This window comes from Pimephales promelas, chromosome 3 (genome assembly GCF_988280905.1).
Source record: "Pimephales promelas chromosome 3, fPimPro1.hap1.1, whole genome shotgun sequence".
NCBI lineage: Eukaryota > Metazoa > Chordata > Actinopteri > Cypriniformes > Leuciscidae > Pimephales > Pimephales promelas.
This window is the reverse complement of record NC_142771.1, coordinates 23357849-23919143: the sequence shown is the minus strand read 5'-3', so window position 1 is coordinate 23919143 and position 561295 is coordinate 23357849. Positions and strand designations below refer to the sequence as shown.

Genomic DNA, 561295 nt, shown 5'->3' with positions numbered 1-561295 from the left:
AGACAGGTTCAGGTTGACCTAAACTCCCCTTTGTCTTGCCAAAAGCTTCATCATTCCTTCAGATGTGACATAAAATTAAGCCTGAAGTCGGTTTCACACACACGTCTGCAGCACTTGACCAAACTCACCTTGTGATTTCACACTCTCATGTTTGTTTTCACACTTCAGCTCTAGACACAATTTAAAGTAATTCCTAGACCAAATTAAGTTCTTCTTTTAGTACTGTTCAACATGATTGTAATATTTTTAATGTTTTCTTTACATGTTAAATAATCAATTGGCCATTTTATAAAAAAAAATGTAAGTGATGGGGATTTCATCAGTAACTTATATCGTTAGTGGCCATTCACACAGAATGTGTTTCTGCGCTGAAAAGAGTGAGATGTGGGGTGGTGCAAACATGTCCATCTAGCATAGTGCATGTTTACATAAACAAACAATGGAAAAGCAGACCCAAAATATGTTCTGTGTGAATGGTCAAAAAGGAAATAAGTGATGTCTTTATAAGTTAGTCATTGGATCCTTTTTATTCAGAAACATTAAAACTTAGTTTGCTAGCTTCAGTGGAATCCATTTACTCAATATATGTAATATACAAAATAACAGAATTCAGGTGTTGCCTAAGTCCAGCAGTAATAGCATTGGTTTCCTGTGAATTTGATACACTTGAAAACAAAAAGCACTTCCAATATTAACAATGGCTGCAAACCATGCATCCACTCTGGAGAAGTGAGAGTAAAAAAGCATTATTTTCCCAGAAAACATATTGATAGAGAAATTACTTTATTTAACTAATTATTTATATGAGGGATTTGATATTGTAAAACAGTGCTTTCAAAAGTATCATTCCCTACACTGTACAGTTAGCAAACCCTTTTATCCAAAGTGACTGAATATAGGCAAAACTTGGAAGAAAAACGTCTCGGTTACGTATGTAACCCTAGTTCTCTGATAGGGAATGAGACGCTGCGTCAAACGCTGTGGGAACGTCCCTGTGTTGTGCGTCATGAAGCATGGAATCACCCTAATGGAGAGACGGAACGTCATAGACAGGTGACGTCATTATACACATATAATGTTCTAGTTTTGTTAACACGTCACATTACAAGAAAATTTTTTATAAAAAAAAACACGTCATCTCATGTCTCAATGATATCCTCAAAACATTTTGCGAACATTGATTTGATAATGTTCCTCCTCTGTTATTATGGGACTTTTTGTCAATGTTTTATAAAAGATCATTCTACAAATGTTTGCCACAAAAAACATCCTCAAAATGTTACATTTAAAACATTCTAGTTTTGATAACACTTCACATTACAATAAAGTTTTATAAAAAACATTCCGTAATCTCAGGCCTCAATGATATCATAACATTTCGCGAACGTTGACTTGATAATGTTTCTCCTCTGTTATTATGGGACATTGTGCTAATGTTTTATTGAGAACATTGTATAATCTGTTATCTCAACAACATTTCCAAAACATCCTCAAAATCTTAGTTGAAATGTTATATCTTAGTTTACACTTAACCTAACAGGAACATTATTTGAAATGAGAAAACATCCTTAAAGGATTAAATTCATTAAATATAAATGTTTCTTTAATAGCCTTTAATGGATACAGCACCACCCTGATGCTACTACAGTCAACATTATTAAGCCATCATACAAGCAACTTTTCTGTCAATAAAGTCTATATTTGAGCTTTAGAGATGAGAATTATGAGCCTTTGATTCTTTTCTGCACAAACCATCTACAGTCTCAGGCATATTTAATGTGCTGCTCAGCATGCCCAGATACTTTTCAACAGGTATTTCTGCACTATGGCCTCTGATAACCGTGAATTCATTAATATGTATGTATTCAAATGATAGCTACAATGCCTTGTGGTAATGTCAGTAGTGAAATGTTTGTGGAGTTGGATAATAGCATTTCCATGACTGTTTCACAAATGACCACACACAGGAGAAAACAGACATTATATTATGGTGCAATATTAGTGGTGTACTTGTTGTGGCCCTCAGGACAGAGACAAGGGAAGACCTCTCCACAACAGAGATGAGCAGAAAACCCAAATGCATACACAAGTATGCATGGTGATAAATTAAGAAAAAAAGAAAGACAAAGAAAAACAAGCAAATCATGAGAACCATCGAAGGTAAGGGCAGAAATCACAACTTGATAAGGCAGCAAGCGCTGCAAGTCTGAATTTGCCTGAGAGCATTCTCTCCTCCACACATGTATCATCTTGAAGTCTTCTAAGAAGCGGCTCCCCTGCCATGAGGTTTCAGCATTGTGTCATGCTATGTGAGACTCTGCGCTGAATTACATATGCAGGCATTTTGGGGCCTGCCCTTTTCAGTACTACGAACACACAATCTTACACCACCTTGGCATCGCCTTCTCTTTCTCGCTATTACTATTTCACTCCTGGGCATTGCTTCGTCCTTTATGATATTAATGAGAAGCGAACAGCTATTTTCTTTTAATCATGAGGAGAGCGGGGAGTGAACAGGACAGCTGTGGGTATTTTTGGGAGGGTCAGAAGAGGCTGACTTTTTCTTCCTCTAACAGCCAATCGGTGATAAGATGAGATTATTAACATGCTCCATTTTCAGTTTGGGGGCGTCCTTTGGTCAAATGGAGCAGCACTGAATAAATATTTGAGTGTATTATAATAACTGCTGTAACTTTGATGACATGCATGGAATACAAGGTTTTAGACCAGCCTAGACTCACAACTAGGAGAAGGAATTTAATGATTCCGGCTCTGGTTTTAGTACTTTGAAAGAATAGATAGAGGGACATCTCAAATAATAATAAACCAATTGAAAACTAGGATTTAGCATCCCCGAGACCCTATAAGTGGTTTAAGAATGGATGGATGGATGGATGGACTGAAAACAATTATTGCAAGAGGTGTGATCACCTACTACACACACTTTATAAAGACACCATTCATTTTTTTTTCTTTAATGGAATATTGGAGTATTCATAATAAATTATTTATCCAAGTGATTTATCATATTCTTCTGTTCTTGTGGCCTTGTAATTTGTAATAACAATAATTTCCTCTCCCTCTTGCAGCGGCATCTCTTCTCTTCTCTGATGACGTGTTTACCGTTGTGAGGGCAGGATCAACCTGTCACTCACATGACATCACAGCAATAGCAAACCGCAACCATCCAACGATCCAATCAATTCATTTTTCAACATTTTTTTTTTTTGACTCACTAAAAATAACCTGTTCAGAAGTTATGTAGCGTGCGACATCACAAATAAAACCTACCCACTGGCAGAACCCAGACACATTGAGACTGAGTTTTATGACCCCAAAGGAATCTGCAGGGAATTGTGACTTAATTCTTGCTGAGAAGGAGAAATAAACCCTTTTAATTCTATATGTGGTTATATATATATATATATATATATACATAGTTCCCACAGGCGAATTAATGTCACGTGACCTCCCCGGAGACGCCATCTTTGAGGGCAAAACCGCTGTGTTTACCATAGGCCTTTACAAAGTTTTATCAGAGAATGTCGTTTTACAAACAAATATTTATTTCTGTTTATATTGTTATGCAAATCATGAAAAGACAAAGTGAAATAGATTATAAAGAGACTATTAAAACAAGACAGAGAGAGGTACAATGCGAAAATTTCATTCATAAATGGTGTGGATCTGTATGCAGTAACGAAGGAAGCACTGATTATGCAACTTTGCCTCAGATACAGTATTTTCATGTGTACCATTATCTGGTATTGGTGAGGAGTTTTTACACATGTGAGCAATTCTGAGCCTGGAAATCACTGGAGGCGTACGATCAGATTGACGTGGGGTTGGTTTGGTGACGTTTGCTCAAAAGTAACTTAGTCATCATAGCGAAGTAGCATGATGCTAATCTGTCTATTAAAAAGCCATAGCCTGCAGAACTTAATTCCTATGTTCCCCTTAAAACAGTCACCAGTGCTTTCTGTAATATGCATGTACTTGCGGGCATCATGGTATGCATGCATATAAAAATAAATAACTTGCGTGCAATTTAATTAATGTAATGCGGAACTACATTATACGCGGGATCTTTAGGGACATAATCTGAGATTGCAATGCTGGAAAGTGAGATCAAACAGTGGAAACAATGTTGTTTTGTATGTTTTTAATAGCTCATCATTTTGTTCATACAGGACATTATTCAAACTGCAATGTGTTAACTTATATTTGTTTACACTCGCAATAAAACACAACATTGTGCTTTTGTCAAACAAATTCTTGTGTGTTTTGAGTGAGTTTCTTTCCTGTTTATGCTCGCCAGCCATAATCTCCGTCGTTGTTCGGACAAAAGCTTAGTCTTCTCACATCCATACGGAGTCTAATGACAGGTATAGTGTAAAATCCCGATTTAACTGAACCTCCGGCACGATTTTAACATCCATCGACCCAGCAGGAGATGACCATTTTCACTTTATAGCACGAAACTCATTTCACTTCGTTCGACTCGTATTGCTTCTTCTAATGTTTTGCCCTCAGCAATGGCGCCGGGTCGGCAAATGCCCGTATGTTGTGACGTCATGTGGGAACTATGTATACACATATATATATATATATATATATATATATATATGACCATGTGATAAATGTATTAACATGTATCCAATTTTACATCTCATGATTTACCTTTTATGTGGTTTGGCCTGTACCATTCTCTCTTCTAAACAATTTTGGTCTGAAACATGACTTGCATTATGTCAGGGAACCATTTATTGGGAGCTAAGAATGTCTATCAAATGCACCTGTACGTAGCTCATAGCCAGTCGTTTCAATTATACCAGATGACGTAAGTAGAGCAACAGAAGATAGACAAGGAAGAACACGATGGGTCAGAGATTTATGTGTGCACGATAGCGTGTATCTAACGGCCGTTTCACACCGCATAGTGAGCGGTGCGTATTTTAAAGGCCTATGTATAAACTGCTTAGCTAAAATTATTAAACTGTTAAAATGCCCATTAGTTTCAAGTATTATTTTTTCACCATCATGATCAGGAAGTAATAAAATGAAACGAATAACTGAAACCATATACAATTATATTACACAAAATCAATGTTTTAAAATGTTTATATATTGTACTGTAATGTAGTATCATAACATACATACGTAGAGAGTAGGACGTTTCTTGTTCAATAAAAGCTGTTTCATGTGTAAAATACCCTCCAAATTACGTTAGGTGGCGTTATTAGGTTTCAAACCTAAGCTCCGCCCCTCAGTTACGTTCCTGGCCCCTGGTGTTGGTTAGAACGTAACTCCGCCCCTTACTTCCGGTTCTGGGGTTCTGAAACTGGTGTGCTGCGGGTCTGCAGCTGGATACTATAGAGACAGACAGGTGATGCCAAACACAAAAGCACAGCAAACGAGTTTTGTCTTCATTTGCTAGAAGCAACAATAAAAAAAAAAAAACAGCAATCTGCTATGAGTTGTGCTGCCGAGTTGTTTCAGAGTCTCCCGATTGATGCATGAACTGATTAATCTACTTAACTCTGAAATGGCATTAATAATTATTTCACACTTCTGCTGAATACGCCTTGTCTGCAAAATTAGAGTCAATCAAATAAAAGGGGAATAAATAGGGACTAAGTTTCATTTGCTCTTGATGACAGTAGCCTAAACAAAGGACGTAGAAAGAGTCATTAGGGAATTTATTTGATCTCTCATGTCATTTATTAGTAAAGCTATGTAATCCCACTGCAGAGAGAGGGAGGAAATTGTAAACATTTGATATTTCCTTAGTTTTGAAATGAATTACAATGAGGGAATGGTAATATTTAACCCATTCCACAGTATACCAACAGTATATGTATATATATTTGTATGACTTTAGTTTAGCATTTTCAACTTCATGTTCTAATTCAATACAGTAGGCCTTTGGAGTCTTTAACCACTTAACTGTCACCGTCCCACAGGTGGGACGTTTGCCACTATATTTTTAAAACAATAATATCTTAGTAAATACCTTAAATAATATTGACAAACTATATATCATTTGAAAGCTTACAATCTCTAGTTTCCATATTTGGTGACTGATTTTCAAAATATATTACAGAGGAGCCATAATTTATCAATATAAAACAAGAATATTTTCATACTCATAAGGCGTGTTCAGACCTTTATTTTAAAATAGCAGTAAACATGAAAAATCATGAAAAAATGGTAGATACCTCAGTTTGTTTTCATGCCAAAAGTTCAAAAGATAGAATCCATTCAATTATTTTGGAAAAAAAAGGTCTGAAAAGTTTGAAATATCAAGAAAAAAATAATAAATTCACCATTTGTGACATGGCAGCTAGCTATGACTTTCATGCGTGTTCTTTGTATGTGTTTCTTAGAGGTTTAATTCATATCAAAATCTGCCAAACTTCCCATGCTACTTCTGAATAGAATCTCTACTTCAGAAATTGTATGAAAATTGTGAAAATAATGGTTCATATCACTCAAAACACGAATGGAAATGCAGGCGCCCTTATATGGGCAGTAATGGAGTCTGATTGTGCCCTAGTGAAAAAGTTTGGTACTGCGCTCAAACAAAATCTTACTGAAAGCTCATTTTTTGAGATATCAACCTAAAATTTGAAACACAACTTGTTCAGATTTTTGGCTTTGATCTTTCTGACATTTTAGAGTAGCCCAGGTTTTGAAAATATATATTTTATGTAAAATATGAATAATTAATATTTTTGCATTGTACATTTCCATAAACTCAAACTTCTATAACTTTTTTTCTGTTTTACTTTCTTAATTTATTTCACTTCTACAAAAATCTGCCAAATGTCTTCTTTAAAACAAGACCAATCATATGTCTATATTCCAAAGCATTCTTGAATTACAACCATTGAAGTTCGAAATGTGCATTTTCATGTCTATTCAAAAAAGGGGGGGTGACAGTTAACAGGTTAAAAAAATGGCATCTGTATTTGCAATTCTTCGATGACAACTCTAAATTTCAGCACACTAAGCATTTATTAAAATATTAAAAACAGAAAACGAATTTTGACTTTATAAAGAAAGGATTGTGGTCTGCACTTGGCAGAGGAGCTAAACATAAGACAAAGGCCTTATCTGCTCAGTCTATTCATTATCTGAGAAAAGTGCACACAGAACTATATCGTTTGCTAAGAAGTACTGTTGGTAATGCTGAGTTAATATTATTCAGCATTAAATTCAGACAATGCTTGAGAAATTGCCAACACCTTCCTTAGAGGGACACTTGAAAGAAAGGAGGATGCTCCAGTGTTGTAGATAACATTACACTAGTGATGTAAAAAAAAAAAAAAAAAAAAAAAAAACATCCAAACACAAATCTTGAAGTTTGGACGTCTCTGACTAATTGATTTTTAACCTTTGATTTATATCTGGAAGCTTTGTTTACATTTTATGGAAAGTATTACATGTGTATTGACCTCAGATCATTCCCTCTTATATGTGGTTTGGTTCAAGCCTCATGACATTTAAATTCACAACAGCCTCTCTGGGGGTGTTTTTGTTACTGTATTTATTCAATGTGATTTATCTGTCTCTTACCTGTTCTTGTGTGTGCGTGCGTGCGTGCGTGTGCGTGTGTGTGTGTATTTGTCCACAGAGGCAGGACAGCTCTCCTCTCCCACACAGCAGTTCATTTACATTCAGCACAGAGATGTGTCATAAATCACCTGAGTTGAGAGTAATGGGGCCTGCACTGGGGAACTCTCCCTGCTCTCCTTCCCGCTTGCGCTCACAAAACCAAACACGTTATAAGCCATGCATACATCCAAATGCATTGCAATACAATATAGTGAACCCTGAACGTACGTATGTACATAGCTGTAGTGTTGAATGCGTAAAAAAGCACCAAAAATATCATAATATATCTGCTCTTGACCTCAAAAGTGCTTTTGTGGCACTATATACTGTATATAAAAAAGAAGAACTAAATACATGTCTTCAGCAGAGCTCCCAAGCTGCTCATGACTGTGGATGAAAGAATGCTCAACACAGGACTCTACGTACCAGAATTAACTTCTCCGCAAACACACACCCGTGGGCCCCTATAAAACTTTCAGTCTTCCAGTCTGCAGCTTAATCCTCACAACAAAAACAAACAAGTGTAATCTTTTCCATGCAAAAAGGTTAGCTGACTGAAGCTGATGAATAAAAAAAAAAGTCAGTCAGACTCAATTAATAAGGTCAGAAATTTTTGAAAAAACACTGTAGACCTCAGTCTCTCAGTTACTTGGATACCAATAATTTAACTATTCATAAAAAATTAATCACTGTGTCACCTGAGGTTTTGGTATAAAGATAATGGTTAATATTTTGATATAACAGCCCACCATGAGTATATACATATCACAGTTTGTTGTTTGCTTTTGGAATTTAAAAGTTTCTTGTAAACAAATAATTATCACATTGGGCTTTTGGTAGTACCTAGGATATGTAAGTCCAGTAAAGGCGGGAGAGTGTTTTTGCATTTGGCTCCTAAACTCTGGAAAAGGGTTCCTGATAATGTTCAGCGCTCAGACTCCTAGTTTAAATCTAGGTTAAAGGTGCATATTTTTAGCAAAGCATTCCCATAATGCATCTCATAACCTTATAGGCCTACTCCAGTTATTTCAGATCAAATGCTGTCACCGTCCCACAGGTGGGATGTTTGCCATGATATTTTTAAAACAATAATATTTTAATAAAAACCTTTAAGTAACAATGACAAACTATATCATTTGAAAGGTTACAATCTTTAGTTCCCTATTAGTGCGGATAGAAAAAGCGCAAGTAAACATTGCATTGACGCTTTTTTCTTCGGAGCCTCTCAGTAGTGTCTGTGTGGTGCTGTTCTTTATACCTTTGGAAGAGAAACAAGCTTTTTCTCCTTCGGGGCGCCACCTGAGGATCAGATCAGAGGAATCAAAGGAAGAGCGGTCATCTGGTGACGACTCGGCGGGGGCTGCCCCCTTCGGGTGTGGTTGAGCCGGATCCGGAAATGGCTGCTATGCTCGAATGGGCGGCTGCGAATGTCGGGCTTGTGCGGAACCCTCCACTGCGTCCCAAACCTTTGCAGTTGGATTATTGGTGTCTAGGGGTGGGCCGTGGGGCATTTGAGACCAGACAAGTAAGGATTTAAGGTTTTTATATTGTTTTATTTTATTTATTTTTTATATTAAATGCTCATGGAAGAGATGAGTTTTCAGTTGTCTTTTGAATGCTGTCAGGGATTCTGCATTCCGGATGACGATTATTCCACCAGCATGGAACTATGAATGAGAATGTTCTGGAGAGTGATTTTGTGGCTCTTTGTGATGGTACCACGAGCCGTCGCTCATTGATCGATCGTAGGCTTCTGGTAGGGATGTAGACTCGTAGGAGCGAGTGAAAGTAAGAGGGAGCTGAGCCAGTGGTCAATCTGAAAGCAAGTGTCAACGCTTTGAACTTGCTGGCTGGCAATGTCACTTTGTAAAGAAACACTACGTCCATATACTGTAGACTAAACAGGTAATACTGCATGCATGTGCATGACATAACTGTTTTCAGGGGCATCATGTAAATCTGAGACGTTGCAATTGTTTTCTGACGGGTGATATGGATCATGTTAGGAGGGGTTTCTTTTCAGGTTTTTTTTTTTTAATTCTGGCTGCTAAACACAACATTTCAATGCAGTTTTTGGAGGGACAGAAATACCTTAACAGAGCTAGCAGCAACCCTCCTCTATCTGAGGACTAAGTTAAAGTATCTATTTTGTAAGTTTATGTAAAAGACAGGTTGATGAAAGAACTGTAAGCTCAAATTTAAAAGCTTTTGAAGTCTACTTCATTAAAGCATATTTACACACACACTTACTGTACACTTAGGCCTATATAATATATATTATCTTACAGGCATAATATTTGAATAAAATTGAGTCATTGAATCTATCATCTTACTGCCATACTCTTTTATTAAAATAAAAGCTGTCAGCATTGCAATTCTCTTTGTACACTTTTACAAACTTGAATGGACGCATGCACGTTTAAACAGAATTTAAACAACATAGGCATATAATTCCATGAATTCCTTCTACATATTAAGTTGCTCAAGGAAGTGGTCAAATATTTAACCATGTATTTATATTAAAATCGCAAACATTTTTAAATTAAAACTTAAAATTGACCCAAAAAAAGCTGACTCGTCTCGTGCCTTTTCTTTTGCATTTAAATTTTAATACAATAAATCTTGCATGTCACAAAGAACTTGTTTTTCTCCACAAATGAGACGAGTGTCGTTCATTATGTCCTTGTTGAGGTAAATTGTAGTTTTCCTTCCTTAAAACCCCGGTCTTAAATGAAAAAGATAAAAAGTAGTATTTAATTAAATGGATTTATGGTGAGATTACATTTTATTGAATTAAATGTATTTATGGTGAAACTACATTTCCGGGTCAATCTGTGTTCATTTTGACCACGAACCGTGCGCTGTCACTTCTGCGTTTGCAGCGCAGCAAAAATGGACAGTGCGGAAACGATCTCTGCACTGCTGTATACGCACCACAACTGAACGGACCGACGGACTGCATCCGCGTGCAGTGTGAAAGCTCTAAGGGCCGTTACATAGTCAACGCATCGGTACGCATACGCGTCCGCATGGCTATGCATCGCTACGCTTTGGCCGCCATTATGCGTCGATGCGTAGCCAAATGTGTCGTCCTAGTTTTTGATACGCGACGCACTGATGCGCGCAATACTATGCGTTATCGGTGGGGGCGACATTGCAAGAATTGTACATTAATTCAAATATATCATGTTAACAGAAGAAGAAGGTTTGCTCTAGATAATTTAAAAGTAGGAAAATCTAAATCTCGTCCTGACATTGTCAATGACATCCTGAATGTGGTTTTTAGTACTAGGTTTATTTGCAACATCAGTTTTTGCTGGGTCCCCGGGCATGCTGGGGTGAGTGGGAATGAACGAGTGGATAATATTGCAAAGGAGAGCTTAGGAAGAGAAGTAGATGTTCATTTATTATTAGGAAGAGTGGAATTAAGAGAAAAAATTAAAGAGAGTTTAATAAAAGAATGGCAGAGAGGGTGGGAAAAGGAAATTAGGGGTAGACATTACTTTTCTATACAACCTGAAGTTAGGAAAAGATGCTCATGTAACTTTTTGTCCCGCAGGGACTCAGTTAAAATGTGCAGATTGAGATTGGGGCACTGTGGGTTGAATTATTCTTTGCACATTGTAGGGAAGCATGTTTCTGGCTTGTGTGAATGTGGGAGTCTTGAGACTGTAGGGCATGTTTTCCTGGAATGCAGAAAGTATAGGGTTGAAAGAAATGTTCTCTTTAGTAAACTGTCAGGATATGGAGTTAAGGCTTTTTCTGTTTTATCTTTGTTTGGACACAGTGATGAGCATAAACTGATCTCCAAAGCAGTTCTTCAATTCCTGCATGACACAGGATTGTATGTAAGAATTTAGTACAAACTTTGACCCGTGGAGGGCAGTAATACGCTCAGCAGCGTCTACACTGCCGGAATCATATAAGAAGAAGAAGAAGAAGAAGAAGAAGAAGAAGAAGGTTTGAATACAATGGCGTGCGAGGATGAATAATTATACGAGCTTATACCAGCATTTAATATCATCCGCATTTATACGACAGTTCACCACAATTAGTACACTCAAATAAAATTGCGTTGGAAAATGCCTGAGAGAGGTTGCAATCGCGATGGGAAAGACAGAATCAGGTGAAAACGGACTGGAAAAGTGCCCGTGACAAATTTACCAGCCTGGTTATATGAATTAATGATTTATATGAATTAATGAATTAAAATACCAAATTAGTTTAAATGTGTAATGGTTTTTTACATAATTTAAATAATACCAAATAATAAAAAATGTGTAATGGTTTTCACATAATACCAAGTTAAAATGTGTAAAGTGTTAAATAATAATAAAAAACTCATGCTTCAAATCGAACTTTTATCAATTTATTTGTCAGTGCTACCCAATCGTAGCACACTGTATTGGTGGGGAAACACGCCAGCATCTGATAAAAAGTAATCAGCCAGCTGCTCCCTTACAAGTGCCGCTCCCCGGGAGGGTCTGCTGCTGCCGACCGAAAACCCAACAACGTGCTGCCTCCACTCCACTCTCCAGGCTGGACCTCTCCGGTGTCAGGCGTCGCATCCACAAAGGCGGCGGGCATGTATCTGGCACGTTCAGTGGATGCCAGAAAGTTGTGGAGAGCCACGCACGCCTTCACGAGCTTCACCGCTTTTTCAGGTTTGCAGTGAAAAATCTACTACCCCCTGTTGCGTGACCGGTGTATTGCATTTTACGCATCGCCCGTGACGCTTGCGTCTGCTTTATGAAAGGAAGCGCGTCGCTCGCGTCACTCGCGTTGCTTTCTCGCGTAGCTCGCGTTGACTATGTAACGGCCCTAACCTGTTAACATACATACGCACTGCAAACGGAGTATGTGTGAAACGGGCGGAAGTGTCTGTGTTAGACACCGAAAGCCCCACATGTTGCTGGCAGTGCAGTTCACAGGCCAGAGCACTGTGGGCCGCTAATCTACAGGGTTGAGATGGCCTAGTGGCCCAGTGCACTTTAGGGGGTATACTGAATTACTTCTGCTGCTCTCTGCCAGATGCTAGTGTATAATCACTGAAAGATCACTGTCTCTAGATACACGTTCTGGCTAACAACCCTGCTCACAGTCTGGTTTTGATTTTCTGAAGATGCTTTGCCTATCTCTTTCTTTTAATCAAGGAGCAGAGATGCATGGAGTGCACATACAAATTGATATTTATGGTTTCAACAGTTTCTGTGAATGTCACTATAATGGCAAAAAATATGATGGTTCAAAATGTAAATGTTTACCTATTACTTATATACAAATATTACTACAATTTTAGTAAAAAAGTGTAGAAATTGGTGACGGTGAATTGGTGAATTTAAGACATTTGTGAGAAAATATTCTACAAGTGTGCAACTCTCATTTGATGAATTCACATACTGATTTGCAGATGAGCAAAATTTCTCTGTGACTTCACATTTTTTGATGCGGGTGTGTAAATGCGTTTTGCACCATATTCACTGCAGCAACTGTAGCAAAAATTCTTAATTTGTGATTTGTAGATTAGGATTTGTGCACCTGCAATTGGGAATTTGAGAAGACTGTTGTTGTCCACAAACCTAACTGTTGTGTTGTGTTTGTGGAAGATAAAAAAGTCTACAAGTTTGCAAATTCCACTGTCACAGGCGTTCAGTAGTTTTGCACCAAAAACACCTTCATAAATTACCTTCTAGCAAACCAAAGACGCAACACAGCAACCTGACGACATTTCAAGGGAATACATGGAGTGAGATGCAAGAATCCATTAATCTTAAAATTTTAGTCATATTTATTTGAAGTTGGAATGACTCACTTGAAAAAGAGTGGCATATAGAAACCTATTTATGGGTTTAAATATGTCAAGGAAAATAACAAACAGCCTTTAATATGACTTGTGTTATGTGAGAGATCATTTATGCTTGGTTTATATCTGTGCCAGACACTGACAACATTGCTGGTTGTAAACGTTATAAATCTCAACAGAAGCAAGATCGCCCCCTGTTTCTCTTTCTCTGGATCTCAGATCATAAAAGAAGGAGAATGTATCTTTGACCTGCAGCTGCAGACGGTGGCCATCATCGCTTTTAAAGGACTTACTCCATCACTCCATCTTCATATCTCTAGCTTTCCTCAATTCTTCCCACTATTTTGAATGTTTCTCTCGACTGCACTAGAAAAAAAGTATGCATATAACCTTACATCAACCTGAGATGGAAGTTGTTTAAAATTGAATTTACATATGGCTACAACTTGAGCAGAGTGTCTGTTTTAAATAAACTTTGTTTTATCAATTCAAATCAATTATTCACTTCAAAACAAAACCAGTAGCTTACTTAAATTTATTTATTTCTGTTTGTACCGGTATTTATATCTGTCTGATAATGCTACTTTCACCAAATGTATCAGAAATGTAAAAATGAGGTCCAAAAAGTAACATTATATCATCATGATGCTGAATTCCAAAAAAAAAAGTTTCATCAACACACTATTATGCCATAATGCAGTATCCATATTGATATTGTTATATCATTCTGAAAACCATATTGTATTGTTAAAAGAAACTGTTCTAAAAATAAGGTAACACTTTATTTCGATAGTCCACTTTAGACATTCTACTAACTATATAAGTAACTTTTCAACTACATGTCAACTAACTGTCATTAAAGTATTAGTAGCCTGTCAGCCAAGGAATGACCCAAGGAATCTATTAAGACCAGTGTTAATACAATATGCATATTGTATTGAACAGTTATTGCAACGCGTTCTCACCCCAAGGCGTCACCTTTGACCATGCTTCAATATTTGACGTTTTAGGCGCCCTTTAGCGTCACTTACATGACGCGATCCCATGGCGTCATCAAACTGACGCCAAAGGAAAGCGTCAGTTAGAGGACGCGGTTAGGTTTAGGTGTGGGGTGGGGGTAGGGTACACGCGATCCCAGGGCGTCATCTCACTGACGCTAAAGGGCGCCTAAAGCGTCAGATATTGAAGCATGTCCAAATGCTTCCCAAGGCGTCAGTCAGGTGACGCCTTGGGAGTGAGAATGGGCTGGTTATTAGCATTTATGGAAATTTAATTTAACTTTTGACCAACTGGTGGTGCTTACTAAAAATCTTTTGAGTACATTCAGGGGAATGTACCTTCGGTGCTTGGCCCCTAATAATAAGAACCGGAACAAATATAATAGGTGCCTCCGTACCTTCGGTACTTGGCCACTAATAAATAGAATCGGAATATGTGCCTCCGCACTTTCGGTGATTGGCCCCTAATAATAAGAACAGGAACAGATACAATAGGTGTCTCCGCACGTTTGGCGCTTGGCCCCTAATAAAAAAAAAAGATACAATAAGTGCCTCCACACCAACTTTGGTGCTTGGCCCCTAATAAAAGGAACTGGAACAAAAACAATAGATGCCTCCGCACCCTCAGTGCTTGGACCCTAATAAAAGGAATGGGAACGAAAACAATAGGTGCCTCCACACCTTCGGTGCTTGGCCCCTAATCAGAACAGAAACAATAGCCTCCACACCTTCGATGCTTGGCCCCTAATTATCCTTATAAAATATGCTTTTATGCGTAAGTGTGTGTAGTATTCCCTACATTATGGGGACCAAATGTCCCTACAAGGATAGTAATACCAGTAATTGTTGACCTTATGGGGACATTTTAGTGGTCCCAGTGAGGAGCAGCTTATATGCTAAATTAAGTATTTTAAAAATGTAAAAATAAATAAATAAATAAATAAAAAAGGTTTCTGTGATGGGCAGGCTTGGGGTTATATAAATCATTATATCCATGGGAAGTCCCCATAAAACATGAAAACCCAGTGTTTGTGTCCTCTCACAGTCTTCACACACTAATCGTCACTCCTGAGGGCAGGAGTACGGCATTTCCACTCTGATTATTCCCTGATGAGTGCGTAATGCCAGAAAATAGAGGGGCGGCTCTGTGTGTTAACCCAGTAATAAAATCCCCCTCTTTAAAAGGACTCACAGAAGCACAATTACCCTTCTGACATCTCGTACTTGCATGATTTATGAAAGGAATATTACTCTGCACCTCTGCTCTTGCCTTCCTCTGTCACACACTTCCTTGTAAAGTTAGGGATGGGGTGGAGAGTGACGTCAAACGGCAGTGAAAGTGGAGAGGTGGAAGAGAAAAGAGTGCAAATCTCCTGAAGAGTTTCTTGGTCGGTATCTCCCTCCTGGCAGTCTGGTCACCTGCCATGTGTGAACAAGCTTTCAGCTTAGATAATCATCACCTCATCCACCTCTAATTGGCCATATGTGTCATCAGTGGACCGCTTCTATAGTGTGGGTGGGCTTACTTACTTTCGGGATAAATTCATACACGGTAGTAAACTAAATCTACATAGCCTCTCTTTGTGGACATTTGGGAACATCCTCATTTGGAACATACAAGTAAAATAAAACCCAATATAATATAATATAATATAATATAATATAATATAATTAGGGCTGTCAAAAGATTAATCACGATTAATCACATCCAAAATAAAAGTTTGTGTTTACATAATATATGCGGGTGTATAATTATTTTGTAAATACACACACATGCATTTATATTTAAGAAAAAAATATTATTATATACAATATTTATATATAATATAAATTCTAAATAAATCTATATACAGTATATACATGCAAATATTTCTTAAATATATACAGTACAAGCATGTGTGTGTATTTATATATATAAAATAATTATACACAGTGCACCCACATTTATTATGTCAAAAAAAACTTTTATTTTGGAATTTATTTGGGGTATGAGTTTAAGTTGAGTTAAGGTTAGTCACTTTTAGTTTTTTATTGTTTTGATATAATTTTTTTCATATAAAATGTAGTTTTCTCTGAATTTGAGCATAGTTCAGCCAAACCAAACTTGTTTGTCATAGCTCACTTTCCCCAGCACAAATTGATAACTAAATAATGAAAATAATGTAAAAATATGAGGTAACACTTTACTTAAAGGGGTGTGCATAAGACTGACATGACTCCTTCATAACCATGACACAACATATGTCTTGAATATGAAGTAGGGTTTATGACAACTGTCATTAAGTGTCTTTCGCTCAATAATGACTTTTTGAATGCAAATATGACATTGTTTAAGATGTCTTTGTTATGACATCTTGACATAAACCATAACATCATAACCTGTCAGTGACAACTTGACATAAAATTAAGTTAAACTGTCATGTGGTTGGCTTTGACATTGGCTGTCATAAGGCCATTATAACTGTGTCACGAATATTTTTCGTGACCTCAACTACTAATTGGATTTGTCATTATCTCAGTATAAAGAAGCAGAAGTCAGTGGAAAGTCCACAGCATGTTCATAGAGCTGAAGAGAATGATAGGACCGCAGTGAGAGATCGATATAATTGTGAAATGCAGGCTACTGTTAATACTGTATCTGCTTTTACAGAAGTATAAATATTAAGATGGTTAATAAGCTAGTGTAAGCAGCGCAGTGAAGTAAAATCAGACTATTCCTGATGATGGCTGAGACTGACAGCTGGAACCTGGGGCTGATTATGTGCTGATCAGCAGGGCCTGACCTGTTCTGTCTGAGCCTTGAGTCAGAGCCTGGTGATGTATCCCTTCAGGCGTCTCCGCTGTCTTCATCATTATCATCATCACCTCTGACACTGTTGTTTGTTACACATTAGTACAGTGAATTTCACAAAAACACCATGCCCTCTTTTGTTTGTGTCTTCCCTGACTTTTACAGGATTCTGAATAAATTCAAATAATTATGTCATGAGACCAGAATAACCCCACTGTGATTGGACAGAACATCTGGGATCTAATGTAGTGTAACGTCTGGACCAATCAGACACACACAAATTATATTACGCAATATAACATGTATTCGTGGGTTTTCTTTTTTTTTAAAGTCTTATTTTTCATAAATTTCACTTTTATTGTAAGCCGCTTTCTCCTCTGTCATTTGAACGACCGGTTGACATCCTGATTCTATGAAACCACTCCCTCAGAAACAGGGAGTGGGCTCAGATTGGTTAGTTTGGGCAGGTGTGTTGTATTTGGCTAAACTTTGTAGTGCACGTTATCCGGAAACTTTACGGGTGAAACCATTACCGTCCTTTACGGGTGAATGTTTTATGTGCTCCGGTCAATGTAAATAATGGTGTCGATACTGCAGTATCAGTGTGAGTCAGAATCAAACCCAGAAAGCGGCGATGAAGAGAGTCAGAACCTCCCCAAACACGGCTCTTACAAAACGTTTCTGAATGGTAATTTTTTTTAAATTATTCTACTATTATTATAAGAATTTTGATATATTGTTACTTGAAAATGCTACTGCTAGTGCTGCTTGTTAGCTTTTGAGATATGGTTTTCTTTTTCTTTTTTTGTTTTTTTTAAGTTATTGTTTTATCGATATAATTATCGATATAATGAACAACCGTTTATCTATTCACAAAACTTAGTTTACTCAGTGTATCGTTTTATTTAGGTGTAGCCTACATGTGCCAACTGTGTTAAAACCATACACTGATAACAGCAGCTGAAGTTTGGTGCAATTACATAGCCTATAATTTTACTTTATACACATTTGTCTTACACAAAATACCATCTAACTAACTACACAAACAGCGTTGGCATTGTTTTACGTTCTTGATCAAATTTGAAAAATTACATCATAAAGTGACACAAATGATCATACATGAAAAATACATTTACAAAATTAGTACATATACAAATTCAAGTCCAAAATGTTTGTATGTGTTTGTCGTAGACACGAAGTAGCATGACTAAGTGGCTATAAAGCCAGCGCTGGTTTTTGATAAAACTACAACATTACGTCTGAAATGCATTTAAAATTATTAAGTCTTACTTACAGGTTGTGGCCCAACAACTGCTGCCTCTGGTTTTAAAGTTGGAACTGCTTCATGTTTTAATAACAGTTTCTTGTTGAATCCAGCATTGAATTAGTGGAGATTCTGGAAGCTGTCTTTCGTGAAATGCGCAACACAGAGAGCTAAATTATAATTGTAATTTTCAGGAACATAATCAAACATAAATTGTATCCATTGTTGACGAACTACAACGTCCGTGGGAAGCCCGAGCACAGAAGACCTGACAGCTGGGTGCAGTAGCGGTTCTAGGCACGGGCGAACCGGGCAGTCGCCCGGGGCGGCATTTCTTCATGTCACATGGGGGGCGGCACGAGCAGTTAAAAAAATACTCTGTGCCGCGAAGTTTTTCTATTTTTTATTTCGATTCAATTATTGGCAATGGCGCCCTGCTTGCTGAGAAGGTGCCGTGCGCAGAAGCGATGTCAAGGGGATCTCCTCATTAGTTCACGTATCGCGTCTTTTGCGCGCTCGAGGTCGTTATTTCAAATCCTCTATGTTTCAAGTAGGCGCACGGGAAGCGCGCTCATTATGCGCTCACGGGAAGCGCGCTCATAAACTTTTCAGTATGGGATTGCACGTGCACGCAAACACTTGGGTGTTTTTTCTCTTCTCCGTAAATAAATCTTTTAGCAGAGCTACAGCAAGCGTTTTTCTGTGGTGGAAATACATTAGCTACTAAAACTCCTTTGTCGTTGTGTAGAGCGCAGTGTAATGATGAGTGCATGGTTCTATAGCAACGACAGCCATGGGAAAATCGGTACGAATTTTACTATTAATAATAAAAGATAAGCTACTGTGCATTATAAATGTTAGGGTAGAAATGTCAGGAATGTATCTTTATTGACTCATTCTTTTTATAGAGATGATTTAAATGCTGAAATATGAGGTTTATCTAAAAACCCTTTTTTGTGTGTTAACCTTTTTTTAAGTTTAGTAGGTAAAATGAAAGACACTCCTTTAAAACAAGTCTTTAATGTTATTAACTTGGTGAATTGATTTCACTATGTATTAGGCTTTTTGAACAAGATTCTGTGTATGTGATATACCTTATTATCTAATACTTTTCATAATGATCAACTAAAATCAACTTTAATTATGAGTTTTTACAGTAGCCTATAATATGCAAAGTTTTTTTTTTTTTTTTTCGGAGGGGGGGGGGGGGGGGGCGCTCGAAGGGGGTCTCGCCCTGGGTGTAATTCAAAGTAGAACCGCCACTGGCTGGGTGAACATAACACACTTGACGAGACGCAGAAATATGGCCATGCCCTTTTTTGCATATTCCAGAGGGAGGGTTGATGCAAATGTATGGGTTAGTTGCTTATAAAACCCGCTGTAGTCCCATTCCAGTCGTTTTTGTAGGCATTAAACTTACTGATTTTTAAAAGACGATATCTCTGCTTACATTGAACTTTCAGCGCTGCAACTTTGCAGATACTGCATGCACCAACAGCAACATTACACAATATTTAAAATGAATAAAGTGAAATCGCAATCAACCCCCCCTTTAAGATGGATTTCACTAAATGCGTGTAATAGAAGCTCACCTTAAGCACACATTTGGATTGCAGCTTCCTCTTTTGGCTCATCGACAGGAAAAGCAGAAGCAAAAGGTCAGTCATCTGGTTCAGGAAAGCACTGAAAAGCAAATGTCATAACATTTAGGGCTGTGTGAGTGTGTTCTTTGTGCTCAAACACATTTGTGTCTCTTACGCTCTGGTTTGTGTCTCTGCTCTTTAATAACAATCACTGTAAGCATCATGTAACTACTAAATACAGCAAAGAGCATCAGCGCATTATTGATATATCCCATGAATTTTCGAAACTCTGAGCTGTTCTGTAATCCCGCACCCTCTACTTTGTTAATGTGACAGTGTGTTATTGAATCCACCCGGCCTGTTCAGTATGAGTATCCAGACTGCACATGCAATCCCTCTAATGACAGACTGCCTAGGGATCAGGGATTCAGGGATCGGACACAGTGAGTTAAACAATTACACACTATTTATCACCAGGGAGAAAGGATGCGTTTATATTTACATTTTATTTTGGCTTTTCAAAGATTCTGACATTTTATACAGAATCAAGCCTGATAAATGTTATAAATTCACTGATGTTCCTATGCACAAAAATGGAGCTGTAAAATGGAAAACACCATAGATAGAGGTTATTATGGTCAGACTTGGATAGCAGCGTTTGGTCAAGCAATGCACCAGAAGGTAGGCAGACAACCAGACATGTGTCATCTGCATTTTGTCTCCAGACAGAAGTTTACTGAATCACTCACATAAGTTTCTTTGAGATAGAGAGCCCACTGAAATGTTACCTAGCAACATGACACTTCAAGCTTTCTGAGCGCTAGCCATTTTTGGAACTCATCGTCATGGCAAAATAAACAGTGCGGTCAGGTCTGACAGAAACTCAAACTGGCGCTAAATGTCATTCAACCATTATTATGCTGTCACCAGCACAGCCAATGTGTTCTAAAAATTCCTTGTTTGTAAATGAACCTTCACACATATATTTTATAATAACCACCAAATACTGTAGCTAAAAAAAAATATTTTTTTTTGTACCAGATACAATACACAAAAGTCATGAGTTTTACGCTAATGCTAACAGAAAACAACAACTGTCAAACAACGGAAGCAGTAGTTGTTCAGTGATACAATAGATCACCACACCTCCAGCTCCTCATCTTCTCCAGGACCAGCCTCATGCCTGTGGGCAGAGCCTCAGGGTGGGTGAACGCTGCTCAGGCCACCCACAGTATGCACACCCAGAGCCTGGCTACAGCGCCAGGGAGGCCATATGGGCTTAGGCTGGCACACAGCCCCTCAGCTGGGGAAGAGCCAGTCTGTCGGAGTGGATGACTTACCCGCTCTCCACTGGACCTCTGGAGAGAGGTGACCATCTGGTGTGACCACACCCCCCCACCCCCACCCACCACCCACCCCCCCAAAAAAATATAAAAGTTGGAAATGGAACGAGAGTCTAATGAAAGATTGGACAAACAAACTTGTACTCTCTAAGTTGTCAAACGCAGGTGCAAGATCAAGAGGGAGACTGCAAGCAGCGACATGAAACCAATGGGGCGCCAAAGCAATTAGGTTTATTAAAGAGCGTGGTGTATTACTGAGGTCAATACATTTGTGCAAATGGGACTTTGGTTACCATAGCAAAAAATTTAAATTTCTGGCTCAATATGTGGAACTGGTATTAAAGGGTTAGTTCACCCAAAAATGAAAATTCTGTAAGTATTTACTCGCCCTCATGTTGTTCCAACCCCGTAAGACCTTCGTTCCTCTTCGGAACACAAATTAAGATATTTAAGATATTAAGATCGCTCCTGCATACAGTCCGTAGGCTTCTTGAGGGAATGACTCTTGCTGGCATCGAAAAGTCATTAAAGACATCGTTAAAATAGTCCAAGTGACTACAGTGGCTCAATTTTAACTTTATCAAATGACGAGAATACTTTTTGTGCGCAAAAACAAATAAAAATAACGACTTTATTTCAACTGTAACACTAAGAATATAAAATGGGACAGATATCAAAGCACCCCCCTTTAAATTTCAAACTGTTCATATTATTGTTAGTTACTTGTATGACTATTTCATTGTGTTCAATTTGGTGAGATTCGGAGTCGCCAGCAGGGGGCACCCGGGAGTTGCGCGGCGCATGAGTGGCTGACTAGTTAGCAGCGTAGAAGTAGTCCAGCACGAGATGAAGCGCGAATGTGCAGAGAAATGTGCACCTTGTTTGAACATTGCATTTTCTTGTGTTTCATACAGGTAAGCTGACAATAACCTTACACTGGTATATGTATAACAGTATTATATTATTATAGAGCCATAGTTTGTGCCTGAAACGTTAAGAAAAGTGAAGTTTTAACGGTGATTAAGAGTTATGTCGTGAAATGGCGGACGGGAGTGTTAACTATTCAATTAGTAGAAAACTAGTAACTCTTAACGTGAGCAAAATGGAGTAATAAAGGTTTAAAAAGATATATACTCGACGTGAGTGTGGGATGGCATAATTAACCGAATATATGTGTATGGACATTGATTAAAATGCGTGTAGAGACAAGTCTGGGCAATTGGAGTTAACGAGGCACACGTGACTGTTCTTAGCCTCGTATGTACACGTGACCCTCTTTTAGCATTGCTTTGTCAGCCATTACATGTAAAAATAAAGGACGGTAATACTGTTAAATTAAGAAGCACAGTCAGATTGAGAGGTAAAACAGTTTATTAATAATTTTGTGAGTTCATAGCGATAACACAGTAACTGTTAAATGGTTAAAACTTAGTTCATAATGTAGTCAGGTCATTAGCATATTTCATGGAAGAGTAAAAAAAGATTAAAGACAAGTTAAACAGTGATATGAAAGAGTATTAGGACGTCACACGTAGGCTCACTATTGGCCGACGCTGGTCATGTGTGTGATGCGTATGACGTACATTAACAGAAGCTTACGCTATTAAACTAGTAACCTGACTCACGCAGAGGGAGAAATAAATGAATAGTTGAAACAAAGTCGTTGTTTTTGTTGTTTTTTTGCGCACAAAAGTGTTCTCGCCGTTTGATAAACTTAAGATTGAGCCCCTGTAGTCACTTGGACTATTTTAACGATGTCCTTTAATGACTTTTCGAGGACAGCAAGTCATTCCCTCAAGAAGCCTACGGACTGTATGCAGGAGTGATCTTAATATCTTAATTTGTGTTCCGAAGATGAACGAAGGTCTTACGGGGTTGGAACAACATGAGGGTGAGTAAATATTGACAGAATTTTCATTTTTGGGTGAACTAACACTTTAATATACATTTCTATGCACAATAATGATATAATCAAGGTATATGAATATGAAATTGCCTTCATGATATATGGATGCATGCACATGATGTCATGTTCTACAAAAATGAAGTTGAATAGTTGGGTAAAACTTTACAACACAGGTGCACTATTATGCATTAATTCATTTAATTCAATTTAATGTGACTCATGAAGAACCAAACCATTTATCAATGATTACTGCATCAACAACTAGTGTCCATTTGATGAATGAGCATTGCCAAACATACATCCAACAAAAGACAACACCAGACAAATACTGGCTGGGGCAGATCAAGACTTTGCACTGAATGATTGTGTGAATGAGGCATATATGAGTGTACATGAATGAGGTGCAAGTGTGAGTGCAATCATTCCCAGGTATGAGGCATGATGGGAATTGGAGTTTGATGGGTAAAGTTAATATTCCGGAGACGGTTCCCTCCGGTGGTGAAGAGGAGGTGGTGCGGGAGCCTGCTCCGTTACATATGTTCAATTAGTGGGTTCACGAGACCATGGGAAGAGTGGGGGTTGGAAGCCCAGGATGCACTTGAATTGGGTGATTCCAGTGTTTAATTCTGAGCGTATTCGGCCCTGAATAGATACCTGCTCCACTAAGCTTGATGTTGTTGACCGCAGGATCGTAGGAAACAAATTATATTTTGCTTGAGACATTCAGTTTGTCTTTTGGATTGGGGGTTGAGAACAGGAAGTGAGGCCAATGTTGACATTGAGGTGTTTGAAGACAGACGTCACAGACGATGTCTTCGGGGAGGCCATAGAAGCGGAAAACCTGGTTGCAAAGATGTTCAGCAGTTTCTAGAGCCGTAGGAAGTTTTTGAAGAGGAATTAATCTGCAAGCTTTGGAGAAACCATCTACAATGGTCTATGACAGTGTGAACTGAATGAACTGGGTAAATCTGTGATGAAGTCGATAGCTATATGAGACCAGGGGCGTTGCGGTATGGGGAGTGGATTTAAGAGTCTGGCTGGCAGTTGTCAGGGGGATTTGGACGTGTTACAAGTTCTGCAGCTCTGGATGTGTCGGTTGTATCAGACTGTAAAGTTGACCACCAGAAGCGGTTCCGGAACAGATGGGTGGTTGTTGTTTCGCTCCGCTGGAGAGAGTTTCCTGGAAAAGAAATCACACAGGAATGTTTTTTTCTGGATCACCTTGGTGTTGTGAGAGAATGCCCCCACTCCTGTGTTCTTCTGTTGTGATGAGGCCTTGTCAGGAGGATCCATTTGCAGCATTTATAAGAATAATCAAAACAGGCAGGGTCCAACAGTGGCAAACTGAACAGAGAAGGCAAGGCTGAGACAAAACAGGTAAACAGGCAATGGGTCGAGGCAGGCAGAGTGAATCAGAGTCCAGTGAACAGTCCGGCATCAGGGCAGGCCGAGAAGGGTCAGCTAGTGATGTAGTAGTCAGAGACCGGACTCGAGGCTGATTTCTGCTTTCTCAGACTCGTCCCGGACTTTTTCCTTCAAAGACTCGTCTTGACTCGGACTCGACCCTTCAATGACACGGTCTTGACTCGGACTCGACCCTTCAATGACACGGTCTTGACTCGGACTCGGACCACAGTGGGAAGAGAAGGACTCGTAATTTTCAGACCGAGTCCTCGAGATTTTTTTTACAGCGCATTTTTGAAAAAAATTTTTTGACTGTATTTGAAAACCAACTGACTCGGTCTCGACCCTTCAAAGACTCGGTCTCGACTCGGACTCGACCCTTCAAAGACTCGGTCTCGACTCGGACTCGACCCTTCAAAGACTCGGTCTCGACTCGGACTCGACCCTTCAAAGACTCGGTCTTGACTCGACTGTATTTGAAAACCAACGGACACGGTCTTAACTCGGATTCGACCCTTTAAAGACTCGATCTTGACTTGGACTCGGCATAAGCGGTCTTGTCCCCATCACTAGGGTCAGCAACGATAAACAATCCAATCCAACGGAGCCAGCTCCGTTACACCTTGCAAGGTGGGGTTCATGTAAATTTTAGGGTTTGTGATGTTAATTTAAGATTAATTTAGTAGGCTACAACAAGTACAACTGTCTGCATTTAGTTTATTATCTTTGTGTTTTTAAGTGCCTCAGTTTGTTTCATTCATTGTCTACATTGCTGTGTTCTACACGTTGTCACATTGCCTTTTTCACACATGAATTACCTTATTTTGTTTGTATAATAAACCTTTTGTTATCTGAACCTTTTTGGAACTCCTTTTCAACATCATCTGAACTAAGACGTTACAAATACATGATTACACATTTAATTAATAGCAATTCATATATTTATTAACTTTATCTTTATTAGTTTGTGATGAAGTAATCATGAATGAATGGTTTAGTTCTTCATGAGTTATACATTAACACATAATTATTTGTGCATGCATTAATGCATATTAATGCATCATACCAATAGTTGTTAAGTCTAGCTACATATTTCTTATCCCAGAAAAATGAACATGCAGTAGCACCTTGAAACAAAACATTTTTCAGAAAGTTTCTTGTGTAAACTGTTTGTCACACCCGCAGACTGTTTGTCATGCTTATTTGGCAGGAGACAGAAGAGAACAAGAATCAACAGTTCAGTGAGCCTTCTCTGCAATCTGGATAGAAACCTCCCACTATGCAATCTGCCTGTCATTTAACCAATTTAACTTTTAAACATTTAAACAAATCACGTGGATTTCCCACACAATAATCTGTCATCATCATGCAGAGTTGTCAAATATAGAACTGGAGTACACAGAGACTGAAGTACCACACAAAACATAAAAATAGTACTTTTTCCTGTACATTTATCTGATATCTCTTCTCATTGAACTTAAAGGACAACTCCTGCGTAAAATGAATCTTTGGTCTAATAACACATTGGTACCGAATTGACTGTTCTCTGGGATTTGTTTTCATGATAATCGAATGTAAAGAGTTTTATCTCTAAAAACTGTTTAGATTATAACGCTATAGTATATAGGGCATAGAACAAGTAAAAAAAAAAATCGCTAGTTAATACCACAAATATACTAATATACCAAGGATCAAAATAGCTCCACACTAACACGGTAACATAATGAGGGTCAATTCTTGAAATTATGTTTTTTTTTTTTTTTTTTTTAATAACCACCATTATAGAATTTAAAACCATCTTTTATAATCACCTTTTAATTTATGGGAAAATAGGTAGGCCTACACCCAAAAGTCCTCATGGCCTTTTCCATTGTTAGGAACTGTAATATACCTACAGTATATACTTTACCTCAACATAATCAAATCCACTTTATTTCAGATGTAAACTAATTGTTTTAAGATTTAATACGCATTTTTTTTTAAATCAAAGAAAGTTTGTCATATGAACATTTATTTATTTATTTTTATAGTGAAATACTACATAAAAACTCTGACATGCTATTAAATACTGTGTCACTAAACGTACACATCTTACACAAATAATATAATCATAAAATCATGAAACAGGTGCTGGATGCCTCTCATATGTGTAAGTTTTATGGTTGGTCCCTCACAAATTCTCAAAATTGCTTGTGTAATTGTAACTTCTTGAGTCCTCTGTTTAACACTCTACATCTCTCTTTCTCTTTCTCTCTCTTTCACATCCACACATTCTCTGAGCTGTAATAATGCTTTGGATCCTCTCAGGCCTCTCTCGTTCCCTGAGCACCTGTGCAATAAACCCCGAATCTCTGAACTACAACGCTATTTAACACAAACGGCTGCCAGAGGTCATTCAGTAGGGAGCTTTCCAGCAGGGCTATATTTACATTCATCTTTCCTCTCCCCCATTCCTTCTATCTCAGAAAGCCACCAGTCTCACACAAAATGTCATAATGTCTGCCACCATGCTCCCTGCAATTTACATAGAAAACCTCCTAGCAAGTCGCAATTGTAAAAAGATGGGGTTCAAAATTAACATTCAACAAATGTAAGAAAAAGTTGGCAGGAAACTTGAACTGCTAACAGAGGTGGGTGACTTGAGTTAAGCAAATTTAAGGACTAAATGATGAATATGACTTGACTGACTTGAGAGAATTGACTCGAGACTTGAACTACATGATTCAACAATTACTTTATACAAACCTGTAATTAAAATATTATTATTATTATTATAAATCATTACAACATCAATGAATAAATAAAATGCAAACCTACAGTAGTAGTCTGCGCTATTGCTATTATCACCGTTTCATTCAGTTTGGACTGTTTTCGTTTTCATTTGTTCGAAAAAGGTATAACCTGTTTATTATAGGCTAGTTAATTTGACTAATATCTAAAGAGAATTATATACAAAACATGCTTCTTTATACAAAATAGTGTTTTAGATGTAGCTTAAGGAAATCTAAATATTAAAATAATAACAGGTAATCTCTGGTTTTGTAGTTAATGTGATGTCAAAACTCTTCAAATCATAGTGCTTCGTTGTAATTATGGAATTCAATATACATGATACATTGTTTATCAGTTCGAATACTCGATTGTGAGTTGATTTTAAACAATTCAATAAACAAGAAGTCAACATTAAGTGACCTTTATGTCAATGTTATCTGTTTTTGCGCTATTTTATTTAATTAAAATAGTTCCAAAACAAAGTAAAAGAGTAATGCATCTCCATGCAACACACAGTCCTGTATCATTGCTGAACAAATCCGGGTTTTTGATCGAAACGGTTCTCTGATTCACTGACCCATGAACAGTCACTTGCTTCATTCCTATAAATCAGCTGTTTTGAATGAATGCATCTACAGTAAATGACTCACTCATTTAGACAGTGACTTGCAGTTACTGGCAGTTTTAATTTCATAATTAAAAGTATTATTTAGTTGTTTTGTTTTTTTACAACATTTGATATTTCTATATTCAAACGTTTATATTTAAAACAATAATCTCATACATTATTTATGCAAATGTAATTGCAATGTAAATGCATTCATGCCACCTCTAAGATGACGCATCATTTAATAAGATGAGAAAATATGGAATTCAATATCATTCATTCACTTCTTTGGCATAAAGTCAGAGAAGCTTTAGGGGCACAAATATACATTTAAAAAAAAGAAGTGAAATATATTTTCTCATTTCAACCACCATTGATGATTTTTATACATTGGGAACACTGTAAAGAAACAAAACCTGCTTTATCTAAAGTAAATGTGACAGACCAGCAACTGCTGGCCAAGCAGGATCTTATCAACGTCAAACAGTGTCATGTTTGAGCATTAAAATTAAGTTCACACATGGGCTCTGTTAAAGGTAGAGTTGCAGCACAGCCCCAGAACTAATTACCAATGGACATTTCTGAAATCATATAATTTGTATATTTGTGGTTGTTGTTTCAGGAGTGATTTTTGTTCTTTCAGTTTCATCGTCATTAATTTGCACCATCTGTCTCACACTGATGTCAGAGTGAGGTGACACGACGAGGTGTCTGTTGTCTATTTTTACCTCCATAACGAGGAATAGTCAGAAAGAAGTCTGCATGCCACTCAGACACCTCCACCCAGCAGCTACTGGACATATGGCTGGGAGTTGGGGGACAAGAGCGCCTTACTGGACACTGCGGCAGAGCGTGGATAGGTTCACAATAGTAGTAACCCTTTACTGTCACATAGTCACAAGTACCAGTGAAATTGGCCATTAACCTGTCCATCCAAACAGACAGAGAAATGAGGAAAAAAACAGCATGACATGAGGAGAGGTGAGGAGAAAAAGGAAACTCCCAGACTATGCTCCTGGAAGGAGTGCAGTGTGGGAACAGGAAAAAAAAAAAAAAAACTCCTCAGCAACATTAGCAAAATAAGTACATTCTACAACATGAGCAAAACTTGCAACAAAGTGGGGGATGGAGGTAGCCCAGCACAGGCAAGCAGCCATCCAGTCCTGCAGTCATTCTCAGTGCTGGTTTCTCAGTTTAAAAACGCTGCAGCTTCGTTTTGCATTTTGAATCTCCGGAGGGCATTTTAGTGTAGACTGGACAAAACGAAGGAGTTTAGAAATGATGACGCAGAGGCTCACGCTTGGCTCTATGATTCGCTGTCATCAGCCACTGTTTACACTCAGTCATAGACATCTGTAACTCAGACTTGAAACTGCCTACCATCTCTTCTTGGAAAGCGACAAGAAGTTCGGCTTTAAAGTCCGCAGAAGTCATACTCAAAGCTGTGACAGTGCTCCGCCATCTCCGTCATGAGGCGGTGGTCTGACAGGATCTCGCTGGGGCGGGGATGTAGATGCATTAGGCCGCGCTCTCGATGCTGTCTGTCAGGATACAGGCCCGGAGACAGAGATAAGTGAATCAAAATAAATCTTTATATACAAGTTCAAATGTGAGTATTTAGAATTGCAGCGCTTCAGAGGTGAATTCGAGGAGGACACTTCGTCGAAAGGATTTCAGGTGAGCAGATCTTCTTCAGTGTAATCAACATCAAACTAACATAGTCCAATGATGCTTGTCTTTTCCTCTTTCAGATACATCCGTCAGCAAACAAGACTCAGGGAGAGAACACGGACTCAGGAAAGATGGATCATGGAGCGGAGTCTGGGAACATCAAAACATGGACAGAGAGGTTAGTAATTTCAGGTGAGTATACTGTACGTTACTTTACTGGTGCTGGATGAATCAGAGGGTTTCTTGGAGACGGGTTATGGTCTGTTCCTATTGGAGGCTTGACCATGATTGAGAGTGAACTGGGTGTTTTTATGCAGGGTTTGATGAGACTTTCTGATTGTGAACAGGTGCAGGTGATTAGTATTCTGGAGAGAGTGATCGTTGAGTGGTGAATGATGTGGATGCTGGGAAATGTAGTGCAGATCTATACGGTGACCGTTACAGTCTGGTTGTCCATATTTCTGGCTTTTGGACGCATATCAGCTCTTAATAAGATCAAAGAAGCTCTATTATATAAAAATTTGTATGCACCATGTCGGTTGAGAACACCCTGATAGTGTATTTAAAAAGTTTCTGCAGGCGCCCCCAAAGTCGCGTCTTTACGCCATTGGTCAATAACAGCAACCCCGTCATTATATTTTAAGGTGCTGTTGACAATCATTAAACTTCTTGAGCCTTAAAAAAGGCTGCATAATTTACCTTTATAACTATAGCTATAGCTATAACATAGCATAATTGTTGGAGTTTTTTTATTGTAAGAGAACAATCATAATGCACAGACCTGGAGCATCCTCACCGGACCTCAGACCGGTGGGTAGGATAGGGGTTTATTAGCTTTTCATAAGATATTACATCAAAAGGAACTGATCTGTTTCATGGACTGGTTTCTTAACATTAGTCATGTGGTTCTTGAGATGTTGATGCAATCTGCCTCAATTTCACTTGTTATGAGAAGGGCCTTTGGTCTCCGAGCACTTAACAGAATAGATGGTCTCAGACGCTACAGGAAATTAGAAATATGAGCCAAATCATCTGTTGAGAGCTGTGTGGTGTGTTTGATTGGCATATGATTGGATGCACAGGAAGTGAGGGAGTAGGACAATGATCTCCGCACAGCCAGCTGCTTTAGGAGCGCATGACGAAGGCAGCGATACATCACTCACTCAGATAGCTCTGTGTGTGTGTTAATCCAGTTCGCTCTATGCATCTCTGCTTGTGTGTGTGTGTGTGATATGTAAACGAGTGACTTGCACAGCATGACTAATTAGATGCTTATGGAATGTTAGGAGCAATGTGCAGATTGCTGCTGGCGCACACGCCATGCTTAATTCAGCGTCACTGCATAAAAGGCTTCTAATCTGATGTCAGAGCCATTCGCAAACAGCGGGACCTGGCAGAGGAAAGACCCATTGGAAAGCATTTCCACTCTCATATACGCACACATAAGCAGTGACACTAGCTTGTTTCACAAACTGTTAAAATTCCTACAGTATAATCAATATGTCATGGCAACATATGTCATATTCATTAACTAATTAAAACAATTTAACCAATTTCAAACAAAAAAATGTTAATCAATGTTCAACTTTTAAAGTTCAAATGACTCATACAGTGAATTAGACAGGCCTACTTCAATTACTTCAATTGGTACTTCAATGACATTGCCACTTTAAAGGGTGCACAACAAGGCTAAAGCAAGAAATAATAGCCAAGAAATTGTGAGAGAGCAGAAGTGCACAAGAAGAGGATGAGAGAGTCAAGAATCTTACATTCAGAATCAACTATAAGAAAGAGAATTATGTACTTGTCTCCTGTTTTTGTCCTGACAGAAAGATCCTAATAACCTTGTTAGTGTTTCACAATAGATTTCAAGAATGTTCCAAACAACAAGATTCCCAAGAAACAACAATCTGCAATAAAAAGTAGTCAAACAGTTTCAATATTAAAAAATGTCTTATCAAAAACTTCCTGTCACATGCACATATTGGACTCTCTGCCTGGCTCACTCTCACTCACAACCTGCGTCCCAATTCAGAGGCTGCATCCTTTGAAGGCCACATTTGAAGGCCGAATGCGTCACAGCGGCGCAATAATATAAAGCCTGTCCCTTTTTACCTTCAAATGTAGCCTCGAAATGCGTCCTCCGTTTCCCGGGCAATGAAGGATACAACGGACATTGCCTACCCCAGAATTTATGCCTGTGACAACATGATTTATTTGAGAGAAATTGCTGATTTTTTTTTCCCTGTATCGTCCCGTTTTTGAAAGACATCCCGTTTTTGTAAGTCTTCATTCTTACCTGTGTATTCAATTCCAGCTCCTCTGTTTGTTCAATAAAAAAAAAAAAAAACTCCCACACCTTCATGAACGCCATTGGTATGTCGTTACATTTCATATGCTATCCATAATTAACAATATAGTATATTGTAGTTCTAAGTCAACAATTTTCTTATTTGCATCCGTTTTTATTTATCCTAAGGACTAGGGGGAAATCCGAGATACTTAAAAGACACTTAACTGATGCCATGTCCCTGAGCTATAAAACAGCAACCTTTGAGCAATAAAAATTTCCTGTGGGATGTTTTAGGGATGCAGCACAGGGGAATATAGTGTGTGTGTGTGTGTGTGTGTGGTGTGTGTCTGTATGCTGGTTGTGCAGTGGTTGCCCTTTGAGGCACTCAGGTGAAATAGGTGGGTAATTGAAAGCTACATCATTACATCCAGCTTTGTCTTCCCTACTGCCTCTATTTCCCTCACCTCCTCCCTCTAGCACTTCCATCTATCCGCACCATTGTCTACAATCCAGTCCTGGCACACAAAAAAACCTTCCCTCTTTCCTGGCCAGGGCTTTTATAACAACTGATCCAATGTCTCAATACTGCTGTGAACTTGTTTCCTCCTCTGCTTTTGTTCTCTGTCTATTTCTTTTACCTTCTGCCAGTCACTATCCACAAACATTTAAAAGCTGCCTTTCTTTGAAACCGCAGTGGTTTTTGTGCAGGAGTGTGATTTAAATTATAGCGGGATTATGTGTGTGGCAAATAGATGGATTCAAAAAGACCGAACTTATGCGCACACGCTCACTCAGGAACACTGTTTATTTTGTCCCTTTTCTTCATGTTTTCTCTTTTACTGTCGCTCACTCTGCCAATTCCCTCGGCCAAACCTCTCACACATACCTTTTTGTCTGAACCAAAACAGAGTGGTATTGTGAATGATTTAATGAAAGTGGGAGGCTTATTTGCAAAAGAAAGTCTGGGTTAACCACAGATTAAAGGGATAGTTCTGTCATCATTTACTCACAACCTGGTATACATTTCTTTGTGCTGAAGATTTAAGAAAGTTTGTACCAGGCCAATTTGGGGCACCATTGACTTCCATAGTAGGAAAGAAACTACTGTGGAAGTCAATGGTGCCCCAGAACTGTTCAGTTTCACACATTCTTCAAAGTATCTTTCCTTTGTGTTCAACAGAACAAAGAAATATATACAGGTTTGGAACAACCTTAGGGTCAATAAATGATGACGGAATTTTTCATTTTTCAGTGAACAATCCCTTTAACCTATTGTATCCCGTTAAAGGTTTAAACTGGTGAATTTTGCCAAACTAATCCAAACAGATCTTCTTCTTCTTCTTCTCTCTCTCTCTCTCTCTCTCTCTCTCTCTCTCTCTCTCTCTCTCTCTCTCTCTCTCTCTCTCTCTCTCTCTCTCTCTCTCTCTCGCTCTCTCTCTCTCGCTCTCTCTCTCTCTCTCTCTCTCTCTTATTATTTCTGTATGAGAATTGATAAAGATCGCATGATCAGCTTGCTGGACAACAGATCATGAGATCACAATTCCAAAGGGACTATTGGCACAGTAAACATATGATCGACCTAATTGATACAGTATATCAATATTTAATTATAATCCGTTTTGATTGAGTATTGATATACATTGAGCTAATTTGAACCTGTCTGTAAAACCAACCCGGTCTCATCCCAAGACGTCATATAACTAACGTTTTGGGACGTCTTTTGACCATACGTCAATATTCGCCTTTTTAGGGCCCCCTTAAACGTCGGTAGATGAGGTTATGGGATCCTAACTCTACCCCAGACCTAACCCTAATCCGTCACCTAACTGACGTTAAAGGTAAAGCGTCAGTTGTATGACGGCCTAGGATCGCCATCTACCGACGTTTAAGGGGGCCCTAAAAAGGCGGATATTGACGTATGGTCAAAAGACGTCCCAAGACGTCAGTTATATGACTTTTTGGGATGAGACTGTGTTAGTAAAACATGTAATTATAATCCTTTGCGGTTAATTGTCTAGGTACATATGTGAATGCAGATGCAGGGAACATATCATCCCTTTTCCACAGATTTATAGTTGATCTGGTCCAAACCTGTATAAATAATTATTAATTATCATTTATTAATTATTGTATACAAATTCCCCAAATCGACTGGATATACTCTACAACATAAAGAGAACTTAGTTTAATATTCACGGGACGCATTCTGACATCCAGTTTTCTGTGCACTCAGAAAACCATAAATCAGTTAGTTTAGACTGATATAGCTTTAAAACATAGCAGATAATAAAAAAGTCAACCACAGAAACTCAAAACATAACCGTGACACCAATTGACAGTTGTTGATTTTTACTGTAATTCAAAATGATTTTTACAATCATTTTAAATTGGACAAATCAACATTTTTGGTAGGCCTACCACTGTTCTCAAAGTAGGCTATTAATGAGAAGAAATATTCTATATATATATATATGTGTATGTATATATATATATATATATATATATATATATATATATGAAGAGCTCTTTTCCAAACCGCGATAAACGCCATTTTTAAAAAAAAATGAGTTTGTCGTGTCATTCTGCTGTGGACAGAACCCTTTCACTGCTCCATCAACGTTTCATGCCAAATCGGTATATTTCCTTGTTTAAAATGTACTGCAAGATACAGTTTCTTTCCAAAACGCAATAAGCGCCAGCCCTGTTTTTAGGCTAAATGCGATAAATCATCAAATTCAATGAGCGTTCCACGCAATCCAGCACAGCGGCACTCTGAACAGAGGTTTATTATGTTCATTCATTCCTCAAAATGAGTCCTAGTAGTCGACTAGTAGTAGATCATTTAAGCCATTTGTATTATCAGTAATCACATATATTGATTTAATTAAATGGGAGAGAAACCATATGAGCGTTTTTAATTGCCTATTCCGCATCTCAACGTATGCATAAAGCTTGCCACAAAGAACCGGCAAAAGTAATGATTATGCATGAAACATTTGAATTGTTTATTAATAACTAGTGTTTTCTGTTAGTGTCAGCAGCAAAGATAAAGTTGATGCTTACTCACCATCTTCGCAGTGAACATAGAGTTGCCGATTTATTTTAGTTTTTAATTGTTTTGTTTAAAAGTAGACATTTAAAGCTTTCTGTAGCCTCGTTCTCAGGCCTGTGTGAGGCAAGCGTCGCGGTGTTTCGGTTCATATATGAGACGCGCTCCGGTTCACCTGCGCGCCTCTGTGTCCTGATTATATTGTCTGATATTTACTTCTAATGTATTAATCCAGTCAATTTGTCGATGAAACATTTATTAAAATGAAGATACAATTTATATGAAACGAAATTTACAAGCTTTCTACAAAACAGAACTTAATAAGTGGTCAAAATCATGTCTGACGCACTCCAAATATTTTCCGATATTGGGCAGCTTTTGAATTTTGATCCCATCTTACTCATCTCATGCGGTTCCCTTTTCATAGCCTACTCAACATAGATGAATTAATAAAAATAAGTAATGTAATATTATTAAACACAAATGTGAAACGTAGCCTATGTTTATTTTGTTTTTTGTTTTTTTTTTACTTATATTTAAGCGTCATGCTGCTCCGCTTTGCTCACATGTTATGTAGCCTGTGTGTGTGTGTGTGTGTGTGTGCATGTGCTGGAGGGGTGCCCATCCCTTTTTTGAATATCGTTATCATATATTGATCATTTTTAATAATTCGTTTTTTTCATGCATATGTTGAAATTGGTACTATTTGTTTGAGGTTTGACACTTTACTAAAAATGATGCAAAAAAGGATGTATTTATAGCGTTTTGGAAAAAAATAAAATTAACTTTTAAATTATCATTAACAATATTGTTGTTTGATTTAATAATCATTGTTCAAAATGTTCAGACTGAACCAATAAAACATTTAAACAGGATAATTTGAATATTCACAAAATGTGTGGGTCTAGGTAAAAAATGTAGTTTTCCTGAAAACTATTGAAATGGATTTATAGCGTTTTGGAAAAGAGCTCTTCATATACACCGCGTTCCAAATTATTATGCAAATGATATTTTACACTGATTTTCCTAAATAGTCAATGCAAATGACAGTCAGTATAATTTTCCAGTCACCAACCACTAGGGTATAAGTTGAATTTCATAGAACAAAACACCCAACGAAAACAGTATTTTTTGAAAAAATAAAAAACTCAAAATGCACTGTTCCAAATTATTATGCACAAAAGAGTTTGAAAACATTTTATTGGTTGTAAAGAACTGAAAATGGTAATATGATGAATTTGCAGCATTAGGAGGTCAAATTTACTGAAATCAAAAGCTATTTCAATCAAACTCATCTTAACAGGGCACGTTACATGTTAACCTAAGACCCCTTCTTTGATATGACCTTCACAATTCCTGTATCCATTGAAGTTGGGAGTTTATGGAGATTTCTGCTTGAAAATCTTTGCAGGATGTCAGAATAGCCTTCCAGAGGTCTTTTGCTTGAGGATGCTCCAAAGGTTCTCAATAGGGTTGAAGTCAGTGTGGGGGCCAAACCAAGAGTTTATCTCCCTTTTTGCCCATAGCAGCCAATGACACAGAATTATTTTTGCAGCATGAGATGGTGCATTGTCATGAATGACAATAATTTTGCTATGGAAGGCATGGTTCTTCTTTTTGTACCATGGAAGAAAGTGAGAAGAAGACAGTCAGAAACTCTGGATGCATTGCAGAGGGCATTTTCACACCTTCAGGGACCCTAAAGTGGCCTACCAGCTCTCTCCCCATGATTCCGGCCCAAAACATGACTCCGCCTCCTCCTTTCTGACGTCGCAGCCTTATTGGGACATGGTGGCCATCCACCAACCATCCACTACTCCATCCATCTGCGCCATCCAGGGTTGCACGGCACTCATCAGTAAGCAAGACTGTTTAAAAATTAGTGTACTTCATGTATTTCTGGGCCCACTGCAACCATTTCAGCTTGTAAGCATTGGTTAGGGGTGGCAGAATAGTAGATTTATGTACAACTGCAAGCCCTGGAGGATGCTACACCTTGAGGTTTGCGGGACTCCAGAGGCCCCAGCATCTTCAAATACATGTTTGCTGCTTTGTAATGGCATTATAGCAGTGCTCTCCTAAATCCGATGCATTTGTCTGGCAGTAACCTTCCTCATTATGCCTTTTTCTGTACAAACCCATCTGTACTCTGAATCAGCCACAAATCTCTTCACAGTACATTGATCACGCTTAAATTTTCGTGAAATATCTAAAGTTTCCATACCTTGTCCAAGGCACTGCACTATTTAACTCTTTTCCGCAACAGAGAGACCCTTTTTCTTCCCCATATTGCTTGAAACCTGTGGCCTGCTTAATAATGTGGAACATCCTTCTTAAGTAGTTTTCCTTTAATTGGGCTCACCTTGCAAACTACTTATCACAGGTGTCTGAGATTTTTTTCCGTGATCCAAAGAACTTGGAGACACAATACTTTCCATGAGTTTGATTGAAAAACTAAATATTACATTTTTATGACACTTATTTCCAATTTGCATAATAACGCGGTGTATATATTCAAAAAATCTAATCTTGACAAAGTTGCTTACAGGGACGTTTCCAGGATAGCCAGTCACTGAATTGCCTTGCATTAAAGGGATTTTGGTTTCATACAAAATCATTCAAGTAAATCATGTAGTTATAGCAAGAATCTCAGAATTGACCATTTCCTCTTATATTTTTAGTCAAGTCTACTGACCTTAGATCAACATGCAATTGCAGCCAGTGTCTGATAAATAAGAGGTTTGTTCCTCAGTAAAAATCCAGCAAGGTTCCCCGCTGTGTTTCTCAGCAGGTGCCAGGACCTGCTGGGTTTTGGACTAGGGCAGCCTGAAGGACTTATCACATGGGAAAATGGGTGAGAGTGCAGTCAGTAGTGCACCATGTCATATTACAGTCTTCCCACCATCTTTTCAGTTAAAGCTTGGACTGTGGAGCTTTATTTTAGGACTGCCACAGATAGAAATCTTTGGAATTGAGTAAAAACCTTAAACTGACAAAATAAAACGCCAGAGAATACACTCCGGTACAGGTCACAGCTTTGGTTTGGAGAGACCTGAAAATAAAATATTGATGCTACTAAAATCTCTGAGAGCTTTTGAACCATTCATGTGCATCAGTACAGCAGCCATAAAAAGCTTTACACGTTTCATTAATGCATTAACCTTTATACTGTCCAGACTGCATAACTAGTAAAACTAGTCAACCTCAAGCACAGCTCAAGCGATATTATGGGAACAAAAGGTTACAAATGACTTTGCAAGCAATAAAATCACTCAATATGTGCTGCCATGTAAAGAAATAAAAATAAACGCAGCTTTTGTTCCATCAACAACAACATCCATTTACACCACCACTCATTTCCCTGGGCTCCTCAAAAAAAAAAAAAAAAAACCTGCATAATTCCCAAATCAAACGCATATTAAAGAGACAGTGTTTACCCGTTGGTCCTGGTTATCCCAGAGGCAGATGAGGAAGACCTTATAAGAGACTCTAGTTAGAGTTCAGATGGAGTATTTAATGTCATAATTTACTCGTCATGATAGATATTTGCACCCCTACAGCTGCTTGCTCAGGAGACTTCATGTCTCCTGCTGAGCTCCAGCCCCAGGGAGAGAGAGACAGAGTGGGACAGTTTAGCTATAATGGCATTAGTCAGTATCTTTTTAGGTAAACGTGCTGTTAGCCAACCTACCTCTCCTTTGATACAGATGTATACAGTACGTTTATGGACATGTCCCAAAATGCTATCAGGTGAGGATTTTTGTATCATCCAATTTTTTTGATCTATGTCTTATTATGAACATATGTAATTTCAGCCCATTCTCACCCCCAAGGCGTCACCTAACTGACGCCTTGGGAAGCATTTTGAGCATGCTTCAATATTTGACGCTTTAAGGCCGGTTCACATATCGCGTCTTTTGCGCGCTCAAGTTCGTTATTTCAAATGTAGGTGCGCGGTATGCGCGCTCACAATGGAAGCGGTGCGGTCGCGGTGCGACGCGCTCGTTTTTTCCATGCGCGTCCGCGCCGCGTTGAGATAAAAACATCTCAACTTTTCAGAATACCGCAAGCGCACCATACGCACACAATAGGTCATGTGACAAGAACCAACTGAAGCGCAACCGCCCTGGCGCTTTGCAAAATAGAGAATGCGGCGCGCCCAGCGTTTTCTATGCGTTTTTAGGCGCTATATGTGAATCCGGCCTTAGGTGCCCTTTAGTGTCAGTTAGATGACGCCCTAGGATCGCGTGTAACCCTACCCCCACCCCACACCTAAACCTAACCGCGTCATCTAATTGACGCTTTCCTTTAGCGTCTTTCCTTTAGTTACATGACGCCATAGGATTGCGTCATGTAACTGACGCTAAAGGGCGTCTAAGCGTCAAATATTGAAGCATGGTCAAATGTGATGCCTTGGGGTGAGAATGCGTTGGTAATTTTTCTTCATTAGAAAAGTCATACACAAAGAAATTGTGTCATGTTCACATGACCAGTTGAATGACCAGGCATTTATCTGAAATATAAATCTTTTGATCAATTTATTGTATCCTTGCTGAACAAATATTAATTTGTTATTAAATTATTAATTAAAAAAAAAATCTCACTGGACCAAACTTATGTATCTCAAAATAGCGAACTAATTTATTTAAACTCAATTACTTTTATTTTTTACTAAGGCAGAAATGGGCTTCCATAGTTATTAGACCATTTCTCTCATGGTTGACTGCAACAAACAGAAAATTGTTAAACAAAAAAAATTACTGGTGCACCTTTATCTTAAATACAAATGAAGCTGTAAGGGCTGTAAGTTCAGTCCATTCAGTATAGTGTTGTGTGCCTGATACATTCAAGCATTTCCAGTGAACAAAAAACACAGGTTGTAAAAGTTTGGAAATTGACACAACAGTAGGACATATTGTGTCCATCACTCACAGCCCTGTTTTGATTTTCACCAAGTTAGACTAATGAATGACTGATTTAAGCTTGTTTTACAGTAGTTCACATTCTCAAACATGCTGTCCCTCTTTAAGGTTACTGTAGTTTTAAACTTGCCAATCCCTGTCATGGATGGAGCAGAAATGCATTTACTCCGTCAGTGAGAATATTAACCCCCCAGAACAGCAGGTTTAGTGAATGTCAGAGCTAAAACTCTGAGGCTGGATGCTTTTCCCTCTCTTCTGTCTGTCTGAATTTATGGACTCTATTCATTTCCTCTGCCGGAATTCCTTCACACAGGAAATGAATCATGGATTCTGACATATAGTCATAGGAGGGTTTCTCCAATAAAAGCAGCTATGGGTGATAAATGGAGGAGTGATTTCCCCCACAATTCGTTGCAATCTCTATGTCACTGTGGGGCCGACGGATTGTGACATTGACCAGCAGGGAATGGCATGTACACTTGCAGAATTTGTAACCTGTTTTGCCTGCATTTTGATCGTAAGACTGTTCGTAACGAGACCAAAAAGCTATTTAACTTCAGTTCCCTTTCGTAGTCACTCCGAGTTACGTCGGATGATGAGAATGGGGTTTCTCTTAGAAAGCCAATCATCTTCGAGTATTATAAAATGAGCCAATGGTGATGAAATGCCATGGCTGTGTGGAATTTGCATAGCATATCCTTCTGTGGGAACATGACCATTGCAACACTGAGGTCAAAACTCAATGATCTCACTCAAAAGAGAGAGTCCTCTCATCCACACCCCGATCTACATCCTCCGCAAAAGATGGTGGTACTTCGGCTGGTGGAAAGGGTGACTTGAATTATCGTATCGAACCGAACCGATCCCTAATAATGACACGTGCAGTTCAGCCATGTCTTCCCCTTGACAGACTTGTTCTGTCGTCCCTGTTGAGTACGCTCCAGCACTACCCTACCCTACCCCACACCTAAACCTAACCATCACAGCGCGTGTTATATTAACGATAACGTGTGCCATGTGCGTAGTATAGCGCCGTTTTGTCATATAGCGTTCTATGTGACGCTAAAGGATGAGAATGCGTTGGTACGCTTCCACTTCCCTTGGATTGGGACTACCTCAGGGACTGTTTCACTATCCCTCTTGTCTAGTACATATGTGTATTCCAGGCCTTCATCAAGCGGCTGGTTTCTGCAGCGTTCCCTCCCCCTTTTACGGGTTAGAGCACGCTTTCCCAGTGTTATCCAATGTCCGCTGAGCAGGTCTTGCGGAAACAGCAGTGTGACTCCCTAGCTAGCTCCCGCAATTTGTTAAGAAACTGCTGCAGGGTAGCTTAGCTGGGCGCTGGAAGGGGCCAGCACCACAGCGTTTTATTAGGGATTCCAATTCGTCAGGGAACTCCCCCGACGACACGTCGGAGATCCCAGGACGAAAGGGAACGTCTCGGTTACGTATGTAACCCTCGTCCAAGTACAGGGAACGGAGACGTGTCATCCATTCGCCATGTTGCTGTACCTTTGCGGAGGACTGGACTCCTCAGCGAAAAGCGCCATGCAATGTTTACTTTCGCCAACGCTGGTAGGTGGCTTGCGGAATGCAAATCTTGCATACCAATGTTTCTTGGCTCGTTTTTAATTCTCTCGAAGGCAATAGACTCCTTAGTGTGATCCAAATTCGTCAGGGAACTCACCCGACGACACGTTTCCGTTCCCTGTACTCATGAGTTAGTAATGAGTTACTGAATAATACGTCTCGGTTACGTATGTAACCCTCGTTGGTAACTCATTCTCCAACAATTCAAGACTTTGTCCACATTTCTTTCTGCATTTCTTGTCTATGCAATCATTTTTCATGGTTTGCTATCTGTCTCGCTCTTTCTCGCTCTCCTCCTCACTATCCTTCCCCGTCTCCTGTCAAGTTCCCTTAATCACATATGGCAGGTTATTGATTTGTGGTTGGGGCATTTTTCAGAAAATAGCACCTGACTGACAGTGCATCCATGACCAAAACATCATTCTCTTTACAGAGACATGGTGTGTGTGTGTCAGCTAAGTGCAGGCATTCTTTCTTTCTTTTTTTTTGGTACATTTCTCACGTTTGGGCAAGCTTGAGGAATCAGACCTTCCCTGACTATAAAAAAGGAAACAGGCCAGCTCAAGCACAATCGTGATTAATTAGCTGCCCATCATGATGGCTGTGGGTTCTAAGAATGGATGGATTGGCCATTAGAGTTGAATGGAGGAGAAAGAGGCCAGCAAGGTAAGCTGTCTGGGGCCTTACGGCCCAAGACACGGCAGGGAGACAGCACGTTTGCCCAGTCAGAGTAAAGTCTCTGCTATTGACACACACACACACACAATAGTTTTCACAAACCATCATTTATAGAATTAATAAGACACAACACACAAACTCACATATTCTGTAAGTCACACAAAATATTTGATCAAAAATACAGTAAAAGTGTAGTATTAAGGACATTATTTTTTTTGTATATTGGAATGTGTTTAATTGAATTTATTATTTGTTTAATTAAATTATATCATTATTTGAAAACAGTTTCATATTTATTATAATAAATATGATTTATTATATTACATATTACAGTATATTATATTTATCGTATGCTGAATATTTTGTGGAAACAGTAATATTTTTTAGGATATTTTGATTATAGAAATGTCAACAGAACTGCATTTATTTCAAATATAATCTTTTGTAACTTTTCAAACTCTACAACATACTTTGTACGTACAACATACACTGTAAAAAAATATTGTTGGTTTAACTTAAAAAATTAAGTAACCTGGTTGCCTTAATTTTGAGTTGATTGAACTGGAAAAAGTGAGTTAATACAATGAAGGAGATTAATTTAATCAGAAACTCAAAATAATAAGTTATCTCAACTAAATAAATTAAGTTGATTTGACAAAAGAAAAAATGTTGTGATAACAAATCTTAAAAATAGTTTTTTATAGTGTATATCAAATCAAAAGGTATAAAGACAGCACAAATCACTTTAAGCAAAACATTACACAATAATAATTGTGCAATGCAATGCAACAGTGAAACATTTTATGTGACTTAAGTCTCCAAAAGTGCCCAATCAATCAACTGACTGATTAAGAAGAAAAAATATCAGCGTTTGGCATATAGCATTATAAACATGATGTACCTTTGCAAATCTGTCATAATTAGCTTACCTGTGTTTGAACTCTTCTTTCATTGAGACCCAAGCTAAGTTCCTCTGGTACAACGGTCCCCAATCAATTCTTCCGTGCGCTATTTCTCTCTCCCTCCCTCGTCTGATGTATCCCACAGTGAGCTCTGTCAGAAGAATCGGTTAATGCCATCAGCACTCGAACTGCTAATTATTCAGTTTTCTATATCTCACATTCACAAACAACACCTAATCTTTATTTAAACTTTGCTTCCTAACATGCTGTGACTTTACAAGAGCTAGGCATATGTGGTTGTTCTGCGACTTTAATCTTCAAATCAAACTTCAATTGAACTTTGATAGACCATATGCACGCAGTGGGACCTGACATTTCAAAGCTTGAAAACTGATTTATAGCAACCTAAAGGTTTGTTTCATCAATACTGGGTGATAAAATTGATGCTTTGTCAAATATACTGTGAGGAGCTTGAGTCGAGGTCACACAGTATCTCTAATGGCATCATCATGGTTTCCAGTTACAGTTTTACACCATGTGACACTGGTTTATGATTTTGTGGACAGTCCACCTTTGCTGCTGTCAGTCACCGTCCAGCTTGTCACTGGATAGGATGCTCTGGATGTGTGTTTTGTCATTTTATGGAGACTGTGGAGGGAAAGATCACCTCTACTAATACTAATTCCATGTCCCTACCAGTGTTAGTTTAGTATTGTACACTATTATAGTTTGGTTAAAGTAAAATAATTTAAGTTGCATTTAGTTACATAGTTTCTTATAGTTAGTAGAATGTCTAAAGTGGACCATTGAAATAAAGTGCTACCTATAGTTTTTATAAACATTTTGAAAAGCTTTTATGTTTTATTTTTCAATGTTATTTGTAAATTTTATTTGTTTTATTACTTTTTATTTTATTTATAGGTTTCATTTCAGTTTAATTTCATTTTAATTTATTTCCAGTAAGTCATTTTTAGCACTTAAATATAACTAAATTTATTTCTGTTAGTTGCCAAGGCAGCATTTCTAATTCTCATTTAGTTTTTTCAGTTGCAAAAAGGTATCTAATGTTTACACTTTTTAATATCACTTTTTACAACACTTTTTACTGTGCATACTTGCCCTCCCCTTACCAGGTTTAACTTTGTCAAATCAAGATGCATTTCTACTTCCCTTATTCTTTATTGTACCTTTCACCCTTTGTGACTTATGTCAGACTGTAAAACATTCCTTAAAACATTTTATTTCACAATGTAAGGCCCCATTAAACCACCCTCACACATGCACTCAAGTGCACTTACACAAATACAAACACATGCACACAAGAAAGATATTTTGAGCGTGCCATCTGCGATCTTGCCAACACAGACTGAAGTTCCTGTAGATGTCTCTCTTGTTGATCAATCCTTAATTATTCCCTAGACTCCTCTTCTGGCTCACTGCCCTTCAGTCCCACACTCTTAATTACTTTTTTTAAAAGAGAAACAAACAATTATGCAAAGATCTTCACTCCCTTTATTTATGAAAGAATACCTTTGGGAAGAAGATTGGGGCAAGAGAGAAGTTAATAAGTGCTCATCCTTCTCTTTTTTTTGCCAGATAAATGAATTGTTAAACAAAACACCTCCCCAAACTTGCAGCCTGACAGCAGGCAGAGTCCCACAAGGCATTGCAGCATCAGTGGATTTTTGTCTGAGCACCGTGATTGGCTAGATATCTGGCTCCAGTGTGGCCGCGAGGCACAATCGGACGCAGCACTGTTGGAATCTCTCGGCCCGGTCGATGGGGCTTTATTTAATGGCTGCTGCTGTTTCCTGCTTGTACACGATAGTGTTGAATGAATTAGATTTGTGGCCTCTGCGGCTCACAGATCATCCATGAATAAATATTACAGCATATATTTATGACATATTGATTTGTCTCCGTGCTCAGACGGAGAGCTGATTATGTACAGCGGACGGTTTGTGAGTCGAGGGAGTGTGCAGTGCCGTGCGCCGTTCTACTTTCCTCTGGAGGAGAACGGTACATATTAGCTGAAGTCAGCGTGACTTTGGTTGTAGGTCATCTCTCATTAATATGAGGTGATTTCAACAAGCCACTTCTTATGCCTCAGATGACCACACTAATTAAAACAGTCTCTCATTTTCTCTCCCTCACAGCTCTTTCTCCATTTCTAATAGTCCATCTCTTACAAACTCTTTTACAGTCCTTTTCCTCAATACTCATTACTTTCATTCCATTAAAAAACAGTTATTACCAGGAGGAAAACCTAATAGGTTTTTAACATACATGCTATATAAGAACTGTTAAAACTCCCAAGATGCTGGAATAATAATAAGCATTCCTTTCCCTAATGGGTTCTATTTTAGCGTGCTTGTGTATTTAAAGATCCATCCTGGACCACGAGAACCAATCCAGTCAGATCCATGGTCCACTTCCACATTTAAACTGTAGGGTTGTGCGGCACTCAAAATTGAAATTCCAATTAAATTCTTGAATCTGAACTGGCAACTACCAAGCTGGAAGTAGAATTGAAATTGAAAGTGAATTCAAGAAGTTAAATAAATCAATAAATAAATTCATATAACAATTATTCATAGAATTCAGAAGTCTTAAGGTGTAATTTCATTTATTTCATTTGCCCAGACAAAATAAAAAAATGTCAGTTTAAGAAAGTTAAAACATTTAAAAAGTTTTAAATGGAAAAACTTAATTCCCCCTTGAATAAAAAAATTGTATTCAGTAAATTTCATTCTGTTCCTATTCAAATTCCAAATTTAACTCCTGGTTTGTCTTCATACAACTGAATTAAGTCTTTCGTTCTAGTACAGAAAATTATCCGTGATGATTTCTCTGAACATCCTCTGTTTTCTGTGCAAATAGCTTCTAATAGCTATTTGCATAGCTATTAATAGCTTCTTGATATCAGACCATCTTTTCTTTAGCATGGCAGGATTTTACACACATCGTTCAATCGCTCAGAACAAAAACAGTTTTGTTTACACGTATAATATCTGTAACAGTTTGGGGCCCCCAAGTGGTCAGAGACCCATGGCCACTGTACCCCATTTGAATGTGTGCATGTTTGTTTCTCTATGATGTCTAAAGTGCCCAATGTGTAGCAATGTTAATGAAAATAAATGTGTGCATAGAGAGGGGGCGTGGAACAGATCGATAGGTTAGCATCACCAGAGCAGGGAAGAGGTGATTATTGCTGATCGGGACCCACAGAAGATCAATGACTCTCACTTCAAGGCTTATCCTCTAATGGATCCTCTTTTGCATACAATCTCTCCACAGAGAATTGGGCAATGAGACATGTTTATTTAACCTCATTCTGATGGCACATGTCTCTTAAAGGGATAGTCAAAAATGTTGTCATCATTTACTAATGCTCATGTTGCTCCAAACTTGTATGAGTAGTTTTCCATTTTGCCAAAATTCCATCCCCCGCCCGCCAGCCATTCATCAGAAAACACTAGAATAAGAATAACCCCTCCCACAAATGCACGCCATTGGTCGAGCCAGTGTTCCTTAGTCAGTGTGGTCGGGATTCTCAAATAAATAGTTCTGATACCTCCACAGAGACACAGTGTTTTCACTTTCCAGGGAAATAAACCTAAAACTAGCATCATTGTCATCAGTTAGGCTTATATCCCAACTGTCAATGGAGAAATTGTCTTGAATTTTTACTTTCGGCACCGGCTGTGGGCGGGATTGTGATGCTCTATTTTTCAGATATTTAATGAGGTGTTTTGATATTCCCCATGCTTTATCCCCAAGGAGATTCTCAACAGTGAACCTAAGCTTAGCTTTCTTTACAGCTGCTGCTAGTTTCCTCCCTCCACATAACCTCTACACTCAAACAGCACATGTTGAGGTCTCTATACTGTTACATGTTATACATGGTCCATTTGGGGTTTACCTATTTTATAAAGTGAATAGTTAAGATCTGTAAAGACTGTCTCTGACAAAGGAGATGAGAAAGTGGTCACTATTTGAAGGGTGATGAAATGAGTTGCAGCTGGTGAGAGAAGTGATTGCAGCTGATTGCTTAATCTTGGTAACGACATATCCACAAGTTTCCGAGGGGCGCTCATGTAAAAAATAAAGTGGGTGAAACTTCCGGTGAGGCGGCGGAAGTAGCATTCCAATGGTATTTTGTGTGTTAGTTAGCGAAGAGGCTAGCTGTTTTTCGGAGAATTATTTTACTATTTAAAGACGCCAATCTTTATGAGAGATGTCGTTACGGAGCTCAGGGACAACATGCGCTGTTCGCGGTTGTATGTATAACCGGACTAAACTAATTCAGTGGCTTAAACGTGATTGTTTTGAACATAAGCTGAAAACGAAATCACAGTGATCCTACCAACGACTGTAGTTTCCATCACCTCCCAAAAGACAACGAATCTTCCTGCGTACATTTGTTTAAAATCTTAAAATTCTTTAAACTCTATCAGCATGTGTTTGGCTGTTCGCTACTGATGTTACACCTAAACTCAGGATCAAAGCCTGAGGTGGCAGAATACCAAATGTGCCAGTTAATGTATTCCAGCCCATTCTCACCCACAAGGCGTCACTTAACTGACGCCTTGGGAAGCATTTGACCATGCTTTAATATCTGATGCTTTAGGCGCCCTTTAGCGTTAGTAAGATGACGCCCTAGGATCGCGTGTACCCTACCCCCACCCCACACCTAAACCTAACCGCGTCCTCTAACTGACGCTTTCCTTTAGCGTCAGTTAGATGGCGCCGTAGGATCGCGTCATGTAAGTGACGCTAAAGGGCGTCTAAAACGTCAAATATTGAAGCATGGTCAAAGGTGACGCCTTGGGGTGAGAATGCGTTGCGTATTCAAGTAGCACATTCATTTATAATTTTGAATAAACTCCAAAGCACAATGACTAAGTGTGTATTTTTTATTTTAATTGTTTGTCAGCTCGCACAACTGTCTGTCACCATGCCTTGATGAGTATTGATTATTAATAATGTTATTATAATACTCCCAATCAACTACTGCGGAGGGTAAAGGCACTGTTATTTCACCCTTTTTAATTTCGTTGAGGTTGTGTTCCCACATCGTTAGCTAGTTTGGATCGCTATAACTTGAATGACTGTCAACTGTTGAATGAACGAGTGTCAAGCATGTCAAGTAGCACTTTGTTTACTTCAAACCGGAAGGCCCTTTTGATGCAAGGCCTCATGGGGCGTAGGAAACTTGTGGATGAACAACAAGACACGAGACGAGGAAGAGACATACGATTTATAAACCGTGACAGCAGCCCCACATTTTCATATCTGGTGCAGTTTAACTACAGGTAAAAGAAATCAGTTTGGATCAACTACTAAGATTTTACAGTAATGGTCTACTAACTAAACACACACACACACCGGTTTAGTCATATCTGCAATGTAAACTCAAATCAATGAAGATTAAATAAATAACAGCATAGTGTGAGTGTAAAGTGTGAGTGTGTGTGTGTGTGTGTGTGTGTGTGTGTGTGTGTGTGTGAGTGAGAGAGAGAGAGAGAGAGATTATGTTAGCCTGATTCTGCACATAGTGATTCTTTCAAGTGCACTTGACATTTCATGTGTTGCCAGGCACAGTGGGCCACATCTGTTCCCCTTTGCATTATTGTTTTCAGAAAGCACTGGCTCCTGCCATGATACTAACATAATCCTCTAATAACAAATACGGCAACAGAGTTCCGCTAGTGTTTACTTGCAGTCCATACAATTCATAGAAGCCCTTTGAACAGTGCCTGTGACCCACAGCCTTCACACAGATGGAAGTTCTGTCATGCTGTTCCAATAGAAGCTGGTAATTCATGAGCACCGTGGTTCTTGATTATTCTTGTGAATTGTGTTTACAAGCTGCTGGTCAAAGCACCCAGCCAGCACTCTTTCAGAATCAGGGACTGGATTCATTACACAGAATAAGAAAAAAACTCCTTTTTACTTTTTTTTCTCCTTTTCTAACTTTAAGTGGTCATGAAATGGAAGCGGTGACAGGTCTTTTCTTTCGTATTGTGACATACATCTGAGTGAAACTTATTAAATAATTTTTTGGGCTAGGTCTTGGTTTCATCCGTTGGTTATAGATTGGATATGAAGATCTCAATGAAGGCTTGCAGTCAATAGGTGGTTTGCAGTCACGTGATTGTGTTGACGCGCGTAATGCAGATGGAGGCCAAGGAGTGAAGAGCGCAACGGATGAGATGGAGGAAAATCCGTACTGTACTAGGCTACTTTAGATGTTAATACAAGAGACATAAACAGAAAATCGAAACATATGTTGGACGTGATCCTTACGTTATGAAGAGGGCCGATTTTCAACTGAATTGAGAGATTTGCCTGCCATCGAGGCTATAGATATCAGCGACTAACTCGTCTTACAGACATACTTTGACTTTACAAAGTTCGGAAACTGGTACGTTACACAAACAGCCACATAAGTGTATTTAAACACTTGAATAATGTAATTATAAGCCACATAAATAATGTATTAACTCACATTTGACGAAGTGATCACTGCACACACACACAGGCATTTTCCCATCCGGCTCCTCCCGACCGCAGACATAGGTTTGCAAGGCATTTTTCCCGTTTTTTTTTTTCTGTCAATTTCTTGTATTTTCCAACCTTATGAACAACAACTTTTGGCACACGATAAAAACTCCTCGTGGTTTGATCGATTTGAGCAACCATAAACGACGCAAAACATAGGCATTTTGAGTGTGTTATAGTGCTTCCTAAATATATTAGAAAATCACTTCCTGCCCTCCATCTGCGTTTCGCGCCATGGCAACGCAGTGGCGTGACGTCACGTGAAAACAAGCTATTATAAGAAATGATTGAGTTATGATATTTTGATTAATAAGGGTCAAAAAATTGGCAACACTTTACAATAAAGTCTCATTTGTTGACATTAGTTAATTAACTAACAATGAACAAAATATCCTTACAGCATTTATTAACCCCTTTGTATGAACATGTTCATGTTAGTTCAAAGTACATGGATAATAGATACAACATTCAACCTTAAAAATGTGTTAGTAAATATTAAACTAAACACTAATTATGATTAATAAATGCTGTAGAAGAATTGTTCACTGTTAGCTTATGTTAGTTAATGTTATCAAATGAACCTCATTGTAAAGTGTTATCAAAAAAAATAAAATAAAGTGAAACATATACATAGAGGAATCGTTCACAATATAAAATAACATGTATTTAAATATATTTAATTTCTTTCATGCTGACAAACAAAAAGGTTGTTAACGTTTTGCAATAAAAAAAGACTTCTTAAAGGGATAGTTCACTTTGAAATTAATTTTTGGTATGTTTTAGCTTACCTCAAGCACATCCATGTAGGTGTCTTTGTTTCTGCAGTATTTTCAATTTTGATATTTTTAGGTAAAACCATACTTGTCCGTCAGTCATATAATGGAGATATGGGGTCCTCCACAAAGAGCATGCACAGAGAAGTCCAAATTAAACATGATTTAATGACTCGTAACTGTAAGTACACATTGATGGCCTAAGACAAGAAATGAGCAGTTTGTGTGAGAAAACGAACAGTATTTATATCATTTTTACCTCTTACAACCGCAGCCACCTCCAAGTGGTCGTGTTACCCTTCACTGTGAAGATCTAAACATATTTATATATACAGGAATTCACAATGGATAACGATTTAGACACATCAACTGACAACATTGATTTGTTTTAAATATTGTTTTACAACCATATTTATTTGAAGCGAAATACACAGATCAAGAACTCAATACACAGATCAAGAACTCGGAGCGATGGAGGAATCCAGTGACATTTAGATGTCACTGACATTAAACCGGATGTGATATTATTCAAGTAAATTGCTATAAACATATCGACTTTAACTAATTTGCTCAATAATATTCTTTTCAATCTTGCAGATTCGTTGACCTGAAAGAGAAAACTCACCCTAGATAGAAGACAAAATTGTTGTAAATTCACACTATTGCAAACTATTATAAATTGCTGTACTACACATTTTGGAACTAATCGAATATTTGTTATTCCCGAAGATGAATGAAAGTCTTAATTAATGTTAATGACAGTATTTTCATTTCTGGGTGAACTAACCCTTTAAATAATATTTGAGACCATTATTAAGAAATTCTACTGTCTTAATTTTGGATTTTCATGATTGAGGTGACAAGTCGTTGACTGATTCACTAACATTGCACAATTATTGCACAATAAATTTGGCTGACTGACACAAAAAGTTGATTCTGATCCTCTAATCAGATTGGTCAATACATTTTTCTAAAAGTGGTGGTTGATGTCCCCCACACCCCTGGTTTCTGGATAGTGATTACATGTGTCCTCATGCCCACAGTTGAATCACAGTCATACAGATATTCAGTGCAACAGCACCATTGCTCACGATATTTCTTAATTGAAGCAAACATATCATGCTCATTTCCATTCTCCTTCATTACATGGGGAAACAAATGAGGCTGTGCCAGGTCTTAAGGGGAACGAGTGAACCCTTGAGTGTTAATGAGCACACACACCTAATGACATGGCGATGACACCTCCAGTGGGCTTTAATTGGGGACATAGAGATTAACAATCACAGTAGAAACCAAAGGTGTGTAAGCTGTGTACGTGAGGATTGAGAGGCTCTGTCATGCGTCCAACACCCACAAGAAACCAATTCTCATTTTCACTTATGCAGAGTTAATTAGTCTCCACAGCGAGTGTAATGGGATAAATGCGCATCGAGGAGAAAGAGAGCAAGCGACAGAGAGAAGACAAAAGACAAGAGAGAGAGAGAGAGAAGGATTGTGTTTCTGTGACAGCTCGGTGTGGAGGACTGAAAAGATCATTTGGCATGAGTGAGTGCCATCCCCAATTACTCCTTATTGCTTTTAGAGGACAGAGAGTAGGAGGCCGTAAATGAAATTCACGTGGCATGATGGCCGTTTTTATAAGACCGCCGAAGTGAAGGTCACCGTGTTCAAGTCTGAATTAAATTTTGATTGATTTATTTACTGATAGGGTGTGGGCTTTCATTTTCCTCACCGGGGTCATTGGAGATGAGCGTGATCTGTCTCTGTGTTCAACAATATCCACACCGCTTAATACGGATCAGGATTTAATATTTCAAATGTGTGTCAAAATGTGAAAGTTCCTTATTCAATTCCCTCATGTTTTCAACTTTTCAACTTAGTTTACAACTTATAGGCAGTGTTCGCACAGCAGCAGATGCAGTTATCAGCCCTGTTTTAGAGCTCTAAATACAGTTGGCTTGCTGCGGAAGTCAGTGTTACAGGTGTTACACAGTGTTTAACCGTACACTGATTACACTACTTGCACACCATGGCATCAGTCCACCACTCCACCACTGTCATTTCGCTTTTTTTTAATAGAAACAACACAAAACGTTTAGTCTGCTCTGCTACATAAAGCATGAGTCGCTGTACAGTGCAGCAGGAGTCAGATTTCCCTCATAACATGACAAGAGTAAGGAGAGATGACTGACAAGATGATGGTGGAGAACTTGGAGTGCAACAGATCCTGAAAGTCATTGACAAATATCTTATCTTGTAAAATGTGTGGTCGGTGTCGTCGGCCCCTAAGTATGTGCGATGGGAATTAGAAAGTTAAAATGAAAAGTGAGCATGCATTAAAAAAAGCATTTCAATACCCTGCATATTGATGGTAGCCCTACAAATTATATACACAATTCACCTTCCCAACCAGTATTATTGGTAATACCGGTGTGAGTTTATTTACCAGTGTGAAAATAACCGTGAAGGTAAGTTTACATACACATGGTTTGGTTATAAATGTGAGTGACATTGCATTCTATAACTCAAACTAAACATTTAAATGGATAGTTCACCCAAAATTTTAAATTCTGTACATCTAAGGGTAATAAACCGGTGAAATGAGTTTGGTTAGCATGTCATGTGTGAATGTAAACACATTGTCTCAATTCTGCTTTAAATCAGCAATTACTGTAAAAAAGATTAAACAAACAAAGGGGACTTGATTTGGGGAACTAGGTATCTCCCATAAACCTCCTCTTGTCTGCAGGCTTCTTATTACATTGAGATAAGCACCAAGGGAGTATGCACTTTCAGTTTTATTGACCCATAAAGGCAAACTGGCGGTCATTTCAGCTAAAGTTGTTAGAAGTAGCTTAAAGGGAACTTATATTCTGGGGAGATGTAACTGTACATTACAGTCTTTCACAATGAGTCATTGCCTGACTGTTTTCTCTCTGTGAGGCCTGACAATGATCCATACAACACTCACAAACAGCCATTACACAAATCCAGCATCTGTTCCCTGGGGTTCTCTCAGGAGGGTGCTGAGGTGGATACAAATTCACAGTGTATTTTGTAACTGTTATCCTGTAGGTTTTGGGGCCAGACAGTTCTCTAAAATGGTAAAAGTTACTACTTCTAAATGGATATAAATAGTGAGGGTTGCTGAACTTTTTGTGGAAGCATTTGTGTCTGAAATAAGGTACTGTAAATTTAGCCATTTACAATTACTTTTCGTCTAAGCAAAAATACATGGTGAAAGTATTGGAAAAAGTAGACAAAATATAATATGGAAATATATAATAATAAAGACATTTACATGGTTATAAAAAATAAATATCTATTTCTGTTCATTAAAGAATTCTGAAAAATGTATCTCAAAATAAATGAAAAAAAAAATACTAAGCATTACAACTCTTTCCAACACTGATAATAATAAACGGTTCTTAAGCATCAAATCAGCTTGCACTCTTGGTGAGCATAGACTTTTAAACATTAACGTTTTTAAACATTTTTAAAAATTACAATTTTTTCTATTTTTAAAAAGGAGAAAGTCATGCATGGATACACGCCTCCCTTTAAACAAGATGTCATTGATTACTGACAAGATATGTGCCTACTTTATTATTTTCACTGGTTGATAATATTTAATAGATTTAGATTGATTGAAGGACTAAATTCATTTACAAATCAGAAAATCATTAAGACTTATTGAGCTACTGTAGGATACAACCACCTAAAGAAGACCCGAGCAGCCACATAGCACCATGGTACAAACAGCATCTACACAGTAACAACCTAAAGAGACAAACGTCTTGACGGTGAAATATTATGACCCTTTTCACAAGATGTAATATAGGGTGTGCCCAGAATATGTCTGTGAAATTTCAGCTCAGCTTGTCAAAATTTGCCCCTTTTTGGGTGAAAAAAAAATCACGCCGTTTTTGTGTGTGTCCCTTTAAATGCAAATGAGCTGCTGCTTTCCAGCACACTTCAGAAGACAGACGATCCTTTACGCAAGCTTTAGATACTCGACAATAACAAAACACGCAAATCTCAGTCATCCAAAATCTCAGCAATAACCAGTACCGAAGTACAGCCATATGGCGAGACTCCAGGAAGAGGTTGCAACTTTTAGACGCACATGGACATTTCTGAATGGTTAGTGGATACATTTACTGTATCTAGTTGTGAAGTTACATTGATTCATCTCATCAACTTGCATATATCATCATGTTTAACTTTTACACAAGTTGACACAGTGCCCTGAGGTCTTATAAGACAACTGTGGCATTTTTTAGCCATGTAGTGTTCTGTGCAGCCAAGAACAGTTTGCATGCTTTGCTTTAACTTTTACTATTGCTTTAGAACTGCTTAGGTGACCAAATGACGGCGCAGTAGGAGGAAACTCACAGATGGAAGGGCAGTTATATTATAATAAGATGCCCTTTATCAAAAAGGGAGCGAAATCTGATTATTTTTGACATGCTTGCAGAGAAAAGCTTACCAAAACAAAGTTACCAGGTTGGTAGATGCACCGGGGTCCCGATTATAGCACTTAAACAAAGAAAGTGTAAAAGTCAGATTTTCATGATACCGTATGTCCCCTTTTAAGAGAAAATTTCAATGTCGTTAATATACTGACATTACACGTTTTTGCTTGAGCAGATGTTTGCCTGTGTGTGCATGATGAAAGAGTGACAATGGATGAACTGTGGAAATGGATGAACTTCTCCTGGGAAGTGTGTATCAGCTCATTGTGCTGTAGAGTGTAATGGCTTTTCTGCACATTGTCAGAGGAGTTTCGTGGACAGTGTGATTTTATGCTAATTTTGCATATGCTTCAGAAGTCTCGGGACTCTGGGGTCTGAGTGGGCCGCTGTAACTCATTCAGTGAACTTTTTTAATATATAAATTTATATTTTGCATCTATATCTATTAGCAATCTGTACATCTCTCTCTTTATATACACATTGTAGGGAAAAAGTTTTTCATCCATAAAATCAGTTTGATCCCATAAGGTGATTTGACCTGTATTAGAACCCATGTAGATACGAGCAAAGGGCACCATGTGCCTACACACATACATACACATTGTACGAAAAAGGTTTTTGCTGCACAACTGTGGTTTAAACCCTACGATAGTGTCTTCTGCTAATTAGCAAATAATGAAAGAACTATATCAACTGTTAAACAGATTGGAGATTAAATAATATCAAATTTGTCTAATTCTAAATAAACACAAATAACAGAGATGAAAACTAAACTTGAGTAAGAAATGATTTCTGAATTTTGACGCATTTTTTCCTATATAGTGTTGAAATGGCAACTATGGAGATTGTGGATGATGTCACTAATCTGAGGGAGAAAATACTTGATGCGAAGAGGGAATTTCAAGGAGACTTGGCAAAAGGCAAGGCAAGTTTTTTTATATAGAACATTTCATACACAATGGTAATTTAAAGTGCATTACATATAAGAAATTAAAACAATCAAAACAAATAATAATAATTAAAACAGTTTAGAATAAAAAATAAAATAAAGTACAGTACATTACGGTTCAATAAAAACAGTCGGATGAACAGTGGCACAGTGCTCATTCAGTAAATGCTAAACAGAAGTGTTTTGAGTCTGGATTTGAAAGTGACTACTGTAGGAGCACATCTGATCTCCTCTGGAAGCTGGTTCCAGCTGCGGCCGGCATAGTAGCTAAAGGCGGACTCTCTGTGCTTAGAGTGAACCCTTGGTATTTCTAGTAGATGTGATCCTAATGATCTGAGTGATCTATTTATATTCAGTGAGCATATCTGCAATATATTGAGGTCCTAGCCCATTGAATGATTTCCTGTATATTAGGGGTGCACGATATTGACAAAAATGTGATATTGCGATATCGATAATGAATATTGCGATATCGATATTAATTTCGATATTTTTTAAAAGTTATTGGAAAACGCATCAAAAAGATTAATAAATAAAACAAGTTTTCTTACTACATAAGATTTATTTCAACTGCTAGTCATATTGGACTGGTACAGCATTAATAAATAGGCCTAAATAATATGTCAACAGAACAGGACATGTTAGTTGTGTACACTACACTGTAAAAGAAAATAAATAAATAGCAAGTCTACAGAACACACTATGCAACATAAACCCCACTATATGCCTTTTCTTTGACCGAATAGCTATCTGATCGTGAAAAGACCAGGTGTAAATGCCCTGTGAAACGCATTCGTGACGTATTTGAATCTAATCGCTCAAACCACTTCAGGAGGCGGTCTGGGCCGCATTTCAGTTGAAACTGGAAAAATGTAAATGCATCTCGTTATTGAATAAACCACATATGTAAAATGTACTCCTTCCAAAAACGCTAAAAATGAGAACGTTACAGGCTTGTCATGTTATGGCCAGATATGACGACGCGCTGTTGAACCTTTTCATCAAGCCAACGCGCAAACTATCGCAAATCAAAGTGAAAGTAAGTCGCAGACGCTTTTCACAGTTATCTTCATTAAAAGTAAATAAACGAACTGATCTTATTTTACCTGATGATCATAAAACGCAGCTCATAACTGTTGACGTGACGGTGACGTGCACTCCATTAAATCTGCATATAGCGCGGGAATTGAAGATCGTATTTTGATAAATCAGATAGCTATCCGATCAGTGAAAACGCATGAAGTTGCCAGGTGGACCGTGGCCTGATGTTTATAGGCTACTTGTGCGCTGGTGTGCGCGTCGAGCCGGGGCAAGTGTGTGTGTGTGGGACTGTGTGGCAGGAGAGCAAGGGAGAAGTGAGAGAGTGACGGCGGTTAGCTTTGGAGCGAGTAGCGACTTTATATTGAGAAAAACAAAGTGTCTCTCCTGTTCTTTCTGACCACTGTGGGAAATCTGTAGCATGAAAAGTTAAACCTCTCTTGATTTAATATTGTTTATGGAGAAGGAAAATCAGGAAATGATTCGGGGGGAAATGCAACGGTGCATGTCGGAACAGACGCATCATAAACAAAATATTGCATAAATATCGCGACACTTTCGATATTGATATCGAGCAACGTGATATCGCGATAACGATATTGATTCGATATATCGTGCACCCCTACTGTATATACCAGTAATACTTTAAAATCAATCCTAAATGTAACTGGGAGCATTATGTAAGTCTTGATTGGAAAAAAAGTATCTAATTCTTGCAATAATTTTGTTGATGATAGTATGCTGATTGAGGTATCATATGCAATGTGCAGCATATAAAAACACATTATATACAATGTGTTTACATAATATGGCCTACATAATATACAATAATAAACTTTTTTGGGGGGGGGAAAGAAATATAATTTATTTAAGTTATAAGAAATAAAAAAGTGAACTTCTGTCAGACTAGTTAAATTATCAATGTCTTGCTTATATTGGAGAGCTGAATGCGTTTCAAAAGCAGGCCATTCTTAAAGCTTGCACGTAATGAAATGAAGCATATAATTGTCACTCACAGACTTTGACAGCAAACAGAATAATATATTGTTGTTTTTGCTGCTCTTTTTTTGGTCTTACATAAATGCAATCTTGATTTAGCAAATTAAAAATCTTAGATGCACAAATGTGTAATAAAATTGTAAATATAGCAGAATGTGGTAATATATATATATATATAGTAAAACAATATATATAAATTGTTTATGTGCTGTACATAAAAATAATAGATATAAAAAGGCTAAAATGTCCTAATTCTGCAATGTGAACGAATGTGCACATCTGTGCATAATGGAGCACAAAGATGGGTAGTCTCATGTGCCCCTATTCTCACAAACAGGACTCGTGCACAGTGACAGAGACTGAGTAATAAGCGGTGTGGTGGCCTTTTAAAGTGTCTGCTGATGATTTAGGATCATTCTGAGGAAAGGAAAGCACTTCACTCTCTTTAAGGCCACGACCTGTCAACACACATTCTGTGCTGAGACACACACTCTCACACACTACGCAAAGATATGCATACTCTTTAACATTTGCACACGCTGCGATGGGAGCGGCAGACAGGCTAGGGAGAGTGGTAACAGGGGCAGAAATCCATAACCACACACTTGCACTGGTCCGTTTGTGCCGTCGCTCCGCATTCATCTGCAGTCAAAAGAGAACCGGCACACCTTTGATCCCCTCGTCCACAGAGCACAACGCTTAATTGCACTGGTGGGAGTGAGAGAAATCGAACAAAAAGTACACGTACACACACACACACACGTGTGGGCGTTCGTGCCCTCGACGACACTGGAAAGATGTGTGCGTGTGTTGGAGATGAGGGGTGACAAGACAGGAAAGCAATAAGATATATAATTGATTCTAAGCCACTCAGGATCTCAAAAGTCAGATATAGAACACATGCACACACAACTTACAGTATTAACCACACACACACACACACCTGTCATGAATTCCCAATAGAGTCCCTGGTCTCCTATTGAACGGCTGTGTGTTTACAGAGAAAGGCTTCCCATTGGTTTTCAGATCAATGGCATTATATTTGTGATAAAGGAGGGATGAGAGGATATGTCAGTGGAGGAAAAGCAAACCAGTGAATGAGGGATGAAGGAGCAGAGAGGCATGAGAGAACATATAAGGTGAGGAAATATCCCATGTATGCACGTTGACTAGAGTGCAAGAAAGTATTGATTTATCTTCCTCTCTTCACTTTCCTTTCAGTCAACACTTTTTTCCTTTTCTAATTATGGTTCCATTTTTCATCTTTTCTGACATTGTTTACTCACCCTCAGGGATTCAGCCTCTAGAAGGTAACAATGACAACAATAATACTTTTTTTTTTTTTTACAATTTGACAAATTTAAAATCTTTATTAATAATAATAATAATAATAAATGTTATTTTCTATAGCGGCTTTAAAAGTAACATTTCAAAGCGCTTCACAAGAATGAGATCCAATAAAAGAATTTAAAAATCAATATAAAATTAATTATTTAAAATCTATTTGGCACTGATAACAATCTGGAAAACGTTTGCTTTGCATTGAAACAGTGAACGCAGTCCAATGTCCAATCTGCAAACAATGACTCTTATGAACAGGTTCTTTGTAATAAATCAGTCAAAAAAATAGTAATGAAACAGATCCACAATTTGACTCAAACTTACTCAATCAGTGACTCATTTAAAGCTTGCAAATGACTCTTACTGAACCGCCAATCATTTTTCAGTTATGTCTGATTCTAAATTAACCGTGAACCGTTACTATGAATCTTTAGACTTCAGGTTGAAAGATATCATACTGTATACTTACTGGTTGTTGATATGGTGCTGTATAATTAAATGTAGGAGTTTTTAATAAATTAATAATGGTATTCGTTCATCCGACTGTTTTTACTGTACTGCTTTATTTGCTTTAATACTGCTTTAATACTGTTCTGACAGGAAGAGATTTTGAAGGAGAGAGGGAGAGTCTTCACTCCTATGAGGCGAGTGAAGGAATAAGTTAATTTTACTGCTGAGAGTATAAGAAGTCGCTGAGAGTGTCGTTAAGGCATATGTCTGTAAGATGTCTGTTAAAGCAGCACTATGTAACTTTTTCAACCTTTATAATATTTTTCCAAAACCCTTGTGATGGTACATCGACTTACAATAGGTTGAATGACAGGTCTGCCATAGCCTGACGGTGTCTGTATCGCTTTTACTGGCACTATGTTACTTCGGTTTGGAACCCAAGCAAAAAAAAAAAAAAAAAAACTACAAAATTTGACTGCTTTACGGCATACATCACTTCCCCCACTTCCTCAAATTCTAACGTGAAAGCCCAATGAACGTTTTTTGGGTTTTTTTTTACCTCTGTATGTTGTCATGGCTGAAGCAGCATAAGCCAAAGGTTTTGTCGGAGGACAGTAGAAAGAGAAAAGGGGAGAGTGACCAAATAAAAGGCAGGATGAGGATCAATATTGGTCCAGCATTTACGCTAAAGGAGGATGAGGGGTGCCCGACCGATGCTGGCCATCAAAAACTAAATAAATCAGTAAGCCTATGTCTTAACGGTGTGTACAAGTTTGGTAGGGGCTACATTCTTGCAAGTAAATAATACATAATTAGATGGACACCATAAAAGGATAACTATCCTATGTCTGCAGGGTGATAGTCATGTTTGTTTATTTATTTTTCAGGTGAAAGTGTCTTGCCTCAGGCTATAATGCAAATAGATTTTTAAAATTTGCAGATTCATCTATGGTAGCTTGATATTATAATATTGACGAGATGGCTATTACCTACCACACAAACATTGAATTGAATTAGCATATTCATCATGTAAAACAGTAGCCAATAGGCCACTATAAAGACGCTGACTTGTAAACGTGAGCTTTGCAATCTTTTGGCGTTTGAGAAAAAAAAAAGAAATATGTACCTGGGATGAAGACATTTCACACGCAACACTGGAATCTGCCCAAGACGTGAGAATGCCTTCTGCAGAGTTTGGGGGTATCGCTTGTCAACAAATGCACACAGCGTATTCCCTCGTGTAACCATGACAGATTTTCAGTGGTGGAATGTAACGAAGTACAAATACTTCGTTACTTTACTTAAGTACATTTTTCACGTATCTTTACTTTACTTAAGTAGAATAAATAGTGCATACTTTTTACTTTTACTTCGTTACATTTTGCAGCAATTATTCTACTTTCTACTCCACTACATTTCTACAACTTCTGTTACATTTTCGTTACATTTTCTGATCAGTTTTTCCCCTGCCAAAACGTAATCTGACCGTCCGTTCGTTGCACGTTTGTCTCACCAGTGACGTTTGGTTGCCATAGATACGTCAACTAAATGCGTCTCGCACGCAGTGTGTTTATCATGCAACTCATACGCGAAAATTTGTTTTTACGTGCATAGGAAACACACCGTATGTAATATATGTTTGGTTTGGTTAGGATTATGGCAAGCCAAGAGGTTTAGAATTACACCACAAATTAATCGCGTTTACTGCCAAACATAGTTATTAACATATAGTAAGGATAAGCATGATATTGCCTAATTGCAAGCTCGTTTCAGAAATGGTGACTTTTTTTTCCATCATTATTGAACATCATTAGGAGTAGGAGTAGGCTATTAGGTTGAATGAGTTAGAATTAAATGTTTTATTAATCATTAGAAAATAGACATTAAGATAATAAATTGTTATGCAAGTACTTTTACTTTTAATACTTAAAGTACTTTTAAAATAAAGTACTTTTTACTTTTTACTTAAGTATGGTTGTCATTGTGTTACTTCTACTTTTACTAAAGTAAATATTTATCTGGGTATTTGTACTTTTACTTAAGTACTGAGATTCAGTACTTCCTCCACCACTGCAGATTTTACGACAGTAGAAGACAATACTGTTTCCCTGTAGAGGGACCCAGAGAGCAAAATTTCAAAAGTTACCTAATGCTGCTTTAAAGATCACTTCATCTGGAAAGCATCTGCTGTTTACTAACTTCTGATTAACATCTTTAAGATGCCAATTTAACATACATTCTAAATCATTACATCTTAAATACATCTGCTAAACGTCTATTTGACATCTGACAGGAAACATGGACGTCTAGACGTATTGCAGATGAACACTCTAAAAAAATACAGTATGTCTTCCAGATTGTGGGGCCATTTTAGATTCTAAATTGCATTACATCTGTCAGCATTTTCACAGGTTTGTGTTTTTAATGCTGGTGCAGAGATTAAAATGTGTTATTTATTATTTTACTGTTACTTTATTTTCATATTATCACTGTAAAGCTGCTTTGAAACAATCTATATTGTTAAAAGCACAATATAAACTTGACTTGACTACGAGTCGTCAACAATTGTCGCTGAAAGTCTGCGCCAGTAAGCAGATTTTGGGCAGTTGAAATTGACAGATTTTACAAAAAAAATCATGTAGTGTATGATGGAAACAGACTATTTTGAGCTGATTGTATAATAGTGTGTGAAGCGTCGCTGCTAAAACCAAAGCTTTACTCTGTGTACCTCTGAACACAAATGCAATAACGTCACAAAAGTAAATTAACAGAACATGCATAACAAATTAGTCTCGGCATATAAACAACTGACTACATCACATGAAGGTGAGTAAATGATGACAGAACTTTTGGGTTCCCTTTAAGTAAAGCTTTAGTGTTTATTTTATAAATACTATAGAGGACAGCATAATAGCCCCTGTAACACAAAGGAACTGTCCTCCTGAAAAACCAAGAGGAGCTACACTGACAGAAGAACAAAAGGAAAAGACGAATAGGATGGAAACAATGGTATGATAACTGCCCTGGCTTTAAAAAATTGAGTGACTAGAGCCAATTTTTGGGGAGAAATCAGAGGTAGCAGAGCCAAACCATGATAGAATCTTACAGAAAGGGAGAATGAGAAGACAAACAGAAACTGTAAAAGACATTTTTAAAGATAAATGAAATGAGGGAGATAGGGACTTGTGTAACCACAGACAAAAAATATGAAAGACAGGAAATGAAAAAAGACAGTTGTCCCCAATATGACAACTATACTACGTAAACAAGGAATGTAAGAAGGAAATAAATACTGAAAGAAAGAATACCTCACACCATAATTCTCAATGCATATTTTACACTATTTACATGTTTTACTATTACCTTTTTTAATCCCACTTTGGTTTATAAACTGTTCAAATTGCCCTGTTTGATTTATTTATTTATTATTTGAAATTCATGTGATGACACACTTCACAAATCCAAACTCTCACCATTTTCCCACTCTCAGCAGAATATTTGGCATAAACTAGTTTGTGTTAAAATTGTGCAAGTTCTTGAATATCCAATATAATTCTGTATCCTTTCAAGGACAACACTATGTTCTCAGTCTTCTGTCTGTTTGACAGATGCGTTAAAATAATTCCTACAGGTTACAGCCTCGCTCTTGCTACCCGGAGAGGACTCAAATGTATTCATGTCGCATGCCGCCCAATCGATTACCGGGCTGCAGAGGAATGAAAGGGCATACTGCACAAATGATCATTAGATAAAAGATAAATAGCATAAAACTTCAAATAACAGCCCAGGCTTTTATTTTCCCAAATCGTCGAACTGCACCGGCTTGTATTTGAGACAGGCGTCTATATGAGACAGGCCTTTATAATCTAGTGTTAAGATGTTGTTCATCGAGTATATAGGCCTAGAGTCTCTAATCTCTAAAAATCTCTAAATGCTCCACGTGAAACTGCGGTCTTCTGACGTTTTATTATCGTGTCAATTGATTTCGATTAATATGCACAAAGGAGAGAGACCAAGACAGCGCTCGTGTTGTTTGAAGACGTGAGAGTGCGTGCTCTCTGCTCGTTATGCGTCCTGTCAAGCGCAGCAGTCATTACATCAATCACCGATCAAAAAAGCGGATTAAATACAACCCGAAACTAAAAAAAAACAGACCCAGCCTCTATTTGAGACTGGCCTTTATTTACCCAAAAGTGCAGCCACACCAGGCATGTAAAAGAGACAGGCGTCTATTTGGGACTATTATTTAAAGTTTTATGGTAATCACACATTCCCAATAGCCCTAGACCCCACTGCATTTCTGTAAATGCTCTTTATCTCGGCTAATTTGAATTTGGGGATGCGGTAACATGCCTGGACAAATTAAAGCGTCAGATACAAACACACACACAAACAAACTGCCCTCACACACACAAAACGCACCTCAAGTGATCTCAAAATGTGATTAATGCCTGAGATTTGGTCCTTGTGGAGAATAAACAGAAAAACATTAGTCGGGCATGAAACAAAAAATACGTAGCTTGAGCACCTGTCCTTTTTTCTATTACATTTTTCTCTCATCCCCGCATCACTGTCTTTTTTCTCCCTCCTTTGCCTCTTATCTGCGGAGTGACAGCATATATAATCCCTCCGTAATGGACGTTTAATATTTACACGTTTGGTGTAATCACTTAAATGCCTGTTTTACCACGGCCTTGTTTGGGTAGTTGGAGGGCATCTGACAGCCTATTCATCACAAAGTGAGCGTGTGGAACCTCTCACCCCCCTTAACAATCAATCAACCGACAACTTCAACCCCCTTACACACACACACACACACACACACAGCGATTGCTGCATACAGCCTGACTGTGTGTAATCACTTCTGTTTGCATAACCCCCCCACCACACACAAACCCCATTAGTCCATCATCTGAAAGGCCCTACCTGTGAATAGCTTCATAGGCTCCAGGGATTAATCTTTAGCCCTTCAGACGCACGGCAGCTCTATGCATTTAGAGAGCCTCCATTGGCTCAGGTAATGGGATGTGGACTTATACACTGAAATACATCTAATCATAAGGTTAGCTTTTGATTTCCTTTGAAAGGATTCAGCCGATGGTGAATTACTTTGGCTGGTGGAGAGAATGTGAAGTGTTTTATTGGATAGCTATAGTTGCACTAGTTCCAAAAGTCACTTTGAGCCTTTCTTGGCCACTGTAAAAAGGGGAAAAATAAATCAATGGCTTATGAGGAATACTCTAGAGGAGCATTTATAATCTGACATATAAAAATAATTTGTATTAATGCGTGTAAATATGCTCAACGGCTAAGGCTTAGATCGTTATTTTACACTTAAAGCCCTGTTCGTTTCTGATGAAATAGAACGGTTAAGATAGAAATGATACAAATGCTGCTGCTCTCGAGAATTGTCGGTTTCTGTGTTAGCACATCTACACAATGGTTGTCTATGTGCACTGGAACAATCATTCATAAAATGCATTAAACTTCAGTTTGCAAAGATGTGAACCTCACCGAGTGGTCTGGGGTGTTCAAAAATCGCTGCAAAAGATGCTTTCCAACAGGTTTTATCGTAGTTTTTGTACCAAGTCAAGTCAATGGAGTTGGACAAAAACTATGAATTCTTGGGACAGCAGCATTTGTCCAAATTTCAGTCTTAAGCATTCCATTTCATCAGAAACGATCTTAAAACAGGGCTTTTAGTGTCCAAACTAACCCTTTAAATGTACTTCCAGTGAACACAAATATACGAGTTCAAATATGAGGATGTGGTAAGAATTCAAATGAAAATTCTGTCACATTTACTCACCATCATGTCGGTCTAAATCGGTATAATTTATTTTCTTAATGGAATACATCTAATCGTAAATTTACATTTTGATTTTCTGTTTCTCAGATTAAGGATTTCATTATTAGAAAAGTATTAACGGGGTGTTTATGTGCTACCCCTGTTGGAAAATGAATGAGGGCCCTGAACTTTCTGTCAGCGATGTATGTAAGTTTATCCTAAATGTGTTTCTGCGAAGTATACACAGTCTCTTGATGTTTCAGTGAGTTTGAAAATGTGCTTGAACGAAGAGGAAATGTCTGTACATGCAGTTGGACACTCAATAACATGCTAAGTGTGCAGCTGTGTGTTTTCACACTCTCTTTATTCATCGGACACGTTCAATCACACACCGTCGCTCTTAGGAGATGTAGTCAGTGTTGTAGTACTCGAGACTCGGACTCGTCTCGGACTCGGTCTCGAGACCATATTTTAATGGTCTTGGTCTTTTCATGGACTCGTGTCCAGTTGGACTCGGAATTGACTCGTACTCGAACATTTTTTTTTTAGGACTCGGAATTATTCCCGAGTCCACTCGAGTTCAATTAAAAATATTTTTCATGATTATTAATGTATGTTAATAAAATATTTCTTGAATCTAAATTGATTGACACGCCCAGTGATTGGTGATTTTCTAGTGCGCAACTGCGCATGACAAATTGTAATAAAATTACTTTTAACACCACCTACTATGTGGCCTTTTTAACCTAAACTGATCATATTTTTTAAACTCTAAGTAAATTTAGTAAAAAAAAAAAAAAAGGATTTCTCTAAGTAAATAAAAGTAAATTAGGTACTCAACCCTGGTCTCGGTCTCGACTCGGACTCGACCGTCTCTGGTCTCGGACTCGACTCTCTATGGACTCGGTCTTGACTCGGACTCGACTCTCTCTGGTCTCGGTGTCGACTCGGACTCGAGTGAGGTGGTCTCGACTACAACACTGGATGTAGTGGCAAACATTGCACAAGTGTGCAATAATCTCCCGTTGTCCTTGCACCCTGTTATAAAGCCCTATCTAAATACTTTTCACAAAGGTTTTGGGCATTGTTGGATTTGGTACTTTTCATCACTTTCAATGTTTGCATTGTAACCAAAATAGCATAACCACATTATGTCATGCTGTTTTCGTTGGCACTGGCTGGATCTATCCATTAACATATGAATTGTTGTAGAATTAATCATGAATTGTTTAGTTGTTGTTTTTTTATGACCATGAATTCTCTGAATAGAGCTTTGTGGATTTATGGAAGCAGTTAGTCAACCTAACTGTGTCAACTCGCATCAAACTCTCCCACAAATGTTTCTACCGTTCTTTTTTTTCTCCCTGTCAGCATTGGAGGGGAAAGAAGAGGACACGCCTGTGTTTGTCAAGCAGGTGTTTGTGTGTCTACAAGTGTTTCTGTCATTCACGCTAAAACAGAAGAGCAGCAAACCCTGAATTCTCTAAGCAGCAGCATCTCTTACTTGCAGGTAATTGTCTGGTACTTATTAACCAGTTTGTGTTAAGCTTCATGTGTGCGCTGTAAAAAGAAAAAGTAAAAAAGCTTTTGTCTTAAATACAGAATTGAGCATTAACCCTTAATTCATCTGCACTGAAAAGTCTCACTGCTTATGTCTGCTGGTGCATGTCTTTGATTCTCAGCTCACTGAATCACTGTTTGTCTCTGCTAACAATTTAGTTCTCTGAGCCATATGGAGCCCGCAAGTGTCTTGCCTGTTCTGCCGTGCTGTCAGGCCTGTTATTATCGATATTTTAACGCTTAAGCTAAGAACGTAGAAAACGTTCATCTGTCTGTACCTGCTGTCACACATTTACTAGTTGACATGAAGGCAGATTATGCTTTGCCTTGATTGGATTTTGTAAATGTTAAGCACATGGCAATCTAATTAATTTGATTAGAATGTTTTATCTAAGCTATATAATTTATCTAGTTAAAAGGAAAAATTCAGTCAAAAATTAAAGTTCTACCAGAAAGACTCGGGAGGCAAATTACCAAAAGAAGTATTTATTAACAGCCCAGCAAGCAAATATTATGATATAAAGTTCTATGGTGTAGGCCCCTTTGTCCCCGGCTGCATTTCCTTTTTTTTTTGTTTTTTTTTATATATGAAGAGTTCAGATGCAAAAGCCTCTAAGTGCCATTTGAAATTTTCTTCTAGAATGATCATTTTTATCAAGCTTGTATATTTAAGTTCAATGATTTCACTTGAATGGCAATGATAATTACCTATTAATTGTTATTTAAGTGAAATTAACTTAAACTTTGAATTAAACTTAAATATACAAGTTTGATAAAAATCATCATTAAAGAAGAAAATTTCAAATGGCATTTAGAGGCTTTTGCATCTGAACTCTTCATATATAGTATTTTTATTAAAGGAAGAACAGAATGATGTGTCATTTACAGAAAAAGTTAACAATGTTCCTTGTTTTTTTTTTTTTTTACATTTTCTCCCTTACCCCACAACCCACCCACTGAACAAAAAAAAAAAAAAAAGGAAAAAACAGAATCACAAAGTTGTTATATTACATACAGTGAGGAAATAATTGACATCATTGTTAGCCCATTGTGTCGAAATTCGTTATCCATTCCACTGTGCACGGGCCTTTTAATAACAATGTTAGTTTTAGTTTTTGGGAAGAGTTACGTCCTTTTCAAAATATGAAATCATTGGGGTCCATACTGTGTAAAAACGTCTGGTGGATCCTCTAAGAGAATATTTAATTTTCTCCAGTTTCAAAAACATCATCACATCACTAAGCCATAGTGAAACCAAAGCAGAGGCCGTGTCAGCAACTATAAACACTAACAGGAACTGTACGGTGAGATCACCAATGTTAGCAGCTTTTACTCCCATATCAATCCAAAGTAAGGAGAAAATTATGCCTGAGCATATGCAGATAGCAACTTAAAAATTAGCTTAAACTAATTTACCAGATAAACTGATAAAGATAAAAAATGCAGTTATGGAAGGGGACTAACCTTTTTTTTAATTGTAGGGCAAATTCCTTTCATTTACTATTCACTTTCATCAATAACACATTATTGACAAATGTCAACTATGAACTTCTCTCAGAGTCTTCATGTCCAGTGGGTTCAGTTTCCATCCTCCCCAACCCACCATCCACACCACCATGACCGAGGTTTGCTCATTCACAAAGAATGACAACATCATTTCAGTGAAAATGAGTCATTTCTGAAACAAATCTGTGCATGCAACTTCACTGTTCTGGTTTAACAAATAAAACGGCTATGGGTGTGAAACTGTTCCAAGCATTTTCCCACCCTTGTCAGTTATGCCTCTTGAGATGATATGCATGTGTGTCCATGTCCGTGCATATAGAGGGTGTACACTAAATTTGAATAAGCATGCTTTTTTTTCTCAGGTAGGCATGTACTGTTCTTGTTGCTGCTCATGAATACAGGCAAAGGGACAGAGTAAAAATGCAGTGACTATTTTGGAACGCACCGTTACTGAGCAACACACATACTCACCCTCCAGAGTACCACAGAGGTAAGCCTTCATTCTCACTGAGACAAAATATGCTTAATATTCATAACCTAATAATCAAAACTAAATGCTAATATATCCTTTTATTTCCATATTAAAAGTATAACATGACAAGACAGTTTATTCAGTTAAGAGCACTGTTATAGACTCTTTGCTTCCTCTTTTAAAGCAGAGCATTATAAAATTGAAGATTGCTACAGGCAGAGTGGTTTTTGAGGCAGAGGTCACTGCGTGTAATTACTGTGACCCTGTTTGTTTGCTTGTTAATATGGAGAATAGTAATGAAAAAGGGGCAGAAGTGAACTTGAGAATAGCTGTGTGAACTCAACGTTTTATATTGTAGTGCTCGCACATACACATAAGAACAGGGTGCTTTTCAAGAATAAAATATTGAATTGAACACATTAATTCAGCTCAGTAGTTCAAACGGAGGACAATTAACTTATGACCGCAAACTGTATATCAAAGAAAAACAATAGAAAAGTTCGTGTTTTTTTCACTGAAGCCCTGTAGTGTAAACAAAACTGACTTTCCACTTCTTTTGTACTGAGGTGCAGACTTCTTTTCTCACACCATCCCTCTCCCCCCTACTTCTCTACGTTTCAGCCGTCAATCAGGTCTATCATCCACCATCATGACTGAGTCTGCTGAGGCTGCTGCTGCCAACGTGAGCAGCAGGAGACACGGCACCATAGAGATCACCAACCTGACAAATAACTACTGCCTCATCAACCCCAAGTGAGACTACACCAGAAGCAAATCTAATGTTCAACCAAGCATTCAAAACTAAAACTTTGTCTCTTAACATGTATAGGCATTCAGGGAAAGGAGTGTGAAATGCATTTAAAGGGAGAGTGCAGCCAACAATAGACATTTTCTAATGTCATTCCAAACTTGTATGACTTTTTCTTTTGTGAAACAGAAAAGAAGATATTTTGAAAATTTACACAATGTTGTTTTGGACCCCATAAACCATCATTTTAAGGACATTTAAAAAAAAAAATACTCATTATTTCATTTGTGTTGTTTTGGACAACATAGGGTGAGTATATGATGGCAGAATTATTTTTTTTTTTTTTTGGGGGGGGGGGGGGGGGGTGAACTATCTCTTTAAACTTTCCTCTTATGCTTATTATTCATGTGTATAAATCCCACAGGGTCTATCTGGAGAATGGTGAAACCTTCAACCCACCTCAGCCTATAGTGCGCCCCCTTAGGCAAGACTTAAGTGTGCACTTTCAGCAAGGTCAGCACTCAACCCACCGGCAGCGTGGGGGTTCTGACCTACGACCTGTTCGAGCGAAACAGAAATGACTACATTGAGACCCTGGCCATAATGTTTTCTGTCCCCTAGGACTACAATCTGTATAAGAATTGGTTTGCAGTAGGTATCTACCCGAAAGGAAAGGAGTGTGACCAGGCCCTTTATAAAGAAATGTACTATCAAAAAAAATAAACAGGACTTTGTGAGGGAGGAGCCCAATGGGTCAGGCATTAACTTTGAGGGCAAATGTCTGGACATCAGGGCCACCATGTGTCCTTTGGGCAGGGCTATAATAAAACTGGAGGTGTGGGACAAGATGGTGTCTCCTATGAGTCAGCAAGTTTGCTAAACAATGTATAAGTCAGCCATTTTACTTAATCAGAATCATATAGTAACTTTTATTTTACACATACTTATACGCCTAATGTGTTATCATTGATTCTATAAATGTTTGCATATACATTTACCAATTTAATAAATCTAGTGCTATTTCTTTAATATCCCACACTTTAAACTGTTTGCTTTCTCTGTCAGAATAATCCCTCAGATGTGTGTTTACAGTTTTCTTCTGCTTCCTGCAGGCTAAATCCGCTCTCATATCAGGCAGCCATAGTGTTGTTATTCAGTCAAACCATCTTCTGGGTATTTATTCTTCTCCCTCATCAGGGCAGAGATCCGTCTGAACAATACACACTGTCTGTACTGACTGCTGAGGTATTTTGAAATAAATATTTATTCTGCAATTTCGTAGTAATACCTTCGCCTTTTTACTGAGCCTGAAGGCTTGGTTCTGTATGTATTGGTGTATTCAACAGCCGAGGCTGTTCGCCATAAGCTGGAAACGGTCCTGTGTAAAAATTGTGTAATATGTATTCGGAAATTCCTTATGCCCGAAGAGGGCAACTGAACAATGGAATCCGAAAGACAGAGATGAAGATATAAAGAATGAATCACAGCATCAAAGAACTGCTCTTGTCCAAAATAACTCCTTTAGATGATGATGTCTTTCCAAACATCAATGCCAATTTATCAGTGACCAAAAAAAAAAAGGAAAAAGCTATAATTGGCAAACTAACAGTTTGACAAGCAACCAACTATCACTACTTTACCAAAACTGAAGGGGACTGATATCTCTTTTAACGCACCAGCAATCCAGTCATTAAGGTCAAAGAGCAATGTTTGTATAGAGCACGCCTCGAGAGACTGAAGCAATATTACCAATAAACATCAAAAATAAAAATAAGTCTGTTATTAGACCTTAATTCAATGGTTGAGAGCAGGAGTGAATTGTTTCTCGCTCCATTCTTCAAACTACAGCCCCATTATCGTCAAATAAGAGCACTGATGAAAGGTTTCTTTCTCTATGTGCTGTGGTATTTATGGAAAGCCATACAATATAACAGGCTAAACATCTCTTTAACAGGATTGTTCCACAATTTAATGGACAGGTGGAGAACTGCTGTAAACAGATGGCAAGTGCTTTTCTGATGCTACTGTTGGTATACTAAGTCAGGTGTGTGGATTTCCCCATACTACAGCTTGAAACAGTATTCTTTTCTTTCCCTAGTGTATTTATTTTGCACTGCAAGGGAAATATTTCACATTTTGCTTATGCTGTTTTGTATTTGTGTCTTTGAGTGTGTGTATGCAAGGATGTCCATGCACACCACTGGGAAATGCCAATTAATATTGACACACACTTCAAATAAATAAGGTTTGAACCTGTATTTAATGCTGTGCATTCTTAAAACACTGAATTAAAGTGAGATAGGACAAAGTAAGCAAAGTAATTTCAGAGTTCACAGATCTCCCAAAATAAGTCTAAATGCTGTGGCACAAGGTTTGGCTTGTTGGCGTCATGTCAATTATGCCGGTAAATAGATTTCCAAAAAAATCTTTTTGCTGTGATGGTCATTGAAAAATATATTCAAGAAAAATATGGACAAAAACAAGCAACACATAAGTTGGAAATATTTCATTATATTACAGCAGATATTTTGGAGGGTTCTTAAAAGTGTGAAATTGTGTGACCATGAACCAAAATTATTATTATTATTATATTTTTTTCTGTTTTTGATTTTCATTTGGAGGATTAACTGTTTATTCACTGGAGCTCTCAAAAGGAGAAGTGGTAATTTGTGAGAGGAGGATACACCCAGGAAGAAAAATCTCAGAGACATCTGAGCAGGATATAATATGTGGGATCTGTGAGAGTTCAAGCTAATATAAAGGGTTTCAGATCAGTATTAAGAAGTCCAGGTAACCTTATCCAATGTTACTGACATGCTATTTGTTCGAATATGAACCAGACACAAGGCTAAACACTGCAGGAGCTGTTACGAATAAAATGGATCAGCATTTACATTTATGCATTTGACAATTTTATCCAAGGTGAATTAAGGCCCGTTCACAACAAGACCATTACCTACATAACTATAACTGATACCATATTAGCATCCATACCGATGCACAATAATGTTCTGTTTATTGTAGGGATGCACAATATATCAGCCACCATATCAGTATTGACCGATATATGTCCATTTATGTTATCGCTATTGGCTCGATAAGAAAATTTGCCCGATATATTAAGGCTGATAAATAATGAATAATAATAATATAATAATCACATTTCACAAAAAGGAAATACAGTTAAGTGTAACATGTTGTGTCATATTAGGCTACATAAAACATAGAACATTATAATTGTGTGCATGGGACATGGCTTTTAATGATGAGACTTTTGTTTATGTAATCAGGCTCTCAAAAAATGTAGAAAATTTGGATTTTCATCAGCCAATATATCGATAATCGGCTTTCAAATACGAAAAATGATGTTTATTTGTAGCCAAAATGTTTATATCGGTGCATCACTATTTTATTGTAGTGCATGCTTGCAGCTCCACATCACCTGATGCTTTAAATGCATATCGTTCATCAGCTGGAAACAAATTCCTCTGTGCAGTTATGATTATAGCTGTGGGTTGGATTTCTGTATTTCCAAAGAATTAGAACGATTTTAGTTACCATCTTTGGTCAGAACAGGCCTTTACAGTGCATTCAGGATAAATATTTTATCCCTGGATTTAAACCTCCAAAAAAATCTCTCAGAAACTAATATACTTCAATTGTTTGAAAAGAATATCAATCTTTGTCTCAAATACAATGGTAGAGAGGTAATGCCCATTGCCCAAACCCACTTGATAGCTGTGATCACAAGGATTTATCTGTGGATTTAATTTGAATTCTCTTCTACAACATTTTCTGCCAGCAATATCCTTAACTGACTTCAACAAGCCCAGTTTCAAAAGAAAAATCCATTTAATTCATTCTAAAGATAGATTTAAATTGGTAAATCACAATTCAAATTGGTTTACAACTGATATTTTGCTGTGTGAGAGTGCCACTGTGTGGAGGAATGAGGTAAATCAGAGCTGTATGCAATTTACACACAATATATATTGGATTTTAGTTATGATGATGAGTATAAGCTATTAAGAGACAAAAACAGGTTATATATTACTGTACTTCATAAAAATAAAAAGGAAAACAAAGCTTTCAGTCTAACATCCAATCTCAGCCGAAAGGGAAGAGCAAAAGAGAAAAGACAGAGGATGTGTGTGTTTGTGTACTTGTGTTTGTTTCTTAAATTATACCCCATATTTGAACTTTTCAGTGGTTCTTGAGCAGGAGGCCTGTTTTGATCTCAATGATGGCAGCATTCAGATGCGCTGTAGGAGCGCTGTCAACCCCCACCAGCAGACGCCCACTCGGTTGTGTCCAGAACGACAGCATCTCCTACAAAAACAACCTGAAAATCAACAAATCCAGTGGAGTACCATCAAGAAATATGTGTGCTATACAATACAGTAAAATAAATAATATGTTCCATAATAGTTCACACATGGTTAAAGCACTTATTAATGTTGATATTAATGTTGGCCTGTTGAATCCTTGAACACCAGACTTATTACTTGAAAATAAATCAAAGTTCCAAAAAAATATATAACATCCAAACATGGTGACAGAGAGGTATTTTCCAGACAATAAAAGAAGGTATTTTCACAATACCAATGCAAGATATTAAAACAATACATTAAAATGAATTAAAAACAAATAGTATTTAGTAAGTTGTAAACTACTTCCTCTCAGTCAATTTACGAAAGAAAAGCTTTACGCGCGAAGGTACGCGGATAGCTCAAAATGCGTAGAGATAACACGCCACCTGACTCGAAAGTGGCGTATATGTTTACGCAAAAGTCATGATGTCATGTTGCGTTTTCATAACCTCGGTCACTGACGTCATTTTCAAGCGCCGATTACATCACCCACAACCATGCCCACAACGCCGTTCAGTTACATTTGGCGAATTTTCCCTGATTAAACACAAATTGCAAACATGCAAAGGTTTGTCAGACCTCGTATGCTTCGTGGTTCTCAACAGATTATTTTACCTACAGCGGGTCAGCCTTGTACAAACAGCAAATGTAAGTAATGAAACAGTTTCATAACTTTCCTTAGGACTCCACATAAGGATCCCCAACCCCCAAATGTCATAGTTTTCAGAATTTAAACTTGGAAAATGGAAAGCAAAGCACAAGCTTTAGAGCCAGACTGCAGGCTATGTTAACAATATATGCTTATGTTTGCCAAATGTATCAATATTTGGAAAATGTTTGGTGTTTATCACGATTGATGTTTATTCTTGTAATGTTATTTGTTGTAGTGCTCATAGCTCCTGCATATTAAAACAATCCACTTGAGAATTAATGTTATCTCTGATTTTTTTTAATTTTAAAGTGGTACTTGCTTATCTTTGCATGTTTATGTGCTTTTCAGCTGCTGTTCCATGTGTAAGGGGATATAGTGTATTGCCTCCCACCAATGATGAAGAGGAAAAAGCCATGCTTCACAGGATGATGAGAGTGGACCATGCAGGAGAATATGGTGCCAACCGAATCTATGCTGGTCAGATGGCTGTTCTTGGCTGTACACAAACACGGCCACTCATTCAGGTATTAGCCATAGACCAAAGTGGTGACGCTTTAGATTAAAGCCTGGAAAGTTCTGTGTAATTATAGCAATTTTACAGCGTAACCTTCGGTAAATATAGTGTACCTATAACGCACTTACAATTTAAATAAAAGGGAACAATATTTTAAGTTTGGGGAATAAAGGGGTAGCAACCAGGAGAATAAAAAAAATATTTATTTATACTGTAAGAAGTTATATAACTAAGGGGTTCTTATTCTACCATTATGATATAACAATCTTTCACTCGGGAGGAATTTAGCAAGAACATACATGGTGTACCTTTTTAAAATAATGGTGTACCAGTACATACTGTATAAAAAATTACTGGGTACATATTTATGCATTTATAAAGTAATTTTTTTAACAAAAGTGCACTGAAAATGAAAGTGCACTGAACTATTGCAACTTTTGCTTAAATAATGGGGAAAGATGTAGTGGTTCTTGTTACCCTCTTGTTCCATGTAGTTACAGGGAAAGTGTGACATTGCGGGACGTAAATTAAAGTGGTGCTTGTTAGCCTCTTGTTCCATGTATTTACAATAAAAATGCATACACACAATTTTATATCACTCGGAAACCTTTATTTATTATAAAAGTACCACTTACCCTTTAACCACATGAAAAGAGATATATTTCCCAGTATTTAAAAAAAAATTGCAATAGCTTTCCTTGCCTTGAAACATGTTAGCCCAAACTTAAACATCTGCACTTTTGCTTAAAAAAATGAATAAACACATAGATATGTTCCCTGTAATTTAAAAAAAAAAAGCCTATACACTATGTATTGGTACACAATTATTACAAAAAGGTATGCATTGTATGTTCTCACTAAATTGCTCCCAAATGTAATATCGTGTATTGTTGTATCATAATAGTAGAATAAGTACCACTTAGTTCTATAATTCTTACAGTATAATTATTATTTTTTTATTCCCCTGGATGTTAGCCCTTTTTTTCCCCAAATTTTACATATTGTTCCCTTATTCTTACATGAAAGTACTTTATAGGTACACTTTAATTACCAAAAGTTACACTGTAAATTCCTCTTATTTCCGGCCTGTAATCTAAAGCATTACCACCAAAGCTGACAGTTATTACACAAATGTAACTTTTTTTTTCTCTCTTGTGCATGTGGAAGGATTTTATTTATTTATTTATTTTTTTAAGACCAACATTGAGGTCTAATGTATTATGGAATTATCGATTCAATGTGATTTTGAATGTCAACTTCTGGTGACATTTCAACTGCTGTTAAAGGAAATGTGGGATCAAGAGAAGAAGCACCTGAGTAAGTTTAATGAGATACTTGGAGACAACAGAGTGCGTCCGACCCTCCTGCTTCCTTTGTGGAATATAGCAGGATTTGCTCTTGGTGAGTGTGGCTGTTACATTATTTCTTCTCTGTTTTAGAAAATAATGTTTCTCAAAAATTCAGTCCAGGAAACTCGGTTATTTTATACAATATGTTGGTGCAGACACAACTTTTTTTTATGTGCACAGGATACCCCCAAAACCTGGAAATATTGGGGTAGTGAGTGATTTTTAAAAATGTCTAGTATGCTATCATGGATAACTGGAAAAGTAGTCATGGAAAATCATTGGTCAAAAGAAGTGAAAACCCTTTGTGAACTAGAAAGAGTCTTCAATGTAAAATATAGCATTGGTGTGATGGTTTTGTTTTGTTTTTTGACAGGAGCTGGTTCTGCTCTCTTGGGAAAAGAAGGGGCGATGGCCTGCACTGTGGCTGTAGAAGAGAGTATCTCAGAGCACTATAACAGCCAGATCAGAACTCTTATGGAGAAAGATCCTGAGAAATACACAGAACTGCTGCAGGTGGGTCAAATCCTTAAGACATGGTAAGCTTCATACTTTATACACAAAGAAACGGTAGAATAGTGATGAGGCTCTTGCTTAAAATATGAATAAATATGATATGATGCAATTAAATTGCTTCATTTGTATCACAAAAATATAATATTCACAATTTATGAATTATGACTCCCCCCCCCCCCCCCCATGGTTTGCCACTCTTCTTCACCTGTTTTTCTATCCTACTGTCAAAGAGCTCCCGCTCACTGATAAAAAATTAAATGTTAAAAAAATTAAAAAGCACATCCATTGTGATTTGATCTTGTCATGGTGTGTGTGCTGCCCAGAATTGATGTCAGGTGAGTGCAGAGAATTAATTTGCTCCTGATCTTCGAAGTACAACGGCACAGGCACTTGTTGGTGGAACAATAGTGGAAAAAGCGCCAAGGCACTTTGATTTCTTTTGGCCACTGATGATGGACTGTGCAGAGAAAATTGAAAATGACAATTAAAAACATGTCCATGTATAACATTTATTTTGAAAGTCGTAAAAAAGAGATGGGTGTTTAATATAAGTTCAGAGAGAGAGATTTTCATTTCCTTAAGTAGCTAGTGATGGGTGCCTATGGGGGCCATTTCAGTACAGTGAACTCAATGTCATGTTCAAGAAACCAATTTGAAATGATTCAAGCTTTGTGACATGGTGCATTATCCTGCTGGAAGTAGCCATCAGAGGATTGGTACATGGTTGCCATAAAGGGATGGACATGGTCAGAAACAATGTCTCAAACAATGAATGTCTCAAACAGGAATCGAGACTCATCAGACCAGGCTACATTGTTATGGTCTTCAACTTCCACATTTTGGTGAGCTCTTGCAGTTTGTAGCCTTTTTTTCCTATTTGTAGTGGAGATGAGTGGTACTCGGTGGGGTCTTCTGCTGTTTTAGCCCATCCGCCTCAAGGTTGTGCATATTGTGGCTTTACAAATTCTTTGCTGCATACCTCGGTTGTAACGAGTGGTTATTTCAGTCAAAGTTGCTCTTCTATCAGCTTGAATCAGTCGGCCCATTCTCCTCTGACCTCTAGCATCAACAAGGCATTTTCGCCCACAGGACTGCCGCATACTGGATGTTTTTCCCTTTTTACACCATTCTTTGTAAACCCTAGAAATGGTTGTGTGTGAAAATCCCAGTAACTCAGCAGATTGTGAAATACTCAGACTAGCCCGTCTGGCACCAACAACCATGTCACGCTCAAAATTGCTTAAATCACCTTTCTTTGCCATTCTGACATTCAGTTTAGAGTTCAGGAGATTGTCTTGACCAGGACCACACCAGACTAAAAAAACAAGTTCACATATTTCCAATATCTACTGTAATGTTCCCCCAGAAACCATGTAGAGTAGGATATGTTTTAATGCAAGAAGTAAACAGGGTCTTACCAGGAGAGGCCATCTCACGCAAGCTAAAGACAGACAACTAAAGAAAATTAAAAAGAAAATTAATTTTAAAGTGAATAGAGAAGACTAGGGTCAGCTAACCTACACGTGGTTAGCTAAGTTTAAGCCAGATAGAACATAAACGTGACCGTCAAGAACTTTCTAAATAAATTATAGACCCGTCCATTGATGTATAGAAATGAATTGATATCTACCTACCTTAGCTCTATCGAGCTAATCGTTTAAAAATAATAAATGTTGCATCATTGCTGAACAACAATAACTTAAGCAGAATACTTAACAAACAAATGACAGAATCTATCATTTTTTTGTCAGATTTTCATTCTAACGATGTTAATCTTGATTATACGATATTATTACTTTGTCTTCTGGGCAAGTATTATCTTCATGAAGACGGGACCATTCAATGTAATCCTGATTTAAGAATATTTTCCTCTGATATGAAGTCCCCTTTTTCTTCTTTTAAGAAAATGTCAAAACCTTTAAGGTTTCTAAAACAAATAATATCTGTGTGAGTCTGTTGTAAAAAAACGTTCATTTTTTATATTGATAATGTAATATTGATTTATGTAGCCTAATTCAATTTCTTTTGATGTCCCCTTTGTTGTTGTTTTTTTCTCTTCTCATTGTTAATGTCTGTATTCTTTAATTTGCAATACAAAATTAATTAATTAAAAAAAAATTATTTAACATACCTCAAATCGTGTCGCTGTACAGCCTCTAGCCTCTGTTTAGTTGGGCTATCTTACAATCAATAGTAAAATGTAAGGTGTCGCCGATGTAACGGTTAACTTCAAGTGGCGATGAGGTCATTTATGAAAATTAAAATTTATGGAAGGGGTGTTAAAAGGTCTTAAAAGGTATTACATTTAACTCCATGATCCCTGTATATACCCTGTGACTGCAGTAGTATGTCACTGTGATTTACTGTATTTTTTTTTTTTTTATTGTCAGATGATTAAAGAATTTCGGGATGATGAAATGGAGCACCATGACACTGGACTTGAGCATGATGCTGAATCAGTAAGTCTGAATATGTAACATGATTTGTAGGGCTGGGCGATATGACGATTTTATCGTACATCAACGATGTCTTGGGGGTAAATGATATATTTCACATAGCCACATGCAATAGCATGAATTAAATATTTTTATAGGAGAGTAGTTAGTAGGGTAAGGGTTTAAGTGCAAGAAGATGCCAAAGAGAACACAGACGTGTGTCAGATGGCTTAGGCTGAAACGCCTCTGTGTGGACATGGTATTAATAAAGATGTGTGATATAACTAGAGAGTGTGGTTTTTCATCTTTATAAAATATCCAGGTAAACACAGTTGGTTTTGTCTTATGTTCATGTAAATAATTGAGAAAGAAATACAGTACGGGTACCGGAGCCAATGCATTGACAGCAGCCTAATAGCTAGGCTATATACTAGCCTCCACCATTAATGTTAATCAAAGAACAAAAGAAAAATAAAATCACTCACTGAACTTGTGTCTGTGTATGACAACTCGTGTGTGTCTGTGTATGCGACTATGTGTCGCATACACAGTGGAGATGTGTTTCCTCTCAAACATCATTAGGGGCCAAGTTCCTATTGTATCCATTAGTTTTCTTATTATTATTCCTCCCAAGTGGGAGTCTATTGCAGCATTATGAATTGTAAATAGAAAAATGATTAAAAAAAAAATGTCACAATTGTATTCATGGTAATAAATAGTAACCTGACCAAATTTGGGGTCTCTTGGACCAACCCTATAGCTTTTCTCAAAAAGAAGCTCTGGGAGCATGAAAGGAGGAGTGATGACAGTGATGAGGAGAGAGGACCAGGCCTAGAACATTTTTGTTTTGGTTTTATTATGTTTTTTATGCTGCAGTCGACCATGAGGGGCTGCTGCTTTACTTCCGTTTTGTTTGTTGATTTTTGGATTAAAGTTTGTGAAACGTCCCGCCTCCTTCCCTTATCAACAAACCTTGCTACATTAACAAAATGAAATCTCAAAGTTTCCATTTTTAAATTAAACTAACTGAATTTTAGGCTATCATTAGATAAAATGCAGCCAAACTCAAAATGATCTGCATTCACGGTGTATGTCGGCAGTGTTGTCTCCGGCGGGGAAGGTGCAGGGCTCGAGTAGACAATATAATCGGATATTGTGATATTTTTTAAGGCGATTATCGATAAAATATTTTTTACATCGCCCAGCCCTAAATTTGTGACTGCATGAACTAGCATATTAAAATATAAAACCTCAATAACAAGAATGGTTTTAATAGTTATTTTTAGAGCCACGGATATGTTCATGCTCTGCCATTGCGTGCATTAGTTACACATTGTGCGTCTTTATTGCAGGTGCCTGGATATCAGCTGATGAAAGTGATCATACAGGCTGGCTGCAAAGCTGCAATTTATGTCTCACAACGAGTGTAAATTAAAAAAAAACAACATATTTTTGCAGTTTTAGTGACACTAGTGTACTGGTGCATATTACGTACTTCATTAGTATGTATTTCCTGGTGCTACTCCTCACAATATAATATAAATGTTAATGTTTAATAACAATATAAATGTTTAAAATGTATTTATTTATTATATTTTATACATGGCCTGTATTATTTTATCTTGCCCAGCAGGATATATTCAGAAATAACATACTTATGTTAACGCACGTAATGTTTTATCACTATTGTGTTGACATTAAAGTCATATGTCCTTACAGGACGTGTGTGTTTGTACAGACCACTTGGAACACGAGAGGGCAGTCTTTGCCTTTTAAGTTAAAGGTAATTTGCAGCAACCGGTCATGACGGGGCAATCTGTAGCCCAACTGTTACACTCTAAAAAATGCTGGGTTGTTTTAACCCAATTTTGGGTCAAATATGGACAAACCCGAAATGTTGGGTTAAAAATGTAATGTAAAAATTTAACCCAACGGCTGGGTTAGTCCATATTTGACCCAAAGTTGGGTTAAAACAACCCAGCATTTTTTAGAGTGTACAATTATTATTTTATGTGAGAAGACCACAGATATATAAACATATTTGGCATGCTATAAATATGCTCATCTGTTATATGTAGGGACTGACAGTGATGTATGCATACAATATTAGGGTAAGTTATCACAAGGGTGGCTATGAAAACATGTAACATAATCTGTGTAGTAGAGATGCAGGAAACAGCTGTCTCCATCTCCCTGTGGTTCCCATGACATAATCTGTGAGGGCATGAAGTCTAGCCTGGAGGTTTTTTCAGTATGTTGCCCAATTGGTGAAATCAGTTTGAAGCTTTGATAAGAAGAGAACAGGCTATGAGAAGTGCACAAATTATACTCCTGACCCCTTCCTCCTCTTCGTCTAGTCTTTTATGCTGACTGTACTGGATAAAAGTTCTTGAGAGGCCTGTTTAGTTTGGCAGATTCTGTTAGTGGGCAGAGCTACTGTATACTCACATTCAGAGAGGCGGCTGATGCAATCCCTGTGTAACTACAAGGACTCCTCAGCTACCAGTCTACCATCAACTGTGACCACTTGTAACCCTTAACAGGCTCAAAGTTTGAGGCTTTCAACTGCCCACCCACAGTCTGCCTCCTGTCCCATACTCTCCTTCTCTCCTACTTCAGAAGGTTTTTATATCTAAACATATCTTCCATATAAGCATTTTCATTGCTTAATGTAATGCAGAAGCAGAACGCCACGCAATCTTTTATTCTTGTAGTCTGTGTCAGAGGAAGCTGACCCATCTGGAAACACTGCATGAGTCTCGTTGTGAACAGATCACATGTCTTTACGTCTTAAAAGCACACTACAGCTGAAGCTCTTTTAAATAGTCTTAAATGCAGAATATATATACAAAACATCTCTGGGTATTTGACTGTCAACCCTTCACCAGTTGTAATGACATTAAGTGTATTAAAGATCTTAAGAGTTTCTCTTATTAGCCCAAACAAGTTTAGACAGTGTATGTGTTGTGCTCAGTAGCTTATTATGCATCAGTGATATGAATCACGTAATTGTGAGACTGTTGTTTCCCTCAGGACACATGCTAACCACAAGACATTCTTTTTACTGGAGGAGAGCTGCATTCAACTCAGTTGTAACTGCAAATCATTAATGCATTTATCTATTGTTTTGTAGTTGCTGATCCCCTTCAGGCAGCTTGGTATTTTTAGAGTGGGCTGCATCACTATCAAAATAGCTCAAGAAGATTGATAAGAAGGTACATTGATAAGAGAAACACTGCAGTAATTGCCTCCTGTCCGTTGCCTTTTCAAGTTCCCAATAATGAAGATCACTTCCTTCCTCAGACATCTTTTAAGTTCCAACAGACCAGTTATAATGTTATCCAAACAGTTCAGCCATCCATTTTTAGCGAGCTGTCTCTGTGTTTATCATCTGACGGGTCATACAGGTTTGTGTGACTTAGCCAGGTGCTGCTATGTGTTTCTGTGACTTTAACATAACTTTCATGGCCATGGACACTGTTTGTTTTGAAATCAGAAGGCAGAGGTAGCAACATGTACTGGGTGGGTCGGAAAGGTGTGGTTTTCTGTTTGTGGCTTCTTCAGTGTGATATGAAGTGAACCGTGGACTGTCTAATTGATTAAGTTTAAATTCAAATTCTGTACAGTGTACATAGGCCTTTATGCATTTGTGATAGATGCAATTGGGACTATTTGACTAAGCTTTGAAAAAGCCATTCTAAAAACTTAAGCAAGGCATATATGTCCCTACAGCAGTACAAAAGCACTCTGTTGACTGATTATAGGAGATGACAGTGGTTTTTTGTTCAGTATCACAGGGTCAGGGGTGACCGGGGGAAGGCTTGTGCTGAGGTTAGGGGTTGGTAAAGGATCTCTAAAGATGTAGAGATCTAAACCTTTCAAAAAAAAAAAAAAAAATGCTGTGCGCACACAGTATTTCTGTAAACTTTCTCAATGAACTTCTGAGTAGCTTCCTAGAGCCACACCATCTTTTATAATTTATTATAATCATTTTTCAAAAGGATTTGTGTGATGCTATTAGAGAAACATACTTTGGTGTTCCACGGTGAAAAGAAACACAAGTTTGGAATGACAGGAACATGAGATTTTGAATGAATTTATACCTTAAGTATAAGCACCCTTTTTAAACTATATAAACATCAGATTTTTTTTTGCTTTTTTTCAATCCATGCATGTGGTATATTGTTGTGCATGCATGTTGTGTAAATATCTAAGCCAAGGGCTCATTCTGTCAGTAAGCACTTCCCATTTTGAGATCTGTTTCTTTAAGAGAAGTGGGAGGAGGAGTGTGGACAGGCTCTGGGTTTTGAACGCCTCTTTTTTTTTTTAAACAGAACTTCCTCTCTCTCAAGAGTTTGGCATTTCCTCTGAGCTCACACACTGAGAGCCTGCTCTCCCGTTTCACACAGTACTCACTTGTGTCAAAAGGGGGGATTTTCAAACATCCTGAACGAGAGGACTTCTCTTGCCCTCGGCAGACGCTGCATCTGCAAAGAAACTTCACTTGGCAAACTTCCTCTTACACAACCGTTTCTGCTCGAGAGGGCTAAAAGAACAGTTCGGACTTGTTTTCAGCATCTGGATTAGTGGCTAAGCATGGGCTAGTCCCACATTTTCCCACATAGCTGGAGTGGACCGGAGGAGGAGGATGAGCGTTTACACTCTCAACCTCAAGTTGTTCTGGCCGCTGGTCACTTGCATCTTCACCGCTTTGCTGCTACTGCACCAGTACATCATCAGAGGATCTGAGGACCATGGGAACGACTGCTCTGATCAGGGACCTGGAGCTGTCACACTCTTTAAGTACATCTTAGCATTTATCTTATGTTACTTCTTTATAAAGTACTGCTCAACTCAACCTGGCCCTGCTAGGGGGGCTTTCCACAAAGTCCCAGAGGGGCAGGGAAAATTGGGTGTCTCCAAAAGAGAGCTACTGGACGATCACTACGAGAGGCATGTGCGTCTCTCTCCACATGTGCTGGGCCACAGCAAAGCCCACGTTGCCAAGCTGGTGAGTGAACTTGTAAGGGTGGGTCGCACCAATGTCCCGCCGGAGTCTTCACTGGCCTTCCGGGGTGACTTCATCCAGATCGGCAGTTCCTATGAGGAGCACAAGGTGGGCTCACCTGACTGCTTCGACATCCTTGTGCCTCTGCGGGAACCTCGTGGGCTGAAACTGGAGGCCAGTGTTTGCACTGACAAACATGGAGGGCCACCGCTGTGCACGCTGAACACGCCTCGCAAGGCAGAGTGGGCACGTCGCCACAAGGCCTTCACGGACACGTTTATGCACTTGCACAATGCTCAAAGTGTCTATAGGATGAGCCCAGATTCCGTACAGCGCTGGTTTTACACAGCCACCCAGCGCTGCCTTGCTACTTTCCGTTACATGTTTGAGCAGCGCTGCTCCCTCAGCCTGTCTCTGAGTGAGGAGCAGCAAGTGCTCCTGCATCTGACACCCCGCTCTGATTATGTCTGCTGCCACATCTCAATGGGCGTTCGGCTGATCCCAGCCTTTCCTCTCAGTGATGGTGCCTTCTTGGTGGCATCCCGGCGGGGTCAGCGAGGAGAAGACCTTTGGACGGTGTACTTTCCCAGGCAAGAGCAGAAACTGTTAGCATGGCTGAAGGGTAGACTGCCCTCCAACTCCTGTCATCTGAAATGCCTTCAACTCCTAAAAGAGGTACGTAACCTCAGTGGGGAGACGCTGGACTTGAAGTTCGGAGCTGAATGGGGAGGAGTGCTTTCGTCCTATGCTCTGAAGACAGCTTGGCTTTGTCTGCTGCTCAGTACACCCCCTGAGGCCTGGGACGAGTGCAACCTTGTGGACCGGCTGGATGATCTTCTTCGCAGTCTAAGGGAGAGCCTACAGTCTCGTGCTCTTTGCCATTTACTCCTCGGAGGCGTTAATGGACTTCTGCCAGACTCTGTTGCTCTGCCCAAACTTGTGAAGGAGACGGTACCCTCAAACCTGTGGGCAGAATTTAGTGACATCACCCTCGATATGGTCTCCGCCCGACTGGCTTACTCGTGGAACCACCTCCCTCGCCTAATTCGCCTCGGGCGACCGCAGAGAACCAGCCTTGGCAGAGTTGTTCAATGCAAATATATTGATGCAGAGTAAAGGTCAACTATGATGTTGCTGAACACACATCGATAGCTTGCTACATCTTGGTTTGTTTTTTTCTTAAATTAATGTCACAAATCTTTATCTTTTTTTTCATCTGACTTTTCAAAATGAAGTTAAATTAAGTTTGAGATTTTTTTTTCCTCAAAAGGTAGCAGTCAAAGCACTAGATTGGAGCACAATTTAGTAAGGTATATCAATACTTTTAACAAATCAGTCTTGGTACTGTACAAATCAGTATTGTACTGTAATTGCAGCACAAAATTTGAAAAGCAAGGTCTGCTGGAAGGTAGCCTTTCAAGAGCAGGGTTGGAGACGCCTGATTTAGGCATTAGCTTGGAAACTAAACTCATGTGTTTGAGAGCTGCTGGACTTGTGTTGACTCAGGTTGACCATGATGTCATGGTTATGGGGTAGTGAGCAGTCAACACAGCATAAACAGCAAAGTTTTTCCACACCCACAGTATTAGTTATGCCAGCCTAAACAGATGAACTTTCTGTTTTGAAGGGAAGAACTGCAGTGTGACCACTGTAAAAATTTGTCTGCTGTTTACAGACCCAAATATATTCTTTATTTTGAATGAATGAATTAATTATTAATAATATCTCATAACCGTAGCAATTTCACTATTGCTTAATTAATTAATTAATTGTTAAAGCGTTCATTTGTTGTGTCAGATCATAATTAGTGCTTTAGTTCACCTCAGTTTATTACTTTAATTGGCACACTTGAGGATAAGGCAATGATGGCATAGCTTCACTTCATCTTGCCTGTCTACAGGGAGCCCAGTTTGTGTGTTGTGCACTTGATCTTTTCCCTCAGAGACATGGCTCTATAGGCTGTCACCATGGAGACATGCTACCTCAGCCCAGGGTCATTTACTTTTGCATTTACTTTACGGCAGCAGAGATCCTTATTGATCTCTTGCTGGTACTGAGTATTACAGGGTTAGTTTCTTTAGGCTATTTCCTGCTCAAACTTCATCCATCTACCTGTTATTGAACAATGTGGTCATGTTCATTTATGTCAGACATACCTTAGTCTCATCAACTTTGCTGGGAAATGTTTGTGGTACCGAAACAAAACTTTTTGAAGCAGCTTCTTGTCTGTTGCCTAAAAGCGGAACAGAAAATAAAACAAGGAAATGAAAAAGGACATGCTCTAAAAACAATGGTTAAATGTAGTCCAAAACAAGCAATATAAAATAAAGATTAACTCATGTTGAATGTGTGTATATATACTAATGTATATGCAATTTAATGTATATGTGGTACTGTATGTGAATGCAAGTTGATTTTAAAACAAATTGTACTTAATGTACATAGTGTAAAACAATTTGTGTGTGAGTGTTTATACACATATATATAAAGTGGATATAATTTATACATGTATTTTATTATTTGAATTTAAATAAATATATTTTGGACTGCACACAGTTTTGTTAAATATTTGTTGAATGTAAAAACTATATATATATATATATGCATACATACATACATATCTTTTTTGTGTAGTTCTAAGATTTATTGTGTACCTTTATCAGTTCTATTTTATTTCAATGTGATGTTTAGATCACCTCTAAAGTGATTATTTTTCGACATATTTGTCACATGACACAGTGCAACGTGTTCTATTCAAAATATATATTTTCATAATTATGAAATGCAAACTGGTTTCCCTGCACACAGACACAGTCATGCTAATTATCATCTGTATAGTCTTGTTTGGCAGTGTTTATTATCAATAGAGTGTTATGTTTAGTGATGTGCTTCAATGTAAATTATACTGGTGCTCAAAGCTGGTGCTCTCTAACATTAGCACATCGCATCCTTTCTAATTATCATCTAATTTATGTACTTGCTTGCAGGATTTGGTTTGTTAGCAAAGTAGACCACAGCTATAAACTGAAGTCATGGAGTGATTGACATTGAATGCTGGAGCCACCTTGATTTCAGTATCTGTTTAGGGGACAAATAATTTAGGATTAAAGATTTTAATTAAAAACTGTAAATTCAGCTTTTAACAATCTCACATTATGCTCTGTATCTTTACAGTGTCTGGTTCTCTAATAATGATCTCTCAAATGATAATGTTGGTTTAGGTGGGTCGTATACGTTTACTCAAACATTCTCTTTAAACTCAGTCATTTCCTACAGCAGCTACAATTAAATGAGAATCATTTACTTTAAATCATGCTCAAACTGCTCAATGAAACTGGATGGGTGCCATTTACATTAATGCATTTAGAAGATTTTTTTCCCTTCCCAAAACGTGGGACATAAACAATTTGTGTTGAGTGCCATCAATATACCAGCATCTGTCAAACTCCAAAAATGACAGCGAAAAAAAGCACAAAGTTCATGCAACATGCTTTCTGAAGCTAAAAACCTAAGAAGACAGCAGAGGTCACTGTAAGTCTGATTTTTATGAGACATGCCTTTCAACATGTTCTCAAGAGCAGAAACAAATGAAGCGCCTAAATTCACACAATCTCTAAATCGCATCTCTAATTCTATGCCATCCTTCCAAACATTATACATGTTTTACATCATCCTGTATTACACACAATGTGTTTTTTTCCCTAAAATCTTTTTTTCTTTTTTTTTTTACCTGAAATTTGCTGCTTCTTTCTGAAGTCCGCCACCGCTCTCAATCTACGAGACAACGTCAGTTTCCTGAGCATCAGGGACCCCGACCCAAGATTACGTTGGACCCCGAGCCTCGAAAGCCTTCCTAGTCCTGTGCGTGAGTGAGTAAGTGTCCTGAAAGCATTGCAGTCATTGAGTCTGTTTTGAAACTTGAACACCTGCAAACAAATGCCGATTTTACGGCGACCCACTTTTCTGTCTGTTTTTCCTCAGGCTCTCGCTGAATATGATTTAAATGTAGGATGTGTGCCCACAATAAAGTTTGCACCCCTGCATATAAGTACTGTCCTTCTATCTGTTCTCCCTCCGGCTCGTGCTGGAAGTGTTCCAAATGTAGGTTCTTTACCCACTATAAAGTATCCACCCCTGCACATAAGCAATGTTCACACAGTATCACAAGCACAAAACAGCTGGGCGCCCAGATCCCTATCACAAAGCGGCCTGTCCCAAGACTTCATTCAACCCCTAGCTATGCTGGCCAAGACTTGGGAAGCCATCCCTGGTATATCAGAATGGGTGTTGAACATAATAAAACGAGGCTGCTCGAGTTTGCTCACAGACTAGCTGAGGTCTAAACTTCAGTGAAAAGCGATGTAGCTCATGTCCTTCGTACCAAAGTGTTGAAAATGCTAACCAGTCCCTTTATCACAAACCGAGTTGGGCTTTTACAGCCGCTACTTCCTCATCCCAAAGAAGGATGACGGCCTCAGGCCCATCTTAGATCTCAGAACGCAGCGCTTATGACACATGTTCAGAATGCTGAAAACCACACAAATCCTTGCGCAGATTTGCCTAGGGGATTGGTTTTTCTCAGTGGATCTGAAAGATGCTTATTTTAGCATTCAGATAACCCCCATCACAGGCCATTCTTGAGATACGCCTTCGAGGGACAAACTTATCAGTACACAGTCCTACTATTCTGTCTAACCCTAGCACCCCTGAGACAACAGGGAGTGTGAGTGCCGAACTACCTTAACAATTCGCTGGTTATAGCCCAATCGGAGGCAGTTAATAACTCGTAGATCCTGGCTCCTCAGCTTTCTAGAATGCCTAGGTCTCAGGATCAATGCTTCCATGAGCGTGCTGTTTCCTACTCAGAATATATCCTTCCTGGTAACAGTCATAGATTCTTTACAGATGAAAGCGCGACTTACGTCAGAACACGCTCTCGCTATGCAGCGCCTAGCGGGCATCGGTCAGAGCAGGCGGCTGGTACCAGTCCGGCCTCCATTTGAGTGTGATTTTTGGAAAAGAAAGTGATCTCGACAGATGCCTCCAACCTGGGTTGGGTGGCCCTATACGAGGGCAGGCCCATCTCCGGCCTATGGTCGAGCTCGGAGAGGCGATTACACATAAACTGTCTAGAGATGAGAGCAGTCGCTCTATCGTTGAAAGCTTCCCTCCCATAACTAAAAGGTTGCCACGTCTTGGTCCGAATGACGTAATCAGCTCAGCGCAGTAATATCATCACTCGTGAAAAGTCCTCTCCCTTGTCGCATAGGATAGATAGCATATGCGACAAGTTGAAGTGCTCCCAAGCACTTGCTATGGTATTCTGCCATACTATATAGTTATCCAATTTACACGCTTAGAAAAGCGTATCGTTTTATTTTGTGTCACCGTCCTAGGTCGAGTTGTAACTGTATTTAAATAGGGAAAACATGGAAGTGTTTGGTCGCTTCTCTGCTTGGCCCATATTGAATGAACTGGGCACTATCAAAGTGTCTCGCGCGCCAGAGCGATTGAGTGCACACACTGAGACGAGAGAGGTCTGTATCAACTCGTCTTAGTTAAGGGAATAACATAGTTTAATATGAAAAAACGGTGGAGTGTCCCTTTAAATTCTTTATAAAATAAACTCTGTTTTTCAAGTGCTGTAGATCAGTCAAATGCTCTCTGTGAAACTCTACACCCCATAACCTGACATGATGCTCAGAGTACATGCGTAGTTTCATCTGGTGAGCGACGTCGTTCTGAGTCGGCAGCTGACGCAGCAACAGGTCGTGTGTCCCTACCGTTTCCAAGGAAACTTGCTTTAAAGTTCCTCGTCTTCAACCCGCTCAGGTTACAATGCAGCACCAGGAATTACAATCATATACAGTACATCTTATAGGCTCTCCACAACAAGCACGTCTGCCTACCTCAGTCACTCAGTCAGAGCAGCAGGTGGCCGCACAGACCCCAGCTCTCATAAACTCCCTGTGTAACTAACGTGTTGCCGTGGCAGCAATTAGTCCATTCACCTGCCGTCTGCCAGTCTCTCCTCAGACTCTCCCCCTGTTCGCGGTGAAGTGAACAACAAGTGGTTGCAGGCAGCCAGCGAGGTGTTGTAAAAACAGACTGGAAGAGGCGGGGAGGGATGCACATAAGAGATTTGATATACATCAATGCTTCTGCAAACCTGGATGAGTCACTGGTCTCTGAAAGAAACTCAGGGCAGGAGGGGGGAGGAGGGCGCTGCTCTCTCCGGGGAGAGGAGAGCTTGCTGTCTGTCGTGTCATTTCTGAGGACTAGGCACGACTAGAGACTGGAGAGGGAGGCAGGAAAGAGAGGGAGATTAGGTGTCTGAGTGGGTGGGATTGAAGATGATGGGGAGGAAGAGGAGATACAGAGAGATAGCTAGGGAAGAGGGGGTTTGTTTGTTGTTTTGTATTTGGCTCATCACTCTTGAAGTAGATTTTGTTAGCCTGGTTAGAGGAACCTAGTCCATAGAGACCTGAATTCATTACTCGAGTCACATCTACAGATTTTTCTCCCCTCTTTTCTCTCTCTCTCTCTCTCTCTCTCTCTCTCTCTCTCTCTCTCTCTCTCTCTTTTACTGAGTAAATCTGGATACAGAGAGTGTCATGTTGCTCTGGATGGGAAGTGAGACAGTGGGGCGAGAGTAAGAGGAGGATGGCGTACACACAGGTGAGTCCCAGTCACTACTTTCCCATCTGGATCCTTCTCTATTACACTTTTCATCTTCATATGTGTCGTCCTTTGCTCATTCGTTCATAATCCGATTTTTTATTTATCTGACAATTATTTCTGCTCAAGGCCTAAAACCATTTCAGTTTCCTAAATGCATGATTTGTTTGTATTTATTCACTTTAATGTCTTATTGTTTATGAAATATTAGGATTTGATTAGTTAATTGTCTAGATATTTGTGGACATATTTTTGTATATGTCATACACAGTAAAAACTTAATGGCAATTGATTTATTTTCGATTTGGGATGTGTGTGATATTTTCATTTAAACCATATAGACCACAGACAGACTGATGTTGTTGTTTTTTTTGTGAATTAAGTATGAATGCAGCATCTTTTTGACGTCTAAACTGTGGCGGTGTATTTGTGTCTGTATGCTTTATTATGATTTATGGAACTGTGCTAAAGACCCCTTGTATGGGAATAGCTCTTGCTGGAACTGGCCATGTGGACCGGTGGGGATAGTGTCCCATCCCTCTTATCTCAGTGACCCTAATGCGTCATCTCTGCCTGAGCCGGCAGCTGGGTGGGACAGGAGTTCATATCACTGTTGCCATGGTTACAGCCACAGCTAATTGCTTAACATTGGGCCGCAGATGAGGAGCAAGAGAGTAGAAACGGGGTGGGGAACGGGAGAGAAATCAACCTGTAGATGTTCACAGGTGTTTTCGAAGGAAGGAATATAACTGTACTGTGTGTAAGCAGTCAGATAAAATGTTGTTTGTTTTAAACTCCTTACAAAGTCTGACCAATGGTGCTAGATATTTTTTTAAATACAAAATAATTTAAATGTGTCTTTTTTTGGATGCTTATCAAAATAAATTAGTGCAATAACACTTTAAAGCAAAGATGGATTATTGCAGTGCTCTTAAATTAAAACTCATTATACAAAATAAGTAGGACAATATTTGAGGTTAAAGCAACTTTTTCCTTTTTCCAACGTTTCTCCTTTTTTAGTTTTCATTCAGACCAGCTCCTCAGGGAGCACACTTACCCAATATATATATATATATATATATATATATATATATATATATATATATATATATATACTACTGTTCATTGGGGTCTGTAAAACGTTTTAATGTTTTTGAAAGAACACTCTTACACTCACCAAGGCTGCGTTTATTAGATCAAAATACAGTAAAACATTAATATTGTGAATAATAACTCTTTCTTTCAAAATAACTTTCTTCTAATTGAATATAATTTAAGTGTTATTTATTCCTGTGATGCAATGCTGAATTTTCAGCATCATTGCTCCAGTCTTCAGTGTCACGTGATTCTTCAGAAATCATTCTGATTTGCTGCTCAAGAAAAAAATGTCTTATTATTAAAGTCGAAAACAGTTGTGCCGCTTAATTTGAAAATAGTTTTATGGAAAGTTTGATAATTTTTTTCAGGATTCTTTAATGAATTATTTTAAGCAATGTTATGTTGTTTACTGATAGTTTTGAGTATATCATAGAAAACATGAACATGATACAATATTTCTACAGTAATAATGTTATTAATTAAAAAAATAGGCAAAAGTTGCTAACAAATTTCATTAATATCAATTATTAAAATGTTTTTTGTTGTTGTTTTTTTGGAATATAAATAGTAAACATTCAATAAAGAGACCTGTCCTTTAACTGAACTCTTTTTTCTCTATTTCCTGTGCATGAACTCAATTCTCTGCTGCACTCGACCTTTGAAAAAGAACAGTTGGAGCCTATCAATGAGGTATGTACAGAAAAGTAATTCATTCAACCTTCTAACTGCTCATATCTGTTCATTTACAATGATATAGAAACATGGCTACTGTATTTTTATAGCAACTAACCAAATTTAGTTTTACACCCTCTTGTTTAGCTTGACACCCTCAGACTTTTAAATTTTAAAAACAATTAAATACTTTGAAACATAAACTTACTTCCATTATATAAATAAAAACGGATTGTGTTTACATGATCAGAATTGTATTTTGACCTTTTGTTTCTATCTTTTGGGCTGGATTTCATTTTTTTTTTTTACAACATCCTGTCTTAAGTCATTCATTATTTAACCATCTAAATATTCAGCCTCAGCGGAGGTGAGAGTGACTTGGCTTTTTGGAGCGAGTAATCTTTATGATCTTGTTGTGTTTTCCTGTCTCATTGGAGTCAGCTAGTCTAAATCAAGCAAGTTTTGTTGTGAAAAGACTAACATCTCTTTCTTGAAGGACCTCTATCCAAACATCTGGTCTCAGTTCTGGTTAACCTAATAACGGTCACACTGAGAAGTGACTGAGTAATGTTTGTCCCACCCCAGTTTACTGGTTCAGTTTGAAGCATGTCACAAAAGGAGACAAAATCGTTTATTAAAATGTGTGTGTGTGTGTGTGTGTGTGTGTGTGTGTGTGTGTGTGTGTGTGTGTGTGTGTGTGTATGAAGAGTTTAGATGAAGAATTTTCTTCTAGAATGATCATTTTTATCAAGCTATATTTAAGTTCTGTAATTTCACTTAAATGACAATTATTGCCATTTAAGTGAAATTACTGAACTTAAATATACAAGCTTGATAAAAATTATCATTCTAGAAGAAATTTTCAAATGGCACTTAGAGGCTTTTGCATCTGAACTATATATATATATATATATATATATATACACAGTCTATACACAGATCTGTATGTTCGGCATCATTACTCCAGTCTTAAGTGTCACATGATCCTTCAGAAATCATTCTAATATGATGATTTGCTGCTCAAAAAACATTTCCTAATATTATCAGTGTTGAAAACAGTTGTTCTGCTTTATGTTTTTGGAAACTGTGATACATTTTTCAGGATTCTTTGATGAAAAGAAAGTTCAAAAGAACTGCACTTATTTGAAATATAAATCTTTTATAACATTACAGATGTCTTTGCTGGCACTTTGCCTTTATCCTTAAGTAAAAAATGTAATTTAATTTCTTTCAAAACATATTTTAAATAGTAGTTCATATACCTTTAATTAAATCAGAGATAATTTACTACAATGTCCCACTAGAATATAAGAGTCCCATAGAGATGTAAGAATTTATTTATCTGAGGCTCTTGTTACATTTATACTTCAAGCTGCAGTTGACCAAAAAGAAAATAACAAAACAAAAACAAAAATTTGAAACACTGATAATTCATTGCCGTTCTATCATCATAATTTGCCTTGTAAGTATATTCTGCTACCTGTGCAGGTCAATCAGTTACTCTTTTTGTCTTTTTGGTCTTTCTTGTGTCCCTTTGCGGTCTTGATCTCAGGGTCTTCTGTCCAGACTGTCTGACTTGCTGTTGTGTCGCTGGTCATGTCGCTCCTGTTGGCAGTGGTGCTGGGAGTGCAGCTGCTGTCAGTCCACTGATGAGGAGGTGGAGATTCTGGGGCCTTTTCCAGCTCAGACTCCATCTTGGCTGTGAGTACACACCCGTACACAAAATAAATAACCCAGAACATCATTCGTCTCATCTGTCTGCTCTCGCATCTTAAGAGTCATAGTCAGAATGAGACAAGATAATCACATCTGTTAATTTTGATGGTCACATTCTATCAACTTAATGCATCCTTGCTGAATCAAATTATTGATTTCTTTCAAACAAAACATATTACTGACCCAAAACCTTTGAATGGTAGTCTATAAACAGTGGTATGCTATTGTCTCATGACCTCAATATATTTTATATTTAATTCATGCATTTTTTCAGTACACGCTGAAAAAAAATAGTATGAATGTAATTGCGAAAGTACAAGTTTATGGCATCAAAGTTGTGATATTCTCTACTGAGTGTAAGCTTCTTATGTAGTTACAATATCTTTACTTCTCTACTTACAGTGCAAATTACCTGCTTAATTTTAGCTACTGTTAACAGATCAGTAAATCATGTAGCTCTAGTTTGTAGTCATTGGTGTTCCGGGCTAATTGAAGTGATATTGATGCAACAGATGGCTTTCCTGAGACGTTGTAGGATCCTGTTTGTCAGTTCCCTGTTACTCAAGATCATAATGACTGGGGTGTGGAGCTATTTGTGTTCCCATGCAGGAACAGCAAGGGTAATATGATTTAAATGGAGAAGTGATTCATGTTTTTGGTGGGATAATTAGTTCTTTGAATGCACACGTTCACCACAAGCTGGCAAGCCTTTTATAATCATCCTTTTTAATGACATCATTCAGTGACTTTTACCAGGACTAAACAAAGGTGGCCGTACATGTCCATTTTTCCATTTTGCAATATTTGCATTAGTATCATCAGTTTCCTGTTGTAAAACTTGGTCACCAGAGACTACTGGTTTATGTTGATCTGGCTGAGCTCGTGCTTTGTGGGAATTGGATGTTTGTGTAAAACCAAAAACGGGAACAAAATGGCTGAATAAGTAGCAAGACTTTTGACTGTGAAAAAAAAATGTATTGCGTTTCCAAAAATTCCAAAAAATGTAATCATAGACGGGTTTTACATTCATAATACATTGGAGATGCAAGGGATGCATCTTTAAGCTTGTTTCAGACTGTCATTGTACGGTCACTCATGACATATACCTCCCCCTAAAAGTCCAGCCTTTCTCGTTGCCTTGAATTGCTCCTAAGGCCATTTGTTTTAGAATCGTCCGTTGCTATGGCAACTATCTCCCTCTGAGCTGTAGTCATGGACACAAAGGGTCCTTGATGATCCCCAAGGGATGACTCGGAATCAGGCCTGGACAAAGATATCCCGCACAGAATATTTACCTCTATAGTTGGAAAACAACCAGATTAGACGACGATGTTACAGATATTACACAACACTGGGCGATAATATGAGTGTACATTTATTAAGAAGTGGATTCAGTCAGAGTGTCAGATTTTGCACAACAAATTGTAGAGCTGGATTGTAAGATGTTTTGCTAGTTCGCTAGTATGTTTCTATTCTTATGATTTGTATGATTGGTCATATTTTAAGCTGTGTATGAACTGACATTCAAATAGTATAACTTAGCAAAAGTTTCTAAATGTGGTTTCTTTTCAGAAGTTGCCACCAGTTTAGCTTGAATGTGTGTGATAGACTTGATGGGTAGAAACATCTGTAATCATGTTTCATGCAAAGTAATATTACCCCACATAATGTTTCATAGACATCATATAGCTTAATTGACCCTAGTCCTTCTGCAACCGCTGGTTGATCAAGAAAGCTTTGCTATAGTGGTAACACAACCTTTAGATAGTAACACTGTAAAAACTTATATCAATAAGTTATGCCAACATATGTTTTTCGTTAATTTTACTCATCAAAATAAGTTAAACAATTTAGTTACCTTTAAAGTCAGTTAAATTGAAATTACTTAAACATCCAAATTGAATGTACTGAATTTAAGGCAGCTACTTTTTTACAGCGAGGTTATGGGTTTGATTTCTAGTTATTTTAAATTGTAATTATCTTTTACTTTTACAATGTTTTAATTATGTTTGGGTGAAATAAATGCTGCATTGGTGGGCATATGAGATTTTTTAAAAACATTAATAAATCTTACTAGCACCGAACTTTTGAACAGTTGTGTAAATGTCTTTTCAACAGGGAGAATATGCCAGTAGTGTCACTAAGGCTTAACAAAGTCATCTCTTTCAGTGTCAATGAATGCAATGACGATAAAGGCACAAATTCTCACATCATGGCTCTCGACCATGCTTTACCTGCTCGATCTGACACCGCAACAAACTGCAGGCCGCCCACCTCAGAAACGTCCCGATCCCCCTTCAGCCAGGCTGGCCAGCTCTCCAGTGAGCCAAGACTTCACTCTCAATTTAAACAGATTAGCGTGAGTGTGTTTTACTTGAATTTTACTTAATAGCTCTCCCATATCACAGGTCTGAACCCCCGACGACCAAGCTCCCCCATGGTGGATGTAAAGCCGATTGAATTTTGGGCCATGGGACCCAGGAAGGAAGTGGTGCAGCCCCTGCGTAAGCCCCCGACACCACCAGATGACTACTTCCGCAAACTGGAGCCTCATCTGTACTCCCTGGACTCATGCAGTGATGATGTTGATTCTCTGACGGATGAAGAGATCTTGGCGCGATACCATCTAGGCATGCTGCACTTCAGCACACAGTATGATCTTATCAATAACCACCTTAGCGTGCGAGTCATCGAGGCCCGGGATCTGCCCCCTCCGGTAACGTGCGACGGTGCTCGCCAGGACATGGCCCACTCAAACCCCTACGTGAAGATGAGCCTGCTCCCCGACCACAAGAACTCCAGGCAGACTGGGGTTAAACGCAAGACCCAGAACCCCGTGTTTGAAGAGCGCTTCACTTTTGAGCTCCCCTTCCTGGAGGCCCAGAGACGCACCCTACTGCTCTCTTTAGTTGACTTTGACAAGTTTTCACGCCACTGTGTCATCGGAAAAGTGTCTCTTCCTCTTAGTGAGGTTGACCTAGTGAAGGGAGGACATTGGTGGAAGGCCCTGGTGCCCAGTTCTCAGGTAATACCACTCGTTTATCTTTTTTTTTTTTTTTTCATTTATTTTAGGTGTCCCGCTTGCATAATGACGTACATGATGAAGTGAGGTCACATAAAAGTAAATTAAGTTATTTAGAAAAATGTGAAATCATTGCAGCCATATGCCAAAGGGCCCTGCCTTGAAAGAATGCACACCACACCACCTACAAGATCTGTGTTTAGGATGTTAAACAAACATTGACCTTGTATTTTAAGAGGTTTAATATGCAGCTCAAAAAGATAAACTACCATTCAAATGTTTGTGTTCTGTAAGATTATGCTCACCAAGGCTCCATTTATTTGATAATATATTGTGAAATATTATTACAATTTAAAATAACACTTTTCATACATGCATATATATATATATATATATATATATATATATATATATATATATATATGGCCTATATATTAAAATGGAATTTGTTCCTGTGATTGCAAAGCTTAATTTTCAGGATCATTGCTCCAGTCTTCAGTGTCACATGATCCTTCTGAAGTAATTCTAATATGATGATTTTCTGCTCAATAAACATGTATTATTATTATCAATGTTGAAAACAGTTGTGCTGCTTAATGTTCCATGAAACATACATTTATTCAGGATTGTTTGATGAACACAAAGTTAAATAGAAAAGCACTTATTTGAAATAGAAATCTTTTGTAACATTATAAAAGTCTTTACTGTCAGTTTTGCTCAAGTTAAGCCATTCTTACTGAATAAAAGCATTAAATTCTTTAAAAGAAAAACATTTACACACCCTAATATTTTGAACGGTTCTGTATTTATCTCTGTTCCGATTGATATTAACTTGAAGCATTTGTCAAGAAACTATCTGAACCAACCAGCAACTTGTCTTGTTACAAATGCTTTTTATTTTAAAATGACTCTGACGTTAAAGCTTTCATTTCAGTTTTTGTCACATTTAAAAATATAGTATAAGTACCGATACAAAGTGTTAATTTACTGACATCATTATCATGACACTGATTTCTTGAATGTGATGTTTCTCAGAATGAGGTTGAGCTTGGTGAGCTTCTTCTGTCCTTAAACTATCTGCCCAGTGCTGGCAGGTTAAATGTGGACATCATTCGAGCAAAGCAGCTGCTTCAGACTGACATGTGCCAAGGTTCAGGTAAATCTATTTCGTTGTGTTTTCCTCGTTCTGCTCTTTAAAATCTAAGGGAAATAGGAATAGTTATTTGTCAGGACAATAATGTTGTACTGACAAACTCTTAGTTGGTATAGTTCACTTACACAAGAGTTCTAACTAAAAAAGAACTGTAGAGAGTACTTGATAATGGACTCTTGACTTAGTGTAGCTACTCATACTCCCGGAGTGCATTGGGGCATGAATAAATTAAGCAATTGCAAATAAAACTGTTAGTGTTACAATTAATAAATATTAAATAAAATGCATTATATAAACCCAATTAAAAGTTTGATAATTCACAGGGTGTTAATGACAAAAGTGTCATAAATAAAGTTTTAGTTAGAAGTTAGGTCACCTTTTAAAAGCAACCTATTACTTCTCTTCCTTTAAAAGCACAAATAACTGTGATTTCGTGTTGCATCACTGCATCAATTGGAAGGAAATGACGTTCAAAGTGCCCAACCAAATGGAATAGTAATGGTGACTTCATACAAACCCATTTTAGGAAATCAACATCACTTTATGAAGAAAATGAGTGAATGCAACTAAGGAGAAAGATAGCAGCAGAAGTGGAAGAAAAGAGTGACAATTGTATTAAGAATGAAACCAATCAATTAATGACCAATTTCGTTTTCTGAGTAAGAAATTACTAGATTTTTACAATTAAGTTTAGGCATTAAGTAAAGTTAACTAAATAGTGTTAGTTAGAACAACTCTTAGACTTTACAGTGTGGTCTTGCTCCATTTTGGCATGTCATGTGCACTTTCATAATCCAATCTTTTCCTGATGAATAGTCTTTTATCACTTAGTAATCTGTTTCACTCAGAAATGTTACATTACAAAAGTGAAGTTTGTTTCAGAATGCAATTTACATCAACTTTAACAAAGTTACTTCTCTGTTATTATCAGATCCTTTTGTGAAGGTGCAGTTGGTGACCGGTCTTAAGTTGATGAAGACTAAGAAAACGTCCTGTATGAGAGGCACCATTGACCCCTGCTACAATGAGACCTTTAGCTTCCGTGTGCCTCAAGAGGACCTGTGTGAAGTCAGTCTTGTGTTCACAGGTATTGTTTTGAACATGCGCAATATGCAATATTGCAAACAGAAAAACATTCATTCAGATCTCTAAACAAACCTTTCTTGACCTTTCTAGCAAACACAATTTTTCATTTCTTTTTTAAGCTTATATTAAAGATTCAATTGGTAGGAATATTTATCAAATGAATCTAATTGGCATGATTGTATGCATTATTTTGCATATATATATTTTTTATAAATAACATATTTTTTATATAAAACATTTTTTGGAATCAGTAAGGATTTATTAAATTAAATTTATACTTGTATTCAGAGATGACCCATTTGGTTGACTGTAAATACATTTATAATGTTATAAAAGACAATTGTATCCGCAAAAATATTAAGCAGCACAAATGAGAAATGGTTCTTCTTGAGCAGCAGATCATCATATGATTTCTGAAGGATCATGTGACACTGAAGACTGGAGTAATGATGCTGAAAATTCAGCTTTGCAAACACAGGAATTAGTTTAGTTTTAAAAATGTATACTTAGAAAACATAATATATTTGATTTAATATATATATATATATATATATATATTACTCTAAATGTATGTAAATAGCCACATGTAGGACATGGCCATTTTTAACCTGGTGATACCTGTATGTATGTTACAATTTCTCACAATTAGTGTAATCAAGCTTGTGACCAAGAGCTGCCTTGGAAAACCTCATTAAGGTTTGCTTAAATTCAAATAGGATTTATTCAATTACCAATGCTGCCAGTCAGAACCTGACCTGTTCCAAGTTGTTCATGCTGAGATTTTATGCACTGGTACACACTGACATTTAATATTTGCACTCATCACCCAGGTGCAGCCATGCACTGTGATTGCATAGGGCCGAGAGTGGCCTATGGTCTTAAACAGACATTTGAGACAGTAGAGAGCAGCAAGCCGAGTCCAACGTTTAGTTTTCACCTCAGTCCGCTGAGTCAACAGTGTTATTTAAATTTAAATACAGGAATATCTCACTCTAAAAGGTGAGTGCAGCCTGTGCCCCATCTAGGCTGGTCAGCATGTATCTTTCTCTCAGTGGGACCAGCCAGGGCCGTCTGCCCACTGCTTCTCTCTGATGTTTCTGACTACAAAGACTTGCAATCAATCGCTGCCTGCAATACCACCCCTGCTGGGACTCTGTCTCTCACTCCTGGTCTGTTTGATGAATCTCTCTCTTCTCTTTAGCTCGCTTTTTTGCCAGTTCTTTTACTTTTATATCTTTGCATATCCTATTATCATTCTCTTTGTCTTTAACTGAAGGATCCCTCTGGCTGAGCGGGTAATAGGAGTTTAATGGTGGTGTTATGTCCATATGCTATCCATAAGCAGTGAATGGAAACAGATCTTCTGGCTCTGTTCAACATGACTCCCATTAGGCAGCTATGTGCAAGGGGGAAGGGTCAAAACTGTGCCCGTCATCTTAGGTGTAGTGCTTTCACTAGTTGTGTGAGATATTTGGATTGTCCTGTTTAGTACAAAATGTGTGTTAACTCAAATATTTTCAAGATTTGTTATCACAACATTTTTTCTTTTGTCAATTCAACTTAAATAATTTATTTAGTTGAGATAACTTATTATTTTGAGTTTCTGATGATTAAATGAATCTCCTTTATTGTATTAACTCACTTTTTCCAGTTCAATCAACTTAAAATTTTAAGGCAATCAGGTTATTTACTTTTTTAAGTTAAACCAACAATATTTTTTTACAGCAAGAGTATACTGAGGCAACAGCAAAATGCAGTACAAACGTCCAGTGTTTTAAAATAAATGAATAGGAGATTAGTTCAGTTACTGTTCTAATGATAAAATATGTATTTGTTTGTTTGTTTAATAATATTAAAATGTTAATTATTGATTGTATATTATCACATTGTATATATGTCATGGGATGCAGGGAGATGAACACAAATGCCGATAAAATGCAAAGAACACGGTTTATTGGTACAAAAACAGGAAACCAAAACCCACAAGGGAGCAAAACTGACAATGGGAAACAAAACAAACTTCACTTGACAAGGAACGAGACAATAAATTAAAGTAAATACAAGACGCAAACTAACACAAGACTTTTTCTAGACAGGGAACTCACAGGTAGAATATATCATGCAATGTTTGACACGAAGTTAGACAATGAACTGACACATGACAGTAAACACAAGGGGATTAAATAGGGAACACTAATGACAAGTACAGGTGAAGCTGACTAGACCATAACAAGGGGGCGGGGTTAGGTAAAGAGACAACACAAGCACATGGCCCAAACAGAAGGCCATGTGTTTGCACACAAAACACAGGTCTGTCATGATCCTGCCTCAAGACTAAAGAAAGTCAAGGACACTGGCAGAATCATGACAATATAGATTATTATATTACTGTTATTATTATTACAATATAATGCAAACATCAGATAGTTTAGTTGCCATTCTAATAATACAATATTGATTTATAAAAAAAATTGTTTGTTAATATTAATAATAATAAGAAATTTTGTTATTGTTATTAATTAATATTAGGTTAATACAAACATCCAGTGTTTTAAAATAAAATAATCAGATAGGTTAGTAAGCATTTGAATAATACAAATCTAGACTTATTAATAATAACAATACTGATACAAATAATAATAACATCATTCATTTTGTTTATTCACATGCTTGATCAAAATTGTATTTTTGTGTATTTTTCATAACAATAAATGTAAAATTTAAAGTTCACTGTTTACAACATTTATTTATTAATTTTTTTCAGAAATAATCTGTCGAGTGTCATCTTTTAAAAAAGATCAAACTTAAAAGTGTGTTCTCCAAAGCATTAAAGATGTATTCATGCTCAAAAAAAGGAATAATTGAATTATAACTACGGCATAAGTATAATTTAGTACCATAAAATTCCCCCAAAATACAAAATATTAAATAAAAAATATTATCGAACTGATATATAATACAATCATTTAGTTTAAAAAAATAAAAAAGGTCATTTTCGACTGCCACGCGAACAGTACCAGAGGGTTATTTAAAATAATGATAATGTTTATATTGGTTTATTGCTTTTATGTGTTGTTTTGAGCTGAAGATTTCCCTCTTTACTTTTCAAAATTGCTTCCTTGATACACAGTTGTACCTTTGGAGTAAGAGATATTCTCTATATTTATTTAGTATTTCCCATTCAGAGCCAACAGGAATGATCTGTACCTCATCACAACCCAGAGTTGGAGAGCTCCCGCAGGACTGTTGAATTTGACATATGCTGATGATGTCAACAGCTCAACATAGCGAGTCCAGTGCATGCGTCTGTGGCAAACACTCACCACGCCTGTTCCTTTGCTTTAAACTGATGATGTCAGCCTTCCAAACAGCTTCATGTTTGTCTCCTAACTGACATATTTTGCAGAGCATGAAGACATGAATGTGGATTAAGTTACTCTTTTATTGAATAATAGGGTAGGAAAGATTAATATTGAAGTGTTTTTTCAAGGACTAGTCAGAAATTATCAAAAAAGTGAAGAAAAAAAATTCTGAAAAAAAAAAAATCACCCCCATGTTGTTCCAAACACATTTGTTTGGAAAGATTTTGGATAACTTGCTGATTGCTCATTTTACATACAATGACAATGAATGGGGAGCTTTCAAATTCCAAAAAGGATGCAATAGCACACAATCAAATTACCATAAATCAACTTCTGCATTTTATTCAAAATCTTATTAAAGGAGTTGTCAACTTATAAATGAAAATACTGTCATCAATTACTCACCCAAGTTGTTTCAAACCAGTATGAATTTCTTTCTTCTGCTGCACACAAGATATTTTGAAGAATGTGGGTAACCAGACAGTTGATGAAAAAATATGGGGTTGACTTCCAAACATCAACTGTTTGGTTACAGACATTCTTCAAAACATCATCCTTTGTGTTCACCTGAAGAAAGAAATTTATACTGGTTTGAAACAACTTGAGAGTGAGTAAATTGATGACAGAAATTTCATTTAAAAATGAACTACTCCTTTAAATATTGACTGAAATTCGTTTATTTATTCGTTTTAACTGATAATCTCCCCTTTTTATTGGGTGTTAACCATTGCAACTGGATCATTGAGTCTGGGAGATGAATTCAAGAAATAGATTCATGATCATTCAATCATTCATTCAGGAATTCACAATGGCTTTATGAACTGAATCAGCTGATTCATTGAAGATATTAGACTTACATTCTTTGGTTGGAATATAGCGCAAGAGTCATGCGAACTACTTAATATATATAAATTTTTTTTTACATTTTGATATTTTTCATAATTCACCATATATTCACATTTTGTTCCACCAAAGAGTGTCAGCTAATCTAATTGAAGGTTCTTTAACTCTCCACTTTAAATAGGACTGTCTTCCACCTTGAATTCAAATAGTGGTGAGGAGGAGTAGTTGAAATGCATATTATGTTCGCTCCTGTAGGCTGTAATACGAACTATAGCTGTATACTTAAGCCACACCAAGGTGAAGGAGTCCTTGGCATTCAGTAAGCTCTTCTCAAGAGCTGCTGATGTTGCTTGGTGACGGTTTTACCATCTCTGGTCTGCAGCTGAAGTCGTGATGCTGAGATCCTTGTCTGAAGTGCGGCTGCATCCTTGACTGCCATCTCTGGGCTTTGTGACAATATTATTTGTGTTTCCTGCTATTTTCCCAGCACTCCGCTGCCAGTTACAGGAAAGAGGGGAAAATCAGCGGGAAAAAAAGTCTTCAATCTTGTTTATGAGCAACGTGATGAAATTAACAGTGTCTCATTCTCTGACCCAACTCCATTAACAAAATTGGATTGAGGCGGAGAAAAAGAGGTTGACAGAAAAGATGAATAATAAATAAATGAGAGGATACATTCGTGTCAGTGTTATTTTAGTATCATGTATACTGTATTATAGTTTTTTTTAAATTTTGACTTATGTTTTCTGTTTTCATTCTCATTTAAGTAAAGATTTTGTCATTTGACATTGTTTTTTTAATATGTCTGTTTATTAAGTAATTTTAGTACTTCAACTTAAACTAAATGAAATTTAGTTTTAGTGAAAATATGTTTTTTTTAGTATTTTTTGTTTTACATTTTATTTTATTTAAAGTAATGAAAATGTTTTTAATGGTAAAAACCCTGATATCTGTGTATAAAATCATGGATGGGAGGGAAATCTTAAAGGGATTATTCACCCAAAACTGACAATTCAGTCAGCATTTATTCACTGTCATGTTGTTCCAAACCTGTACGAGTTTCTTTCTTCTGATGAACACAAAAGAAGATATTTTGAAGAATATTGCTAACCAGACAGTTGACGGCACCCATTGACCTCCATAGGGAGGAAAAAAAAACTATGGCAGTCAATGGCTACCATCAACTGTCTGTCTTGATGGTGAGTAAATGATGACAGAATTTTTATTTTTGGATGAGCTATCACTTTAAATCATTCGCAGTACAGAAACTCCAAGCAGCCATTATCACTAATAAGGTGTTAGTCTGATTATTTCCAAATGTAACATTGATTTGATGTCTATTCCTTTTTAGTCTACGGGCACAATATGAAGAGCAGCAACGATTTTGTCGGTCGCATCGTGATTGGCCAGTTCTCCACTGGCCCGCAGGAAACCACGCACTGGCGCCGGCTCATGAGCTCCCAGCGCACCCCCGTGGAACAGTGGCACAGCCTGCACTCCCGTGCCGAGTGTGACCGCGTCTCTCCTGCTTCTCTCGAGGTCACATAATAACACAGGAGAGTCAGTGATCTATGGAAAAGAACTTTGACTGTCTGGGAGTGTCTTGTGGTTTTATTGTGTTATTTTTAGGGGTGAATACACTCTAAAAAATGCTGGGTTGTTTTAACCCAATTTTGGGTCAAATATGGACAAACCCGAAATGTTGGGTTAAAAATGTAATGTAAAAATTTAACCCAACGGCTGGGTTAGTCCATATTTGACCCAAAGTTGGGTTAAAACAACCCAGCATTTTTTAGAGTGTATTTGAATCTATTCTCTGTAGCAGTGATTGCCAACCCTACTCCCATAGGACCCCAACACTGCACATTTTCTTTGTTTCCTTAATCAAACACACCTGATTCAACTCATCAGCTCATTATCACATGGGGAAACGTGCAGTGTTGGGGGTCCTTTAGGAGCAGGGTTGGGAAACACTGCTCTTTAGAATGGGGGGCTTTATCTTAGTGTTATTTGTGTTCACTCTCCCTTATCATTAATATTATGGGGAGACGTAGATTGTTGAAGAGACCTCGGAGAGTTTTTTTTTTCCATTTATGATGATGAGCAGAAGCCTGCTGTCCATGTTTTCCTTTTATCACATTGATACTATCTTACACGGGAGCTGAATAATCTCATCATCTTCTGATCCTCAGCTGCATTCAGGCTGTGAGGCTCAGGCAGTTTGGACCGCACCTAAGCGCTGGTAAGGTCTGCAGTGTCTTAATCATATTGTTTCTTTTCTTCAGACTTCAATATGATTACAGTTTTTGAGGTAGTTGAAAATCTGTGACAGCACAGATGGAAATTTTTTATTTCCCGGTTTGACTGCTTGAAATCTGATTTTACACCAAAGCTTGTGTTTCGTGAGCCGTATCACTGTCCTCCATGCACATTTTGGCCTTTGATTGTGTGTGTAAATGTTCGTGAGTGTACGTTTGGTAAATGTTTGCACTTATGGCAGCTGAGATTTACAGAAACCTTAAGAGGCCATGCATTATTTCATTTATTTATTTATTTATTTTTGTCTTGTTTTTTCTTAATCTTGATTTAATGTTTTTGTGATATGAAGTTTTTTTTTTTTTCCATGCGCTCACTATTTCTTATGTCATCTCTTAAACAATTCTATATCCATACACTTCCTTTCAAAGGTTTTTCTTTAAAAAAATATATGTTTTTTTAAGAAATTAATAAGTTTATTCAGCAAGAATCCATTACAATCATTGAAAGGCATTTATAATCTAAATAAAGATTTCTATTTTAAATCAATGCCTCACGGTTTCCACGAAAATATTAAGCAGCACAACTGTTTTCAACATTGATAATAATCAGAAATGTTTATGAATGATTTCTGAAGGATCATGTGAGTAATCATGAGGATTAATAATGCTCACAAATCAGCTTTTACATCACAGGAATAAAATAAAATAAAACTGTTTACTGTAATTTCTAATCAATAAATGCAGCCTTTGTGAGCATTCAATACTATAAAAAATAAAAAAGAAATCTTTCCGGCCCCCAACTTTTGAAAAAACAACTTTTCTTATTTTTATTTCGAGATCATAAGAAAATTAAGTCAAAACACTGCCAACAAAAGAGAGAAGTAATCATTTATGGCCTCTCAGGGCTTCCATAGAGGTCTGTATCACTGTGTAAATGCATTAGTGTTAGACATGTTGTGAACATGTCTTCACAGCTTGGGCAATATAATGCCATGCCAAGAAGGTGCAGATACATGCATTTCCCTTCACTTTATTACCATCACTCCTATTCCAACGATTTGAGTTCATATATATATATATATATATATATTATCAACATGTTGGAGCTGTATTTTGTCTTTTTCTCAGTCAATCTATGAAGTTCATAAGCATATAACAAGATATGATTGGGAAAACAATGTTATCATAGAATCAAAGTGCAATCAGAAACTTAACTGTATCTTTCGTTGTAATCTTGTGTGTGACCTGTGCAAGATAAGTGCCTGTTTCAGGTCAAGAGTCAATGTCAATGTTTGTGTAGATGACAAATGATTAGAGTGGTAATAATAATGAAGCTGTGCCAGAAAAGATGTTTATATTTATTTAGATAAAATTTAGATTTATAACTTACAGAGAATTGAACAAATGCATGTCACAATAGATGAAAAAAGAAATGGATAGAATATAGATAAATCATGATAAATGAAAAGGTTATTGAAATGACTTCACTGACGAAGATTTTGGTGTCAAAGGGAACTGTTTTTAACTGTCTCCATTTTAAACAAAACAAAACAAAAAAAGGTTTAGTCCGCTGTCTCCTTGTCTGATCTGAACCCTCTGAGGGTTTGTTACGCTGATGCTGTCCATGTAATGGTTTATTAAGCGTGAGAAGAAATCAGCAGAATCCCTTTAAAGGTCTCTTTCATGGAGATTGTAATGTGTGAATCCTTCAGAGAGATGTATTAAGTGTGGAAAGTGTATTTTGGTTGTTCCACAATGCATTAAAGTGATGTTTGTACTGGGCTTCTACCTTGTTTCAGTATGTTTTGTAATATAGATTTTTTTTATATAGACCCTGACACTAATTAAACCAAAAAAAAAAAAAAAATGATTCATTCTTGTTTGTGTAAAAATGTTCCCTCTGCATGTTTTAAGAGGGAGATAATTACTGTTGAGGGCTAGAAGAGGGTCACTTAATTATTAGTCTTCAGCAACAAGGGAACAGCTTAACCCCACTGGCACTGCACATGAGTCCTGGGTCTGTGTCAGGCACAAAATGATGAAAAATACCCTGATTACAGATGAAATCATATCAACAAACTTATTGCTCTTGACATAAATTAGATACTTCTGCATTGTGTCATCTATTACAAAACAGCAATTAAAGGCCCCCAGCTGAGGGAGTTTTCACCTGACAACTTTAAAATATATTTCTAATAGATTTACATTCACATTTAATGAATTTTATGAACCATGTTGAAAGAAGAATACTTTATTTCCCCGGATTTACCCTAATTTCAGTACAACTTTTCTATCTGTGGTGGTCCTATGGCAGAATTAGTTTTAATGGCTGTCAGTCACAACGAATGTACGGACCTAAAACGGACAAGAACAATTGCACTGTAAAAAAATATTTTCATGATTTGTAATCACAACATTTTTTCTTTTGTCAAATCAACTTAAATTATGTCGTTCATATAACATAATATTTCCAGTTTCTGATGATTAAATCAATCTCCATTGTATTAACTCAATTTTTCCATTTCGATGAACTTAAAATTTTAAGGCAACCAGGTTGCTTCATTTTTTTTAAGTTAAACCGACAATATTTTTATACAGTGTAATGCTTTTGCGTTCTTTCACAAATGTTTTGCGTTCTCCCAAAATACTATTTGTTTGCTTGCAAAATGTTTTGCATTCCCCGAGGAATTTTTCCTCCCGTCTCATGTATCACCATAGTCTTTAGTGGCTTTAGAATGTGTTTTTGTGTTTAAAACCACAAGACTCATGGCAATGGAGATGCATTTTTTAGATGTTGTACTAATTTTTTTAACTTAACTTAAAAAGAGTGCCGCTCTTTTAGAACACACCTTTAGTGGCAAGCGCAAGACACTGCAAAACACGCGAGTGCAATGGTCAATGATGTCCATTTTGCAAATGTTTACATAAAAAATGATGTAAAATTAGTGAAAATTGTGTAAGTATTTATTTCATCACCAAACTCTGTTGAATTTCTTTGAATTGTCATGTAAAACCTCTATTTCATTCTAATTGAAATTTAAAATTTAAATCGGCTCATGACTCAAAAAGTGAAAATACAAATCAGCTCATTTAAATTCTGACGTTTGCTCTTCTCTGTCTGTGGCAAACATTTAGATGCGCAAGGTTGTTTTACCAACAGCTGCATGGACAAGAACAGGGATTTTTTTTTTTTTTTTTTTTTTTTTTTTGTCACTAATTGGAGAGAAAAGCAGAAAAGGTCATCAGCCTGGCTAAGGTTAAGCTCTTTCTGTCGTTTGAAGCTTTGCAGTCAACAGAGACTTAAATCCCCTCTCTTTCAGAATCCCACCTTCTAGGTCAGTGATAGATAAATGTGCAAGGCTGGACATTATGGCAGCATTTACTGGATGCCAGATCCAGTCTCAGGAGTCATGCAGTGGGCACACATTAAAAATAAGACCATCCTCTTACAAAAATTACAGAAAGTTTTCTGCAAATATACCCTATTTGTCATATAGCCTACCTATAACACTAATACTGCAGCTTACTATCTCTGTGGTCTTAAGATAATTCCCAACAACATCACCACGTCAATATTAATATAAGCAACAGCTCCTCTGGTGAGAAAAGAAAAGGTTCATTCCCAAAAGTGTTGAACTGAGGAATGTGAACATCATGATTCATGGCCCCCGAGGAACAAGAAAACAGCAACAGTGATGGAGGGATGATGGGGGCAGGGAACTGGAGGGAAGGGAGAAAAAAGCATTTGAAGTGCCTATAACAGGCTAGAGAGAGACCATCATCACTGCAGGGATGCCGACGAGCTGACATCTTGTTGCTACACTGTGATCGAGGGATGTTGGGATGTCATTGATGATGATGAATTATGATAAAGAACTGGAGAACAATCTTAGATCTGAGCTTAGCTTTCCAGTGTAGGAATCTTACAGACGAATGGAAAGGCCTTATCACAGTTGTTGTCATTCCAAGACCTCAGAGCTGCAAAAGATGGAAAGATGCAAACAGTTTCTCCATTTTGAAATGCCTTTTAATTTTACATACAATTAGTGGGGCTGTCAATCAACTTATGATAAAAAAAACTGAATGATTTATAACATTCACCAAACTAATATATATGAAAATATACACTACTGTTCCAATATGGTCAGTAAGATTTTTCTATTCATCAAAGAATCCTGAAAGAAATCATGTATCATGTTTTCCACAAAAAAAAAAGAAATGTCAACAGATTAAATATTTCTTGAACAGCAAATCAGCATATTAAAATGATTTCAGAAGAATCAAGATGTTGATGCTGAAAATTCAACTTTGCCAAAATTACATTTAGAAATATATTCAAATAGAAAAAAGTTATTTAAGTTGTAATAATAATTGGCAATGTTATTATTTTTTGTGTATTTTTTGTTATAATTTATTGCATAAACGCAGCCCTGATTAGCAAAAGAGCACTGCAAAAAAAATATTGTTGGTTTAACTTAAAAAATTAAGTAACCTGGTTGCCTTTAAATTTTAAGTTCATGGAAATGGAAAATTGAGTTAATAAAATGATTTAATCATCAGAAACTCAAAATATTAGGTTATATGAACTATATAAAAGATTTAAGTTGATTTGACAAAAGAAAAAATGTTGTGATTACAAATAATGAAAATATTTTTTACAGTTGCACTAAATTAACTAAATTATTCACTGTTGTATAAAAAATAGCCATAATAATAAGTGCTTCAGTCGATTGCAACACTCACCACTGTTTTGTCTGTACCAGATCTCCACACAGTCCTCCTCCTCAGGGATGCGATGGATGCCATCATCTGGCTGATTTCCATCCCAGTAATTGTATTCGTATGGTGACCCATCTGTCCATTCCATAGTGCCCTCCTACCAACAAACTATGATTAACAACGCTAGCACGTTTGCTTGTTCCTAGCCCTTTGACCCTGAAGTGATGATTGAAGTCATCATGCCAGGCATGAGTTCACAGATTGAGCTTTGCATCATTTGATCCAGGATCTCTGAGAACCTTTGCTTTACCAATCAGAGGGTTTGTTACATCATCCATAAACTGTCTACCTCATCTTGGTATTAGACCAAAATGTTGGTTCACCAGTGTCTGGAAATGATTAAACGTCACTCAGAGAAACTACATTTTCCGTAAATGAGATTATTAGTGACAGGCTGGACTTGCCTTTTACAACACATAAGTCATGTAGCTGTTAGTGTTTTTCATGCTTAACTAAGAACTGTTTTGCATTGCAACCTAGTAAAAAAAAACATCAATGAATCATTCAATTTTTCATTGAATTTTATCATGTTTACCTGTCTTCTGTCATGAAGGCCAATCCAAATATCTGTTGGAATTCCTGGTACACGGCTGTTCACAAGATCATAGACAAACACATTTTCTTCCCAGCTGAAAAAAGTTATTAGAAAGTCAGATTTTCAAGCAAAAATCCTGTGCTCTAAAACAAATCATGGCATCTCTGCAGTAAGGTGTCGGTAAGGAATCATACCTGTGGATGGAGGTGAGTTTGGCTGATTTGTGTCCGTTTGAGAATTCAGCGCAGTACAGATCTGCCTCGGCCCAGGTGCGGTTCAAGGGGAAGAAGCGGTAACAGTAACCCTCAAATTCAGTCCAGAAGAGCGGACATGTCACATGCTGGTTTGAGTCTGTCAGTTGCAGGGGCAGTGCTAGAGGAAACAGTATGACATTAAATCCTTTTGCAGTGTTTTTCCGATTTAAATCAGCAGTTCGGTGCATGAACGTTTAATAGGTCAAAACACCGTTACGTTATTTGAAACATCATCTGGAAAGTATCTGGTTACAAAATATTATCATTGTTTCCTTTTCACAGCAACAGCCTGCATTTAATTTAGTTTGAGCTGTGCAAGAGTAAAAGAAAGTCTGTTATGCAACATTTCCATGAAACGTTGATTATTACACAATTTAAGTATTACAATGATTGTCAGCTTAATAAATAACTGATCAACTTATTCCAATGTTAATGCATTAACTAACATTGAGCAATACATTTGTACAGCATGGACTAATCTTTGTAAATGTTAGTTAATAGAAATAGCTACAACTGTCATTGTAAGTTCATAGCTCAGGTCCATCAAATCATCTTAAAAATTATAACTTTGGATTTTAGTAATCTAAATGTTGTAATTAACATTAACTAAGATTAATACATGTTTTAAAAGTATTTTTCCAATGTATTTTCTGGCAATATTTTTCACGAAAACTTTTCTGAGTCATGCTTAACCTTAAATATAATTTCACTGTTAGTCCAAGCTCTTTTAAATCAATAAAACATTTCAAGCATAGCTTTTTCTGTATACTGTCACATTCGTTCAATGGAACAACTGACTGTAAAATAGAGGTGAAAACTACATTACAAACAGATGCATCTATAACTTGGCAAAACAGCCCTGGTTTAGCTTGAGACTGTCTATTCCCTATTTAAAGAAACTAATTAAAGCATATTATCTGCGTCTGTGTTGTATCCTTGTCTTTGATTCTGGTGGCACTCACCTTGTGTGATCTTGATGTTAGTTGAAGGCAGAGCCCACGCTGGGAAGCCGGTGAACAGTAGGGCTAAACTCAATTCCCAACAGAGCATTTTTAGTGCAAGAGAGATGAAACTGAGATTTGAAGTGTGTGTGTGTTTGTGGGCATGTGTGCTGCAGAACTGTGTGGAGTTTTGGGGAGATTAGGGTGTGTGAACCTCTCTAAGCCCCTGCCTTTTTTTTTTTTGGACTCTTCCTTCTTGGTCAAGTCCAGAACACTGACATCAGACTGTGTAAAGGGAGGAAGAGAGAAGCCTGAAATTGTAATTTTGGGTCATCATTAACCCAATGTAATTCTCCCTGGGTTTTCAAATGTTTGGGTTCAGTATGTTGTTTTTAGAGTACTTCAGCAAGGGCATTCAATTAATCAAAAGTATTTATAATGTTACAAAATCTATTTCAAAGAAATTCCTCAAAGAATTCTGGAAAGAAAAAATGTATCACAGATTCCACAAAAATTGTATAATAATAATAATAATAATAATAAATATTTATTGAGCAGTAAATCAGCATATTAGAATGATTTCTGACAGTATAAATTATTTTCACATAAAGAGATATCAATATTATTAATCAATATCAAGCAATATTATTTTTATTGGTGAAATTCTGTCAATATAAAGTCTGTTAAAGAATTATGAATTGCTGTGAACTTGTTCATTTTCAAGTTGTACGCCGTTTTACATAACCAGATCATAACCTGCATCTAATTAGCACTGTTGCAGAAACATTAAACACAAATGACCTGTGATTCCTTCTTGATTCTTTAACTTGTGAAATTCAATCCACAAACGCCATTATAGCATGAATGGGAGAAGATGATGTAAGAGTGTCTACACAGCAACCTGGAGTGAGTAAAGATGAATGACCCTTCAGAAAATGTTTGGCCCTAGAATAAAGCAAGAAAATAGCCTATATCCAACGGTTGGTTAACCTTAAAATCCACGGAAACATTTTACACTGTAATAGTTTGTTGAAAGTATTATGATGTCCAGCTTGTCTGCAGATCTATTGAGCACCCACTTTACACTGCTTGCTTAGTTCCATTAGTGTCCCCTGACACCGTCTTGCGGTTGATAGCATGTCTGCTTTATCTCAGGGCCTACAGAGCACATGCTATTAAAGGCCCAGAATTCATCTTATCTTCGTGAGGGCTGCCACCTATAACAGCTAAGGGCAGGGGTCATGGAGATATGACTCATTCTTATACTGAAGAAGACCTCCGTTTAAGACTTTCAGATGGGATTGCTGCTAAATATGCCCCATAAATGATTCCCTCTTGTTGGTGGAGCTTTCAGCATCATACGACCTACTTCACTGTAAACACTGGCAATACATTGATCAGGGTTCTTCATAATCACACTAAATTTATGCCCTGGAATCTGGATCACCATTCAACCAAGCCAACAATAAAAAATAGTTTTGGCCGTACCCATGATCTTTTTGAGGAAGATGAACTAAGTTGTCTGTGTGCTAGCTAAAAATATCCCCTTTGAGTCTGGTATTGATTTTGAGTCAGTTCAAAGCCAGTTGATGTGCAGACATGAGATAAAACATATCATCCCTTGTTTTATTGGCAGAATTCACAACAAAAATGTTCTTATAGACTAGCCTATGCATTTTACACTGAATAAGGATGATTCTTTTCAGGAGAACGTTTCCGATTTCATTTTGCAGCAGGCTCTAACATTGCTTGTAATCCCTCAGGTGTAGTGCAGAAGGTAGTGCACATTAGATAAGCAACAGCTGTGACATTCAGCACTTTCTGTTGCGGCACAATCGAACAGCTGCACATATTGTTAATTATGAGAGCTTTCTGACCTCAAATGTGCAATTCTCATTCTGCAGTGCTTAGAGATAGAGACAAAATACAAAAGCATAACCAGTAATGAGTTGCAGTATAGTTATAGTCTTAATTAATAGTTGTAGTTAACTCAAAGGGTACAATAACACACTGTGAGCCAGATAATCTCCAAAAGTTACCAGCTGCCATCCCCGTGTACTGACACAGTGTTTATTGTGCACATTGTTGCTTAGCAACTTCAATCCATGCATTGAGCTGGGCACTGGTGCTAACCTATCACAGCAATGCTCTGTGCGAGAACAGGCAGCTCTCAGTGGACCATCTCTTTCTAATTACTGGAACAAGTGCAATGGTTTGAGTGTTACTGGATTTCACTGCAAGACGTGAGAGAAAAGTAGAAGAGAAAAAAAAAATGGGCTGATGAATTTTGCTCTAGCTCCTTGCTACCATCTTGTGGTATAATTGTGCAACCTGTGTGTGGTGAATGGATATGGACATAACACAGTTTGATCTTGAATAATAACTATACAGCTCACATATATGCTTCTTATTAATATGTTAATATTGTGTAATAGTTTCTCTTTGTTTAAGATTAAAGTCCCATCTGTTGCCATAAGCTGTAAACTATTTGTTCACAATAGTACAGAAGGCATTTCATGCTGTAGGCCTACACGACAAAAACTTGAACTCAGGAGAACTGGAGAAACTCTATTATGAGGATAACTACCAAGAACAATGCACCAACAAAATGTTAAAATTATGACACAATTTATTTATATATTTTGGATGAGCTATCACTTTAAATGGATAGTTCACTTTGAAATTACTTTTTGGTATGTTTTAGCTTACCTCAAGGGCATTCAAGATATATGTGTATTTGTTTCCACAGTGGTGGCTCTTGCTCTTTGTGGTGGACCCCATATACCTGCATTATATGACTGGCAGACAAGAACGGTTTGACCTAAAAATATCAAAATTGAAATTACTGTGGAAACAAAGACACATACATCTTGGATGCCCTTGGTGTAGGCTAAAGCTTATCAAAAATTAATTTCAAAGTGAACTATCCCTTTAAATAGGACAGGGGATACAACCTGAACCTTTATGATGAATGGAAAACTTTTACAAGATGCGTTTCAGAACAACAATTCTGGTTTGCATTGTTTTCTTCTTCTGTTTGACGCCCTTTTCTTTCTTTTCCCCTCCATTTCATACACATCCTGTTGTCACTAGGCAACTACAGTAAATTTGGCTACTACACCAACAGATGTTGCTATTTTCTGCTTCAAATGAAAAGGTGGAATATCACATTTTAATTAATTACTTTTTTGCTGAGCCTACACTTTCCACACGTTTATTTAAAGCTACAAGTGAACAAAACCCCCTGGAGTTATTTTAAGTAAGTCTGTGTTTCTGCTATTGTTTGTCTATAATTATAAATGTGGCTCTGTATCGTCCATGCTCTGTATCCGTAACGTTACTATAACAATAGAGCTGCAGTTATTTCTTTACACCGATAGATGGAGCTGCCGCCGTGTGAACACTACAGCGGTAAAGGAAAGTGTAGAGAAATAGATGGGAGGGTCAGGCCGCTGCCTCTCAGTTTCAAACACGCTCAATGCATTTCAAACCTGTGCATGGACATAAAGTGAACGGTGAAATCAGGATTTGTTTGCGGACTCTTCCCGTGTTAGACGGGTCATGCTGTCTTCGGAAAGGTAATGAGCCGCAAAGCCCTCGGGTCTCGGCTGAGCAGCGCCCACAAACTGCAGCGAAACTGGAATGACTGGCAGCCCAGGTCAGTAGCACACCACACGGCCGAGCGCTCGCACTACAGCCCGAAGCTTCAGCTAGGCCTTGCTTTCGTTCGCCCCTTTATCAAACACAGTAGCCTCTCTCCCCACGTGAGGGGAGTTTTCTAAGCATTCATCTCACTTCACATCTCATGATACTATCGTTTAGCTCTAGTCTGTGGGGGAAAACAACGCCTCACAGCTAAACCGTTAAATGTCAAACGCTCATGCTCGAATTTTCAGGTTGGTTAGCAGATGTTAGCATAAGCTAACTCACAAACAATCGGTGAACACTGGCGATATGTATCATGTTAGTGTTTGTTTGCCAGCATTGGTTTGTAGACGGAGCATAAATTATAAATGAGCATAAATATAACGGCGGGGATTTGTGTTTTCGATGGACAAGCTGATGTTCCCAGAGTGTCGTGGCTTTCATTTGTGGTTCGTGTGAGGAAACACGCGTCTTGTATGACACGTTTGTATAGCCACACGCTATATGACGGTGGTATTTGTTCAATTAAGTTACCAAGTAACCTGAGATTTATGTTGTAGGAGGTATATTGGTATAAATATGGGATCATTTTCGTCTCGTACGTTACTTGTTTAGCACTACCGCCTTTTCAACTTCTCGTGCCACTTTACTAACCTTTTATTTTTTTATATCCCTGACTGTGACTGTGCAGCTGATTTCAAGTGTATAACCTTGAAAGTTTACATTAAACTGTTTTAAGTTGGATATTTGCTTATTTTAAATCTGTCAATCCGACTGAAGTGTGGACTCAATTCTGTGTAACGTTACCTTACCTTTTGTAAATCTGGAAAGCTAATAAATTGGCAGTGAGTGTATTGAACTTTGAGCTTAAACTGGTTAATTGTTTTAGTTCAGTCTTCAGCTTGTCTTAAATTAAAATAGTCAGTGTCCAGTCACGATATGAACATTTAAAAACACGAGTTGGTGTATTTAATTTGAAACTTCATTCACAGTTTGTTGTAGTTGTTTTGCATCATTCATGTGGAAAAATGAAATCTCAACTGGACTGTCAAATGACAAATTGTCTTGACCACAAGTCCTGGATGCAATTTTATGAATAGTATGGAAGATTTATTAATTTTGCTTTGTGTCTTTATCAAATGGGTGGTTCAAATTGTGAGTACTGTTGCTAAATTGCCTTACTTCTTGCCATAGTAAAAAGGTTTCGTTTTTCATTAAGTTACGTGTTTGGCAGCTGCTGCAAATAGTCAACATTACATTTTTATAAAATGTTAAAATCATATTGTTAGTAAATTTTTATTGATTATTAAAGGAATTGTTCACCCAAAAAGGACGGTTCAGTCATCTGCTCATTCACTTCCATGGACGTGTTTGAAACTTGCATGATCATTTTGGAACACAAATTATGATTATTTCTTTTGTTTCAGCCACACCACAGTGATAGCCCCAAATGTAATTTCATTCAAGTTCCAAAATGGGAGGGAAAAATGTTAATTAATTATTTTTATTGATCTTTTCAGTGGATCATTACTGATCTAGTTAGCTAAACCTAAATGATCTGTTAATTTCGTGAAGTGGACTGATGCAATTTAACATTTTGTGCTTCACAGAAGAAACGTGTATAACTTCAAATGCAAGTGAAAGTTTGTATTGTTAACTTGTCCTATTATTTCATGAATTAAAACAATCACTATCAGGGCAGATCTTAAAACAAAGTGCTTAAAAGCAAGGCTTTTTCTGCTGTAATGCAGGTATTTATTCAATTTATTCAAACTATTTTATACTTAAAAATATGTATATAATGTGTATATTAAAAGTCACTGAGTGACTGAAGTAATAATATAAACAACACAAAGTATAGAAAAAGTGGCAGGTCTATTATATTGCATTTATGCTCCAAGACTTTATGCACACATCAGTTGACATACAGTATCATGTTGTTTTGTTCTATTCATTACTATGGTATGGTTATCACTGTCATTGAGGTTGTCAATCCAGAAACTTTGCAATGTGTAGTTAGAGAAGCATGAAAAATGTTGGCTATATTATGAGGCTACAAAAAGCAAGCAAAAATCACTGAAGCTGACATTTCTTTCAGTTTAACGGGAGGAACACCAAGCTGCACTCTTGCAAAGACTCTCGTTTTAATTAATGTAACTGTCCACACTGTGGAATGAATCTCTTATTGACATTTTTTCATACTTTGTATTATAATGAAAGTATTTGTGAGTGTGCAGAACTTGCGCTGATCAAATCTTGAGTGGCCGATCAGATGCGTCTTCGTTAGTCAGAAACCAATCACATTCACACGCTCAGTAGATATGTCTGTTATTGCCTACAAAGCTCAGCACTGCAAATACACAAAGTTTAGTCTGTGAAGTGACTGATGGTATGAATGCTTTTCAGAGGAAACAGTCTGTCTGCCAGCCAGGACGGTATGAAGTGCAGTGTCACAAGAGATCACGGTTCAGAAGTTCTTTTCAACATTCTGCCCTCTGACCAGCCTGGCACCCCACGACTGCACAATGATGCCTTCAATGCCACAGACATATTCGAAGAAGGAGGTGTGTGCTTCATCTGGCACTTTGTTTAGCCTGAATTTAATCAGCTCAGCTGGATTACATGCCCCCAGTGTTTTTCACCTGCATTATTTTGGTTTTCAACATCAATTGTATTCTGCAAGTCCAGTATCTGAGAGTTTGATTCATCTTTTGTGTCTTTCCCTGGTTAAGGTTTCTGTTTAAGAAATGAAAAGAGAAAGTAACCTCAGCAATTGTTTTTCTTTCTTTTTTGGAAGTTCCCAGAGTTTCCTTGTGCAAATAAGTCCATATTTACTTAAATTAGATTTTTATCTTTTTTTAGGCAGTGCGACGATGTTGTGGTGATGAAATAAATTGTCTGTGGATAGAGATTTATCTATTCTGTATAGTATCAATATATTTTTCCTGTTGTTTGTTTGCATTGTTCTTATTTTTATTAACCCAAAAAAAGAAAATATCTAACATAAATGCATAGGGGGTGTAACAAGATATCGCAAATACAAAAATGCAACAATATGTATCATGAAAAGTTCCCCAAAATAAAAATTATTGGTGTTTTAGTGTCAGTGCTACATTAAACTACTAAATATAATGTTGGTTATAATGTATAATAATGCAATGAGGGAATATATTTGGATCCTGACAATGCCAAATGACTTCTGTAACTTGACCAGTAAGAAGTGTCCAATATTATTTTAAAAATATCTAGTCAGAATAAGGAATATTCGTCTAAAATAATTCTGTATTTTCATTTGATACAAATGCGCGCACACTCTCACGTCTTTAAACGACACGAGCGCTGTCTTGGTCTCTCCTTCGCAAATATTAATCAAAATCAATTGACACGGTAGTACAACGTCGAAAGACCGTAGTTTCACATGGAGCATTTGGAGATTTTTAGAGATTAGAGACTCTAGGCCCATATACTCAATGAACAACATCTCAACACTAGATTATGTCTCATATAGACTCCTGTCTCAAATACAAGCAGGTGCAGTTCGACGATTTGGGAAAATAAAAGCCTGGGCTACTATTTGTTGTAACTTTAAGTTTTATGATGTGTATATATATATAGTTGTTGTAGTAATGTCACTCAAACACCATACATTTTAACAAATGCTATGCTTTCAGTAAAGGGAACTGACAGTATGCTTGCTTTCTAGGGGAATATGATGCTGATGGAGGCCTCTCAGAAAATTCTTATGGTAGGAAGTCGCTGGGGCAAGAGTTGAGAATCAATGATGTGACTTCAGATTTAACCACTTTTCAGCATGGAAACCGTGCTTTAGCTACAAAGGACATGAGGAAATCACAGGGTATGTTCACCTCTCAGTGCTCATACATTGCTTGCAGATTAACTAAGGCTTATGAATTTAACTAGCGTCATTCACATTCTTATGTTATGTTCCAGACCGACCGTTGGCTCACTCTGAGGAGTCTCGTCTGGCCAATCTTCTGCGGAGAGCATCACGGGAAGATGACCGAGAACGCAGACTAGCCACTGTGAAACAAATGAGGGAGTTCATTGTGCACTCGGAAAATAAAGTGGTATGATCTGAGCTGACATCCACAAATGGATTTAGATTTGTACCTGGAATGAAACCGTTTTTAATCTGAATTGTTTGTATCCATGCATTACAGGTCCTAGTGAAACAGTTGGATTCCATTTTGAGCACCCTGAATGACATTTTGAATGAAAGGTTCGACTGCACAGCCTATTTTTAACAATATGGGGGGAGGAGGGTATTTCGAATTCACTCTCTTGAGGGTATATTTAGCACTTCATTGTTCACGAAGTGTAATGAACACCATGCTGAATCCTAGTCATAAAGCATTTAGCTGGCCATTACTACAGCCAGGACATACTTGATTCTCATTTCTCTTCATTCTTCACGGCTTTCTGCTGCATGATATTTTGTTGACTTATCGATAAAATTGATATTTTGCTATTGTCCCTAGCAGCCAATCTCTTGCACTGGGTTTGGCAGATAATAAAATAATTTAGACTTGGGGTATTGCAGTATAGTGTACAGTCAGCTAGACAATATTGAAAAACAACCCCCTACTATACCTTATCACAAGATTCTGTGCATTTCTGTTTGGCCTTACAGTAGTAAGCTCCTGCAAGAGCTCAGGCAAGAGGCTGCGTGCTGTCTGGGATTGCTCTGTGGCGCCCTCAGTTATGAAGCTGAGAGAATCTTCAAGTGGATGTTCCTCAAGCTCAGTGTGTCCACAAAGGATGAGGTGAAGCTGCTGTACCTGGTGGCAGTGCACAAAGCACTTGAAACAGCAGGGGAGAAGAAGGCTTTTTCTGCTGTAATGCAGGTATTTATTCAGCTTTTTTCCCTTCCTCTATTACACTTATAATCTATTTCTGTGACTGAAAAGTTTTACCATTTTGTCATTCAGCTGGTGATGAGCAGCCTTCAGTCAATCTTGGAGAACTTGGACACACCGGAACTGTTGTGCCAAAGTGTAAAGTGTATTTTGCTGGTGGCCCGTTGTTATCCACACATATTCAGCACCAACTTCAGAGTAAGAAGGACAAGCAGTCTTAACTTTAGTCCTAAAATATGAAAGGAACGGATTTGTAAATGAACGTCTGTTTTTGTTTTCCAGGACACGGTGGATATCCTAGTAGGTTGGCATATAGATCACACACAGAAGCAGTCTCTTACTCAGCAGGTGTCTGGTAAGATTTCTTTTATATTTAGTTTCATTTCCCCTTTTTGGGAAATAACCTGACTAACCTGTCTCTATTTATCTTTCTAGGCTGGTTACAGAGTCTGGAGCAGTTTTGGGTGGCAGATTTGGCCTTCTCAACCACACTTTTGGGTCAGTTTTTGGAAGATATGGAGGCATATGCGGAGGTAAAGTAAATTCGATTGGTTTCCAATGTCCATTAATTATGAAATGTCTGACGTTCTAATACTTTTTTCTTCATAGGATTTGAGTCATGTTGTATCTGGAGAATCAGGAGATGAGGACATTCCCCCTCCCACAGTATCCCTGCCAAAACTGGCAGCCCTGTTGAGAGTTTTTAGCACTGTTGTGCACAGTATCGGAGAACGATTCAACCCCATCCGAGGGCCTCCTATCACAGAAGCATATGTCACTGATGTTAGTGTTCAACACGCATTAACTGCGTTTCAGTTATCTGTGTTACTACAATACAAATAGATCATCTAAGATAAATTGCTGTCATTTGAAAATAAGCGATTTTGAACATGTTGAGAGTACACGCACAATCCTTTACTGATCTGATGTAAATTGTTTGTTTTCTCGCTCACAGGTTTTGAACCGTGTTTTGGCTTGTGTCACCACAGCCAAGCAGGTGTTCTTCTCTGAGGCGGTGCTGACAGCAGGAAACGAGTGTGTGTCTGTCCTGCTGGTGAGCGTGGACTTGGGCAGCCTGCTGATTGATGCTGTAATCACTTATGGCCTAGACCAGCTGGACAGCTGCCAGTGCTGCGGACCAGAATACAGCATGTCCGTCCTCACACTACTTACTCTGGTAGGACTTGACTCGATTAATCCAATAATCGATAGAATTGATGATGGGCTTCATGTAAATATTGTTCACTGGCCACACTTTGGTGCCTCTCCAGTTGTTGTTTTTTTGCAGTGATTTTAAAATTATCGCACATTTAATACATTTTTGTTTGGGTGGTTGTAGATTGTTGACCAGATAAACACCAAACTCCCAGCTGCTTTTGTGGAAAAGTTGTTGGCCCCAAATTCTCAACTATTAGAGCTGCGCTTCCACAGAGAGAGAGAGGTAGGATCAGTTGTATACGGTTGTTTAAATTCGTCAAACTGCATTGAGTTAACGCATTTTAAATGGGGTATGTGTCACAGGTGATGGCAGCAGCCCATGGAGTGTATCATGCTGTGCTGAGCCTGAAAAACATCCCTATCTTGGAGGCAGCATATAAACTGGTCCTGGGCGAGATGGGCTGTGCGCTAAACAGTTTGCTGAGCCCTCTGGGTTTGTCTGCTGCCTGTCCTCACATACAACATCCTGCTTTCAGCCAGCTGCAGTTCAGCTCAGAGAGAGCAGAGTTTATCCTCATCTTCAACCTCAGTGCTCTCACCACCATTGGCAACACCAAGAACTCCCTCATCGGGGTCAGCATGAATTCAAACTGTTTTTCTTAAACAGTCCATTATTATCAGTTCTGATTTGAGAGGCTGTCTGTAACTTTGACACCATTATTATCAGTTCTGGGAAAGCAGTTTTTGCAGCCATACAAGCAAATGTGTAAAATAAAGAGTAATGGCACTTATATTTTGTGTTACAGATGTGGGCTTTGTCACCTACTGTGTTTGCCCTGCTCAGTCAGAATATGATTGTAGTTCACTCTGATTTGGCATTTCATCACCCTGCTGTCCAGTATGCAGTGCTCTACACTCTCTACTCTCACTGCACCAGGTAACAATGCAACATCTAGATGATCCTGAAAAATGTACAGTGTTCTCACAGTCATGGTTTCCACACATGAAAATTTACGAGTCATGACTATACATTCTTATTAGATAATAACGTGTATATATATATATATATATATATATATATATATATATATATATATATTTTTAGAAATCAATTTCATCCAGCAATGATGCATAAAATTGATCACTAAGACTTAGATATTGTTACCAATGATTTCCATTATGTTCTTTGCAATATTTTACAATATTACTTTTCTTACTGAATTTATTTAAATCAAATAAATGCTTAAAATAAACGAATTTTAAAAAACATAAATCTTTAATATAAAACAAATCGACCCCAAACTCTTGATCGGAAGTGTATTTCTATTGTTTCGTTAATGGGGGTTGGGTATTGTTTGAATTTTACCTATTCCGTTTCTACGTTTTGATTTCTGTATGGTAAAAACATTGTCAAACATTTATATCAAACATATTTATTCTTTGACTTTTGATGCAGCTGATTTCCAAGACATAATATAGTGACAGCAGCCTAATAAACCTGGTGCAGTCTGTGTCTTTAAAGACCTCTTGTGAGATCTGTTACTAGGGGTGCACCGAAATTAAAATTCTAAACCGAAACAAATACAGATGGCACTTGGCTGAAAACTGAAAATAAATAATCTATTAATTGTTCCAACCTATTTAATAATAAAGTCTAAACGACAAAACTGAGTTGTAAAAATATTTAAATTGCACATAAGGCAGTTTTTGTATCAAAATTTTATGGATATAATTGTTTCTACTCCAGTTTGTTGGTGAAACATAAACATTTAAATGTTAATAAAAGCTTTGTTTCTGGAGGTTATTATTAATATTGTCAATCCAGACTCAGAGCTAGTGTCCACACAGCTGACATGTTTAAATTGTAGCTTATTCACGTTGTGTACACGAAATAGACGCTAATGGAGTCATAATTTGCCATTGGATAAGCACTAATTAAAAGTATCTGATTCCAGATCGATTTTCGTTTTTTTTTTTTTTTTTTACACCATACATCACAAGTTAGTTCACAAGTAAATCAATCTGAATTGAAAATATTTTTTTAAAAACCCTTAATTAATAATCACAAATTTATTGGTCAAGAAGTGTTAAGCAAGTGGTAGTGTGGTTTCATGAATTATGCAATGTTACATGGTTGCATCATAGATTGTAAGTGTATCCCCCCCTCACTGCAGTCGTGATTACTGATAGACTGTTCCCTTTCTCTCTATATTTCTCCCAAGACATGATCACTTCATCTCAAGCAGCCTGAGCTCCTCGTCTCCATCCCTTTTCGATGGTGCTGTCATCAGCACAGTTACCACGGCAACCAAAAGGCATTTCAGCACACTCCTTAATTTGCTGGGTATGCTGCTCAGTAAGGATCATCTCAACCCTGAGGCGAGGTACAGAGCTCACACTGCCTGGCTATAATGAGCCTTGTTGTGATTAATTTATCTGAACCAATGGCTCTCACAGCTGTTATAATAACTTGTTCAGTGAATTGCACCTTTCTTTTCATTTCAATTATTTTAAAAAGAAAATGGAATTCCTTGTCTGCATATGGCATTTTCCAGTTTAGAATTGTAAGAAAATTTAAGAATATACAGTGGGGTCCAAAAATGCTAAATGGAAGTATTTTATATATTTAAATTCATTAAAAAAAAAGTAGTTTTCTTAATTTTGTTTTAAATCATAATTTCAGTGAGAACCTTTACACAATTTGGAAAATGTCTGTGTATTTGGGATGAATTGTCCTTAATCTCCTTGAGCTAGCGTATTTCTTATTCATTTTACTTGGTATTATGATGTTTTTCTGATTCCTTAAACTTTTAATTAGATTTTTAAGTATGGTCTTGGACCCCACTCTATGTAATTTCCTTGAATTACCATAAGACCATAATTATTATTTGTCTTTTTTTACCACCCATTTTAGGCGGCTGTTACTCACCTGGTCTTTAGAGGTGTCTTTGATGATGAAGAAATCTGAAACTTACTCCCCTCTGTTCTCACTCCCATCCTTCCTCAAATTCTGCAAAGGGTTACTGGCAAATTGTGAGTTAATATCCCTATTATTAATTCTGCATTTTGATTTCACAGAGGCAAAACAATGGGTAAACAAAACTATTATTAACAGTGGGCAGTGTGGGGGGGTTAAACAAATAATGTTTTAAGAAAAAAAATAATCCGGTGACCAATTGAATGTACATTTCCATGTTGCTATTCCTCTGTGTAGCCTTGAATGAAGACCCCACCATTTGTCTTCAAGCATGTAACAGTCTCCAGGTTCTGTCGTCTTCCTTGACCACAGAGCTTCTCCAGAGGTAATCACACATTCTCTGCACTGTCTTCCTGCAGGAACATTCATTAGTGCTGCAACTTTTCCTGCTGCTCTTGTCTGATCAGCACTGGTTCTGTCCCCTCTTTCTGTGCAGGTGTGTGGACGTGTGCCGAGTGCAGCTTGTCCACTCAGCAGTCCGAGTCCGGCAGGCCTTTGGGAAATTGCTTCGATCTGTTCCCATGCACATCGGCTTGAGGTTCGCCAGACTTCTTTTCATCTGCCTCAAATCCACACAGTAGAAACCTGGGGGTGGAGAAATAAAACTTACCTTGTAGTTTTATCTCCAGCAGTAGTTGATGTGATGGTAATTGTCAGCTTGTCTCCCAGCAGTGCCCGTAGTCACTCTGAGATTAAGGAGATTTCTCTGGCCATCCGCCGACACATGAGCAAAGTGCCTAGCAACACGTTCCACCCACAAGACTTCTCTGACCTCATTGGGTTTATTCTGTATGGAACGGTCCACCGTGGAGGGTGAGTAGGCAGCCAGGATCTATAGCCACTGATGGCATGATTTCATTTCTTTATTCTCACCTTTTTGAGAACATTGGGTACATGTTTGTTAATTTGAAAATATTTGTTACTGGAACAAAACTCTGTAAGATGATTCACAGCTAAAATAAAATCAGTTTATGCAGGTGCTGGGAGTCATCTTATTCTGAATTGTTTAATAAATATTCATCCTTTAATTCGCAGCAAGGAGCCCTGGTTGGAGAGACTGTACCACAGCTGTCAGCGGCTGGAGAAGAAAGACTCTGCCATGGTGCCTCGTGCCCTGCTGAAGACTGAAGCAGTGCTGTGGCAGTGGGCGGTGTGGGAGGCCGCACAGTTCACTGTTCTCTCTAAACTCCGTACCCCTCTGGGACGAGCCCAGGATACTTTCCAGACCATAGAGGGTTAGTGAACTTTAATAAATCTTGGACTGGTTTTGGGATTAATTCATACAAATTCCTAAAGGAATAGTTCATCTTGTTGAAATTCTGACTCTATTCACTCACCATACGTCAGTCATAATCTGTATGACTGTATGTTTTGAAGACTGTGCTCATCACTCAATTCCATGTAAATGTGGTTTTAATTGCAATGAGTGTAATGACCAGTCACTTATAATTTGTTGACCTTGCTGAAATAATAGTAGTAATTTCTTTCAAGCCTTACTGAACTTAAACTCATAAACTGTGTTGTGTGTCTTGTAAAAATCAACATTTTGTCCCCTGTGCTGGTGTAGGTATGATCCGTAGCCTGGCGGCTCACAGTCTGAACACAGAGCAGGAGTTGAGTCACTGGAGTGGAGGAGAGAGTGATGAGGGTCACCACACCAATCAGCTCCGCCTGGCTCTACTTCTGCAGTTCCTAGAGAACCTGGAGAAACTCATGTACAATGCTTATGAAGGCTGTGCCAGTGCTCTCACTGCACCACCAAAGGTCTGTCTTCTGCATATATTAGGGATCACATAGGATCACTCATAGTTTGAGTTTGGACCAACTTAATTTACCTATAAATAACCTACAAGCCTATAATTAACTAGTTATAGGCTTTAACAAATCAGAAACATTAACGTAGTTGCACTAACTGTAACCATGGACGTTTGTCAGGAATAGTAAAATGCTTTCAAGTATGTCAAACATCTTTTTCTAGGACTTTAAAACTATTTGATCATCCTTCAAAGATTACCCCCATTTATAAAAGTCAAACTTATTTAAAAATAAAAAAAGACATTAAATTACTATTGTAACTAGTAGGTGGCTGCCATTTCCACTCCCAGATATTTATTTATTTTTTTATCATTTTGCTTTTGAATTATTATTTCCACTTTATAAATAAAATTGCTGCCCTCAAATGTTAATCTGGAGCCTTGCAAACTTAAAGGTTTATTTTATTTCGGTTTTATTTTGTTTATAACTACTAGCGTACAAAATTATATATATCATTTTTTTTAAATGATCTGTTTTCGTTTTATATGTTGCCAAGACACCCCAGAGATTAAGGGTTAAGTATAACTCTATCGTTGTTCAATGTAAAAAAATAGATTTAGTTTTAATATATAAAAAAAGCCACTGAGCCGTATCGAACCGAACTGTGAATTTTGTGAACCGCTACACCCTTAGCATATAGACAGCTAGCCTTGATGTTAACACTGTGGAGTGCTAGCTTTATTTTCATGTTTTTATTTGTTTCATTTTTTTCTCTCCTTATATAGGGCATCAGAACTTTTTTCTACACAAACAGACAGACGTGCCAGGACTGGCTAACCAGAATTCGTTTGGCACTGATGAGAGTGGGCCTTCTCTCAGGTCAGCCAGCGGTCACGGTCCGTCATGGCTTTGACCTCCTCACTGAGATCAAGAACAGTAGCGCACAGGTAAGACTTAAACTAGTGTTGTTTAACAGAGTGTATAACAAAATAAATAAAATGTGTACAAATTAAAATATGAATTAAATACAATCTTAAGTTTATTATTAGATGTTTCATTGTCCTTCACACATTTAACTTTATGTAATACATTTTAAATTTTGCAAATATATTATATATGACTGAAATGTTGAAGGTCCCGGACTTCAAACTATTACTCTATATCTTCCCAACACTACCTTTTTGAGGTCTCAATCATTGTAAGCCACCGGCTCTTGGCGTTTTGGACTGTAATAACCAAAAGCCTTAATTCATAGTATTTGCTCTGTGTTTTGCCCTGTAGGGTCCGGAAATGGAGGTGCCAATCACCATGCTGGTGGAGGCGTTGTGTGAGCTGAGATGTCCTGAGGCCATACAAGGTCTGGCAGCCTGGAGTCTGGCCAACACTGGCAAGAGTCTGGGCTGGCTGGCCTCAGTGGCACTGCAGGCAGAGGGAAAGTAAGTTTTATCTGTTTTGTCTTCTAAAAAAATAATTAACCCAATTTATACCGTAGAAATTTGTCTAGTCGCTCTGTTCTCATCAAATGTTGATGTTGCTTTGTTCCCAAGGTTTGAAAAGGCAGCATTAGAGTACCAAGAGCAGCTGTGTGCTGTCACAGGGATGGACTGCTCCATTAAAGGCTTTGATCGCTCCCTGTTAAAACTCTCTGGCACCAACACCTCTAGCCCTAAACACACCCCCAGTGGTGAGGAGTTTATACAAATCACACTAAATCCCTTACATAAATTAACTTAATAGGGGTAGGAGGGAATTGTTTCACATATGAAGCACAATTATATCTTCTACCGATTTGAGTTGAACCATTGCACATCTCCAAACAGCGGTGTTTCGTTACTTAATTAATCTGTTTTTGAATGAAACGTTTGAGCGAGTGATTCAACGAGCCATTCATGAAGATACTGACTTGCTTTCTTTTTAAATGAATGAGCCATATGAATGAATACAACATAAGGTCATAAAAATGAATCTCTATGATCCAGAAATGAAAGATATGAAATGTATTTTTGTACAGTGTAATTTTTACTAGATCATGAATCGAATCAGGAGATTCTAAAAGATTCCCATCCCTAATCTTTATTGATATCAAAAGTTGTTGACCCCTTATCTATTTTAAGATGTTTCTGATTGTATCTCTCTTGGCTGTTTTAATAGGAGAGGGAAGAAAAACTGTGTTGTTAAAGTCCAGTGAGTGTTCTCCAGAGGTGCTGAACTTCCTGGCTAATAAGGCCTGTGCGTGTTACGTAGCATTGAGTGACTGGGAGTCCGTGCAGGAGTGGCAGGCAAGCATGATGAACCTCAAAAAGAACAGCAGCAGTTCCAGTGTCAATCTAAAGACAGACTTTAACTATATCAGGTATGAAGCAGCAGAACTGTTGACTCTGAATTAACTTCTCCTGACTGTAGGTATCCAAGATGTTCATTTAAATTATTGTTTTGGTCTGTCCTCTAGAGCTCTGAGCAGGTTTGAGGAGGGGGATTTTGCAGAGTGCCGTGCCCAACTGGAGCTGCTCCCCGGGGAGGATTATGGCCTTCTCAATTCTACAACTAAAGACAAGATTGGTATGATCACAGCTTATACTATCCATAGTCATAGAAAACCAGGAAATTTTGTGCAAAAAAAAAAAAAAATCTTTTTGGAATTTTTGTTATCATCATCATTTTCCTTAAGTTATTCTCAGCTCAAATATTTTTTTTTTTGACTAGAAATTGCTGTTTGTAAGGAAGTCATAAAATAATTTATGGAAAAAAAATATATATATATATATTCATTCATGAACCTTCTGATCATGATCCATTTGTTTTACATTGGTCAGAACATGCGCAATCAAATTTTATAATCTGCTTCACTCAACATTCTGGTGCGGTTTGAATTAATGGTCTTTTGTTTTGACAGACCTGAAGAGGCTTCTTCCTTCTGTGTTGAGTCCAGACCCATCAGAACTCCAGAAGGCCATTGAAGTCCAGCTCCTCAGAAGCGCTGTGGCAACCATCACTGCAATCGATCACGAACAGGACCAGAAGGTTCTTCCGTCATCTGAGTAAGTACATTAATCTGCTGTAAGTTTTCCTACAAGTTTTGTTTTCCTACAAGTTTATTGATGGCAGTTCTACTTTTTGGTATTCATTTTCAGCACCCTGGTGAAGTACCTAAAGCAGACAGGTCGCATCTCTCTGGGTCCGCTGCGTCTCTCCACTCTCACCCTGTCTGACTCCTTGCCCACCCTCAGCACCCTGCAGCTGCACTGTGCCAACTCTCTAGAGAACTCCCTCTGTAACCAGCACCCAGAGGTTTGAGCTGCCGCCACAACCAATTTGCAAATACATTAACTTGCTAATTTCCCTTTTAAATAAATCCCTGTTCGTTGTTTTTCTTTCTGTAGGACTGTCTTATTCCACTCTTTAGTGAAGCTTTGACCACCTGTAAGCAGCAGGATGTTCAGCCATGGCTGCATGCTCTCCGATACACCACTTTCCAGCGGCAGCTCTTCCAAAAGCTCAAAGGTAAGATCTCCATCTCTTATGTAGAAGAATGAAGTATGACGTATGGATTTGAAGTCTCGTTTAAAGTGTAATAGTTATTGTGAGGGTGGGTTTATCCCTGAAAATTGTATCGTATTATTTTTACTCTTTAAAAAGTATTATGGTAAAAATGAAACGCTATGGTGACAGTTTCTTACCTGTATGTGACTGCGTTTTGCTTCGGGGGTTTGATAACTCTTAAATGTTTCCTCCAGGTTCCTCTGCTCCAGTGGACTCTCATCTGATGGAACTTTGTTTGACTGCGGTGAAGTTTGCTCGTAAGCAAGGTAATATTGCCCTGGCCACTCGTCTGCTGAGCCTGTGCAGTAAGCCATCAGTGGATGACTCAGAAGGTCAGGACCTTGTGCAAAGCTTCAGACAGCTGTCACTTGAAGGCACTGTTGGTGAGAAGTGGGGACCAGAGCTGGAGATCGAGAAGGCTAAGGTTCTGTTTGCTGCTGGTAAGTGTTTTTGACTTGCATCTGATTTTTTGTGGTCCATTGCAGTCTGAATGTTTAAACACTTCCTGTTCCCTGTTTAGGTCAGTCCGTAACAGCTATGGAAATGCTGAGCTCTCATGCACTATCGTACTGTCACTCTGGGAAGTGCGAGCGTGCGGCATGTCGCTCTGTGCTCACTCTGTGCAAATGGCTTTTGGCTGACTGGAAAGATCTGACTCCACAACTTAAAATGGTGGTGAAGAGGAACTCTGGCTCTACTAGCCTCTCAGCTCTCTCCAAAAACATCTCTGGCCTTTTGGAGCTGCCACTGGAAGATCAGGGAATGCCACACATTACTACTGAGACTACAGGTAAAACAGACCAGACTTTGTCTTTGGGCCCACATAGATGACCAAGATTAGTGGTGAATGAATAGGCTACTAAATAACAAAGTCTAACAATAGTATTCAGGTTGAAATTAATAATTAACCTTAAATGTAAAAACACTTTGTTCACTGTAGAAATTGTAGTTTCATCTTTGTTAAAGCTGTATTTTGTTGTTTTGTTATTATTAATGACAGACTACAGTTTTTTTAGGTGTGTGCTGTCCCTTTACACTGCATTTTGTGTGAATGTCCATTCAAGGGCAAGGACGTGTGTGTGTCTTTCTTTCTCTCTCTCTCTCTCTAGATAATGCGCAAGTCCTGATTTTTCGCCTCTTCTGTGTTTAAAATTAAGGCTATTTTATTAGCGTCATGAATGGTTAAGGACAAATAAGATGACAGCATTTCGTTGTACAGTGTGACTGTTGGTGTGTAGTATTATTTAATTGGCTTTTTCATCACAAAGGTTTGTTTGTTTTGTCTACAGTGAGTGTTGGCGTTGGGGAGCCAGACTTTGTCCTTGGGCAGTTGTACCAGCTGTCAACTACTCAGGCTCCTGAAGTTGCGAAATCATGGGCAGCTCTAGCCAGCTGGGCATACAGATGGGGCAGGAAGGTTGTGGACAATGCCAGGTATTTTTAACTATGAAAAATATTATTAGTAGAAAGAAAAAAATGGATGTGTTCATACTGCTGTTTTTTTTATTTATTATTATTTTGTTTGTTTATAGTCAAGGTGAGGGGGTTCCTCTGCTCCTTGGAGAGAAGAAAGAAATAGAGGAGTTACTCCCAGCAGGCACCAGTGATGAAGACAAGGAAACCATTTTCGGCATTTTGGGTCAAGCCATGTGTCGCCCAGCAGGAATTCAGGTTATGGAGTTCACAGTTTATACAAATTAATCTAGATCAGTGGTAGTCAAACTGTGGTACCACTACACACTATGGAGATACAAATCTTATTTTAAATGGGACATTTATTTAAACGCAATACCTTTCAGAATGACTTTTCTAGTTTAATATATTTTAAAGTGTAATTTGAATTTTCAGCATCATCACTCCAGTCTTCAGCGCTCAAGAAACATTTCCTATATTTATCATGGTTTAAAACATTTGTGCTGCTTTGGAAACTGTGGAAACACACTTGCTTTATGTATTCACGTGTTTTGTTCCCGTCCTGCAGGATGAAGACATGGCCTTGCAGAATGAAGAGGACGAGGAGGACGACATGGTGGATGTGATCGGCCGACAGCTGTTGAGTGCTTGTCCTTGGTTGTCTGAGGTCGAGGACACCGTGACTGACGGGCTGATCGGAGTGTGGAGGAGAGTGGTTGATCGAATCTTCAGCCTGTACCGGATCTCATGCAGGGCATACTTCACCTTCCTCAAACTCAACGCTGGACAGGTCAGAGGATTCCTCCAATATTTATGCTGTGATTGGACACATTTCTAAACCAGAAATTGATCATGAATTTCTTGGCATCATCAGGTGCCCATAGATGAAGATGATCCTAAGCAGCTCCTGAACAACCAGAGCAGCAAACAGAGCAGTGATGATGTCATTGTCATGGCAACTCTCCGTCTGCTGCGCTTGCTGGTAAAGCACGCTGGGGAATTGAGAGAGGGTCTTGAGCACGGCCTGGCATCCACCCCCACTGCGCCCTGGAGAGGTGAGAATATAGATATCCCATACTGTAGTAAACGCCTTCCATTTATAAGTGTAGATATTTATATTGGCATCAGATGGATTAAGCTGTCTGTTTTCTCGCTAGGTATCATTCCTCAGTTATTCTCCAGATTAAATCACCCTGAGGCCTACATCCGACAGAGCATCTGCAGCCTGCTTTGCAGAGTGGCCCAAGATTCGCCCCACCTCATTCTTTACCCTGCCATTGTGGGATCTATATCTCTCGGAGGAGAGGCTCAGGCGACAGGTACCTACTGTACTTCCAGAAAGGGGCATCCTGATTCACGAAAGGGGCTATGTCCACCAAATGTCTCCTTGGGGAACAAAATGTTCTTCCAAGCACTATTTTTTATATTAATATTGTGATAGTTTGGGAACGTCTTCTGGTACAGATATGGATACTCCGAGACCAGCAATATCAGCCATGTCGTTATGAAAATATTTGTATATTGGAATGTTCAGGTGGGATGATGTAAGTGTAGTGTACACAAATTAAAGAAGACATTTAACAGTTTTGAATGATGTATAACACTTGCCTGTGTGCATTTTAGACACTTAGGGCCAATCCCAATTCTACCCCTTACCCCTTCACTTTCCCCTTCCCCTCCGTTTTGCGCGTCCACGTGAAGGGGTAGGGCTGTCCCAATTCTCTTTTGGTTGGAGGGGGAGGGCTAGGGTGAAGGGCCAGATAGCCCTTCAAACGAAGATTTTTCGGGAGCACACTTCAAACGAAGGGGTATGAGAAGTGTCACTGCTAACCCAGGGCTGGCTGCCCAAGCGACAAAGGAGACCCATAAATTTAAGTATTTGTGGCTTTAATAAGTATTGTAACGACAAATAATGATTTGCTTTATGTTACACTCAATATTGTGTTCATATTTACGGTCAGTTTCTTCACAGAAACGTTTGTAAAAAAAATCGCTAAAATGACTGTAGTTTGCTAACGATAGTCCCGCAACATATTTTCGTCGTCTCCGTTGTTTCCTGCGAACTTTACAAGATGCAAGAAAATAGCTGTAACCCACGCGACTGAGGTAACTGCAGCTGTCGACGGGATCTTGGAAGTTGTGATAAACATCGGCGCATCTCCTGTGACGTAGGCGCTAGCGACGACTTATAATGACGTTTAACGGAGGCGTAGTGGTGTCCCATTTCTTAGGGGAATATTTTCACCCCTACGCATTGCCACTCTGTTTCAAGGGTCAAGGGGAAGGCGAAGGGGTAGGGCTAGGGGAAAGGGAAGGGGTAAGGGGTAGAATTGGGATTGGCCCTTAACTTACATTGTTCTTGCTCCTTCCATGCAATAACTGCATCCTTGTATGAGCCAGGTTTTCTATTTACTATTTAACTGCTCAGTGCTCTAGTGCTTTTAACGGACTCATGCAGTCGGCACCTTTTTCAAAGTACTTTGAACTTTTGGTGAAAAATAAATGTAGCGAAGTTGAATTCATTTTATTCAAGTCTAGTATAAGTACCACAATTGATTTATACTCAAAGTAGAAAAAAATGAAAAAAATAAATTGAAAAAATAAAATAAAAATGTTTTTACCTCTGCCAGGTAATAAGCTGCCATCATCCCTGCCAACCCTGCTGGGGAACATGCAGGGAGAGGCTCTTTGTGGAGGTGGGAGTGAGGCGGGCAGTGGGCCGACTTCTCAGGAGAGCAACCGTGGGGAGGAGATGGTGATGTATTCTAGCGAGGACCAAGCCATGATGCAGGACTGCTACAGCAAGATCGTAGACAAGCTCTCCTCTGCCAACCCCACCATGGTGCTGCAGGTATCACAGAAAGGACTTTACTGTTCTGTAAGTGTGTGATTGTGTTAAAGGCTGTTGTGTAAGAGTTATGTTGGTTCTTGTGTGTGCAGGTGCAGATGTTGGTGGGTGAGCTGAGGAGGGTCACTCTGCTCTGGGACGAGCTCTGGCTGGGGGTCTTGCAGCAGCAACACATGCATGTTTTGCGCAGGATTCAACAGCTGGAGGACGAGGTGAAAAGAGTTCAGAACAACAACACTCTGCGCAAGTGAGTCATGACCCTGGAAATCGATATAGAAAATACTTCATTACTGAGTGTAACTCTTGCTGTTTTGAAAATCTTAAACCATTTTTCTTTGTTGTGGTTGTGTTTTAGAGATGAGAAGGTGGCTATTATGAGGGAGAAGCATTCTGCTCTGATGAAACCCGTGGTTTTTGCGCTGGATCATGTACGCAGCATCACGGCTGCTCCAGCGGAGACGCCTCATGAGGCGTGGTTTCAGGAGACGTACGGAGAGTCCATCCACAATGCTCTAGAGAGGCTAAGGAGCCCTCTTAATCCAGCCAATCCTGCCAGCAGTTGGGTGCCCTTTAAACAGGTTAGGACAGCTGTGTGATCAAGAGTTCTGATGGTATGAGGAAATGCTGATATGCTTGTTCTGCATTTCACATTTTGTAATTCTACCCATCCTGTCACAGATCATGCTGAGTTTGCAGCAGAGGGCGCAGAAAAGAGCCAGTTACCTTCTAAAGCTGGATGAAATCAGCCCGCGCCTGACTGCCATGGCCAACACTGAGATGGCACTACCAGGGGAGGTGTCTGCTACAGATGCAGTCACCATCCAGAGTGTAGGCAACACCATCACAATCCTGCCAACTAAAACCAAACCCAAGAAGCTCTACTTCTTAGGCTCTGATGGCAGAACCTATCCTTACCTGTTCAAAGGTATGAATAAGTAAGAACATGGGTAAGAACATCACTCAAAAAATGAAATTCATCATTTAATTTACCCTCTTGTTGTTCCAAACCTACAAGACTAACAGTATGGTCATCTTTCAAACACAAATAAAAGGGGCATTTGCACCGGATAGCTCTAGGAACTAACCACAATGGTGGTTCTTTGAGAACTAATGGTTCCCCTAGAAATGTTTTCTGGTTGCATTTGCACCGCCAGTAGGAACTTCAAAGTGACTTAAGCCGTTTAAAAAAAAAAAAAAATCATTTTGACTGCTCTGAGAACTCCATAGCCTGAGCAAATAAACAGTACTCTTATTCTCCGTGTTCATTAGTTTGCAATCTGTGTAACAGTCCTATCTAATATGTTATTAGATAGAACTGTTAAGCCCGTTACACACCAAGCCAACGGTTGGCCATCAGGCAGTTTTGGGTGTCGGCAGACTAAGTTTTCTCAGTGTGTTCTGCACTGTTGGCTGAAATTGATCCTCATCTGTTTTTTTTTTTTTTCTGGCTGATTCGACATGTTAAATCTGTGTCAGTGAAGGAGGGAACTCTGATTGGCTGTTCAGCTTTGTGAACAAGTCAGTGCACAAAAATAATAGCAAAACAGCAAGCAAAGAAGTCAAAACGGTACAGATAGAAGGCTGTTCTAATGTTTCTTCATCTTACTGGGTGTCCCTTGGCGACTATTTCAATATTAACATGAGCGGAGTGGAATAAAGAAAGTATTTAGCAGGATTGAACGTTAAGCACGGACTGTTTATGGTTTGTGTTTTTGCAGCCTGCAGCATAGGTTTCTCTTTTTGAATGATGAATATAGATTAATAAATCTGCAGAAATAGCTTTAACGCGCAGGTGCAGAACGTGCATTCTAGCTGACAGTATGCTTTCATCAGTGCTAGTTCTTTGGCATCGGTTTGGTGTGTCCTGGGCTATTTACAGAGAAAGACAGTATAGGACAAGGTATTAGCGTATGCTGTGTGGTTGATGATGGACATATGTTGCTAGCTGAGCAGAAATGCACGTTTTTCTTGGTCCCCTCAAAAGTTGCATTGGAGTTTTTCCTCAGCGTAAAGGTTGAGACCCTTTATCACTTTTTTCCATGTTCGTAGAGTTAGCTTCTGGAGTAAATATAAGGGCTATAATATAATATAGGCTATTTTTCAAAATTCAGCGCGTGCTGATGTTTCGTATGCTTGCGGCCAAACTGCGTATACTAACGTCAAGTTCCTATAGTGCTGGTTTAGACCTTACTCTGAAGTAGGAGCTAAATTAGTTCCTCCAAAAGAGTTCCTAGAACTAAAATAGTTCTTAGTTCCTGTGGTGCGAACATGCCAAAATCCGGGAACTTCCGGAACGGTGAAAAGGTTCCTCCAGATGATTCTTTTAATGAAACCTGAACGATCTCCCTCTCCCTCCATTTAAAGTCCATTCCACTAACACTTTTATGCTCAAGAGGCAGTTTATGTGAATTTAGTGGTTTAAGTCAAGTCGCGCTTTATGATAATGGTTTGGAACGACATGACCATGAGTGAATGATGACAGAATTTTTATTTTTTGCATGAACTATCCATTTAATGCATGCCAATTTGTGTGTGTTTTGTTTTTTAGGATTAGAGGACTTGCATTTGGATGAGAGGATCATGCAGTTCTTGTCTATCGTCAACACCATGTTCACTAAGGTGAATCAGCAGGAGAGCCCAAGGTTTCATGCCCGTCATTATTCCGTCACACCGCTAGGCACCAGATCAGGCCTCATTCAGTGGGTGGATGGAGCCACTCCACTATTTGGCCTGTACAAACGTTGGCAGCAGCGTGAGGCTGTGGTCCAAGCCCAGAAGGTGAGAGAGAAAATTAACATAATATGCTTCTAAAATTTGTTTTACATAAAGCTGTTGCCTGGGTTAGCTAAACTAAAATCGATTAAAAAAAAATCCATTTCTGTGTTAACTTAAAAAATAAAAAACTTTTGAAAATGTAAGAAATTAACACCATACAACTATATATTCTATATATTCAATATATGAAGAGTTCAGATGCAAAAGCCTCTAAATGCCATTTGAAATTTTCTTCTAAAATGATCATTTTTATCAAGCTTATATATTCAAGTTCAGTAATTTCACTTTAATGACAATTAATAGGTAATCTTCATTGCCATTTAAGTGAAATTACTGAACTTAAATATACAAGTTTGATAAAAATCATCATTAAAGAAGAAAATTTCAAATGGCATTTAGAGGCTTTTGCATCTGAACTCTTCATATACTATAATATTCAAGGCTATCAAATAATTTATCAATAATAATAATTTTTTAATACTGTTTCTCAGTAAGAGATTACTACTAGTAATATTTCTTAATATGTTTGAATTACGAAACATGTTTACGTGGAATACTTCAGAATGCATCACCCTGGTCAAATATATATATATATATATATATATATATATATATATATATAAATTCCCAAATTGTGCAGCCCTACAATCTATAGCTTTTTAAAAGCATTTTAAATGAAAATATATGTGTGTATGTGTGGGGTTTTTTTTCCCAGTCACTTATTTTACTGCAACTGACTATGTTATGGACATTCATGTGTAAATTCAAACATTTTGACCGACTGTAGTACCTTTTCTTAAATTTAGGCACAGGACTCCTTCCAGCAGCCTCAGAATCTTCCTATGGTCCCACGCCCTAGTGAGCTGTACTACAGTAAGATCGGTCCTGCCTTAAAGGCTGTCGGGCTTAGTTTGGAAGTGTCGCGACGTGATTGGCCATTGAGTGTCATGAGAGACGTTCTACGAGAGCTGATGGAGGCCACACCTCCTAACCTCTTGGCAAAGGAGCTCTGGTGCTCCTGTACCACCCCCAGTGAGTGGTGGAGCGTGACTCAGGTTAGAGGAACCACTATTCATATGTCCTACTCCTAACTATGTTCAACGCAGTTAGATAAAATGTATCATACTATATAACAATCTCGGGTGTCTCGTTCAGTCTTATGCCAGATCCACTGCTGTGATGTCGATGGTGGGATATATCATTGGATTGGGGGATCGTCACCTTGACAATGTGCTGATTGATATGACGACAGGCGAGGTTGTGCATATTGACTACAATGTCTGTTTTGAGAAGGGTGAGTGCTTGTTCATTTGTGAATGTCCAAACACTTCATTCGCACAGACATTTAAGTACTTCATTATCCTGACAGGAAAGAGCTTGAGAGTACCAGAAAAGGTTCCTTTCCGTATGACCCACAACATTGAAACCGCTTTGGGGGTCACAGGAGTGGAGGGTATCTTTAAGCTGTCCTGTGAACAGGTGAGGTTTTTGTTTTTTTTGTCTAATTTAGAAAGTGCATACAAATTTAGATGGTGTCCTTCCCTTTCAGGTGATCCAGATAATGCGGCGTGGTAGGGAGACCCTCTTGACTCTTTTAGAGGCATTTGTGTATGACCCCCTGGTGGATTGGACAGCAGGTGGTGAGGTGGGCTTTGCAGGAGCTGTGTACGGAGGAGGTGGCCAGCAGGCAGAGAACAAGCAGAGCAAGAGAGAGATGGAGAGAGACATCACACGTAGCCTCTTCTCTTCCCGTGTGGCTGAGATTAAGGCAAGTATTTTTCAAATGCAAATTGTACAGAAATGCACATTTTCATTTTATGCTGCTTGCAGCTCATGAAATGGCTCAACCAATGAAAGATATTTGTAATTTTAGCAATGTTTCTGTATCACTTTGTAAGGGGGATTAACCTATTAATTAATTAATTTATTAAAGTTATTATAGATTAATTATTCAGGGCTCAACAATAAGGATGGCCCAGGGCCAGCATGAAAGACACTCAGGCCAGTTGAAGGAACTGTCACTTGCCCAATCTTCACAGAAATTGATCACTTGCCAATTTAAATATTCAAGCGCGCACACGCCGCACAGATATAGAAGTACCCACTTTTCTCAGTTTGGTGTTTGGTTCTCGCGTGCTGTGTGATAACTTTTAAGTTTTGTGTGTGACCAAACACTCACTGCCTGATTTATTTTTTTTTTCACAGAAGGCCAGCTCTTTATATAAAGGGTCATATACAAGTACAGTATACTCGTGTAGTGTGATATATAGATATATACCAAATTGCTACTAGTTGATTGCTTGTATCGTCACAAAATGTAAACTGTATTATCGCCCAGCTCTAATCTGCTAAATATGGCTATAAGGTGTGGAGATATTAAGATGTTGTAAACATTAACTTTATGAATTTCTAAAAAAAAAAAGCTGCTTTGAAAACAAAAAGCAGACAATTTTTGTTTGACAAATTCTCTTGACTTTTTCTTCTTCTCTCTCAGGTGAATTGGTTTAAGAACCGTGATGAGATGACTGGTGTACTGCCACAGGTTGAGGAAGCCGTGGAGGAGTACCTGAGCCTGCAGGAGCAGCTCACACAGGTAGAGAAAGTGCAGGGCAAGGTGCTTGAGGAGATGGAGTTCCTGGAGGATGCCGACACCAGAGCAGATCATCCCATCCACTCCCTGGAACACAGGTCAGCAGACGAGACCACCAAAGATGGGAAGGAATCGTGTTGTGCTTTTCATGATTATTGCTTGATCATAAATCATTATTGTAGATTTGATGGAACGGATTAAAGGTTCTCATTCGTATTCTTTCTCCTGTCCCTTTTTAGATACTCTGAGCACACTCAGTTGCAGTCCAGGCAGAGGACTGTACAGGATGCCATTCAGGGGAAGTTGTCAGATCTGGATCAGTGGATTTCTCAGTATAAAGCTGCCTTTGCCAGTTTAGAGGCCACCCAGCTTGCCAGCCTCCTCCAGGAGATCACTAGCCCTATTGATTTAGGTACAGAATTTGTTTTGAGCTTTTTTTCCTCAATATGAACTGAAATTTGATAAGAAGCAAACTTCCAATTTGTTCTTTTGGTCCCTTTTAAACTGCAGGCCCACCCAGCTATGTGCCAGCAACTTCTTTCTTGCAGAATGCAGGCCAAGCACATCTGATCAGCCAGTGTGAAGCACTGGAGGCGGAGGTGAGCGCTCTGTTACAGCAGCGGCGCTCTCAGCTGCGTGGCTGCCTTGAGCACCTGCACAGCTACGCCACTGTGGCCCTGCTTTACCCTCGTGCAGTGTTGCACAGGCACAGAGTTCACACGTGGAAACAGTGGATGGAGGAGCTGGTGTGTGACATGACTGTCGAGCACTGCCAGACCATCTATCATCAGTAAGTGCACTTATTAACTGTTCACTATCAGTCAAAAGACATGCTGGACACCAGTTTGCTGCTATTCCTTGCCTTTGAGGTCGGTAAGATAAAAAAATGTGGCTGTATTTCAAGCAGGGACATGTTTTTTGTGCATTGGGTTTTGTGTTTTCACCGTAATGAGTCTCTCAGTCCCCGCAACGGATTGAACGGGCGTTCATTTGAAGACAGTGCGCGTCACAACAGAACACTGAATCCACTGAAACTGATCGCAGCGACAACGAGCGCTTTGGTCACTTGATTTCAAAAACAACACATTTCAGATCACCTCTTATTTAACAAACAAACTAAATGAATTCTCTACTAGCGTTACCTGGAGATGTTTTATTTGTTTGTAATGGTACATCCGTGCTGCGAGATGTTTCAATATCACACCCGCAAATTACACCTATGCTCGTGTCTGACACCTCGCTCGGTCAGTCTGCTGTTTCCTCTTTCTCTGTTCCTCCGACAATGCTTTCCTAGCTTTCTGTATCTTATATGCCGGCTCAGCCATGAAGATAGTGTGACAAACTCCATCCCTCTCGACCTTGTTCCTGGATATGTGCAGTGTTTCCATAAAGGAATACGTTACATCGCGAGAGCCGATATCACACGATACTTCCTGATGCTGAGGCCGGCGGCTCGCCGCACCGCAGGCACCAGGGAAACGCCCGAGACGCCCACCATTCAACCCCGAAGAAGTCATATAACCATTTCAATAACTCTGAAGCTGTTAAATTAAGCTAAAATAACTGCATAGTGTCCATTTTTAAGGCTCTCCAAGGTAAAAAGAAAACATTTATATTTTGAAATATTTCAAAGTAGTTTAATATCTTTTTAAATTGCAGTTTATTCCTGTGATGCAAAACTACATTTTCATCATTACTCAGGTTTTCAGTGTCACATGATCCTTCAGAAAGCAGTCTAATATGCTGATTTGATTTTAAAAAAATATATTCTCTAAATTATATTCTTCGTCCATTATAGTCTCAAAAGCCTTTGTCTGCAATGGAAATCTTTTGTAACCTTATAAAGCTGTTTCAATTTTGATAAATTTGTTATTAATTAATACAAATCTTACTGACCCCAAATTTATTCGGTCATGTATATCAGGATTCCCATGTCCTGGAAATATCAAATGCATGAATTGGAATCATTTTAAAATTTTCAATCACAAAGGTTTCTGTGACTTTTCCCATTTAATTTTCATGATATTTAATGATTACTATATTGAAGTTGTCTTTTCTTTTTAGGTATGAAATGCAGTTTGCACCCCAGCCCCCTCCTGCCAATTGTCAGATTTTATCTAGTATTGAGATGGCGCTGCAGCACCATGCAGCAGAAACCAACACTCGGCTGATGCGGCAGGTAGAGCGTCTGAAGGCAGAGGGCGCTGGCGTGCCTGTGTGTGAGGAGCAGCTGCAAGAGATTGAGCGATGTATCAAAGTCTTCCTGCATGAGGATGCCGAGCTTGGCTCCTTCAGCCTGGCCGGCATCATTGTCTCTGCACTCTGTGCCCTCACTAGGTCTGAATCTGTATTATTTTTTTTAAAGTTTACAAGAATTGTGAAAACCACATTTGTTAAGATTTTTATCCTTGTCCTCAATGCCCTAATTTGTCCATAAAGAATTAAAGGATACAGTATGTTTCTGTCCTTTGCAGGCGTAACCTGGTGATGGAGGGAGCGGCAGCCAGTGCCGGAGAGCAACTGGTGGAACTGACATCCCGTGATGGGGCCTGGTTCCTGGAGGAGCTCTGCAGTATGAGTGGTAACATCACATGCCTTGTGCAACTGTTGCAGCAGTGCCAGCTTCTGTCACATGACCTGGATATCCTCAGTCCTGCCGAGTCCTCGCAAGTTGTCTACCTGGCCAATGGCGTGTACACCTGTCTACAGGTAAGGATGTTCTCAGTGTTTAATGCTATTCTGTGGTTTCAGTTGTTGTTTTTTTTCCCTCTCAAACATTTTTTATTAATATTTGAAGGAGCTCAACACAAACTTCCGTCAGATCATCTTCCCAGAGGCTCTGCGATGCATGCTTAAGGGGGAAAGCACATTAGAGACCATGCTAGCGGAGCTTGATGCACTTATTGATCAGTGCGCAGATGGAGTATCGCTGCAGGGGTTGGGGGAAGTTCTGCAGGCTCACCTTCGTAACACCACCATGGGCCTGGAGGACGATCCGGATGACCACTATTTGGATGTCACTAGGTAACATGGAAAATAGAAATGTGTACCACACTGTGTTTTGAAGCTGCATTACTTTTAGGACAAACTTATCTTTGTGTTGTCTTGTCAGGGTTCTGCGGGCCCAGTACTCGGAACTGATCCAGCCACGCAGCATGGAGAGCTCTGTGCAGGAAACACCCAAGATGAGTGCTGGTCAGATGTTGTTGGTAGCTTTTGATGGCATGTTTGCACAGCTGGAGACTGCTTTTGGACTTCTGATTGACAAGGTAAAAAAAACTGATAGTTACCTTAAGGAAAGTCCCTTTTGGATGGGTGTAATGTTGCCTAATATTTGAGTCTGATGTACAGGGGGGGATCAGGTTTTCGTTCTTTTTTTTTTAGCTTATTTAGATTATTTTGTGTCTGAATGATTCCTGTTCTCTCATCCAGCTGAACTCTATGGATGTGCCTGCTGCCTGGAGAAAGGTGGATGTGATCCGGGAGTCCAGAGCTACACAGCTACATTTCTTTGATAATGTTTTGACCAGGCAGGTCTTGGAAGAGATTTTCTTTCTGAAGAGACTCCAGACCGTCCGAGACTTTTTCCGCCTGTGTGGATCATTTGCACAGACGCTATCTGGTAAATGGCTAATGAATTTTCCCCCCCAATATATGAAGAGTGAAGGATGAATTAATTAATATGAAGTTGCCCACAACTGTAGTATGTTCTTGATTTGGTTTCTCACTTTATTTCAATAGGAACATGCCCTACACCCACAGATGAGCCTCCACCCTCTAATGGCCCAGTACCCATAGTGAAGCCCTTGTATCGAGGCTCCACTGTAGTGAGCGAGGACCAGATGATGCGGCCCATCAAAGCCTTCACGGCAGACTTTGTGAGACAGATGCTAATGGGGCTCCCCACCCAGGCTCTGGGCCTAGCCATCTGTAGCACCCTCAGTGCGCTCGGCATGGACCTCATCGCCCAGGTGGAGGCCAAGGACTTTGGCGCTGAGGGGAAAGTGTCTCTAGATGACCTGTGCAAGAAAGCAGTAGAGCAAGGTGTGCAGGCAGGGCGGATATCCCAGCTTCTGCTCAACAGGGCCACAGTGCTGGCCAGCTCCTACGACACGGCCTGGAAAAAACTGGACCTGGTGCGACGTCTGGAGGTCAGCATAGACGCTTGTAAGGTCAGCCTTCAGAGGACTCAGCTTCACATTACAATGTTCCAGGTAAAAAACGGTTCTTTTTCATTTATGAAATAATTGATAGCAGTTTTGGTTGTAACTCTTTCGATCTGTCTCATCAGTGGCAGCATGAGGACATTCTTGGTGCAAGGACGCAGCCCATGACAGTCAGTCCCCCACCTCGTTCCATCATCCTCAGCAATATGAAGAAGAAGCTCTACAAACTCAGTCAGGATGAAGCTTCTATTGGCAGCGTCCAGGTTAAAGCCTTTGCTTTTTTTTCGGAGAACAGTTTGAGTGAAATAGAATCCTTTTAATCTAAACCGTGTTGGGTTTTGTGTTGCAGGAGAAGTTGGCAGGTCTAGAGGGCAGCATAGAGCAGAGGCTGAAGTGGGCCGGTGGTGCAAACCCCGCACTCGCCCCAGTGCTGCAGGACTTTGAGGCCACTATAGCAGAACGGCGTGCCTTGGTAATGAAGGAGAGTCAGCGTGCCAACCAGGTTACTTTTCTCTGCAGCACCATCCTCAACTTTGAAGGTTTGCGTACCCGTACCGCTGAAGCCTTGAACATGGATGCCACACTTTTTGAACTTGTGAAACGATGCCAGGCCACTTGCTCCTACGCTGCCCAGTTTAGCACATCTGTTTCCCCTCTGGAACTTCAGCTGCTTCATAGACTGGTGGGTGTTGCTTGTGTCACTAGATTTTTACATTTTTCACCATCCATCTATACCTAATATACACAGAATATTTTTAATTTTAAAATTTAATTTAATCCTGTTATGGCGAAGGTGAATTTTCAGCTGCCATGTCTACAGTCTAGAATTCATGTTCCTTCAGAAAAGGAAACCGTAAAAAAAAAATTAGGATTCTTTGAATAGAATGTTCAAAAGAACAGTATTTATTTGAAATTGAGTCTCTTGAAATAGTGTAAATGTCTTTGCTGTTATGTTGGATTGATTTAATGCATCCTTGCTGAATAAAAGCATCAATTTCTCTCAAAGTAAAAGAAATCTTACTTTTGAACAGTACTGTACATTGGTGTATTGCTATTATTTAATTATCCAGTCTCATTTCCCTTGTCTTAAAGTGTTTACACTCACTTGAAATTGATCTTTAAAAACACTAGTAATTTAATTGCACTTAATTCTTGCAAATCTCTAAAAAATTAATTGGTTTGAATTTTTTTCTTTATTTTTTTTTTATATTAAAAATGTGTATAATCATATGTTAATTTTGGTGCATCCCAACATATCACTACATTGCTAAGTTTCTCTTTGAAATGTATTTGACAGTGACTCTAAATGCTGAACAATCAACATTCCTGTTTGTACATATTACATCTACTTAAGTATTTGGTCAACCATCTCTCTGTAATCTGTCGTCATTGTCCGTTTCTAATTGAAAACCACTGGATTGCAGAGTCCTGCCATGGATCTGTCTATTGCTGGGCCCGAGTGGCTAGTGTATGCGCAGAATCACCTCACCCAGGAGATGTCTAGTCAGAGAGCCATGCAGGAGGACAGAGAGCAGCAGCTGGAGAGCGTGACTGAGACATTACAGCTTCTGGTGGACTCCATTAAAGGCATCCTGTCCAATCACAACCGCCAACTTGCTGATGTTAAGCACCTACTGCGTGCGATGGCAAAGGTATTTAATAGCCAATGTGAGATGGTTGATATGTTAAGTTTATTGGGTGCATATCTGCTGTCCAAAGTTAGTTTTAAGTGTGTTACAATAGCTTTTGTGTATGCTCTAATGTTAACTACTTTTCAATTTGGCAGGATGAGGAAAATGCCCTTGCAGAGGGAGAGGAAGTGACTTATGAGGGCAGTGTGCGTCAGTTCCTGTCAGAGTACAAGGCATGGCAAGATAATGTGCAGATAGTGCTGTTCACAGTAGTGCAAGCCACAGGTCAACCACGCAGCCAAGAGCAGGTTGAGCTGCTGCAGGAGATTCCTGCCACCCTGAAGGAGCTAATGGTTCAGAGCCATGGGTGAGTGCTTATGCTGGTTTCAGAACAAAGAGTGTTTTATTTTATTATTTTTAATAGAAAGTGGCTTTTGTTGTTCAAACTGTTTTTCCCCCCTTAGCATCTATAATGGCTTGGTGGGGTTCGCTTCTCCTCTTGTCACTGAGAGAGGGAGTGACTGTGCAAGTCCCACTTCCACAGTCCAGACCAGCTTTGCTGCAGGTAAGTTTGTTTTGCTTTTTTTTTTTAAGGTGATTTCTGTTCAGTGTCACTGAACTTGATCTCTCTGTCCCTATAGCAGTGCGCTGCAGTGGAGTGAAGACCCAGCCGGACAGCATGTCTCAGAATGCCCGCAAAGCAATTCCTCGAAACTTTGGGACCCCGACAGACACTCCCCCCAGTACTTTGATGATCAACAGTAAAGGACTGGCCCCGAGCCCCAAAAGAGCTGTGCGGGATCCCAAAACTGGAAGAGGTTAGTCATAAAGCAAATACCTTAATCTCATAGATCACTCCATTTTAAAATCTCTCAAATGTGACTTTACATCTGTATGTTTGACCAATTACTTTAACAGATCGAGCAGTCAAGGGCTTTTTCATAATCACGTTTCCTCATCAACTCTGCTCATGTGTTGAGCCAGTTTGAACATATTTTAAGATATCTGTGATTTATATATATTACTGTTCAAAGGTTTAGGTTCTGCATTTTGTTGTAAATATTATTTATATGATATATTATGCTATATTTCTTTTTTTTTTTATACTTGTATATTATGTATTTATGCTCAGTGTTTACCCTACAATATATTCAGTAACGGCTCAACACTGCTGCAAAATTTTCACATGAACGGTAATATCCATGTTTGTGGCACACACTTTAGATGTTTGTTCCCGCGGATCCTTAAAAAGTCTTAAATTCGATTTTTAAAATATAAGGCCATAAAAAGTCTTAAGTCTTATTTTTACTTATGAAAGGTCTTACATTTTAGATGACACTTCAACTTAGTCATATCTAAATGTTTTCCAAATTAAAACCATCTAATTTGCGTACGTATTCATTTTTTATTGGCCTATTGTATCTTTGTGGCTTGTTCACGTGATATTCGCATCACATTCATGGCAGAATAACGTCTGGGTCCTGCACGCAAGAGAAGAAGAAAGTTGGCAAATTGTCAGTTCAGTCGTATGTTAATTCTTTATGTGCGTAGGGGTGTGCGACGTGTATTGTCTATTATGATATTCTAATCGTTTTAACGATGTATGAGGCACTGTGAGCTGGCATTGCATTTGTCTCTTGTGCTTTTACTGCATGATGTGTCCAGTTATAGGCAAAGTCTTACTGACCCCAAACTTTTGAAGTGTAGTGTAGGAACCTTAAATCTCTGTTTGAACTACAATAGACAATCATTGAAGTGCTTATTTTAATACTCAATTTAAGTATGCTTGTATGTTCAGCCAGTTTCAACTTTTTTTTTAAAGCTTTAAAATTACAATGGATTGTTTGTATAATAAAAAGGCACTATTTTTGTATAGAAAGTAATAAAGTATTTGTTGCTATGAAATGCTTTATATCAACTTGAAGCTTTGCCAAGATCACTGATCAGCATTTTTTTCCTACAGCTGTGCAAGAGAGGAATTCCTACGCCGTTAGTGTGTGGAAGAGGGTAAAAGCCAAACTGGAAGGGAGAGATATAGACCCTAACAGGAGAATGAGTGTCACTGAGCAGGTGAGGATTCCTCCTTTACAACTACGACCTTACTGCTACAGTTGTGCATGTTTCTTAATGCATCTCTCTCTCTCACACACACACACACACACTCACTCTCACTCTCAGGTGGATTACGTCATCAAAGAGGCGACAAACGTGGACAACCTTGCACAGTTGTACGAGGGATGGACAGCATGGGTGTGAACGGGATCCTTGTAGATCACTTTGGTCCAGCGAGGGTAGAAATCCACCAAAATCCACTGGGTCTGGGGCAATGGAGCCACAGAGCACCATGCAGGAAAAGGAGGTGGGGTGTAGAAACCCTCCCTCAGGCCCACACCGGATCCCCGTAGCACAGCTACATCCGGCGATCCAGCTAACACAACGAAATGGGTCTGCATCTGTCTCCCAGGGATGTGTGGGAGCTCACCAAGATGGGGAGGCGGGGTGGGGGGGATAAGGCACATGGCTTGAACTACCCCCCCAACCAACCCCTGTATCAACAACAACAAATAAACGTATGTCAACTATCAAAACAAATAGGATTTGCCACAGGGAAAATTTGCAGGAGACAGTTTATCCACTCTTAGGGCAGAGGTCTGCGATAATTAGCGAGTTTCTAGACTACATTTGTGCGAGAGTGGAAGGAAAGGGTGATCCGGTCTTCGAGAGATCCTCTGGCCTCTTTATTTGGATGGCTCGGGGTCATGCACGACTTACGGCTGAGCTGTTGAGGGCTGTGTAACCGGAAGGCTCAAGGGACCCCATTCAAAGCCAGAAGGCCTTTGACAGACCTTAGAGTTTGTTCTTAACCACAAAAAGACCTTTTCCCCTCGAGCATATATAGGAAACATTGCAAAAACTTATTTTACACCTCTTCTATTGTATTGCACAGATTTCACGATTAAAAGGCGAATCGCAAAGTGGCTTTGGGAACATTCACCGTCATGAGTTCGCAATGTTTGGCACAATAAATGACATGCTTGGAGTTGGTAAGTGCTCAGTCTGAGGTCTCTATTTGGTTTGATCTTTGAATATGACCCAGGCTCAGATGTGCAAATCAGTTTCTAAATGCTTTTTTCTTAGTATGCATCTCTGATCTTGTTTGTGTATTGTAGATTTTTCTCCCTGTCCTTCTTTACTATAAATTTAGTTAGTCTTGATTGCTACTTTTTTTGACTTGCCTGTGGAAGTGTATCATCACTGATACATGTTTCCCGTTAAAGCTTGCGTTTTACTGAACTTGACCTAGTTTTACATTTTTAGTGGGAGAAGTAATGGAATAGTGATGTGGTGATGGTTACAATTGTTGTCTCAGTGGTTTTACTCCATTTTGTTGGTCAAATAAAATTATAATTAAACCTTTTTGGTCTTCATTATAGTGTTTGCTGTATTTGGTTGTTTGTCTGATTTTTAGGCTTTTGGCATTTTCATACTTGGAATTGTTCACCCAGGTTAATTTTTAACTTAAACTTGTTTCGCACTGTTTAGACGTTTACCATTCATACTGCAACTTCACTGTTCAAGAACAATGCTTCATTACTCTTTCATAATTACAAGTGGTGTTGCTCAACCCATGGTTAATAGTAACCTTAGCCTGGGGTTATCCTAATATTGAATGTTTTTCAGCACTACATATTTTGTGTCTAGTTCCATTACTGTTCAAATGTTTTGTATCAATGTTTTTTGTTTGATTATTTTTTCTTTTAGATAATTTTATACAGAAAATAAATTAAACCGATAAAATATAACAGTGAATATTTGTTTATATATAAAAAATATATATACTCTGTGAAATTCTCTCTATCTATATATATATATATATATATATATATAGTGCTATATATTGGGTTAAATTGTGCTGTACTAAATTTTGCACTGTATTTTTAATCAAGTAAATGTAGCCTTGGTGAGCATAAGACACTTAACTGTAAACTGATCCAAACAGTTGCATTAGTGGCATTGATATTCAATTGTAGTGAGGATTATCAAAACTAATATTTAGCTCTGTCTCATGTATTTGAGTCCAACCTAGCTGATGCATGATTTCCACCATTGCAAAAAAAAAAAAAAAAAAAAACAGATTGTAGTTTGTCAAGCTCAGCTGTCTAACTACAGTTCGGTGGAAATGTAATTTTATTAGTAATTAAAAAAAATAACATTTGGTCTCACACTATGTTACCGATTGTTTTACAATTGACGATCAGCACATTTAAAGCACCTTTCGTTGATATTTTGTTTTTGAGCTAAAGTCCTATTTTGTACCCTTGCCTTTTTTACATGTGTTTGAACTACATTTCCCATGACTCCTTGCATTCCAGGTTTCAGATAAAAACATCCTGAAAATAACGGTTGGTTGACAGACTGCGGCAGTAGAGGGGAAGTGGGTTCGTATGTAATCGTTCTCTCCAAAGAATACAAATTCTGAAATCCCCCAAAAATAAACCATGGCTGAGGGCGATAATAAAAGTGCAAATGTGTTGGTAAGTGATCTGTTAATGTTCATTCTTACAAGCAGTTCGCCTGCTGTCGAAACATTTCCTATCGTGGTAAAGTTAAGCAACGTTAAGTCTTTTTAGCAATAAGCTATCAGTTAACTTGCTACTGCTGTCACCATCTTAACCGGATTAGCTGCTATACAAATACGCGACAGGGTGCCATAAAGCTTAATGTGTCTCTTATTTGTTATATTCTAGACGTGTTAACGCTGCGAATAGTCGTTCTCTTAATACGCCACGGAAATGAAGTGCGTGATAAAATGTTAGCAAGCTAATGCAGTGCTAACAAGAAGGATTACTCTATCTAGCATCGTACTAAATGGTTTTCTCACACAAATCTTGGTTATTAACTATTTATTTTAATATTTTTTAAGTTGAAACGCTATCTTTAGGAAGCATGGAGGTTTTCTGGAGAAAAGCGAGACTAAATTCTCCACATTCGTGTTTAAATGGTTTTGAGATTAGCTGCTAAAATTTTAAAAAGCCTTTTAAAATTCCTTTAAGAAAATGTAAACTAACTTCTATTTTTAAGTAATATGTCACAGAAAGGAAGAAACAAAGGAAGTGGCCATTTAAACTTTACCTGCTGGTTAAAACGTTACATTTCACACTCCCCCAAAAAAAACACGTGCTCATTTTTTGGTTTATATATATATATATATATATATATACATATATATATATATATATATATATATATATATATATATACATACATACACGCCATTTAATACCATTTAATTTATCTCTGATAAATGACTATTTTGTGTTTGTCTACATTTGAACATTCCTGAAATTACAGCTGGATGTGCCCATCCCAAGACTTTATGACACTCCCATTTTAAAACAATCCGGATAGGCGGATAATGCTGTGTCATTTGTTTAAATGTACTCTTTGTTTAAACAGTAATATTAACTAAAAGCATTTCTCTAGGCTCAGGAGACCAGTCAGCTGGAAGAGCAGCTGCTAGGGTGGGGAGAGGTCATCCTGGCTGGAGATCAGTTCCTGCGCTGGGAGAAGCCGTGGTACCCTGCAGCATTAGTGGGTGCCACCACAATCCTCTTCACGTGAGTCTGCGGTTCATATTGTGCATTAGTTCTACTTCTTGACTTAAGGCCTAATCTTTCACTTAAATTAATCAGACAAGGTCACACACTGGAAGCTTAAGTCCTTAAAATATTGATTTTTACAATCATTGCTTTCTCTCATGCCTCAGATGTATATAGGTTGTTAGTTACACATTCTAAACTTATATCAAAGTCTAGGGCTGGATGATATGACAAATTTAAAAACATCACAATATATTTTTAAAATGTCTGCCGATACAACATAATTCTGATATTGATATGAACAATATAAAAGCCTCAGGAAAAACTGCCAAGAACACCCACAACGAATGCCTGTACCTACAAACTTCTAAAAAATGTATTTGTCAAGTTTCAGAAACCTCTTCCTATAAAACAATATAATATTTTAGAAATAATAATGGTACAAATAAATTATTGTTAATATTTTATTTGTATTTACCCTTCATACAAACAATGACACTTTATATAATGCCATCTTTGAAATGCCTCTCAGGCATTGAGATGACACAAATGACATCCTAAGCACTCTTGGTCTTCTTCTGAGTCCGCACTTTCATGACATGACGCTGCTTTGACTGTCTGGAAGACGTCTCCAGTGGAGCTCGCATCAGCGCGGTCTCGGCAGAAGTGTTGATCGAGGGTGCATATCGACCGCAAAGAGACACCTTATGGTCTCATAGACTTAACGGACAAGTTACCTTGCCATTGCAAGTTCACAAGACCGAAAGTGCTTACGAAGTGTGCCATTGGGTACATGGCCTATCTCTTTGAATGAGGAAACATTAAATTCTCAAACTGTTCAAGCTTAGGGGTGTGACGGTTATTACATAACCCTGAGACCGACGGTTGTAGTTGATCATAGAGAATGTTTAAATACTTAAAACAGCTTATGAGGGAAACGAAGGCGGAGTTAGTGGTGCTTCTGCGGCTGCTACTGCTGGAGATTATTCGGGAGAGGTCTGTGCCCCTTTACCGTTCAGAGCGTGCACGGACACGGAGTAAAGATGTTTATATTCAACATGTCTGCCCATTAGCTATATGAAAAGGGAACCACTTGAGATTAGAGATAGGATCATAAAATGTCCAAATACATTGGGAGACATTTGGAGTGTGGTCAGACATGATTTTGATTTCTTAATTTTGTTTTGTAGAAATCCTTTTAAAGCGAAGTTCGTTTTGTATAAATTGTATCTTAATTTTAATCAATGTTTCATCAACTAATTGCCTGGATTTAATAAATAAGAAGCAAATATAGCATCAGGACATGGATGTGCTGGCTCATGAAATGGAGCGCATCTCATAAATGAACCGAAACTCAGCGTGTACTTGCCTCACAAACCTGAGAAATATATCTATAGAAAAAGCTTGAAATGTCTACTTTTAAACATAACAATTCAAAACTAAAAGAAATGGGCTACTCTCTGGTTATGTAGGCTAATTTGTAGCCTATATGAAGTGTGCAATTCTCAATGTGTTTTCACTAATGCAAAGACTTCAAGTCAGCATTGTCAACTTTATCTTTGCAGCCGACACTGAGAAAACACTAGTTTTTTAATAAACATTTAAAATGTCTCATGCATAATCTTTACTTTTGCCGGCGCGATTGAGTGCGGAAAATAAATCACGAAAAGCTCATTATGGTTCAGTGTTCTCTCCCATGTCTATATTTAAGTAATTTAATTAATATAAATATGTGATTAGACTAATGGCTTAAAGGGATACTCCACTTTTTTTTGGAAATAGCCTCATTTTACAACATTCCCAGAGTTAAACATTTGGGTTTTACAGTTTTCAAATCCATTCAGCCCTGATATTTAGAAGAATATCAGTAACCAGACAGTTTCTGGTCTCATTGACTTCCATAGTATATTTTTTCCTACTATGGAAGTCAATGAGACCAGAAACTGTTTGGTTTCTAGTATTCTTCTAAATTTCACAAAATCGGCTGAATGGATTTGAAAACGGTAAAACTCAACTGTTTAACTCTGGGGGAGTTGTAAAATGAACCTATTTCCAAAAAAAGTGGAGTATCCCTTTAAATAAGGTACTACTAGTCATCTAGAAAAAAACTTTAGTTGTGCATGCACGGGCAGGCCTACTCATTTCACATATTGTCGAACCAGCATGTCACTGAGGGCATTATCAGAGAGCGTAATCTCCAGAAATACTCTCTCTGCTCTGGAGGAAATATTACCACCCCACTCACATGCTCTGGTGTGATAAAATGTGGTGTTCTTCTGTTGTCTGATATAGTTTGACAGCTTTTATGTGCGTTATTGGCAGCATCACCCTCTGATTGCATGAACGCGTCACCACATGCAAGTGTGGGTATTCTCAATAAGAACTGAAAACATGGGGATGATCTGCATAATTAATTGAAATTGACAGACTCCTTAACTGACAGACACCTCAAGCGTGGGAAAGACAGGATGTCTCATTGGTTCACGTGCAGTTTCTGCTCTGCACTCATCTTGAGACCAATCGCTAATGTTTAAGCTAACTGCCATAACTTCTTTAGGGCCTTTTAGATGCAAGAGGAAGTTCGCAATATTCTATCCGAAAATCCATTCTTAACTATGATTGGAAACCTTAAAACTGATGTAAACTACACGCATTAATTTTATACTTATTTAGATAAATAAGTATTCTCAATAACAGCTATTTGTAGTGCAACGTCTTACACAAATTTAGCTGTTAATGTACAAATGAATGCCAGTTCAACCTCTTCAAATCATGCTTTGACTTTGTTTACAACATTGCCAAAGGTAGTCTATGATAGGCATGTACAGTATGTTATATATGCTAAGAACTAATCCTGTCCCATTGATTTGTATGTACATTAATTGTTGCTTTGGACATAATCTGTGATGTTTAATGGTGGTCTTCTTTAAATAGTCATCTTTAAATGGTATATAAATTGTTGAGATGGGTGTCTGCTGCACGCTCATAACTGAACCAACACAAAATAGATTTCTTGTACATAATTGACCCTTCGCAGGGAGCTTGATTTACAGGTGATCTGACCAATCATACTTCGCCATCTGCCATTTTGTCCGACAAAGCAGTCAGGAGAGTTAGTAGTTTAACATGGGAGGATTTGAACTTGAAAAACTGAATGTACTGACGCCTTTCTGCGGCTTAAACAACATTCCTTATGTTCATTCATGTTTATTTGATGTGATAAATGAACTAGAAGGAAGAGATGATCGGATCACAAGCAGCTTTAACTGATGCTCTACAGCGATCTGTCACGACACATAAAATGGTATTTTATTGTTTAAATTTATTTTTAAAAATGACCAAATTTGAGTAGCGACAGTAACTAAGGGGTCGTGTCTTTGCGAATGGTCAGTTATGCCGAAAATATTAAGCATGAATGGATATCTGGGATTATTAGCAGACATTAATTCAAATATAGCCTACAATAAATATTATACTCCATGCAAGCCCCTATTACAATATTGTATTAAAAATCCGAGGTTTACCATCCATCGTCTTGCTTGGAAATAAAGCTTCATGTCTTTCAATCCGTACACACAGTCAGCATTATTTCTCTGAATAAGTTTTGAAGCGTGTATATTACTTCTTGACTTACAATCGTAAATCTGTATTCATTTCAGAAGAATCATTTTGACATGTGTAATGGTGTCTTGTTGGCCATCTGATCTGATATTTGCTACTATAATGAAGATGACTGACTTTAAATAAGCTGTGGAATTTCCTGACTTTTAACCAATAACTATTTAAATGTTTAGGTTGATCCCTTTGTAAGAATGTACAGGGAGACTGTACAAATATAAAAACGCTGAGTTGTTAGGTAATGCTTTCTCATGTGAGGGAGTACTTGGGATTACCAATATGGTGGTGCAGTGGCTTCACTTTTTATGATATCATGAGCAATCCCACATAGCCCTCATAGCCACACCCACCTTTATACACTTAATTCCTTTATCATTCACGATATTCATTTAGTAGTTGATTTACTCCTGTTTGTATTTTTGGTAATAAAATGTGTTTTATTACACTTCTGTCTTCCTTGTGTTGATAATACAGAGGAGGCTATACAAGTTAACAATATCTCACACATCCTTAAGATTGGTCCGATGACAGACTCTTTTCGATTAACTTAATCTTATTTATTCAACAATCATCTTTGATTGTTAACTTGCTGTTAGGGCAACTTTCTTAGCTGGTGCCCCAAGGTAAGAGGTAATTTAACATTCTGATACTCACCTTAAGTGACATGACCAAAGTTTATAATATTAATTTGGTGCCCATAGGCAAATTCCTTACATTTATGGTGCTCATTTTAAGCATGAATTACATCAAAATTATGTTAATTTTGTTAATTCTTAAATTAAATTATTAATTTAAGCCAAAAGTGGTAGGTCATCTGGACATACTACTTTCGTCATATTTTTTTTGTTTGTTTTTCCAGCTATATAGTAGGGAACTGTGTGATTTCAGATGCAGCCAGTCAATTATTTTGTTGCTAAATGAATTTGAGTGAGTCATAGAATCTGACTAAACAGATTCATTCAAAAATAGTCTTTTCACTGGTCTCTCTCTACCTACTGGCTTAACCATGTAACCTGCTGAAAGAATCACCCACCACTAAAACACAGGTCAACAGTCTCAGAAAGTACATAAACAATTGCACTCTTTAGCTTTGAAATTGAACCCGTTGAATCTTTAACTTCAAGCTGATATTTTGCATGTTTGCTTTTTTTGTGTAGCATGTGTTGCATTCCACAACGATTTGGAGAGTTAACAAGTTTTTAATAGTTAGTGATTGCCCTTTCCCCTTTAACTTTCAAGTAATCGTGTCTCACTCTGTGTTTACTGTTGTGATTATTTGTGTACAGTCATCAAATAATGAAATAAATGCAAGAGTTTAATTTCCTCTCTCTTCGTTGGCAGGCTGATCTACTACTTGGACCCCTCTGTGCTCACTGGTCTGTCCTGCAGTGTCATGATCCTGTGCCTGGCTGATTACCTGGTGCCCACTCTTGCCCCCCGTGTCTTTGGTTCTAACAAATGGTGAGTGAATAGACAACAAGCCACACTCTTGACCACAGGCTCTCATCTCAATCTCTTCATCCAAGAGAAAGGTTTATATCAAATAACGCGCTTCTCTATAGAACTCAAGTGTTTATTTCTCTATGTAATAAACGGCAAAAACTTAAGATCCCCTGAGAACAACACATGCAGGTATTTGCACAGCATGTGTGTTCTTGCATCTTCTGATTCCATTTTAGTCTGTCTGGCAACTTCCCATGCTCTGGTTCTGGACCCTGGGTCTCTGGTGTCTTTGATTGACAAGTTGCAGTTGCTGCCGAGTATCCCGTGTCAGGCAGTGTTGGTTTGACTCAGCAGATCTTCACTGTGCTGATCCCGCCTGTTCTCTCTGCAGTGAGAGGTCTTGCAATGCGAGATCAGAGCCCTGGTGTTTATTTTAGTGTCTGGCAGCTTCCTGTGGCTCTAAGCTTTAAGCCTTCAATATGGTCATGTTTATGCCCAGAAAAAAAATGCATTGGCAAGGCAGAAATAGAAGCAGATTTCCCCCGCGTGTGTTACCTATAAAGACGCGTTCATTGAAGAATTACGATATAGTTTATCATGTGTGTGTATATATATATATATATTTTTTTTCTGCACAGGACCACAGAACAACAGCAGCGTTTCCATGAGATCTGTGGGAACCTTGTGAAAACTCAGCGCCGTGTGCTTGGCTGGTGGAAACGTCTGTTTGCCCTGAAGGAAGAAAAGCCAAAAATGGTTCGCTCCTTTGAATTGTTGAACAACATCTTCCTTGTTTCATGTTTAAGAACTCACTTGTGACTCATAAGCATTTCACACTGTAAACTGCCATTTCACACCACTAATTTGGCTTTCACCCTGTTACCCAGCAGTAAGAACAAACAAACATGAGCCTGAGTGCATGGCTCTACCCATACATAATTAAAGAGCACATGGTGCCGTTAGGAGAACATATTTAAGGGCTACAGTCAATATTTAGTGTTATTGTGTCATGCAAGTACAACAGACATTTGCACTAGCATGCATTAGTAATGATTATGGAAGTCAAAAACATGAATACAAGCACAATATATTTCTTAACAAATGAACAGTTCTTGAGCATTCAAATATGTATATTTGGGGTCAGTAAGAGTTTTTCTGGGGGAAGGGATTAATAAATTTTTAGTTTGCTGTTTTTACTCTATATTTGTGCAAATAAGTGCAGCATTGGTGACCATAAAAGAGCCTCTCAGAAACCTTAACTACAGCTTACATTTAATATTATACAAATGTATTGATTGGATGTCAGATGTTGCTCACACAAGTTGTTTGTGTAATATTGTTTTAATTTCTTCAGAAAATAGGCTCCTTCTCAGTGTACTCCATGTAACACATTTGTTCTACTTCTCTACAGTATTTTCTCTCTGTGATCAGCAGTCTTGTGGCTGTGGCCTGGATCGGACAACAAGTGCATAACCTCTTTCTTACTTACCTGATCGGTACGTATTGTCTTAATCTGGGCTAAAAATTGAGCAAACTGCACAGATGCAATCCCCTGTGTTGAAAGGCTGTTGTTTTACATTAGAGCAATGCACTGTGAAACATCAGCCTGTAAACTGTAGAGAAGTCACGGCCCTTTATCAAAGCCTAGCTCATGCAAATACGACAAAGAGGCCATTGTATTTAGGTCACGGAAAGCCAAAGTTCCAATCCAAAAATATGCTGCCTCGCTCTTACAAGATTTGTTCAATCTTTTTGTACCAATTAGGTGAAATGTTCTTATTTTTCATTTTGTTATAAAAGTGTTACTCTTTATGAAATAAATAGTACTATATACAGGGGTGCACATAACTTTTTTTGGGGGGGCCTGGTTCTCAAGGGAGACGGACCGAATTTACTAACACGCATCCAGTTTCTTCCTCAACTGTTCACTTATGACATAACCAAGAGAATACTTGAGGAGATGGGTATTTCGACATAATTTTGTGTGTCGTTCAAGCGCAAGTAAACAAGAAAGAGAAATAATTTCGGCGTTTCAGCGCTAGGGGTGCAGCGCTAATTTTATTTCACAATATAGTTATTTATGTATGTAGTTATCGAAAATGTTTTATGGGACTATTCTATTCTTAATAAATTAGTCACTTCCTTTTAATGCGCGCATCTTTTGCATCAGTAAAATGCCATTGGTTAATTTGAATGTCAAGTTGTAATCACGTATCGAATCAAAGGAAGATTTTATCAGCTGGTTTAGTGGCCAATTGTATGGAATTTGGCCAGTTGGAGAAAATATATAACTCGTGCTGCATATTTAGTAATATTGGATACAGGATTATACATTCGCTTTAACAAGCAGTTCATTACCACAGAAACCGCTTGCGTGTCATGCTGAATGCAATTTCGTGTTCAAAAAAGACCTATACATTAGAGAAGGAAAGATGCAGATAACTATACATTATTTAAGGTTATTTCTATTCGTTACGATATTGATATATGAACTGTTGTTGTCAAGTAAGCCTCATGCTTTCACTGTTGCGAGTGTGCGCTTCTCTAAACTGTAGCCTAGCCTATGGGTGCTGCACTGCTCTAGATGACTGCAGCGCCTTTTGCCCTAAATATATCAAGTTAACGACAACCTTTTAGAAAACGTAATTCCTTAGTGGATCCTCTTGATCTGCTTTCTTCATATTTCATTTGACAAATATCTCGGGAGTTAACCACTCCCACTTATTTACATGTTGCGGTATACACGTAATAAAAAAATGTGTTACGGTTGACATTTTCTACCACGGTAACGATTTATACCGACATACCGCCCAGCCGTATTCAGCGCTGTCTGAAACCTGCCTTTTTCTATCTCTCTCTCTCTCTCTCTCTCTTAATTAAAAATTCTCTCTGTTGGTTATACTTAGCAGTTAATCCGAGAATCACATGCATGCCGAACCATGGGGCCTGATCCGTATGGATCAACTGAGATCCGTTGCACCCCTAATAATTAATGAACGCGCTTAGCATCATGATTCCTATCTTACCAGAGATGGAGAAAAATCATACTCCAAATCATTCCCTCCATGTTTTCTGCTGCACATTGTTCATTTTTACTGCACCTGTTATGTGCAGTGTGCACCCCTGATCAGATGGTATATACAGTTCTATACTAAACTGTATATATGAAGCATGTCATTTACTGTTATTATTACTACTCCAAATTTCATAATCCAGAAGATAACATTTTCATTTTGAAATGTCTTTGGCACAGATGACTTGTGTAGACTGCTTTAGTCCTTCACAGGGCCATCCTATTAGTGATTGTACACTCTTTTCTTTTTTGTATCAACAGTGAGTTTCCTTCTGCTTTTGCCTGGCCTCAACCAGCATGGCATCATCACCAAGTATGCTGGCATGGTGAAGAGAGAGATCAACAAACTTCTCAAGCAGAAAGAGAAGAAGAATGAGTGAAAGAAAAGGCTCAAGTAAAATTAAATTCTGACAAATTTAAGAGTCAAACATGGTCCTCTCCCCCCCCCCCCCCATGCTTACAGTCAAATCTCTGAAGACCAATGTGAAGCTTTTGCAGATACTGAGCTGATAGTGAAAAGTAACATCTAGTAAACAGCTTAAATCTATGCTGAAATCTCTCGAGGTTCATACATATTTTTTTTTTCCGTTTTTAGGTCTAATTTCAAATCATACATTTTTTTGCCATCAGAAGTATATATATTTTTTCCAACACTGAAATTTTCATTGTCTCACATCTGATTATTTGCATGTCATAGTAAATGTTAGGTCTGTGTAAAATATAAATATCGCTTAATTTCTTCCAATCAGTGGAGCAACCACCGAACATTTACTTCAACCAATTAGATGCACAGAACGCATCATCAGAAGTCTTGAAATGTAGCCTTTTCTTCTTTGGATTGGCTTGGAAACATACATTTCTGCACTGTTCTGAAACTTGCACTGGAAAACAGAACTGGAGTATTTGTGTAGGGGATTTTAGACCCTTACTGCTGTACTAGTGCTGTGTGGACCTCATTACTGTCCTCTAGCACTAGCCATTTCCTAATCCAACACCTGTTTCTGGGCTGTGTTTGTGTGTGTATATATATATATATAAATATATATGTTCATTTTTTCTTTGTATTTCTTTGGCTTGTTTTAAGTTTGTCTTCTCTATTTGTTCTTTTAATTGTCATTTTGTGTTTGAGTGTGTTCATCACAACAATAAACTTATTCAAATCTCATTTTGTTTCTCAGATCAGTCTTTTTCTAAACTAAAACTATTAAAATCATTTTTAGTAATTGGGGGGAAAAAACTGAAGTAAAATGTAAAGATTTGATGGAAAAATAAACTAAAATAAGTTCTTGGTACTGAAATTATAAGGCTAACATAAAGGGAGAAACAAAAGTGGCAAAAGCACATTAAAATTACTTAATGCATTCTATTCTACATAAATAAGCCCAGATATGACAGAATATAAATACACCATACAAATATTTTCTGACCCTCATTGTTTTAAATGTGTTATTGTTCTCCACTGTCTCATATCAGGAAAGTTCTGATACTTTCTTATTTATGTGAAGCTGCTTGAAACAATTTCTATTCTATAAATAAAGCGCTATAAAAAAAAATAAAAGGTGACTTGACAATGACGTGTCCAATTTTGAGAATTTATTGTTGTGTTGTTACTTTAGCTGAGAGATTCAGTACAAACGCAAAGAGTTGTGATGTGTCTCCCAGCGCCGCGCTGCCCACAGAATGCTCTCCCCAGACTGTCTTCTGGGCCGCACAGGCCCCGCTGCAGCCTTCTCCTCTCCTGATGCCCAAAAAAATAGCACTATGGCTCTTTGCATGATCATTTATGAGAGTCACTTGCATATTGCAGTACACAAACATCTACTTCTGTGAAAATGAGTTTTGCTAAAAGCCCCTTTGTGTGCATATGCAGACTAAAGTAGCCTACCTGTGATAATATTATGCCTGTGCCAGGAGACATGTTGTCCGCTTGATTCATTTGTCTGATGTCTGCTGGAAGTGGAGCAGTGCACTGTTTGATATGTGGTCTGGTACAGTGTGGCCTCAGTGGGGTTGGTGACCTCCTTCATCACAAAACCATCACGGTTCTGTGCCCTGTTCTGTACCCCCACTCTGTGTAGGACATGATGCTGTACACATACAAGAGTCACGACACAGCACATTGCGCGTTTGAACAATGTGTTTTTAAGCAGATACTTAAAGCTTTTACATACTCAGTAGGTTCAATATTGTCATATACCCTAAAGATTCACTACAAATAGACAAATTCACTGTCTGATTAAACACTTTCGACTTACTGGTACGATGTTCTTTGGGCCATGTATATCTCTGGAGTGTGTCTGTGCTTGTGTCACACCCATGTTACTGAGGTCACTTCTATTATGCTGAGAGGGATAACGTGAATCTCGGGGGAGAAAGACCAGTTCTTGGCCGTCGTGTCCTCTCCCTGAAAAACTCTTAGAAAAAGAACGGAACGGTGTCACCAACATTATTAATTTAGAATAAATTTCCAGGTGGCTTTATTGTGAAGGGAAAAAGAGTCTCATGAGAGCAATTTTCTGTCATCCGTCTCCAACTAAGACCACATTTATCTCTGCAGACTTGTATGAATAAAACTCACTTCACGAGTTTACACATAATTTGGATAGCTCGGAATTTGGCTCAAATGGCTTTAATTGGTACTGTTGTCTCCATGAAAACCAATTAAGTACAGTAATAATAACAATAATAATAATAATAATAATACAATATTCAATTACATTTGCGCTCATACTGCTCTTACCTCTGCGTGTGTTGTAGAATAAATTGATTTATTCTGATCGCCAAGAGTCAGTGTGCTTTGATGCATTGGCCGCTTGCACATTCCATATACGTGCGGTGAGATGGGACTCTCTTTGTTTAAACTCATCTGATGAATTTCAAAGACACCACTGCATTTAAAGTTATCTTGATCAGTGATGACACGACTTGATAAAATCTGAAAAGCACGGGATGATACTGATCGGCGTTCCGACTCTATTTTGATTCTCACAGATAGTTTAGTTGTTGATTATTTCACAACGGGCGCTAAATCGCTAATGGCAACGTCCAAACAAAATAACTTTATTCTGAAATGGACACCAACCAGTTTGTTTCTCACTTTTTATTTTGCAGGTTCTTACCTTATTCGCATTTTTGACAAAAATCATCTTTACAGTAACATCGCACACACTTGAGATATGCACAGCTCCACGCAAGACACTCTTCTTTTCTTTCGTTTAACAGTGGCACGCAACCATAGCAGGCAACCCATAAATAGCACGTTACCTCCACTGTTAGCATGGACCAGACACGCTATTTCATTCTATTGTTTTTATTACAGAACATGAAGCAGTTACAAACACCATGAGTAATTAAAATATGTTACATGCCAAGAGTATGAGTAGGCCTAATCATACTTTGTACATACATTACATTGCTTTATATTTATTTGATAAAAGAAGAAACACCAAAAGAAAAAAAAAATAATAATAATTAAAATTGTGTTTGTTTTGGTTTCTTACATGCTTTAGAATATCACTTTAATGCATAATATATTCTTTTCGATACAGTTGGGTCTTTTAATTTGAATGGTTGAATCACCACAATGGATGATGGCTGCAATACATTTAGGTGAACGGTAGATGGCGGTAATGCGTCTGTCTGTGGACAACAGCATCCGGAAATACAAACAGAGCCGATTTCGGCTGTTGCCCTGTGCGACTGGTGGAATTGAAAGAAGCAGTAACATATTCTGATAAAAAAAAATGCCCGTTTGTTCAGCTTATAATTGCAAGAAACGCTCCGATGGATCGTATAAAGAGGCATACAAAAGGGGCGATTTTTCTTTTCACACGTAAGTTTTATTGCAAGTTCCAAGTCAACCTCAGATGGAAAGTCTACTAATCAAAATATACACACGCATATTACAATTGTGTAGTTTCTAATCAGACATCCCACAGTTCTGACAATGTATTGTAATGATAACCATCTTACGGGACTGTTGTCACCACAACGTTGGCGTGGGTATTACATTTTCAAAGGAATGGTGTAACGTTATTCTAGTGACTCGAATCTTTTTCGAAGGTGGGGATAGTATATTTTGTTTAATTCAGAGCTGAAAAATATTGAGTCAAGAACAGAACTGACAAGGTTCTGCAAGAAGGAAAGTGGGAATCTTAGAAGTAATGTTAACCCTACACGGTAGGTGGCAGTACTATCAGTATTCAATCTGATTCTGTCCTAAAAATCCCACTAGAAGGACAGTTTCCGGAAATACTAAATACGCTCTTTCAATTACGTCTGTAAAATGTTAAGTTGTAGTTGAATAAATTCTGTCTCTGTAAAAATGCCTGTGTGTTCAGCGTATAAGTGCAAGAAACGGTCAGATAGAGAGTATAAAGAGGCATACAACAGGGGCGAGTTTTCTTTTCACAAGTAAGTTGAATATCTCATATTCGTAGTTTCAAACAACCATATAAAACGTTGCTCATATTTAAATTTACACGCACATTTATTCAAAATGTGTACAGTTTTGTCACGCATGCATTAGTCAAGTCAATTTTATTATATAAAATATATATAGCGCTTGTACAATACAGATTTTTTCGAAGCAGTTTTGCAGTGATAACAGAATTAAGCATTTTGGCTGCTGTTCAGTAAATTCAGTGTTTATTCAGTTCCATTAACGCTTGTGCATTTCTATGTGTGTGTGTGTGTGTGTGTGTCTGTTTGTTCATTCATGTGTAAAACATGCAGATTCCCATTAGCTGATGGTTTGAGAGTGAGAGAGTGGCTCCGTCGGATGAGATGGCAGAACTGGTGGCCAACTGGAAATTCAGTCCTATGCTCGGATCATTTTGAGAAGGACTGCTTTGAACAAATGGGCAGCCACAAACGATTACGAAAAAATGCTGTCCCGACTATCTTTAATTTCCCTAAACATCTCCAGTGGAAGGCAAGTCAAAACTGTTTTTTAATGTCTTTAAATGTTGTGGTTCTTATGCATATGTGCGTATTTATTGTGTTGCTGCTACATACAGCATTTTCCTTTCATAAACTTTTTTGTACCTTTCTTTGTAAATGTTTACACTCAGGTACCAGCTGTCAAGAGACGATCTCTGGTATGTAGTAAGTAGAGGTTAGAGTAATCACTCTTGATATCATAAACATGTAAAATAGCAAGTCAAACATAAACACTTACACATGTAATGAGTCCATTAGCCAACATCCAATGTGTTGTTACGTTATTAAAAATGACCTTTAATCTAAGGGGGTACTTTGGGACACCACTTGATTTCCTGTGTAAAATCTGGGTCCTCAAATCATAAATCATTTAAAGCTCTTTTTCAGGAAGTCTTTTGTCTTTCATTATCATTTTTAAAACCAGAATCGTAAGCCAGTTGAAGTGCCTATCAAACCAAAACCAACCCCAGTGTCAGCGCCAGTAACACCACGGTAGGGTATTTGCAATTTATTTAATTTTTCTCAAATAAGTGATTCTCTCTAATTGTTTTACTACTTAACATCTCTCGGTCATGGTTTGGTAGGCTTCAGGGAAAGTTTGTTCGTGTGACTGTGGATTCTGATGGTTCCAGTGGCCCCTTTCATGCTGGCAGCTTTCACAATGACTACTGCAAACCGCAGGTTCATAATTGTTGATTTTTTTTTTTTTTAAGGCTTCTGATTGTCTTATACGCTTATATATGCCACACAATGTGTTTTCACAGAGTTTTCAATGGATGAAGCTATCAGAGGGTGATGATGAGGAGGAGGAGGAGGAGGATGATGATGATGATGACGACGACGACAATGACACTAGTGTATGTAGACAGTCTTTCAGATTGTAAAAGTTAAAACTTAAGCCTGACAGATCTGGAAATCTGCTAAATGGTGTTTTAGCATTTATTTATTTAATTTTTTTACATGCAGGATCCTGGAAATGATGTCGCTTACGATGATACTCCTCATGACACGCCTGAAAATCCAACCACACAGTTTATCAGGGTATGCCTCTTACAGATTTGTTTTTAAATTCTCTGTTACTGTTATTTTTTTATGAAGATTTGAAAGTGTAGTCATAATATAGTATGAAAGGGAAATGTTATGCTTCCTTTCTGTGAAGGCCATGACACACCAAGCCGACGGTCGGACTGTCTTTGGGCCATCAGTGAAGGTCTGTCAGGCTGGTTTTTGTGGTGGCAGTGTGCCCGATTTAGCATCTTGTATTGGTGTCGAGGCCATCGGTGGGAGAGATCGCTCTGATTGCTGTTCAGCTTAGCGAACAAGTATGAGAATAAAAGCAAAAGTGATAAAAGCGAGCCAAGTCAAGATGACATAGAAGGCTGTTCTATTTTTATGGTATCTTTCCTGAGCATTCCGATATGTAAATATTTTCATAACAACATGAGCCGCCTGGGATGAATCAAGTCAAGTGACCTATGTTTATTCAGTGCTTAATAAAAAATAAAATACAATTCAGATTGTTACAATTAATACACTTAATACAATTCAGATTGTTTCAAAGCAGCTTTACAGTGATAACAGAAAAATGATTGTTCAGCTGAAGTCAGTTCAGTGTTGATTCACTCCATTGTAAGGATCATCAGTTATTAGTTCATTTCATCTGTAAAGCAGCCAGTTCTGCAGAAAACAGTGATGTTCAGTTCTCATCTGATAGTATCAGTGCAGTCAAATCAATAATATTGCTGAATATTAAGTGTGCCAAACGAATCAAGCTGGAGGAGACAGTGGCAAGGAACCTAAACTCCAGGTTTAGGTACCTAAAACAGGCTCAGTCTGGGGTCAATTCTCCTCTGGCCATGAATGAACACTGTGATCGTAAAGTGATCAGCTAGTAATCCGCATGATTCATATTCAAAACGGCAAGTAAGCGCTGCTTAGTTAGTATATCTGCAGTTGACAGTCACCTTTAGTCCTTTCATGTGTTCAAACGCAGCTTTTTGTCCCAAACGAAGCTGACGCAAGGTGACAACACAGTCAGCTTTCGTCGCCGCTAGTTGTTTAATGTCATCTTGGTGTGTCACGGTCTTAAAATCATTTGACGCCTGGTCTTCTATTACCTTAATGTCTGTATTTTTCAGGTGACTGAGAGATGGCAATGGCTGAGTATAGATGTAACAGGGCCATTTCAAGAAAGCAAAGGCGCATATAGCCACATTGTGGTCATCTGTGACTATTACACCAAGTGGATTGAGATCTTTCCATCGGAAAAGCCTAATTCGGATTCCATTGCCCTGCTTATGTGTGATGCCATTTCCCGGTATGGTTTTCCTCTGGGATTTCTCACACCTTGGGGTGCCAGAGGGATTCAAGTCAGAACAGTTAAGCCCTACATTATGATTGGCTATTTATTTATAATTGTGAATTTTATTTTTATTTTTTCAAATGTGCTGAAAAGCTTCTAAAGTGTCTAAAAGTGCTAAACTGTATGTTCATCTTCCATTTTGCTTATTTTTGTCTAGGTTAACAGAGCCCTCAATAATATTCTGATGATAAAGGATATTTCCCTTGTCTCTCGGCATCATCAGGCTTCACAGCTTGAGCCTCACACACAATACCACATTGTCAAGTGAGTTTGGAATTGTTTGGATGTAAATCACCATGTTCCAGAGCCTGGAGTTATTTGTGGTACTGTTTGTCTACAGGATGGTGGAAAATCTTGTGAAGAAGCATCCAGAAAGTTGGCATGTTCATTTGCCTGTCAGCGTGCTGCGCTTCAACTGCAGTGTGCACCCAGACACCAAACACAGACCTCTGACTCTTCATCGCAGTGCGGGAACTAAACCTTATACATCACCCAGAGATCAGCCAGTATGTATTGTATTTCCTGAAATGTTACTGTGACACACTGGTAGCCCAAATCCAATTGATTATTGTTTATGATAATGATTACATCAAGAATAATGGGCTATTTTATGCTGTGTCCGAAATCTCCACTCAAACCACTGCTCCCTAACCCCTATGTAGGGAGCAGAGCACTATATAGTGAGCTCACCAGCATAATAGAAACACCACTTTCGGACACTACTCGATCGTCTCTCGGCGCCGTTGATTACGTCATTGTTGTCGCCCATCAGTCTTTTTTTACGATCAGCGCAATGCATGATGGTATGTAGGGCTTGGGGTAGTGACCATCGGTTGTACACCACTATTCAAAATGCATTCTGGGATACATTGAGTGGACTATATAAGGTATAATAATCATCACGATAGATTCGGACTGCACTACAAAATGGCGAGCTCACTACATAGTCCACTATAGTGAGTAGTGGGAGATTTTGAACACAGCCTCAGTTTAAACATGGACAAATGCGGTGGTTAGTAAAGTTTCGTTTTGTGATTCTACACATGTAAAAACGATCGATCTACACCATTCAAAAAAAAATATAAGAAGTGTCTTGTGCTTAAATACAGTACAAAACGTAACATTGAGAAATATTATTATTTATAAATAAGTGTTTTCTGTTTCATCGTATTTGAAAATAGATTTTTTTTCTGTGATGACAAAGCTGATGTTTCAGCTTCATTACTTCAGTGTCACAGGACCCTTCAGAAATCATTTTAATATGCTTATTTTGTTTGAGAAATGCAGAATTTTCTATTTTGCTTAAGAAATGTTTCTTGAGCTGCAAAATAAGCATATTGGAATTGATTTCTGAAGAGTTTTCAACATTAATAGTAATATTTCTGTAGAAACCATGATATTGTTTCAAGTTCAAAAGAACAGCAATTATTTGAAGTCATTATACATGTGTTTACTGTTCATTATACATGTGCTTACTACTGATCAATTTCATGTATCCTTGCTGAATAAAAGTATTAATTTATTTCTAAACAAATTCTACTGACCTCAAACTTTCAACTGGTATTGTATACATAAAGTATATTATTCAATATGATTTGTATTTTGTTTTTCAATCAAGCTCAGTGAAGATGACCTTGCAAAGTACACTTTCAAAATACAGAAACCAAACCCTTTCAAAGAAATTGAGGCACTGAAACAAATATTCCGTGAGTATGATCACCTCCAAATTTCTATCAGTTTAACTTTCCTTCACATCTGTGCTCATTACCATTTAACTTTTGTCAACACAGGAGAATCGGCAGACTGCATTGTCGTTTCATAAGGCAAAAAACATAGTAAGTATGAATTAACCGTAGTACTTTTTTTGTTTTCTGAATTTTGATCATGTCATTAAATTTTATAAATTTGAAAAAATGCACTACTATTGCACATTCATCTGTTTTATTTTGTTTCCTCTGTCGCTAGTGTGCCTGATATTGTTCCTGGTGATGTGTGACTTCAAACTGAAAGTCATGTGTGGAAGTTCCGTACAGACCTCATTGATGAAGGGATTGAAAATAATGACGTTAAAGTCCATTTAGACCCCGACTGAGGTGTTGTTTATTTGTGCGTGTTGTTTTTCATATTGAAATGTTATGCAGCATTGTGAATAAATACTGTTAGATATATTTAAGAGAATAGTATTCACTGTAAAATAAACTGTTTTGAAAGGAGTTGAGTCTGATTCCACCAGACTGAGCCAGCAAAAGATAATCTAATGTTAATAACCAACAGGTATGTTTATCAAGATGCCATTATAAACTGATGATGCCACAAATATTCCTGTGAGTTGCAGGCAATCCTAAAGGATTTTGTGGGGGCCCAAAATGAAGTGTGCTTGATTATTTTTTTAAGTAAATCTTTTTTATAATGTTGACTCAACAGTTAATTCCAGTAATGTCTTATTCGGAATAAATTGTTTATACTTATTTTGATGTCTGTCATTGTTTATTTCATGTCTATTTGTAATTCCAAGCCGCATAGTTCCAAGTACTTTCTAGAATGTACACTAAATATCCAAAAGATGATATCCTATTATTCTAATGAACACATTTGACAATTCCAGTAATCCCAATAAAAACAAATGGCATTGCTACATCACACATTTCATTCTAAAGCACGAATAGTATATGCATTAAGATTTATCATCACTGGAATAGCCAAAAACTGTACTCTAAATAGTTGGAAAATGTAAATGGATTGTGCCTAAGCAACAAGTGTTAGTTAGAAATAAATGTAATGAGTTATGTGAGGCCACTAGAGCGCGACCGTCTCCGGGACAGAAAAGAGTTCACGCTGCTCGCGCAAAGACATCTGGGATTGTGGAGGACTGGCTCGGGCGCTTTGATTTCCGCAGTGCAGCGTGGGATAGTGGAAGAAGTCAGCGAAACAGCCGTAGAGAAATGGTGAGTGAGCAAGCAAATACAACCTAGATCAAATGTAGGTATTAGTTTTGTCGTTTGAAAAATGTAGCTATCGATGTTTTAATCAAACTATCTGCTGGATGAAGTGGCTAGGTTGTGTAAAGGTAGCCTTTTCACAGACCTCTTTGTTTCGCAATATTTTTAGCAGCCCGGCTAACGTTCCCTGCTGAATCCGCCCGATTTATTGTGTAACTTGGTTGTTTGACAGTAAATTGCGCTCGATGTCGGACATGGTCAGTCAATATGGAGAATCAATGTACAATCAGTTTAGTATTGTTTATTTGTATGAGCGCTGCGCAGTCCTTGTGGCCGAAACGGGGCTGTTAACGTTAGTTAATCGCGGTGTTGATTTCGTGACAGCTCGAAATGTAGGGACTGGCTGGTCCTGTCATTGATAATTCTGGGCTGTTGCTTTCAGATGGTCATCTAGAGATTTAATCTAGCCACACATACTTAAATTAATGAATAGTTTAAGGTTTTTCGAGAGCTAATTGGTTGCTTTATGGTTCTACCCTGCCGTCGTTACTAGCTCCAGCTTGCACGTCCATTTTTAAAAGATAACTTGCGCTAGCCTGGCGTCAGCTGAATAGATACTTTGTTCAGCCGCTTCAACGTTAGTCTCCCCGCTAATTCAGCTCTCCACAATGTTGGTTAGGTAAACAAATCGCACAACAACGCGCTACATTTCCTAGGTGTTGCCAGGCCAGTAACCAAGTCAACAACAACGTAACACAACTGCAGCTGTCGGCGTTGCATTGGTGTAGTTGGCATGTTTCAGCTGTTCACCATCTGCTTTTCTTTTCATTATTTCATTTGAAAGCCAGTGGTTGTACATTGCAAACACCGCTTTAGGCATAAGATATATTGACGTTAAGTTGGTTGTTTGTTATTATGTACCCGTTTCGATGTACAGGATTATTTTCCTAAAATAGTTGACGCTTCCCTATGTTTGGTGAAGGACAAGGAATGCTCCGTAAGATTTGAGCCATGAGTGGATGCTGTGGACGGTTGAACACAGTATAGAATCACATCTGTAAGATAAGTTGTAATAATGAGATGGGATTAAAGGTTGCTCACTTTTCTCTTCAGGATGTCTTTTTGATGATCAGACGTCACAAGACAACCATCTTCACAGATGCTAAGGAGTCTACCACAGTCTACGAGCTGAAGCGGATTGTGGAGGGCATCCTAAAGCGAGCACCAGAGGATCAGAGGCTTTATAAGGTCAACAGAAAAGTTTTTAATATTATTGTTCATTGGTGTGTATATTTCGATGATGTTACAGCTCACTTAGTACAGTTCTTTTATTCAGAAAGGAGGCATTAAATTGATCGAAAGTGACATTAAGGACATTTAATGATACAAAAGTTTTCTATTTCAAATAAATTGTTCTTTTGAACTTTCTATCCATCAACGAATCCTGAAAAAATGTATCCTTGTTTTCACAAAAAAAAAACAACATTGCAGCACAACTGTTTTCAACATTGATAATAATTATAAGTATTTATTGAGCATCAAATCATCATATTAAAATGATTTCTAAAGGGTCATGTGACACTGAAGACTGGAGTAATGATGCTGAAAATTCAGCTTTCCCATCACAGGAATAAGTTACTTAGAAAAGAGTTGTTTTATGTTGCATTCATATTTTTACAATAGTGTGGTTTTAACTATTTTTGATCTAATAGCATTTTTGTTCCAAAATCATTAATAAACTTTTAGTGACCCCAAACTTGGTAGAGTGTGTAGTCAATTAAAACCACAAATTATCACAGAATTGATAAAATTCATTGCTAATAATAGCTAAACCCCATTAAGCTAAATACCTCATAAATTAAAACTAATAATAAAAAAAAACTCACAAATTAAAACAAAACAAATTAAAATTTGAACCCTGGGGTTTTATAAATGTGAGTGGCTGCTGTTTTTTTTTTTTTTTGGTTTGTTTTTTTTACACAAGATTAACAGAATGGAAATTGAAAGACATAAAGGTACGCTATGTAACTTTTGGAGCCTTGCAGTTAATAAACAGAAGTAGCTCCAGCTACAATGTTCTTCTGCAAGATCCACACAGTTTTACTTATGTATATGTTGAATCACATGGTTACTGGGCTACTTCACAGTGTTTGTCGTCCCACCTGTCTAAAATAGTCCGAATATAAACACTTAATATCGGCGTACCATAGTGTTTCAGGACATAGGCGCAAATCCCAAAGGAAATGGCCAAGCACCCATGGAAAACTGAGAGATTCTCCATTCGTTTTATCCAGTCAAAAAATCGTTGGTAATGTGTTTGCACTTGTTACATAGTGTACCTTTAAATTAATTTGAATTAATTTTTATTTGAATCAAATTAATTTTAGTTTTGTTTTGAACGCATCGTACATTGAACATTATAGAAAAGTAAAAGCAAAGACATATCTGGCAGCATGAGGAGAAAATGGCTGTACATGAATGCAACTTTTTAAATTGCATTTAATACTTTCATACATCCATATTAAGACAGTAAAGGTGCTGCATATCAGGAATGTCAATTTATCAATGACCTCCCACAAATTAGGTATGGACTAGTTTGAGTTGAAGTGGCGCATTTTAGTAATGTCCCTGTCCATATCCCACAGGAGGACATGCTGCTTGAAGATAGTAAGACTCTTGGAGACTGTGGCTTCACAAACCAGACAGCCAGGCCTCAGGCTCCGGCCACAGTAGGGCTGGCTTTTCGCATCAGTGGTGAGTTCCTGGGGTAGGCTACTTGCCCGGGGTATTTTGGTGATTCGGATTTGCTTACTGTGTCTGTTTTTTTTTTTTATCACAGATGATGCTTTTGAGCCTCTAAGAATAGAGGCCTTCTCCAGCCCTCCTGAGCTTCCTGACGTTATGAAGCCTCAAGACTCGGGCAGCACCGCCAACGAACAAGCCGTGCAGTGAAGAAGGAACCGATGAGAAAAAGGGTTGGGGGTGGGTGGGGGGTAAGGCGAAGGTAAAGAGTGTCCAAAACAGCGGACAAGCAAAACGTGTGTGTATTAAGATGGTGGTGTGTATCGAGTTACATAAAGGAGGGGGAAGCATGAGTGAGAGTGATCTTGTGTGATATTGTAACTTTGCTGAGAATTTGATCCGCTCTCCCTGTTACGCCTCACGTCCCATCAAGCACTAGCAGCTTACTCTCACTGTATTGTCGCAAACCCTTCCAATATTCAGTGTCTGCTCAGTGCTCATCTACTGGTTAATCCACCAATCACGTCCCCTTTGGCGCAGGCACATTTTGATTTGGTAATGTTTTCCTTCATTTCTGAATGAATTGCTCATTTGTTAGTCACCTGACCAAGGTGGTTAGATGTCAGAGTGTTTAAACCTGTGCTCCTTATTTAATTCACGCAAATGTTATGTTTGGAGAGTTAAACAATTTGTGCTTTTTTGTGTGTTATGATCTGTTAGGGCCGGGGTGGGTTTGTGTAAGTGGCTGTGAGGTTTTACAAATGCCCACTTTACTGATCGCATTTACAGTACGCTGTTGTGTGTTAATGACTATTGATATTATAATTATTCTTATTTAGATCCTTCATAATTTTATTGGGGCGCTAAAGGCCTTAGGCTGTATCGTTTTACGTTACCAACTTAGTGTAAATGCACATGGAACTGACTTAACCTCAGAATGGGCATGGATGCCATCAGGTTATACCTGCAGATTAATTCCCAGCACATGGTTATGGTGAATTCTGACATACAGTGGTTTCATTGTAAATACATTTTTCCACATGCATTGTTGCTTCTTGAAGTGTTTTGCATTTCTTTACAATTTTGTGTTTAAGTTAGTATCTGCTTGTTTCTTTTTGAGGTTTTGTTTGGAAGCTTAAGTATTGACGTTTAATTCCCTGATTTTGAATTTAAATCAAAGGGGAGTGTAAATGCTAGTGAGCTTTTTTTTCTTTTGTGTGTGTGTGGAATTTTAATTGGAAAGAATCAACTAAAATGTAAAGATCAATACGAATGAAGCCTTTGGGCGTAGTTGCTTGAACAAGTGAATGTTTTAAATTTAACACAAATGCTGACATTGTGTTCATCCCAAAAAACAGACGCTCCTAATGTTTTTGCGAAGTCACCTTTATCCTTCTCAGTGCTCTTGCAAAAAATAAAAAAAAATAAAAAAATAGAAACTGAAACTGAAAAGAAAATTATGCTGCAGTATCTGTAACTGCGTTTAAATGAATTAAAATCAGCCCTTTTCCACTCATTGTTTAATGTTCAATGTCTACTTATTAATAGTATTGTTTTTTCCCCAATATAACCAGTTGAGGAACAAAAGGCATAAAATAGTAAATGACATTAAAAAATGGAAATTGAAACCAAATAATGTATTCATTGCTTTTGTGTTTTCAGATACAAAAGCGTTTTAAAGTACTGTTGAAATATGTTAAGAAATGACGGGAGAATTTTTTACTTTATGTATGTGAAACTTATCCGAAAGATGTCATACAAATACTAAACTCTTAAAATGCCTTTATATGTGAAAATTAAACCAAATAACGCCTATTTCAAAAATGAAGACAACGAAAAGTTCATTTACACAAACGTCCATAAATACCGATAAATACTTATGTGTAATGGCTCGGTTCCAGTGGCTTTCGGAATCTGATTCTTAATGATAGTGATATCTTAATCCTTAATGATATAGTATTTGAAATGTACAGATGACTTGCCTAACTTGGTTGTGTGGTAATTTTATCAAAAAGCATAGGCTACGGAAAAGTGGTTTATATTAAGTTAAGTGTGTATTAAATATTCAGCTGATAGATTCGTATTTATTATATTTAAATTATAGGTTAACGTTACCCGTTTTTAAACCAGTTGATGCATTATATTCTAATAAACATGTTTCTTAACAAGAACCAAAAATGCTGTTCTCATAAATAGAAGAGCAACATAATTTTAATTCGTTTAAGTAATGTCAGAGACCACGTTTGCGTCATGAGAGAAATGGATAGAATCGTTGATCACCAGTGTCAAATTCAGAATTTTGTTTTATGAACGTAACGTTAGCTCAGACAAGAACAAGTTAAAAGGGAAAAAAAGATTCTTAAAGGGAAATCAAGTAGGACCAAACATCATTGATTCTGCGCATGCGCAGTATATCCATCTCTTTATCAACAACGGAAGCTAATGGATACAGGGTGGTCTGTTAGAGACCTTTCTATTCAAATATCTTCCACGTGTTTTGGTTTCAGGTTGTAATTGATCTCATTCTTACAACTAAGTAATTTAGGTTTTAATAATTTCAAAGTCGAATCTCTCTGTTAACTGAATCGCAAGTTAAGCTATCCACCACTTCAGTTAGTAACTTAATGCTGCACAGTGAAGTTAGCGCGCTAGTATCTACTTGCATATCTAACAGGCTGTAGTTTACCGTACCCTTATTATTCCTTAAACTGAGATATTTACTCCGGTTAACTTACTCAATTGAATCTGTTGCAACAGCAACGTTTAAAAGACACATTTATTTGGCGTAGGATAGCTTTGACCGAAATCATCCGTTTTCTCCTACATTAATTCGATTAAAACTTGCACCCAGATGGAGGTTCGTAAAAAGAAGGTCGCAGCCGCAGGACGGGTGATAATGGACGTCATCCAGGCTGAGTGGGAGCCACTGTCTCACTGGGAGCTTGATCAGCGACTAGACCGCGCAGTGGAAGAAATGATAGAGGCTGACCTGGTGGCCCAGGTTCAGGAGCAGGCAGCCTCTGTGACCATGCAAGCCTCTCAACAGGAGGATTCAACAACTCTAGATCAGGCGCAAACAGAGACTCCTCCTCGGCTGTCAGAGTCTGTTTGCCCATTGCAGCGTTCACATGTTACTGAAGCCATGGAGGCAAATCCTGCCGTACAGGTAGGTCGAGTGTCTCATGCACTTTACATCATATTGTATCACAGCAATTGTAATGTTTAATTACAATCAGTGGTTCCCAAGCAGGGGGTCTCAGCAACTTTCAAGGAGGCGTCAAGATGACTTGACTTGAGGGATAAAATAAGCCAACTAGATAAAAAAAAGGATACAAATAACTAAAATCAACATATTTCTTATTTTAGTTTATTTTATTTTGTTTCATTGAAGAACCATGATTCCTGTGGCTTCCTAAACCTGAAGATGGTAGCCTAATTGGAAAGACCTGGAAACCTTTTTTTGTTTTTTAACAATTACTTTTTTTCAAGCTCTAAAATATTTTATTGGGTAGAATTGTGAGTTAAAACAATTGAATATCGTTAATCTTTCCTGTAAATCATGAACAACTGTAAAAATCATGTGGCCTTGGAATTTTAAAAAAAAGTTTAAAACGTCTGCTTTACATATTATGTTGTCTTGTTATTTCTTGCAGTATGTAACACATTTTCTGCAAAGCTCCAACAAGACCTACAGCAAGAACCGATTGTCTGGAAGAGCTCGACTGTCCCTGTCTCACACTGTCCTCCTGTCCCTCACTCTCCTGTCCAAACGCATCAGCTATCGCAGTGTGTCCTCTAGTTTTCACCTAGAGAAGGGAAATATTCACAGGATCTTCTTTTCATTCTGTGATCAAGTCATTGCACAAAAGGATCGGCTCATTCAGTGGCCTACAGGTATGAGTTAATAAGAGTTTGTTAATAAGCTGTTTTCATGGTATGAACAGGGTAAAACCTGTTTTAAAAAAGATACATGAATAGTAAATAATTTTTTTTAAATAACAAAGAAGGATAACATTGATTTAGATTTTTTAGGGTAGTTTATACAGTTGCTTTTTAGTTAAATGAAAATACACATAATACCGCCCAGAATCATTAATTCATCATTGTCATCATGAACATTGTAGAAAGTACAAATATAAACAGACAAAGTATGTAATATATGGGATTAGTATATAAATCTGGATTATGATGATGATGTAGAAGTGAAGTATATACTGGCTGGGGTGGAAAAGCATTAATCGACCAAATCCTTCCAGTTGAGCAAAATTTGTTGTCAATGTGAGAAAAGCAATAATATCAATATTTCAGGATCAGCAGGTTTACTCATTGTACAGCTGTTTTCTACTTCCCCATGTAGGACAGGAGGCCCTACAGCATCTGCTTCCTTTCTCCAGCTGGCTGGGTCGCAATGAGGGTCTGGAAGAGAGAGGTCTTCCTCAAGTCCTCGGGGTGCTGGGTGACACACGCATCCCCATCCGCCTTCCCGCTGGCAAACCGGACAGCGAGAGTGAGGCTCCGGAAGCCAAGAGACTTAAGAACGAACCACATCCAGATTCATGGCTGAACTTGGAATTGGTCTGCAATGACAAAGGCCGCTTCATTTACTGCCACATCAGCAAAGGCTCAGAAAAAGGTAGAGGAAGTGCTTTAGCTGAAAGGCTTCAGCAACACCCCGAGATGGTGCCTCCAGGGACCTGCCTGATAGCCGGAGTTGGATACCCACTCACAGAACAAATTCTTACTCCTTTTTCAGCAGGTCGAAACCCACAGGAAAACCTCTACAACAGATCTGTGGGAACCCATTTAGGCCGATTCAACCAGGTTGTGGCGGACCTTAAAGAGCGATTCCAGAAATTGAGATATTTGGATATGGGGAACTACGACAGGGCAAAAGCTGTGGTTCTGACCGCTTGTATATTACACAATGTTTTTCTGGACATGGGGGATGTAACAAAGGGACTGGTAGATAAAAGCATAGCTGAAGATGTGGAGGAGGTAAACGAAGATGCTGCCGGGGTGAAAATGAGGGAGACTGTAGTGAATCTTCTTTATAGTGCATTGGAATCGGGAACACAATAAGATTTTGACCTTATTGTCAAAATGTGCATATTTAAAGGGATAGTTCATCCAAAAATTAAATCTACCATCGTTTACTCAGCTTTATTTCATTCCAAACACATTTGAAGATATTTTTAATAGTCTCTTAAATTTTATCGTTATCCTCATAGCATAATAGCATAAAAGTCTTCATAAACTTTATGAACCATCAAAGTTTTGCTTAGCTGGAATTGCAATGGAGGGACGGAAATCTCTTTATTTGTGTTTTCAACATGAACTAAAGTCTTATATGTCGTTTGGAATGACGTGAGGGTTCGTAAATGACAGAATTTTCATTTTTGGGTGAACTAACCCTTTAAAGCTCTGATATAGACCTAGTTTAACAAAAAATAAACCTGTAAAATTTCATACTAGAACTCTGTAAATATGTAATTAATGGATATTTGGTGGTTTAAAAAAAGGCTTGCAGAAACATTTTGATAAACGCATGATGTATGACTTTTATTAAAACATAAATACAATGTGTCTTTACTTTTTTTGCATGAATCCAACAATTTAAACTGCTCTGTAAAATGTAACAATTATTGGAGGAAAGGAAAATCAAGCACACTTTTACTGAAGTTACTCTTCAATTCAAGTCAAAGTTACAACAGATCAGGCATTTCTCTAAAAGTAAAAATGTAATTGTTTGTATGAAAAGACGATGACAAAAACATGACTAATTCCTATTGCTGGGTAGAAGGGGTGCCCGACGCAACACACTCTTTGGGTATTTGCATGGAATTGTTCTGGGACAGACAAGTAATGGCACGTGCCAGATTATTGATGGCCTCAATCTTCCTCTCTTCCAGAGCTTTCTGCTGCGCCCACATGTTCAGTTTCCTCTCCTGCAGCTCCAGGTACAACTGCAGCAAATCCTGAGGAGGCCTGGCATTGGGTAACTGTGATGCTGTAGCTGTGGGCGTGGGCAGAATTGGGGTAAATCGTTTGCTGGCTATGGCCTTGCCCAGTTTAGTGCCATTAAGCTTTGCCTTCCGCTGAGCCTCAACCTCCTCGTAGCTCCTTCCCAGAACTTCATGCATCTCCTTGAAGAACTCCCAGTGAACACTGCTGGTTCCCAGTCTTTTGGCTCGCTCCGCATTTTTGCGGTACGTCGCTAGCATGTTTCTCCACTTCAGGTCACATTCGAAGGCTTTGACTGAAACATCCGTGCTTTCATCGGCTCGTAGCTTTGCCGTCACCCTCTCGGCCACAGTCTCCCACAGCTTCTTCTTTTTGCACACGGGCTGGTCAAACTCTGGGTCCATGTCCAAACGAACATGGACCAGATGCCATGTAGCTTGTATTGTCCACACAAACTCTGAATAAAACAAATATATTACAGTTATTATTTCAGAACAAGAATTTAACCAAATATTTAGGATTGGAAGGAAACGTCATTTATTAAAACGAATTTATTAAATATGCAAGGTTTCGACCCAAAGGTCTTCGCCTGGCAAAAAACAAGTACACAGAAAGGTACACCAATGCTAAATTGTTCTATATATCCTAATAATTTGCTTACAACATGTATTCTTTACTTCAATGAGCTCACTGTTTCGGTCTTAAATGAATACATTGTTAGCTAACTGCATGCTTTGTATATGTACATTTCTGAAATACATAATTTAGACAGTCACCTCTGATAACAGATCACTTTTAAATTGTAATGTAAACACATTGTAAAGCTGCTTTGAACCAATATGTATTGTATCGACCTAATTAATCAAATAATTAATCCAAAAAAAAGTAGAAAAAAATGTCCTGGGTTTAGATCAAGCCAAGATTAGGTTTTAGTTCAATTAGGGCATTTAAGTAGCTTTTTAAACGTGCCTTAGAAAAAAAAAAACATTACTGGTGTGCATCTTGAGACTAAACAATGGCACTGCCACAAGATATGCCAGTGCAATTTGCTTTCAATTAAAGCAGCTCAAACATGAATTTTAGTCTGGGACTAGCTTTGTCTGTGAAACTGGGGGAATAACTATAAAAGATGAGATTAAACTATAAATTAAGACCTTTAAAGAAGGATTTTCAAAACATCTATCTGATCGAGCTCCTGCTTAGATTTCTAGATGTGTGCATAACATTATTTTGAATAATTAATGAAACATTAAAAAATGAGGTTATATCACAATCAATGTTCAGTAAAAAATATCTATATATCTGTCTATCTATCTATTACATTTTATTAAATGTACCGTTATTGTATGTTGAGATTTTTATTCATATCACAAAAATAATCAATTCAAATATTACAATAAAAATATTATAGAAGATAGTTAAAAATATACCATAATAAATCTATGGTTTTGAAGGTCTGAAACTCTCATAAGTAACTTAAACTTGTGTGAGGGCCAATCAGTTCCTCCATCAGGCTCATCGTGTCTTCTTCGCTGTGTCGATGCATAGACTCTGCTCACTACTTCATTGACTTACAAATCTCACCTGCTTTTGACTTTTCGCTCTCCAAAGTCGTAACCGTAGTTGTTAAATCCTCCACCTCAATGGCGTCTGTTACAATTGACTCAATGACCTCCATGTTGCATTTATTTGTATTTATATCGTCAAACGTTATGGCGACTAATCGTGGATTTTAACAACACCAGCGATGAGTTTTTTTCGAGCGTCGACAACAGCGATGATAATAACAACGACCTCGTTTGCACCAGATGGCTCTGGACAGGGTGTTGTTGTATTTTTTCCGGAAATGAACATTACGTGTGATGCAGGATTTGTGGGAAATGCATACCCATGATTGTTTTTACAAGTCTTTCGCCCGCAAGCTAGCGCTTCAAAACGAATGACATGTTTTGTTCCTTACCAAATAAATAGTATCTGCATTTATGAATTTATACCATTTTTATTGTTCCTTTATCAGTATTATAAAAAGACATTAATCGAGATGTTTTGGAACTACAACTCCCATCTGCTTTTAAGAGGTCGAGTCTGCAAATTCCCCTCCCTTTCTGAAAAACCTTCCTGTTTGTCGCTCTGCTAAAAGATGGCGCCTGTGCAAATCTGAGGAGATTGCGCTTTGTAGCGCGTAGGAAACTTGACGTGAGTAAGATGAACAGTTAACGAAGCCTTCTCACTCTTCATCGAAACATCAAAATACACCCAAATAGATTACTCTCAGTCAGCACTGTCAATATTTTTGATTCTTTTGTGGCCTACCACCCACTGTAGGCCGTTATGAAATATATCGCACGGTTAAAAGACTTCTTTTCCCACAAGTCATTGCTTTGGTCTTGCTTTGATTGGTGAACATGGTAGTTGTAGTTTTCAAATGTTTGTTTCTCTGTGGATGAAATGTTTTGGTCATAGATATTTTGTATTAGTTCCTGTGTTCTTTTACTTTATTTCTTTTTCTTTTTTTAATATTAGAAATGTGTTTGGCATTAATTTTGGCAATAAGCAGACTTATTAAAGCCACTAAAATATTGTACCTTAAATATTGAGAAGATTAAATAACTACTTTTCAAAAGAGGAGTGGCGGTGGGGAGGAGGTTCTGGGCTCCTGGTTCATTATGTCTACACCTTTAGAACAAGGAATTAAACGAAATTCAAAAAGTTTAAACAGCACCTCTGAGGCATCCACCACTCTCCCAGAATCCTCTCTGACTTGGTGTTTGGCTCAGCTGTCCAAAACAAGCACATTAGCAGACAGTCCCAGCAGTGGACTGACAGGAGCTGACAATAAGTCCATCACTGGTGGAGACAAAGCCAGGGATGCTGACAAGAGACTCAGAGCTGGTCAATGGAGGGCACTGGTGGCCATTCGGACGCAGCACATCAAGGGAGGTGGCGGCAGGATAGCCCGCTACCAATCACGAGGAGGACTCCCTCCTTTGTTGGATCTCCTCAAGCGACCAGAAAGCTCTAGAAAGTTTTTGGACCTGGCACTTAGCATACTGGCCAACTGCTGCACTGAAAAAGGGACGCGGATAGAAGTAAGAAACATGCTGACATTGGCAGGATAGTTTAAAGCAAGCATTGATTATATATATATACTGCTTTTATTTTTTGTTTAATGTTTTATGATTAATGTTTTTTTTTTATTATTCTTCTCATAGGTAAGAAAGCTTGATGGTGTATCTGTTGTTGGTAAGTCACTCAAATGCTTCTTTAAGATCAGTTCTGTTAATTTGTTAAACTACATCTCTAAAACTTATCTCTTTTTTGTGCCCTCTTACACACTACCATCTGACACTTATATTTTGTATATATTCAGAGGGGAAACATATGGGTTGGTGAAATCCCTCAGGAACATTAACTTCTTAAAGTGGCCATAAAATCAAAATTGGCCCTTTTTATTTCAGTCAGTCTTTATTATAAAAGATTTATCTGTGCACCTCATTTATTTATTTTAATTCAGTTGCCCTCGTAATCTTTAAATGGGTCATTTGATGCTTTTTAATGTTTTATTTTTCCTTTGGTGTGTAATGTAAGATCTGCAATGTAACAAAGCGATTTAGATCAGTGTGTGTTTAGATGAGAAAGCAAAGCCCCATTTAGAAGTTAATCAGAGTTTAAGACTAATTCATAAAGCTGTTTCTCAGCAGTATAACCCAAAAGTTTGCTTGTGCACAGCACCTTTTACAGGGGACAGTTTCTGGGAGAGTACAATGCTGGCTATATACAAAGACTACTTACCACTAAAACATTCTGCTCAAGTTGTCCTTGCAAAGTTGGTTCCGATTGGTCAGCTTGATCAACTGCATTTTCAGAATCCAACTCGGACTGATACGGTCAAACTGACAACATTGTTAATAACTGTGTGTTTGCAAATACTTTAGAAGCCTTAGAAGCTGAAGCTCACGATTATGGTATGGGGCAATAGATGTCCATGTCTTTCTTTCTTCAGTCGAAAAAGTTTAAGTTTTATAAGCTCAAATGGTGGTCACCTTGCTCTGTTCTGTAATGCACGTTCATGACTCTCCTTTTCAAACTCGTTTATCAAAATGAACGAATCTTTTTTCATGTTATTTGATTCATTCAACAAATGAAATGAACAAATTGACTCGTAAAAAAGATTCATTCATTTTGATAAATGAATTCGAACAGGAGAGTCACAAACGCGCATGACAGAACAGAGCAAGGTGACCATTTGAGCTTATAAAACTTAAACTTTGTTATTTAATTATTAAATGAGCGATTGTTTCACTTTATAAAACCCTTATTCATCGTCTTGAATCGTTTAAAGCCCTTTGAACAGTTTGCAGTTTGCACTGATACGGTCTTTTGGACCTTGAACCGTTTGGTTACAAATGAAAAGTCCATTATATGGAGAAATCCTGGAATGTTTTCATCAAAAACCTTGATTTATTTTCTACTGAAGAAAGAAAGACATGGACATCTTGGATGACATGGGGTTGTGTAAATTATCAGCAAAGGTTTTTTTTAAAAGTGAACTACTCCTTTAATCAAAATAATGAACTTTTATAATAGCATCAAATGAGCTCTGTAATCGATCCAAACAATTCCCAATGGACAGAATCAAATCCACAAAGCTGTTTCACTCTGATATACAACACCATAGAAAAGACATTATTAAAATGTTCTTCACCTTATAAAATGGTCCTTTTAAGAATCTTTTTCTGTAAGGTTCTTTGGGAAACTCAAAATTATTTAAGAGAGGGAACTATTGCAACAAAATGCTGCTCCTTTGCATAAAATTTTACTTTTTTCATCGTTATTGTGTCCCTAGACACGCCCAAGTCCTGTTGCCAGGGGTCACTCTCTCACATGTCACGTGACTTCAGGTCGCTTTGGCACAACTGTACTTGTGAGCGTACTTTTTTTGTGGTCTGCTCACTCTGTGCTCTTTTTGTAGTGGATGTTCTCAAGAGGAATGTCTCTGTGGAGACGTTGCAAAATCGAGCAGCTCGAGCTTTGGGAAATCTCGCCATGGACCCTGAGGGTTCTGCTGATGTCCACTCTGCTGGTTAGTCCCAGAGTCCCAATATAATTGTAACAATAAAGAATATAATTGTAAAAATAAATTTACATAAATAAATTTAAATACATTTTTTACTCCATTATTATAGTCACAGACTGTAAAGCATTCTGAGCAATGAAATGATTAAATATTCTGTCTCTCTCACAACAGACAAACAGCACAGATTAGTAATCTGATATGCAGTGTTAAGCTTTGCATAGTTTGTTCATTTAAATTTAAAGTTGGTTTTTCATGTCTGAAAGGATATTTAGGCCACAAACAGCTTCTTTCAAGCCAAGCAAAATAAGCAGAAGTTCTTTCTTATTTGTGCATTAGTGTTTCCTGTGTATGGTTTTTAACTTTATTTCTTAGAACTGTTTCCAAGAACTTCTATGAGCCATATAATCATGATATTTCTGTCTCTCTTTCACTCTCAGGTGGTGTTCAACTTCTCCTGCTCTGCCTGTCTCTCTCTCCACCTCCATCCTCTCCCTCTTCACTTCCAACCCCTGAACTCTGCGCTCCTAAGGTGGAATGTCTCCAATCTGCTGCCCGGGCACTCATCTACCTTTCTGACACGCCGGCAAACCGACTCCTGTTGCTTTCACAAGGGGCTCTTCCAACTCTCGCTTTGTTCGTTGCTCCGGAGTACCCTTTAGGCCTGAGACGAGCTTCTCTTCGTGCCCTTCATGAGCTCACCAGAGGTTGCAGTGCAGAGTGCGCCAGGGAGATTTCCAGGTCCGGCGTGTTGACTCAGCTGGGGGTCCTCGCCTCAGGAGAATGTGGCCGGCCTCTGGAAGAGCTGGCTTTGAAGATTCTGGCTAACTTGTGCTCTCAAGGCTGCCTGAGGCCACTGGTCGGTTCATTGGGAGTCATTCAGAAGTTTGCAGAGGAGGTGAAGAAGGATCCTCTGAAATCGGGTGTGTTCTTCAAGGCCCTGTGCCTGTGCTGCCGAGAGGCGGTGAACAGGGCTAAAATAAAGGAGAGCGGGGGTCTGGAGGTGCTGATCAGCTTTTTATCCATCAATCAAAACCATCCGCTCACTCGTTTCGCCTTTCTAGCTTGTGTGGACTTTGTCTACGATGAATCGGCTCTTGAACAGCTGCAGGAGCTTGGGTTGGTGCCGCTGCTGATCAAGCGGTTGGTGGAGCTTGCTCAAGGAGAAGAACTGACCGCAGAAAAGATGGACACCAGCCTGTCCTCTAGCTTTCCATGCTCTGAACTGATGACCACGTGTTTTGACTCGTTTGACTTCTCAGCCCTTGAAGGGAACAAGAAGGAAGATGTGAGTAAAGACCAGACGTCAGGATCCTCCAGCTTCCTCAGCCTCAGGTCAGTCATAACTTTACCAAAAGCAGAGAGCACAAAATCAAAATCAAGGATGCAATAATGATGAAAGTTTTGCGCAAATAAACATGCCCTTCATACTTCATTTTCCTTTGTGGCATCAACATAATGTTATGTTTAAAAGCATATAATCATAAAACATTTTTTGTCAGTGATTTCATTGACTAGATGATCAAAATCATAGATGAAATGTTGATTGAAATTTTACACACGAACATCCCAATCATACCATATTTTCACAATATTGGTATGTTGATGAATCTTCAACTAATTTTTGAATTAATAATAATATTAGTTATTTTTTCCTGAAGAAAATTGCATCTTATTTTAGTTTACAAAATCATTAAATTAGTATTTTAGTTGAGGAGAGAGCAAAATCAGACCAAACTTTATATATATTCTAGATTCTATAATTTTTTTTCTTCAAAAACATTGTTAGTGGTCAGTGGATTATTATCTTGTTGTCCTTTTTTTTGTTGCCATAATATTAACAAAATTGTAGTTTAAAAGTGTTAGTTTTAAACTATAACTTGTAAATAGTGTTGTTTCATCTGTGAGTTTTTCTTCCTCCAGGTCTTGGCTGGTATCTGAGGGTCTGATCTCGTCTGAGGGGGAGCTGACTGAATCTCCTACTGGATCTGATGTGTTTGGTGGAAGCCCTCAATCCTCCGTCTCATCGTCACCACTTACACCTTGTCCTGAGCTCTCCCAAACCCCGACTTTACGTTCGCCCCACTTCTCTCCCTCCACCCGCTCGAAACCCATTCGACTGTCTTCTTCCACCTCCACCTCCACTCCAGTATCTCCTCGAAACATACCAGGGTCGCCTTCCTCTTTACAGCCCTCCTTAACCTCCACCCCTCAATCTGAGCAACCGTCTTCAGTGACAAAACCTTCCATCACCTCCTCATCTCTCCTCCAAATCTCCTCTCCCCCCAGAAAGAGACTCCGTGCGTCTTCGACCTCTTCTGCATCCTCCTCTTGCTATGGTGTGGTCGCTCTGGAGAGCCCCCCTGTGTTGTCAAAAACCCCAGTCTACCATCACCCATATCACCCCGAGGCCTGGGCCCCAGAATCCCCCATTTTTCTGCTCCTGTCACGCTTCTCCCATGCCTCAGACCCCAGCACAGCGCTAATCAACACAAACGTTTTCTCCGGGCTGTTGTACTACCTCACCCAGCACCATGACCCCAGCGGGCGGTGCTTTCGGATGCTAGGGCGGCTCAGCTGCAACCCAAACTGCTTGCAGGCTTTGGTTAGAACTGGAGCCGTGGCTCTGATCAGACAAAGACTGTGTGTGAGAGGAGAGGAAATTGGGGAATGCAACGGAGGAATAGACAGACAATCAGAAAAAGTCAGAGGCAAAATCACACAACTAGGTTTGTGATTTTTTTAATGTTGCGTATTGATGCGTTTATTTAAGACTGCTGTTCATTCAAAGCTAATATGTTTTCTGACTCCTCAGGTTTATGTCTGCTCAGTAACCTGAGGGTTCAGAGTGAGTCTGGATTTGGCTCTGGAGTTCTTACACATATCATGCTGTCAGGCTCCGAATCTGACAAGCTGTATTGTGTCCTTTCTCTGCCTCTGATTAACAGGTATGATTTATTGCCTTTCAGGATTTTCAGGATGTATGTGGGTCAATGACAAATAGGTGTGTCAGCAAATAAGAAAAGGAAAAACTCTTAAAAATATGGTTTAGAACTAGGGATGTCAATTTACACGAAGTCCCATGATCGAACGTCATTTAAATTAACGATCAATTAATCGTTAGCCTAAATACTGGAATATGTGTCTACCACAGTGGCATAAAGCCTACAGAATGACTGCTCAAAATGACATGTTCCTCACCAAATTAATGAGAAGGGTTGTAAAATGAGTTGATTTGATCGATCATTTATTAAATTATTTATATAACAATCAAATATAACGTCATACATCATACTACGACATACGACATGTCACCAACGCCACCTCAGATGCATGTTCAGAATGTGTTACTCCTGTTAAGTATGTGCTCTTCCTGGATCAACGCACTGAAACAGGCACCTTAACCCAGAGAATTCATAATTTTTTATAACAATATTGTTCTCTTTATAATGTTATGTAATATGACAGTCCCAATCATTGTTTAGTCATGCATTGCTATTTGAGCTGCGTGAAGCTGACCACCAATAATGTTTTACATTGAAAAAAAAATATATATATATATATATACATATATATATAATTATTGAAAATAATAATATAATATATAATTAAAAATAATAATAATATATATAATTATTTTTATGTTTATTGTGTGTGTGTGTGTATATATATATATATATACTGTATATATATATATATATATACACAATAAACATAAAAATAATTATGTGATATATATATATATATATATATAATTATATAATATATATATATATATATATATATATATATATACAAACCCAATTCCATAAAAGTTGGGACACTGTACAAATTGTGAATAAAAACAGAATGCAATGATGTGGAAGTTTCAAATTTCAATATTATATTTAGAATACAACATAGATGACATATCAAATGTTTAAACTGAGAAAATGCATAATTTTAAGGGAAAAATAAGTTGATTTTAAATTTCATGGCATCAACACATCTCAAAAAAGTTAGGACAAGGCCATTTTTACCACTGTGTGGCATCCCCTCTTCTTTTAATAACAGTCTGCAAACGTCTGGGGACTGAGGAGACAAGTTGCTCAAGTTTAGGAATAGGAATGCTGTCCCATTCTTGTCTAATAAAGGCTTCTAGCTGCTCAACTGTCTTAGGTATTCTTTGTTGCATCTTCCTCTTTATGATGCGCCAAATGTTTTCTATGGGTGAAAGATCTGGACTGCAGGCTGGCCATTTCAGTACCCGGATCCTTCTTCTACGCAGCCATGATGTTTTAATTGATGCAGTATGTGGTTTGGCATTGTCTTGTTGGAAAATACAAGGTCTTCCCTGAAAGAGACGATGTCTGGATGGGAGCATATGTTGTTCTAGAACTTGGATATACCTTTCAGCATTGATGGTGCCTTTCCAGATGTGTAAGCTGCCCATGCCACACGCACTCATGCAACCCCATACCATCAGAGATGCAGGCTTCTGAACTGAGCGCTGATAACAACTTGGGTTGTCCTTGTCCTCTTTAGTCCGGATGACATGGCATCCCAGTTTTCCAAAAAGAACTTAAAATTTTGATTCGTCTGACCACAGAACAGTTTTCCACTTTGCTAGCGTCCACTTTAAATGAGCCTTGGCCCAGAGAAAACGCCTGCGCTTCTGGTTCCCGTTTAGATATGGCTTCTTTTTTGACCTATAGAGCTTTAGCCGGCAACGGTGAATGGCACGGTGGATTGTGTTCACTGACAATGTTTTCTGGAAGTATTCTTGAGCCCATGTTGCTATTTCCATTACAGTAGCATTCCTGTGTGTGATGCAGTGCCGTCTAAGGGCCCGAAGATCACGGGCATTCAGTATGGGTTTCCGGCCTTGACCCTTATGCACAGAGATTGTTCCAGATTCTCTGAATCTTTGGATGATATTATGCACTGTTGATGATGATAACTTCAAACTCTTTGCAATTTTTCTCTGAGAAACTCCTTTCTGATATTGCTCCACTATTTTTTGTCTCAGCATTGGGGGAATTGGTGATCCTCTGCCCATCTTGACTTCTGAGAGACACTGCCACTCTGAGAGGCTCTTTTTATACCCAATCATGTTGCCAATTGACCTAATAAGTTGCAAATTGGTCCTCCAGCAGTTCCTTATATGTACATTTAACTTTTCTGGCCTCTTATTGCTACCTGTCCCAACTTTTTTGGGGATTTGTAGCTCTCATGAAATCCAAAAGGAGCCAATATTTGGCATGGCAATTCAAAATGTCTCACTTTCAACATTTGATGTCATCTATGTTGTATTCTAAATATAATATTGAAATTTGAAACGTCCACATCATTGCATTCTGTTTTTAGTCACAATTTGTACAGTGTCCCAACTTTTATGGAATTGGGTTTGTATATATATATAGGTGTACTGACAACTGACTGAGTCATTCGTCATGCTTCATTGGCTAAAGGTTCTTTTGGTGTCATTCTAGTTTAGTTTCTCTGATTGGTTGACAATTCTTTGCAAAATATTGGGTAACAAGGAAATCCATTGTTGAATTATTTTAAAAAGAAAATCGAAATTTTGAATACCAAATTTTAATACAGAAATTAAAAACCTGCTCATCATGGAAGAGCTGTATGAATTGTATTTTGTATCTTTACATCCTTGACCCATGTTGTTAGTTTGACAACCTCCTTTTTGTCCTTTTTCAGCAACAGAGTTCTTTTGAAGAAGCTGTTGCTGGATACTGGTGGGCTGGCTGCAGCTCTTGAACTGATTGGCTGTAACAGTGATGATGATGATGATAATGAAGATGGACAGTCTGATAAATGTAGGACGTTTCTTGCCGGCTGGTTGCATCCTCTTGAGCAAGTGTCGTCTTTGAGATTTAAATTCCTGTACGTATCTCTTCTGATTGGCTGCCTCTCCAATCTGCTGTCAGTTTCCAAGGAGGACCTAAAGAATTGTAACACCGATTCCCGAATGGAAACAACCCAAGTTCTAGATGCGTCCCAACTGCAACAGAGCCAATCATGCCCCTACCTGAAAGCAACTCATGACCTATCCTTCCTTCTTGATGATGGAACCCTTCTCCTAGCCAATCATAAGGCTGTCACTGGGGAAGAGGAAGCCAATGACGTCGGGTCTGAATATTTCAGAGCCCTTTTGATGGGAGGGTTTGGGGAGGCACAGAAAGCTCAAGGTGAAGCCATCCGGATCAAGGATGTAAACAGTGGGATGCTCTTACCAGTTCTCCACTACCTTCACGGATGTCGTTTGACAGATGGAAACAAAGACCATATGTCAAAGCAAGAGACAAATTGTCTTGTTTTGGCTTCTCTAGTCTCTGGTGGGCTGGGTAGACCACAGGACGAGTTTGAATCATGCTTGGCAGAAGAGAAGGACTTCCAGAAAACCCCATTTGCTGAAATGATGAGTGGGGCTTGTAGGTTTTTAGTACCTGGTTTACAAAGGGCAGCTGAGGACCTGTGTGTTAGTCTTCTCTATTCTGTCCTAAGAAGCCTGAGCAAACGTTGCTGTTCAAATGATAACACTACAACGAACGGCAGAATGGATGTGGGTTCAGTCTGCAAGGGTCCTGAAACTGAAGTGTCAAAGTGTTTCAAACAAGATTCGGAACCCTCTCGGAGCTCCAAACAGGTTCCATCGTCGTCATATGCTTCAGACAGTGACACTAAGGGAACTTGGCTGAGGTCTCTGTTGCCACAAGTGTACTGGTTCTCACAGCGCTACTCTTACCTGCGACTGGGCCAGGCCTGTCTATCTATACTGCTGCGACCTCAGGGGCTTCATTCTGCACCCATTCACCCCTCTCTGTCTGCTGATTGCTTCCTGCGCTTGGCGCGAGAGGTGGACTGCGCCAAAAGGCTGAGGCAGGACATCTTAAGCCTCATCAAAACAGCCCTCAGCTAAAGGGGAAACAGTAGTGGATAGTGAAATGAATGTAATAAATTGTGTACACAAATTTAGCAGATGCTTTAATGCACACACAACATACAGAAAGGTATTGGGAATTACTGGATTTTTGGGGCGTTTGGGATAGGTACAAATTTGTGACATTTTTGTTAGTCAATATTTAGATTGCTAATATTTTCATCATCACAGTTTTTTTTCCTAGACATGTTTGTATATGGAGTAGAATGACTTTTTGATTTTGTATTTTATCTTTTTTTATTTAAAAAAGGGTTTAATGCTGATACCACATTCATCATGGTGCATCCAGATATAGTATGTGATTTTGTACAGTATGTTATGTGAATAAGATGTCATAGAGAAAGAGCTGTTTATGTTTGCTATATTTTTTTTCTTTTTGTATATGGCACTGTACAATTCATTTATAGAAATCTGGATTATATATGATGTTTGTTGGAGTGCTATCTTTTTTTTCTGTATATATGAGACATTGAATCGTGGATATGGCCAAATGTTGGTGATGGCAGAGGATGGTTCTCAATAAATGAGCTCTGCATTAATGTTGTCTACAATGTCTTTTTCAAGAATTTAAATCTGATTCTTTTGGATTTTGAGCATTTTTCACAGTTTTTTTTTTTTTTGTAAAACGTTTTGGAAACAAATAAAAGATCAATTTTAAATCAGTTTTAAACTTTTTAAAAGTAAAAAGTATTTCAGTTAGTTTTCTTTAAAATTGATTTATCAATTTTAAAGAAAACTAACTGAAATACTTTTTATTTGTAGTAACCAGATACTTTTCTTATTCAGGGACATGCAATGAATTCATGTAAAAACAGTTGTTTATTTCTGTTTAAAATGTTAAAATCGCGTCTGTCGGTCGCTGCTGATTTGAGACCGTTGATTGGCATCTGTGACTGACAGTTCCGTCGCACTCAGTGGTGAGTTTCCTCGTAACCGGTGGGCAGAGCGTTTGTATGAGAGTTGTGGAAGAGGGAGTGATTCCCATCACCCCATGGCCATGCCTGAGAAAGAAAGATGATGCTATTTTAAAAGAATTCATGTCTAATTTTGATAGGCCGTTGAAGGCATCAGTTTTCAGGCAGTACAGGGATCAGAGAGAAGTCACATCATGCATTCTTTGAAAAAAAGAAGAAAATAGGCACCTTGGTTCGAATGCGGAGGTGTGGATATGGCACAAACTCCGGGGTATCATGGGAATGGGCCTGCATCTTCATGTAAACGTTTGCCATGCAGACAGCCACACCTGGCAGGGCCAATACGAAGGACAGGATCTTCCAGGTCCTTGCTGTGTTTGTTTCAAATCATTAATCTCATTTAATGTTGAGCATAATATGACAAAATGATCACTCAATATTGTGCAATATTTTTGGTTTAATAATTTGATCTGATTTTGTGTTGGTATTTCTGACTTCTGTGTGGAATTTAAATGACCTGAAATGATTTATTTCAATATATAGATATAGATTAATATAACACATGAGGCCATCTCAAACCTCCTCCTTCGTGGCTCCCTTGTGACGCAGCCGCGAGAGCCCGACGGGCCACCATAGCAGTGGGTGACATCGCCATTTCTAAAGCAAAGACATCAAGCAAGACTTCTTTTTTTATACTTGCAGAGAAGATATCATATAATATATAATATTGGCAAATTATATATATATATATTATAGAGTATGCCTTATTTTTATCAAAACTGCATTTATTTGATTAAAAATAAAGGAAAAACAGTAATGTTTTGAAATATTGTAACTCTTTAAAATGCATGTTTTCTAGTTAGGCTGTATGAACTCTTTCCCCGCCAGCGTTTTTGTAAAAGACTACATCCAGTTTGGATTCAGAACAATGATTAAACTTAATCTTCTTCTATTAAAAACTTAGATGGAGTAGATCAAATCTATCAACACTAATGCTTGCACAGTCCCATAACTCGTCCTGGGTCAACATCTCATTTTATAACATTAGGCACTTCACTTTGAATGTTTGTTTAATGTTGGTGATCACACTAATTTTCATATGCATATGCATTGTGGCATACATTTTCTTATTATTAACAATGTTGAAAACAGTGCTGCTCAAAAAAATTTCTCAAGATTCATTTTTCAAGATTCTTTGATAAATAGCACTTATTTGAAACTGAAATCTTTTGTAACATCAACGAATGTTGTCTTGAATAAACTGTCACTTGGAGTAAGTCAATTTAATTCATCCTTGCTGAATAGAAGTATTCATTTCTTAAATTTTTTATATAGTATAAAACATTCACAATATTTTATGCAAAAGAAGTTGGGCAAAAGTTAAATGCAACAACTTTGTACTTGTTCACAAAACCATGAAATGTCAATACTCGTTGCCAAAATCAAAGTTTGAAAATGGCTTGAGTCTCAGTGATATTTGTTAACGTAAATCTTTATAGAGCCTTTGTCAAAAAATGTGCAAACGGCTGTTTGCACATTTAGCCAACTGGTTTTGAACAGTATTTGAAAGTGAAGGCGATGAAAAAGTCTAAGGTCAAATAATGACCAAACCTGACATGAATATCCATTAAATTCATGGAAACTTTGTATGGTCTCTTTAGATGAGAATGTTACATAAATGTTCTTCTACAATGCTGTCTAAAATTAATGAATGAATAGAATCAATGAATAAATACTTTTGGATGGTTTCATATTAGCCAAGCTGCGGCCTGTTGCTTATCTCGTCCCTAAAACCTTGGCTGTTTTTCCTGTCTTTCATCACTGAATGCTATTTGATATCTTAACTCCCCTTAAAACTTTGCACACGTAGCATTAAATAAAAAAAGACGGTCGTACATTTAGATTTGATTATGTCCCATGCACAAGGACAAACATGCTCTCAGTTGTGGGTCATGTGTTGCTGTTAAAAGAATGAAATGCTCATCCAATACTGTTCATATTTAACACCAACAGTACAAAACAGCTAAAACGATACATCTAATGCAAACAACACTTACATTCTTGTCTTTCCAAGACGGTGCTCAGGTGTTTTTGTTCTTTGTTCCTCACTTGTTTGCCACTTTCTCTTTCTACACCTCTGTCTGTGACTGTTTGTCCTTTGGTCTGTCCTGGCCTAAAAGCACGAGACTCCTCCCTGCTGAAATCTGTCTGTCTGCCAAGAATCATGAAGTTTATATTTGGTCAAGTGCATGGGCAGATCTGTAATGGAGAGGAGAGATAGAGGGAGCTGTGAGTAGCCTATATTGACAGGCTACAGAAGAAAAGACAAACTTGTCTTTCATTGTATTTGTAGGACTATGTCAGCTCGCAGGTATAGGTTTGGATGTATGAATATGTAGATAAGACAGGCACAAGTAGGCTAGTTAAAGAAGTAAGGAATTGTAGCTGTTCAGTTGACAGCCAGAGAAGTTGGGTTACTTTTCTCGTGTACGTGACTCAGTAACGTAAGTGACCTTATGTCACCTCACTCTTTACGTTTTTCTCTTTTTGTTTCTGCATGTTCAGTATTCTCTTTTGACAAACCGTTTGGTTCCGCAGGTCTGACGCCTCAGAGACCACACAGCTTGAATTTACGAGTCCCACTTCCCACAAGACTGCTTTACTTGAAAATATGAATAGACTTGAATAAGTTTGATATGAGCAAAATCTGCGAATAACCGTTCACCGGTGATAACCGCGCGTTGCATTAGCTATGTGATAAACTTGCGTGTCACAAGGTGGCGCTGTAAGTCTTGCATTGCTGGCAGCTGTATTTCAACAATGAGAATCATCTTAAAAATATTGTAGTCCTATTGATAGATGTATTGTATATTATTAGAATTATTAACAATGCAATATAATATATTATCATACATTATATATATATATATATATATATATTTTTTTTTTTTTTTTTTGCATGACTGTATAGTCATGTGACTGATTTTTTTTTTTTTTTTTTTTTTTTTTTTTTTTTAAACGCTTAAAGCTGGATTACTGGTCTTGATTGTTTCTTTTTTATTCAGTGGTCCCTGATTTAAATCCTCTTGCCATCTGAATAATAGAAGTTCATTTTTTTATAAGCTTGCTTCTACTTCAAAAAGGGAAAGCCCCTTCTGTTGTTCTACAGTCTTGCTCATCATAGCATATAATTCATTTTCAATTGATAATTTCTCCCACTTGAATAAACTCAACTTCACTATTTGTGAAGGTACTTTTTTTCCTCAAGGTTGGATGTACTCTTGCACTTCTTTTGTTATTTTAGGGCTATTTGAAATTGTGTTCTGAGTACATTTCAATGGGTTTGTGTGCATTTGCCCATCATAAACCAAGAATAGGATCTTAACATTTGCTAATGTTAACCCTTCAACTCAAAGACATGTTGTTTGAACAAGAGCATGTAACTTTTAGAAATGTTTCATACATGGGGCTTTGGATGCAGGCACTGACTAAGATAAAACATGGCAGCTTTGTGATCTATCAGAATAATCATTTAATATTTAAGCCTATAGTAGATGATCCTATACGTTCTTTGTGCATTAATAAGTGTGAAAATCATGTACATATTTTTCTTTCAAACTTGCCTTGCTTAAAAGCATCAGTGTCTACAACCTATGTGTGAATCTCATTCTGCAGTGTCGTCTGCACATCGCTGTCTGCACAACTTCCATTTCCATGTTTGCAATACAAACAGACATCAGTGCCAGGCATGAAGTCATCCCGCAGCCCAGGCCGGGATAGAGTAGCCGGGCATTGAGGATATTCGTCTGAGCCTCTGCCCCCTTGTTTTTGTGGGCAGAATCGCCGTCTTGCTGCATGTGCACACAGATGCAGAGAAAAGCTTGTAAAAAGCGTGTTTTAACACACGTGAGAAAGGAGTACCAGCATTTGATTGGTATTTGAAGAGCCATTTTGCAAGTTCATATGGAAAACAACTTTTATTTCTCTTGCATTCTCTGGGTTAATCTAGCATACACCTGTTTCTGTAAACTTGGCACAATTTTGAGTCTTAGGAGACATGTAGACTCAACACAGTTGAATATGTGTATAAACAGAGTAGTAAAGATTTCTTTGGTTTTGACTGGATCCACAGTAAAAACTACAGAAATCTTTAACCATGAAACTGGTCAGAAACATGACACTATATCATCGCTGGCACATGCAGCCACCCTCAGAGGAGGCCGTGGTCAGTGTCTTCAGAGGATGAATGTAACTAATGTCTGCTCTGAAAGGTATTTACGAGACTCCTTTTCACTGCCTTCATCCTCTTTTTAAATATTTTCACACCCACTCTGTATTCACCTACTGGTCATGCACATTTTATTTCCAGTCTGTTTGGCTGCACATGCTGTGATAAAGGAAATCAACATCGTTATGTGGTCAGTAGTTTGGTAAGGTGGGATGAAGGATTCCTGTGTGAAATGGGCATTGTCTAGGACCGCCTGGCAGACAGATTGGCAAAGGAAGAGAAACAGGGATCAAAACATTGAAGAGATGATTAGATGGGAAGGAAAGGGATACTAAAAGACTATAAAGTGATATGTACTGTGTCCTCTGAGCAGGACCAGAAATTATGAACACATCTCACCAGTCCTCAGGTCTTTACACTGGCTCCCAGTCCCAATTCTACATTTAGTGATAATTTTAAAGTATTATTACTGGTCTATAAATCACTCAATGGCCTAGGACCTCATATATTGCATATGTGCTCACCGAATAAATCATCATTAGGATCACATCTGCTAGAAATAACATGGGTTCACTCAAAGCCCGGAAGGAGAGTCTGTTTTTAGCTACTATGCCAGCTGCAGCTGGAACCAGCTTCCAGTGGAGATCAGGTGTGATCCTACAGTAGTCACTTTCAAATCCAGACTCAAAACATCTGTTTAGCTATGCATTTACTCAATGAGCACTGTACCACTGTATGCCCAACTTTTTGCACTGTATTTTATTTCCTTTTAATTCTAAACTGTTTCAATATATTTTGTCACGTTTTTTATTTTATTTTTTATTATTTTAATTCCTTCTATATGAAAACACTGAATTACCATTGTGTATGAAATTGATTCGACATGTATATGTTTTTTTAAGAAAAAAAATGTATAAAAAAAATTTCCTTTAATGATATTTTAAAAGAACAAAATTAGCTTTCTGTCTGTCCTTGACCTCCTTCTCCCTCTTTCTTGCTGTCTCATTTCTCTGTATGCTTTGGAGCAGGACAGGAATGTGCTTGTCTGTTTTTACTAAAGGCGTCTTTCTGTAGACTCTTGAACAAATCTTTGACATGGAATAATGCACCACTAATTAGTAATATTGTCCCTGTCTGACTGTCAGCAGGATACTGAAAGCAGGAATATTACTGGATGAAGTAATTACGTCTGTCTGTCAGTCTATCATTCTATGTCTGCCTATTATGGCCAGCCTAAGGCACACCTGTGCAACAATAATGCTGTTTAATTAGTATCTTGATATGCCACCTGAGGGGGATGGATTATCTCTGTGCTCACTAACAGATTTAGTTCGCGTGAGAATATTTCGCGTCAAAACCATTCACATCAGCCGCGACGCGAATTTGCGACGTTCAGAACTTCAACATTCCAAAACATTCGCGCCGATGAAAGCAGACCTGATTTTCATCAGAAAACGTAGGCTACTCTATACTTATTATTATAGCCTACTAGGTGAATAAATATAGATTTTATATTAGATGTCTTTTTGCAGTGATGTTAACATGATGCTTTAATAGGCTTTATAAAAAAAAAAATCCCAATCTCTAAATAGCACATTTTCAAATAAGCACATAAGTCCATTAGGAAAGATAAAGATGAATGCGTTCTTACCGGATTCGATCAGTGCATTTTGAATTTATATTGTTTGTCTGATGATCTGGCAGCTTCGATTGGGCCTTCTTTTTAATTATGTGCATGTAACTACTGGCAGGTGGAGCTCACTTTCACCAGTTCACTTTAGGTCCACAGTTGCCTGGTTCCTCGCAGCATTCATCAGAGCAAACACTCTCTCCACAAAGAGTTTGTTTGTTTGTGATGGCTCCATTAACGTCTGTGCTGTGCATTTTCTATGTTTTCTTATTACATTTTTTTAAATTGTAGAATTGTTATTTAAAGGACGATTAAATAAAAGGATGCAGACAAAAAAATGCGGTACAGTGCTATGACTTGCGGGACGTGGAACATAGCTTCTTCATCACCATCATTATCATCCAGTGAAGACAAGCTTTTTATTTTATTTAAAAGCAGAAAAGAAGGTTTGGGGCACCCACTACCGGAGCTAGAAACATATGGCAGAAGGTGAGCTGTCCCATTCATCAGGGGCTACGTTTACATGCAATCAAATAAACACTTTTAGTAAACGGATTGAAGGCTCAAATGGACTGAAAAGCCTTGTAAACACCCGGTTGGGCTCGATTAGAACGAACGAGCACAACGTCCCACCAGTCCTTGTTTCAGATATTCATTCACAGACGACTCGACACAATCAGAAGGTCCGTCCGTCATTGCTGCGGTCACGTCACTTTTGTTTCCCTGTATATGATTGGCTGAAGCCTTTTCTTTCGCCTCAAAAATCGACATCGAAGCGAAAAAAATAAAAGTCGTTTTTTCACTGCAGCAGATTCGCGTTTGGTGTGAAAGCACTCATTACACAAACAGCTGATCAAAAAATAAAACCATCGCGCGAATTATTCGCGCGTCAAAATCGCGTTCAGTGTGAAAGGGCCTTTGTTCTATCGTTCCATCCATCCATCCATCCATCGATCCATACATCATTCTAAATGGTGCACAATCCTCGTATATTTATTGACATAAGCTAAGGTATACAATTTCAAAGATTGTTCATTATTAATATCCTCGTTTAGATGCTGGTTATGGTTATATAGTACAATCCTAACAATATGAATAGAAAAAAAGAACGAAAAAAATCCATTCACTCTATTGGCTGTACAGCCGCAGAAAAGTTGACCAATGTAAGCTGTGCGGCCGCACAGCTTATATTGGTCAACTGCTCTCATCCAATCACCAGCTCCACTTGAAACTCCGCCTGGCGCTCGCGTCTCCAACCCAACCGCACCCGCCCCCGCCCCCGCCCCCCTCCGTGTGTGAGCAAACAGCTGACAGACTGTCTATGGTAGCTAGCTAGTAGCGTCAGATCAGCAATGGATAAAGCAATGGATAAAAATATAAACGACAACAGCAAGCGGCCCCTGCTTGCCTCTACTGTAAAGTTTGGACGCAAGAGAAAGTCTGTGGAGGAAAGATCAGAGATTAAAAAGAAATGTGAAGAACGCCGGACTCTAAGTAGGATAAATATAGCGTCCTTCATTGACCATTGGAGAAAGCTTCAGGGAGATCTGGGGCTGAAAACAACGCTGACACGGATGACTTTTTGTTGAGCAGGTAAACATTTATTTATTCTTTTATGGTGTGACGTGTTACGTGGCTTTTTATCAGTTTGACAACTTGCTCATGCTGCCGGTCGGCATTGGAATGTTAGCCGTTTAGCATCGCCGATCGCGGTTCAAAGTAATTATATTTCTTGTTCGAGCCGATCGGAATTTGAACAAGATGCACTGCGTGCTGCAATAACAATTACTGAAAACCTTAGCAATACTAGTAGTATTATAATGGTGGTGGGGAGTTTAGAACATTTCATGTGTTGCTAATCTTGCGTTGACGTGAACTCAACTCAAACGCGTCAGGGATCAGGTAGCACAGAGGGAAGGGGGGTGTGTGTGGAGGGGCGGGATGAGTTTTTTAAAACTTCCCTACCGTCTCGACCGATTTTTAACATCGTATACCATAGTTAAGTAAAAAAAAAAAAAATCAATTGTCCTAATAGTGTTCCAGTGATGGCAAATTAAAATGTTTTTTTTTTTTTTTGCTTTAGATTACACTGTATAAAACAATGGTGTAAAATCGAGTTTACAGTGTAACTTTTGGTAATTATACTGTACCTATAAAATACTTACATGATGTAAGTAGGCCTAAGGGAAAAAATATTGTAGGGAATTGTAGGGAAAGGGGTAACATCGAGGAGAATAAAAAAATAATTTGTAAGTATTATAGAACTAAGGGTTACTTATTCTACTATTATGATACAACAATCATAAATTTGAGAGCAATTTATCAAGAAAAGAACATACCTATTTGTAATAATGGGGAACCAATACAGGCTTTTTTTAAAAATACAGGGTAGGCCTGTAGGCCGTTTATATATAGGGTATAAAAATGCAAACACACAATCTTATATCACGGAAACCTTTTTTTGAAAAACAACTTTATTCAAAACAGATTTACAACACTTTTATTTTTTTTAAACTGCTTTTCTTAATCAACTATTCATTTGAAATGCGTAAGACTTGACAGAAAGTAGCATGTTTTGTCCCCCATTTTTTCTCTTTTTTGGCTTCTTCCTTTTGTTTCTCTTATTCTTTTTCTTTCTTTCCACTGATGAATCCAAAGAACTCATGTATCTAATTTGTATTATTTATTAAAAGAAAATGCAGTACGTACACCCAGAAATTGCCTTGAAACATGAAAAAAGTAAGATTGTTGTATCATAATAGTAGATATGTACCCCTTAGTTCTATAAGGTTGTTTTCCCTTTATTCCCCAAACTTATATTGTTCACTTACATGTAAGTACTTTATCTACACTATAATTACCTAGAGTTACATTGTAAATTAATATTAATTACACAGTACTTTCCGGGCTGTAATCTAAAGCGTTACCAACAATGTCTAAAAACATGGCTTCATTGGGCGCTAAACTTCAGATAAACAAACAAGTATAAACTATGTTGATATGAGAGATAGATTGTAAAAAACCCACCATGTTTCTGTGGTTCTGTGTGTGTTCCCACCGTTTATGCTATACTCTGTGGAGCGAAACGCTAACAGCACCACCACAGGTGCAGGCAGAGTGACTGCCATACCTGTAGGCTGAAAACATGGAGCGCTGTGCAACAGAAATACAAGATGTGTGCGTAGAGTTACACTGCAAAAGTGTGTTACTGAACATGAGACCGTTGCAGTGCAATAAAAGTGATAAACACTTGAAAGCGTTGTCATTTACACCAAAACACACATGCTTACAAATACATGTGAAATCTTTTACAGTCAGAGAATGAATCTGTCAGTGATTATTTATCTTCACCTCTTCTGTGGTGGTGGTGGCACACAGTCAAACTCATGCGGGCCTCAAACTGTGTGTGAGGTATATTTAAAAATGGTAAATTTGCTTATTAATGGGTCTGACACCAGCTATCGGGTATTATCCTGTGGTACATGTGTTCCAAACTTCTGGGTGGCTTGTGGTTAGTGTCTGGGTGTCCGTTTAAGTGGACAACAGAGCCCAAAGATTCCCAGCAACATCAGGCCAGTCTCTCTCTATCTGTATTATGGTTGTTTATATAACCTCTGTAACTCCCTTTTGATAGTAAAATCTTCCTTTGTTAGTAACTTCAACAACATAATGTCATTATCAGCTGCCATTTTAGTTTGTGCACTGACTGACTGCAATAAAATATGTTGAATAAACTTGATGGCTGAAGCTTGCTGCTCATTATAATCAGGTAATTATTTTGAATAAGTAATTGCTTTACGACTGCTAAAAAGTACTTCTATAGTATGATTGTAGGATGAATCTGGACATACATTCGCCATGTTGTCATTATCATGTGACCCAGTGTCAGTTACTTTACTTCCATTCACAAATCTTCTCCTATGGCCTCATGGGATAGTAAAATGTTCATCAAATGCAGACTTCACAATCTCGCCAGAAGTAGTTGGTCATTCGTTTACTTTTTGCCTACTCTTTTATGACTCTGCTTTTGTCATATACTGTTTTTTTTTTTTTTTGCCTACTAAATAGTAGGGAAGTATGCAATTTCAGATGCAGTCCTGACTACAGGAAATGAGAGTCGATTGACACAATATTTATTAAGGTATAATCCACCCAAAACATTTACATTTTGTTATTATTTACTTGTCACTCCAAACTTGTATGGATTTATTTTTTTTCTGCAGAACACAAAGAAATATATTTTGAAGAATGATTCTTTTTTTTTTTAAACCAAAGCTGTTTGGCAACCAACATTCTTTAAAACATCTTCTTTTATGTTGCACAAAACAAAGAAAGTTAGAGTAAATAAGTGACAGAGTGATTAAATAATGAAAGGACTATATTTTTTTTGGTAAATTACCCCTTTGGTAAGTTGTACAAATGGTTGTTTTTTAAATTAATTGCTTTTTAAATGAATATTGTTCAGTTAAATCAATTACATTTAAAATAAATAACGTATTTCTAATATTTCCATTGCGTTATCCATCATTTTAGAATTGTTATTTTATTTTTATTTTCCTTGTTGAGTGCAACCCTATGCATTTTGGGAGTTTGGCCTAAAGAAGGTATTTTAGGGGGCAGAGCAAATTAAGTTTTGTAGCTTTTTTTTTTTTTTTTTTTTTTAAAAGCCTTCGGTCATGTCAGGACTGCTGTCTACATCTATTTAAAAAAAGCCCATACATAAATAATAAATAAATGAGCAATATTAAATGTCAGTTATTAAAGTGAAGGAGAAGAATATAACTATACAAAATTAACAGCATGAAAGTGTTTTCCAGAGTGGAAATATTGTTCAAATAAACTATTATATTGAGAGCTTAATGAGCATATTCATCATTCATCACACTTTTCATCAGCACATACACATACAACCAGACAGGGCACTCACATAAACAGGTGTAAGATTGGAAATGGATGGATGGTGAAAAAGTTATTTGTATTTCTACACCTGTTTATGTGTGCATTCTGTCTGATGGGTGTCTGTGTTCGTACTATGAAACGAGAAAAGGGTGAGTGGAAAGTGTGAACCTGGCTACTGTTTTACTCAGAGCATGTTCTTCATGCCTCTTGAAAACAAAAAGGCGTAAAAGAACGAATGCAGACAGAAAATGTCAAAAGTCGAAATAAACTGCTGATGATGTTATGGTTGAGGCCTTAAATTGCTGTTCAAAATGACTTCACTGGACTCTGCCAGTGACTGATGTCCTCCTGTGAAAAACAAACATTTATAAATGCTTAATGTGGAACTCTGCATCTTCACATCCTACACTGGGTTGTATTATTCCCCTTACATATTTACAAAGCTTCACTAGCAGGATATTTACACGGTTGGTAATTAAAACAAAGTTGCTCAAATTTACAGAAAACTAACAGGCAGACCTGTCTGGATTTGAGGTAAACCTTCTAACCTTATCCACAACAGAGTGCCTGTCCTTCCTCCCTTGGGCTGTTTTCATCACAGGACGGACACGGACTGTTAATTATTTAGACTAACTCATTAGACAAATGCCTGCTTAGAAAACAGAGCGGTATGAAAGCCTATTTTTATTTTTTATTTTTCTGAATCTTTGCCAACAGGAGCTACTGCAGTGACTCATATGGTGCTTTTACTGCTATAAATCATGGTGATTTTCAGTGTGAGGTGGAGCCCGGTCTTGAATATCAGGCCATGTGTTTAAGCAGACGGACCTAAACTAAGCGTTTGGTTCAATGCTCAGCCCTCATACAGACATCAATAAGTAAATTAGTAGCTCTGTTTAGAGATATCGGTAGTGAAAGATGTTTCACTGTGCAATTAATCACTTTGTTCAGATTGTATTGAGAATGGTATTAACAATACTTTTTTTTTAAATAATAAGAAGAATTTATGTGATCTGTGTAGTGATGTGTTATGTAGTATTGTGATATTTTTTCATAAAATTAATTATATATTTTTTCAATAATGACTGACCGATTGTACATTATCCCTTTCTTCGTATACAAATGAATATGTGGACATATTATATTGTTTTAGTTTAATCTATTTGATGATATTACCTGTTTATTATATTATATAGTGCATTAATCTTAACTCACGGTAAGAAAAAAAGGCCACTACAATAAAACAATCAGCCTAAAAACAGTAATACTGTAATATTGAAGTCCTTCATGTAATTTTGAATAAAACTGATCATGAAGACATAAGATGGATTTCATGAGCTGATATACATCCTTGCCATGGATGATGGTCAATATCAGGAAATTGTAACACTTTATTTCAATGGTCCACTTTAGACATTTTAATAACTAAGTAACTTTGCAACATGTCATCTAACTCTCATTTATGTCAACTAACATGTCAACTAACTCTTTACTGTCTGCTTAACATCTGCAAACACTTTATTTTGATGGTCCCTCAATAGACATTGTACTGACTATAAGTAACTTGAAATAAATGTCAACTTATTCTACTAACCTGAAACCTAATACCTAACTCTAACATGAATACGTTAATGAGAGTTAGTTGACATGTAGTTGCAAAGTTACTAATTGGTAAAATGTGTAAAGTGGGCCACTGAAATAAAGTTTAACCTTATAAAATATGTGACCAGCACAGGCACCATATATAGGGGCATATCACAATAAACATCTGGATGAAGCTGGCTGTCTTCTTCAAGCTTGGTAGAGCATGAGCAAAAGAGGGAGAATGGGACGAGGAGTGAAAGAAAGGCAGAAAGGGCAGGCGATTTGGTCAGGGGTGCCCAATAGCACTGCAGAGGGCAGGGCTGGTCAGAGGAAAGACAAGGGCTTCCAGACAATAAATGAAGGCCAGGCGGGCAGATTGGCCAGTGGTGCTGCTTTCAACTAAGGCTGCTTGACTCTCACTTCACCTGTGTGCATTTCTGACTGTCCGCTGTCGCCAAGTCTGTCTGTCTGCCAACATGCTGGTCCGGGCACTCCTGCAGACCTCACTGGTCCTGTGGCTGGTACAGAACACCATACAAGGAGGTAAGTTAGATGCATCTTCTAAAGTGCTTGTTGAAGAGGCTTGAAGGTGGGTGGAAATGGAATGATAGAGAAACGAGGAGAATTTGTGAATGCAGGAGTGGGGAGAAAGAAGTGTAGTGGTTTGTAATGATATTTGAGCACACATGGGGTCAAATCATTGTAATTATGTCTAAAAATGGGACATTTCTAATTTGAAAATGGACTATATTCCTTATAATGGAAAAGAATCGGTCTGGTAACTCTGGTTGTACGGTTATAATTCTGACTCATGTCAAGCCCTCCATTATGCACTTTGAGGGAGGCCCTTAATTGGCTTCAAATATAATGTGTGGTTGTGGTTGCTGATAAAATAGATATTTTTTTCATTTTAACTGGCATTGTATAGCAGAACATTACATATATGTGTCATTAAGTGCAGAGACTTTTGTTCAATGCTTTTGCTCATGGAATATCATCAAAAGGTCTATTAAAATCAAATCAAAAGAATTAAGGAATTACTATAGTAGTACATATAGGTAATAGTATTCTATACATAATTCAAATTTGCAATTACACTTTAACACCCATTTGTATGCATGTCTCACCCACTAACGTCATTTTATATTTTGTCACAATGGGGGTCGGTTTGCATACCATTTGAAACAAAATATTTTGACAAAAACAAGTTGTAAAAGTAACACTAACCTTTTTTTGAATTTTTATTGAGATTTACTGTGTGCTAAAAACATATTTAAACAGATAATACTCAAAGCCAATGTTATATGATAAAACTATGAAAATTTGGGGGGTTTAAATTTTAACATGAATTAATTAAACATCATGTAGTTTTGCATATACTACTATTTGCACTATGTTTGATTGATTTTATTAACTAAAAATACAAATTTTACGTTTAGAAAGGGTTAGGTTAATCCTTAATCCTTTTCCCCATATAATATTACCAGTCCTTTGATGACTATCATGAAATCTGGTGAATTCTAGTGAATCAGTGAATTAAGTGCTTGTGCTGTTTTTCTTGGAAATACCTCAACAATGAGAAAAGTAGCTGTTTGACATATCAAAAGTGAGTGGCATTTCTTTCTACTTGTTTGCACTTTGAATAGAATATCAAATGGTATATATCAATACTTGACAGACAATGTATTGTGAAAAAAAAGAATGTGTTCAATTTACGGTAAAATACGGTAAAATTTACGTATAAAATACAGTTTCAAGACTTTACAGTAACAAGGTTTTACAGACTTAACTTAATTTACAGAAATAAACCGTATTTCATTATCTGATAGAATGATAAATTGTCTACCTTTTTTTTATTTTAAAAAAAGGGCAACCATAATTTTTTTTTTACAATTGTAATACACTGACAAACAACAATCGCAGCAGTGATAAGAGTCGCATTAACTTATTATCAATTTATAGAAGCTGCACAGTGTCATTCACTCAAACATTAAACACCATCCATCATGGTAACACACATGAAATTTTAAAAAGGCAATAAACATTCATTTAACAACATTAAATGTCACATAAAACCCTAATGTACATAAATGATTAGAAAATTAGATTAGATTATAAGATTAGAAAGACTACGCAAACTATGAAGAAACAAGTTATTTCTGCAAAAATACATCAAATGCGAAGTGTCACGCAGGGAATTGTGGTAATGTCAATTTACGTTTTTTCACTGTAAATTATACAATGAGTTGTTTATTTTTTTAATTTCAAAAACTGTAAATTTAATGGTATTTTACAGTAAAATTACATAAAATTAACAGTTTTTCACTGTAGCATTTTTACCGTTAAAATCACAATAATTTTTTACAGTGCATGTAGTCTGGGCCACTCTTAGGACACTGTTATCTCAGTCAGCATGATACTGGTTATATGATGGTATCATGTCATCAAATGTTAAGCCAACAGTCAAGAATGTTTGTTCCTCAGACTAAAAGGCGTCTAGAAAATGACGGCATCAAATGCACACAGCGACTGTGTGTTAAATGTCTGAAAGCTCTGATAAATAGAGAGAAAAAAACACCTCTGGAAGTGAGTCACGGCTTGACGTGTCTGAGTTTGCAGGATCCGCTCCAGCCTCCATAAACCTGGCCGCAACTTGAACGCTCGTATTTCATGTCTGAAGATCAAAACCTTGGGCTTACGTGACAGTGGTGGTCAAAATGTGTCGACCTCCTGCCAGTGCGGACTTTATTCGACCCATACACAGTCAGTACACATTGTTCTACAGTGTTTGAGCATCAATGGAGGCCTGTTCCAAAAATGAGGAGAGGGGGGAAATTTGACCTGCTAATTTCTTATTAGATGGCGCCTTTTCTCGACCATGGAAGTTTTACAGGCCGATTCTTAGAATTTAAACAGGAGTCTCAAAGAGTAGACAAAAAGAGTCAAGCTTTGTACTGTACACACATAACATGTGCATCAGGAAGTGACGAAATCTATTTGACCTCCCTTTTTTTAGACATGCCACTGCTTTATGACCTTATGACCTTATTAAAAAGCATATTGTGATAGTATATTAATGTTATCTGATTGTAATCGTCGACCCATTGATATCATATTCATGTGCCACAAATATGTATTTACATAGTACTTAAAAGTTTGCCAGAAAACATGGTATCATCGTGGTAAATGCCTGAATAATATAGTATTCTATGGTTATTCTTTATTTCAATTTATTTTGGCTCATTGCATTTACACAGTTTTTATTCCCCTTGTTTTAAAGGTGTTAGACCACAGGCAGGAGCCCTGGGAAGATTGGCGAGTCGAGGTATATTGTAATTTTTCATTTGTGTATACAGTAGATGTGGTGCATCTGTGAGATATTACAGAGGGTTAGATGTCATCAGATAATGAGTTTCATTACCAATCCTGACTTCTTTGTAGGTCCTGGTATCGGCGCAAAGACTGGAGGTAAATCTGTCTGCCTGAATCTGATGGACCCTGTTGAATCCAATCAGCAATTTGCTTGTGTCAGTACAACATCAGTACAACAGTCATGTTATCTTACTTTCTTTCATTTCTGTACTGTCTTATGTCCAGTGGCTGGTATTCTTGGAGCCCGTGGCTATGGGGCGGGCAGGCCGGGAAAGACAGGTGGTGAGTCCATCAACCTCTGATCAAGCTGAGATGAAAATGAGAATCAATAAATCAATAAAGGTTTATAATTTCAGTTTCAAAAAAGTTTCAAAAGTTTGGGTTTGGTAAGATTTTTGAACATTTTGAAGAAATCTCATATGCGCACTGACCCCAAACTTTTGAATGGTAGTGTAAAATGCATGCAAGCATGCCTGGGTTATCATGTGCATATGGGCTCCATATGTGTAAAGATTATGATATATCTGTCATCAGCATACAGACCCACTGCGATCAGAGGAGGCCTGAAACAAGGATATGGAACACTCGGTTATGGAGGAGGTAAAACTGTCATTCCTAAATAACCATAAAATCTACATCTTATATTCTTGCATTCATAACCATCATGGTCCTACTATTTTGATCGTAGCCGCAAACCTTGGAACTGGATTTGGAACTGGCCTTGGAGCCGGCCTTGGAGCTGCCGGGCTGGGACTCGGAACAGGGTATGGCCTAGGCAATGGGCTGGGAGCAGCCTTGGGTTATCCAGCAGGGAAGCTTGGAGGAAGAGGTGAGAGCTGCTCATTTGCTTTGTATTCAGGATACACAATTACTCTAGCAGCAGACTTATTTCCTGTTTGATTTTGACATATTCTAGGTTATACCAGTAATGGTTATGGAGCACAGCTTGGTGAGTGTGTGCACCATAACATCCTCAAAACTCAATAAACATTATATGACACATTCCAGTTTAATGCCATCATTGTCTGACCCAAACATTGTGTAGCAGATTGGATCTGATCTGACCAATCAATCACAATTTAACCTTGCACTGTGATTAAAATCTTTCACACATAGCCTACTGACATACAGGATGCTGTCCATTTGCCATGATTAGGTGACATATTTTTGATGATGTCGTGTGGGAGTGGGTGTTTATGTGTCAGCTTCCACTAAACAGGAATTTATTTCTTCTTTCTGAAATCTTGACATCTCTCTTGTCTTGTTGCCAGGTTACGGTGCAGGAGGATACCCCGGCGCTGGACGCGGTATGTAAACTCTCCCTGTTGAAGCATTATGGAAAACTCAGGTATTTGAACAATGTTTCGTCATTTACTGAGGCTGCTACAGCAACTGGTCAGCTTTATCCACTTTTTTTTCAGGAAGCGGTTGGATCTTTTTTTTTTTTTTTTCAAATAATATTTTCTTTATTTCAGATTTCTGCAGTAATGGGACTCTTGTGATTAAGTGAAAATTTGTCACCAGATGCTAGATTTTTTTTTTTTTTTTTTTTTTTCACTCATGATAGTAATTAAGGTACAGCACATTTGGATGCAATCTGAGGGGTGAAACCTTTAACCCCTCAGGGTAACCCAAATTCTTTTGATTAATCAAACAGCTACTATTGAAAACTATTATTTTAAGAAAAATATAGGCCAATGTTTTAATTAAAATATATATGTTTTAAAGGGTTAGTTCACCCAAATATGAAAATTCTGTCGTTCCAAACCTATAAGACTTTCATTCATCTTCGGACCACAAATTAAAATATTTTTTGATGAAATCTTTCTGTCCCTCATATTGACGGCTACACAACTACAACTTTGTCATAAATATGATAAAGAGATTGTAAAACTAATCTGAATTTGGCAGTTTAGTCAAAATTTTAGCTCCAATTTCAAATCGCAGATTTAATTTAATTTAATTTAAACTTTTATTCACATAAACATTCATCAACTCACATATCAGTTGTGATAAACAAGCTCAAGCATGTTCGCTTGACGTGAGAGAACCAATGAGGTTCTTTTTCGTGTTTTACGCAGTATGTTTGAGCTTCAGCAAGAACCAATGAGTTACAATGCCGTGTTACCCAGCTTCCGCAAGAGGTTTATGCTCGCGCGTCAAGCAAGTTTGGTTGAGCTTCTCTTTATTTTTGCTGATCAATGTTTATATGTCAATAAAAGCCTTATTTCAGTTTGTTTATCATATAAAACAAAATAAACCGTTGAATTTATATGGATTAAATTTAAAATCTCTTTATGAACTTTTTATGTTGTCAAAGTTTTAGTTGCGTATCTGCCAATGGTGTGACAGAAAGCTCTTCAATACAAAGATTAATGAAAATCTCACAGTTTTGTAACGCCATGATGGTGAGTAATTGACGAGGTGCACTATCCCTTTAATAAATGTTAAATTCATAAATGTGCAAAAAATAAAAAATAAATCTGCAGTAGCCTAATTTAAAAAATATTTCATATTGGATCAACCTATTTCAAATGAATGACATTGCTTTTGACATTGCTTGTTATGCACTACATTGCATGACCTCGCTCATCAAATAAATAGCTATTGAATAAAATATTACTTTTAGTGCTTTTTAATAAGCTGCTGACCTTAAATTTTAAATGCTAAATGAAGTAGGCATTTTTTTTTTCATTTGTTGACTGCACTGCAGTATCTTTATGTGCCACTGATGTGCGCTGTCACCTGGCAATAGGCTACCTCCGATATGATTAATTTGCATTGTTTGTCGACACTTAATTGTTTTTAGAATCATTTACATACTTTTATAATCGTTTTACTATATGCTTGCATATATGCCCCAACCTCTCAAAAGTAATTATAGTGTTGTGGTCGATATAGTGAGAGAATATATACGTGCAATCAGGTGCCGTTATAGGCCATATAGGTGGTTGTGGATGTTTGTTTCTTTACGTGCACATCGTATTTTTCATGGGTGTTTTTCAGTGTTATGTGTGCACATCTAAATGTTTAAATGTTTACCCTAAGAAAACGATGCTATGACAAGTATTTCTGGAACATTTGAGCCACTTTCTTTGTTTGTTGTTTAATTGCAGTAATCTTGTTTGTGCTTAGCAATAGCATCTGTAATTAGCATTCTAAGCTTATTCAGCTTTGTATGATATGGCAGGTTTATGCTGGGCAAGGTGTGAGAGCCAATGGTAAAATGTTCGCTTTTCTCTGTTAGCTGACCATTAATCAGTGTTGTAATGTATGCTTTTACTGTAGCCAGAAAACAAAAGGCTCACCCCCTTCCAGATTTGGTGTTTCAAATCTGTTAAACTGATTTTGTGATCTTCAGGATATGGTGTAGCAGTTGGCACACCCAAAAGGCAAGGCTCAGAGCCATCAAAACTGGGTAAACCTACCAATCGTCTCTGATTCATTCCTTCTTGCAATTTTTGCTGTTCACAGAATATCAAAATCCACATTTATACATCTATACTGTCACTAAACTGATAATCTCATGAGAGTAAATATAAGAAGTGATTTAGGAAATTATTACCTAAAAAAGAAGAGATAAAATAAGGTAGGCCTATGTAATTTAGGCCTGCAAGAAATTATTTTCTTCCAGGCTCTGTATTTTTATCATGTCTTCCTGTCCAAGATGCATTTACTTAATTTAAAACTTAATTTAATTTATCTTGATTTTCTGATTTGTAATAAGGAGATTTGTCTTTGATCATGTTGTTTTATGGTTGCTTAATGCTCATTTAAGCATTTCTTGACTTGTGTTGTTGACGTTTGAGCCTGACTCCACTCTCTCTGTGCTGCTGTTTTTGAAGGTTTAGAAAGTGATGGAGCATAAAAAGGACTCATCTTCATCATCATCAGAGGTCTTCAACCCTGTTCCTGGAAACCCAGTGTCCTGCAGAGTTTAGCTCCAACCAATCATAAACGCCTGAAAATAACAGGCAGGTGTATTTGGAAATAAACTTTGCAGGACATTGGGTCTCCAGGAGCATGGTAGAAGACCACTGATGTAGATTCTCAGATTCAGGTTTCAGTTTTATTGTCCAGTCTGCAGAGGGCATATTCTTTTGCCTATGCAAAAACAGTTGGAGGAAACATTAACAGATGTTTGAATGGGCAGGTATTGCAGGCCTGAATCAAATGCTTCCCATAGGATAGCATAACTCATCACATTGTTGTGTCTATGTTGTTGTAGTGTATGTGCAAGAGTTGTATTATCCATCTTTGCGTTCTGTCTCTTGTCTCGTGGCCATGACACAATAGAGGTATACTGTCGTACATTAGTGATCTTTGTCAAATCCAGAATCGATATCCTATGCAACTTTATGTGTTTGAAAAAATAGAAATCATGCTGCTTCAACTCGATTGTTGTCAAGGTAACACTACTATGTGCTATTTGCATTATGTTGCTTTTTTTTTTATCATTCTAACCCTTTAAATCATTGCTTCCTGCTGATATGTCTGTATTCACAGGTGCTGGGCCTACAGGTGGCCAGCTCGTGTCACAGGGAGAGAGGGCCAATGGTAAACCTCAGTACTTCCATGTGTGACTTTCATGCTTTTTATAGCTTTTCTATAAAAATATCTGCTGTTCTGAATTTTTGTTTACAGTATTTTTTTGGGTGGTATTTCTCTGTTACCTCACTATGCCTTGAGATTTGTTGATGTTCTTTGGTTTTTCTCCTGCAGACCATCTCTCTATGCTATTGCATCATTGGCAGCTGCTGTGTTGATAGTATCTTGTTAGCGAACGTTAACTGGTGTTGTGATGTTTAGGTTATGGTCATGGAGGGGTCCCTAATGGACAGGGTGCTATAACCAATGGTAAACCTCATCCCAGATGTATGTGTGACTTGGTTTTGGCATGATATTAATTACTGTAGCGTGTCTGTTTTAATATGATAGTTGTAGTAAATGGTCAGATATGTACAGTATAGTTAGTATACAGTTCAAGCAAGTATAAAGTTCAAGTATTTGGCAATTTTATAGTTTTATATGGTAATGGAAGGTACATACTGTAGTAACTGTAGCTGCGGTCCATAGGTTTCCCCTCAAGACCAGGAGTGACCAATGGGCTGAGGGCTCGAATTAAGGGTAAACGCACTCCATTAGCTTAGATTATAGCATTTACTTGAATTAATGGCAATTAGAGCACATCAGATTTTAGATTTTTCTCCTTGTACAATAACGTTCAAATGTTTGGGGCCGGTAAGATTTTTTTAAAGTCTTATGCTTGCCATATCAACAAAAAAATATGGTAAAAGTTCAATTTAAAATAACCATTTTCTATGCTAATATATTTAAATGTAATGTGATGGCAAAGCTACATTTTCAGCATCATTACTCCAGTCTTCAGTGTCACATGATCCTTCAGAAATCATTCTAATATGATGATTTGATGCTTGAGAGACGTTTATTATTGTTATCAAAATTGAAAACAGATTCGCTGCTTAATATTTTTGTTGAAAACGTGATTTGTTGCTTTTATCGGATTCTTTTATGAATAGATAGTTCATAAAGCATTTTTTAATACAAATGTTTTGTACAAAGAAGTGACAATGTCTTTACTGTCACTCTCTGATCAATTTAATGTGTCTTTACTAAATAAAAACAGTTGTAAAACGACTCTGACCCTAAACTTTTGAACGGTAATGTAGATGTTTATGGATCAAATGATACATAAAAGATTCTGTACTTAGGTAACTACTGTTGTAATCTCTAGGCTATGGTCCAGCAGCAGATATGTCTAATGGACAAGGAGTTATAAACAATGGTAAAGCCTTCATTGTATTTGTCAATAAACCGAGTTTTTAAGTGTCTATAAGTAATCGGTTAAAAAAGTTGCTGTAAATAGATGTGAATTACAATGTGCATGAAAGTAAAGGAAGAGGGAAAGAAACTAGGAACTATGTATGTTGGACTCCCAGTGTTGAGTTAAACCACTGTTGTGATACAATACAGGAGCAGTTTTGCCCAGCAGACAGGGCACCAAGCCATCCAATAAGGGTAAACGTCTTCCATATTAAAATGTCACCGGTTTATGGCTGAATGCATGTCATGAGGTGGTGTTTTCCCCAGTCTAAACTCAATACCTAACTCAAACCATCATTAAATGAAAGGAAAATATGGCCTATGACACATTAGAGTGTTAGGTATTGTGGACTGGAAAATCCACCCCTCATCATGGACTCATTGCAGCTGCAGGTCTATGTGTGCTTTTCTCTAGCACAGCTCTTCAGAAGGGTTTGTGTGTGTGTGCTGGATCCATCTATTTCTTGGAGCTATTCTTTTTTCTGTTCACTTTTCTTTTTATATGCTTCACATGAGCCTTTATCTTTATATCTACCTCTGCGCTAATGTGTGTCCAATGCATGCTGCATTATTTTTCTCCCACAGGCCATATGTATGGATTAGTCACACTGTGAAGTATATCTTGCATGATTATTCTGACCCACAGGCCCCTGAATGATCACAGGATTCTGTGACAACTATGATTTTTATTAAAGTATATTTAAAATAGTGGCCAAAGTTTTACAGTTATCATGTTTTGTCCACAGGATACGGCCTTGGTGCTGCTGGCTATCTTGGAGCTGGTTTTTCTGACGGTTATGGAGCAGGTATGTAGAAATTGTAAAATATTGTTTCTTTCCCAGAAGGCTCATTCTTGTAAATATATGCTATAGTAGGCCTATAATCATATTTTGGTAACAGCTAACTTTTATTTTTTTCTGAAGCAGGTCTTGGGGTTGGTGGATATCCACAGGGAGTTAGAGCGGGAAAGCAAATAGGTAAGTAATGTGTATTTTCATTACATAAAGGAGACCAGGGCTAGTTGTCACACTGGAAAGTTGCCACTAGGGCTGGCTATATAAATACACATTAAAATAATTAAAAGTGACAGTGAAGATGTTCTATGTTACAAAATATTTCTATTTCAAATCAGTGCTGTTCTTTTGAACTTTGTATGCACTCTATTATGCCCTAAAATATTTTTGGGTCATTCATCATCATTTTAATGGAGGATAACCCCTTGAGATGGAACATCTCATTTTCGAGGGGGTCCTCAAGATAACACCAAACACTTACACCCATACATATTTACTGAAGTAAAACACAAATGTGACAACTACTGTCTTTCCCGCTTATGTAGACAATGTAAACAACGTCCATGTGTTTCTTCAGATAGCTGTTCTTGTCTCTGTTTGTACTCAAGTGAATCTATATGTAATATCATCATATATTGGTGCACTGATGCATTAAGCCCCGAGTGTGGTCGGATCAGCAGCTGCTGGTTCAGCACAAAACCAAGAGCCGCTCTAGAGGCGAGTCCTCTAAGACCTCTGCGTTTGGTTGCTTGCAGAAGCATGTGCATGCTTGTTTGTGCGAGAAACACCCAAAATGTCACACTCATTTTTTTCCCCGAATCATCTTGGTTGCAAAGTGGTTGACTTTGACTGAGAAAACACAGAGGTGCTTCCTGTGTTACTTTATCACTTTACCTCTGTTTTCCAGCACTGAGTGTTGCATTGAATATTGTTCTCTCAACAGGCTACAGCAATGGATATGGCAGTGATGTTTATGGCACAGCCGACGGTTACGGGGGAGGTGAGCCAGACTGGATTGTTACGAGAGTGTCCTAATGTCACACTAACTTATAGGCATAATTATAATTGAGTGACAATTATAATTATGTTACAGGACCTGTCTACCCATCAGTGTTAGCTGATAATATTGGCCTGAATGGTGCAGCTGGTAAGGCTGAAGGTTGTTAGTCGAACCAACAACATCGCATTCACACTGAAGAGAGATTCAATACATTCAATAATGTCAACCTGTCATCCAGTGTTTAATTCACTCTGTCCACTCTGCACACAATATTATTTTACTCAAGATTGTAGAAAATAACCTCATCAAGCTTAATCTGGGTAACTGAAGTATCTGAACTGCCATAGCTTACCACTAGAGAGAGCAGAGGTTGTCTTTGCACATGTTTTTTAAACTAATAAGGTAATATGCTCAACTCAACTTTCTACTAGAATAGTGTAATACAGGAATGGAAAAGCAAGTGTTAACTAGAAACAGCTTTTTCTGCATGAGAAGTGAACTCGCAGTGTCTGCTCTGGCAGGTTTTGGAGCTGGAGGCCTCGGAGGTCCAGGGATGATGGTGAACCCCGGCCTGGGTACTGATGCCAAGTCTAGAAAGTACGGTAAGTAAAAAGACATCCAAAAAAACATCCAAAATTTACTTTGGCTATTAATCAAAAATTCGATTTATTCAATTCAAACGAATTCATTTAACTACCATTATTTCACACACTATTTAGACTATTCAAAATATTTCTGAAAAAAGTCTCTTATGCACACCAAAGCTGCATTTATGATACAGTAAAACAGTGATATTGTGAAATATTATTATTTAAAATATATTTTATTCTTGTGATGGCAAAGCTGAATGTTTTTCAGTCTTCAGTGCATGATCCTTCAGAAAACAGTCAGTATGCTGATTTGCTGCTCAAGAAACATTTCTTTTTATTATTATCAATGTTTAAACAGTTGTGCTGCCTTATGTATATATATATACAGTATATATATATATATATATATCCAGTATATTTATATATATATTAAATATATCCAGTATATTTATGTATAATATATAATATTTCCAGCTCAAATGCTCAGTGTTCAGTCAAGATAATTTATGTGTGTTTTTCTTTGTCTAGATATGCCTTATGTGTTGTTGTGGTTTCTTGATCCTGTTATGCCTCTGATTTGTCTAAAGGGGCTGGTGGAGTGCTTGGAGCTGCCGGATCCTTGCCTTACGGAGGGCAGCCTGTGGTCTCAGCTGGACTTGGCCCTCAAGGCAAGACTGGTGGTTATGGTGGAACTACATATGGAGGTATACCAACCCTCGAGCCAGACACTGGTCTGGGTACGTGCATCACACATGTTTGTTATTCAAATGAAACATGCAAATCCCAGCTTTTCATGTTTTGCCTGAGGATTTGACTTGCACGTGAAAGTGCCTGGTGAGAAAAAGAAACGAAGATGATTTAAACAAGATAATACAGTTTATGGATAAACCAAATATGATCATTATATGAACTATTTATAAAAAAGGAAGTAAAGATGGTCTGTCTCTGTTAGGTGGTACAGGTGGAGCAATGGAGCCTTTAGCAGGTAACATTGTGGAGTTTTAGCAAATATATTTATGATATTTCATACCTAAGTCACTCTTCCTTATATAACAAACTTCTACTGGTACAGGTGGAGCTGTAGGCCAGAATCCTTACAGCGCACCAGTCATTGCAGCTGGGATTGATGGTAAGTTGGTAAGAAAAAGAGGGCAAGAGAACTGGACTGAATGATTGTAATACAGGTATAAATATGTTTACCCACAGTTGACACCGGTTATCCTTTTGGTGCTGAGCAACTCAGTTTGGGCGCTGATGTTACGAAGACAGCCGCTAAATATGGTGAGAATATGAGCATTTTTGTTTGATTCATATAATATAAAGATCAGTAAGCATGAACATTTTGCTTATTTGTTTCTTAAATTCTAGGTGACCATTAGAATTGCATTATTATTGACTTGGAGAGTTATTCAAGTAACTCAAAATTGCTCAATAAATATTGTTCACCTGTATGGGTCCATTATTAGATGACCACTAGGGATTTATCCCTTTTTGATTTATCCCTGTTATGGCTGATAACCGATCAATAGCCGAGATTAAAACTCTGTGCCATTTTGCCTGAAAAGGCATCTCAAACTGAAAATTAAGATTTTTCTAAATATTAGCTTTACGTGAGTGTTAGATGACAGCAAAGGTAATTTAAATGTAAAAATAGAAAAAGTTAGCATGCACTTTATACTGCCATTCAAAAGTTTTGAAAGAAATTAATACTTTTTTCAGCAAAGATGCATAAGATTTCTATTGCAAATGAATAAAGTTCTTTTGAACTTTCTATTCATCCAATAATGAAACATGAATCACAGTTTCCGCACAATATTTTTAAAAAACATTGATAATAAAGTTAATTGAGCAACAAATCATCATATTAGAATAATCTCTTAAGGATCGTGTGACCCCGAAGACTCGAGTAATGATGCTGAAAATTCAGCTTTGCCATCACAGGATTAAATCAGACTCACAATTACAATAATATTTGACTGATTTTACTGTATTTTTATCAAATAAATGCAGCCTTAGTGAGCATAAGAGAACCTTCTTTCAAAAACCTGAAAAAAATGTTATAGTATATGCATTAAATATCTCATATTGACTGATTAAATAATTCAATAATTTTTATGGACTTATAACTGACCACCTGTCTGTGTTATTTTCTTGATAATTTCTCCACTAACGTGTTAATGGCTAGCAGACATCATTGACTAAAATACAAGCCTTTGACTAATAGCGAGTGTGATGACTGATCGTTTCTAGGCACAGGCTATGCAGCAGCGCTAAGCACTGGTGGTCAAGGGTCCTATGGTGGTGAGTACTGAGGCCATTTCAGTTTAACCAACAAGCTTATCTAAAGTGTTTCACTATGTTCAATCTTTCTTCTATAGGACAGAAAGATGGAAGCAAGCTTAGTGGCATGTATGGGAATGGGTACAAAGGTAGATGATGTAGAAGATCTGTATTCTTAACTCGGTATATTGTGTCTTCTATTCTTTCTCATGCGTCACTTCTCATCCTCTGCCTTTTTAGGTTGATTTCCTGGGCCATGCTGTTAACCTCGTCAGTCTTTTTTGGCCCCTTTTTGCCCAGTGTTCCTCACTGTTGTGCAGTTTTGTGACATGTTTTTGTCTGGCATATTGTTTTACCTTTATTTTGGTGTGTGTTTTGTGTGTATGTGTGTTTTTGGTGTTTATTGTTATGTCGCTTGATGTTTGTGGATGTTCCCCCAGTCTGTTTACTTGTCTTGTCCAGTGGAGTGTTTCATGTCCTTGTGTGTCTCTGTATCTTACTAAAACATGCTAAGCATTTCATTGGCTGTTATTTTAATTCTCATGAAACACTAAATATTCCACAGTCCACCTCCTTATTTGACTCCTTATTTGAGTGTTTGTTTGACAACCATATGATCATTGAGGATGTCATAAAAATGATGGGTGATGATGGGGTTTGAACCTGCGCTATTAGCATTAGAACAACCCAAGAGATGGTTTTGATTTATTTGTGAGGACATTTCTTTTTGTCTTATCAAATTAAACATTATGTAAGCTCTCAAAGCGAGACAGTAACACAATGACAGAGTATAACATAACCGTGATAATCTTGTGAGCTCTCATAATAGTATACACGCTGTTCACAGTTCTCATCCGTCTACAGGAAAACCACACAACAAGCATCCTGTGTCACACTGGTGAGACACCATTTAAGAAAAAATGAATCAGGGCCATTGTTAAAGAAAGAAAAATAAAGATTCTGTCATTTACTCGCACTCATGTCACTCATTCCAAACCTGTTTCGCTTTTTTTCTCTCCCCAATCTGTCAAAAATACGATAGTAAAACAGAATAGAAGTCGGTTCAGTGTTGTTTTGGACCCATTTTCAGTGAATGGTCAAAAACAGGTTATACATTATACAGGTTATGTCTTGTCGAAGAAGGAAAGTCAAGTTGTGTAAATGGTGACGGAATTTTCATTTCTGGTGTAACTTTCCCTTTAAACAAAGCAGATGGGTCAGAAAAAGCAAAACAAATATGACTCCAAGCAGATGGTGTGTGGCCTTTTGAGCTTTTATTGACACAAGGCATTACATTTTTAGTTATAGAACATCATTCACTAGTCATCAATAAGATGAATTATCATCATAGTGAAGGTCATGAAATCATGCAACTCACAATAAACATATGAAAAATGATTATAAATAATACAGTGTGCAGACTGAAAGAGCATAATAACACAGTATAGTTACAATGTATATGATGTGTTTTTGAAAAATTGCCCGTGCAAGCATGGAAATGCAGCAATAAAGACAGCAGGTAATAAATACGTATTGTGAAATGTCTCTAATATTGAGAAATGTTAAATTACATTACTTATGTGATAAATACAAGCACACAATACAAGAACAGTCGTCGCATAATCAGATTCAAAAGCCAATGCTTACTACAAAATAGTTTTAGCGCTGTAATTTGTCCTCTGATATACATAAAGTCTGTCCAGAAGCACTCCCTTGCTCATTAGCATTTCTGCTGGCACGGGTCGTGCATTTCGAGACACGTATACCTTCTCCAGGTGAAAGTTCATGGGAGAACCCACATACTCTGCGCAATAGGGGCCAGACAAACTTGGGCCACATGTCACTTCTGTTTTGTAGAACAGCAGGCCATGATTTAAATTGCAGAAATTGACATTCGCACCTGCTTTTATGGCTACTTCACAGGTTCCCAGCAAATCGTCGTCCCATTTACTATCTTCATCCCACACCTCCAGTTTCATCTTGTCCTTCTCTGCCAGGACAACATCACCCAGATCAAAGGTCCTCCCCCAGTAGGGCGAATTGTTATTCGTGATCATATTGGTGCGTCCGATCTCCACGTTATGTTTGTCGAACACTTTAACGTACCCGTCTGTCGCTGTGGTTTGGTCACCCCACAGACCTTCAGCTCTCACGACTGTCACCTTGACCCGAGAAAGTCCACGCTTGGATGGGCAGCAATCTGGCGTGACCCCTGGATTGTTGCGACAAGTGCAGGCACATGGATTGTTTGGGTTGACTTTGACGCCGTCTTTGCAAGGCTCTGTGCAGTTCTTCCAGAGGGACTTTTCCAGAATGTAGTCATGAATGGCTTGGCGCAAGTGCTTGCGCACTGGATCTTTGGTGGGGATCAGCTCATGTAGCGACTCCAGAGAGTAAGAAAGCACATCTGGGTTTTGTGGAAGGGATGCAAGCCATTCTTTGTACGCTGCCGGATCTTTTCCTCCGGAGAAAAGGAGCTCGGGCTCTGTGGTGTGACCTCCAGTGACCTCGGTCAGCCTTTGAATAGAAAACAATGATAACTCGGGATCTGCTTATTAAGGATGCACCAATATTAAAGTTCTGTCTAATCTTTTTTTTTTCATGTTCACTGTGAAAAAGTGAATTTTCTTACTCTGAATTTTTGTCTTGTTTTCCTGTAAAAATATCTATACATTCTAAAATCAAGATACATTTACTTAAAGCAAGATACATCTACTTAAATGTATCAAAATTAGGCTAAGTGAGTTTATGCTTAAAACTTTTTTTAAACATCTTTTTGAAATTTACTTAGCTTGTCATGTTGCTTCTCAAGTAAATGTATCGTGATTTAAGAATGTTTAGATAAAATGAAAATAAAAAAAGATAAATAAAAAGAAAAAAAATCTAAATCTTCAATCAGTAGTTTTAAAATGTACTGTATGAAAAATGGACACTGACTTTGAGATCTGCTAAATATTACATTTAACAGTGTTATTAAATCATTGTTTTTAAAGATTAACTTTGCGTTTTAGATCATGTCAGAGCCAATATAAATATAAAATGTGAAATTGTACCGATGCATTGTGCATCACTACTGTTGATTTGTGTTAGCAAGGACAATATAACAAGCTTTGAACTACAAAACATAGTGCGTCCTTATTTAACCCCACCTATCATTAAAGCGGCTGGAGAAGCTGCTTTTGTGCTCTGCTTTGCTCTTGTCTTCATTACAGTGCTTTGATTCTGCTTTCATATCTACTTTGCCGAGAATGCTGGCATTTGCTTCCACATCCAAGCATTTCTTCACTTCATCCGCACTTAGGCCCTGTAGAGCGACCTCACACTGTCTGATACTGGTCACGGACTGTACTCTTCCACCAAGAGTTACCTGGAAAAATCAGAAAAATGGCATCTAGGCACTTCTAATTACGGATTTGACTTGCATTGTGTTTTACTGTTCAAGCATTTTCAGTTTTTGAAAAGAGAGTGAAACCAAATTACCTTAGTGATGTAATGCGTTCCATACGTGCTAATAAACTTGTAGAAACGTGGTTTGTAAACAAGATTGTATGTCTTGGGAAGCTCCTTTACAGAGTGCTTGAACTCAGGATGGAGAACAGGCTTGTTGGAGACCCTGTAGCTGTTGGTAGACATTGAAACCCCATGTTAGAGGCGAAAGAAGACGACTACATAATGTGACACATTTGTTTCCTTTATAATCAATAAAGTAATCAATCAGTTGTCAACGAAGCCACACCTGTAAAAGGCACAAGAAATACTTTGACTGGCGAAATTGAACTTGTCCTTTTTGGTCTTCTCCATCGAGTACTCTGCAAGTTTCGAATTAGTTCCAGCCATCATGAATGAACCTTTATTTTGGCCAACATCTATTCCCAAATTCGCCCCCCAGTTGTTCTCAATTGAGGAGGTGCTGGAGCTGATCAGATCCTCGCTGGACTGGTACAGAGAACTTGATATTTGTATGCTGCACTTTTGGCTGGGTCTCCAGTCTACCACGGATATGGGAAGCCTTTGCTTTGCCCTGTCCATGTAGGGGTTCATGCAAAGAATGCAGGATTTATCCTTTCGCCTCCAGACATCTGTGTTAATGACAAAGGCTCCCTTGCGTTGCATCTTGGTCACATCGTATCCTTCTCCGGCAAGGTTGGACCCGGGGGCGAAGTTTGCTTGTGCACATTCATTCGGTTTACCTTTAGCGCATGACTGCACGACAGGCAGAAAAAGGTAAACAACAAGCCCGGCCCACATCTTTGTAAAATGGGTTGAGACAGGTGTATGGATGCTCTTCTTTTCTTTGAAAAACATGAAAGTTTTATTTTTTTTTTATTAGAAATTCACAAGGCATTATAAAATTATACATTCAGTAGTGATAAAAATAGCAGATTTAAACCTACACACTCAAAATGCACAATTATTATATAGATAATTACTCGCATCAACAAGATGCAGGGAAAAAAATGTGTTTATATACTTCAAATATTTTATCTCCGCCTATATGTCATTAGAAATCAATTGTGTCACAGGAGAGCAGGGTAACCTAGTCTAAAAACATTACAATTATGAATTATATTCAAAAAGTGTAAAATGAAATACTTATCATTACCAAAGGGAATTGTTGTAACTGACACTTCTGAACACCTTATATAATTCTTTTAAACCGTAGTCCCTAAAATAACTAATTTTGAAATATTAACGAGACAGGATTGAACAGGATGACTGGTCATAACAGGATGGATGCTTGTGCTGCAGGTTTTTTTTAATAACAGCGGGCTGTGCATTAAAAGGGTTAATTAAATTGTATAGTAGTTAGGATTATGGAATTTGGGAGATAATTTAGTGGGTCTCGCCTACAGGGATCATAAGGAATAATTCTAAAAAAATAACAAATTTCAATTGCTTATTTCCGTGGCCTTACATCATGGATGACCAGCTTAAACGAGAATAAAAAAAGCACTGTTCTTTTAAAGGGGATGTAAAAGTCTCGTCTTACCTTCAGCTACTCTGTTTTGTCTGACGGGCGTTTGTGTATAATGTGTGAGAGGGGCTATGCATGACATATAAACCTAAGTTTGTGGGTGGGCTTTACCGTTATGCTACCAATAAAAAAAAACTACACTCATCTGTCGTGGGTGAGTGACGTTTTTCAGTTCAGAGGAATTATGTGGTCTTAAATAGCCCAGCCCATGCAGTGCTGAATAACCTCTGTGGTCAAACGGTGGACTACAATGGGGAACATGTGAGCAGTCATAGACACATTGACCTGTGCATTGTTTAAACATGACTGTTACACAAAATTAGTCAGATCACAACTTTACTGAATGTTAAATGTGCTTCAGTGTTAATGTTAGTCACATAGTTCCTCTTGTGGTATTAGACCTAACCTCCTACACACTTTTCACAGTTCAGCAACCTAAATGCATGACATGAATCACTTAGAAGAATCACTTAAAATGCTGTTTTCATTGCTTTATTAACCACACAAATTAGCATGCAACAAAAAATTAGAAAATACAGTGAAATATAGAAAAAACCTTACACTTTATTTTGACATTGTACTAACTTAAAGTAATTTTTCAACAACATGTCAACTAGCTAACTGGGTTAATTTGCAACATGTAAACTAACTCAAAGTATTAGTTGACTTTTTTGTTTAGGGTTAGGATTGAAGTTTAGATAAGTTGCCATGTACTTGCAAAGTTACTTCTAGTCAAGTCTAAAGTGGACTATCATCAGAATTATTACATCAACATAAAGAAAACAAGGGCCAGTTATAAAATGCAAATGCTGACATGCAAAGCACAAATGTGTATTTTTTTAAATATAATTATTAAAATTATATTTTTTGTTTTTGAATTATTTTTGTATTGTGCTTTCACAAAGTCTGGGTTTTTCTTTTAGGATCACTGGTCTGACTGAACTGAAAGCGGCGCTCATCTAAAAGCACCCCCCTTTCCACCAACACATCTTTCGGGATGGGTCGGGCATGTCGTGACATGTATGTCTTCTCCAGATGGGAAGACATTGGAGAGCCCACGTAGTCTGTGCATGAGGAGCCAGCTAAACTAGGACCACAGGTTACATTCGTCTTGTAGTACAGCAAACCATGGTTGAGACGACAGAAGTCGCTTTTTACGCCAGATGTAAGTTGTATGTCGCACGCCCCCAGGAGGTCATCGTCCCACTTGTTGTCTCTATCCCACACCTCTAGCCTCAGACCCCCAAACTGAGAGAGAACGAAGTGGCCGAGATCAAACTTCCAGTTCCAGGTTGGTGAGTTTTGGTTCCAAATCACTGATGTCTCCCCTAGAAAGAGCTTGTGATTTCTCAGGACTTTAACATACCCATCAGTCGATGTGAAGTAATCTCCCCACAGACCGGTCGCCTTTGTCACAGTTACAGTAATTTGAGCAAGTCCGCGCTGTGCTGGGCAGCAGTTTGCTTTTACTCCAGGGCTGTTATGACAGCTGCACACACAGGGTTCCTTGGGGTTAGTTGCAATACCAGCCTTGCAAGGTGAGGAGCATTTCCTCCAAAGGGCCTTCTGCAGTATATAGTCACGAATCGCTCGGCGTAATTGGTCATATTTTGGGTTCTTGACTGGCAGCAACATATGGAGGGGCTTGAGAGAAAAGGAAATCACATCTGGTTTCTCTGGCAGTGTGGAGAGCCACTGAGTGTAAGCACCAGGGTCATTGCTGGATGAGAAGAGAAGCGAAGGGTCTTGGGTGTGGCCACCAGTGATTTCAGTTAACCTGGTCAAAAAAAGAAAGAAAAATAATAACCTCTATATTATATATATTATATATAATTATATGAATGAAAAATATACTACTGTTCAGTTTGGGGTCTGTAAGATTTTCGAAGGTTTTCGAAAGAAATCTTTATGCTCAACAGGCTATATTTATTTGATGAAAAAAAATACGGAACAAAACAGTATTTTTTAAATAACTGTTTTCTATTTTATTATATTTTAAAATGCAATGTATTCCTGTGGTGGTAAATCTAAATTGTCAGCCTCATTACTCTGAAAATGATTTACAATGATTAATTATTAAGATTAATGCAATCGTCAGTGTCACATGAACAGTATATATAACTAATTATCAGACTATGATGTTTAGCCTGCTAGTCTTTTATTCGGGGTCACAGTCTCATAAGTCAAAGCACAAACCTGTCGCTAAAACTGTTAGCAAAACTGTGCGTGCTCAGTTTTTTGTCTTTGGCCTGTTTACAGTGTTTGAATGCTGTGTCTACGCTGATCCTCATCTTTACACTAGCAGATGCCTCGACGTCCAGACATGTTTTAACCTCATCCGTACTGATGTCCTCTAGAGTAGCCATGCATTCTTTGACACTGGTCACAGATTTCACAGCTCCACCCATTTTCACCTTTACAAAGAACAATAGTGCGCAAGTGTAAAAATTAAAAATATACCTTGCAGTATGTATAAGCATTTATATTTCTTTTGATTTACCTGGACAATGTAATGCGTGCCAAACTTTTCAACAAGTGAGAAGTAGCTTTCTTTTGTTTGGTTGTCATATGTCTCTGGAAGGTTCGTGAATTCATGGTTGAATTCGCGATGTAAAGGAAAGCGGCTGGCAATCCTGTAGCTGAAGACAATAGTTGCTGCACATTAAAATCTACATACAGGAAGTAAACAATAAACCCAAACCAAACCTGTCTCTACCTTACCAGCTTCCCACCTCAATAGCATTAAACAAAAAGTTTGCAATACAATACGAAGACAATAAGTATATTGTACCTAACATTTAATATATTCTTTTCACTTAGTACAATGGTAGCAGTTAAAGACACCTAATATAAAGTGTGATCTATTAAGTCTTACCTGTAGTATTCGCAGGACGCAGACTGTTTGATGAAGCTGAACTTGTCCTTTTTGGTCTTCATCATTGAGTACTCAGCAACTTTGGAGTTAGTTCCAGCCAACATCAGCGACATATCATTAACCACATTGCCTATTTTCAGGCCGACTTTCCAGTTGTTCTCTACAGAGGAGGTGCTGGAGCTGACCAGGGACTCGCTGGACTCATAAACGGAGCTGGATACTGACCTGCTGCACTTTTGGGTGGCCCTCCAATCAACCACAGACACCGGGAGCTTCTGCTTTTTGTTCTGCATGAATGGGTTTTTGCACAGGTTACACGTGTTGTTCTTGAGCTCCCACTTACTCATGTCGATGACAAAAGTCCCCAGGCGTTCCATCTTAGTAATGTCGAAACCCTCTCCAGCCAAATCAGATCCTGGTGCAAAATCGGCATCTTGACACTCTGCTTCTTTACCCAGAAAGCACGCTGGGCTGGTTGGAGGAGGAAGGTGCAAAAGAAGCCCAGACCACAGGATAGCTAGAGGAATCATTGCGAATTTGGGTGTGTGATATTATCCTGTTGTGATATAGATAAATAAAAAATGAGGTTTAAAAAAAAATCACTGATTGTTATGAACAATATTAATATTGTTAACCTGTCATCTGCAAGGTTTTTAAAATCAAATTTAAGTGATCATATATATATATATATATATATATATATATATATATATACGTATATATGCAGTACGTGTACATACACACACACACACACACACACACACACATGTTGGTTCTAAACTAAATCTTTATGTGGGATTAGTGTATTATTGACTCTTCATTATAAAAGTACTAATATAAAATAAGTTTTCTGTTTATAAATTATAATTAAACATTTTATCGACATTTAAGATTTTAGCATTTGATTTTTTTTTTATGACATTGTTACCTTGCAGAATCATATGGATGATGGATGGATATTATTGAGCATCAGCTTTCCACTTCAAATTCTAAAAAACTATGGAACACAATCAAGGCTGTAGTATTTTTTTTTTTATCAATTACGCACAAAGAAATCAAAAGGACCTGATCTTTATTGAAAAGTGAAGTAACCTTAAAATTGGATCCATGACAGTCTGGTTACAGACAGGGCAGGAGTATGGATGATGCAGTATAGGAAGTATCAACCATTTACACACTCCCTGTGTTCCATTCTGAAGGGCTCATCCCTTTGCCCTAATCCTTTCAAAGGGTTTACCTCCAGAGGAAGTAAGAAAAAAAAACAAAAGAAAAAACTGCTGCTTGTCCGTGCAAAGAATCATGGGCGCAAAATGTTTATCAGTTGTGCTCTTCGAAATCCTCGAAGGGCCCCTTTGGAGTGGCCAGTTTTGAGCACTTTGGTTTGGAACAACTCTTTAACATGGCGACCATGATTGTTCTCACTTCAAAAGGCCCTTCGGAGGTCTATATATCCTGTTTAGAATCCAGCCACTGTGTTTTCTTATCGTTTCTTTTCAGTTCTATGACTGGTGGCTACCAGCGTTTAAGTGCAGTAACGCCACCTAATATGTTGCAGTGTCAACCAGGGGTGCGTTTCCATACAATGACATAACTCGCTGCTTCACGTACGATGCATCGTTGAAGAAATCACCTAGCTAGTCACGACTCTTCCCCTATGCCAGTGGTCTCAAACTCGCGGGGTGATATTTTGTGGCCCCCTACTTGACATTAAAGTTTAATGTTAGTGTGGCCCGTCGTTGTGTGTGCCACATTGTTTTTTTTTTTATCCCTTATGGGCTACCATACAGTAGATAGTCTCGTGACAGCTTGCGGTGGGTTTGTTGTTAATAGTTGGGTTTGTTGTTAATAGTCATAGACAACCGCGAAGTACAAACAAACTGCGCCTGGAAAAACTGAGCGCGTCGCTTCAATTAGAGTGCTCTTGCCTCACGCCCAGTGGCGGTTCTAGGCGGGGGCCTGGGGGGGCCAGTGCCCCTGCGACAACAAGCTTGGACCCCCTTGTGGCCCCCCTAAATGTGGAGTCAGTGTGAAATATTTTTTTTATTGTGTCACGCATTGAGCATGACAGTCACTCGTTTCAGTCTTTTGTCTCACACTCCCGTCACACATTGTATTTCTCATGCGGAAAAACTATTAATAATATATTTAATATCCGCATATTTCTCTGGCCACGCCGCTCTCACGTGAGAATCAAGCGCGTCTCGCGTCGAGTTCAGCAGTCGACCCTGCCACGTATCAGCCAATCAAAAAAAGAGAAGTGCTACTTAATAGCCGATCAGAAAAGGGCACTATTGTATCTGGGTAAAATTTAACGCAACAACCAATGAAAAAAAGCATATCCAGGAATTGTTCAAATGATTCTGTTACAACATCTTCCGAAACCCGTCCCACAGATGAAACTAATCACTGGAGCTCACACTTGGAGCACGAAGTAAGTCATGATCTCCTGTTTTAATGTTACAACGAACAAATTCACAACTTGTTTGACAAAAACAATGACAACTTGACTGATGTAAGATGAATCTTTCCCGTAGCGTAAGCTAGCTTACGCAATACTCGTTCCCTCATCTAGAGAGAACCGAGGTTACGTTAGGTAATCGATTAGTTTCCCAGTTATTTAGTATCAGTCTGTAGACAACAGTTTTACAGCCTGTTCACTGACAACACCTGCTCAGAACAAGTAGTCTAGGCCTAGTCATCTTATTACACGAATCACGATGACTGACATATTGTCACATTATAAACATCTCTCTCTCCAAATAGGCTTAATAATTTTATTAGCACTAGATAAATTAAAGTGTATTGCATAGTCGATTTTATAGGTCACTTTTAAAATCATGTCATATTTTATAATTATATCCTGGCCAAGGATGCATTAATTATTGCTTCTGTCTTTCAAAGATGTCAGAAAAAAAAAAACAATTATAAAAAAGCTCATTCACCCTGAGAGGAAAGCCCCCTAAAAAGGCCAGTTTAGAGGATAATTTGATGATCTTTTTGCAACCCCCCCCCCCCCCCCACAAAAATCGTAGATTAGAGTTAATGTGACTGATGCTGAAATTTTTATATATATATTCAATGTAAAAAAATATAATGGAAATTCAAATATAGCTACTGTGACTGATACTGAATATGTAATACAAATGTAAAAATATAATGGAAATGCAAATTGTTGGATAATTATAAACATGGTATTTTGCTTATTTATGCCTAAATGCCTAAGTATAATAAAAGAAAATGTGCCTTCCAAAAAAAAATTTAATATCATGAATGTGTTGTATAAAGAAAATAAAAAGGACATGAGCAAATATAAGTATCACAAAGATGTGTTATAAAGAAAAGACAAAGAAAGTTTGTAAAATTAACTTCAACTGACAAGGACAGCTCACGAAGAACCAATCATGTACAGAAAGGAATGTTCAACTTCAGAGGAACAGTTCAAGATTGGATCAGTTGTGCTTCTTTTTTGGAATACTTGAATACTATTTTTGTGGAATACTTGATGCGGCCCAGCCTGACCCAGACTCTACCTCAGCGGCCCCCAGTTAAGTTGAGTTTGAGACCCCTGATTTAGCCTCTAAACATCTGGAGGACTTACACATATACACGCCTTAATTTTAGTAGCTTAGCTTTGTAAATCCTTCTATTGTTATGGTTAATAAGATGATTTCTGACTCTCAATCATGTATCAGTACAGGAGTCCCTCAAGTTGTGTGTGTGAGCTCCCCAGTTCTCCTCACACTGTACACAAATGGCTGTGTGAGCAAAAACATGAACAATTGTGAAATTTAGTTACGATACTGCTATTCTTATCTTATTATTTAAAAATAAAGACATCGCATTTTGCCACACTTTTATACACCAGAAATTAACCAGTATGTTGTGACATGGAATAATTTGACAGTTGAAATCCAGTTTTGGACGTCTTATTCAAAGGCCATGAAGATCGTGAGCAGAATAGATCGTTTTTATCTCCAGACCTTGTAAGAAAAATCTATGCTAAGGGAGACACATGCAATTCTGTATGATACAACACACCTGAACTGTTAGGTTGAAATGTTGCCATCGGGTAGGAGATTAAGAATGCCAAATTGTAAATTAAAAATGGTTTAAGAATATTCCTTCTGCAATTAAAACACAATATAAGTATTTTTTTTAGTTTATGCACTTGGATTTATGGTTATGGATTATGCCATTTGTATTTGTGATGGGACATATTTTGTTCCTTTCTTTCTCTCTCTCAGTCTCTTTCTCTCGCTCTCTCTAATTTTTGTTTAATTTGTGTTGTGTTATTTTGTTTTTTTTACTATGTTTTATGTGATGCAGTGTATTTTTGCGCCTGCACGTCAAATTTACCTTTGTGCCAATAAAGTGTACCTTAACCTTAACCTAACCAATAACACGGTTAGAGCTTCAAAATCATCAAAACTTTTTTGTTTTACAGGAACAGAAAAAAAATATTCAAAAAAAATGTATATTTTTAAGTATTTATTAGTATCACAGTGAAGTGAGTTTAGGCTGTTTTTCACTTACCTTAAGGTCGTTGTAATCATAATCTGAGAGCATCCCACAAGCAGATTGACACTGTATTGTGCTTATATTTATGCCAAAAAAAAAAAAAAAGATTTATAATATGTCCAATCACTGGACAGGTATGAGAACATTCACACTTAGATGGTCATTGACTCATCATGTGTGAAAAGAAACAAATGTGTGAAAGATTGGAACATGGGTCACAAGAATGTGGTTTATTTTAAGCAAAACTTTTTACTCACAATAACCATTATCACCTTTTTAATTGCAGAAACTGAGCAGACATTCTGAATTATATGCAAAATGTAACAATCAAAGAAAGTAGGTTGATGGCTCAAAGTAGGAGGCTAAAACTATCAGTTAAAACAGCCCTTCCTGCAGGTTGAGATCTGCAATCTACAAAACAATGCAAATAGTAAGTTGATGCATGAGCTATGCATACATAATGCATGTTTTTTTTTTTTTTTACCATACAAGTTTAAATGAATATGAATATATATATATATATATATACACACACACATGTTTGGGGATTTACTCAAAAGAGGTCTTAAACACAGGCCCAGATGCAGACAACCATACAACCATTTTTTTACCATACAAGTTTAAATGAATATGATATATATATATATATATATATATATATATATATATATATATATATATATACACACACATGTTTGGGGATTTACTCAAAAGAGGTCTTAAACACAGGCCCAGATGCAGACAAAGATGTTTGTAAAATAAAAGAATGTATACTCTGAGAAATAAGCTCATCCTATGACTGTGGTCAGCATGGTTTGGCATCATGACTCATAGAAAGAACAGCTTTTCATCTAGTGGTTGGAAATTTTAGATTCTGGTTTGATGTGTGAGGTTTGTGTGTGTGTTTTGCTATTCTAAAATAGAGAGATAAGAGCACTAAAATCGGTGAACTTTGTGTTTCATTAGAAGTTAAAATAACAGTAACTGTTTGCACAAACAACCTAACGCTTAAGCATGTGAAGAGCATATTATTGGATATTTTATCCAATAATAAAGTTTTAAGCATACTAAAGTCAGAGAAAATAAGACAAAGGGTTTTCCTCTCAAAAAGATGCACCATAAATAAATAGTCATTTATTGAATGTCAAAATTCCATGCCCAACTTTAATAATGGCAATGTGCTCCAGTCTGAGACAGGGGTCTGCAGATCCCCTTACTTGTAATAATTTGCTCAACACTTGCTTTAAGTGATGGCAAGTTTGACTCATTTCTGAGAATCGTTTGTTAAAAAACATTCATTTCAAAGAACCAACCACGGTAAAAAGAATCAACAATTATTTTATGTCACAGCATTGTTATGTCTGTGACTATCAGTTAAAACAGCCCTTCCTGCAGGTTGAGATCTGCAATCTACAAACAATGCAAATAGTAAGTTGATGCATGAGCTATGCATACATAATGCATGTTTTTTTTTTTACCATACAAGTTTAAATGAATATGAATATATATATATATATATATATATATATATATATATATATATATATATGAATTGAGACACCATTTATTTACCATTATTAAAACACCTAGGCCTACAGCTTTTATGCTTTAAATTTATACTTCACCATGCCAGCAGTGAAGTATAAATTTAAAGCATAAAAGCTGTAGGCCTAGGTGTTTTAATAATGGTAAATGAATGGTGTCTCAATTCATTTGCAGCCAGTGATTCAGCTCTTCAAAGAAGAACCTAAATATAATTTGCATACAATTAACAAAAACATGTAAATGCTAAACATATTGCAGTAGCCTACGTTGTAAGTTTTGTTTTATTCATGCCATTTACGTTGGTGCAACACAAGCTGCGATTGTCTTTCCTCCCTTGTTACCTCAAAGTGAAACAGGTTCTGTATAAAACATTTAGGGAGGCCGGGACTTGATTTGTCCATCGGGAATCGGATAATTCGCATCGGCTTCCAAATTCCTCAATCGTTTCCCGTGAAATTAAGGATCAGATCCTCTGTGGCCTTATCCCAAAATTCTGTGTGCTGGTAACAACATGGTTTTTTGAGAGAAATTACCAAACTACACTTTTAAGCAAAAGTATTGGGTTTCAACTTACTCATATACAAATGTAATTTTTGTTTAGGCCTAATTGTAGGCTATATCTTAAGATGCCAACTTTATTATACACAGAAATGGACCTAAACATATTTAGACATTTTGTGAAACCTGTTTTGTTTTCAGACAGTTTACTAAAAAAAATTCCAGTGCAAATATTACTGCCAATCATGGTTCTCTCAATGGTAGCCTATTCGTTATATCAGTCAAATCCTTGGTTACGTTACATTCCAAATTGGCTAATTGTGAATCGGACAAGTGCTCGGTTAAATGACGGATTCAGTTCGATTGGTGAACGAATCGTTGTCCAACCAATTCATTGACTCGTTCAGAATCGGACATCGCTCTTGATCTATGATTATTACTGTTATAAAATACAATGACCGAAAATAGTGATTTTTTTATGTCTTCATGCTATTTCATTCTAAGAAAATATATTTTAATGGAAAAAATTCTAAAAGACACAAAGTGAATCCATCCTGTCCTCGCACCACCCCCGGCTCTTCCTTCCAGTTGGTCCAGACTGGATTAGAGCGCTGCAGCATCAGCGGATGATGAGGAGTGAAGGCCGGGCCGCTGCGCCCCTCCACCAGCCGCATGTTTCCGCACACCGGTGTCACACAGCCCATAAGAAATGAGCCGGCGAACTAGAGGATAGTAACCTTTTTTGGGGCATAGCCACTTAACAGAAATGGATTTCCTCACCAAAGCTCACGTTTAAAACTGCTGGCTGAAATCACTGCAAGCTAGCAGCAACATCACTTGGCAGCACAGGGAGACGTGTTCCTGTGAGCTGAGCACCGCATACATTCCTCCGGTTGCTGGATGACAAACGCCAAGCCTATGGATACAGAGATTTCTAGTCGGAGTGGGGCGAAATGCAGGAATGCTTGTGCCGCTGTTTGGGAAAACCGGTTGTGATGTTTAACCGCTGCTAAAGCGGTGACTGTGAAGCTCGTGTGTTTTTGCAGTCAGCACAATCAAGGTGACGGCAGCTAGCCCGTTAGCTCTCGAGCTATCCGGGCAGTGTATGACAGGGAACAGAAAACGCACTGAGCGCGTTTGATATCAAAATATCCTTATTGCTAAATTGAAAGAGCAAAGCACATGATACATGTGTGTGCACTTTTTATCTGCACGGTGGTGTACTTTCTTATTGGATACCACTAACGTTAGTGCTGGAGGAGAAGATATCTGGGCGGGGAGAAAAACTTAACATAGCCTATATATGAGAATTTGATAATACTACAAATCAAACTTCCGTGCTTTTTTTATTTGTATTATTTATTTTTTTATACGTAAGCCGAATATCTTAATGTTAACCCATTACATCCCGCTATATGTCATATCGATTCTGGCAGTGCACTACTGTAGCTATATTTTTATAGTGACTAACGTTACTTTACGGTTGGTGCCAAGCAATATTGTCGTATCATCACTAACGTTTTATTAAACGCATTCCGGTATTTGTTTACCGAAAATACACCTGTCTGACTTCTTTCAGGTCGAAATGTCCTGTAAATGAGACTTTTGTATCCGTTTTTTGCAAACACACAGGTCTCAGAGCGCTGGTAGCTTGGATGCCAACGCTCAGGACGGACAGATGATGATTCACTCCATGGGAATATAAGGAAGTTATAGCCTACTGAACCGAGAACACGGCTTCGCGTTCCCGATGGTGAAATTATCCAGCGGCTGTTTGATGAGCAGCAAACGAAAGCCACCTCTCCTCGGGTCGCCTCTGAAGTCGAGCTGACAGAAGCTGATGGGGTTTTGTTTGAAAGACTTGAGCAGGGTGTGACCGCACTTCGTTTAAATGTTACATGCTGCACTGTATAAATCAGCAAAGCTCACTATGAACGCAGCCTGGAATTTCTACGTCAACCCGTGTGGATGACGCCGCCGCCACCGCTCGAAAATAAACCGTCGCTAAGGCAAAAGTCTTTTTTTTTTATTCTTTCGGCTTAATAACCGGTCTGTTAGCCATGTAGCTGGCTGCACATGACCGGACTGGACTTCTCTGACTGATGTCTAGGGTGTCAAATCTTTTTTTAGTGTGTTGTACGTGTAAGTGTAGATGTATAGCGTAGTTATTTTAGAGTCGTCGTTGTGACTGTTCCTGGTTGCTATGGCATTTTTAAACGGCCCCAGACTGCTGGACTGGGCAAACTCTCCTCCACATTTACAGTTCAACAAATATGTCCTGACTGGTTATAGACCCATTTCTTCCGTCCAGGAGTGTATCAAGAGTCTCTTCTATCTGCACAATGAGCTGGGAAACATCTACACACATGGTGAGTGAGATATTGCCTCCATGAGGAAGCCGACAGTAACTTAACTTGTATGAATTTCTTCTATTTTTTCACAAAGGAGAACATTGTAAGCATATCCTGAATGTTCTCTTTTTCATGCAGTGACATCTTCAGTCCTCATTCATGGTCAAGCCTCAAAAAGTGAACAAAATCAGTGTAAAAAAGTAGTCCACATGACTTGTGTGCTAAATATTTTAAAGTCTTAAGGCCAACTCTAACTTCATCATATTGTTGTACATCAGTTTACAGACATTCCACGACCCGAAAAAACATGATCCAACATGTCCAACTAACGAAAACAAGTGTAGACCAAGGCTGTGTCCAAAAATTCACCCATACCCTCATTCACTGTTATACTATGTATAAACTTTAATTAAACAATTTAATAATCAATAAAAAAGGATAAAAAAAATTATATCTGTATGATGATACGGTGTAGCCACAGTGGACCAGCTGTTTGGAAAATGGATGGGTGAATGATTCAGCTGTGGGCAAGACTCGGGAATTAATTCGGTGTGTTACTCTCACAGTGCATTGTGGGTATTTTCTAACCATTGAGCATTCGTTGGTTGTACACTCGTTATTACGGTGTATTGTGGGATTGAATGAGTGCACTTGATAATGTCCACTATGTATTTGGACACCAAATACAAATGGTTGTCCTGTCTCCTTAAATGGTGCCCTATTTAAAGGTAAGGGGGCTATCTCAGACATAGCCCAAGTGCGCCACACATGTCCTGGAGAGTGATGCCAAAACATTTGGCTTGGGACATGAGCTAAACTAAAAAATACAATTACACTTGAAGTAATTATTATTTTCCAAAGATGTTATCTGTCATTTTAGGCAGGCTAGTTCTTATTACGCAGACGTATGTTCTTGTGTTACTTTTTTCAGTAAGTTTGATTTTAGTTAGTTATTTGATGCTATAAAAAGTGCATAGTGTGTAATTTCATGATCGACAGCTTTGCTTGCGATTGAGTCTGCAGTATCGGGTGTATGGGCCGCTCCACATAAAGCCCGGGACACTCCAAGCCGACGTCAAAGAACTAGCGCAGATGAAAGCTGACTGTGTCCTCTCATTGGTTGTCTAGTCCAAAAAGCTGCTTTTGAACACCAAAAGGACTAAAGGCGACTGTCAACTTTCATGTGCGTTCTGCACCTGCGTTTACGTAAATATCGGTCTATATCAGCAGGTATCAATAGTCTGACTATTTTCATCATTCAAGAAGGAAAATACAATATAAACTGTACAAAGCAACGCTTGCTTAACATTTTGAATATTAACATTTTGAATATCTGAATTTCAGGGATATTTTGGATTAATTTTTCTACAGTGGAAGGAAATGGAGGTTTGTTCACTGTAGGGCCACTGTCTTAACCTTGACATCTTCAAACACCATTGAATGGAAAAGACAGACCAGTACATTCTTCAAAATATCTCCTTTTCTTTTCCACAAAAAAAGTCATAAGGCCAATTCACACTGCACAAACTCCAACAAACAGGTTTGTTTGGTTTCGTCGGAACAGTGTGTTGGCCCTGTCGGCATCTGTTGGTGTTGGTCAAGGTTTGTTTTTACCCGACTGAACATGTTACATCAGCGCTAGTCCCTGTCTTTTGGGCAGTGTGAACAGTTGCTTTTCATAAGTTTATAAATCCAAAGGCCAACTGGTTTGTTAGGGTTTGTCAGTGCAGTGTGAGTTGGCCTATATGGGTTGGAACACCTTGAGAGTGAATTCACGAGTTCACACTTACCGTGTTAATTATCTGAACGTGCTCCTCCTGAACTTTGATAATAAACATCATTTAATGACACAATTTTAATTTTGGATGAAATATCCCTTTAAATGATTGAACAGCTACACCAAGAAATGCAAAGAAAGGCAACTCTCCATCTGTCGTTGTGTACATCACTTTATAATCTGCTGTTTGTTATAGGGATATCCCGAGTTGATCTCAAAGATCCTTTATTTTATGAAAGCTGTCATGGTGTCGTGCAGTAGGTTGCGGATAATTCTCCTTCAAGTGGGTTTGCCAACTGCTATTAAAAAGAAAAAAATAAACCTTATTGAGGTCTATTCTGCTGCTTACATGTCACACACACATGTTCAAGCTTCTGCATTTAGCATATTTGATGTACACTTTTGTTACGAATCACATGACAGTAATTTATTTACTGTTTATTTTTATCTGCCCTAAGACTGTCTGAGACATTGCTATGGGTTGCGGACTTCACTGACATACTGGTATTCTGGTATTGTGAGCTTCATGCTTTCTAACCTTATCTCCACTTTTTTTCCTTTGTGTTGCAATTTAAGGCTGCGATATAATTCATGCGAAATTGAAGAATGAACTAATGTAATTTGGAACAAAATCAGGGTAAAATGAAATTCGTTTAGAGTAGGGGTGGGCGATATGGAAAAAATATCATATCACGATTTTTTTAGGAAAATCACGATCACGATTTTTTATCACGATTCTTTATCAAGTTGGTTTTAATATTTTGCAAGTGGCTGTTCATTACAGCCAAACTAATGTCCCTATGTTAAAAACAAAGCCTTAGGTAACAAAAGAAAAAAGAAAGCCACACATTTAGGCCAGTGGCGAAGATAAAAATCTTTGTCATTGTTTTCTTTGTTATTAAAAAAATAAGACAAGATAAACATTACACAAATTAATATTCATATTAAATAAATAGTGCTTTATTTTTTCAGATGCAGTAGGTGTATTTAGCAGTAGCATTGAAGTAATTAAATGAACAAATATGAAATTAAAACACTACATAGACTTCACTGAATAAATTGATTCTTATTAAAGATATATTAAAGTTCTCAGTCAGTGAGTGATTTTCTCCTTGTGTTTTTGTTTTTGTTTTATTAACACTAAAGGGATAGTTCCCTCAAAAATGAAAACTGTCTTAATTTACTCTCTCAAGATGTTTTAAACCCGAATAAGTTTCTTTCTTCTGTTGAAAATAAAAGTTATTTTGAATAATGAGGGTAACCGAACAGTTGCTGGTCCCCTTATAGTTTTTTTTTATAGGTTCTCTTCTCTCCTGGAAGTTAATGGGGACCAGCAACTGTTTGGTTACCCACATTAAAAAAAAATTGTCTTTTGTGTTCAGCACAAGAAAGAAATTAATACAGGTTTGGAACAACATTAGAGTGAGTAAATAATGACAGATTTTTTTTTTTGTGAACTATCCCTTTAAGGACAAGTGGCAGTAGGCTACTATTTATTCCTGTTGCTATTAGACCAGCACGCGACGCGTTTAATATAGACGCATATTACACCAGATATTCTCTCAAATGTTTGCTTTCACTTTAGACATAGCCTGTTTATGTAAACATTGTGTGTATTTAACAGTATTAGCTTAACAAGACTCGAGAGATAACTTAGTCCAGTATTCAGGCGCTGTTTGACAGACTTCTAGTGCCTGTGAGCGTCAGGGGTTATGCGGTCAGGAAAGCGCACGTTAGAACTGCGCATCAGCGCGTGAATTAAATGTTTAACCGGCAAGGCTTATGCAAATAATGAACTTTTGCGGTGTCCCGTATTTCACGGGGACTTTAACGTGTGATCATGTGTAGGCTACGTCGCGTTATACAGTTGAGAGACGGAGGCGCCAGAACTGAACTGATAGAATGCACTGTAACACGATACTACGATATTTCTTCAAAAGCAGATCGTGGAGACATTTTAATCGTCCACGATTAAAAATCGTCATATCGCACACCCCTAGTTTAGAGTTTGTTTTGGGAGTTCAAAACAGCTTGTCAAAGTGAACTTTACAGAAAAGTTTGCTCCAGCTAGTCAACATTTTCATATAATGTTGTACAACTAAGAGTGAGCGTTATTGGGTTAACTTAACCCTGTTTAATAAATCATTTTATCTGTAGTATTTATTGGAATTACTCAATTCAGTTAATAGATGACGCTGTCCATGAGAAACTCAGCACACACGGCCCTGTATACATTGGATTTATTTTAATAACTTTAATGTAGCCTATACTTGAAGTGTGCACCAAGCACAAGGAAAATACAAGTATCGGATCAGGACTCAATATCAGCAGATACTCAATATTCAATGACTTGGATCGGATCAGATCAGGGGCACAAAAAAGTAATTTGTGTTGAATTGTTGTATTGCAGCTGCAGTGAGCAGTGTCTAGATAAGCATTCTAGTGCATTGGTTGCTGAGAGGAAATTTATAAAATGTATAATCAGGCATAGATGTCAGCTCCAAAGGAATTTCTGCTTGTAAACTTGTAGGCTCAATTTCAGTCCTGATTGGAACCATCAAGCTGGGTCATCATGAGTTGCATGCAAGTTTCTTCCTAGAAACTCCCATTTTGACAGGTCATATTTTGTTGTTGCTATACAGAGCTACTGCATAGAAGAAGATTCTTTTATTATTATATATATATATATATATATATATATATATTATTTTGTTTAACTCTCAAAGTTGCTGTGTGTTCTCAAGCCAATGCTGTTTCAGAGTATATTTTAGAGTGTTTTGGCCTATGTAGTCAAATAAGCAGAAATTAGAGGTTTAAATTGAGCTTAACCTAGCTTGCACAGCTTAACTTGACCCAAGAAATGACTTTGCTGTATAGAGTTGCACCTGGTTGTCCTTTTTTAAGCTGAAATATAGGTAGCATTTCTTTTGTCTCTCTACTTTTTTGACTGGTATAAATACCTCCTGTTAGAGTTTGTAAAGAAGGACTGACAAAAATGAAGATGGAAGAATGAAGATTCCTTGTAGATACGTTTTTTTTTTTTTTACCACAGGCCAATTTCCATTCTTGCATTTGAACGCAATCGGTGCATGATCCTTTACACTTTGCTTTGTATATAAGCATTTGTGTTTTACTTTGCATGATTCGTATGCACAATTGAATAGCATGTTTGCATGCCATATCTTCACAGCAACATTTTATGTTCTTCATAGGTTCCTGCCTGCTGTTTAAAACTGCTGTTTAAAGAAAGATTTAGATCTCAGCCTGACACTTGACTATGACTATCTATTCTGATCAGTTCCTGGTCTTACCACATTTTTTTTTTTAAGTCTGTGGGCTTCTCTAACCCAAATGCTCTTTGTCTGGCCACTGATGGAGGGCTATGATCTCGTAGCAGGCTTCTGCATTAATTGATTGACACCTGCATATACACCACAAAACAGGCAGAGTTCACTAAAAAAAATTAAACAAATATATATTATTTCATCCCCATGTTGTTTAAAACCATTTTTTCTTTATTTTGTTGCCTCCATGTTTTTATTTTTTATTTGTGTCACAATAAATTGTTCATTGAAAAGAAAAATAACATTTGAACATACTTCTGTGTGATAAGAAATGCTTAAAATGACAGAAACGATCTTTGGAATTGTAATTTGACTTTTTTTGGCTCACATCCCATTCAATTAACACGGAGAAACCCTTTAGACCTTCATTCAAGAAGATATTTTAAAGGGGTGGATGATTATGATTTCACTTTTCTAACTTTAGTTAGTGTGTAATGTTGCTGTTTGAGCATAAACAACATCTGAAAAGTTACAACGCTCAAAGTTCAAAGCAAAGGGAGATATTTTCTTTTAAAGAAATTGCTTTTTAAAGACATCACAAACCCTAAAATGTACACATACCCCGCCCCCAGGAATGCGATTTATAGATTATCATGACAGAATATGCTAATCAATGACTAGAAGATAACTACACATAAGCTTCATAAATTCATCAACTAACCATTCAGAAATGTTGTTTACATGTTGTCACTTCTTCCTGAGTTTCTCCATCTTTCTGACTCTGGTTTGAACATAAAAGGCTAAAAATCCAGTGCATGTCAGTGTGAGGTAAAAGGACACAAGCTCTTGAAGCTCTGCCCCCTGAGTGAAGCAGCAGCTTATTTGCATTTAAAGAGACAGACACAAAAACGGCGCATTTTTGCTCACCCTCAAAAAGTGACAACTGCTTTATAAAAATATCTGTGGAGTATTTTGAGCTTCACATCCACACTCTGGGGAAATCAAAGACTTATTTTACATCATGCGAAAAGGGAATTATACCACCCCTTTAATGAAATATGAGAGAAGTCTGTCCTTCAATTGACAGTCCACGCAACTACCACTTTGATCCCTTTAGTCACTTTCAATAGGCTAAAGTGTGCATTAACCATCCAACTATTATAACAATCATGCTTTGTTAAATGATAATTATGGAATAAAATGTTGTAATTTTGAAGTCAATTAAGACTTATGATAGTTATGATTTACCAAAGCATTATATAGGCTATACAGTTGTAATTCAAATTATTCAACTCCCATTACAAATCAGGTTTATTGGCAACATTTATAGACTTTAAGCTGATTGCAAAGAACAACTCAAACAAAATAAATTGCTCAACACAACAAATATTTGAAGTAGTTTCCCCAAAACTGAAAATGCAACTTTTAATGACTTCTGCAGTCCTTAAAATTATTCAACCCCATTTATGGCAAGCATCTTTAGTACTTAGTAGAACACCCTTTTTGTGTGATGACCTGCTGCAAAGGAGATATCTAACCAGACACCAGCTTCTTGCAGCATTTCTGAGGAATCTAATTCCTTCTGAGTAATGGCCTCCAGTTCAGTAATATTCTTGAGTTTACTTGCTACAACCACCACCTTCAAATCCTACCAGAGATTGGAGTTCAAGTCAGGTGACTGTGATGATAGCCACTGTAGAATCTTCCAGGACTTCTTCTGCAACCAATCCTTGGTGGAATGTGAGGTATGCTTGGGATCATTGTCCTGATGGAAGGTCCGATGACGCCCAAGCTTCAGCTTTCTCACTGACTGCATGACGTTTTCTCCAAGGAATTCCTTATACAGTGTTCTTTTCAGCAGATGCTTAAAGGGATAGTTCACTTTGAAATAAATTTTGGATATGTTTTAGCTTACCTGAAGGCCATGTCTTTGTTTCCGCAGTATTTTCAATTTTGACAATTTTCTGTCAAACCGTTGTTGTCTGTCAGTCATATAATGCAGGTTTAGGGGGTCCACGTCAAAGAACATGCACAGAGAAGTCAAAATTAAACACAAAATGAGCGGTTCGTGTGAGAAAACTAACAGTATTTATATCGTTTTTACCTCTTGTTAACAGCTCCATCCAACTGATCTGTATCAGATGTCCAACTGAACCGAACTGAACCATGTCCAACGTTCCGCCGGAAGTGATCTCGCGCGCGTCTACATCACTCAGTGTTAACACAGAGATTTCGGAGGTTTTACCTTTACTGTGAAGATCTAAACATATTTAGATATACAGGAAATCGCAATGAAAGACAATTTCGATATATCTAAATATGTTTAGATCTTCACAGTAAAAGGTAAAAGTTCCGAAATCTCTGTGTAAACAATGAGTGACGTTGACACGTGCGAGATCACTTCCGGCGGAACATTGGACCTGGTTCAGTTAGACATCTGATTCAGATCAGTTGGACATGGCTGTTAACAAGAGGTAAAAATGTTATGAACAATGTTTGTTTTCTCACACAAACCACTAATTTCGTGTCTTAGGCCATCAATGTGTACTTCCATTTACGAGTCATTAAATCATGTTTAATTTTGACTTCTCTGTGCATGCTCTTTGATGTGGACCCCCTAAACCTGTATTATATGACTGACAGACAACAACGGTTTGATCGAAAAATGCCAAAATTGAAAATACTGCGGAAACAAAGACACCTACGTCTTGGATGCCCTTCAGGTAAGCTAAAACATATCAAAAATTAATTTCAAAGTGAACTATCCCTTTAAGAGGCCGTTCACATATCACATCTTTTTGCGGAAATAAGTTCCTTATTTCAAATGTACAGTAGGCGCAAGCACATTCATAATGACTTGCACGTGGTGCGATGCGCTTGGTTTTTTTCAGGCTGATCAACTTTTCAAAATGTTGCAAGCGCACCACAGGTCATGTTACAAGAACCAACCAATCAGCTTCACCCTTTCCGTAACAACATTGTAATCTGTCAACATGAACGATGGGGTGCACCCAAACACTATGTTTTTTTTCTCTTCTCCGTAAATAAACCTTTTTATTAAAAGCATTTTTAGATGTTAGAAATCCATTGCTGAGACATCCTTGTCGTTGTGGAGAGTGCAGTTCATGGTTGCATAGCAACGACAGACAGGGAGTGCAAGCGCTTTGGAAAGAAGGAGACAGTGGCACAGCTGCACCTTCCTTATTTTATTTTATTTTTTATTGAATTATATATTTTTTAATTTAACATGTGACTATTCTTTTGACATATTTCTAACATGCAGCCAAACGTTACACTCATTAAACCTAGTCAGTTCAGATATTTCATGTGTTCTAGCTCAAACACACCTGGTGTAACTAATGAAGCACTTTAACAACACCCGTTTTACAGATTTGTGCTGTTGTGAGGGATTCTATTCAGGGAAAAGTATTTTGAATACTTTTGAGAATGAAGTCATTAAAAGTTGCTTTTTCAGTTGAATTTGGGGAAACCACTTGAAACGTTTGTTGTGTTGAGCTATTTCTATTACTTTTGTTTGACTTGTTCATTGCACAAAGCTTGAAGTCTGTAAAATTTGCCAAAAAACCTAATTTGAAATGGGGGTTGAAAATTTTCTACTAAAAACTATAGATATTTACATTATATACAAAGCACAAGTGCCGCTCAAATGCATGTACTTTTCTAGGTTAAAGTGCATGTTCTCTAACAATAGTGTCTTAGTCCAAGTGAGAGTTAAGCCAACAGAGATAACTCACTCAAAATAGAAGTGCTAGAAGGCATTGGTGCTTTTACCTGACCAGGATAAATCATTTGACATTGGGTTAAGAGAGAAAGAGAGATTCACAAATAACCAGAAGATTGTTCAAGATTGTCTTTTTCTTGTACTTTGAGTCCCTGTTATAAAGCCACTAACTGTTGTTTACTGCTAAAGAACTTTGTTTTAGCGTGTAGTTTGCATTTTGGCAGCTGCTGCTAAAATTAGCACAGCAAAGCCGATGAGACCCTCATTGCACTGGGCCGTACCCTGGGCCTCCATAAATCCATGTGTTGTTTAGGCTGCAGCGATTCAACTCAAGGGACGCGATGAAACGCTGCAGGGCCTGTCTGAGCATAATGTCCAACAACAACTTTCTCGCTCTCTTCATGGGCCTTTTAACAGCACTTTACACGTCTTCAGTACACAACGACCCTCCTGAGCCTCGTCGTCTCATTGTTTCTTTTTCTTCACTCAGGAATTCCTCTGCTCTGCTTCCTGGTGCTGCTCCCACTCAACATCCCCTGGTCGCAGATCACCGTGACGTGGCTCGGCGTGGTGCACTTCCTGGCCTGCCTGTCGCCGCAGCTGGGCTCCGTGGTCTACCACCTCTTCATGAACCATGAGGGCGGCGAGCCCGTCTATAAAACCCTGCTCACGCTAGATATGTGCGGAATCTGCATGATCAACACGCTAGGTCAGCATCTCAAACTGCAATCTCAAAAATCAATCCGAGCTCTTCATCACATTATCTCTCAGTACATCTTTTCAATTCTGTTCTCTATTTTCCTCTGCTGATTTTTTTTCCCCTGACACCTCAAATTTGATATTTTTGGACAGGTTGTTCATACCTGATGAGGTCACCTGATGAACTGATGTGTCATCGGGTCATTTTTTAGCTGTGATTACCAAAGGCAGGCTGTGTTTCCCTCTGTGCATTCTTTGGCTGTTTTATCATTGAAAACAGTGTTACTGAACATGCTGTAACAAAGGAAATAAAGAAACAAAGAGAAAACAAAAGGAATCCATTGAAGTGCCTTACAACAAGACAATTTTCTCTGTTGTCGTGTAAAACAGCACTGAAAAGGCACTTTCACAGCACTTCAATTGTCTCTTGCTCTTGCAAATTTGAAGTGCTTTTCATTAGTTTTTATTTTAGTTGGGAAACAAAGGAACATTATATATATGATATTTAATGATATTTTGTATATGTATAATTTGGGGTGACTTTAGGGATGGAAATTAGCACCAGCCACCAGCCAAATGCTGGTGATTTTGTGTTGTAAATAAAAGTGGCATGCTGTTTCACCCAAACACTTTTAGATGCACACCTTTACCGTTTATGGAATAAATTGCTTAAGTATTGTAGATCTTGAAGTATTCATTTTCACATGCAGTCACACATTGTCGGTTAAAAACAAGAAATTGGTTTTACAAGCCACTTTCTTGTTTTTAACCGACAATTGAGAGGCTGGTAAACAAAGGTGGACAAAAAATGTAATTACCATTCCTGCTGTATATATTAGGGATCATAATTGCTCAATGCTATCCTGGAATAATGCTATTTATTTCAGTAAATATGCCATTTTTTTTACAGTGTACGGTGGGAAGCAGGTTTGCTAAACACCCTTAAAATTCACCTATGCTTGAATGATCTGAACTATACAGTTAGGCAACAAGCTTAGCTTGTCATCTTAGTAACACTTTGTTTCGGTTCACAGGAGCTCTACCCATCGTGTACAGCACTCTACTCTGCTACCCCTTCACCCGCACAGTGGCTCTGCTGATGTACATCCTGCTATCCAGTTACGCCATCTACTGTGCCATCACAGCACGCAGCAGAGTGCGGCGTCTGCGTTCCTTCGCCTGGCAGCTGCTTTACCGCTTCTCATTTTTCCTCCTGCGCTCAGTAGGTGTGGGCGGAGGGAGTCCCACCTCACTGCGCCACTTTCTCACCATGGATGCCCTAGCAGTGTTGGGCGGTGTCATCAATATCACACGAATCCCCGAGCGGTTCCGCCCAGGCCTCTTTGACTACTGGTGCAACAGCCATCAAATCATGCATGTGCTGGTGGTAGTCTCCATACTGTACCTACACTGGGGGGTGCTGGATGACTTATTGTGGATCAACACCTATCACTGTCCCACAGACTGACAGTGGCCCCTGCTGGTCTGGAATCGTGGGTAATAGGGCGCGAGGACCTCTTTTAGTAACGAGTCGTCTGGGAATGCGACGTTATTGGGAAAAGAACGGTATGGGTTAGGGGGAGACTGTTGTGCTTTGTATATAAATGTGTGCACGGAAGTCCATAAGAAGTGTTTTACATGTTTTTTAGGAGACACCAGTGCCAGCTTCGACACACATGCTTGTTTGTGCTGTCAGTAGCCAGAATGTACATATCTGTGTTTGCATAAACATTGTCTGTGCATGGCACTGTTTAGACCTACTAGCTCAAACAAAGGCAAATTTTGTTTTGGTTCGAGACCTACACATTCTATAGGCGTATACACACAAACAGGATCTGACATTTTTTGATGTCATATATTCACCAGCGTTTAAAGCATTTATTAAATAGCCTCCAAGTTTAGTTTTAGCTGAACAATAAAAGATGACATTGAGCCCTCAAATGATTGGCTCTCGAAAAGCGAGACTTAACGTATCACAACCTAAAACTCGTTGCTCAAAATAGCATGGCTTTTGTGAAAACTAATCACGGTTTGTCTCTATTCTCAATTTTGCTGGTGACACAAACAAAGATCGCTGGTGTGGAAATGTATTCACCTCCAACTTTCAACTTGCTACTCTAGTGCAGACTATGCAGCATATCAGATGTTACATCAATGCTAACACTACACACACTCAAAATGTACTGTAAGTCCGATCTCACAGCAACATTTACTGGAAATACTTGAGTTTATTTTAGCTGTTTTATCATGCTTGTGTCTTTTTTCATGCCGTCTCCCTGTTCAGGTCAATATTTTTCACATTCATGCCAGTTAACTGTAAGTGAAGGGGTCATTCCTTGGGTTGTAGCCTTTATTTATTTATTTATTTATTTATTTAATTATTTATTTGCTAGGTGATTGAATTTGCTGAGTGCTCTTTTCAATTTTTGGATTGTCCTCCGTGACTTTGATTATGTTTGTTAGCATCTAAGGGGCATTTATGTAATGTCGTGTTTTTGCAGGAGCACGACCGATAACACCCTGGGAAACATTTCACGTTTATCGTAGAAGATATTTTATCTGTTGTGACACTGAGCAGTCGATTCAACCTTGTACACTTTTGGTTTTAATATCCTAGTCTGTAGTTGGGAAGATTGGATTTTGTACTGCTCTAAATTAGATTTCATTTCTTTCTGACCTTTAACCTCAATTATCCATGTAACCTTGGATTCAAGACGAGGTAAATTATTTTCTTAATGGCCTGCTGTTTGCACAAAGGCTTTAATTCTCTGCTGGCTATCCTCGACCAATGCATACCTGATGTTCCTGCTTAATCGGATGTGGAAGAGGAATATTAGGCTCCAGAATGCAGCAATATTACACATGCCGATACACTATGAATTCTCTAATGAAGACTAGGAGAATATTTGTTACTGCCAAATTAATTCTAAGGTTTATCCAAGTCTAAGTCTAATTGATTGGACATAATTTATAATAGCCCCTCTGATTTAAGATGTATCTTCTTAAAATGCGATTTAATGTAAAAAAAAAAAAAAAATGATTGCACTATGGAGATGTTGACATCCATCAAACGGGTTGTGTTTTGTGACTGACTTTTTGCACATTAGAATTTGTTACGTTAGCATGCTTATGCACTACTGAGCGGAACAAACCAAGAATGACCCTTCTAAGGGCTGGTTCACACAAAATGCGTTTTCGTTGGTAAAAACAGGCTCGAGACTCGTCTTTAATAAGTTGAGCTTATTTTAACTTGAGTGCCGCGTTTTTAGAGCTTGACGTGAACGCTCTAAAACTTTTACATAGGAAAGTAATGGAAAAATAGAAAAACGCGTTCTGTGTGAATGGCCCCTATCTCTCCCAACCTCACTAGTTTTAAAGAACGGACAAACAAATGGCACAACTGTGAAAACTTTGTTGACACAATCACATTGTAGCTTTCAGAATGAACATCAGTGAGGCCTGCCATAAATTTCAGTTCAATTACCTCCAATATCCGTATCACTGGAATTCTATTTATGATATTTATGATGATATTTTACTGTTTGGAAGTAGTTTTTGACGATATTTGATTTGAATGCAACTTTTTTATTTGATTATTATTAGTTGGGTATCACATATCTTTACATAACCACACTACTCTGATAGTCCTATTGCAGAGGTCAGACCTATTAGTGTAGAATCGGTGCATGTTAGGTAGAATGTTGCTCAGATGTGTCTGACAAACACTTAAACACACTCTATGCCAAATTATCTGTTTTGGGGCTTAGCAGACCAGCATGGTTTTAAATACAAGCCACAAATACAGGCCAATTTGTCCCGACCCCTTTAATGCTATTATTAAATGAGAAACATTAGACTCTAAAATCAAGTGGTGCATGGAAATATTAGTAAGCCAATCCCCTTTAACACTACATGCGATTTCCAAATGCTTGTGCAATGCAGTCACTGACATATGTGCTTAATGTGCAAGTAACAGAGCTAATGCATCAAATATATCTGTCTATAGAAAGGGAATGAAATCAAGAGAGCAGCCCAGAGGCAATACAACCATATCAAGTAGTTAACTGCACTGATGATTTTTATTTTATTTTATTTTTTTACCAAAAGGGCTTTGGATCAAAGTGAAAACCAATTAAGAACTTAAGAGTCCATATGGGTAATGTAAATACCTGTATGTAGACTATATGCATAAAATGCAAGTGACATACTTACTGACATTTTTATATATTCATATTAATATTTAAAGCAACAATGTTGGAAGAAAATGTATTGTATTGAATGTTAATGTATTTCATCTCAATGACAGGCCTGGCGGCAGAGCTGAGAATGCGGTTACATTGTTTAGTATAGGGTTAATGTCATAATAATATGTCTGTGCTACTATGATGTCATAATGTCATTAACACGGTCTTTGGTTTTTAAACAGTTTAGAAGGGATTTTATTATAGTTTGGTTGGCAAAATCTCTTTTTTACATTGTGAAAATAGGGGAGAGGCTACAATGCAGATTTTTTTTGGTTTGAAAAAATGGGGGTCCTGATATGTTATTACCTCTGAAACCCACTGGATAACTATGCATAATCAAAATGTGTACATATATACACAGACATGTTTGTACATGTGAATTCCAAAAATCAGATGTTTTGCCAGTTTTACCAGTCCTGAAAAGAGACAGATTTGTTTTGCTCAGACCATGCCATCCTGGGGTTTCCTCTTCTCAGGGTGCCCTGTCAGTGCTCACTTGTACTGAGTGACCTCAACAACTGATTTCGGGCCAGTTTTCCTTTCATCCTGTCATGTCTTTGCCTGTTCTGGTTAAGATTTGAAATTGAAAAAAAAAAAAAAAATGATGATGAGAGTTCTATGTTTTTAAGGGCAAAGATCGTGATGGCTTGTCAGTCATCAAGCTTTTGGACCGTGCATCATTCTTGATGCATATTGCCTTTGTGGGACCGAATGTGTCCATAAATGCTGATCAAGAATGTGTTTATTTATATAGTTAAGTGATGTGAGAATGTGCAGAGCATGTTACATTGAAGCCCTAAAGCAAATGGATTGCATCATTAACTCATGTTTTAGAGGAGGAACAAGGATGATATTCTCAAGGATGATGTTTTCCTGTCTGTATATTCTAAATGTCCTGTGGTAAAAAAAAATAATGACATGATGTATGAAACTATAATAACATTTTTTTTTTCTTAGTATGCAGGTGCTGGATAGCCTGTTAATGATAATTAAAAAAAACTACTCAGTTACATATCGCATTATTATGATATTATTCTGAGATGGATTACCACTATCAATGATAATCTTAATTTAAGTACAAAGGCTGAGAATACTAATGCACATGGGATGACAGGAGGTCTCTGAAAGATCTGTCGTTTTTTTTTTTTTTTGTACTCTTGCTTTTGATTGTTTCTGTTTATTTTGGTTGTTGTTTGGCACCACCTGGTGGCCATAGCACTATATTGTCTTTATATGTCGGTTACAGCGTAAATTTAAATGATGTTCAGTCAAACCTTGTTGACATTCTGGATGAAGTCAGTAACGAAGGTCACTCGCTGACCCACGTTGGCCATTTATTTTTCTTTCCTGTTGGTTTATTATGCCTCCTAAACTAATTTATTGCAAAATTGACTATAACTTTGGTTTTACATCAACATTTCTTTCTTGTTGCAAATGGGTTTATCTACAAGCGTGTGTCTCTGTTGGTTTATTATATGGGCCTATTTATCTCTGTCTATTTGTATCCACGGTTACATTTGTTCACACAGACAGATCTTCCAAACCCCATGGTCTCCTGCAGCGATTGTGCAATAAATTGAGGTTTATATTTTTTAAATGGTCTCTTTTGACTTTCTTAATGATTTGGAGAAGGACTGTTGATGTAAACAAGAAACTCTGCTCAATTTTTAACCTCCACTTCAGGTTATTTATATAATGTTTTTTTCTCACAGGTGTGTGATGGTTAAAATCACTTTTTTATTATTTTTTTTTATATATATTATATTATTATGTTGCCCTCTATATAAAATCTGCCCCTAACCTGTATCTAACTTTCCCCGGGGTCAAAAATAACTATCAAATAGACGTTCACCCAAAAATGAAAATTCTGTCATCATTTATTCTCTCTCGTGTCATTCCAAACCTGTATGAGTTTCTTTCTTCTGCTGAACACAAAAGAGGATGGTTTGAAGAATACCAACAAACAGTTGATGTGGCCCCATTGAATTCCATAGTATTTATTTTATTTCCTTTCCATTCTATGAAAGTCAATAGTCAACTGTTTGGTCATTGAAATTCTTCAAAACATCCTTTTTTTGTGTAAATGATGACAGAATTTTAATTTTTGGCTGTATTATCCCTTTAAGGGATATAGCCAACTAGATGCATATAGCCTAATTATAACACTCTTCACAAAACAAGATAAATGCTTAATAACTGTGTAAAATACACAATGCCAGTGCCAGTTTACTTTCTTGCTAAATATAAATCGTGTACAGACAGAAGGAAACATTTGTTCAAGACAAAAAAAAAAAATGAATTAGGACCATGACTTCTTATTGTCAAATATTTCTGTTTATAAAAAAAAAAATTAAAAAGCCATCCACACACATATTTTAGGTTAAACGATAAAAGTCTAGCGTGCTGTGAAAACCTACCGCAATATTTATTATTTGCCATGACAAATTGTGTGGCTTATTTAACATAGTTTTATTTGTACATTGCAGAAAAACTTAATTTTGAGTACAAATGTTTGTTAGGGCGTTAACTTCACTGCTGTTTTTAACTACTTTGGCGTTTAGTTGCCTATTGTTAGAAAACAAAGCTTAGGAAAATTTGAGTGTGAAACCGCAAACTTTATCTCCCGTTTGTGTTGCTATGACCACGTTAAAGTTTGAGATCAAACAGGGTTCTGCTTCATGCAACGTAAATCACTTTAAAAGGAAACATAAAGCGAGGACACCTCCCATTCTCATCTACATCTTAAACTCTCACTTCCTCCATGCTTTACAGTGAGATCTGGCCATAACTGCTGGCATTCATCCGCATCTCTCTATCTGTCAAACGAGCCCAGCGCTTCATCCTCTCGCCTCAGGAGCCAGAGTCCCTCCCAGCCACAGTTCTCAGGTACAGTGCCCCGTCCCATCATCATATGGTGTGTTGTGCTAATGTACGGTGTTTTTGGTAACCGTGCAGAACTTTGCATCTTTGCCCGCCTCTCAAAACATAGTAAGCTGACTATCTAGACTGCATGTTGGGCGCGCCTAGACGCTCTTATACGGCCTAAAATGTTGTTTATTTGAGACGCAGCCCTAACCTGCAGATCGTTCCTAATACATTCAATCTTTTTACTCGGTTTAGTACTGCTCCTTAATACTGTTTCAACGAGAACTTCCATTGCTAAATGTGTCTGTGCTTTTCTGAACTGTGGCAAGGTACGGTTAAACATTTGAGGAAGTTTTGTAAGAGAACTAAACAGTATTTCCAGATAAAGGTGAAGCTGACATGACCGCGTTTTTCACTCATTCTCAGTTTTTTTTTTTTTTTTTTTTTTTTTTGCAAATATTGTTGCCTACATAAGAGTTTGCTCAATACAAGCTAGAAAGAAATATAGAAAACAGAAATAGAATAAAGCACTATAAAAATATTTAAATTCATTAATATAACATTTTTTTTAATCCTTAAAGGGATAGTTGCCCCCTCCCCAGTCTCAATCTGGATTATTATAGAAGTTAGTTAAATGAATGGAAACATTTGTATTTTTGAAGCAGCATGTTTGTGTGGAAGGATGTGGTGTAACTGAAGTTCTACACATCTCCTGCGCCCCAACAGTTGCTGTGGTGTTAGTCCAGTTACAAGTTTCCTATCTCCGTCTATCTAATGCTCACTTTCTTTTGGATTTTCATTTTTCATCTTATTTCCGTGAGCATACAGGGCTTCAGTAAAGCATTGCAAATGAAAGTGACATTTGTTAGTCAACTAATTAAGAATAAATGGCCATGCACAAGACTGCATTTGATGTGATGAGAAATTAAAAAGAGCATCAAAAAGAGAGAGATATAGATAAGAAAGGTGTATACAGCAAAGTGATTGTCACAAAAACCTGCAAACAACGTGGCATCAGACTTAGAGAAGTAGCATTTCCTTCTCATTTACTTCATGCTAGTTTCCTCTTTCCTTCCTCTTTCTTTCACACTGTTTTAAACATAGAAAGATGAAAATATATATACTATATAACTATTCATTTCAGGAATTTGTTCAAATTCAAGAGAATTTAGTTATTAAACCAAGAATTCAACTTGAGTGCGAACATACTGACAACAGCAAAGAGTTCAGATCACCATCAAATGCAGGAATTGTAGTTAGCCATTTTCACCACAAATTACAAATACAGAAATACCTCAAAAACAGCTTCCTTCAATGAATATATAACCATGTTGCCTTTTTTTGAGATGCACATTTTTCAACCCACAAAAAGAAAACTTGCGACTTTCAATTATGGCAGACACTTTTATCTAAAGCAACTTGCATTGCATCGAAAGCATACAATTCATCAGTTCATGCATTCTCTGGGAGTCAAGTCCACAACCATAGCATTGCTAGCATCCTGCTCTGTTGTTTGAGCTACTGGACTTTTTGAAAGTAATGATGAAAACCATCATACTTAATTTACATTTCCAGTTGTTTCTAATATGTATGTGTTTTCTCTCTCCATCCCTGTCTCCTCCTCCTCTTTCATTCCTCAGGTCATCATGTCTAGGAAGGTGGTCAGGACCAGTAAGTTCCGCCATGTCTTTGGCCAGGCGGTGAAGGCAGACCAGTGCTATGATGACATCAGGATCTCCCAGATGACCTGGGACAGCAACTTCTGCTCCGTCAACCCCAAGTTTGTGGCCATGATTGTGGATGCCAGTGGTGGAGGAGCTTTTATTGTATTGCCCCTGAGCAAGGTGCATCCAGATTTAGCACTTATTAAGCTCAAATTAATTGCCAAATTTATTGCAGTGTTCATGTTTGTGGGCAGTGGGTATTATTGTCTTTCATTCAAGCCTTGATTATTTATATATATATATATATATATATATAGAGAGAGAGAGAAAGAGAGAGAGAGGGAGATGCAAATATTAAGATAAAGATAATAAGTTAGTTGGACTTGATAGTTTTAGGTCCAACTGTTGGGTTGTTGTTTTTTTTTTAACCCATTACCTGTTTCAAATGATCTTCTGAAGTCTTTGAATTTTGAAATCTACGTATGTCATGCAGTGTTTGTCTAAATAAGGAAGTTCAAGGTTGAGTTTCATATGTACGTGTCACCAGACCTAGCATCTCTTCTCTTTCTGCTTCTTTGCATCTTGTTTTTGCCATATTTGGAGTGCGCTGCTGTCAGCTCTGCACAGGATGTGGTGACAGCTTGCAGATTGAGTGGGTGACAAAAACTATGAGAAAAGGACAGCTGTCACTTAGACTTGATGTGCCTGTTTTTTTGTGATCAGCTTGGTTCAAAATATGATTATGTACCTTTTACTTCATAAAGCTTTCTGATATTTTCAAAATACCTCTCATATGTGGGGGTGTCAATATGGTGGAAACTATTTTTTGTCTTCCTCTTTTTGTTGCTGTTGTAGAGTTTATTTCATATGTCATTTCTTTCTTTCTTTTTCATCTTCTCAGTCCATCATCTCTGGTCCTCTGTTTCTGTGTTACTCTTTCTGCTCTCCTGGGTCTTATGCTAGAGAATGAATGGGAGATCTGTCATATTCAATCTGCTGTGCATCTTACACTCGATGCTTTGCTCAATGGCAGCCATTGTTTCCCAATGAACACGAGAATTCGAGTCAAGCCCTTTCATTTCGTTTGGGTGGCTTGAGGAAGTTTTAAAAGCTCAATATTGAGAGTATTGAGACATGATCATCAGGTTGTACACACTTTTGAAGTTCACGCATTTCATTAAAGGGAGGGAATATGAAATTCATGGAAATCTTTTTTTTGGCTTTTGTTCTCAAATTGTCATTCTGAATTTGTAATTAATATTTTGGATTAAATTAAATATTAATGTAGAACTAGTGGTTTCCATAAGTTAGTTAGTCCCTTTTAGGGAAAGATGAATTTGTTGTAATTTGAACTTAACCAGTCACTTTCTCTGACAATAATTAAATCATCTATAGTTATTTTAGTGTAATTCAGTAATATTAATAATATAGTATCAGGGATTTTGTATAGTAGTATAGTATTTATTAAAGAGATAGTTTGAAGTGGTGACCATAGACCTCCATTATATGACTTACAGATAATAACGGTTTGACCTAAAAATATCCAAAATTGGATCTTGGAAGCCTTTGAGGTAAGCTAAAACATACCAAAAATTAATTTCAAAGTGATCTATCCATTAATATTTTGAATTGTCTTTTATTTTTATATGTTCACTTTTCCTTTTTCCTTTCTATTCTTTTAAATAATTCTATTTAACTTTAATTTATTTAATTTCAGTTTCGAGTTTTAATCGTTTTATTACTTATTTTCTTTCAATTAGTTGCTAAGGCAGCATTTCTAATTTTCTGTTAAGGTTTTTAAGTGTCGGTTTTTCAACTAATATTTATATTTTTACAATAACCATTCTGCTTAAGCTGCATTAAGTTCTTACATATGTTCTGCAGTCCCTGTAATAATTTATAGATTAGACTGTTCCTGTGCATGGACTTGCATACAACACTCACATTCAACAATAAGATTTTTGCAGAGTGAATGTGCTCTCCGTGTGCACGATGGCAACTCATGCATGTTGCTGTACTCTCTAAACGGGTTAGGCGTAATTGAAGGCATAGCTGTAAAATTGAGATCAGCTGACACAGCCCTCCTCATCTGTCTGAGATCTCTCCTGCTCTTTTTCTGCTCTGTTGGTCAAAGTTTCAAAGAGTTCATATTCTATGTTTAGTCATTTGAAGGGTCTACTTCTGTACATTTGTGTTTTCGCTACTTCATACCAAGGTTTACCTTAGTAACCCATTTGTCCCTTCTGGGTCTCTGATTTGTGTTTTAGACGGGTCGCATCGACATGTCCCAGCCCACTGTCTGTGGTCACACTGGACCCGTATTGGACATTGAATTCTGCCCACATAATGACAACATCATTGCCAGTGGCTCTGAAGACTGTAGTGTCATGGTGAGTGACATGTGCCTTTAGCTTATTGGCTTGATCAAATGGCATGTATGCACCAAAACAGTCAATACTCGTACTAAAGTGAAAATGCTAATATATTCCATAATATCCGACCAGTGCCATCCACATCTACCGATTATCATAAATATCAAATCAATTAATGAATAACAAAATGATGTATACAAAACAGCAGCTCATATTAGGCTTGCTACAATATACGGTAATACCGGTTGTGTTGGATGATGTCGGTATGAAAATATATACTGGTTTAAAGGGGGAACATTATGAAACAACAGTGCCTATATCAATCCTAATTAGTGTTTAATAATGCTCATGTTTACAGGTACTTGTCATAGACAACAAACACGTACAATCTTTTAAGTGTGTAAATTTATCATTTCATTTTAGTTTCTATTTAAAATTGCTCCATCTAGCATCCAACCAGCTGTAATGCTGGAATAACAAATTTGAACGTGGAAACCGTACTGGTGTAAAAATTATGATCTATAACTCACCCTTATTATAACGCAAGGTCAATGTTGTTATGTAATAGATCTGGGAGATTCCAGAGGGAGGTCTCATATCGCCCCTGAAGGACCCTGTTGTGAAGCTGGACGGGCACTCCAAACGTGTGGGCATCCTCAGCTGGCACCCCACTGCCCACAATGTGCTAATGAGTGCAGGTAAACCAACATCAGACATCGACCCAACAGCTAAAAGTGCATTTATATACAGTCTTGAACCACACCTAGGTATGCATGGCTAAGAACATGTTCTCATTCGTGCAACATAGAGGCCACTTTTACAGTTAAAATGCAATGGTGGCGCCCTCTGCTGATTCTTCACACACTTCTTTAGGTTTATCATAAATATGATGTTTCTATTTCTTTTTCTCTCTTTCTTTCACATCAATCTTCCTCCTTCCCCCATACTCTTGATTTACCTGTCTTTCTTTCTCTCTTGGGTTCTGTCTGCAGGCTGTGATAATGTGGTCATCCTGTGGAATGTGGCACGTGGAGAGGCAGGGTTGCGCATTGACTCAATGCACACTGATCTGATCTACAGCGCCTGCTGGAACAGAAACGGCTCTCAGATCCTTACTGCCTGCAAGGACAAGAAACTACGAGTGATCGACCCCCGCAAGGGCTCCATCATCAATGTGCGTGCATCCCGTCAATGTAAAACATGATCGAATAATGCTAACCGAAGTGAATAATGATTTTAAAAAAAAGTATGGGACATAAATAAGTCATGTATTTGCATTGTTTACCATTCACATTGATTTTACTGTCACATCTAGCAAGTAGTTGTCTTGTGGTGTCTGGATGCATATTTTGCTGTACTTAAAAATATCAGTTATAGCTGGTTGTTGGGTTTCATGTATTTTTAATGTTGATTTAAAGCATTTCATCTGTTTTTTTTTTCAATGTTAATGCGAGAATTCAGAAAACTTGTGATTGAGCCCATGATACTGAATAATTTAAAGCCACAGTAATTCTTAGTGTTCATTTAAATGTTCGAGTAACATTGTTCGAGTATCCAACTTGAAACTGTTGCGAAATCTGCATCGTAAAAAAAATCCTGATTGCAGGAATTCCTTTTGAAATGACTTCAATTTCGCCCCTTGAGAGTTCAAACAACAGTTAATGTGACTGCATTTTTGGTCTTATAATTTTTTACATCCAGTGAATGCATTTAAAGTAATTAACTAAATCAATTTAACTCAAACTATGCCTTTATTTATTCAAATTTACAGTCTGAACATGTTTATAGTGTTCTTTTATAGCTTATTATAGTGTCTCTTTCTTACACCTCCCTGTCTGCCAGCTTATTCACTGCTCATACGACGTCTCTATGTGTATGTGTGCGTTCCAGGAGAAGGACAAGCCTCACGAAGGTTCCAGGCCAATCAGAGCTGTGTTTGTTTCTGAAGGCAAGATCCTGACCACCGGTTTCAGCCGCATGAGTGAGCGGCAGGTGGCGCTGTGGGATCCTGTGAGTACATCATGTGCTTCAGAAGCTCTCTTTTTCAGTTTTACAAACAAGTGACTCACAAAAGTGTGTTGTTTGTGGTTGCAGAACAACTTGGATGAGCCCTTGACTCTGCAGGAGCTGGACACCAGCAGTGGAGTGCTCTTACCTTTCTTTGACCCTGACACTGGTGTAGTCTACCTTTGTGGCAAGGCAAGGATCTAACACAAGTTCAAGTTTTATGATCATGAAGAGTTATTTGTTCATGAAGTTGTATGTGTTACAAGTGCATGTGTTTTGACAGGGTGACAGCAGCATCAGATACTTTGAGGTGACAGACGAGGCTCCATACGTCCACTATCTCTCCATGTACAGCAGCAAAGAGAGTCAGAAGGGCATGGGCTACATGCCTAAGAGAGGCCTGGAAGTCAACAAGTGTGAGATTGCAAGGTAAACACGCCCAGCATTTCTTTCACCAATGCCCAATGTGTTGTTGCTTTGTCCCATAAACATTTAAAAAGATCAGCATTTTAAATTTTTTATTATTTTATATGTATTTCAGGTTCTATAAACTTCATGAGAGAAAGTGTGAACCTATTGTTATGACTGTGCCTCGTAAGGTAAGTTAGGCTTAAATGTTGTCAAACATTTGGGGCCAATAAGATTTTTGTTCGTTTGTTTGAAAGAAATAGTTTCATTCAGCAAGGATGCATTAAAGCTACACTATGTCACTATGTTTCAAACCATGTCTTTACTTTAACCAAATACTCTTATGATAAACCTATAATAATGATATTATGATATGTCTTAATTATTAATTTGCCTTTGCATGTGGGTAGAGTACAGCTAGAAATTTGCAAATGAACTAGAAAAATGTACTGATTATCATAAAAAATGGCTGGTCTCCAGATAATTATCGGTTGTTAAAAAAGAAAAAAAAAGATTTTTTTTTATTTATTTGTGCGTCCGCTCTGTGTCCATGTGGGCACATTCGTCCATTTTTACTCAAGACGCATGCTATTTTCTTTTTTTAACCGTTAGAGGGCCGAAAATGCAATGAAATGCAATATCATATACATAACTATGTTTTCAGTGGTGTATAAAGACCTTAATTAATGAACCGTTATGTTTTTACTACCTTAGAATGAGACATATCTATCTATATACACCGCGGGTCCCCGTCATCACTATGTTGTTCTCTGTGCAAAGACGCAAGCTAAAGTCAGCGAATAAAACACTGACACAATGATGAACAAATAACAGTAATATTCACAATAACATATCATTTTACTGGATAATTAGGTAGACCTAATTTCTTAATTTATCTTTGAAAAGGAGCCTCATTGATTAACTGTCTACTCTGCTGTCTCAGACGACATCTTTTCCTCTCTCCCACCATAACTTTTGTTAGTTGCAATTCGCAACCTCACCACTAGATGGTGTAAAACATTACACATTGCACCTTTTAATTAATTGAAAAAGATTCAATGAATTTTGCAAAAGATTTGTTTCAAAAAATGCTGTTCATTTGAACTTTTTATTCCTCAAAGAATCCTAAAAAAAAATAGCACGGAATCCACAAAAATATTAAGCAGCACTGTTTTCAACATCGACATTTTTTTAGCACCAAAGCAGAATGGTTTCTGAAGGATCATGTGACTCTAAAGATCGAAAATTCAGCTTTTAAAAAAATCATATCAGCCCCAAATTTTTTAATGATGGAGTAAGAACGCCATTCCTGATTTAGTGCATCTTAATCCAACATTATCTTTTCCTTGCTTTAGTCTGACTTGTTTCAAGAGGACCTTTACCCTGACACGATTGGTCCAGAGCCATCGGTAAATGCAGATGATTGGTTTGCTGGTAAAGATGGGGAACCAATCCTGATCTCCTTGAAAGAAGGTTTTGTGGCTACCACCAAAAACAAAGAGTTCAAAGTCATCAAGAGCTTGATGGCCACAACATCCTCTTCCTCGAACAACCGACAATCTGACAGTGGGGTACGAGAACAGATAATTACCCCAGCCTTTTTAATGCATTTTATTTAACTCCAAACATAGAGAAATGTATATAAAACTGTCAAAAATCATCTCATTCTAGCTTTCTTTCTCTTTCACATACAGGATGTGCAGGCCTTGCAGAATGAGGTGAAGGAGCTGAGAGAGATGGTTGAGCAATTGACCAAGCGAGTGAGCGAACTGGAGAGCAATTAGCCGAAGAGAGACCCCAGTAGAATGATTTAAAAGAAATATGCAAATTGACACATAGACATACCAGAAAGATTTGTAGAATAATGTGAAACGTTTTCATTGATACCATTTTGCAGTCCATTGCAGACCAAATTTTGCTCTTCAGGGATTTTACTCTTCTTCTTTTAAAAAAAAAAATGTGATTGCATTTGTTTGAAGCCCATTTTAATATATGTTTTATATGATTTAAAATAAAGGTCAGTGTTATTTTAACAAAGATTTATTTACGTGTCTTAAAGTCATTGTTCATTCTACACACAAATGTCTTAAATCGTTCAGTTTTAATGAAAATATATGAAAGACAATGGAAATGGTTATGACCAAATACACAATACAAAAACAAACAGAGAAATTCTTAGAGAACTAACAAAAATTGTGTAGCAACTGTACAGTATTGGCAGTAGATTCCCATATACTAAAAAGTTATTGAAAAGTTTGTTATTACTCAAAAAATAGGCCAAGTGGCCTAAGCACTGTAAAGTTTACAACCGCATTTATTCAGTAACATTTTTTGAAATGCCAAGGACTGGCACAGATGCAATGACCTGAAAGTATTTTGGACACAAGCTTGGCCCATCCCTGAATTTTAATAAACAAGTGCTTAGTTTATTAGCTGCACTGAGAAATCGCAGCAGAAAATTGTAAAAGATATAAAACTAATTCATTAAAAAGCTTAACGACTGTATTTCTGTGAATACTCCTAACAAATAATATTTACATTTTTCTAGATCTTGACCTTTTTCTCATTTCCAACCAACCACTAAAGACTACTTGCTAACATTATGGGGTGCCGTTAGAATAACAGCAACATTTTGTCACATTTAGCTTCAAACTATGTTTAAAAAACTGGTATGAATTTTTGACGGTCACTTTTTATCGCATTTACATCTATATTTGTCAACTTAGAGATATTTAAAATAGTTAAATCTAAATATTAAATGTTACACCTAAATGTTAAATCTAAATGTTAAATCTAAATGTTACACCTAAATGTTAAATCTAAATCTAGATTTTAAATCTAAATGCTAAATATACATTTTAAATCTAAATGGAAATGTTAAATAGAAATGTTAACATTTAGATTGAATTATTTAAAATATCTCCAAGTTGACAAATATAGATGTAAATGCGCTAAAAATTACCGTCAAAAATTCATACCAGTTTTTTTTTTAAACATAGTTTGAAGCTAAATGTGACAAAATGTTGCTGTTACTTATTTTCAGTGTGAGCCAACATTGAGCATAACATTGACCCATTTTAGACTCCAGCTATAATTACTACGACTACTACTTATTAGTTTAACACATTTTTCTTTATCTACACATAATTCTTGCTTGGTGCTGAGGCGCTATTGCTGTAGTATTTGGCTGTTCCGCCCGATCCTCCAGAGCGGGGTCTGCTGAAGCAACACAGCAGGCCTCCGGCTAGCAGGAGCAAGACTCCTCCTCCCCAGCCCACGAAAATACATGCACCCAACTCTCTTTTCTGAGACTGATCGATCAGTGGATTGTTGAAATCGCGTATGATATTATTAGCCGCCCAGCTGACGGGGATGATCATCAACAAGCCCGCAATGATCAGCCCGATGGCGGACACCAGACTCACTTTGGGTTTGACGTCTTCGTTGTCAATGCAGGTGGTGAAGTCGGCTCCGGCGCACAGAATGAGCAGGGACAGGACAGCGAGCATACAGCTGATTATGGTCATGGCACGGGACGCCTGAATGTCAGAGCTCAGGATAAGCAGCGAGTCGTAGGACTTACACTGCTGCTGTCCGGTACTCTGAACCACACACTGCATCCACAAGCCCTCCTCCTGAACCTGTGAGGAGAGAAACGATGATCTTGCTGATTACAGGTTAGCCTATTCTTGGAAAATATGGTCTGAGGAAAGTAGCCTAAGTAAGTTAAAGATATCAATCTAAATTTTGTCAAATAACAAAATATATATACCTTCCCATCCACATAGGCTAATAATTTTTTCAAGAATATATATATTTTATTAATAACCGAATGTCGCTCCAGTACAGTCTCCATCTCTCTGTAGAATATGCACGATAGCATTATAATCTAATAATATAATGATAAAAGTCAACATGAAATCAAAATTAACTATCTTTTTTTAATGGAATATTTCATGGAATTTTTTTTATGGAATATTTAATGATGTTTACTGGCTTGAGGGCGAGATCAACCTGTCACATCACAGCACTAGCAAACCACAAATCCCAATTGACTAAATAAAGTCCCGTCCTACTAAATTTTTCTTGTTCGAGAAGCTGTTTCGCTCGGATATATCATGGCACAACAATAAGGAAGAAAAGAATATCGCAACTTGTGTCATTTCAAATTTAAATAGGCTACACGCCATGCCGCCTTCTCATACACATCAACTTCTGTTTAGCAGAGGATGGATTAGGGACCAATTCTCACTCAACTATTAACTACGACTTGTGCCTCAATAATGGGTAGGATTAATGGATGTAGAATAAGGTCATGCAGAATAAATCATCAGAAATCAGAATAAATTAATATGTACTTTATACATAAACAGCCAATAATATGCATGCTAATAAGCAGTTAAGAATTGGACCCTTAACAAAAGTGTTTACCAAAATTTCTATCTAGCTTTTAACTACTTTTCTTTTAAACGAAATGTTTACCTGTGCAGTGATAATATTCTGACCAATAAAGGCAGAAACCTTCCATCTTGGAACCGCAATGGTCACGACCGCAGCAATGAGACCTAAAATTCCCAGTGCCACACACACGATCTGTACAGCAGAGGAGCCCATTCTGAAAGAGTAAGGGAGATGGTGTTAACTGAAAGACCACCAAAAATGGCATGGCAAAGGTCAGCTACAAAACCAGTAGTTTCCTGTTCACTGTTTGGATCATTCATAAGTGGTATGTTTTGTAATAATCTAGTCTAGTGCTTATTTGCACAGAAACTCAATGATTCATCCCTTTAGACATGCCCATACAAGAATTTGTATCTTAGGGCTATAGCAGGAAAAAAACATCAACGCCAAGAAAACTTGCATCATAAAGCAAAAGCCTCAAGTCTCAACAGGTTCTAACAATCTTTATCTACACTTGCATAAAGTGAACTGCCACTCCCAGAGAAGGGTCTCAGGTCTTCTTCTCGGTTCTATTCGGATGCTGGACATTTTTTTTTTTTACTTTTTATTGAACTGTTATTATTTCTTATTTCTGTACGCTACCCAAATGTCTGTGGCTTTTTATTCTTATCGATCTCTCTAAACTTTTCTTATATTTCCTCTGGGTTTGCTCTTGACCGATTCATAAAACTACTGTTAGAATGTGTGGACTGTAGTTAAGACCCCGTAGTGCACTGTATTATCTTCCTACTCAGTACAAAGCACCATGGATTGGTGAGAAGGATGGACAGGGAAGGGGTGAACAGGTGGTGCGTGGGCACTAGCAAAATGACTAACCGTATTTGTGGCTGCTTTTAGTTTACCGTGAATCATTCAACAGCTATCTGAGCGATTAACATGCTGCCCGGCTCCTTTAAAATTGTATTCTTTCTATCTGAGCAATGATAATTCTGCTCTTAACTAAGCTAAAATCATGAAAGAGTGAGGAATTTAGTTATAACAATTATAACAAAATTAATAGAAAGAGAAGTCCACAGTGAAACATTACCTGTTTCTCAAATATGATGTGCTTCAAGTATGATGTTATATACAAAGACAACATGAAAATCTTTAAAGGAGCATTTCACCCATTTCAACATTAATCTTTATTGAAAGTGGATCATATATGTAGTCGAAATGTAAAAGAATTTTTGAATTTGATGCCCTCTTGACTGCCAAGAAAAGACAGAAAATAACTTGTCATAGACTTAAAAAAAAACATCTAAACATGGATAGCTGCTGGCCTTACTGAAAATACTTCATGGACATAACACAATACACAAAGGCACCACTTTATATTAAATAATTAATATAACCTTGCAAATAGGTAAAAAGTTAGAACATTACCTTTTATTGTAGCTCTTTGAAGACAATTTCTTTTCGGTTTCGTCTTTAAGTTTGTCTCCCACCTTACCAAACGTTTACCTCTAATGAAGGTGTTGGGATGTGGGGGCTTTTGTAAAGGAATGCAATGGGTGGGGTATGAGGCAGAGGCGGGTTGGTAAAGAGGAAAAGGCCAGACTGGACTTGTTCTCTTTCACTCTACTGCTTTCTTCACCCCCTTTTTTATATCACATTCCTCTGGTTTTAAATCGAGATGGTCCATGTTTGATATTTTTTTCTTCGAAAACAAAATATTCATACATACACTAATATCATACAACTGTTTTTTTTCCCCACTGTATGTCACGTTTCCATGCAACTAAATGGAAACATGCGTTCAGGAGGGTCCAGCATCATGATACTATGAATCATAAATACTTTGAATCTTCTGTCACAATGACATCTCAAAAACAACCTCAACCTCTCCTCATCTCCTGGGCTCTGCCCAGTCAAATATAAACAAGTTAGAGTGGGTGGGATTGGCAGACACATCGTCATAACACAGCTGGGTTAGGCAATATTGGTTTCATTAAAAAAACGATACTAATAAAAGATTGGTTTAAGGGACAAAAATAGAGCCAGGAGAAAGAAAGGTATCCGAAAGATTACGATACGATACTCAGTCTCACAGTCTCTCACTTGTCTGTTTTTTTGTGAATTTAAGATTATTGCTAATGAGGCACTGACATATTTGCACTATGTGTAATTCTGATGCTGGAAAAGAAAAATATGAGGCAAATTTCAATGACACTGTTTATTTAAAATTAGTTGTTTGACTTTTATTTCATCATTGCCTCTCTCTTTTTTTGTGAAAACATATTTATATTATATTAAGATATAAATTAGTTAATCTCATATATATATATATATATATATATATAAAACATCTTAAACCAGAATCTACATTCAAACCATGGGAAAAGTTTTTAATGTGGGTTTTATCATGTATGACGTTGCAGTAATTAAAATATTTGATTGAGTGTGCAGTTCAACTCTTTACTTAGAGAGAGAGAGAGAGAGAGAGAGAGAGAGAGATTTACATACATATATATGCCTATTATAAATGTGTCTTTTGTGTGTTCACGTCATAAACTGTAAAAAAAAAAAACAACTGTAAGAAACCACGTTGAAAGAGTAGGGGTGTAACCCCATCATCCTGGCCAAATTTTCCCAGTGGCCTCTGTCCATCATGGCATATATATATATATATATATATATATATATATATATATATATATATATATATATATATGCTGTATATATATAATACCAATTGGCTTCATCACTATGTCTCCTCTCCACCAGTAAGCTGGTGTGTGTTCTGGTGCAATATGGCTGCCGTTGCATAATCTAGGTGGATGCTGCACTGTTTATGCTTTGTTGCATTTAAGTGTTTTTTTTTTCACAATTATTGGGTGATTGTCATCTTGTGGCAAACAAAAAGCATTCTTGAACCAGACCAACGGCTTCCTCTGTCACTTGGGCCTCCACCTGCTACTGCTATCTTAACAAGCATGTTTTAATGCAAGGAGTAAACAGGGCAAAAGATGCCATCACACGCAAGCTAATGACGGCAACAAAAGAACATTTTGAAACCGTCAAAAACTTTTTGTCTCTCTAAATAAATTATAGACCCATCCATTGATGGATATAAATAAATTGATATCTATTTTATTCTATTTTCGAGATTAGGGAACTCATCTCTGATTGGTCTTAACCCCAGTGACCGTAGGTTTAGGGGCGGGGTTAAGGTTAGGTCTTTAGACCCCCAGTGACAGCTATGTTTAGAGGCTGGGTTAGGGGTAGGTCATTAGACTAATCAGGGATGAGTTCCCTAATGAATATTCATGAGTCTTCCCCTACCATCCTGGGGAGGGGCTCTTTTTAAAAGTTTAACTTATTTTAACTTGAGTGCCAAGTTTTAGAACGTAGTCATGCGCGAGACGCTGCATGTACAAAAGATTTGCACGTGTTTAAATTGGAAAAACGCAATTTTCCGGGACAGGATGAGAGCTTATTAATTACGAAAACGATTATCTATTTTTGTTAATTATTATTAAGAAAAACAGTTCATTTTTCAGTAATTGTTGTTAGTTTAGTTTAGTTTTAGTCGCTCATTTATGTTAAAATCTCTATTTTATTTCAGTTTACAGTTTTTTTTCAGTTTTGTTTTTTGACCAATAGTTTTAGTCTTGGTTTCAGTTTTCGTTGACGGAAATAAGCTGGCCTGCTGAGAATGTTGTGGAAAATTGTCTTCTCTTAATTTATGTTACTGGAAATTGTCTTCTCTGCAAAAGGTCAGGAGTCAGATCAGATATCAGATTACTGTACAATTTACAATTAGTATACCTTGTTCTTATCTGTTATTTCACAATAACCAAGTGACATTACATATTCTCTCTAATTGGGGCATTCTGCCAATTGATGGCCAACCCTCTTTCATAGGCAAAATGTAAAATTTTCCAAGGCCAATCAACTCTTCTCAGAGGCAAGACCCCTTGACACAACACCTCTTGAAAATGGTCTTATTCTTTCACATCGTCTGGTGTTTACCAGAAAATCCCAGACTATATGCAAAAACTGCAGTGGTTGCACAAACTTCTCATCTTGACCTTTGTATAGTCACATAGGCCATAAACCTTAGAAACACATCTGGCTTTTATTGAATTCAAACTAATTCTACAATTGTTTTCTACAGACTACATTAAATATTTAAACAATAATTGCATTAATACTCAATAAAACAGCCTGAAAAAAACAATAAACCATCTTTTTGCGTGGCTATTATAAGCTGTTGTTTTCAGTAAAAATGTGAAAAATATTGTTTGCGTTTTTCATCAAAATATAGAGGAGAATCTTCTTTGTCAAACTTGATAATGTAAAATACCCAGGCAAAACACCTTAACACATATTAACACAACTTTAAAACGTCATAACCATAATGAAAACTAAACTGAAATTGACCAGCCGTGATTTGATTTATTTTACAGCAATCAAACAGTGCAACTTGCAAACAGGAAACTAAATAAAACGCAGTTGCGGTGTTCCGTAACGTCTAATAGAGGGCGCTAGTGTGTTAGAAAAAGATCCAGAAATATGAGCAAACCTGTCATTAAAAATGTTTAATCACAGTGTGAGCGCATCGGTATAATAATTTGGTCTTGGACTATTATTTATCATAAAGCATATAGTCCCTAAACCTATAGTACATTATAAGTGCCAGCAATTTCATGTATGCACATCTCCTCACCCTCTCTCCTTTTTTCACCTCATTGACGTCATTACTTTACAACTCGGGGTGGAACTCTGGAAATGTGATGTGAGTGAACATTAGCCAATGAATGACCACACCCTCAGTTCAAATGTGAGATGTAAGCCAATCACATCCTTTCATTTACAAGCGGAGGCGGGCCCTATCAGCCTCCGTTGATTTCGCTCTTCATCAACACGGTCTTTTTTTAAAGTTCCGTAGACGATGAGAGAAGGGGGGTTGTGAGGATACGGAAAATAGGGACAGTTTGAATATTTTAGATGTTCACGGGACATAAAAGTAATCAACAGAAGAGGTGAATGAGTATATCTGGGCGTTTTTTGTACCATATTAACCATTTCCTGGTGTTTAAATACGGGTAGGCAATAGCTAGCGCCATCAGGCTAACGGCGTTAGCAGCTAGCTATCAACCAAACGACAAAGGAAATATAGCCAGTAAATTCACATTTCCATAACGATATATTTTATACGCTTTGCTTTTTCGGATTGGGGCCTTATTTCTTGACCAACCACCAAGATAACAGAAAACGGAAGACTCGACCTGTTTGAATAAACCTTACAGAAATCCACTAAAATGGCGGAGCCGGACAAATTAAACATTGACTCCATAATACAGCGTCTCCTGGAAGGTGAGAAGAAATTCAACAAATATCTTTTAAAAATGAACTGTTTCTCCGAAATTAAAAGTGTAGAACTATCAAATACTTGAGCATTTGTGGTTGTATTTCGTGTATGTCGTATTATAGGATAGTAGTAACTGTTAATCATATTTTGTGCTCTGAAAAAAGCCGGGGGAAGTGGAGCGAATTAGCAGTTAACGTAAGTTACCAGTCTGACGTTACACTAATTTGCTAAAACGCTGCCTGCGATTTTACAGTAGGCCACATATCATAATAATAGAACATAATGATGCTAAGTGTATGCTCTTTTTTATATTCACATAATATTAAGATTAGGAGTTGAAAATGGGTCAATATTTCATTCAATGACTAACGTTACTGGTGTTCCAGTTTTTCAAGTGCTTTTCTCTCTGTGTCCAGTTGTTTACCTTCAATTTCAGCTGGGGAAGTCCTGTGTCTAATTAAAACCTGCAGCAATAGGATTACTTTAACTAATGAGGATGTAGTTAGTGGAAGTGCATTACGAAGTGATCTTCACAACAGAGGCCTTCACAATACGGCATACGTCGTGGAAAACGTGATCGCTTTCTTTTTTTTCTTAGGAGATTCTAAATTTAAGCTATTTTATTATCTGAAGAGAACATTTCTTTACAAAAATTTTAGCTATATGCATTTACACTGATTGTAAATACTTAATCCCTTACACAGAGTTTAATTCTTTTGGAATGTTGTTTGACAATTTTTTGTTTATTTTAACAAAGTTGAAATATTTCAGAAAATACTTGGTTGTAATTAACTGGTGAGGTTTTAATCAAGTAAAGATCTGCTGGGTAGTAGGAACAGAATTTGTTCATTGTCTCTTGAGCTGCACCAGAAATGTCTTTTATACGTAATGCTTACTGATGCCTAATGAGGGTGAATAATATTGCGAACCATAGCACAGATGGATTTAATAAACCTAAGCAAGGAGTTTATTAAATGTCTGACTCGCATCAAGCATGTGTGTTGCAAGATGGGAATGCTTCAGGCCGTTTTGTAAACTACGTACCATCTTTCCAGCCGTTTCCACGTAGTAAAGGAAGTTAAGTAAAAGGTCGTCAGCTGGCCCACACAGCATCTGAGCCCCCAGAACTCCACAGAGACCACTTTAGTTTTTGTGGCATTCATAAAATTCATGCAAATCTCAGCCTCGTGTATTCATTTATGAAATATTTTTGGCTTGTTTAATTGTGCTTTCAGCTCCATTTAACAAATTTTGCCATATTTGATGAAGCCATTCCATGAAGTATAGACACCACAATTACTGATGGTGCTGGTTTGTTTGGTCTGTCTTAGCAAGAGGGATTGAACCATTTCGATTTTATTTATTTGGTGTGAAATTTAAATTCTCTTCTAGAATTTTTCATATGAAATAAAAGGAAAAGACACTGTCATACACATACATCGTACCTTTTACCTATTGGCTTTGGATTCTGTTGGCAAGCACGGCTTTGTAAACCTTGTTTTTTTCCCCTGCAAAACGCAGTTAAAAAAAATAAACAAGCCTGATAATAGTTGTATATAAATCTCCTTATGTAATCCTGCTGTCCTATTTTCCCTCAAAGCTTGATGCCTTCATCCAAAGTCCTGATTCTCATGAGGATGGCATTTCTTTTATGGCTGCTCTGCAGATTACACAGATATTGCTATTTTATAGATATTATATACTTCATAGAGATATATTAATTTATTGTGCCTATAATGGTCATATACTAACTCTGATATCATATAAATGTAGGAAATATTTAGTGAGTAGAGACTGAGTTACGTTTTCCTGTTCTCAACTATTTATAAAGCACTTTCAGAACCATTAGAATGGACAGCACTTTGGTCCATAAGTAGTAAATAACTCTAAAATATGTAGAAACATAACATAACATCGAAGCAATGTTATTTTATGCTGTTCTCTGGATCCAAGTTGTTGCTGTTAGGGATTTTTTGTGGGTAGGGATAAAAGCACATTGCTCTGACATGCAGATATGGTCAGATATGCTCAACAATACACGCGTATAATACAGTGAACTAGGGATGGGACGGTATGAAAATTTCATATCACGATTATAGTGTCCAAAATAATCGTGATTATCACGGTTTTGTTCAAAATTTATGAAAGTGCTCAAAAAGAACTGATGCTCACACTGAAAACATTTCAACAAGTTTTATAATTGAAAATCAACAAACAACAAATAAAACAAGCCTCCCTATGCAGTTTTTTAAGCAAGATTCTATTCTATGGCATTTGCTTCTTTATAATGCCCGTCGTCAATAGCAACACATTATTACACAGCGCACATCCATATCACGGACACGCGCTCTTGTTTCATTCAAATACAACTTGCCGTCTTGCGTCTCCGGTTTTTGATTGTATTGCAAAAATGAAATCATGTTGATTTATTGCTTACAGAGTTTGATAATATTGGTGTGATATATCTTGTCTGGACGATTGTTTTACAAAATGAATTCATAAACAGTTAAGATTTAAAACATTAGCTAACCTCATTATCAATTCAATATGTCCCCGTAATTATGTGGTAAAAATAAAATCGGTTTAATACGTGATGTATCTATACTTTACTATCCCTTAAAATATCACTCTTAATAATAGTCTTGTTTGAAGTTGTTCGTTCGTCTTTGGCTCAAATCCACTTGCTATGAACTTTTCTTCGCGGAAGCTTCACGTCTATTTCAAATGAGTGACATAAAATGTTTCAACTCAAAACAACATTTCGTGCCCAACTGTTTCCCAGAAGTAGTTTTGGTGTTACGGTCAAAGTTTTTTTTTTTTTTTTGTTAAGGTCAAAGTTAACTTGCCTTGCGTTCGGGTGATTATCACACAAGACGACTCGGCAGATTTGAAGTGTTTCTATTGCAGTGACTTTTTGTTCGACAGACAGGGTGACCATCCTATATCAAGTTTCCTTCAGGACTTTTGTAAAACCCAAAATATGACCACACCTCAGATTTGGTCCTCTTAAAAGGCTGAAAAATCTCCCGAGCACGGTCACTGCCTTCCACTATTCCTTCTCGAATAGTAATTTTAAAAAATATTGCGTGCTTGCGCGCCTGCGTCAGACTGGCCGACAGGATTCAGGATAATCAAACACGGTTTTAATGATAATTACATTTTAAACGATAATACTAACCGTCAGTACATTTTATCACGGTTTATCGTGAAACCGGTTATCGTCCCATCCCTACAGTGAACATATCATATTGTCCTATTTACCAAAGGTTTCTTGTATACTTGGGTTACTGTGCTTGTAGGTTGTAAATAATTACAAGAAGTTACATAACTTAATCCTCCCTTTTAATTAACCCAGCGGTGCGTCTTTTGAAAGGCGGTGCCCTTTTAAAAAAAAATCCGGATCCCAAGACTTGTTCGGTGGAATGTTCAATGATTCCAGCTTTTAAGTCTTTTGGTTCATGTTGTTCTGCCCAAACTACCAAAGCCTCATGGCCAACCAATGGGAAATCAATGGTTACAGGTGGTGAATGAAACTTTTGCACAGACTGTTGCTTTTGGTTGTATTCTGGTTGTGGTGTTTTCCCAGCATGCTTACATTTGTCATTCTGTTGAGGTGTCGCATAAATAAGTTGTTTATTTCTCCTCAGATTGTCCCTCTATCTTATTGCCTTCATTGGATTAAGTTTAGAGGGTATCGCCTCTGAGAACTTGCTGATACCGAGGTTAAACACATGGATGTCCGTGTGATGACCGTCTTCATTACGATTAAGCACTGGACTGTTAGCATGACTGTATTTACCCATCGTATGAGACGGCTAGATGCAAACTTGTAGTTCAATTTAATTGATTGGCTTTGTTGTTCTCTGTGATTTATTTAAAGAACTTAACACACCTACAAGCTACCGTTCAAATGTTTATTTATCAACCAAGTACACCCCCTATTTGGTGCATGGTTGAACTGTTCTCTGCAATACTGTTCTTCTACATAATTATGGAATTTAGCACACCTAACTTAAAACACCTACGGTTATTGTTTGAGTGGTTTATTTGCTTGTTTGTCGTATAGGTCCACCCCCAACCTCGTGTTGGGTCTAAGCTCTATGATGCTTATTGGCCCTGTGACTAACTTTAGAGCAAGTGCTGTTGGGGCATTAGCCGTCCTTAATCTGGTTTTAAAGTGACGAGCGGCAGGATCCTATTTATACCCACTTTTCACTGGCTGCGCTGACAGGCTTCCGGTCACTGTCCTGACCCTCAGATCACTCAAGTGCTGAAACCCTAAAGGCCTCCTTTTTTCAGACCCCACCTAACTACCACACCATTGCATTGATGCATGTTTGGTGCACATAATCTAAATTATTTTTTTTTGCTCAAAAATCCTCGACTAAAATGAAACCTTGGTAGTTGTCAGTTATCAGTAAAAAAAAAAAAAAAGTGAAGTGCTTGTTCCCAAATATGAAAGTCAAGTCAGATTCAGTGTTTTATCCTTCCTTTGTTGTGTAGGGGAGAAAGTGGAATGTTGCTTTCCAGGTAACTTAGATGCAAGCACGCACTGTTTGTCAAAGTAGTAGTAACCGTACAATATGCATTATCAAATTGTACACAATGAACCCAAGATAAGGTGAATATAGATTGTGTGCAAATAAATGGCACACAATGTCAAACATACTAGTTCAGTACCAAATCGATGGTAAAATAAAGGAAATGTAGTGATTTTTTTTCAATTCTTATCTTCATAATGCATACAATATTTCTGCAGTTTTAGAAGCATCGTATACACATTGAATTCAGTGCCAGTGCAGTAGCATGCATATTTGAAGAATCCTGGTAAAAAATAAGCTTCACACTTAAGTCTGTATGATTTAAAAACATTTTTTAAATTTCTCATGCTCACCATATATATTATTTATATATATATTTATTTATATATTATAATAATAATTTGTCATGGCAGAGCTGAATTCAGCAGCCATTTATTATTCCAGCCTTCAGTGTCACGAATATGCTAATTAGGGATGTCCCGATACCACTTTTTCTCTTCCGATACCGATGCCGCAGCTTTGGCTTTTGCCGATACCGATATTAATCCGATATTTTTAAACTAATAAAAAATATAGCAATTTTCTCAATTAGCCCCTTAAAATATACCTCCAGTGTATATATATATATAAAAGAAAATACAGGTACTTCAGTACTTAAAGCTAGCTATAGCTTCCAACAGGTTTAAAGTTAAAACAATTTAAACAGCAGCATTCTACATTGTAAATACCAGTACAGTTTTTTTTTTTAAAGCAAGTAGAATTTCTATAATTGTGTGTTAAACTCATTATCACTCTGGTGTGTTAAACACAATCTACATACAGCTTCATAATAAAGATAAACAACAAATCCCCAAAATATATGATCATAATCAATGACAAAAAATGCTATTATAAACTAGATTAGTGAATAATAAATATTGCTCTTTGTATTGTTGTAAAATACATTCATGAAAAACAATATAACAAAAATTAAAAAGATAATTATTTTAGATATAGCCAAAGACTACTAAAAAATCGAATAATATATAATGGCTTCAGAACACTTATAATAGAGTGCACGAAAACGTCATGGTACTTTAGAATGTTTTTGTGCCTTCTGTGGGGCTTAACAATAACATAATAGTATACGCACAATATCGGATTTGGATCGGCCTCGTCTGATCGATACCCGATCCCGCAAAAATGGCTGGATCGGAGCCGATACCGATCCTGAGTATCGGATCGGGACATCCCTAATGCTAATTACGGTAATGTCAAACTGTTGTGCTACTTAATTATCATTATTTATTTTTCAGGATTCTTTGATTAATGGAAAGCTCAAAAGAACAGTTTATGTGATATGTGAGTCTTTTATAATGTGTCTTTCCTTTAGGTTTGGCCAATTTCACATGTCCTTGCTGCATAATTAACTTCTTAAAAAAACATTTTGAACACAATACATGCTTGAGTGGCAGCTACTTGGTCATCATAGTTATTGATGTTGTTTAATTGAATTGTAGTTATATCATTTAAAAATGAAGCAAGTGTTGCTGTGGTATATAAATTGATTTTTGAGAATTGTGAAATGTGAGTGATATGCGCTGACATTTTAGTAATGTGACACCACATGGCATGCAGGGATTTTTCAGTTCACACTGATGTGTGCTATAGATGTCTTTTAAACAGCTGTGCCAATATGTATTCAGTGTGGGTGAACATTCAGCCAGCCAGCTGTTTTCTCTGGAGTGTCATGTTGAATGAGACATCTTCTGTAGAGATGGGTGGATGCATAGAAGCATTTTGTCATTCACTGTAAAATTGTTTTGGCGGTAACATTGTTCAGTTTGTATGATGTGGGCATTGTGATTTCATAACATTTCAGCACTGGCTATTTGTGTCCTTGGTTAATTTGTGTAAAGCAGCATTCTTTAAACATTTATTTAGAGGTGTAGGTAGGCTGGTTGGATCGATTTTGTGATTGTGCACAAATAAGCCATCTTCCAAATCCTTGCATAACTGTCCGAATATGTGAGTCACCGGTATACGCTCTGTGTACTCCACAATATTTCTTGCCTGAAGGAAGCCATGTGAAATGTATATTTAAAACCCAACAATGGCTTGCCTACAACTGCTGGGATGCCTTTTGGCGTTTTATTTTTATGTTCTGAACATCCCGTGCACAGATGTATCATTTCAGGTTTTTTCCCCTTGTGACCTAGGAGATGGCTGCTTCAGCCCTGTCCAAATAGGTGGCAATATTTCTCCTCTCCAGATGCATCGTATGTGCTTTCTTTCATCTGCATCTGCCAGCTGAACTCTCTGAAACAGCGCGGCATGTTGCCAATCTAAAAGGGCATGTTTGAATAATACCACAGGTCTGCGTTGTGTGAGATGACAGTCTGTTTAGACCCTGCAAGCCTGCCGTCACAGCACTCCAGCAACTCTCTTAGGGGCTTTTTTTTTGTGTGGGGGTAGGGGGTCTGTTGACCCATGTTTTTTTTAAATATATTTATTTTTTATTTAAATCTGCAATTTTAAATCTATCTTAAATTGCACTTGATCTTTAAAGAAATATCTTTATCATGCATTGTGGTTTATAAAAGCCATACGGTTGTGGTAGTGTGGACTAAGTGAAACACTAAGGACTGCTTTAACAAACCTGGGGTTCCTAATTCAGCAGAGATGCATGATCTAGTGTTTGAGTGCACTGATGTCTGTGTGTCACTTATGTACATCCCATCATTTCAGAGAGCCTCTCTCATCCTCTAGCTCTTCCTAGTTTTTTAAAGCACTTATTTTCTGATAACAGGGTCTGGCACATTGCTTTTTGTTTGTTTTGGCCTGATTCCTACTATTCTCATTTTGTCTCTTTTGTGCTTTTTACAGTTAAAGGCTCCAGGCCAGGCAAGAACGTACAGCTGACAGAGAGTGAAATCCGTGGCCTCTGTCTCAAATCCCGAGAAATTTTCCTCAGCCAGCCGATCCTGCTGGAGCTGGAAGCACCTCTCAAGATCTGTGGTATGATTGTCCTACATGGTTCCCTCGATCATGGAAAACCATAAAAGCGCCAAACTGTAATTGCAAAGATGGAATTGCCCCACTTTATACGGCACAGCCGGCCTTGTACTCTCCCAGGTTTCTGGAAACAGTCTGTTGTAGATTTGTTGGGACATGTTTCAATGTAGCGTTTTAGGACGGCGTGGCTGAGCCTTCACTTTTTACAAAGAATATCTTACTGGGTTTGAGACTTTGAGCTTTGTAAATCTGCAGATCTTATACATGCAAAAACAGTTTCTACATAACACTAAAGAACAAGGAAAACAAGAAATCACATCACATGACCTCTTTAAAGGAATTCAGATCTTAATTAGTGGAAATTTATTATACTGAACATATTTTTTTTCTGTTGCATGTGCAGGTGATGTTCATGGCCAGTACTATGACCTTCTTCGTCTCTTTGAGTATGGGGGTTTTCCTCCTGAAAGCAACTACTTGTTCCTGGGGGACTATGTGGATAGAGGGAAACAGTCTTTAGAGACCATTTGCCTCCTATTGGCCTACAAAGTCAAATATCCTGAAAACTTCTTCCTTCTGCGTGGCAACCACGAGTGCGCCTCTATCAACCGTATATATGGCTTCTATGATGAGTGTAGGTATCAGTATAAATTCTGAATTTGATCTCTTACAACTAGGGCTGGCGATATGACAATATTATTGTATATCGACAACGTCTTGCAAGTGTTGCGTTGGTGATTATCAACAGTATTATTAATAGTCAGTTACCAGGCGATCATTGACAATTCCAATTCTTGATATTTAACCACAAGACGTGCCAAAGAATAATATGTTTGGATGCATGCCGTTTTCTTGCTGTGCATACATCAATAGCTTTCACAGAGGGCCACCTCTCATAATAGTGCACAGACAAATAAACATACTATTACGTACAAATATGCCCGTAAACACAGTCAGTTTTGTCTTAAGTGAACTTAAACGGTCGGCCTATTGGATAGACAATATAATTGGATATTGCTGTATTTTTTACGTATCGCCCAGCCCTACTTACAACTTAATAAATGCTTATGCCTTTCCCATATACACATTTCATGATTTTATATGCTAATAAGCTATTTTTTCTATTCTCTAAGGTAAGCGACGGTATAACATTAAGCTGTGGAAGACCTTCACAGACTGTTTCAATTGTTTACCTGTGGCTGCCATTGTAGACGAGAAGATCTTCTGTTGCCATGGCGGTGAGTGCAGCCAGAGGTCTTCTGTCCCCATGGCAATTTTAATGTTCTGCTATAATTCCTGTATTGACTTTGCAATTTCCCTGGATAAGTTAAAATATAGCTGTTTATAGCCATATGGCTGGCGAACCATAAAGTTTTGTTCATTTGATTGACACGAAATCTCAACGAGACACCAGGCGACTAACTTGGAGTCCTCATAAAAAGACAGTTTTGTGTACACTTCATTTAAGGTAGTGTGGTTTTGCAAATGACGTGGGAGTAATCTGCTCTGGAAATGAACTGTAATTGATTAGACTTTTTCTTTTGTGAGTCATCGTCATCCTCAAAATATCTGCTGTACTGTTTTAAACAAAGATCCAGATGGAGTGACCATATAAAGATATTAAAGCTGAAGTCCGTAGCTTTTTTGGGGGGTTAAAAATGATCCAAAAAAACACATTTTAGCAAATATATTACCAGCCAGTGTTCAACGCTATCTGCTTGCTGTAGCTCAATTCAAAACGGTAAGCTTATAATGTTTTTAATAGGGATGCACCGATACCACTTTTTTGGAAAACGAGTACGAGTACTTGCATTTCAGTACTCGCCGATACCGAGTACTTAATAAAAAAACAAAAAAAACATGATTTAAATATTTTTATATATACGGGTTTTTAGGTCCTTGATTAAATTACTTGGGTAACACTTTATTTCGATAGTCCACTTTACTAACTATAAGTAACTTTTCAATTACATGTCAACTAACTGTCATTAGAGTATTAGTAGACTAGAGTATTAGTGCGATCAGCTTAATATCTAATAACACTTTATTTATTTGGTCCCCCAACAGACATTCAACTGACTATAAGTAACTTGGCGACTACAAGTAAATTTATTCTCCTAATCCAAAGCCATTCACTTTGAAATTGTTCCACACCAGTGATGCACGGGTTGATCCAAAATGAGCGGGTGCCTGCGCCGCGGTCACCCGCGGTTACCCGCAGTTACGGGTCATCCAAAAATATTTTTAATGATATTCGGGTCGCGGTCGGTCAGGTCGTTTGGAAAAAAATGCCAATTAAACCTTTGTATTTATATAGTACTAGATAGAATTTTCTATGAAATATATAGGCCGAATTTATTTATTGGCTGAATAACTGGCACGAAGATGACACACAAGCTCAGTCTAAACAGTTCTCAGTTCTGTACTGGTGTGATCCGAGAACCGCTGTACCTCTGCGTTCGTTACTATACGCGGATGCGCAGTATCAGCAGTATCAACAACATGTCTCAGTTCAGTGAACTGTTGGAGTTACTGGAGTAAAATATAATTCGGGATATTGGTTTATTTCAACTCGGAGGGACTGTCAGGCATGTCTGAAAGTGAGTAACTGTAGTACCTTGTGGATCAGCACTGACGCAAGACGTGAACTGATGCGAATGATTCAGTTCGATTTAGCGTACTGGTTCGACCGGTTCATTAAAAAGAACCGATTCGTTCACGAACCGGCCATGTCTATGATCACTAGTCTGCAGAGAGATGGAGGCGGCAAGAGAAAAGGTGAAGACTGGGGAGTGGAAGCTCCGCAAATACACAAATAGAAAGAGTAAGTGTGGGAGACATTTACCGAAATAATGAAAGATGATGACCAAAGTGCTGCCTTTGTTATATGTAGGCTACGTCTTCTTGCGATGCTGTGTTGTTACACGTTTATGGCCCAATGACGCTACGATGAGCATGTACTACTTTTAAAAAATACGGTCAGGAAGAGGGTCGGGTACAATATTTTCTTACTTTTTTTGCGGTCCGAGTAGCGGGCGGGTAGTTGAAAACGTTGGTTGTGTGCGGGTTGTTTATACATTGACCCGCGCATCACTGTTTCACACGGCTGACATGTCTCCCCATCTCCCCGCTCTGAGCTGCAGCCGGAGCCTGGGGGTGGGCACTCGGCGCCTGTGATTAACCCATTTCTCAGAACATGGTATCGGTCCCCGGTATCGGGGGACTTTTAACGAGTACGAGTACTTTAGAAAATGTGGTATCGAGGCCGATACCAGATATCGGTATCGGTGCATCCCTAGTTTTTAACTCCAGTGGTACTGGTGGATTTCCGCGGGAGATTTGAGCATGTCTTAGCATCAATACGTTACATCTGTACACATAAAGGAGTCTCGGCTAGTATAAGCTTTAGAAGATTTATAGCCTTTTCTCACAGCATATAATCAAACTTATCAATTTGCTGGCAGATCCAGAAAGGTTCAAATGACAATCACCAGTGACAAGGGCTGAATGTTGTATGGGTTGTAAAATGCAAAAGACTTTGTTCAGACTTCAGAGTGGCTACAAACAAAAGAGACTATAACCGGAGCCATGCGAAAACAAGGATACTAATCAGAAGGACATTACATGTAGTCACTCTGCTGACGTTGTTAACATTAACAAGTTGAGAAGAAAGTATAGGCTAATTTGCATGGTTTTAAGTGATATGATAAGCGATCTTTAGATTTAATCAGCGCGATTTAATGTCAGAACCAGAACAAAATGTCAGTATCGACACTGACGCGGTGACTGACAGCTGCACGCTCTACTCAATGTGTTCATCCGCGCTGCGAACTACAACTCGCGTTGTTAATTTCGCCAATGAGGGCAATTGCAGATTTCGAACAGAGTTGGCGACAAAGAGGAAAAAATGCGGACTGCAGCTTTAAGATATATATTGCTTTAAGCAGCTTAAACCTAAGGGGTTCACTAAAACTATTTATTTATGACATGAATGCATACAAGGGAGAAACTGCACAAACAACCAACATTTCCTGCGCTACTAATCTACCACCACCACAGTAAAAAATTAAATAAATTCTTACTGTTTTGTGGCTGTGCCGTGCAGACTGAATTTAATTATTTAGTTATTTTTACTGACTGAGCTCAAAACAATACAGGAGATGCAGCATGACTAGTGTAGTCTGATTCGCAAAAAAAAGCTGGTCCTTTAAATTATGCTCATAAAGACCCTGGCATTTTTGTTTGAATTAGTCTGTACTGATTGAGTTCACTGAATCATCCTTACCGAATTAACATTCGACTCACTTTAAAAATTGCAATCCTTTACTTTTAGTCATGTCTTAAATTGAAAGCAAGAAATAAAAAATGTTAATATAATTTTAGAAAAATTAAGGACGGATATTTAATGTTAAAACATTTTAAAACTAAAAAAATCTTTTTGTTGGATGCATGTTAAGACCTTGGTAAGATTTGGATCACCAATCGGTATTGAAGGATTCCGACATAATTTCTTCATCTTGCTTTATGCTGTTTAGAAATGCATTGTTATTCATTGTGCTGTTTTGCAGCCCCACAGTGTCTGGATGCACAAAAGAAAAAATTTCTCCCTAAAAATGCACTGTGAACTATAATTAATTGTTTTCTACTCCAGGCCTCTCTCCAGACTTGCAGTCAATGGAGCAGGTGCGACGCGTCATGCGGCCCACAGATGTGCCTGACCAGGGGCTGCTGTGTGACCTGCTTTGGGCCGACCCAGACAAAGACGTACTAGGTTGGGGAGAGAATGACCGTGGTGTGTCCTTCACCTTCGGTGCAGACGTGGTGGCCAAATTTCTTCACAAACATGACATGGACCTAATATGCAGGGCACATCAGGTTAGTATATGTTCTCCTGTTGTTGGAATCCTTTAACAAAGCCATGTAACATTAATAGACTACAAAATGTGACGTTATCATCTTGTGCAGGTGGTGGAGGATGGTTATGAGTTTTTTGCAAAGAGACAGTTAGTCACCCTGTTCTCCGCTCCCAACTACTGTGGCGAGTTTGATAACGCCGGGGCCATGATGAGTGTGGATGAGACACTCATGTGTTCCTTCCAGGTAAGAGATGAGCTGTCATTTTCCTTTCTCTCTTTTGCCTATACCTGATTACAAGGCTTTCCAGTTTCTCTGCAAATGCATAAAGTATAATTCAACTTCCTCTGTAGATTTGCATTAGGTCGTCTCCGGAACGTTTGTTCTCTACGTTTACAGTGATTCTATTGTTCTGTACTAAAGCTTAGTGCACTGAACCTGCAGATGCTTTTTAAGGCATCATGGGCATAAACTAGGCAACCTAATTATACTACCATCTAAGATTGTGCATTCACATTAGCAAAATGGTGGGGAAACAAGGCACGTTTGTCTTTTTTTTTTTTTTAAATCAAGGTAATTTTGTTTGTTATAATTTTTGGGGGAAATTGGTCCTTAAATCTCTTTCAGTTTTTCCTATGAAAATAGCTAAAGAAGCTGGGATAGTTAAACAAAAATCAATAGTTTTGTATTGCTAATATTAAACTGCATTCAAATCAATTGTTCATCAAGTCTCTAACACACCTATGTAGAGGGTTTTGAATTAGTCATTCGTGAGGTTCTATGGTGGTTAGGGTGGTCCCTATGTAGGTAGCTCGCTAGATTTTGAAACAGAGCTTATATGCACCAAAGCGCGCTCTCTGTGGGAGGATGTCTATATTTGGAAATCTGTGAGCTCTCGTGCGCCGTTGCTCACTCTCGTCCTCTGTCTTTTTCTCAGATCCTTAAGCCAGCTGATAAGAAGCTGTACTACGGTGGAGGAGGTGGAATGGGCTCAGGACGTCCCGTCACCCCACCACGAAATTCAGCCAAGGGTGGAAAAGCCAAGAAATAACACCAGCTGGATGATCCCTCCACCCCCAACGTCGTCTCTCCTGAAAATTCCCTGTTCTCTCCCTTCTCTTTCTCTACCTCCCTTCTTTCTTTCCATCTCCAAATGGCTATAAAGCGAAACAGTACCCAGGGTTGAAGTCCTTTTCTCTCTCTCTTTCTTTTGTATCTTTTTTTTTTTCTTCATGTAACTTTACAAATGTGTGTTTATATACGAGACTGCGTGTGTGAGCATCGGTTATGTTTGTTAGGCTCTTTGTGTTTGTCTTTCCACCCATCCTTCCCTTCCACTGCTCATTGCCCCCATCTCTCCACCTGTCTCTGTCAGGGAGCCTCTGACGAAGTCTACATTTGAACTCCCAGCCTGGCTCTGGGAAAGATTGAGACTCAGAGAGTGGTCAAAAGGGGGCAGAGGTGCGGGTGAAGTCCCCCTCACTGTTTATGTCCTAACACCCTCCTGCATTGTTTTAAACAGAACTTGCACATCCTGCATTAGTTAGAGAGCCAGTCTGAGTGAAATGTGATAAATGTATACACACACGCAGGGAGAATGGATGTGCAGAGAAAGTGTGAGATAGAGAGAGACTGTCACAGGTGCATAATTTCCATTTAGAGATCCAGTGATTTAAAACAATCAATCATGTTGGAACTTTTTACTTTTTTTTTTCTTTCTTTTTTTGTAGATGGATCACAACAAAAGCTTTGAAATTCTTTGCTTACTATGTGTGTTTTTTTAGTGTCTTTTTTTGAAAGACAATTATCAATAAAGAGAACTTTATTTAAACATCCTGTACTATCTATCTTACTGTGTCCCATTCTCCCAAGTTATGACTCTCTTCCTCAGGTGTTGCGAATCTGTCCTGTTCTCTATTTTATTTTGTTGTATTTATTTAATTAAAGTGGATTGAATGTAGTTTTTTAGGGTTGACCAAAGGTGACATTTGCTGAGATTGTACACCAAATCTTTTTTCTGTTTTCTCCAACTTGCTTGCTGCTGCTTTCTCTGTCTGCTTCCTCTCAACAGTAAACTATGTCTCCCTTAGCCTTCCAAATATGCTATTCTCCATTTTGCCTGTTCGATTACTCAAACATAATTAGTCTTATCTTCCTATTGGTCCGTCCTTCTCTTTTCACTTTTTGCTTGTTAGCGTTATCTGGGTTTTGAAGCACTGGGTGTCGCACCGAGCTCCTGGATCTTGCTTTGCCCCTCACCTCTAGAGATCTGTTGTCCTTCTCATTCCCCTCCCTCCATTTCAAACTGTGTGTTCTGAGTTGCCAGACAGGATTTGAAGTTTGATCCATGTAAATCTCAGTGGAGTTGCTACTGTAATTAGGGTTTAAGAATTTTGTTTGCCTCAAACTCAAATCGCTGGTTCCAATAGGTGGCGCACTTCACAAAATTCTAGGTCTTCAATATGTTAAAAGGGGATAAGAATATTGCAAAGCAATACACTAGTGTCCTCTGCTGGCTCAAAGACACTGACATTAGGATTTTTTTTTTATGTCACCTGCTTTATATGTTCTGAAATGAATAGTTTTGTAGTTTAAAACAGAGTAGCAACATCTAAAATTCTTGAAATAAGCAGGTTATCTTTGGTTAAGCGTGTCGATTAAATGTCTTTTATAATATGAAAGAAATTGAAAATAAAATATAAACCGGGGTGTCCAAAAACCAGTCCTGCAGAGTTTACATTCAACTCACCTGACTGGAAGTTTCTAGTATTCATGAAGAAGGATTGGGCAATCCTGATATAAACTTACTATATGGTGGCCTAGTTCGGGAAAAAAAAAAAAAATGGTTAATGCTTTAGATGCTCAGAAAGGTCTTCAGGTCAAGGTGTCTCTTTCATTGCTGATGCCAATGTAAGATCTGAAAAATTAGAGTAATGAGTAATAGACAGATGCAGTTGACTGTGCTAGACACACTATTGCTTTCTTGCATCACGGAAGTGATCACATACAGATCGCAACAGAATATGAAAAATCAATGTCATTCCACATCTGGCATCTTATGGTCAGTCTCAAATCAATTATCATAACCATAATGCAATCATAATATTGCTCTTTTCTGATAGATCTTGTATATGTTTTTTTTTTTTTTTTGGTGGGGGTTGTGCTGAGTATTTATGCCGTCAAAAAAAGAAGCAAAAAGTTGATGTATTACCTTTGGTTGATGGCCTTTCTATTATCTCCGATCTCCTACTCAAGGCTGGTAGATTGTGCACATTTTGCTTTGCAGCAACACTGAGATTAAGACTTTATTAGTGGTATACTTATTGTTGTTGTTAATATATAATTGTACTTTTATTTGTTTTACTTGACAGAGAGCAGGATATTTAGATGATGTAACTTTTTTTCTTTCTCTTATAAAGCAATCAGGGATGTTTTTCCTTAATGCAGTGTAGTACATTATTTTAATTGTACCATAGGTATAAATAAGCCAATTAGAGGTTTCAGGGGAGGGGCTTTTAAGATTTTGCTTTTTCAATGAAATTTGATTTCCAACCACAAATCCTGTTTCTCAGCTATTGGAAACAAAAATAAAACCGTGTATTTGTACTGGCTGTTTTGATATTCCTTCAATATTTTTTAATAATTGGGCATCTAAATGTGAATGATTTTCCACTTCTAAGTAAGGTGTCTTTCAGTAAATTAGACTAATTTAGTATGACAAACATCGTCTTTGGTCCTGGTTAAAACCATACAATTTATGATTTGCTTGAATACAGTATTTTTCTTCTTTCTTTTTTTTTTTTCCCTACAAAATTTGTTTCACCCACAGTACTCTCACAGCTGAGAATTGTTAAGATGAAACAACAGCTAGTCTTGAAGCCTGAAACCCATGGGGACCCTTTAGGGAAAGTTTTGGAAATTTAAAGGTTATTCATATGTTGGTTTAAAGGATTAGAAATCCTAATTCGCTTATTTCTATTTAAGAGATTTTTCAACTTTAAATATTTTAAACTACAACGAGCTTAAAAACAATCACAAAATATTTAAAACCAATGCTTATTGTTTCCAGACCATGATGTGCAACACAACAAATGTTACATTTTAACAGTACAAAGAACACAGTGAGGGTAATGAATATTTAAACATCTACTGAGCAGAACCAGAAAAACCTTAATCCCATCAAACATGCATTTTGCCTTGCAAACAGTCTGCTATTAAATTGCATAACTCCATGAGGTCAACAGGACACGAGGTGTTTCTCAATGTCAAGGATACTTCCTTGGCAGGACGGGTCCTTCCAAGTCATTTCCTTCAGAGGCTAGGCAAGGGTCCTCTTTAGCGTTCGGAGAACATGTAAATGGAACAGGCTAGCAAGTGCACGTCATTGCGTCATTACATCAGCGAAAGGTCCGCTTCGGCGCTGCAAAAATCATTGTGCTGGTGTACTGCACTGTTTAAATACACTTGACAGTCCTTATTTTGTCTTGTCAGTCCTCATAGAAATAAATAAATAAAGGGATAATGTATAACCAGGCGGTTGTTATAGTGAATACAACCCCGCAAACTCTAAAGCAGAGGGGTCTTGATCAGCCGGTTGTATTCGCTGTAACAACCGCCTCGCTATACATTTTCCCACTTATAACATGGCTACCTACCAAATAAATCAATAATTTGACACAAAATATTGATTTAAAAAGGAGTTTATTCATTCAAAAACGATTATATATTACCGGAGTTAACAGAACTACCTCCATATAGCAACATGATCTAACGTTAGCTGTTAAAACACATGCAATTGTAAAATATGTGACCAACAAAAAAGGCTATGAAGTAAAAATTAAAAAGTTAATCACCAGTAAAAGGGAACAGCTTTAAATCCCCTCAGCAAATTTGAGCCGATATGTTAAATAGTTTAACAAACATTAAATAAATGGCTAAACTGAAATTATACTTGCTTACATTTGAAAGCATGCCGTTATCACTCCGACTCCGCTAACGGTCGACATTTTTTTATTTTTTTAACAAGATAGCAAAGCTGCGCATAGGATTGTGGGTGATTTAAGAGCGCGAAGGCTACACATATGCATCCTTTCCTGTGTATGGGATATTTTCCGAACGAAGGACTCAGTCCTTGGTTGAAATTCTGAGGATCCTCGACATTGGAACAGTCCTTCGACGGACGTCGATGACGTAGCATCCTCGAAATTCCGGCTTCCGAGGATCCTTCCTTGACATTGAGAAACGCCTACGGTTACAGAGATGAGGCGGGGACGGAGCTACTTTCTCGTCCACTGATTAGTAGAAGCTTGTGGTATTTTCTACATCTGTACTCCTATAGGCCAATCTCGATGCCGTGTAACCTGGCTAGCCAATAGGATATGGTGAAAATCGCCGAGAACCCGCCTACTCATCACACTAACCAATAGGAACGCGACCTCGGATGTCAAGGATTGGTTGAATTCATCTCGACTCCAGGAGGACAAGACTTCAACGTTCGAAAACAAACGCAGTACAGAAAAATTAATGTTAGAATAATTCCCGAATCATTTCAACTCAGCTGTCCATTTTTTGGTTTATGATCATATATCCGCAGTAGAAACATCAGAATCATGGAATATGGAGACAGCAGCAGCAGATGACTGCAGCACTCGTAACCAACAGGAAGAGCTAGCCTGTTAGCTTTCAGGCGAATTTCACTACGGACAAATCGACCAGAAATTTGAAGGAAAGCCCGTCAGGTAAAATACTCTGCCGTTTATTATACTACATGGATATGCTCGCGCTACTTTTAGAAATCACATATTATTCAAAGTGTGCAATATAACACGTTTAAAGGTTCACATTGGACCGTGTGGGTCTGCATATGTTGTCCAGTGAGCTAAATGGACCGCGGTGGTTTGGGTTGAAGTCCATTTACTCGACTCCCCGACAGTGATATATGCCCCCTCGCGCCTGTGACGATTAATAATCAGCATTTATGGATTGGAAAAATCAATTATCTCTGTACCCCCAGTGAAGTGTATTGTTTAATAACTACTAACGTTAATTGGCGCGATCAAAGGTGCTCGGTAACTGATGGGGGTGTAACCGTGAGACCACGCGAAATTTATTATTATATTTCCCATTTGTATATGGTTTTTATTTAATTTCTTTCGCAACTGTCGGCTCGGTGTGAGATCTTTCAGAGCTGGTGTTGGTGTGAACACGCATATTCCCGGTGCTTTTCTTTTCACGCTCGCGACACGTAAGTTACTACTCGAACTCGATTATACAACTCTAGTGCTGAAGTCTTTTCAGACTGAATAGCTGCTTTGTAGTGCGACTCCTGACCTGTCAGCGGAGAGAAGCTTTATATGTATATGAATCTACAAGAGGGTATTTGCTTGCCTGACAGCATCAACAAAGGTTACAGTTAAATTAATGTATGTAAATAACATGAAAATGTACAACTGAACAGTAAATGGCATCTGTCATAAACGAGCTTCGTCGAGGCCACTGCAAACTAGAGTCTCTTCCTGAGGAAATAATTATGGTATCGCTTTTGCTTTGCCAGACTGTTTGCTCTTCTGCTGTTTACACACTGTACAGATGAATTCCAGAGAGAACCATATGCTTTAAAAAAAATTTGTTCTCTGAACTATTCTTTTAGTAATTGCTTGACACTACCCAGTTTTATACGTTCGGATTTGTATGTTTAATAAATTCACAATGCCTCATTTAACCAATAAATGTATCAAGATTTCTTGTTCAACAAATTTTCATTTAGTAACAATGAATTGATTTGTTATTTGCTTAATATTTGAACCATACTAGCTGTCTTTGTTGACCTTTCAAATCAAAGATATCTGACTGGGATATTATTAAGATGTTTTACGTAGACCTCAGCACCACTTGATCCGTGGTGAGAATCAACAAATGTAAAAAGATGAGCTCTTAATTCACAACACAACAAGTGAAGGACAACATGACAAAACAGCACAAGTTAAAAGTAGTCCGCACACCGTATGTATTAATGTGTTGCGTTGTCAGCACTGTGGGGGATTTGTACAGCAGTTATAAAAAAGAAAAAAAATTATGTATTGAATATTTAATACATGTAGTGAGTGTTCATTATAGTGTCTCTTGGAGACTGTTCATGCTGTTTAAAATATGTCAATAGTTTAATGATGTAGGTACCACATATTCTTTTGCTATACACATTGTTCCTGACAGTTTAAAGAAAAAGTGCCATGAGGGCACGCAAACTATTCAGTATCAACGTTGTGAGGCTATTATTTTGATATTGAAGTTTATGCCAAATGGATTATGAATATTTTAAATGTTATTGACAAGAAAAATGTTATTGAAAAACTAGACTGTAAAACTGAATTTATCACAATCTAAATAAATTGGGGAGGTATACTTACTTTTGTGGAAAATACAATGGAGTCCAGACGATTGAGAGTGCATTAATCATTTAGGTTTGAAAGTCTGATCCAAAAATGGAAAAACGAAGCTTTGCGGAGAGAAAAAAAAAACAAGTTGATATAAAATTAATTGGAGATATTTCAGATTCTGTTTCTAGTTCTAGGCTTAGTACAGATGGTCAGATGTTCTTGCTTACAACATTGAAGCTCAAGATAACATTCTCAGATCATTGAACTTGATCATCGGGTTTTACATAGAACTTGAATTTGCACTGCTTGAGTGCTGCTCTCATTTGGGGAAAAAATAAATAATTTTTAGAATTTGAATATTTTTACTAGTGGTTAACATTTGGACACCACTGTAAATCAATTTCTTTTACTGTAAGATGAAGGGCCTGTTTACACCTGGTACTAAGATGCGTTTTGGTTGATTGGATTACAAGTAGATGAGGGAGACACATTCCCGTTTACAATTGGTGTTTTAATCTGTCTATTTTGTCCACTTTCAATCTCTTCTGTCCTGATTTCTTTGAGGGGTGGGTTTATCGCCGGGTAAATGTATGGGCTTTTCCAGATCTTTCTAGTGGACGAAATAAGCTCACACAATTTGCATATGAATGTTACTGGAGAAGATGATGGAAAAACATATGGTTTACAGCTTTCGTTTCTGCTCTGACAGCCGCAAGACCAGCCGAACACGGTGAGAGCGTGTTAGAAATTAGAAATGGTGAGGGAACATTGTGCTTTGTACGATTTTCATCTTCAAACCAAACTTTGGTCTTGTCTAGCTAGCGTGCATTAGGTCAGTCGGTGGTCTTTTGTGGTTGTTGGTCAAACACACTCAACCACATGAGCGTCTACACTACGAAATTAATCTGGGCAAATGTGTTCGTCTACCTCTGGAAATAGATGAAAGTGGACAAGCTCAAAACGACCCCATTTACACCTGTTTAGACCCCATTTACACCTGTATTTTGCATTGTCTGTGATCTGATGGACCAAAATGCTTTATACCAGTTATAAACAGGGCCTGAGAGGATAAATTATGGTGGCTCCCTTTCTTTTCCATACATTATGCTTGTGTTTAATGACCTGCAGCTGTTTGAATGTGAATCTCACCGGCTTCATTTTGTTCCAGCATGTTGATGGTGGGCTACCATGGAGGGATCTTATAGAATGAGTGTGAGAGAGCTTTGTGAGACAGATGATCTGGCCACGAGTCTGGTGCTGGATCCCTTACTGGGGTTCAGCACCCATAAGATGAACATAAGGTACTTATTTTGGACTCTTTTGCGCTGCTGCTATACATAAATATAGGCTTCTATGGACAGATTTTATGCACAGTAGCCTATTTAAAGAAATATTTTTGTTATTCTTCTGATAGTATTTTTATATACAGATGAATTATAAAACCTGAACTATGTTTTGTTCTTGTTTGTTTATCATAGTAATTTAAAAGGTATGCTGCATCCCAATTTGCATACTGTCCTTCCTAAATGGGATTCGAAATTAGAATTGGTGTGTCCCAAATTATATTATGTTGAAATGAGTATACCAAAGATACCCGGAAGTGCTCATTCATGCACGTTCTACAGCTAAAATTGCTTCCAGGATGTGCGAGATGAACGGTTAAGTAGATAAAGTTTAGATAAATGTGTTTGTAGTCAGTAATAATCAATATCTAACCTAAAGAAAAGATATTTGTTCATGTTATCCACAGTATATTTCATGTAACAGCATTCTGAACTTTTATAAAGATACGTTTGGTTATTAACTGAGGAGAGTTCTCTGCATGAAAGACCCACGACTGGCAGATCAACGTGCTATTACATTTCTCTCCGATACAGTAGGACGTTAAATTTAATATGGAAGGTTTTTAACTATTACAAGATGACAAGATTGACAGTGCAGTTTTAACAGTGCCAGGATGTGTTTAACTAAGCGACAGAGCAGTCCATTGAATATGCAATTATGACAAAGTAGTTTGATTCAAATCTTGCTTACTAATCTGCTAAACACTCAAAAGTGTGTAATTTTTCTTAACAAAAACAGTACATACTTTTAAGACAGTGTAATTTGGCAAATTGGGATGCAGCAATAGACTACTGTTCAAAAGTTTGGGTTTTTTCAGGTTCATGTTTTTGTAAAAAGTATCTTATGCTCACCAAAGCTGCTTTTATTTGACAACAACAACAAAAAAAAAAACAACAACAGTAAAACAGAACTATTGTGAAAGATTATTACTTTTTAAAATAGCTGTTATCTATTTGAATATATTTTAAAATGTAATTTACTGAATTTTCAGCATCATTACTCGTAGTGTCACATGATCCTTCAGAAATCATTGTAATATGATGATTTGCTGCTTAAGAAACATTTCTTATTATTAATATTAGACGTTTGAACTGTAGTTTATTTTCAATGATTTCTTCCGTTTAAAATTGTTTGATTTCTTTCATTTTGTGAATGTGTGAAGTCCTCCCCCTGAGATCCGGCGATGGGGCTACCTCAGAGAGACCCTTCTGCGGTTTAAACGCACACATGACTTCCAGGCCACTTTTGATGCTCTGTTGGATGGGGAATGGGTCAGTGGCTATTTCACTGGGCTGGGTTCACACCGACATGAGTTGTTAAAGCAGCATGTGAGTATAATGTTATCCAAAATGTATGAACTTTCACCTCTCCTCTTTTTGTACATGTCATCACCAAATAGGAATGTGTGAATCCTCAGTTTTGAATGTGTAGCTGTCTTTGTGTTTAGTGTAGTAACATTGGTTTGCATTTACTTTAACGTGTTTGTCTTTGGTGGATCACTGGATCTCTCTACACACATTCATGTGGACTGTACTGGAGAAAACAGTTTGTGTAAGATTAACAAGGGCAGGGTGAAATTATAGATTTTTCTGTTTAAATGCAATCTTTGATTTCTTGTCTTGTTTTTCAAAGTGTAAAAATTAATAACGTTAAATTAAATATAAATGTATATATGGTTTGCGTTTGGGGTCAGTTAGGTTTATTTTTATTTATTTATTTTTTTTGAAAAAGAAAAAAATTAATACCTTTTTAAAAACTCTCGAACTATGAAAAAATCTTGTTGATATCGAATGTTTGAATGATAGTGTAAATATACAGAATTAAATCCCAAATGATTCCGAAACTTAGAGCTGGGTGATATTATTATCATTTAATTAAAATTAAAATGAAAAAAAAAAAACCCTAGGTTTTAAATCTACCAACTCGATTTTTAAATCAAATAGATTTTTTTTCCAGCCCTACTGAAACTGAAATCAGTTCTAGAACTTTCTTGGGAATCTACACTGTCTGAATCTACACTTTGACCTAAGATAGAAAACAGAAATGTTTCCTACTACGTGCTCTACCATAATTGGCTTTATGCACAGCTGGACTACTTCCTGAACTTAAGCCAGCTCCTTTGTTTCCTGTCTGCCATTATTGGCCAAGCTTGATTAATTCAGGTGTGTCTGATTATTGTTGCCGTGACTACTGAGGTCAGGCACACCTGAACTAATCAATTTGTCCAATAATGGCAGACAGGTAACAAAGGAGCTGGCTTAAGTTCAGGAAGTAGTGCAGCTGTGCATAAAGCCAAGTTGACTCTGAATTTGAATCTCTGAACGCTCTGTGTGGTGTTGTCTGTGAGGGCTTGGCTTTTGTAATGCAAGTCATTTAAATTTGGTCTGATTAAAGACAAGCACAGTGTATAGCAGTAGATTTATTCAAATTCTTGAATATTGAATATTGCTGTGTTCTTAAAAAAAAAACTTTAATTCATCTCTTTTCTTTAGATGTATCGCTATATGACAGCATTTCTGTTGGACAACGGAGTGAACATTGAGCCGTGTACCCGCTATTCCTCTGAGACAAACGGAGCCAAAATCACATCCACCCGACACTGGTTGGCTTTTATTTATTTTTTTATCATAAACTAATTATAATGATTTAATAATTAATCAATCATTATTTTCATTTTGATCACTGTAAAGTGGCTTTGAAACTATCTGCAGTGTATAAAGCGCTAAATGTAATGATAGCATTGGTCTACATTTTTTATAATTTATTGACCACCATATTTGAGGATGTGATGTTGAATTTTCTAGGTTTGTGGGAGAACGGGTGGAGGTACTGCAGGGCTGTATAGCTGAGCTGAGCCCTGAGGATAGTGCCGTGCTCAGAGCAGGAGTGAATGACTTCAGTGTCATGTACTCGACTCGCAAGAGATGTGCTCAGCTTTGGTTGGGGCCCGCTGCCTTCATTAATCATGGTGAGAGAGCCTGTATACTTGTACTGATCAGGAATTTTTTTTGTTTTGTTTTTTCAAAATTTGGTCTTTGGTAAGGTACAGAATCTAATTGTGATTTTTTTTTATTTTTTATTTTATTGCTTGGGAAAAGACTGCAGACCTAACTGTAAGGTAAGATACTAAATTATTACTTTTGATTTTGTGCGGAATCTTTTGAATTGGTTGGTTTTTGAAAGACTCTGTAGAGATGTTGTAGCGTAAATGTACATTTTATACAATTAATGCGTTAAACTCTTCTGTAAAGCAGGAGTCACAATAGATCTGTGCATCTGGTCTTGCAGTTGTTTTACAGTGTGTACTTTGATCCTAACACCTTTAACCTTATTATTTATTATTATCAATTTAGGTAAACAAGTCAAGTATGGCCTAAATTATGAGCATTTTAAAATCACTTCTAATTTGGTCAGAAGACTTCTCTGTGGTATTTTCTAATTAAAAGTCTTACAACACCAAAAATCGAAGATTCGATAGACAGTTTTTGTAATCAATTATTTAAATAATAAACGAAAATGTAAAGGTGAATAAAACTTCATCCTTAAAGTATAAATTACAATAATCACATTTCGAATCAAAGCTGTAGTCATCTCTGGGCTTCTTGTCTTCCGCTTGGGGTTGTTTGTCCTCAGCTCTGGGCTTCTTGGCCGTGGGGGTACTGACGTATCAATATTCAAAGAGGCAATCAACTCTTCAGTCGTTTATACTCCTGTTGTTTACCACAGGTGTTGGGTTCTAATCTTCTTGATTGACATAAGTTTTGACTTTCCTAAAGTTTCCCAGTTCTTTCTCAAGGCCTCACATTTGCAAGCTGTCCACCTCTTTATGTCCTTGAACTCCAGTAAACTCAACCAAGATGGCTGATTTCCTTTTAAGGTTCTAGGAGTAGAATCACAGTTCTTTGTGTCCTCCTGCTCCTCACACACGCATACATAACGAACATTTACTGTACATCTATGCCAATGCAATATAAGCCATTTTTACAAACAGAAATAAATAACAACATTGAATGCAATGTATTATGTTCAAGAAATTGGCTAAATATGTTGAACATAAAGACATCTACAATAAACAAGGAGGCAGGTAATTTTTTTTATATTATTCAACACCCCCTTCATGCAATTATCCTTCATTCTCAGACATGAGTGTGGCACAAACTTTGTTCACTTCATGAAACTTAACAAATAACATGAGCCACGTTTCCTCTGTCGGGCCAGTGCAAGCCAGGGCTTCAAACGGGCCTTGCTGGGCTAAAAGCCTCGTGGCCAGAAGCTCTGAAGCACTTCACTAAAACGCACCTCTCTGGAACAAAGTCACGGCTATGGACATTTGTTCATCATTCTTAAATTGGTTTGTTACACAATCTTGTAATATTTCACCCAGTGTTGTTTTCTGGTTTCCATAACAAAAAAAATAATCAAATTATTATAATATAATTACATAAGAAATAATAATGTATCATCAAGGGGCAAAACGTTTGCTTGATTATCATGTAGATTAGGCAAATTTGGATCTCAAAAAGAATCCATTACTTTCAGCACCCTATAGGTCTTCCCAGTAGAACGTGCGTCTTCTCCCCCTGGCTCAGACAAAGTTTGCAGAAGCCAAACCAGGGGAACCTGTGCTGACTGACGTCTCCTGGGTCTTTCGAGCACAAGGTTATTATCTGAGGATGTGAGGGGTTTTCTTGTTCCAGCTACAAGTTTAAACACATTCATCAGTTTGAGTTAGTCTTGACACTTCTACAGTGTTCAAACAAGGAACAAAGTTCCTTTTCTATCATAGCTTGTAAATGTCCAGTTTCAAACCTCTGGGTCACATTTTCAAGCTACTCAATTTCTCATAATCATTTCTTGAGCATTAACACATTCTCAGATATCGTCATTGTACCGTGAAATATAACAAACTCTTTTTGTAGTAATTGATGCATAAATATATCACTCACATTATAAAATTCTTTCTCTGGTTCATTATGGTTACATGCCATGGATTCATTATAATCAAAACAATCGAGTAATTAAACCTTTGAATCCAGAGTAACCCCTCTGATGTTTTCCTGGGTTTCTGAGAACATTATACAAGTTCAAATTTATATTATATAGAAACAAATCTATTTGTTCCTATACTTAAGGTTCCCATTGTCAAGTTTGTAAAACATAATCTCTCAATCTTAAATGATCGATTTAAGCCTTTTAAACTTTTAATTTAAAATTTGTCTGTTAAAAATATGAATTTTATAAATTAATGAGCCATAATCACTAGAGTTTCTTCTTCAATTGCCAAAGCATATTTTTGGCAATATGCTTTTTTAGTTTTTATTTCCTTAATATATTATTTATATTCAAAGTCTACTGAAGCCAATGAACTCTTTAATGCATTAAGACTTAAAGACTTAAAAATATTTCAAAAGCATAAACATTCTTTTCAGTAATTTTGGTGATCACTGTCTGGTGGCATCTCATACATTTTAAATCCTCAAAAAATAACCCAGTGATTAAATCATCTTGTCAGGAGTTCTCACCCTGAAGGTCTCCTTAGTCACTAAATCCCAGTCTCGTAGCCGGTACTCGTGTACTCGTGAGCCGGTACTTGGAAACCTATACATAGGAGCCAGAGAAAATGTTAGTATTAAAGAAAAACATTATACTGACTTAGAGGCGTTTGCATCTGAAGTCTTATGTATATGTGTGTGTTAAATATGATTATACAAATGTATTATTTCTTCAATTACAGTAGGGCTGCAACTAACGATTATTTTAATAATCGATTAATCTCGCAATTATTTTTCAATTAATCTGATTTTTTTTTTTTTAAAGAAAACGAAAAAAAACCCCAATAATTTCAAACCTTCAAGACACTCACAAGATGGATGAAAATGCTTATGCTGTAAAAGGAGGGTAGATGTGAAAACGCATGACTATTGTTTTTTTTTTTTTGGCACTTAAGATAATTTGGCCTTAAACCTTATTTCCCTTATAGGACCCAATGGCTCCTTGTTTGATTTATTTATTTATTAATTTTGTTTTTTGTAACCAAATTTTATTAATTAAATTTGTTTTTGTAACCAAAACCCACAACCTTACTATTATTAGAGAAGATGCTGCCAGGTAGAATTAATTCACATGCAATCACACTTTCACTAATGCATTCATTTTTTTTAACCATTATTTTAAAATGTATATTTTTTTGACATTGACTTAATTTATTTTACTTGTTTCGCGGCAGGATTAAATCGATTGTAGTCAAACAGTTCATCCTGAAAAGTAATTTGCTCATAAAGTTTGTTTCTGTTCCTCCTATTAGTTTGTCCCGGGAGATAAGAATGGAGCCTGTGTAAAAGTGGTGCGGCTCATCTCTCCAGGGGAAGAGATAACCTGTTACTATGGGGACAGCTTTTTTGGGGAGAATAATGAAATGTGTGAATGTTGCACATGTGAGAGGTGAGAGTAAATCTGTTAATACTGCTTTGTGGCCATCTTTTATTGATACTCTAGTGATGTTAGATCAATGATGCATAATTGTCTCAATGGACGCATGTGATTATTTGTATTAGGTGTTTAATGTCAATTAGGTTTCTAATGACAAATCAATTTAAAGCCTTTTAAATATGTTTACATTACAAGATAAATTATCTAATGATGCCAATCTTTACAGGAGAGGAGAGGGATTGTTTAAGAAGAGAGACCAGTTTTCAGATGTGGCTTGCTCCAGGGATCCTTCTGGACAGAAATATGAGTTCAGAGAGACCGATCTAAGGCTGAACAGGAATAGAGGAAATGGCACTCCAAAGCCATTCCTCACTGTATCAAACTCGGGTATGCTTGTTATTCCATTCATGTTTTCTTTTCCTATATTACTTGTGCCCTAGTGTAAAATGTGCATGATTTTAAAATCGCAAAAGATATAATTAAGCATCCCATGCAATTGCCTAATAATGTGGTGAAGAAGCATTATTGTCAACCACTTAACTCTGGCTGTCTCTTCTCATCTCATTCTTTGTCAGTCTTGCCAATGAGGAATACATTTTCCCAAAGGAGGAAGAGGAACGCCCTTGTTTTGAGCAAGATGAAAAAGACTGATAGGCGGAGGAGGGTGGAGCATTGCAAACAGGTGGAAAAGAGAACACAAAACCCCTTATCTTTTCCTCACCTCAAGCTAAAGGAGCTGAGCATCTGCCTCTATCAGCACAGCACAAAGTTCCTATTAAGCTGTAAGGACCCCTTGAGCAAAGAAAGGGCCCTGCTCTACCTAATTGAGAAAGAGCGACCAAATCCAGACAGGATCACAAAGAACAGAAAATCTGTTTCTCCAATACCCAGCAGGGCTAACATAAATGGACCAGAGGAGAGAAAGGGTGAGGATGGTGAAGTGTTGAATGGAGACCCTGTCATTAGATTTAAACCCTTCACTCTTGGATGTGTTTCCAGTGTACATGAAAGAAACAGTATGAAGGCCAAGGGACGTAATATTGATGCATCTTCTATCAGAATTGTCCACCAGGGCATTTCCTCAAGGACCAGGAATATTCTTCGTAATCGTTGGAGCAGTCTCCGAGCAAGGACTGGATCTAAACTCTCCAGATTCAACAAGAGGAGGACCAGACTGATCAAATCAAACTCGAAAGTCTCTACAGACCGAAATGAATGCTCTGACTCTCAGAAGACAAAAGATGGGAAGCAGCAAAAAGGAAGTGAGGTTGAGTCCAAGGAGATCACTAATCCTGTTTTAATCTCTCCAGGTAAAACATGTACTGATGAAAATGTACTTCTTGATGGAGATGCTGGAGCTAACAGTGACAAATCATCACAAACAGAGAGCATGGTGATCAGAGAGGCGCAGCAGAGAGTCTTTAGGGATCGCCTCAGGGAAGTGGCTGGCGACGGTAGACACATCAGCGGTTCCATTGCTCCTAGGAAAGGTGATGTTAGTTATTGTGTAGCTTCAGAGACCTCAGGGGATAACAAGCAAAACCACAGGCAGTCTGTGTCTAGTGCTGTAAGCATTACACCCTCCTTGTCTTCACCATCTCTTAACAGTTCTATCTCTTTGCTCTCAGGGTTAAATCGTTACCTCAAAGTAAGTCTGGTCAGGGTGGCTATCCCAGGAAAACCAGAGGTCGAAAGTACAGGTCAGAGGGAGTTAGACAGTAGAAGAGACGAGGATAAAGCAGCAGCACCAGTACAGCAGAGCACAAAGATAAATGGGAGCAAAGAAAGCAATAGACAAGGTAAGAAAGGTGTGAAGGAGTTGTATTTCAGACCAGTAAATATGGAGAGTGCAGATAAGTACCTCAAAGTAACATGCGATTTAGAGATTGGCAAAACACAGCCTGTTGTGAAAGAACTTGTGGATATGCATGTTAAGGATAGCCATGGTGAACATGAAAATGAAGGCAAGCAAGATAATAATGTTCTAAAGGTTGCATCTGTTGAGGTCATTCCAATTCCAAAAAAATCTGAAGATTCTACAAAGAAAAGGAAAGGCGTAGGCAAGGATAAGAAACAAACAAATGTTGAGGGTATACCTGAGGTACAAGAGCGAGAAAGAGTCAATAAGCCGGGAGAAGGAAATCACTTGAAAAAGAAAGTGTTAACAGTGCATTTTGGGAGCAGGACTGTTGTTGTTAAAGAGGCAAAGGTACTGCTGACGGATATTAAAAAGAGTTTGAGTGGCAAGTTTAATCAACAAGATAAATATGCTGATGACCACCAACTTCCATGTAGTTACAGTGGTAACGGAGAAGTTGATAATACGAAGACACTATCACTTGCTGACAGTAATGAGACAAAGGACAAGCATGATGCACTTAACAGAAATGAGCACTCTATTCAGGGACTCACTGCAGCTGATCAGCCAAATACACTTCAAGACACTCAAGTGAGAGAGTCCGAAAACACTTTGATTTCCCCAGAGCCTCCATCCATGTTCATGGTTTGTCTGGATCATAGTTCTCAGAGCAGTATTCCCCTAAAGAAACGAGCATTTCGAGAATCACTTGATGCAGACCCAGAACAAGATGTTAATGTACCTGCAAAACAGTGTACAAATGTCAATAAGGACACAGAATTCAACTCGGACAATCTGTTACCTAAGCCAAGTGAAAGCAGCAGTGTGGAGACAACATTGCTGAAATGTTCATTACCAGAATCAAGTCTAACTCATAAAGGCGAAGTTGGCATTGGGTCCAAAAAGCGTGGCTCATCCAAGTTGAAACAATGCTGCAAAGCTCAGAGTGCTCAGCATGGACCGGTGAGAAACAATGTCAGAGTTTGTGAATACAGGGATAGCACAAATAAACCTGTTTGTGAGAGGACAATCAAAGACCTTAGGAGTGAAAAATCCAAAATTGAAGGAAAATTTGTTAAATGCAATATGAGAGAGGAGAACCAAACGAATAGTGTGGAAGGAATAGAAGAAAGAACTAAAGGACCAGAGGGCTGTGATATTATGGATAACATAGTAGATGCCATCAGAGATGAGTTGTCTACCTCAAATGTTTTGGACAAGACCGAAGAAGAGCAGAGGCTAAATGTCAGAATCCGCCTTAAGAGGAAAAGGGGAAAGGAGTGGGAAATGGATAGTACGGATGAAGCCGAAAGTGTTGCGGACAAATCAAGCCCACAGCAATGCTTGGCTTTAGTTGACCCTTTTAGGGCAATTTTGGATTCTGTCTCAATTTTAAATGCAGAAATGGAGAGGATTCGGGGTCATGGGGAGGCTGATAAAGGCATAGGTTTGGAGAAAGCCACCAAAGCAGTCCAAGACGTGCTAGAGCATTGCAGAAAAGAATGCGCAACTAAACCATGTAAAAGACAGCAAAAAGTATCAAAAGTTTGCATCAACAAGAAAAACGGCAAACGCGCACCAAAAGAAATTGTTCAAGACAGTACTGAGGTTATCAATGCACAACTCCAACAAAACTCCTCTGGTCCAAAAATTGAAACTGAAATTGATGACATTAAACCTTTACCTTTGATTAGATTGTGCAGAAGAGCTGAAGGCAAGTGGGAGGTGGAGTGGAAAGAAGCTCAAAATGAAGATGGGACCATTGATACTGTGTACAGGGAGCCAAATAAGTTAACATCTGTCTCTTCTACAGCAGCAATACTGGAACAGATGCCTCTTGGCAAAGTTAAAGAGGAAAACCCATCTCCGTGCCAGCAAATAATGTCAGTGCGTAGTTGTACCAAGGGGACTGAGACCTTCAAAGATCCAGTGAATTTTGAAACTTCACCTCTACCATTATCCCTTTCACCTTTATCACTTTACTCTCCCTGCTATGATGGGCTGACAGGAGTTAGTAATGTCAGTGGGAGTATTGAAGCAAAAGAGGATATAAGAGAGCATGTGTCAGACAATTCCAATATTAAGACTGGAGTTAGTAGGACTGAGAATAAAGGAAGGAATGACATGTGCTTGAGTCACAATTTGTTTCAGATTAATAAAAGTCTGTCAAAACTACAGGCTCTGAGCCAGTCACAGATATGTGAGAAAAGTGTTCCCACTAACACCAGTGTAACATCCTCTCAGAATCAGTCTCCTCCCATCTCTCCCTTTTCCACAGAGTGCAGCTTTAGTAACTATTCAGAGGATGTGCTTGACTTTCCATGTTTAAATCTTGAAAGCTACGATCAGATGCCTGCACAAAACAGCTTGGCAAGCTCTTTGATAGATTACTGTCCTGGGGAACCACATAACACAGGATCCTTCAGCAGCCCCTTCTCCCAAAGTCCCTCTGATGCATGGAATACCGAGACCCCTTACCTAGGATCCCCAAGCCCAGTGAGTAACTTTAGTAGCGGCGAAGAGCTGAGCTTCCCGGATCTTGTCTTTGCTCAATCGGACACATCCTCATCTATTTGTGCGCCTCAACTACTCTTCAAAGATAAGTTATGTAATACAGCCACAAGTTCTGCTCCTCTTCAAGACCCTGAGAAAGAACTGTACTTGACCGATGGCGAGTTGTCAAAAAGTCCCATAGATCTCTTGGTGCAGGAAGATTCAGCAACACCATATCTCCCCAAAGACCTGACAATGTTTAACAATGCGTCTACAAGTGCTAAACAGCCTGTACACCCAACTGTGCGCTTGCATCCTCAGGATAAAAAGTTAAACTTTCTTGAATCCCTTGTAAACACAAAGTCCTCTCAGTCAGGCCTTGCTAAAATTGATGCTAAAGACAAAACTCATGGACCTCTCAATTTGCAAAGCTCTAATACTAAATCTGAATCCGTAATTTCAAACCAGTCATCGCAAAGCCATGGTGCTGGAACTCAGAGTAACCTTGTTACACCCTTCCATTCCCTCCACGTAGGAAATAAGTCAACCTCACCTGCAGAGTATTCAGGTGCGTTCAGCTCTGGTAATGCACATTTTCGTAGCAATGACAAGAAGCTCTCTTTTTTTCCAAACCCCAAGAATGTCTCGAAAACCGAGGTAGGCCAAAATGCTTGTCAAATTTCCATGGCTGCTGGCAGCTCAAAATCTCACAACAACCTGGAAAGCATCTTTGCTTGGTCCGGTCCATCAAGTTCTCACAGTGGGAAAGAATCTTCAGCTAGATGCCCTAATGCTGGGTTTTCAAGATTTCCTGAAAATCAGCAAAAAAGCCCAAAGAACATCCTTTCCAAACAGTATCCTGCAAATTCCAGTCAGCAAGGTGATCACATTCACCCTGTTTATTTCATCAGCTCTAGCAAAACCACAACAAATGCTTTCAAGAACATTGCAGGTATGAAGCCTCCGATCTCAAGAAATGATAAAGATGCGTCCCTGCCCTCCACATATTTATTTCCCTCATCTCAAAGTTCTCAATGTTACAGTACAACACAAAGCAAACTCTCAAAATTAGAGAAACCCCATGCTGTTGTGGCTCCCACTCAAAACACTCAACTTTCTGGAGTGTCTTCTATTCAGCCTAATAAGAATCAGATGTGTCCAAACGTTTCTCATTGCGATTCTTCTGATTTCAACTTCAGCGCCTCTCTTTCACCTCCCGTGTCTCAGCACAGCAGTCCTCATCTTGGACGCAGAGAATCCTCAATCCATGAGGTCCCATTGACTAAAACTCAGTCAACCACCTTTGAACACATTCAGCCTCCTCACCAGTCTTACGTAGTGAACTTCACGGGAGATCATTCTGTGACTCTGGGCTACGGTGGCGATGGTGAAAACTTAAATTACACTGGTTCAGGACCTGCAAATTATACTTACCATTGTCTTATGGAGCCTTCAGGAACACAAGGAAAGCTGGTTGTAGAAGCGTGTGGTCCCTCAAACTTCACACCCTCTCCCTCTGTGAGTAGGTCTAAAGTCCACGGAGACCAGATTGGAAAGGTTCAGCAGCATCAAGGGCAGCCTGGAACTCACCCATATAATTCTCTACACTTCTCCACCTCCCACTCGCAAAGTACCGCCACAACGGATCGCAAGCCCAAGAGACTGAGGCTTGTGGTGACTGACGGTACAGTGGATCTGGACCTACAATATACTGATTAATAACATCCTTTTGTTGTTGATATTCTCAGAAGTTATTTATTTAAAACTTCAATGTAATAAGGTGTTCTTCTTGTTTTCATTAAACGTAAATGGATTTATGTAAATTGTCCTCTTCTTAGCATCAAAACGGACTTTTTTTCTTGAAATATTTAAAGACATATTTTTATTAGCACACTTGCTTAATTATTTGTATGCTACATTTAATGACGTTTGTTTAGTACATTATTATAGAAGATAATATTTTCATGCTAGTGGTTACTGTACGTACAAAAACAAAGGAAAATAGATATTCTTTTGATCCTGTAGTACACAAGACTTGCCACATGATGGAGATGTGGTTCTCCACCATGTGGAAATTTTCTCTATTCCCTCCTAGGCTTTTCAGTTCAGAGTTGGCAATCTAGATTGCTTTTTGTTAAAAGGACATGTCCTATCAAATGTGAGGAAAAATAAGTGTGTATGTCAACTTGCATGGTTTAGTGGGTTTGCACATGAAGGACCAGAGCAAAGTTCCTGTGCTTTCAGTTTTGGATTGTTTCAATGGCCATTTGACAGCTTGAATAGGAGTGTGCAGTTAATGGTGCTCAAATGACAAGCATATACTTGGAGCAGCTCTCAGGTGTCCTGTATTTGGATTCCTAAATGTCATGGAAGAGAAGCTTTTACATTAAATGCTTACAAATCACACACATTTCTGGATCTTACCATCTGTGGTGTAATGACATGTAATGCGGAAAAGATGGGTTGCTATTCAAATAAATGTATGTGAATAGCATTCCCTTCTTTTCCACGCAAATCTCACATACTTTTCAAGCACAACTGTTTTGACGTTTGATGCTTTCCCCCCCTCTAACTCTAAACATTTGTGTATATCATCGTCATGGGTTTTTGTAGCATATTGGGTATTGCTTTGGTACATTGGGCAAATGCATAATTTAATAGTTACCACTTGTATTACTCTAGAGAGATGTTTAGTGTCCTTCGGAGCTGATCCTTAATCAGACTCACTTAACACTTGATAGAATATTGTTACGATACTGTACTGTAGCCCTGTAGGTCACCAAGACCCAAAACCTGACATCTCCCAACTTGTATTATTATAATTATTATTATTATTATTTTTATTATTATCTTTTTTTTTTTCCCAGTCCATGTCAGAGATGGAAGTGCTTGTTTGGCTTCTTCTCAGTTATAACAGTTGCAGATATAAGAGCCCTGGGCTGTCCTACATGTTTTTGACATAGTTGTGTTAGGCCTTGCCTTTGTCTGCAAAAAGCTAGTGTATTCATTATATTTATTTTAATATGTTCTTAACATGGTGCTTCTATATAACTTAATTTTTTGATTGTACTGAACTTTGTGTATTTTACAGGTTTTTTTTTTTTTAATATCTACACTTCAGATGTCTCTTTCTGGTATGTCTTATGGCCATCCTGTTTGTTACTTAGGACATTTGAGATAAATTTTAAATTGTAATGTTCCACCGTAAAATTGTAAAAAAATGAAAGTAATGCAATTAAAATGAAATGATTTTAAAAGAAACTGCTCTTGGTATTTTAGCATAATGAAATGTAGCAACAATATTTTGTTTTTTGATTCTCTCAAGCGCTCTCTCTCTCTCTCTCTCTCTCTCTCTCTCCCCCCTACAGAACAATTTGACCTTATATAGTTAAAACAGGAGATTAATATGTCTGAAGAATCTATATAATGTCTTTCCTTATTTTCAGCCACACCAATGAAGTCAGCTAAGTTTTCTAAATGTTCTGAAAGGGCGCTACTAGTATATTTCTTGAAAATACTACTGGTATTTTGACAGTGTCTGGCCGAAATGCTGCAAAGACTTGATCGACTTTTCTTCGATCAACTGACTTTCTGATGTCTTTCTATCCTTCTATAAACTATTTAGTATTTACATTTTGACTTTTACCTTTTGCCTTTCAAAAAAAAAAAAAAAACTACTTATAAAATACTGCTGCTTTTATCACAGTGCTTTTGGTTCTTCCTCATTCCACAATCCTTCAAACCTTTGTCCACTTTCTTTTTGCTTCTTGCCACCGGTCCATCCCCTTTCCCCACTCATGACCCATTTTCTCTTTCCTCAACAGTCAGCAGAGGGTTAACTGAAGCCAAGTGGAACAGCTTTTTTCATAACGAGGACAGGCAGCAAGGCAGTGGATCGAGAGTGAGGCGGTAAAAAGCTGAACCTTTGAGGCACTGCGGAAAACACTGTATAATCCAAAAGCCTTACTCTAGCGCCGTACGTTTCTTAGTGCAGATGTAATAATGCATAAACCTCAGTCTTTAGTTGTTAATGCTGCAGGTGAAGAAAGACTTCAACATGCAATTAATGCTGCTTCACTGCCTTCCTTATTGGCAAATATTACAGCTGGATTTGTGCAACAAAAGAGATGTACAGTAGCATCCTCCATTTTAAAGTGCTTGTGTGTGAAACAGGCACTAGCCTGCTTGATTCATATGTGCTTTCTTCTCTTTTTGAATTATTCAGTAATCCTTTCCCACACTGAGCCATCCTCCCTCCCTCCCTTCCTCCCACCTTCCTGTACACATAATGATACTAAACATTGAGTTTAGAATGGCAAAATGAACTTGAATGTTTCTTTGGGTTTGCACATTTAAGGACCACAGCAAAGTTAATATGCTTTTAATTTAGGATTTTTTCAATGCCCGTTTATCAAGTTGAATAGGCGTGTGCAGTTGATGGTGCACATTTGACAAGCATGTATTTGGATTTCTGCATGTCACGTAAGAGAACTGTTGTAGCTGCTACGTAAAATAACAGCCCATTCTCACCCCCAAGGCGTCACTTAACTGACGCCTTGGGAAGCATTTGGACATGCTTCAATATCTGACGCTTTAGGCGCCCTTTAGCGTCAGTAAGATGACGCCCTAGGATCGCGTGTACCCTACCCCCACACCTAAACCTAACCGCGTCCTCTAACTGACGCTCTCCTTTAGCGTCAGTTAGATGACGCTGTAGGATCGCGTCATGTAAGTGACGCTAAAGGGCGCCTAAAACGTCAAATATTGAAGCATGGTCAAAGGTGACGCCTTGGGGTGAGAATGCGTTGAAAATAATTACACATTGTTCAAATTTCGGCATCTCACCATCTGATGTAATGTGGAAAAGATGGGATTACAAATTGTTACGAATTAGCCACCTCGTAAAATTCGTACGAATTCCCGTGAGATCGGGTTGGGATTTCATGTTCCTGTACACGTAAGATTTAGTTTAGATTGACAAAATGAGCCTTTCTAGGTGTTCTCTCATGGTAACTCCAATGTCCATCCGTCTGTTATGCTTGTTCTGTCACTAGTACAGTTCAATGTTAAGTTTCTACACCCATTCCAAAATATGTAATATTTCTAACTTTTAAGATAAAATGTATATTTTTTTTTTGTCTATTTTTGCTGGAGACCATATTATCTTATTTTATTTTTAAATCTTTTTATTATTTTTTCCTCACTGAACAGAGGTCCAAAATGGTAACATTAGCACGGTATACCATTTATGGAGACCGTATTATCAAAAGCCTTTGGCGTTGATGTAATACAATTACATAAACTCAATGATATTAAGGGCTGATGAACTAAGAAATCAAAATTTCCTTGAGCTTTTGACATCTAAGAGGTCATGACATTATAAGAATATCCTGTAAGTTTCAGAACTGAAAATGTCCTTGTTAGTCCAATAAAAGCTTTTATTGACACCAGTCTCTGCAAACGACTCGTTTTTCAAAGTGGGGAACTATGACGTCAAAGAGGATAAAGCACCACCCCTGCAGGAGAAGATCAACTCCTACTTCAACATGGCCGGTATAATCCTTTTAACTTTATTTTCAATGATGTTCCAGCTGATGAGGTTAAAACATTGTCCGTCTGTTCGCTTCATTTCACTTCATTTCACAGGATTGTTTTGTCAACAAGACTGGATTTGCAGACCGATTAAGAGTAAAGAACGGTGCTGTGCCGTCTGGATCTGACAGGAATTGTGCAACACACGGACTCTGGGTCGAATATCATTCCGGTTGCCATTGTACAACATTGGACGTTTTCAAAACAATTTCCCCCAAGTGCATCAACGGGTGAGTTCAAACTCATTATAATATCCAAAACTGTCATCCATTCACAGCAGTGGGCGTTTACTTCCAAGTCTTCACTTAAAAACCGAGCGTTTTTAAGGAAGGCTCAAAACTTTGGTACACAATAGCCTATTACTTATTCATTTTGATGTTTTTGAATGCAAAAACCAAGTTGACCTCAGTCAACAATATAATAAAATTTAAAAAGCCAGTTCATGAAGTCTTTTTGAATGTGGCTTGGAGGAGATCTTAGTGGGGGTTTAAGTTTTAAGAGCTTGGATGTAACGGACTAAGATGGTAGTCTGACTTTTCTACATTAGAGCCACTGGTGTAAAACAGCTTATGAGGAACAGTTGTGTGATGAAACAAAAAGGGAGACAAGAAGGGAGTGTTATAAATCAGTCAGAGGAAGAAGATGGGTTAAAAGAATCTGCTTGTAGAGAGATAATGGATGAGTATAAGGAAAGATGTATGAGGACTTTCAGAGACAAAGCACCTAGTGCTATAAAGCAAGGTAAATGGTAGGAGTGCTAAAAGCTTGATAAGAACAATGGATGAAAATGGAGCAAGGATTTTGTAGATGGAAGTTAAAAGCACGATTGAGTTACTGTTGAAGGAAGAACCATAGACGGACTTCCTGAGAAATATTATCCTAGTAGCAGGATACATGAAAGGAAGTGATGGAGCTGTTGTAAAGACAAACGTTTGCAGTGGAGAAAGATTTTTATTGTGACAATAGCAGGGAAAAGGTGCAGTATTGAATATCATATGTCCGCTACTGAACTGCTTGACCACAGAGAGCATTTGTTGTGAATCATCAGTTTTGCAAACAATCCATGTCAAACTATTTTATAGTTGTCTTGTCACACATTTAGATTTTCAGTCATGAATCGTGATCATCCAATGAATCGGATCTCTCACGCACATGTAATCACCCCTTCACGCGTGACAACACAAACTTCATGCTCATTTAAGCCAGTGAACATACAAGTCACAGACAAACAGTCATGCTCAGAATTAATGGCACCCCTGGTAAATATGATCAAAACTGGCTGTAAAAAATAAATCTGCATCGTTTATACTTTTGATCTTTCGTTCAAAAACTTTCAAAAATCTAACCTTTCATTGAAGTAAAAGAATTGAAAGTTGTGGGGAAATTACATTATAAAATAAATGTTTTTCTCCAAAACACATTGGCCACAATTATTCATACCCTTTATCTCCTTTTGCCAAGATAACAGATCTGAGTCTCCTCCTATAATGCCTGATGAGTTTGGAGAACACCTGACCAGAGATCAGAGACCATTCCTCCATTCAGAATATCTCCAGATCCTACAGATTCCCAGATCCATGTTGGTGCTTCTTCTCTTCAGTTCAGGAACTACTCATCAGGTCAGGACAATGATTTTGATGTTTGTTTTGGATTGTTGTCCTAATGGAAGATCCAACCAACGCCCCATTTGGGCAATATAGACGCACTGTTCTCTTCCTGGCAGATTCGTAACATCTTTAGTTATTTGGAATTTCTTAATTATTGCCCTGATGGTCAAAATGGGGATTTTCAATTCTTTAGCTATATTTTCTTACAGCCACTTTCTATTTTGTGATGCTCAACAATCTTTTGATGCACACTAGAGCTATATTCTTTGGTTTTACTCATTGTGATGTATGATTAAGGGGATTTGGCCTTTTTGTTTCCTCATATTTAAACTCTGAACTGTGAAACAAGAAGTCATGGCTGGACATTTTCTTGTTCTTGTTGCTAAAAAAGGTAAACATTAATGGGAATATATTTCAGAGATATTTTACTCGTAAAGAAATCTAGGGGTACCAATAATTGTGGCCATTTGTTTCATAATGTGATGAAGTTAACATTACGAAAGTTATTACTTTTTCTACCCAGATCCGTGTCTGTGAAGCTTTTAAAACCTTTGAAAGTTTTTGAAAGAAAAAGTAAAGTCTTGTTGCGTCCATTGGGGTTATAAGAATTTCAATCAATTTATGTTATTTTATTTAAATATTTTTTATATTGAAAATCTACCTAATTGAAATCCAATTTTTACAATATATGAAACAATATATGTGGCAGTTTTTGGTGCTTTTGAATATATTTTCTCTTCATTAATAATTAGGCAATCTGATCCAATGGGCATGGAAAATGTATTTACACCCCTCCCTCAACAAATGAACCTCTTTATCCCATCTATAATATCTACTATTAATTATTATCTTTAATTCATTATTAATTTACCGTGTCTTCCTCAGTCATTTTTGCCCCACACAGCTACTGGGTTTTTATTGTCTTCTATTTAATAAATTTAGCCAGAGTTCACATTATTGCTTTGTGCGGAATGTGTGTAGCCAACTGTATTTTTTTCATCTCTCTCCTACTTTCATGCCATTCTCAGCAACCGCTATCAAAGTCGTCTCCTCTTTGTCCTCAGCTAAGAGTCGACAACTCCTCACAACATCAAAGAAAGCTGGAGAGAAAGAGTGCAGGAAGGAGGGGTCTGCCTTGTATCTGGGTTCTGATGGAGAAGACAGCGGAGGAGAGGGGGAGGGGCAAAAGCAATAGAGAGAGAGAGAAAGGCAGGTATGGAGGGAGGGAAACAAGAGGATGAGAGAGGAAGGAAGCCAACCAACCAGCTGAAAGAGTACGAGTGATTGGGGTTGTTTGAACGTGGCAGGGAGAAAAGGAGGGAGGAGGGAGAGAGAGAGAGAGGGTGAGATCGATTGTCAGAACGGAGGAAATAGAAGTGTTACTATTGCACGGCCACTGGAGCGGTGTCTGCCCGCTGAGGATATGCTTTGGCTCCCAGCGCTCACCGGCTCGCAGGACACACTCTAAAATGTAATTTCCAAAGGCCTAATTGTTGCCACGGTGATTTATTTTCCTCCATTTCATTTTTCTTTCCTTTTTTTTGTTGCTTTATCTGCCTTCTCTATCTCCTTTCCTTCTCTTTTTGTCGTTGTTGTATTTCCCCCGTTTCTTTACCAGCTGCTGGATTTTCTCCTTCGTTTATAACTGCTGTCATTCTCTCCATTTACAAAGGAGGGATCTACAAATACAGGCAACCACAGTAAGACAGTAAGTGGGGCTTATTTCTATTCACGCCTGTGCCGGGGTGATGCATGGAACGGGAGACTGGTTAAAATGTGCAGAGGATGAGAGCTGAATGGATCCTGAAGAGGGTTTTAAGAGTAGCCATTCAAAGTTGAACCATTCAGATCTTTAAATATGAGCTTTTGGGAAACAGGCGACTTATAGTGATTATGCTGTATCTGCTGTAGGCAGTGAATGATGGACATCAAGCTAGGTTGGTGTTGCTCATTATCTGTATTTTATCTGCAACGGCGTGTGTTTTCATATAGGGCAATCTGATTCTCCATTAAAGAGACATATGCTGAGGTTTGATTAAAACAGGAGGTGCATGCTAATGCATCAGTAGGTAGTAAGTTTTTCTGGAAATATATGTGTGTTGGTGTAGGAGAAAGAGCTTGGCACAGAAAGAGATCATCATAATGATAGAATTACAAGAGAATATAAATCAGAATCCTCGTGCAGAGTATTACATGTTTGTTCTCTTTATTTTAAAGGGAAAAGACCGATATGCAGTATGTCACTCCCTGAAATACACCCACCCACATACATTGGCATGCATGCAGACTTGCTCTCCCAGCAGGGCTAACGGACTGATCTGCAAGCATGGCAACTCTCATGTGATTTTTCTCTTAAATGCCACATTGGTTTGCTTTTCTGTTCACTGTTTTTGTCGTTCTTTCTTGTGAGCATATGCAATGCATGCAGAATTCGTTGTTAAAGGGATAGTTCTCCCAAAATGAAATATCGAGAACACAAAGTTTGGGAGGAGCACATTTAGATAATTAACACGGGTGGAGAGCACTCAACAATCAATGATGATTGGTGTAGACTCGGCAGTCTCACCTCAATCCATTTACAGTTTAGCAGCATCCGTCCACCGCCCCTTCCCCACACTTCTAGTCCTAACTACTTACATGGGGGGAGTACTCTGGATTCAGGCCGAACTCCGAGCTCGGAGCCCTCCCCCTGGACAGCACGCCAAATATGCATTAAACTTTCCCCCTCTAATTGTGAACTCGTGAAAGTCTTTATGTATAATGTATTACAAAGGTATTCATAATGTATTTTATAATGCATTCAATCTTTTCATAAATAATTGTAACCAAAGTTAAAGGGTTAGTTCACCCAAAAATGAAAATTAAGTCATTAATTACTCACCCCCATGCTGTTCCAACCCCGTAAGACCTTCGTTCATCTTCGGAACACAAATAAAGATATTTTTGATTGAATCTGAGAGCTGGATCAGTCCTCCATAGACTGCCTAAGGGACTGGCTCTTGACGGCCCATAAAGTCATTAAAGAAAAGGTTTAAATATTCCATGTGCCTACAGCGGCTCAATTATAAGTTTATCAAGTGACGAGACTACTTTTTGTGCGAAAAAAACATAAATAACGACTTTATTCCACTATTCCATTACTTCCTTATGGGCGCATGCGCAAGAACTGCGACGAGGACGTTCTCATTCGTCTACTTCTTGTTACCGGCTGCTCACCGCTTAGGAGTTTTACCGCCCCCTACCGTATAAGATGATGTGCTGATATAGCTGGAAACGCAAAACTTTCTGTTTACAAGCAGAGGAAGATGCGCGCTGTACATACGCTTTTCAATTAGCGTATTTTACGCACTATAAGGTGCACTTAAAAGCCTTTAATCTTCTCAAAAAACGACAGTGTTCCTTATAATCCGGAGCGCCTTATATATGGATCATCATTTTATACGGTAGGTGCCGGTAAAACTCCTAAGCGGTGAGCAGCCGGTAACAAGAAGTAGTCGAATGAGAACGTCCTCGTCTCAGTTCTCGTGCATGCGCCCAAAAGGAAGTAATGGAATAGTGGAATAAAGTCGTTATTTATGTTTTTTTCGCACAAAAAGTAGTCTCGTCGCTTGATAAACTTATAATTGAGCCGCTGTAGGCACATGGAATATTTAAACCTTTTCTTTAATGACTTTATGGGCCGTCAAGAGCCAGTCCCTTAGGCAGTCTATCTAGGACTGATCCAGCTCTCAGATTCAATCAAAAATATCTTTATTTGTGTTCCGAAGATGAACGAAGGTCTTACGGGGTTGGAACAGCATGGGGGTGAGTAATTAATGACTTAATTTTCATTTTTGGGTGAACTAACCCTTTAAGATGCATTATAACGTTTGGAAAATCTAAAATTGGTTGTTTATCATGTTTTTAAATCATTGTGCTTTCTAAAGGTGTAGTATGTTGTAATCTGTGGTTAGAATGATTCATGTGACCATACAACACTTTATAAGTTGCATTACAAAGCATAATTAATGCATTAAAATACTTGTATAATGAATAGGCTTTAAGTAATGAAATTTCAATAGTCAATTATCATGTCATTTCATGTTTTTCGGACTTTTCATTCTGTGAAGCATAAAACGTGGAATATTGAATATTAAGCCAGCCACTCTTTTCCATGCAATTAGACTGAACTGTAGCTCCAGAAAAAAAAACTTGATGAATGTAGTCCACATGACTAGTGCACTATAACCCAAGTCGTATGTGTTCTGTGTTAGAACAGAACAAAATCTAGATCAGTATATTCACTTTGTTATTCACATTCAGCCAGGGTTTTCTGATGCGCTTCAATGATTCATTGAAACTGATCTGACTCAACTTGTTCCTATATCCACAAACATGGCAAGGAGAGCATAGAGCAAATCTTTAGTGAATAACAGCTTAATCTATTGCATAACAGTCCACTTTTATGATGCTTTGAAACATTTTCAAAGCTTTGGTGTTCATTAAATGTAAGTGCATGGAAATGAAAATGGGGGGGAAAAGGTTATATGGAAATACCTGTTCGAAGCAGTGTGAGATTTTGAGTGAGATTTTTTTTCATTCATTGTTTATTCAGTGCATGCCATTTACCCAAGATTAAAGGGTTAGTTCACCCAAAAATGAAAATTAAGTCATTAATTACTCACCCCCATGCTGTACCAACCCCGTAAGACCTTCGTTCATCTTCGGAACACAAATAAAGATATTTTTGATTGAATCTGAGAGCTGGATCAGTCCTACATAGGATGCCTAAGGGACTGGCTCTTGATGGCCCATAAAGTCATCAAAGAAAAGGTTTAAATATTCCATGTGCCTACAGCGGCTCAATTATAAGTTTATCAAGCGACGAGACTACTTTTTGTGCGAAAAAAAACATAAATAACGACTTAATTCGACTATTCTATTACTTCCTTATGGGCGCATGCGCAAGAACTGAGACAACGTTCTTCTCCTTCGACTACTTTTTGTTACCGGCTGCTCACCGCTTAGGAGTTTTACCGCCCCCTACCGTATAAGATGATGTGCTGATATAGCTGGAAGCGCAAAACTTTCTGTTTACAAGCAGAGGAAGATGCGCGCTGTACATACGCTTTTCAATTAGCGTATTTTACGCACTATAAGGTGCACTTAAAAGCCTTTAATCTTCTAAAAAAACGACAGTGTTCCTTATAATCCGGAGCGCCTTATATATGGATCATCATTTTATACGGTAGGTGGCGGTAAAACTCCTAAGCGGAGCAGCCGGTAACAAAAAGTAGTCGAAGGAGAAGAACGTTGTCTCAGTTCTCGCGCATGCGCCCATAAGGAAGTAATAGAATAGTCGAATTAAGTCGTTATTTATGTTTTTTCCGCACAAAAAGTAGTCTCGTCGCTTGATAAACTAATAATTGAGCCGCTGTAGGCACATGGAATATTTAAACCTTTTCTTTAATGACTTTATGGGCGGTCAAGAGCCAGTCCCTAAGGCAGTCTATCTAGGACTGATCCAGCTCTCAGATTCAATCAAAAATATCTTTATTTGTGTTCCGAAGATGAACGAAGGTCTTACGGGGTTGGAACAGCATGGGGGTGAGTAATTAATGACTTAATTTTCATTTTGGGGTGAACTAACCCTTTAATATTTAATATAAAAAGTTGTGAATATTGCATACAATAAGTAGTCCAGGTACGTTCAGGCGATTTCCTTAATCATAGTTTCTGCTACAGATTGTTCTCCGCCCACAGACAGCCCACTGAATGCCCCTCAAGTAGATGGCAAACTCCTCATCTCTCAGGCTATAGAAGTGGCACACAAGGAAACATTCTATCCTCAGCACAGATGTGAAGCGATCTTGAGGCAGCAGCAGCGTGTGTCATTGCATAGGGAGTGTGTGTGGATTTGGTTTGGGACTCTCCCCTGCCATTATCTGCTGAATCTATTATTAGAAGCCTTTATTTCTTGTGTTTATCCTCCTCTGATACTCTGTCTGCACAGAAGAGGGAAATTGTTGCAGGTCTTTACGGTCACCCGTAATTACATGATATATGTATTTCTAGTTATGTAGAGAGAGAAAGATAGAGAACATGGGGGAGGGAAATATAATTTGTTAAGAAGCCAAAAACCTACTGTTTAATTAGCTCTACCAGCTGATAAAAATGAAGAACATGAGTTAGTATAAAGACAATATTTAGACTTGATTAAAGTCTTATTTTCCAGTAAAATTATAAGATATTCTTAAAACTAATAAGACTTGTTTTTCAGAGTACGTTATAAATGACTATCTTTGGTAAGATTTATGCTTAAAACTAGAAAAAAAAAACTGCAGTGGAGAAAATGGAGAGAAAATTATTTATTGTAAAGACTAAACTGTATATTATTTCTCACAAAAAAAATGTAATTGATGCGTAACAGCATAAAAACTATTAATTTGCAAATAGGCTGAGAAACAAAAGCTCTCAAATATGTTTTCCCGCCACAGATATTGGGGCAGAACGGTGTAGCTTGTAATAAAACATCTCTGTCTCAGTCACACGTTGTCACAACTGTCACACGCTCTCTTTTCCCACACTCTCTCTCTCTCTCCTTCTTACCCAAACACACACACATACACATAAACACTGAGTCTCTCCGGTGTAGTGTGAGTGTGTTCGCTTCGGGGGGATATGAGATGGGATGACAGAGTGGATAATCAGACAAAGGCACACAAACGGAGTTAAAATTAGCCACATTGAACGGGCCATTGATAAATTGGGAAACTAGAACGGCACTGACTTCCTTCTGCTCAATGCTCCGGAAAACCTGGCCTCTCCCTTCATCTGCATTGCCCTCTCTATCTCATGCATACACATGAACGTGTCCAGAGAATATATATATATACACACACATACAGAAAAAATGCTCACCAAGGCTGCATTTATTTGATTAACAATAGGCCTATAGTAAAAACTAATATTGTAAAATATTATTACAATTTAAAATAACTATTTTCTGTTTTAAAAAAAATATTGAATTCCCTTTATGGCAAAGCTGAATTTTCAGCATCAGTACTCTAGACTTCAGTGTCATTTATCTTTCAGAAATCTCTCTGATACTGATATGCCAACCCGATCTCACGACCAAGTCGTACGAATTCGACGAATGATTAAAAAGTGGCTAATTCGTAACAATTCATACGACCTCACTGGTACGAATTAATACGATTTAGCTAAATCGTACATATTTTACGAATTGGCCAATTCGTATGAATTCGTACGAATGACCTACCCCTTACCCCGCCCCTAAACTTAACCATCACGTGGGTTTAGACAAATCGTACGAATTAGTACGAGTGAGGTCGTACGAATTAGTACGAATTAGACACTTTTTAATCATGCGTCGAATTCGTACGAATTTGTCGTGAGATAGTGTTGGATATGCTGCTTAATATTTCAGTGGGAGCTGTGATGCCTTTTTTGATTTGTTGATGAATAGAGTTTAAACAACATTTGTTTAAAGTCACCATGAAATCAAAATTGTCAATTCCTTATTCTCCAATTTTTTATGGAATATTGCAGTATTTATTAAAAATGATTTATCCATTATTTCTGTGCCCTCATAATCTTTTATCAAAATAACTTCCTCTCCTTCTTGCATCTTTTCTTCTCTGATGACGTGTTTTTTGGTGCCAAAGCAACTGGCACTCACATGAGATCCACGTAGCAAACCCCGATCCAATTAAAAATGCCCTACGGTTTTTCTTGTTTGAGAAGCTCACTCAGATATGCGTCACAATAGGGAAGAAAAGACGGTCAAAAAAGACTGCTGACTTTAAAATATAAATTAATTGAACATTGTAAAAGTTTTTACTGTCACTTTTGAACAATTTCAATGAAGTATTGAATAAAAGGGGAAGGGGAAGACTTGAATAAAAGGGAATACTAGTACTGCTGATACAGTATGTGAGAGTACCGCCGCAAGTATAGAGTCAGTCGACCCTCCTGAATCATCCCCAATGTGTAGAGAAAGCATTTCTTTCCAATTACTTCATGTTTGTGTGTATTGTCTCTTCCATGTCTTCATTTAGAGACATGCTGTAGTGAGAGAACCACCGCTCTCTTTGTAGTTCAAACACTTCTCTCTCATCATGCTTAGCACGAAGATCTCCTGCCATGCACCCTCACACTTTTAACCGTGAATGAGGAGAAATGTTCTCATCTTAACATGGTAACTGCTCAAACCATTTTAACAGGCTTAGATAAATGATCACACACTCGCATAAAATACTGAAGGTGTGGACAACCTGACGACAACACAGGGACAATTGTGATGAATGTCTGATGTTCTTTTCACGCTGTCCTATGAAATGAGAAATTGGTTAATGTCATTCTAAAAATGTCTCCATCCTGAGTGCTTTCTAATGACACGTTTGCCTGCATGTTTAAGCTGATGAGTCTAGGCATTGGGCGCTACCTTGCCAGCTTGAATCGATGCCAATGGATCAGTTTGAATTAAGCCAGCATGGAGAATTGAAATGGTGTTCAATGTTTTCTTTCCTGTTTATTTTACACAACTACTGTCAGGTTATGTTTGTTCTCCATCCATACTGTTTTTTTTGTTTTTTTTTTGCTATTCCTGACCACTTCTCCTCCTCCTAGCCCTCTCTTTGCTCACTTTAATTCTCTCTGTCCCCTGTACAGTGAGTGAGTTTTTCTTGCCCTTTCGTCCTCTTCTCTCTCCTTGTGTGTTTGTCCATCAATTGAAGATGGTGAAATCACTCCCTCTTCTAATATTTGCTGTATAGGCTCTTAGGGGGGATAGTTTAGGCTTTCAGGACTTAGCCCAGTCTTTTTACACACTTCCGCTCACGTTTTTCCTCCCTCTCTCATTCTGCTCACGGTAAAGGACTGATCTGGGACAGACGGTCTCCCTTGCGCTCTGGCCTACTTCAGCTCTGTCCTTTCTCTCTCACCTGCCCAAACTCTCTCCTCTTTACTTCTTTCCATCTGTTTCTCCCACTTTTGCCCTGAGTGTCGCTCTTTGGCGTACGGGTTACTTGTAAAACTAACGCATGACAATATTACATTGCATTATTACTTTTGTGTAACTTTCTATCACTCATAGCTGACTTTAAACTCTTCCTCCACCAAAGTAGAAGTGCTTTACTTGGCTTACAGATGGTTTTTGCCGGTCGTACACGTGGGCTCAAGGACAGATTAGATCCACCGCTGCTCTGAGGTTATTTTGTCCACTGCAAATAACAAGTACAAGATATGACTAGCTCTCGGCTTTATTTTCCTTTCATAACAGCGTTTTGAAGTTTTTAAAACAAATCTCACCGTGGACTGAAAGTGTGCACCTTAAATTTATTTACCTTCAAGTCATTTTAAACCTCTATGGCTTTATTTAATCTATATTATAGTGTTTTTTTTTTTTTTTATATTGGCTCCAATGTTGTTTGGAACTTTTTTTTAAATATCATCTTTTGTTCTTGAGAATAAAGAAAGCTGTACAGGTTTGAAACCACTTGAGGCTGAATAAATGATGACTGAATTTCCATTTTTGGATGAATTATACCTTTTAATTCCAGGTGATAAAACGGAAAGTTTTCTATTGTGTGTGTGTAAGTAAATAAATTAAATATCTGCAGAAGTAACACATTTATTAGAAATATACTAACTCTGGTTTTATGGTGTTAATTTAAGTATATATCTTGCTATCTTGACCAGCAAACCTCCTGGGAACATTTTTACCAAAAAAGAAGACCATTCCAACGCATTCTCATCCTTTATAGTCATATAGAACGCTATATGACAAAACGGCGCTATACTACGCACATGGCACCCGTTATCGTTAATATAACACGTGCTGTGAGGGCTAAGTTTAGGTGTGGGGTAGGGTGTGCGTGTCATATTCACGCTAAAGGATTTATAACGTCTTGGGTTCGCGTGTTATATTAACGATAAAGGGTGCCATGTACGTAGTATAGCGCCGTTTTGTCATATAGCGTTCTATATGACGTTAAAGGATGACAACGGGCTGACCATTCTCATTGACCAGCACAACTTGCTGGTAGCATAGTGCTATTCCATCATCTAATGAGCACCAAACCTGGTCTAAGCATGGTCTTTTCAGCAATGAAGTTTGATGTTGTTCAGACTGTTTATGATTGCTGGAGCATTATATAGAGACAGTTGTCATGCACTCTGGTCCTAATCTGGCTATGAACTGGAGAACTGCAGTCTGATAAAAAGCCCTCTTGCCCTGACAGAGCTGTTCCCCCTTGTGACCTAAACACAAGTCATGGTGCTGTGATTGGTCTAACACTTTGGAAACTCGGGCATTGGAGTGTTTCTCACAGCAGTGGTTGAGCGTGTGTATGCACATAAGTGGAACAGAATCCTTTTGTTGAATCTCAGAGGACAGCATTAATCTCTTTTCCCCTCTTCTTCTCTTACTGACGCTCCCTCTCAATTTTCTCCCATTGTTTCGCTGAAAATGCAAGAGATATGCTGTTGCAGTAATGCAGCCGCATGCAGCCGTACCCCTTCCTTCCTTCTTTACTCGCTGCATGAGGATGAGCTCATTCATGCCAATTGATCTGAATGATTGGCCGGAGTCTCTTGCTCTTCTGTGCACCAGATCCCAATGTATTAGTGCTAATTGCACCATTGAGAGGGAAAGAGGGATGCAGCAAAAGAGGGGGAGTGGGGCATGAATTTTCCCAGCAGTCACCAGTGCATCATCAAAGTACAGCTGTTTTTAGACTCACAAGCAGTGGTGGTGAGCCAGTTGGCCCAGAACAGCAGTTTCTGCCGTGGCTGTGCATTACGCCCCATATTGACTTCTATGGACGGTTTTGCTGCTTATGCACATTTATCAAGTGTTGATGTTCAGGTTCAGTAAGATGACTCTCGGGAGTATTTAATGCCCTATTCCAGGAGTACTCAGACTGAGGTCAGTAAGGGAATCTAAATTTCAGCGGGGAAAAAAAGTTAAATGGTTAGTTCACCCAAAAATTCTCACCCCCATGCTGTACCAACCCTATAAGACCTTCGTTTTGAAGACAAGTGAAGATATTTTTGATTAAATTTGAGAGGTGGATCACTGCTACAAAGGCACCCTAAGGGATTGAAACTTGACAGCCCAGAAAGTCATTGAAGAAAATGTTTAAATATTCCATGGGACTACATTGGCTCAAGAATAAGTTTATCAAGCGACGAGAATTTTTGTGCGAAAAAACAAACAAAAATAACGACTTTATTCGACTATTCCTTTTCTTCCTTCTAGGCCTGAGACGAGAGTTCAAGAGATTTCCCCGACGCATGTGCGAGAACTGCGATCTTTTTCTTCTCCTTCTTGTTCAGTTCTCACACATGCGTCGTGGAAATCTCTTGAACTCTCGTCCTAGGCCAGCCCGTTCTCATCCTTTAGCATCATATGTGACGCTATATGACAAAACGGCGAAATACTATGCACATGGCACCCTTTATCGTTAATATAACACGCGAACCCAAGGCGACATAAATCCTTTAGTGTAATATGAGACTACCCTACCCTACCCCACACCTAAACCTACCCATCACAGTGCACTATATTAACGATAACGGGTGATGCTAAAGAATAAAGTCGAATAAAGTCGTTATTTTTGTTTGTTTTTTTCGCACAAAAAGTCTCGTTGCTTGATAAACTTATTCTTGAGCCAATGTAGTCACATGGAATATTTAACCATTTTCTTCAATGACTTTCTGGGCAGTCAAGTTTCAATCCCTTAGGAGCCTATGTAGCAGTGAGCCACCTCTCAAATTTAATAAAAAATATCTTCATTTGTGTTCCGAAGATGAACAAAGGTCTTATGGGGTTGGTACAGCATGGGGGCGAGTAATTAATGACTTAATTTTCATTTTTGGGTGAACTAACCCTTTAACTAAATAAAAACATTTACATTATTACTGTTTCCCCGCTACTATTGTAATAGTATAATGTATAGAAGTGATTCTCAACTAATTAAAAATATATAGTATAGGATATTTCTTAATCAATTCCTCTAACAACTTTTCTTTACTTTGAAGAACCAGGGTTCACCGTCATATTTCTATATTTAGAAAACCCCTGTAAATTAATAAAATCTTAAAAAATGGAACTTTTTTAAATATATATAATTACTATAAATGTTTCTATTTATACCAATGTCTAAAATATTTTCAGGCAGAAATTGCAAGAAAATAAACCTTATCCCTAATAAGTAAATCATGATCAGTGGAAAATTCATTCAAATGAATTAAAATTAGCCTTGAAAACATTCAACTGTTAAAACTTTACAGAAACTATAAGTGTTGGGCCTTCTAACATAGTTGTGGACAAAGGGGAGCCTTGGAGTCAAAAAGGTTGAGAACCACTGCTGAATAAATGTACCATCGCTGACTGACTTTGTAATGCAGCATCCAGAACTTTTATTTACATAATTGAGTTCAGCAGCCTTCAAAGCTTAAGTGTGCAAATATGTTACCAAATGCCCTATCTATTTTGCATAGTACTATTCTGTCTCATCAGTAAACCATGCAGGCAAATGGGCAAACATGTTTTTTGTTAACTGCAATGGAGAATGAGCTATGGAAGTGTGTGGCTAAGAAGAGCTCATCTTCATTCAGAGGGATTATGCTACTGAGACTTGCTTAATGAAGACAGGAAACAATCCATTACTCATGAATACTTCGGCATAAAATCGCATTGTTGGTAAAATCATGCAGTTGCTCACAAAACCTTTATTAATCCTCTAACGCTTGCTCTTCAGTAGTATAACACAGCTGATTCTTCTGATGAGAATACCAGTTAGCTGAAATGGCTATGGCTCACCCATGCAGATCCTCGAGACTGAATGCTATTAAGGCAAATGACGCCATCCAGTTTGTCTATTAGGTGCGTGTTTTAGACTTTTAGAGAACAGATTAACTCTGTGTGTGATCCACTGCATTAGCTGATGAATACCCAGACAGCAAACTGACATTGAATCAACGTGGAAACGACGTCTCTCATGACATTGAAACAACGTTGATTTTGCTCATCGAATTAACGTTGAACCAACGTCAGACGCGGCATTCTTCAAAGCTAAATGAAAATCGAAAATTGGTTTGCTTTCATAACGTTGAAACAACGCATTGATTTCAAGTTGATTTTCCGGTAGTTTTGAAAGAATGACGCGTCTGACGTTGGTTCAACGTTAATTCGATGAGCAAAACAATGTCAGATCAACGTTGTTTCGATGTCATATTTCCACGTTGATTCAATGTCAGTTTGCTATCTGGGTAGCTTGTTGAAGGCCTTTAACATGCTTGCTATTGTTCAGTTTCTGCTCATCTACTGCAGGTTTAATGGCCACACACTTCAGCTCACAGCTCTAGATCTCTATCGTTAGCAGCTATGCTAAACTTTCTAATGTGCCTCTCCATATGCTGACGGTTTTGGCTCAGTTTATAAGTGTCAGCTGCAAACAGACCATCAATCAACCTTCAGCTTAGCTGCGCTGGCAGTGTCAGCTCAAGTCAACAACTAGATCAATAGGCTTTTAGAGCCACCCAACTTGTCAGTCATGTCCTTTTCTAGACTAATGTTGTTGACATGGTTATTCTTGAGTCGCAGGTTATCTTGTGTAATTAGTTGCCTTTCTGACTGTTTATCTGTTATTTTACCTGTGGTGTTGTTTTTTTGTGCATTTTCTAGGCACTTAAAGTGATAGCTCACTAATTTTGTCTCACATTTTTGTTTTACTTATCGTTACTTGTGCATTTATGCAGCACTTTCTCCTGTAGAGCACAAAAGAAGATATTTGAATGATATAATTTATTATACAATATATTTTTTTAATTTTTGTTGGGGATATAGTTCACCCAAAAAGAAAGGTATCAAAATATCTTTTTCCATGTTTAGCAGAAGAAAGAAATATAGTCATATAGGTTTGGAAAAACATTAGGTTTAGTAAAAGATGACAGAATTTTAATTTTTTGGCAAACTATCCCTTGAAATGTACACTAAATATTTATGTACTTGCTCAGAACGTTGTATATTTGGTATCACCATAGCTTAATTAGCCAAGTTTTGGATAAATTAAACATTTGGATAAATTAAATTTTTTTCCAGGACCACGAAAACCTAGCCTAACTGCGTCAAACTTCGTACTTCCGCTCTATTTCAGTTCGCTTCTGTACTCAGTCTGAGACATCGGCATGTCTCTTAGTTTTCCTCCGGCCTCAAAACAGCCGGCCAATCAATGAACAGAGAGGGAGGCTGAGAGCCGTCACGTAGATGCTAAGCACCGAGTTTAAGGCCCTGTCCCAAATGACGCACTTCATGCAGATTTTCGGCCTCGTGGACTTAAATCGCCGAGTCTACGAGTTCATAGGCTGTTCTATTTAGCATTTAAACGCTCTAAAGTGCGCTCAGCAGCGCCCCCTTTGCACCCTTGAATCCTTTGGAAATGCCAATCAGAAAATGGATGGGATTTCAGTCACGGACTGTAAACATGGCTGAGAAGAGAATATTGAAGTATCATTATGTTTTTTTAGGACATAGGCGTACATTTTACCAGTTGCTACTTACAGTTTATACATACATTATCGACCAGTGGTTGATATCTCAAACATAATAATAGCGCGTTATATAATATGATCGCATTATGATTCATTACATAAGAGGATCCGAATGTCATAGCTTTACTGGGTCATATAAACGTAGTATGAATATTGAAACCTATACATTTTTCTTAAACTCATTTTCATTTTGTGTTAAAATTGAACATACATAATTATGTATTATACATAATCATAACATACATAATTATGTATTATTATTATGTACAACTGTATTTATCATTTACATAATCTATTCTAATGCCCAGTCTAATGGCATATACAATTATAGAACTGTAAAAGCAGGCTGTGTAGTTCACATGGACATAAAATTTGGGAAAATAAAATAAATCCTGTTTTCAATGCTAAAGACTGTAATTTTAAAAAAATGATATTTGTGATATTTTTCTAATAAAGAGACTGATGAGATGACCTTTAAGTTTATTCAGCTCTGTATGGAGAGGGATAAGGCTTTCACAGGCATGAGGAATGCGTCTGAGCGCAAAAATATGATTTCTCCGCATTAAAAGACATCTTGCCAAAACAATAGTAAAAACAACAGCAACAATCGGCTGGATATCGACCTGCAGCTCCTGTCCAACAACAACAACTAGACCTTCTTTCTGTTTCCGGCGTGACGATCGAGTCTGTCCCAAAAATACTTCTCAATGTGCCCTCGCGGACTCGTGCTAAGGGCCCTATACTGTAGGTCTGCACTACATGACATCACTGAAGTGTGTACTCTGAGGAAGTCCACAAGTCCGGAGTGTGACATTTGGGACAGGGCCTAAGATTGTATTTTAGGTTAGGGAAATCGAAACGGCCACGGATATGGAGACACGGGATGCAATTCGGTCTGTTGTGGAGAATTTTTCCAGCATTTGCAAACTGAAGCCTGAAGAGTTAGCAAAACACAGTGTCATCAGCAGCGCTAAAAGGTTCTGCCCGTATGTTGTTGAAGTTTGGGTATTAAATAAATTCATAATAAAGATAGGCTACGCTGTTGAAATATGTGAGATGTGTGGTTTATATAAACGGCAAAGGAATAGGATCAATTAATATGATTGTGACTGATGTGAAGGGGGAGGAGAATTGATACGTGCGTCACGTTTAGTCAATAAAACAGTTCCGCATAGGATACACCTGTGTATCCTCTCTCTTGCCTCCTCTGGAAGTCTCCTCACTCCTCGACACTCGACTCCTCACGGTGCAATTAGAGAATTGAGATGTCCTTTAAGAGGGCTGAGCTTGATCAGTTTCCGGGTCTTAGGATGGAGGATGGAGGAGTGAGGCGACGAGGAGGCATATTGAGAAGCACCCCGTATCTCAAACCACGTTGCACAAGCCGTTTCCAGGAAACATGACTTTCAACAAGGAAACCGTATCAAAACAGATTCTTCTTTCACCGAAACAGGTGCGTGTTCAAGCCTAAAGCTAGCCTGAAGAGATGAACAATATGTGGCAGCATAAATTACAAGAAAACAAGCATCCATCTGTGCACTTGCATCAAGTTTTTACCAATCACTGTTAGTTTGAGTTATTTTTTACATGTCTTTTTAAGAACAAGTGGCTGCTATCTGCAGATTTATTACATATGGCACAAATGTCAACCATCAGTTGTAATTAATGACCGTAATAGACGTTCTCTGTCAGGATGTATATTATTATGTGGCTCTCTGAAATACTTTATCCTAACTGGTCACTCACAACATACAGCTGTTTGGTATTTCAAATTATTAAGCATTATCTATTCACCGCTTATCCAAGTGAAACCGGCACTACTTTGATGTTTCACACTGTGGAGTTGCTCTTTCTCATTTCATACAAATGCAACCACCACCATCTTGCATCACTGTTATCGATTGTTGTAAAAATGACCAAAGACTTGCGAATTAATACTGTAATATTGCTGTGGACTGCTCAGTGTCAGGTTACTGACCTCTTGTTACACTACAAAAGATTCTGAAATTACAAGCTCCAGTGCTTTGGTTTCAGGTTCAAGATATTAACAGTCATTTTGGTCATTTTAGTTAGTCACTTTTCTTTTCACATCACCCTTTGTTTTTGTTGTTCATTTTTTTCCCCATGTTTTCTGCCTCCATCTAAAACATCGAGATTTTAATCTCAAGAGATTAACCGGAAGCAAATCGTAATCTTTCACAAAGAGGCAAAAAAGAAATATATTACTCATAGTGTAGCATTGGGACAGTGTGTCCTCAGGTGTGTCAGAGCAGTCATATTGCCCTCACTATGTGCTCGGTCATCCGTTCATCCCATTTATAAGAGATTATGGTGAATGATCCAGACCCTCATCCACATCAGGATCCCTGTGTCGATCCTCTTCTAAAGCCTGTGCTGAGCTGCAGGCCTTATTCAGAAAGCTGTGGGTGGGTCAACCAGGCAGTCAGGCATCTGGAGGTGGTGCCGTTCAGCTTGCGATGATGGATACACGATAGATTGGTGTGATTGGCTGGAGTGGCTGTGCACATTAATAATGGAGGGTTGTATTTATAGTAACAGTGGAGGGTGGCGGCGCTGTGAATGTGGAATGATATATGACAGAACCTCCCTAACCCCTCAGCCACCCTCCTGCTTGCTTGCTTGCGCCAACTGCCATGACTAACAGCTGTAGAAATGGCGAGTGATATGGGTACTTGAGATGTGCATGTACACTGGCAGACTTTGATGCAAACTTGCTGCTTTCAGTGCTCCATTTACCTGAAAACGTATTTTCCTTTCTCTTGTCTTAACCTCTCCAAACAGTTAAAGGAATATTTCTGGGTTCAGTACAAGTTCAATCAATAGCACTTGGCATAATGTTGACATACCAAATTAATTTAAACGTGTTAGCCATAATATTATATATATATATATATATATATATATATATATATATATATGAAGAGTTCAGATGCAAAAGCCTCTAAGTGCCATTTTAAATTTTCTTCTAGAATGATCATTTTTATCAAGCTTGTATATTTAAGTTCAATGACTTCTCTTAAATGGCAATGATGATTACCTATTAATTGTTATTTAAGTGAAATTACTGAACTTAAATATACAAGTTTGATAAAAATCATCATTCAAGAAGAAAATTTCAAATGGCATTTAGAGGCTTTTGCATCTGAACTCTTCATATATATATATATATATATATATATATATATATATATATACACACACACACACACACACTCACCTAAAAGATTATTAGGAACACCATAATACTGTTTGACCCCCTTTCGCCTTCAGAACTGCCTTAATTCTACGTGGCATTGATTCAACAAGATTCTGAAAGCATTCTTTAGAAATGTCGGCCCATATTGATAGGATAGCATCTTGCAGTTGATGGAGATTGATGGACATCCAGGGCACGAAGCTCCCGTTCCCCCACATCCAAAAGATGCTCTATTGGGTTGAGATCTGAGGACTGTGGGGCCATTTTAGTACAGTGAACTCATTGTCATGTTTAAGAAACCAATTTGAAATGATTCGAGCTTTGTGACATGGTGCATCACCCTTCTGGAAGTAGCCATCAGAGGATGGGTACATGGTGGCCATAAAGGGATGGACATGGTCAGGAACAATGCTCTTGATAAGTTGAACCAGGAACGACGTGCCAAGTGAGTTGAACTGCATGAAGTTCAGCGATCTTCTGAACTGTATGAACGGCCTTCGTGGTTTGACTTGTCGAGACTGAGATGGCTCCTGTCTGTATACACGAAGTAGACTGTCTTTAGTATCTTCTTATTAAAGAAGAAGTCTGTACACTTACAACGTTCTCAATGCTTTGTTTTTTATGTAGGGACCCTTATTATGTTACTGTGTTAGAGTTGGGCAATTTTGAGCCTTGTTAGTGGTATTAACTAGCGATTTTTATTTTTCATTACTCAATGCCCTGCCCTGTATACTAGCGGTATATGCTTAATCATTTTTAGAGATAAAACTCTTTACATTCGATTATCATGAAAACAAATCTCAGAGAACGGTTGACTAGGTACCAATGTGTAATTAGACCAAAGGTTCACTTTGCGCCAGAGTTCTCCTTTAAGGTCAATGTTGTTGGCTCTTTATACACCATCCAGTTAGGTGATCTTATGTCATTCAGGGCGCAGATTCTCCAGAGCTTCGATAATTATGAAAGAGGACTGCACAATGGTGGCTGTAATGATCACATTAACATTCGAATGTAGAAAGCCATCACACTAGACAGGATTGATTTCATTCACATGCCTCAAAGGCATTATTGCCAGATTACTGCTTTATTTTCAAATCAGCCATGGGCCATTGAATACCTAATTGATCACAGTCTTAGAGATTAGAATGAAGAATGAGAATCACTTAAGTTGTGTCTTCATCAAAAGAGTTTATTGAAAAGTGATTTTATAGAATCAATAACATGAATTATAAAGTTAGACTAAACATGTTCACGATTATACCATGACTCGTACTGTGCATATGCATCTCCTCAAAATCCCATGTCTGCTCACATCGTAATTGAAATTCATCCCATTCTTGTGAAATTTGACAAAGATTGCAGATTTCTTTCTTTAAGCATTACTCTAGAATCACGCTTTATCATTTCAGTCATACACATCGTTTCCTCAAGCATAATGCGCGGCTATGCGTGACTGCCGTAGATTTGGAGTCAAGTGGAAGCTGGAGGAATGCTAAGTGTCTTTTATGTTCTTTTTATTGCTTTGAATAATTTAAAATGCAAACACAATTAGGAGGTGAGGTGCGCACATGTATTGTTGAAGCCGAGGGGCCTGGAGGAGAGGGAGGAGGAGAGAAGTGCTGTTTGAAGTGTTGCCATATTGATTGGCCTATATAGAATAGATTAGAACGATATAAAGACTATTCCTCATGTTTTTTTTTACCTTTCATCCACAGTTTGAATGCACAAAGTCAAATTTAATCTTCTGCTTCTTGACTTCTCTTCTCTCTGTTTTCCATCTAACTCTCTCCTCTAAAAGGAATTAGAAAATCAAGGCTTCTGTCGTTAACTATCAGAGGTAGAAGCTTTTAGAGGCAGTAGTGTTAATGAATTACGCAATTAATACACATAAAAAACATGTAGTTGAGATAAAAGCTACTCTCATCTATCTTTATGGTTTCATAGACCCTAAGCTAATGAATTTGAATGGAGAATTTGTCGAAGGGTTTGTAATATCTCTTAAAAATAAAGGTTTAAAAGGTCAAAAATGGGGGGTTTCCCCTTTTCTTTTACCATAAATAAACTTTTGTAAAATGTAAAAGTTCAATGGATGTTAATTTCTTCAACTATAAATGCAGATAAAGAAACGTATTTAAGAGTGTGGAAATTTACAGTTCTTTACAGTGGAAAAAGGTTAGAAATGGTTCTTTTAAGATCTGTTCACAAAAGTTTCTTTGGAGAACCCAAATGGTTCTATGCCATCGTTGTGAAACCCTACACTCTCAGAAAAAAAAATGTACAAAAGCAGTCACCTTTTCAAAAGGTAAACTTTTGTCCATTTTAGGTGCTAATATTACATTTTAAGTATGTAAATTTTAGGTGCTAATATATACATTTTAGGTGTTAATTTGTACATTTTATGTTCTAATAAGTACATTTTAGGTGCTAATATGTACATTTCAGGAGCTAATATGTCCATTTTAGGTGCTAATATGTACCACTAAGGTACCAATATGCAGCCTTTGGGTACAAAAGTGTACCTTTTGAAAAGGTACAGCCCCAGTGACAGCTTTTGTACCTTTTTTCTGTGAGTGCATTTGGTACCTTTATTTTTTAAAAATGTTTTATTAACTAACAAACGTGCTAGGGCATTCATATTTAACACAGCGGTAAATCTAACCGTGATAGCCTGCCCTCTGTCATATGTTTTTTTTTTTTAACATCTCATTGATGTTTTATGGTGGTCATGTCACTCTAAGGGCTGGCAGGAATATTTATTATTGATTATGTTGAAGGCGGTTAGAGAGCTGCCCACAGAACTGAGCACACTCCATTAAATACCAAAGCAACTTCATTTTCTCAGGAAGAGTGCTATGATATCCGTGACATCAGCATCACATGTTGCAATATTGACATTGCTAAAAGGGGCTTTCTAAATGTCAGGCCGCTATCATTTACACAAGTAGATGACACTTCTTGGCGGTAGTTTATGCTTAGATGGAGCTAAAGAAAAGAAAGATGACAAATGACAGAATGCACAATATTACAAAATAATATTGAATTGAATGGTGTATTAGTTATTATTATTGTTGTATATCTTTTCTGTTGTTACACTCTTTGCTTGAAACAAAAAACAAAAACAAAAAAAAATAGTGGAATAACAAGCGATGGAGGGTGCAATGAAAATACACTGTACAGGGCACAAGCATAGCTCATATGTTTGTGGAATTGAATTTTGACATCTGAAGTGTCGTCTGTGAATTGCGCTTTTGCAGAGGAAGAGAGAACGTACTTGTTTGAGGGCAAGCTCCACTGATCCAGCTTCTTCCCGCCCTCCCTCGCAGCCATCTCTCTGAAACACACATGGAGAGATTTAAATCCATTGTTTTCCCATTCAAATCCCTCTGACGGCTGAATCATTGTAAAATATGTCCATCACAAAATGCCAAGTCAGCTTGGCTTGCACCTGAGGGAGCCGTGTTAAAACAGCAGTGTGGCCTGTCAGGAAACTCTGTCAAACACCATCAGTTGGAGGAAGTCCGCAGGCCACAGTGATGACACATTGCCACACAGCACTGTCTCAACCAGCTTTATTTGACATGTTAACACAGCTGTGATTTACCCAAGAACTTTAAGTTTAGATTAGTTTGTGACAAAATCTGTTTGGACTCCATTTATTTGGAATGGCGTGCATATCCCTATCAAACCAATTGCAGTCAGAGAAGAATTTTCAGTTTCATTTTTAATACTTTCAAACAAATACTCCACCTCCAAGATGAAATAACAAGGGATTTGTCTCCTCAGTTTAAAGAGCTATTGTATGAAGTCAGAAAAATGCACCACCACATCTTCAGCTTATAGTGTTGAAGATCTTTTCCCATTGAGATCTTCAGCTTAGTGCTATGGGAAACACCTTAATATTGCAGCAGCTTTGGTGAGAGAGTGATTTTGGTCTAGATTCCACTTGTTTTTTTTTTCCTTTCTTTCTGTGTATTCTGAGATTTATCTTTCTATTTGATTTGCTTCAGACTACATTCAATTATCTTTTTTTCTGTACCTGTCTGAGCTTTAATTTGTAATATCCAAAACTATCCATACACTAAAAAAAACTTTTCTTTACTTCACAATGTTGATTTATTTTGAGTATATTATTTGTCCGATCCTTTTTTTTTTTTAGCTTTTATGATAGCTTACATAGGATTTATTAAGTTGTTCCTAGTTGTATTATATAATCCATGCCCATTCTGTTTTTAACACAAACCTCCGTGCATTAGCTAAGAAAACCTACACGCTGACCACAACGGCTGAGTCAGTGAAGCTTTTGTGGACTGCGCAGATCCAAAGCGTCCTGCATCTGTTAAAGTTCACTTGAGGGTGTCTTTTCAGACATGCTGGCAAGGAAAAAAAAAGACCAGGAGAGTGTATTGGAAAATAAGAGGAGGTAGTTTGATTGTGTAACACAGTCGTTTAATTTAACAAGTAAGCTGTAATGCAGTTTTTGTCTCTGCCTCACAAACCTAATTTATGTATGAATGGCACTCTCCACACTATTAACGGGAGAAAATATGTAATGAGATTGGTTGTACTAGAGTGTGTCAACTGTATTTTCCATAGAATAACAATTGGCTTTTATTATATACTAAATCAATTTATTATTATTTTGAATTAGCTTTTTTATATTCTAATTTTATTTGTATGTGCTTTTGCAATTTTAATTATTTTTTGTTTTAAATTCTATATAGCTTTAATTTTTGTTAACAATTTACAACTAATATTTATTTTATTTCAGATTCATTTCAATTACCGAAAACACTGGAAACTGGAGTTTTAGGCGAACTGTCCCTTTAAGACTACATTCTTGACTACATCTACTTCTATCTTCTCCAGTATTATAAAAGAAACAGACTAAAAACAGCATGGCATTAATGTTTTCGTACTTCATAGTGGGATGATCCATCCTGCATTTGTGCCATCATTCATGGTGTCTCCAATCATTTTTAAGCATGAAGCACCCAAGCTTTGAGCCCACACACTCTCTCCCCTTGCAGCTTTTCGCTCTAATGTGTGTAACCTCTTTATGTGCTTCCATTCAGGAATGTTTCAGACAAGCTCTTTTCCCATTGAGATGTCTGTGCTCTTATCAGTCTAGCCAGAAAATGCAGGCTAGCGAGACATTGTTCGGCCTCTCTGAGGTGGTCTGGACTAGAGCTGTTTTCTTGTTATGACATTATCACTGCGCCCGTTGAGCCAGGTTTGTGCCCTGAGGTAATATGACGCTGTCATGTGCCCAATGGCTGGCTGTTGAACAAGCCATGATATGAGAGACAAGTAAAAGAAAGGTGTTGCTTGCCATTACTTTTGTCGTTTGCTAGACATTGTGACCTCTCCCCTCTCCATCTATTCCGGGCATGCTCGCTTATTCTCTCACTCCGTCTCTTTGAAACATGCTCATAAATATGTGGGCCGCTGCTCTGTGTAAGATTCTCACGCTCGGTCTCCTTATTGAACCACAGGTCACTGGTGATTGATGTTGTGTGAAAAGAATATGAAATCACTCAGCTGTAATGCAGGCATGATGCCGAACTGTTTCAAGAGACTAGTGACCCTTGAAATGTTCTCTTTTCAAGCTCTTTTTCTTCTCTTTTTTCTATCTGCTTGCCTCAATTTCATGCACAAGAATGTTTTTAAGGGTGTAAGCTTATTCAAAACTGTGAGCATTCTGACTCACAGAACAGTACAGTACAGTACAGAATGAAAATGTCACATTTTCAGTTTACAAGTTGGAATTTGAATCGATTTGGCAATGAATCACTGGAAGTTGAATTGGAATTTGATTTAGAATTTTAAAAAGAGGAATTTACTGAATAATTTCACCAAATTAACCAACTAATGCATTCTGGGAACTGAAGTGTTCTTCCACCCTGGTCTACAATTTTTTTTTAAAATGTTTTATCAAATATACAGGACATATTGTGAAATATTATTTGAATTTAAAATAACTGTTTTACCCCAGTCTTTAGTGCCACGTGATCCTTACCTGTATCCTTACATGATCTATCTATCCTCAATTAAGTTCCAAACGGTGCACAACCATGGTAATTGACATTTAAGTTAAAAAAAAGTGAGAAGGAAATATAGGGATGTTATGATCAAGCGAGTAATATCCTCAAAATATTTTACAAATCTTGTAATGTTTTCTAAACGTCTTTTGAAATCGCAGCCATTTTGGAGAAGCCAGTCTGAGAGAGCGGGATCTGAGATCTTAATTAGCCCCATGGTGGAGAGTTGTCGACTCAGAGGGGGAGTTTGATTTGTAGCTTCCCCTAAGGTACGTCTATGTGGAAGTACAGCTGTTTTCAGCTCTCTAATGTGATTTCTGTTATATAACCAGACCAGAATCCTACAGAGTACACAGTAGAGATTTGAGATTTCGACATCTTTTCTGTGGGAATATATTTCTGACAGTTTCTACACAAATGTGACCTTCTATGGTGTCTTTTTTTTGGGCCCGTTTAACGGCGAAGGGATTATCTGATTTAATGACATAATTGGAAATTCCTAACACTACAAAATAGGGGAAAATGTCAGGGAAATGAGCAACAGAAGTAGTTCACTGTTATTACCCACGTCATGAAAGATGGTGCGGTGGTTATTGTTTTATGAGCTCCCGTGTAAAGATGGCTGATGGAGGGAGGGAATTAAAATGACTTGCTTCCATTTTGCGGAGGAAATTGCAGAATAACTCTCTGAGGACTGGAACTCTCTGAGGGGTTGAGCTTGTGTCTTAGTTGGTTGATGGGTATGTGCTCTAACACACAAAATCGTAAGGTCATGAGAGAGACAATTAATGGTTCACATGCGTCATTTCCTGTCCTATACCTGCATTACCTATGGAAGGGCGTGTGTGTATGTTGGTATGTGTGTTTATGCATTTGTGTGTATGTATCATCAGTGAGAAATTGGCCGCTCCAGTTTCATGGTGTAAAAGTGGGGCGGTCTGTTCCTTGGAAGTTTCCCAGTGTAATGTCCTGGGGGCCGAGATACTGAAAATATCTATCTATATAGATGCTTTGTCCTACATTAAAGAGAGGGTGAAAGAGAGAATGTGTGTGTGAGAGAGAGAGAGGGCAGAACACCTGAGAGTGTTCAGCAAAGAGAGAAAAGGCGGATGGCCTATTCAGATTTTCCAGCTGAAAACTCAGGAGGTCGGGACAGTGAGAGATGACCAGTTGTAGTTGTCCTGTACATCTGACTATTGCAGTTGGTGAAATAAAAAAAAAAAAAGCTGATGACTGACAGGTTTGTCCAGGGGCGTAACAATCACAAAAGCCAGTTTAAGCATGGTCTCCCTGCCTGATCAGCTGAAAAGTTCACAAAAGTTATCCTAAAACAACTCAAACATACTGAAATCTCTTTGTATTTTGGGGTAAATAACTGCTATTTCTCAGTCTCAATACTAAAACAAAATAATTGAGAAAAAAAGGCACCATGTTGCATTGAAATTTACAATTAAAATAACAATAATATTAATTACAGTAAATGCAAAATGTTTCATTCAGTCAATAAATTGTTATCAAGACAAATATAGATAGCTTGTTCATCAAATCATCACTTAAAATACTCAAATTAATGGTTTTATATAATAATTAAAGGGATTTTTCACCCAAAAATGAAAATTAGGCCATCGTGTACTCACTCTTATGTCATTTCTAAACTGTATCACTTTCTTTCTTCTGTAGAAAAGAAGATATTTTGAGAAACAGTTTGGTTACAAAAAAATAAAGAAAGTCATGCAGGTTTTAAATGACATCAGAGTAAATGATGCAACTTTGGGCCACAATTAGGGAAATATTGTCCATCTAACATGTTGTTATGTAATGTTGCAATTTTCTTTGAATCTGTAAAAAAAATGTAAATAATATGTAATTGCTTTTTTCCATAGCATGTGTTAATGCATTTCATCATTCACAACTCTGATTGGATCACATTCAGTGATCAAAACTAAAGAGAAAATAAATAAATAAAAACACACAAAAAATGACACAAGATGATGGCAAACTTTAGAAACCATGATACTGAGTTAACTCTCAATGGTCACCATAACCTTGAAGCCTATTAAAATTGTGTAGAAATACAAAGTGGAAGTTTACTTGGACAGAGTAAATGAGAGAAGGGAGGGACCCATGGGATGAGAACGAAAAAGAAAGATACTGTAGAGGGAGACATGCTGTTATCTTGCACTTGTTCGCCCTGTACAGTATTTCATTCTTGCCCTATAGAGGGCATCAATCACTTCCTTTGTCTTCATTTATCTCTCCTCCTTTGCTGATGATTAATTTAGATATGCTCAGTTCATTGTGTGCTCTGACATCTTTCATGTCCTTTCCAACTCTGTCCTTAAAGAAAAAGTTCACTCCAAAATTAGAAATCTATCTGCTTACTCACCTCCTTGTCACTCCAAACCCATATGTGGCATATTTTATGCAAAAAAAATTAAAGTTGGCATGAAATGAAAATTCACCCTATCTTGTCAATGCGTGTTAAAGATTTTATTGTGAGCGGTTCATGCATTTTTTTTTTTTTATGACATACTTTGGTCTGGTGACGTTTACCAAACATCTTCCAATCATTTAGTCAGCTTGAATCCCATCCCTCCACAATCATTTTCAAGTTCACATTCATTTTTGAATGCAACAGCCACATCTCAAAATAAACAGCTGATGGATAGAAGAACAAACATTTTTCATTTCACTCGGATATACGTCACTATACAGAAATAATCTGTCGCTACTTCAGTTTAATCGAGACCTTATGTCAAGGTCAACAGCTAGTCACCACCTCCTCAATACATTCCCTCACCTGCATGCACTTCCCAATCACAGAGATCGCTATTATATTATAGTATACATTATAGTATTTATGTTTTATAGTTTAGTTTAAACATTACTGGAGGGTAAATGCAGCCGTGAAAACTATCAATGAATGTTTAATTTTGCTCTGTTCTGCCTATCATAGGCTTCAAAAGACTTAGTACTCAGTGCTAGCTCATTTCATTATATTGAAAAGAGCAACATGAACATCTTTTAAATCATCTCCTTTTCAAAAAGTCATACAGTTTTGATGGTGAGTAAGTGATGACAGAATTTAGATACCTTAAATTTCCCTTTAGCTCTTTCATTTCTAATTTTTTCTATTTTTTAACTCTCTCCCACATGTCCCTGCATGCTATTATACACCTTTTGCCACATGTGAGTTTAACTCCTCAGTGTTCTGCTTTTTAATCTATCTGTTCAATTCACATTTCTCTCCTCATGCTGTGCCAGAGTTCCTCTTCACTGGATCCAAAACCTGCCGAGACTAATCCCTCTCTATCCCCATCCTGGCCTTCCAATCTTTTGTTCAGTTTCTCACCCCAGCTCTCTTCACCCTTCTTCTTTTGCCCTCTATCCCAGCTCCCTCCCGCTTCCCCTCCACTCATTTAAACCCCCCTCATCTGTGATTACTCAGCAGGAAAAAATATATACTTTGTTTTTTTTACCCTTTTTTCCTTCCTCTTTCATTTTGTCCTTATCCATATGCTTTTTCAGATTCTGCCAGCTGCTCTACCTCTGAACGATAGTTTTTTTTATCTTTCTTTTTCCAACGCCCTTTATCATGTTTTTTTTTGGGGGTCTGTTTAATTGCTCTGTTGAACAGCGATTTTCTGGGTGGCCAGTATCATGAATATGGACAGTGTGTCTGCCAAAATCGCACACCATTTGTAGTTCTGTTTCTTGGTTTTAGGGTGCCAGTAATGATAAAGGAGGATTGCACAATGGCAATTTCACAGAGCTTGCCAAAGGGGCATTAGTTTGATCACTGGTTGTAAATAAGAGAGCTTTGTGTTTCATTTATTGTATTTCTTTCATATTACCCTCTGCCACTCCACTTCTCTCTGCCATTGCCATTTATTTTCTCTGACAGTCATATTATTTCTTTTACAACCCTTTAATATTCCCATCCCATATTTTCTGTCAGTTTTTTTCACCTCTTTCATCTCTCTGATGCATCCATATCTTCTCCATTATGTATCACTGTTCCTCCTCTTTCTGTCCTTTGTCAGATTAGGTCAGGCCTGTCATTATGCATCAAACATGCACCGTTCTACAACACTTCTCTGTTTTTGTGTGGTAGGCCTAGTCACCTTTCACTCTAAAGACGTCTTTAATAAGCCATGTTGTTTCAGTCAGAATGAAACCAAGGTTAATAGTCTCAATTGAGGTATATCCGAGTGAATGGCTTCTCAAACAAGAAATAATGTTGGGCAGGACTTGCTTTTGTCCAATGGAAATTGATTGGATAGGATGGTTGTGGTTTGCTACATCTGTGATATCATGTGAGTGACAGATTGACCCTCAAGCCAGTAAACACATAGCCTGGTAATAACAGACTCTGCTACTTCACTTTGCTTCGTAGAGAGGAGCGAAATTAAATTAGCGGGAAGCCTATTAATTAGCCTATTAATAAGTATGAAGTCTGACGTAATCAGGCTAGTAAACACATCAACAGAGAAGAGATGTCGGTGCAAGGAGGTGAAGTTTTTGTAATTGGGCATATGAATCAAAAATATTAATGCGATAAACGGATGAATAATTTATAATGAATACCGCAATATTCCATAGAAAAACAAGAAATGGATATCATTGAGTTCTATGCAAAAAGCACGTTGAATCGCTACGCCAATAGGTGGCGACAAGTAATGCATTTTGACTGGGATGAGCCGATTCAGAGTCGAGTCTAGTCGATTCATTAATCTATTCATTTGGGAATCCAAACACGTGCGTTTCAGTGGAACTGAAGAGATAGAACTGATATAACTGCAGCAACTTCCTTTGGGTATATTTACGTTTATGGAGCAAAGATAGACCAAGTAACTGTCACTTGTCACTCCTATGCATAAAATGTAAGTCTTCTTATTTCTAAAGCTTCTTATTTATCATAAAACAATGTCACTAAATCGTGCTATTGGTCTTAACATTGCAGTGCAGTTCCTCTGCCACTTTGCATTACGTGATGGGCTACATAAATAGCATAAAACATATTCACGCACATAAATTGAATCATGCTCATCTATGCATAAACACATATGAACCTCTGAGAAAATAAAAGGCGATCAGTGTTGTAATTGCATTACCCATGCATGCACACACAAGACTTCTCTTATTTGTCTGATGGTCAACAATAAGTTGCAAGCAACGTACAAGTAGGCTATCTCTGTCAGGATCCCATCTTTTTCACTGACTGTGGCCTGGGAACTTCACAACAAATCCACAGGCTCACAGCTTATGATTTGCTTTGTTGAAGATGCAAATTGGGTGTAATTGTATTTGGCACATTGTCATCTTTGATAGCGCCGCTCGCTGTATATTTTTCACAGTTTTTCTCTCAATTGAATGACTGAAATTCTTCATGCAGCTAAGCTGTTCTAGGGCTATTTTCTTTATAAATCTTTTTAAATAGTTTGCTTTGTGATGTGGGCATGTGAGACAAAGAAATTATGTTACAGTACCTCCAGGAACAGCTTCTGAATTAAGTGTCTGCAGAGACATTAACACCAGCTGCCCTCCAGTACTGAGTCAATAACCCTGGTGTGGCGGGCAGGCAATGATGTCTTGCTCAGTGCTTCAATTTATATCTTTCCGAGGTAAAACAGAGCTTCTAATGAAAACTCAGTTGAGGACATGCTTTTGGGGTCTGGGGACCCTAAAGGTCCCATGAGGGCATCCTGGAGAGGTCTGTGAAAAATTTTATACAGTAAAAAAATACTATTTGTATGGCTGTTAAAGTTAAAGGGGTCATTTATATTGAAATTAAGACAAATAACGAGAAATCGAATTTGCCTTGATTGTGTGAGATATAAGAGTTCATTGTACCATTAAAATATCCTGTTTCAGAGCTTAAAATGGCCTCTTCATAAACAAAGCATTATATTGTATATGTATGTAGGCCTACAGTGTGTGTATATATATATATATATATATATATATATATATATATATATAAATAAATGAAAAGAGCATATTAAAATAATTTAAAAATCCACGACATTACCCCTGTAATGTGTTAAATGTAATGATTTTGTACTTTTCATATTCACAAAATTGGTATTTTATTCTGCTTTCTGAAGACTGACGTAAGATAGTTGCAATTCTGTTATTGCAATAGCAATGCTAGTTTTTAAACGGTAATAAATAAATAAAAATCTGCTTATAGTTTTGGGGATAACAGTAAATTTAAACTTTGAAAAAACTTTAAATAATATCTGTAAAAATGTTTACATTTTATTATGTTTTTAAACTGGTTTTTTAAACGTTTAAAAAAAAATCCTATGTGTTATGTAAAACTACAAAACAACAAAGTTACCAAAACAACAAAAAAGTTAACAACAAAACAAGTTCTTAAAATAACTGGAAAATGTTTCTTTTTTATTAGGAAATCGGCATACAGTTTTGTGAAAAGAATCGGTAAACTTAAACTTTGTAAAAAATATAAAAAGTAAATATTTTTTCAGATAATATTGTAATAAATTGCTTTAGTACAATTATTTTAGTTGGAAAACTGTTGTTGTCTTTATAATAAAATACTTTTTTTTGCAGTATAAATACATCTGCCTATATAATATGATTTACTATTTTTGGAAAATGCATCACATCATATCAGGGATCATCATGTTAGAGGGTCCTTGGCATCAAAATATTTGAAAAACTTTATTTTATGGATAATAGTGAATACTTTAGGATGCCAGCGCAGATTGACACAAGAACAAGACACGTTGTCATATGATATCCTCCTCGTCTAAAGTGTGGGTGCAGAATCTGAGCCCTTACGGCAGCTGGGTGTGAATGGCACAGTGTTTTGTTCCCTCAGCTAAACTCAGTAATCATATTTTGAAGAGGTCTGAAGGAGAGACACTTTCAGTGCCTGGTGGGCTACAGTGTTTTGTTGCTGATCTGGGACATATGAGGAGTTACAACACTGTTTTGAGTGCTCTGTCTATCTGTGTGTGTGTGTGTGGCAAAAGTCCCGTCTGTGCTGTAATACGAGAGGTGCAAGAGTGCGTGCTTGTAGGGAGACAAAGCTGGTGAAGGCCAAACGTCCTCCCCTCTCTGTTGTAAAACATCCGGTGCTTAAGTGTCTGTATATGGACAGTTCACTCTCGTAATTGTAAGGAGTGTGTTTGTTTTGCATAAGGGCAAGTGAGACATTTGGGGTTATAGTCTGTGAATGAGAATTGGCTTCTTGCCGAGGGGCTGTTCCCACAGAGACTGTTCTTGTGTTTATTACCAGCTAGACAGCGTGCGATGGATTGGAACAGAATGTAGGTGTCTTCAGAATTTGAAATGTTCTAAAAGGTACTGTTCACCAAAAAATAAAAGATACGTATTACTCCTTTTTTTTCCATTTTTTTTTTACTTTAAAACACAAATATGGTTGTTAATTTAATCCAATGGCAGTACATTGTGATTAACTTTAATGCTTAACAAGGCACACAAGAACGTCAGCAAACAACTACATGCGGCTCCTGTTTTGGCAAAAACAACCCAGTATGTATTAAAGTCAAGAAATGTTTTACACTAATTTATGGGATACAATACATGGTAAAAATCTAATAAAAAGAAAAAAATATAGATAATTTTTAATTAATCTGCATGACAGAAAAACAACCCTATTTAAAGCTGCAGTCTGCAGTTTTTCCACTTTGTCGCCACCTCTGTTCGAAATCTGCAATTGCAGTCACTCGCGGAATTATCAATTTAACGTGAGTTGTACCACCGCATGGCACAGTGCGGATGAATGCAATGTTTTTAGAAGAATGCGCATGTGACGTAATGACGCAAAGACATTGGAATTCCCATGGAAATCCACCAGTACCACTGGAATTAAAAACATTATGACAAGCTTACCGTTTTGAATCGAGCTAAGGCAAGCAGAGAGTTTTGAACACTGGCTGGTATCAAAAATACTTGCTCAAAAATGTATTTGACCCAAAAAAGTTACAGACTGCAGCTTTAAGCAATGTTACAGCTTTTAGTTTTATTTGAGCACAAGAAAATTAAATGTGAGTTCACATTTCTGCCACATACTGGACTGAACTGTGAAGCTGCATGGTGCACAGGAAGGATGATGATGATGAAGGAATTTTTGTGAGAATAAACGAAAAAAGAAAATTTGGGGGTGTACAGTTGATAGGGACTGCTCAAACTAGATGCATTCGTGTATCTGCCTTCTTTGTAAACATCCACTAAGCGGACGTCTCTAACCATTGCAACGAATGTCACTTATTTTTTCAAAGTCCTGCCGTGCGCAGGTTTTAAGGAGTTAGAAGAAGTTCTTCTTAATTCTGTTCCATTCCACGGAGTCTCAAAATGTAATGCTTGTGGCACAAGACGGTCAAAGTGGTCACTCTAGTCTAGTGCATGTTTAAAAATGCCAAAATGCAAGATTACGTCTAGCATGAACGGCCTGTTGCAACTTGGTGGGAGCCACTGAGTGATGTGGAAATGTTTGTTCTTTTATATTCTCTCGAACTCCTACTTCTGTTCTCTCAGTCTGCTCTCTCCTCCTCTCATCATCCACCTCTCGCTATTTCTCATGCCTGCACTCCTCCTCTCTTTTCACAGTGTGTCTCTGGGGATGATGCCATTGCCGCTGGTGCCACTCTCCCTGTCGCCATGACGATGCCGCTCAGCCCCCTCTCCAGCGACGAGGAGCAGCAAAGGATGCTGGGAAACAGTCAACACCTTTATCCAGGGGCGGAAGAGGAAGAGGAGGAGGACGAGGAAATGGACGATGACGGCGTGGACGAGGAAGGCGAGGAGGAGAATGGAGAGCTGGAGTTGGATGACGAAGAGGAGGTGGATGACGAAGATGACATCAGGCATGGACCAGGGCGTTTGAGAGGAGGCAGGGAAGAGGGGCACAGGCAAAAAGGCACAATGGCTGGACGACTCCCAGGAGACAGACCGCTACGACCTGGCAACCCGGGCCATGCGGCCAACCCTTATTCGTCCAACCCTGGACCAACCCACCAAGCGGGGGCGAATCAGCAGCAGCCGCAGCAGCAACAGCAGCGGAAGTTACGAGACCGGAGCTCGAGCAACGCACCTGACGACACACACATAGCTATGATGGTGTTTCGGATTGGCATTCCTGATATCAAACAGACGGTTAGTCACACACACACACACAAACCCACACCTGTTTCCCAATTACCCAGTCATACTCTGCGCATTATCCATCTTTTGCTAACCATGCCTGGTTGAGCACACAGCATACATATTAACCAGGCAGTGAGAGCGCCGCCAAACACTGTTCAAAAAATCAATTAGGCGAATACCAGGAGTGATATAAGTATGCAAATCTGAAAAAAGGGGCAGGAATAAATTACACGGACTTGGAAAAGCTGTTCTCAAGTGTTCAGTGCCAGTGTGGACATCTGAAACAGTCTATCATGTGTTTTGCTATGGCAGGTCAGACCTCGCTCTCCCCTCAATAGAGCCAGACTGGTGGTGGGCCACACACTCAACAAACACGCATTTAATACTGCTTCTATCACCACAAAGCAGAAGTGTCATTAGCAGAGCCGGATTACCCATAATGGCACTTGGGCCAGTGCCCAGGGGCACAAACCATTCACAACCACTAGGGGGGTACCACATGACACAAGTTTTCTTAAATTGTTATATTATTAACTTGAAATTCTTGAAAGACCATACATAACTCATTTATGAACACTAATTTAACAATAATAATAAATGATAAATAAATAAAGATTACATGACCACTATCATTCCCCCCTCCCCAATCTGTCAGAGTACGTGCAAATGTGTCATTTTTTTTAACGGCTACAGAAAATGAATCTAAATCAAAAATGGACAGACGTCAATTGAGTGGTTTTGCAAAAAGAAACCTTCAAGCTAGACGTTTACATCCTCACAAACTTTTGAACAGTAGTGGTACTTTGGCACAGTATAGTGTAACTCAGTTCAGTTACATTCAGATTGGTTTTATCAGAACCCGGTCCACTGATTCACCACTGACAGTTTGATCATAACTGGTCACTTTAATTATTCAGGACTCATTAATGTTAGGACGAGTTTCAAATAAATCACTGACTTGTCCAATTACTTCGAACTCTTAAACTTTATAATATTTCATACATCCCTTTTATATGGTGTATGGTTTTACGGGATTCTTATAGCTCAGGAATTTATATTTAAATATGGCCTGACTCTGCATCTTCTGAAATCCCCCCCAGTGTACACTCGTACGGTGTGTGTATGTGTGCGTGTGTGTGTAGATTTTATCCAAACGTGTCCTCCACGCAGATGTGCAAATGTCAGCAAAATTCTGTTTTAGAGAGAGAGAGAGAGAGAGAGAGAGAGAGAGAGAGAGAGAGATAAAAGAATAAGGGAAAGTATGTAAATGGACTCTAGTCGAACATAAAATAATAAAAGCCCAACAAAAATCCAGTAAACAATTGTACGGTATGTCTTTCAAATGGAAACAGACTCAAGGTGACTTAGTTTTAGATTGAGAGAAAGAGAGGGGAAAACGATCTGGGTTTAAAGTAATCCCAATGAAAAGGTTCAAGTGAAGCTCTTTTTTACAAGACTGATTAAGAGGTTCAGTGATTTGAGGAATGAAATCACCACTGCTGTAAACCGTTTATTGTATTTTACAAATAAAAGGAGGCACTTTTTATTAAAGTCACTGCGGACCCATTTGCCCAGAGGAATGCAAACGCCCCCCTCCACCACCGTTTATAGTTTATAGTTGTGCTTCACTCCTTGGAATGTCAATAATGAGGTTTACTATTCTATCATCCTCCATGACCCGCCCTATAACTGTGGGAAGTTGTGGAAGATTAATGATTCATGAATATGATTGCTTGATAATTTAATTAAAATGGTTGGTAGACCTGGACCCAGAGTGTTCTTTTAAAGGAAGTCAAATTGAAGGCTTTGCCTCTTCACAGCCCAGCCGGCCAATGACTCGGATAGCATTTTTATTTATTGCTTATAGCGTTTATAGCATTTTATTTATTTGGCACTATATTTAGAAGAATATCAGTAACCAGACAGTTTCTGGTCTCATTGACTTCCATAGTAGGAAAAAAAATATACTATGGAAGTCAATGAGACCAGAAACTGTCTGGTTACTGATATTCTTCTAAATAGCAGAAAATCGGCTAAATGGATTTAAAAACGGTAAAACTCAACTGTTTAACTCCTGAGGGAGTGGTAAAATGAGCCTATTTCCAAAAAAAGTGTAGTATCCCTTTAAGTTTCTTTAGTTTTAATTTAGATTTATTTACTTTTTAGTTTGTTTTATTTCATGTAGTACTTTTATTACTTCCGCTTATACTTATTTCAATAGTTTTTTGTCATTTTATTATTTTTTATTAGCTTTTTTAAAAAATATTTCTTTATACAGTAAGTTTTTTTTAAAAAAAAGTCATTTTAGTACTCCAGCTTATTTCAGTTAGTTGCCAAGGCAACATTTAATATGTAATATCTAATGTTTGTTTAATTTTATTTAAGCTTTATTTCAATTAACAAATTTTTTTTAAAAATAGTTTTAGTTACTAACAACACCCATGATGCATCGTAGAATTAATGATTGTGCGCTTTAGACATAAACAAGCAAATATTTAGATACTTTCTTGGTAGATTAATAATTTAATAATTTAATAAAAATAATACATTTTATTTATATTGCGCTTTTCTTGTACCCAAAGCGCTACAATCATAGTACAAAAGTAAATAAATTAACAATTAAGATACATTAACACCAATTAAGAGACAAACACATTCTTAAAAAAAGATGGGTTTTTAACAGTTTCTTAAAACTCGTTAACGTTGCAGCATTCCTAACAGTTAAAGGAAGTGCATTGCACAACCTGGGGGCTGCCACAGAGAAGGGTCTTTGTAGTTTGTGTATATGTTTGTGTGCGAGTGGAGGAGAGAGACGATGAGTGGTCATTTCTTTGTTCCGGTTATAAAAAGCTGCCTATTTAGTCCAACAAGCTATAGCAAATTGTAAATAGTATAAGAATTGTAGATAGATGAAACCGGATGACAGTGAAACACCTGGAGGTGATCAAAACACTCTGCCAAACATGACTTTTAGCCCATCTGCAACAGCTGCCTGCAGAAATGATAAATGACTCAAATGCTGCAATATAGCAATGCTTTAGGTCAGTATTAAAAACAGCTTTTAACATAATTTCATTTAATATAATTTGAATTAAATTAAAGTATCTTTATTTGAATTCTCCCTATCTATTTTCTCTATGCATGTTATTGATGTTATTCTGAACAATTCAGCCATGCAAATGTCTAATTTTTATTTTATTTTACCTATTCATTTTTAATCAAATTGGATCTTTCAGTGGAACAAACGACTTCTGCCCCTTTCTAACAATCGATCGCAAGCTCACAATCAGATCTTCCTTCATCCAATCAACAACCAACAACAGAACCAAGTTACCTCCCTACTTTGTTTTCTTTTTTTGATAATTCGTTTCACTCGGATGCGTCACATGGAAGAAAAGATCTGTTGCTTCTTCCGTTATATATTGCGAGTTTAAAGAATTTATTATTGATTGTCTGCAGTCAAGGAAGAAAGAAGGAAATCTTTCAGATTCTGTTTCATGTCTTTCTCTCTTATGTCTTCCTGATTTCTGTTTTGCCTCAAACCATGTTCTTTTGAGTCTCTCTCTCTCGCGCTCCGTTTCCTCTGTGTGGAGTAATATGTCCGTATAATCCCAGTACATTAGGCCTGCTCTACATACCAGCTAATTCACCCTCAATAAACTGCAATTGCTCGTTAATTGTGGTTTAATGAGTTCAGGGAGAGACAGCAGGTGCACAAACACAACTGAGCAAATGTAAGGCCGCGGGAATGCCCACTCAACCCGTAATACACTAAACGCTTTTGGACACAGATTTTACATCGGACATCAAAACAGTTTATCGTACAAATATCCTTGAAATCAAATATTGAAATGTATCAATATTACCACAAACTGCACAGGAGCTGCAAGCAAAATGATTAACATGACTGAATAGGAAAGCTGATCATTTTCTAAGTGTATGTGACTTTATTTAGTGGAACAGCTGGGTTGGCAGTGTGGGGCGCTGAACCCTGAGGGGCATCAGGGCAGTAACAGAGCAAACCTGCATCTCACACTCATTAACCACAGAGTCTGCCTGAAGAACTAGTGAGCGCTGAGAGCTGGGGGATACAGCAAAGAAGGAAAGATGGATTGGAGAAAGAGAGTGAGCAGGGTGGAAAGAGAATAGGACAGAAGTCAGGAAGCTGCAAAATAAATATTTATCAGTATTTTGTATATCATAACATCTTTAAAACAAAATATATCTACTGTACTTGATAACCAAACGCCCATAAAATAATATGATTTGTGTTCATATTCCAAAATTTGAGGTCAGTCAACTTCACTCTTCAGTTTTAAAGAGGTCTCCCACTGAATATAAGACTGCATTTATAACAGTAAAAATAAAATATAATTGTGATGGTAAAGCTGGAGTAAACCATTATTTCCCAGTTTCACACGATCCTTCAGAAATAATTATGATGATTTGATGCTCAAGATAATAAAATTTCTTATTATTATCATCAATGTTCTAAACATTTGTGATGCTTAATATTTTTTGAAAACCGTGATACATTTTTTTTTTTTTTTGCCAGGAATAATAAAAATTCGTTTGTAACAATGTTAGTCTTTATTGCCTTTTAATCAATATAACACATTCTTGCTAATTAAAAGTATTCTCTCTTTTTTTTCTTCCTTTTTTTTCATAAATATTACTGACCCCAAACTTTTGAATATATATATTAAATGTATTTCCATATTACTCCATTGGATTTACTTTTAAAGGGTTAGTTCACCCAAAATGAAATTTCTATCAGTAATGACTCACTCTCATGTTGTTCCAACCCTGTAAGACCTTCGCTTATCTTCAGAACACAAATTAAGATATTTTTGATGAAATCTGAGACCTTTCTGATCCCCACAGTAACACAACGACCACTTACAATTTTAAATGTTTCGACTTTATTACTACAGCGCTTCCGGGTTCTACGTCAGAACGCCGACGCAAATTGGCCAACGCTTTTCACGTGAGCACCACGACACATGCGTGTGATGCTGATGCAGGAGCCAGCCAATACAAAGCCGGCGTTTTGACGTAGAACCCGGAAGCAAAGAAATTCTTTTTTTAAGAAATTATTTTAAGAAATTCTTCAAAAAAGTCGTTATTTTTGTTTGTTTATTTTGCACACAAATTATTCTCGTCGCTTCATAACATTAAGGTTAACACCACTGTAGTCACTTGGACTATTTTCATGATATAGTCTTTACTACCTTTCTGGGCCTAGAAAGTAGTTGTTGCATTGCTGTCTATGGAGGGGTCAGAAAGCTCTCGCGGATTTCATCAAAAATATCCGTGAGAGATAAATAAATAAATCTGTGTTCCAAAGATAAACAAATGTCTTAAGGGTTCGGAACGACATGAGGGTGACTAATTTATGACATGAATTAAATTATGGGGTGAACTAACCCTTTAAGCATAAACCTCATTTAAATAAAATAAAAAATAAAAACTATGTAACAATAACAAAAATTCTCAGAATGATTTTTTTTTTATTCCAATGGAAGAGGAAATTGTGAAATTAAACTTTGTGGAACTTTTAAGACTAGATGTGAGTGGTCATTAAGATGGCAATGAAAGAGAGATAGAGGAGGAGGAGGCAGTGAAGGTTATTTCCCTATAGGTCTCATTAAAGACTACTAATCCCCCCTGCTCTTGCCCTGCAGAAACGGGCCTGAGAGAGCTGACGAAAAGAGAGCGAGAGAGAGAGACACACACACATTGAGGGTTACATCAAACAATGTACCAGTCACACATGAGTAAACAATTTAGTGATAGGATCATTCAGTGTCAAATCAACCACATTTTGGAAACTTCCCTAGCTCAAATTTTTGATTTTGTTGATATGGATATGTTTTTCTGTAAAAAGACAAACATAAATAGTGATGAAAGCCATAATATAAAACTCCATGGATATATTTTTACAGAGTAATTCATTATTTTGTATAGGGCGCGTCAAACTGACAATTTCACCAAATTTGGCGATTTGGAGCCAATTTACACAAAAATACTCAAAAATGAAGAGATGGCAAAATTAGAAAATTAGAAAGATGGCAGAATCATTCTTTTATATTTACACAGAGATTGGTTGATCTATTAATAAATCTGTTGACTTAAGCATTCTTTATTTCATTATATACCAACGGAGACAGTTCAAAAATGTATTGCTTAAGAAATATTAAAGATATCTTAATATCCTTTTAGATTCTGGTTCTTAAAGCTGCTGTCCTCAGTTTTTTCTCGCCCATCTCTGTTCAAAATCTGCAATTGCAGTTATTTGCTTAATTATAAATTTAACGCGAATTGTACTTCAACATGGCACAGCATGGATGAACACAATGTTTGAGGAGAGTGTGCAGCTGTCAGTCACCGTGCCGGTGTCTATACTGTCATTAAGAATCACAGATTATTATTTTTGGAAGTATGACCAACATACAAATTTTCACCGGAAAATGTCGTGTGAACAAGTAACATCCACTTTTGTTCTGGTTCTGACATTGCAGTAAATCGTGCAGATTAAATCTAACAGTCGATAATCATATCACGCAAAACCGTGTAAATTATACTTTGTTCTCAAATTATATTTTATTAAAAAATCGAAATCATTTAAATCAAAAATTTTAGCCGGGGACCCTCTGGTCGATTTGACATGGAATGACCCAATAACATAATGTAACATTTACATACATGGCCGTTTCAGATTACAGCAATGGTTGCCTTCTTTATCACTGGGGATAGTTAGTTTTATGAGCATAATTTCATGATAATATTGAAATGGTGGTCTCTCCATGATTAGCTCAGTTACTCATATCACAGTTGCAAAAAAAAAAAAAAAAACAAGTCACAAAAATATACTTTTTTTTTTACTGAGTGTCATGTAATTATTCGCTGATTTTAAGATGTCGTTCAGAGCTGCCCAGCCTTTTTTGAGTTTTCAGAAGTTAGTTGTTGCAACAAAACAGCAACCTAAAGCACAGGAGTATATCAACAACAACAGAATGACTCCAAGAGGCCCAGTCCTGACCCCAACTCAACTGCAATGCTTTGAAACGACTATAGGAGTGTGATTCACTCATGACATCCCAAGATTATCGCAGAGCTGAAACAGTTTTGTAAATTAGAATAGTGTAGGATTCCTCTTGACCTCCTGTGACTCTCTAAACCGCAGTAACAGGAAATGTTTGGAGGAGGTTATAGCTGGCAAAGGATTCGACCAAAATTGTTATTATTAAAACCATTATTAATACATTAATATTACATTTATTCTTACTTTTTTTGACCCTGCACTGTGAAGGTTTACATAATGTGTTCCAGTGTTGTTTGTTTAAGCAAAACTTGTTTGTGTTGATAAGATTAAATTTTATGAAAAATGTAGCCCTACAGTTGCCCTACACACTTGATTTCTGTTCAGACTTATCCAGAGTAAGGTTAAAAAAATCAGACTTTGTACTTCTGCTCTATTTCAGTTCACTTCTGTATTCTAGTAGTCTGAGATTGTGACCATATCTCTCAGTTTTTCTCCGGCCTGAAAACAGCCGGCCCATCAACAAATAGAGGGCGGGCTGAGAGCCGTGACGTAGACGCTAAAGTGCCGAGCTTAAGATTGTATTTTAGGTTGGGGAAATCGAAAACTACCGCAGATATAGAGACACGGGATGCAATTCGTTCTGTTGGGGAGTTTGTTTAAAACTGAAAGTAGATTATATCATCTGGTCATGGAATCTATTTTTCTTGTGTTTGTTGTTAAATTGCTGTTGTGGCATTTCGAGTTGCATTACCATGAAGAGAATACATAAATAAATGAAATGAAATATTCCCGGCATTTGCAAACTGAAGCCCGTACAAGAAAAGTGTTTGTTAAACATTTTGAATGGACTACAAGTAACCCCAACCCTCCCACCCTAAATGTTGTACCTCTTGAAACCAATCTTAATGAGATGAGTATAGAGAGAAAGAATATGAATCAAAGTAATGGATTCAAAACAGAATATTAACTAAAGAACTGAGAAAAACAAGTATGAAAATCGCTGGGAGGGAGGGAAGAGGGAAAAGTGAGGGAAAGATGTAAGTCTTAAACAGAATCTTGATCAACAAACCCTTTAGACGGTGATGCAAGCAAGGACATTTTAGGTACATTTTTTTTAATTAAATAATCTGTTTGGAACCATTATCTATAAAATGTTCCTCAACACATCACGTTTATTGTCAGTGGGGAAAAAAGAGGACAGTATTATGAAGAAGGCTTTGGTTTGGATCTGAAAAGAATGGCTCCTAGATTAACGCTAAATTACTGTAATTAGATATCATTATAATAAATCATTTTCCAGGATGATTATCATCATTCCAACAAAATTATTCACAAGGGTACAAATGAACACACATTTGCATCTGTGTCGTGTGCCTTTTAAAAAAAAAAATATATATATATAATAATAATAAATTATAATAATTTGCGTCGTGTGCATAGTGTTAAAATGATAGTTTACCAATGAAAATTCTGTCATTATTCACTAACCCTCATTTTTGTTTCATTCCTGTACGGCTTTTAGTCTTTCATGAAAAACGCAGAGATGTTGTGAAGAATGTTCACACTGTTTCTTTCCATTCAGTTAAAGCGTCCAGTGCCAAAAATTAAATGAATAAATAAAGCACCATAAAAGTAGTCCAAAGGATTTGTGTGCTACAGTATATTCAATGTCTTACACATGACATACTATAAAGTAGGTGAAAAACAGTATGTGACAAACGAAGTGTCCAAATTCACGGTACTCAAAAAAAGAGCAGGCAAAATGCAAAAAGATTCTGAAGTGTGCATTTGATGAACATTTTACTACCCCATGAGGCCATGGGAGAGGATTTGTGAATGGAAGTGAAATAATGTGATGCTGGTAGGTCACATGATAAAGACAACATGGCGAATGTATGTTCAGATTACAGTCATACTACAATCATACTATATAGAACTTACTTTTTTAGCAGCAGTCGTTAAAAATTATTTATTCAAAATCAGTACCTACTCAAGAGAGTATGCGATTTCGGACAAAGCCATCATCTTTTGGGGAGGGGAGGGGAGGGGAGGGGAGGGGGGGCACACGTACACGAAGTGCACATACACTGAAACACGCACACCATACCATAGCGCACCAAGGGACTGCTGAGATGTTTCTATGGCAACCTGCAGCTTGCTCCACTAATGAACTGGTCGCCATGGTGATGGGGATTGGCTGTGCGCAAAGTGAGAGACAGAATAACAGAGGGAGGAAGAATTTTCACACTTCTTTGTGCTGCTGAACACACACACACACACACACATTCAAGAGGAACATGGTAGAGAAAGCAGGAAACTGACTGTTTAAGACTTAAACCCTAAAAACATGCATGGACCAATCACAGCAACTCCTCAAGGTCAGAGGATGGGATTTGAATCAAACCCCCCGCTGCAGGGCTGTTCCATTTTCACAGTTCCTGGAACAGTGCTGCTGTCCTAAAATCCTGCCTGAGCAGCTTGAAGCTAACATGTTCCCTAGCCTGGAGCTAGTGCTCAAGCTTGGAGGCTGCAAGGAGTTTTAGTCAATGTCACAGCAAGAACCGTACAGAATTCCTGATATTCCTAATAATCAACTATAATGGCACCTGAGCAGGCTATGAATTATAGCTATTACTACTGGCTAATTAATCAATTAGCATTGCCATTTGGCACTACCAGTGTGACCAAAGACTCAAATGATATGGCCAGTTGCTGGTCAAGGAACGGCTAATCGGACAAGCAGTATGGCAAGCCGTTTTAACATTTAATCCTTAAAACCTACTAGTATCTATTTTCATGATATTAGTACGCATTTTATATATATATATATATATATATATATATATATATATATATATATATATATATATATATATATATATATATATATATACATATATATATATTCCATTATGTACTAGTGCTTATTCTTTAGATATAGTGCCTTTTTAAAAGATATTAGTTGTTATTCATTAAGTTCTTATTCAATAGATATTAGTACCTATTTGTTAGATACTAGTATTTATTATTCCAAATGTTACTATTAAGATTTTTTATTATACTCGTAAGATTTTTAATTGAACTACGCTGGTTTTTCTGACTAGTCTAATCATAAGACGTGTTACTAGGCACTTACTAGTTACAATTAAAACATATACTACTGTCTAATAAATAAGTACTAGAACCCAATGAATAACTGTATCTATTAAATAGGTACTAGTATTGCATGAAAAGTATTGTATACAATAAATAAGTACTATAGCAAATAATGAATACTTATTAGAAATATTTTAAAAGATTCTAGTCAATATTGGAATAATTACTTTATACTTAACAAGTTTGGTGTAATTAAATACTAGACACTATTGGAATAAGTACCTAAAAATAAGCATATTTAATGAATAGGCACTAGTACCTAAAAAATAAGCATGTGTTGCTAATGAATAAGTACTAGTACTTAATGGAATAGATACTAGATACTAGCATGAAATAGATATTAGTAGGTCTTGAGGATTGAATGTTAAAACGGCTTGCCATACAAGCAGTGCTGTTTTACTGTCAATGCCTAGTTTCACCTGAGTGAATCACAATGTCTCCCTCTAGTGCACACGGGACAGAACAGGTTTTTCCACCTCTTCAGGGTCAATAGGGATAAATAGGGTCCGCTTTTTGTAGTTATTATTAATTAATGAAAAAATAAGTATATTTATTAATATGTAATAAAATGTGAAATATATCAAAATAAAAACTTAATTATAATTTTAAAAAATACAAAACATTTGTTCAAATGTTTGGTGTCATTTTTAAAAGATTTTTGGATGCATTAAATTGATCAAAAGTGCAAGTAAAGAAATTAGTAAAGTTACTAAACATTTAAAATAAATGCTGTTTTTTTTTTACTTTTTTCATCAAAGAATCCTGGGGGAAAATTTATTTTCTGTATTTTCATGGTTTTCACAAAAATATTAAGCAGAACAACTAATTTCAAGAGAATTGGAAATAGAAAATGGTTAAATTGTAATAATATTTCACAATATTGCTGTTTTATCAATTAATCATAGAGACAATAAAAAAAAACAATAATAAAAAAAAATCGAATCAATCCCAAAACCTTGATAGGCAGTGTCAATATTTTAACTTGAAATGTAATATCATTGTAATATATAATTATTATTTTAATATAATATAATATTATATAATAAAATGCAAATAGCTGTTCATCTTACAGTCATTTCCCCCCCTGTCTATCTCTGTAGAAGTGTCTGAGGTTCAATCCTGATGCAACCGTATGGAAGGCGAAGCAGCAGGTGTTGTGTAGTCTAACCGAATCCCTAAGGGATGTTTTAAACTATGGCCTTTTCCAACCTGCGACTGACGGGCATGATGCCAAGTTCCTGGAGGAAGAGAGGCCGCTCCGCGAGTACCCACAATCCTTTGAGAAAGGAGTACCCTACCTGGAGGTACCCTTCCTTTTATTCTCCTCTTCATTTTATCAATATTTTCTAACTTTTTTCTTTTTACTCTTGTTCCATAATTGAATGTTAATGTTGGTGCTAGGAAACTGCTGCTTCAAATTGTTTGTTGCCTAGGTGATTATAATTCTTTAAGCAGCTTCTCTGGTAACTATGAATCCTAATAACCCTTAAATGGTTTAATAGAGATTTGTCTTGCACTGAAAAAGATTCAAATGTTTTTTATTATTATTTGTAGAGCACAGGGTAATTACTATTATACAACAATAGGCAACTCAAAGTCTAATTAATTCACAAGAAGCCAAGCCCTTTTCATTTGAAGTTGATATTTTCTTTTCAATCTGATACCAAATGCTTCTACCAGGGCCTATAAATAATGACACCTCTATTGTAAATCTACTTAAAAGCCATACTTTTTAATATTTACCACAGAAAGTATATAGCTTATATAGCAAATTAATGCTTTATTTTTTATTAACAACAATTCAACTCAACAATTCAATTCATTACAGAATATGAATAACAACTTAATTTAAGTTTTTCAACCTTTTTGATGTTCTGTATTGTTTCCCAATTTAGTTTAGGTTTCCTTGGTCCCTGATCATGTCCCTGTTTGTTTCTGTGATTAATTATCATCAGCTTTAGATTATGTAGTTCCTGATTATCCCCTGCATATATACTCTCTGTTCTGTATAGTCCTTTGTTGATTATTGTTTATGCCTACTTCGATGGTTGTGTTTCTAGTGTTCTCCTGAGTGTTTGTCTTTAACTCTTTCCCCACCGTTGACGGAAATTTCATACTTTTCTGAATACTGAAACTGCAGATCAAAAGACATGTATAGAAGAAGCAAAAATAGTGATAGCATATGTTAGCAGATGCATATGTAAAATAACATGATCATCAACACTTGATCAAACAGCAAAAATCAAAAAGTTACTGAATGAAATATCGACCTACAATGAGCTATTGAACTATGAAGCTTTTGGGGTGTTGATGGACTACTCTATCTATGTTTTGATTATCGTTCCCTTATGTTAGAGACAGCTACTGAGTCCTTTCCCTGAGCCAGCATGAGGACGCACCTTCCAGGAGGGGGGAGTACTGTCACGATTGTGTACTGTTTCCCTACTCTGTTTAGTTTTTGGTTACCTTGGTTCCTAATTATGCCGCAGTTTGTTTCTGTGATAAACTGTCATCAGCGGCATCTTATTCAGTCCCCCTGCATATATACTCTCTGTTCAGTTTCTGATTTTTGTCATTAAAGATTGTTCTAGTTCTAGTCTTTACAGTATTTATTATTTTTTAAATTGGCTTTTATTTTTATATTTTCAACATTTGTTTAACTAGTTGCCACGGTAATATTTATAAATGTCCAGTTTAAAAAAAAAAAAAATTTCATTTAATATTTATTTCAGCTTTATTCGAATCACCTAAAACTTTTTTTTAATATAGTTTTAGTTAAAGTTACTGTTATCTGATATACACAACCATACTATGCAAGGAAGTGTCCATAAATTAATTGTGCCATTTTATGAATGAACCCTCCTTATTGTACATTAGTATAAACATGTAACTGATGAAAGGCGTTGAAGTTTTTTGGGCAGCTCTCAGTTATCTTTCTTTCTCTAATTTTGATTTACTTTCACACAGTTCCGCTACAAAACCAGGGTGTACAAACAGACAAATCTAGATGAGAAACAGCTGGCCAAACTACACACTAAGGTAGGCATCGCCACAGAAATCATCTTACTCTTGGTTGTAAACAGAAATATATAGTGAACATTCACGGGGTGCTACTTGCGTGTGTGTTAAAAACGATAAGTAGCTTATCCTCAGGTCTCTGGTGAGAAAAGCTGTGAGTGAGCCATGAATTGTGTCTCCCTCTACAGGCCAGTCTGAAGAAGTTAATGGACTGCATACAGACCGGAGCTGCGGATAAGGTAGCCAAACTTATAGACAAAGGACTTGACCCCAACTACCACGACCCTGATACAGGAGGTGAGGTGTCAAGCACTACGCTGTTACTTCCTGTGAGAGTTAATGAACATCCTATTAGTGCAGCTGCCTGAATAATGAATTACTGCCAGCAGAGCATAAACTGGCCCACACATGCTATATGCTTATGGAAATAGGGATGCGTGAATATTCAATGAGTGTTTACACGGACGAACATTTGCATCTTCTCAAGCGACCCATGCAGTTTCTAACAAAAGTCATCTGGAGTTTGAATTATGCAACAAAAGCGTAAGGTTGACGTTAGACTCAGCGGCTGCTCCCCAAACAAACAAACAAACAAAACACAAAATGGCTCTTGGACTGTTTAATGAGATGAGACTATTACTGCAGCTCAGTGGTTCAGTTTATTGTGTGTCAACAAAGGAAAACCACTGATTAATTCGAATGTACGTAACAGGGCGTGTTTTATGGCATATAAATATTTTTTAGTGCTGTTGAGCTAGAGACGTGGCCAGGGCCAGTCATGCCGTGAAAGTCATATGGACCAGATGACGATGCAGAGTAATATCAGTGTGCGTTTGCAGCAGAGTGTGTCGTGCCAGACGGCCACCTTGAGTGTTGTTCACAGCTTGTGTCGTCTGCGTTGTCACAGAGTTGATGTTGTGCTTGCCACGCTGACAGTCACTTCTCAAAGCAGACCCCGCTGACGTGGAGAGAGAACTGATGCACTTTTTTCAACCACTAGGGGGCTGATCTGGAAAACTATGATATTATGTTGCATTTAAAGTCATAGTTTACCTAAAAATGAAAATTATGTTGTTCCTAAACTTACTGCATTTTTTTTCTGTAGAACACAAAAGGAAATATTTTAAATAATGTATTGAGAAATATCATAAAGCTGTTAACCACTGCAAACGAATTATTGAGTTGAACTAGAAATCTGGATCAGATTGTCTGTTCAATCTGATATTACAGCTTCTCACATCATCATCAACAACAAAAAATCCAAATAACGTACTTCCACATTGTTTGTAGCCAATTATGCATTTTTCTGATTGATACATAATTAATCATTGGTGTGTGTATGTACTTAAATGTATTTGAGGACAAATATGTACCCAGAAGATAGGTAAATATGACAAAACTTCATTTTTTTTTTTTAAAGAATATACAAATAAATAAATAAATGTTTTGTTTATGTTTTTGGGGTGTGGGTTAACTGTATATAAAATTAATAGAAGTCTATGCAATGTTCTCATTTAAGCAGATAAATAAAGTCAAGTAAACGTGTTTGTGTGTGTGTGTGTGTGTGTGTGTGTGTGTGTGTGTGTGTGTGTGGCAGAGACCCCACTCACTCTGGCCGTGCAGACTGAGTCGGGTGGAGGGGAGAACATCAGGGTGTTGGTGATGGGTGGAGCTCACATTGACTTTAGGGCAAAGGATGGCTTGACTCCTCTCCACAAGGCTGTCAGAGCACATGGACACACTGCCCTACTGGTAACATACAAACCACAACAGAATCTCAGTCTCACAATTGGGATGAAATTATGCTCATAATTAAATATTAATATTTAAATCTACCCATCTGGTTTCTTTTTTTCTTTTTTTTTTAGACGCTGTTGTCTTTGGGGGCATCTCCTGATTATAAGGACCGCCGTGGGCTCACACCTCTTTACCACACTGTGCTGATAGGGGGCGACACCTCCTGCTGCGAGACCCTCCTGTACCACAGAGCCAAGCTGGGGCTCCGTGATGAGAATGGCTGGGACGAGACCCATCAGGTACAAAGAAATGCTGAGAATACTGTGTGTGATAGAGGAAACACGTGCCATTTCATAATAGTCAGTGAGTGTTAATTTAAACATACATTTTTTTTTCTTCCATTTTTTTAAATTTAGATTTTCAGTGATTTCTCTACTGATAAAACAATTTTATAGTTCTTTCAAAAACATTGAACAAAACCCCAAACTTTTCTTCCATTATTTTATTGTCCCAGCTTTTTTCAAGTACCTCCACAGTACCTTCGTTTGTAAGACTCATGTACTTTTTCACAGAGAGTAACCAGAGAAACATGTTCTTTTTGACCCATATTATATTAGATTTCATTTAGCATTTAAGTTTTTATATTATTATGGATATTATTACAATGAAAACTACTATAATACAGTAATCCAGTGGGTGAAAAACAGACTGCTCCCTTTAAAAAGTGACCTAAGCTTTTTTTTTTTTTTTTGCCATTCAAGTTGAAAATCATTCAGAAACTTTCTCAGAGAAAGTCCTTATGGGCTTTTTGACTTGGTATTTGAATGAAATCCAGAGTAAATGTTTAACAAAAGTAAAGTCATTTGCAGTCTTCAAATTCAATAATCATCAAATCTAAAAACGTAAATTTGACGCACATAAATGAAATACATACATAATCAGGGGCGGAGTGGGACCAAAACATCTACCGGGAAATTTCGTAGACCACCGCCCCTCATCGCCAGCACGATTTTAATAGCCGATAGCATTTACAGTTTTACTGATTTAAAAGGAACTTCGTTGTACTATGCTGGAGTAAAGTTCATAAATGGTCGTTCTTTCCCATTGTAATTTCTAAAACTATGTTGGGAGGACTCTGTGCCTCTAGGGGGGTTCGGGGGCATGCTCCCCCGCAAGAAAATTTTGGACATTTTAAGGTTAAATGCATCAATCTCGTGCTCTCTGAGAGATCGAAATTAAGAGCTTCAACCCATGAACTGCTCGTTGAACAAAGAAAAAACATTAATTTGTACCAGGACAATAAAGAGGGCTCAAACATCTTTTTAGTTATGAGAGTCTCAGTCTGCATTACATTATCAATGGTGTTTTAGGATGCCAAACAATTACTATAATAATGTAATAATGATTTATAATTATTCCTATGACGTACTGTAAAATCCATTTAGCCTATAAATGTACTATGTAGATGAAAATGAGTATTTCAAAAGTATATTTTAACCCACGTTACACTGTAATATAGGAAAATGAAAATACTTTTGTCGTAATTCCTTCACTTGCAATAAATAAACCCTTGAGCTTTTATTTAGGAGAAAACACCAGACCATGATGATCGCGTGAGCAAAGTAATCACGCAGCACAAACTGGATGCTATTCTAATGTCAGTTATTATAATGGCGCAACGCCATATCATGGTTTCAATTTTAGTTCGTTGGCAAAATATAACGCTAGAGACCTTAATGTTAGGTTTTACATTTTACATATTTACATATGTGTTAGGAAAAGGGAGAAGAGAGAGTTCGGCAAAAGGCGGATTCGAACTCGCGTTCAGCGCGTCAAAAGCTGCATTCAAGCACTTCAAGCTGTAAAGACAGGCACTTGCTGCAAATATATGCTCCGTTATAGAAAATGTAAAAAAAAATTATTTCTTCCCTTAGCTTGGGCCCCAAGTGCACATGGCGAACTTCCAATAAATACATTTTATCAGACCGGCCCTCGCGGCCTCGAAACACTACCGGCCCACCGGGAAAACTCCCGACTCTCCCGATTGCCACTCCGCTACTGTACATAATACAAACATAGGTATAGGCAACAGAGAGTACCACTGGTTGAGATTCTCTGCTGAGTCTTTGTCCTCTCTTTGTGCTTTTGTTCATTTCCATATCTATTTTGATTCTTTCGTTCTCTTCCTCTCACTCACACATTCACTGCAGTGTTAATTAGCAAAGGTGTCTGTTCTGACAATGTATAAAATCTATTCTTCTCTCCCTCTTCTTCCTTCATGTCAAATTACTGATTTTGACTCTTCCTATCCACTTCTCTTTTTTCCCCCTCCTCTCTGAACGATTCTGTGGATCCTTTATCCATCATTTTCCCTCTCTCTCTCCCTCTCTCTCTCCAGGCTTGTCAAAATGGGAACTCTCAACACTTGGAGCACCTACTTTTTTATGGTGCAGATTCCTCATCCCAGAATGCCTCAGGAAACACTGCCCTGCATATATGTGCATTATATAACAAGGTATAACTGCTGGTCTAGACAAATATTAAAATCCAAAAAATGTCCATCTTACATCAGCATGATTTTTTCTGCTTGTTACTGCTGGTTTGGTGCCATGCTCTTCATCCTCAAAACTAAAGCCATGCTTTTCACTGGTAAAGCTGGTAGCATGGTTTTTCTAGCGATGCTTTAAGTTCCCTGTGAAGATATTATTATTGTACAAGTGATATATTTACTGTGGTGATAAACTTTTATGAATAGTTTTTACTATATTTTATGGCCTGCATCAGATGTCTTCAATGTCTTGTGGCTGTTATTGGCTAATTCTTCTTTTAGGAGAGCTGTGCCCGAATTCTGTTGTATCGAGGAGCCAATAAGGACACAAAGAATAACAGTGGGCAGACCCCCTTCCAGGTAATTATTAGACTGTCACTTGCACGCAAACCGAACACCAACAAACACTCTTCCAGCCTGATGCTGTTTATATACTTAAAGTTATCTTGAAGTGACAAATGTATTTTTTGGATATTAAATACATCCTTCAGTTCCTGTTAGATATGCAGAGATCACTCTACAGTAGCATAATAATAATACTTATAATGTGCAAGATGATGTAAATGTCATAATTCTGTAGGCTTATTTAGTCCACGTGTCTGATTGATGGCAAAACTGGTGAAAAAAAAACTCTTTTTTGGAGTCTTTATGATCAAAGTTTTAAAATGAGATGTTTTGTTGTGCTTGTAAACACAGATTGATTTTTGCACTTCCATCTGGTGTTGCTAGTGGCACAGAATTGACACATTTCTCTTGCTGTTTTGTAGTTTGTAGAGTGTTATCGTGAAGCATTTTTGTATGCTATGCGAGTCCCAGGTGGAGTGAAGCTGCAGCGAGCCAAAATAGTTTTACTTAACCTCAGCCATCTCCACAGACCCAGCTGTGACTGTGATCATGTGTTTGTGTTTAATATGGAGGAAAGTGTGTGTGCTTGTTTAATATTATGTTATTCCCAAGCCTTGCGTCATTGTGCGTCATTCACAGATGCAAATATTAAGCGTGTGAGAACTTCTTTTCTAGGTGGCTGTGATGTCTGGCCATTTTGAGCTGGGAGAAATCATTAAAAACCATCGAGAATCAGACGTAGGTAAGGAGCGGAGATTTATTTTGGTTGTGCCTGTATTTTTATTCTGTTATATAATTGATTTGCCCTGCAAACTGTGTGACATTTGGGGCTTGATACTTTTGTCTCTCTTTAGCTGTGTAGTGATTCACACAGTCCCTAAGCAGTGTTCACTGCTCCTAATACACTCAGCAGGGGAAATGTTAAAGTTCACATTTTTTTTTAATGCTTTGCAACCTCATCAAACACAGACGATACATGCATATATTATGAAGTCTATTTCGCAGGACAGTATTGGGGCAATTGGAGTGTACTTCTGTCTCTTGCATCTCTTCTCTCTCTTTATTACTATTTCTCTCCTAATTTGATGTCAGTTCCCTTTTTGGAGTCTCCGAAGTATGCCCCCCAGAGGAGGGAGAGTTCACGTACTCTTGGATTGCCCCATCCTCACCCTTTCCTGCGAGCCAACAGTGACAACAGCATGAACGTACCAGACTGGATCGCCTTTCCCAATGCTGCTGGATCGAACATTGTCTCTGTGCAGGTCATTTGTGTGTGTGTGTGTGTGCGTGTGTGTGTTTTCCCCCCCACCAAAATGTGTGTATTCACCATTCAACCTTTGAAAGGTAGTATATAATTAGTAATATAAAGTATTTTTTTTAGTGAATATAAAAAATGTGTAAAATGTGAAAATTATACTTTTTAATTAAATAAAAAAGCTATTCATTACCATTCCTGTTCATCTCAATGGGATTTAAGGAACTAACTGGGTCATACTAACCAGCCAAAACTTAAGATATTTTGTTTGACACTGTGTACAGCATAGACGTTGGCACAGCCACCCCATCTCCCTGCCCGCCCCCTAAATTCACATAAGGATTCAGTTAGGATTATGCATTAAACATTTGAATTGTTTATTAATAAACTAGTGTTTTCTGTTATTTTTTGGTTCATTTATGAGACATGCTCCAGTTCACGCACCACCACCTCTGTTTCTTAATTATATTGTTTACAGTATTTGCTTCTTGTTTATTAATCTAGTCAATTTGTTGATGAAAACATTGATTAAAATGAAGATACAATTTAGACAAAACAAAATTCACTTAAAACAAAATTTAATAAGTGATCAGATTTATGTCTGACCCATTCCAAATGTTTTCCGATATATGGTGACTCAAGCACTGATGGACAAAAGAGCGTGCATCTCGAAATTTACAGTAAAAACTTAAAATATAAATTCTCAGAAAATGCATTTAATACCAATATATTGAAACATTAATAAAGAAGTCCAGACATTGGAAAAATATCAATCCATATGTGCGTTATATTTAACATGAGGGAAATAGACATGCATGTGAGACACAAAAAATCTTTAACTTTTAGGTAGCAAAATATTTTTTAGAAAATTTAACTAGAGTAACGTCACTCCTAAATCATAAAATTTCACACATCCACCATCCCTTGAGTTTTATTAAAAATCTTTACATTTTAGGTGTAGCTAAATATTTTTTAGTAATTCTGTCATGTTAGATTACATTAAAGGTAAATTGGAGCGACCACACTGTGCTGTGCGTAACGCCCACAGACGTGAAGTGAACGAGACAGAGGCTGTCCAGTACTGACCGAAACTCTGTGTTGATCCATGTGCAAAACAGATTTAACTAATCATAAAGTCAATCAGGATGCATAACATAGCCTACTATAGGCCTACCTACACTAAAAAGGCCTGCACCCCACCTCTCACAATATAGTTCCCACGTCCCTGGTGTACAGTTTTTTTTTACTCTTTTGATTTGCACAAAAATTACCCATAGATTTTTTGCATTGCACAAACTTGCATTGTTACTCTACTTCTCCTTGTATTTATGTGTATCTGTCAGGGTCCAAAGCATGGCGGCACCTTGCGTAGTTCCAGCAGTCCCCGTGGAGCACGAACCCGTTCCCCATCCCGTGGCCGAACAGGTGACAGAGACGATCGGAGCCGGCAAACGCGTGGAAGACAAGGGTGAGAGAGTAAAAAAGGTTATAGCTCGTTATTCAGTGCCTATGCCAACTCTACGCCTAAATCATCATCAATATTCACATCTTCATTTCGATATAAAGACGGATACCGGACTGAGTAGAGCCGGTAATAATAAATGTGCATAAAAAGAATGTTAATCCTGTTGTCTGATATGTGTGCCTTTGTACAGAGCGGGCTCCATCAGTAGTCAGGGCACTGCAAGCGGGCAGCGGCGGCGTCTCTACAGTGCCGTGCCTGGCCGTGTGTTTGTGGCCACCCGCTCGCATTCGGCCCAGGGGGACCGTGAGATCAGCTTCAACAAGGGAGACAAAGTCAAAGGTGAATGTGTGTGTGTGTGTGTGACTCTTTGTGGACAGGAGCAATGATATACTGTCTGTCGACAGGAGTGCCATTAAGTGTGTGTTTGTTTCTGTATGTTTTTCACACAGGTGTGGATAAACGTTGTCTGTGTATGTATTCTGGTGATATGTGTTGGTATGTCAGTATATGTATGTTTGTGAGAAATGTCAACTTGCATGCAAGTTTGTGTGTGTGTCATGTTTAGATCTGTCACCATAGCTTGCATATATGCATGTCCTATCATACATTAGTAAACTTTTAAGTGATTGTGACTTTGCATGTGATTTGGGATTTAATGTGTGTGTGTGTTTATCAGGGGTGTCTTGCATCTATGTATTACTGTTTTTACTGTATTTATGATCAAATAAATGCAGCCTTGGTGAGCGTAAGAGACTTCTTTAAACGATTTACAGACCCCAAGATTTTGAACAGTAGTAAAAATAGGAATGTAAAGTAATGTAATTCGATGGATATAAATATGTTGGTTACGCTCCCTTTTACAGTACAGTACTTGCAGTGTACTTACCTAGAAAGTACTGGCTAATATAAGGTAAGTACATGGAACAGGTTTAGGTTCAGGGTTAGTACTAGTTATTACCCAGTAATTGTAGTTACTAAAATAAGTACGTAGTATTTACATGGGTAACTGGACTGTAAAAGGAAGCGTTACCAATTTCTCTGGCTCATAAAGCCAAATCCATCATTGAGCTAGAATTAAATCTCTGATCATTTTAGACACATACATATAATTGTTTGAAAATACTCAAGGGTTAGTTCACCCAAATAGGGGGAAATTCTGTCATTAATTACTCATCCTCATGCTGTTCCAAACCCATACGTTTTTCATTCATCCTCAGAACACAAATCTTTTTGATAAAATCTGAGATATTTCTGTCTCTCTATTGACAGCTATGCAACTAAAACTTTGATGCTTCTAAAAGTTCATAAAGAGATTGTAAAGAGAAACCTGTTTCAAACCTGTTTTTTAAACAAACGGTTCAATCAAGATTTTCTGAAAAGACTCGATCACTTTGTATGATGAACAGATTGAATTTAGACTTTTACTCGCATATAAAATTGATCAGTGAAGATAAACAAGCTGAACTCAACCTGCTTTTGATGCACAAGAACAAAACTCTTGCAGAGCTCAAATGTGCTACCTCATTGGTTCTTGCACGTCAAGTGTGAGTTGATGAATGTTTATATGTGAATAAAAGCTTTAATTAAATCTGTTCATCGTGTACTGTAAAGCGATCGAGTCTCTTCAGACATTTTGGACTAATCCGCTAAAGTCATATGGATTAGTTTTACGATCTCTTTATGAACTTTTTGAAGCGTCAGAGTGTAGCTATCCTCCAAAGAGGGTCAGAAAGCTCTCAGATTTTATCAAAAAGATCTTACTGGTTGGGAACAACATGAGGGTGAGTAATTATTGACAGAGTTTTCATTTTTGGTTGAACTAATTTCAAAAACTCTGTCTGACAAAAATAGAAATTCTGTCCAAAATTTTCTGTATGGAACAGTCATGCAAAAGTCATGGAAAAAAGGTCAAAAAGGATGTGAACCATGCTTAGAGCTATGTATGAAAAAATGACTGGAAAAAAGTCATGAACTGTAAAAGCCATAAAGTTTTAAGTAAATAATCGGTGGAAACTCAATTGGACGGAACAAACATAGACTCTTAAATGAGTGATTTCTGTCACAGCATTTTAGATAAACATTTTTTGCCTGTTTCTTGGTCATGACGCTTCTGGTCTATATACTGTATATTTGTGGCTGTACACTGTTCATACGTTTACTGCTCACATACACACACACACTGTTGTTTCTCTTTTGATTCTCTCAGTGCTGAGCGTGGGTGAAGGAGGCTACTGGGAGGGGACGGTCCGAGGGCGCACCGGCTGGTTTCCTTCTGATTGCGTGGAGGAGGTGGCTCACCGCAGTCTGGAGTCTCGTTCAGGTGAGACTCCTCTCTCACACGCACAGACATTACATGCACGTTATAAGTATCAAAGAGCTACACTCGGAGCTGTCATTTTGATTGTCCCAGATGTAGTTGTAGGACAGTCGGACTGCCACAGCTTCTCTGTGATGTCAGACTTGTGAGGGAGAGCAGCTATGATGACTATTAATAGTTTACAGCACTCTACTGGAGTGTGAGAGAGGCCGATTGTGCCATTTCACGCTGGCTAAACTCGCCGTGGTTTGGGCCACCACGCTCTGTCAGAGTGGGAAACTTCAAGTCGGACATATGTTTTCTTGTCATGCAGTAGTTAGACCCTCATACACACAAACTCGTGATGATGTGGATGCGGTTGTGTTTGCGTCTTTCAGAGAGCCGCAGTGAGAGAGCCAAGCGACTCTTCCGACATTACACCGTTGGATCTTACGACAGCTTTGACGCGCCCAGGTAAGAACAATTTTACAATTTTTAAGTCGGTGCTTTGCTGATATGTTGTAATGAAGGACTTACTGGTGAGAAGACCAGTTTAGATGTAGTTCATCCTAGTTTAGCTAGTGGTCTGGCATAAAATACAGAATGAAATACAAAAATTGGTGGTCAAAATAAATTTTGCCGTTTAATGTAGTTAAGAAATGTCCAAATCTAGAGATTCTTTTCTCTCAACTGTCAACAATCTAAAAAGATGTGCGTACTTTATTACTGAATGAGTTTCTGTTGTGCACGTGGAGAGTTTTCTGTCGGTACTTCTGAACTGCTCGTGTTGGCATCGACTCACCTGAGGAGGCCTTGGCGCCTTTTCTCGCACTGCTGTGAGTGTGAGTGAGTGATAGACTGACAGGCATGGAGATGCCAGCATGTGATTCATGCATCACAATGTTTGCGGTCTGTGAAGCCTGTTTCAGAAATAAGATGCAAGTTTGTTGTGTTAAATTAATTTCAGAATTAAATAGCTGAGGTTGACATTGAAGAATGGGATGTGTCACTTCAATGGTTTAAGTACAGCATAATTCATAAAGTATTTAATGTAAAGCGATACATGCATTGATTGTAATTCTCAAATAAATTTGAATTACAGGTTACAAATTGTTGAGATATTCTGTAAATATGCTGTATTATGTAAATCCAGCGTTACTCTTGCTGAGGGTAATGACTGAAAGTGGTTTGTCCAATAGTGTGAAGGAGAATTGTACGTAATTGAACAATTGGGGCGTGCGAGAACTTGAGATCTTCAGAGAACAATCAAAGCAATGTAGACACGTCCATAGAATGTATGAGGGCTGCAGAGACCATGCCAATATCAAAACAAAGCCAAATCCTGGCCAGATTCCTGGCGGAACACCAAAAAAGATGTTTTGAAGAATGTTCGTTACCAAACAGTTTGAGAGACCATTTACTTCCATTGTATGGAAACACTGAGACATTTCTCAAAACATATTCCCAAAATGAGATTTATGTTCTTTTATGTTACTATCCATTTAAGAGCCACCACAACTAAAAAAAATATTTTCAAATAAGTTAGTTTAAAATTTAACATTTTAAATAAGAGCCCCATACAGACATTTTAAATACACAGCCCCTAAAGGGACTGGAAAAGGGGTTGGAAAAATTAGAAAATGGGCGGAATTTTTTTTTTTTTTTTTTTTTTCATCTTCGCATTGGCTCTCAAAATGTTTGCAATCCCTAAAGAAACTTTGCCTTCATTGGCAAAATTTCTGCATTCTTTCCAAGGGAATTTAAAGGTATTGTGAGCAAATGCAAAGTTTCTTTGGAGAACGCAAAAGTTTAGCAAAAGAACACAAAAGCATTGAAATACATTTTGTCCTACCATCTCATATTTTTTCCACCAACAAGTCCTGTCAACTTTTATTTATATAGCATTTTTTACAAAACAGATTTTTTTCAAAGCAGCTTTACAGGAAAATAGGAAATAATGTACTATGGACCTTTCTTTTTGAGTCCTGTATAAAGTCATATCAATGCAACAACGTTTGTTTCAGTTGTACAACAGATCTAGAAGAAAACCGTGTCATAGTCCAACTTAAATTCAATGATGGTTCATTTTTGTTGTAAAAAGGTTATTCATTTAGTTAATTTACATACTTATAGCCTCTCTGAAGAAAACAATGATGTCATCCTCCAGTTCTGTTCTCTCATAATATAATGTCAATGCAGGCAGATCAATAATATTGTTGAATATTAAGTGGCCCCAACTAAGCAAGCCAAAAGCCAAAGGCAACAGTGGCAAGGATCCAAAACTCCATCAGGTGACAGAATGGAGGAAAAAAAAAAAAAAACCTTGGGAGAAACCATATAGAATTAATTCTAAATATATCTAAAGTTTTTATTTTAGACATTTTGACCTGAAAAAGCTCAAGTTAAAAGTTGTTCAGCTTTTAAAATCGTGGGGTTTTTTCCCCCCACAAAAATAGACCCCAGTCTTGAGTAATCTACTTTTGTAGCATGGTTCTCTTAAAATTTGATATCTACTCAGGGCCATCTTCAGGGGCTTGGGAAAACGAGGTGACTCGCTGAAGTCCTTTATGTTATAGCCTGGGGCAGTAGGGTGGGTCTAAAAATATTGTCCCAGCCCCTTTGAATTTAAATGACAGCCCCATGAAACTGAAGACTGTAATATTTGTTTTTGATTACCATATTGTAATCTCATTCTCTCTCTCAGTCTGTCTAGCTGTCTGTGAGCCACGTGCTGGTAAATTAACACCACTGAGCTCTTTTCATTAGCGCCTCACAGTAAACAAAGCTGCTTCATGTGATGTCATTCTGTCCCAGTTATGGAGAGAGCTCACACTCACCTCATCCCAGTAGCCTGTAATACAAGGGACAATACAAGCACAACAAATTATTTACATACTAACATACGCATTATAAGTCACACATGATTATTTATTCTCAGAATCTCGCTGGACACACGCACTTGCTTCTTAAGATCCACATTGATCTTTTCTGTTTCCAAGTATATTTTCACCCCTCTATTTTTGGATTCCTTGCTCCCTTCATCCCGCTTTCACTCTCCCTTGCGCTCCCTCTCTCTCTTTTAATTCCTCCCATTTTACTAACCCCCTGCACTCTTTCATTTTCTCTCCATCACCCTCCCACCCCTGTGGTGACTCCATCTGGAGGTCAGACTATGAAGGGCACTAAAGAGGAAGAGAGAGAAATATATGGATGAATGAATGGATGCAGAAGCATCTTGCAACTATCAACTTTTTGGCACCTTAGTAAGTCTTTTTAACACGCAAGGGGACCCTAAGTGTATACATACTTTTACAGCATTCATTAATCTAGATTAATGTTTCTACATATTCTACAAAATGTCCACTTTTACATTTAATTCATTTTAAGGTTAATACTAGTTCATGTATTATCAGTGAACATCAAATAACAATAAACACACTTTATATTGGTAAATTAATATGAACCTACTCTGCATCATCCTTCTGTGCTCCTTGTCTTCTTTGGTCCGTGCACACTCATTTGTGTCACAATTCCAGCGCCCTTGTCCCTGAGCGCCCTGCTGTACTCTCTTTTTCCCTTTCCAACGCACGTGATCTCTTTATAGGACAGTGATCTGTGAAATAGGGTCAAGGACGTACATTATTATTTTAGGTAAAAGTTCACCGAATGATTCCTGTGCGGTCTTCACTAAAAATGTCCCAGCAAGTTTTCTGGCATTAAGAACACGTGTACAAATACATACTGTACTGTACAGGCACACATACGCCTTCTGCCACTATCCACACTTCCTTACCCCCTCTATTCCTGCTGCTTCTCCCTCTCTTTTGCTCACTCTCGCTCTTTCTCTCCTACTCTCTCTCTCTCACTCTCTTCATCACACACATGCTCTGAATGAACAGCGGTGTGGTGTAGTACCATGTACCATGCTGGAGGATAGAAAGAGTGTGAGAGTTGTAGAAAGAGGAAGAATAGGGCAGTAGATTGCGGATCCAGCAATGCCGTAGAGAGCGAAGGAGGCAGAGGGAGACGGAGGGGGAGGGCAAAGAGGACCAACATCGACATCCAACGAAAGAGGCTTTGACAGAGATGATGTGAGTTTTTGCTTTCTCTCCCCTTTAGCTTACTCTTTCTCTTGTTCATGTCTCTCTCTTCCCGGTTCTCTCATCCCTGACCGTTTTCCTCCTGAGCGATGGAGATGTGCGGCTGTGTTTCCCTCTTTTTCGATTCCCTTGCTCTCTCTCTCCTCCTGCATTCATAGGTTCCGCTTTGTTTACAGACATTGTTAAAGGAGGGGGAGGTGACAAGGGTAGGGGGAGGGGTCTTTCTCTACCTTCTTGCGTTTGCGTTGTCCAGTGGGAACATTGTGTGTTTGGTTTTAAATGGATTGTTCACACTAAAATTATGATTCTGTCATTATGCATTCGCCATCATGTTTTTTAGAAACCCTATGAGAAGTTTAGGAAAATGTCTGAGGTGCTCGCTTCCATTTACATTTGGAAGTGAATGGGGACTCTACACTTTAAAAAGTGGTAACCTAAAATTGTTACGTTAAAGAGATATTGCGTCCTGATTTAATCCCAAAACGATATTTATTAATGTTTTTGACTTGGAAAAATCCAGTTAATTTAAATTAACTTGCGTTTTGTTTTCAGTGTATGGCACTGGTTCTCAATCATGGGGCTAAGGGCCACTAAAGGACATCAGCTAACCTTTAATGGCGCCTCAATATGACTTAAAATGACAAAATTTGCTGTAAAATCAGCTAAAACATGATACTTTGGATTTTCATTCACCTACTAACCAATTGTTTGCGTTCTTTGATGAACCAGGATTCCCCCAGTCTTGAAAAACATGGATATATGAGTTAGCCTAATTTTGAAAGTGAGATTTCTTGACCCGGTAAAGTGACATAAATTTAAACAAAAATATTTAATATTCAAAATACCAAAAATATTTGATCGGGTAGAAATTGCAAGTACAAAATATTTGTTTTAAGAATCATTATTTTTTATCTTTATTCAATAAATCATAAACCAAGTCATGAAAATTAATGGGTTTAAAATACTAGGAACCCTGAAGAACAAGCTCTTAAAACTTCTTGCAGTTTTGTTTGCAGAAACTAGAAGTGTCGGCTCTTTGAATAATGTTGGGGAGTCCAAAAGGTTGAAAACTATACTGCGCAGGGGCTGTCAAGCTCAAAACTCCATTAATTGTGCACTACTTGTGTACTAAGTCATCTGATGCCATATAAGATTTGCATATACAACTCTCTGAGTGTTTGGGAGGTTGAGCGAATATGAGAAATTTCTTTACTGCCCCAGTACTTCAGAAATCCATTTATACATGTGTATTAAATATGGCACAATGGCCTTCTTCATCACAGTATGCTAATGCCTGTTTATTGCAAGGGCTTCATCAGTATGCTGTTTGAGGACTGTTGGGACACATCTGTACCATTTGCTTTACATGAGTCACATTCTTTCTATTACTATTTATCTAGGCATACTTGTGTGTTCTAACATAACTGTCTTGTTTGGTCTGACAGCTTATAAACTGAATCGAAAGGTGGTTAACTTACAGTAATAGAGATTAGGCCTATCCAGATGTACAATCTAGGCACAATTGTTTAAACGCATTAAGGATAAATGTTAATGTTCTCCCCCTCTTGATCACCAATCATTTGCCATATCTTTTGGTTTCTTGTCAGTTGGCTTTGGTGTTGGTATTTCGCTCATGTTTAACAATGCTTAGCTCAGGGTATTAGAAGGAAATACCTGGGAGAAAGGCTTTAACCCTGCCACTGTTGCACACCGTAACCTCAAACTACAAGAAAGGCTTTTACGCCTTCTCCTGCTCTGCAGTCCGTTATTTGGTACAGCTATATTTTTCTATACAGGATTTCGTTCCATTCTACTTTCTGTATATTTAAACATGTTACATAATAAATAACTTTGCCTGCTTTAAACGCTTTAAGAATCTTTCCTTGTACACTGATAATCTTTTACACTGATAATGTTGAAAGCTAAAGTGATTGTAACTTTTGTTATTTAAGCATTCAAGTTAAATGCTATGTTTTATCAGAAAGGGCAGCAGAAAGGGACGGAGTGTGATAGATGTGGGAGGACAAGCAGAGAAAGAGGAAGGAACAAAGGTCAGATGGACAGAAGGCAGAAGAGGAAGCAGATGGGTGTGGAAGTGTGTGCATCTGCCACGGTGCAGAGACAGGAACAGAGCAACAAGTTTAGAGAAGGACAAAAATACAACACAGAAAAGGGCAATACCCACTTTAAGAGCCAGTAAGTGTAGTGCAAGTAAACCTGGTAGTGTAAGTAAACAGATCCACTTGGCTCTGTCCAGTGAGATTATTATTAATCTCTCTTACTCTTATTGCTGACAGTGATTACTCAACTGTGTACCAATAGTAGCATGCGAGGCTAATGCCGCTGCCCCATAGTATTCTTATTAGGCTGATTAACATGTAGAGACTCAATGTAAAAACATTGAGCTCAGTAACACACCAATGACTTTTAGACAGTTAATTCATTTTATGTAATTATGTGAATTATTTTATTCACTTATCATTATAAATCATGCTTAACTCTGCACAAAATACTTTTTGTGTTCTTTGATACATTTAAAGTTTAACATCTTAAATAGACAATGCCTTTCATTCTTGAAAGTTTTATGGTAACTTTATTTCATTAATGCTTTTAGAGAACATTTTGGAATGTAACTCCAGTCCTAATACTTAGTTTTAAATTTTGTGGCTATTAGTCAATTAGAAAAATTATGTTGTAAACAAAAGTATTTTTGTATTGTTGATGTTTTGCCAAGACATGATCTTATCTATTTAAAATGTAAATGTTATGTAAATAGAAAGCTATTTTGACTTGAACTTAATTTTTTTTATAATGTTACAAAAGATTTCTTTATAATGTTACATTTATAGTGTTACTAAAAGATTATTCAACATTGATAGTAATAAGAACTGTTTCTTGAGCACCAAAACAGCATATTATAATGAATTCTGAAGGATCATGTTACACTAAAGACTGGAGTTTAATGATGCCGAAAATTCAGCTTTCCCATCACAGAAATACACTCACCTAAAGGATTATTAGGAATAGGAACACCATACTAATACTGTGTTTGACCCCCTTTCGCCTTCAGAACTGCCTTAATTCTCAACAAGGTGCTGAAAGCATTCTTTAGAAATGTTGGCCCATATTGATAGGATAGCATCTTAGTTGATGGAGATTTGTGGGATGCACATCCAAGGCACGAAGCTCCCGTTCCCCCACATCCCAAAGATGCTCTATTGGGTTGAGATCTCGTGACTGTGGGGGTCATTTGAGTACAGTGAACTCATTGACATGTTCAAGAAATCAATTTAAAATGATTTGAGCTTTGTGACATGGTGCACTATCCTGCTGGAAGTAGCCATCAGAGGATTGGTACATGGTGGCCATAAAGGGATGGACATGGTCAGAAACAATGCTCAGGTAGGCCGTGGCATTTAAACGATGTACAATTGGCACTAAGGGGCCTAAAGTGTGCCAAAAAAAACATTCCCCACACCATTACACCACCACCACCAGCCTGCACAGTGGCAACAAGGCATGACGGATCAATGTTTTCATTCTGTTTACGCCAAATTCACAGAAACAGAAATCAAGAATCATCAGACCAGGCAACATTTTTCCAGTCTTCAGCTGTCCAATGTTGGTGAATTCTTGCAAATTGTAGCCTCTTTTTCCTATTTGTAGTGGAGATGAGTGGTACCCGGCGGGGTCTTCTGCTGCTGTAGCCCATCCGCCAAAAGGTTGTGCGTGTTGTGGCTTCTCAAATGTTTTGCTGCATACCTCGGTTGTAACGAGTGGTTATTTCAGTCAAAGTTGCTCTTCTATCAGCTTGAATCAGTCGGCCGATTCTCCTCTGACCTCCAGCATCAACAAGGCATTTTCACCCACAGGACTGCCGCATACTGGATGTTTTTCCCTTTTCACACCATTCTTTCTAAACCCTAGAAACGGTTGTGCGTGAAAATCCCAGTAACTGAGCAGATTGTGAAATACTCAGACCAGTCCGTTTGGCACCAACAACCATGTCACACTCAAAATCACCTTTCTTTCACTTTCTGACATTCAGTTTGGAGTTCATGAGATTGTCTTGACCAGGACCACACCCCTAAATGCATTGAAGCAACTGCCATGTGATTGGTTGATTAGATAATTGCATTAATGAGAAATTGAACAGGTGTTCCTAATAATCCTTTAGGTGAGTGTATATAACATTTGAAAATATAACTAGAAAACAGACTGCTGCATTACATGTCGATCAGTGTACAATTAATCCAAAGATTGTGAATCAGGTGTGGCCACAGGGAATGTCTTTGAAAAATCAAAAAACAATGTTCATTCAGAAGCTTGTGATTTTGATGATGTAATAAGCGGATGTTGGTTCAGAGCTGTAGTGCTCCACGGCTACCCGACAAGAGCACTAGAGAGTGCTCCATCTCTCTCTTTCTCTCTTGTTCGTTTCCTGTCTCTCTCTATCTCTCAAATGCTGCTGCCAGTTTTATGAATGGGAAAACAGTGACTAGTGGAGGCAGTGATAGAAACATAGCTCTGTTCAACTCACATGGGTACTGAAGAAGAGAGGAAGAGGCAGATGTGTACATGTGACGGACGGGTATCTTACCCTGGTGAAACTGGTGCTTGGCATTTCAATTGCACCTTCCCAACGGTTTGACCCTCCTATACTGTAGGCAGCCGGTGTGCGTATATGCACGCATTAGGCATGTGCCATTTTTTCCCTACATTAGCAGGACGCCTTTGACCGGTACATGCAGGTTTTTTTCGGCATCTCACGCCCTGAGTGTTGTTGCGTTTTTGAGGTGCAATGACGAAAAATGCTTCTCGAGGCACCTGCGTTTCTTTCCAAGTTTTATTAAAATGCAAAAATGTGTCCTGTTTGAACAGTCCCTTTAGCATCCTTTACATTCAATGCATGCATTAGCTAATCAGCAAACAAACTCAGTCACCTCAAGCTCCTCTCCCTCTGTGTCCCTTCATCAAATTACATCATTTCTGTCCTCTTTCATGCTGAACCATGTCTTCCAAGCACACATTCTCTCTCTGTCCCTCTATCTCGCCCTCCCTCCCTCCCTCTCTTTCTCCTTGCCTCGCTCACTCTCTCCCTCCTCCTCTGTCGCAGTCACAGTGAACCATCGCTCTCTCTCTCTCGCTCTCTCTCTCTCTCTCTCCGTCTTAAGTATGAAAGGGTTGGGAGAGCTAGGCCCTCGTTCTCACTCTCTCCGTCTCTCTCTCCTCCTCTCCTCCCCTCGCGCGGCTCTCGCTCGCTGTTCTCTGGCTGGAAGAGGAGCTGCAGGAGGAGGTGGAGGTGGAGGAGGAGGAGGAGGAGGGGGGGAAATGGCGATGAGAGGATGCGGAGAGGAGGATCTCTCTCTCTCCCTCTCCCTCTCGTCGTCCTGGCCGTCGCTAGGCCCTATGAATCGCAGCGTCTGGTTCATTTACAGGTACTGGCTGTTTTCATGTTTTTCTCACGGCTGGGAGGGAGGCGCCGCATGTGTGCAAGTGACGAGCCTGAGTGATGGAGTGGATCGACAGGCAGGGATGTGTTGCAATGCGTGCGTGTGTGTGCACGTTCGGACGTGTGCGTGTATGTGTGCGGAAGAGCGAGCGCATTAGCCAGCGTAATGCATCTCCACTGCTGCATGCATGCGTGTGCGTGTGTGTGTGTCTGTGTGAATCGCAGCTTCTGTCTCTCTGTTAACGGCCGCAGAAAACAATGTCTGCCTCCAGCTAGATAGACCGCTGCTCTGATAGACAGAATGCTAAACCGGTGTGTGCGCGTGTGTGTGTGTGTGGGATGGAGAAAGGATGTGCTGGGCTCTATTAGCTGCTGATTTAGAGGAGTTCAGCTTCATTGGAAGGGATTGATGCTGTTGGGGTTTCTACTGTGGCTGTGTATCATGCACACTGTGTGTGATTTGCATGTGTACATTTGAGGAATCAAGAATGATTGTTCACGAGGGGACTTTTGCGTAACCCCTGCTGCGTGTGTTTAGTTTGATGTGGTGCTGATGATTGTCTGTTCATTTTCCGTTTCGGCATGTTCAGTGATGTTATCGTGTGGTGGCTCTTATTAGACCTGCCTTTGGTTAAAACTCCCAAAGTTCAACAAAGACAACCGTTCTTCATCATGTGGTGTTTACGATGCCTGCAATATAGTTTGCAAGTGATGTTTTGTCACCTTGTTGATTGTGTAACGTAACTTAGTTGTACATTGAGATTGTAGGCTTCGGCAGTCACAGATGCGGCCACTATATTGACTGTGTCTGTATCACTTGATAGGAAAACTTAATGGCCAAAGAGGAGAGGGAGAGAGTGGATGGCGAGATGTGTGTGGCAGAGACATTCAGCGAGTTGTGAGATGTATGTAACTTTAAAAAGGATATGCCAACTTGAAGCGAGACCATCGCTTTCTGCACATTTATTCATTCCTGGCTTGTCTTCGATCTGGGGAGGGATGAGTGGGTGATATGGAGAATGGCCACCATTGGCATTCCTCTGTGCAGGCGCGATGGAAGATATGTGAGGAGGAGTGCGGATGGACTATTGGAGAGAAGAGAGGACTGAGATAGAAAGCAGGGTTGGAGGTGACACACAGAGGAGTTACTGAAAGAGTTCACAGGGAGACATGAGCGACCCCTTGCTTTAGGTTTTTGTTCTTCAAGAGGTTCAATGAAAGCTTTTACATTACGCTTTTAGATGGAGACCATCAGTACCCGAGAGAGAGAGAGAGAGAGAGAGAGATGAACAGATGGAGTGGGTTGAGGGCTGAGCCTGTGTGGCTATCAGCATGTGGGTACAGTATGGTACAGTTGAAACAATATCTCAGCAGCACCTTATTGGCACTGGACACACACAAGCAATCACACAGGGTTGCATTGCAAGGAAACATGCAAAGTGGCACGTTTACAGTATTTAAAGTCAGCAAAAAGAAACACCCCTTCAGGATACTGTATTTTAAAGATCATTTTTTAAATAATCCAATAAATAATTAAATCCAAATAAGCTTTACAGATCTTTATTGGAAAGGGTTTAAACAATGTTTTTCAATGCTAGTTCAATGAACCATAAACGATTATTGCACATGCACCTGTGGAAGCCTGGTTTCACAGACAGGGTTTAGATTAAACCAGGATGAGGTCTTAGTTTAATAGGGGCATTTAAGTAGCTTTTTAAATGTGCCTTAGAAGAAAAAAATACTGATGTGCATCTTGAGACTAAACAGTGTTGCTTTCATTTAAAACAGCCCAAATATGCATTTTAGTCTGAGACTAGGCCTAAGCCTTGTCTGTGAAACCGGCCATATCAGTTTACATGCAGTAGTAGACATTTGAGGTCACAGTTACAACAAGTTACACAGTTGCAGGGCAGTAGAGAGACCTTTCTATGTTCTCTGAAAAACACCATGAGGAAGATTCCCAGGGTCCCTGAAATGCTGCGTGGACATGCTATAGGCCTGCTTCAAGAGGCATGGGGACTGCAGATGTGCAGTAAACTGAGCAATAACCTGCAATGTCCGTAATGTAAGACAGTGCTACAGGGAGACAGGAAGGACAGCTGATTGTCCTTGCAGTGCCAAACCACGTGTAACCATGTGTTGCCCCAGACGTGTGAACTTGCAAATCTGCTGCAGTCCATGAGGATGAGATGCACTAAGCAGCTGTTGGTCACACCACATACCGACTGCTACTTTTGATACTCTGGCATGATATTGATACGCTTGTTCTTGTATATGAGTCAGTACCCAGTTTATATGGACCAGCTAGATTCTCAGAATCACAACCTGGAAGTATGAATAATTATTGATGTATATATTTTCTACCGGTTGTTCAAAATTCGTACTTTTGTGCTTTAAATTGTGTAAGTTTCTGGCAAATTTGTGTTTTTACTGTCTTACTGGAATACTTCTGCTAATCAGCCATGGGCCTCTATTACCTAAAACTGCCTATTAATGTAGATTGTCTCTCGTTCTTAATACTTTGAGTAAAGATAAAGAATGGAGCAAGATTTGTTTTAAAACATTTGTTAGATCAGTCATTCACGCTATAGTGGGTCAACATATGCGCTGTTATTGATACAGTTCCCTCATGTGCACCACAATACAATTGAAATATGATTTGTTGATGGACACACTCTTGTTAATGCTAATGGTGAGGATAGTTGCAACATCTCATAATGTACCTCAAACTGAGTAGCATATGACTGAGAAACGTCTTGCTCAAGTCGTCCTTGCGATGGATGTTCGGGTTGAATAACTAATCCGTCCAATGTACAGTATTATCATTGAACTCGGTCTCAGATTGATATTGTAAAATCGACGTCATCATTACTGTCTTTACAGTGTGTACAATCGCTGAGGACTGAGGAAGCCTCCTGAGCTGAAAACAGTTATGGTGATAGCGTCTGCTTCCGACCTGCTGGAATCACAACAGACTGAGCCATCTGGCCAATCAGAGCAGAGCAGGCTCGCGGGACGGAGGGATTTAGAGAGATTGATTAATCCATGAGTCGTTTAAGAATCGTTGAATGATGTGGTGATGTGCACTATTTATTATGAGAAAATTATAGTTTTTTTTTTTTTTTACTTTTGATGCATGTAAACTTTTTGTTGGAGAGTTCCTAAACAAAAATTGGGAACCTTTAAAATAGCATAATAGGGGCACTTTAAAATATAAAACCACAGTTCAAGCCATATGAACTTGCGTTGTTTTCAACCCAGGTCAGCCAAGTGCATTCTAGGAGAGTGAGTTAAATACGCTCACATGTTCAGTGCATTTCCTAATATATGTGCCTGTACATGATAATATATGTATATACACCATACACCTGCAAGTTTGGAGCTGTATAGCATGAAGGAAGTATTTCTGATGCCATTTATCAGAGCTCCAGCACATGATTCATGAAATCACTGGCCATATGACTCATGGACAGAAACACTGTTGGACAAACAACCATTCTGACTCACTAACACAATAACTGACTCATCTAAATCACTGAAACCTATACCATCCTAGTATCAGCAGCATAACTGACGACTGACTTCACATATTCACAGATATATCAGACCAGTGACTGAATGAAAGTGAGGTATATAATGACTGTGGACGAGCAGAACGAGACCGAGGGCTGTGGGAGAGTGGCGCGAGGCCGGTGGCGTGATTGCTGATGAGAGACGCACTGGTCTCGTATCTCTCACGGAGGAGCGGAATTTGTTTTGTACTTGTTTTGTTTTGTTATTAAATTCTTTGAACATTAACTCTCTCTCTCTCTCTCTCTCTCTCTCTCTCTCTCTCTCTCTCTCTCTCTCTCTATATATATATATATATATATATACTGTATATATATATATATATACAGTGTTGTGCAAGTTACTTCCAAACTGTAATACATTAGGTATTACTTGTTACTGTTATTTAAAAGTAATTCATTACCTTACAATATTACTGTCCCAGAATTGTAATGCGTTACATTACTCATGTATTACTTTTGAGTTACTTTCACCAAAATAACTAAGTAGAACTTAACTTTTGGGCTGTAACGATATGCAATATGAAACCGAAATCGCGATTCGCCACACGACTCAGATCCACAAACCTACAGAATCGCGAAACACCTCTTCCAACTCCAGCGTTATTCTCCTTACCGTCCAGATCCAATGCTGCCTTATCTTTAAATTAGGCTATTAGTATTATTTGAAGTTAACATTATAAAATACGTGGACCTACACCACAAAACTAGTTGAGGATAAATTATTTAAAATTGGGGAAGTCCAGCATTATGGACATGACATTTGCAGTCAAAACATGAAATAAAAATTCTCAGAAAATTCATCTATTGAAACGTATATAGGCTACTTCCTTAAAGGACTCCAGACATTAGACAAATATCAGTCTATGTTTTATTTGTAATATTAGGGAAAAGACACACATTCATGCATGACAAAAAAATAGGAGGCAAAATATATTTTTTGTAATTCTGTTAATTACACTGCGCAAATCGGATGAGGAAGGGTTGGCTCTCCAGTCTCCATAGAACTTAAAATATTCATTTTATTTTAGTTTTCGTGTTCGCATTTATGAGGAAAAAACAATGTTACAGACGCGACCGCTCTGAACTGGCACTAAAAGACTGCTTTCAAACTTTCACATAGTCTGTTGCCTTTAAGAAGTAAAAGCAGAAAATACACTGTAATACAACTGTAATACAAGCCTCACTGAACATGTAACGAGTAAAATATTACTGAAAATTGATTAGTAATGCCTTACACTACTGCGTTACAGCAAAAAGTAATATGTTACTGTAATGTATCACTTTTGTAATGCGTTACTCCCAACACTGTATATATATATATATATATATACACATACATATACATTAGTCCAGGCCTGTCCTCTCTCGATCCTCGCTCCTTAGCTTGTGCTTCCGTTCCTCGGTGAGAGATACGAGATTGGTGCATCGCGCAATTGTCGCTCATCAGCAATCACGCCATCGGATAAACACATTTATCTCTCTTTCAATTCCCCACCACCAAAATGAAAATGACTGTTTATTTATTTACTTGCACATATATTTGTTTAAAAAAATCTAAATATATATATATATATATATATATATATATATATATTTGTGGTAGATTATTTTTCATGTAAAAAGATCATAATGTAAACACACAGACACACACATACATATATGTGCGTGTATGTGTGCAAATATCTGCAAACCTTTTACTATTCAGAGCAAACAGTCATTTGCCTAAATATAGATGGGATCTCAGACATAACAACTGGGCATTTTCCATTTTTTTTTTATATTCTTGCTGTGACCACTTATGTACTTGGCCCAGCATAATCTGGTTTGCTTTTGAAAACATTATGCTTGGGCGTGTTGCTGAGATCCCTTCGAGGTGAACATTGGTGGTATGACTAATTCTGTTCAATATGGCTGCCAAGTGTGTGTACTGTATCACTCACTGTGCATGTCTACATATTAGTCTGGCTATTTCCTATATCTAGTTCTGTCCGTTGCTTAGGCAACCGCCAACATATTACTTGCAGTGCCCATTGCACATGTAAATATCACTTAGAAGATCTGTAGCCTCTTGCCCAACTACACAACTGTGAGATTGTGTTATTAATGTGAGTGGACTTGTCCTGCCCCCTGTTATGTTTGAGCTACAAGATTGGCATGATGTTGTGAAGGTTTGTCCAATGGATGAACTTCAGACAGCCTTCAAATCAAGCCGCGCTGATTGGTTTCCCGCCAAATTGTTCTTGTTATGCTGTTAAGAGAATGAGAATCGCTATGTGCGTTCTGACCTGCTGTTATGTTTTGCATTGACTTGGTCTGTCCCCTTAGTCCCTCTACTCTGGTCCTCGGGCAATGAGAGAATACTGTTGGATAAGTCGTCCTGAACATAGAGCTAAAGGATGGGATATTGTGTACTGATTGAACTGCAGTGCACTTGTTGACTCAAGAACACGGAGCCAGTCAGAGGGGCTCTGCTGTGAATGGAAACCATCGGGAATCCCCTAGTGTCGGAATCGACTCCAGGACAGGAATCAACTACCAGTATTCTGTATTATTTTTTTTAAGACGTGAGGCGTGTTCGAATTATATTTTCACAGTCTATGGTTCGACATCGGCTGCGGCTGGATGTAACCGATCTGTGAGAGTTGCCGCATGCAGGAGCTAAAAAATTAGAAATTATGTTGGACACTTTGTGCTTCTCGTTGTGACACTCTCGCTGTGTTTGCATACTATGACAGCTGAAGTGAAATAAATACTTGTATTCCTACTGCTTAATACAACGTAATACCTACTGCGTTATACATCTGTTCGTACAAGAAAAAAGTTCAACATAAGTCTATATCAATGAAGTGGGGTCTACATTTGTTTTTGTTTTTTTCAGTTTTGTTTTGATAAACATGACACAATATAATTTGTATTCATAAAGATAATTTAATCTTAAAATGACTTGTTTTGCATTAATAAGTAAAGTTTATTTCTTACATGTATTTCTTTGGAAACGCATATATGACTGTAAAGCAGTTGAGATCAAATCTTTTACTAACAACAGTTACATGCAAGAACATTTTTTTTATAAAGAACAATTTAATATGTTAATATTTTGTCATCACATTTAAAATAACATTTAAATAGTATAATATAATTTAGAGCTTTGAAGTACCGGAAAAAAGTGTGAAGCTATTTATTGAGACAGTTACACATTTTTTTTTAGATTTGGTTCCAAGAAATTTAAAATCTAATACCAAAGCAGTTTTTAAATCAACGGGTCCATGTAAGACAGAGAAATGTTTAACCATCTTCTGCATTTTAAATGATGACAATACTAATTATATTAATTTTTATCCTGTGACAATGAAAATGCCATGGTTTTTTTTACAGTCTATGGTTCATACACTGTACTCTGCTTTTCTCTGGCCTCTGACCCTCCCCCTGCCACCTCCTCCACTCAATGGCTTATTCAGGCATTAAGTGTTTTCCTGATGCAGAGGAGATATTATTTATCTCTTCTCTCTTCTTTTCTACTGCAATCTCTCTATCCTTTCTTTCTTTCTTTCTTTCTTTCTTTCTTTCTTTCTTTCTTTCTTTTAGTGACTACATAATCAAGGAGAAGACGGTCCTCCTGCAGAAAAAAGACAATGAGGGTTTTGGCTTTGTGCTGAGAGGAGCCAAGGGTAAGATCAGGGGGCCAATCCTAGCTTTTGCAGGTTTTCTTAAAGCTTGAACCCTCCAGAGAAAGTCAAAATCAGGTTGGGGGATTTAAAAGCATATACCCCTTCCTATCAATATCATTTATGGGACATGGATATTTAGAAAACCGAACGTGCGGCCCCGATATGCAAGAATACTACTGATTCTATATGTTCTATTGTATTCATTATATTCTATAGTCTTGCATATTGAATACTAATGCAAGACTAGTATTCTTATATGTCACTGTTTATAACACAGAGCGTTCATCCTTTGCTGGGACGCTTAAATAATATTGGGGGCATAAATTAAGAGTATACCCATTTCTCCAGGCACCACTACATCACTGCACACACACTCACACACCACACAGAACACACCTTTTGCTGAGTTATGGTGTTGCATTCCAAAATTGGAATGAGAATATTTGACAAAAACATCTTTCATCACTATTCATAATTTTCCTTGCTTATAATTGGCCATGTATCGTAAACCTCAATAAAACATTTTGGATAAGCATGCTAGATTAATTGTATAAATGTCTTCTCTTTGTAGCTCAGACCCCTATAGAAGAGTTCACTCCCACCCCAGCCTTTCCAGCACTGCAGTACCTTGAGTCTGTCGACGAGGGAGGCGTGGCTTGGAGAGCTGGTCTGCGAATGGGAGACTTCCTTATCGAGGTGTCCGCAGATCTGCATCATGGAACTTGTATTCTGTTCTTCCCTCTGTATCATCATCATACTTGATGTTTCTCTAGAATTTACCTTATTACTTAAGGTCTCTCTCTCTCTCTCCCTCTGTATATTGTTTCTTTCTCTTTTATAGGTGAATGGTCAGAATGTGGTTAAGGTGGGACACAGGCAGGTGGTCAATATGATCAGGCAAGGTGGCAACAGTCTCATGGTCAAGGTTGTCATGGTTACCCGGAATCCTGATATGGAGGAAGGGGTCAGAAAGAAAAGTAAGAGATACAAATTCAAAAACATCAGTGAAGCACAATGATGCTGGTGATGATCATGACACACTCTCTCTCTCTCCACACAGTCCCACAGCAGAGTAAAAGACTGAGCACACCAGCTATCGCTCTGCGCTCCAAATCCATGACATCAGAACTGGAAGAGATGGGTAAGGCTTGTGAAATTCGATAGATAGAAAAATGAAGGGATAAAAAAAGCTAGAGCAGTGTTTCCCAACCTTTTTTGGCCCCTAAAGCTCTTCAGTAGGACCGAAGTTTCCCTTCAACACAAACCACAAATGGTTTAATGAAGTGAAGTAAAATCTATCTCTGTCAGCTGTTTTATGTTGTCTATATACACATATATTACTGTTTAAAAGTTTGAGGGTAATTAAGATGTTTTTGTTCAGCAAGGCTGCATTCATTTGATTAAAATACAGTAAACATAGTAATATTTTGAAATAATATTATCACTTTAATAACTGTTTTTATTATGTGTAATTTTTAAAATGTAATTTATTATCAATGTTGAAAACAGTTGTGCTGTTGTGTTAGAATTAATGTACAGCATTTATTTGAAATATAAATATTTCATAACATTATAAATGTCTTTACTGTAATTTGTATCAGTTTAATGCATCCTTGCGGAATAAAAGTACATATGGGCCATTCTACAGAATTGGTTCAAAGTCAGAGTTGGAGACCACAAATGTTTTTTTATGTATGCAAAATGTATAATACCCAAGGTACACATTTCTAGTAATAGTGCAGTAAATTATCATAATTATCATTGTATTTTCAGAGGGTTTTGGAATATTTTTCCTCTCCCCAAATGTGTCACTACCGAAAAACAATAATAATCATTTAATAAGAAGGCTTATATTGACCTATATTGATTAATATTTTGTTAACATCTACTTTGTAAATATATTTTTTGCTATTTAAAAAAAAAAAACAGGTATATCAATAACAATTACCATTTTTACTAAATTTCAAGTGTAATTTTTACGATTTGTTGTATTCTGAACCCAATCTTTTTTTGTTAAAGGCATTAAGTTAATCATACTGATTTCATTCATTAGTTTGAATATACATTGAACCAAACACTATAATAACATCTTAGTTGATAATTCAGTGTACATTATTTTAGACAAAACATCCTTGTATCGGTCATGACATTGACCAATACCGGTCGTGACGGCACAGTAATGTGACGGTAATGTTTTGACCACATCACATTACAGAATTTTAACTTGCATACTAAAACACTACTAAAACATACTAAGAAACTAATGATTTGCATAACTGTACAAAAATTTTAGTTTATTTTCCCCAAATAAATGATAATGTGTTCCCTTTTGTCACTACCAAAACAATAATGGCATGTTTCGGTAGTGACAGTTTAAGATACTTTTCAGCCTAGTTCAACGATGATAACCACCACATGGTTACCTAGCTCAGTTCTAAACAGTTTGCACACACACAAAAAAAAACTTTTTTTAATGACGCTAAAAAAAAAACATGATGTCACAACTGAAACTTCACCACATGTTTCGGTAGTGACAATGTAAGATACTTTTAAGCCTAGTTCAAAGATGATAGCCCACACATGATTACCTAGCACAGCTCTGAACAGTTGTACACACATAAAAATTACATTTTATTGAATTACACCCAAAAAAGTGACGTCCCTCAAAGTTCACAGACTTTTGAACACAAGATAGGCTACCCAAGAATATTTTCTGATCAAAAAGGCAGGGGTGTGGTTAAAATCAGTCTTAGCCAATGGACTAAAACACACACTGTTTTGGTAGTGACATAAAAAGCAAAATCTTTTTAAGCACTCCCAGCTTATGTAAACCCTGGCGTTGCATACCCTCGGTTGGGAATCACTGCACTAGAGGACAGAACCAGAAGGAGAAAGAGAGAGGACAGTCAAGAGCCAAATGGAATAGTTTGAATGGTCAGAAGGGGTAGGGATGGGAGTGAATCACAGAGTCTATCACAGTGATACACTAAAAGGAAGTACAAAATGATCGAGGGAAGCGTATGAACAGGATGGCATAGAGATAGAAAGCCAAAGAAAAAGAGAGAGAGAGAGAGACAGCATTAAGAATGTTCTTTCACTGTTCTTTCAGAAGTTCCACACTGTCACTACCAGCACCCCCACAACAGGTAACCCCCCAAAAACTGTCCCCTCCCAACCCTTATATCTCCCCTGCCTTCTACCTTATCCCTCAATCTTCCACCTGCAACTCCTCTTAGCTTTAACCATAAACCTCGATCTAAAACACCTCCCTTAAGGCTGTCAGAGAAACGCGTTCCTGAGGACTGTGCGAGTCGCGATTAACACAGCGGGTGATGGGCATTGCTAAAGAGGCAGTACTGGCTCAAAGTGTCACAATCACTTACAGTCATTTAATTTACCAATCAGGCTTCCATAACATCAATGGAATCAGACTAGATCATTTCAACGGTCCACCTCCAAATCAATGTACATCGACCTTCCCCTATTAACTTTTAGAACCAAATCAAGACCAGTAGGGTACCCTACCTTTGTAGTTCATTCAGGCGTATTTTACCCTTCTCCCATCTCTTCTGCACCAGCAATATTCTCAGAGCTCAGAGCCTCTTGTGGCACTGTGTCTACTGTAGATACTCAATGCTTTTCTCAGCCCAGTTCCAAAAATTCAGTAGGCAGGGTTAGTGTGAGGATAATGCAATTCAGTAATAGTGAGTGCTGATTAAAGCACTCAATCAGATTGGCTGGCTTCTATGCAGGAAATCTGGATGTACAGGTTTTAATCAGTCCATCAGGAAACATAGTCAGGTTTTCAACCAATTCTTCTAAGCAAGAATTAGATGGTGCCAGTTTGCCTACTTAATGGTTTTGAATCTTCACAAGGTATAGTTTTGTTCTTGGCACTTAGTAATATGTACACACATGTATATTTTGTAGAGACGGACAGTATATCAGCTCAACATCAATATCAGTCCAAAGGTTTGCTGTCAGTTATCAAAGTTATCAAAATGCACCAGGTTTTATACTTTATATTTCAAATAAATGCATTGTAAATGCAAAAAATGTCAAATGCAAAATGCAAAAAAGTGACTGGTGGTGTTTATTGTAAGTGTTTATTGCCTTTTTGGAATCCTTTATCTAATGGGCCTACCCTTTTCGCCACCGTCTGGGCCAGCATCCTCTAACCTGGCCTTTTTAGGGGGCTTTCCTCTCGGGGCAGATACTGAGAGAGAATGCTTAATTGCTTTTTACCTGACACCTTTGAAAGAAATATGCAATGATTAATGCATCCATGGCCCGGATGTAATTATAAAATATGACATGATTTTAAAAGTCAACTATAACATCAACTATGCAATACACTTTAGTGCTAATAAAATTATTACGGTAAGCCTATTTGGAGAGAGAGATAATTATAATGTGGCAATATGTCAGTCATCGTGTGATAAGGGAAATGTGACTAGGCCTAGACTACTAGTCTAGTTCTGAGCAGGTGTGGTCAGTGAACTGGTTGTAAAACTGTTGGCTATAAGTTACAGACACTCATGAAAAACTGATACTAATTATCTGGGAATCATTCTCTAGCAGCTGTCAAGTTGTCATTGTTTGTGTCAAACAAGTTGTGAAGTTGTTGTAACATTAAAACAGGAGATCATGACTTACTCTGTGCTCAAAGTGATGCTTGAAACTCCAGTGCTTTTCTCTGTGTGGGTAAACGAATCTTTCGGAAGATGTTGTAGCAGAATCATGTGAACAATTCCAGGATATGCTTTTACTAATTTTTTAATTGTTTTTTTTTTTTGTGTGTGTGTTAGATCTTACCCAGATACAATAGTGCTCTTTTCTGGTTGGCTATTGTGAAGCCCCTTTCTTTTTTTCTTTTTTTCTTTTTTTTTTTGATTGGGCAGGCTCGACTAAGAACTCCAGGGGAGACGTGCTTGATTCCTGCCGGTTCCATAGTGAGAGCGGCTCAGCCAGATACATTTTAGGGGCTGCAGGCATATTAAATATATTATAAATATTTTTTTTCCATGTGAGAAATACAATGTGTGGCGGGAGTGCATGAAAAAAGACAGAAATTAGTGACTCTCAATGCTTGACACTTGAGAGCCTTGCTAATGGGTCTGCAAATATTTCTTAAGAGATGAAACTTAACCCTCTGTTACAGAGTTTGAATCTTCACAAGCTACAAGCTAAGGACACTGCAGTATCCCACCTCATTGGCTGCCGTGATCTAAAGATATACGAGATTGCGCTAGTATTAATGTCTCGCTGCACTGGTATTGTAACTTTTAGAAAAGGCAATTAAATCAAAAAGACAGAAACAACTCAATGAAGACAAAAGGGCAGATGATCAGCCCTTACAGGCAAGCAGGTCGGCCCTTCTCTAATTCTCCCAGAATCCCTCAGCTATATATCCACACAGAAACACTTAAAGTCAAGTCACATTTATTTATATAGCGCTTTTTACAATACAGATTGTTTCAAAGGAGCTTTACAGAGATACAGGAAATAATGTAAAAAAAAGTTTGTTTCCAGAAGAAAATAGCATCTCTCTAGCTTTAGTAAGTTCAGTGATGTTTCATTTTTGTTTTAAAAAAGTTATTAATTTAGTTCATTTATATGTAAGCAATAAGGTACGAGAGGTTGTACTGTATCGTGAATAAGTGTCGCGAAGCGAATATCGTCAAGCGGAGTGCCTGCAACCCCTTCAGCCGTTACTTATTCACGATACAGCACTTGCCTCGAGTACCTTGCTTTTATAATGATTTTTACGGTTACCACACAATAAAAATATTAAAGTATATAAAAAATATATATTAGTGCAACTTTCTTGAAGTAAAATCACTAAAAGCCTTCCTTCCGCTAGAAAAAATAGTCCCTGACCGTGAACAGCAACAATGTTCCAATGTGTATGCATGAAAGCTCAAATAAAAACAACAATAGGAACTGCTGTATTGCACAGTGATAATTAGAACCATTGGGTGAAGCGGTTGTAGCCGTGTTTTATCATGAAATCATGAATAAAGCACAGCTATTGACCAATCAGAATCAAGGATTGGTACTAACCGTTATATATATATATATATATATATATATATATATATATATAGCCTCTCCGGAGTAAACCTAGATGACATCGTCCAGCTCAGCTCAGTTCTTGTATAATATTGTCAATGCAGCAAATCATTATTATTGTTGAATATTAAACTAAATGTTAAATTTAAAGTCCCCAAATAAGCAAGCCACTCCAATGGCAACAAAGGTGGAAAAAGGCAACAGTGGCAAGGAACCAAAACTTGAATTTTTTTTTTTTAACTCAAGTACTGGGAAGCTAAACAATTTAGTACTTTGTAAGTAAACAGCAATATTTAAAAATGTTGTTTACAATGTTTAATAGGGAACGGGGCAGAGCAAATTACAGTGCCTGACATCGTACTTGCGAGTTCACACACCTCTTTAATGTTCATTTTACTGATCTCAGACTGGCGAAGTTGAACATCATTAGTGCCGACATGAATAATAATCTTAGAGAATTAGGCATTAGCCTAAGAATTACGATTAGCATTGGCCAGCATTTTTCAAATTTGCTTTGATGTCAGGCACTCTGGCTCCCGGCAAACATGTGACTATGGTGACTGGTATCTATTTTCACGTTCCCTGTAATAGAATCGCCAATAACTTGGGCACATTCAGCAGGATTCTCAGTGGGTGTTTCACTGAGAGGGGAGAACCTGTTTAATGTTGTAATCAGAACGGAAGAGCTTGTCCCGCGACTACAGCATCTCATATTCACCCAGTTGCCCTGCTGCACGGGCTCCACAGCCGGAACCGAACAATGTACAGAGTTCACTATGCTAGTGGCATCCAAAGCAATATCTAAAGCCCTTGCATTCTTACTATCCTTGATTAAAGTTTGGATGTGTGTCTCTAGTTCTGAAATCTTCTCCATCAGCCTGACTATCTCCCTGCATTTATCACGTGTAGTTCTCACCGCTGACAGAGAAGGCTATACTACATGTGACACGGAGTGCAAGTGACAATAACAGGAGAAGACATCACACACATACAGTATACACTCCCTACAAACTCACCTGTGGCTTTTTGAACCTTTCCTTCACACTTGTCACACATGTTGTTGTTTTTTAATGATTGAAGCCCTAACTAATCTGTCTTATAACCTCCCTAATATTTTTGTCTGTCCCGGCATTCCATACACAGTGGACAGAGGTAAGAGGCACTTCAGTTTATCTTGTTTTGCTAAGGTTGCATTTATACAAGTTTGATAGTGCATTTTGTGTGCATCCTAGAAAGGAGTGTTAATAAAATGTAAAGAAAAGTCTTTAACCTATTTGTTAGTTTAAGGGAATGTGATTGCAGCATTAACAGCTTATAGAGTATTACTACAGGGTGATGAGTTTCCACCTTACATTGACTCTCTGTTTGCTTGATCACAGCCTCTGCCCCATGGAAAAAAAAATCAGGTAAAGCTCTTTGTTCCTCTCTCTGTATCTTGTATGAGACACTTGACCTAATGAGTCTGCAAATATTTCTTATAAGATGAAACTTGTCCCTCTGTTACAGAGTTCGAATCATCACAAGCTACAGAGAAGAAGAGGACCGTGTATCAGATGGCTTTGAGTAAGAGGGTCAATAGTTGTATGCATGTTCATATGTCTTGTCGAATATATAGTAAAGAAATTAAGGGATATTTCACCAAAAAAAAAAAGAATATTCCGCAATCATTTATTAACCCAAACCTGTATGACTGAGCACCAAAGAGAAGCAGAATGTGTGAGCTACTGTCTTACAATAAAAATGGATAAAGACCAGGGCAAAAAAAGCACTGTGAAGCATTGTAAATTCAGACCGTTTAGCAAACCCGTTTGGCCAAATAGAAGCGACTCAAAAGAATGATTATTTCACAAATGATTAATTGGCATTGCTGGTTCAGCTGAAAGAGATATGGGAAATTATTATTTGAGGAAACTAATTCAAACACTTGACACTTAACTTTAGTTTTTACTCTCCCTTTTGAGTGTCTTGGCAAACCTGCTGGGAAATAGAAATCGCTGCCCAGTTTCAGTTAAATTTAAGTTTGTCTAAATTAAAAGAACAAGTTCAAAACTCAAAACAATGAAATAGTTAAGATTAATATGTCAGTTTTGTGAATTCGAAAGAAAAATACATTTCTAAGACTCATAAAATTTAAGTTTACCTTAAACCAATTTTTGAGCATAAGGGTGTACAGTGTAGGCTGAAATTTAGTTTATAATTCATTGACAAACTTGCTTGCAGCTGTGACCACAATTTTCTTTTGTTGTATGAAAAAGAGCAGCTTGGGTATTTTTCTAAAAATAACTTTTTTTTTTTTTCAATGGAGGAGGAAAAAAGGTTTTCAGAAGAAATTGGGTATGAAAGTAACTAAACTGTGAAGTAAAATGTATTTTTATTTTATTTCAGAGTGAACATTGAGTGAATCAAGCTAAGAATAAATTGTTTGCAAGTTAATTAATGAATTATTTTTTTTTCTCTCTATTATTCTATGTCAGATAAATTGGATGAGATTTTAGCAGCAGCACAGCAGTCCATCAGTACCAATGAAGCTCCAGGACCCCGGGCTCAGGGGGTAAAAAGAGAACGGGGCAGAGGCTTTTATAATGAGGTGTGTGTGTGTGTGTGTGTGTGTAGATAACTATCACAAAGGTCATGATGATTATGGAATGAGGTATTGATGCTCAGGGATTACTGAGCTATGTTTTGCAGAATTATTTTAGCAAATAGGCTTTATGCCGAGCATCACGTGACCAAACCGGAAAACGGGTTCTAAACGTTACTGTGAATATCTAAAAAACAAAATATCTAAAAGTTACTGTGAAGAAGAAAAAATATAAAACGTGTAAATATCAATCTGCACATGTGAGGGACATTGGTTATGCTAATCTTTGCTCGCTCCTTTTAAGTTATCTTGAGTAAAACCGCAAAAAAATTTCATGCAGCACATACAAAAGTCCTGAACCGGAAGCAATGCGATCTGTTTTAGAGAATGCTGAAGTTGTGCATAGAGCCTATTTGCAGACTTTTTAAAAACTGGTCCATAATGTTTAATGAAAATCATTTACTTTCTCCCCATGTCTTTTGGCAGCCAAATTTCGACCAATCAGGAATGGGGATGACATCATCTGGGGCAGGGCTAGGCTACGACCGTGGTCAATTTGTGTCTGGCCATGGCCCTCCGCACGGTATGCTGCGACAGAAGTCCATCGGTGAGGCTGTCTGGTAGTCTGTCTGTCTGTCTGCCCACCTGTCTGTCTGTTTAGCCATACTGCCATACGTCTATGGTATGTGCGTTTAGAGCACTCAAAAGAGTGCAACTGTGGGTTTCCTTTAATGCTTATAATCTGTAATGCTTTATTGCTCTTGAATACTGACTGTACATTTCAGTTTGTTGAAACGGTCCATAAGCATCTTGTCAGGAGTTTGACTGGGTTGCAGAAGAGATAAATTGTCATAACAGAGTTGAATGTTATTTCTTTCATCTGGTGCTCAACATAAAGGCCCCGATATACTCTCAACAAAATAATTTGTTGTTCTTCGCCTAGAGGTAAAACGAAGTTCGAAATACTTGAGCAGAGATATTCTGTTAGAGAACATCTGACACCACCCACACTGCTGAGAACAGCATTTAGATATGTATATATTTGCTGCACGCTTTCCTCTTAATAACAAAATAAACGCACATCAAAATTGATAAAACAGCTAGCATTTTTTAATAAAGCATAAGAAAAGCTGATCATAGTGCATGTGTTTGCACAAGCTTTGCAATGTTTTTGGAGTCCTTGAGATGTTTTGACATGCCCTGACATTTGTGCTTTTTTCAGTTGCTTATAAACATATTAATGGCACAGGTGAAATTACATTCTATTTAGCACAAACAGGGCTACCATAATAGGTGAGCAACATGTATGTTCATGTTTGTATTTTTGACAGAATATTGTTTATGCATGGTTATTGAAAAAAACTAAAAATAGTTTCTGAAATGAGGCCACAAAACACATACTAAATATCTGTCCACGAGACTTTTGACTAATGGATGTTGTTGCCTAGAGTTTTTGCTTCAAAATGATCTGAAAATCATGCTGCCCAATCATTCACATAAAACAATATATATATATATATATATATTGTCCTCACATTCTTTCTTGTGTGACACACCTGAAAGAAAGGCTCATTGTGTGGGTCTTATATATAAGAGATATATTTGTTTTTTTATATATATAAATTACTTCATTTAAAAGAAGTGAATTTCAGCTTCATAACGAAAAATCTTTCGTGCCTATGTGACAAGTATTTACTCAGTTGCAGTTCATTTTTAGACACGTTTCAGAATGAACTTCACTGACAGAGAGAAGGCAAAATTCGCATCATGTTTATTTTTCTTTATTTGACAAAAAGCAGAACACTTTGCTTTTATTGTATCCAAAAAAAAAAATTATACTTAACAAGATCTAATGTTGTACAACTCTTATATGTTAGATTAAAATCAACAGAGTAATGTGAATCTCTTTTGCACTAATAAGGAAAAAAAGTTGAGCTTGTCGGACCAGCGCGATAGTCAAACCTGAGAGGGTTAATAGTTCAATATGAGAATTTCTCCTTTCTTGGCTTACACAATTGTAATCTTTTAAAATTAAGGCCATTTTATATATTTTGCTTAACTTTAACTATAGCTTTTGTGTATTTGTGTCATTTCTTGTGTCATCAGGTATACATTGTGTGTGTGTGTGTGTGTGTGTGTTTAGCATTTGTCCTATAACATACTGTAACTAATACTGTAACTGAAGTCTGCACTGACACAAAACAGTATTGCAAAAGCAGAGAGGTGAATGGCTTGTACATGTTCATGCTGGGAGATCAGTTAAAGAGTTAGTTCACCCAAAAATGAAAATTCTGTCAGTAATTACTCACCCTAATTTAACACTAGTTACTTGGACTGTTTTAACGATGTCTTTGCTAACTTTTCTGGGCTGGCAGATATTAATTACCTGGCAGCCTCTGAAGGAGTGATCCAGCTCTCAGATTTAATAAAAATATCTTAATTTGTGTTCTGAAGATGAACGAAAGGCTTACAGGGTTGGAACAACATGAGGGTGAGTAATTACTGACAGAATTTTCATTTTTGGATGAACTAACCCTTTAAGGTAACAAACAGACAAGCAGACAGACAGACAGACATACTACAAGATGGTCTCAATTCTGAATCCCATTTTGTTTGCCCTCTGCTCGTTTTTAGCAAATGAAGATATCTTTTCTTTTTCTTATTTTCTTCTTTTCTCACTTCCAGCTGTCATACATTCTCCTTCATTCTCAAGGATACTTTTGCTTTGCCTTTTTTGTTTTGTAACATGTTATCCTTTCTTAATTTTAATTAATTCTCCTATCATTACTTTCCTTGAAAATCTATTTAAAGCCCCTCCTCTTTGTTATCTTTTTTTCCCTGTAGGGGTTCCTGAGGAGGAGAAGCAGTTTCTTCATCCTCCAACGATGAAGTTTGCCCGCAGTCTTTCAGTACCTGGCCCAGATGACATACCTCCTCCTCCTACTACAGCTCCCCCTGAGCCCCCTTTCTCATCAGCTCCTCCTCTTGGCTTTAGGGGCAAGACATCCCAGCAACCGTCTGTTTCTGTTTCCCAATCCACTTCCTCTTCTGCACATTATCAGCTATACTCACAGTCAGTACATGTCACTCATGGACCCCGAGATAGATCCCCTGGACCACCTACTGGGTCTGGAGCTGGGGACCTCGCTTATTCCCATGCTCAAGCCCATCCCGCCGTGCCAAGCAGGACTGCCTCCAGGAAGGTAATTGGGTACACAGGGGACCTTGCAGGGGCTGGAGGAGCAGCAGGAGCCAAGGCTACAGTGTTGAGAAGGGGCTACAGCAACGCAGTCCCACCCACCAGTGTCGCTACTGTGATTCCCCAACAGCAGCAGAATACACAGGGCCAACCTTCCAGGATGGACCGCAGTGTGACAGGGGCAGGAGCAGGGGCAGGTGGTGTACCAAAAGGTGGTGCCCGGAGAGGGAAGGGACCCTTGGTGAAACAGTCAAAGGTGGAGGATCTGCGTCAGGGCCAGGGCACACTGGAAGGGAAGGGGTCCGTGGAGAAGAGCTCCATTCCTATCCCAACCATCATTGTTAAAGCCCCTTCCACCAGCAGCAGTGGTCGCAGTAGCCAAGGCAGCAGCGTGGAAGCCGAACCGCCTCCTCCGGGAGAGAGTGACAGTTCTAAACACCATCCTGTTGTTCCCCCACCTGCACCCACTGTTCCACCGCCAGCCCCTCCATCTATACCTGCTCCTCCACCCCCATCGCTGCCATCACTTCGTACACAAGAGAGTTTGGACTTCACCAGCCAGTTTGGTGCTGCCATAGTAGGGGCAGCTCGCAGGGATCGAGAGCGATTCCATGAAGCACGACGAAAGAGTGCCTCCTTTTTTCTTTCTGCTGAGGAAGAGTTAGGTGGAGCAGGAGGAGCAGGAGGACGGACCCAGACTTCCCAACAGCAGCTGAGTTCCCAGCCTTCACCACGCCTGCGTCCATCCAAATCTATAGATGAAGGCATGTTCTCAGGTGATACCTTTATCCACCACACACGCAGTATGCCTCCTGCCTTTGGCCTGCCTGAGTACTCCTCACCTGCTCCTCCTGGGGATTACCAGCCTAAGTCTGTACCTGCTGACTTCTATGGGGCAGAAGGCAGACAACAACAACAGCAGCAAGCCTCCACTACAACGTTTATTCACCCATTAACGGGGAAAGTCCTGGACCCTTCATCCCCACTAGGCTTGGCATTGGCTGCACGGGAACGTGCCTTGAAGGACGATGGTCGTATACGCAGGGAGAGGACTACTGAACACCATTTTAGCCGTCAATTGTCCAGCATTGGGGCCTTTCCCTCATCCACTGCACAATCAACATCACACAACTCTTACTCAATGGCCTCTTCTTCCCCTTCAACCTCATCTGCTGCTCAGTCCTCAAGCTCCTCCTCATACCTTGTTACCTCCTCATCACTAGCTGCCACCACCACATCCACTCGTCCTCCATCTCCTAGGATCCTGCGTGGAGCAGGGAACAGTTGGGGTGAGGAAGCAGGGGTAGGAGAGCGTGCAGATAGGGAGGCTGCTAGCACCTCTGCTCCTAGAGAAGGCCTAAGGGTTCGTTTCTCTGAGGACAAAACTGTCCACACGCACCACTATCAGTCTCAGCACTATCAACCCACCTACAAAGAGCGTGAAAGAGAGCGTCAGAGAGAGAGGTCACGAGAAAGAGAAAGAGAAACAGAAAAAGCTCAGACCCAGTTACTGCAACAGTCTACACAGCCAACGACCCAGCAGCCTCGACGCCCCTCGTTCTTGAGGATGGAGAGTGAGGCTGGGGCATACATTCTTTCATTAACACCACCATCTCCTCCTTCAACAGCAGCCCCTACACGACCTTCAGTAGGAGCCACAGGTGAAGGTGGAAGTGGCACAGGTCTGATGGTTCTTCCTCCCCCAGCTCCCTCGGTAGATGTAGATGATGAGTTTGCTTTTGTCGATACTCTCCCTCCACCTCTGGAGTTTGCCAATAGTTTTGATCGTGGTTTGAGCTACTCTGCAATGATTTCTCACAATGTGACAGCCCGTCAGCAGCTTCATCCACCACCACCACCTCCCCCACCACCTCCCCCTACAAAAGACTCCTTTATGACTGGGTTCCAACCTCACACACCACTGCCTTCACCCCAGGCAGGAGATTCCACAACTTCCAGTCTTACTTCCTATGACAGTGAGGTTGCTAACCTAACCCAGTCAGCCCCATCTCCCTCTTCATCTTCTCCTAACCCTCTACCGCCTCCCTCCCCCTCTACCTTGCAGCCCTCTGGTCCACCTCCACCTCCCTCTGTATCACCTCCGCCACCACCCACCTCCTACCATAGACCGTTTGGCCTATCTCAGTCTCAACACTTATACAACAGTACACACTCTACTGGGCGCTCCTCTTCTCCCACACCACCTCCTCTCTCTATTCCAGCTCCACCTGCTTACCGGGGGCCCCCAGTAGCAACATCCACCCCTGCAACTTCTGTTTCTCTCAGAGGCGCCTCAACTGTGACCGCAAGCTGTTCCACACCTGCTTCTACAACTGTTGTCTCTTCTTCTACTACTACTTCTGCTTCCGCTGTCACACCACAAACACGCATGGCAACTGTCTCCACAGTAGCTACAGGGGGTAGCAGGCGGCCTAGTGCAGAGCATCGTCCACCACCCTGTGCAGCTGCAGCCAAGAGCGGCGAGTCCCAGGAGACAGTGGTGGATTCTGGGATTGAGGAGCTGGACAGCCGAAGCAGCAGTGACCATCACTTAGACAACATCCTTGCACTCAGTGGTAGTGTGGTCAGAGAGAGGTTAGAGAGAGCAGGGATAGGTAGCATAGGAGGAGTTGGAGAGAGAGGTGGGTCAACCGAGGCTGACAGAACAAGTGGGGCAGACTTTTTAGAGTCTTACATGAGCTACCTTGATGGACAGACTTTTGAAATGCACAATGCCAAAGCCGCCAGCACTGCATCCACCTACCCAAAAACACAGAGATACAGAGAAGGTAGCCGGCCCGGAGATCTTCGTCGCCAAACCAGCACGGCACCCCCTGCCTACCACCGTCGTAGGGAGGAGGAAGAGGAGGAGGATGAGGCAGAAGAGGGAGAGGAGGAAGATTTTAATGCCCGTGATGGCTATGTGATGAGGGAAGGGCCAGGGATCGCTCGCTCCTCTGTAATGTACTTTGACCGTCCCCGCACTCCAGAGATAAAACCTCTGTGGGGTGATGGGTCGGCTGGGTCCATGGGGGAGGGAGGGGGCCAGACTGTGGGGACATATGTGGAGGCACGTAAACTGCATCCTCCTGTGTCCGGTATGAAGGCAAGCATCATCAATGAACTAAGCACCAAATTACAGCAGAGGAGCAAAGGAACAGAGAACTGGGGGGCTCAGAGATCACTGAGCAGGCATAGGTATTTGTGTGTTATCAGTATAGGTATATGTGCATGGCTATATGTTAATGTCTGCATGGTGGCCTTGAAAGGAGGCATGTGGCATGAGAGTTTCTCAGCTGCATGAGCATTGTGTGGTTTGGGATGCCATTTATTTAAAGGACTCCTTGGGTATTTAGACTAATAGTTAATTTGTAACAGTGCTTTAAAACAGTTTTGTTACTGCCATTTTTATTAACAATGTCTCAAACACCAAAGAACTCTGTGTGTGTATTGTGTAATTGTGTCTGTTTAAACTGTTCCTCTCTTTTTGTGATTTCTGCTTTTTATTGCACTGTCCATGTCCATCTGTCTGTCCCACATCAGACACAGGTAACTGCTTCACTATACCTCCCTGCTCTCTCTTTCTCTTTACTGTCAAACTTTTTTCTTGTTTGACTCTTTTTGTCAAACAAGAAAAAAGTTTTTTTTTTCTTGTTTGACAAAAACTCTTTTTCTCTCTTTTTGTCCAATCCTTTATTCATTTGTCTTAATTTGTGTTGTTTTCTCTTTTTTCAGGTTCTCAGAGGACTCCACAGGTGCACTGAGTCCTCCCTCGGTCCGCTCTAGCTCCCCATCTCCTGTTCATCTCTCTCAGCCTGCCTTGTCTCCCTCCCCGACCCCTTCCTCCCAGCCACTCTTTCCAAACTGGGCTCGATCTCCTTCCCCTCAGCCCCCTGCTGCCTCATCCCAGCCTCCTCCCCGGTCCCACTCACCTGTTTCTCCCTCTTCATATTCACCATACCCCACCTCGCCCAAACACCGGCCCGTTTATCGCACCAAAGCCCTGGAGTTCCAATTTATCCCCAGCCGAGAATCTCGTAAGGCTGAGTCACATCACGCCCAGCGCAGACGGGCACCCAGCCCGTTAATTTCTCCATCTGACCGGCCCAAGCTTGGCCCTCCCCGCCCCTCTTCTCTTCCTATTCTCCCCACCACACCCCTCTATAGTAGCCTGTATGATCTCCGTGGATCTATTACTCCACCCTCACCCGCAAATCCCCTTGGGGACCCCTACTTCTCCCCCTCTCCCCCTCTCTTTGCACCCTCGGGTGCTCCCCCGCCTCCGAATTCCTCTCTAGTGGTCTCACGCTCCCTGTCCCCCACGCACTTCCTGTCAGGGACTTCATCCCCACCTCTTCACCCCATTCCTCCACCCACTTGCCTGAGTTACCCCCACCTCCCACCCCCTTCACCCACCAAACCCTTTGCCTCCAAACCACTCCCATACTGGACCAAGTATGACGTTGCGGATTGGCTGGGCTACCTGAACCTGGGTGAGCACAGGGAACGTTTCCTAGACAACGAGATTGATGGCACGCACCTGCCCTCTCTTACTAAGGACGACTACCTGGACCTGGGTGTGACCAGGGTTGGCCATCGTATGAACATAGAGAGGGCGCTCAGGAGAGTGATGGACAGGTGAGAGGAGAGAAAGAAAGGGAGGCAGAGAGACACAAGGGAGGACAGCGATGGAGAGGGATTAGGGTGAGAAAGGGTTAGTGCATGAGAAATAAAGCTAGTACAGATGAGGTGAAACATTGATATGCTATTGATTGCTAACTTCTGGGAACATTTGGAGCGGGCTGCTGCATGGGGTCCAGGATGGCATGGGGAAAGAGATGGAGAACAGAAAGTGGGGGATGAAAAGAAAAAAATGTACTTCCTTATAAAGACTTTCCACCTTCCCCCCTATCATCAGGCTGTCTTCTAGCACTTTCCCCATTTCTGCCCTCTCCCCTCGAGATGAACGGAGAGACAGAAGGAGAGATGAGGCCAACCGGAGTTGAGAGAACAAGAAAGATGAGGTGACAACTGCTGCCATCAGAGATTATTCCCTGAATGAAGAAAAACGCAAGAAGAGTTTACTTCAATATCAAACTGCCGGCTTGCAGATGAAGCGATACTGGAGAAAGAGAGAGAATTGAAGCCCTGTCGAACTGTGAACGCCTGCACTTACATGTGTGATTCAGTCAACGAAAACATGAACGCCTACATACACATCCGTACATTTCAACATTTAAACAGAACACATAGTTGGAGTTTGCAGGCACACACAAGGTGATCATAATGAAATTAATTGAATGAATCAAATAGGGGAATCTAACTCCATGAAGAACAACATGAGAAGGTAACACTAAATATCTGAGCCAAATAATTTGAGGGAAACAATCACAATGCTCTTTAGCTTTGTTGTTTTTTGGTAGTTCTTTAGTAAGAGATAGGGAGAAAGAGAGATATTGAAACCACCTTTGCTGTCTTTTCTCTTTTTCTCAGATTTTGAGCTGAGTCTCTATCATTAACAAATATATTTACTAACAATCTTGTTTTCAGAGCAGATTCAATAGAGACCAATGCAGGGAGGGCAATTACTGACAAACCTCCTGTCTGGCATGACTAGGGAAGCCCTTAAAATAGAGGTCAGTTTAACGGCAGGCACTTATTTGGTAAGACTGTGTTTATGCGTGGGTTCTTGCTGTTTGTTTGTGTGGTGTGTGCGTGCGTGCGTGCGTGTGTGTGTGTGTGTGTGTGTGTGTGTGTGTGTATGACAATATGAGAAGATATCACTAGAGGCATGATCGTGGTTTGTGTTTTTACCTCACCAATGGAGGGATTCTATTTTGCCGAACCCAGATTGGGGCTTGTGCTTATCTTTTATTTCACTAGAACTTCTTTACCTTCTCATGTCTTATAATGAATATATATATATATATATATATATATATATATATATGAATATATATATATATATATATATATATATATATATATATGTGTGTATATATGTGTGTGTGTATATACATATATATATATATATATGTGTGTGTGTGTGTGTGTGTGTGTGTGTGTATATATATATGTATACACATATACATATATATATATATATATATGTGTGTGTGTATATGTATATGTATGTATGTGTATGTATATATATATATATACATACATATATACACATGCATACATATACAGACTGGTCACTGTATTACAAACCCGTAGCAAAAATAAGTGCCCAGACAAACAGAATAGACACACAAGCATTCTACAACACACATGCAAAGACATTGCATCCTCAGACTACTGATAGCAACATACTTTTATTTATATAAGATAATGGGACACAGTAAAATATCAATGTATGGATACAAGATGAAGATCATGTTAAAACAAGCAAAAAATCTTTTAAAGAAGAAAGATCATACAACATTGTACAAAGAAAAGTATATATATATATATATATACACACACTGAAAATTTATCAACATTTTTACCACAGACTCTCAAAATATAGAGGTGACTACGACTTCAGCAAACCTATTGACAATATCAAGGCTCCATTTTAAAAGAGGAGACAACATGGAGAAGAGGGAGAGGGTAAACCAAACTGCCTGTATTTCTCTCTTTCCAAGTCACTCTCCCTCTCTCCTTCCAAAAAACACTCTTTCTATGGAGCTAAGGGAAGACGAACAAGAACTCTAACATGGGTGAGGGATATGTGCTAATATCTGTTTTACTACAATGATTGTTCCTATAACAATTTTTAAACTCTAAATGGGTCTGGAATTCTGTTGTTGATTTAACAAGAGATAATGTTACTAATTGCAGTCACTGTTCTCATCGTCCTTGCTGTTATCGCTATTCTGCAGTGTTTCTTGTTTGTTTCTGAGCGCAAATGCTGGACGGGTGTTTATTCTTGACATCTTTTTTTTTTTTTTTTGACAACATGCAATGTGTTCAGATCTTTGGTATCTCTAAGACTTAAATTAGAGACGAGATTTTCATATCTTACAATGTTCCTTACCCTCCTGCTTTTCTCTTCCAACACAAAATGTATGTGACCACTTTGTATGCAAGGACTATCAAGGAGTTTATTGTCTGCGGTAGTATATAAACCCTTTACATTCATATTCCCTTACTTTCCAAACTAAGTAAATCTAGTGACCTCTAGCCTTCATCTCCCACATCACAAATAGTTGCTCAATCAATTAAAAGGGCTCCTCATCATCACCTTGCACTTCTTTCTCCTCTCATCTCGTTATTTCATCTGCAGTCACCTTGAGTCCAAACCACAGACGCCTTCACCTTTAGGTTACTTACCTGTCTGTGTCTCTTTCAGGACCATCATTAAAGATCTCGCCCCCTCCATCTCCCTCTGCCCATCTTGCATCTGTTCGTCTTCTCAGAACGAGTGGGATGTATGCATCATTCATCACAGCTCTCGCTTTAGCGTAATCACCAATATTGGATAAAAAGATTGAAGAACTTATTGTATTTTTGATGTTTAAGACTGGTAAGTATAATAATGTTGATAACAGTAAGGACAATGAAAGAAATTACCATTCTGAGATGGGAAAAAAAAGGATTCCAAGTTTTAAAGAATCTCTGTCTTCCAAATGTTTAACATGAGTTTAACTTGTAATCGAATCATGCTTTCTACACATCCTGTGTTCTCTGTTGTTTCATCCTTTCAGTCAAATTCATAGAACTGATTTGCTTCAATAACAGCTGTTGTACCCTAGTAAATGGCAAATCTCACTTTCTTGTATTGTCCACCAGATGGAGTAAAAGTCGTGTGGTTCTCTCTTCCCAGAGTTTAAATATCACAACTTCTAACAACAGAACAGTCCGCAGACAGCTTTTCAAGCTGCAGAATGATCCATAGCCATTAAAGGGTCTGGACAATGTAACCCAGGATGAGGTAACTGATCACACACACAGGAGCAATTGATGCAGTATCTGTCCAGGGTGTGCAGAAAGCATCTTTTTTTCTTTTAAATTGAAGAAAATTAACTATGAACAGATAAGAGGTTATTTACAAAATATATGTGTATGTGATTATACATATTCATACACGTTTAAGAAATGAATAAAGGCTATTAGAATTATAATAAATGATGCAGGAATTACTTTGAGTGACTTGTTTTTTACTGTTTTGTTAGTCATTTTATATATGGACTTCGATTTTAAACCTTAAATACATTATTGTACCCATGCAGAATCTGCTAAATATTTATTAGAAAAAAATAAAAGGGATCATAATTACTATTTTTATTTAGTACTGCCCTGAATAAACTCACATAACATAGGTTTATACTTAGTCCACAAACCAATATGATAGCACAATCATGTTCACAAATAAGAGTTCTTTTTTATGCCATGTAGCTTTTTCTGATCTTTATGCAAGTCTTGTGATAATGGTACTATTTGTCCCAAGTAATGCTGCTAAAAATCTTACACATTCCTTGGCTTTCCAGCATTTTATGCAAACATTTCCCAAAAGGAATGGGATATAATAGATTTAACTTCACACTTAGAACTGTGTAACACAATTACAAAAATGTTCAGATGCTCAAGGCAGAAACACTAAATGAATGTCATTTTTTGTCACATTCAAGGGATGTCAATTTTTAAACAAGATGAGCAGCCTAAATTGTTGTCTGCTCAAATATGTATATAGCTTATGAATGGCAGTACAATTTTTACATTCCCTTACAATCTTGTGACTGCCAGGAAGATAGGCTTAGTTTTTTTAATCTAAACACCATTTTGCCCCGTACTAGTCACTTTTTCTTACTGATGGTTTTCACACTTTTTATTTTCACATATGACGAATCAATATTGCATCATGGAACGTTTTATAAAACTACTCATTAGAAACCGGCCAGCTCCAGGAAGAACAAAATCACCTTGGCTTTTCCCCAGGTAAGGAAACTATTTTACGTGATTTTAATTGATGACTGTGGGAACCCTGGTGTAATAGTTCACTTTGAAAACAATTTGATGTTTTTTAGCTTACCTCAAGAGCATCCAAGATGTAGGGGATCTTTATTTCCACAGTATTTTCAAGAGGTAAAAACGATATAAATACTATTTGTTTTCTCACACAAACTGATGTTTCATGTCTTAGGCCATCAATGTATACTTACGTTTACGAGTCATTAATCATACTTAATTTGGATTTCTCTGTGCATGCTTTTTGAGGTGAATCCCATAAATCTCCATTATATGACTGACAGACAAGAACGGTTTGACCTAAAATATCAAAATTGAAAATAAATCTTGGATGCCCTTGAGGTAAGCTAAAACATATCAAAAATAATTTCAAAGTGAACCATCCCTTTAAGCATCTAATAAGAACAGCATTTCAGATCATGGAATTTGAAAACAGTGCAGAGCTTGAGGGGTCTTAAAGTCTCCTTTAATGGTTGTCAAAATAAAAAAAAGCTCTATACAGAAACAAACCACTTGTATTGTCATAAAATAAACCGCATCTTAGACAGATAAAACATTTGCAGAAAGGTGGAAACTCGTCGACAGTGCACTCACTTCTCTCCAGATTCCACTCTGTAAGAAAAGACCAGTTTTGTTAAGAATCTCACATTTAATCCCTTCTTTGATTGCATTTTAACAACACTTCTCAGCCTCTGCCATGTCAGGAGCAGAACTGCACGTTTGTCTACACACAAGCTCAGAGCCCAGTGCTAAAACATCATAGAAGCCTTTTACAAATACAACAAATGTATACTCATTTAAACAATGCAGCTTTATCTTACCTTGAGGAAACAGTGATGGGTCCTGATTTACTGTCTTCTGCAAAAGAAAGCAAATGATTTAGTACTGCCCTGAATTACTCTCATAACATGTTTAAACTTCGTCCACATGCCAAATATAGCAATGTACACAAATTAGCCAGTTCTTTTATGGCATGTAACGTTATCAAATGATCCTATTTTTCCTAGTTTCGTGATAGTTGTCCCTGCTTTGTCCTGAGTAAGTTAATTAAGCTAAAAATCGTACACATTCCTTTGCAGGAGCTTATTTTCCCAAAAGGAGTTTGTGATGATTGAGATGACCTCTTCACACATAAAACTGTGGGACTCAGTATAAATATGCACATGTCCAAATGCTTAATGCGGCAACACTACAATAAATGCCAAAGGAACGTAAACTTGTAATCTGGATGATCAGACTATGTTATTTTTAATTGCATTTCAACACTTCTCAGCTTCTGCCATGTCAGGAGCAGAATTGCACTTTTGTCTACACATAAGCTCAGAGCCCAGTGCTAAAACATCATTGAAGCGTTTAACAAACCTACAACACAAATTTATAATCATTTTAAAACAATGCAAGTGATCTTTCTCTCATCTCAAGGGAGCAAGTGATGGCCCTGATTTTATCGATCTTCTGCAAAAGAAAGCATAGGCTAACATACGAGTTTGCCTCAAAAACAGATCCATTGCATACAGTGCAAACGCACCTTGAACCATTTGACAGGAAATAGTCTATGTTATTTAAGTAATTTCGCATACTGTCCACTCACGAACAGGATCTAGTTAACGCACGCACCACGTGGTGAATGTAACGCGGACTTATCAACTTACCTAGAAGAAAGGTGAAGAAACTATGAACTAACCTCTAGTAAACTTTTTATATAATTACAGAAAGCTCTGACAAACATGTAATATACATTTGACAATTTAAAAAAATCAAAAACCCACGCACTTACCAGCACATGCTGCACCAAATTCTTTCAATGTCGACTGAGAAGAGAACTCTAACGCTGGCAGTGTGGCGACTTTTATATCCTGAGTAGGACCTTTAGGTGTCCATTAATATCGCCTTCCCAAAATTAAGATTCTTATTTAATTATAAACATGAAGTTTAGAAGTACTCGGTCGGTATCTTTCTATAAGTTTTATTTGTATTATCAATTTAATTAATGTATTTTTTTTTTAATTGTACCAAACTAGCTGCACTACTTCCTGAACTTAAGCCAGCTCCCTTGTTTCCTGTCTGCCATTATTAGCCGATTAGTTCAGGTGTGCCTGACCTCAGTAGTCACGGCAAGAATAATCAGACACACCTGAATTAATCAAGCTTGGCCAATAATGGCAAACAGGAAACAAGGGAGCTGGCTTAAGTTCAGGAAGTAGTGCTGTGCATAAGTCATTTATGGAGCCTACTACATACAAATTCAATTAAATCCCCTGCGTCATATGTCCATACTATCCATACAAAATTATTTTAGATTACATTAAGTGTGCCCCAATGCATAGTATGATGAAAAGAGAAAGCCAAAAGTCCCCTGAAGGTCGATTTTTGAAGTGTGGATAAAACCACGACCGCTGGATCGTACCACAACGGCGCCACCATATTTGTCTGGGCAACTTTTTTTTTTTTTTTTTTCAAAAACACAGTAGGCTACAAATCACATCACAAAAAATTAACAAAATATACATTAATACAATATACAGAAATATAACATTTAAACAAATACAAAGGGGAAGCATAAGGGCCATTACAAAGAAAAAAAAAGGACCATAATGTTGACAGTTTTAATTGCCTTTTTGTTGTTGGAGCCAGAAATCATCTTAATATAATGTACAACTTTGTTGAAAAAAAAAGTACAAAGTTAGGTTTTTTAGCACTGAATTTACATTTATGAATATGAAATTTTACCAAAATAATTAACAAATTTATATTGAAGTAGGCCTATGTCTTTTCTTTACTATGACTTCTTTAAAAACACAAAACAACATCCTTCTACAATAAAGCAAAGTTTTTAGCTATAAATATGGTCGATGATGAATCTGCTGAGGTTTTGCCAAAATTTTCTGGTGTGTGAGCAATAGGTGCAAACAGTTTCAGGGTGGTCCTCACAAAAATTGTCCGGGCAACTATCTTCTTCTTCTTCTTCTTTGGGTTTTAATGGCAGCTGGCATCCATTTAGTTGCATTACTGCCACCTTCAGGCTTTATTAATCCTTTGTTTCCATACATACTAAATCCGCCTATCTAATCCAGTCGCCCTCAGATAACCAATTCCATTACCTCCACGCTTTCTCCATACTCTAACAAACTTTTTACAGTGTTATCTATACGTCCCATTTTTTTTTAACTTTGCTATCATTTCTTGTCTTTCCTCAGTACATTTTCTGCATTTTATATGTATATGTTTTACTGTTTCCGCCTCAATGTTCACACATTCCTGTAGGATGTTGTAGTAACTCTCATAAGTGGACTGAATAAAAGGTGCCTGATTATTTTGAGGTTTTACAAACCCATCGTACGATCCAAACCAGATATCGTGGAATTACCTTTCACTGGTAAGCCTGAACAGTTAAAAAAATGTTTCTGGTTGTATTTAGTCATTATGTTGACACAGCTATTGTGGTATTTAGTTATGGAAAAATAGACTTTAGAGATCATATAGCCTAAAGTTCACATGCTTCTTATGAAGAATATTATTTATAATAAAAATATCTATAGAATAAAACTGCCATACTGTATATTAAACTATTACACCTGACCTTTTGTAGCTTATATTTCATGCAATTTATACTGTAGCTACTGTACTGTAGTTGAATTTTTTTGTTTTAACTGGATACATAAAGGTTATATAATAATTAGGGGTCCAAGCTGTGATATTAATGTTTCCCATTAGATGAACCCACAGTACTCCCCCGTATTTCCCTCCACTGGATATGTCAGACAGCTGTTGTGTGGAAGCACAAGTGAAGTGACCATGGGCATTTCTGAGGTATGTACATTATGTTCGTAATAAATTTGGCTGTTACAACAGACACAATTTATAGAAAATGAAATAGTTCTACCAAATTAGGGGTGGTAAGTAAAAAGAAAAAGTGTGCAACAGATATGGTTCTCTTGGGTTATGCATCCACACTAATTGTCTGAACTCCCTTCATTACTACTTTATACTGTGAGGAGCAGCCTCACAGTATCTCTCTCTCTCTCTCTCTCTCTCTCTCTCTCTCTCTCTCTCTCTTTTAAATGAGAGAGAGAGAGAGCGAGAGAGGGAGGAGTGTTGTCATGTAGTATGATCCTCAGAGTGAAAAGTCTGCAGCTGCTTCGGAAAGAGGGGGAACTAGAGAGAGAGATGAGAGGAGAGGAGAGAAAGAAAGTGACAGTAGGCCACATCATTAAACACTGACAACGGGTCAAAGACAGAGTAGCAGAGAAAGGGGGTATCCAGAACATACCATAACCATATGTGGTCTTAAAAGTGGAAAAATCTGTTACTTTGGAAACAGAAAAAACTAAGAAACTAAAAGGAAACTTTCCCCGGAAAAGATAGAGGTGAGTTTGTTGTCTCGTTTTTCTCTGCCCTTCATTTATTCTTGATGTGTTTGAGACAAGTTAGATCACATTGCGTTGACGAGTTTTGCAGCATTCATAGACTATTTCTGTCTGATGTATTCATAAGTTGCTATATATTTCTTCAGTGTGTGGGTGTGTGTTGAGTTATGTGTGACACTCAAAACGGGGACAGGGGGAGGAGAGAGAAAGAGAGCCAGGGTGGGTGAGGGGTATCGGGGTTTGAAGAGCTTTGGAAAGGGGGAGAAAAGAGAAAATAAGAGGGAGAGAAGAGGGAGATTCACTGCAACGTCGTCATGAGGAACTTTTCAGACAAATGGGTCATTCCCTTCTCTCAAAAGTTACATAACCTTTCAAACTTTTTTGATCTTGATTTAGATCAATTTGATTGCACTTTATCTTCTCTAAAACACTATTCTTTGTAATCTGCTAATCTAGATTACGTTTTTTTGGGTTTTATACTTCAAAACTTCAGTCTAATCCCCCATCCTCCAAGTAGTGATGATTTAATTCAGTCAAGCAGATGTGTTCATCATTTAGGGTCCAGTGTGACCCACAGAGATGTCCACTGGAGTCTAGGTTAACATTTACACAAAAGGCTGAATGTAAACAGGCAAAAAGTGAAAAACTGTTATCACATACACACCCTCATGCAACTGCAAACAGGTATGACTTTCTGTCTTCTTTGGAACACAAAAGCAGATGTCTTGAGAAAAAAATATCATGTAAAAAAAAATTGGCTTGTGCAATATATTTCTTCTAAGTCTTAGTCATATGTTTTGGGTTCAAAACAGACTAAAAACTTTTTATTTATTCACTGAAATTCTTTCCCTCCAGTGAGCTTTTAATTGACTTCCATAGTATGAAGACAAATACTAGATGTTAATAGGGCCAATCAACTTGTTCGGTTACCCATATTCTTCTACTATCTACTATCTTTTTTTGTCTTCCGCAGAAGAAAGAAAGTCATCTAGTTTTTGAACAACTTGAGGGTGAGTAAATGACAGCATTTTCATTTTTGGATGAACTATCCCTTAAAGTCAGCATGAAATGCAAATTGACCAGTCAGTCAACTTTCTAAAACCATTGTATTGATCTTATTGTGAACGATTCATATGTTTAACTTTATCTTTATTGAGCTCGGAAAATTTTCATCCAAATGTTAGAACTGAGTCATCCAGTGAATTGACAGACTTCTCTCTGGTGACATATATTTTGGACTTCTCCAATGATTCAGTCCTCAAACCAAACCTCTTTCTCATGATCAACACAAGCTTGCCTTCAGATCTGTCTCTGTCCAATCAACAACTGATAGATAAAACAAAGTCCCCACCCTTCAATCTGTTTCTCTCAGATGTACGGAAGTCACAAAACGGAAGAATGTATCAATCTGATTTATGAACGTTCCGTTTAGATCATTTTTTTCTAGCAAAATTAATGGTCTTGTAACCTTTATATTTGCTATGCTAGTTCATTGTTGAGAATTGAGTAATTCAGTATTATAGCTGAGAGAGAAACGAGGACGTTTCTTTAATAAGCAGGGGAAGTCTGTAACCCTAATAAGGGTTACAGTCTTATTGCAAAGATCCATCTTAATAACAACTTACATTTCAGTCTGTTCCTCACACAAAGCTTCAGAAAACTATGAATCCTATGGGCCACTTTTACATGATGATAGCATTTTCATTTTTAGGTGAACTATCCCTTTAAGCTTGTGCTCCCTGCTCATATTCTCTAAGGGCACAAGGCTGTCTGGAGGGAGAGGAACAGAGGGGGAACAGGAAGTGAGGTTAAAGTTCAAATATAGGGTCATTTACTATACCCATGACCCCTGTAGTGGGAAAAGGGGATAGAAAGAGACCATTTAGGATAATGCACTGAGGGACATAGACCCATGAGAGGGATTGAGAGAGAGAGAAAGAAGACAGACAAATAAGATCTTGTTCATGCACTTCCCTTCTGTCATCTTGTTCTCACTCCGTGTCTTGTGACAAAATGTGGTTTATTGCATTTACAGAAACAAATGGCCACAGGCATGTTGGGCTGTCAATGGCGTGTGTTTGGGGCAGCTCAAACATGTGCCTGTGTGGGCTTGTCGGCCAGCCACATGTACCCGTGTTTGCATGCTCATGAACATGTGTTTCAGAAGAGAACTAGTGTTTTTGTGTGTGTGTTTGAGTATATGTTGGTGTTGGTGAACTTCCACCCCTGTTTATTTTTGGGATGGCTCAAGTTTCAAATCCCAGAGCTCTGGATCAAGGCAGATAGCAGTGGAGAATATCGAGCGCTATCTGTCTCACTATAACCCACAACTCTCAAAGCCACTTCAACACTCGCATCTGCTTTTATCCATTTCATTTTTTTTATACTCTTTAACTGGTAACATTTTTCATCCAGAAAACTCTTTGATCCTCAGTATATTACTATTCTCCTTTTTCATGTACTTGACTTCAAGACCATTAAACTTGTTTGTTGGAGCCATGCACTTTCCGACGACGCACTTCGTAAACTGTAGTTCAAATAAAAGAAAGCTTGTAAAACACAACGCCCTTCCATCATGATATTAGACACAGTACGACATTCAGCTCTGAAACACATCTTACTATTGTATGCCTGATAAAAGTCAGTCTAGAAATAAATTCCAGCCTTTTGTGCTTCTGTCGAATTGCGAGTGCAAGCAACACTATTGATCTCTATTGTTCATAGTTAATTTTGCAACTCACAACAAACAAATATATAAAAATACTAGTAATTTTGCTCCAAATGTGCATCAGTTACAGTTGTTGTATTGTTTGAACTTCATTCGTCTTGGACTTATACTGACACCTTATGGATGTGGTGTGGATGCAGATTCACACATAAGAGAGAGAGAGAGAGAGAGAGAGAGAGAGAGAGAGAGAGAGAGAGAGAGAGAGACGTGGTTTTGGTTGTCGACGGGACACTTCACCCATTTGCATTAAGCTTTGTATCTTTAGAAACCCAGTCATATTTTGAATGATCATGTTTTATTTCCCCCTGAGATGGGAGAAATAAGGATTTAAGTGTTTTACTTCCTGCTTATTGTGCTTATTATACATTTTGCTTATTATACATAAGCAGGAAGTCACATTTCATTGAAAAGTGTAGAGACTACCAACATTAGCTCATTATTATTCAAGGGTGTAGGACCCACTCACCCTACAGGCCTATTTCAGATCAGTGGGTGGGACTTCACTTGCAGATACTGAATCAATATCAGCCATCTTGTTTGGAAGCTAAGCTAAACAGCGCGGTGGAGATAGTGACAGAAGAAACTAAACATGATATGGAAGAAGATAATTTTTAAATTCTGTTTCTCGAATCCGATGTTCGTGGCTATCTTTACGAGCCGCAGTATAGTGAAGAGCAGCTGAGGCTGATGGAGGAACAGGAGGCGGCTGCCTGTCAGAGCCCGGACTGACTCTGACTTTGAACTACGAACACAGATAGAGTCCGTCTGCTGCAGAGAATTTCAATGATGGCAATTTCACCTGGACGAAATCTCTGAATCAGACGAGCACACGGACGTTTGTGTTGTGATGTGAACCATCCTAGTTTCGCCTGACTGAACATCCCATCATGCAGTAATTCACCATATAGATATAAATACAAACGAAGAATAATTAACTAATGAGTTTGCCAATGTAACGTTAACAGGGTTTGTTGTTGTGAAGGAAGTGGGAACCGGCGAACATTTAAACATTTTAATAGTAAAATGAATATATACAAAACGAAAGTATAAGCCAGTAGCCCCTCATTGATGACTTATGTCCACACACAACAGAAAAAAAACATTATTCAACTTTCATTATCACTCACACCACCGGCCTCGCGCCGTCCTCTTACGTCCCTCGCCCTCGATCCTGCTGCTCGCCACAGCTAACCAACTAGAAATTTTGTGTGAAATGAATTTCAAACTCTGGTGGCAGCTAACGTTAGCCTTGTAGACGGAAGAGTGATTTCTCTGTTTGTGCTGTTCTGATTAGTGGGTGTGGCTTGCGGAGCTGTGAAATGTGGTGCATTGTGGGAGTTGTTATCTTACATAGAAATGCAGCCTTCGGTTATTTTTTCTTAGGGTCTTTTCTGTCGTCTGTCTTGGTCAAGAGGGCACCAAATTCAAAAATTCTTTTACATTTTGACTACATATATCCACTTTCAATAAAGATTAATGTTGAAATGTATGAAATGCTCCTTTAATGCACAGTTGAAATTGTACAACAACAGGGTGGTTACCAAGGTGAAATAGTATTCGGCTGGTAATGTGATCTCAAGACGTCATCTTAATTTCATTTGAATATAGATGATTAAAAAAAATCAAAGGTACTTTTAATTTATTTGGTAACACATTAGTTTAGGGTCCAATTCTCACTATTAGTTGTTTTATATGTATATTACTAGGATATTTACTGTTTATTAGTAGGCTACTTATAAAGAACATATTAATTCCTTTTTCTGCATGACCATATTCTACATCCCTTACTCTTACCCAATACCTAAACGTCACAACTACCTTACAAACTAGCAGAAAATAGAAGTTTATTGAGAAAAAAGGTCATAGTTAATAGTTAGTTAATTGTGATTATTGTACCATGATCTAAAGTGTGACCATTTATTTTTCTGTAAACTTTTTTTAATGAGGAAAATTAGTGCACATTTAATGCTTTCAAATGTCGAATCTCTATTTCAGACTCATCATGTCAACCCTCCCGGCAGAGACAGGCCCTGAGGATGCCAACAATCAGAGCTTCTGGATGGTAAGTGAGAGGGGGAGGGAGGACAGCAATGAGTCAGACAGGATGATGGACCTCTAAGATACCATCCGCTTCTGTTTTGTTAAGTATGTGTTACCAGAAATGCATGAAGGTGATGTAGCTTCTCTTGGGTTTTAACACCTAAACAGTTTTATTCACAACAAATGACAAGATTTGTTCGGACATTAAGTTAAATGGTTCACAAAAGGTACTGAACACTCTATATTAGACGAATTAAGATTGAAATTCAAGTGATTTCACCTCTTTGGGTCTATTTCAGCATGGTTTAAGGTTTTTTTAAACTTTAATCTTCGTCTATAAATTTCATCCATTGTGCCTCCACCCATTTTAATTAGCTCAGCTTTTGTCTCTCAGCTCCTTTATTGGTTTACTTTTCTGTTCCCCAATACTGCTGGGAATCATGCAGTAGCTTGCCCTTTAATAGTTTTATAACCTTTTTAAATTTTTGTGTAGTTGTTTCACTATAATGAGAATAGTTCTCAGTAATGCAGTATTTTTCTACTGTAGAAATTCTGTATTATTTTTAAGATGTTCTGATGCTTTAAAACTCATGTGGAAATGTGTGTGTGTGTGTGTGTGTGTGTGTGTGTGTGTGTGTGTATATATATATATATATATAAATACTCGTGTGTGTGTGTGTGTGTGTGTGTGTGTGTGTGTGTGTGTAAAATACTTTATTAATTATTGCAGCAGTTAAAATATTCCTAAATACAGTAGGTTCTTGTGACACTGATAATGGTAATAATATGACGGTACTGTATATATAATTATATACAGGCACTGTTAACTGTCATGTTCAGACTGTTTAAAGCAAATAGCAAGCTGTTATTTAGCAGTTGCGTTTATCCAAAGTGTTTTACTAATTTCAGTCCCCTTGGAGCAACCTGTTAGTTACACACGTTGTTCCTGTATCATTCTATTATTGTCTTTGTTTTGAACTAATGATATTTTCTAGCCTATAAGCCTCACAGAATCCTTATAAAAACCTTTTTGCAGTTTCAGATTTTTGTTTGACATTATTCAATATTATTAAATAAATATATTAATTGGATACTTTCTTTTGGAAACTGTTGGCTGGTCCTCACAAAGTAGTTAATTTTAGGTTTTACTATCATTTTTGGCATAAATGATCTAAAAATGATAATTAAAATATATTTTCATTGGTTAAATTATTATTTTGCATATAATTTGCATTTAATTTAGCATCTAAGTAAGTTTTATTTGATTAGTATTTATAAAGTTTTCTGTGGTGATTTGTTGTTATTATCATGCCATGCCTTCTATAGCTCCCTCCCACTATCACTTTGTATTAAGCTGTTTAAGATTCTCCTCTGCTCTCCTCTTAGCCTGAGCACTTTTTGCTGAGCTGTCATCCCATCTGGAGCTTGGCCAGTGATACAGTTTTCTCAGCCGACCACTGATTCTTAGTCAGTTTACAACAACCACACTGATATCGCCTGCAAGGGTTTTGTTGCATGTCCTACCTTGTAATTGGCTGGCGGCTGACCAGAACTGAGCGCAGTAGGGTTTTTGTGTTCATCACAGACGCTGTGATTGGTTAACCACAACATTGGCTAAGGATTGCAGTGATGAAATGCTGAAAGTTTTAGCCAGAGTTCAATGGGGTTGATTTTTAAAAAGCTCGTCTGTTCAGTGAAACAGCTCCGTTTAAATACTGCAGCTTTGAGTCCAGCTGAATGTTACATTCCGTTTGACAGGAATTGTGTTATTTGTTGTGTTTCTGCAATTCTCTGATTGGTTGGCAGGTGCTTCTCTGCACCGCTCTTGGCTGGAGTTGAAATTCCTCAGCTGTTTTTACTTTTTTCTAAGACTGGGGAAAATATGTGGTGCAAACCACAGCTAAGAAAGAGAGAGAGAGAGAGAGAGAGAGAGAGAGAGAGAGAGAGAGGGGGGAGGAAGGAAGAACAGACTAACAGGAAGAACCGACTAAGAACAGCACAAAAGGAAGTTGTAGAAGAGAGAGAGATTAATTGATAAAATCGTGGGGGAGCCACTAATGGTTGCCAGCAAAATAGTAGAACACGCTCCACATCAGCAAACAAAACGCCCATTCTGAAATTGTCATTATATTCGCTCTCCTCCCTCATTCTTTCTCATTTATCGTGTTATTGCTGTTAATCAACCCCTTTCACTGTGCTGTCCATGCTATGCTCCACTTACCATAGCCTGAATTCTCTCGTCTCACTGGTCCTCATCTAGTCACAGATATTTTTTGGGGGGAAATAATGTTTGAAATGTTCTCTGGTTTTCCACACCACATGTTGTCTTCTGCCGTTTATAAGCAAAGCTTACTGTATACTGATAATAACTTGTCCAATCCATAGGAAACAAACCCAGATTGTTTTTTTTGTGTGTGAGTGTGTTTGTTTTGTTTTGTTATTGCTGTATGTTCCAAAACAAAAAGAGCACATTATGTCCTAACTGTATTTCCTTGTGGTTATGCGTTATACTCATGTGTATGATGTAGATAATATAACATTGGGAATATGTGCTTTAATAAAAAAAAAAAAAAAAAAAAGAGAAACAAACCCAGTGACCCTGCTGGAAAAGAAATTAGGCCAATCGCTCAGATGACAGAGGGACATTTTTAGAGTAAATACCTCATTCTTGACCCTTTTAAATAGACTATAAACCTTTAGCACCAAGAGCCAGTCTTTCATTTTCTTTTACCTCTGTATTAACCTTACAGTTCTATCCATGTTCTTTCTCAGCCAGGGAACTACCACAGCACAGTGAAGAGGACCGAAGATGCCTTCCAGGCATGTAATGACATAGTGACGTGTTTTCAGGAGAGGGCCAGGGTCGAGAGACAGTACGCGCAGCAACTTAGTGAGTGGAGTACCAAATGGAAACCCCTAGTGGATGCGAGTAAGTACTGCAGTGTTTTCAAGAACTTGGACACAGTACTATACCGTTCAAAGGTTTGGTGTTGGTAAGATTTTTCGTTTTTGAAAGAAGTCACGTGCTGACCACGGCTGCATTTATTGGATCAAAAATAGTAAAATTGTGAAATATTATTACAATTTAAAAATAACTGTTTTGTATTTTATTATATTTTAAAATGTCATTTATTCCTGTTTTTTTTTTAGCATCATTACTCCAGTCTTCAGTCACATCCTTCAGAAATCATTCTAATGTGCTGATTTGACAGTTTTTTTTAAGGAACCATTAATTTTGCATATTGACAAAATGAAATATTGTGTTGATTTGTGTAGCCTAATTCATTCTCTTATGATGTCCGTATACCCCCATTTTTTCTCACTTTTAATGTATATAACATTTCACTTGCAATCAAAAAGTATTTCCCACATTTTAGTGAATGCATGTCTTAAAAGTATGAGTAGTGCCATATTTAACATGAGATGCCCACATCTTTAGTTTAGTATCTGATGACCTAGTATCTGTTTGTGACCTTAAAAGGTCCTCTCATTTATTCCATGAATGTTTGTCTTTTTACCCAGGTCCTCTCTACGGCTCTCTGTTACAAGCGTGGCAGTGCTTCCTCTCTTCTGCTGACCGCCTCTCCTCACTGCACTCCTCCATCTGCCGAGCTCTGGTGTCAGAGGATGGAGATCGCATCCGGACGTGGCAGAAGGACACTTTCCATAAGAAGATATTTGGAGGTTTCAAGGAGTCCCAGGATTTTGAAACCGGTTTCTCACGTGCTCAGAAGCCCTGGGGCAAGAGATTGAAGAAGGTAGAAGGCAATGCTGAGATTTTTTAACCAATTTCACTTGTTCTGTCTCAATGTACATATGGTAACTGTGGAATAACTGCAAGTAATGAACTGAATTATTGAAAATTAATGCATACATTGTACAATACTGAATGAATCTGACCACTAAATGTGTGGTTTTTTTGTGACAGTTAGAGAAGGCCAGAACAGCATTTCACAAAGCTTGTCGCAAGGAACACATGGCTCGTGAGCGGGGGGCCCACGCCCAAGGAAACCCTGACATTGCCATTGAGAAACAGAGGAAGATCCAGGAAGAGACCGAACTGGCTCACCAGGAGACAGAGAAAGTGAGTGTTGTGTGGGGGAAACTATCAGAAAGAGAAAATAATGGAGAGTTTCAATGAAAAATTACATTTACAGACTGCGTTATGATACTGTGAAATTATACAATGTATGTCACACTACTTAATGATCAAGAGTAATACAACACTTAACAGAAAAGAGAAAAGAGAGGCGGTGGAAAACCAACTCAGGCGCAAAGGAAACAAAACAGACAACTTAACACATGTAAATCTGGTCATGTTAGTCTTGTGACATAATCTTTGTTTGGCATTCAAGGGGACGGTTGTAATTTAATGTTAATATAATATATATATATATATATATATATATATATATATATATATATATATATATGTTTTAATTAATATTTTATATAACCCTGTGATGCAGAATTTTCAGCATCATTACTCCAGTCTTCAGTGCCACATGATCCTTCAGAAATCATTCTTATAAGCTGATCTATGGTTCTCAAGAAACATTTTTTGTATTATTGTCAATGTTTAAACTGTAGTGCTGAATATTTTTGCGGAAACTCTGATACATTGTTTTTAGGGTTCTTTGATGACAGTCAATCTGAAGGGTCACATAAGCACTGAGCAATCTGACTGATTGACTGCAAATTCCCGTTTGCAGGTGCGAGCCCGCTATGAGAAGGTTCTCGAGGAAGTGACGCGTTATGTTCCGCGCTACATGGAGGAAATGGAGTCTATCTTTGACCAATCACAAGAGGAGGAGAGGAAGAGGATAAGTTTCCTCAAACAGGCTTTCCTTTCCATCCACAGACACTTGGATGTCACTAACAATGACAGGTGTGTGAGAAGGGTCATTCTGGTCAAAATCTCAATTTCAGTATTGACCTCTCTCTTTCACTCTCTCTATGTGTTAGCATAAAAGCCGTGTACAATGAGCTCCATAGCACTCTGATGTCCATCAGCGAGCAGGAGGATTTGCGCTGGTGGAAGAATACACATGGGCCGGGAATGCCCACTGACTGGCCTCAATTTCAGGTATATTCCAAATACATTTATACTTCCAAACATGGTAACACTTTACAATAAGGTTCATTTGTTAACATTAGTTAATGTATTAACTAACATTAACTAACAATGAGCAATACATTTGTTGCTGTATTTATTCATTTTTGTTAATGCTAATTAATAAAAATACAGCTGTTCATTGTTCATGTAAGTTCATGTAAGTAATATGTTAATTGCTTGTGCATAACTGCCAAGAGGTAAGGGTCTTGTTAGAGTCACCCATGTCACTCATGTGTCTCTGATATCCTGGATTCTCATTCACTATAATAAGTCTATGAGAATGAGCAATGAGAAATGTGCAATAAGTGGCATTCACATCACTCAAGTCCAGAGTAAAAGAAAGCTGTTATAGGGTTTGTTTTAAAGTATTGTTATGAGATGAATGCATTCCTGAGGATGTCAGAGTTAGAGTTTATTTTTGTTGTTATCTGTGATATTTAATTATGTATCTAACAGAGACACATCTTTAAATAGACTGTGTTCTGTTGTGCCAAAACCCACATTTACTCCTTCTCTCACTCTGGCTTTCACTCTCTTTCTGTTTCAGGAGTGGACTCCAGACAAGAAGCATAAAAAGGGAAAGAAGGAGGTGGAGCAGAAAGCAGTAATGATGGAGAGAAGGTCAGTTTGCTACATTGATATTTGCTGTAGGGCTCTTACAGCCCAGGGCTGTCCTACTGTTAAACGCTACAAACCTGACTTGAACTGGCCTTGTTATTCTTTGCTGCTGTGAATTGACCCTTTGCCAAGCTCAGCCACCTTGGTTACTGTTGCTCAGACAAGCTTCACAGGACATGAATTGAGGTTTGAACAGTGTGATTTATAGTAAAATACAGTTGCAAACATTGAGTGGTTATTACATACAATACTTAAATGAAGCAAAACATTTTTGGTCTTTACAAAAATCTAAAATATATACAGTATTGTGAGGAAATCTGTGGAGTCTGCGAAGGCAAATGGGGCAAATGATGATCACAGTCGACTTAAAAGAGATAGAAGTGATAACATTAGTGTAAGTGAACCACATAACTGTTCCTAATGTTTCTACAACACATTCACTACAGTTACTATCGACAATACAGTTCAATGAACTGAATCGATATGATAATAAAAAGAAGTTAAGTTTGTAAATCATGTTATGATTATACGCAAGTGCTCAAGCAACGTATCAGAGTATCGGAGAAATTCTGTTTAAAACTGTCCAAGAATGTTAATAGTCTGAAATGTTATAGTGTGTGACATTTTGTTTGGTCAGATGTGGAAAGAATCGACCCTAAAGTTATCTTATCCTCATTAACTTCCATTGATATCCTTCTTTTGTCTACAGTAGTGTTTCACTGTTTTTTGAGTTATATGGTACTTTTATATACGTTTCATATATGATATATACAATATCAAAAATAAAGAAAAAAGATGATCACGTTTTTCTGAAATAAAGTATTTCTGTGAGGACCATCGTCAAATACGATTGACAATTAGCATACAGTTAGGATTGGCGGTATATGGTTCCGTTCTGGGCAAGAACTCCCTGCACATCCATCAGCCTAGCATAGATAAGACAGAGCAGCAATAACCCCCCTTATGGTAAACAGAACCAACATGAATGTATTGCATATATCATTACTTAATTTGAATGACAACGTAATTAGAGAATTTTAGTCTGATTCAGGGGTAATGAGAATGGCAAATCCTGACTGACGAGAAGAGGAGCTGGGGATGGATGAGCTCCTGAGAAACGCGATAGCTGCTGATAATACTAAAGGAGAGTCAACTGACGCAAGGTCGATATTATTGTAATAACTGACTAAATTTGTCTTCATAATTTCATAATATCATCTTTTTGTCATAATTAAAACTTTTGGTGTCTTATTTCAACTTTTTGTCCTAATTATGTTTTTGTCCATTTCAAGTTTTTATAACTTTTTGGCCTGGTTTCACTGACAGGATTAGGTGATAGTTCAATTAGGGCATTTATCTAGCTTTTATAAACGTGCCTTAGAAAAAAAAAACATTACTGATGTGCATCTTGAGACGAAACAACGGCACTGAAATATTTTAAGATATTCCACCGCAAGTTGCTTTCATTTAAAACTGCTCAAACATGCGATTTAGTCTGAGACCAATCGCATAATTTCGATTTTATATGCTATAATTATGACATAACATTTAGCCATTATTTATATTTTTGTCATAATTTAGACTTTTTAAATTAATGTCATCATTTTGACCATTTATTTAACTAAACATTTTTTTATGCAGAAATGGGCTTCCATAATTATCTAATTATCGAGAAAAAAAATTTAAAATGATCCAAACACAAGATTTGCATTAGAAAAGGGTCTGCTGATATGGTGGATATGTAGGAGGTATAATAAGATCGGAGTGGTCTGCAACATTTTTAATGCAGGGCTTACTGTAGTTTATTGACTGTGTCTGTTTTCCCTCCTCGTCTCAGTGTAATGATTGGAGGAGTGAGAGTCAGAGCTCTTTATGACTATGTTGGACAGGAGACAGATGAACTCTCCTTCAAAGCAGGTCAGTGTCTTTGTGTTTGTATATTCATATTTTATGTCTATATGATGTACGTGTACCACCTCTGATGCTTTTTCTGTTTGTGTGTGTGTTCAGGTGAGGAGTTTCTAAAGATCGAGGATGAGGATGATCAGGGTTGGTGCAGAGGCATGTTGGATGGAGGGAAAGAGGGCCTTTACCCTGCTAACTACGTGGAGGTGGTGTAGATCAACAGAAAGACACAGAGCTCCCGCTCTGGGTTACATAAATGCCTACAGGTTTAAGCCAGTTTCACAGCCATGTTTATTGAAGTTTGGTGCAGGTACGGGTTTAGAGCTGAATTAAGTATGGGAAGTTGGGATCTGAAGAAGAAAATGCCCTAAAGTGCTTTCATTACGATCTTACTTGAGAGCATTGTATGACCTGGTTTCACAGACAGGGCTTACATTAAGCCAGGGTTAGGCCAATTGGGACATTTGACTAGCTTTTATAAATGGACCTTAGAAAAAAAAACATTGCTGGTGTGCATCTTGAGACAAAACAACAGCACTGGCATAATTTACATAAGAAACGTCAGTCAAGTTACTTTTAGTTAAAACAGCTCAAACATGTATTTTAGTCTGAGACTAGTTTAAGCCTTGTCTGTGAAATTGGGCATATGTTTTATTGTGTATCACATTGTGGCTTTAGATTAAAAAAAGCAGAGATTTTCATTCAATTATGATATGAATAGGTACAAAGATCCTCTAATATATAGAGAAAATGAACTGCATTGTCTTGATGTATGCATGAACCTACAGCCCATTCTCACCCCCAAGGCGTCACTTAACTGACGCCTTGGGAAGCATTTGGACATGCTTCAATATCTGACGCTTTAGGTGCCCTTTAGCGTCAGTTAGATGACGCCCTAGGATCGCGTGTACCCTACCCCCACCCCACACCTAAACCTAACCGCGTCCTCTAACTGACGCTTTCCTTTAGCGTCAGTTAGATGACGCCGTAGTAGCGCGTCATGTAAGTGACGCTAAAGGGCGCTTAAAACGTCAAATATTGAAGCATGGTCAAAGGTGACGCCTTGGGGTGAGAATGCGTTGGAACCTACAGAGAATTTTGACGATGTCTCACACCAAAGACCAGTGCATTTTTACATTTTATCAATGGCATACTTCTGATGAGAATTGTTATATCTGATGCCTGTGTAAAAGGGGCCAGACGGGTACGTCATTCACAGCTGCGAATTTCACGCAAGGTGTTAATAGGTATGATAATATGCTATATTTTATCCGCTTTGATCGTGTTATTAAATATCACTTGTCTCACATTTAATTATTTTAGTTACATAAAGGCAGTATTAATCAACACCATTTAAAGTGATATCCGTGGGACCCTTTACGGTCTCTTCTTGTGTATTTCTGTTGTGTTTTTAGATGTCATTCTAACCAAAGAAAAAGGATGTATGCAAATAAGCCCAATGTTTATTTGTGCAGTAGTGAGAGTAAATTACATCGGATCAGGGCCATATAGTCACTAATCAAATGCAAATACTACCAGTATTAAAAAGGATACAGATTACTGGGAGTCTTGTTCTTATTAATCATCTTGCACATACACATTATTATACATTTTATTATTCCTGTTCATATTTCATTCTGTGCTTGTCCCCAGGCCACATGCCAGTGCTAATATATGGGGCTTTAAATAAATATTTGTGTGTGCGTGTGTGTGAGAGACTGTATGCGTGCGGAAGTGTATTAAGACTGGTTTGATGATAAAACGGGGACATTTTGGCTGACTCCTCACTTTCTGATACTCCTTTGAAGTCCTGTTTTGAGGGTTAAGACTTTTAGGGATAAAGTTAGGGATAATTAGGTTAAGGGTAAGAGTTTGTGTTAGTTGTGATGGGATAGGATAAGGAGTTAGAGATTGAATTGTGTCAATGAGTGTCCTAATCTTGTGTGTGTGCAGACTCCTATTAGTCAGCCTGCTCACGTATCTCAGGATTTCAGCTCCACTGGACCCCACAGGCAGCACATCTTTTAATAGTGTCAGATCATTCAGTGTGTTGCCCTTAGTGGTTGTCACACACATTCTCAGTCACATACAAGCTTATCGTGCATCATGACGAGTACATGAGTCAGAAATGATCCCACTCCTAGGGATTTTCCTAGGGTCAATTCCTTTCCCACAGTTTTGTGTAACATTAACCTTTCACACTGCCCAAAACCAACAAGCACTGCCCAAAAAATGTGTGGATTACTGCTCTCTGTCTGCATACAATACCTTACAGGGAAAATAAAAAACACAGGCTAAGTAAAGCTATGAGTAGCTCAATGATGAAACCCAAAAATGTGCTTTAATGTCACAGCTTTTAAAACTCTCACAGACACACTGTTTACCAAGCAATTTGCATTGAAGTCTACATCGTAGAACAGTATTAGGCCTATAGTGAATAGGCCTAATAGCGAAAAAGTGTCCCTTGCTCTGGTCAATTTATCCATATTTCTTAAATCCCAGATGCCAGGCCGATTTTTTCCCTACTGACTGTCCATATGTTGCGCTGTCGCCACTATGGTCTCTGCGGTCAGTGCTGGCAGCACTTTTGCTACTTGCGTGGGTACCTTCACCAAACATAACACTGCAGGGTTTTAAACTTCTCCACTGGCAGATTTGGGAATATTTTGTACAAAAAGGCTTTTTTTTAAAATCATCTTCCTGCTGGTAGGCACATTTCTGTGAGGGTTCTAACTTCTGACGAAAGGGGAAATATCCCTTACTTAAAAGAAAGGTCATTTTCTGCCCATAAAACCCATCCTATACCCATCCTCCTCCAAGGCATCATGTACACTTTGTGGATTCTACAAAACAACATTGGCTGAGATCATATTATTCTTGTAGCCACACCGTTAGTTTTACAGTTACAGAGCACAGATATTTTTATATGTGTCATGTATTTAAATCATTACACTCACACAAACACACACATTTAATGTTTTAATTTTATGCATTTAATATGCATAAAATTCTCTCACATTTTAAAGTTAATTAAAATGCAAATAAATATTCATTCAGTGAGAACTGAATATCTCACACTCAAAATGGAATATGGTAATAATAGACTAAGCAAAGAGAATGAATATATTTATATGCTGTGAACGCTGTGTTCTACTGTCAGAAAGAAAATTGTATGCCGAACTCTTTTATAGATCGATATTATTTTCAACGTACACCGAGTGCCTCTCAAATTTCAGAATTTGCCTGCCCGGATGTTCTCATAAGCTGATTATCTTACTATACTGATGTGCTGTTTTTATCATTTCAAGTGGGAAATTGTTATGTAACTTCTATAGAAATAGATGGCAAGGCCTGGTGTCGTGTTTATGACGATGGTCCCAGTCAGCAGAGGGCGCAGTTGATTCATGAAGCAATTAGCTTTGAAAACTGATGGTGTAACAGCTCCTAAACGCTGACATCGAGCACAATTGTCTTGTTTAAGGCCAACATTTTCTTTTGGACATCAAATGGCAACTTTTTTTTTGTAAAAAGGTAAGAAAAAATGTATTTAAAACAAACAGATTACAACTAAACGAAAATCGCCGCCGCATTTGTTGGTAAATAAAAAACAACAACAGAAGGGTTAGGCCTTGCACATGAAACAACAAACGCTTGGCCAAATTGTATTGGCATTAGCTTGCTGTATTTCTAATAGATTAAATTTGCTCGAGATTAGATCCACAGCATGAGAAACATGTTGATTTTGCTTTCCTATTTTCACTCGCACAATTAAGAAGCGAGTCATTATATTTTAAGTAGCGGGCGAGTGTAGAAATCTCTCATGATTATGGAGGTCTATATTTATGTTTATTTGAACATCAAATCATCAAGTGTACTAATGATTTATGCAAACAAACATGCGTGGATGTATGTTGATGATTTGTCTTCCATGTCTCTGATAAATGCACATGAATAACTGTGCGGATGGTGACTCACGCTCTTCCTGCAAAGTACATATAGCATAAGCAGCAATCTGTCATAGCTCCCCCTCACTGTCGTGTGTGTGTGTGTGTGTGGTAAAATAGAACGAGAAAGATCAAGAGAGTGAAACAGTCACACTGAGACATGGAGATTATATGTATGTATTTGAGTGTAGGACTATTTGACACAGCTATCTTAAATACATTGCACATATAATGCTATTAAACATTATTATTTGAAAAATAGGATGAAATACTGCGAACTGATTGCTTCAACAAAAGCATAGGAACCAATGATTAACAACATCTGATCTCACAATAGGTCTGTCTTTAATGGTTTGATAAGTTATCGTAGGGCTGGGCGATATGGCCCAAAAAAATTATCACGATAATTTTTTTTATATCAGTCGATATCGATAATTATCACGATACATGTCAAATATCAATTTTTTTCAAGTTTAAAGGCAGATTTTTGCAACTAAGTGAAAGTTGTATAAACCAGAGTGTTAAGTGTTTTTAAACTACTATTTATATTTATGTTCATTAACAAAAACAGTAACATCTGTTTTGTTTTGTTTTTCTTACGCAACAACCACATTTTTATTTGGTAAAAAATAATATTCTGACTGTTTGAGTTGTATTCAAATTAACCATTGGTCATTCAGTATCATGCATTTAGATCATGATAACCACAGATAAAACCAGGTATAGCTTATTAACTTAGCTCCTCACTATAATGGCATAACTTTATGGTTTCTGTATTTTTTGTATGAAAAACAATAGCCTAAAAGTTGAATACATTATTAAATACTGTACTTATATTCCATTAGTAATAATACATTGTCTACATTAGTAATATTATACAATTCAATATGTATATCCCACATTTCATGGTGCAGTTAATATTACCAGGCTAACCTCACAGTAAATCCATGGTAGGCTAATAAATGGATTCAGTATCAATGGGCTATATGCACGCATAAGTTCCGCATTTGACGCAAGGATGCTCGTCCATTTCCGGTTGTGTAGATTAAAGCGGAGGAAAACCGGAGAAAACGGGATTATGGCAGAGTCTTCAATATTTGCTGTCCTCCCGTCTTTGAAACGAAATGTACATACGTTTAGATGTAATTTTATATATAGTTATGTTTATATAATATAATTTTAAAAAGAAGCATAAACACAACGAGGGGTGTCTGTTTTATCTGTTTTTGTGACTAACGTTTCATTAGTATAACCATGGAGTATAAAATTCAATATAAATTCTCGGTATTGCATTGGACTATGATCGGCGGAAGTTATCGAGCATCCTTAATCCTTCACCGGAAATACCGCCGTGCATAGAGCCCATTCAGATTCTGACTGTATCGTTGCACGCAGTGTTTCTCCTTTTTGTCAGCGTTGTTTCATCTGCTTTTAAACTGGTTTAAACTTGACATTTATGTTCTTCGCTGAACTCAAGCGCTTCTCACTGGATCGCGTGAGCTCGCGCTCCGCTCAATGCACTGCCATTTTGGACTTTGCCCCGAGCGGATAAATGCTCCGTGTGGCGCGCGCGGTTTAAATGAGTTTCGTTCCGCTTTTGACGCATAAACATTATCAAACATTTATCGACCTCTTGATATCGTTTTATCGAGGAAAATTATATCGCGATAATTATCGTTTTATCGCCCAGCCCTAAGTTATCGTTTAAAAATCAATTTCCCTATGTGGAGAAAATGAAAGAAGTTTTTACTTCAGGGACCCAGATAAGCAGTAAGATTATAAAATAATTTTAACTCTGCTCAAACTTTCGCATGTTTTTTTATTTTTTATTTTTTTTATTTTGTGAGAAGGCAAATGGTATAATGCACAGCAGCAGCCAGTCATTATCACAAAATAAACCCTCTCAGGAGGATGATACCAGGTCACCCTGTCTGGGTTTATTTTGCGATAATGATCGTAACAACGACCGTAACAACTCCTTACAGCATACGTATGCTCGCAACTTCATTGTAAAAAAACAGTGACTAATCAATGCATAAACGACCATAAGAAAGCTTCAAAAACTGAAAGAAAACTTTAGAGCAAGACATCAGTCTTCACTGGTGTGCAACAAAGCTGCCTGACCCTCTACCTGCTACCATTATTAGAAAAATACAAAAGATTTTTGGCTGAAATTGGCATCCAAAGACAATTTCCACCAAGATTAAAGTCTATCAGTCACCCTGACCCTGAGCTGTGCTGTGCTGAAAAAGCAGAGAGTTATAAGATGGCTATTGCTTTATCCAATCACAGATGAATGTCACGCTTCCAGCCTAATTCCATTTAGCCCAGTTAGGGTGCAAATAAACGCTGTTGCAGAGGTTGAGGTCAGCACAGACATGAGGACACATTTTGGTTGCTTGCTTGAGTGACCTTAAGCTCAGACTAATGGGAGGGAAAATTCCAGTTAAAGAGTTGGTTTACCCAAAGAAAATAACATCTTGTGAACCATCATCACATCAGTTGGAATATAGTGGACAGCATACAAAAACAGCTATCTGGTTTTGAATGACATGAAAGAAAAGGATGACAACATTTTTATTTCAAATTCTTACCACAAAGCAATTGATTGGATTTACCATGAATTTGGGATGGCCGCAAGAAACCGATTCTCACCAGAAATCTCAAAGTTAGTGATCTAAAACCTTATTTATCTGACCAGCAATTGAAAGAAATGTTTTGTGGATATTGAAGGTCAACCAGTTTTTATTTTTATTTTTAAGGATTCACATATTTTTTCCACCCTGAACTATAAATGTTTACATAATTTCTTCAATGATGATTTGAAAATGGTTGCTTTTTTGTGCGAGTGTTATTTGTTTATCCAAAGCCAAAGGCATACATTTTTCTTGTTCTGTATCATTTACCCAAGTGATGGTGTGGTATCTCATATATCATCCAGTACCATCTCTATGGCCTTTACCTGCAAGTGTTTCCCCTACCATTGTTTTGGGGGGCAGCCCACCATAAATCCAGTCATAAAAACGGAATTTACAGTATAACGCGGAATTGCACAGAATATTTTTTTGACGAATAAATGGAAAGCAGTTCAGTACACTTGAAATCAAATCTCGATATAGACTTGTGTGTGTGAATATTAAACCGCAAAAAGACTATTTACATACAAATTCTGTATGGTCTGTTTGAATAAATAGTGCAGCCGACGCATTGTCTCATTTAACTCTCACACACACACACACACACACACAGAGAGAAGCATGTGTGACTTGTCTTTTTTTTCATGAGGACACGAATGCATGAACTTCATCTCCAGACTCTAGATCCACTCTGAAAGTCACTTCGTGAGCATTGAACCGGTTCATTTGAGAAAAAACTATCATCATGTCATAAACACACAGAAACTCACAGCAACCCATCAATATAAAAGATCGGTTTAACTTCTTTAAAAGAAATATACTACTGTTGTACAGAAGAATTAAAATGTATCAATGACAATTTAATAAAAAGGTCACTATTTTATTAATAAAATACTATTTATAAGTGAATAAATTGTCTTCAAAACTTTATTTTTTAATGAATAATAACAAAAATCTTCCACGTTTTCATTTTAACTGTAAAGCTCAAAGTTTGTTTAATTTCATATGATTAAAATAAATTAAATGAATGTTTTATGTCTTCCTTTGATTACAAGAAAAAAACGCAACACAGAATTGGTGTGAAAAAAGATTTTTTTTTAGTATGACTTTAATAAATCATAATACATGATATCAATTAATTAGACATGCTAAAATTTTTATAGTAGTATACATTTTATAAGAGTACTGTTAGACTACACCAAACGGTCTTTTAAATATCCAGATGTGTAAACATCTAAAAGCCTGTGGATTGATTGATTGATTTACTTTATTAATCCCCAGGGGGGAAATTTATGTCACAGCAGCACATAAATACAATAAAAATAAAATAGCAACATACACAACAACAACAGGTCTTGTACTCAAATATCAATTTTTCAAAGCATTATGACCACGATTGTATATACAGTATGACCATCATCTGCATCATCTTATATAGCACTGATTGTAAAATCTAATTGCAGTTGGAAAAAAAGATTTTCTAAAACGCTCTTTGTAACAGCGTGGATGAATTAATCTTGAGCTGTGGGTACTCACATAAGCTTGAGATATTTCATTAAGAGGACGATGGTCATGATTAATCATAAGAGAAAGTTTTCCAATCATTCTATCCTGTATTATCTCGTCTACAGTGGGTAACACGCTCCCCACGACAGAGCCTGCCTTCTTTCTAAGTTTGTTTAACTTATTCTTCTCCTTTTCCAACAATCCCCCTCCCCAACATGTAATGGAGTACAAAATAACTGAATTGAGCACGGTTTGGTATAGGACACTCATCTTCGTTGTTTTGTATTCCCCCATATGGAGTCCATTAACTCCATGTGTTAAGGAGCTTATTGTGTCACATCATATAAAACCTCTGACAGAAAGTAGTTTAGCTTCAAGTCATCCTTCACACTAACAGCGTGAGTGGAAGAGACAGCAAGAAAATGTGTGTGTACTGGGTCAGTTAAGGGAACAGACTTGTGCTGGCTTTATTTGTCTGCTCAATTCTTTAGATGAACAAAATTATGAGTAATCATTCAGGAAATGATTATTCTAGCTTCTTAATTAGCCTAATTAAATAAGAGTTTGACTAGAGAAGAGGAACTTGAAATAGTGTGTGTGTGTGTGTGTGTGAGTGTGTGTGTGTGTGTGTGTGTGTGTGTGTGTGTGTGTGTGTGTGTGTGTGTGTGTGTGTATGCACGCAATTTCCTCAGAGAAGCTTAAGGCTTAGATGGGCAATACACTCTGGATACTTTATGTGAGTGTGTATGAATGTAGAGGGGAAACTGGCTATATATCTCTCTTTTTAATTATTTCTCAGGGTAGATTTATTTTGAAAGATTTCTGTGTTAGCTACATACCTTAATTTTATTGGCTTTGGTACGTTTCAGCTGTGATTGGCTCAGAAAAAGAAGATACAATCCCCAGTTGGTACAGTTGAACCAGGTTGTGCACCATTCAGAAATGAAATGAGAATGCAAATATTCATTTCATGAATTTGAATTAAGGTAGCAAATCGGATGCAAAGTTACAATTTGTATTTAAATCGAAGAACATGGATTTGAAAATAAACTTAAAATTAACTATAATTTTATCTGGAAAAGGCAAGTTTTCCAAGTTATGGAACATTTAGAAAACACAAAACGATCCATGAAACAATGAGGAAAAAAGTAAAAGGTAACAGAAATATCAACAAATATGTTTGGTCAACAAGTATTGCAATTAATAAATTGAATATATACATTTAAAGGGATCGTTCACCCAAAAATTAAATTTATGTCCCTTATTAATTACTCACCCTCATGTCATTCCAAACCCATAAGATTCGTTCATCGCCAGAACACAAATGAAGGTCCGAAATCCGAGCGCTTTGTGTCCCTCCATAGACTGAATAATATTTGTCTCTGACGCTAGCTGTTCACGTGAGCACCACGACACATTTTTGTTCAATAAATAAGTTTTGGGTGTTTTTCCTCACAAAAAATATTAACGTTGATTCATTAAACTATAAAGGTACAATAATGTAAGATTTTTGTAATAAATATAAAAAAAAAAAACATTCACAGTGTGATATATTTCATACAGTTGTGTACTTGCATTATCCCAAAATTTCCCAAGGATTTGTAAATCTAGAGAAATTCTAGCTTTACATAAAGGCTTTTCCGTCATTGTCACCTACCAATGCCGTAATTTCTGCACTCTCCTCGGTTTCCGCTTGTAGAAACCATATATATATACAGTATATATACTGTATATATATATATATATATATATATAGTAGCCTAATTAGTGAGAGTTTCAATGGGGCATATACATTATTTTATGTAAGCCGCTAATGGATCTATGTATATATATGATATATGTATATATGATTCAATATTTCGCTCGCCGCTGGTGTCATTCAGTCATGTCATTGTTCTCGATTATTGATTGCAATTTGCGTGTGCAGAAAATTTGTAGCAAGCTTTGGGAAAAACAGAGAAATAAAACAATACACAATATCGACGTGGTGTTTTGATAACGTGAGCTGTTGGTTGCTGCAATCATCGTCAAGTCTAACTAAGGCAGTATATATTGTAGTTTATATACCTTTCAAGGGGGAGGGATTACATAGAGGTGGAGACACTCTGAAACAAAGCATGTAAATGAAGTACAGGATTCAGCTCCGGAAATTCCCCTGCTCTGATCCAATCAACCTGATTAGATCACTCAAACCTTAACGTTCTCATAGAGACAAAAGCCCAGCTGTACTTTGAGAAGTGACAAAAGATTAATGTCAACAAGCAGGATTGCTTGACTTAATCTTCTTTAAGTCTCACCATCTAGGCCTCAAAATGGAAAACACTGTATACAGTTTAAATACTATTTTATTGGAACCTAAATAAACTTTAAATAACACACATACAGTTATATTGTATACTTCGTTTGTACAGTACTTTAGTAACACTAAAGTCATAAAGTCTAGTGACTAAGTCTATGGCTGTGAAATTAAATACAGTATGTTTTCCACAAAAATATTTAGCCATTACTTTCAAATACTGTGGTTCCATTAAAATGTATGTTTAGTACAATTGTTTTAAACCTCAAATAATTTGACAATTAGTCATATATCAGTAACAGGTAATACAAAAACTAATTTATTACCTCATCCGTGAATATGATTCATGAATTATACAAATTATACCATACATCTCTGGATGGTGAAAACAACATCTGCCAATCTGCCGCTTTCCTTCATAGCGTCATCAAGCTTCGCCTTTGTTATTGTTTTGAAAATCTCTGTCGGCACAACAACAATTATTACATATTGTAGCTTTAAGGTTGAACCACTGGGGTCACATGGATTATTTTAATGAGGTCCTTACCTGGGCCTTGAAAGTGGTAATAACATTGCAGTTGTAGGGGGTCAGAAAGCTCTCAGATTGCATCAAAAATATCTTCATTTGTGGTCCACAAATGAACGAAGGTCTTACTGGTTTGGAACGACATGAGGATGAGTAATTAATGACAGAAATTTCATTTTGGGTGACCCAACCCTTTAAGACACATGTGAGAACATGTGAGCCCCATCATTTATACAAGAAAACATTTGACATTTATAAAAGAAAACTCTATGTGTGACATCTAGCCTCTGTCTTCCCTTGTACACCCCTAGACACCCATCAATGCAATCTCTCTGAGTGACCAGTCTCAGGTAGCAGCAGGAGGGGGAAGGGCCAAGAGAAATAAAGAGAGCGAGAGAGAGAGAGAAATAGCCTCCATTAGCAGAGAGCTGGAGCGCTGTAGAGGTTAATCATTACTTCAGCATCACTGCTTCAGCTGAGAGCCAGATGGCTGAGTGGAACCCTCACAGAGACAGAGCAAGAACTGAGTGTAGCACCCCCTGCAGGACTACACATACACAAACACATGTGTGTGAGCGTACACTCGCACACACATGGACACACTTATTTCCAGATTTCTGCTCCTCCACAGTGTGACTGTTCCGCCTGAAGAGTGGAGCTCCCTAGCGCCAGGCACAACGACTGAGTGAGCTTGTAGCTTATTTGCCACAGTGATGGCTCTGTTTCCACAGCTCAAACACGTTAAGGGAGATATCATGCACATGGGTTTCACATTGACTGACCAATATCACTGAGTGCTTGTATTCAGGCGGCCCTGAGGGCTCCTTGTTTACTGACAGAGATGAACACTTTGGGGCTTCGCTACGTTACCAAAAGTTTCTGTTTGTAATAATTACTTTCTGTGTTTTTTTTCCTCCCTCGTTCCCCGCTAAAGCCCAATAGTCTCCTGTCACTGTGCTCCATCCCTCATCAGTATTTCTGTCTTTCCCCATCCACTCAGTCACAGTCTAATGGTCATGCTTAATAGGCAGCTGTCTAATTGCTTCTCATTAGCTTGTGAAACCAAACATCCCTGACACAACAAATAAACAAAGCCTTTTTTTCATTTGCTTTGTTTTGTTTTTTTTAATTCCTTCAGGTGCCTCACCACCCCATCTCCCCCCACCTCATTGAGATTTCTCTCAAATTGTTTTTTTTTTTTTTATCTCCTTCTTTTTGATCTGTTTCTCTCAGGTTCAACAGAAAGGCTTTAAAGACTCATTTCTAAGAGTGTCCCATTATCAAAATCGTTTCAGTTCACTGAAATTCCCAGAATCGACCTGGAGAGAGATAGCAGAGGAAATACAATTCCCAGGTGAGCAGCATTGTAGTGATCCATGACGTAAAACAGTAAGTGATGTCGGTCATGACCAAAGTCTTGAGTCTGTGGTTTTATGGGAATTATATTAGTTTAATGTCTGAATGCCATTGTTTACACATATCAATTTTACTTCAAATGATGGACTTGCCTATTTCATGATAGCACTGTACTTTTTAACAGCTTATATGAAATTACATAATGCTGTGTTTAACAATGATGTTGCTGATAGATACCAAATACACTTAATGTGTGACTTCACAATGAGTGTTTAGAAAATCAAGGCCCTAGTCAAATGGGACGTTGACATAAAAGTTTGACAACCATCCAGTATAAGATTCAAATCCAGTCTCCAGTGCCACATGATTCTTCAGAAATCATTCAACATGCTGATTTGGTGCTCGAGGAACATTTCTAATTGTTATCAATATTGAAAACAGTTGTGCTGCTTAAAATGAGAATTCTGTCATTAATTACTCACACTCATGCTGTTCCAAACCTGTAAGACTTTAGTTCATCTTCAGATCTCTTTAATGAAATCCCTCTATAGTAGAGCCAGACCGTTTTATCGTCTGGCCGATATTATCGGCCGATATTAGGCATTTTCCAAACTATCGGTGTTGGAAGTTATAATGGCCGATAAATTAATATTTCAAAAATAAAATAAAAATGGACGAAACACGCTTCAACCATGTCATGAGTGTTGGAGTTGTATAGTTTGTCCACCAGAGGGCACTCTACACCGTCCCTGTTGGCAACACTGGTGAATAACGCGCCACACATCCTGCAACCTGCTGATCCTGCCAGAGTCGGGCAGAGAGAACCAGTTATCCGCGAGTGAGATCATCGGTAACTCAAGTACCGGTCTTATATAGACCATTTCACAAGATGTAAACAACACTGGTCCAGAAGCACTCCCTGCTTCAGTTTGTAACTGTTTTCTTTATTTCACATGTAAAGAAAACATCTTAAAGATGTTTGTTTAACTTTTTGATTCAGTTTTAAATGTTCTGTTGGTTGTATTTTATCCCAGCTTTTATGTAGTGTTAAAAAACGGAAACAGGAAGTGCTTCTGGACCGGTGTTGTTTGCATCTTGTGAAATGGTCAATGCAGCAAGTTTTAAACACGATTGAATAGATGAGAAGGTAATTAGTGACGCAACAATTGAGTCTTCCTGGCAGAACTTACCTCTAAAGCTTCCATTTCTCTTAACTTTCTCTCAAATAAGCATGACAAAATTTGTGACTATCATGTCCAGTTTGTTGCTGTTAAATAAGCCGAGAGTGAAGCGAAATTATCTAGTAATAATTACGTTACGTTGTTACGGTGTAGTTGACTGACTGTCCTTTTAACTTTTGACAATGTGACTGAAGTGTTTCTTTAATAGTGCGTGACAGCTATCGTATCATCTCTCCTTGGCCTGTTATATTGAAAATGTTTTACACTTTGCATTATGACATTATTCATTGCTAAATTATGGCTCATCATAGACTAGCTAACCACAAAGCTAGCTAATGCCACTATCATCAGTCTGTTCTGTTTTGACAATAAAAGAAACAAGTTTCTTTTAAAATGCATTATCATATTATTTTAGTTCAAACTCATAAATAACTACAAATAACAAATGTTTTGGAAATCTGTTAATGTTTTGTTGCGCGTTTCTGAAATAAAAAAATAAAAAATATCGTCCGATAAACAAAAATTTGTATCGGTATCGGCCTTCAAAATCCTTTATCGGTCGGGCTCTACTCCATAATATATGGAAGTCAATGGGACCGGAAACTCTCTGGTTACTGATATTCTTCTAAAATCAGAAAATCGGCTGAATGGATTGTAAAATGGGCCTATTTCCAAAAAAAGTGGAGTATCCCTTTAAGCCCCGGAAAGTTAGTGTCAACACAACGTAAAATTGAGGTTAAACCACTGGAGTCGCATGGATTCATTTTAATTATGTCTTCACTACCTTCTTGGGCCTTGAAAGTGGTCATTGCTGTCAATGCAGGGACAGAAAGCTCTCAGATTTCATCAAAAAAGATCTTCATTTGTGTTCTGATGAATGAAAGTCTTACTGGTTTGGAACGACAGTAACTAATGACATAATTTTCATTTTTGCATGAACTAACCCTTTATATAATTGAAGTGGAAACCATGTAGCATTTTCTTTTAAGGATTCCTTGAATAGGATGTTTTAAAAAAGCATTTATTTGAAATAAAACCATTTTGTCCTTCACAATATAAGCAGCTAGAGATCGGAATGCAACACAGCCTCTCTCTTCATTGGTCTACCTCCCTGCATCTCTTTGTATTTGGCAGTGTTTGAGTGTCTGGTAACCTGTGTCACCTTTAAATCTATCCCCCATACTTTCATACCCGTACAGAGAACTCCCAATTCTAATTCTCTTCTCTGTGCAGAGTGCTTTGGTGGCCTGCTGGCCAACTCCATACAGTCAGCAATGCATCAAGTTTTAAAATGGACATCTGAACAGCAGAGTAGTTTAGCCAGTTTGATATATAGAGCCCCTTGTTTCAGTGGTGAAAAACATCAGCCCATGTGAAAGCAGACACCTCCCTATGCTACCACTCTGCCTTTGCCACAGTATAACCCTGGGGTGTGAGAAATGTGTGAACAGCAGTATTTGCTTTGAAGAGAGACGCTGAGTAGATGACTGCTTCGGGTGAAGTGGACTCGCCGTTTTTTTGTTTTTTTGTGTGTGTGTGGTTTTTTTCAGCCACTCTATCACTCCCATGCAAACACAGCCACACAAAAATTATGCCAGAGGATTTAATATTCATCACTATTCTCTTTAGCTTAAAAGGAAAGGGACATGATCATGCCAAATAAGTCTTGGAGACACATTTTGTCCTAACACAATTTGATGTAACCATGCACATATTTCTCAGAGATTCACATAAGCAGGCATGACTTCTTTGCAACGTAGGATGCATTTATACTTATATCATTTCATGCTCTTTAATCATTTGGATTGCTATCCGATTAGGTTTACACGTTCAGTTTAAACTTGGCCACGCAAACGTCTCAGACAGAAGCCTAATCTACTATCCCTGGGCTATATGCTAAATTCTGCAGCAAAGATTTTAGTTTTAACACTCTCTTTGGCAATTAACATTTAAGATTTGCGGTTAGTCCGTTCATGTCCCTCCTTCATGACTGCCCATGCGAATGCGGCTCATAGCATTCTCGGACTTCCTGATGGTGATACTAATGCCACAGCAGTATGTTTGGTCGAATAGTCTCTTAGCACCATAGGGCAAATAGTTTCATGGTTATGTCATTCATGTGTCTTATTCATGTTGTTCATTCAAATATAGCTTCTTTACTTCCAAATTTCTGGATAGTGAAGCTGAAGTTTTAAAGACAACAGCCACTTTATTAGGAACACCTGTTCAACTACTCATTAACGCAAATATCGAATCAGCCAATCACATGGGAGTGACTCAATTAGGGGCTGTGTTCACACGACACCTTTTTCAATTAAAAACGTAAAGCTTTTTATGCGTTTTGGTCATTCGTTTACACGACAACGGCGTTATGAGTGCCTGAAAACAAAAACTTTTGAAAACGGTCTCCGTTTAAGCAACAAAAATGGGAATCTCTAAAGACCATGGCGTCTTGCACTTGCATATTACGTGTTTCATTGCTAAAGGCCTGGCAGCAGAATACAGAGGCCGTTTCTCAATATGCCTTCTTGTCTGTACTTGTGGACTTGTAAAACGTCATCAGTCGCGGCCCAAGTACTGTCCCAATACACAAGTTTGCATTTAGGCAAGAACGGTTAAAAATCCCGGATGTGTTCTTGACACTCCCATTTTACCGAGGATCCATCGGATGGTAACTTGTGTGAACTTGACGGCAGAAATATCCCATAATTCATTTCGGCATTCGTGGAAGGAGTGGGAAGCAGACAGAGGCAGGTCAAAAGTTACCTGAATATTACCGAATATTACCAGCGTTTTTTCCCACCGTTGGCTAGTGATGTACACAAACAAACAACAGAAGCAGAATTAAAATGAGACAGGTGTTGCTTTATTGTTATGAATATACATTCCATTGTAGTGTATGTAGAGAATCCCTTAGGTTTGGGCGATAAAGCAAGGCTGTATAATAATTCTCGTTATGTTTGGGCACCGCAGACGGCGTCTGTGCGGGGGTACTATTGCGCAATACCAGCAAGAACGCATCGTCTCAAACTGTCAGCAGCGTTCTGTGTGCTCGTCATCTCGTGAGTTCGTTCTTCCAAGAACAACTAGCAAGAGCTTTCTTCCCAAGAACACAAGTCCGTTCTTTGCATTCTTGATTTTGAGAAACGGCCAGGGTTTTAGTCATTTTCTTGGATCCGTGCGAATGGGGATCGTTCCTCAACTCAAAGGAAAAACTTCTCCGTTTTAAGCATATCAATGTTGTGTAAACTACCTTTAGGCATGTAGACATGGGATATTCTCAAACGGAGTCTGTATCCTAGTGAGGACGGGGCCTTGCTAGACCAGTCCTTTGGATGCTTGTAGGCTAGAGTCGTCCTTGGTATTAAATGCTAGAATGAGACTAGTAATGAGACTAGATCTAGTGAAGTGTTTCTCAACCTTCTTCCTGGAGGACAACAGCATGAACGTATTCAATCCAATCCCATCAGTCCGTACGTACATACATACGGGATGTATTTCATGTGGTTAGTTTATATATATATATTGCTTACTGATCTTTGTCATCCACACAATAAGCCAAAGTCTGTTTGGTTGCAGTCTCAGACACACTGTGCTAGGAAGGGAAAAAAAGGAACCTCCGTACCTTTCTGAAACTCCACAGTATATAGAGGAGATGTTTGCAATGAAGCATAAATATTTTATAGCAGACTGTAGTGAAGAAGACTGAACATAAATCTGTAACACATATTGTGGTGGTGAAGAGGGAAAAAATGGAGGTAAGCTTGAAGAGTGGAAAAGTGAGAGTCACAAATGATGGTGCAAGAAAGTGTAGGGGAATGAGTCGAGAAGACAGAAAGATGAAAGTCACTGCAAGGAAAGTAAAAAATGAAAGAGGAAAGGGAATGAGCGATGTGGGCGACTCACTTAGAGATGGTTGTCATGGTAACAAAATAAAATGGAGAACTCAAAAAGGAGCAATCCAGTGAAGAAGGGCAGACAAACTGTTGCGGATGAGAGAGGTGAACTTGGGCACCAAGGCTTCAGATGTTATCAGCACAGCGTGCCACCTTGCTGTACCTCTCAAGTCTGGTGTGAGATTTTACAGACAGAGTCAGGAGTCAAAATAGATTAAAAAAAAATAAGGTCAAACGTCACTTTAGATGACTCTTCATGCTTAATGTGATTCGTACAAGAAAGGGATGTTCTTGGATCAACTTTACCCATTTATTCCTCTCTGATTTTAGAGGTATTGTTATGGCTACAGTGGTTGACAGTAATATTGTTACATTAGCAACAAAGGAATAGTGACAGAAATAGAATTGAAATGAACATTTCACCTTTCCTTATTAATTCCATTACCAATTAATTTAGTTGTCAAATCACCTTTATTTCTATTGCGTTTTATAGACCTTTTGCACCAGAGAAACGTGGGCGCCATCATCTTTAGAATATTGTCTTTGAACTTCCGGTTTTGCGGTCGCTCTGTATATTTCTATGACATCGCTGTCGAGGAGTAATTAGCTGGTGAAGTGATAACTTATTGTAGAGTTTACAAAAGTTATCATGAGCGTTGTAATGTTTACCATAAGCATTGTAAAGCAGATGTCTGAACAAATGTCGACCCGGAATTTTTTTTACGAGCAGTTCATTCATATATGCAAGATCGCTGTGGAAACGAGCACAGCGCTGAAAAGGGGCGGGGCTACATAAGGTCTATACATTGCAGATTGTTTCAAAACAGCTTCGCAATCGCAATTAACCAAAAATAACGATGAATGATGTAAACTTCATCAGATATGACACAATCTTATTTTACTGTAAAGCAGTTCTTCAGAACTTAAATAAGTAGGCTACGATGTTGATTAAGTTCAGTGTAATACATTTCATCAATGATGAAATGAATTCAAGTCAGCAATAAGCAGGTCTAAAAAAAGAAGAGCTAGGGTGTCATTATTCAGTTCAATTCAGTTCAATGTTGATTCAATTCAAAAGCAAAGTCGATATTGCAATATTGTAGTGTTGAAGAAGGCCGCTTCAGTCAGTGAAAGAGTCATTCGAGTAAATATACATAACTGTTCAAGACTGATCCTTTTGGCCAAGTAAGAGAACTGAGATTAAAAAAAGTCAAAATCACGTTACCAGTTAATTTAATACATGAAGACAGATCCAGTCAATTTGTCATTAGACCTATTTTTATATAAACTCATGCATCCAAGAGTCTTTTTGATCGATTCATTAAATAGAACTGTCTCAAAAAACTCTTTGTATTTGGTAATCACAAAAGCCATTCATTGGCGAATCGGTTGGAACTGAAGGAATAATAAAGACATAAAAAAGTTAATAGAACAGAATGTCACGACAACCTTTTTGTTCTTGTATTTTTTGTACAAGTTTCTGAATTAGAATATCCAGGAAGACGTCCTACTAGTGTAAATCCCACTGTGCAGCTTTTCATGGGCTCATTATTTTGTGCACATGAAAACGTCTCCACAGCTGAATTACAGCATTTCCTCAGCCAGAAATGGTTGTACAAGAATATGCACATTTCTGTGTGCATGAGTGTGTGTAAATATAATTTCCAGGAGGAAACAGGAGCAGTGCCAGTACATGTTCCCTCAGTGACATGAGCTCTCAGTGGTAGCCGCCTGAGGCCAAGCTTTCAGTTTCCTCTCTCTGAGCCCTTTTTGTCTCAGATCTTCTCTCTCTAACCTGTCTTGCTCTCTTTTAGTTTGTCTTTATGTCTGTCCTCTCTCCCTCCCTCTTTTTCTCTGGATAGCCTTACTGCTGTGCTCTCTCTCTCTCTCTGTGTCTCTCTGCCCTGTCCTCTCCTGTTGTCTCCCTTTGTTTTTCAGTGTGCACTGCTCTGACAGTTAGCAGAGGCAGCTGTTTACACTCATTTATAACCCAATCATTGTGCTCAATGCTTCAGGCTACTTCTCTATGTGCCCTTTATTTCAACAGAATCCTCATCAATACTGTATACGATTGAGGATAAATCATTGGGAGGTATGCATGTTTCTGAAATAGCTTTATTAGCTTGATTCATAATGACAGCTGAACATTCACTTAAATAAATGTGCTACTATATTATTTAAAAAAAATTCTACCCTTTCAAATTGACTATTTGCTCTTCTGTATGGTGTTAAAAGTAATGATTTCTAGGCACAGGCGTCCTGTGGTTCACACTGTATGAGTTTTCATTGCAGCTGGGTGTGTGAGATCCTGACACCATCTCATTGATGACGGCATATATGACCAGTAAACATTCAAGGACCAAATGATTGGCTGTATGGGCATTTGAATTCATTGTGTGTTGACGGATGCTCATTTTTCTTTATTAGTAGGATTATAGCACCTTTAGGAATGATTATTCATAGTAACTCTGCTGACTGTGATATTGGACAGTTTAGACAGAGTGATTTGCATATGTTCAGGTTCTGTACCTAAACTAATTTTGATCTGATCACAAAGACGCCCTTGGCTGTAAGTTGGATTAATACAGCCCACGTTGTTATCCCATCTTTAATAATTACACAGGAACTGTTGTAGTTAATGAGTCCAAATATAGGAGATATAATATATATATAGATTTATATAATAAATTAGACTGACAGGATAATCTCATCAGTGCATCACAGTGACTTTTTTTCATGGGGTTGACTATTTTGGTGAAACTTTTTTTTTAAATCGGTGCTCGTCGTTGAGGTCGCTGATGCTCTTTATGGATCCGCAGGCCAGCTAGGTGATCTGAGCCTGTTTTGAGCGGTCACAGACACTACATATATTTTCAAACCTGTTTGATATTATCCCCATGTGATCTTGTAGTGTGTGCTATGCTACAACAAGTTGGAACTAATCCAGACAATCACAGTGAAGATGGAATCAATGGAAAGCTCCCATAATCACTTGCGTGAATTTCTTGCTTGAATGTATTTGAGACCAAATTTTTCCCCTCCTCTGGACTGCCTCTTGGCCAAATGTCTTGTAGTTTGTGCACCTCGTCAGCATTGTGTTGTGTAGTATGTGCGCTGCTATGACAAGACAATGACAGATGACTATAAAACAGCAAATCGACGACTTTAATCGTGCAGTGTGTGTACCCGGCATCATGGTCATCGGCACTCAGATCGTGTCTTTGGTAATACACACCACATGAACAAACACTGATTTGCCTCTAAATTTCAGTTGTTTGTCTGCTATTTCCACAAAATTGTTGTCGAGTGTATAAAATCGTGCAGTGTCTGTGACAGTGTACTCCCAGCATAGATTTGCAATGGGCGATGATGAAATGACAATACAAGCTTTTCGATTCCGCACCATCTTTAAAGGTCTGCAAAACATTGGGTTGAGCCTTCTACCTCCATTGAAAAGAGCCATGTGATCAGGGTTGGTGTACACCTTAGTTGCTTTTTCAATGACGTAGGCTACGATCGCATTGAAATGGGAATGTCCGATCTGTCCACTTACAGTACATGTAAGATGCAAATGCCTATATAGGCCTATAGGCCTATCTGCAGATTTATTTCCACGTATGAAGGAGGACTGAAATTTAAGAATATTGGTCTGTTAATTCTTGGGCTTTTTTTTCTGTATACACGTTAGTGGGTCATATCCGACCTGTGCCACATGGGTGGAAAAAAATGGAATTGGGTCACTTAACCATTTAATGGAAATGCAGCCTTTGTGAATGCAATATAAGATTCGTGACACTAGGAAATTAATCCGGCACGTTATTTAAAAAAAAAAAAAAAACTTTTTATAACGTGGAGTTTGTTATAAGTTATACTTGCATATCTATACACACACACACACACACACACACACACACACACACAAAGTATATTAGTGATCTCTCTCTCTCTCTCTCTCTCTCTCTCTCTCTCTCTCTCTCTCTCTCTCTCTCTCTCTCTCTCTCTCTCTCGCGCCATACATCAGTATGTGTTTAGTACTGCACGCGCACTGGAGCCCGTGAGCGGAGACGAGGCTCTCGTTTAGTATTCCGTGCACAAGGCGAAGGAGAGAGTAGGGAGGGAGGGGAGAGAGTGAAATAGAGAAAAAAAAACGAGGCTGTGAAGACAGGCGAAAACACAGAAAGAGAGGAAGAAGAGGGGAGCGGACAGACTCCTCTGTCCCTCTCGGTCTACTCTTTGGCATCCGTCTGTCCCAGGTGCGGTATTTCAGCCTTTATCTGTCTTTGGGTGTGCGGGGCGGATGTTATGATGTTGCTGTTGTAACGCGTCGCATGAGAAAAAATGATATTTGGATGAATGTAAGCTCGAAGAAGAGGGTGTGCATATAATGTAGACAGTCGTTCCGTTCGAGATCTGCAAGGCTTTAAACGGTGCAGACTCTTTACGAATTGTTGCGTTAAGGTTATCCATATGTCTATTTGTGGGCGCGCGCTTATATGTTGTATAGGTCTGCACGTCTGTCCGCTATCGTCGTTCAAAAACCTCTCAGTTGCTTTAATGATCTCTTTTGTCTATTGCAAAATAATGCATGAATATGTGCTGGGCATCGTGACCTCGCATTTTCAGATGTGCATATGTGTGTAACAATGTGTGTGTTTGTGTGTGCAACAATGTATATAGAATGATCATCAGTCAGTTAGACTGTCACTTATGTAATTCTGATCTTAACTTCTATATTTTCTACTCTACATGCTTAATCTGCTCATGCATATGTAATATGCAGGAGGCAAGAATGTAAAATGTGCATATGAAGCTGCTTCCCTCCTCTTCAACCCCTTATCAATGTTCCATTCCCTCCAAACCCCACCCCTCCACCACAGTCTTCAAAGGCAGGCTTACATGGGCTTCTTTCAGGCACAGGACCATAATTATGCAAATATTAATTCATCCATATGGAACCGTCACAGGAATCCTCTCTCTGTCACTCACTGACAGCATATAACGGTATTCGTAAAAGCCATATGAGGGGGCGATTAATTCCCCCCTCAATGTGACGGAGTGGGTGATGACGTTGCCTGGCTGTCGGGCTGCCGAGAGCTTCCCTCTACACTCTTATCTGTGTGGGAGCTGAATCTTAAGGGCTGGCGCAGAACGTCACCAGTATCCCAGGGTTCCTCGCACTGTTCACTGCTCTTTCTTTTGCCTGTGTTTTCCTGTGTGGTGTTATAGATAATTTAGATACTCTTGAGGGCCTGGACAGAGGAGTGCAGGAGAGAGAGAGAGAGAGAGAGAGAGAGAATGGGAGGGTTTAACCAGGCCCACATGAAATCTGCAGGTTTACTCAGAATTGGGACGTGTGCCATTCATATAATTCTGGAACATTCCCACCCCGGCGTATTTGTTTATGAAATACGTGGACTAATTTGATTACTCTTGTGCTTTATGTTTTAATGTATTCCATAAAAATCCCCCAAATCCAAGTTTACAGATTTCATCTGGGCCTGAGGGTAACTTGCGGCAGAGTTTCACCGCAGTAGCCACGTGAAGGTTCGACCGTTTTTTGTCAAAGGAACAGGACTAAACTCTTTTTAGACACTGAAAGCAATGTTACGACATGCTCTAAGCTACATCAGCTTGCAACCACAAGCCGCAGAGGCCCAAGGTATCCTTTTTTTTTACAGTGATGTGTAATATCACTCCTGTCTTTGGCCAGTGGCAGAGGTCCGGTTGTGTAAATGACAGCAGCTGTTGGCAGGGCAGTTTTGATGCGTGTTTAGTGGCCAGTGAATACGCTGGACACAGGAGGGGATGGAGAAAGTGTCCAGGAACTCACAGCATCGTGGCAGATATGAGCAAGACGATGAGATGACGCAGTGATCTGGCTGAGTGTTCCTAAGTAGAGGTTGTGGCCGCACTGAAGGCCGTTTAGCCTGGTTTCCTCTCCCAGTGCATGAGAATAGTTATTTAAGGGAGTGAAATGGTACAAAAGAGGAAGGAAGGGTTAGAAAAACAAGATAGCATTGGAGGGAGGAAGATGAAGAGACATGAATCTACTAAAACTGCGTTATCATTTATTCATTCATTCCCACTTTGCAGGAAGTCTGGAAACACTTTGCTTTGAAGCTAGAGGGGTAAAGAAAATTACTGTTATCTTCCAACAGGTTTTAAAATACAAAAACACACCATCCTTACAGAAAACAAAAGCAGATTAGACTCCCGATGACATTGCAGATAAGACCACAGGCATGGGGAGATACAGTGAGTGAGAGAAAAAAGGGAACGTAAAAGAATGAGAGAAAGAAAAACCACAACTGCTTCATTAAGAAATTACTCTAATATCCTATTGGTTATACTTAATGGATTTACATCCCTTGTCAATAGAAGTGTTCAAATTCATAGCCTCAGTAGAGAAGAAAAGGATTAGCCATCATCTTTCTTTTACAATTAGTCTCAGTCACATCTATCAATTTCAGGGGAATAGGGGAAGTTGTAAGGCAGGTTTCCATTGAGTAAAGAGGAAAGACGGGAAAACTTCAAAAGGAGGCAGGGAAAACTACAAATGCTTCGTACGTTACAAAATGTTAAATATTTGCCTGATATTCTCAGTTTATCCTACTGGCTTTTTGAGGTCAATTTTAATATTTGCAATATATGATAATATTGATATTTAGGCTGCTATTGAAACCAGACTACTGATAGAGTTTATATTTAATTCATTTATATCCTTTGTTAGAAGTGTTCAAATTCATGTAGTCTTGTAAGGCCCTTGCACACTGAGTCTGGCTCTGAATTGTCAAAACACCTCTCAAAATGCTTGCTACGGATGCGAAAAACGCAGAAAATGAAACCCGATACGAATTTTTTGTGTGTAAACCTGATTGACACAACCTGAGGTCGTATTTATTTTTTAACCTGAAAATTTCAGACAAGATTTCCGGACTCAGTGTGCAAGGACTTAAGAGCAGAAGAAAATTTGCTTGGTTTAATTTTCAGTTTGAAGCTATAATTGTCATGTTTAAATATTAAAGAGAAATAATTTTTAAAAGTTGCATTTGGAGATGGACATGACAGCTCTGATTACCATCACACAGCAACTGAAACATCTGATTAAATTTATATCTATATTTAAACACTATATTTAAACGGGCCAAAGAGGCGTAATACTGAAGCAGAATTCCAAACAAAAAATATAGGAATTGTATTTGCTATAAAGTTTTAAACTGTGTGCATTCCACTAAAATGTGCCATAATGTGTATGGTTTGAGTGATGTTTATATATTTGATCCTGTGTGTCTGTCATTTTGAGCATCAACTTTTGCAGATTTTACAGCAACTTAACCATTAGCCTACAAACTGGTCAACCTAAATAGGCCACTGGACATTGCCTGCGGGACAAAACGAATTGCATCATTCTTTATTGGCTTGAATAATTTCACCTCAGGGCTGAGGACAGAACCTCAGACCCATCTGCTCTCTGCTGTAGATACAGCCAGTGACCTGAGTGATGGCTGCTGATCTGTGGTGTTGAAGGACAGCCCTCTGACACATCTCAACCTAAGACACCTGACAGTTGACATGTAGTGAATGCCAGGTGTCTTATGTTTGAACAGTCAGCAATATTATCATTGTCAGTAACTTGCCTTATGATAACACACGTTTGTGAGTGCTAGCTGCAGTTATTTAGAGGTTATTAGGACCTGTTGTATCATAGGATCACCTCATTTGTTACGCTTCATCATGTCCGCCAAAGCGTTCTGCAAATCCACTTGAATGGATCAAACTGGTGGAAATACGTAGACTAATTACAAGTTTAAAATTAATCCAATCGGACATCATCGCTTTCAGTCACGTCAAATAAATGAAATGACAATCTGTGAGCCATTTCTAGAGGCCACGCAGATTTTAGATTAAAGCACTTTGCCTGTGACCTTTACATTATTTTACAAGGATTTATAGACTAATAGGTAAAAGGTGGTGATTATTAATGATTGGCAATATACCAAAACAAAATATGCTTTTTTACTCTATTATTGTAGTTTTTTAGTAACTGAAAAAAAAAAAAAAATTGTGACTGAACAGAATTTCGAAGTTACATTTTCAGATTGTTTTGTGAGGTAAAATGTTTTTTGTTTTTTGGTCAGCATTTGAGGTAATCTCTTCTGCTTTGGGACCACTTACTGGACAGCGACCTGATCTAGTCTTTCTGCTTTCCGGTTTAAACTGGTCATCTAGGTGTTGTGTGGATTAGACACCAAACAAGAGCTGCAACCTTCAAATGTTTACGTATGTAATGAATGGCAATGTAATTATGGCCATTTTGATGGATGTCACTGAACATTGACCTTTCCGGTTGTGTGTGTCTGTGTACATATCCATGTAATCATTGCACTTTATTGTAGATTTTCATCTGTAATGTGTGATTGGACTGGGGCTTTTGTGGCCTTTATGACATGATTGGACTTGGGCAATTCCACCTGGCTTGCTTGTGATTGGACAGTGACCATACAGGTTCCTGGGGTCCCTGTTGTGGGATAATGCTTTTCCTGGAGATATTGATTGAGACCAGCAGTCAATGGAATGTCTGAGATGGGTTTCATGTTCTGTTGGGCGATTGTTTCATGTCGGTGTCACTTGCATGGATTTTACCTCCACACTCTATTCCTGCTTTTTTTTTTTCAAGATGCACAGCTTATAATACCCCAGAGCATCAGTGTAGTTTTATTACAGTACTGGATATCAATTGTAAATTCATATCCTCTAGAAATTTACACTAGCATCAAAATGCTAAGATTTCAATGCCACATGTTATATGCCCCTTTCGGTGTCAGACATTTTCTTCTCAAGCTTTATAGTTTGTCTCTCTCTTGATTTCTATTTCATTGGCTCTTTTTCTCTCCAGCTTCCCCGTTTCCAATCCTCTTTTACTTTGTTCTGAATCGCTCTGGCATTTCTGGACAGTGACACTGTAGTTTGCTGCCAGACGGCCATCTTTCACATTGAGATATGCAGCATTTTTAAGTCAAACCTTGACAGATTTACAGGCCGAGCCATTGGTGAAGAGTGCAGACAGGAGTTTTTTGTGGCAAGGGGGGGTGCTTTTTTATGGCTAATCTGAAGCTTATTTTTTATAATGGACTGAAGATCTGAGATGGACAGATAAATGGACCACAATCTGTTTTGAGTTTCCTTTAGACGATGTTCCAGAGTGATAGACCGCTCGGACACGCTGATTAGGCAGAGGAGAAGGCCAAAGGAAGGATTGAACGAGTGTGTGGGTGAACATCTTGACCTGAGTCCTGCCCCGAATGACTTATAGCTGTACTTAAGGCTTTGACTGATTGATTGATTGATTGATTGATAGATGGGAGCAGAGAAGACGGACTGAAAAGATGCAGCTTGCTGGAAAGAAACAATCCACCAAACACCAATGACAATTTACAAACCTAAAAAGCATGAAAAGATAGTCTATCAGGATGGTAGATGGACGATCGGTTCAATAAGAGGAGGTGTCCCGTCAGCCAGTGAAACAGATCGGACTTCTTGAGCGATTTGGCTGCATGAAAAACTCTCAGATGAAAGCATGCGATCATTAAATTGATTCACATATCGATAGATTTGCACAACTTTTCTGCAGAAAAGTTTTAGCTGATGCAGAGAGGGGATGAAAGGTTGGACGGAAGGGGAGAAAGAAACACTTTGAGGAGGGCTGAGACATGGAGCGAAAGAGAATGGAAATGAAAGTGGAGCTTTGACCTGGTTTTGTGAGACAGAATGAGCACAGAACAGAGGAAGAATACTGAGAGTTCTCATAGATATAGAACCCCATGCTGACAAATTATACACACGGCCCCTTAATAGATGAATCGCTACAACAAGTTTCTTTCTCAATGGCGTCTGCATGTATCAAAACACAGATTTGTTACTTGTATTGTAGGAATTTTCAAAAATCATTAAGTTTTGATCATTGATCATCAATGTGATGTGCGTGATGGTGGTGGCGCAGTGGATAAGACTCTTAACCCCTAGTTGCTCCAGAAGCGTGCGACCTCTGACATATATAGCAGTTGTAAGTCGCTTTGGATAAAAGCGTCAGCTAAATGTAAATGTATCAAAAAATGTAATTACTACAGTATGTTAGCATACTGCATTGATGTCCATTTAATGTGTGTGTATATACAGTGTAAAGTATATATAAAGTTCTGATAGCAGTACTCAGTAGATCTTTGACCTTTATTCTAATCCATCAATGAAAAGCTTCTTGGAATTTCAAATTTACGAACTACATCTAGTGCACTACGTCTATGATGAACTACATCTAGTGAAGTCGTGTTGATGTAATAAAATGTTGTGAATATTGGCCTAATTAATGTGAACCTTAAATGCTTTCATCCTCCACACGAGGGTTCAAAATTTGCCCATTCAAAAGCATAAAAAACAAGGTTTGTTTTATCAGTTTATGCTCTTCATCTGCAGTGTGTTGTGAGTGTGAGAACTGTTCTTATTGGCTGTGTTGTGTGATTGTGTTGTGTCACGCCCCATCACAGCCAATTTGCCTGTCACTCACTTGAATCTTGTGGTGTTGCACCCATAGACTGGAAGAAAAAAAATAAAAAAGGACAAAGCATCGGTTTTGAGGCCTTTTATGGGGGGTATGGGTGGTGCCATCTTTTGAAAATCTTGGGAAATCGTAACCCCGCCCACCTTCTGACCAATCCATATGTGGGTAAAAAGGTGGGCTTTGTGTGAGACTGAGCCGGCTGGTGGACGCGCCTCTTCAGCCAAGCAGCCTCAGCTATAACTTTACAAGATCGACTAGACTAGGCTACTTTTTACAGTCTATGGCTACTACATTCACTGCAAAGCTGCTGAAGACTACAAGCCATCAAAATATATTAACACTCCAGTCCAATGTGGGACATATATCAGTCTATTCGTACGTTTCATTTATTCATTTGGCAGACACATTTACAGTGTTTCAAATGTCAGTTATAACCGGTTATTACAACCAAGTACCTCGGACGCTAACTTATGCTAACTGTTGCAATGCCACTGCCCACCCACAAACACTGATGCTAAATAGTGCTACGCTTTTGTAAGTTACTTACCGAACAAACCTGCGTTCAGAAAAGAGCGGCTCTCTTGCAGTCTTGCAGTAGCGCTGAAAATGCGGTTGTAATTCCAGAAAATGTATGAGTTTGAGTATAAAATGAGAGTTGTCACTGCTGTAATCTCCCATTTTTATATATATATATATGATTGATTGATAAGAAATATTCTATGAGCTTAAAAAAATTATACATTTGATTTACTTAACTTTTTTTGTCAACAGGTTTCATGTAACTGGGTTATGTTGCATTTAGTTAGTTGCAACATTATTTACATAAGGTTAATTCAATGCTACTTATTTAAATCAGGTTAGCATTCTTAATTTTGTCCAAAAAGTTAAATTATCCTAAAAATTTATATCAAACAAAAATTTGACCAGATAACCCAGTTTCATTGATTTTTTTTTTTTTTTACAAATGTTATCTATCAAGAATAACTTGTAAAATAAACTTTACTCTGTTTACACTCTCATTGTATTAGCCGGAGGATGGTTTTGATACATCCATGGCATGCCCATAGTTTTTTTAAACTATTTAAATTTCTATTAGAAGGTCCTTAACCCAAGCACATGCTCTACAGTACTACACTTCACCACAATAGTAACTCCCCCAAAACACTTAACACATAACAGAAACTATTTTAAATGCAAACATTAAAGAACATTAAACATTAACAAGTCTTCCAATTTTATCATCTGAATAAAATGGATTCATTCAATAACATTTTATTTCAACATTTTACTTTCCAGCCCTTTGCAAAGCATGATGGGAGACGTAAATCCTGTTCCTATTACTAAAATGCTACTTTAACACAACTAAAATCATGTTTTAAAATCATGTTTACTTTCAACTCAGTTATGTTCAGTTACTTGACTTAATCCATTTGTGTTAACTTGATTTAAGTAAATTGAATAAACATGAAATACAATTTTTGAAAAACCTAATTGAAACATGTTCTTTTCAAATAAAAACATTAATAAAAACCATTTCAAGTCTATTTAACAAAATGTAATCCTGTTTGAATGAGAAACCTAATACAATGACGTTTGTTGAAATAAAGTGAATGGTATCAGAATGATTTCTGAAGGATCATGTGACTCTGAAGAGTAATGATGCTTAATGTATGCAATTCTGTTTGGTAATGGTGCAGAAATAAAACACTACAAACAAACTGAATTGGGGAAAAAATATCTACTTCCTCACCCAAAACTCACACCATTGGTTGAGCCAATGTGTCGAGCAGCTCAAATTAGCAATACAAGTTTAGCAATTGTTAATAGAGTAGAAATTATCACCTTTATCACCTTTAGTCTTCAGAGTATCAAGCAACAACAGCTTACCAAGATAAACTTGTTTTGTGGTTGACCACATCCTTGTTCCCGAGATGCACTATACAAGGAGAGCTGTTTGTCTTTGGGAAGAAATAGATATCCAAAAAGCACAGTTCTTCTCTGCATGCTGTTGAGCTCTGCAAGCCCAGCGGGATGCCTTTATAATTTAACCATCATTTTACAGCAGTTTTTTTTTTATGATATGTGCCTCATTTTCTCTCTCGCTCTCTCTTCCTCTCTTTTCAGGCAATTTCAAAGATCCTGTAGAACATTCCAGAAATACAGCCATGGAACTTAATGAACATCAAACCTTGAATGAAAAAACAAAGAGAGAAATCTAGTGGAAATACAGCATACGTCTCAGATTTTACCCTGCCCTGATGCTGCTTTAAGGACCAAGCCTGCAAACACTCTCCTCTTCCCTGACTGATGAATTAACTGAGAGTAATAGCCCACGAAATCTAGGCTATGCTTTCTGAACAACAGACTTAAATATAGTCTCGCTGTTTATCCATTGAAAAAACATTTCTCTATAATTGAATTCCCTCCTTCTTCACCATGACAAGGACTCAGGGATGTCATTGCTATCCTTTATAACAAGTATGTGCACAAAAAAACAACTCGTGAGCATTGTATATACAACTGAATAATGGATTTTTCAATTTTACTTCATAAATGTATGCAATGTGTTCTCCCTTGCTCTCATTCCTTCTTTTTTCCCCTCTCTCCTGTTTGCCCCCCCAGGAGCCTATGTTATTATTGAAAAGAGAGATTGTGGCTCACTTACCAGTGGGTTTAGCAGCTATTAATATCATAAAGAGATCATGCCATAAAGAGACTGCCTCGGGTCCTCGTTGAAACATTGTCCTTCAGAATCGAAAGCGAGTACCTGTTTTATCAGTATCCTACGGTAGAAAGTGGCCAGACACACCCTCTACGCTCAGGCGCCGTCCAGTTGGTGTGGGCGGTGAGGGCTGGTTGAGTGCAGGGTGGGTGTGCGATGCGGATTGGAGGATGTCGGGGGACTGGGAAGACGACCTTTGTAAGAAGGCGTTGGCGCTGGTGGAGGAACTGTGCTTCCAGTCTGGAGGCTTCAGCCAGAGTGAGAGTTGCCGAGAATTCATTTACTTGATGAGAAGACCTAACAGACAGATGAACACAGGTAAGAACACGGCAAACCCAATTAAAGGGATGGCTGATCCAAAAATAAGTATTTTGTCATCATTTACTCGACTTCATGTTGTTACGAACCAGTATGGCTTACTATCTTGCCCAAGGAACACAAAAGTAGATGTGTAGGTCACTGTTGTCCATGAAACAATTGATGGGGACCGGAGCTTTCAAACTACAGAAAGGACACAAACGCTTCATAAAAGTGGTCCTTTTGACTTAAATGCCAAGGCTTCTAAAAGGCCCTTTCACACTAAGGACAATAACGATAAAGATATAGTTTGAAAAATCATTCTTAATGTAAAAGAATCACAGAGTCCACACCACAACTATAACGGCATAGAGAAACCATATCGATAGAATCACTTTCCAAACCTCTCAGATTGATTTTTCCAGCTGATTGACTGAAACATTCAGTTGCAGATGACAAAACTGCACACTAGAATAAACAGTACAATATCACCCACTGGTGGGAACACTAAGATAGTTTTTTATGTTTAGTGTTATCGTTCTTGGTGTGAGCGTCCCTTTACAGGTTTAGAAAGGCAGGAGGGTGGTAAAATTACAGAATTATCACTTTTGGGTGCAGTATTGATCTAAAGCCTATTCGAAGCATGAATTGCTATGATTTTTGTCCCAACTTCTAACCAAGATATTGAATTGGTTTTGGCCTTCACCATGACAATAACTCATGGATGTTCACAAAAACGATGTGTGAGCAATCCACATACAATTCAGAAATGGAAAGAGAGATTGTTACTTACTTTACCAGTGGGTTTAGCAACCATTAAAAGTTTCAATCAACTATCATAAAGAGACCATCTCAGCTCCTTGTTGAAATGTTATTCTTTAGTATCCATAACAGTTTAATAAAAAAAATTGGGACAACAAATGACGTCTGTAGCTTACAAAAAGGACACAAAAGCAGTGGTCCATATGACGTATATGCTAAGTCATAAGTGTGTGTTACAGGTTTGGAAAGCCATGAGGGTGGTAAATCGATGACAGGATGTTCATTTATGGTTGAACTATTGCTTTAAACCTTTTCAAAGCATGAATTGCTGTGATTTATGCCCAACTTCTAACCAAAATATTGACTTCAGCCAGATATATGGCCTCAAAGGGTTTTTTTTCATCATCAGCCCACCTCATTGAGCTATGAGACCAGGAAAGAGCCTCACTGGTAAAAGCTGCTCGTTCAAGTAATTGTGCCCGGACGTTTTTATCTGTATTCACACCATGCCCACCACAGGTGCTATGGTTGGATGCTGTGTTCAGAGTGAGACTGTCCTGTTTACAGATTTAGTCATTATTGTTTAAATTCTCCAGTGTCCAGTGATTGAAATTGAATTGGACTTGCATTCTGTTTAATATGAAATGGCACAACCACAGGTAATTGAAATGGCTCTAAGCTCCTTGTGAAAAGAGGGGGAAGGAATGAAGCTGCACAGGCTTACCTTTATCATAGGGACTCCAAACACCCTAAATCCCCTAAATGTATAGCAGAGAGAGGTTTCATCAAGAGAATCGTCATCTTTTTTTTTTAATTAAAGGGCTAGTTTACCCCAAAATTAAAATGTTGTCATCATTTGTAAAACTGTGTGACTTAATTTTTTTCAATGGACACAAAAGATGATATTTAGAAAATATTTGTCCATATAGTGATGGGTCCAGTGTTGTTTTGGAGGCTGGAGCCCATTGACTTTCATTGTATGACTTTCATTCTTTAAAAATTCTCCTTTTGTGTCCTGCAGAATAAAAGTCATACAGGTTTGGAACAGCGTGAGGATAAGTAAATAATGACATGAATTCTTTTTTGGGTGAACTATCCCTTTACTATCCCCCAAAAAACACTTATTACTTTTAAACAATTAAGGGTTTAATTTTTGGAGCATGTCAAAACCTATAATTTTCAATTATGTTTTGCTTAGTTATATTATAATAACCATTTTGAACGAATTCTGGACATTTGCTTATCTTAACAGGTTTTCACATAATGACTAATTGTCGACCATTAGTTAAAGGGATAGTTCACTTTGAAATGAATTTTTTACATGTTTTAGCTTACCTCAAGGGTATCCAAGATGTAGGTGTCTTTGTTTCCACAGTATTTTCATACATATTTTCGTATTTTTTACACACAAGTGATCACTTCCGGCTCATGCGCAGACCGAAGCGCCCGTGCCTTCAGTCCAAAAATAAGTATTTTGTCATCAATTACTTGACAAAATTGAAAATACTGTGGAAACAAAGAAACCTACATCTTGGATGCCCTTGAGGTAAGCTAAAACATATCAAAAATTAATTTCAAAGTGAACTATCCCTTTAAGGCAGCACTGGATTGGATCTGACATTTGGTTTCATAAAAGATGTGCTAGAAGCAGTGTCCAAACTCACATTTAGATTTTATTCATTTACCTGAGGCTTTTAGCCAATAGCAACTTGCAAATGTAAATAACCCAAGCAATTCATCTAAGGAAAAACGCAAAGCAAAAAGTGCTACTATACCAAATTTTCAAGCAGTGCAAAATTAGAGGAGAATATTCACTCCAAATTTGAGTGAAAATGGCTTTCTTGAATTGAAAAAACAAAAAACTTGGCAGTGGCCAGTAACATTATAAGGAACTTACATGATTTAAAATCCATTGTATGAATGATACTCTGACCCTCGCTTATGTAAGCGAAGCAAATGATTAGAGTGAAAGACATACAAACGGTCTACTAAAGAAAATCTGACACTTCTTCCTGGTGATCAAAAGCTGGAAAGCTCTTATGTACAGTAGCTAAGGGAAAGTCTGGTTCATGATGTTGTTTTGCTGAATGCGTTGTGGTGACATGCATAGCTGAGCAGGACGGCCAGTTTACCATATTATTAATTAGTGGGAAACTGAGGGAAGATGCCCGAGGCTCTTTAAACTCTTCTGTACTCACATATGGCCCATATGTGCACTACAGCAGAAGGGTAGTCATGCTGTCAAGCATTGTGTAACAAGGTGAAACAGATTATTTTTAAGCCCGGGTCTCTGTCTAAGCCATGGTCAGTTACCGCTGACCATGAAATTTCAATTTGGATTTGCTGCTTTAACCGGAGACATTTTGCCACTTTCCATTTTATATCAAAGTGTATTTATTAACACACTCAGGATGAAAACCAAAAGTGACTCTTACATTTGATTTCTCCCCTACTGCATGGTTTTAAATCACAGCGAGAGTGAAATTATGTGAATGCTTTTATTCGCTGATGGAATAAAAACTAAAGATTAGACCGACTGTGTTCAGAATCAGGGACAGGTTGGACCAATGTGCGTAAGCTACATCTAGGTCTAGTTGTAGCATAAAGGTGCACTTAGAAACCAAATATTTGTTGAAATTCAAGACTACTTTTAATTTTGGGAAATGTCAAGTGCATAGACAGCTTACAAATGACTAGCTACAGTACTCTTGCTTTAGGAAGGATTGATGTAACCAAATTACGTATACTCAGTTCCGACTGTGATGGGCCGGTGCAACCTTACCGAGCGCTTAGGAGGTGGTGATGGTGTGGAAAAGTCTATGAGACAAGATGAAATGAAAGCTTGGCATCGGGGCAGAACGCCAATCCTCCTGGTTCAGTCAACCCAGAGTTTGTGGATCAACCTCCCTCCCCAGATATACTGCTTCTGAACAGTCTTTCTTTGCAATCAGATCAATACATTAACCTTTTTAATCCCAAACCTCTCCCGCGTTCAATTCTTTCTCTCCATCAGTGTCCGTTTGTTTGGCTCCACATCTTTCATTCCTGCAGTTCCGCCTCTCCCGCATCAGCCATCCTTCTCGCTCTTCCTCTCTCCATCACTGTCCACTTTTTTCAGGCTTTTTTTTTTTCACAGAGGAATGCTTGCGGACTTTATTAACCCCTCTCTGGTACTACCTCTCTCTTTTCCTCACCTTCCACGTGTGGAGTGAATGCGTTATCTTGACCAGTCAGCCGATGTGTCTGCTTCAACATGTACACTAATCTGTTAGCTTCTTTTTGCCCCCTCCTTCTTTCCTCTGATTTGTCCTAGTTTTGTTTTCTTTTCATTCGCCCTCTCTGTCGGCTCCCTGCTGGAAAATCCACTTTAAGCTGGCAGCTTTGTTTTGGGACATGTTTGCTAGTTTCTTTGCTGGTCCAAGCTGCTCATTACCAGTTTAAAAGTGCTCAAGTTTGGTTTTGGCTTTGCTTGTCAACCAGCTGATGACCAACTCATCAGTTAGTGACCCTATTTTTCAGCTGGTGGACTACAGTAAAACAATTTTTGGACATCTGGGGAAAAACAACAGCTACATTTTTATAAGTAGTATATCCATTTTCTCAGTTTATAGCCTTGTAACTCAAGGCTGTCTTGAATAGCCTCTCTTTTAGCACTTCATAACTTTTTTCATTGTTCATATTTCATTAAAAAGAACTTCTTGTTGCCAGTGAACCTGAATACAGTGAAATGAAATAAATCATACCCCGGTGTATAACAGGCAGTTGTTATTTAAGTGAGACCACAGATATCACTATATTAACACTATTAACAGTTATTTTTATTATGCGTTGATTAATTAAATGTTGGTGAATTTTGTCTATTAAAAATATGTTTTATTAAAATATATAATGTCAAATATAATCCTCACTCAGACAACTGCCTCACCTCCTTTTTTCTGCTTTATACGTAATTTTTCATGCCTTCTCTCTCCATTTCCATCCCTCCTCTATTCATATCTCTGATCTCCTTTCCTGTCCCAGTCTCTTCCGTTTTCTCTTGCTATTTACGTTTTTCTTACTCCCTCTGTCTGCATCTTGTTCTTGAAGCTGACAGATCAGTCCCTTCTCTCCTCCCTATGTATCTCTTTTTGATCATATCTTTGAACAAGTAGTAATTAATGACATACAGAGACACTGATGAATTATTCACCAAAGAGAGACAGAAAGTACAGAGAAAGGAAGAAGGAAAACAGCAAGAGGGAGGATAAGAAGGGTGGAAGGAGGGGGAGAAAGGAAAGGATGAGGAGAGCATAGGGGATGCAAGGGAGACAAATGATGAAGGTGGTGTAAGATGAGGAAGGAAAGCATGATGTCTCTCCTGTAGCATACCTGAAGAGGTTGCGTCTGAATTGCACTACGTGAAATAAAAACCAAAAAAGATTTTTAACCTTAGGTTTTTGTCTCATTTAGATCTGGAATTGTGTCTTTATAGATAGACATTTTACCACAATAATAACATTTGTGTATTTATTAACATGATGAAACCCAAAGGTGAATTTAAAGAGGTAACATTATATATAACTACATTTTCTAATATATATATACTTTTAAACTTATTTTATTAATTGTATATTATATGTGTGTGTTATTTAAATTAAATTCAATTTTTTTAACTGACTGAATATAATATATATATATATATATATATATATATATATATATATATATATATATATATATATATATATATATATATATTAGGGCTGTCAAATGACTAATCACGATTAATCACATCCAAAATAAAAGTTTGTGTTTACATAATATATGTGGGTGCACTGTGTATAATTATTTTAGATATATAAATACTCACACATGCTTGTATATATTTAAGAAATATTTTCATGTATATACTGTATATAGAATTATATATAATTTATATTATATAAAAATATAAATATTTTATATATAAACAATATTTTTTTCTCAAGCATGTGTGTGTATATATATATATATATATATATATATATATATATATGTATAAAATAACTATACACAGTGCATCTACATTACTATGTAAACACAAACTTTTATTTTGGATGTGATTAATCGCGAATAGTCATTTGACAGTCCAAATATATATCTATACTGTACATACTGGTCTCATTTTATGAACCATGGACGAAGAAATCTCAAAACATTCAAAATTGACTTGAGGCTTTCAAAAAAGAGCAAAACAACATGATCCAGACCTGCCTGTTGTGTTGTTCTGTTACATTGCTGAAATTCCTCTCTGTAATGAATGTTTGCATTCCAATTAATTACTCTTCGTTTCATTCCAGTTTAAATTTCATTCCAATATCCTGCGAGATGTGACCAATTCAATTAAAATTCCAAATTATAAATTGAAACAGAGCTGATTCTCAATTTTGCCCAATCCAGCTTCTTTCTTTGGAGAGCTGCAACTATGTGAGCAATGCATCGAGGAAAAGAGAGTGGTTAGGAGAAGAAACAAAGACGGTGAAACCAAAACTGAGAAAGATGGCATGAAAATGAAGGGAGAGCGGATAGTCATACGATATAGCCTCCTTGCATAAAATAAATTACAGAGCAGCTCAAGGTAGAACCACCCTTGGGGGTTTCAGAGCTGGTGGGTGTTGTCTCTGAGGAAGTGATGTCCCTGCTCGCACATCACTTCCTCAGACACAACACCCACCGACTCTTAAGCCGAGGAACTTTGTGGGTGTGAGATCTGAATAGAGCTCTCGAGAGTCGGGCTGACTGACAGGCCCTTTGTTTTTCTTGATTGGCTGGCACTTGTTTGTCCCTGCTTGTTGGAGAGAAACTGTTCTCTTCACTCTGTTGCCAAAGTCATCGTTTTAAAGTGACTCATGCTCACTCATAGAAATTGTTATTAAAGGCTGCGTGATTGAAAGCTCACACTCGGTGAGAGACAGAGTCATAAGGCTTAATCACAGTTTAGAGGACATCTTTGTGGAAATTGTCATTGGCATTGACACTTTTTTTACTTGGAAATAAATCCATCGTTTTCTTGGCTTTGTATTCAGATAAGAGCTTGCGAATGTTAAGAGAGCCGGTGGTAATTTACAGGCACAATGCGCCATCTCCTTCCCTTTTTCTCCTTCTGATCCTCTCTCTCTCTCTCCACTTCCCTCAGTTTCTCCCAGTCATTCCCCAAGCGCAGCATCTGTCTGCCAACGCTACCTCATTTGCACATTTTTCTTTTTAAACATCTCTGTGTTCATCATCCTAGGTTATGCAATCAAGTTTGTTACCTTGGGTTGAGAACTGAGTTTAATTTTTTTTTTTTAAAAATACTGTAACCAAATTCATGGTGTTCGTTTCCGTTAACAGCCCTTCTGCATTCATCTCTCGATGAGGATGTGTTCCTGAAACGCAAGTAAATCTACAGAGCTAGAAAAATAGAAATAATGCAATGTGAATTAAATGTGATGGGAGAGAAAGTAAATAGTAAAGAGAAGTTAAAAATAAAAGAGAAATGTTGGTTAAAGGAAGGGTAGGCAATTTCGGAGAGTCAAACTAGCCTTTGAGATCATTAGACCCTCCCTTCAGAGCGTCTTCTCCAAAGCCATGCTTCCTTTAAAACACATGAACACACACAGCAGAGTCTGCAAAGCGTCAAGAGAGATGGTGATAAATTACCTCATAGCACATTACGTTACATAACGTAAACAACTTACCGAGCTCTTATACTTGTTCAAACTGACTGCCACCACACACACACACACACGCGCAAACTAAATCCAGTCTGAGAAATCTGGTCTTGTTAGTCCGAAATAGCTGTTCGGAGGGGTTGCCAAGATGGCGGCCGAGTGGCAGGACTTGCCTAAAAGGACTTTGGTTGTACTTAAAGCTTGTGATACCATCGGCACTAATTCTCAACAACTCGTCACCATACTGCCGTGATTACTTCGACTTCCAACCAGATGGAAATGGATAAATGCTTTAAATGTTCAGATCCAATCTGACTTGTAATGCTGCCCGAATCATACACTGTACCTTCGTTGGCCAGAGAACTGGCCCTCCGACTGAGTCGCAAGGTTCTCCCAAGGTTTTTTTCCACCATTCTGTCACCTGATGGGAGGTTTGCTTCCTTGTCACTGTTGTCTTGGCTTTTGGCTTGCTTAGTTGGGGACATTTAACTTTCAACAATATTATTGATCTGCCTTATTTAAAGCTACACTGTGTAACTCTTTTAGTTTATTCTTAGCTAAAAACACTTAGTTTTTTCAAAAATATATGTGCTCATTAATGTATATTTACTTCATTCAAGTAATAAAGTATTCTCGTGAGTGTATAATATGCCATTGAAAATACATACGGGTAAGGGGTTCTAATGTCAGTCGCCATGTTGCCCCTCCATCTTGAAAGTACATTAGCCAAAGAGGGACATACCCGTTAATTCAAGCTTCGCCTTTTGCGTTTACGTTTGAGTTAACACTCATGAACGAGGTCGAACTGGAAGCCATGTTAATCTTGGACTACATTGGACGAAATTGGAATTGAGATGAACAGAAACTAATATTCCCTGGATGGTCATATACCTTTTCACCGCTAGATGGGGATAAAAATCACACAGTGTAGCTTTAAGGTGGATGTTGAGGAAATTTTCTTCTAGAAACAAACTTTGTTGTATTATTTTCATAGTATCACTGTGAAGCTGCTTTGATTCAATCTGTGTTGTAAAAAGTGCTATATAAATATAGGTGACTTGACTTAAATCAGTGTCATATTTGCCTTTTTAAAAAAAAAAAAAAAATTTACATTTTAAAATGGTATATTAAAATCGATTATATATAGTATAAAAATTTAAATTTACAAACTACTCTAAAGGAAATGTGTTATTTTTTCTGATTTAAATAGTTTTGTGTTATTATTATGGATTTGTGATATTATTATACATGTTTAAATTGTTGTTGTTTTTATGTGAAACTGTTTGTGCTGCCATCTGGACCAGGACTTTCTGAAAGAAGAGATCTTGTATCTCTGTGGAATTCTGCTGATTAAATTAAGTGTAAACTATCTTAAGTAAAACAAATTAAAATGTTACCAAATATTTTTATTTAGGTTTTCAGGTTTTTAAGTAGATTAATTTTAGTTGAATAATATAATGTTTATATTATATTACTATAATTATTTATTTAGTATCTAGTTAGGACTAATTGTTGTAGTCCTAAAATAACCATTAGTGGATTTGTGAAGGAACCGGGAAGTGTTGAGTGGAACTGAACCAGAATCATTACATTTCTTATGATTTTTGTTACCTCTCAGGGTTTCAAGGTTGTAATAAATCATACTCACACACTTTCTCTCTCTCTCTCTCTCTCTCTTTGTTTCAGAGATCTCTGTGAGTCTGCTCTCCGTCATTGTAACGTTCTGTGGCATTGTGCTGCTCTCTGTCTCTCTCTTCGTCTCCTGGAAGCTTTGCTGGTTGCCGTGGAGAGATAAGGAAGGCGGGGGTCTGAGCTTAACATCGGGGCTCCTGCCCGGCGGTGCCAGTTTGGGCGGGGTCGGAGGTGGAGGGGGCTCCTCGCTCCTTCCTCCCCTGTTGCAGAGGAAGGATACTAACTCCTCTTCCTCGCTGTATCCCTCACTCTCCCAGCATGGTCAGCATCACCCCCATTTCTCCGACCCGATGGGGGTGGAGGGCGGAGGGGGGCTGGTTGTGGGGGGTGTGGTTGGGGGTCCGCAGGAGATGCAGGAGCATTCCTACCTAGACATGGACACTTATCCCAACAATGCTGGTAAGCAGAACTCTGCACTGTATCAAATTCAGAAGCACTACTTTACTCTTTGTGAGAGACATTGATCTTCGTTTATTATCCTCTATTCTCATAACTACACTCCTTTAATCTTTCTATGGCTTATGGTTTCTCTTCCAGCAAACCTTAAGTTGAGCCAGACATCTCCTGAGTTGCCCCCAGCAACAGAAGGAGGCTCAGCTGCGAAAGACCTGCCGAATGCCCACTCCCAGCAGCAGGTCACCACCAGGTCAGTGACCTTCTCTTGTTGTTCCTCTCTCTCTCTGTGTTGCAGGATGATGGAATGGGCGTGTAGTTTGTCTCTTACAGAATGTTATATTCAAGTACAATATTGTGTTTTTGCTTACTTCTTTGTGTTAAATCTTACATGCGCTACTGTTGAGATTTATTGTGTGATATCATGAATTACCAAAATAAAATTTTCTTTATATTGAATACACATTTTAAAGTCTAATTTATTCCTGTGATGCAAAGCTGAATTTTCAGCATCATTACTCCAGTCTTCAGTCACGCGATCCTTCAGAAATGACTCTAATATGATGATTCGGTGCTCAGGAAACATTTCTGATTGATTTTAATGTTGAAAACAGTTGATATCTTTTTTCAGGATTCTTTGGTGAATAGAAAGTTCAAAAGAACAACATTTATTTCAAATATAAATCTTTAATGAAACATCCAGTGTGGTGGGAGTTTGTCTATACTGTACATGCTCACGTATGAGTGTGTTGTTCACCCTCTGGTCTCTCTCCAGGCCTAAGCCCATGACTCACCAGCTCTCCAGCCCTGATTTCCATGGTGAGGAGAAGAGCGAACAGCTGACCAGCATTGGGCAGATCAAACCAGAACTTTACCGGCTGCGCCAGGGAGACCAGGGCGATGGAAAACAAGGAGACAACTGCGGCAAAATCAGCTTTCTTCTGCGCTACGCCTTCAAGTGAGTGCTCGGATCCATCCCACCATTACCTCCTTTCCCCACGGGGAAGCGTCTCGTATGGAACTGTCACACAATGTGGATCCATGCTTCTCGATACATCAGTGGGTTATAAATAGATCTCATCGGCAGGGCTTACAATTGAATAGGCGAGCTGGAGAAAGAAGCAGGGGAGTTGCAGTCAGCACAATGAGTTATAGTCAGGCCCGCTGTGGGCAGCCCGCGCACGTCAGACGGGGTCCTTTATTTTGCCGTCACGCAGAGGGACATTAGAATGGTGGAAAGTGCTGATGTTTGAGAAATGAAGGAAGGAGAGGCTGTTTCACTCATGAATTATATATGACCAGCCACTTTAAACAGCACAGGCTGTCAACACATAATAACACAGCACTGTGTTTCGGCCAGAATTACAGAGGTGGCTGAGGGAGAGAGAGAGAGATGGAGATGGGCGAGTGGAGATTGATATCTCGTTCCTTGCACATAGGGAGTAGTTCGAATAAATGATTTGACACTTCTGTTCCTGTTCATCACATTATCGGTCTATTATATTCTGCTGTGAGAGTTCTAAGGTGAGTATGTCACAATTGTGTGTGTGTGTGTGTGTGTGTAGGAAATGGAAAGCATTTAAATTAAAGGGATAGTTCACCCTTAAATGACAATTCTGTCATCATTTCCTGATGTAGTTCCAAACCTAAAATTACTTGCTTTCTTTTGTGGAACAAATAAGCTGTTCTCTTTCCCATAAAGTGAACAGCCATGGCCACCCTTCACATCCATTGGATGGAAAAGACGGATATTCTGCCTAACATCTTTTGTGTTCCACTAAAGAAAGAGTTTGGCTAGAATTTTTTTTTTTGCTGTTTTATCGAAATTGATGTTAAAATTGTATAAATTTCTACCATTATTGTGAAATAAAATTACTGATGTTGTGATATAACATTAGGGTCAATTTGCCCACCCATATTGTGGATAAATGAACAGAATTTATTATTCCTTTTGAAGCAAATGCTACCGGACACATTACTCAGCATTTTCCTGAAAACTAGTGGCCAAGATTGTTTCTCATCTCTGTGTGTTTAATTGACATCATCACACCTCCTGCTATGCTGTTGCGTTTGCAATACATCAATGTGAATATGTCACAGCTACAAGCATTTTGGGAATAGCGGGCAGGTTGACACTGTCAGTCAGAGTCGCATCCGGTGGGACGCAGCTTTCTATCAGCACAGCAGTAGGCCGATAACACATGCGGCGCAGAGGGAATAGGAGCTATTTCCAACCCATTGTCTACAAATGTTTGAGCTGGATGTTGGTTTATTATTATTTTAATTTATCCATCTATTTGTCAGATTCCAGCTGAGTGCTGATCATTGTGTTTTCCACACGAGTGCTTTCAGGTGCATGTGTAAATGCATGACTTTTGTTTGAGTACGCAGTGTTTTTTTATCACTGGGTTGGGGGGTGGGTGGGGGTGCTGCTTTAAATGCTTGCTCTAATGTGGGCAAGACACAGCCTGTCATTTTCAATTATAGCCCTGAGCGCTAATAGCACCGTGCATTTCTAAAGACCCGTCTGATTTAAAGTGTGCTGTTGTGCTGCATGCCAGTTGCTGTGAGATTAATTTCTAAGTCCGCCAAACTGATATAATGTGTATTAGACTGGACAGCTCAAAATGCATCTGGGGATGTTTTTTTCTAACTTGAAATGCCAACAAGTATCTTATTTTGCAATCTGATGTGATTTTACTATTAGCAAGAACATCTTAAGGGCTGCTCACGCTGACAGCAATTAATCTGAGGAAATGTCAGAGTTTTTGTGCCATTGGTTGCTAGTAGGCAATGAATTCAGCGGATGATTCGCTGTTTGCACTTTCATTGGTGGTTGTGCTTCTTGTGGCATCTGAATCATGGTTAAAATGCTGCAAGTATGTTAATCTACACCATAAGACTCCTGTCCATCATTTGATTATTACTTGATGGATTTTGTTTACCACCTCCTTTCAGTGGGCATTACTAGCATGATGTTAATTATGCTAACCAATGCTCCATTTATTTGATCAAATATACAGTATAAACAGTAATATTACAATTTAAAATATTTTAAGTGATGATGCTGAAATTTCAGCTTTGCTAAACTAAAGTGTCACATGATCCGTCAGAAATCATTCTAATATGCTGCTTTGCTGCTCAAGAAAGATTTTCTTATCATAGTTGAAAATAATTACTTAATATTTTTTTTGGAAACCGTGAAAATACTTTACATCAGAAAATGAAGAAAATTAAATTATTGCCTGATGTAGGTTGTGAGACCGAAATGTTGCTAATAAAATGTTGATACTCATTTGGTCTTTTTTTCCCACGTACCTGTCACCTGCAGGTGTGTGACGTTTTTTGCTAATTGACAGAATACTTGATCCTAACATCATCAGTAATTTTATTTCACAATAATGGTAGAAATATATAAAATTTTAACATCAATTTCGATAAAACAGCAAAAAAAAAAAAACTTGAAAATGAATGACTTTTCAAATCGCTGTCAGTGTAAACAGCTCCTTAAATCCTTGTCTTGATATGTTTGTACAGTATTAAATGATTAAATTTGTCACTTACAAATTGGATGATAATATTGCATGAATAATGTATTTATTTTCATCCTGATTTGTACCATGTCATGTCATTCTTTGTGAGCAACATGCCAGTCAGTCTAAGGCCATATTGGATTTCTGCTGGTGTTCTTCCTCCTTCAGTGTTACTGATTTGTTTAATGAAAGGGTGACGCGTTTGTTAATGCTGAAAGACGCATTCTAACAAGGCCTGATTAGCAACCGCAGAAGTTCCCCCGCCTCTCTTATTTACATCTGTGCAAACACTAGGTGAGCCTCTCGCTTCAGAAGTTCACGGGTCGTGCTGTGCTTGGCTTGGCAACAGACCGCTGCAGTCTAGCCTTGAAATGACCTATGATTTGCTTCGTAATAAGCTCTGGATTATTAATAAAGTCCGTTGTTGGAGGCCACAGTCATTGTATTACGCATTAAATATTCATGTTTTTATATTCACATTAGGGATGTATTATCTCACGTTCATACAAGATCCTTTTAGCTTGCTCAGCACAAGTACGACACCATACATCTGTCGATTATTTCCAAGTTGTTGAGCTGTGTTGTACCATTGGCACCTCCTCTTTTTCCCTGTTTTCCTATTCCTTGGTGACAGCAATTGAGCTTTAGTGAACCCAGTGCAGCGATGCTCTCCTGATACTGGCCTTGATGTCAGCTCATTTCAGCATAAACCAACTCTCTTGTCATTGCCGGTTAGATGACGCTGAAATGAACTCACGTCCAGGCTAGCGAGCGCAGAAAGTTCCAGATAGTTCAAAGTGAATTATGGTGACGCTGACATGTCTTTCTTGCAGCACGGAGCAGCTGGTGGTTAAGATACTGAAAGCCCTGGACCTCCCGGCGAAGGATGCCAATGGTTTCTCCGATCCTTATGTCAAGATCTACTTACTGCCTGATAGGAAGAAAAAATTTCAGACCAAGGTATCTTTTTTATCCTAGCAAGGCAGCAGTCAGCTCGCTGCTTGTACAATAATCCACTGTTCAGATGGCAGACCCTCTTAGGACTCATTAAGATCTGCGTTTCTCAGCCTGCCTGTGGATTTTTTTTCCCAGTGCCCTAGTTCATCTAAAAATACATCTATATCAGCCGTTACATTTTGAATTAACTTTATGCATTTGCAGTTTTGATGTTAACCAATCTCCCGTTCGCTCCTTTCACTCACTTTTCCCTCTCAGCTCCTCCGCTTATCTAATTTCCTTCACTTTCTCTCATTTCCGCGCGGCCTTTCCGCGGCTTTGGTTTGCAGGTGCACAGAAAAACTCTCAACCCGATCTTTAATGAGACGTTCCAGTTCGGCGTGCCCCTGGCTGAGCTGCACTCGCGCAAGCTCCACTTCTCCGTCTACGACTTTGATCGTTTCTCCAGACATGACCTCATAGGTCAAGTGGTGGTGGATAACCTGCTGGACTTCAGCGAGGGAACCGGGGAGAAGCCTATTTGGAGAGACATCGTGGAAGGAACCGCGGTGAGATAATGACTCAGACACACATTAAAGTTTCATTAGACCTTAAACACAAAGGAATTCAGTGATAAGGAGTGGTTGATAGCATTGAGTACGGTACAGCATTTGCACATGCTGTCTGTCACTCGATTTGCTGAAAGATTTATGCAAATTAGGTAACGCCACAAACACACCCAAAAAAGAACAGTTCTGAGTGCTAGGTTGTGAAGGATTCAGCATACTACAACTACCAGATTTTTGAATATCATGATGTGGCGTACTATGCTGAGACTGTTACAGCAAGGCTATTCAACTCTGGTCCTGGAGAGCCGCTGTCCTTTTGTGAAACACACCTGCGTGTGATTTTGAAGAAATCATTTACCCAAAATTTCACTCTAAACCTGTATGATTCGCTTTCTTCTGCAGAAGGAAAACTGCAAAAAGATGATGTGACCATTGACTTCCATGGATAAAAAACTTTGATGTTCCATAGAAGAAAGAAAGTCATACAGGTTTGGGTTTTGATTATTGTTGGAGCTAAACCCGGCAGGAAATTGGACATCCAGGACCTGGATGTTGGAGTTGAATAGCCATCCAGGAGTTGAATAGCCATGATGGATAGCATTTATTAATTAATTTGGCGTACACTGTAGCAGGGAGACAGGAAGTCAAAGAGAGAGGGGGGAACAGGATGACCTGGGCCAGACTCGAATCCGGGTCTCTACGAGCTCCAGATCTCAATATATGTAAAAGCACTTGGACTGAACACATTAGCACCACACCAACACCTGAATAGGAAATGCTAGAAGGGCACTTGACTACACTTCTGTATATGTGCCAAGATATAACACCCTTCTCTTTCACTTGATCATAATTTGATAACAAGTTACTTCTGTCATCAATTAAAAGATCCACAAATGTCTCTTTTCAGCAAAATCTACCTTCCCTGCGTGGTACATGCGCAATGTTCATTATGACAGACAAATAGCGATGAGTTTGTGAAAATTACATCTCAAGTCAATAGCACTATTTAATATAATTAAATTAATTTATACCAACAAAGCAAATTTTTAAGGAACGATTCAGGTAGAAATACCTCTAAAAGGTAACAATTACAGGTTACCACATTTTAATCTAGAAGTGAGGCATGTTTTTATTTCTGGAAACAAAATCATTTAAATGTAAATATGGGGCAAGATGTTGCTAAACTAAACTAAATTATGCTTGATTTCATTTTGAGGAACATTTGCCAAGTCAGATTGGATGATAATTATGGGATCTTTCATGTTATCTCTTAAGCAGAGTTACAAAGCTCATTTTATATTCATGAGACGTTTTTCACAATTTAAAATCATGCATGATTACATGCTAAGTCGGTGATGATGATGTGTCCTTGGGGATGTTGGTAGGAGAGGTGTGAGGAGATCTAGTGATGCATGTGCTCGTCCTTCCAGGGAAAATTGCATGAAATTAGTGAAGGTCAACTGTGCAAAGGAGTTTTTGTCAAGAGCACTTCTGAAATTGCCACCGCATCTTAATGGAGCGGTTTTTAGAAACATTTTTATCATGATCCTAGAATACTGTTATTTTAAGTTATTTGTACCTTTGGAGAACAGAGGGAATTAATCAAATCGAACACAAGCTGTAGTGTGTTTAAATAAGGAAAATGAAATTTTCCACAACATGACTAGGTCGAATGAAGGAAAAAGATAAATTTGGCATCATCTTCTTTGTCTGACAAGACAAATTCAAAATGGTTCAGTGATTCATGCTGGATTTGAGTGTGTTCCTGACATTTGTGTGTCTGACATGTGAATGGATGTCAGTGAAATGTTTACGTTTCTGCCACTGGCATTAACTGATTTACCTACTCAGCTGGTAAAAACAAATTGCTTGAGGTATAATTTATTTTTCGAGGTGCTCTGGTGTATAGCAGAAAAATATCACATCATGTACAGTAGCATTCACATCACGTGTACAGACTCAGCTTCTATAGGTCTTGGAGAGATGTACCTCAGATGCTTGAAGTTTTTGATGAAAGATTGCAGCTCTTTTTGTTTACCTCTCCTGCCCTTGTTCCTTTTTCATCATACAGCTGATGATTAATTCTGTCTGGCAGAACAAGAACTTGAGAGAAAGTTAGAAAATAAAAAATAAAAATCTTTGTTGAAAGTCTCAACAAAGCGTATAAGGGGGAAAACAAACCTAGCATTCTAGCATCCATCACATGTTTAGCTAGGAGATTCTGTTTGACATTCTTTAAACAAATGCAAGGGCTGACACGATAAATATAAATAGATTTTCAATCTGAATTCAACAGTATTCTTTGTAAAACCAAGAACTGATCAGCATAATGGGGTTTTTTTTTGCAGCGTGGTAAATTTGTAAAAATCAGGCAGTAATTTGGCAAAAACTGTGTACACAGTAATGCACTTGCACTACAATTCAAAGGTTTGGGGTCAGTAAGTTTTTTTTTAAGAAAGTACTTTTACTTAGCAAAGATACATTAATATGAGGAATAGAAAGTTCATTATATAACATTATAAATATCTTAACTATCACTTTTGCTTAAAAAATGTATCACAGTTCTCACAGAAATATTGAGCAGCACAACTGTTTTCTACATTGACAGTAATAAACATCTCTTGAGCAGCAAATCATCATATTAGAGTGGTTTCTGAAGGAACTGGAGTAATGATGCTGAAAATTCAGCTTTGTAAACACAGGACTAAATCACATTTTAAAATATATTAAAATCTTTTTACTTGTTAAATCTTAATAATACCTTACAATATCACTGTTTTACTGTGTTTTTGATCAAGTAAATACAGCCTTGGTGAGCATAAGAGACTTCTTTCAAAAGCGTTAAACAATCTTACCAATCACAAAATTTTGAACCTGTATGTTCATTTACACAGTTTCTCTGCTGTAGTCTTGCTTTCTAAAGGTTACAGGGTTTAATGGATTTGCATAGAATAACAGGAGTTGAGCACCAAGTTTGCATTAAAATCAATGAACGTGATCGGGTCATAAGCATCATGGCTGTACTTCTATAAGAGTGTGTTTTTCGTGGTGCATTTCCATGGACTTCCATTGTAAGTGCATTGCTGTACACATCTTATTTGTACAAATTCAAGGACGAGTTGAAATGATTATCTGTGGTAAATAGGGCAGGCCACAGATGCTGTCTATTGAGCTTATTTTCAATTGAACCTGAAGAAATCATTTAAAAATGTTTGATTTAGTATTTTACACAGACATTTCTTCAGTTTATCCTTTCGGTTGAAAGGACAAATTAATTTTTGAAACATTTCAAGGAAGACCGTTTAAAAAGGTTTCCATGAATTTCATTATTATTATTTTTGCATTACTTTCAGCATTTGTATTAGTAACTTCGAATTGAACTTTGGACCTTTCCATATGTTTGTTATGTCTGCAGGAGAAAGCTGACCTGGGCGAGCTGAACTTCTCACTGTGTTACCTGCCAACAGCTGGCCGACTGACTGTCACCATCATTAAGGCCACCAATCTGAAAGCAATGGACCTCACAGGCTTCTCAGGTGCCTGGGCCACTCATTGTCCCTAGCCATTCCTCTAATTCCCTCATAATTAACAGCGATACCTCATTAGTCCCTCAGACGTTGCTAACATTGAGACGTGATGAAACCGCTGCTCATTAATAACCTTGACGTAACATGTCCAGCATGTGAAAAATGAAATAACATTGAAGGTCATAAAAGCATATCAAATAGCACCTCTAAAAAGTTGTCAAAACAATGTCAAAACAAAAACGCCTCATAAAGACATCAACATTGCAGTCGTAAGGACAATAGACATCTGTAATTAGTGTTGGCTAATTTAATTATCACAGTAAGGCTTAAAGTAATGTAATAAAGATTCCTCTCATAGGACATGACAGTGAATTATAAAAAAAAGTAACATTCGGTACAGGCATCATTACTCCAATGCTAATGTTTTGTTAATGCCTGCACAATAACTGATCGATGATTATGATGCCGTTATTAGCATTAATTTTAATGTTGTCGAAACATTATGTGCTGCTGTTGTTATTTCTTTGACAAATTTTCTCTCTGTTTTTGCTCTCTCAGATCCATACGTAAAGGCATCTCTGGTTTGTGAAGGTCGAAGGCTGAAAAAGAGGAAGACGTCCATAAAGAAGAATACTCTCAATCCTACATATAATGAGGCTCTGGTCTTTGATATCCCCAATGAGAACATCGAGAATGTGTCGCTCATCATTGCTGTCATGGACTATGACTGGTAAGATCATGACTGCCTTTTTCTGCTGTGATGGGAGCTCATGCTGCCACATGTCAAGCTGCGTGCTGTGATATGAGGCTTGACAGGAAGTGCCCACTTGTAACTCTAGGCATGCTAACAGGCTGTGTCTCACAGAATTCATTCAGGAACACATGGATTTTCCATTCATTGAATGGATGAAGCCTTTATAAGAGGTCCGAGGGAGAACTTTGATTTAGATCAACACTGTTTCCTATAGAGTCCACTTGTGATAAATACTTAAATTTCTATAGTGTAAAACATTTCTAAGAGTTTTTTTTTATAAAATAAATTAATAAAATTGATCCAAAGTAAGAGTAAAGCCATTTATACTCTATAATTCTATTTTAAATGAATGCTGTTTTTTTGTACTTTCTATTAATCAAGGAATCCTGAAAAAATGCATCATGGTTTCTACAAAAAATATTAAGCAGCGCAGCTGTTTTCAAAATTTGATAATAGTAATAAATGTTTCATCATAAATACCAAATCAGCATATTAGAATGATTTCTAAATTGTCATGTGACACTGAAGACTGGAGTAATGATACTGAAAATTCATCAAAGGAATAAATTCTAGGCTATTTTAACACATTGAAATAGAACATGGTTATTTTAAACTGTAAAAATATTTGACAGTATTATTGTTTTACTATAATTTTTGACCAAAGAAATGCAGCCTTGGTCAGCACAAAAGACGTTTTGGAACAGTAAAAAATCAACGTTTTGGAACAGTAGTTTATGTATGTATATGATATACAGTGTATACACACACACACACACACACACATATATATATATATATATATATATATATATATATAGAGTGATATAATATGAACATGCAGCTCTCTAACTCCACAAGTAATTGAACTCCACAAGTATGATTTGAGATTATCCTAAAAGCATTTTGAGCTTCAACAAAAGCAATAACATCTGACCAATTATCTGTTCAATAAAATATTTACTCACCTGTTGAGTAATAAAAACGCTATCACCACGTCACCTCTAAAACATTTCAAATCTCTCAGTTCTCGCCATCTCCAAAAAAAGCCAAGCCAATGTTGATTCCTCAGAGGTTTCTCGCTCATTGTGATAGCTAACCTCTGCCACTCGCACACCACTGTACATTCGTCAAAGTAGCCGGAGCAACTTTTCTCTTTTTGTGGATACGGGTCATGAAGCATGCGTACACGAGTGACGAGTGTACACAATTTCCCTCGAAAATAATCCTGCCCATTCTGAAAATAAACACTTATAATAGGCTTACCATAGTAAATCAGGAATAAGACAAAAACACGCTTTGGAACAAGGATTGATGATGTATAGACTCATTGAGTCTCATTCATGAAACATTCGTAAATATACGAGTAAATATGAGAGTGATTTGCGCGTAAAGAGACCTTCCCGAAAACTCTTCTCCTGATTCACAAATACTTCGTAAACGTCAGATGTGATAGTGAAATGTGTGTGTGTTAATGAATTCCAACCAGTCGTAAATGGGACGCGCGTGCACGTTCATTATCAATTACCATAAATCCCGCCCATTATATCCGACTGACATCTATACATAGGCATATAATAACATGAATGCGAATTAAAAAAGAAAGATTTCTCGGATGCAGAGATTGACGTTGTATTATCAGAAGTTCATTCAAAACGCCACATTTTATTTTCAAGCGTACATAGTGGCGTATCAGGTCCTAAAAAAAGGAAGCTTGGCAGCATATTACAGATGCAGTTAATGGAGTTTCATCTGTTAATCGAACAGTCCCAGAAGTGAGAAGAAAATGGTTCAACATTAAGCTTGACAGCAAAAAAACGAAGTAGTTCACTTTAGAAAAATCGTATTCAAACTGGAGAAGGACCCCCATTGATCACCAGATCTGCTATTATGGCTCTCACAATAAAAGTAAAAAGAAAAACCGTATGTAAAAGATATTTTTCAAAATGCTGTTTAAATATGTCCCCGATTAAGGTGAATTAAAATGCAGCCTTATTAATGAGCAAAACGTTCGGATGTTAAGCGCACCATTTACGTGTGGCTGGGAGCAGGTGTAGATTTCATGCGTACTAACTAACTAACATTTGGAAAATACGAACATTTTAATGAATCCGAAAATTTACGTCAGAACCACTTTACACACGATTTACACAAAAATTCGTTCTGCTCGTGTTTCATGAATGAGACCCAATGTTTGTTAATTTTGAACAAAAAAGTACATACTCGTACCTTTAATTATACTATTATTAATGAGAGGAATCATGTAACTTAATTAAAATGTTCAGTCTAGAGATCTGCACTGTGCATTTTACTACAGTACGTTGTTTGAGAAATTAGCAACGAAAACTGAATAAATTATCTTTTCAGGCATTTGGCTGATACTGATAAGATAGTTTGTTGTTTAATTTGTGAATTAGAATTCCTGTTGCACAAATTTGTATGTCTGCGCTCCACTGAACATAGGGCCTTATGCCCTTGTGTCAGACTATTCCTGGTGGACGTCTGCACTGTTTTGCATAAAGACAGACATCTCATGAATATACATGAAGAAGGCCTAATACTAACGACAGTAATGTCTGGTGGTGAGACATTCTGTAACACAGCCATTGTCTGGTGGGCACCGTGTGTGTGTTTGTGTGTGTGTATGCGCGTGTGTGTGTCTGTCTGTGTGTGTGTGTGTCTGTGTGTTTGGCTCGGCTCTTCACGAAGCACTTCAGTGTGATAGACCTTCAGAGTGGCATTTTTGTTCAGCTTTTATATTATTCAGTTATTATGTTTTTCACTTTCCTAAAAGAGCGTATACCTACTGCTAGGTGTGTATTATCTAATCCCACTTTTATGCCCATATTTTGTATGCTTTTGTGGAACAAAATATGCCTTGTGAAAATCAGGTGCATAAAAATCGTGCATCAGGTTCTATTTTAAGAATCTCTTTCAGTTCTAAGGAAATCCACATCTGAGTTTCCCAAATGTGTTTGTCAATGCTCTCCGTGATTCCATCTCTCCCCATTGGCACGCGGCACACCACCAGCCCCTCCTAATGAAGCCGCTCATCTGTGAGCCACAGATAACGCCTGATGAATTGCTCTTAGCATTGCTGCATGCCATCTGTGCTAAACGCTCCGTTCAGAAGCGCTGTTGGATAATAGTCATTTCTTACGTGTGTGTATATATATATATATATATATAAATGATATGCTAAACATTCAATGCAAAAATCTTTTGCAATGTTTCTGTATTTAAATGAATGTTGTTCTTCGCATGCAGACGCTTCATAAAACATTATTCATGATGTAATATTTGAATATTTGCAACACTTTGACTTAGTTTTAAGGTCAAACTCTTGATTTAATGGCAGTAATTACTACTAATAAAACTACAGTCAAGCTACAGTATCCTTTTAGAAAGTAGTTATCTACACTACAAGCTAGATTGAAGCTATTTAAGGGGTTGAATTCAAGTCAGTTCTTTAACTATCAGAGCTGTGTTTATCTGTCACAAAATGAAGATTTGAATTAGATGAATACATTTGTACAAAAAAAACAAATGATTAATATAACTGAGTATAAACAGCAGCATGTACAGGGGTTGGACAAAAAAACTGAAACACCTGATTTTACTACACAATAATTTGTTAGAATGGTGAGGGCCTCATTTTGCATCCAAATACAGCACCAATTGACAGATAGAAGTCCTTCACAGTGACCAGAGGGATTATGAGCCGTTCCTCTTCCAGAACAGTGTCCAGGTCACTATATGATGCTGGTGGACTCGCTCCTCCAAAACACCTCAATAATATTCAGATCTGGTGACTGTCAGACCATGGGAGATGTTCAACGTCACTTTCATCTTCATCAAACCCTTCTGTCACAAGTCTTGCTGTGTGTGTTGGTGCATGATCATGCTGATACACGGTTTGAGCATCAGGTGCTCATGATCCTCCAGAAGGGTTTGGTAGTCCTCGGCAGTGTCGTGTCCATCAAATACAATCAGGATTGTCATGATATTGGAGCTCAAACCATCACTGATCCACCCGTGCTTCACTCTGAAGATTGGCCGCCAGGCATATAGATGTGAAACCTCCAACATTGGCCAGTGTTTCAGTTTCATTGTCCAACCCCTGTAACTCCATATTTTAGAAAACAGATTCAGGAGCTCAAGAGAATGTGACCTGTTTATTTAAACCTGTTTGTTTGAACTATCTGAACAAAGTATTTTACTAATGAAATGAATGTTTTTTAAGTGACAGTGAAGACATTTATAAGGTTACGGTTTATTTTAACTTTATTTATTTTAACTTTAAACTTTTTATTAAATTTAATAGTGTTTATTTTATTTTTGTTTCCGATAAATGTTGTTCTTATGAATTTTCTATTCATCAAAAAATCCTTAAAAATATTTTTTCACCTTTTTGACAAAAAAATGCAGTACAGCAGCACTGATAATAATAAGAAATGCTGATTAAGCACCAAATCATCATATTAGAATGATTTCTGAAGGATCATGTGACTGAAGACTGGAGTAATATGCTGAAAATTCAGCTTTGCCATCAGAGAAATAAATTCCATTTTAAAATATATTAATGTGGAAAATTTGTTTTTGTTTTTACAATATTACAGCATACAGTATATTGCAGCCTATGAAAAACATTTAAATAAACATAAATAAATGAGTACATTTAAAAATAAAAACCCTGTAATAGGTTAGTTGTTGTTTGATATTCATCAAAGTATGTATTCATAAAGTTATATCATATTGTCTCTATAAAAATCAAGATTTTTTTCTTACTCTAGCTTTGCAGTAAACATAATTATAATTAAATTTGGTCTCATTTGTCTCTGATCAACAGTAAATGAAAGAGGAAAGATTTATTAAGTTCCACTTATTAGATCCATTTGTTATTCCACCTTCACTCAAGAAGCTTTTCATACTCACTTTTCAAGTAATTAAGTGGTTATGACAGCCAGCTCTCTGTCGTCTCATCTTCTCTCTCATTTTCTTTATCTTTGGAAATGAGTAGACCTATCATAAACGAATACCGATCTATCCTCTGTGACAAATTTTCACTCGAATCATTCAATTCGTTCCCTGTGCTCCCGCCTCATTTTGTTTATCTCTGTAATTCAGTAATTGGAATGTCCCTCTGTCTCTCTCCCCTTCTGTTCTCTGTTTATCTGTGTAATTATGTGATCTCTCTGTCTGTGTCTTCGTAATTATAGGACTGCATGTGGAGTGTGTGTGTGTGTGTGTGTGTGTGTGTGTCTTAATGTGCAGGTTGCTATATGACACGAAGGTCCTGGCTGTATCTTTCTAATTATATGACGTCGATTAGATCTGATTTTATATCGCATTACTTTGTGCTTTCTTGCTCCTTATGTTCTCCTGTATCTTTCTTTCTTTCTTTCTCTCTCTCTCTCGTCCATTTGTTGTAATGGATGCACTGTGCTGTGGTTCTCTTTCATTTCTTAGCCTAACTGCATTAATTCAATCTCTCTCTCCCACTTTCTCTCTCTTCGTCTCTCAGTATCGGTCATAATGAGGTAATTGGGATGTGCCGTGTGGGCAGTGATGCTGATGGGCCGGGAAGGGAGCACTGGACAGCCATGCTGGCGAATCCCCGCAAGCCTATTGAACACTGGCACCAGCTGGTGGAGGTAGACAGCGTGACCGCATGGAGTGTGTGTATGTGTGTGTGTTGTGAGCATGTGGAAATCAATCAATGTGCTCTGTGCATTGTTGTGTATAGGCAGTGCAGTGCCCTCTATGCATGTCCTTCATTTTTGCACCTGATACCCATTTGTCCTTAATGAGTGAACACCATTTAAGCAGGTTCATGTCTTAAACAGAACTAAAGGTTGTCAAAAGTAGGAGTAGGCTACTTAGGTTTTATTTGAATGCATGTAAACACAAACAGTGATGTTTTTAGTGAATGTCAGATGGAACAAAAAATGGATTTGTGCATTAGACCTTACAGTTTAAATACAGTTGCTGCCTATTATGTTGACAGTATTAATTTGAAAACATTGGCATGAAAAAGAGCAGACCATTCACTCACTGACTCTTTATGTAAATAATAACTTAAAGTAATGCTTATTTCATTGAAAAATGCGTAAATGCTACATTTCTTTGTTTATTATTTAATTAGTTAATGTAGTACTTCGATTTCTTTAAGTTTGAATACTGTTGTGATATTGAAATTGTGCTGTAAAATTTTCACTGGTATTTGCAGACTGATCTCATGAAGTAGCGTGTGTATGACACGCCAATTCGTATTTCCATTTTTGGCGTGCTATCAAGACGCATAATCGCTTTTCAGCGTGTTTATGAACGCCGTTGACTTAACGTTATTACTGTATATATAAATATATGACTTACCTCAACCCCGTCCCTAAACCTAACCGTCAATGGGGTTAATGGCATGTATGACTGTTCCCTTACCATCCTAGGAAAAAAAAAAGATCGCTCCCCAGATGTAGTTCTACATTTTGCTTCGTTTCGCGCGGACATTTGACGGCGTGTACAGACACGCGGAATCACTCGGACGTTAATGGCGTAGACATACACGCATACACACGGATACACGCGGATAGCTCAAAATGCGTAGAGATAACATGCCACTCGAAAGTGACTCGAAAGTGGCGTGTCTGTTTACGCTAAAGTCATGATGTCATGTTGGGTATTTGTATAAACTACTCAAATGTTGCTTTCACAAGATAAGACTAAAAGAAAATCTAGAAAGAAAGAAGTCAAATAAATAAATAACCTTTCCAGCCCTTTCCGCCTCTATATATATTATGCATTATAATGGTATTCATAATATATGTTAATGCATTCCTAATGCCCTATAATAGACCTTATAATCTTAATCAGTGTACCACTTATCTGTCATAAAATAAGATTTATTTGTAAGTGCTATTGTTTTGCATATGAAATCCCAACAGCAGGATCAGGACCCCTGAAGCGGTTTATTTTGTGACTGATTGCAGATAATTTTTCCCCGTTGCATGGAGACTTACCAAATAAATAATAAATGGACATGAAATACTGATTTGAGTTTAAATACATTTTTGTTTGTGGGAAGGAAACATAAAGATGTGAAAAATGTAATGGTCAATCATACAGTTCAGTGGTGCATTAATACCTCATTAAAACACAATAGAAAATTCCATTGCATTTGTTTGTTTGATATTTATTATATTCTTAAGTTTAATTGGTCAGTATAAAATTGATGGTGTATTATAACTGTGGTTACAACTCTTGGATTGTGAATTGCATTATATGTCCCAAATTACCTTCTGAATAATTATGTATGTTCATTGATTTTTACCCTCCCAGGAGAAATCCATAAACGCATATGTGGCGAAGAGTGCCACAGCCTCCCCTAAGCCACACATAGTGGTGGACAGCCCTCACTCTGAGTAGAGATGTGAGTATACACACAACAACATAAACACACACACACACGCATACACACACCGTAAATAGAATGGTTCTTCCTCCCATATGGTGTCTCTGTGGGTGAATGCATCATAGTGTTGCACTAGAGTACTTCAGATTTCAGTCATGAACTAATAACACAGACTGAAAACATCAATGGTTACAGTATGTTCACACAGCAACAGGATATGTTTAATATATGTTTTAGAGCACCAAATATGGTTATTTTCACACAGTTTTCTCATTCACAACTGCATCCTATAACCAAATTGTCTGCCTAACGTTTTAGAATTCAAATCTGAATTTTGAGAGCGAGTGTGGTTAGTATGTACAATGTAAATGGAACCGCACTGAACAACTAGTTATGCGAGGTTCTGGTAACAAAGATATTAGCTATTAAAAGATATGAGCTTGATTTGTTATGGTCTCAGCCTCAGATTTAAAGCCTATGGACAGTTGGCTGAACGTCTGATGCATATGGCACACAACATGGGAAACTTTTCGGGAGTTTGTCATTTGATAGGTTGAAGTCTACAGGATTTCCGGAAGATATTTGTAAGGGGTACAGAGACCCAGAACCAGATATGAAGAATGAAGACCCAGACTCAGAATTATAAAAAAAAAAAATTAAAGAAAAGTTTTACTGAAGATAGTTTGCAGTTTCATCAGCAGAAGTCAGCTTCAAGATTCGCACAGGAGTTCGTAGGCTGCCTTCCTTAAAGTTACAAAGATCACAGCAGTAATACTATTTCCAAGGTCTAAGCTACGTCATTGCTTCAGGTTGAATGATTCTCATTGGCTAAGAAATAGACAAACACAGTAATTTTCCACACATATACAAATTTACGGAAGCATATCTCCATTGATTATGCAGCTGGCACTCAAACCCTGAAGTTAGGCACGGCATGGTCGCAGATTTGGGTTTCTGGGCACCAGCCTGTCTCGAACAATAATTCATTCAATCTCCAATAATGCCACACAGCTTTTCCAAGGTTGGATTTGGCCAGGTTCTAACTATAAACAGGAGAGTCTTCTCAAAACATCAAGATAATGCATTCTTTCTCTCATCTTTGGTCTAACTGGAAAGTAAGTCATTAACAAAGAAATGGTGCCTTAAACTATTGGCTTCAATGACCCCTATATGTTTTAACATGTTGAAGACCTTTCTCAAACACAAAACAAGTCCGTATTTCATCTCTGGAAGCCAGGCTAAATGAGCAAGCACTGTTACTGCATTCAGATATCAAATACAGACATTAAAGAATACATGAACAGTACATTTCACTAATCACACTGGTGACTTCTTTAACAAAGTAAATTCTCACAAGTGTAGAAAAGTCATTCAACTCATTTAATATATTACCTTGATTATGATTACTCATTGTTACATATACATTGAAGCAGCAGTGGATTCCAATCCACCCCCTTCACATGCATGTCTGGATGTTTAACGGCCGCTTATCAGGATAGGTTGCTTTACATGTCAGTCAGACGTCCTCTTGGACCAATGAAAGCTGCCATGTAGTCCAGAACTTCTGCCGTCAGTGTGAAGGTCTAGCTATGCAAGACTAGTTTTGTGCTGTTTTAAAATAAAATATATTAAAACAGTATTTGAAGCTACTATTGGTTTATTGAGATTTGACACATTAATTTTTTTTTTTTTTTTTTACTCATGTCAGTTGTGAGACTTTCTGGTATTTAAGAAGGCAATATCTTTGATATGTATTTTTTTATTTGTCCATTCTAACAGAATGCACTTCTAAGCTATTTAACAGTCACAGCTGGTAGTAAATGCAGTTGTCAATCCAAAACACTGTGTGAATGCAGCCATCTGTTCACTGGAGTAGTTTGTGTTTATGTAATTTGCTGTTTGTGTTTCTGTGTTTAACAGTGTTTTTTTCCCTTTGTTTCTTTTTCTCATCATCAGGTCAGCATTATCTTTTTAGCAACAGAAATACATTCTTTCTTTTCACCTGTGAATAATATTTCATCAAGAAAGAACCGGAGAAGAGAGACTGTGCTTGCATTAGTGCTGTTCCTCTAAATCAACCCTGCAGACCCAACACAATTTGTAGAAAAACACCTAGACTAGATCGGACTCACATACACAGGTACATCCACATCCACAACAACACGAACATGGAATCATAACAAAACAACTGGCATGGATGGTTTTGCTTCAGGAATGATGTTAAAGTCAAAATATTCATGATTTATTCAGGGGAAATATGACAAACATTCCCACTTTAAATAGATAATCTTTATTTAGTTATTTAAAAAAGTGAGCCTACAAAAAGAGATTTTAATTACTTAAAAAAAAATTGTAATCAGGAGAGAGACCTGATAGATTATGGACCACGAATGTTTCTGTGTATGTGTGAGCGCATGTGCGTATGTGAGTTTGTACGGGTGTCTGTGTGTAGCTTTAGGAAATCTCTAGAAAGTGTTTTCAGTCGGACAAGTGGCTGCAAGTTCTCGGAGTGGTCTTCTCTGCCAATGCAGAATCCTTGCAACTGTTTCCTGTCTCTCTGGAGAGGAGGACTACTTTATGACCGTTCCCATTTGGAGAAGGAGAAATAAGGACGGATACATTGGCCAAATCATGTCGTGCAGTATTGAAATATGTCCCTCTGCCTTTTACATTTTTATCACCTTCTGCTTGGAGCTCATTGAGATAAGCAGTGTTTCCTTATTCCTTTGTTTACTAGAGTCCAGCCATTCTTCTTGTTCTACCAGATACGGAAGGAAATGGTTTGAGAATATGTTTCCCTGACCTGGACACACTGGCAGACTTGAGAACTTGAGAACCCCTTGAGAACTTTTACAAAGGGAGCTATCACTGATTTCAAATATTGCCAGAGGACCCTAACTGAGACGGACCTTGGATTTGTGTGCACTTCCTGGAAACATATCCTAGGGGGAAAAGATCTGGCCATAGTATTTTATTTTTGTACCATGCCGGGATATTTTTTTGGGTTCTCTTAGACATTTTTAATTTCAAAAGAGGAAGTGTGTGCTCTCCATCATCCTTCTGCCAAGAGGACCGCTTCGGAAAGACGCCCGCATTGATCCTCTTTTTCCTCCCATGTATGCTATGTGTTTTTGGGAGTGCGTTTTTTGTGTCGTTATGCGTTGGCTTGTTGGTTGGTTGGTTTGTGTGTGCGTGTGTATGCCCGTGTGTTGGTATATGTCACCGTAACCCCGTGTACGTCTCCAATTCCCTCAACTCGTCCTTTGTCCTGCACAGAGAAAATCTCATTTTGAACAATCAAGTGTCTCCTGTCCTGTGTCTTAGAGGAGCTATTTCTTGTGTAGGACCTGTTGCACTTGGTAGGGACAGGGTCTGTTTCTCAGACGCGTTTCGGTTGTCCTCAGTAGAATGTGGTAGTGACCTGTCTCCGTTGTGTTCCTAACCAGCTCGTCACTGAAACGTGTCCCTAGCCTGATCTGTGTTCTCGTGTTGGATGTGCTTTTCTGTTGTTGTTTTTTTTTTTTTTTGTAAATGTGCTCAGTGTGCACGAGGGGACAAATCTTCTGGCCACAGCTGTCGAGGAATAAAATGTTGGAAGTTTTTCATTGTCTTTAAAAGAAAAAGGGAAAAAAAAAACCAAACTGGTTCTCTTCATATCTTTTGGCTAATGTGACTATCTTTTCTGTCTGAGCATTCCTTGCAAACAGAGACAAAGAGGGGGGCATGTCTTTTATCGTTTTAGTGCCACGAGATAATTTCCCATTATGGACTGACTTCAGATGCAATGTTTTTTTTCCTTGTATTTGTTCAATCAGGTCGCTGCTTCTCTGGTCAGAAACATAGTGACCAAGACACTCAATTCACACACCCTTGAAATCCAGGGTCACTGCCGCTATTAAAAGGATAATTCACCCAAGAATGAAAATCCTGTCGTTGTTTACTTGCCCCCATGTCATTCCAAACCTGCATTACTTTCTTCTGTGGAAAGTCAAAAAGTTAATGTTGTTTTTGGTCCCTATTGGCGTTCTTCAAAAATATATATTTTTGCAGATGAAAGAAAGTCATGCAGACATGACAGAGTGAATAACTGATAACAGAATTTAAAATTTTAGGTGTACTATCCCTTTAATATCACAGTACAACCACTGCCAATGCTACCGCACACATCCCTCAGTTAAAGAATACAGCATTACCAATCACTAATATTCATGTTATTGAAATGTACATCAATACAGTATAATTAATTCTTTCCCATCGAAACCCCCTGAGCTCATATTTTCTCTGTTACTGTTATTAATCACATGCCAGGCCTCAGGACGCGCACACACGCTCTCGCCGGTGTGCACTCAGAGTCCTTAGTCCGTTATCATATATCAGCTCTTGTTGTATTCTAAGAGGCCATCGATTCCGTCATACACGTGGATGTGGTATCGACCCGCAGTCTTCAGCCCTATCCAGCTCCTGTTTCCAGGCCCATCTCTTCTGCTGCCTTAGATCTTACACTGTGGAGGCACTACCCCTGTGGAGTGACCTCTGACCCTTTCATCAGCTTCCACACAGTACAAACTTTGATGACAGCCTTCTCTTCTGTTCAGCCCAGCCCATATTTTTCTCTCTATCTCTGTTCGTCTCCCCTCTTTCCTCTGTCTCTCTCTGTCAGTGCAATTCTGAATGATCCGAGGAAATGTGTCTGCATGCTTATATAACATGGATGATGTCAACTTGATGCAATGATAATTTAATAAGTGATGCTCAACACAAAAATCTGACAATGAGCTTGATACTAACACTACTAATGACAAACATGTTGACCTAGCAACCTGTTCGATATCATCAAAACACTGATGATTAATGTTGTTAATATTGTATATCCTCTTTGAAATGGTATTACAGTTTCTGGGTATATTTTTCTTTGTTTGTTTGTTTGCTTTTTTAGTTTTCTTTTAAAAAAGGTTTACTTTTTTATATGTTCAGATTACGCTGAGACTTGGAGCAAGATAAAAAAATTAAATGCAGTCAGGGCGAGAGAACATTTTAGCTGAAAAAAAAAAAATTAACAAAATTGAAGGAAAAAAAAAATCCCCCAAAAACAGTTAGGAGTATGATTATGTGAATGATAAGGTGATGATTCTAAGGCTGGAGCGATGATGGCTGAAATAAAACATATGTGTGAAAAATCACTGCGATGTGTTTGCGTGATACGGATGTCTGTGTTCATGTAATGGGTTGTGAATCACCCTGACTTTTCTGTCTAACTCTTTCTTTGTGTCTCACCCCTTTCCCCCTCCTGCTGTGCATTAACTTGTGTGTAATTATTATGTAATTATACATCATACATTTTTTATCGTGGGCCCACGTTATATAAACGCAGTGGTGAGCATTGCGTCCATCCATGTACATGCTTCTGTTATTCTGCATTTCCATAGGCACATAAACACACTCACAATCACACGTGTCATACACATAAATCAAACCTGGCCCTTCCCTCTTTAGCCTCGGTCTTCACATCAGTTCGTATGCTTATGGCTTTTCCGCTCACAAAACTCCCTGCCGTTAATTGCACCCATGGGGTGTGATTCTTAGATGGTTTGTTACTGCCTGAATCATCGGCCTCCATCTTGACTAGTCTAATGCACTGTTCATCCGAGCCTCACGGTACACAGAAGAGCCAGAGTCAGCACTCTCTGACACACACAGATACAGGACGAGAGAGGAAGGTGCAGGGAATAAGCAATGTGCAACAAGAGGCAGGAGCAAGTTACATAAACACTGACATTATGTGTCTTGCGAACTAATCTAATTAATTTAAATACAACTAACAAAATAGTTATGACAAATCTTAAAAAAAATAGATGACTACTTGTAGCCTGCTAGCCGCAATTTATGTAACTGGCCCCAAGGACAAACAAGAGTGATAAAAGATTGAGAATAGCAAGGTTGTGAATATTAAGGGAATGGACTTGAATGAATATTACTTTATTCAGCTTCGATATACACTCTCCTAAAGGATTATTAGTAACAGCACACCCCTTTCGCCTTCAGACCTGCCTTAATTCTATGTGGCATTGATTCAACAAGGTGCTGAAAGCATTCTTTAGAAATGTTGGCCCGTATTGATAGGATAGCATCTTGCAGTTGATGGAGATTTGTGGGATGCACATCCAGTGCACGAAGCTCCCATTCCACCACATCCCAAAGATGCTCTATTGGGTTGAGATCTGATGACTGTGGGGGCCATTTTAGTACAGTGAACTGCTTGTCATTTTCAAGAAAACAATTTGAAACGATTCAAGGTGCATTATCCTGCTGGAAGAAGCCATCAGAGGATGGGTACATGGTGGCCATGAAGGGATGGACATGGTCAGAAACAATGCTCAGGTAGGCTGTGGCATTTAAACAATGCCCAATTGGCTTTAAGGGGCCTAAAGTGTGCCAAGAAAACATCCCCACCACCATTACACCACCAGCAGCAGCCTGCACAGTGGTAACAAGGCATGATGGATCCATGTTCTCATTCTGTTTACGCCAAATTCTGACTCTACCATCTGAATGTCTCAACAGAAATCAAGACTCATCAGACCAGGCAACATTTTTACAGTCTTCAACTGTCCAATTTTGGTGAGCTCTTGCAAATTGTAGCCACTTTTTCCTATTTGTAGTGGAGATGAGTGGTACCCGGTGGGGTCTTCTGCTGTTGTAGCCCATTGTACAGAGGTCAAAATTATTGTACAAATACAGTACGATAATTATCGTACGTCTGGCAACACTGATGTCTGCAACACAGACATCCCGCATAATGATAGCGGATCTCTGATGCCTTCAAATTACCGGTAGTTAAAATCTTGTGGAATCTAGAGCGAGCGAGAGCGCATGCGTAGCGCGCACACAGCAGAGAGAGGGAGCGAGCTAGAGACCTTGCGTGTGTGTGCTAGTGTGTCTCACGAGGGCATGTTAGTATGGCGTTATATGTTTGTGTACCTCAATCTTGACCTTTCATTTTCCAATTGGTTGATTTTGTGGCACTGCAATTGTAACACTGTTGCAAGTTGAGCGAGCGTGTGTCAAGAGTTGAGAGCACACAGAATTAAGAGGTTGAGAGAGACTTGACAGGAGGCAGAGAATAAGTTTGAGAGAGCACCTGTAAACTGTGTGAGAGGGGAAAATATTGCATGTTAATATGGATAATAGCAAATACATTTATTGAGCACGGAAACGTTTTTTGCGATTGCATGTGCACTAATAATCTTGAATCAGAATAACTTCCTCTCCCTCTTCTCTGATGACATGTTTACTGTGTGAAGGCGGGATCAACCTGTCACTCACATGACATCACAGCAGTAGCAAACCACAACCATCCAATCAATTTCCAATGTATAAAATCAAGTCACGCCCTATGTTTTTTCTTGTTCGAGAAGTAGTTTCACAGAAATAAAGTGGCTTGCCATTCCATTTCAAAAAAGAAAGAGGACAGACATACTTATACAGTTGTGTCTGTTTCTGTTTATTTGGTAGTTAGGGTACAGGACATATTTAGGCTACATCGCATTTAGAAAGAATGACAATTTCTACAAATATGCCACCAAAAATATGACCTGAGGATATGATATGATCTCCCAGTAGGCTATATTTTCTATCAGAGAAAGAGGAAGCTCTCTGGGAAAAAAAAAATGCTTTATTTTATGATAGTCTGGTAGAAGAGACAAGACATACTGACAGATAAAATAAAAACATGATATTGATAGTCTATGATTTGTCTGATTTCTTCAAGAGTTCATTACCATGTTTAGTAGCATGCATATTCCCACCCCATTTCTGCGCTCCGCTCATTATCTTTTGTCTTCCGGTCTGTATTTCACAGTGATCTTGCCTATTTATGAATGAACGGCTCGTTTTAAAATCTTCCTTAAAATCTTGATAAGTTTCGTTAACTTTACATTAAATAAATCCACTTCAAAAGCTAATTACTCCTGGACAGCAATGTCATAGAGATATAAAGAGCGACCGTAAAAGCGGAAGTTCAAAGATAATATTCTAAATGGCGGCGCCCTTGTTTCTCTGGTGCATAAGGTCTATACGGTGATCAGAATCCACATCGGATCATAAACAAGGCATTCAAACATGAAATTGAGTTTTGAGGTAAATTATTTTAAAAGTTTTTAATGCTGATGTTAGCTGACAGCATCATCCAGGGCTGCTATCTCGACTCAGGTAAACTCCGCCTCTAACCCGAGCTGGCCCACTAGGTATTCGGCGAGCCAGAAAACCCTGGCCGTTGGCCCTGACGAGGCCCGATCAAGCCCCGGAAGTGACAGTAGAAACGTGACTGGCCCTGGCACGCACTAGCCTGCTTTTGGCCCGACAGTGGAAATGTGGTTAATGGACCTTTTTTGCCTATGAAATTTCACCAAAATTATGCTAACGTGACAGCATATTAACTCTAAAATAACCATAAAAACTTACAGATTAACAATTAACATTATGCCACAAATGTTGTCGAAGGAGCTTGTATCGAAACTGATATATTCAAGGATGTCATGCAGAGTGTGTAAGGAGAATAATATCGCATAGGTGAACGAAAGAGCAATCAGATCAGAATATTCATGCACACCCGGACGTGCATCTACAACATATAGGCACTGTGTGTGTGAGAGCAGAATGAGTACTGCACAACTGTGCTGAGGTGAAGACACGCTAGTTAGCACAACTACCCATTCCCCAACACATGCACGCGCTGAGGGGTGGGGGTCGGGGGAGCCGCAGTCTCCATGGCAACGTTCCCACAGTGCAAAAAAAATCATTTAGTCAGAAAGATATTTCACCCGGCTCACTGAGCTGAAAGAGATGGGGGATAGAGAGAGAGAGAGAGAGATCTGAAGAGAAAAACTTGAGGAGCGGGTATGGTGTAGAGCTGTTTTTATCACTCTGAAAAAATGATAGACTGAAATTAGTAACATAGTGCAATTATCATTACTGCTATAGCTGCGAGTGTAATGGAGAATGCCATGTTCATTTTTACAACCTCAGGGAAAGGAGACATCCATTTTGAAATTGAGATTCATTTTTGTTAATGACAACCATGAATATTCTGGAAAAATATTAGTCTGTATGGAGCTGTATTTGGGTGATGTGTGTGCATGTGTACATGATCGTTCACCTGTTTTTCCTCACCTGTGCCTTGTGAAATGTACCTTGGAGATATAGGCTACTACTGTAGTCCCAGTGACCCAGATAGTGGTGGTATGTATTTGGGCGTGTACTGGACTCTCTGGTCGCCTGTTGTGAGTTCCAGATGGCTCCTGTCTCCTAGCAGAGAGGACCAGTAAGGGCTGTGTGTTTTAATCAGTGCCACCTGGAGGACACCTCTCCTGAGAATAATGTCGGACATCCAGTAACAAGACAACATTTTGTGTGATTTTGATAAGTGGACTATGCCCAGGGTGATGCAGAAGAGTTGATAATTGGCTCTGCTGCCTCAGTCAAAAGGATGGACCTGTCCTTTTATATTTATGAAATTCATGTTAAGCCTTCGTCATCTATTCGTAACCTTGGTGTCTTAATCGATTCAGTTCTATCTTTTGGTTCTCATATTTCTTCTCTTGTTAAAAACTGGTTTTTTTCCCCATCTTCGTAATATTGCACGTCTTCGATCTTCTCTCATTTGACCTGATGCTAAAACCTTAATTCAATCCTCATGTCTGGATTATTGCAATGCTCTATTTCTTAGTCTGCACAAAAAAACTTATTACAATTGAGCTCTTTGCTTATTCTAAATGTGTTGTAATGTTCAATGTAAGGTGACCTTGAACTATGGAAAGGCATTATATAAATAAAACTTGGAAAAAATGGGTCACCGTAGGGACCACTGTAAGGCCAAGAAACACGAAAGCGGGCATCTCTAGGAAACAACAGCATCCATGTTCTTTTCTTTATTTATTTATTTATTTATTTATTTATTTTTTCATTGGGAGGAAATGTTAAATTTGGCAAATTAATGTGTAGGTGATACATTTTCCACTGCTAACAAATCCTCATTAATGATGCACAAGAGCATCTACATTCGCGTGTGCAGCATGAATAAAAAGGAATTATGGGCCACTTCATTCCTTACAATATTCCCCCATTTCCCCCTGTTCTGGGAACAGGAAGAGGGAAGAGGACTGGCATAAAAGTGGTAGATTAGATAATACAGTCAATTTCAGTCATTTTTAAAGTCCAAGGAGAGGGAGTTTTTACGGTCAAACCTCCAATTGTATCTCTTAAAAGCCCTGGATGTCCTCTTTCTCAGGAGGATATACAGTATGATACAGAATGGGACTACTCATTTTACCCACATAATCTGTTATATCTTTCATTACATATTGAGAATGATCTTTATACAAAGTTTGGTTAATAGCTTGAAACCTGATTGGTTAATGAAACAAAACAAATGTTTGAATGTTCTTGCTTATATAGTCTTTTAATGTCTTTTTATTTTCTTAAAAACAGTCCTTTTATTAGCATAAAATATATATTTAAAAAAAAAAACATTTTTGGTTCCCCGCAATATATATATATATATATATATATATATACATTGTAAATTGAACAAATTAGAATTATTCAATTAATCAAATTATTCCTTAAAAGTTAACCATTTAAACTGAGTAAAGTTTACACCAAAAAAATTTACAAAAATATCTCACTAGACTGACGTCAAAGATTAATTTAGAACTCTTTATTTTATATTGCCAACATTGAAGACACCTGCTGTTAACAAGCAGATTCACTGAAGGAGAAAACCGTTATTTTAAAACAAACACCGATCACCATAATGGTGACTTCAATTTATGTTTTTTTTTTTTTTGGTTGTTGGTTTTTGTTTTTTGTTTTTGTTGTAATTAATTTGATTAATTATTACTCAATTTTAATTTGTTAAATTTAATTAATAATATTGCTTGTAATCTGTTGCCACAATTTTTTTATTAGATAAATCATATTAATTTTTACAGTGTGTGTATATATATATATATATATTGTTCAGCAAAGAGACAAATTGATCAAGTAAGGACTTTTACATTATTACCACAACATTTTTAATAAAAACTGTGTTCTTTTGAATTCTTTTCCTCATAGTAATGATGCTGAAAATTCAGCTTTCAATTTTCACAGTGAAAATATTTATTTTAAACTGTAGCAATAATTAACAAGACTACTTATAATATAAATATATATATATATATATATATATATAGATAAAGTAAACATTATCAGTGGATTCGTCATTTATGCTGTTCACTTGTTCATCTGCTAAATCTAATGCCACCCTCACAGAGCTGAGCTAAAGCCTCCAAATTGTGCCACTCCACAAAGGAAAACTCCCTAGAGATGGATGTGGAATAGAGCACACAGTAAATGCATCTCTAAAAAAAATCCTCATATTTGGAAACAGGACATTGGCCCAAAGTTTCAGACAATCATAACTAACCCTATGGGGACCCTTTTCTGTTTACTGACTGTGAAAAGCAAAGGAAGTCAGCCAGGGGGTGTAAGAGAATAGCTTCAAATGGGTTAAACTGATTCAGAGCATTGTTTGCATAGGAGGTTTTAAATATGATGAACTTGAAGCTCTTCGTTGCTCACTAGAGAATAGATTCTATTGCTGGAAAAAGAACTGAGAGCACACAGAGCCTCAGGGCCACTTAGCTCGCGGCTCGCTGTTCTCGTTTGACAGCAGGTTGTGTCACTTGGGACAGTCAGAGTAATTATGCACATTCTTGCAGTAAAGAGCAACGGGGACAACAGGAAACAGTCTGCACACCGACCTAAAAACACGATTCTTTCTCCAATCACTTGTTATCTGTCCCTTTCTGATATTCAGTGAAGTAGCGGAGACTGGACTGACTTGTGTACGTGTAATGTTATTGGTCACAAACAAACAAACTAACTAACAAACAAAAACAGTTAGCCTATAGGTAGTTAGCTATTAGCCAGTTGCTTTTGGCTTGCTCAGTTGGGGTTATTTAGTGTTTAGCAATATTATTGATCTGTGTTGTACTAGTTTCATGTTATCACTGTGAAGCTGCTTTGATACAACCTGTATTGTGAAAAGCGCTATATAAATAGGCTAAATGTGACTTGACTTGACTATAGGCTTTAGAAGCCTAGTTGTAAACAGTTCCAAGCTGTTTGTAATTTATTTTTGGATGACTTTGGTGACATCTACTGTTTACTTAGTTGATTGCTCTTAAATAGAAACCGTTGTATGCATAATAATGATGATGATGATGATGATGATGATAATATACGTTTATGAGATTTAAGATTATTAAAATATAATTTCCCATTAATGTAAAATAATGCAAAGCCCAGTTGTAATGCCCATTAGAAACCAGCTCAGCTCTGTGATCTAGGCAGGTGGCCAGATTAGACATAGTAGCAGGTGAATATAATATAGGGCTGCTTTAGACCAGTCATAAAAGAAATGCATCTTTAAGTGCATTTCAATGAAAACCCATTACAAAAAGCATCAATAAATCACATAAAAAAATAGATAAAATATCATAATTTAAAGTAAGATTGAACAAAAGGTTTAGGTAAGTAAAACTAAGTGGGTTGCGAATAAATACATATATACAACAAATGGATGGATGGGTGTTTTTTGATGGATGCCAAGTTATGTTTGAGGTGGGGTTTTTAAATTTACATACTGTTGGTAGAAAAATCGATCACTCATAAATCGATTCACCAACCCAGTCATTTCCCGGATCCAAGACCAGACCGGATTGTCGATTGCCGAGCTTAAATCACGATATTTGTTGTTGCTGAACGACGTTCAGATGAAGCTTTCATAATACAACTAAAGGCGGCTGGTGTACATATAATCAATGTCAATGACTGTATCAGCCCCTTTTATTTTTATTAAGAGTCAGATCTACTTATACTAGCAGGTAAGACACATGAGCTAAATTAGCATTTGAGGATAACGGCTAACGTTAACTAACACGCTAAGACTTGTATGTGTTAGACTTAAATGTGTTCACGTTGTATGTTTCAGTTTATTTGCACTTGCATTATACTTGCATTGAACGAATTTACTGTTTAATTGGACGAGAAGAGAAAAAATATATATTAGCCAAAATGAGGCTGTCAAATATTTTTTTGACACGAACTGAAACATTGAATCATACAAAAAAAAAATTGTAGGCGTTTGTTTAGGTTTTGAGAGCAAATGTGTATGATTTTAGAATAGACGTGATAATAAAATAACAGTAAAATACAAAATAACAAAACATTACGCCGCTTTATAGTGAAAAGTCACACAATACAATGCAATACAATAATAGTAATTAATACTTAAAGCAAATGTTCTGTATGAAATTGATCTAATGTCTGTCTTGCTTGCAGACCCAAGGTGACCCATATGGACCCCACCTCCAAGTCTGGGTTGAATCAGGTGTCAGATGTAGTGTTTGTCATAGAGGGAACTGCAAACCTTGGTCCATATTTTGAATCACTTCGGAAGAATTACATACTACCGACTATAGAGTAAGAGTCATCACCTGTTTATTCATTCTGATGCTTGTTAGACTTCCTTACAAACCTACTTTGTGATCACAGGTATTTTAATGGAGGACCACCTGCTGAAACTGATTTTGGAGGAGATGTGAGTTGGATGAAGCTGTTTACACTATCTCTTTTCATTACTGCCATCATTTCATATATCCCATCTAATGATCTTTTTCCTTTATCAGTATGGTGGCACTCAGTATGGACTGGTGGTCTTCAACACAGTGGATTGTGCTCCAGAATCCTACGTCCAGTGCCACGCTCCAACCAGCTCAGCTTTTGAGTTTGTCTCTTGGATTGACAGTATCCAGTAAGGGCTTTCATCACATTTGCATTTTACAATTGGAATTATGGGATACAATTGTGCTCTTGGATGTTTAGATGATAAGTTAGTTATGAATGTATTATCTGCTTTAAAGTTTTTTTTTGTTTTTGAATGCTTACGATGATGCTTTTTGCACAGATTCATGGGAGGCGGAGCAGAGAGCTGCAGTCTCATAGCTGAGGGTCTTTCTGTGGCCCTGCAGCTCTTTGACGACTTCAAAAAGATGAGGGAGCAAATGTGAGTTCTCGAACTTGTTCTGTGGAATCAAAATTCTGCTGTCTTATTTCCCCATTCTACTAAATTTACATTTGGGATGTGAAAGATGCAATGTAATTTGTGTTACAGACAAACTGATGTATGGAAACAGCTCAAGGGCAGATTTAGTTTGCGATACTAAAATTATGTGACAATGTATTAGGGTTGTCATTGTCACACACACCATTTTATCAGTAAACGACCAATTGTATGTAAACAGGCTGGGCTGGAGACAGCAAATATTCGCAAACATTTTTTAAAGCATTTTCACTTTGTCGATAACTGAATAGCACAAAAAGTTGGATGGAAATTTAACTATTGTTTCTCTCTTTAGTGGTCAGACCCACAAGGTTTGTGTGCTGCTGTGTAATTCTCCCCCATACTTACTACCGGCTGTGGAAAGCGTCAGCTATACAGGCTGCACTGCAGACAGCCTGGTCCAGATAATACGTGACGTGAGTCTGCACTGCGTTCCTTTCTTCAGTTATTCATTTCCTAAATGTTATGTAATGATAGACCCTCTAATTTAATGTGTTTGCCTTGATACTGGTCATACTGGTTGATTCTGTCATAGTCTACAATTTGATGTGTTATTTGTTCCACTTTGTAGTCTTGACAAATTTTAAGATGAGTCGTTCATTTATAGAATGTGGTGTCTGTTTCTCGATATGTAATTTATAATCTTTTTTATTTATTTCTTTACTTTACTTTTTTTGGGCTGTAGCGGGGCATCCATTTTTCTGTAATAGCCCCAAGGAAACTTCCAGCGCTTCGCTCTCTTTTTGAACGAGCATCTTCGGTAGCAGGTGCACCAGAGTCCTCGCACCCAGACTACAGTCAAGACCCCTTTCACATGGTGTTAGTCAGGGGCATTGCACTCCCTGGTAAGAAAGACGCTTGCTTTGATGTGTTTATGAATGTGCTGTGATATATCCTCAACAGTTTTTGTCAGCTCATGGACAGCCCTATTTTGTCACATGGGAGGAGATAAAATTGTATTATTTAGGGGTGTAATGAGACTCATGTCACGATTTAATACAATTCACTGTACTGAACTCACAATACAATTGCAATACTTTAAGCCACATTTTTTTTTACCACTTTAAACCATTTACATGTTACTTCTTCCTCCTTCTAAGAAAAAATAAGTTGATAAAAATGTACTGCTGATTAAAATGTTAAATGGTGACACTCTCTCTGACTACAGTGCATGCCTTTCAAATGGTCAGTTCAACCAATCACAGTTCTAATCGCAAAGTGTATCAATTTTATTTGAGTTACTCACCCTCATGGCATTCTCACTTGTCTCACACGCATGTACGTTTGAACGTCCCATGTTTACTACAGTATGTGCGTTGATCAGTAAATCTGATCATATAAAGTCCTCGTGTCTCTTCAGAAGACTTGGATTAAACCGCTCGTTTGATTATTTTTATGATGCCTTTATGACCGTTTTTGAATCTTTTACATTTTAGTGGAATGGACTTTAAATGGAGGTACTGAAATGAGGATGTGACTTGGATACAATTTTCACAGTAAACCTTTAGACCTCTAGTAGTATTATATTTGCTCTGGTTAATGCTTTTTTTACGTTTGTGTGTGTGTGTGTCCAGTTGCTCCTGGTGGAGGTTCTGGTCCAGTCTCCCTCAAACCTGTCTTGCCACCTCAGTCTCTGCCTGTATCCCATTCTCCTCTGGGTACTGTAGCCCAGACTCCTCCTCAGATGAACACAGGCCTTCCATACCAGGTATGTGTCAGTTAGAATTACTCATTTCCATTCAATTAAAGGTCTAATTAAAAAGTGTGTGCGTAACGAAATCACGGTAGATCTCAAAGTCTTTCAGATCCAAGAAATTTATATGATGGTGTGAGTGAGATGCCAGTCTGCGCTGTTTGCCACGGAAATTATGCCGTTTTAATGAGCGATTAATTGTCTCAGTTCACTTACCATTGGCAGGTGAAGTAAAAGGTTAATTTTTGGCTCTGTCTCATTGCTTCAGTGATGTAGAGCAGTCTATTCATTCTAAACCTTTCTGCGCCTAATTGGAAGCACATTATCGGTAATACACAGCCTTGTTTTGATTCTTAAGATAAGACTAACAGCTGTTATTATAATCTCATTTGAATAGATCTAAGTGGTAGATAAGATGTGCATGAATGCATTTGTATTCTGTGGAAAGATCTGGCTTTGTTTTCAAATGAGGCTGTGCACACTAATGATGAGGCCTCATGACTTGGTGTCCTTCTGTTACACACACTCACACTCTCTTCCCATAGAATCCCTCTCTAAACGCTGCCCATGATGCAGCACAGAAGGCATTAGAAGCTGCAAATCAGCAGAAGCGATGTGAGTCAGATTTTATTGCTGCTTCTTGAATTTTCTGCTGTGTTCGTGCTTTACCTATTATCTGTATTTGAAACACCATTTACTGAGTTATTTGTTTTGTTTGCAGTTCCTCAAATGCAAACTCCACCTTTCAGCCAACCACCAGTTCTCCCATCAGGAGGTAAACCCAGCCTATCTACAGTTACCACAGTGTCACCGCCAGTGTTAACGCAGCAAGTTCCACCTCAGCAGCCCCAACCGCAACCACCAGTCCCACCACCAGGCCCGCCCGCACCCAACCAGCCACCTCCTCAGCCCCCTCAGCAGCAGTCCAACAATCAGCCGACACCTCCACCAACTCAGCCTGGCATGGTCAGATTTGATAAATGTATTTCTGTGGATACTGTTTCATTTGGATTCATCCTTTTTATCATGCTCTTGCCCTTTCAATAAATTCTTATTTTCCAGACTGCTGTACCTGCACCCACGGCTGGGGCACAGCAGGGTGTTGCCAACAAGATTGTGGCGTGGAGTGGAGTTCTAGAATGGCAGGAGGTGAGAAGCTTATACTAGTGATGTCATGGTAATTTTTGCATACTGAATGGTGATTAGTAGGGCAGCTCCTAATAATTGACCAAACATTAGTCGATAAGAATTCGCTTAGTCGACCAAAGTTTAAATTAGTTAAAAAAAGATCTACTGGAAGTGGCAAAGTCACGACAGATCTTAACAAAGCTGGTCCATATGGTAATTGCAGTGCATCGGGCAGGAAATTAAAAGGTTTGCCTCATCACTCATCAGCCTTATTGTGGCTTATCATTTGATATCTAGTAGTAGCCTAACATTTTCACACTTTACATGGCCGCTCGCTCCAACTTTAACCTCGATAAATGTTCTATTATTGGCACATATCCAAGTGTTCCTGGAGGATTATTTTTTTCCTGATAATAGCGGAAAGAACTTAAGAACTTACTCCGTCATTTTTGGACATATAAGAGTAAAGAGTAAAACAGCATTTGAAACTGTAAAGGGTATACTTTTATTTGTGTCACTTATGATAACAACAAAACTTTGTGCTTTTGTTAAAATAAAGAAAACAACCAGGGTGCTCTTTCTGCCATCTTGTGTCACTAAAATGAACTGAACTCAGCATATACTTGGCTCACAAACATTAGAAATATGTCTAGACATATTACTAAACCAATTCAAATCGAAAACAAATACTCTTTGATTATGTAATCTGTATGAAACATCCTTTTCTCTTTAAAGGCGCGTCCACTACACGGAGGAGGTGACGAGTCAGCATTTTCAACTACGTTTTTGCAGCTGACACTGACAAAAAAAAAAAAAAAAAAAAAACCCACTAGTTTATTAATTAATTATAAAAATGTTCAGACAGTTTCCTTTCTGTTTTTTATTTTTTCCTGACAGATTTATAATCATTAGTCTGGACTATATGGTTTAGTACAAGTAAGAACAGAAAATGCCCCAAAATGATGAATAATCTTTCTTAATGTTGCTAATAACAAGCCAGTGTTGATATTTTTTTTAATAGCTTAAACTACTAAAAAAAACAAAAAAAAATTATTTTACTATTTTCTTTATTGAAAAAAATAGAATTTAAATTTAAACAAAAAAAAAAAACATACTAAAACTGAAATAAAAATAAATTGAAGCTACCTAAAGGATTATCAGGAACACCAGTTCAATTTCTTATTAATGACATTATCTAATCAATCAGTCACATGGCAGTTGCTTCGATGCATTTAGGGGTGTGGTCCTGGTCAAGACAATCTCCTGAACTCCAAACTGAATGTCAAAATAGGAAAGAAAGGTGATTTAAGCAATTTTAAGCATGGCATGGTTGTTGGTGCCAGACAGACTGGTCTGAGTATTTCACAATCTGCTCAGTCACTGGGATTTTCACGCACAACCATTTCTAGGGTTTAGAAAAAATGGTGTGAAAAGGGAAAAACATCCAGTATGCGGCAGTCCTGTGGGTGAAAATGCCTTGTTGATGCTAGAGGTCAGAGGAGAATAGTATTTAATAAATAAAAAGCATATCAATAATACTTAAATAACACTGTTGAAAGATACGACAGCAATGTATGACAGTTGTCCTAAACGACTGTCTGCACCAAGCAGGTGTGCGAGGGGTGTTTTGTTTGAGGTGTCCTACTGGATAAGGTGACGTGATTAGTGTCTCAATTAATCTCTCTGAAAAACTCCAATAACTTACCTGTAAAATGTAGGCTTTTATAGATGTGTGTAAAAGCTTGATTCGCTCACTGAGACTGAAACTGTTAAAGCTATCTAGTCGCATTTCATTGATGTATTGTTAGGTGACCCTTGGGATGCCATTTGCGCAGACTCTAATGGAATCAATGCTGTTTCTTGATTTCTGTTTGATTTATGGGAGACTCTTTAGATTAATGAAGCTCTACTGACCATTCCACAATGGACACGAGATCATCTCAGGGGTGTCTTAGCAATAAATATTCTCGAACACGCAGTCAACTATTGAAATGTTTTCTTTCGACAATGGGTCAACCATAGACTGTAAAAAATATGGACAAAGCGTCTGTGACGTCACCCATAGACTTTCTGAAGAACAAAATGATCAGGAAATAAAAACATAGACGCACACATCGTGGTCATTATCACCATCTGGTCAACAACATGCCAGCTTATCAAGCACGGCGGCACGCTCCGTTGCTGAGGCCTATCGCGGAGTCACCATCTGGATGATGAGTTCACACAGCTCATCGCACACTATTCGCAAACACAAACACTGCCAAGCTGCGCTGTGTAAATTAAATCAATAGCAATTCTGCGCCACAACTCTGTCGAACAGCAGATTAGTTCTGATTTTTTTTATCCACACTGTCCTTTTGCAGCGATACTGTAGGGTAGTTTGTAGTTCGGATGTGCAAATCTGGTATATTTACAAAATTGAATGGCTGTTTGCTTGAGTCAACAAGTCTGTCTAAACAAAGCCCTGAAAAATTAGGTTCCATCAGACATGTTTCCTTGGGGGAAATATTCTTGTGTTCAAAAACTGCAGGGATCTTGAGGCAAAATTAGCTATTTTGTGGTTCGTTTGTTTATTGCCTGTGCTGTTTTGATTGACATAATAATGTTAGCAGCTGTTCCGTTGTCAGTGCGATCTCTCTTGTTGGAAGTTGCACACACAGGTTGTTTATTTCACGAGACCTCCTGCCTTGAGTCCCACCATCCATCTCTGCCAGCAAAGTCTTTTTACTCTGTGTATGTTAACCTCTTCATCTTATTCTGCCTCTCCTTTTTTCCCTCCCCTTGTCACCTTTCCCTCTGTCTCCATCAATCACCGCAGAAGCCCAAGGCTTCCTCCGTGGACTCCAACACAAAACTTACACGCTCCCTGCCCTGCCAGGTCCAAGTGAGCCAAGGGGAGAATCTGTGAGTTACTCTCGTTTGGCCCAGATTTGCATAATGTGGGATGAATGATAGAGATGCACAGAGAGAATGACATGGTGTATTTTTTTTTTTTTTTCAGAAATACAGACCAGTGGCCACAGAAGCTGATCATGCAGCTCATCCCTCAGCAGCTCCTGGTAAATGTGAACATTGTCATTCCCTGCAGGATACATTACTGCTCTGCTTGCAAAGGAAGCAATTTCTTTTCATTCTTCTTTTTCTTGTTTTCCAAAATGTTGATATTCTACTTCATGTGTTCTTTTATTATCTCCTCCATTATCTTTCAGTGTTTTCTTCATCTTATTCTTTCCTCCATTTTCTGTCACCTCTTATTTCTTCATCATTGTCCTCTCCTCCTTTTTGTCTTCCTGCATCATCTTCTAATTTCTGTTATTTTCCTCTTAAATCCTTTCTTCATTTCTTCCTCTCCATCATTTAATCGTCATCTCCTCCCCATTCTTCGTCTATATTTTTTCAGGCTCTTCCTCATTTTTTTTTTCTGCACCTTTTCATTCCCTCCTCCAAATATTTTCCTTTTCCTTTTTTCTACTCCTTCATTCCCTCCCCTACCTTAAAGTGATAAGTTCACCCATCCTTGTGTTTTTCTAAACCTGTATGAGTTTAACACAAATAAGTTATTTTAAGTGAGACTGGTAACCAGACAGTTGATGGACACCATTTTTTTCCCAATGGAAGTCAATGCCACCGTCAATTGTTTGATTACCAACATTCTTTAAAATATCTTATTTTGTGTTCAACTTCAACTGAAAGGAAACTCGTACAGGTTTAGAACAATTTAATGGGGTAGTTCACCCAAAAATGAAAATTACCCCATGATTTACTCTCCCTCATGTTATCCCAGGTGTGTATGACATTCTTCTTTCAGACGAATACAATCGGTTATATTAAAAAAGTTTCCTGGCTCTTCTAAGCTTTATAATGGCAATGAATTGATGTGGTGAGTTTGTGTAAGAAAAATATTCATATTCAAACCTTTATATAGTAAAATAACTAGCTTCCGGCCAAACGAACATATGTATTCCACTTAAGTCTAAACAAATGTATCCAACTTATGCATTTAATGGGAAGTATTGCTGATATTAACACTACGCCATGATGCATTTCGCTACTTCCGACGTCACAAGTTGCTTAAGCTGTGCTTTAGGTGTAAGAATGTATATGACCGTAGACTGCTTATGACCGTTTGGCCGGTAGAATATGGTCAAATATGAGTATTTTTCTTACACAAACTCATCACTTCGCTTCAGAAGGACTTTATTAATCCCCAGGGCATGCAGAGCTCTTTTATGATGGATGGATGGATGCACTTTGACAGACTTCAAAACAGAAACGGCAATCCACTGCCATTATAAAGCTTGGAAGAGCCAGGACATTTTTTTTTTAATATAACTTGAATTGTATTCGTCTGAAAGAAGAATGTCACACACACCTAGTATGACTTGAGGGTGAGTAAATCATGGGCTGATTTTCATTTTTATGTGGACTATGGTTTTAATCATCACCTCATTTTCTCCTATTTCTTCTCCTCTTCATTTTCTACTCTATCATCTCCTCTTTCTTAATAATCATCTCTTGATTAATTGATCATCTTTTTCTCATAATGCCCTTTCTCCCCCTTTTATCTTCTCCTCCTTGTCCTCCTTTCTTCACCATATTCTTCTGCTCTTCTCATTTTGTCCTTCTACTTTTGATTCACTCCTACTTCCTTGCTACACACAGTAAGCTATACAGTAAATAAGTAGAATATTAATTTAAAGACTATTCATTGTACAGATTAATTCCTTAAAAAAAATAATTAGACTTATACTTTAAATGTATTTAAATTAGATCAATATTTAAATTAGATTAAAAAAAATAAATCTCCTATTGACTTTAAACTGGCACTCAAACTGCTTTTGTTAATTTCATCCTAAAACACATTTTGAAGTGCTGGTCAAATGTCTGGGTCACATGGGTCATTAATACAATGATCCATATGTCATCTTATTTTTCTATAGACTACTCTGGGCCCTCTGTTTAGGAACTCTCGTATGGTGCAGTTTCTCTTCACTAATAAAGATATGGAGTCTTTGAAGGGACTGTATCGCATTATGACCAATGGATTTGTGAGTACATGAACAGCATCGTATTTATAACCTCCTCCTGTAATAACTTCTCATATAGAACAGAGTTTTTATGTTGCCTATGCATATTTCTGTGTTTTTGTTGTATTTCTCATTGCAGACTACTAAAGAAAATGTGGTAGTGTGTAATAACGCTCTTCAGCCTCTTGAGGGAGTTCTTCCTCTGCTTTTAAGTGTCACTGCAGCAAAATACAAAGATTTTCACATTTAGTTATGGGAAAAAAATAGTTATTCCCACAGCCTGCATTTCATCTGAAAATGAAAGGGTCTGAAATGAACCTTTACCCTGGAGCTAGATCCCTTGACACAGACTAAGAGATCCGTCAGTAGTGAATCACCTTTAACACTGATTAAATTCAGTTTTAGGTTCAATCTGTGTCTGAAAAATGGCTGCTTAGTTCATTTTAATCCTGTCTTCAAATATAATCATGCAGGCACAGGCAGCTCTCCAGTCACTCTAGTTGTGTGTGCTGTCTAGATGTGTGGATTCCCACATAGTTTGATGTATATGTGTATCTATCTATCTATCTATCTATCTATCTATATATATATATATATATATATATATATGTGTGTGTGTGTGTGTGTAGGCTGGCTGTGTGCACTTCCCCCACAGTGCTCCATGTGAGGTGCGTGTGCTGATGCTGCTGTACTCGTCTAGGAAGAGGATCTTCATGGGACTCATCCCTAATGACCAAAGCGGATTCGTCAATGGTATTCGGCAGGTCATCACTAACCACAAACAAGTGCAGCAGCACCGATCGGTGAGTCACACAAAATGGTGTTGTTTTCAATCCAAATAAACACACTTTTATATGATGCAAACTAAGCAGCGTAAAATTTTTAAATTGTTAATATGATACACAAAAAACATGCACAGATGTGATGTAATCCACATCTAAAGTAAAACAATCTTTTGTTTCTGTAAAATGTTTACGTGTAAAATAAAAGTTATTTAACAGTTTATTTAAAAATGAAATCAATCTAGTTATGTGTGATGGGTCTTGTGAGTTATTGTCTCTGGTTTTGCATTTGTTGCCCACATAATGCACACAGCATTTAACATTAACACTCTCTAAGTGCTAATTGCGAGTTAAATGAATTTTAAATAAATTCTATTAAAATTTAAAATAAAGGTCCACAAGGTTGACGACAACATTTCAAAATTGTATCCATGTGTTACTGGCGCATGTCCTGGTTGGCATCAACATGCCAGCTGAACAGCTAATGGTTTCAATGATTTCTAATTGAAAAGGGAGAAAAATTGAGAATCATTCCAGCCATTCTAAAGGTAACCTGAGAATTTCACTCTCAATGTATATTCTGAGTAAATAGCCTGTAAAATTGAAGAGCCAGTGAAAATTGTTAAGTATATGTGGTATTTGGAGCGTATTCTTTCGCAATAAATTCCCAATGAAGGTTTTCCTCAGATCTGCCTCACCTTTTTTTTTGCATCCCTGGAAATAATGTTTATCAAAATAATAATTATTTCAACTTGTCCCTCTTTGAAAAAAAAATAAAAATAGACTAAATGTCTGGGTTACAGTGAGACACATACAGGCCAAATCGTAAATGTTAAAATTACATAATTTTCTATGTAAATGTACCTTCTCTGTTTTTTCAACTTCATTGCAATGATAATGGAATGCCTTAAACCTATAATGGCAGTAAAAATGGCAAACTGACCCTTTTTACTTCTATTGTAATCATCTCTCCATTACATTGACTTGGCACCTAAACATTATGCCACAGTTGCTGTTGATTTGAGCATAACTTGGATTGAACCCTACATTTGAAAACTGCTTTTTCGTTTCAAAACGCTCTCCATCCACACTAGTGTTTTCCTAAAGTTTTCACGGCCACACTAAAAAGTCAAATTAACCTTATTGTGCATCCGAAAAGCCTCATAAACGCTTGCTTGTATTATGCCTACAGAACAGACGTAATCAAGTACTCATGGTATTCTTCTGCCAGAATCATTTTATTTAGCAAAATATCTCATCACCATTTACCGATGCGTTCAGTTCACACTCACTCACCATTATAGGGTTTGGGCTACACACAACTGCCCTAATGTTTTGCCGCAGAACAGCAGTTGGGAGTATATTTTCTGTCGTCTTTGCAGGACTGCTATATGAAGAGTGTACAAAGAAACATATCTTTAGCAACAATGTGAAAGTGAATAGCACATATCAAGCACAATACTGGGTATATGTAACATATATTTCTACCAGTACAATATGATTCACACGACTAAAAATGTGTCATTGTTTTCGAATACCTTCTTCAAATTTATCCACTTGGAAGTGTATCTTCAAAAAGCTCTGTCTCTATTGACAAAAATGCTGTCTCAGTGTGGACGAAAGGCCAAAACAGATGCGCTTTCAAAAGAAAACGTATTAGTGTGAACAATGCCACAGTCACACACTTGAAAATGTGAATGCACATGAACTCTAGCGTAACAACGTACAATAATGAAAACAGTACACCCATTATGAAAAGAACTGCATTTTTGGACACTTCAGAGAAATCAAAAAGCGATTTTGCTTGAAGTGTGCTTATGCCACATTTGTTTTAATTCTGTCAGTAATTTATTGTGTGTCCTTTTCTCGGATAAACAATGCTGGTCAGATGCAACCTGGACAGGTCCCGTCCAATCAGAACTTCCTCAACAGACCGCCGGGCCCCATCCCAGTTACGCATGGCAACGTGCAACAGCAGGTAAACCAGCAGTGCTTCTTCCCCTCTCGTCTCTCCCCTGCCCTGCTCTCTCTCTCTCTCTCGGTCTCTTTTGCCCTGTGCACTCACCCGGTTTGTATTTCTCCTCGGCCTGAGATGGAATGTGCATGCTGTTCTAAACCCTCCTCGTCTCCTCTTCTCTGTCCCTCTCTCTCTCTGCCTCAGTCTGTGGTGGTGGGCTTGCCCTCCGTCAGTCAGGTCACACTGATGGAGGACCAGCAGAGACAAAACAACATGGTGAGAATCAGAAACACAATTATACACGCATGCATTCTCACACCCAGGACCGCAATTCCTGCAAACACAGGTTTTCACCACTTGATTTTCTGCCATTTCAGCACCAATCTTGTGAATAACGCCATGGGTTAAAGGGGACATTGCTGAACACAGGCAGCATCTATTTGATCAAAAATACAGTAATATAAAGAAACTACTCATTATTATCAATTTTTAAAACAGTTGTGCTGCTTAAAATTTTTATGGAAATCTGCATACATTTACACAAAGCCGGGTATTTAGCAAAACGAATATTTTCCCCCTCTCCGTTTTCTCGTTCACACACCCGCATAAATACGCCATCGAGCGCCATCATAACTATGCCAAACCTATTGGTGGCTGTGTAGAGGTTAAGGATAAAGCCATGCAAGCCAATCAGAATCCTCAGAATCGTCAAGAGAGAACCTAAAACGCCTAAAATAATCATTTTCTGTTTTCGTGTAAACGAGAGGCCAATGCGCAGGGAAATATCTGCGTTTTCCCTTCGTGTAAATGGGGCCTGAATTGCATTTCTGCATTTCTGGATTCTGAAATATTTTGTAACGAATTTCTTTTTCTGTCCCATTTGATTTCATACATCATTGCTAAATGGAAGTTATAATTTCTTCTTCTTCTTTTTTTTTTTAAACAAATGCTGACCCCAGACTTTAGAACGGTAGTTTAAGTCTAGGCCATTTATGCAACTAAGCTGCAAAAGCGTGTCATTTAAAAATGTGCCATAGTCACCTACATTTCATTTACATATCAACACCTTTTCAGTATTCAGCATCTAGACAGTGGAGTTGTTACTCATTTCAAATGCTAAGAGGTTAGCCAAACATAACAGAAGTCATTTACATATAGATGTCTTAAAGAGACAACCTGATTAAAGGTCAGAAAGAGGATAGTGTCACATTGACATTCGGTCTGGTCTGCTTTGCAGCTTATTCTGTCCAAAAAAACTCCCAGTTAGACAACAACCAACATAAACCATACAGCACAACCAGTGCCGTGCAGTTCATCCCATTCTCGAATAAATGACTCTCTTAAGTTGGTTCTTTTACATTTATTCATTTAGTTGACGCTTTTATCCAAAGCGACTTACAATTGCTATATATGTCAGAGGTCGCACACCTCTGGAGCAACAAGGGGTTAACTAAGTGTCTTGTGTCTCACACCAAAGGCATGTGTCTTATCCACTGCACCATCACCACCTTTTAAGTGAATACAAATCATACTGCGAGACCAATGTGGTCCGATTCCTGAATGGATGACTGACGAGTTTGGTTATTTTTAATAAATCAAAAACATTCAGCGCAAGCAGTGTATAACATGTTTTACGTAAAGCTGTTGAGCCTTCGGTCAGTTTAATTTCTGCTCTTATGACAATGCTTAGTTTAAAATACAGATGAAATTTGTCAGTAGTATTTTATTTATAAAAGTAAATAAAGAATGCATGAAATATGCTACTACATCATTTTGTATTATGCAATATTGAATTGCAATTATTCCGCCCCTGGAATCATTACATTTTCCTATGGTTTGCATCCCTAGAAGAAACTATTTGGCTTGTGCATATCCAGTTTACTTACTGTGTCAAACAAAACTCTGAATATATATATTCTATATATAATAGAGTGAAAATGGTTATGCAAGTTAAACAAATAAGTTACGACTGTATTTGACTTGTATTATAAGTGGACTCCTGGGAAAAATGTCCCCTCTAATACCATTAACACACTTACAGTGTTCTGTATTTACAGCTCTTTCACACAGAACTAGCACTTATGCAATATAGTGTTTTACAGCAGTGCCTTCTAATGTTCACTTGCATTCTTTTTTCATCACTGTGTGTGATTTTGGTTTCCATTAGCTGAGAGCAGCCGCAACAGGCAATCAACAGCCGCCAGTCACTGGTGCTCCGCCCAATCAGGGCCAAGCTCAAGCCCAGCCGCCTGGTGGCATGCTCCGGCTCCCAAACCCAGGCGCAAACCCCCAGCTCCGCAGTCTCCTCCTCAGCCAACAACCTGTAAGTGTGTGCAGTGAATAGCACATGGTGCCCTTCCACACCACTTCCTTAAGCCACTGTCACACTAGATTTTCGAGCATGCACAATTTCTGCATTGGTCGTAATATGACGTCACAATCAGACGGGTCTTTTTTTAAAACATGATTTAAAATACATCCAAAATGTAAAAATAATCAGGCTATTAAAAGTACTGCATTTTTTCATTGTACTAAAGCATAAAACTATCGTAATATTTTTGCAGATATTTAGGAAACATACTTGTTTGTCTGAAAACCAATGCTACAGCCAGTTATTGTACTGTGAAATGTGTCAATGTCATTTTTTGTTTTGGTCTGTGCTATACCACACATTACCAATTTAGTATTTCGACAACCTGAGTCTACCCGACATATTATAAAGCCTCGGCATCCATCTAAAAATCTCTATTAACGGGAGCATATTAAAACAGGGATGAATCGACTCATAAATGTACAAGTCTCCCCGCCTTCCATTGTCAATTGCGCTCGGTTCTGTTGCATGTCCTAAATCTGGCAACCCACGTGAGTATTGAGTCTGAGGAGAGGGCAAGGGGAAACAACTCTCTTCAATATTTAGAATTTGCACTGCAGTACCCATTTCAACCAATAGCTGTCAATATTGCATACTGCACCTTTAATTACAATAACAATTTTTATTAATAATTATTCATTAGAATTAGGCTCTTAATGGATTGCTCATTCCAAGCTTTTAAGTTCCCGTCCGACCTGAAGACCTGTTTATTTATTTTATGTTTTGGCTGCGTGCGAATCACCTTATACTGCTCACCAGCAAGCTCCTAGATTTGCGCGAGCTGTTCCTATTGTGATGCTGATAAAAAATGTGGGACCCTTTTGTGGAGAATTTACAACTTTAAAACGGTATGGAGAAAGCCAAACGTGATCTAAAACAGCCACATAAATTAAAGACATAAATTAGAAACTTTTAAAACTGCTAATGACCACTCGTATAATTTATCACGTTTTATTTTAGTTGTGACAAATTTTGACTAGTAGAACTTTTTAATAGATAATACTTTTGATTATAGATTTTTATTACAACTGTGGCATGTTGTAGCTATAGTTTATAAATGTGTAGGTTTCTATTTTTAATAACAAATGCTATAGATTTATAAAAAAAGAAAGAAGTCAACATTGGCCTAAGGATAATAATGCGTCATCATCAATGGCCTTACTTGTAATTATAGCCTTATTGTAACAAATGCTACAATTGTAAGATTACAACGACTATGGTACATTATCATAAGGGCAAATACATGTTAGGATCAAATGCTTGGACAGGTCTGGACAAAACAATCTGTTTTTCCCTATGTCTAAAATGTGTTTTGTTCTAATGATGACTGACATGGGGGGAAAAAAATAAAAACTGGCGTTCAGACATGGCCAAAATCATTAAGAGTCTGTTAGGACTAGGAAATAAAACATTTTCGGTGTAAAAAAGTAAATTGACGTTCAATTCCCATGGGACTTTAAAGTAGATAATTCGTTCCTGATGCCTAAATAAAATAGAATACACCAAATATCCTGCAAACAAGTTATTGTTGAAGGTGGGGTATGCGATTTTCTTATTTGACCATTGTTTCGAAATCACTTAAAATTCTATTCCTAACCCACTTACACAGCCACTGAGTTAGAAGCACTGAAATGAAAATTAAGCAATTTAATCATCTGTCGAACCGGCAGGACTCAAAACTCCAGCCAATCATTTCCAAGACCCCCTGGAATCATTTGACAGAAAATGCGTCAATGCGACCCCTTCATACCGGCGAAATCATCTCTCCAATCACAGTTCGGCTTGTCTCATCTCATCTCTCTGTCTTAAGCAGGGTGGGATGCAGGGCATGCAGGGAATGCATCCCATCCAGCAGATGGTCCATCCAGCACCAGGAGGGGGCGCTCAGATGCAGGCTCAGTGGAGGCAGCCTCACCAAGGTAACACTTAATTTCCAGTGTGGTATCATTAGCACAATTTATTTTTATCACATCTGTGACCTCGTTAATTGTGTAAGGGATTTCATTTATTTGCTGTGGTTTGTACAACTGTTTATGTTTCATTTTGTATTAAAACCTCTTAGATTTTTTGACATTTAATAATAAGTTTCACATTCCCACAGGTCAACTGATGATCCCTACAGGTCCACGTGGGCCAGTCGCACAGAATCCTGGGATGCCTTCAGTTTCGAGTGTCATGGAGGATGAAATTCTTATGGACCTTATCTAAGGACCACTTTACCCATCATTCTTTGCTTGCTTCAGATGTTTCATTATGGAATACGAGAGGCATCTAAGCTCTGTTCTTTTTACTTTTTAGTTATAAGCAAGTACGTAGGAGAAGAATATCGGTGTTTATAGATCAGGACATTATTTTGATACTCATGCATTCGTTGACACATTTAAACACAAGCCTATCACCGTATCATGTGAGCGGTAACACGATTTTTCACACAGATGGGACCGAAGAGCAAGACATTAAGACGTTTCGGCTCGCCTCGAGATGAATCGTTCGAATCCGGTTACTATTGTATTTTTATGAAAGTTTTACTTTTTCTTAATTTGTCTTTTGAAATCAAGTAATGTTGTTTTATGAACTTAAAATAAACTTAATTTTCTCAAGCAATTTTTGTATTCAAAGTCTTCCTTAAAGCGATAGTTCACCCCCAAAATGTTAATTTTGTCATTTACTCGCCTTCATGTTCCAAACCTGTATGCATTTCTAAACAAAAAAGAAGATATTTTAAATGCTGACAAACAATATCCATACAATGAAAGTCAAAGGGAACCGAAACTTAGATACCAACATTCTTCTCAAGAGTCCTACAGGTTTGGAATGACATGAGGGCAGTAAATGAACTATCTCTTTAAGGCAAAGTATTTGTTTGATGGGGGCGGACGAGTGACTTAAATAGACTGAATGATAGGTTGCAAAACGCTCGATTCTGCCAAATGGTGTCACAGCGTTAAAATTAACCACTCCAATATGTCATGGAACCATACAGTGGACCCCTGTGCCAAGTAGTTCTACCAGATGGCAGCACTTGGCCATGCTTCCCTTGGCATAACACATAATCAGGCTGGACACAGACACAATGTACGACTACAATCCACACATATACGGAGATATCTTGGATCAGTGTGGACATATAAGCATAATCTGACACTGAACAATCCTAATTAACCATCTTTTGTGCTGAACAAACAATTTATATGGCCACCACTAAATGCGCCTGTCCCATCGTGCTTATTTTCAGCGCACCCTGAGGCATTATGAAGCTTCGTGTGCGTGCCACATTACTATATATCTGTCACATTAGGAATGCACGTTCTGAATCCAACGCACCAGTAATGGGAACGTTACCAACCGTTGACATTCAGGAGAATTAAACAGCCTCCGGTCAGAGAGCAGTCGAGCGTTTGCCTTAGCATGCACGTTTTGTGTGCTTTTTCACGTGCAGACCTCTTAGTACACAGACACACATTCCCACACAGACAGGAAGTGATGTTAGTCCCTGTCACCTGGGAGACGGAGACGGTTGCTAAGATACGTTGACACTGGGATCTGATTCTAAGCTTTCTCTCCATCCCTCTCTCACACACACGCCGCATACACCCATAGATAGAGGCTCTTCTGTCTCTCAGTGGCGGCTGCTCAATCCCTTTCGCTGCCATCCAGGTCACGTCAACTGCTGAACAACTGTGCTCTACGTGCCCTTGCTTTTATTCTCCTCGGCTTTCTTAACTTTCACACTTTTCAGTCTGCGGATGTGCCTATTTGATGCCAGCTCGCCTTAGATGGCACTCCTTGGGATACGCAGACTGTTTGCACTTATCACAGTTTGATGTGTGTTGATGCACATTTTCTGGCTCGTTATCGTCTAAATAAAGCATCGGAGTGGCATCGCGGCAAGTAAATCGCTGCAGCGCAGACAGTGATGACTGGTGCCTCTGCTTCAGTGTATTAAATGTGAGGAGTTGGACCATTCTGCTCACTCATCTGGAAGAGCGAGTATTGTTGCAGTTCCTGTGGCCTTATGGCTGCATTTAATCTTGCAACGTATGCTCGAATGACGTTGAGCCGTGTGGCCAAGGGAATAAGTGGGTCACGGAGCCACACAGAGTTTGTTTTAGGGGGCGATCGCTTTGACTGACTTTTGTTTTAAATATAAAACACAGTGGCAGGAGAACGCAAGTAGAGTGTTGTTTTCCCTCCAGAAACGTTTGCCTTGCACTGGCGGAAAAAAGCGGCGTGATCGCTAGTACTCCGGGGCAGAGACGCATCAGTGACCTTAATAGATGTGCATGGATGGAGGCTCAGCGTGCAGGTGTTTTCTTGTGATTTTCGACGGCCTTCGACATGCAAAACACAAGGGTCTGGGTGAACATTGAGGGTTTCGAGTTTTCGTGCCCATGAGGGAGCATTTAAATGATTTGTATTCTGACAGTGAAAAAGTTTATTGAGTGTAATTGCAGTGCTGTGGGGAAGCTGATCTCTTTCTTGTATGACACGTATCATGGCTCAGTGAGGCAAAAGCAGCTGAGCTCCCATGGTGAGGTGGAGCAAAAGATCTGGTATCACACAGGAGCACCATGCTGGCCTTCTCTGAATGGGTCAGATCAAGCAAGGAGGGGAAAAAATGACAAAGAAAGATGTAATGCATTTCGTTCACAGCAAGACTAAGCCTTCCACGAATCCTGAGCTGACATGGTACGGTGACTGACATGCCGCTAAGAACAGGAAACTGAGTCGTCTGAATTTTATTACAGGGGTGATGAACTGAGAAATCAATTTTTCTTTGAGCTTTTCACATCTATGAGGTCATCATATTATAAGAATATCCTGCAAGTTTCAGAACTGAAAATGTCCTTGTTAGTCCAATAAAAGCTTTTATTGACACAAGGCTCAGCAAACGACTCAGTTTTTCAAAGTGGGGAACTATGACGTCAAAGACGATAAAACACCACCCCTGCAGGAGAAGATCAACACCTACTTCAACAGGCTGGTTTTGCCCCGCCCACCGATACACGCATAGCTAAATTACATAGATGCCTACCTCATGATATAAAACCAAGCGTTTTTGAGCTGAGCTCAAAAATGGGCTAGAAAATTGCCTATTACTTATTCATTTTGATGATTTTTTTAATGTAAAAACCAAGCAAACGTCATAAGTTAACCTCAGACAAAAATATAAAAAAAATTAAAAAGCCAGTTAATGACCCCTTTAACCAATGGCACAGTCCATAGAGAAACAGTGTTCAGACAGGCAACGCTAGAGCTTATCAAAACAGGTTCACTGCAGTGGCATTTTCATGATGCTCGTGTTGGTCAAGGGACATCGCCGCAGAGTCTTCACTGTGTTTTCAAGGGTTCAGTCCACTTACATTTAAATCTCACCATTAAACTCAATGTTGTCATGTAGGGCAGGCTACCTTTTGTTTTGAAGGAGCACCAGAGGCAGTTCTGGCTCACTTGTCGTGCCCCAGGCAAGACGAGACATGAAAAAAAAAAAAACTGTATATACAAATCTATATCAGGTTGGAATTTTAACCCAGTTTCCTTTGCTTTCCATGCATTTTTTACTGTAAACGAGCAGTTTTGATGATATTTTGAACTCATTGTGTTCCACATGTTTCAAGCAGGCCCGGATTTTTGCATATATAGGCAATCTAGGCACATCCAGGGGGGCCCATTTATAGTAAATAAAATTTTATTATTATTATCTCAGTTTAATGCTAAATCATTGAAAGCCAATTACTAGGGGCGTAACAATATATCGGGCCACAATATATAGCAATACAAAAATGCAACAATACGTATCATGGATAGTTCCCCAAAATAAATATTACTGTGTGAGAAAAAAAATTCTCAAAAAAGTTTTAGTGTCAGTACTACATTAAACTACTCTATATAATGTTGATTATAATGTATAATAATGCAATGAGGGAATATTTGTGGGTACTGATAATGCCATAAGACTTATGCAACTTGACCAGTAAAAAGTGTCCAATATTATTTTAAATATAACTAAATATGTCTAGTCACAAGTGCAAGAATATTTGTCTAAAATAATTCTGTATTTTCAGCTTCAAAATCAAATATTTTTGTTCTGGTGTGACCATTGTCCTTGATTTACAAGCACCGAGTCCAAGCCTTCATTTAAACCCACAATGTAATATCAAAACATACATTTTTTGTTAACCTTTTATCATATATCTTGGAGTATCTTGGAGTGTATCGTTACACCCCTACCAATTACTATAGGCAATACATTAATTGAATTTTAAATATATAGTTTACTGTGTAAACTACCGAGTGGGGGCCAGGGCCAAACATTGTCATAACATGAGATAATTTTTTTTTTTTTTAAGAAACACATATATGCCTCTCTCTCTCTCTCTCTCTCTCTCTCTCTCTCTCTCTCTCTCTCTCTCTCTCTCTCTCTCTCTATATATATATATATATATATATGCTGTGCAAAGATTAATTGCAATTAATCACATCCAAAATAAAAGTTTGTGTTTACATAATATATGTCTGTGTGCTGTGTATAATCATTTTGTTTATATAAATACATATGCATGCATGTATATATTTAAGAATTATTTGCAGTGTGTGTAGGCTATTTATATTTACAAAATAATTATACACAGCACATAAAAAAAAAAAAAACACTTGACAGTCTGAATGGGCATAATGCTGCTGATTCCACAGGTATTCTGTGTTAAATAAACCGTTTAACATTTTGAATTTAGAACCAATAGGACAAAGAGAGCATTGAAGTTTTCTTGTGATCTTGGACATCCAGAATGCATACTGCATAGAAAAAAAAAAACGTTTTTAAAACTTTTGTTGTTGGGAGTCCAGCTAATCACTTCTGCAATGTTAAGCTTTCATTCCGAAAATATTCGCTGTCACAGGGAATCATCTGTACAATCATCTGTACTAAGCAATCAGCACTGAACAAAGTGCTAACATTGTGCAGTTAACAGTGCAAGTGTGCTTTGTGCTAATGCAGTAACCTAGTTAAACTTTAATGCAACTGTAAGTAACAGCAAGATGAACTGTGGAGTGCCGCACATGGTTACATCACACATCACATCATGTTTCATATATTGTTCTGTATTGCTAACGTTACCTTTCAACGGCACCGAAAAACAGGAGCCCCGCCTTTCTGTCATTCGGAAAAGGACAACACAGGGCTCGACACAAACATGGCATGAATTACTTACTGCGTTAGATGTATTCTGACATGCCCTTGAGAACAGCAAATTTTGATGTTGCTGGAAAATCTGCTGACATGCTTGCAGCGGAGAGGAAGCAACGTTTGCACCATGTCTGGTGGACCTGTGTAAAAAAAAAAAAAAGTGTTATGAAAACTAGACACACTCAAACATACCAGACCAATGGATGTAGTGGAGATCAGGGACATTCTTAAAAGAAGACCGTGATTTCTTAGAAATGTATACTCTTTATTTGTTGGTTTCACATGTTAAAAAACAATAATATTTTTTTCAATTTATATTAATACTTTCATATTCAAGGAAAGGGGCAGTTTGATGTCACACGTGATTAAAAAAAAGTATATATTCCAATTTTGTTTTAAAAAAAATAATAATTTCGAGATTATTAGTGTGTGTAGGGTATCAACTCCAAGGGGGGGGGGGGGGGGGGGGATGGGGCACAAATTTTCTTTGCAATAATAATAATAATAATATATTAAAAAAAATTCCCGTTCGACATTTGTTAAGACATCTGCTTTAGAATGCTTATGATAAACATTACAATGCTCATGATAACTTTTGTTAACTCTACAATAAGTAAATCCACTTCACCAGCTAATTACTTCTGGACAGCCAGACTATGCTGGGCCATAGAAATATATAGAACCGGAAGTTCAAAGACAATATTCTAAAGATGACGGCGCCCATGTTTCTCTGGTGCATTTATATATATAATTTCTTTCTTTCCATTGCCGTACCCATCCCGCCACCGCACGCTTGCTACGGGCTGAGTACTAAACTAGGCAGTATGCCGTCCGGGAAAAAAAAACAAAAGCTGTCTGCAGAAAGGGGGAAAGGCCCAAGATGAATCCCGTGCATCACTTTCGGGTATGTTCAAAAATATGCAAAAGTTTTGACTATTGAAGCTAATGGGTGAAATTAATCATCCGTGTTTAATGCCGCGTTAATAATTTGACCAGCTTTGGTTTGAAACTAATGCAATTTTTGTCAGTACCGGAAGTGTAGCATTCCATGGACGATAATACGAACCAAAAAACAAAACATCATACATCATTAGACTGTTTTCTATTACTGCAGCGATGTATTAAATCATTTAAAAAATATATAATATAGCATAGTATCGTGCTATCATTTATAGACCTAAGCTAACACAGGAGAATACATCAATAAGTTTCTAAATATGCAAATTGATGTTCACCGCGATTTCAAAATAAAACCTAAAACAGCTTGCTCTCAGTTTGCATGTCTTGATACCTGTCCATGTGTTCTTGTTCAAGAAATTACAGTGTCTGTAGCATTTCTTTTGCAAAGAAGTGCCCAAATATTAAAGATTAAGTGGACTTTTACATTAAGTGTTGTTTGGCCAATATAAACAAGGATTTGATAATGCTGTAAATTTTAACAACAACAGTCACTAGGCTGCTGGCATCATCTGCAGGCATTTGTTATAATACATAATGTACATTCCATAAGATGATTTGTTATTATATTGCATTATGTATTTTAAGTGTTGTTCAATAAAACCATAACCCACTCAGACCCTGTGTCCATTACAATGGACATCACATGTCAGCCCCGTTTTTTTAACTTCTGGAGCATTTCACAATGGACAAATATGGAATAAAAATGCAAAAATGGAGGCTCTAGACCCTTCCAGAGCTGAGATATTGAGATATTTATAATGGCATAAATGCTGCGTGGGATGTCAATATCTCAGCTCTGGAAAGGTCTAGAGCCTCCATTTTTGCACTCAGGTCTAAGTCCCATGACCCTCTATCAGAATCCAGAGTTTCAAGAAGATCAGAGCAACTCAAAATTTCAACCCAAAAAAAAAAAAAAAACGACAGTGGTACCCCTTTCGGTTTTTTTTTGGTGCGAAAAAATAATTTTCTCCAATCTTCTTCAAACTCTGGATTCTGATAGAGGGCCATGAGACTAAGATCTGAGTGCAAAAATGGAGGCTCTAGACCCTTCCAGAGCTGAGATATTTATCATGGCATAAATGTTGCGTGGGATCTCAGTATATCAGCTCTGGAAGGGTCTAGTGACTCCATTTTTGCATTTTTATTCCATATTTGTCCATTGTGAAATGCTCCAGAAGTTAAAAAAAAAGGGGGCTGACATGTGATGTCCATTGTAATGGACACAGGGTCTGAGTGGGATAAACAATACAATTCTGCTTGGCCAACAGTGACCCTGATCAGAACAATAGGGGTTATGCACAACATTCTTCTGGTGTTTATGGGAGCTACCCATTCTATCCATGTACACCGTATTGCCAATCAGACGTCCAGAGCCCTGAATACTCGGTTAGACAAAGGGTTTAAGTTTTACGCCTCCTCATTTATTCACGATTTAAAGCTATGCAAGACAGTGGTGTCTGTCTCCTTACCCCATAGTTAATTTGACATTTCCAACATGATAACGTATTGCCTGGCGCATCGCAGACCAGCACAAGATGAACAATTGTGGTTACTGGTTACAAAAAGTATAAATGTTTATTTTATTTTATTTTTTTTAGAATATGGACAATCCTTTCGCTAGATAAGACCCTATTCCACAGCTGGGAACGTACACAGCCCTTTGAAGCTCTTCAAAACCCTTGGACTTCAACATGTTGCTTGACAAGAAAGAAAGACATGAACATCTTGGATGGCAGGGGTGAGTAAATTATCAGGAAAATCAGTTCATTTTGAGTTGAACTAATCCTGTAAGTTACTTCAGAGATAACCTAACCACTGCAAACCGGTCGTATACCGGTTTCCGGCTCGAACGCTGGGCGCTCGGCATAACTCCTATTGTATCATCCTGACATGTTTAACTTTTTTCCCACAAAAAAACAACAACATTTAAATACAAAAATGAAAAACATGCTCATCATCACATATTTGTATTCAAATCAATTTGTGTATTTTGTATGTAAATTTGAAAAATGAACACATCACCCACATCGAAAAAACATTTAGCAGGCACTGCAAAACTGATCAGAAACTCATCCCGAGAGCACTGTCGTCCCACACTGTGGTTTAGGAGTATTTCACTCTGCAGGTGAGGACACAGCGGAGAGCATTAATTCCGACGCTTGCCGTGAAACGCGCCTTGTTCGCTAAAGGTAGTGAAGCATTGCAGCGCTCAAAGGGCCGCACGCTTTCCCGCAGCTCCCTGTGAAGGGCGGTAATCACGCTCACAGGGCCTTACAGTGTACAGCGCGTCTGATCTGTCTTCATCATTTGAACTGCATTAATCCTCCAGCCGGCCCGCATCACTGTTCATTTAATGGCCTGTGGTGTCCACATAATCAGTCAAATCTCAGCTGCCCATGAGGGAGACCGAAAGATGGAGATTGACCAAGAAAAACACAGTCCACATGGTCAACCAACACACGCACACACTGCAACGTATACAACTGCTATACCGGATAGTGTGAGTCGGGGTGGGGGGAGCTCAAAGCTAGAGAAAGGTTTTAATTGGGGTGAAAGCGGAAGAGATGAGGCGATTATAAATGAGGAGGGGGACAGCTTGCAGTCTTAATCAATGGAGATTGAGGGCTTTGACTCGGAGAGAGAGCAGTCAACAGGGAGACACACAGAGATCCAGCAAGATTTCAACATAGGAGGGTATCTGTGGGAGAGGGGAGGAGATTGGAAAGAGGAGAGAGAGTGAGAGGGAGAGAGAGAGAAACCGGAGGGAGGGAGGGATATCCACTGCACTGTTGTGTGACTGGAAATTTAATAGAGAGAGAGAGGGAGGGAGAGGAAGAAGGAGCAGGATGCTGAAGCTGGACGAGAGAAGGAGAGAGAGAGAGAGAGAGAGAACCCACTGGTGTAGAATTCCAGGGTTGAGCTGTGGGCTGTGAACAATGCCTCCTCTACTACTGCATAGAGCGCAGTTCGGGGGCAAAAGGCAGGAAGGGAAGGGGAGGGCGTCTCAAAGAGAGCTAAGGGTATAGATGTGATGTCAGTGGAGCGAGCGCGCCGCAGAGAGCGACGGAGGAGGGAAGGACGAAGTGAGTTTGTTCGGGGGCATGGGTGCCGGGATTGGCCACTGACCTGTAGTACGAGCCCCTCTGAGGAAGCCGTAGCCAAGTGTGAATATCATTTTAGGCTGAAAGACACAGAGGCTCTGTTCCATATCCATCCTGAAAAAAAAGAGAAAGGAAAAGGGAGGTAAAGTCAGCCGCAATCTCATCCCTCAGACGTTTATTGCAGGCGGAGAACTCTCAGTAGAGTCGGAAGTGAAGAGTTAAAAGTGGCGAGGCAGTGACTGATTCCTTGTGTCTGAATTTAGAACGTTATCAATTCTGTGCTAATCAGCCATCTGATATAACCCCCCCCCCCCTCCCCCGTCTCTCCTCCACTGACCTCTCCCTCCTCCTCTCACACCTCATTTACCTCCAATTCCTCCAAGCAGCAACTCATGTTTTCACGCCCCCGTGTATCGAGTTATATCCCACACAATTGTTTATTGCGATGTTTTGCGCAACCTCGTGCTAAATTGTTAAGAAAAGGTGAAGCGTTTAAAGCCAGATGCTGGGTGCTCAGGAGCGCGAGCAGGGGGCTGATTTGGCTACTGTATGCGCCTCTGAGTTGCTATGCCAACGTAACATCTTAAGCGGTGTGCGCACGTGTTGTGGTCGCGCATATGCGTTCTGTACCACACGCATATACGCACATATATATTATAGCTGCACAAAGTGTGAAGCCGGAAATTCTTATGCTTTACCAGGCCTGTCTCGTGTGAATTAAAGGACAACTGTCTGTCTCTACCATAGAGTGCATCGATTGATTGACATGTCCTGCGTGCTTTGATGTGACACGCATGAAATACGGTCTAACTGACATTCACCTGTGCCATTGCTCATTAGATAAGAAATTGCTCCTGTGGATAAGAGATTTAAATAGGCTACACGTTTTGTCTCTCTTATTGGCCAAACCGCTGCGAAAGGACGATATACTGTGGCTTTGGTATATTCACACGTAAACGAGAGTAATTCGGCAGCACATACTCAGAAAATAACACTGATGCTAGTTTAAATTGTTTGTATACAACAAGTAATGTAGTAAATATGCATTTTTTGCGTGGGCTACAGAAGACAATGTTGTCAAAACCCTCCCCTTTCACGTGGGTCTGTGAAAACAACTAAAACCACTGTATTATGCTGCACTTTTTAAAGAAACACTACGTGCATAGATTGTAATACGCATGTGCATGACGTCACCATTTTCACAAATTCACGTTTTTATTGTTTACACGGAAACAATGACGGTATCCTTTGCAATTTCAGGACCGTTGTAAACGGTGTTATGTAAACAACCCCCTAATTTCAAATTTCGGTGCAAGAATGATCGTGAGTGATCTCCATACGCCTTCTCACACTTCGGATGGCTCGGATCATTCTAAACCGTTAACGATTAAGGTTAAAAAATTAACGTTACAATTTTTTCACTCGTTAAAAAATAAATGCGACTTCACGTTATTTCAAACACCCTTGCACACGGCCCTCGAAACTTTGGTCCGTCACAAAAAAATTGGATCGGGTTTGATTTTCTGAGTTTTTCGCATCTCAAGCAGTTTAAATAGTGCTTGAATGATGTTTTGACAATTCAGAGCCACCGAATCACGAATACGAAAAACACATACGAAAATTTCGAACTCAGTGTACAAGGGCCTTTAATCCTGAGTATTTGTAAACTAATGTTTCACACTGCATATTCCTAAATAGTCAGCTGCAAATATGGCTTGACCCCAAAAAAATTCTAACAAAAGGTTTCTCAGTGGTTTATAGTAGTATCAGATGTACTTAAAAACATACTAAAAGTTTACCAAAGTTTGACTCCAAGAAAGGCCCCATTTTCAAAATGGCGGCCGTCAGGTCTTTAAAATGACCATTACTCCTTTGTATTCCTCCTAGACCATGTTTTGGCCATGTAATATTATAATTAGCATATTTGCATGGTAGATAAGTGACTTCAAGTACAATTATATATTAAAGCAATTGGTTACAAGCATATTTATGCGAAAAATAAGTAAAATTTCCCTTAAGTACACAGCAAAATCCCCAGTGTACATATATACACTCTCGGTGTACATATAGGTCCAACTCCAGGGTGTTAAAAATGAACACTGAAGCAGTGTTGAAGTTCATGAGATAATTAAGTGATTAATTAAGTGATGTTTGGCCATTAGTGGTGACACCTGATGTTAATAAGAAGAATCAATGAAGGAAAGAGAAAAAACAGGAACAGAAAAAAAGAGAAACACAAGAACTACTGACTTCGAGCCTTTACACGTTATTGTAATTAGTATTACCACTGTGACTTTATTTCTGTTATACATCTACACACATTCTTATTTGTATTGAACAGAAGTTTAGATGATGATGTTTTATGGAATGTTTCGTTTCATGTCACCATTATGGTGATCTGTGTTTGCTTTAGTTGGGCTCTTGACCCTTTGCTTCTTAACATTACTTTTTCTCTGGCTGCTCTAACTCTGCGTTTACACAGCACATGTGTTACTGCAAGAGAAACCATGACATGGGCTGTGTATCCTGAAAGCCAAATTTGAGCGTACAGACTTTTGGTTGCAATTGTTCTACGATCAGGTTGGGCTTAAAATGCTTTTGGGAAACACAGCCCAGGTCATGATGGTTATGTTTAAATGATTATTATAAATTAAATATTATAGTTGCTTGATTCACTCAGCCAGCATTATAAACTGAATATACAAAGGTTCTATTCATTTTCATTACAGTAGCTAATTCCAGCAGTGCTTTACTAATCTGAAGGTTTTAAAATCCCACACAGATATCAAGAATCTACATATGAATCTCCAGAATGGTGGCAATCACACAATAGATTCATGTTGCAGTGCATGATGGGAGACACCAATCAAAATGCATCCATGGCTCCCACAATGCATTGCAGTATGAATAAATTATGCAGCTGAATTGTCCTGTAATTTTCATTGTTTTTCCTGTTTGCTTTTATTTTGCTATTGTTTTGTTATGACTGTAATAGCTTGTTTTGTGATGTTCAGGTTTGATCTGTGTGTCACTCACTAGTTTGTTTATTTTCACCATTGATGTGATTCATATGCTGATTCTTGATGTTTGTGTGTCTAAACATAAAAGCTCCAGTGAATTTTCAAAATTGTTCATATTGCTCTTGGATCTCAAACTGTTGAAACTCAGGGCTACAATCATCAATGCAAAAACACAATATCACTCATATTGTCAAAGATTTAGACTCAGTCTATCAGGTCACAACATTTTGATTACATCATCATCTCAACATATTGTTAACAGCTTTTCTCAGGCAATAACAAATGTACTTTACAAACACAATGTCGGAATAGTCAGAGAAAAACTAACAAAACTAAGTGAAAAGGGTCAAGAGCCCAACTACAGCAAACACTGACCATTGCCGTCGAAACTTCTGTTGAATCTCAATAACTTTTGTAGATGTATAACAGAAATAAAGTCACAGTGGTGGTAATGAGCCATCTCTTAAGTTTTTACAGCAAATGGGGCAAGTTTCTTGGATTATAACAACATGACTCATGGTCAAAATTGCATTTGGAGTGTAATTTTTCCTCAAGCTAATTCAACAATGTCAATTGCTGAAAATTGTGCATTTAATTTTGTTGGGTTTAGTATAATGCCCCCTGTATACTCAAAAAACATTTATAGAGGATGCATTGCATATGTATTACCTTATTCAAATTGAAATAAGTGACCTTTTTAGGGGGTTCACACACAGGCCTCTGTTCGGGCTAATTCAGATTTTTTTATGATCAGAGTTATACAAATCCAATTTAAGTTACTTTTGGGTGCAATAATTTTTACCTTGAATGCAAAGTCTGTGTTTCAGCAAAAAAAGGGTATGTGTCCAAAAACACGTACTGAGTAGGAATAAGATGACAGGTTAAATGGTTTACATCTCTGGTTCACCCCAAACAAAGATAAATCCTTACAGTAATCTCACAAAATCATATATTCCATAAGTTTGTAATCATGTCAGTGCAATTTAGACAAGTTCAATGGATTCATAGACCCAGAAAAAATGGGGTTAGACACCAATATTACTTTGCTAAGTCAAATAATGAAGGATATTTTAAGGGCTTCTTGCCCATCTTAGACGCCATCTTGAAAATTACACCTTTCTAGTGGTCAAACTTTGGTAAACTTTTAGTATGTTATTTAGGACACCTAATACAACAAAAAACAGCTGAGAAACCTTTTGTTAGAATTTTTTTATGGTTAGGTGTTTCTTTTTCATAAATGCAGCCGTCTAAAACCCTGGATTAATTGTCTTATTTGCGGTAACTGTAACTGATTGGACAAACACGGCACACAACCCAAAGGTTATAGCCATTGAGCCTCATATGGCTCACATTTTCTACTGCATACGTTTTTACTTCTTGAATGAACTTTTCAGACTATAATGGTAAGAATAAAAATTCTTATTAACTCCAATTGATGTATTTTCTGGCATTTTGCAGCATGAAGTCCATGTATGGGAACCCGAAAACTTGTTTTGCTTCTGATTGGTAAATATATAGCTATTGAAATAGGGGGCGTGTTTAGGTCTGTCTGAAGATCTAAAACGACTGGCTTTTACAACATGTTATTTGCAGTGTTTACGTTCTGCATTTAGGTTTGATTGACACACTTAAACTTGACTGGTCGGTTTGACATCTCACCTTCGAATGTCACTTTTGCTGTTTAATTTAATAGGCTATCAATTGGTTCAGGCCAATAGCCTATGTAGTTTGACCTCATGCCTTTTTAAACACACTGCATGTTCTCCTGGCTCATAAATATGTTGCATTCGAAATTTCATCATAAGATGTACTTTGGTAAAGTTGGCTGCTATCTCTTTCTGCGTGTATTTTTCCATTTGACCCGCCACTACTCACAGGCAGACAGTGCTGTGCTTCCAGCTCTGCGAAAGGGTGAATCAATTTAGAGAGAGAGAGAGAGAGAGAGAGAGAGAGAGAGAGAGAGAGAGAGAGAGAGAGAGAGAGAGAGAGAGAGAGAGAGAGAGAGAGAGCTAGAAAGACGGAGAAAGACAGGCGAGAGGAGACATCGACTCCACACCAGAGCTTCTGACGGATATATTTAGATTAAAATCAAAGTAACAAGAGTCAAGGTAAGACTGTAAACATTTAATGTTATGACTTGGAAAACAAACATTTTGTACGCATGTTGTTAGGTAGTCTAGGAAATGTGTGCATAAATAGCCTTCGTAAACAGCTGCGTTTAAAACTGTAATTTTGTATTTTCTATTGTTTGTCAGCTGTATTAATGGCTATAACAACGAAACCCGTGTTTTAATATGTATACAAGTACAAAGGAATTAATGCGGCAGTGTGTGTGTCTGTGTATGTGTCCAGTTGCGCGTGTGTCCGGGCGTCGATGTAAACTAATGAATTTGTGCTGTCGAGACACCTTTCACCAATATTTGGTAACCTAGAGTCATAAATTATGGATGGATTACTTTAGGATGCAGGACTGCTTATTACAAGTCGAGGAATGAGAGAGGATTTGTTTTAAACACATTGTCTAATAAAACTGGAAATCGTTACGCACGTTATTTTAGTTAGTGCTGGGTATGTATAATTCTAGACTTTTCTGCATAACAACAAATATCGGCCTCAATGCGTATTTTTCAGAGTCTAACGTTAAAGGATGCTCACAAATGCGCATTTTCTTTAGTTTACTTGTCACGCTGTTTATTGGTTTAGTATAGCCTTGTAGCAACCCCTAAATCTATTGCCTTCAAACTTTAGATTATTTGTGGAATACGGTTGAGTGTTTTCACTTTGAAAGACGTTTTGACCAAATTTATGGGTGTAAATACGAAGGCTCTGTGTGGCCTGTGATAAATCTCTAAAGCGCGCGCGGCTTGTCTGCTCGAGCTCCACCGCTCGCGAACAAGAAACAAACAGATTAAGCGCAATGAATGAAGATCTGCTGCCGTTATCTGTGACACATGAAATGAAGGGTTTAAATGCTGATGTGTTGAGCTGAGAGAGAATTAGCCCATAGGCATGTGCTGTGCTCCCTGATAGTGTGTGTGTGTGTGTGTGTGTGTGTGTGTGTGTGTGTGTGTGTGTGTTAGAGAGAGAAAGAGAGACGTGTGTTTCTGGTGATGACTTGGGCATCTGTTGCTAAAGGAACAGGGTGCAATTCCTCACACAGGTTTCTCATGCTGAATCCTATTTACGGTTGGAATAAAGCTCTGCCTCAACACTCTGTGTATTGTTGGATAGTGGTAGATGCTGCTGATATGATATTGCGATGCCATTTCAGAAGTAAAAGGGTGATTTAGATTGTTGAAAGTATGAGGTGGAAATTGTGGGTGATCAGTTGAGTTTGTTGTCATTTTGGAAGATAATGATTAAGGCTTTTTACACATACCCCTGGCTCAACTGGAGTACATATTAGGGAGCAGAAATGTGTTTTCATTATCATATATGTTCCCTTGGCAACGTAAGCCATGACGCATCACATAGGCTACATGATAAATATAACACAAGCTTTGAGGGAGACATTTTCACATAGCAAACAAGGTATAGCTGGGCCAAAATGAGAAAATCAGAATCATAACAAATGTTTGTTGATAAACACGTCTTTCACCTTGTTGAACTTTTACATTTTTTAGTTCTTGGAGCTGCTCAAAGCTGGTATGTGTTGATGTATAACCTGATATATATATATATATATATATATATATATATATATATCAGGGCTGTCAAATGATTAATCGTGATTAATCACATCCAAAATAAAAGTTTTTGTTTACATAATATATGTGGGTGCACTGTGTATAATTATGTTGTATATATAAATACACACACTTGTATATATTTAAGAAATATTTTCATCTATGTACTGTATATAGATTTATAGTATATAATTTATATTATATATTAATATAAATATTTTATATATAAATAATATTTTTTCTTAAATATACATGCATGTGTGTGCATTTATATATATATATATATATATATATATACACAAAATAATTATACACAGTGCACCCACATATATTGTGTAAACAAAAACTTTTATTTTGGATGTGATTAATCATTTGACAGCCCTATATATATATATATATATATAGCCTATAAATATATATTGAAGCTGTGAAAGTGATTAGTGACTGAACTTATATCCTGACTATTGTTTTGTGGGAATAAAAGTCATACCGGCATGTAGTAAACTGGTGGTGAGTAAATGTTAGCAGCGTTTTCATTTTTGGATGAATTTTCTCTTTAAACTCTGGAGTCACCCAGAGCTTTATTAATAAAAAAAAAAACATCCACCATGTTGAAATTAATGCTCGTTAATAACTCTCTAATGCCTCTTGAATGTAAGCCATTTACCTGCTGTGGATTTTCCAATGGGTTCTTCTTTTAACTCGCAGGTGTTAAATTTAAAGGTGACATGAAGTTTTATGAATAATCATTTATATGCCTTTGTTCACGCTCCATTCCTCTCTAAGACTCTGGCAGCCTGTGCAATATATTGCATGTGAAGTTCTAACTGATAAATGATATCTAATGTTTTCTTTTTTACATCAGCTTCAAGCTTGTCTTGCTAAAAGGCCCTTTAAATTCATACCTTTTATGTGTGCACTCTTCGACCTTTGATGCCTCACCTTACTTTTGCGTTTCATGTGCCTTTTTTGTAAATGTATGAAGGGGCTTTTAACTTCAGTAGGTCAAAAGGTGACAGACATCAGCCGTCAGAGAGGAAGGCTTAAGCTGACATGCTAGGGAGCAGTTCACAGAGAGCATTGCACCCTCAACTCTTCTGCTCCAATCAGACCCTTCAGGGCTGCAACTCAGCAAGTTGCTCCTCAGCGCCTGCAGCAAATCTAGATCTAAATAATTAGATAATGATGGTGGTTTAGAGATGCACAGAAAAACAAGGCAATGAAAGTCATTTGACATAAAGGAAAACCAAGACAGCTGCTGAACAAAACCAAATGCCTTAGTGAGATTAGATTATGAGAGTGTGTAGAGCGAGGTGCTGTTGCATAGTGCTGCATGATAACTTGCTCATGTTATGGCCTTGATCATCTATTAGAACTTTTTTTTTTTCTTTTTTTGTTGCCGGTAAAAATCATGAACATTGTTTATAAAACAACGTATATTTTAGACATTCAAATTAATATTTCAGGTTCAATACATCAATGTATAGCATAATGTTGATTTTGCATTTCTGTTACAGCAAGATTTTTTTTTTTACAGTGGAAGTGAATAAGAGTCATTCTGTAAACATTAAACTTTTCAGTAATATTACCAGAAGATGTAAACAATGTGTTAACATGATATTAGTGTAAAAAAATATGTTTTTAAATATGATTTGCTTAAATAATACACAAGTTTTAACATAAGACATAATGTAAGTGCTTAAATACAATTATAAGCTTCACATTTCAGCTTTTACATCCCATTCACTTCCTTTGTAAGTGCCTCACTACTACATAATCTTGATTTTTAGGAATTAATTATTTAAAGCAACATTAATACACAAATGCGGTCGACTGAGCTTACCTTCTATTGAACCTGGAATATTCCTTTTAATAAAGCAACCAGCCTCATCTATAGGAACGGGATGTCCTGGGAGTAAACCTGTGTTTAATTTGGAATTTAATTTATTTATTTTACTTTGTCCTTGTTCACCTCTATTTCCATTAGGAAACAAATCAATGATGGATGTGTACAGTAATGCATTAATTAAACCAGAACACACTTTAATTATTAGAGTCATAAATCTGTCTTGTTTGCTCATAGACAATAAACAAAAAGACATGCTCACACATGGGGCATGGTTCAACTCACCTGCACACCTGTTTCTTAGTAAGAAATTTAGATGACTCACAGAAATGATGCACACACTCCACTTGCCTAAACTGCCTCGTTGGCTTCTTCTTTTACATGCCAGGTGACACATCACACTAAGTCAGTTTTTTTCCGGAGTTAACACTGCACAACAATAAAAAAGTTTTATTAATTCAGAAGGGGCGTGGGAGGGTTTTGTAGCATGTTGGATGGTATAAGCCATCCTATAGTCTTTTGTGCTCTTGTGCCATGGGATCCTGAGCTAAATTCTGGCTGATGACATGCAGAGTAATTTTGCAGCACGATACTGTTGATCATAAGACTGCATCTTAGTCCATACAGTGGGTTTGTCTTCAGCAGGCATAGTTCAAGTGCTTCAACAGACCAACAAAATCAAGCCAAAAATCAGAGCCTGTGAATTTTAGTTTTATCTCCCATAATCTTCAAGGGTGATTTCCCCTAGATATAACGGCACAGGCGGCGCTTTACTGTGCACACCGACCGTGCTTGTAGTCTATATTCAAGGTGGTATAACAGTATGCGAGAGCATGGCGTTAATGCATCTTACAACGTGTTACGTCTACTGGCTGGCTGAAATATGACATTGAGCAAAGTTATGCAAATGTGTAATGAATTAGTCAGAAGTGATGTCTGGGGACAATAGTTACACCATCATGGCAAGTGCAAGACTCTTCTGTCTTATTTTAATGCACCACACATAAAATATAAATCCCCTTGTTTAAGCGAGGGAGAAGGATGACCCTTCTTGGTCTGAACTGCTTTGCAACAATCTGCCGACTAGAGGGCCAGAGTTTTCGTGCAAAACATCTTAGTGGCATTCAAGGCAAGACACATTTTGCTTGATTGTGTCAGAGAAGGCCATCTTCAAGCTTTATTCAAGAGATGGCTGGACTGCTGAATTGAGCTCACACATGCCTCTCATTCTCCTTCCTTTCTCGTATAAATCATTGCATGTCACCTTGCGTGCTCAGATGCAGGGATGGAGTAACACGGTGAGCAGTTTGCACACTCTGGCCTGGTTTCAAAACCGATAAACGGGGTGGATTTAGCCGTGCAAGAGCTGACCCATCCATAGTGCTGATTCGGGCCTCCTTTGCTCTCCCCGCAGAGTGGGGGCGTGGAGAAAGGGCCAAGGCATAATTAGCCGTGATTGCTTTGATTGAGTTCCCCAGTCCAGTCCTGTGTATTGGTCCTTCAGGGGAAAAATGAAGACTGTCAGACCTTTAATTATTGAGTAATTGTCAGAAAGGAATGGCAGTGGTTAGTGATATAAAATTAATACCGGAATCCAGCCCTGAAGTGACATAATTGGAAATAGTGGAAACGACTCCCCCTGGCAGGAAGCATTTGTAGTGTTCGAGTCTCCTGTGGCAAAATCTGGAATCCCACTGGAACGATAAGCGTGTTCATGGGGAGGTAAAAGGCTTTGAGGATGAAGGGACTTGGGCAAGAGGTCTGTCGTGTGTGAGGGGAGGGGGGAGCATCTTGATTGTGTGTTCACGAAGATGGACAATAGGCATGGATGGCCAGTGCTGAGTTATTGCCCGTGAGGGATTATTAATGAGTCTGTGTGGATTTGAAGCGAAATAGCTAGGTGTGTGTGTGTGTTAATAAAGCAGTCTATAGGTTATGTTTACATCAGCAGACTTTCATGTATTGGTTGGTTTCACTAAGCATTCACATTTGTTTTGGCCAGAGATAGAATACATGGAGGGATTTTAAGGTCACACATGGTTTCGTGGTGTATTTTGGGGGGTTTCGCTTCGCAAACTAAGTTGAGTCATGGCAGATGCTGACCCTTCTGCAGCTATTTGAAGAAAGCTCGCCAGCCAAGATGCTTTCAGAACATATTCTCTGCTCAATGTGTTTGTAGTGACTGAAGCCATGCTGTGGTTTATCCATGCGTGACTAATGCTAACTGCAAGTGATGGCGCTATGTTTAGCCCATCATGTTTGACTCAAAACATGAAGAACTGCACATCTGGAAGTGTTTTAGCCATGATCCTAATGCATATTGGCAAAAGCACTGGGTCATCTTCAAGTCATCCTAAGATTCAGCCATGTGTTCATAAGTCATTGACATGAGGAGGTCGTAATTTGATGTTATATAGATAATGGATTGTCACATTGATATTCCCTAACAGAGACTGTCAGGAACTGCCTATTTCATGGGTAAACAGCCAGAGCCTAACTTGTAAGGGTGGTCAGACAATGGCTCGATCATGTGTGAGTAAAGCTGACTTGGGGTAATGGAAGTGGTCAGGCTATGGTTAGCTCATGTGTTTGGAGAGGCAGTTTGGTAATGAGAGCATTCAGGCTTCAGTGACCTCACAATGCAAGCACTATGGCGGTGCCGCCACATTGAGCCACGCTATCTGGAAGGAGTTTGATTCGGGTCACTGAAGGAACAAGTGAGCCAGGGCAGGAGGAGAGCTCAGAGCAGCAATATAGACTCAAGCGAAGGGGCTTTTCCTGTTGTAAATCTGCATGAAAGAGTATGTGCTTTTCTGTGTATGAATAAGCGTGTCGATTTTGTTTTACAAAGCAGGCCAGCCAGAATACTATGTATCACCATGATGATGATGATGTCTGATTAGAAGTCCCAGATTCAGAGCCTCATCTGCGTTGCTTTTCGTAGGGCTTTATGCAGACACTGTCCCTGAGGGAGAGTTTATTTACTGTGAAGTGGCGGTCACCATGATGTGGGCTTGCGTGCGTTCGGGAATCATCTTAATGCTGCATGTCTTCTGGGGTGGGAAGAAGTATACACAAAGAAAGAGTCTTATGCAAAGGAAGTTTGAGTTGGGAATCATAAGGAAAGTAATGAATCCAGTTCCATAAAGATTCAATTTAGGAGTCTTTTAGTATTTGCGGAAGAACGCTCTTACTTATTCAGTCAAGTGTGCGAGTCGATAAACTGATTCAAACTAATAAATAATGAGTTTGAGACAGAAATTGTAGGCTGCATCTGAAAAGTTAGCTGACTTGTTGCCTCACTGCCTTATCAGGCAACTCTGCAGGGAGCTCATCGCAATAAAAGGCATATCGTAGTATTACTGTTTGTAATTCAAATTTAATTCAAAATCAGAACTTGTTGAGTTTACTATATTCCTCGTTTTATTGTTCAGGTTCATGTAAATCATTTTTTTTTTAAATGTTTAATCAAAATGTAGTAAAGTTCCTCTGACATATTATAGTATTTATTTAATAATATGCTTTGGTCATATTTTATTTTTATTACAGTATTTCTGGTTTTATTTCTGTTTTATTTGTAATAATTTTAGTGCTTCAAATTTATTTTAATTCATTTAGTGCCAAAGGCAACATTTCTCATTTTCATTTACATTTTTTTTCGTTTAATTTCATCTAATATTTAAATTTTATTTTAGCTTTATTTCAATTAACAAAAACTGTTTTTAATAGTTGATGCAATATCCACTTTTCACAGTCCAGTCAATTCCCAATGGATAAATAATTGAAGAGTTCAGATGCAAAAGCCTCTAAGTGCCATTTGAAATTTTCTTCTAGAATGATAATTTTTATCAAGCTTGTATATTTAAGTTCAGTAATTTCACTTAAATTACAATTAATAGGTAATCTTCAGTGCAATTTAAGTGAAATTACTGAACTTGATAAAGTTGTCATTGTAGCTTGATAAAAATTATCATTCTAGAAGAAAATTTCAAATGGCACTAGAGGCTTTTGCATCTGAACTCTTCAATTGTTTAAGAACAAGGGGTTGCAAAAGGCAATTCGCATTGACTTTCAGGAGGGAACTTTTCTGTCTGCATCGGTCAGCAGGACAATTTGGATTTTGAAAATCTGTTAACGGAATAAAAACTGGTTTTGCATTTCCAACCATATTCACGATGCCATAGAAATATGTGCTACTATATATAGGACCATTACAGAAAGAGGCCAATGAGAAAATTTACACCTTTGCTTATTTACATTTATTGTGATTTAAGAGTGAGTAAGGTGTTTATGAAAGTGATGAAACAAATGTAAGTTAGGGTAAGATTGACTTCAGGTGAGAGTGCTGTCATAAGAAAAGGAGAGAGTGGCGTCAGCCCTGTTACTGAGATAAATCAGAGTCTTGGCTCCATGTTTAGAGTGATTATGCAGAGTGCCATCATGCGAATGTGCTGGCCTTTATTCTTTCACCCACACATATGCTTCTCTTTCTCGCTCCCTCGGTTTTCTCAGTGATCCAGTGCAGGCCTATACAAGTAAGGATGGCCCAATGGCCCCTAGGCCCGTGTGAGAGAGTTTTGAGCCAGTTGACAGAACTGTCAGTTTCCCTATCAGGCCAGTGCCTCACTGTCACTGCACATTGTGTTTGTTGAGCTTGTACATGATCATGTGTTTGTATGCCTTGTAAACTTAAACATTTAGACTTCTGTGATGTTTTAAACATTATTGGTGTGAATTCTGTTGATTTAAATGTTATTTAGCAAGTGAGGGTTTTGAAAACATAATTTGAATTGTGTAGAAATGTTTTTTATAATTTTTTATTTTATTTATATTTAACTTGGGGATGGCGATATATGTTAATTTTTAATGTTATCGGCCTGATAAGAAAATTTGACTGATATATTAAAGCAGATAAATAATGGACCATTTCTTCAGCAGAGATAATTCAGATGTGCACTGTTCGCTATGATGGTTTTGAATTGGTTGAAATATTATTGGAAAAACTACATTTAAGTGCAACATGTGCAGCACAAGTCTGTCATATAGGCTACATAAAATTATAATGAGAACATTATGTTTGTGTGCTTGGGACATGGCTTTTAATAGTGAAACTTTTGTTTTTGTTATCAGACTCTCAAAAATCATATCAAAATTTGGATTTAGTTTTATCGGCTAATATACCAGTTATCAGCTTTCAAATAATAAAGAATTATTGGTATCGGCCAAAAAGGTGGATCCCCAAATTAATCATCTTGGAATAATAAACAAATATATATATTTATTTATTTGAAAATATATTCAGCTTTTTTTAAATAGTTTTTTTTTAGATATAGATTAGCATTTTGATGTCATTATTGAGGATTTTTTTTTTTTGTTACAAAAAAAGCTCCAAAAATGTTTCATGAAAAATATAAATATATTCAGTTGCATAATAAAATATGCTATGTCTATGTCTAAAAATATGTCTAAAAATAGCTAATTATTTATTCGTGGTTGTGCTAGTATAACTGATGGCAGGGCAAATAAAAATCTAAACCTCTCTTATTCGACCAACCTGAGCCAACACAAAAAAAAAGGCTTATTATTGAGCCCTGCTGTGGGTGTTGAAATTCTACAGAGAGTTGACTCAGGCATGTAGATTTATTTATTTAATTTAGTTGCCCGTTCGTTAATAATTTGGTCGACCTTGTCATCTCTCCCTGTGTAGATACAGCCCTATGTAGCAGCAGTGGCAGCACGGAGAGAGAGACAGGGAATCCCAGGTGGGGTTCTGAATCCCCAGAGCAGAGTGATGGAGCCGTCCCAGCCACATAGCCTCGGAGTTGGGCTATGGTCGTCAGGAGCTCATGTGATGGTGACACACAAGATGGTGAGTGAGCCTGTTACTATAGCAACCCCAAGCTCTCAGAGCGTGCTTCCATTTCACCTAGTGTGGGAGAGAATGATGGAGGGAGGACATTGAAGAGTAGGCTGCTAGGAGCTTTAGGGAGTTTCAGGAGGGTCTGGAGAGCAGACAAGGAGAGAGCAATGCAATGATGTTTCTAGGATGACATCCTGGGGTGTGCATTTGGAGGTGTGGTGTGGGCAACTAAAGTTAATATGAGAGGAATACAATTCGGTTTAAGAAAGTTTAAAATTTTTTTCAGGAATAATGGTTTTACCATTGCCAAATCTGTGAAATACTACTGTTACAATCCAAATGATTAACTCAAATACACAGGAGAGACACTTTGTTTTTAAAAGGTGGGCTGGATTTGTTGGTCTAAAGGTAACAGGGCTTAGCAATAAGGAGGTCCTAATGACCCAGCACCAGTGTGAAAGTTTTGGACCTTTTGGGCCAGTGCCGCTTTGCCACTAAAAATGTATTCTTACATTCATTGTTGTTGTAGTACATTGACTTTTTACACCTTGCAAGCTTAAACATGAGGTCTCCTACAATATTGTTGCAAATTGTGCTGGTTTGTCACCCAGATAATGTCATCTAACTGGCTAACGTATGATAGTTTTGAAAGCTTCAGTATGAATTGCAAATGACATGGTTTTCTAGCAAAAGCAATTCATTTTAATATTTAAAAATGTTATCAATTTACAGATTTATTTGAATCATTTTAATGTTAGCGTAAAATGATTTGTATTTGTAAATTAAATGTAGTTTTTGTAAACTTAACATTTAATGAAAAATAGACATTTTTTCTAGCAAATGCAAAAAAAGAAATGCTGTACTAAATTAATAATTGATGATTCTTTGGTTGAGGGCGCGGTGAAAAGGTTGTCAATGCAAGTCGAATAATCGAATAACTGCTCCCTGACTTGACAAGCTGAAAAAAATCCTTATGGTTGAGCCCTTGTTAAAGGTACTATATCTTAGAATTTTGTAATAAAATATCCCCAAATCACTTGCACAGTGTAATATATTTCCTGCAGTTGTGTACTTAAAATATCCCAAAAGTCTCCAAAGATTTTTTATTTCAGAGAAATATTTTACATTTTAATTTTAAATAAGTGGCGTCACAATATCCGCTTTTTCTTTCATATTGCCATAGCATGACGTAACCATGGCGACAGACATGGACAACTGCGTAGTGCGTAACATTTAGTGGCACGCAGTTCTTGTTTCTTTTAAACATAGACCATGGCAAGCAGACTTTGGGACAAACAATGAGACCTAAAATGAGTATCAATATCAGCGTGGCGGGTAGTTCGGTAGAATTAAATGCCCTTATTCCCTTATATCCGCGGGACTCGCGTGTGCTATCTGTCTCTTTAGCAATCGCAACCTGCTTCATACCACTGTAATGTTAAAAAACATGAATGTTTGCACTCATCCATAAACATTATTAGATCCGTCAGCTTGACAGCAAGTCGCATCATTCAGCTCATCACTGCATCATCAACCTACCCTTTTTTATTGTTGGAAACTGCGACTTCTTGTTGTGAAAAAAACCTAAATATTGTACCTTTAAGTTTTTTTACTTTGAATATGTGTTTTTTTTAAGGTTTAAATACAGTTTTTTTTCTGTAATAATTTGCCTACAAATCTTTGTTAACTGAAAACTTTATACTTGTCAATAATGTTTAGTTTATATAATAATAATAATAATTCATTACATTTATATAGCGCTTTTCTCGGCACTCAAAGCGCTTTACATAGAGAGGGGAATCTCCTCAACCACCACCAGTTTAATCTAAAGGCTCTTTCTGAGCTGATTATGCAGCGCTCATTGTTGACACTTGAATGGCCAATAATCAATTGGGAAAATTGTACAAGCTCAAGCTAAAACTGTAATTTAATTGATTTTCTATCGAAAAAGCCCGTCATAGCCACGCCCCTAAAGTCATGGCCAAGCAGGGATGGCGAGAGAGAGTTGAATAAGAAAGGAGGTGGAAAGAAAAGAAAAGGGGCAGAGATAAATATGTCCTCCTACAGAACGGTGCAACAAGCCGACAGGTTCGCATGAGGGAGGAGACCTCCAAAGAAACACTGCAGCATTGGCTGTCAGATAAACGCAGCATTTCTTCTGCACTCCTCTGTTCATGTCCATCTCTCCACACCTCCCTCCCCGCTGCTTTACGCTTTGATTCTGATGCCACTGCACTGAGAAAGACATGGTGTCTGTCTCCACGGTGACAGGTATCCATGGAGACATCCATCAGTCAGTATGTGTCAGCATTTCCATGGGGATGCGGATCTGGGGGTGTTTGTCAGCGAGTTTTGCACCGCACTCTTATCATGTTTGTCATAGATGGTGTTTATCTGTGTATGTATTAGTCATGGTGTCACTCAGGGTGTGGGGTGCAGCCTTTGGACCAAGCATTTAGTGTGTGTTTGTGTGTATGTGTTTGAAACAAAATTAAAAACACTTTCTATCCCAGTTTAATCTGCAGAGGAAACTATACACCTGTGGCAGGAAAATTGACCTGTGGATTAGTATGGAGGATGTGCAAGTGCCACTAGAAACTCCGCTCACACCAAAGAGTCTATGTTCTCAAGTCCTTGCTTTTTTTCATTTCTATATTATTAGACATTCTTGCAGACTCCGTATACATATCTCAATTCGATAATGAATTAAAGATTTATTTGCATGCTTCAACATTAATATAATCAGTGTTATTATTATTATTTAAAATCTTAATTCTAATTTTGTACGCTGTCTTAGCGCTGAGATCCCTATTCAGTGTCTTTATTAAAGCGTTAAATTAGTTTTATAAGTCATGTCAGGGTCATCTTGTCTTCATAATTACAATTACATACTAAAACCATCTGATAGCCTTTAACTAACTTCTATTTTGGAATTAACGCTCCATCTTAGCCTGCGAAGGCAGAAAGTGCCTGCTGTTCAAAATAAATGCAGCCTTATGCTGAGCAGAGGATTAAGTTTGTATGGTTTTTCTTTTCCCCCGTAATGTTTGCATCCGAGTCTTTCCCCAATGGTGACGACTGCTGTAGAGTTTGTGTGGAGTTTATGTTAGCTCGCTCATGATAAGGTACTTAGCTGACTGCTGAGCCTAGTTAACGCACTGTGTGGCTCTGTGTGAGGAACGTATGGCCCAGTTATTGGATTTAGTTACATTTCATTAACATCATCTCAACGCTGAGGATCAGGAGCGTTTTGTGTTACTTGCACCATTGATCTCGCCGTTTCACACCAAGATAACTTGATCGTCAGATATTTTTAGATATATTGCAATGCTCACTGAATGCCAGAGGCTATTTTATATAGTTTCCTGTTTTCAGTGATACACAAATATTTTATTGATGCCTTGTTTCGGAAAAACTCCACTTTCCTTAGCTGTAGTACTCTTGTCTCTGCTGAAATAGGGCAGCCACCCAGTGTGTTAGCCGGTAACCGCCACTAAAATTAATTGACACAATTTTATTATAGGGGAAACAATAACAGCTCAACATACACACTGTTGTAGTGCCAGTGCATCTGTCAATGGCAATCTGCCCGACCAGTAATTACCATTTTTCATCATAGGTCCACATGTTTTGTTGTATAACAGCAGATGAATGGGTTATCTCTGGGGTTTTGCTTACACGGCAGAATCCTTTATTTTAGCGGCCCCCCTTGTGCCACCTCAAACATCTCCCTCTAAAAGGAATAAACACAGTTGCTGGACTGAACTCTGAAGTAAAAATAGAATAGGCTTTTTTTTTCTTTCTCCGCATCAGCTGGCAGACATGTGGGGGTAGAGTATGTTCACGTTTCTGCTGCTTTCCTTCAAATCTCTCGCCGCAGTATGTGTATTGTTCGTGATGGGATCTTAAATGCAATGCTGAGGCATCACCTTTCTATTCCAGCTGATATCATAGAAGCTGAAACAAGGAGGCCATGTCACTGGCCCCAGAATCCATTCCAGTGTCTAATCCTAAAATTGGACTTTCCCTCAGGAGGAAGCAGTGCACTGCAACTGCTCTATGTGGCTGTGTACAGTATATGTGCTAAACGTAAGATATGTGCATTGAGGTTGAGTATTATCGTTAAGAGGTCATTTTTTTTTATTTCACGCCTTAAAGCAGTGGTTCTCAACCGAAAACCCCTTATATAAAAGAACTTTAAACTAAGTAAATTACTTTCCTGAAACTATGGCTCCATTTATCAAAACTCTACACACAAAACCACAAAACGCAGCCACAACATGCAACTTATATCTTGCAATATCAAACATTTCATTCATAACTATTTTAACTCTTCTAAAAAAAAAAATTGTGCATGCAGTTTTTAAAAATGCTTACACACTAAAAGTGGTACTTGAGGCCCACCAAGCAAAACTATTCACTTATGTACCTAATCTTCAGATCAAGTCTGCAAAACGTATCCGGTTACTATCGTAACCTCGGTTCCCCGAGAGACCGGCGGGAACGAGACGTTACGTCAGCATGCGGCAGTGGTGGGTCTTCTGGATCACTGACTTGCACTTTAATATATTTTTTTCCATGAATGAGTATTAAATTATTCCCAATAATTCGTTCTCTTAATTTCATAGCTTTTCTCTTGGTTGCGCTGCTTCCAGTAGTGTGTTTTTATGTTAGAGCTTGTATCCAACCATATTTCAGCCATCATGTGTTGCCAGGGTCAAATAAATCTGCCTGGAGGCCTTCAGAATCGACAGTGCGGGCGCCTGTAGCTTAAAATGAATGGCAATGAAACCGTTTTTTTAACTAATCAGATAATCAGTCAGATTTAATCATCCAATCAGATTTCACTTTGACTGCAGCGGGGCCATCTAGCTGGCATATAATAACGTCTGTATTTTCTCGTTCTTTGATTGGATGCTCTCAGAGCGCGTACTATTACTAGTAGCATCTTTAGTGAACTGCCTAAACTAAAATATATATTCTTGTAGATGTAATAGTTTTTCAACCCACATATTAATGTTTCTTTCCCTCCTCGACCCCCAGCAGAAAAAAAATCCTGTATTCAGCCTGAGCTAAACGCTGAGAAACGGAACTGTAAAAACAGAACTGACTAATCTAAGTTATGCATTAGGAATGCAATTACTGTGATTATTATGCAAACTATACAAATGAACCCAAAGTATACAAATGTACACAGCCAGCCTGAATATTTCCATCTCAACCACAGGCAGTTGCTGCTCCTCTCCTCTCTGCTGCTTCAGATAAGTTCATTACTGTGCGACTCAACTCTTAGGCACTGAATCCGACGTCTCTGAGGAACCAGGTTGTAGAGTGAGCCACAAACCGTGGCGCAAATCATGGTGCTGAGCCGTGGCGCTTCCCATGCCGCTACATTCATGGTCCCGCCACCTGCCTATACGGTGAAGATCTGGCTCACTGCGGAGCCGTTTTTGGTGGGCAGCTCAGCCAAACTTAGGTGCCGACGAAGAGAGAGACCTCAATGAGTTCTGGAACGAACAGCAATATTTGCACCTAATAGCCTTTGTGCTTCTGTGCCTCAGAAAAATGCTCAGTAACTGACTCCATGGCATCACCAAAGAGGCCGGAAGGAGTGATTGAAGCCTTTCTTTTGCAAACCGATGAGCTGTGAAACTTGCACGGCTTGGATTGCAAGCTGAGATCCGCACCTAGAGGTGAAAGGACGGGGACAGATGCAGGGCGGCGGCCTCCTCGATGGGGGCATGCACACAGAGCCCTGGGCTTCCGCCTCGTCCCTTTTTGCTAAGTTCACACTACTGGATTTTAAGCCTGATTTTTGCCCGATTTGCAAATCGTTGAGCTCGCCGACAGGTCAGGGTGTTATCGCGTGCAAATCGCGGGGGATTAGCGGACGATGAACGCTTGCCAATCTGTTAGTATGAAAGAGCCAACAACGCAGCGACAACGCTCGCAGACGCCTCGCAGATGCGTCGCCGAGCCCAGAAAAATATCTAGCCTGCTAGATATCCAGAGCTGTCGCGTGACTCAAACTCAGTGATGTCATGAGTACAGCCAATCATAGCAACACATGGGTTGAGGACACCAGGTAAATCTTAGTTTTTCTTAGAGCTTTTTCCTCAGAGCAGATCGTCACGCAAACAGTGTGCAGCACTAGTCCATATTCACGTCCATATTCACGTGTTGTGTTCTCTTCTTCGCTGGGTATTGGCGCAATATTTATTTATTTATTGCGCGTTTTTTCGTGACAAATCGTGGTTTGTAGACAAGATAGAATCGTTGATAGAGTTGTTGTCAACTCGGTATTTATTTTATTATTTTCAGGATTTAGACCGTAACATGGTACTGTGAAACAGCTCTCATTGAGTCACAAATGATTTGCTCTTATCATCTGATCGTGGTTGTATCTCTGTGTAGTGCGTTGTCAACTCGTGTAGTGAGTTACCTCCTGTTGTGGATCAATCACGTTGTGTTGTGTGGTGTGAACAGCTAAATAACTTGAACACCTCTGATTTCACTGAGAGCAAGTCATGTAGTGTGAACCGCACAGTTCAGCCCGAAGTTTTAAAATCATGTAGTGTGAACAAGGCTTTAGACGCACGTCGCACGTGCGTGACTTTACCATGTGCTTGTAGACGTTGTAGAAGAACAGAGTCCTCCTTAAAGGAGCCTGGTTGATATACCAGACCTATTTAATTTTAGGCCCATTCACTCCAAGGTTGCTAATTATAACTATAATCATTGTAATTCTGTGAGAAAAGTCTATACCACAGCTCTACTACACATAGCAAAAGCGACACAGAGCAACGTTGGAGTCACTTTCAGGATGATGATCAGAATCCACCAGCATTTAATGAGCTTGTGCATTGAAAGTGGAAGATGACATTGTCCAAGGCATTGTTATTCGTTGGTGTGATGTGCCAATATACTTACCGTAATAGTTATGTTTTTTTCTTGTGAGCGTGCCTTAGCAGGTAAACCATCATTGCATAGAAAGTGTGACCACCACCAACATCAGCCATTTTGTTGTTTTCCACCATTGACAGCTCCCCTCCTGTTATCTCACTGGATAATAAAACCGTCATCGTAATAGTTGATGGACATCCAGGTTTTTTCTGTATACCTGTACCTATAATTTGTAGTGTTTAATGTGTGTGTGTGTTTGTCTGTGTGTAAAAAGCACTATGTGATGGAGTGATATCCATCCATGAGAGTGATATCACTGTAGGAGAAAATTTGGTGTTGAGTGAAAGTTTGGTGAAAAGTTACCATGGTAACTTTGCTACTGTGCTAAGATTTGAAAGCGAGAATGAGGCTGAGACCCTCCAGGATGCTGATGCAGAACGTAGGCTAAAGGGTTAATACGTTTTAGTGCAGCAGGTTAACCTTTCATCAGGCTTAGAGGCCAGTTGCGTATTTACACACCTACTGGACACAGACACAGACAGACTGAGCACAGAGACAGAAAGAGAGAGAGTGTGTTCATAGAATTGAAGAGAGGATAAAGGCAATCAGTGGTTTAACATGTTAATGTTAACATGTTAAGGGCTCAAGGTGGGTTGAGAATTCGAGTGTGTGTGAGGCAGTGACCATAACAGCGTACACACTGCAAACACATTTCATGTGCCAACCATTCAAACCACATTTCCCAACAGGCTCACAGCTGACTCAATTTCCTGTCATCACTGTCATTTTGGACTCCATTTCCCATCAATATCACAGCAGATGCTGTCTCCTATTAGAGCCATTTAATTGGCAGTTGGCACTTAGAGCTAACTGTGGGTATTGTCAATCATGCATGAAGATGACACAACACAAATAGATAAAATAAGGTGACTAAATTCAAGAATGAAGTTTTAATAATTACTTCTTGGTGAGCGCTCTAGCCCTTTGCTTTTGTTTCTCAAAATGCAACGTTACCAACGAGTGTGAGATTCTGCAAACATCAGGGACTGAGCCCATGATCCATTTTAAACATCAGATGTAACCTGGTTAAGTCATGCTGTTAAATGCATAACCTCCTTGAAAATGAATGCAGGTACGGTTTCTCCTTTGCCCACATTGAACTGTTTTCTAAAAGTAACATCAGTATTATAAAACCATTATTATGCAAACAACACTATATTGTTATGTTATAAATATTTATGAATCTCTAAATGTCCATAAAATAAATAAAATGTTTAATTGGGGACATTTGCAGCAGGATTCCTGGTCTACGCATATTTAGAAATACAGCTCCGTTAATGAATCTGACATTTTTTTTTCCTACATGGTTAAGAAATACCAATGTAATATTTCAAATATTTCAAGTCCTTGAGAAAAAGACCTGAATTAAAATCACTGTACGGAATCTTCTCCTCTAGTGAGCTGTTAACCTGAGAACCACTGCGACTAGATCAGTCTTGAAGCTGAGAAGAACCAGAACCAGATCAGTCTTATAAGTAAACAAATCATTGGTTTTGTGAAATGAATCAACAGATTCAAAATAAAAGTTTGTTTTTACATTTTCTCACAAAAAAACTATCATATTCACTATACATACATGTTTACCAAAAACAGTTTGGTTTGTGGCATTAGAATATCTACTGTAAGTTAATTGAGTTTATTCAGTTCAAAAATATCTACGAATCAACCTACATTTATTAGGTTATATCAGCAAAATGGAATTAAGGGTTAAGTCTAGTAGAAATAGATTCTTAAGGCAATGGTTCTCAACCTTTTTTGCTTGAAGGTCCCACATTTTCCAAGATATATAATATCAACATATTTCTGTTGTATTTATGACAAAGCTGCTTGTTTTCAAACTTTCTTTGTTTTACATTAACAGGGCCAATTCATTTTATATATTTAATGAAACACCATTCATTTTGTGATTCCAGAAGTTATGTTCTGTATTCCAACAGAACAAAACTCTAATGTATTAATTTAAATACTTCTAAGTCATCTTGAGTCCCTCTTGGAAGTTTTCTGAGGGCCCGTAGTGGGCCCAGGCCCCCTGGTTGAGAACCACTGCTGAAAGGAAACAACTACAGGTCAACTTAACAGCTTCAGTTTCATTTGTAAGTATTCATTTTCATTTAAAGGGTTAGTTCACCCAAAAATGAAAATTCTGTCAGTAATTACTCATCCTCATGTTGTTCGAGAGTTACGAGAATACTTTTTGTGCACAAAAGACAAACAAAAATAACGACTTTATTCAACTGTTCTTTTCCTTCTCGGTGGGCCTCGAGATTGACGTAGTGATATTGCGCAAAGCTTCTAGCTTCTAGATTGGCCGACGCTGGTTTTGTTTTTGCGCACAAAAAGTATTCTCGTCACTTGATAAACCAAGCCACGGTGGTCACTTTCACTATTTTAACAATATCTTTCATAACTTTTGGGCCAACCAGTTTAGATCCCTTAAGAAACCTGTGGAGTGATCCAGCTTTCAGATTTAATAAAAAAATATCTTAATCTGTGTTCTGAAGATGAACAAAAGTCTTACGGGGTTGGAACAACATGAGAGTGAGTAATTACTGACAGAATTTTCATTTTTGGGTGGACTAACCCTTTAATCATTAATATTTTCCATATTTATGTAGGTTTCTTCTACTAAAATTGTGGAAGAGACACAACATTAGATCCGGGGCTACTGAAAACAAATTTGGGGCTAGTGGGTACTGGTTACTCACCTGCAGTAGGTTAACAACTGATGCAGGTACTGCTGCAGGTAACTGTGACATTATTAGTGATGCTTGAGTTGCATTGTTTATAGAAGAGGGCCTGGGGCATGGCTTACTGTTACACGACAGCTCTACAAATGGCTTTTGCCCATAACGGCATGCTAATGCTTACAGTAAAACACTGGTTATGGTCACCGAAGCAGCAGCAGGGGACGTCACATTTGTTCCCCCGATATGACTGGAGAGTGTGTGTGTTTGTGTGTGTGTCCACGTGCATACGTGTGTGTGTGTGTGTGTGTTTGAGCTTGGGCTCATCACCTTGTATTTGTGCTTATTAAAGAGAGTCTGCAAATATTCTCATGCAGAAATCATAATTAATTAATTCATGCTCTAAAATCTAAATTTAGGATAAGTTAGGAAATATCTTGCATGTTTAGCATGTAAGAATACATTTGCAAAGAGAAAAGATTGTCTAAACAAACAGGTATGGAAAGGTGCAGACTTTCATTTCCATCCATATGCATGCAAATCAATGCTTGCATATGTAAAGAAATTTTAGAATTAGAAAGTTTAACTTGACTCAGTACAAAGAATTCAACAAAGTGGAGTAGATTTTAACGATTTGAATTATTGTATGGTGTTCCTAGTAAGTATTATTATTATTGACAAGAAAATACATAGTGTGGCATCATATCCGGTGGCAGATATTCGTTGCAGGGTCTTAAGTCATTTCTTGTTTTGAACAAATGAACAAAAAATAACATAACACAAATGCATACACACTTGTCTGGTGGAAATTTTGTCACATAAATAAATATACCTGAATGCAATTATTAGTGAGCGAGACCAATACAGACATGCTTAGATGTGTGTTTGTATTGTCATTGTACTACTGTATTGTGTATTTCATTGAGTGTACAAACTAATTTTATCGACTCCCCATCTCTCTCTCTCTCTCTCTCTCACACACACACACAGTATTTCTTCTCTCTACCTGTTTTATATTCATTCCTTTGTGTAGTTTTCTCTGTATCTCTCCTATCTTTCGTGTGCTCTTGTTGTTTTTGATGCACCTATGTTGTCGTTCTCCTCTTTCTATCTCTGTCTGTTTCATATTCATCCCTTTCTATTAAGCCTTCCTCATGCTGCTCTCTCTGGGAGAAATTATTAATATTAATGTTTCTCCATCTCCTCTCTTTCCTCACCCTCTATCTCATCCTCTTAACATTTCCTTCTCTCTATATCTGTTCCTTACTGTCTGTCTCTTGTTCACATTTCACTTGGATCTCTCTCTCTTTCTCTCTCGACTGTCTCAGTATTCATCTATTAGTGTTGATGATTCTCTTCTATCCCTGCAGCTGTACAGTCATCTATCAGTTTAATAATCTCTCCATCCTTCTGCCTTCTACCCTGCTCTCTCTCGCTCCATATCCTATCTCTCTTCCTCGCTTATTTTTCACTGCGCCGAGTGTAAAATCCTGTGTTAAATGAACATGCATGTCAGAGTACGATAATTAGGGCCATCATCATTAGTAATAGCCTGTGTCTCATTGGATACCCTTATATAAGGTTACTGGAGTCTAAATAACCTGCAGTGAGAGAGCTGAGACCCCTTGCATGGGGTTTGTGTTGAATTAGCAATCCATCAGCTGTAGCACATTGCACCAGTTAATGCTGCTTTAACACCCCATGAGCCTCAAGTCTATGGGCGAGTATGGACATAAAGATTAGTACCATAGTTCACACGTGCAGTATTATTGCCGTCAGAAAAACACAAGGGAGCTGAGTACATACATCTGGTAAAGGTGAGCAAATGTGGACCGGTGTGTTCTGTCAGACTGTGTATTGCACACAGCCAAGGTCCAGAAATAACACTTGCCAAATACGTGTACAATTGTAGTTTCAGTGATTTTATATTTTTCAAGTAAATCACTAGCAACACAATACATGGTTTGAATTAAAAGAATGCTAGTCTGACCAACACTAATGTAAGTGATGAACACGATTCAAAAGGAATCATTTAGACGCAACAGAAGATTTGATTAAAAATCGCAAGATAAAAGAAGAAAAGATACGTACACATATATAAATCATTCCCAATAAGATCAATAGGATGCATTTAGAAAATATCTTAAGGTGAATTTCTATTTAATGTCAACTTTAGACTAATGCTGTTTTGACCTGTGTAACACCTTTGATGTCCCTGATCCAAATGACTGGCCTCTTAAAAATTGCTTGTAAATCTTGTTATCCTCTATTATCACCAAATATTGGATTACATACGGTGCATAAGTTCAGATCAATGAGACCTACGATCAATTAGTTCCTAAAAGAAATACAAAAGCTGTCCTAATTAAAAGAAAAAAAGTTTCATCTTTTCTGACAAAAAGATTAAATGATGATAATAGAGCATAGCAAGAGATTTATAAGCTATTTTTTCTATAGGCTGGTCATTTTGGACCGGGAACACCACAAGTTTAACAAGATGGGAAAAAATCCCCAAAGAAGTATATTAAAACATATATATACAGTATATATATATATATATATATATATATACCACATTTTTTGAGAAGTATCTATTCATACCCTGTGTGAGCAAAGTCAGTAAGTTTTAATTCAATGTGTTGAATTAAATTTTTGGGGGAAAGAATATCCTCTCCGGGTCAAAATGATACTCAATCTGAACTCTTCATATATATATATATATATATATATGAAGAGTTCAGATGCAAAAGCCTCTAAGTGCCATTTGAAATTTTCTTCTAGAATGATAATTTTTATCAAGCTTGTATATTTAAGTTCAGTAATTTCCCTTAAATGACAATTCATAGGTAATCTTCATTGCCATTTAAGTGAAGTTACTGAACTTAAATATACAAGCTTGATAAAAATGATCATTCTAGAAGAAAATTTCAAATGTCACTTAGAGGCTTTTGCATCTGAACTCTTCATATATATATATATATATATATATATATATATATATATATATATATATATATATATATATAGAGCCAAACTCCATGGGGCAATTCATTTGTGAAATATCCTTTACATTATGCTTCCCAGATGTAAACATTAGAAACAAAATATCAATAGGTCTCAGTGTTTTTATGACAGATGCTATGAATTTGAATTCTGTGTTTTAGGTTGGTTTCAGTATAACATGAATACCTATCAAGAGGATCATTAATATGCACAAAGAGACAGGAATCCATTACAAATGTACAGTGGTTGAGTTTTCCAGATTGAGAGAGGGAAACACCTTTTCTCCTTGCTTCCCTCAAAACAATTTTTGTCCCTATCAACTTGATGCAATCATTATCTTCAACATTCATTTGATTCCAAGTTATTATTATGTGGCATTTTAGCTATTTTGCTAACCTTAAATATTTGACTCTGTTAGAGTAATAAAACATGGCTTTCTTCTTTGTCTCTCTTTTGCAGTAAAACATGCATTCATCAAAAAGTGGCCTGTCACATTAGAGGACCTGTTAAGGCAAAGATGACACAACTTATGTAATTGTATCTGTCTGAAACAAAAACAAAGACAAAACACGCCACCAACCAAGGAGACCAAACATTTCGACTGAAAAATGCAGAAGTGACATCCGTTGCGGGAGGAAGCTGCAACAGTTAAAGAGACAGCATTCAAGAGCCATTGGAATCAGCCTATCATCCTCTTTGGAATACAGGAAGGGTCATGACCCAGTTGCCATGCGCATCACCACGGTGACCAGCCTTCCTAGTCCCTCCCCCCTCCTCCTCTTACTGGTTCATCTGCTGTTGCGGCTCATCCTCCCAGGCCAAGACGCAGTCGGAGCCGCCTCCACCTGTCCCACGCCGTGCAGTTGTTCTAATCAAGCCAGTCGAGTGATCTGTACAAGACGAAACTTAGAAGAGGTGCCAGACAGTATATCCAACAACACACGATACCTCAACTTACAGGAGAACTCCATACAGGTAAATACCGACCACAGCATTCTTTTCCCATTAGGCTTTGGGAAGGATGTTTATGTTTGTTTGTTTGTTTGTTTCTTAGCTTTATTGAGTATCAGCTTCACTAATGTTGCTTGAACACTGAGGGGAACGCTTTTGCGCCCACTTCAGGCGTATTTGTTTCGCAAAGAGTGCATAAAACCATGGCGAGGTATGTACGAACGGGACGCACCGAGATGAAAGCACAGACTGCCTTTCGCGGGAACTGAGAATGGCAAAATGCGCGTTTTTGTGTCATGCAAATGCATTAATGGGATGGTCAAGGGGAAAGTGTCACATAAAAAGATGGGAGTGGAAGCGTAAACTGTGCCTAATTATGTATTCCACGTTATGTACAGAAAAAGCCGGTGAAAGCAGGCCTCTATTTTGCGTAGAAAATTCTCCACCTCTTAAAGGCAGGTGTAACTTAGGAAGCGAGTTTAATGGCATATGCTCCCTGGTGAAATGGCAGCAGAAATCCGAACAAGACAAAGACATAGGCTAAGGAGACGAGCTGAAAACATTTTTGCCACAAGAATCACACTTTTTCAGTAGAGTGAAAACGAAATCATTAAGCGTTACAGACGCTACGCAATATTACAGTTACAGGAAGATATCAAAGATGACATCGAATCTCCAACACAGCTTTCATATTACATTCCAGCTGTTGTTAAGCTCCTCGCTACATTACAAGTATTGGCATCAGGATCATCAAGTTAATGGGAGGCCCATTCAATTGTGCATTTAAATTTGCGCAATTTATGGTATAGGTTGGGGACGGGCACTGATTACCTGATGAACTGCAGGTTTGGAACATAATGCACACTGTGGTTTCATATCAAGCGCTTTCTACATCTTGGCCATGGTGCTATTAACGCTGCGTTCGCAAATGTACGTACATCTGGCTCTCAGTTGTGTTTGCACTAATGGCTCAGCCTTGCTCAAATATTGAGGTTTCAGTGTGAAGTCAGGCATTAAGATGACCTACTTTGAGGGTGAAGGTTTAGATTTATTCTCTAGATAACCGCAGATTTATGGCTAACCCGGGCACTGAAAGTGTTAACCAAAAACAAGCCTATTAAAAATGAGGAACAATAATGCTTTTCATCAAGCCTCCATTTAAGCATAACAATTCTGATTTGGCTTGTTGTGTCCTCGAGCCCCACTTGAAATGATTAAAAATCTAAAAATGTTTTAATACCTGAAGGCATCCTAGATTCTTTGGCTTCTTTTTCTTCCATAGCATTTTACCACAAGAGTGCAGCTCTGACAGTTTCCACCCTCCTCTTCAACACCCCCAACCCAGTGTGTTTAACACACTCCTCCCCTCCCCTGCTCTATATACAGAGGGGATTGTGGCAGTAGGCCAGGAGGAAGCTTCTCGCTGCCCAAGAAAAGCAGTTCTGGCTACATCAGATGCTCATAGACAAATGGTTTCAGATCCTATAGTGTTTATGATGCGTGAATATTCTACATTTTAACAAATTCTAATAAGACTGTTGATATTCTGTTATGACTGTTGTTTAATCTTCAGTTAAGTATTTTTTTACTTAAACAAACTATCTGAGAGGTTACTGTTCCGCGGATAATCATGGCATCTCAAACTGAAAATAAGTGCCACCAAAGCGTTATTAAAGTGGTCATATAATGCCAAGTTAATATGATTATTTTGGGTCTAAATAAAAAGTTTGTAATTTACTCTAATTAAAAATTCACATTAGTATTGTAAGAAAACACAAATTTTACCTGGTCAAAAAAAGCTCTGTTTTCAACACACCATTTAAGTATATGTCTTTAAATGATAATGAGCTTTATCAACCCGCCTCTCTGTTCTGTGGGGCGTTTTGACAGCACACTTGTGTAGTGTTGCCTTGACAACAGTTGAGGGTATATTTTGGAGAAAGAATGGCTGTGCAATCATATTAATTCGATTTTTAATTACATTACTTCTTATTCAGTAACAGAGACCGTTATAAACCATCTACAAAAGTAGGCTTAGTGTAGTGTTACCACGTTAACTTTAACACCTGCATACACAGTATTAACAGAATAACCATAATGCTTTGTTCATTATAAACGGGGGATTATGAATTATATTGAGAACGTTGTAATGTTACATAGGAAACGTCACATGGTTGAACGGCTCAATTTGAGACAAGGAAGAACATAAGGAGATTAAAATAAAAACCCTGGATAGCTTTTTATCATTACATGATGATTGTGTACAGGCATTGCCAACACTCATTTCAGTACAATCAACTTGTAAAAGTTCATGTTCCATTATATGACCCCTTTTAAGCACACACAGCAAGTGTTTTCAGTTGGCTAAAAATGCTTTGGTGGACACTCGGGCTTAGGATCCAGAAAAACCCACTATAAGTATATTCCATGCAACTTAAGTGCTGTTTTCCAAGTCTCCTAAAGCCATATGATAAATGTGCCTGAGAAGAAAAGACTAAAAGCTTTTAATTCATTATTCATAATCTTCTCCTCTGAAATGGTGCAACAATATTGAACTGAACACTGTTTAAAAGCCAGTTCAAATGTGTCAAATTACATTTAAGTGCTGCAGCAAAGGAAGATATGCTATGAACAATAACTTAAATTTTATTATGTTCCTTGCACATAGCTGTCAAATAGCTTAATTTTAAAGATGATTTTAGGTTGTTGTTTTTTTGTCCTTTCTAGAGATGGAAAAAGTGGCCACTATGAACTGAAAAAAATAAAACAATTACCCTTTGTTTTGGATTAAAAATAACAGCATCCTGTTTTGGAACAACATGAGGTTGAATAAACAATGTCAATTTTTATTTTTGGGTGAACTATCCCTTTAATCTGTTTTTCTTCAAACATTGAGAGTGAATGATAACAACTTGCAAAACATTTTATCTTTAAAGCACAACAATCAGTAATGAATGTACTTTTTTAAACTTTGTCTATGACTTTGTATTTTCAAAAATGTTCATCCTTCACAGGAAGAAATTGATCACACATAACTCTAATCCTAAACTTGTACCTGTAATTTTCTCACTTAGGTGATAAAATCAGACACATTCAAACATTTGCGGCACCTGGAGATCCTCCAGCTCTCCAAGAACCAGATTCGTCAAATAGAGGTGGGTGCTTTCAATGGCCTCCCAAACCTCAACACTCTGGAACTGTTCGACAACCGCCTCACACTGGTGCCATCGCAAGCCTTTGAGTACCTCAGCAAGCTGCGAGAATTGTGGTTACGAAACAATCCGATTGAGACCTTACCAGGCTATGCCTTTCACCGCGTCCCCTCGCTGCGACGTCTTGACCTAGGCGAACTCAAAAAGCTGGATTATATATCTGACGCAGCCTTTGTTGGACTCATCAACTTGCGCTACCTGAACTTGGGTATGTGTGGCCTGAAAGACATCCCTAATTTGACCCCCCTGGTGCGACTGGAGGAGCTAGAGTTGTCTGGGAACCGTCTAGAAATCATCAGACCTGGATCCTTCCAAGGCCTGGAATCTTTACGCAAACTATGGCTAATGCATTCTCAGATGTCGGTCATCGAGCGCAATGCTTTCGATGATCTCAAGAACCTAGAGGAGCTCAACCTATCCCACAATTCCCTACACTCTTTGCCCCATGACCTTTTCACACCCTTGCAGAAGCTGGAGCGAGTACATCTCAATCACAACCCTTGGGTGTGCAACTGTGACGTGCTGTGGTTAAGCTGGTGGCTGAAAGAAACTGTGCCGAGCAACACAACCTGCTGTGCACGGTGCCATGCACCACCCTACCTAAAGGGAAAGTACATTGGAGAGCTGGACCAGAGCCATTTCACCTGCTATGCCCCCGTCATTGTGGAGCCGCCCACTGACCTCAATGTGACAGAGGGCATGGCTGCTGAGCTCAAGTGTCGCACCGGTACCTCCATGACTTCTGTGAACTGGATCACACCGAATGGCACCCTAATGACCCATGGCTCCTATCGGGTCAGGATTTCCGTGCTGCATGATGGCACACTGAATTTCACCAATGTAACTCTGCGTGACACTGGCCAATACACATGCATGGTGACCAACTCAGCTGGGAACACTACGGCAACTGCTGTCCTGAATGTGACCGCAGCAGACGTTAGCGTCAACTACACCTACTTCACCACGGTCACTGTAGAAACTGTGGAGAGTACGGGGGACGAAGAATCTGCATTGCGTGCCATCAACGAGACCATTATTCACATTCCTGGGCCGACACCATCCGGGCACCTCTGGGATAAAGTTGTCCCCACTACTGCGTCTTCTCTCTCAATCCTTGGCTCATCATCTTCTCCCCGCGCAACCAAACCCACTTTCACAGTTCCCATTTCTGAGCCCAACTACCCCTCTGGAATAGACGATGTCATGAAGACCACCAAAATCATCATTGGTTGCTTTGTGGCAATTACCTTCATGGCCGCTGTCATGCTGGTGGTGTTCTACAAGCTGCGGAAGCAGCACCAGTTGCACAAACACCACGGGCCGGCACGAGCCATTGAGATCATTAACGTCGAAGATGAAATCGGAGCGGGAACAGGCATCCGTGGCAGCGGCATCTCAGGAGGATCCACAGTACCGCAAGGAGGGTCCGGCGGACAGAGCTTGCGACTGCACCACCCTGAAATTGTCAACCTCCCAAACCTTGCACGAGCAGAGCATCTCAACCATTACTACAAGGCCCATCACTTCAACAATAACATGATGGGTCTGGGCCTTGGTGGAGGCTCGGGCGGAGGCCTAAACAATAACAACAACCCCCCGCCCTGCTCCCAGGCCCAGAATATCCCCATCTCTTGCACGCAGGTGCCAGTCTCTGCAGGTAGTACATCATGTTCCATGCCTTCTTCAATGCCTCTGCCGACCCTTGGCATCCACGGGTCACTGAAAGGCCTGATGAGTAAAGGGCAGAACCCACAGATCGAGCCGTTACTTTTCAAGAGCGGCTCCAAGGAGAATGTCCAAGAAACCCAGATCTGAAGTTGAGAAAGTGAGCGGAAGGGAGAATGGTAAATGTACGATACGAAATGGAGAAAGACTATCAGGGAGACAGAAACAGATGAAAGGTACTGGCCTTTCAACCCCTATGGGTATGTTCTCAGGAGTAATGAGAAAGGCAGACCCAGCATTGTATGAAATATAGCCTACACAAGAATACAAGATACAGCTGTGAAATCACTACAAAGTAAATACGCTGGCAAAGAGGGGTAATTTTTCTAGAAGGAAGAAGGCAACCACACCGCAGTTTAAAATCAAAGTCTTTGCCATACTATGATCTGCACGTATCAAGGGGATCATCTGACATCAGCAAACAAAACCACACTTGCCAATACAATATAAATCCAGTTTTTGTATAATGCAAGATTGATAATTATGTGCCAAACTTGCACCAATCTGTGCCAAAGCAAAATCTTTGCACATCAGCATGTGTACAGACACATTTCAGAAGATCTGTGCGTATACTGTACACCATCATATACAGATCTCCATCAATAAAGCAGGATGCTACAAAAATCAAAACCATACGCATCATTAGGTAGGAAATGTATATAGAAATACATGAACAACCTTAAGTATTTATGGACACTGGCTGAGAACAAAAGATCATGTGTGTGAATGGTTTAGAGAATCGTAAAGCTCAGATGACAAAAATGGATAATTCAAATTTTGTAGAGGTTCGTGGTCAAATGAAGGAAGGATGGATTAGTAGACCAGCACTGTGTTGAGGGCTTGTTTCTTGATGATGATGGACTCAGTTTCTCCCCTTTCTCAAAGGCTGTCACAGTTAAGGGGAAGATGTGAAAAACAAACAAGAACCTAAAGCGCAAAAAGACAATGAAAGATATACAAATTTTAAGAGAATATATAAACTATGAAAGTATACCTGATATATAAATATATTTTCATTCAGAGAAATAAATTATGAAGAATCTTTACATTTTTCTGACCGAAGCCACGGCTTTTGAAGAATTAGCAGCTGCTGTAGTAGCGCTTTGTCACTGATAGACAGGGATGGATATTCTGGAAATTGTGTTTGATTTCAGATACTTTGGCTTTGTTTTAAGTCTTAAAAGTTTCTCTCTTTCCTGTTCTACAACTAACAGGGTTATTGAGAAGAGGTCATTTTAATTCACATTATATATCTACTGTTTGATTCCACAGGCCTTTGAGATCCAAATTGGGTCGATATTGGTTATCACCATTGTCAACAGAATTATAAGACAATAATGATGATACTGTGTAATGCAATGAAACAAAAAGTTTATCTACATGCTGCTATTCTGAAAAAAACATTTTAGCGAAACCCGATTTGAAAACTGAATAAAAAGAGGCTCCTGTTGACATTGCATTACTACTACTATCATCATTATTGAGCAACATCAAGTGTCAAAAGCATAGCAGATTTGTTTGGTTTCATTGTTTTTACCTAGAGGTGATGTTTGTGTAAAAATTGGTTGTCGCCACAGCTGATAATCCCCTCAGTTAAACTGGAATAGCAGTGGACCCTCTGACAATGACAACGATTTGCTTCAAGCAACACAAAGCCACAACAACAAATCCAAACAAGGAAATGGATGGGCCTTAAAATGGCCCCCTCAATGGCCTGTCCCCTTTGTTTTGTACAAGACAAAAACTTTACCAGGACCCTGCTTTTTTGCCAATGTGATTGAAGGAGATTCAGAACAGAACACAAACTCTGGTGAATACAGCAGGGGTAAATGGATTATTTCAAACACTGTGTCCAGACATGTGGACGGCATTACTGTTTGAGCAGAAAGCCAATGGAAGGATGGCTTTTGAAAGGTAAGAGAAAACCCACTCAGTGAGCAAGATTGGAGTTTGGAAAGCTTTTTTAATGAAAAAGGACAAATAAATGACAACTATAGAAACTTATAGAGCTCTTTTAAAACAAAACTATGATGATAATAAGTGTCTTTCATTATTTGTTTTTATATAGTTTCATTTTGTTTTGTTTTTCCTTTTTCAAAATCAAGTGTTATCTTAATTGTAATATTGTTATTGTTATTATAATTAGCTAATATTACACGTTATAATTATGAAAAATGTTCTGTTAGCAGAAGTCAATTCGAAATTTTAAAAAAAAATTATATATATATATATGGCACACAAAATGACAACTGAAAATCGTGAAACTTGGTGGCATTGATTTGTTCTATGTTTGTGTCTTTTCTTTTTCTCATGTATTTGAGGAACCACTGTATGTAACCCTTAGAGCTTATATACAGTGTGGAGACAGTTCTCCCGGGATGCAGACAGAATGTGATTTGGCTGGTGGTAGCGTTCTTCTCTGCAGAGAAAGAAATGAGAGAGAGAGAGAGAGAGGAAAGAGAGACTGAGTTTCTAATAGAAGCTTGTTCTCAGATTGTCACCCATTATCAGTGCCGAGAAGTGCGACTGTGCCATGTCAACACCCTGTTGCCACGGCAACACGCCTTCGCGCTAATGTGCCAAACACTGTCAGAGCCAGGATGCCATCTTTGTGGGTCCCTGTGCCTGTGTTTGTCAAACATTTTTAGCCTACAACATGTACAAATATCCACACGCGAGCACACCACCATGTCAATTGTCATCCGACATATTGGCGCACCCATACTCTGGCACAGTGTCCCAACTGGTTCCCATGGTGAGGTTTCCCTGGCAACTGTTGCTGCTGCGACGGTCCCCATCATAGCGTTCAGGTCTCTGATGCAAATGCGAGGACAGAGGCAGTATAGGACGCCATTTACGAGGACATAACAGTCTTCTTAAATTGGAAATTAGCATATTTGCAGCACACTGCATATCAATAAACCTCCTTACCATTGACATTCATGAACATTGATTAGCAGTCATCAAGATGCCCATATCTAACATGTCATTGATCTTCCATAGGCACATCATCCCCTAGTCTTAAAATTAGCATATTCTCCCTCTCGTACCGACGATATGCATAAGTTCATTTGCTTCTGGGGTGAATTGCGTATACATCTGTTTGCGTGTATGTGCGTGCATCTGTGTACCAGACACAGTAATCGTATTACATTTGTGCTTAAGGCATATGCTTTCTTTCCAAAGCAACTTACAAGAAAGTATTGCCAAACTTATTGGTAGTGGGACAGGGCAGAGACTGTTACAACATATCACATATCTCGTGATCTTCACCTAGCCTGCAACCTCAGATATATCTCGCTTCCTGAAGTCTTTAAGCATGCGAATGCTGTGACAAAGGTAGGAAGACAGGAGCCCTCTCTCTCCCTCGTAGCACTGCGGTATCTGAGTCACGGGGCACAAAACACACACACACTCGTACACATCAAGCCGACGAATCTCAGCTCTCATAAACATGCTTGGCAGAGAAATACCCTGCTCACCAGCTGGTTTAGGACTTATGCAAAGTGCACCAGAGAATGTGGTGGTGCGGGTTTTGGCTTAACCATGTGTGTGTGACAACTTTGGTAATGGCCATTTCAGATTTTGGAAGCTTATTTGAAGACATCCAAGTATTTTGATCATTGTTTTTCATTGATCAAATTTTCTTTGCCCTCCGTGTGTGTGAGTGTGAGAGAGAGCGCGAGTTTGCGATGTGTGTTTTACAGTAAGGGACTATGTTCCTGCACATGATGAGATTGTGTATGCATGTTTGTGACATCTGTGTTTTTGTTGCGTTAAGAGACTGTCGTGAGAGACAGCCAGAGTCAGACATCCATTTTCAAATCCACGCGTTAAATCACTTTAGCATATTTTCCAATGCTTCAGGCTTGTGTATGATCTTCTGAATGATGCTCTTAGCCAGAATGGAGAAAAACATCAGTTGTTGATTTTCTTTCTTTTTTCCCCTCCTAAATACCCCAATCGAGAAGTTAGGGGCCAGCCGTGCCAATTTCTTACCGGTTGAAACGGTGGGAGGTACTTCCCTAGTAGCGGTCGTGATACATAATTCAGAAATTCAGACGTGTGGCGATGGTCTCCTTTTTTTTTTTTTTTTTGTTAAAGCTGCAGTCACGCTCAGGCTTTGACAGACAAATCTAGGACAGCTCTTGCTTTTGGGTTTGGGGGTTAAATATCTTATTCCAGGTTTGTGTTTGGTCATTTGCACTTTGGTCCTGGATTCATCAGCAGAAGATAGCATTGGTCCCTGAGATGTGATAGTCTGAGCCACAAAACCAAGTAGAGCACACAAACAACTAGCTTCTACTCACTTGAGAGTGCATCGCTAGAATATCAATTACATCTAAGTTAAAAATCATGCTGGTGGAAGCTGTAGTGATGGTCTGTTTCTAAAGCAGCTGTGAGGGATGCAGTCATTCTTCACGTATTACACTGCTTCATTGTAATTGTCAGGGCTAGACAGAACAGACAAATCTTTCATGGCAGGGTGTGGATGTAGCTTGTGTCCCTAACAAACACAATTTTAACCACAGTTCCGCAGCCTGTCATGGCTCTCTGACACCGATGCTCCCTAATGTGAGGCTGGCTTTAAAAAAAAAAAAAAAAACATCATTATGAAATGAAAAAAACTCAATCATACGTTTTTGCTTGTCAAGAAAATTTCATATTTAGATTTTTCTAAAAACAAGTCTTAAACTATATAAAAAAATCTAAATATTCCATTTTCTTGACAAGCAAAAAAAGTTTTTTTTTATTGCACATTTCATTGCAAATACAGTATATACCATAAATAATTTATTTCTGGCTTTGCATCACAGAAATAAATGATATTTTAAAGTATATTAAAATAAATAAACATTATTCAAAATTTTCATTTTATTTTCAAAAACATTAAAAATAGTAACGTAGAAGAAACCTTTTAAGTCTGTCTGACATTTATCTTTTAATTGAGCATATTTTTATTTCAGGCTAATTTGTTTAGGTTTAGTAATTTCACTGAAAAGATTATTAGTCAGTTATTGAGATGCCCTTTTTAAAAAAAAAAAATCACTGATAAATAAAAATAAAAATGCTCATTTAAAATTAAATTATCACACGGTCTTAAAGGTTTTTTGTTTAGTCTAAATATATATAACTGTTTTTTTTTTTAAAGAAATTAACACTTTTATTTAACGAGGATGCATTCAATTGACTGTAAAGGCATTTATATTATAACAATATATTTCAAATAAATGAACTTTCTATTCGTAGAAGAATCCTGAAAAAATGTATCATCATTTCAACAAAAACATTAAGCAGCACAACACGATAAAAATAAATTTTTCTTCAGCACCAAATCAGCATATTAGAATGATTTCTGAAGGATCACGTGACACTGAAGACAGGCGTAATGATGCTGAAAAGTCAGCTTTGTCATCACAGGAATAATATATTTGTGGCGAGCAGGATGAGGCCGGTGGCGCGAGTGGTATTGAGCGACACCTGTGAGGCGCACCGGTCTCGCACCTCTCTCTGCCCTCGGCCTCGTCCTGCTAGCCACAATATTCTCTAAAAACTGATCGTCTTTTTATGGCCTACAATGACAGACTTCATATTGAATTCTGTGTTATTATTGTAATTACTATTATTTGCTGGTCAGTGCACACAAAACTATAGTCTGCTTTAATGTTGAGGGTGAAAGAGAGAGAACCAGTGTAGTTCAACCCTGAAAACTTATTTAGCCCCTGAGATTGAGTGTGTGTGACAGATTTGAAATTGAGCATTAAAGCAGCTTGAGTGTGTGTGTGGCAAAAATCACACATGATTTATCGTGTTAGGGAGCGTATGTATGGTTTGTTTGAACATGTGCCTCATTTGCCATTGTAGATGTTGTGTGGGTTCCTTGATACCCATCAGGACATTTACGTGCGCTTGTGTGTGTGAGGAGTTTTATGAAGAGAATGAGATCCCTTGTTCACGGCGTCTCTTTGCGTCATCACACTGGTCTGTACAAGAGCCCGCAGCAGCTTGTCAAACACTGATTGCCGCTGAGCACACACAAAACACCAATGCAAGACTTTATCCAGACCCTCACCTTAGTCAATAAAGAGTGCTTTTACCCGCCTCCTCCCTCGAACGCACACATGCGCCTCACAGACAGAGATAATTAGCCTACATGTGACACCTCAGACTCGGAAACCGCATTATGTCTTCTGTGGCATTTCATACAGTTTGTGTCTTAATGTAATCCTCCATGGTAGAAGTTTCTCAAATGCCTCTGTCATTTATTTTGGTTGGATGCCACTTGACATGGGCCAGACATGTTGTATGTATACTGTGCTTCTGCATGTCTGCAGTAATACCCATCTAAAAGTCGGTCTGGTTTTAGAGACTGCAGGTTGTAGCTTGACTTGGATGTCACTCGGCTTTGTGATGGTGGTCATGTGGCTGATTATCATCCATGTGTGTTTCCTGGAAACGTCAGAAAGACCAAGTTTTGAGATATTGACTCTCCTTTAAAACAAAAAGCTAGGTTTCGCAAGGCTACGAAGTTAAAGTTGAGTGTGTTTGCAAATGGGAATGATTTACATAGCTAAATTCAGTTCACATAGATTATTTCAAAGGACAAATCCCTTTTTTCAATCCTGTGTGTACTCCCACAACGCTCTATGGTTTAGAGACACTCTGGTTTAGAAAGTTTTGCAACTTTTGACTGCTATATATCACTTTCTTTATCAGTATTGTTTGTTGTCTTCAGTTTAGAAGCAAGGTTGCTTAAAACATGGTTTTTCATATTTGACGAGACCCGCTTTCCTAAAAAAAAAAATAAAGCCATTTTCATGTATTTATTGTCTGAGGAAAAAAAAAGATTAAGTGTGATTATTATAAAGACATTCAAATTAAATAATTAACTTAACTTATTCTCATTTTACTAAAGTAAATTGTTAAAACATATATTATCTGAAAAACTTCTGTCAATGAATGATATTAAAAATCTGAATGAAATAATGATACGAAATAATCTGTAATCTTAAAAAAATATATTTTATGATTTCTGACTGGTCTTTAGAAAACAGAATAAAAAAAGTAATTAATTCAATGTATATTCTCTTAAAAATCTTGATAGCTTAAGCAATTTTGCTGCTGAGCTAGCAAAATCCTCTTGTAAGGATGTTTAGATATTTATGATAAAAACAAGACAAAAATACGAGATCATTTTGCAGTATAGGGTTTTGTAAAAGCGTGACAGCGTCGTGAATGAGTCGGCCCTGGTAAAACCGCTGAAGCAGCATCTTGGTTCCTCTGAGGATAAACTCTCAGTTGAGTTTCAGACCGAGCCTTTTGCTGCTCTTCAGCCCCCAACACAGTTACTGTTTCTGGGTTTTGGGCATCAAAATGGCTATGCCCTGTGTGATGTTTGTTTGAATGAAGTTGGAAAGTGAGGATGTATGTTAGAGAGGCAGTCCACTGGAAAAACGTTGGACAGTCTCCAGCCAGCCTGTGGGGGAGCAATGAGCTGTGACCCCATCACCTTATGATGAACCTGCTCATGCTGTGATGAAGCTGAAGCTGCATGTGAACCTGGTGTGGGTTCACGGGGTCAGAGCGCAGGCGAACTGAAGGATCTGAATGTGACCCGTTACAGTGTAGTGCGGCGGAATCGGAACAAGATTTGCAGAAGAGGCGAAACAAAAGCAGGCCATTATCTCAGCACATTAAATCTCACACACACTGAGTTTGGTGCAATAACTTTAACAGGCACAGAGCGGCATAACAGTAAACATTTATCAATATGAAATAAAGCTTAACTACAATTATTGATTTCACTTTAAACTTCTCCCCCCTTCTGTTAGCTTTCAAGCTTTTGATTTATGTTCACGGAGCAGTCATTTTTGTAAAACAATTTCCTTTCTATCCTTCCCCAGTGGGGTTTTCCCAAAACCACAAACACTGAGGATGATTTGATAACATTCGTATTCTAGCCCAGAGATTTTTATACTGTACTTTGTGTGTCAGGAAACCATCAAAAATGAAGATCTTTTTCATAAAATATAAAGGCAGCTATTCATTTTAACCCATTTTTATTGTGTGAGAAAACTGAGACAACTCAATTTAAATGTTTCCAAAAATAAATAATTGCGATTGATCCACCGAATTTTTCATTACAAAAGTAGGCCATTTCCTGTGACTGCATGTGACTTCCTCATACGCTATAAACGTATTTGGGGCTACAAGTGTATTTATGATCACGATATAAAAAAATTAAATAAATAATTGCAACAAATTTTGTACAGATAAAAATCACAGAGAAAAAAAAAATTGACTTAAAAGTTTTTTTACCGAGGTAAAAAAAAAATCTTTCCACTAAACAAACAAAAAACGCAAACTAGGGCTAAAATCAAGGCTAAAGTTTTTCCCTGCAAATAAACTCACACTCATTTGCTAATTCTTCTGATAAATCTATGACAAAGAACAAGGAGAGAGAAAACAGAGGGAGCGATGAGATGAGGCTGGCTGTCATAGGACGTTCTGACATGTCTTGTCACTAGTCATCATGTCTTATTTGAGCATTTGTGCGTGTAGGCATGTCTGCGCCAAGGACTTTGTGAACTAAGTAAGAAAGGTGTTCGTACATCTACAAAACAATGAGTGCGTGGGCATATAGGAGTCTGCATTTGTATGACGTGTGTGAATGTGTGTTTACCATATGTTGTAGGTGTCTGCGTGAACGTTCTGTGCGTTTGCTGCATGTGGACGTCCGTCATGAGTCATGTGTGTCTCGGTGCAAGCGCGTGTCTATGGGACATTGCTATCCTTGTATGTCAAGCGTTGCTGTGGGCTGTGATGACCTCACTGTTATAACCTGCAGGAATGAGAGGCGCACAGCTGACATCACTACGCTCTCTCTTTTCTCACCCTCTTCCTCCTTCCCTACAATCTATATCTCCTGACATGCGGAGAACGCATCAGACCTTTTTTGTTCTGAGTCACTTACTTACAGAGAAAGGAAATAAGAGAGTAAAAGGAGACATTCTTTCTCTCCGTACCTTATGCTCTTCATTCAACCCTTTAAAGGGATAATTTACCCAGAAATGTAAGTTCAGTAATCATTTATTTAACCCCGGGTTGTTCCAAACCTGTATGACTGAACACAAAAGGTGAATTTTCTAGAGATTCTTTTGAATTGAATGAAACTGAGGCTGTAAATCTTCCAAAAAGATGCAAAAGCACCATAAAAGTGGTCCATTTGACTCGTGCGCGGTAATCCAAGTCTTCTGAAGGCATATGATACAGTAGTTGTGTGTGACGAGCAGTTTGAAATTTAAGTTGCTATTCAATAATGTTCCTCCAGTGAGCTGTAAACCGTTACGACCGGATCATCAAGTCAGTGAGCCGAACCATTGAGAAAGAAAAGAACTGAATCAGTCCGAATTATTCCGAGTGGTTTTGTGAACTGGAGCAAATAATTCATTGAAAAGATCATGCACATGAAGAATCCAAATTGAATAATGTTTTAAATTTCAGCCTATTTCTCACTCAAAGCTTCAGAAGATGAAATACACCACCTGAGTCGTATGAACCCCTGCGCTTTTTCACATTTTGGAGCTCGAATCCTCATTCACTTCTGAAAATATGGCCAGAAAATTCCCCTTTTGGGAATCAATTCATATTGATTTGGGACGTCAGTGTAATACAGCATTATTTAACGATCGCTTAATTCTTTTGCCGTTTAACCTTAGTTTCCCAGATTCATCTCTTGTTTCTTTCTCTCTCTTTCTCACTCTGTCTCCCTTCAGCCTCTCGTTTATCCTTTCTTCCTGTAGGACCAGAAATTCACGACTGTCTGGTGTCTAACATACAAACAGGCGCTTGCAACCACAATCCTCTCTTGAGAGATAGAAAAACCAGAAACACAACAGAGAAGCAAACTGATGCCTCAGATATTTCCTTCCCTCTGTTCAATTAAACATTCCCCCCATCTGCCACCTTGGGATGTTTGAGTCCCTCTGAAATATTGAAGGTAGTTGTTAATGTGATTGTTTCTCCTGACTCTGTTTGAACCTGTTAGATAAATCGCTCTGGAATGTGTATTATTAACATCTGAAATGTGTCATGTGTGTGTGCGCGTGTGTGTCTGCGTGTGTGTGTGTGTGTGTGGAGGAGGGCAGATTCGTTCTGCTGTAATGGTTCTGTGCCAAATCTTTTTCAGACCATTCAATCTCTGTTCATGTGCCATACTGATAAATTTATGGAATAAAAGATGTTCTTTTTTCACAAAATAAGTATTGAACTGTGGGTGGTTATTTTGGATGTTTTTCGTGTCATAAACAGGATCAAACAACCAACGGATGCAAAATGGGAGATGTGAGAACCTCGGTGTGTTGTTTGCATAAAACATATTTGCAGCCAATTTTAATTTAGCAAATGTACATATTTTTTCAGTGAAATTGGATATTCAGTGAGAAAAGAGCTGATTTTTGGATTTTATCCTTTGACTGGATTGTGAAAAGGGGAGGGGCTTAGAAGTAAGGCAAGTCATCAGCCAAAAAAAAAGTTATATAAGTGCTGCAGCAAGTAATTTCATTTTTATAAAAAAGAATATACATTATCCCCCCTCCCCCCAATGTAACAACATTCACTTGTGTAACACACAATAAGACCATTGAGATATGTAGTTGACATGTTGACATTTAACATCTGACTCAGTGAGTTGTGTAAGTTTATGGGTGTGTCTTAAAATGGAAACGGTGTAGCTATGTGCGTTATGCAGCCATTATGTCAATGTGCTAGCGCTGCTTTGACACCAGAGAGCTGTGACTGCGCTTGCTGCAGGGTGTTTAGGTTGACCCCGATGGCTGACCTCCGCCTGCGCTGTGTGAGTGTGCGTGTGTGTGTGTGTCTCTCTGGGCTGATGTTTAGCCTGCAGTCTACACGCCTCCTGTGCAGGCTAAGGGTTAGCTATGGGGTTGGCATCTGAATAATACTGACTCAGGGTTACAATTATTGGCTAACCTAAGGGTGTGCATTCTAGTCTGTATATGAGGGTGACATTGTGATTGTGTTCCTTCATGTCCATTTGTGTTTTGCATATTAGATTAGGCTACAAAAACAAGGGACAGTTCATGAGAAGCTCTGTGCTGCATGCGTCTGAGTAAAAGGTTTCGGCTGACGTTTCATTCCACCCCAGTGAAGGAGAGTTCTCAATCCATGAATATAAAAGTATGCTTGTTTATGAGTATCTGTGTCTTTATGAAGGGCTAGTGTCACACAGATGAATAAGGTCAAAGGTCACTGATATTTATCAGCGTGTTTGTTTTATTTTCCAGTGAAAATATTTAAACTGTCTTAAAACAAGATGTGGTTACATGAAATAAGGAGGCTTTCCCATCTCAGAGAATAATACCTTTTTTCACATCACATTTAAAAAAAAATAATAAAACATTTGCTTAAGAAAGAAAAAACTATTACTTAATTATATATCATTATTAGGCACAATTTATTAAATTTTTTTAATCATTTATAAATATATTTATAAATAAATATATGTAATTTTACTTTACATATTTATATATACTGTATATATAAAATGTTACTGCTAAAATTGAATAAATAAATACTAATTTATTGCATTTTTTCTCACCCCAGATATAGTATTATGTTAATTTCACAAATTTGTCGACAGGGTCTCTTTAAAGCATCTTGAATCACCCAAAATAATTTTTGTATTGGTGGTTTCAAACGTAAATTTTAATTCGAACATACAAGCTGCAATTTGATACAAAACGGTCATGTACGGATATACAGATTTTAAAAATCGAAAAAGCTCTGACATCCATCCTATGTTCTTGTTGCGGAGTTCGTCTTCAGAGATCCGCTGAAGGCAGCCTAGTTTGTGAGCGTGTCCTTCACAATGATGATGTGACACACCTCACCAGGGGTGCCCGATCCACACTCGCACTGAATAAATTATGTAAGCAGCTTAACAATCCTCATTCTCACCTCATGGCACACATACATATTTGCGTTAGTGTCAACACAGCCTCGGCTGGGCTCCATCTTCACACCTCATCTGCACATGCAGAATGCTTCTAATGTGCGCAAATGACTGAGCACTGCATCCCTGACCCCTGAATCATTGCTAATATCCCACCCAAATATGAAACAGTCAAGGTCTGGTCATATCAACAAAATTTTAGTCAAAACCAAAACAGTCATGGAGTACCAGTTTAGAGATGCTTTGGTTTTTTATTCAATAAATGTTCATTCCATCTTTGGTGTTGTGAAATTATGTATCTCTATTTGCCTGTCACACTGTGCTTTTTTAAGGTTTTGTGTTTTGTGATGAGTGGCTATTGCGGCAACATACACTTTGATGGTGGTGAGGCTACCTAGATACACTTATAGACCATTTCACAAGATGTAAACAACACTGGTCCAGAAGCACTTCCTGTTTCAGTTTGTAACTGTTTTCTTTATTTCACATGTAAAGAAAACATCTTAAAGATGTTTGTTTAACTTTTGATTCAGTTTTAAATGTTCTGTTGGTTGTATTTTATCCCAGCTTTTATGTAGTGTTAAAAAAACTGGAACAGGAAGTGCTTCTGGACCAGTGTTGTTTACATCTTGTGAAATGGTCTATACATGCAACATACACTTTGATCCTATATTAGACTACCTTGAACCTCTGCGTCCCGTCCAGGGACCAAACATGGAGTCTCCAGAGGTCTGTGTGCGGGTGCCAGAGTTTCCTCAGAGGAAAGGGCCAAGGAGGTGCTGTTGCAAGGAGCATAAGTTCTGGGAACCAGGTCCGGTTGGGCCAATACGGCACAACTAGCAAGACCTGTTTCTCGTCCTCTCTGACTTTGCTCAGTGTCTGTGGCAGAAGGCTCAATGGAGGAAACGCATATTTGCGAAGGCCTCGGGGCCAGCTGAGCGCCAGTGCATCTGTGCCGAGGGATCCTCCGGCCAGGGAATAAAACAACTGACAATGGGTCATGTCCTGAGAGGCAAATAGATCTGAGTGGCTCCGAAGAATCCCCATTTCGAAGGGGTGATTGCCTGAGTGCTCGTCTGCTGCACGGTTGAGAACACCAGGAAAGTGAATGGCCCGAAGCAACCTCAGATGCTCCTGACTCCACAGGAGGAGATGGCGGTAGACCACCATGATGGTTGATGTACGCCACGGTCGCAGTGCTGTCCGTACGGATCAGTACATTCCTGTGCAGAAGCAGCCCCTTGAGGCGGCACAAGGCTAAGTGTATTGCTTGCAACTCTAGGCAATAGATATGTCAATGCAGTTGAGGCCCCATCCACAGACCTGAGACTGCATGCCCGTTGTGTGTGTGGCCCCCCATCCGTTAGCAGAGGCATTTGTGAAAACCACAGCATGCCTGGGCTCTGTAGTCGCGCACTGCAGTCCGCACCTCTTGTGACCCAGAGATGGAAGAATTTGCTCTATTGAGAATGTGGGTACAGTCTCCGGGGAGCCAGCGGCGGAACAGAAAATGAACAAATTCTCCTCCTGGGAGGAAGAGGTGAGGACACCATCTCCCAGAAAGCAACTTCCTCCAACTCTTCGTTGCCCATCTCAGGGCTGCTGAGACAGGTGGCTTCGTCCTCCTGTGAAAGCTAGACATCACAGTAGAGCTGGCTGTGACATCTTGTTCACAGGGGACTGACACCTTTGGAGACAAACAGACTGAGGAGAAACCACAAGTGACATAAGGTCAAGCTCTTGGTCTCCTCAACCTGCTTCTGAACTGTGGAGAGCCGCCGGACACAATCTCCAACAGTGTCGCCGAAAACGGCAAACCTTGTGAGATCAGAGCACCGAGAAAGCGAACTTTGGTGAGGTCTTGCATCTCTGCAAGGTTTAGCCGTGGATAGCTTCTGGACCACCAATGTGGACATCATCTGACCGAGGGCCAGTGCTATGACTTAAACCATTTACTCAGTCAGTCACAATGCACAGCTCAACCCCAACTCAGAACTACCCTTGTGTACTGTGTGTTTTGGCTTCACACAGACTTGTAGTGGGGAAGAGGTGTTTAAAGTTTTCACAAACATCCGGGCAGGCACGGGGGCCGGGCAAGGCGATTACGCGTTGCACTGTGCCCCCCAGAGTAGCCCGGGAAGTGTAGCTGTCAAGTCTGAATCTGATTCAGCATGAGCACACACACCATTACAGTGGGAACTCAGCATCATCATTTCCAGAGGGTAATAGCCCTCTCTCCAGTGCAGTGATCGGCATCTGATCCTCCCCTGGAGCCCTGAATGAAATAAAAGGTTCCTCATGAGAAGGACCAGAAATTCCACCTGAAAACTGCCAGGCATGCAAAACAGTGAACGTGGCTATAACCTTGATGGCACGCGGCACGCTGAGTGCTCAACCTCTCACGAGAAAGGCAAGACAAACAACGTCCCGACGTGGTCATGCTCTCATAAGAGAGCATAAACCACCCACGAACAGTCTTAACATGTTTACGATGCGCTAGAGAAGTGAAGGGTCCGAGGAGGTGGTCTCGTCGGAGAACGCTTACTGTAATCCTCAGATCACCAATGCTATTAATCTAAGTAGCCTATTATTAGCCTATTATTAATCTAAAAGGGACTCCACCTCGTTTGAGGTACTTGAGTCTCAACTGCGCATCTAGAGCGCCGAATGACGCGCGCTGGGTTGACGAGACAACCCATGCTGTCAGCCGGCAGCTCGAAGGCACACGGCACGCTGAGCGTTCAAGCCTTTACGAGAAAGGGCTGACGAACAATGTGGCGATGTGGTTATGCTCTCATGAGAGAACATAAACCACCCACGAACACTCATCATGCTTATCATGCATCACGCAGGCACAAGAAACAGTGATCGTAGACATCAAATGAGGACAGGAAACGACCGCATCCAGAAACACACGGGTAAAACTTCGTCCTGAAAAGGACGCGATCTTCACCCGTGTTGCTCTTTTCACAGAAAACGCTCTCTTATTGTAATGAAGCACACAGGGATAAACGCGGCAACACAGCAGGGAAACTGCAAGCCTGCTGTGTGCACTCAACCAAATACCAGCTGTAACAACAGCTCTTTTGGAAAAAAAAAAGCCTCATAGCGTGAAGCAACAGCTGGTACCCAGGAGATCACGAAGATCGTCGAAGCGTCGTTACACCAACACAGAGAGGTCTCGGAGAAAACAACAGACTCGTTGAGCGTGAAGATAAATTACTAATCTTGAAGCTCATCCACTCAGATGACTTAACCGGTCGGCTCCGAAGCTAAAAGCATATGTGTGTGCACTCGCTTCCACTTTATAATGCTTTAACGTGGAATGCTAGTCATGCATGCCAATATTCATTGGCTCGTTTTAATTCACTCGAAGGCAATTGGTCTCCCTAGCGTGATCTCAATTCGTTGGAAACTCCTTCGACGAGACGTAGGAGTTCCCGAACGAAAGGGAACAGCATTTATCTGAAATATTTGTAGCATTAGAAATGTCTTTACTGTAACTTTTGATCACTTTAATGCATCCTTGTTGAATAAAAGTATTGAATTCTTTCAAAGAAAAAAAAAATCTTACTGACCCCAAACTTTTGAACAGTACAAGATTACAAGATTTCTATTTCAGATAAATGTTTGTTTGAACTTTCTATTCATCAAATAATCCTGGATTTTTTTTTACACAACTGTTTTTAACATTG

The 561295-nt window shown here is 38.1% G+C and overlaps 26 protein-coding genes, 1 long non-coding RNA gene, 2 other non-coding genes and 2 pseudogenes across 51 annotated transcripts; 20 read left to right on the top strand and 11 right to left on the bottom strand.

Moving 5' to 3' along the window:
- The first annotated feature begins 66448 nt into the window (after nt 1-66448).
- Nucleotides 66449-71126, top strand: LOC120490112 (DELTA-actitoxin-Afr1a-like; annotated as a pseudogene). The gene is made up of 4 exons (XR_016155118.1): nt 66449-67080; nt 68999-69126; nt 69730-69861; nt 70281-71126. The product of XR_016155118.1 is annotated as a DELTA-actitoxin-Afr1a-like (transcript).
- Nucleotides 71127-74702: 3576 nt separating this feature from the next.
- On the top strand, nt 74703-88664 carry LOC120489352 (NADPH-dependent 3-demethoxyubiquinone 3-hydroxylase, mitochondrial). Of its 2 annotated transcripts, none has more exons than XM_039686094.2 (6): nt 74703-74874; nt 75227-75402; nt 76679-76793; nt 77115-77254; nt 79645-79713; nt 88454-88664. In XM_039686094.2, exons 1-6 carry the CDS (start codon nt 74787-74789, stop codon nt 88568-88570), a joined length of 705 nt encoding a protein of 234 aa, XP_039542028.2. In that variant the 5' UTR covers nt 74703-74786; the 3' UTR covers nt 88571-88664. The 2 variants fall into 2 exon arrangements, with proteins under 2 accessions (XP_039542028.2, XP_039542030.2); XM_039686096.2 differs by lacking the exon at nt 88454-88664 and adding an exon at nt 81042-81317.
- On the top strand, nt 84044-87248 carry itpripl2 (ITPRIP like 2). Its single transcript, XM_039686093.2, has one exon. It carries the CDS (start codon nt 84338-84340, stop codon nt 85811-85813), a length of 1476 nt encoding a protein of 491 aa, XP_039542027.2. The 5' UTR covers nt 84044-84337; the 3' UTR covers nt 85814-87248.
- A 1368-nt stretch (nt 88665-90032) lies between the features above and the next one.
- Nucleotides 90033-106006, top strand: syt17 (synaptotagmin XVII). Of its 2 annotated transcripts, none has more exons than XM_039686092.2 (8): nt 90033-91375; nt 93146-93163; nt 94698-94846; nt 97031-97182; nt 97270-97886; nt 98919-99039; nt 99968-100123; nt 105679-106006. In XM_039686092.2, exons 1-8 carry the CDS (start codon nt 91361-91363, stop codon nt 105873-105875), a joined length of 1425 nt encoding a protein of 474 aa, XP_039542026.1. In that variant the 5' UTR covers nt 90033-91360; the 3' UTR covers nt 105876-106006. The 2 variants fall into 2 exon arrangements, with proteins under 2 accessions (XP_039542026.1, XP_088984658.1); XM_089128532.1 differs by having other exon boundaries at nt 90034-91375; nt 93141-93163.
- A 1926-nt stretch (nt 106007-107932) lies between these two features.
- On the bottom strand, nt 107933-113329 carry clec19a (C-type lectin domain containing 19A). Its single transcript, XM_039687264.2, has 5 exons — nt 113116-113329; nt 112094-112271; nt 111900-111993; nt 111329-111461; nt 107933-110563 (listed from the first exon to the last, which is right to left on the bottom strand). Exons 1-5 carry the CDS (start codon nt 113201-113203, stop codon nt 110487-110489), a joined length of 570 nt encoding a protein of 189 aa, XP_039543198.1. The 5' UTR covers nt 113204-113329; the 3' UTR covers nt 107933-110486.
- A 3177-nt stretch (nt 113330-116506) lies between these two features.
- On the top strand, nt 116507-149886 carry smg1 (SMG1 nonsense mediated mRNA decay associated PI3K related kinase). Of its 2 annotated transcripts, none has more exons than XM_039687754.2 (62): nt 116507-116752; nt 119146-119303; nt 120443-120595; nt 120691-120827; nt 120921-120979; nt 121391-121604; nt 121689-121814; nt 121899-121971; nt 122052-122149; nt 122226-122399; nt 122572-122793; nt 122956-123057; nt 123138-123407; nt 123581-123711; nt 124997-125158; nt 125689-125807; nt 125989-126076; nt 126188-126289; nt 126424-126564; nt 126787-126986; nt 127319-127515; nt 128292-128453; nt 128788-128942; nt 129054-129190; nt 129658-129859; nt 129956-130065; nt 130400-130544; nt 130638-130794; nt 130887-131007; nt 131241-131486; nt 131567-131836; nt 132336-132480; nt 132579-132717; nt 133028-133249; nt 133334-133514; nt 133617-133778; nt 135090-135310; nt 135400-135554; nt 135663-135885; nt 135986-136232; nt 137856-138085; nt 138889-139137; nt 139238-139376; nt 139452-139561; nt 139632-139850; nt 140577-140770; nt 140912-141084; nt 141183-141462; nt 142737-143009; nt 143147-143381; nt 143470-143696; nt 143785-143941; nt 144105-144294; nt 144414-144886; nt 144964-145101; nt 145188-145520; nt 146263-146490; nt 146625-146836; nt 146934-147034; nt 147111-147287; nt 148433-148539; nt 148648-149886. In XM_039687754.2, exons 1-62 carry the CDS (start codon nt 116676-116678, stop codon nt 148723-148725), a joined length of 10926 nt encoding a protein of 3641 aa, XP_039543688.2. In that variant the 5' UTR covers nt 116507-116675; the 3' UTR covers nt 148726-149886. The 2 variants fall into 2 exon arrangements, with proteins under 2 accessions (XP_039543688.2, XP_039543687.2); XM_039687753.2 differs by having other exon boundaries at nt 126421-126564.
- A 964-nt stretch (nt 149887-150850) lies between these two features.
- On the top strand, nt 150851-161368 carry arl6ip1 (ARL6 interacting reticulophagy regulator 1). The gene is made up of 6 exons (XM_039687079.2): nt 150851-151004; nt 151954-152087; nt 157029-157148; nt 157769-157886; nt 158542-158626; nt 160465-161368. Exons 1-6 carry the CDS (start codon nt 150969-150971, stop codon nt 160581-160583), a joined length of 612 nt encoding a protein of 203 aa, XP_039543013.2. The 5' UTR covers nt 150851-150968; the 3' UTR covers nt 160584-161368.
- Nucleotides 161369-161782: 414 nt separating this feature from the next.
- On the bottom strand, nt 161783-163549 carry LOC120489875 (uncharacterized). 2 transcript variants are annotated; one of them, XM_039687081.2, is made up of 5 exons: nt 163323-163549; nt 162944-163138; nt 162459-162617; nt 162089-162290; nt 161783-161941 (listed from the first exon to the last, which is right to left on the bottom strand). In XM_039687081.2, the coding sequence occupies exons 1-5, from the start codon at nt 163347-163349 to the stop codon at nt 161829-161831; spliced, it is 696 nt and encodes a 231-aa protein (XP_039543015.2). In that variant the 5' UTR covers nt 163350-163549; the 3' UTR covers nt 161783-161828. The 2 variants fall into 2 exon arrangements, with proteins under 2 accessions (XP_039543015.2, XP_039543017.2); XM_039687083.2 differs by having other exon boundaries at nt 162944-163069.
- A 297-nt stretch (nt 163550-163846) lies between these two features.
- Nucleotides 163847-169974, top strand: LOC120490296 (uncharacterized). 3 transcript variants are annotated; one of them, XM_039687771.2, is made up of 13 exons: nt 163847-164035; nt 164938-165136; nt 165276-165309; nt 165569-165636; nt 165729-165825; nt 165909-166001; nt 166111-166185; nt 167283-167522; nt 167664-167770; nt 167847-168012; nt 169125-169212; nt 169297-169341; nt 169472-169974. In XM_039687771.2, the coding sequence occupies exons 2-12, from the start codon at nt 165090-165092 to the stop codon at nt 169326-169328; spliced, it is 1047 nt and encodes a 348-aa protein (XP_039543705.2). In that variant the 5' UTR covers nt 163847-164035; nt 164938-165089; the 3' UTR covers nt 169329-169341; nt 169472-169974. The 3 variants fall into 3 exon arrangements, with proteins under 3 accessions (XP_039543705.2, XP_039543703.2, XP_039543704.2); XM_039687769.2 differs by having other exon boundaries at nt 163848-164035; nt 165276-165302; XM_039687770.2 differs by lacking the exon at nt 163847-164035 and adding an exon at nt 164427-164616 and having other exon boundaries at nt 165276-165302.
- A 329-nt stretch (nt 169975-170303) lies between these two features.
- Nucleotides 170304-174703, top strand: elob (elongin B). Its single transcript, XM_039687437.2, has 4 exons — nt 170304-170451; nt 171559-171693; nt 173091-173199; nt 173285-174703. The coding sequence occupies exons 1-4, from the start codon at nt 170449-170451 to the stop codon at nt 173395-173397; spliced, it is 360 nt and encodes a 119-aa protein (XP_039543371.1). The 5' UTR covers nt 170304-170448; the 3' UTR covers nt 173398-174703.
- A 132-nt stretch (nt 174704-174835) lies between these two features.
- LOC120490068 (uncharacterized) lies at nt 174836-178618 on the top strand. 2 transcript variants are annotated; one of them, XM_039687434.2, is made up of 4 exons: nt 174836-175694; nt 176039-176353; nt 176841-177081; nt 177545-178618. In XM_039687434.2, exons 2-4 carry the CDS (start codon nt 176039-176041, stop codon nt 178264-178266), a joined length of 1278 nt encoding a protein of 425 aa, XP_039543368.2. In that variant the 5' UTR covers nt 174836-175694; the 3' UTR covers nt 178267-178618. The 2 variants fall into 2 exon arrangements, with proteins under 2 accessions (XP_039543368.2, XP_039543367.2); XM_039687433.2 differs by having other exon boundaries at nt 175432-176353.
- Nucleotides 178619-178719: 101 nt separating this feature from the next.
- LOC120490069 (uncharacterized) lies at nt 178720-181000 on the bottom strand. The gene is made up of 2 exons (XM_039687435.2): nt 180733-181000; nt 178720-179605 (listed from the first exon to the last, which is right to left on the bottom strand). Exons 1-2 carry the CDS (start codon nt 180824-180826, stop codon nt 178971-178973), a joined length of 729 nt encoding a protein of 242 aa, XP_039543369.1. The 5' UTR covers nt 180827-181000; the 3' UTR covers nt 178720-178970.
- Nucleotides 181001-181236: 236 nt separating this feature from the next.
- Nucleotides 181237-191698, top strand: armc5 (armadillo repeat containing 5). Its single transcript, XM_039687432.2, has 7 exons — nt 181237-182237; nt 182361-182391; nt 184121-184231; nt 184663-185557; nt 186146-186951; nt 187038-187170; nt 189917-191698. The coding sequence occupies exons 1-7, from the start codon at nt 181815-181817 to the stop codon at nt 191136-191138; spliced, it is 3621 nt and encodes a 1206-aa protein (XP_039543366.2). The 5' UTR covers nt 181237-181814; the 3' UTR covers nt 191139-191698.
- Nucleotides 191699-191959: 261 nt separating this feature from the next.
- On the bottom strand, nt 191960-194263 carry cox6a2 (cytochrome c oxidase subunit 6A2). Its single transcript, XM_039687438.2, has 4 exons — nt 194131-194263; nt 192653-192730; nt 192302-192444; nt 191960-192160 (listed from the first exon to the last, which is right to left on the bottom strand). Exons 2-4 carry the CDS (start codon nt 192726-192728, stop codon nt 192071-192073), a joined length of 309 nt encoding a protein of 102 aa, XP_039543372.2. The 5' UTR covers nt 192729-192730; nt 194131-194263; the 3' UTR covers nt 191960-192070.
- Nucleotides 194264-204820: 10557 nt separating this feature from the next.
- LOC120489863 (uncharacterized) lies at nt 204821-218637 on the top strand. Its single transcript, XM_039687053.2, has 25 exons — nt 204821-204957; nt 207695-207739; nt 207856-207882; nt 208012-208068; nt 208321-208386; nt 208475-208615; nt 208703-208735; nt 209058-209093; nt 212293-212343; nt 212596-212661; nt 212863-212913; nt 213542-213592; nt 213781-213825; nt 214377-214436; nt 214557-214607; nt 215368-215424; nt 215518-215571; nt 215946-216026; nt 216602-216751; nt 216967-216999; nt 217087-217143; nt 217221-217295; nt 218265-218315; nt 218393-218443; nt 218535-218637. The coding sequence occupies exons 1-25, from the start codon at nt 204891-204893 to the stop codon at nt 218537-218539; spliced, it is 1461 nt and encodes a 486-aa protein (XP_039542987.2). The 5' UTR covers nt 204821-204890; the 3' UTR covers nt 218540-218637.
- Nucleotides 218638-219551: 914 nt separating this feature from the next.
- Nucleotides 219552-223366, bottom strand: prf1.1 (perforin 1.1). 2 transcript variants are annotated; one of them, XM_039687050.2, is made up of 5 exons: nt 223285-223366; nt 222031-222586; nt 221775-221913; nt 221444-221661; nt 219552-220811 (listed from the first exon to the last, which is right to left on the bottom strand). In XM_039687050.2, exons 1-5 carry the CDS (start codon nt 223349-223351, stop codon nt 219941-219943), a joined length of 1851 nt encoding a protein of 616 aa, XP_039542984.2. In that variant the 5' UTR covers nt 223352-223366; the 3' UTR covers nt 219552-219940. The 2 variants fall into 2 exon arrangements, with proteins under 2 accessions (XP_039542984.2, XP_039542985.2); XM_039687051.2 differs by having other exon boundaries at nt 222031-222581; nt 223285-223308.
- Nucleotides 223367-223752: 386 nt separating this feature from the next.
- On the bottom strand, nt 223753-230728 carry prf1.9 (perforin 1.9). Its single transcript, XM_039685637.2, has 5 exons — nt 230678-230728; nt 226145-226700; nt 225770-225908; nt 225466-225683; nt 223753-225046 (listed from the first exon to the last, which is right to left on the bottom strand). Exons 2-5 carry the CDS (start codon nt 226672-226674, stop codon nt 224167-224169), a joined length of 1767 nt encoding a protein of 588 aa, XP_039541571.2. The 5' UTR covers nt 226675-226700; nt 230678-230728; the 3' UTR covers nt 223753-224166.
- Nucleotides 230729-233127: 2399 nt separating this feature from the next.
- paqr4a (progestin and adipoQ receptor family member IVa) lies at nt 233128-250399 on the top strand. 2 transcript variants are annotated; one of them, XM_089128531.1, is made up of 4 exons: nt 233128-233765; nt 234338-235074; nt 244350-244568; nt 245593-250399. In XM_089128531.1, the coding sequence occupies exons 2-4, from the start codon at nt 234909-234911 to the stop codon at nt 246024-246026; spliced, it is 819 nt and encodes a 272-aa protein (XP_088984657.1). In that variant the 5' UTR covers nt 233128-233765; nt 234338-234908; the 3' UTR covers nt 246027-250399. The 2 variants fall into 2 exon arrangements, with proteins under 2 accessions (XP_088984657.1, XP_039543438.1); XM_039687504.2 differs by having other exon boundaries at nt 233128-235074.
- Nucleotides 250400-251513: 1114 nt separating this feature from the next.
- Nucleotides 251514-260157, top strand: coro1a (coronin 1A). The gene is made up of 11 exons (XM_039686685.2): nt 251514-251688; nt 253308-253511; nt 255599-255721; nt 256272-256401; nt 256696-256877; nt 257594-257713; nt 257798-257902; nt 257994-258139; nt 258252-258309; nt 259474-259689; nt 259813-260157. Exons 2-11 carry the CDS (start codon nt 253314-253316, stop codon nt 259900-259902), a joined length of 1368 nt encoding a protein of 455 aa, XP_039542619.1. The 5' UTR covers nt 251514-251688; nt 253308-253313; the 3' UTR covers nt 259903-260157.
- A 998-nt stretch (nt 260158-261155) lies between these two features.
- On the bottom strand, nt 261156-264086 carry cldni (claudin i). The gene is made up of 3 exons (XM_039686686.2): nt 263945-264086; nt 262601-262733; nt 261156-261759 (listed from the first exon to the last, which is right to left on the bottom strand). Exons 2-3 carry the CDS (start codon nt 262730-262732, stop codon nt 261256-261258), a joined length of 636 nt encoding a protein of 211 aa, XP_039542620.2. The 5' UTR covers nt 262733; nt 263945-264086; the 3' UTR covers nt 261156-261255.
- A 3333-nt stretch (nt 264087-267419) lies between these two features.
- Nucleotides 267420-282095, top strand: ppp1caa (protein phosphatase 1, catalytic subunit, alpha isozyme a). Its single transcript, XM_039686360.2, has 7 exons — nt 267420-267880; nt 275282-275413; nt 275814-276044; nt 276544-276648; nt 280062-280285; nt 280376-280510; nt 281202-282095. Exons 1-7 carry the CDS (start codon nt 267826-267828, stop codon nt 281313-281315), a joined length of 996 nt encoding a protein of 331 aa, XP_039542294.1. The 5' UTR covers nt 267420-267825; the 3' UTR covers nt 281316-282095.
- Nucleotides 282096-285723: 3628 nt separating this feature from the next.
- Nucleotides 285724-301581, top strand: kmt5c (lysine methyltransferase 5C). Its single transcript, XM_039686113.2, has 9 exons — nt 285724-286002; nt 288809-288941; nt 290147-290312; nt 291477-291586; nt 291789-291952; nt 292083-292102; nt 295289-295425; nt 295640-295800; nt 295989-301581. The coding sequence occupies exons 2-9, from the start codon at nt 288829-288831 to the stop codon at nt 301481-301483; spliced, it is 6366 nt and encodes a 2121-aa protein (XP_039542047.2). The 5' UTR covers nt 285724-286002; nt 288809-288828; the 3' UTR covers nt 301484-301581.
- A 6660-nt stretch (nt 301582-308241) lies between these two features.
- shank1 (SH3 and multiple ankyrin repeat domains 1) lies at nt 308242-399550 on the top strand. Of its 4 annotated transcripts, none has more exons than XM_089128525.1 (27): nt 308242-308434; nt 308636-308671; nt 339379-339924; nt 351217-351420; nt 353084-353155; nt 353323-353431; nt 354732-354886; nt 355003-355170; nt 357270-357386; nt 357702-357779; nt 358440-358506; nt 358857-359026; nt 360363-360487; nt 360675-360823; nt 362691-362804; nt 363179-363254; nt 379490-379572; nt 380144-380268; nt 380414-380549; nt 380633-380713; nt 387024-387050; nt 387151-387207; nt 388119-388231; nt 388712-388832; nt 391070-394622; nt 395160-396062; nt 396343-399550. In XM_089128525.1, exons 3-27 carry the CDS (start codon nt 339430-339432, stop codon nt 396428-396430), a joined length of 7386 nt encoding a protein of 2461 aa, XP_088984651.1. In that variant the 5' UTR covers nt 308242-308434; nt 308636-308671; nt 339379-339429; the 3' UTR covers nt 396431-399550. The 4 variants fall into 4 exon arrangements, with proteins under 4 accessions (XP_088984651.1, XP_088984653.1, XP_088984650.1 ...); XM_089128527.1 differs by having other exon boundaries at nt 308582-308671; nt 388712-388808; XM_089128524.1 differs by having other exon boundaries at nt 308582-308671.
- Nucleotides 385804-386540, bottom strand: LOC148982012 (uncharacterized; annotated as a pseudogene).
- Nucleotides 399551-400825: 1275 nt separating the features above from the next.
- LOC120489932 (uncharacterized) lies at nt 400826-402227 on the bottom strand. The gene is made up of 3 exons (XR_005624824.2): nt 402154-402227; nt 401198-401234; nt 400826-400988 (listed from the first exon to the last, which is right to left on the bottom strand). It is a non-coding gene; the product is annotated as an uncharacterized LOC120489932 (long non-coding RNA).
- On the bottom strand, nt 401055-401145 carry LOC120490534 (small nucleolar RNA SNORD88). The gene has a single exon (XR_005625060.1). It is a non-coding gene; the product is annotated as a small nucleolar RNA SNORD88 (small nucleolar RNA).
- On the bottom strand, nt 401639-401729 carry LOC120490533 (small nucleolar RNA SNORD88). Its single transcript, XR_005625059.1, has one exon. It is a non-coding gene; the product is annotated as a small nucleolar RNA SNORD88 (small nucleolar RNA).
- A 1887-nt stretch (nt 402228-404114) lies between the features above and the next one.
- On the top strand, nt 404115-418710 carry LOC120489930 (protein kinase C and casein kinase substrate in neurons protein 3). 3 transcript variants are annotated; one of them, XM_039687184.2, is made up of 11 exons: nt 404472-404743; nt 405717-405753; nt 409467-409533; nt 412284-412440; nt 413034-413269; nt 413440-413595; nt 414224-414399; nt 414477-414597; nt 415175-415248; nt 417083-417162; nt 417256-418710. In XM_039687184.2, exons 3-11 carry the CDS (start codon nt 409474-409476, stop codon nt 417363-417365), a joined length of 1170 nt encoding a protein of 389 aa, XP_039543118.2. In that variant the 5' UTR covers nt 404472-404743; nt 405717-405753; nt 409467-409473; the 3' UTR covers nt 417366-418710. The 3 variants fall into 3 exon arrangements, with proteins under 3 accessions (XP_088984654.1, XP_039543118.2, XP_039543117.2); XM_089128528.1 differs by lacking the exons at nt 404472-404743; nt 405717-405753 and adding an exon at nt 404115-404186; XM_039687183.2 differs by lacking the exon at nt 405717-405753.
- A 19818-nt stretch (nt 418711-438528) lies between these two features.
- Nucleotides 438529-479487, top strand: syt3 (synaptotagmin III). Of its 2 annotated transcripts, XM_039687182.2 has the most exons (13): nt 438531-438744; nt 447171-447524; nt 447669-448086; nt 457185-457589; nt 457728-457836; nt 458359-458541; nt 461950-462076; nt 462403-462621; nt 466037-466157; nt 466707-466878; nt 472424-472553; nt 474235-474325; nt 476264-479487. In XM_039687182.2, exons 3-12 carry the CDS (start codon nt 447939-447941, stop codon nt 474319-474321), a joined length of 1701 nt encoding a protein of 566 aa, XP_039543116.1. In that variant the 5' UTR covers nt 438531-438744; nt 447171-447524; nt 447669-447938; the 3' UTR covers nt 474322-474325; nt 476264-479487. The 2 variants fall into 2 exon arrangements, 1 of the variants encoding a protein (XP_039543116.1); XR_016155117.1 differs by lacking the exon at nt 472424-472553 and having other exon boundaries at nt 438529-438744.
- A 7555-nt stretch (nt 479488-487042) lies between these two features.
- Nucleotides 487043-504033, top strand: med25 (mediator complex subunit 25). Of its 5 annotated transcripts, none has more exons than XM_039686512.2 (20): nt 487043-487233; nt 487691-487831; nt 487904-487949; nt 488038-488162; nt 488316-488414; nt 488767-488887; nt 489157-489316; nt 490046-490179; nt 490710-490779; nt 490886-491130; nt 491227-491313; nt 494114-494196; nt 494294-494351; nt 496233-496340; nt 496949-497122; nt 498990-499079; nt 499263-499334; nt 501226-501381; nt 503240-503348; nt 503531-504033. In XM_039686512.2, exons 2-20 carry the CDS (start codon nt 487707-487709, stop codon nt 503635-503637), a joined length of 2169 nt encoding a protein of 722 aa, XP_039542446.1. In that variant the 5' UTR covers nt 487043-487233; nt 487691-487706; the 3' UTR covers nt 503638-504033. The 5 variants fall into 5 exon arrangements, with proteins under 5 accessions (XP_039542446.1, XP_039542445.1, XP_039542444.1 ...); XM_039686511.2 differs by having other exon boundaries at nt 494111-494196; nt 503243-503348; XM_039686510.2 differs by having other exon boundaries at nt 494111-494196.
- Nucleotides 504034-509365: 5332 nt separating this feature from the next.
- Nucleotides 509366-557876, top strand: lrrc4ba (leucine rich repeat containing 4Ba). Of its 3 annotated transcripts, XM_089128523.1 has the most exons (5): nt 509366-509519; nt 511174-511313; nt 526936-527097; nt 540198-540713; nt 543764-557876. In XM_089128523.1, the coding sequence occupies exons 4-5, from the start codon at nt 540468-540470 to the stop codon at nt 545714-545716; spliced, it is 2199 nt and encodes a 732-aa protein (XP_088984649.1). In that variant the 5' UTR covers nt 509366-509519; nt 511174-511313; nt 526936-527097; nt 540198-540467; the 3' UTR covers nt 545717-557876. The 3 variants fall into 3 exon arrangements, with proteins under 3 accessions (XP_088984649.1, XP_039542152.1, XP_039542153.1); XM_039686218.2 differs by lacking the exons at nt 509366-509519; nt 511174-511313 and adding an exon at nt 517666-517804; XM_039686219.2 differs by lacking the exons at nt 509366-509519; nt 511174-511313; nt 526936-527097 and adding an exon at nt 517666-517804.
- Nucleotides 557877-561295: the final 3419 nt, after the last annotated feature.

Excerpts from the sequence above, each read along its gene's own strand:
- lrrc4ba (XM_089128523.1), top strand. The coding sequence starts at position 540,468 with ATGCGCATCACCACGGTGACCAGCCTTCCTAGTCCCTCCCCCCTCCTC. Across the intron at positions 540,714-543,763 it reads TACAGGAGAACTCCATACAG|GTGATAAAATCAGACACATT; the intron begins GTAAATACCGAC and ends TTTCTCACTTAG.
- smg1 (XM_039687753.2), top strand. The coding sequence starts at position 116,676 with ATGAGCCGCAAAGCCCTCGGGTCTCGGCTGAGCAGCGCCCACAAACTG. Across the intron at positions 128,943-129,053 it reads GCACTGCAGGCAGAGGGAAA|GTTTGAAAAGGCAGCATTAG; the intron begins GTAAGTTTTATC and ends TTTGTTCCCAAG. Across the intron at positions 143,942-144,104 it reads TTGGACTTCTGATTGACAAG|CTGAACTCTATGGATGTGCC; the intron begins GTAAAAAAAACT and ends TCTCTCATCCAG.
- cldni (XM_039686686.2), bottom strand. The coding sequence starts at position 262,732 with ATGGGCTCCTCTGCTGTACAGATCGTGTGTGTGGCACTGGGAATTTTA. Across the intron at positions 261,760-262,600 it reads AGAATATTATCACTGCACAG|GTTCAGGAGGAGGGCTTGTG; the intron begins GTAAACATTTCG and ends CTCTCCTCACAG.
- clec19a (XM_039687264.2), bottom strand. The coding sequence starts at position 113,203 with ATGCTCTGTTGGGAATTGAGTTTAGCCCTACTGTTCACCGGCTTCCCA. Across the intron at positions 111,994-112,093 it reads AAACTCACCTCCATCCACAG|CTGGGAAGAAAATGTGTTTG; the intron begins GTATGATTCCTT and ends AACTTTTTTCAG. Across the intron at positions 110,564-111,328 it reads CTGGTACAGACAAAACAGTG|CTCTGAGGTCTTGGAATGAC; the intron begins GTGAGTGTTGCA and ends CATCTTTTGCAG.
- ppp1caa (XM_039686360.2), top strand. The coding sequence starts at position 267,826 with ATGGCGGAGCCGGACAAATTAAACATTGACTCCATAATACAGCGTCTC. Across the intron at positions 280,286-280,375 it reads TAATATGCAGGGCACATCAG|GTGGTGGAGGATGGTTATGA; the intron begins GTTAGTATATGT and ends CATCTTGTGCAG. Across the intron at positions 280,511-281,201 it reads CACTCATGTGTTCCTTCCAG|ATCCTTAAGCCAGCTGATAA; the intron begins GTAAGAGATGAG and ends TCTTTTTCTCAG.
- LOC120489875 (XM_039687081.2), bottom strand. The coding sequence starts at position 163,349 with ATGATTTTTGTCAAAAATGCGAATAAG. Across the intron at positions 162,618-162,943 it reads ATTCTACAACACACGCAGAG|AGTTTTTCAGGGAGAGGACA; the intron begins GTAAGAGCAGTA and ends TCTTTTTCTAAG. Across the intron at positions 161,942-162,088 it reads CAGGCATAATATTATCACAG|GAGAGGAGAAGGCTGCAGCG; the intron begins GTAGGCTACTTT and ends TTTGGGCATCAG.
- itpripl2 (XM_039686093.2), top strand. The coding sequence starts at position 84,338 with ATGAGCGTTTACACTCTCAACCTCAAGTTGTTCTGGCCGCTGGTCACT.
- LOC120489930 (XM_089128528.1), top strand. The coding sequence starts at position 409,474 with ATGTCAACCCTCCCGGCAGAGACAGGCCCTGAGGATGCCAACAATCAG. Across the intron at positions 412,441-413,033 it reads GAAACCCCTAGTGGATGCGA|GTCCTCTCTACGGCTCTCTG; the intron begins GTAAGTACTGCA and ends CTTTTTACCCAG. Across the intron at positions 417,163-417,255 it reads TGAACTCTCCTTCAAAGCAG|GTGAGGAGTTTCTAAAGATC; the intron begins GTCAGTGTCTTT and ends GTGTGTGTTCAG.
- syt17 (XM_039686092.2), top strand. Across the intron at positions 94,847-97,030 it reads GCTCAGACTCCATCTTGGCT|TGTCAATGAATGCAATGACG; the intron begins GTGAGTACACAC and ends CATCTCTTTCAG. Across the intron at positions 99,040-99,967 it reads TGACATGTGCCAAGGTTCAG|ATCCTTTTGTGAAGGTGCAG; the intron begins GTAAATCTATTT and ends TGTTATTATCAG.
- kmt5c (XM_039686113.2), top strand. The coding sequence starts at position 288,829 with ATGGAGGGATCTTATAGAATGAGTGTGAGAGAGCTTTGTGAGACAGAT. Across the intron at positions 290,313-291,476 it reads ATGAGTTGTTAAAGCAGCAT|ATGTATCGCTATATGACAGC; the intron begins GTGAGTATAATG and ends TCTTTTCTTTAG. Across the intron at positions 291,587-291,788 it reads ATCACATCCACCCGACACTG|GTTTGTGGGAGAACGGGTGG; the intron begins GTTGGCTTTTAT and ends TGAATTTTCTAG.
- syt3 (XM_039687182.2), top strand. The coding sequence starts at position 447,939 with ATGTCGGGGGACTGGGAAGACGACCTTTGTAAGAAGGCGTTGGCGCTG. Across the intron at positions 457,837-458,358 it reads CAGCAGCAGGTCACCACCAG|GCCTAAGCCCATGACTCACC; the intron begins GTCAGTGACCTT and ends GTCTCTCTCCAG. Across the intron at positions 466,158-466,706 it reads GGACCTCACAGGCTTCTCAG|ATCCATACGTAAAGGCATCT; the intron begins GTGCCTGGGCCA and ends TTGCTCTCTCAG.
- coro1a (XM_039686685.2), top strand. The coding sequence starts at position 253,314 with ATGTCTAGGAAGGTGGTCAGGACCAGTAAGTTCCGCCATGTCTTTGGC. Across the intron at positions 256,402-256,695 it reads CAATGTGCTAATGAGTGCAG|GCTGTGATAATGTGGTCATC; the intron begins GTAAACCAACAT and ends TTCTGTCTGCAG. Across the intron at positions 257,903-257,993 it reads TAGTCTACCTTTGTGGCAAG|GGTGACAGCAGCATCAGATA; the intron begins GCAAGGATCTAA and ends GTGTTTTGACAG.
- med25 (XM_039686510.2), top strand. The coding sequence starts at position 487,707 with ATGGACCCCACCTCCAAGTCTGGGTTGAATCAGGTGTCAGATGTAGTG. Across the intron at positions 501,382-503,239 it reads TCCTCCTCAGCCAACAACCT|CAGGGTGGGATGCAGGGCAT; the intron begins GTAAGTGTGTGC and ends CTCTGTCTTAAG. Across the intron at positions 503,349-503,530 it reads GTGGAGGCAGCCTCACCAAG|GTCAACTGATGATCCCTACA; the intron begins GTAACACTTAAT and ends ACATTCCCACAG.
- cox6a2 (XM_039687438.2), bottom strand. The coding sequence starts at position 192,728 with ATGGCGATGTCACCCACTGCTATGGTGGCCCGTCGGGCTCTCGCGGCT. Across the intron at positions 192,445-192,652 it reads AGGGAGCCACGAAGGAGGAG|CAAGGACCTGGAAGATCCTG; the intron begins GTTTGAGATGGC and ends AAACAAACACAG. Across the intron at positions 192,161-192,301 it reads ACCTCCGCATTCGAACCAAG|GCATGGCCATGGGGTGATGG; the intron begins GTGCCTATTTTC and ends TTTCTTTCTCAG.
- prf1.9 (XM_039685637.2), bottom strand. The coding sequence starts at position 226,674 with ATGATTCCTCTAGCTATCCTGTGGTCTGGGCTTCTTTTGCACCTTCCT. Across the intron at positions 225,909-226,144 it reads GCGTCCTGCGAATACTACAG|CTACAGGATTGCCAGCCGCT; the intron begins GTAAGACTTAAT and ends TATTGTCTTCAG. Across the intron at positions 225,047-225,465 it reads GCTAACAGTTTTAGCGACAG|GTTAACTGAAATCACTGGTG; the intron begins GTTTGTGCTTTG and ends TTTTTTGACCAG.
- elob (XM_039687437.2), top strand. Across the intron at positions 171,694-173,090 it reads AGGATCAGAGGCTTTATAAG|GAGGACATGCTGCTTGAAGA; the intron begins GTCAACAGAAAA and ends CATATCCCACAG. Across the intron at positions 173,200-173,284 it reads GCTGGCTTTTCGCATCAGTG|ATGATGCTTTTGAGCCTCTA; the intron begins GTGAGTTCCTGG and ends TTTTTATCACAG.
- prf1.1 (XM_039687050.2), bottom strand. The coding sequence starts at position 223,351 with ATGTCATGCATAGCCCCTCTCACACATTATACACAAACGCCCGTCAGA. Across the intron at positions 222,587-223,284 it reads ACAAAACAGAGTAGCTGAAG|AAAAGAAGAGCATCCATACA; the intron begins GTAAGACGAGAC and ends TGTTTTTCAAAG. Across the intron at positions 221,914-222,030 it reads ATTTCTTGTGCCTTTTACAG|CTACAGGGTCTCCAACAAGC; the intron begins GTGTGGCTTCGT and ends GTCTACCAACAG.
- armc5 (XM_039687432.2), top strand. The coding sequence starts at position 181,815 with ATGTCTACACCTTTAGAACAAGGAATTAAACGAAATTCAAAAAGTTTA. Across the intron at positions 186,952-187,037 it reads AGGCAAAATCACACAACTAG|GTTTATGTCTGCTCAGTAAC; the intron begins GTTTGTGATTTT and ends CTGACTCCTCAG. Across the intron at positions 187,171-189,916 it reads TCTCTGCCTCTGATTAACAG|CAACAGAGTTCTTTTGAAGA; the intron begins GTATGATTTATT and ends GTCCTTTTTCAG.
- paqr4a (XM_089128531.1), top strand. The coding sequence starts at position 234,909 with ATGGCATTTTTAAACGGCCCCAGACTGCTGGACTGGGCAAACTCTCCT. Across the intron at positions 235,075-244,349 it reads GGGAAACATCTACACACATG|GAATTCCTCTGCTCTGCTTC; the intron begins GTGAGTGAGATA and ends TTCTTCACTCAG. Across the intron at positions 244,569-245,592 it reads CTGCATGATCAACACGCTAG|GAGCTCTACCCATCGTGTAC; the intron begins GTCAGCATCTCA and ends TTCGGTTCACAG.
- arl6ip1 (XM_039687079.2), top strand. The coding sequence starts at position 150,969 with ATGGCTGAGGGCGATAATAAAAGTGCAAATGTGTTG. Across the intron at positions 151,005-151,953 it reads ATAAAAGTGCAAATGTGTTG|GCTCAGGAGACCAGTCAGCT; the intron begins GTAAGTGATCTG and ends GCATTTCTCTAG. Across the intron at positions 157,149-157,768 it reads GTCTTTGGTTCTAACAAATG|GACCACAGAACAACAGCAGC; the intron begins GTGAGTGAATAG and ends TTTTCTGCACAG.
- LOC120490069 (XM_039687435.2), bottom strand. The coding sequence starts at position 180,826 with ATGGAGGTCATTGAGTCAATTGTAACAGACGCCATTGAGGTGGAGGAT. Across the intron at positions 179,606-180,732 it reads GAGCGAAAAGTCAAAAGCAG|AGTTTGTGTGGACAATACAA; the intron begins GTGAGATTTGTA and ends TGTTTTATTCAG.
- LOC120490068 (XM_039687434.2), top strand. The coding sequence starts at position 176,039 with ATGGAGGTTCGTAAAAAGAAGGTCGCAGCCGCAGGACGGGTGATAATG. Across the intron at positions 176,354-176,840 it reads AGGCAAATCCTGCCGTACAG|TATGTAACACATTTTCTGCA; the intron begins GTAGGTCGAGTG and ends TATTTCTTGCAG. Across the intron at positions 177,082-177,544 it reads GCTCATTCAGTGGCCTACAG|GACAGGAGGCCCTACAGCAT; the intron begins GTATGAGTTAAT and ends TTCCCCATGTAG.
- shank1 (XM_089128526.1), top strand. The coding sequence starts at position 339,430 with ATGACGATGCCGCTCAGCCCCCTCTCCAGCGACGAGGAGCAGCAAAGG. Across the intron at positions 355,171-357,269 it reads GCTGGGACGAGACCCATCAG|GCTTGTCAAAATGGGAACTC; the intron begins GTACAAAGAAAT and ends CTCTCTCTCCAG. Across the intron at positions 379,573-380,143 it reads TGTGCTGAGAGGAGCCAAGG|CTCAGACCCCTATAGAAGAG; the intron begins GTAAGATCAGGG and ends TTCTCTTTGTAG.
- LOC120489352 (XM_039686094.2), top strand. The coding sequence starts at position 74,787 with ATGCAAAGGTTTGTCAGACCTCGTATGCTTCGTGGTTCTCAACAGATT. Across the intron at positions 76,794-77,114 it reads TATAGCAGGATTTGCTCTTG|GAGCTGGTTCTGCTCTCTTG; the intron begins GTGAGTGTGGCT and ends GTTTTTTGACAG. Across the intron at positions 77,255-79,644 it reads AATACACAGAACTGCTGCAG|ATGATTAAAGAATTTCGGGA; the intron begins GTGGGTCAAATC and ends TTTTATTGTCAG.
- LOC120490296 (XM_039687769.2), top strand. The coding sequence starts at position 163,947 with ATGCCCGTTTGTTCAGCTTATAATTGCAAGAAACGCTCCGATGGATCG. Across the intron at positions 165,303-165,568 it reads CTGTCAAGAGACGATCTCTG|AATCGTAAGCCAGTTGAAGT; the intron begins GTATGTAGTAAG and ends TTTTAAAACCAG. Across the intron at positions 168,013-169,124 it reads CATCACCCAGAGATCAGCCA|CTCAGTGAAGATGACCTTGC; the intron begins GTATGTATTGTA and ends TTTTCAATCAAG.
- LOC120489863 (XM_039687053.2), top strand. The coding sequence starts at position 204,891 with ATGCTGGTCCGGGCACTCCTGCAGACCTCACTGGTCCTGTGGCTGGTA. Across the intron at positions 208,616-208,702 it reads AGGGAAGCTTGGAGGAAGAG|GTTATACCAGTAATGGTTAT; the intron begins GTGAGAGCTGCT and ends GACATATTCTAG. Across the intron at positions 218,316-218,392 it reads TGGTCAAGGGTCCTATGGTG|GACAGAAAGATGGAAGCAAG; the intron begins GTGAGTACTGAG and ends TTTCTTCTATAG.